Source organism: Geotrypetes seraphini, chromosome 14 (genome assembly GCF_902459505.1).
Source record: "Geotrypetes seraphini chromosome 14, aGeoSer1.1, whole genome shotgun sequence".
NCBI lineage: Eukaryota > Metazoa > Chordata > Amphibia > Gymnophiona > Dermophiidae > Geotrypetes > Geotrypetes seraphini.
Window position 1 is genome coordinate 39,012,340 of NC_047097.1, and position 459,396 is coordinate 39,471,735.

The 459,396-nt window shown below is 43.0% G+C and overlaps 3 protein-coding genes and 1 long non-coding RNA gene across 8 annotated transcripts; 2 read left to right on the plus strand and 2 right to left on the minus strand.

Moving 5' to 3' along the window:
• The first annotated feature begins 7,778 nt into the window (after positions 1-7,778).
• Positions 7,779-190,711, plus strand: TRPM1 (transient receptor potential cation channel subfamily M member 1). 2 transcript variants are annotated; one of them, XM_033919524.1, is made up of 27 exons: positions 7,779-7,920; positions 80,890-80,969; positions 83,640-83,832; positions 90,725-90,938; positions 96,764-96,888; positions 101,789-101,960; positions 125,001-125,175; positions 132,896-133,019; positions 138,839-138,911; positions 140,315-140,415; positions 141,293-141,463; positions 142,702-142,836; positions 143,593-143,643; positions 153,059-153,199; positions 156,228-156,257; positions 159,786-160,075; positions 164,109-164,337; positions 168,859-168,981; positions 169,899-170,024; positions 171,004-171,132; positions 173,621-173,872; positions 175,240-175,414; positions 177,945-177,965; positions 181,079-181,223; positions 181,773-181,975; positions 186,311-186,443; positions 188,715-190,711. In XM_033919524.1, exons 1-27 carry the CDS (start codon positions 7,861-7,863, stop codon positions 190,012-190,014), a joined length of 4,971 nt encoding a protein of 1,656 aa, XP_033775415.1. In that variant the 5' UTR covers positions 7,779-7,860; the 3' UTR covers positions 190,015-190,711. The 2 variants fall into 2 exon arrangements, with proteins under 2 accessions (XP_033775415.1, XP_033775417.1); XM_033919526.1 differs by lacking the exons at positions 153,059-153,199; positions 156,228-156,257 and having other exon boundaries at positions 175,240-175,432; positions 188,715-190,710.
• On the minus strand, positions 35,543-105,234 carry LOC117347985. The gene is made up of 3 exons (XR_004536880.1): positions 105,111-105,234; positions 36,574-36,692; positions 35,543-35,687 (listed from the first exon to the last, which is right to left on the minus strand). It is a non-coding gene; the product is annotated as an uncharacterized LOC117347985 (long non-coding RNA).
• A 7,460-nt stretch (positions 190,712-198,171) lies between the features above and the next one.
• On the plus strand, positions 198,172-335,021 carry MTMR10 (myotubularin related protein 10). 2 transcript variants are annotated; one of them, XM_033919527.1, is made up of 16 exons: positions 198,172-198,586; positions 198,983-199,043; positions 208,205-208,341; positions 217,634-217,706; positions 226,534-226,676; positions 252,152-252,242; positions 264,627-264,783; positions 273,478-273,565; positions 284,899-284,987; positions 293,896-294,026; positions 302,231-302,300; positions 305,125-305,195; positions 307,675-307,844; positions 314,540-314,710; positions 329,063-329,245; positions 331,533-335,021. In XM_033919527.1, exons 1-16 carry the CDS (start codon positions 198,530-198,532, stop codon positions 332,151-332,153), a joined length of 2,313 nt encoding a protein of 770 aa, XP_033775418.1. In that variant the 5' UTR covers positions 198,172-198,529; the 3' UTR covers positions 332,154-335,021. The 2 variants fall into 2 exon arrangements, with proteins under 2 accessions (XP_033775418.1, XP_033775419.1); XM_033919528.1 differs by having other exon boundaries at positions 307,678-307,844.
• An 18,762-nt stretch (positions 335,022-353,783) lies between these two features.
• FAN1 (FANCD2 and FANCI associated nuclease 1) lies at positions 353,784-437,928 on the minus strand. 3 transcript variants are annotated; one of them, XM_033920774.1, is made up of 14 exons: positions 437,801-437,928; positions 428,260-429,736; positions 422,742-422,882; positions 414,876-415,077; positions 411,035-411,268; positions 406,740-406,871; positions 399,731-399,839; positions 396,733-396,852; positions 382,876-383,040; positions 380,670-380,835; positions 368,184-368,287; positions 360,432-360,626; positions 358,815-358,943; positions 353,784-354,381 (listed from the first exon to the last, which is right to left on the minus strand). In XM_033920774.1, exons 2-14 carry the CDS (start codon positions 429,656-429,658, stop codon positions 354,244-354,246), a joined length of 3,234 nt encoding a protein of 1,077 aa, XP_033776665.1. In that variant the 5' UTR covers positions 429,659-429,736; positions 437,801-437,928; the 3' UTR covers positions 353,784-354,243. The 3 variants fall into 3 exon arrangements, with proteins under 3 accessions (XP_033776665.1, XP_033776664.1, XP_033776666.1); XM_033920773.1 differs by having other exon boundaries at positions 437,703-437,858; XM_033920775.1 differs by lacking the exon at positions 396,733-396,852 and having other exon boundaries at positions 437,703-437,858.
• Between the last annotated feature and the right edge of the window lie 21,468 nt (positions 437,929-459,396).

Genomic DNA, 459,396 nt, shown 5'->3' on the forward strand with positions numbered 1-459,396 from the left:
TAACTAATTAAATCCTCCTTAGGCCACAATATAGGGGAGATTAAGTCAATTAAAATGATAATTAGAAGGAGTTCAAAAAGAAGGGAAAAAAATGGCCTTAACACAACAAACAGTAATTTCTAATTTTCTCAACTCTTAATGATCGTTAATCTTTAAAGACTTTTTTAAATTGAATGAAGGCTTTCAACTGATCTGGATTGAAAAAAAACAAAAACATATTTTGAATATCCCAGATTTACCAGACATTTACAAGGATAAACTAATATAAAAAATGCTCCCACGTTCAAAGTTTCCTGCTGATATGAAAGAAAAATCTTTCTATGTTCAGCCTTTTCAACTCTCCACCAGCCTTCCCTGGACCTTTCCACCTCCCGACTTGAACCGGGAGCAGCAAGAACAGAGCGGGAGCAGGGCTAAGCACCCCCAGGGCGTGGGAGCGAACTCCGCCCCTCCCCCTTGCACCGCTGAGCCAATTGGAAGGCTCAGTGGGAATGGTCCGGCAGTTTGAATCTGCCCCACAGCCTTTTCAACTCTCCACCAGCCTTCCCTTGACCTTTCCACCTCCCGACTTGAACCGGGAGCAGCAAGAACAGAGCGGGAGCAGGGCTAAGCACCCCCAGGGCGTGGGAGCGAACTCCGCCCCCCCTCCTAGCCTAGTTGAAAGGCTCAGCGGGAACGATCCAGCAGTTTGAATCTGCCCCACAGCTTTCACCACTCTACCTGCCTTTGACATACCAACTCCTTCAAACCAACTCCACCGCAGTGTTTAATCCCCTCAAAATCTACCTCTTCATCAAGTCTTCTCTACAACACCCTCTCGAAAACTCATACTCCCTCCTATCAAAAATCTACTCCTATCAAAAATCTACTCAAAACCAACAACCGAACCTCTCCATCTCCAAATCCTCCTCCTGCCACCAAAATGAAATTAATACCTCATATACACACCCAGGTCATTCTACTGATAATCCTTCTCATTACCAGCTGGAAGACAGTAGCAAACAACATACTTATCACACCCACCAGCTCAATCACAAACAAAAGCCACTACCATAACAGGAACACCCCAACAGTTAGAAGCCCAAACCAACATTCAACAACCAATCACCCTAACATGGAGAAGAAGATCAACTCACCCCAAGACCAAACATCCACATCCCTCTAAATCACTCATCTATCCTGCAATAACACAAAATTATCACGCAGAAACCACCACACTAACATGTGCCTACTTAAACATCAGAGCCATAGGACCAAAAACAGAACACATAAAAAACTGGATAAAAAACGAAAACCTAGACTGCCTCTTCCTCACAGAAACCTGGCTAACCTCAGACACAGATCCCAGAATAACAGAAGTATGCCCTCAGGGATACAAAATAACTGTGACCTGCAGAGAGAAAAAAAGAGGAGGAGGACTAGCAATCTTAATCAAAGACTCCTTAAACCTAAAGATACTTGAAAAAACCTCTACCCCACACATGGACCTCCTTGCACCACATCTCTCAAACATCTCTTGCATCTCTCAAGCACCACACTAAAAAACTCAATAAACTGCATGCTCTGTTACATAACACCAGGAAACTGGACCGCAGCAAGACCTGAATTCGAAAACTTCATATACCAAAACTCATTAACAGCTGAATACAATCTTATCCTTGGAGATCTAAACCTACATCTCAAAGACCAAGCATCCAAACCAGTAGATAACTGTCTATCATTCCTCAATGCCTTATCATTCCAAATTTTAAACCCACAAACCACTCATGATAAAGGACACCAACTGGACATCGCAGCCTTCATGACTCATCAACTTTCCACCCCAGAAATTCAAACATCTAATAGAATCTGGCCCCTTCACTCTGGTCAGACCACTACACATACACATTTAAAATCAGCTGGACCAAAAACAAAACCACACCAAATTCCAAAAAAATAACCTACACCTCACGCCAACACATTGAACCCACCAAATTCTGGACAAAAATAGATGAAACCATCCAGGACTGCAACCCCAAGGACTTCATCTCACACTGGAGCAACTTGAGCACAAACGTCCTTGATGAACTGGCCCCACTACAAACAAAAACTAAAACCAGCAGAAGATCAGACCAATGGTTTGACAGCGAACTACTCCTACTTAAAAGACAGTGCAGACAACTTGAAAGAAAATGGAGAAAAAATAACCTAGACCAAACGAAAACCGCCTGGAAAAAAATTAACAAACAATACAAACTACAACTAAAGGACAAGAGAAAAAAACACTACACCAACTTAATAGGCACTGATACCCAAGACTCCAAAAAACTATTCCAAATATTAAAAGATTTAACAAACACTAAACCCTACATGAACACAAACAATATCCCCCCCCCCCCCCCCATCAGCCACCATCTTAGCAGAACATTTTAGGAACAAAATAACAAATGCAAGAGCCACTCTCAACTGTACCCCATCCCACCTAACTGAACACACAATTCAACCCACAGAAAAAGAATCAACTGCAGCAGACAGAACATGGTCCCATTTCCCCAGTATACATTGGTCAGAACTCAATAAACTCTATAAAAAGTACAGCCACACATCCTGTGACTTCAACCACTGCCCACCATACCTCCTAACAGCCTCCAGTACAAAATTCCGCACTCTACTTCTACTCTGGATACAAACCATGCTCGATGATGGCTTTTTCCCAACCGACCTTAGCGAAATCATCATCACCCCAATTCAAAAAGACCCAAAAGGACCAATTGACCAGCCATCCAACTTCAGACCCATAGCTTCAATACCTCTATATGTCAAACTAACAGAAGGTCTAGTAGCCAAACTCCTCACCAACTACCTAGAAGACCACAACATATTTCACCCCACACAGTCTGGCTTCAGAACCAACTTCAGCACAGAGACATTACTGGGATCCCTTATGGACACAGTCAGACAACATCTTAGCACTGGGAAAAAAAATGCACAGAGACATTACTGGGATCCCTTATGGACACAGTCAGACAACATCTTAGCACTGGGAAAAAAAATGCTGCTCATACAACTGGATCTGACCATAACATATTACTGCAAATCCTAGACACAATAGGTATCTCTGATAAAGTATACTCCTGGTTTGAAGGCTTCCTGAAATCCAGAACATACAGAGTAAAATTGGATAAAGTAAAATCTGAACCTTGGTCCAACGCCTGCGGCATACCTCAAGGAGCCGCACTATCCCCTACTCTATTCAACCTATATACTGCCTCCCTCGGAACATATCTGGACAATCTAGATATTACCTCCTATAGTTATGCAGATGACATTACCATCCTCATGCCGTTCGATCAACCAAAGAACGCCATGACAGACATACTACATCGAACACTAGAAGCAGTAGCGACCTGGATGAAAGATCACAAATTGAAACTCAACCCAGACAAAACAAAATTCATCCTCCTCGAAAATAACAAAGCCCCAACATTAACCAGTATAGACATCAACTCAATCAACTACCCCATTCAAACCACCCTAAAACTATTAGGAATGACTATAGACAGATGCTGCACCATGCTGCCTCAAATAAATAAAGCAATACAGAAATCTTTCGCAGTTATGAGAAATTTAAGACAAGTATGAAAATTCTTCGAAAGACCACAATTCCAGCTCATAGTTCAATCCCTTATACTAGGCCTACTGGACTACTGCAACATCCTCTACCTCCCATGCCCTGCAACAATGACTAAACAACTACAAACAATCCAAAATACAGCGCTGAGACTCATCTACTCACTGAAAAAACACGACCATATTACAGAAGCATACATCGACTCACACTAGCTACCAATTCAAGGAAGAATACTATTTAAATTCTACTGCATGCTATTTAAATCGTTAAACGGAGACAGCCCAATCTACCTAAACAACCGCCTCTACCAAACTACATCACCCAGACATAGAAAGCACACACCCCTTTCACACACCCTCCAATCAAAGAAGTCAAACGGAAAAAACTGTATGACGGACTACTGGCAATACAAGCAGCAAAACTGGATAACCAAATTTCCAACCTACTGATAACCACCCCCGAATACAAGATCTTCAGAAAAGAAATAAAAACGATACTCTTCAAGAAATCACTTAACATATCAATTACCTTCCATCTTCCTGCCTTCACCCCGCCCCATAGATTCTACCAGTCCTTCTCAATTTCTCTTAAATTCACCAACGATCTACTGTATCCCACCATTTATATCTCTTTTTGTAATCCGCCTTCTCAACTTCTCTTGAATTTACCAATGATCCAATATTGTAACCCACCATTTATAACTCTTTTGTAATCCGCCTTGAACTGCAAGGTAATGGTGGGATAGAAATCTCTAATGTAATGTAATATATCCACACTCTATGACCATTAAAGGGAACTGTCATATTACGGAAGTACATTTTCATCATATTATTAAGATCTTGTTCAAAAATAAAAGATACTATCAAAGTTGATCTTTGAGTAGATTCAGATAGAGAATCTTCTATTACTGCTGAAAGATTGTTTAGATCTAAATGCCGCTGTTCCACAGGTTCCAATGCTCTCTCTCCTTGAGGATTCTTCTTAGACATGCTCAAATAATGCACTTTGTACAATGGGGGAACCATCTCAGGGGGAAAATGTAAAATCTCAAAAAGGTACCATTTGAACATATCTAAAGGCAAAATTCTAGGATGTTTAGGAAAATTCAATATCCTAAGATTCAATCTTCTATTATAGTTCTCTATCTGTTCAAACCTCTTTCACAACTGCATCTGATCTCTAGAAGCCACACTTCTAAAATTTTGAAGACTTTGAACTTCAGAGTGAATCTGTTGAATATTACTGGAAGATTCCTGCTTAACCTCCTCCACAGTCTTGACCAAATTATCTTAGAATGAATAGAAGTTACCTCATTTGAAGTTTTCTTGACTGCAGAGGTTAAATCTGTAACTGCCTTGCAAATTGAATTCAAACTGCTTCTATTCCTTCATTGCTCTCAAACCTTCGAGCTTCTCTTAACAATGTCTCATCAGGAGACATAATCAATCAACTGTTGCTCCTGCGTTGATACTACTGTAGAAACCGGACATGGTGGAAGAAAGAGTTCCATGGGAGACAAGCTGGTATCCAGCCCCATGGAGCCTGCCGTTCCTTCCAACTGGCTCAAAGCAGGGCTAAAAGCTGCTGACAATGTTGGTAGTGAAGACAAGTGCAAATGCTCACCCAATGTGTGTCGCTATCTTGCCCCCCTCCCCCCGTGTACTCTTTTTTCAATGTAGAAATTTGGTAACCCTAAGTAGATAACAATTTGCTTTTCAAAAACTTCTGGATTTAAGTTTGACTGAGTCTGACCTCAAGCATACTTATCAGAAGAGTGGCTATCCCTCAACAACTTTGGCTGGCTTCTAAGATATATGTGAAAAGTCTATGCATGACATATGCTTTAAAGCAGGGGTGTCCAACCTTATGGCTTCTCTGGGCCGCATTGGCTGAAAAAAATGTTTTTGGGGCTGCGTAAACGCTGCAGCAAGACAAAGGAGGGAACCGGTAAGACAGTAAACACCCCGGGACAGCAGAGGAAAACACTGCATTGCCCTCGACCGGGGCTGCACAAAATACTTCACAGGGCCACAGGTTAGACACGCCTGCTTTAAAGTTATGTTGCAAAAACAAAATTCTTTTGACAGATTCAATTAGCAGGGAACCAGAAATGAGATCAGCAGTGCTTTTCTTCCGCTATGAAGTATCCTTCAACCTTGCAGTCACATCTGAAGAAGGGACCTCTATGGTCCTGAAAGTTTATCTACTGCACCATCTTTTGATTATTTTTTTAGTAGTCCAATCTATTGAAGATTCAGGTTAATCAGAAAGGGAATCCTTGATCTCTTCTCTCTCCAGTTATGCACTTAAACATCCAATCTTTCTCTTGGCTTCAACCTAATTTGCCTTACTCCTTTACACAGGAGTACTGACAAGTTCTTTTCTCTTAAATTATAGATACTTCAGTTTTTCTAGAACTGAACTTGAGGGCCAAAGAAGTGGAATACAAGCCAGTGTATAACAAGTGGTAGATGCATCATATTTCCAAGAAGGGGATGGGACATGTATACTGCTTTTTCTGTGTGGTTTGTTTATTTTAGTCAAATGCTTATTTTGTATCTACGGTAGGGCAATGAAATGTTAAGTGATTTGCCCAGAGTCGCAAGGAGCTCAAGGGAGAATTGAACTCATAGCCTCAAGAGTGCAGAAAGCTGCTCTAACCACTAGGACACTCCTCCTCTGAGGTGAGCTCTCTAAAATGGCTATAACAGGAATGAACAGAGGAAGGTGGAGAAACTTCCAGTGATGGAAAAGCATAAAACATTTGCTGTTCAGGTGGATGCCTGGCCCACAGCATGACCTCTTCATCCCAATGTATAAGCTTGAGTGTTAACAATGGTGATATGAGACGGTTTGCCTTTGGCCTCAGAAGCAGGCATCTCCTGCCAAAACACCCCATATGTTTTGAAAAGTTGCAGTCTTGCTTGTGTTGGTTTTGAGCTGCATGAAGATTCCAGACAATGCTATTTCAGAGGACTACTAAATTATCACATTTCTTTTATATTATAAAAGATTCATAAAATATATAGTAATATACAGTAAATATGGACATTTTTTCTTTGTTATAAAAAAAATGTAATATGCACATGAAAGTTGGGCAAGCGACTGGATTTGTGCTGCGAAGTCTGAATCTAATGGGTCCATTCCCATAGAAAGTCCCATATCCTTCTATTCTGAATATACAACTTCTGATGACCTTTTGTCATACACAATTTTTTTTGTCTGATGTAACCAGTAATAGACTTACTTACTGCAAAAGAACTAGTCTCTGTTTGTGGATTTAAGGTTTTTTGCTCTAATTTTGTGTATACCACAACAGATATGAAACTTATTTCTATGCTAGGGTATGCTGAAGATTATCTCAGTCTATCAGATTCACTATTAGAACTGAATTCTATCTATGGCACCTAATTGGTGCAAAAAAAACAAACAAACCCTGAGCGGTATTCAATAAACTGCGCTTAAAGTTAGGTGTGGTTTATAGAATAGCACTTATGCCTGGGACTTGTGCCTAACTTTATGCGCACTGTCACAGGGAATTCTCTGTGAAGGTAAAAGGAATCCTTGCAGTACAGTGCTCCCCCGGTCATTTGCGGTCAGCGATTCACGGTCCCAGTCATTCACGGTATTTTCTGACCGCGAATGACCAGGCAGGAGAGGGCAGCCGGAGAGGCAGGAGAGAGCAGCCGGAGCGCCGGCGAGTGAAGGAAATCACTCACGGTATGCTCCGACTGCCTCTTCCTGCACTAAAGTCGGGCCTCAGCAATCAGGAGCTGTGTGTCAAGATTTCGCAGTTTTTCAAGATTCGCGGGGGTTCCTGGAATGGAGCCCCTGCAAATATCGGGGGAGTACTGTACTCCAGAACTAATGACCAAAGTAAGGAATTGCCCTAGGAGAAAACAGTAGATAAACCTGAAATTCCTCCTAAGGCACTGCCAAGAAAGAAAATGCCTTTGCATAGCAGTGCACAGAAGGAGGTAGAGACTCCGCATGCCTGTTTACCTTTTTCTAAGCAGCAAGTAAAAAGCAGGGTTACAAGACTACAAATCCCATCAGGCCAAGGGCAGAGAATTCCTAAAGCCAGGACTGGAACAGCTCCTGTACCTAGCAAATCCAGAACTGGTTTGAGCTAGCTCAGCAAGCACCTGAGCTCAGAATTAGCCAGAACTAAAGGCACACCTGCACTCCAGCACAAGCAGTTAGTCACTGAGAGAGAAAAGGATGGAGTTCCTAGTTGCAGGCAGTCACACATGAGGAACCCAGGAGGGAGAGAGAAGGGAGATCTTCTCTGCCAGGAAACAGAAGTGCAGGTAGGACCTCAAGATTGGGAGGATTTTGTTGAGGACTCATTCATAAATGAAGATGATATAGAAATGAAAGAAGCTCAGAGTACGGAAGAAATGAGTGAGGATTTTTCACATGCTACTGACCCTGATTTAATGGAGTGGGGCTGAGGAACATTAGAAAAAGTTTGGAGTTTATCAAGAGGAAATTGGTGGTGAATGATTCCAGACTAGCCAGGCTGTATTATTTAAAGCCTCTGGCTGAAAGAGTGTATTTTTTTTCACTTCTATGAAACTTGCAGAAAACTTCATAGCCTAAATCTAAGCAGGACTGAGTTTGTTTTTCTGTAATGCTGTTTGGGGCAGTGCATGAAAATTGGTTGCCTAAGGCAGTGGTCCCCAACCCGTCCTGGAGGACCAACATCCAGTCGGGTTTTCGGGATAGCCCTAATGAAAATGCATGGGGCAGATCTGCATTCCTATCATCTTCATTACATGCAAATCTCTTTCATGCATATTCATTAGGACTATCCTGAAAACCTGACTGGCTGGTGGTCCTTCAGGACAGGGTTGGGAATCACTGAGCTAAGGCACTACTGGTCACAGGACACTGGGGAACTCTTCATTTAAAATCTAGTGGGATCTTGGTTGGGATTTTGTGCACCAAAATCTACAGGGCGGGTGCAGATCCCAACACCTCTGGGGGTATTATGGTTAATAAAACTCCAAGGTGGATTTTCCTCAGTGAAAGGATTTACAAGAAGTCATAGCAGAATCTGGTTGAATAGGCCAAGTGGAAAACAGTGACTAGGCTTGGAAGGGCCTAGCCCAATGTGGCAGGTGTAGGCCTGAGAGCCTCAGAGAGTACCTTTAAAAGTCTGAAATAGAAGCCAGTGGATGGCAACAAGCCAAATAAAGGAAACAAATGAATTGGTTTTTTTCTTTGTATTTTGTGCAAGGACTATTGTTTGTTGGTATTTTGGAACTCATTTTGAATTGCTACTAACCTGAGTTACATGCATAAGGTGACCATACGTCCCGTTTTTGAATCCCCTGTCTCGTTGTCCCCACACACAGCTTCGGGATGCCAAAATGTCCTGTTTTCAGGGACAGCGTCCCAAAGCTGTGCACAGGGACAACGGGACAGGCGATCGCTTCCTGTCCCTCCCTGCTGCACAAAAAAAAAAAAAAAGCATCCCTTCCGGCCCGATTTAAACTCTCCCCCCCCCCCATAAACCCCCGTTCCACTGCCGCTGCTCCTCTGCTTACCTTCCTGCAGCTAATAGCACCCAGAAACCTTCTTCCCAACGTCAATTCTGATGTCGGAGAGGACATTCCGGGCCAGCCAATCGCTGGCTGGCTGGCTGGCCTGGAATGTCCTCTCCGACGTTAGAATTGACGTTGGGGAGAAGGCTTCTGGGTGCGATTAGTGATAGGAAGGTAAGCAGAGGAGCAGAGGCGGTGGACCGGAGGAAAGTTTAAATCGGGCCTGGAGGGAGGCTTTTTTTTCCCATGGTAGGGGGGAAGGAGGTAGGCAGGCAAGCTGGCTTTTGCGTGGCAGAGAGGTAGGTAGGTAGGTAGGCAGGCAGGCAGACTGGCTGGCTTTGGGGGAGGCAGGCTGGCTTTGGGGGAGGCAGGCAGGTTAGCTTTGGGGGAGGCAGGCAGGCAGGCAGGCTGGCTCTGGGGGAGGTAGGGAGGCAGGCAGGCTGGCTTTGGGGGAGGTTGGCCGGCAGGCATTTTGTAAGGGGGGTGGGACAAAGGCTGGAAGACAGTGAGGGGGACATAGGAAGGAGAGAAAGAGGCAGAGAAGGTAGGGGGATTGTAAGTAGAAGAAAGACTAGAGAGAGAAAGGCCTGGACCAAAAGGGAAACACAGGAGGCAGAAACAGGACTTTGGGAGGTGCAGACAGAGGGGGATAGCCCCTGAGGAAGAGCAGAGAGAGGCAAGATCATAACAGAGGAGGGAGAGAGAGGGAGACCTGGAACAAAGGTACAAAGGAGAACTGACACTGGATCTGGGGGCACTAAGGACATAGGAAGGAGGCGCTGGGGGCACTAAGGACATAGAAAGGGGCGCTAAGGACATAGGAAGGAGGCACTGGGTGCACTAAGGACATAGGAAGGAAGGAGGGAGGAAATAGAAAGGGACAATTGTTGGGCCTGAGTGCAGAAAGAAATGAAAGAAAGGATGCACAGTCAGAAGAAAGCGCAACCAGAAACTCATGAAATCACCAGACAGCAAAGGTAGGAAAAATGATTTTATTTTTAATTTAGTGATCAAAATGTGTCAGTTTTGAGAATTTATATCTGCTGTCTATATTTTGCACTATATTTGTCTATTTTTCTATAGTTACTGAGGTGACATATTTGAAAACCCCCAAATATAAATGATAATTATCATTTTCTCTGCGTATAGGGTGCTTTGTGGGTTTTTTAAAATTTTATGGTTGCCATTATGAAATAAGATATTGTGTGTACATGAAAAATGAATGGAAGGGATTGGGGTCGGGGCTAGAGTGGGATTGGGGGTGGGGCTAGGGTGGGATTGGGGGCGGGACTGAATATTAATAGATGTCCCGTTTTGATGAAAAAAATAAATGGTCACGTTATACATGCATTAAGTCTGGTGTGAAATAAAGATTTCTTTTGTGGCACACAAGTGTTTTGCACTGTTTTTTGATTAACTTTATTGCAGTTCTTCCCAACTACCTCTACCTCGCTTTCGTTTGGCCGAGGTCCGTGTGACTTTGGACGTGTCCAGGGGCCAATACCCTATCGGCCAAGCCCGGCCACAGCACCCTTTTGTTTTTTGGGGTTTTTTAAAATTTAAATATAACAATTATAATACATACAGTATTCTAAAACAATATGAGTCCACATCAAGGAAGAGAAAGAGGTCATTCTTGAACATACATAACCAACAAATAAAAGAAGAAGAAGAAAAAAAAAGCCTGTATATCTCTATTTTAAGTTTTAGTTTGAACACCCGTTTCCCTATCTATCAGGAATCTTTCCAACTGATCAGGTTCAAAAAAGGCATATGACATATTTGAATAAGTAATCATACATTTAGCAGGAAATTTTAAGAAAAAAGTTGCTCCCAATGATAATACACGAGATTTGTATTGAAGAAATTGTTTCCGCCTAAACTGGGTAGCTCTACAAACGTCTGGAAACATTTGCAGTTTCTGCCCACAAAAGAGCACAGTACCCTTTTGCACCTAGTGGCATAGCGAGGGTGAGAAGCATCTGGGGTGGTGCCCCCCCCAACCGCTCTCGTCTACACCACCCCCCTCTCGCTCCTTCTCCAATTCCGCATGCCATGCGTACCTTGCCTTCCCTTGTGCCTTAGTTCAGGGATCTCAAAGTTTCTCCTTGAGGGCCGCAATCCAGTCAGGTTTTCAGGATTTCCCCAATGAATATGCATTGAAAGAAGTGCATGCACATAGATCTCATGCATATTCATTGGGGAAATCCTGAAAACCTGACTAGATTGAGGCCCTCAAGGAGGGACTTTGAGATCCCTGCCCTAGATAGAAGTTGTTGCTCGCGGCGGTCAACAATGTGCTCCTCGCGACCCATCTGCTCTCCCTCTGATGTCACTTCCTATGTATGGCACCTGGAAGTGACATCAGCGGGAGAGCCGACGGGGTCGCTAAGAGCATGCTGTTGACTGTCGTGAACAACTTCAACTAGAGGTGTGGGGGATGGGAAGGAGGCATGGAAGGGAGGAATGGGAAGGAGCGGAGAGGAGGAGGGGTGTATGAGTTGAGTCTCTCACATTTGAAAAGAAACTCTGGAATGAGAGGGCATAGGATGAAGTTAAGAGGTGATAGGCTCAGGAGTAATCTAAGGAATTACTTTTTTATAGAAAGGGTAGTAGATGTGTGGAACAGTCTCCCGGAAGAGGTGGTAGAGACAGAGGCTGTGTCTGATTACATAAGAACGTAAGAATTGCCACTGCTGGGTCAGACCAGTGGTCCATCGTGCCCAGCAGTCCGCTCATGCGGCGGTCCTTAGGTCAAAGACCAGTGCCCTAACTGAGATTAGCCTTACCTGCGTACATTCTGGTTCAGCAGGAATTTGTCTAACTTTGTCTTGAATCCCTGGAGGGTGTTTTCCCCTATAACAGCATCTGGAAGAGCGTTCCAGTATTCTAGTATTATCTAGGTGAAGAAGAATTTCCTTACGTTTGAACAGAATCTATCTCCTTTTAATTTCAGAGAGTGCCCTCTCGTTCTCCCTACCTTGGAGAGGGTGAACAACCTGTCTTTATCTACTAAGTCTATTCCCTTCATTATCTTGAATGTTTTGATCATATCCCCTCTGTCTCCTCTTTTCAAGGGAGAAGAGTTCCAGTTTCTCTAACCTCTCACTGTATGGCAACTCCTCCAGCCTCTTAACCATTTTAGCCACTCTTCTCTGGACCCTTTCAAGTAGTACCGTGTCCTCCTTCATGGCAGGGATGTGAAAGTCCCTCCTCGAGGGCCGCAATCCAGTCGGGTTTTCAGAATTTCCCCAATGAATATGCATGAGATCTATTAGCATGCAATGAAAACTTTGACACCCCCTGATGTACAGCGACCAGTGCCTGGGATAGGCACCTGGGATCTCTTAGAGAAAGGAAGAGATAATGGTTACTGCAGATGGGAGACTGGATGGGCCATTTGGCTTTTATCTGCCATCATGTTTCTATGTTTGACTACCCCCTCCTCGCCCCCCCCCCCCACCTTACTATGCCACTGTTTGCACCCATAGAAATGTGGTGCAAATCCTCATGCCTATATGCCCCTTATTCTTTTATTATGTGTGCAACTTTGAGGCATGCCCCTGGTCAGCACATGTCCCTCCCATTTCTGTGCCTTCTTCGTGGCACCTTTATCATGCACTTCATAGAGCAGAGGTCTTCACTAATGTTAACGCCAAACAACAAAAAAGACTGATGTGTCCCACACCAAAAGGGATGCAACCAACAAAACAAAGTGGAACAGAAGCTCCGGATGACAACAGTCATAATCAACACATAGATAAACATACATGAAATGTGTTGTACCAGTCCCAAAAGTGATATAGTCAAATGGGGGGAGGGGGGGCGCCAGCATAGAGGGCCTATGGGCAAGTAGAAACCCAACATGGTCCGTCTTTTGGCTCAGCCTTCTTCAGGGGTCCTTCTCATAAGAATTGCAATACTGGGACAGATTGAAGGTCCATCAAGTCCAGCATCCGGTTCATAGTCTAAAGCGCGTGAGGACAAAGGCGTGCCGACAACCGAGCGTGGACAACTATGCGCAGGACTTCATCGCACAGAAGAAAAACCATATTTTAAAGGGCTCCGACGGGGGGTGTTGGTGAGGAATCCCCCCACTTTACTTAATATAGATCGCGCTGGCGTTGTGGGAGGTTTGGGGGGTTGTAACCCCCCTCATTATACTGGAAACTTAACTTTTTCCCTGTTTTTTAGGGAAAAAGTTAAGTTTTCAGTATAATGTGGGAGTTACACCCCCCCAACATGGCAGCGTGAGGCAGCGTGATCCCTATTAAGTAGAGTGGGGGGGTTCCCCCCCACCCACCCCCATCAGAGCCCTTTAAAATACGGATTTTTTTGGCGCGATTAAGCCCTGCACTCAGTTGTCCGCGCTCGGTTGCCTTTGTCCTCGTGCGCTTTTGACCCGTCACCCCAGCATCCTGTTTCTAACAGTGGCCAACCCAGGTCCCAATATAAAATATCTTCTCATTTGGGAGGGCATAAAGGTAGGAGCACAAGTTGAAACATCTTCCAATGAAACCTACACACTTAGAAATAATGTTAAAAGCAGCCCTGTCTATGACAACAGCCAATTTGTGCCAGTTACATTCATTCCCCCTTACCTTGGCTTATGCTACCAGTCTCTCTCTCTCCCTCCCCTCCCCCATCCAGCATCCGGACTAGCATCTCTCCTTCACCATCCCCCTCCCCCACCAGATCCAACATCTCTCTTTCTACCTTTCTCCCTCCAACTAGATCTAGCGTTTCTCATTCTCTCTTCCCTTTCCTTCTTGCCTCACCAGGTACTACAAATTTCATTCTCCATCCCAAGCTCCCCCACCAGATACCCCCCTCCAATACCAATTCAGACCCACCTCTAAAGATAGAAGCAATGCCTGATTGCTCCTGCTTCCAGTGCCACCATCCTTTACTATGATGGCCCTTGACCCCAAACGGTGTGTTTGGTCAGTCTGCCAAATAAAGAAATGCTTTAGGCCAGTATATCACATTTACACATGTGCTAGTATTCTATAATCTTAATGCACATTTCTGCACTAAGGGTCTGATTTTGGAAGTGGTGCCTGCAAAATAGGTGCCTGCCATGTGTGTCAATCACTGACAGGCACCGCGTCCATAATTGTGTCTTTTTTTTATCATAGGCATCTTAAATGTAAGCCAGCATTTTAGAGACCTACATTTAGGTGCCAGTCTTGCACCTACGGAGGTACATAGAGATGCCTTTGGACACCTAAGGCCACTTCCGTGCAAAGCATGTCCACACCGACCTTAGGCATCCCTATGTGCCTCTATAGGCTTGAGATGGGCACCTAAGAATGGAGTTTGCATTAAAAATAAAATAAAAAACCTTGCATCCCAATTGGTTCGTTGACGGCAATAGGATGTCTACCGCCACCTAACTTCAGGATGCTGTTTGGAGAATTTGGCCCTAAGGGTATAGAATGAGGGCACTAATGGTCAAAGACTAGTCTTAAATCATATTCAGGAACTGGAACAGAATCATGATGAAACAAAGCATCGAGTGAGACAACTGCTTTTGGCCCCACACTCAAAGGGGTTCCATGTCAGCCAGATCTTTCTTTGTATGCCCTGCCCACCAGTAGATAAAGGTTTTTCTGGCTGGCCCAAGGTACTGTAAGTCAGTAGCAGGCTTCCAGTTGTGGAAAAAGGGGTTGGAGGCAGGGCTTTAACATAGAGTATGACGGCAGAAAAGGGCTGGCGGGCCAACAAGTCTGCCCACTCCAGAACCCTCCCTCCTGCAAGTCTGCCCACTTAATTAATACGAACCCTCCTCCCTGGGGTATCCATCTTTTGGGCATAGCTCTGTGGTGCCCCCACCTGTTTGTCCCATCGACTCTTGAAGTTGAGCACACTACTGGCCTCAACCACCTGGCGTGGAAGATCATTCCATCGATCAATAACCCGTTCGGTGAATAAGTATTTCCTGGTATCACCATGAAATCTTCCCCCCTTAAGTTTCAGCGGATGCCTTCTTGTCACCGTGGGACCCTTTAGAAAGAAGATTTTTTTCCTCCACTTTAATGCGACCCATGATGTATTTGAATGTTTCTATCATGTCCCCCCTTTCTCTGCGCTCTTCAAGAGAATATAAGCGCAGTCTGGCCAGACGTTCTCCATAAGGGATGTCTTTCAGTCCTGAGACCTTCCTAGTGGCCATTCTCTGGATTGACTCCATTCTCTTCACATCCTTTTGATAATGTGGCCTCCAAAACTGGACACAGTACTCCAGGAGGCCACATTATCAAAAGAATGTGTAGGCAATGTGTAATGAGCAATGTGTAGGCAATGTGGCCACATAGGGAGCAAGCGAGGCAGGGGCTCCAAAATTGCATCCTTCCCTGCTTGGCTGGGGTGGGATAGGAACTCTAGGGGACGTGTTGTATGGGGCACGTTGCCACCAGCTCAGGACATTTCTGGTTGGAGGTACCAACAGAAGCTGATTTTGCCCATCCCAGCCTGCCCAAAAGTTGATTGTGCCTGCTGACAAATATCCAGTTAGCCAACAGGGTGGGCTGGCAAGGAGTATCTTGCATTTGGGGAATGTATCGGTGAGAAGCTGTTGGCAAGGGAGAGTCTGTTTCCTTTCCCGTTGTAAGTTTGTTTGGTTAGACGTGCATGCCTTGATATTTATGTATTTTGTGACTCACTTTGTTTTATCAAGGAGAAAGGCAGTCCATCAAATTTTAATAAAGTTAAATACAAGTACAAATATTACTACCTCCAGTAGTCTTTCCCTTGCCAGCATCTCACACTGGCACACCCCATCCTGATCAGCAACTCGCAAGTCAAGTTTTTCCCTTACCACCAAACTACTGTAGAAGTCCTGTGCTAGCTGACTGATTGGTGGGCTTACTTATTGCTTTTTTGAAGAAATTCACTCAAAGCAGAGTATAGCTTGTACTTACTCCTGTCCCCACATTCCTCTAGAGCCTGGACCTCTTAACGAAGTATTTGCAATCAGATTTAATAACTTTTTTAATCAGGATTTTTGTGAATATAATGAAGACATTCTGCAATATATCAGTTCTTCTATTAACTGAAGTGATTAAAATAGTAACTCTTCCTGTAAATGTCATCCATACAAACAAGTTAAGTTGAGATATATGAATCTATATATATCACTGATAAATATATATATATATATATATATATATATATATATATATATATATATATATATATATATATATATATATATATATATATATATATATATTAAATGAGACACTAAAATGAATAGGATAGTCAGTAGCTCTTATTATAAGATACTGGATATGTTACATTCATTAAAACATATCACCATGTTTCTGCAGACCTCCTGTATCCAGTACTGGAATGATGAAACACAAGCATTCACCATGCTGAATTTTAAAATCTGTGGACTGTCTGCCTCTGGACTGCCTATATTCAAATGTAATGGTGGCACCTAGGATTATTATTTCAAAAGGTTCCCTGTAATAATCTAAGTCCATTCAGTAGGTAGATCTTGATTTACCATCTCATTTAAATGACCCATGGTGCTGAGTCATCTAAGTTTAGGACTGTCTCCACCACAACAGGGGGCAGAGATAAATAAAAGAAGCCTTATACTGAATGCAGTATATTTTGCTAACTTGGTAAATTACATCTGTCTGCATACCTCCCCTAAATACAGTCTCATTAGGGGTTATGTATGTAAGGATAATCACGTGTCTGAGTAAGGGTCAATGACATATGTGCAATGTAGTCATCAGTGCAGTTCATTTAATTTCTGTACTTGATAAGCTCTTAAAATTGTTTTAAACACAAAAAAATGAGCTGCCATCAATGTTAAATACATGTAAACTGGAAGTCTTCAAGTTTCAAATAATTTGTACATGGTCTTAAGCTCCTAGAAGTTAAGTGGGCTGAAACCTAGAAAAGATCAAACTTTTTTTTTTTTTTTTTTCTGCAGTTTCATGCCACCTCAACAGAAAAATGTAAAACGAACCAAGTACGGGGAATAGTTGCATGAAAGCAGTACATAAGATGAACACCTTGGCTGGCTCCCTTTGTGAATGCATTATCCACCCAATAGCATAGCGCCTAACCAAAACATTCAGTCTCGGCAATTGCCCTTATGAGGTAAATAGAATACGCATATTGGCACTGCTTCTATAAACAGCACCTAAAACATGTCAATCATAAGTTAGGCTCCGTTTATAGAGAGGTAGGAGGGAGACCAAGCATTGCTCCCCATGACCTTGGCAAGTCACCCAAACATCCATTGCCCCAAGTACGCCAGGTAGACTGCGAGCCTGCCAAGACAGAGAAAAATGCTTGAGTACCTGAATTTAAAAGCCACCCAGGCAACCTCCATTGACAAACTCTGCCTCTCTCGCAGAACAGTACTGTTCGCATTTCCTTCTCCCAAAGGATGCAAATTCAAAAGATTCCTCAACAGGACATTCTCCTTTCAAGCAGGGATTTGGAACAACACCTTAAGCGACCTAATCCTGAACGCACTAACATACCATTCATTCAGAAAATCACTAAAAAAACACTTATTCAACAAATTTATCTGATCCTTCAATTCTGCTCATCTCTCACCTCTTCTAATATGCTCCTTCTTCCTATCCTACCACCCCGCTCACTCAACTGTCTTCCACACTTCCCTAATCTAACTGATGCAACCTCGCTGTCCTTAAAGCATCTCTTATTGTATACCATCTTGAACTGAAAAGGTATGATGGGATATAAATAAAGTTGCTATTATTATTATTATAAATAACTAATAAACTTGGAAAACTGGAATCACTCCTAGTTGGGCCTAAAGTGGACTTAGGCACCCGTAAGCATCCTAACCTTAGATGCACCTTAATTATGTCAGGGTTTTCTTGGCTTAAGTTAGGTGCCCACAGTCCAAAAGAGGTGTCTGCATGCCAAACATGCCTACGATCCACCCCCTAACCACACTTATCTTCTAGTGGGTGCATTGGACTAGGCCTCTACTGAGTTATTTATTTGTTTGGATTTATTAACTGCCTTTATGAAGAGATTCATCCAAGACGGCATACAGCAAGTAAAATTCAACATAGGTGCCTATCATCCAATTAAGTCTAGTTTAAGCCAATTAAATAGAAACATGATGGCAGATAAAAGCCAAATGGCCCATCCAGTCTACCCATCCACAGCATCCACTGTCTCCTCCTCTCCCTAAGAGATACCACATGCCTGTTCCATGCTTTTTTGAATTCAGACAGTCTTTGTCTCCACCATCTCTACTGGGAGACTATTTCATGCATCTATCACCTTTTCTCTAACATAGTAGATTACGTCAGATAAAGATCCAAATGGTCCATTCAGTCTTCCTAACCTGATTCAATAAAAAAATTTGTTTGTTTGGGGGGTTTTTTATTCTTAGCTATTTCTGGGCAAGAATCCAAAGCTCTGCCCAGTACTGTTCTCAGGTTTCAACTACTGAAGTCTCTGTCAAAAGTCACTCCAGTCCATCTACACCAGCGGTCTCAAACACGCGGGCCGCATGCGGCCCCTCCCAGGGACTATTTTGCGGACCGCGATCTGTCTTCTCAACTTCACAAGTTTTCCGATTGTGGAGAGGACAATCGCGTACAGACCACGACTGCTGTAATTGGACTTGCAGAAGTCTCTGGAGGGAATGTCAGCAAATGGCTCGCAGCTCGCCTAAAGCAGGGGTCCCCAATCTGCTTCCCTTCCCTTCTCACTGCCCTCCCCCCAAGCCACCACAATTGGGGAACAGGCCAGCGCTGAGGTCTTAGCTCTCCCTGCTTATCTTCCTCAGCTCGGAGCCAACCAATTCTCGCAACCCGACGTCAATTCTAATGTCGGGGAGGAATTCCAGGCCAGCCTATCGCTGCCTGGCTGGCACGGAACTTCCTCTCCGATGTTAGAATTGACGTTGGGTGGCGAGGATTGGTCTGCCCCGTGCTGGGGAAGATAAGCAGGGAGAGCTAAGAACTCGGCGCTGGCCTGTTCCCCGATTGCGGCGGTGGCAGCCTGTTCCCCAATGGTGGTGGCTTGGGGGAGGGCAGGGAGAAATAAAGAAGGTAGACGGGTCACAGACAGAAAGGGGCATGGAGAAAGAAAGAAAGGGCGGGCATGGAGAAAGAAAAAAAGAAAGAAAGGGGGCACGGAGAGAGAGAGAAAGACAGACATATAGAAAGAAAGGGGGCATGGAGAGAGAGAAAGAAAGAAGGGGGCAGGGTGAAAGAAATAAAAAGTTGGGGGAGGGAAGGAGACAGATGCCAGACCAGGGGAAAGGAAGGAAGGAGGGAGGGAGAGAAATAGGGAAAGTAAAAGAGAGAGATCGAAGGGAAGGTAAGACATGGAAACATAGATTTTGAAAAGAAAGCAGAAAAATTGAATATTAAGTTAATGCCAAAGATAGATGCAAGGCAGAAAGTGAAGACGGAGAGAAAAACAGTCAAAGGACAAGAAGGCCCTGGAAACATAGTTAAATGCACAGAAAAATAAAGTCACCAGACAACAAAGGTAGGGAAAATGATTTTATTTTCAATATAGTGATTGAAATGTGTCAGTTTTGAGAAAGGAAAGATATTAAACTTTAAATGTGAGAGCTGCAGAAAAAATAGGGTACTTGGAGGGCCGCAGAAAAAATAGTTAATGACAATTTTGCATAAGGTAAAACTCTTTATAGTTTATGAATCTTTCCTTTAACTGTTAAAGGAAAGATTTATAAACTATAAAGAGTTTTTTACCTCATGCAAAGTTATCATTTCTTTAATAAGACATTAACTATTTTTTCTGCAGCCCTCCAAGTACCTACAAATCTAAAATGTGGCCCCACTAAGGGTTTGAGTTTGAGACCACTGATCTACACCATCCCAACCATTGAAGCCCTCCCCAGCCCATCCTCCACCAAACAGACCATGCAAGTCTGCCCAGTACTGCCCTTAGTTCTTCAATATTTACTATTATTTTATGTTTCTAGATCCTGTGTTTGTCCCATGCTTTTTTGAACTCGGTCACTGTTTTCATCTCCACCACCTCCCTTGTGAGCGCATTCCAGGCATCCACCACCCTCTCCGTAAAGAAGAATTTCCTTACGTTGCTCTTGAGTCTACCACCCCTCAACCTCAAATTATGTTCTCTGGTTTTACTATTTTCCTTTCTCTGGAAAATATTTTGTTCTACGTTAATACCTTTCAAGTATTTGAACATTTGAATCGTATCTCCCCTGTCCCTCCTTTCCTCTAAGGTATATATATTCAGGGCTTCCAGTCTCTCCTCATACGTCTTTTGGCGCAAACCTCCTATCATTTTTGTTGCCCTCCTCTGGACTGCTTCAAGTCTTTTTGTGTCCTTCACCAGATATGGTCTCCAAAACAGAACATAATACTCCAAGTGGGGCCTCACCAACAACCTGTACAGGGGCATCAACACCCTCATTCCTCTACTAGTTATGCTTCTCTTTATACAGCCCAGCATCCTTCTGGCAGCAGCCACCACCTTGTCACACTTGTTTTTTCGCCTTTAGATCGTCAGATTCTCACCGCAAGGTCCCTCTCCCCATCCATTCATATCAGCCTCTCATCTCCTAGCATATACGGCTCCTTCCAATTATTAATCCCCAAATACATTACTCTGCATTTCTTTGCATTGAATTTTAGTTGCCAGATATTAGACCATTCCTCTAATTTTTGTAGATCCTTTTTCATGTTTCTTTAGATTACTTCAGAGCCTATCACCTCTTAACTTCATCCTATACCCTCTCATTGCAGAGCTTCCTTTCAAATGAAAGAGATTTGCCTCGTGCATCTTTATGCCACATAGTTATTTAAATGTCTCTATAATATCTCCTGTCTATCTAACCATGTTGCTGGAATTTTCTCATTGAAGTTCTCTCCACATACTAGTTCTTCTCACATTTTTTAAAAAAGTGTATAAAAGAATTATAGCACTACTACTTTTATATCTATGCAGCCAATCACTGGATCCATAGGAGACTGGATCCATAGGAGATATCCAATTATCAATGCCACCAAGACTTCTAAAGAAGATATAGTCCTCTATACTGAAACGTTTGCAGTATAGAGTCATTCACTGCAGAATTGTACCTCTTCTATCCATCAAAGATTTTATTTGGAAACATCCCGATTGACCGATTTGTTTCTACTTCATTTGTGGGACTACCATGTTGCTTTACATCTCCACAGTTTGTTCTGTATACATATTGAGATCTTTAAGTCTGTCCCCATATGTCTTATGACAAAGATCACTGACCATTTTAGTAGCCTTTCTCTGGACTGCTTATATCTTTTTGAAGGTATCCAGAATTGTACACAATATTCTAAATGAGGCCTCACCAGAGTCTTGTACAGGGGCATTAATACCTCATTTTTAAGAACATAAGAACAGCCCTACTTGGTCCATCAAGCCCAGTAGCCCGTTCCCATGGTGGCTAATCCAGGTCATAGTACCTGGCCAAAACCCAAAGAGCAGCAACATTCCATGCTATCGATCCAGAGCAAGCAGAGGCCATTCTTCTCCCTGTGCACCCAAGCATCCTTCTAGCTTTCGTCATCACCTTTTCAACTTGTTTGGCCACCTTAAGATCATCATCATACTATCGCACCCAAGTTCCGTTCCTCTTTCATGCACAAAGTTCTTCACCCCTTAATAAGGTGCTAAATAATTAACCCCCTCCTTTACTAACGCATAGCGTGGGTTTTAGCGCTGGCAGTGGCAGTAACTGCTCCAACGCTCATAGAATTCCCCGCTGCCAGCACTAAAACCCACGCTTTGCATTAGTAAAGAAAGGGGTAAGTTAGGCACCTTGATCGGCTAGGCACACCAGTCTAGGTGCTTAACTTTAGGCATCGTTTATAGAATCTGGGCCATTGAGTAACACCATCAGACAATAAACAGACATGGAAGCTGACATTTGATTCCATATGAAAGAAAATATGTAAAGACCAAATATAACATATGCATTATTTAATGTTTTATATAAAATGCTTAATATGAAGACAATGCTGTAGTTTCAGAGAAATGAAAGCTCTCATCAGGGTTTTATTTCTGTCATTTCTTTACATGCAGATGGAGCGGTTTGTGGGACACATTACTGCTACATAGTTCATGGGAGCGGGCTGTTCCTTTTCACTTCCTATGTGGTTACACTATCTGCTGAACGAGTGACTGTGGCATGTCCTGTAGTTTTGAAGCTTTGCACTCCAATGCTGAGACACACACAGTGAAACTGATGCTTGATCATTGTTATGCATATTCAGCCATTTCCCAGAAATGTCCAGTAGATTTGAAAAAAAAAAAAAAAAGTTTTAAACACTACAATACGTCTTTTATATACTCATCTGATTTTCATGAAATGCTGCCAACCTCTAGGGCAGTCCCCCCCATCGGGTCTAGTACGATTCATTGTAGCTGTTTCAGTGCTGAATCAATCGCAGTGTCCCGCTCCACACCCCCCTTGAATCAAATCTTAAGCCCCACTGTCCCCAGCCAGGCTCAGAGCCTAGGACCCTGCAGAAGATGCCACCCCCCCTATGTCCTGCGAGTGTTCTTTTGGCCACTATGACTCATCCTACACCCCAGCATGGAATGGGAAGATTCATGCCTTGTTTGGGGGAAGCAATGCCCCCCACACCCCTGAATCAAATATTAAGCCCCACTGTCCCCCAGCCAGGGACTGAATCTGGGACCGTGCAGAAGATTCCGCCCTCTGCATCCTGTCGTTGAGTGCAACCATTTCAGCGCATCTGCGATGAAACATCCTGCAATAAAGTGGCCGCAATGAATCATCTCATCCCATTCCAATCCCCATCAACTTCTCTGTAAAGTCCCTTGCTGATTGTCTAGCCCGCTTCACTGTAACATGTTGATATTGTGTTTCTCACTAATTGTACTCTGTAATCACTGACTGCTCAATGACATCTTCCTTACCTGTATTCTGGAATTAGCTGATTGTCCAGCCTGCTTCACTGTAAACTGCCCAGAAGTCGCAAAATTGTGGCGGTATAGAAAAAATAAAGTTATTATTATTATTATTAAAGTTTAAAAGGGGATAGTTTCTGTACAAATGTAAGGAAGTTCTTCTTCACCCAGAGAGTGGTGGAAAACTGGAACGCTCTTCCAGAGGCTGTTATAGGGAAAAACACCCTTCAGGGATTCAAGACAAAGTTAGACAAGTTCCTGTTGAACCAGAATGTGCCCAGGTAAGGCTAGACTCAGTTAGGGCACTGGTCTTTGATCTAAGGGCCGCCGCGTGAGCGAACTGCTGGGCACAATGGACCTCTGGTCTAACCTGGCAGCAGCAATTCTTATGTTCTTAGCATATGTTACTTAGCATGTAACCAAACCTGGGGCCATACCTGTGAACAGACAGGGGCATGTAACTTAACTTATAGAATGCTGTAAGTTGCTAGGCATGGTAATGTACACCTGCTGTTGCCTTGGCATATATGGTCAGTCTAAGTTTCAGCAAGCCAATGTGACTTTGCACTTATATTCTGTAACAGGTTAGGTGTGCATCATTGTCATTACCAAATTTGTGCTAAGTAGGCCTCATTGAGGCACCTTAATATAGAAACTACTTCGTAGAATCATAGTTTTATATTATTTATTATTTTCTTTCCCCTCCTTTACTAAATCGCGATAGAGGTTTCTACCATGGCCCAGAATGTTAAATGCTCCAATGCTCATAGAATTCCTATATTCCTCGGAGCATTTAGTGCTCTGGGCTGTGGTAGAAACCTCTACCACGGCTTAGTAAAAGGGAGGGAGGTTCATAGTCTAAAGCACGCGAGGACAAAGGCGCGCCAACAACTGAGCGTAGGACTTCATTGCGCCGAAGAAAAACCTTATTTTAAAGGGCTCCGATGGGGGGTGTTGGGGGGAACCCCCCCCCACTTTACTTAATAGACATCACGCTGGTGTTGTGGGGGGGTTGGGGGGGTTGTAACCCCCTTCATTATACTGGAAACTTAACTTTTTCCCTGTTTTTTAGGGGAAAAGTTAAGTTTTCAGTATAATGGGAGGTTACACCCCCAACATGGCAGCGTGAGGCAGCGCAATCCCTATTAAGTAGAGTGGGGGGGTTCCCCCCCACACCCCCATTAGAGCCCTTTAAAATACGGGTTTTCTTCAGCACAATTAAGCCCTGCGCTCAGTTGTCCATGTTCGGTTGTTGACGCGCCTTTGTCCTCGCGCGCTTTTGACCAGGGAGGAATAGTTAAAGAATTCCAAAATAATACACTCAATTAAAGCCTTGAAAAAAAATTAAGCTGGATATACAAAAAAAAATAAAAAAATTAATGTATCTAAGGCAAATAAAAAAACTGAGAACCCAGCTCAATCTAAAGTCTACATATCTCAAGGAGAAAATAAAATAATTACTTCCTGATCTATCAAGTGCTGAAACTAAACAATATTCTTATATTAGCAGACATCATCTTGGAATTGGCACCCCAAAAGACAAAGGGTTCTCCAAAGAAGGTACCCTAGTACTAAGGAAAAGCAATAATTGGGGAAAACTTACAAAAAAACAACCAAATAACCACAACATATTCACATCCTTAGAGTAAATCAAATATTTACAAGGAAACTTTAGAAGGAATTTGGTCCCTATCTGAAACACTCAAGGCCTCAATAACAAAAGCTGCTTCCTCTTTTTTGTGTGTGTACTTCTCAAGACATCAGGAAACACAGAAAGTTTCCAATTTATAAAACAACTTTTATGCCTATTTTTTTTAAAAAAAAATCTTTCTTCTCTATGTCTTTAACAAGATCATGTTAAGACATAGAGGCAAAAGAAGCAATCGATGTAGCCTTGATTTCTGTAAACTATCCAAAGTTTCATTCCCAGTCATAGAAGATGGGGTATAATACATCAGAGGAACAGTATCCTTAGTAAACCCCAGAATCTCAGTCAAATATTTGCTTAGCATCTCCATTGTTGACACACCTTTTTTCTTTGGAAAGTGAATGCACAGCTGGGCCTGTTAGGTGCCCGAAGTGTCACAAGGCCCATAGATACAAAATAGGATGTGCAGCACTCTTACCGCACCCAGCAGCATCTCCCCTCTTCCGCTTCCATCTTCTACCAGGTGAGTAATGCACATTGGTGCTGCACAGCAGAAGAAACAGTCATCCTCGTGGCCACCACAGGCCTGCTCTCCCCCCAACTCCTAGTGAGCACGGCCTGGGGAGTGGAATTTATCATACAGCATGATCTTATGGGGGGAAGAGAAATAGTAAAATCAACTTGACCCAGCTGCTGTCCTTCATTCGGCTGGTGGCATCTAGGCTTTGACTCCGGCACTATGTGGAATGCACTAGAGATGTGATTTCCTTTGAAATGACATGGGAAATATCAATAGCATAACCCAGGGGTTCCTAAACCTGGTCCTGCAGGCACCTCAGTGAGTCAGGTTTTCAGGATATTCACAATGAAGAGAGAGAGATTTGCATACAGTAGAGGCAGCAAGTATCTCAGGAATTTTCATTGTAGATATCCTGAAAATCAGACTGACTGGGGTGCCTCCAGGACCAGGTTTGGGAGTCGCTAACATAACTCATATCGATTCATGTTGGTATGAAATGAAAATGAGCAGAAAAATGCATTTTCCCCCAAATTCTGTATATGGCCTTTAAGTTGTGTGTGCAAATCAGTGTACAACTGATTTGTGCGCACAACTTAATTAATTGACCTAATCGGCACCAATAATTGGCAAATAGCACCTCAAAATTGACCCTATTGGCATTAATTAAAAGTTACGCACACAACTTGGAAAGTGCATTTCTATTAAAAGCATGCGCCAGTTGCAGGGTGCAAATTTGAGAAAGTGGCGTGGCCAGGGTGGATCATTTGCAGATCATGGGTATTCCTAAAAGTTATGTGCATTGTTGTAGAATATGCCCAATCTGCATACAACTTAGATGCAGGCATTTAAGCCTGAGGCAACCTATCGGCAAAACATGGTACTATGTTGGGGTACTATTTGGAAGAGTTTTTAAAGAGGTGGGGCTTTGATAAAAAATGAGCAAGGGAATTAATTCACCCGAGAATCTGTGATAAGAAGAGAACCAGGATAAGTCCTGTTGAGATTTTGTAAAAGAATATTTTTATAACAAGAGGATATAAAAATCAGGTTAATGAGGAGCCAAGTGAGTAGTTTGTAGGCTCACACTCACATTCTGATAGTCCACATAAAAAACAAGAAAGCATAAATTTTGATTTGGTTATAAGAGAGACTTGAATGTTTATGATAGGCTTCACTCTTATGAAAGTAATTAGCAGGCAGTCTTGTAGACTTAAAAGTTATTTGTAGAGGAGGACTGGAAGAATACAGGAAGACTGAAGAAATAGGATATCCCAGAAAAGAACATAGAAGACAAAAAAGGGACAGTGGAAAAAAGAGATTGGTGCCAACTCATTTATAGAAATAAGATGACCAGGCAGCAAAGACAGACAACAAAAACATTGGTTTCCACTTTTAGGGGCTGGTCTATGTCATTTTGGGATTTGTGCACATATTCAAATTTTTGTTTGCAAATGCATTTCAGCTTCTGTTTTTCCAGTACTACATTTCAGTAATAATGGACCATATTAAGAAATAAATTTATCGAACAGCACTGTCTTGATTATTTTCTGAAAAGAACTTTTAAGATGACATAGCCTTTCACCGCCCTGCAGGAACAGGGACAAGAACTTTTATCGCCCCGTGGGAGCAGTGAAAAGTCTTGCTGCTGGGTAAAAAAAAAATTGTGCCCTTGTCAGACTCGGCATCTCTTTCCCAGCTCCTCTTGTGCCTATTTTACCATCAGGAGCCAGCCATACCACGATGAAGACAGAAGAAACCCAAAACCAAAGCATGAGACCAATGCAATTTGAAGAATAAAATTACCGGACAACAATAAATTTATTTTATATTTTGTGATTAGAATATTTCAGATTTGAAATATGTATCCTGCTAGAGCTGGTATTAGACATAACTGGGAACCGCAAAGCCCAGGCTGTGCTTCTTTAGCTTCCAGCTGGCTTAGGGCTCTCTCGCTCTCTCTCTGACAAGGGGGCAGTTGCCCTCCCCAACCCTATTCCTGCCATGTGTGACTAAAATATTCTGTTAGCTTGATTTTTCTATGTAACATTCTGTAGTAATTTGGTTTGTTGAGTTTTCACAGTAGTAGAGGGGATATTTGTGAAAGGGAGGGTAGATGGGGGTTTTGTTGATCCTTGCTCTGTATTATTTGTGTTTATAAAATGACAATTATACAGAATATTGTCTCTTTTTATACTTTAACTAGTCTTATAGCCCGTTACATTAACGGGTGCTAGAATATATGTATGTGTGTCTGTCTTTATTTCTTTTTCTCTCTCCTTAGCCGCTTTCTGTATTTCTGTCTTTTACTTTTTTTTTTTTTTTCCTTGGTTGTCCACAACCATCCCTTGCCTGCTCCCCGTCCATTATCCCTTCCTTTTACCTCCCCTGTGTCCTCCACCACCCCATCACTGCTCACCTTATCCAGCAGCAGCCCTTCTCCCTTTGTTTTACCTCCCCCCTGTCCATCATCACCTCCTTCCTGCTCCCCCTGTCCAGCAGTAGGCCTCCCTTCATTTTTCTGCCCCCCCCCCCCCCGGTCCATTAAATGGGCTCAGTTCCATAGAGAGCAATGGAGAAACCATAGCATTCAAAAGCTGCTCCTAACAGTCTGGAACACAGTCCCACTACTTTTCAGACTCTGGAGTAGCAGGGGTCATCTGCTCCTGCCCCTCCCTTCCAGACAGGAAAAGGGGCAGGGAGGCTATGAACTGGAACAAAAAAGAAAACAGTTTCTAATCCAGCCACTCTTCTTCTGCTGCTTCTGTCCCCTGGCCAAATGGCTGGCTGGCTGGCTGGCCTACTCCCCTGGATCGGCGTTCTGTGCAGGAGTTGCGGCCATTTTGAAGATCGGTCTGCCCTGCTCCTTGCCTTAGTATATTTTTAAGTTGAAAGACGCGGCGGTAGCGGCTCCTCTCAAGATCCCTGACTGCATCGGACTTCCGACGCAGGTGGGGATCCTGAGAGGAGCCGCTGCCTCGTCTTTCAACTTAAAAATATGCTAAGGCAAGGAGCAGGGCAGACCGAAGAACAGCACGGCCGACAGCCGCCGTGTCCGACATCCGCCTCGGGGGAGGAGAGAGAGTGTTTTGCGCGCATGCGCACTCCTATCTGCGGTGCCCTACAGCGCACGGAAAACGGAACATGCGATGGGAGTGCGCATGCGCGGCTTAGGCTTTTATTATATTAGATAAAATAAGTTCAGTATAAAATCATAACTATTCGAGGCTTGTGTGGATGGGATCTGACAGTTTGCAAGGCGGGGATGGGGCCCGAGCTCGCGGGGCCGGGGACGGGGACCGGTCTTGCAGGGACAGGGTGGGAACGGTGATAAAACTTTTCCCCGTGTCATTCTCTAGTAGAAACCTCTACCATGGCTTAATAAAAGAGAGCCTACAGTATGGTAGGTGCTTATTCTCAATGAAGCAAGGTTCCTATGTTCAGCTGAAAATAAGAACCTGACTAGGTTTCTAAATTTAGGCACTTTGCTTTTTTGAATATCCGTCTCTTGGTTTATAGTGCTAACCACACTTGATAAACTCCATTAGCACATAATAGCCACGCCCTAAAGTTAAATTTAATAACATGTTCTGAATGGAAAATGGAAAGAAAAAAACTGTATGCATGTTTGAATTTCTTGATCTATATTCACTTCCTCTGTGATGCAGAACAAAACAAGTGTATTAATACTGAAACAATGAGGTTGGCCCACCCTGATGAATGAGCTTCTGATGAGCTGCACCTGTTTTACAGTACACATCTTTGCTGCTCCACAAATTTTACGCTTATGCGTATAGCTTTGATGTTTTATAATGTTATGCTGTCTTTTTGAGACTCGCGTATGTTTTTTAGTACTCCGCATAAGTGTATGTAGAATAGAAAGGTTTAAAATAAATAAATTTATTGCAGATTTGTTTACTTAAAAGCTTTTATATACTGCCATTCTAACAAAAATCGGCGTGTGCTCACAAAATTACATAGCAACCATAATCAATATCATCCATGAGGAAATTCCCAAAGGTATCCAGTTATGCAAATAAATGGACCCTTTTACTAAGACACAGTAACATTTGCAGTTACTGCAGCTTATTGCAGGACTTTACCGCATGGAAACTAAAAATTTAACCTGGCAATTATTGGGGACATCCCCAGTATTTTCTATTGGAGATCATTTGTTAATATTCATATTAATGCATGATATTTGCTCCCAGTTAATGCTGAGGCACTTAGGACCATAATTCTATATGTAGCACCCAAAAAGCACAGTTACTTACCATAACAGGTGTTATCCAGGGACAGCAGGCAGCTATTCTCACATATGGGTGACGTCATCGACGGAGCCCGGATGTGGATGCCTCACAAGCAGGCTTGCTTGAAGAAACTCGAAGTTTCGAGTCGCCCGCACCGCGCATGCGCAAGTGCCTTCCCGCCCAGCACAGGACACGTCTCCTCACGTCTCAGCAGAGAAGCCAACCAGGGGAGGTGGGTGGGATGTGAGAATAGCTGCCTGCTGTCCCTGGATAACACCTGTTACGGTAAGTAACTGTGCTTTATCCCAGGACAAGCAGGCAGGTATTCTCACATATGGGTGACCTCCAAGCTAACCAGAATGGGATGGTGGGAGTGTTGGCATTTTAGGAGAATAAATTTTGTAAAACTGAGGAGACGTGCCCTACGCTGGGCGGGAAGGCACTCGCGCATGCGCGGTGCGGGCGACTCAAAACTTCGAGTTTCTTCAAGCAAGTCTGCTTACGAGACGTCCGCATCCGGGCTCCGTTGATGACGTCACCCATATGTGAGAATACCTGCCTGCTTGTCTTGGGATAAATATGGCACTGAATAGAATGGCTCTTAGCATGATTCTTTAAAAAGTACATGCACCTTACAGAATTGCATTTAGCGCTAGTGCATGTCATAACTTTTAGGTGCACCCCATTTAGGCCAAGGAAAATCGGGTTTAAATACCTGCCCCTAAATTATGTGCAGATCAGACATATTCTATATCAGTGCATGTAAATTTTAGAAACGCCCTTAATCTGCCCATGCTCCCTTTTCAGATTCACGCACTAGAACTGATGCGCAGCAATTTCTAGAACAGTGGTTCCCAACGGGGGTGCTACCACCCACCGCTGGGTGCTGAGAAGTCTTAATAGGGGCATTTTGTGTCCAAGTCAGATTGAGGGGACGTTGAGGACCAGCCACTGCCCCCCTTGAGCAATTGGCAAATCCAATGGCCACTGTGGGCAGCATTCACTGAAAAAGTGGGCTCTGATTCCTAAAAGGTTGGGAACCTTTATAGAGTTGGGGGGCGGGTAGTGTTAACTCCATGTTAGTGTGTGGTAAGTGCAGCATTTTAACTGCCTTATGCCTTCAAGGCCCACTCTCCACCCATGATATGCCCCAATATAAAAAGCACTTAGGCTCGGATTCTCTAAACAGTGCTAGTTTTTTAGGTGCCAGTAGGTGCCTAAGCTCAGTAAAAATGCCGTTTAAACGCCGGTTTTCACTGATTTTCAAGGTGCTTACCGGCACCTAAAATGCTTGTGCCAGAATTGCGCCTAACACTGGAAGTGGCGCTAGGTGGCTTAAAGCACCTACGGAGGTGCAATTCACATCAAAGGTAGGCACCAGAAATGTAGACCTGGAGAACCCTGGCCTACATTTCTGGCAATTACCTTTGCCGAGAGGCACAATTCTCTACCCGGTGCCACTGCTTTTAAGATAGGCACATATAATATAGGCACCGATCTCTTGTCGATCACACTTAGGCATCCATTTTTCCAAGAACTGGAGACCATGATAAGCAATGAGCCTGAATATCGTATAGCTTGAAAGGGAGCAAATTCTGAATTACCACCGTCAAGTTGTGAACTGGAGATGCAGATCAAGTGTCAGATTCTATAAGGTGCCAACATACCTCTTTCAATTTTGGTAAACCTTCCTTAGTCCTGCTTCTTTGTATTCACATGATTAAATCCAGGTTTGACTTTTTGGGGCATTATGGAGGGTTTTCACAGTATTGTAATGAATATTTTCTCCTTTTTGTTTACATTCATACTCTTGATTGAAAATAAAGCATCAAGGTAATTTTTAGATTGCCATTCTAGAACTGAAGTATTGCACTGTAATGAACTCTCTGTCTTGTTTTTATTGCATATGGACATATTTTTCCAGTCAATACTGCCACCTTTTGTTTGGAATTGTACACATTCAGTTGATATGACTTATGAAGATCAGCAGTGTAAGAAAAGAAACATAGAGAGCTCTATTCATTAACATGCAGTAACCCCCCCCAAAAAAAAGCTTACTAATGATTAATTTGTTATTTATCACTGGCCCTATTATATCCAGTGAGGGTTATTCACTAAATTACTATTTACTTCCATTTACATTAATGCAAATTAGCTCTTTTCGTGAATTTGCCTTGCTGTGTTTTACTTTTCTTTCAGTGGTAGCAGGCAGTGATTGAGACAGCCTGCTCACGCCAAAACCCCCGAGTCTTCTCTCTTATGCCTTCAATGCCCACTCTCCACCCATGATATGCCCCAATACAAAAAGCACTTAGGCTCAGATTCTCTAAACCGTGCTAGTTTTTTAGGTGCTGATAGGTGCCTAAGCTCAGTAAAAACGCTGTTTAAACGCCGGTTTCCACTGATTTTCAAGGTGCTTCCTGCTTCTACATAGGTGGAAAGCATCAGAGAGAGGGGTTGGCGTGAGCAGGCTAACTGAATCGCTGTCGTTGCCATCGACCATTGTCGCTGACCACTACAGGAAAAAAGATGAGAGAGAGGCTAAATTCCCCAGATACCATAAGGAAGTTAATGGAACCTTCATACTAATTCTCCTTTAATATGGCCTTGCATTGTTAACTGGCTCAGTTATAGTGAGTCCTTGGGTTTGATGTGTCTGTTCCTTTGGCAGTTTGCTAGTTCTCATCACAAATTTTAACCATATTATTAGATAGTGAAAATTGTGTGACATTTAAATTGTGTCCATTTGGTATGACTTTATTAATTTGCTATTATGGGGGTAGTTCTATAACCTCCCTTTTTACAAAACCATGCAAGAGGTTTTTAGCAGCAGCCGGTGTGCTAAATGCTTTGCTCTGCTCCGACGCTCAGTGGAACTCTATGAGCGTCGGAGCAACACAGAGCATTCAGGACACCGGCTGGCACTAAACCTCTTGTAAAATGGGAGGGGGGAGGGTTAAATATTTTCCTGCTGGGAGTCTATTATAAAGGAATTTAGGCCTATACTGTAGACCTACAGATCAGATGCAGTGAAGGAATGTAATCACCACCACTGTGGTGGGTTGGGAGGGAGTATTCGCTTTAAAATTGTTATTTTTTAATTACTGTATTTGTGGCTAATTTCATTATCTTTGATGTGTATTGTTGCCCTTCTGCCAACTTGTATCTTCAATAAAGATATTCAACTATAAAGATGACACAAATTTTTATTGAACTTTTAAATACAAACATAACACTCATTTCTTAAATGAAGGTGTGCCTTAACAATTTTTGCACCTTGAAAATCACTGCTCTAGGCCCAAACAGCTGTATAAACAGTGAAATGCCCCCCTTCCCCCCCCCTGCATGTTACCTCATCATTTCTCCAAAGACACGAGTGGGCAGTGGAAGAAAGAAATAATCTCATTTGTAGACATTTCTAACTAGTAAGTATGTATTTATAGTTTAAATCTACAAATATATTTTAATGCTTGCATGGGTAGCCATAGCCTTGAACTACTTCTTTCTTTTCATTCATGTGCTGTGCTGTTGTGGAATCAAATCTGAAGCTATTCTGGCCTCAGAGAGGGTCCCTCCCTCCTCTGCCTCTTTTGAGGCACATCTTGCTGCTCGAGGAAAGATAGGACAAAATAGTGGGCCAGGTCTTACCCGGTGTTGGTGAGATGTAAGGATGACAAGAGGAGAAGAATGGAAAGGATAAAGGATAAGACCAGTGAAGAGGAGGAGACCAGTGACTTGGGGGGCAGAAGGACCTGAAGGGGGATTACTGGAAACAGCATGGGAACAGAATTGAGGCTAGCACTCAACTGGATCTAGATCAGTGGTCTCAAACTCGTGGCCTGGGGGCCACATGCGGCCCGCCAGGTACTATTTTGTGGCCCGCCTGACCATGATCGAACACACAAACCTGATGGCAAAAAAAGTGCTTTTATGCACTATGGAAATTGAAGACCATTAAAAAATATTTCGACCCTCTATCTTTTAGACTTCTGGTTCAGTCATTGGTCCTTTCACATTGGTCTACTGCAACATCATTTATGTGGGTATAGCTAAAAAAACTGTAAAAAAATTAAGAATAGTGCAGAACACGGCCGTCCGCTTAATATTCGGACTAAAGAAAAGCGAGCATGTTAGTCCCTACTACAAACTGCTACACTGGTTACCAATGGAGGCGCGAATAATGTTCAAGTTCTCTTGCTTATGCTTTAAACTGGTGTGGGGAATGGCCCCTACCTATCTCGTACCACATTTCAAGCTACACATTCCCAGTAGGACAATCAGAAACTCCAATCTTTTTGCCTACCCAAGGATCACTGATTGCAAATACAGGTCTTTTATGGACAGAACTTTGACGTCTCAAGCTAGCAAACAGCAAACCTGGCTAGGCAACGTAGGCTGACCTAAGTCACATTTCGGAAAGAAATTAAGACAGCACTGTTCAACAGATTTATCTTCTAATCAGTTACCAGATCCAAACGATTAACTCCATGCTGATAACTTGAAAATACGTGTACTGTATTATATCGTATTGTATTTTACTAATTTGTAATCTGTAATTCACTGACTGTACTGTATCATCCTCGCCATTTGTATTCTGTAATTTGCTGACTGTCCAGCTCTCTTCACTGTGAACTGCCTAGAAGTCGTAAGATTATGGTGATATAGAAGAAATAAAGTTGTTATTAATATTATTACTAGTACTGCCCGCTCTTTGCAGCAGCATCCAGATTCCCCCCTGGCCTCCCGCTCTTTCCTTCAGATAATTACCGCAGCCTGCAGAAAGGATCACCAGTGCTGTTGTCCTCAGCAGCACGTTCCCTCTGCCGCGATCCTGCCTCTGACATCAAAGGAGGGGCGGGACCACAGCAGTGGGAACGTGCTGTGGAGGCCGATGGCAGCCTGCAAGGAATGCTACAGCACCAGCGATCCTCATTAGTAGGAAGTGACCAAAAAAAAAGAATCTGGCAATGATCCACATTCACTATGACAACATCTTTGGCAGCAAATTGGGCTAGTCAGTGGCCTCTATTTACCATACAACCCAGATCTGGCGCCTTCCAACTTCCACCTTTTTGGTCAAATGAATGACAGTCTTTGGGGAAAACAATTTGATAACATAGAAGAGGTGAAAGTGACTGTGAAGAAGTAGGTACGACAGCGCATGCCTGAATTTTTTTTAAAGAGGATTTGAGAGTTAGGTTCAACGATTGCGCAAATGCATTGTTTGTGATAGAGACTATGTTGAGTAGAGGATGCAAATTTAAGAGACATCATCAACAACTTCTATCAAGCAGCCTAATGGGGCAAAGACCTGGAAAAACTAATTACACACACAAACAACTATGGTGAATTTAGGAAACACCTAAAAACATACCTATTCTTGAAATACCTAGGTAACGAATCTGTACAAAAGCCCCTATCACAATCCCACCCCCCAAATCTGATCTCGTAAACTGTTAACCACTAATCTCCAACTATGAATGTTCCATTCAATTTGTAGAATCTTTCTAATTCATTGTACACCGCATAGAACTTCACGGTCCTGCGGTATATAAACTGTTATTATTAGTAGTAGTAGTAGTACCTTTTGTATAGAGGAAGAGTTACTCTAAGAACATGTGCAATTTGAACGATCTCATATGTCAGTTAATAAAAAAAGTTATGCCCACTTTTGCATTGTTTTCAGTACAGCCCTTATATAAAGCTTTATGACATTCTTTGTTTTATTTATTTTTAAAATTTCTATACCATCTAGCCCTAAGTGGTTTACATAAGATCAAACATACATAATGCTTAAAACAATACAAAAAGACAAACTGCCTCTTTTACAAAGCCGTGCAGCAACAGCCCCAAAGCCCTTTAAATCTCTATGGGCTTCGGGGCCATTAGCGCAGGGCAGCCGCTAGCGCAGCTTTGTAAAAGAGTCCGAAAGTTTCAAGTTTATTTAGGTCTTGATATACTGCTTTTATGTGCAAAGCGGTTTACAATTTATACAAAGTATTAAAAAGATGTTAAAAAATAAAATAAAATCATGGGGAACAATTTCACAAGAACATTATAGACAAAACGAGATACATATGGGGAAATGGGAAGGATACATTGCTTAAAAAAAAAAAAGAAAGGGGAAGTGAAATACAATAGAATTTAAATTCACAATAAATCTTCGATCCAGGTGAGTCAGACCCTATAAAAAAAAAAAAGTAGTTACTAACAATTGTGTGTTTAAGAATTTTCTGAAAGATCCTCTATTAGCACATTTCCTTAACTGTCCTACTAGCGAATTCCATAACTTTACCCCAGCACAACATAAGGTCATTACATAGGTTTCTACATATTTTGGATTGACATTGCCCCTCAGCAAAGCTGAATTTTCAGAGCGCAAAGGATTTTTTGGTTAGTAAACCGTCATTCTTTCTTTGAAATACTCTTGAATCATACTGTACAAAAATTGATGACAAATCATCCCAATCTTGTATTGCACTCTAGATGTCACCAGCAGTCAGTGCAATTGTCGAAGATAAGGTGTAATATGATTATGTTTAGGAGCTCCTGTGATCAATCTGGCTGCAGCATGTTTTGACCACTTGCAATGCCCTGTAGTCTTCATTCCTTTCTTAATAATTAATAATGTTCTGTTTACTTTTTTTTTTTTTAAGACATCTCTGTACACTTAGAAGACAATTTCAACATATCAGCGATGACATGACGATCCTTTTCCTCTCAGGTGACTCCTAATCCGGAACCTAACAAAGCTATAGTTTGGGTTGTTCTCCATGTGTATCATTTTGCAGTTGCCTACGTTAAATTTCATCCATTTGTCAAATGTTTTCTTGAATTTGATATATCGCTAAGTTTGCAAAGCAAATCACAGTAGTTTACGTACACAAAAACAATGCTAATTAAAAAATTAAAATCAGGACAAGGAACTCCATAGAAGAAAGGAAAGAAACAATCATCCATAAAAAGATTACAATTTACACCTTCAAAAAATGTAATGGATTAGCTAAATCTGTGTTGTCTTCATCCCATTAAACCATAACTATCTATTTGTTCATTACTTTGTTTTTTACCTTAGACCTCACCATTTTTCATGAAGTTGACATCAGATTCATTTGTCTATAGTTTGCTGCATAGTCCTGGAACTCTTTTAAAATTGATGCTATGTTAGCCACCCTCCAAATTGCAGGTTCTGTAGACAATTTTAATGATAGGTTACAAATTGATACAACAATAATTATTCAACATTTTGATAGATGTGCAAATATTATCACACATACTGTATACCCCTCAGTATGCAGCTTGCGATGGTTAATGTTTTTGAAACTGCTGCAGGCTGAATTCAGTCTCAAAATTTAGCCTGATATTCAACTAACTAGGCAGTGAGCTGAACAAGTTTTTGTTTTGTTTTGTGCAAATATACCTTCCCCCCCCCCTAAGCTTACCTCAAGGGTTTACTTGTAGTCTAGGGTAATATATACATAGAGCATAAGAATTGCCGCTGCTGGGTCAAACCAGTGGTCCATCGTGCCCAGCAGTCTGCTCCCGCAGCGGATCCTAGGTCAAAGACCAGCACCCTAACTGAGACCAGCCCCACCCGCGTACGTTCTGATTCAGCAGGAACCTGTCCAACCCCATCTTGAATCCCAGGAGGGCGCTTTCCCCCATAATTGCCTCCGGAAGAGCATTCTAGTTCTCCACCACTTTGGGTGAAGAAGAACCTCCCTACGTTCCTAGGGGCAGGAGCAATCCCCAGTCACTCCTGCCCCTGCTGGTTCCTGGTATAAAATAAAATGGTGGATGAGACCTCTAGTGGTAGTCTCGCAGTACTACTGGTAGTGGTAGTATCATGAGACTACCACTACAGGTCATGATAGTTATTTTGTACTTGGTGCTAGCAGGGTCAGGAGCAACTGGCGATCGCTTCTGTCCTTGTGACCCTGGAGCACCAAGGAACCCCTTAAGTAGGTCCAAGGGGTCTAAGAGGAGGTAGTGGGGTCATTAAGAGGAGAGAAGCTATTGAGAGGAGCTTTTATAGAGGGGGGAGGTTATCAGGAGCGGGAGAATGCTCATGGAGTTGAAGCTACTGAGGGGGCTCTTCTGGAAAGCATATGATATTGGGGGGAGCTTCGAAGTTGGACCTGATCTTGGAGGGGGTGTCTTCAGGGAGGGTCTGATTTGGGGAAGGTCTTTGATAGGGGACTGATCTTGTGATGCAGAGCTCCCACCTCTTGGTATTCTGCTCTCAATCTAAGCAGCTAACCAATTAAAGTTAGGGTTGCCTTTCTGCTCTGTTTACATGGCCTAGTTAGCTAGTTGGGTAGTGGGCTGAATATCCTCACTACTCGGTTAACCTCTGGGTTATCGCCGGCACTAACTGGACAGTGCCATGGTAATCGTAGGCAATATTCAGCAAAACTACGTATTTAAATACTGCTTTAATGTAGAGAAATAATCGGCTAAGTGGGGATTTAGTCAGGCAGGAGCTGCTGAATATCTACTCCTTAGAATATTGACCCCATTGAAATTTCTTACTCGCTTATATCCTACAGTTCTGAGTGAGGTACAGGAAAACATTCATAATTTAAAACATCTAACACTAAAGGCTCCTTTTACAAAGGTGCGCTAGTGGTATTAGCACGCGCTAGCAGCCACCGCCTCCTTTTAAGCAGGCGGTAGTTTTTCAGCTAGCGTGCGCTATAGTGCGGGCTAATCTTGTGCATGCGCTAAAAACATTAGCGCACCTTCGTAAAAGGAGCCCTAAACAACAAACATTAAAACAAACAAAATACTGTAAAAAAAATCACATGGCATAAAAACCAGCATCGATACATTAGCTCAACCCTACCTCCTTATTTTATATATCTTCAATTTTTCTCCATCCTTTACCTAATTTTTCTCCATTCTCTAGTCGCAACCTCTGAACTATCTAGTTTTCGGATGGTTTTCAAATGCTAGTGCTGCAATATCTTTGAATGCCTTTCACCTCCTCCTAGACATACATTGTAACACTACGAAAAACGAAGAAAAAGCCAGAGATAAACTGTGGTCAATGACATTGCAAAAGGAAGCAAATTGGGCAGACCAGATGGGTCTCGCAGTCCTTATCTGCTGGCAGTCTATGTTTCTCTGCTTATTCTGTTATTATTCCTCTAGTAACTGTATAGAGGTTGCAGATACTGTATATTTTAAACAGCATGCTAAATAAAGTAAATTTTTACTATAGCATGTATTCCTTCTCATTTTTATAATTTGGGATGATAACCATCACATAAAATATCTAAAGTTTACTTTTTTTAAACAAATGAATTGTAAACCAAACTTCTGACATGGCCTGCCCTTTATAATGCACTGCAAAAGTCTTGCCTGTGCAAGAGTCTGAGCTTCGTCTGATCTCTAATTACCTCATCTATCTTCACTCTGGCAAGCCTTTACATGGCATGTTTTTGCAGGTGTTGGCGATAAACAAATAAAAAGGTTTATCATCTCCCAGACAATTGTCATTGTGTTTCTGGATTCCTAGTTTTAAAGCAGCTTGAGTAAAGGTACAGATTTCACTGATGTTAGAGTGTATAGGGAGAGGTATGGCTAGTAGGAAAAAGGAGATATTGATGCCCCTGTATGAGACTTTGGTGAGACCTCAAATCCCCCCTCCCCCTAAGCTTACCGCAAGGGTTTACTGGTAGTCTAGGGTCATGCAGGCAGGAGCATTCCCCAGTCACTCCTGCCCCTGTTAGTTCCTGGTATAAAATAAAATGGTGGATGAGACCTCTAGTGGTAGTCTCACAATACTACTGGTAGTGGTAGTACCATGAGACAATGCTGGAGACCACATTTTCAAAAAGATATAAATAGGATGAAGTCAGTCTAGAAGAAGGCTACTAAAATAGTCAGTGGACTTCATCATAAGGCGTATGGAGACAGACGTAAAGAACTCAATGGGCACAACAACAGGGTCTGAAATCATAGGCGCCAGCTCTTTCAGTGCTGTGGATGCTTGTGCACCCCCAATATTGAACAAATTACCTTGACTTTGTCCAAAGAAGCATAATTTTGTTCTGAAACATTGGCTACTATGCCTCTAATATTATTCACTGTTTTTCATTTTAGCACATGATAGTACCTACCCAAGCTGATGGTTATATGCTTAATACTATGGGTAAACAGCAAGTCGCTTCAAGCAGAATAAAGCCAATAAGTAACCCTTTGCAGCAGTGAGGTTTAGCTCAGAGATTAGGAATTAGCTTTATTTAGACCAATGGCAGACATTTGTAATTTGTTTTAATGGTAAACAGAATCTACAGAGCATGCAGGAGTTTAATAACTGTGAACACAGCAGAATTTTTCACTAAACAGCAGCTGCGTGAATAGAGCAAACATATCCTAAGGGTATGTTGTTTCCCCTATGCCTGATGAGGTAGGTTTTAATTGATTTTCATTTTATTAAAGCGTGAATGTTTTATGACAAAATAAATTGAGAGTAATTGTGATCATAAGTTGCCACAATTTTCTTGAAATAGGTTTCATTCAGTAATCAAAATGTGTCATATTTCAGGAACACATCCAGCTCTTGATCATCTGAATAGTTTTTGCAATCATCCTATAGATGCAAGAGGGGCGGGTGGTAAACAGGACCAATGTTTTTCTTTTAATGTGAAACATGGCCACAGTGATGCAATCATATGCTCCTGGTAAATACATACTCTCCCAGTCAAAGACACACACAACTCTTAATGACTGAGATGTGTATTTCATTATTCTCTATCGTAAATTCCACTATAAAACCCAGTGGCTGAATTGTATAGCTTTCTTAGTTGTTATGCTTGGGGACCCTAGTTACAAACAGTAGAGTTAGCTACTGGTTGCTATGTATACTGCCTCCTAGTGATATAGAAGTTTAGCAATACTTCTTGTCTTGGTACAGTGGCATCTAGTGGTTAAATAGTAAAATATATCCTTTGAAATCTGCTCACAGTAACATCTAATGGTTATATATATATATATATATATATATATATATATATATATATATATATATATATATATAGGAATAGCCTAATGGTTTGAGCTATGGGTGGAGAATCAAGTTCAATTCCCACTGTGGCTCCTTCTCACATAGCCTTTCAAAAGGGTATATGAACTCAATGCTACTCTCTAACAAGCAGAGGGATGGATTAAAAGAAATATAAAACAAATTCAGGACCACTGTACCTATGAATAAAGACTACAGAGGAAACAACAATTCATTAAAAATATTATTTTTCTCCCTTTGAAGCAGTATAGCATTATATTGTAGTGCAACACACCTAGGGCTGTGGGTGGGAGTTCGAGTGGCTTATAAACCTGCAACAAGCTTGATTAAATCAAGTCAACCAAGCTGCTGCGCCTCTGAGGACAGGATACTTTTCAAGGAAAACAATGCTTTCTTTCCACCAAACATCCAGCAGATGGCGCCAATGACATTTGAAAGCACAATTTATTAACAAGAGACATACTAGCCACTTTTATAGGATAGTACAGCTTTTAAAATATAAGAAATGTAATGAGTTTGACCATTTGTTCTGTATATCTTTTCACAGAGCATGCTGAGGGTGATCAGTCTAGGTGCCATTCAGGCTGATTCTATAAAGGGCACCTAACTTACACTCCCCCTCCCCTTTTTATAAAACCGTGCAAGAGGTTTTTAGCTCCGACCTGCACGCTGAATGCTCTGCACTGCTCTGATGGTCATACAGTTCCTATGAGCATCAGAGCAACACAGAGCCAGTGCTAAAAAACCTCTTGCGTGATTTTGTAAAAGGGGGGTGGGTTAACTGGCAAAATATCCTTAATAGCCTCAATAATTGGGGAACAAGATTTAGGCATCTTTTTAAGCAGGCGCTAATCTTGTGCATACGCTAAAAACGCTAGCGCACCTTAGTAAAAGGAGCCCTTAATCAGGTGATAGACGTCTATCTGATTCTATAAAAGACAGGCGCCTATCACATGGCGCTTAGCGGTGCCTAATGCCTAAGTGGGCATCTCTATGTGCAGAGCATGACTTAGGCGCCACTAAGCGTGATTCTCCAAAAACTTAGGTGCCTGAAATGTAGGCCTTTAAAGCCCTGGCCTACATTTCAGGCGCCTATGTTTTTACATAGGCACTGCTAGCCACAATTCTGTGAACGGTGCCTTAAGTGTGATTTGACATGCAGTCGGCACCATTTTTCTAGGCGCCTTTTATAGAATCAGCCCCATAATGCCTAAGGCTGACCTTAAAATCGAGACGGATTTATGGAACTGGCAAACTAAGGGGGAACTTTCTTGAGACAGCTTCGGTGAAACATAGTTCTACATCGGAACATGATTCCCCTAGCCACGTTGATACTGAGATGAGCATTGACTCAAATTAATTTAAATGTATTAATCAAAAAAATTTTTTTTAAATAAATCTTTAATAATTTTCAATTCGAGAACAGTGCATTAAAATATACATACAATTAACTTCATAGACAGCACTTACTATCGATCAAAGAATGCCACAAAATATTTTCCCCCCTCCCTCCCACCCTAATTCAAGAACAAAACCAAAGTGCATTAAAATTTAAAGACTTGAAGATATATGTAATAGCATTATAAAATTATAAGACCGATGACAATTTTGGTGCTATTAGTTTGTGTGTGAAAGTTAAATAGACACAGCAGCATTGCTGAGATCCATGAAGGATGTACTTAACGTATTGCTTTCATAAAGTATATGGTGGAGATTGACCTTTAGAAAACATAAGCCTTACTGGGTCAGACCAATGGTCCATCAAGCTCAGTAGCCCGTTCTCACGGTGGCCAATCCAGGTCACTAATACCTGGCCAAAACCCAAGGAGTAGCAATATTCCATGCGATTGATCCAGGGCAAGCAGTGGTTTCCTCCATGTCTTTCTGAATAACAGACTATGGACTTTTCCTCCAGGAACTTGTACAAACCTTTCTTAAAACCAGCTACACTATCCGCTCTTACCACATCCTCTGGCAATGCGTTCCAGAGCTTAACTATTCTCTGGGTGAAAAAAAATTTCCTCCAACTAGTTTTAAATGTATTTCCCTGTAACTTCATCAAGTGTCCCCTAGTCTTTGTAATTTTTGACGGAGTGAAAAATCAATCCACTTGTACCCATTCTACTCCACTCAGGATTTTGTAGGCTTCAATCATATCTCCCCTCAGCCATCTCTTTTCCAAGCTGAAGAGCCCTAACCATTCTTTGAAGGTGTATGTAATTGCATGTGGGTGGAGCATGGGTAGACCGCAGACGTATCTCCCAGTTGCACACATGCACAACAATGTTTATGCACAAATTTAGGTGGCATATACACAATTTGGGGTGATATTGCAAATAAATGATTAGAATAATAGCATATATGCACATATGTGTGTAAATGCCAAAAACCCACCTAAGTGCTAGTCTGTAAATTCACATGTATTTTACATGTGGGCATACAGTACACTTAGGCAAGGATTGGGTGGGTGTGGACAAGGCTCACACATATGCACATTACTTATAGAATACTATAAGTTATGAACCTATCTCCAACTTTTAGGAATCTGCTTTCCTTTATAGGAATGTAGGTATAAAATCACTCTCTGTCTTGATGCACCTAAATTGAGGATGGGAAGGAGGTCAAGCCGTATTGTTATTGAGGAAAGCCAGGCAAATCTTTTCAGTGCTATTGAACATTTCAGAGAAGATGGCACAGGAGGCTGTAAAAACTGCACATTAGCTAAGAATGAGCATGCAATGAGGCATTTGGGGCCAGGCTGCTCTGAGGCACAAGCTACATTATCGGCATCATTAGAATATATCTCAATTTTATTCCTCTTCTGACGTGCAAAGTCTGGCTCTTGAAACTGGTCCCTTATTGGAAATTGTAGCCTTTTGCCAAGCTATTTTGGAGTCTGAAGTTAGATGGATACATGTATGCATATGATATGGTCTCAGCTATGGCTTGTGAATAGCCATTTACATGAAAATTGCTGTAAGGGGGTCATGATGGCCTTTTTGCATGCTGGCACAATCCCAGATGGTATCAGAGGGCTACTATTCCAGCCTGGATCCTCTGATCTACCAATGCAATCCCCCCCCTCCCAGTAGGCCTCACCTAGAGAATGACATGGAGACAAACTTGTCCCCATCTCCATGGGATCTCAATATCCCTGTCCCGTCCTTGTGAGTTCTGTCCCTGTCCCATTCCTGTACGCTCTGCCTTAACTGCACAAGCCTCGAACATATATGATTTTAAAAGTGTTCGTGTCTTTTACAGATGAGGACAGAGCTTAAAGGAATAGGGCTGAGGTGAGGAAATGGTCCAACACTGGAGAGGGATGTGTTTAGGCTCAGAAGATGGAGTTTCAAACCTCCAAGAGTAGGGTTTGAGATGAGGAGATGTTGCAGGGGTGGGGGATCATATTGAGGATGGGAGGGGTGTCAGGGATGTAGAATGTGTCAGGGGTTGTTGCTGCGGCCATGCTATAATATATTTATTTTTGAGAGGGCCTGCATTATGCTAAGACAGCAGGCTGTGCTATCTATCAGTGGATGAAATGCAGTACCAGACTGTAATTATTTGCACTGTGCTAAACATACCTCCAACATTTACCACAGATAACAGTTCTACAGTCTGCTCTACACAAATATTCAACACATTCAAATAATGACACTAAATACCTGGATTTTATTTAAATGTCATTGCTGACCATGGAGTTTAAATATTGACCTAATAATCTACATCTGTAGCATTCAGATATCTCTTGGGCTCATCATTAAGTACCATGGTGCTGCCCTCACCCCTCGATCAAAGCATCCCCTCCGATTCCAACCCTCACCCTCTAAATAATCCCCCCCCCCCCAAGGTCACACATTAATCTCTGGAGGTATAGTGCTCCCCAGGCAATAGCAATCTCCAGTTGCTCCTGCTCTTGGTGCTGTCCCTCAAAATGGTATCCCTAGCAGTAGTTGCACAAAAGGGTGGGGATCCTTTGGGGTTTGGGAGGCTTGAATGGAGAGGTTGGGCTCAAAGAGTTGGGATTGAAGGGGGTCTTGATTGGAGAGGGGTGATGATCCAGGGATAGGCACAATGGCCCTGGAAGTCACAGCTAGGAGCATTGGGCTGGGGCTTGTCAGCCTAATCTTCCTGGGTGGAAAAAATAACCCCCAGCTCTTTGCTACAGTTATTTTACCTGCCATACCACTGCTTGCAGTGTTCAAAGCTGTAAGCTGTGGTATAGTATGTGATGGTTTGCATCTCATTGCTATGCAACCTGCATTAGAGCAAAACAACTTAGGTTGGTGCCCCTTAAATTGTGTTAAGGGGCAAATAACACAGGTTATCACCCTAATGAAGCCTGATACCTTCTTCTCTTACACGGGTAAGTGTGCCACTGAATATATCTGGATAACTTTAAGAGCGCTGTTATTTTTCTGATCAGACTTACTTTATCAATTTAACTGTATCTGGCAGGAACTGACTGGCTAAAATATAACAAAATCCTGGGAGTATTGCCTAAAAATTTGGATACATTTTATGAAAGCAAAGATTGCCCATAATTTAACCATTAAATGGGGTAAAAACTTGAAACGCTGGGGTTCAACCAGTGAAATTCAAATGTTAGCCAGACAAACCCTTTCAATACTGTCCTAGCTTTGATCAAAATAACTAAATAATAAAATGGTGTATTTTTCTTTTTAGCCTAATTTAACTTTGTTTTGAGTTCCTATTATTTTAACTTTGCCCTTACAATGGTTTGCCTTCACTGAATGTGAGAATACCTTTACTCATCTGCATTCTCTTCAGAGATTTTACAATCAAACCTCTCACCATTGGCATAAGCCATCTGCTACTTTTATGCATCTCTACTGATTCCAAAATTGTTTCCAAACGACTGACCCATGCATCACTTCCATAAAAAATCTTTTGGGCTGCAGCATCCTAAAGTAGATTTACCCTCAATCACCATTTGTCAAATCTCTATCCATTAAAAGCGATAGTTTGCAGGAGCTGTGGCCATTAAGCCTGATTATGGAAGCTAGCGAGGAGGGGGCGGGGGGGAGAGGTTGGGTTTTCCAGCTGGTTTGTCTGTTATTAAATTTTATGCCAACTACAATCAATACAGCAGTCTCAGCTTGTTGTCGGGCTTCTGAATTGTTATAGACTTTATGACCTTTGTTGTGTTACCAACCTATGATTTGGCTCCAATAAATATCAGTCTGTACAGCTGAAATTAAGAGCTGCCTTATTGGCAAGGTGATAGGTCACACATGGAGAGTAAGGGCCTAGCAGCTACAAGAGGAGGGAAGTTCACAGACCCCTTAAGAAGGATGAGTGGCTCCTTCAAACGTGCATCACTAAAGAGTTCCTTTTCAGGATCTCAGAAGGTAAGTCAACAATTACCTGAGTCATGGACTAAAAGATCAATGTGATATAGTTGCAGAACACACTTTATATACAGAGCATTTGCATATGCATACAAAGTTTTTAAAGTCATAAATATTGTGATACAGTTATATAATGTGAACAGGGATGCTAAACATTACAGACCATTAAGAGTAATATTTTCATCCAGCCTACTAGATTTTTTTTGCATATTAATATTAGGTAGTATAATTTAGAATTTATTGCTGAAAGCAAACTTAGTACAAAGCACCTATACCAACATATGACTTTAAAATTGACATTATTGTTATTTTTATAACCTTATTGTAGGTGTTTTGAAGAAGGATCCTATACAAAATAAAGAAAATAACTCACACAATGGTTACAGTTTTGAGAAAGGCAATGAATTCTCTGTAGCAGAATATATGTTGCTTCAATGGCAACTTCAGTAGTTGGGGCCCAGTAGAAACAAAGAAAAAAAAAAAAATTCAATCAGGAAATTGTAATGCATGTAGTTGCAGGGCAGACTGGATGGACTGTTCAGGTCTTTATCTGCCGTCATTTACTATATGCTAATTGCAGCTTGCAGACATCCAGTTTCTTGAGGCCGGATCCCAATCCCAGTTGACAAATTTATTTTAAATTTTAGGTTTATATATTTTTCAAAACTACTGAAAAAATGTGTAAAGTTAGTCCAATATGAAGGTATAACCTTATATTCTTGTGTTAAGAACATAAGAATAGCCTTACTGGGTCAGACCAATGGTCCATCAAGCCCAGTAACCAGTTCTCACAGTGGCCAATCCAGAATTTTGGCATCAAAATTCTTCTCAGCATACATAGGTAAACTGTGAAAATATTGACCAATCTTACAAATTACCAGGAGGTTGAATTTTTAGATAACTACTAAGGTTCCATCTACTGCTGCTCCTACTACTACTTATTTCTATAGCACTACCAGACATATGCAATGCTGTAGATTTAACATGTAAGAGACAATCCCTGCTCAATAGAGCTTGCAATCGAACCAAAACAAAGAGGACAATTAGGGGTTAGAGAATTTCGCAAAGGGAATGATAAACAGACATTGGCAGTAAGAGTTGGGAGTTAAAAGCAACCCCACAAAGTGGGTTTTTAGCCTAGATTTTAACATTGCCAGAGATAGAGCTTGACGCACTGATTCAGGCAGTCTGTTCCAGTCGTATGGTACAGCAAGATAGAAAGGACAGAGTCTGGGGTTAGCAGTAGAGGAGAAGGGTACAGACAGGGCTGCCATCAGAAATTTCTGGGCCCCTTACTGAGCAATCCTATTGGGCCCCCCACGCACCCCTTCCCCCCCCTGACGCCCCCTCCCCCTTCTTCCATGGGCCGAATACACACATACTTTTCTGCTAATGCTCCACCTAAGCCAGTCCCGTAAAATCTTCTCACGTCCATTGGGTGATTTGGCATAGAGGAGATATTCATAAAAAGAACGTCCGTCAAGATCTTTACTCATAGACTGTGCCATTTACTTTAAATCATCTTCCATCATTAATCCAAATTGCACAATTCTTTCTCTGTCTTTGTCCTGAATGGCATCTGGCCACATTGCTGGATCCTTCCAGTCAACAAATTTATGAGCAGGCGCGGAGAACGCATTTTTAAACAAATGTAGTTTATCCTTGTACTCCTTATGTAATTTTAATCATCTATGGATATGTTTGTATGTTTATTGTTCAAATGGTTTTATTTATTTCCCCAAATTTATTTTTGCTATACGCATTGAAAATATTTGATATTGCGTTTAAATTAAAATCTTAATAAACTTGAAACGAGTGCCCGTGAGATTGTGGGAGGGTTAAATACTCAAAACTTAGAAGAATAACAATTTACTTAAAGTTTTTGCTATGCCAGCTTTCTGGTATCTTTACATACAGTGGCGTATGTAGCATATGTAACACCCGGGGCCCATCATTTTTTGGCACCCCCCCAAGAAGAAAGATGGTTTAGCGGAAAACCTGTAAGAAGCAAGTTGCAGTAATCTAATCAAGAGGTGATAGAGTATGGATAAATGTTTTGGGAGTGTGCTTAGAAAGTAAAGGTCAGATTTGGGTGAAATTATAGAGGAAGAAATGACAGGCTTTAGCGATCTGTTGAATTATATATTATAACTGTAGCAAATATGTTAACATTTTAGAATGGTTTTATGTTGTTGACCTTAGCTGAATAGATTTCAAGTAATATGACAGCACAGCAAGCTACTTTCCTTTAAGATTCCACCAGGAAAAGTACTATTAGAAGATCATTTACCATTGCTTAGCTCTGTGGTAGATAACATATGATAATGGTATTCATGCTATATAGCCAGTAGTAAAAGACTTCCTATGCAAAAAAGCAAACTATGAATCTGATATGCACCATAATGGTATAATGAAAAGCAGAGCCTTGTTACTGGTTAAGGAGCCCTTTTACAACAGTGCTTCAGTCAGTTATGAGCATATGAATTGCCATGCACTATTACTGCTGTGGGGTTGGAGAAGACTTCTACAAATCCCATGGACAGCTAGGATCGCCAACAAATATGTTCTTGATCATAGCAACCCAGAGTTGTTCCTGGAAGGCAAGATTACCAGACAGAAACTGACCTATTTTGGACAAGTGATGAGGGCGAATTCACTAGAAAAGGAGGTGCATGCACTATTACTGCTGTGGTGCTGGAGAAGACTTCTACGAATTGCATGGACATCTAGGATCGTCAACAAAGATGTTCTTGATCTATCAACCCAGAGTTGTTCCTGGAAGGCAAGATTACCAGACAGAAACTGACCTATTTTGAACATGTGATGAGGGCGAATTCACTAGAAAAGGAGGTGCTACTCAGAATGGTCAGTGGTAAAAGGAAGCAGGGGAGCTTACTAACATCAAGAATAACACTGGAATGAGCATCAAGCAATTGAAAGAAGCTGTAGAAAACAAGGAAGCATGGTGAGGACTGGCCTACAGAGTATCCAAGGGTCAGACAAGACTGAAATGGATAGTAGCTGTAGTATTACTGCACAAGTGCTGTAACTGTATATTGTGTAGGGCAGAAATTGGGTGGGTTCTGGGCAGAGAATGGCTGTGGATTGCACACTGCAGTTATTGCCTGGTATTTACCACACATTAAGGCAGTGTCTCTCAAAAGGATTCCAGATGTGCCACGAGAGTTTCCAGAATTTTACTTTTATTTTAATCTTTATTAAGTTTTCAAAGCCAACAAAAAGTGCAATACAATATACATACAAATAATAATAATCAAATAAGCACTTATAATCAATCAGTATCAATACAAAAATAAAAACCCCTCTTCCAGCAAACATTTTCATCAGAGAGTAAACCACACAAAAGATATACCCCTCTCCCCCTTCCCCCCCATATGTGTGTGTATTATAACAACAGAAATAAAGATAAAAGACAACTATAACGAATCCACAAAAGACGTCAATGGGCCCCAAACTAACTTGAATATCTTAGTATGCCCCAGCATGTCCGCAATCATCTTCTCATACTTATAACTTAAGCATAAATTTGTCCACCAAAAAGTAAAACTAAGGCGATCCCAATTTTTCCAATTACGAGTAACCATTTGCATGGCTATCCCGGTCATAATAAGGAAAAGCTGACATTTATATCTATCCAACGAGGGTTTACTTTATTTTTAAAAATTCCCTTCATAAGTATACATTAGAATAAATGATATGTACCTCACATATGCAAGAGTCTGTCAACGTTATGAGCACCTGTGGCGTAAGGATACAACCACCCATCTAAGCATCATTCTTTGACGTGATTGGTCCTTGAAAACTAACGGCAAGTAATTTTATTTTTTATGCAGTAGTTATCCTGTTTCGAGCAAAAAAGCAATCAAGGCTTGCTTTTATAATTGACTTTTCAGTATGATGCATTGCTATGTCATTCCCCCCCCCCCCCCATGGTTTTAACCTTGTATTTTTATTGTAGCTGTAATGATAGGCGGGATATCAAAAATATAATAAACTTGATTATAGTTCTCAATAGATTCCTAAGTCAGCAGAGTTCAACTGGCCCCGTTTGGGTTCCCACTGTGCTTTTCTAACATTTTCTGGGACTTGTCATTCTGTTTTCTTCACAACACTGCAGGAGTAAAATACAGTAGAACCTTACAATAAAAGAAAATTTTACTACTAAATCTGCCTAGAAGGCCATGTTTCTATGGATATACACAATAAATGCTGTGTAATATGGTTCCGTAACAATTGAGCACAGGACAAAAGCGCTCTGATAAAGGCACACCGACAATTGCGTGCAGGATGTATGCGCACCGCCGCTTTAAAGCCTTACCAGTAGCGCTGTGAGGGGGGTATAGGGAGAACACCCCCCCCCCCCAGTACACTGAAAACTCCTGTTTTCCTTTCAGTTTTCGGCGGTCAGGAGTTTTTCAGTGTAATGGGGGGGGAGTTCCCCCTCACACACCCTCATGGGAGCGTGAGGACTTGTACATGTAGTGGGGGGGGTTCCCCCCACATACTCCTCAAAGCGGTAACGGTACAGCTTGAAAGCGGTGGCACACATACGTCCTGCGTGCAATTTTCTGTGCGGGATTGTCATCATGCCAAAGTCCAGCGTGCTTTTGACTGGTCACCGTGTAATACAGTCACATGTTCCTAACATGAAGTAAATTGAACACAGTAATCCTTCTTTTTAAAAAATATTTCTGGACCCCAGTTAGATTAAATAAATTAAATAGTTCTAAATCTAATAGATTCTGGCATTGTCATATTGATAAAGGGACTTTGGATCATTTGTTATATTTTTGTCCATTTATATTTATATTTTGGAAGTCAATTTTGGGACAAATAAATTTAGTTTTAGATTCAAATGTTCCACTATCATATGAGGCTATAATTTGTGGAACAATATTACACGTGAAACCCACTCTAGATAAATATGAGAGTCATCTATTTATGATCCTAACAGGAATAGCCATTCAATTGATTATGAGTAACTAGAAGAACCATAGAATAAGTTATACTTTTTGGTGGGTGAATGTGTGCACGATATGAATGAATTAACGCAGAATGTAAGGGATTTAGTGAGGTATTTAATAAAGTTTGGAGCCTATTGGCTAAATTTGTAAAAATATAATAATGTATATTTATCATATCTTTCCTTTGGTTCATTTATCTTTACACATCTAGGGGGGGTTGGAAGGAGGGAGTAAATATTGATAGTGACATTTGGGTAACTTTATTTTTCATTTGTATTATATATTAGGTTATATTGTGCTATTATTATATGAGATTTCTTGAATGATAGCTATGTTACCTGGGCAGATATTAGTGTAATGTATGTAATACCTACTGTTCTTTCATTTGTATGACACTGTTTTTGATTAAAAATCAATAAAGAATTTACAAAAAAAAAAATTTAATGTATTTATTTTGTATAATTTAATATACTGTCTTTCAACAGATGTCAAAGTGGTTTACAAAGTAAAAATTACATCCACCACAAAGGACAAACTATAACATCAAACAATCAAGCAAACAAGACTGGAAACAAAAGGGAGGCAGAGAAATTTCATGACAATAAAAACTAGCATATTATCTGTTAAAAACCTGAGGGTTCCTTTTACAAAGGTGCGCTAGCGTTTTTAGCACACACACCGGATTAGCAAACGCCTCAAGAGGAGGCGGTAGCGGCTAGCACACGTGGCATTTTAGCGCATGCTATTCAGTGCGTTAAGGCCCAAACGCACCTTTTGTAAAAGGAGCCCTAAGGATAGAAAACCAGAAAAAAATGAACTCCAGTTCTCAGAAACTCAAGAAATAGTAGCAAAAAGATCCTTGAATAGCCAGGTTTTCAATCCTGTCTTATTAAACCTCCAACTGTTGTTTGAATCAAATGTATCTGTGTGAGAACCATCATACTGTTTGGGGGTTTTTTTGGGGGGTGGGAGGGGATCTGCAGACATCAAGCTAAACATCAAAGTCAGAGCTGAACTTAATCCATATATTTAGTACCACTATCCACACAGCTAGCAACATTTAATATACGTATTGGCTGATGACAGTTCTGGCACTATCCATTGGATGCAGGCTGCTAAACATTTGTAGAACCTAATTTGAGAGCATATACGAGGTATATTGTAAACTGCATTGAATCCTTCTTGGAATTTTGTGGGGTATAAGACATGATATTATATGGTATTGGTGGCAAAGTACTTGCTTGGTTCAGATTCTATCAAATAAACAACAGTTCATACTGTTTGGCAGTACCTTGTTGCACTCAGATTTTCATAATATAGGGGTAAATTAATGTTCAAATTGATTTAACTGGGCAGGAGGAATGACCAGCTGTATCATTGTCCCACCCATCTCCCTCCCTCCCTCCCCATACCCTTTTGTCATCTAGAAGTACTCGGCTTCCCCCTATGTGAATGGCCCCTTGTTCTGAAATAGAACTTTGTAAAATAAATAAATATTCTTTGTCTGATCTGCTTTTTTGTCTGTATCATTCCGGATCTTGCCAATCGTTTGCCTATATTTTTCCTTGGACCTTCGCTGTGTAGGATATGTGTTAAGATTTTAGAAAACCACAAAGCAACCAATTGGTACTTAAATGGATGATTGTTACATTCACACAAGTATTCCAGAATTTTAGAGTGCAAATGATGCTTACATTAAGGTGCTAAAGTTATAGACTTAGGAGGCACATGCCCTTTGAAGTAATTACGAGAAAGATGCTGGGCATGCCCCCAACTGTTACTGCACAGGTGTTGCACTAATCACGAGTTAATTTTCATAACTAATGCATAGCAAGTGCATAAGAACATAAGAATAGCCTTACTGGATCAGAGTAGCCCATTCTTACGGTGGCCAATCCAGGTCACTGGCCAAAACCCAAGGTGTAGCAATATTCCATGCTACTGATCCAGGGCAAGCAGAGGCTTCCCCCATGTCTTAATAACAGACTATGGACTTTTTCTCCAGGAACTTGTCCAAACCTCTCTTAAAACCAACTACACTATCCTCTGGCAATGCGTTCCAGAGCTTAACTATTCTCTGAGTGAAAAAAATTTCCTCCTATTGATTTTAAAAGTATTTCCCTGTAACTTCATTGAGTGTCCCCTAGTCTGTAATTTTTGACAGAGTGAAAAATCAATTCACTTGTACCCGTTCTACCCCACTCAGGATTTTGTAGATTTCAATCATATCTCCCCTCAGCCGTCTCTTTTCCAAGCTGAAGAGCCCTAACCGTTTTAGGAGTTCCATCCCCTTTACCATCTTGGTCGCTCTTCTTTGAACCTTTTCTAGTGCCACTATATCTTTCTTGAGATAAGGAGACCAGAATTGAACGCAATACTCCAGATGAGGTCGCACTGTGGAGCGATACAGGGGCATTATAACATTCTTAGTCTTGTTAACCATCCCTTTTTTAATAATTCCTAGCATCCTGTTTGCTTTTTTGGCCACTGCCACACATTGGGTGAAAAGTTTCATCATATTGTCTACGATGACACCCAGATCCTTTTCTTGGGCGCTAATCCCCAAAGGGGACCCTAGCATCCAGAAATTGTGATTCAGGTTATTCATCCTAATGTGCATCACTATGCATTTGTCCACATTAAATTTCATCTGCCATTTGACCGCCCAGTCTTCCAATTTCCTATGTGCAAAAATTGTACATTAGTAAACAGGCCCCTATCTTGCATTAAAAAAAGGTATTCCAATGGGTGGGAGGAAAATACAGTTCCCTTTACTGTTTTTTGCATTGTGCTTGCTAATTTGAAGAGAAAACCAATATGGACAGTTTATCTTTGAAATTTCTGTAAACTGTGTGGACTTTGTACCTAGGTGAGCTACTGAATATTTTCTCACCCTCATGCAGTGCTTAAAAGAGAATGTACACACATCTGCACTTCTTAACAGAACAAATGTTCGTTCGGCAATGTGAAGAAACAACAAAAACAACTTCTTGGTCTGTGCATTTGCATATAAAAAAAAACCAACCAAAACTGAAATGTGATGTCTGTTGAAAAAACTATGAATAGACTGCAGTCAAACGTCTAGTATAATGGTTTTCACTTAGAAAACTGCAAGAAAAGACAGCATTGCAATTTAAAGATTAATCTTTGATAATGGCGCAGTAAAAGATGTAACAGCTGGTCTGGATTAATATGCTTTTATATCTGCTTTCATGTGATTAATGCATGGATAAAACATTCTACTAGTGAAAACAAACAGAGGTTGCCAAGCTTCCCTAAATGCTTCCTTTATAAGACTATTTTACAGACTGAATTTTAAAAGATGCAGCAAAGACCCAAACAAGAAAAGGAATGTGACTTGCCAAGAAAAAAATATCTTAGTCAAATTGCAGAAAAAATATTGCAGCCCAGTAGCTCTTAGTAATGCAGTTCAGTCCTAATCTATGGCAACCCCTACTATCCAGAATTGTGTCCCTCCACTAGGACTATAGGAAGTCTTACCCAGTCTCCTGTCAGTTAAACAGGAGCACTTGACTTCACCTTACACCAGGGGTCTCAAAGTCCCTCCTTGAGGGCCCCAATCCAGTCGGGTTTTCAAAATTTCCCCAATGAATATGCATGAGATCTATGTGCATGCACTGCTTTCAATGCCTATTCATAGGGGAAATCCTGAAAACCCAACTGGATTGCGGCCCTTAAGGAGGGACTTTGAGATCCCTGCCTTACACAGACAAATGGGACTCTTTTAATCCAATAACAGAGGAGAGTCTTGACAAAATCCTTCAACCAATGTATTTATTTTTATTACTTATATACCACTTATATCCTAAGGGGCTCATAATCAAAACGGAAATACGTCTAAAAACCAGCCTAAATAGGCACTTAGACGATCAGTGAGACAAGTCGTCCAAGTGCCAATAATCGAACCGGGTTTTAGACGTATCTAAAAATGACTTAAGCCTTCACAGTGCACCTGTACACCTAGAGCTTAAAGGGGCATTTTAGGAGGAGTGGTGAGGGCAGGATTTGGGCTGGACATGGGCCGTCCTAGACTTAGTCGTACTGCATGCATAACCGAAAGTTTAACAACACTGCCTAGACGGAACTTGGACGTTGTGACTTAGGCCATCTAAAACCAGGTCTAAGTCACAAAAGGTATCCAAAGTGACCAGATAACCACTGTAGGGACAAAGTACAGACCCCTACACACTCCCCTAGTGATCACTTGCCCCTCCCCTCCACCGCCATAAAATTCGTAATAAAAACATCACATATCTGCCCCCAGAATATCAGTACCTGGCAGCCTGGCATAGGAAAGCCTAGTAGAGCTGCACAGAGGTGGCTTAAGTGGTCTGGGGGGTGGGCTAGTGAACCATGGAGAGGAGGACCCAGGCCTATAAGCCACTCTAACCACTGCATGCATGGTGAAACATGTGCACCCCCCAAAACCCTTATGTACTGTCATATAAGTGGCACCTGCAGCCCTAAGGGTTATTGGGGTGGTAGACAGGTGGGTCTAGTAGGTTCTGGGGGGTGTTTTGGGGGGGCTCACCATGACCTATAAGGTTGTTGTGGTGAAATGTGTATGTGGCACCCTTTTTGTGAAGTTCACAGCAGTGCCATGTAAGGTACCCCACTACTCTGGTGCAATGTTTGGGTGTCCAGACAATCACTTTGCTGACCCCACCCATGTCCAAAAGATCTTTTTCTAGGCGTTTTTGACTTGGATGAATTTTTGGATGAAAATAGGGTTTAAAGATAGATGATTTAGCGGTCTGGACGATCAGACGGCTGGACGTACAGTTAAATGATTTTCAGCAAAAAAATATTTTGGATGTATTTTTCAAAAATGGACCTTTTCCATGTCCGACTTTAGGCAACTAACAACTTAGGCCCAAAATGGACTTAGACGTAGCTTTTGATTATGCCCCTCCACGTGGTTTACATTCAGGTACTTTATCATATTTCCCTATCTGTCCCAATGGGCTCAAACTCTATCTAGTTTACCTGGGGCAATGGGGGGATTAAGTGAGTTGCCCAGGGTCTCAAAGAGCAGCAAGGGATTTGAACCCACAACCGCAGGGTGCTGAAGCTGTAGCTCAAACTCCTGCACCACACACTCCCACCTGTTCCCTTCACTCTTGCTTATCAAAGATAGTGCAGCAAGCAAGTAGGGATCTTATAGAAAGGGTCACAAAAATTGTGAACTCCTCTCTTTCGAAAGGGCAACCACTAACAGTATTGAAAAAAAAAGAACAGCTTTGACTAGGACAAACTCAGCATTTATTGGCCAGTATCTAACATCCCATTTTTAGAAAAATTTTATTTCTTTTTACTACCTTAGAAAAATTATAGAACAATCTGTGTTCAGCTCAGTGACTGGCTAGAAGACAGAAACTTACTAGATCCACGTCCTTCTGAATTTCAGTCCTGGTTATGGAATGGAGACTGCCCTCATATCACTACTAGGATTTCTTCATAAAAATAAAGACAGGGGATTTATCTTGGTGTTAGTATTGCTGGATTTCTCAGCAGCTTCTGACAGGGGTATAGCCAGACCTGCTAGTTTGGGTGGGCCCTGCCCACCCTACACTCCCCTGAACCCCATACATAGTATAGTCTTTATAACCTTCTCCTCCATCCCATCTTTCCCCTTACTTTCCTTTCCATCCCCTCTGCCCCTACTCACTTCATCAGTCTCCTGTCCTCCACCTCAAAACAGTATTTCTCCTCGGTGGGAAGGGGGTGTCATAGCCTAGCATCTGTCCATCTTTCTCTAAGGCAGGCCTGCCAAGTTCGGTCCTCGAGATCTACTGGCAGGCCAGGTTTTCAGGATATCCACAATGAATATGCATGAAAGAACGATTTGCATAACAAGAAGACAGTGCTGGTGATCGAGGCAAACAGCGTGCAAGAATTTAAGAGCAAATGGGATGTCCATGTGGGATCCCTTAGAGGGTTAAGCCAAGGGAACCTGTCACCAGGAGTGGAATCCCTAGGATAGTAGACTTGGGAGTGGGTCAGTAGAGTGGGCAGACCTGATGGGCTATGGCCCTTATCTGCATCATCTTCTATGTTTCTAATCTCTCTCATGCCAGGGCCGCCATCAGGGCAGTACTACCAGTCCTGCATTCAGGGGCCCAGAGCTGACAGGGGGCCCGGGCTCCTCCAGGGTCCACAGTGTTCCCTCTAAGGTGAGCGCATGAGCGATCGCTCACTATTTTCAGTGGCGTTGCTCATACTTTGTCTCCTGTCGCTCACTCGAGGGCGGGAGGAGGTGAGAGGAAGCGGCGGCGGCTTGTATTTTAAAGTTAAAAGATGCAGCGGCGGCTCCTCTCAAGATCCCCGACTGCATCGGACTTCTGACGCAGGTGGGGATTCCTGAGAGGAGCCGCTGCCACGTCTTCAGTGTCCTACCAAGGGGGGGACGGTCCGCCCCGGCTGTGCACCCGCCCTAAGGCTGCAGTCGGAGAGGAAGTTCGGGCCAGCCAATCGCTGCCTGGCTGGGCGGAACTTCCTCTCCGTAGGCAGAATTGACGTCGGGGGATTGCTGGTTGGCCCGGTAGGACGCAGAGAGAGCTTGGGGCAGCCGTGGCGGTGGCTTTGGGGCCTGTTTCCCCCGATGGTTGCAGCGGTGGCTTTGGGGCCTGTTTCCCCCGATGGTTGCGGTGGTGGCTTTGGGGCCTGTTTCCCCCGATGGTGGCAGCAGTGGCTTTGTGGAGGGTAGGGAGAAAGAAAGGGGGCAGGCAGGGAGACAGAAGGGAAACAGAAAAAAAGAAAGGGGACATCAAGAGAGAAAAAAGAAAGAAAGGGCAGGGAGAGAGGAAGAAAATGTTAGGGGAGGGAATGAGGTCTGGAGGAGAGGAAGCATACAGGCTGAAAGAAGGGAAGAAAGATTGAATGCACAGTCAGAAGATGAAAGTGCAACCAGAGACTCATGAAATCACCAGACAAGGTAGGAAAAATGATTTTATTTTAAATTTAGTGATCAAAATGTGTCTGAATTTATATATGCTGTCTATATTTTGCACTATGGCCCCCTTTTACTAAATTGCAATAGTGTTTTTTAGCGCAGGGAGCCTATGAGCGTCGAGAGCAGCACTGGGCATTTAGCGCAGTTCCCTGCGCTAAAAACTTCTATTATGGTTTAATAAAAAGGAAGGGGGGTATATTTGTCTATTTTTGTATGGTTGTTACTGAGGTGACAATGCATAGAGTCATCTGCCTTGACCTCTTTGAAAAAAACCCAGAATAGGAATGATAATTAACATTTTCTCAGCCTATAGTGTGCTTTATGTTTTTTAATTTTATTGTTGGTAGATCATTTTGACTTGGTCATTTCAAAGTAGCTCGCAAGCCCAAAAGTTTCGGCACCCCTGAGCTAGAGCGTTGAAACTGTGTATTTCTATTTTATCCTCCCTTTTACAAAACTGTGGAGTGTTGTTTAGCGCCAGCCGTGGTGGTAGCAGCTCTGATGCTCAGAATTCTATGAGCGTCAGGGCTGTTCCCACCATGGCTAAAATCCACACTACAGTTTTGTAAAAGGATGAGGGGTTAGTTTGTGATGACATATTCCATACTAGGCGAAGGTGTTTTCTGTGTTCTGTGTGTTCGAAAGACATGGTTTTCTGTTAGGATTGATGGTGTAGGATTGATCTGTGCTGGTCTGGCTTGTTTAGTTTTACAATGGGTGTATTGATGTACTGCTCACTGCAATATGTAAGATGCTGCCTTTTCCTAGGTACTCATGTGTGACGTGTGGTTTGTTACTAAAAATCATGTTTTTCTTACAGATGGGGGGTGCCAAAAAATGATGGGCCCCGGGTGTTACATATGCTAGGTATGCCACTGTATGTAAAGATACCAGAAAGCTGGCGTAGCAAAAACTTTAAGTAAATTGTTATTCTTCTAAGCTTTGAGTATTTAACCCTCCCACAATCTCACGGGCACTCGTTTCAAGTTTCAAGTTTATTGAGATTTTAATTTAAACGCAATATCAAATATTTTCAATGCGTATAACAAAAATAAATTTGGGGAAATAAATAAAACCATTTGAACAATAAACATACAAACATATCCATAGATGATTAAAATTACATAAGGAGTACAAGGATAAACTACATTTGTTTAAAAATGCGTCCTCTGCGCCTGCTCATAAATTTGTGGAGTATGTAACTTTTCGTTCATAAATTTTTTTTTTTTTGCACACACCTCATCAATCCTTAGAGGGAACATTGGTCCTAGGCTACCATAGCACAAATTCCTGTATTATGCTTCTGCTGTGCACAACAATAAACAATAAACACTGCTGTCATACTTTTTTTTGTCCCCTGCCGATTTCCTGATAGCACTCCCCCGGACAAAAGTGGGGAGGAAGGGGTGCGTGGGAGGGGCCCAATAGGATTGCTCAGTAAGGGGCCCAGAAATTTCTGATGGCGGCCCTGTCTCATGCATATTCATTGTGGATATCTAAAAACCTGGCCTGCCTGTAGATCAAAAGGACCGGATTTGGGCAGCCCTGCTCTAAGGCATATCTTCCTGATTTCCCTCAGAGCCATTGCTGATGACAATTCTTATAGGCAACCCACATTGACCCTGCAGGCTTCCCTCTACTACATCCCCACCAGTGAAAAACCAGGAAGTGACATCATTGAGGGCAGGACACAGTAAACGGAAGCCTGTAGGGCTGGCATGGGTTGCCTATAAAAATCGCTGCCATCAACAGCTCTGAGTTAAACCAGTGGGAGGTGCCTCAGAGAAAGATAGGCAGATACTGGGCCACAGCCCCTCTCCCACCCTCACCCCCAGAGGAGTAGATGCTGTTTTGGGGCAGAGGAAAGAAGTGAGGTGCCACCACTGATATAAGAACATAACATAAGAACATAAGAGATGCTGCTGCTGGGTCAGACCAGTGGTCCGCTCATGCAGTGGCCCTTTTGGTCAAAGACCAGTGCCCTAACTGAGACTAGCCCTACCAGCATACGTCCTTGTTCAGCAGGAACTTGGCTAACTTTGTCTTGAATCCCTGGAGGGGGCCTCATGGGCCATTAGACAGGGTGAATCTGATGAAAAAAATGGGTATGGCCTGTGCCCACCCAGGCCCACTCTTGGATATGCCACCGGCTTTTGGCTTTATAACCACTATATCATGGTAGCACAACTGACAGAAACAGATTATATTTTTCTGCTTTGTTTGGAAAAAGATTCTTTGATGGTACTTGTACAGAATTAGCGTTAATCACAGGAGAGAGACTTAAGATTGAGAGAATATCAAAGGTGTTGTATTTTATGGATTCTAATTTTTCTTTTGTTGATTGGACTAATTTGGTCAGAAGTTAATTTTATTTTATTTTTTTTAGATTAAGGCAATTAAGGACAATAAGAGCAGTATTAAGTCAGGCTAGCTTTAGGATTATTGTATAAACTGTTTTGATTCCATATTAAGATTATTGTAATCTTTATTGTGGTTTAATAGAGAAATATAAGAGATTATAGTTACTCCAAAATACAGCAGCCAGATTAATCTTTTAATTACATCAATTTGAGAGGGCTAGTCCGCTTTTGCAAGAACTACATTGGTTGCCATTAAAAAAGAGAATCCAATTTAAGGTTGCTTGTATGGTCTATAAGGTTATATATGGATTTAAACTCTAGTGGATTAACTTTTGATATTAATATTTTGAGATCTTTTAATAAATCAAGATCAATACAGCATTATAAATAAAATTTCTTTTTCCTCTGTATTTTCGCTATAAACAATCAAGGACTCAAAGTGTGGAATAGTCTACCTTTAAGTTTAAGTCAACTAGAGTCGTATTATCTATTTAGGAAAATGTTGGCGATGCATCTTTTTGACCATTAAGTATTCTAGAATATGTGTTAACATTTGTAGAACCTAATTTGAGGGCATATACGAGGTATATTGTAAACTGCATTGAATCCTTCTTGGAATTTTGTGGGGTATAAGAAATGATATGATATGGTATTGGTGGCAAAGTACTTGCTTGGTTCAGATTCTATCAAATAAACAACAGTTCATACTGTTTGGCAGTACCTTGTTGCCCCTATGGGTGCTGACCTGTGGAGTACTATGAGAATTGATATGGTCACCTATTTTGTTTAATACCTGCCTCAAGCCACTAGCTCAACTGCTTCTGTTGTTGGATATTCAGTTCTACATCCACGTGGATGATGTGTAACTACTCATACCTGTTGAACCAGACTTAACTAAAAACCTACTTGTTCCTGCCCAGTGCTGTTTCCCAGTACTGTTGCACAGGTTCCATAACTATTTTGAGAATTAAACCAGCATAAGCAGGAGCAACTGAAGATTGTTCCTGTTTATGCTGGCCCTAATCTCAAAATGGCTACCGGGACCTCTTAAATTGACTTAAGTAATGGCCAAAAATCTAATCAGGTACTTTGAATTTCCCTCTCTGTCCCAACGGGCTCACAATCTAACTATAGTACCTATGAAAGAAATAATGACTTACATTTACCTACATAAAGAGAAGGAAGAGGGAAAAGAGAATACAATAAATTCAATACTAAAGGTATGTAAAAGGCACAACAGAAGGGAAAAGTTCAATATCAAAGAACCCTAAAGAGAAATCCTAAAAATAAAAACAGGAAAAAATAATAGCAAAATTAAACAAGCCCAACAAAATGAAATTTAAAATAAAATAAAAATAAACCCCAGTCATTCTGCCTATCCTCAATCTCAGGCAGCTTCCTTCTACTTCCATGTCCCCAATCGAGCCAGGCCAGCCCAACCTAGGCCATTGCCACAAAAGCAATTCCTCTACTTTAATTTCCCTGCACCTGAAAGACTGGAAACCAACACTGCAACTCCGCCAGTCCGCTCTAAGATTGCAGAATGAAGAGAGGTGGACTGTCTTCCCATGGGACTCCAGAAGAAGTTGTGGGCTGGGAGCTGGATGCAAGCGGAGGTTCTGGGCTGAAAGCTGGGTGTAAGAGTCATTCTCCATGCCATTATTGTAACATCATATATATGCAAGTTGACCAAAATACTACAGCCTGTCTAATCTATTTAACACATAGATAGGATGTAGTGACCTTTCAGTATGAGTGGCTTCTACAAGCACGCTCCTTGCACCAGTGTTGGATTTCCCTCTGATATCACTTCCTGACCTCATGACCTGGAAGTGATTCAGAGGAAATCCAGGTTGCCATAAGCAACAGGCAGAAGTTGCTCACGCTAGCGAAGATACTACGGAAGTACAGGGTGGTGGGGAGGGAGGGCACGAGGGTGGCAAGGCAAAGAGGTGCACTTGGCGACCGGGGTGATACGCTCCCCCTGCACCCCCCCCCCCCCCCTTACTATGCTCACTCTGTGAAAATCCAAGCAAGGTCACGATAGCCCTGAATAAACGGCTTAAGTGCCGTGAAATGTTCGCAATTTAACAGACTGCTTTAAACACTCACAGTGGTTTCAGTTGCAAAATATCTCAGTCCTCAATTATTTTAAACCTCAACAGTGAGTTGTCACTCTATGGAAGTTTTTTAGCCAATGATGTGGAGCTGGTGGTTTGAGCTTGAGCTCTGCCAATAAAACCTGAGGCTTTTCTTCCATTTGAGCAGACTCTCAGCTACCTTTTAAGTGGGGTTTTTTTGCACTACTTTATTTATATTTCCCCACTTCACCTTTTGCACCAGCAGCGGCAGTTCTTATGTTCTTAGTCTAAAATTGAAAGGGGATAGATTCCGTACGGACATAAGGAAGTTCTTCTTCACCCAGAGAGTGGTAGAAAACTGGAACGCTCTCCCGGAGTCTGTCATAGGGGAAAACACCCTCCAGGGATTCAAGACAAAGTTAGACAAGTTTCTGCTGAACCGGAACATAGAAACATAGAAAATGACAGCAGAAAAGGGCTATAGCCCACCAAGTCTGCCCATTCCAATTATCCGCCCCCCAGAGTTCACTCCCTTAGACATCCCACGTGAGTATCCCATTTCTTCTTAAAATCCGTCACGCTGCTGGCCTCAATCACCTGCAGTGGGAGTCCAGTCCAATGATCCACCACTCTCTCGGCGAAGAAGTACTTTCTGGAGTCGCTATGAAATTTCCCTCCCCTGATTTTCAGCGGATGCCCTCTGGTGGTTGAGGGTCCCATGAGACAGAAGATACCATCTTCCGACTCGATACATCCCGTGATGTACTTATACGTTTCAATCATGTCTCCCCGTTCTCTTCTTTCCTCAAGTGAGTACAGCTGCAATTTTTTTAGTCTTTCTTCATACGTGAGATCCTTGAGCCCCAAGACCATCCTGGTCGCCATTCGCTGAACTGACTCGATCCTCAGTATGTCCTTACGGTAGTGTGGTCTCCAGAACTGAACAGCCTCACCATGGATCTGTACAACGGCATCATGACTTCAGGTCTCCTGCTGACAAAACCTCTACGGATACAACCCATCATCTGTCTTGCCCTGGAGGAAGCCTTCTCCACTTGATTGGCAGCCTTCATGTCCTCACTAATAATCACCCTAGATCGTGTTCTGCCGTGGTCTTGACCAAGGTCTCACCATTCAGCACATAAATCCTACGTGGATTTCTCTTACCCAGGTGCATTATCTTGCATTTATTAGCATTGAAGCCTAGCTGCCAAGTAGTTGACCATCTTTCCAGCAGCAGTAGATCGTGTGTCATATTATCAGGTAATAAGCTTTTGCCTACTATGTTGCAGTTTGGCGTCGTCAGCGAACAGTGCCACCCTTCCTTTAAGTCCTTGCGTCATATCTCTTCTGAATAAATTGAATAGAATCGGGCCCAGGACTGAGCCCTGCGGCACCCCACTGATTACATCCGACGCCTCAGATGGGGTACCGTTCACCACCACCCTCTGAAGTCTACCGCTCAGCCAATCCCCAACCCATGTAGTCAGAGTGTCTCCTAATCCTATCGATTTTAACTTGTTCAATAGCCTTCGGTGTGGGACGCTATCAAATGCTTTACTGAAGTCCAAATATACCACGTCCAGTGACTCTCCGGCATCCAGTTGTTTAGTAACCCAGTCAAAAAAGCTAATCAGATTAGATTGGCAGAATGGGTGAACCCGTTTTGGTGGGGGTCACGTAGGCAGGGCCGCCATCAGAAATTTCTGGGCCCCTTACTGAGCAATCCTATTGGGCCCCCCACGCACCCCTGACCCCCCCCCTTCTTCCATGGGCCGAATACACACATACTTTTCTCTGTCGCCGCACTCTTTGACCAAAAGATATGTAAGCCTGCAACCACGTCAAGGTAGACTCTTTCAGCAGCTCCCCTCCTTCCCCCTTACCTTTGTGGCCAAGTCAAAATGATCTACCAACAATAAAATTTTAAAAACACAAAGCACGCTGTACGCAGAGAAAATGTTAATTATCATTTATATTTCGCGGGTTTTCAAAGAGGTCAAGGCAGATGACTTTATGCAATGTCACCTCAGTAACAACTATACAAAAATAGACAAATATTCCCCCTCCCTTTTTACTAAACCGCGATAGCGGTTTTTAGAGCAGGGACCTGTGCTGAATGCCCCACGCTGCTCTTGAAGCTCATAGGCTCCCTGCGCTAAAAAACGCTATTGCGGTTTAGTAAAAGGGGGCCATAGTGCAAAATATAGACAGCATATATAAATTCTCATAACGGACACATTTTGATCACTAAATTGAAAATAAAATCATTTTCCTACCTTTGGTAATTTCATCAGTCTCTGGTTGAACTTTATTCTTCTGACTGTGCATCCAATATTTCTTCCCTTCTTTCAGCCTCCTGTATGCTTCCTCTCCTCCAGACCTCATTCCCTCCCCAAACTTTTTCTATGTTTCACCCTGCCCCCTTCTTTCTTTTTCTCTCTCTCTCTCTCCATACCCCCTTTCATTCTGTATGTCTGTCTTTCTCTCTCTTTCCGTGCCCCATTTTTCTTTGTTTCACCCAGCCCCCTTTCTTTTTTTTTCTGGCTCCCTGTCCCCCCCTTTCTTTCTTTCTTTCTTTCTCCTTGCCCTCCCCTATGCCACCACCATTGGGAAAATGCTGCCACCGCCACTGGGGAATAGGCTGCCACTATCGGGAACAGGCCGGCACCGAGTTCGCCCTGCTTCTCTTCCCCGCGGGGCCAACCAACTCTCACCACTCGACGTCAATTCTAACGTCGGAGAGGATGTTCTGGGCCAGCCAGGCAGCGATTGGCTGGCCCAGAACGTCCTCTCCGACGTCAGAATTGACGCGGGTGGTGAGAGTTGGTCGGCCCCACAGGGAAAAGCAGGGAGAACTTGGCACCGGCCTGTTCCCAATGGCGGCGGTGGCACTCAAGTGGCTAAAGAGACGCAGTTTGCCAGCCTAGGGAGAACACTGGAGGGTGGTCAGCTGTGCACCCCCTTGGGGCGTAAACCCGGGGCAGACCGTCCCCACCCCCACCTTGGTATGCCACTGTCTGTACCTCCCTCCCTCCCTATGACCAAAAATTCTCCTTTCTTCTATTCCCCTTGTACACAACCATCTCTTTCCCTCCCTTCCTCTTTCCCAAGTCCTTGCCTTCTGTGTCCAAAAACACATTCCCTCCCCCACCTCAGCATCTCTTTCCCTCCCTTCCTCTCTCCCAAGTCCATGCCTTCTGTGTCCAAAAATGCATTCCCTCCCCCACCTCAGCATCTCTTTCCCTCCCTTCCTCTCTCCCAAGTCCATGCCTTCTGTGTCCAAAAACCCATTCCCTCCCTCACCTCAGCATCTATTTCCCTCCCTTCCTCTCTCCCAAGTCCATGCCTTCTGTGTCCAAAAACCCATTCCCTCCCCCACCTCAGCATCTCTTTCCCTCCCTTCCTCTCTCCCAAGTCCATGCCTTCTGTGTCCAAAAACCCATTCCATCCCCCACCTCAGCATCTCTTTCCCTCCCTTCCTCTCTCCCAAGTTCATACCTTGTGTCCAAAACGCACTCCCTCCCCCTTTTGTGTTCCCCGTTTGCCTCCCAGCCCATCTTAGCAACTTTCTCAGCAAAATGTAGCTCGAGCCGCGTAGGCTTGTCTTCTATTTCCTGCCTGTCCCGCCGCGCACACATAGCCGACCAGAAGTCTTCCCCGACTTCAGCGCTGACGCCGGAGGGCGGGCTTTGCTTAAGCCCTCCCTCCGACGTCAGCGCTGACGTCGGGGAAGACTTCCGATCAGCTGTGTGAGCGGCAGGGCAGTCGAAGTAGAAGACAAGCCTCGCGGCTCGAGTAATATTTAACCCCGCGGGTTCCCCATCGTCCCCGTTCAGCTCTCTCTCCTGTGCACCCCCTTGGGGCGTGCACCCGGGGTGCACCTCCCCCCCTAGGTACGCTACTGGCCCGGGCCCCCTGTCAGCTCCGGGCCCCTGAATGCAGGACTGGTAGTACTGCCCTGATGGCGGCCCTGCACGTAGGTATTCCTCGTCTAGGATTGTGTCATGGTTCCGTTTGATCAGTGTTTCCATGAGTTTACACACTATAGACATGAGACTCACTGGTCTGTAGTTTGCCGTCTCCGCCCTGAGCCCTTTTTGTGGAGTGGGATTAAGTTGGCGGTTTTCCAGTCCAATGGAACTTTTCCTGTGCGTAGGGAAAGATTGAAAAGCACAGATAATGGTTCTGCCAGGACTTCACTTAACTCCCTGAGCACCCTGGGGTGTAGGTTGTCCGGTCCCATGGCTTTGTTTACTTTGAGTCTTGATAGTTTGTTGTAGACGCTACTGGGCGTAAACTCGAAATCTTGAAACGGGTCTTTCTGGTTATTTCCTGTCTGAAGCTGTGGACCAGCTCCCGGCGCTTCACAGGTGAAGACTGAACAGAAGTATTCGTTTAGTAGTTCTGCCTTGGCAGAATCTGATTCCGCAAAGTTACCGTCCGATTGCTTCAGCCGTTCTATCCCATCTTTGTTTCTTTTCCTGTCACTAATTTAGCTAAAGAAAGATTTATCCCCTTTCTTAATATTCCGTGCTAGCTCTTCCTCCATTCAGAGTTTGGCCTCTCTGACTTCCTTTTTGACAGCTTTAGCTCTGTCTAGATAGTCCTCTTTCGCCCCCTGGTTTCCTAAATGTTTGTAGGTGATGATTGCTTCTTTTTTCTTTTTAACTAGGTCTGAAATTTCTTTAGTGAACCATTGGGGTCTTTTGGTCCTCCTCCTGTTTTGTTGCCTCATGTAGGATGGACTTCAGAGACGACCACATATCTTCTAAATTGTCAGATTTTGTTTGTTTATATAGCTCCTGGTGGACAAAATCTCCCATGCGGTTGAAATCTATGCCTCTAAAGTTGAGAACCCTTGTTGCTGTGTTTGACTTAGAGAAACCTTTCTTGAGGTTTAGTCATACCATATTATGGTCGCTGGAGGCCAGTGTATCGCCTACTGAGACGTCCGAGATGCTATCTCCATTGGTGAGTACCAGGTCTAGTATCGCCTGGTCCCTGGTGGGTTCCAATACCATTTGCTTGAGACGTGTACCCTTTATGGAGGTTAATATTCTTTTACTGCTACCTGTAGTCGCGGAGAGTGTGTTCCAATCTGCATTGGGCATGTTGAAGTCTCCTAGCATTACTGTGTCCCCGCGTAGTGTGATGTTCTCTATGGTCCTCAATTAATTCCATGTCTTTGTTTTCCTGTTGCCTGGGAGGTCTGTATATCACACCAAGGTATAGGCATTTTTCATTCCCTCTGGCCAGGTTCACCCAGAGGGATTCCCCGGTGTATCTTACATCTGTGATTCTGGTAGCTTTGATGCTTTCCTTAGTGTACAGGTACGCAGGTGAGGCTGGACTCATTTAGAGCATTGGTCTTTGACCAGAGGGCCGCCGCGTGAGCGTACTGCTGGGCATGATTGACCATTGGTCTGACCCAGCAGCGGCAATTCTTATGTTCTTATGCAATATTGTAGTTATGCTTATTTGGCTACATCTGCTTGTAAATGACTAAAATAGTACCAAGGTGGGTGTGTACTTTACTGCCTACATGGTATAATGCACATGAGAAGAGTCTCTTTCAATTGAAAGGACACTCTGGAATGAGTGGGCAAAGGATGAAGGTGAAAGGGGATAGAAAATACTTTTTCATGGGAAAGGGTGTGTGTGGAATGCATGGATCAAGTACATTGGATCTCTAAGAGACAGGAGGGGGTAGTAGATGACATCGTTTCAAGTTTATTTCGCATTTGATTAAATCTAGTACCTTCAATACTTCAAGTGCTACACACTAGAACTAAAACGTACAAGTTGTTGCTAAAAAGAAAAAGTAATATTCTTCATAAAGAGACAGTGGATCTCAAGCATCTGAAACTAGTCTTGGTGAATAACTAACTTGGTGTGCAGACTATCATCGGTCCAGTTGTCTCAATTGTTTTTTTAAACTATTTTTGGAAGTTTTTTTTAGTATAAATCTAATGTAATTGTTGCTATACATCTATTACTGTGATTTAGACCATATATCTGAGTAAACTTATTTTCCTTCTAGTCAGAATAGTACTAAATGGTATTTAGCTTGGGTGTAGGTTTTGCTACCCAGCTGTCCAGAAGTGGTATTACGATGAAAGATCTCTCTTTCGCTTTAACTACATTGACTAGAGCTTCTTCAGGAAGCAAATATTTTGCGGTTATCGTCGCTTTTACTGCGCTGCAGCATGCTTTTACATTTGAAAGGGCTGCTTAGGATGCAAAATCACTTTTTTCAAAGATTACAAAGCGATGAACAAAAAAAAAAAAAAAATTTTAAGAGGGAGACATACAATATAGGGATAGACAGAGGTGCATTTCATAGGGAAATCAGGGAAGAACTACAATTTGATATAGGAAAGAGAAAAAGTAAGGATAAAACAATAGGAGTTATATTATATTAGATCAGAACTTGCCTACTTCAAATGGAAATAGTAACTCAGCCGAAAAGGATAGGCAAACTAGAGAGGCCATATGGTCTTTAACAACTTTCATTTTTCTCTGTTTCTGTGTTTCAAAGACTGCTGCTTTGGCTGCTCAGTAGAGATATTTACCTCAAATTTTTAAAACTGCTATACAAAAGCTTTGAGGTAATCAATGCTGAGTGACCTCCTTTCCCATTGTCAAAGAATGGCGAGTTGTAGGTCTAATGAGGATTCCTGAAAGAACTGCTCTGTCCAATTGTTTCAATTATGCAAATAGAGTTGACATTTTAGACGAAGACTTCAAAATTAAACATTTCACTCGGAGCCCTTTCTGCAATTTCAGACATCACAGTTTTAAGAGGGAGAGGAGAGTTTTCTAACTGGAGATGTGGGCACTATTGAAGTAGATTTGCTGTACCCATTTCCACCATGAGATGAAGATATCCTTTAGGCAGAGCAGAGAGATGGGTCATGAGACTCCAAGTGATTTCCTTCCAATGGAGTCATGAGACCAGCCTGAACACAGCAGCTGTTCACATGCTTCTCATGAGATTCTGTTCATAAGGTGGAAGACCCACGTCTCCCCAGGGATTGCCATCTACTCCAGAGGCACTGAAAGTCCAGCAGAAAGTCAGAAGAGAAATCTAGGCAAAATAAAAATAAGAAAGCTTGAATAGAAACACTAAATAAATGGCATCTTACTACTTTCGATGATCAGCAGTTCTCCAGTCCTCGAAATTTAAGGTACCAACATATCTTTTTATTTACATGTTACTCTTTCTTTCTTCTCCTTTACTTCAGGCTCTCTTTTTCTTTTAACTACTATTTATATACTGTATAAATATCTGATCTGAGCTGTAATGAGAAATGGCATGTCACACATTTTAGATGGAATCCAAGTCTGCATGCGGTCTATAGAATTTCTGTAGTGTTGTAGTTTTTCTTCTGCTTAATTAAATATTCCGGGTTTTGACCTCCTGGTGCAATCCTCTACACCACCTATCTGAGGTCATTAATGCAGAAAAAGGAGTTAAGTCTATGCAGCACGTAGAAAACAATGTTAAAGGGTAAAAAGTTTCTTTGCAAACTTTGCGATTGAAAGAGACCAGTTGAAGTGAGGACTTTGTTTAGTTTAAGAGCATAAGAATTGCGGCTTCTGCTGGGTCAGATCAGTGGTCCATCGTGCCCAGCAGTCCACTCACACGGTGGCCCTTAGGTCAAAGACATACTCACATGAAAGAAACTGAAGCATTAATGGATACCCATTTTGTGATGCACACCTTGCCTTATAGGAAGGGATGCTGAAAAGTTCTCAGCCCAACCAACCAACTTCCTAAATTCTGAGCGTTATTTTGCCACTGTAGTTGAAAAGAGTGCTATCTTATTTTGTTAAGGGCCAATATGCCGAAATGAAATTCTATAGGCTCTTTTTACTAAGGTGCGCTAGCGATTTTAGCGCGCACAAACCCCACGCTAAATGGAAAATACTAACGCAAGCTTTATGGAGGCATTAGCGTCTAGTGTGCGTGGCATTGTAGCACGCACTAAAATCGCTAGCACACCTTAGTAAAAGGAGCCCTATGTTTTGGCATTGTTTCAGATCATTGACTGAACCATATCCACATTCTTTTCTTCTTGGTCGGGCTGAGAACTTTTCAGCATCCCCTTACAGACCAAATATTTGTAACAATTAAGCACAGTTTGAACTATGCTGTATGGGTATAATATTTCTTTAGGGCTATTGTAATTAGCATTTTGGAGTGACATTTGGGGTAGATTCTGAAATCACCCAGTTCACAAAAATGTAAATTTGCTCTTTTTGGAAACGAAAGATGCTACCATTTTTGCAATATTTACCAGTCTAGCTCTATTAAGTTGTTGGGAAGAGCGGCCAAAGAACTTTCACTGTATTAGTATGCACACAGTTCCTAGCAATGATTGTTAATAATTCTCAGTCTAAGTAACCTATTGCATCTATTAGTGTCTTTAAAACAATTTTTACATAAAATGCTTCATTGTGATGTCAATGATGAATTACCATAAATATCAAAGATATATATATTCTTATGTGAAGCCACATTTTGCTTAGCATGTCAAGGTAGGAAATGGACTATCTAAGTCTTGACATTCAGAAATTCCCTGGTATTTTACAAAAGGCTTTGCTGAACATAGAGCCTTTTGTAAAATACAGTACTTATAAAAATACCAGCAGATGCACATGTACTTGCTGGCAAGTACAGCAAGAGCTGCTACTTCACAAACCTATATATTTGCAAAAAGAACACCATCATTTGCCTTTGTCCACATGGCAGCTATGGCATTCCTTTCTGAAGCAGACAGACATCTCAAAATGGCCAACAAACCGCTCATCTGTTGACAACATCCAAATCATGATTGGATTTTTAAAAGGCAGATTTTGGACATTTTACACTGCAGTTCGTCCAAATAGCAAGGGGCCGTTGGAGGGATGAGACTAGGTTAGGTCCAAAATTAGGACATCTTCCAGTGATAATGAAATGGGAAGAAACATTCAAGGCACAATCAGCAACCCCAAAGCTCTTCCTCTGATGAGCTGGCATTAATAATAATTAAAAAACAAAAACAAAAACAACAACACCTTAATGCAGTTTGATAAAAGGGGGCCTTGATTTGTATGTCGTGTTTCTGTGTTTTGGGGTCATTCTTATGATGAGTATTACTTTTCTACCTGATAAGGATTTTCTATTATATATTTTTAAAACTATATAAAACATTATTTTGTGTTTTGTTATATTGGATGATTTGCGGATTAATTTGTAGACAAAAAGGAAGTGGACCTGCTTATCGTAAGAGCAACAGAAAAAGGAAGGGCTGGATGGGAACAGAGAAAGGGAACATATCATTTGTCACTTAACACCTATTAAATAGCAACAATGTTATAATTGCCATAGTGCACGTTAATATAGGTTATTGTGGGATATATAGTAATGAGATGCAGAGCATGTTTCTATGTTTCTATCAGAAAGAGAAAGAGATAATGGTTACTGTGGATGGGCAGACTAGATGGGCCATTTGGCCTATGGCGCATTTCGGAAAGAAATTAAGACTGCATTGTTCGACAGATTTATTTCCTAAACAGAAGTTATACTAAATTTAATAATTCTCTACTGACTATCCTTGAGAAATATGTTGTACTTTTACTATTTTGTAAGTCACTGATTGTCTAGTTCTCTTCAGTGTAAACCGCCTAGAAGTCGTATGATTGTGGCAGTATAGAAGAATAAAGTTATGTTATTATATTATATTATATTATATTATAGAAACACAGAAACATGACTTTATTTATATTTTCCCACTTCACCTTTTGCACCAGCAGCGGCAGTTCTTATGTTCTTAGTCTAAAATTGAAAGGGGATAGATTCCAAATGGACATAAGGAAGTTCTTCTTCACCCAGAGAGTGGTGTTTCTATAAAACTGAATTCAAAACAATTCATTAAATAATGTAACTTATGATGAACATCACATGCTGGCGTTCATAATGCCAGGTAAAGCTAATATTTGTGTATTTATTGGAATTTCATAATCACCTTTAATAAAGAGATTCATCCAAGGCGGTATATAGCAGCTATAATTCACCATAAAATTTACAATTTTGTTAACAGCATAGCAGTAGTAAAACTACCAAATATAAACATAAATATAATGAATGAGTCAAGTCAAAATCAGTTAATTGAAAATAATAGGACTACCATGAAAGAGTTTCAGAAATGTACTTAACAGCATTGAAATTCATATGAGAGATATAATACATATTAAAAGGGAGACATAATACTTATGCAGCATCTAATAAGCAGAAATCGGAGCATTCAAATAACATAGATATGATGCTAATGTTTTTCTGTAATACAGCTCATCCTATAGGCGAGGAGTCAAATACAGATGTTACAGTAGATGGGGACAAGACGGGCAGTGCAGAGTGAGTTGGGATAAACAGATGGGAGGCTAAACTCAAGGCAAGTTGTTTATAAAGATATAAGGAGCTGATTTGGTTAATGTATGTGGCAAGCTAGTCCTGATGCATAATGATCATATAGTCATCACCCTATGTATTAAAGACTTGAACTGGAACGTTCTTCCGGAGTCTGTCATAGGGGAAAACACCCTCCAAGGATTCAAGACAAAGTTAGACAAGTTCCTGCTGAACCAGAACGTAGGAAGGGCTAGTCTCAGTTAGGGCGCTGGTCTTTGACCAGAGGGCCGCCGCGTGAGCGGACTGCTGGGCACAATGGACCACTGGTCTGACCTAGCAACGGCAATTCTTTTGTTCTTATGAAGCTCCAGGCTTTCACTTGCTTCCTAATGTAGAGGTAGTATGGGTTTAGACTTTGCCTCTCTGGGAGTAAATTCCAGAGCATGGGGGCTACTCCTGAGAAGGTTCGCTGGCGAGCATCACAATTTCTTTTGATGAGGGTACAGATACTCCAAGTTTATTTACATTTTAATATACCGACCATCATCGTGTATCTGGACGTTTTACAAAGCTAAAAACATTTAGAATAAATTTAAGAATAGGGGTAAAAAGAAAAGGTTGGACATTGAATAGACGAATACGATGATGTACATAAGTTTGAGGGAGAGGGAGGAAGGAAAGTTTGTAACTACATCATTGAAAATAGAGGTGGGGAGGTCTTGATGGTATATAAAGGGTTAGCTTATTCTTTAAGTATTCTGGCCCATTTTGGCTGAGGACCTTGATGTTATTTTTCCTGGCCAGGAACAACAGGCAATTAACCCATTGCCCAATGATTCTCAGAGGTATCTTATAGGGACTGAGCAATTAGCCATGATCTCCCTCTTCCACCAAGGCCTTATTGCAAACAAATGACCCCCTCCCATCACATTTTCCCTGAAAAGTTCCATCACATCCTCCTAAAGACTCCCACCCCTAAAACCGCTATCCTTTCAGAAGCAGGTCTGCCTATAGAAATCTCTTGATGCTGCCAGTGGTAACATTTTTAACATCTACCCTTAGCAGTAGTATCTTGAGACTATTACTAGGAGCTGCTGGTACCATTTCTAATCCTATGCAAGCAAAAGCAGCATAGTTTGGGAATTACTTCTGGTCCACAAAGAAAAACAAGGACACAGAACCCCATGAGTATCAAACAAAGTCCAAGAAAAAGTGGGGATGGATCAGTTTACAACAGCCGGGCATATATACACAAAGACAAGTCCCAACGATTAAAGATCCTGAAGCCCACTTTTAAAGATAAGTGGATTGGTGGTGGGAATATTGGGAACACACAGATGGTTCCCATCGAGTCTTGCATTTTATTATATGCAAGTTTATTTTGGGCACTGAGCACATTTCACAGAATTTAGTATATTCTATATATAGGTTAGTTTACAAGTTGAGTAAAAAGTGATTTAATCCTGTGTTAACATATTAGTGTTCTTCATACACCATATTAATCGGTCGGCATGTGACCGAGGAATTAACACATCATGTTTTCAGACAGTGGGTTTTCCCCATAAGTTTTTGTACAAGATTATAATCAAGCTTTAAATAAGAAGATTAAGCAGACAAGGGCAGTGACACTTCAACCGGCTGGATGAGCATTCTTTTGTGAATGTTTATTCCATTAATTTGCCTTGTCTGCATTCCCTTCTCTCATTAGAGCTAAGAAGTAAAGCACTAGTTCAAATGGCACATTGTTTTATGTTGATCTGGCACTAGTTCACTTGTGTTAATCATGTGGAACTCCAGGTTTATTGGCTTTTCTGAGAAGTTGGTAAAAGAAAATTCTATAGTAAAATCATGGGATCCTAACAGCATCTGTAACATAGAAACATTTATGGCACGAGACTATAAACAAGTTCACACTTCTAAGGTAAAAAATCTTTGCCTATAAATTAATTTGCACACTGTGCGCTTACACAGCCATATTTTTTTTTCTTGCTATGTACCGAAAGCTAAAGAGAGATTCAAATATTGGCCCTTCTTTACAAAGCCACGCTAGCGTTTTTAGCAGAGGCCGCAGAGGAAAGAACCCCGATGCTCATAGGAATTCTATGGTCGGCGCTAAAAACACTAGAATGGCTTTATAAATGAGGGGGTAAGTAATGCATCCAAATCTGGAGATTGGAAGATGATATTTAGTATTCTTCGGTGCCTCTGAAAATAACAGAGTACAAGCAGTATTAGGACAGTGTTCAGTAGAATTTGCCGAGATAATTCTAATATCAGAGAATATTTAACTACATCGGCATTGACTTTTGGTTTGGCTCCAGCGCCATTTTAGTTTGGGAAGTATAGTGGATTTAGATGCGAGTGGATAGATCCCTGATGCAGCCGAATGGCAAAACAGGGAATCCCTGTTGAATCTCAGGATTTAAAGCTGTGGATTTAGAATTGCAAACCCCAATTTGAAGATGATGAGCAAGCTCTGATTTGGATGCTGTCAATATCACACATGTGGAGTTTACGCTTGGATCACAGCTAAGTACCTTTGGGATCTTCTTACATGAATTTTGGACTATTGATATAATTGTTTGTGGATTGGGATTGTATTCAAAGATTTTTTTTTTTTAGAGACTTGAATTTAGACTAATATTTTTTATGTCTTTATAAGGGGAGTTTTTATAGACCCATGATGCTGAACTGAGGTCTTTTTCACATTTTAAAAATGTTTTATTCTCTGTGAGAATGGGCTTTCATGTCAAGATGGGAGATGTAATTTTTAGTTTAAAGCAACACACTTCAAGGTCACGGGATGTCATGAACGAGTGAAGACGTCTCCTCGTTCGCTCCGGGGCTACCCTGCCTATTTTGCGCATTTAAAGACTATTTCCCTACTTTTAACGAGAGCGAGATCTACTGTGAGATACCATAACTGCATGGAAAGATATTTAACCAGGTCCCAAGACTCCATGTTGGCAAAATCGGCGCGGAAAGACCGCGAGCGAGCACGGCCACTTGAAACTAAGATGGCGATGAGCCCCGCAGCGGCAGTCTCCCACCTCACCGAGACCGCGCTGAGTGACATCAAGGAGGCATTGTCGCAAGTGCTAGGTCCTAAAATGGAATCGCTTACAGCACAAATTTCAAACATTGAGCTATTGCTGGCCGCTGCTACAGCTCGCACGGCGGAGTTAGAACAATGGGTATCTGATTTAGAGGACTCCTCTACAACACGTGGCACAGACCTCAGCGCGTTGCAGGCGCAGGTACGAGCTCAGGCCGAAAAGCTGGACGATTTGGAGAATAGGTCCAGACGCTCTAACCTGCGCTTGATGGGGATCCCCGAAACGATTGCTGACCGGCTATTATTGGACATATTGGAACGCTGGCTGCAGGATGAGTTCCCTCTTTCGACCTCGGTGGGGCCTTTGCGTCTGGAACGGGCGCATCGTTTGGGCCCTCGCCCTGGTTTGGAAGCGCGACCGCGGGTGGTCATCCTGAAGCTTTTAAACTTCAGGCACAAAATGGAATTATTACAACAATACCGAGCCAGGAAAGATGGATTAAAATATGATGGACATTTGATCCGTATGAGCCAGGACTTTTCCGTTGCGCTCCAGGAGCGGAGGAGACCGTACTACCCCATCTGTGCACAATTATCTGAACTTAAACAGCGTTTTCAATTCAATTACCCGGCCCTGCTAAGGATTCAATGTAATGGAGTCTGGAAATCCTTTCAGACCCCTGAGGTAGCAGCGGAATACATTAAACAGCTTGCCAGCTCCGGTTCTGGGGCAAATTGACTGATGGGACCTCTCTTTCTTTTGAGGGGTTAGTTGGTGGGACAAGACAGTTCTGTGCTACACACTTGATGGGATACTTGTCTAATCAGCCTTCTGAGGCTTTATTTCTTGATGGCCAGGGTGGCCCTGGGAGAGATGTCTTTCGTGACCACATTTCTCCCATAGGATGGGGGTTACTGGGTTAGTTGGGGGAGTTGGGGGACGTTGGGAGGGGGTTACTTTTTGGGGGGCAGCAGCAGTATGGTATTGGTATATTGTGTTTTATTTTGCTTTTTGTTTGAGGTATCTCTATATAGAGCTGATTGCATGGTATGACTGGAGCATGCATGTGATGTCTTGGGGTGAGGCTGGGCGCCCTGCGACAGTTCTTATTCTACAGATTAATCGCTTTAGCGTTTATGGTAGGGCTCCTTATGGGTGATCGTAAGATACGTATACTCTCCTGGAATGTATCGGGAATCACGTCCCCAGTTAAACGCACAAAAATCCTATCTCAATTGAAACATCACTCTGCAGATATAGCTTGTCTCCAGGAGACTAGGCTTACTGATCTAGAACATCAGAAACTTAGGAAAGGTTGGGTGGGGGAGTTACACTATGCCTCATCACCAGGGAAGAAGGCGGGGGTAGCTATACTGATTCGAAAGGGCTTCCCATGCGAGATTCAGGTCTTAAGACGTGATCCCCAGGGCCGTTACCTTTTAATAAAGGTGGTTGGACCTGGTGGGACATTTCGATTGTTGGTGGGATATGGCCCTAATGGTTATCAGCACTCTTTCTTTCAGAATTTGGTTAATATTTGCTTGCACGATTCTGATTGCCCCTTAATATTGGTGGGCGATCTGAATCAAGTTTTGGACTCCGGTGTGGATCGCTCTGGGAGTTCTGGAGTGGCGAAGGTAAAACACACTAAAGGTATTCCTTATCTTTGTCGAGCTTTGGGGTTGGTGGACCCCTGGAGATTGCTTCACCCTACCGAACGAGACTATACCCTCCAGTCTAGAGCACACGGTTCCTTTTCTAGGCTTGATTACACTTTAATTTCTGAAACATTGTTTGCTCGGGTCTCTGAAGCCACAATAGGCCCCCTTGAAATATCGGATCACAACATGATTTGGATTGATGTAGCGATGGGTGGTCCAGTAGGCCCGGGGTCTGGTTGGAGATTTCCCTCCTATTTACATAAAGATACCCATTTCCAGAAATTTTTGATTGAGAAGTGGGAGGCTTATTGCTTTAACAACGCCCAACACGTAGACCAACCTATCTTGTTCTGGGACGCAGCTAAAGCAGTATTACGTGGGGATATCATTGCCTATGTGGCTACTAGAACTCGTCGAATAGCGCATCGCATAGTACAGCTTGAACGACAGCTGGTGTTGTTGAAACGGGATTTATTGCATGATCCCTCAGTGGCCAATAGAGAGGCATATAAGGCGGTGTTGGTAGCGTTAAACTCTCTTATTCATGAACGTACGAAGAAACTGTTGTTTTTTCGTAAATTCCACTTTCACAAACATGGCAATAAAGCCGGGAAATTACTAGCGTCTATAACTAAAAGTTGGAAAGGATCTAGATACGTTTCCATGATACAGGAGAGCTCGGGGAGGATTTTAACGTCCTCGGTGGATATCTCGGCTGGCTTTCAGAATTATTTTGAGGCCTTTTACGCGTCCCCAGGTCCTTACACAGGCCCTGATGTGTGTGATTACCTGGAGGATGCGGGGTTACCTCGACTGACGGCGACTCAGATATCCATGTTGGATAGGCCTTTACATTTACAGGAGGTGATGCAGGCGATACAGAAATTGAAACCTTGCACTGCACCGGGACCGGACAGTTACTCACCAGAGTTTTACAAGATCTTATCCTTCTCCATGGGCTGGGGAACAGTGCGGGACATTGTTGTGGGAAGTGTGCATATCCTATGGCATCTTTTGGACACATGTTCTGGACTTGCCCCTTGGTATCTTCCTTTTGGATACAATTGGTGTCTTTGGTGGCGCGGCTTTGGAGCTGTTCTTGGAGATTGCATCCCAGTTTCCTCTTCACCTTACAGATTCGTTTTCACCCATCTAGACCAGGTTGCGCGGCCATCCTTCGAAAAACTGTGTTGCTGGGATGGAAATGTATTTTATCACAGTGGCTCTCGCCGCAGCCTCCAACTATCCCTCAATGGAGAGCATTAATGTTACATCAAATGCTATTGGAACGAAGAGATATTGTGGATTTGTCAACCAAAGCTGGACGATTGTTTCATCAATGTTGGTACCCTTTTAGTTTGACTTTTACTCCTTACGTTCAAAACCAAATTTGGAAAATCTAACTAGTCTACCTCTTACATTATTCTTTAACTTTATTTGAATTACTGCTACCGCTGCTGCCTGGGTGGGGTGGAGGGTGGGAGGGTGGATGGTTGGGAGGGTAGGGATTGGAGTTGTATTATGTTTATGACAATGTGATCTGTTGCGCTTTGTATTACCTTTGTGGTGTTTAATAAAAATGATTTAAACATAAAGCAACACACTTCTTCTCCTTGCAGAAATTAGTAATTGAAATCACCCATTATTATACTGTTGTCCAATTTGCCAGCTTTCCTCATTGCTGAAAACATTTCTTCATCTGCCTACTCATTCTGTCGTAGGGGATGGTAGTATAACCCTATCTGTATATTCCTTTCCTTCACACATGGAATGTCTATGCAGAATGTTTCTTTTGTTTAATTCAGTTCCCTCTTTAAAATATAGTGCAACCCCCCTCTCCAATTCTATAACAGCAATTAAGCACATAATTGCCATTATAGAATACTAGAATGAGTTGGTATTTAAGTAATAGGCGCAACCACTTATCTTATTTCTATCGCAGGTACAAAAGCAAATGACTAAATTTGGCACCTTACACATTTAACTGATAGTATCCTATGAAATGTATGCTAGACTAGTCAGAATACCCTAACTCACACATTCCTTTTCAATGTCAATGACCCCTGTGCAGTTAGGCACTAAATAATTTATATATTCAGGCCTAGATTCTATAAAAGACACCTAAAGTTAGGAGTCAAGATCGGCATGCCTAGCTGATCTAGGCGCCAAACTTAATTATTTCAAAGCTTAATCAGTGCTGATAAGCAATTAGCAACTCATAAATGGCTTAAATTAAAATTAATTAGATAGTAGGTATCTACCACTTTCAGGTGGGTGCCTAGTCCAAGGCACCTACCAGAAAGTGGGTGTGGTTAGGGGGCAGATCTTGGGTGTGTTTGGCATATAGGCGCCTGTTATTTAGGCCAAGAAAACCCTGGCATAAATAGGGTACCCTAAGGTTAGGACGCCTCTCAATGGCCTAGTCTACTTTAGGTCCTGCTAAGCATGATTCTGTAAACAGTATCTAACTTAAGATTGTCATGCATTCAGTGCCACGTTCCTATGTTTTAGGCGCCGTTTATAGAATCGGGGCTACACCATATAGAATAGGATCAAATGAGTAATTCACATGCATAACTGCAAATTAGTGTCAATTAATGCTAGTTAAAGGCAATTATAGTTAGTTATCACCAATTAAGTGCCAGTCAATTAAATTATGTATTTAAGCACATCCACTTACAATTTTATATATATATAGCCTCTCATTTTCTCCAACCCACCCCTACTCATTGATTATCATAGGGGAGAGTGTGGAGCAGTGTTTAAAGCTCCAGCCTCAGCTGGTTGTGGGTTCAAACCCCCGCTGCTCCTTGTGACCCTGTGCAAGTCCTTAATCCCTCCATTGCCCCAGGCACATTAGCTAGATTGTGAGCCCGCCGGGACAGACAGGGAAAAATGCTTGAGTACCTGAATAAATTCATGTAAACCATTCTGAGCTCTCCTGGGAGAACGATATAGAAAATTGAATAAATAAAATTCTCTAGGTGCACAATTGTATGTGCTATTTATAGAATTGGAGGGTTTTTGGAGTACAGAACATCTTTGAGGGCTATGTGGGTGGCTTAAGTGGGTCTAAGACACATGTCAAAGTTTAGGAAAGCTAGTTTTAGTTATGTCCATTCTTCTTAGGCAGATATCTGACCTGGATTTTCAATAATTTGGCCCTATACGACTCACTCTTGATGTTATGGTATTTATATGTTTTTGTGACACAGTATAAGTTATTGTTTGGGAATTATTTTTAAGTGCTTTTACATTGGTTGTTAAACCTCGCTGCACATGATTGATACTTTCTAAAGTACTATGGAAGCAGTAAATACATATTTTAAATAAATAAGCAATTCGCCTTTCTGAATTTACCTTAATTTTTCAGATTGTTTGGTTTAAATTTAATAAACTAATATATCATTTTGGCAAAATATTATAAAGAATATTAGTGAAAAAACTAACCTTTTTCCCCTTTGATTTTTCAGTGTCAAAAGACTTGGTTGGAAAAGACCTTTTCTAAACGTGAATGCATCTACATAGTTGCCAACAATAAAGACACAAGCAGGTGATACTTTAACCCTTTAATTAAGAACATTAAGTCATTTTCATACAACTAAATTCTGATAGGACCTCCATGGTCAATTCATTAGAATTAGCATAGTATTGAACCTATGAGGGCAATATTCAGAAAGCTGCCAAACACTGAACATAAGAGCTGCCATACTGGGACAGACTAAATGTCCATCAAGCCCAAAGTTCTGTTTCCAATAGTGACCAAGTACCTGGCAAGATCCCAAAGAGTAAAACTGATTTTTTGCTCCTTATCCTAGGAATAATAAGTGGATTTCCCCAGGTTCAGCTTAATAATAGCTTATGGACTTTTCTTTTAGGAAAGTCTCCAAACCTTTCTAAAACCTTGCTAAGCTAACTACTGTCACCACATTATCTGGCAATGAATTCCAGAGTTTCATTTTATTTTGATTAAAGAAATATTTTCTCCAGTTTGTTTTAAATCTATCATTTGATATCATCATTGCATGCAACCTTGTCCTAATTCGATGCGTGCGTTAAAAACGCTAGTGCACCTTTGTAAAAGGAGCCCTTACTGTGTGTACTATATGCATTTGATTATTTATTGTGTTAATTATTTCAAACTGTATTATTATTTGATGCAATGATTGTTTATTGTATTTTTAATAATTTATTGTATTATTAATATTAATAGTTTATTTTATTATTGTTTATTGTATTATTAACAGTTCCTGAAAGGCAGCATATAGATATGAAATAATGTAACTTCAAAAGAGACCCAAACTTTCTGAATATCATCTTGAATGTGTTTTTGATATTCTATAAGTCTTGAATTTGCATATATTCTAAAGTTAGCTTCCTCCATTTTACAAAACCGCAAAGTGGTTTATATCGCAGGCCGGCAGGCCTATGAGCGTCAGGAGCAGCGCAGCACATTCAACGTGTCAACCTGTGCTAAAAACCACTTCTACAGTTTTGTAAAAAGGGGGGTTTATTAAGTATTTTTATGAGTCACAAATTATACAGGTAGGTTAATCTCCTACGCTGGTTGTTTTGTATTCATGAGGCTGCAGATGGTAGAAGGGAATAGAAACACTGACAGTATCAATCTAGTTTCACATAGGTACAAAAATATATTCATAACGAATATCCACTATTATTTAGACCACCACAAATCTGTAGCTCTTTTCTCGTTAGATCTATCGGCCGCATTCGATACTATTGATCACGAACTCTTATTAAATCGTATGCAATCATTAGGCATTGAAGGCCAAGTTCTAAAATGGTTAACTTCTTTCTTATCAGACCGCATTTCCCGAGTTAAATTCAATGACGTCTATTCTTCAAACTATTCTTCAACCTATGGGGTACCACAAGGATCAATACTATCACCTCTTCTATTTAACATTTTTCTATCTCCTCTTCTTACTATCTCACAATCACTAGGTTTTACAACATTCTCTTACGCAGACGATATCCAACTTATACACCCCTTCAATCCAGAAAAAGATGAAGAAATAAAAGCCATCAATGACAAACTAGAACTAATAAAAAATTGGCTAAGCTGTAATAAGCTAGCTCTGAATATTCAAAAATCAAAAACAATGCTTTTCACTTGGAAAGGAAACTTAATACCAAATATACCATTCACCCTAGATAATACCCCTCTAGAATCTGTACCCAAACTGAAAATTCTTGGAGTAACAATTGACGTAGATTTATCATTTCATAGCCATATCAGCGAAATAGTCAAATCATGCTTTTATAGACTACGTCTTATTCGTTCGATTTCTACCTTTCTAGAACCCAAATCAATTAATATTCTGGTTCATTCTCTAATCATTTCTAAAATTGATTATTGTAACTCCCTCTTAATTAACACAACTCAGAAAGAAAAAAGACGACTCCAAATAATTCAAAACACCGCAATAAAATTAATTCATAAAGCAAGAAAATACAATCATGTCACCCCATTATTAATCAAATCACACTGGCTTCCCGTTTCTCACCGAATTACTTTTAAAATTATATTTTTGATTTATAAAACAATACTCTTCAATGAACCTCAATTTATATCTAAAATGATAATTCCATATAACTCCACACGTTCTCTACGATCATCCTCCTCAAATTTATTATCAATCCCTTCTTTGAAAATCATCGGCACAAGAAGAAATGACATATTCTCCGTTGTGGCTCCTACGTTATGGAATTCCCTACCAAATTTTATTAGAAGCGAAAAAGACCTTATTTCATTTAAGAAAATGTTAAAAACTTTTCTATTTCAAGATGCATTTGATACATGAAATGACATACTAAAATTTCCTACATCATATAATAATTTGAAAAAATCTTATTAAATCCCTTCCCTCCTAATTGTTTTTTCCCTTTTATGTAAAATTTCAACAAATAACGACATTGTAACTTTTCCCCCTCCTCCCTACTAATTCATGTCTGTCTAGATTTTAACAATTTTTAACTTAATTTAAGTTATTTTGACTTTTTTCGTCAATTTTAATAATATTATTAGTAAACTGTTTGTTCTATGTCTAACCTGTCTAAATTGTATGTTAAACCACCGTCTGGTGGTTTTTTACTATGTACATCGCTTAGATATTGTGATAAGCGATTCATCAAATGCCAATAAACTTGAAACTGAAACTTGAAACTTCATTATTGCCATAAAGTGTGGTCATTGTTTCAGGTGTTGCTGTGGTCAGGTCATCACTCAGCATGTTCCTGTTTCTCAAAATATAACAAACAAAACTGGGGAGGATACGAAGCAACTGGAAAAACCCTCTGAAAAGTGGTCAATTGCTAAACACACCCAGACCAGTCCAACAGATGCCTATGGAATCCTGGAGTTCCAAGGAGGTGGACATTCAAACAAAGCAATGGTAAGAAATATATCCTATGGCTAAATGATAATGCGGGATCACAGAAAGTGCAATTCCAAAATGTTTCTAGTGGAAATGAACTGAGGCACAGGTATTCTTGGATAAAGTGCTTTCTAATCCCAATGGCTATTTAGAGCATAAGAACATAAGAATAGCCTTACTGGGTCAGACCAATGGTCCATCAAGCCCAGTATCCCGTTCTCACGGTGGCCAATCCAGGGCACTAGTACCTGGCCTAAACCCAAGGAGTAGCAATATTCCATGCTACTGATCCAGGGCAAGCAGTGGCTTCCCCCATGTCTTTCTTAATAAAAGAATATTGATTTTTCCTCCAGGAACTTGTCCAAACCTTTCTTAAAACCAGATACACTATCCGCTCTTACCACAACCTCTGGCAATGCATTCCAAATATTAACTATTCACTGACTGAAAAAAAATTTCCTCCTATTGATTTTAAAAGTATTTCCCTGTAACTTCATCGAGTGTCCCCTAGTCTTTGTAAATTTTTTTAAATTAATTTTATAAGATAAATGAACAATAAATCAGGAAACAAATCATATGTACAAAACAATAAATACAAATAAGAAATAAGAAAAGAAATAAATCATATGTACAAGACATTTGACACAGAATTAATAAAACAATTCCAACTTGCAAAAAAAGAAAGAACAAACTTAGGAGCACTTTTTACTACGTTGCGCTAAAATGTGGCTAGCATTATCCCTAGGGTGGCCATAAGAACATAAGAATTGCCACTGCTGGGTCAGACCAGTGGTCCATCGTGCCCAGCAGTTCACTCACACGGCAGCCTTTAGGTCAAAGACCAGTGCCGTAACTGAGACTAGCCTTACCTGCGTATGTTCCGGTTCAGCAGGAAGTTGTCTAACTTTGTCTTGAATCCCTGGAGGGTGTTTTCCCCTATAACAGTCTCCGGAAGAGCATTCCAGTTTTCTACCATTCTCTGGATGAAAAAGAACTTCCTTACGTTTGTATGGAATCTATCCCCTTTTATCTTTAGAGAGTGCCTTCTCGTTCTCTCTACCTTGGAGAGGGTGAACAACCTGTCTTTATCTACTAAGTCTATTCCCTTCAGTATCTTGAATGTTTCGATCATGTCCCCTCTGTCTCCTCTTTTCAAGGCAGAAGAGGCCCAGTTTCTCTAATCTCTCACTGTATGGCAACTCCTCCAGCCCCTTAACCATTTTAATCACTCTTCTCTGGACCCTTTCAAGTAGTGCCATGCCCTTCTTCATGTACGGCGACCAGTGCTCGACGCAGTATTCCAGTTGAGAGCATACCATGGCCCGGTACAGCGGCATGATAACCTTCTCTGATCTGTTTGTGAGCCCTTTCTTAATCATTCCTAGCATTCTGTTCATCCTTTTCGCCGCCACCGCATATTGCGCATTCGACTTCATTGACTTGTCGACCAGTACTCCCAAGTCTCTTTCCTTGGGGGTCTCTCCAAGTACCGCCCCGACATCCTGTATTCGTGTATAAGATTTTTGTGACCGACATGCATCACCAAACATTTATCCACATTGAACCTCATTTGCCATGTTGCGGCCCATTTCTTGAGCTGCTGAAGCTAGGAAGATTGATTCCGGGAGGCCAGGGGGAACACGCAGGCCTTCAGGGGGGGAGGTACAGACCTTCAGGGGAGGGGGGCCCTGGTGTAGAAGTACATGGAGGGAAGGAAAGGGGGTTCAAAGAGATGTGCATATGCCAAAGAATTAATGGGTCTAAAAATAGAGGAGATGAAGAGAGATGATGGACAATGGGATTTAGGGAGGGAAGGAACAGAAAGGGAGAGAAGTTGGACACAAGAGATGGTGTGGAGGGGGGGAATAGAGATACTGGATAGGAGGGTAATTGGGAAAAGAAAGGGACAGATGGTGGACCCTGGGGTGGTGGGGAAGGAGAGAGAGATGCTGAATGAAAGGGTAGTTAAGAAAAGGTGGATCTGTGGATGGAGACGAAAAAAAAAAGAAAGATGCAAGACCTCCGGGGGAGGGAAGGGAAACGGAAGGGGAGGACAGAGATGGCAGATGGATGGTTAGAATGGAGAAAGAAGGAGACCCTGGCAAGCAAGTTATCAGAAGACAACCAGAGCCTGGGACCAACAAGATTTGAATGACCAGACAACAAAAGGTGGAAAAACTAATTTTATTTTCCCTTTTGTGATTACAATATGTCAGATTTGAAACATGTATCCTTCCAGAGCTGGTGTTAGACCGCAAATGTGAGCTAGGATTTAAGAGAGAGAGGAAAAGTCTTTTTTGTTTATTTTGTTTACACCACAGCATGTGGTTAGGAGAAGGTAAAGGGGGTGAAGAGGCTGTAAAAGGGGTGAAGAGGCTATAAAAAAACCCCACCAGGATGTTTGAAAAAAACACCCAATTGGGCAGGAAAATCGAATCGAGAAACCAATTCAGTAGGCTGAATCGAATCGAATCAAAATTTTTTTCCTGAATCATATATATAGAATTTTTGAGTATCAGCTGTTACCACCGTGGCCAGTGCTAAAAACCGCACTACAGTTTTGTAAAAGAGGTGGTAAATTGTTGTTTGTTTGTTTTTTCAACTCAAAGTACAACAGTTATGTTCATTAATTTCAATCCTCTAAGTATAAAAAAAATAATCAGTTTTCAACAAAACCTAAATTATTTGATACAGAATTAATAAAACTATTCCTACTTGCAAAAAAAGGAAAGAACTAACTTCAGGGCCCTTTTACTACGTTGCACTAAAACGTGGCTAGCATTATCCCCAGCGTGGCCACTTCTAGAGTAGCAATAAATTTTTTTTTTAATAATAATTTTTATTCCTCATATCCTACAATTCTATACGGAGTACACATTATTCAGGTACTCAAGCATTTTTCCCTAACTGTCCCGGTAGGCTCCCACTCTATCTAATGTACCTGAGGCAATGGGGATTAAAGGGCATATTCTATAAGAAGTGCCCAAAAGTTAGGCACCTACTTAGGCACTGTTCAGCGCGATTCAAGTAAAATTGGGTGCTGTTTAATGAATCACGCTGAGTGGAACCTATTTTGGAGGCGCCCAAGAAATAGGCCCGCTCTAGGCACAACTAAAAGTTGAGCGCTTAAGCACGCTTAAGAGCAGTGATTTTGCAACAAGGCACCAAACATGTAGCCACGCCCATGCCTAACATGCATAGTGCCTATTTTTTTGAAGGCCGCCTAAATTTTTAGAGGCGCCTTGTTACAGAATCGCTTAATTGAGCTTGTTCTTCAATTTAGATGGGCGCCTCTGAAATAGGTACTAACTTTAGGCGCTGGTTACAGAATTTGGTCCTAAGTGACTTGCCCAGGGTCACAAGAAGCAGTGTAGAATTTGAACCCACAACCTTAGGGTGCCGAAGTTGTAGCTTTAACACTGATTTTTCACATACTGATTTCCCATAATTCCTCACTTCATTTTACACAACCCCACAAGACCAACCAGAAACCAAAACATCTTTTCATACCCAAAGATCTCAGGCTGCAAATACAAATCCTTTTTGGACAGAACCTTCAAGTTTCAAGCAGGCAGACAACAATCCTGGCTGAATAACTACATAAATAAAACCAATCTGACTTACGGCGCATTCCGAAAATCAATTAAAACCGCTCTGTTTGACAAATTCATCTCCTAAACAGAAGCCTCTCCACTCTCAAGGATATATTCCCTATCTTTCATGATGCAATTTAATATCCTCTTTCTATTTCTTATGTAACCCTCATTCTTGCCTCCTGTAATTCGCTGATTGTCCAGCCTTCTTCGAATGTAAACCACCTAGAAGTCTCTCAACTATGGCAGTATAGAAGAATAAAGTTATTATTATTATTATTAATAATGGCCACTTGCTAATTTTCCCATTAGCGTGTGAGCAAACGCCTATTTTCTAGGCAATAAGGGGGGAGGGGGAATTCTGTAAGAGGCACAAAAGATAGGTGCCTAATTTACCCCCACCTTTACAAAGCTTCACTAGATTGTCTTTATATAATACATTTGTACTATTGCTTAAGGTAATACAGTATATAGAAATAAAATAAAACAAATGGAAATAGGTTGTCAGCTTTTTTTTTTATTGAACTAAAACTGCATTTTTTTTAGATTAGCTTTCAAAGGTAACCCTTCTTTTTCAGATCAGAAATAAGCAAATGTTGACAAATATCTAACTATATAAGTGAAACATAAAAGCATTCCAATGGCAGTTTCACACAAAGAGAGAGGAGGGTGGATAAGGGGAGAAAACAGGGAGAGGTGGGTGGGTGATGGATAGGAAGATATGGATGAATGATAAGAAGGTGACAAAGCAGTAATGTGATAGAAAACCATATTTTTGTTAAGTCCTGTCTGGTGGGTCTCAAAATATTTTATCATTTTGATTTCAAAGGTCTTGCGTTCCTAGATTGTCTTAAAATTTCTTTTTAGTATTCTCACCATAAAATAATTGATAGAGTGTCCTGGAAGTGTTGTCCTACAGAGGTGGTATCCTGGTTGGCACTACAATGATTAATGGTTCATAGACAAAAGCACGCGCCGACAACCCAGCGCAGACAACTGAGCGCAAGGCGGAAGCGCGCCGAAGAAAAACAGTATTTTAAGGGGCTCCGACGGGGGTGTTGGTGGGGAACCCCCCACTCTAATTAATAGAGATTGCGCTGGCGTTGGGGGGGTTGGGGGGGTTGTAACCCCCCCTCATTTACTGGAAACTTAACTTTTTCCCTCTTTTTTAGGGAAAAAGTGAAGTTTTCAGTGCAATGTGGGGGGTTACAACCCTCCAAACCCCCCACAACGCCGGCGTGATCTCTGTTAAGTAAAGTGGGGGGGTTTCCCCCCACCCACCCCCCTCGTCGGAGCTCTTTAAAATACTGGGTTTTTTTCAGCGCGCTTCCGCCTTGCGTTCAGTTGTCTGCGCTGGGTTGTCGGCACGCCTTTGTCATCGTGTGCTTTTGACCTGCCACCATGATTAATATGATGTTTCAAGGTTTATTAAAAATTTGATTAATCGCCTATCAACATTCTAGGTGATGTATAATATAATACAATTAAAAATGGAGGGAATACAAATTTAAAATGTTAAAAAAATGCTGAGACAAAGACAAAAAACAAGCAAACAAATGGGAGACAAAAGGATTCGGGGGGAGAACTACAATATAATCAGAAAAGATCACAATGAATGATAATACAAAAGGAAGGGGAAAAGGCTATTCAGAGCTTCCATTATAGAATCTGTACAGAAGCATGGCTGTGTAGATTGATCCTAGTGTTTAGCATCTGGCTTTCTTAAAACTCATAAGAATGGTCTGCACATCAAATCTAAAAAACTCATTAGCCGCACAGTTTATTCACAAAAGATGAGCAGTCCCTTATTTGGCATCTTGACTCCCTAGTGGTAAGAATTAGAGAATGACACGGGACAGATGTGTCCCCGTCCCTGCAGGAACTCAATTTCCCTGTCCCTGCGAGTTTTGTCGCTGTCCCTGTTCCTGCCCCAGTCCTGTAAGCTCTGCCTTAACCACACAAGCCTAGGACACTTAAGATTTTGAAGTGTTTGGGGCTTGTGCAGATGAGGACAGAGCTTGCAGGAATGGGGCAGGGACAGGAAACTAACTTGACGGGACAATGAGTTCCCACGGGGATAAGGAAAAATTTGTCCCCATGTCATTCTCTACATGGGAGAACAGTATAGAAAACTGAATGAATAAATAGTGTGAAAAATTTCAGCCTCTAATAACAGACCAGAGCTGGTATTGTGACATCATAATGCCTCATTCCACAAATGCCTAAGAGCCAACCTCATCAGTGATGTCACAATGGCTTGATTGTTCTTTGCTTAGCTCATTTTTACTACATTTTGATTTCTAGAGTGGTGCAGTGTTGAAAATGACACGGAGACAAATTTGTCCCCGTCCCCACAATAATTCAATTTCCCTGCGAGTTTTGTCGCTGTCCCTGTCCCTGCCCCATGCCTGCAAGTTCTGCCTTAACCACACAAGCCTCGGGCACTTAAGATTTTAAAGTATTTGAGGCTTGTGCAGATGAGGAAGGAGGGCAGGGACAAGAATAGAACTTGCAGGGACGGGATGGGAAAATTTGTCCCCGTGTCATTCTCTGGTAAGAATACCACTAGGGGATTGAAATGGCCATTTTGATGCCAGGAACCACTGAGGCAGGGGCATCTGTGGATTGCTCCTGCTTCTCACTACAAAACAGAGAATCCTCAGGTAGAGGCTGGGAGGAAGGGAGCATCATAGGTAAGAGATCATTGTTGCCAGGGGAGATTTGAAGGGTTCAAGAAGAAAGGGCCCTTGTTTAAAGGAGCATTGGAATGAGGAGTATTTGCTTAATTTATTGGTACTTTAAAAGATAGTGGGTATGATTGCAACATAAGAACATAACAATAAGAACAGCCATACTGGTTCAGACCAATGGTCCATCTAGCCCAGTTTCCTGTTTCCAACAGTGGCCAAGCAAGGTCACAAATACCTGGGACAAACCCAAATAGTAGCAGAATTCCATGCTACTGATCCAGGACAAGCAGTGGTAAAATAGGCCATCTCAATAGGCCTTCATATAACTTACCCCTTTAATAGCTAAGCATACAAAACGTCTCCTTTTCTTTGTCCATTATAGAGAAACAGTGCAGGGTCATGAGGTCTGAGATAGAAATAGAAGGCTGTGAAGATTTTATAGTAGTACTGCAAATCAATCAACATGTACCCGTGGAATTTGCTGCCTGGTGGCTTGCTGAAAATGTCCTCCCTTTTGTTTTATTGATGACATTCTTAAAACATCTTCAGTACCGAGTTTCTCAGTGCTTGTCAGATAAGGATAGAACAAAGTCCACAATAAAGTACAACAACATTAATATTTTGCAGTATATTCGTGTATCCTATGATACAAAACCAGACTTGCTGCTTCATCTCATGGTAAAAGATTGGCAATTGGAGCTGCCAAAGCTTCTAATATCAGTCCACGGAGGTCTCCAGAACTTTGAGATGCAGCCCAAGCTGAAGCAGGTATTTGGAAAAGGTTTAGTCAAGGCAGCCACGACAACAGGAGCCTGGATATTTACTGGTGGAGTCAGTACAGGTAAGAAAGGGCAATTTAATTTTTTTAATAATTGTGCATAATGAACATTTCTATGTAATATTCTACCCCAAGTATAAAGACTGTATTATGGGTAGGTTATGATTAAACTTAAGAACATAAGAAGTTGCCTCTGCTGGGTCAGACCAGAGGTCCATCGCGCTCAGCAGTCCGCACCCGCGGCGGCCCATCAGGCCCATGACCTGTACGGTGATCTTTGTCTGAACCCTTAAATCCTCCTTGGTCTCTATCTATACTCTCTCTATATCCCATCTCTACCTCTATCTGTATCCCTCAATCCCCCTATCTTTCAGGAATTTATCCAATCTTTCTTTAAAACCCCGTAGTGTACTCTGTCCTATCACAACCTCCGGCAGCGCGTTCCAGGTGTCCACCACCCTCTGAGTGAAAAAGAATTTCCTAGCATTGGTTCTAAACCTGTCCCCTTTCAGCTTCTCCGAGTGCCCCCTTGTACTTGTGGTCCCCAATAGTCTGAAGAATCTGTCCCTGTCTACCTTCTCGATGCCTTTCATGATCTTAAAAGTCACTATCATGTCTCCTCTGAGGCTCCGCTTTTCCAGGGAGAAGAGCCCTGTCTACAACTGCAAAGATGGATTTTGGACATTTTGGGGTCTTTGTTAAGGTCATTCTATAACAGGTCACCTAAATTTAAGCGCCAATTGTGTGCTTAGGTTTATAGAATACTCCATTCATGAGGGCATGCCTGACTGTTATTCTGTAAATATGCACTCAAGTGACTTAGCATGTAAATACAGAAGAGAGTTCATAAGGAAGTGGTATGGGCATGTCACAGGCATGACTGACATTTACATGGGCTAATTACAGAATCTATGTTATGTTTGCAAATGCTGCATTGAGGCATGCCTATGAGTGCCAGCCATAGACCTAGGGTAAATATGCATGCTTGCATTTAGGCATGCCAATGCTAATTTATGCTAGCATGCTATAAAAACACTTACGCACATAAGTGTTCTTATACTCGTAAAATAGGCTTGCAAATTGTGGAAATTAGCACCTAAATGTTGGCACCATGTTATAGAATGTGGCCTCAAGTCACAGCAGAGAAGGGCAATGAAAATGATAAAAGGAATGGGACAATTTCCCTATGAGGAAAGGCTAAAGCGGCTAGGGCTCTTTAACTTGGAGAAGAGATGGCTCAGGGGTGATAGAGGTCTATAAAATACTGAGTGGAGTGAGTAGATGTGAGTCACTGGTTTGCTCTTTCCAAAAGTACTAGGACTAGGGGGAATGTAATGAAGCTACTAAGCTACAAACCAGAGAAAATATATCTTCACACAACTTGTAATTAAACACTGGAATTCATTGTCAGAGAATGTACTGAAATCAGTTAGCTTAGCAGGGTTTTAAAAAGGTATGGATAATTTCCTTAAAGAGAAGTCCATAGGCCATTATTGAGAAGACTTTGGGAAATCCATTGCTTATTCCTAGGATAAGCAGCATAAAATCTGTTTTAATACTTGGGATCTAGCTAGATACTTGGGACCTGGGTTGGCCACTGTTGGAAACAAGATACTAGGCAAGATACTCGGTCTGTCCCAGTATGGCAATTCTTATGTCCTTAATTACAGTTTCATAGAAGTCAAACTTACTGGCCCTAGAGTTCCCTACCACTTTCTTACTTCCTTTTTTTGTGGAGAAGGATCATATTGCCCTTCTCCAGTCCTCCAGTACCACTCCTGACTATAGAGAAGCATTGAAAAGGTCAGCCAGCGAAGCTGCCAGAGCTTCCCTTAGTTCTTTCAATTCCAAGCCACCTTGTATTATTATCATGTTCTGTCTGGGTCTCACTCGGTACTTTAAGAGAAGGATAGAATGTTATATAATATCATGATTATTATAGCACTTCAGCTTATTCTTAAAAATTGGAAGCAAGCTGGCAATTAGAGAATGACACAGGGAAAATTTTGTCCCCATATCCGCTCCGTTCCCGTGAACTCATCCCCATCCCTGTGAGCTCGATCCCCATCTCCGTCCTGTCCCCATGAGCTCAGTCCCCATCCCCATCCCCGTCCCATCCCAGTGGGCTTGGTCCATGTCCCGTCTCCGCGAGCTTGGTCCCCGTCCCCACAAACTATCTGATCCTATCCGCAAAAGCCTCGAATAGTTTTATACCGAACTTATTTTATTAAAGTATAAAAAGAAACAATATTCTGTACAATTGTCATTTTATAAATCAAAGTTCTGGCTGCTGAACTATAGAAAGAGATCTTCAGCTGGCAGGGCTTTGTTTATAAATGTTTATCAACAGAAAGTTTTGCATTATAAGGAACATCAGTCTATTTACTAGTGCATGAAAGGAATAGGTACTTCCCCCCCCCCTCTTTTTAATATTACGGCATTGGAAAGTTCCCACTTAGAAATATTTATGACATGCAAAATGTGTTCTCTTTGAAATGGAAATGATCTATCAGAATAAACTAAAGGCAGTGTTCTTCTGCTGTCAAATTAAAAACTTGTCCGGTCTGTGTTTGGACAAAGATAGTCGAATGGTGATCGAACCCCCCAGGCCAGGGGTAGGCAATTCCGGTCCTCGAGAGCCGGAGCCAGGTCAGGTTTTCAGGATATCCACAATGAATGTGAATGAGAAGGATTTGCATGCACTGCCTCCTTGAGATGCAAATCTATCTCTTGCATATTTTTGTGGATATCCTGAAAATCTGACCTGGCTCCGGCTCTCGAAGACCGGAATTGCCTACCCCTGCCCCAGGCAAACAAATTTTGAGAGTCAGAAATAAGTTTTTAATCACTTCAGTGTTTGCCAGCTGTCTTGGTGCACTGCTTCTGCCGCCACAGATTTTGTTTACAGTTTGCCAGATAAATCTAAAATCAGTATTTTTGGCATTATGTTATAACTTTATTGTTAAGACCACAAGATTTTTTTTTTTCTACCGGATTACTATATTCCTATTTGTGCTCTTCATTTTCCATATGAAGAATTACAATCTTGGCTTCCTCTTTAAGTTTTTCTAATTATTCCATGTTGAAGATGTGAACCCTCCCGATCCCTTCATGCCCCCCCCCCCCTAAGCTTAAAAATACCCTGGTCGTCCTGCAGACCCTTCCTAACCCCCTCTCAGAAAAAGCTTTAAAAATTCAGTACCTTTCGATGCACGAGTCATTAAGTGGGTTGCGCATAGCTGCTTCAAACTTCTCCGACGCAACTTCCTGTTTCCAGTTGCGTCAGAGGAGAGGTTTGGGGCAGCCACATGCAACATGTTGAAATGCTTGCTTGTGCCGCTGGGAGATTAGGTGATGGGACGGGAGGGAGGGGGCTGCTGGACCGCACGATCAGTGACCACACGTGTCCCCTCACTTCACTGCGGAGACAAGGCCATTCACCACTCCACGGGGCGGTGAATGGCCTTCACCCTGTACCTGCGGCCGACCACTTCTTTTCACTTCCCGTTTCGGCGGGTTACCCGCGGCTAGCCGTGGGTAACAGCACAGTATCATTCTCTACTGGCAATCTCAATGCACATTTTTGGAGGAATTCTCTTTGTTTGGTTTATAAATATGAGGCTACTATAGCAGAGCATTCTGGAAGTTTTAAAAGATTTCTGTCCAGGTGGTCCACATTGCATAATTATTTAACACAGTCAATTTAATTCTGGCTTCTTTTTCCCGTGGGGTTTTTGGAGGTAGAGTTGGTTCTCGCTAACCTGCATTATGTTTGTGCAATGTGCTTCATTTTCCTTTCTGTTTTTTGGGAATGTACATGTTGAATGTATGAAAATGTTAATTTTCATACATTCAACAATGTACAATGTTAATTCAATGTAATTCAATGTAATTGTTAATTCAACAATTCATACAATGTTAATTTTAACAGTTTGGACTAAAAAAAAAAAAAAAAAAAAAGAACTTCCTTTAGTTCATATAGTACCCTCAGATATATACCATTCGGCCCTATACCTTTAGTTTAGCTAGTTCTTCACAGACAGATATGTGGCTCAAAATAACCATAAAAATATATGGGTAAATTATCTGTATATTTCTGCATTCTGCACTAACTAGACCTGCTGAATATTTACCACATGATTTTTTCACACTCCTTGGAGAATTTCATTTATGAGGGGCCGCTGAAAAGTTCTCAGCCCAACCAACAAAGTTGGGGCAGTCTCCATCGAGGGCAAAACACTAACCTCCTGTTTTACTAAGCTGCGCTAAGCATTATAGCGTGCGCTAAACTGCTAACGCGTCCATAGACTAACATGCACGCATTATTTACTGCATTGTTAGCGCGTGCTAATATTTAGTACCATAGTAAAAGGAGTCCAATTACTTTTTTACTTTTTTTGTTCCATATTTTTCTGATGGAATGAAAAAAAAAAAGTGGAAAATCACTGGCCTAAGTGTATAGCCCTCAATGGAGACTGCCCCAGTTTTGTTGGATGGGCAGAGAACTTTTCAGCGGCCCCTCAGAACTGCCCCTTAATACTTGTGTATTTTAAGAGGCTAACATAGTCTCTATATCACCAAACAAAGCTATCATCTGTAAAAATCTATCATGCAATTATATTAGTGGAAAACACATTAAATTTGGAGACATAGTAATATAGGGATCAATATTCAAAGTGATTTAACTGGCAAGAAACAATTCCTGGCCAGTTAAATCGCCTGTTCGGGGTTAACCATTTGGTTAGTGTTGTTGAAAATATCCGGTTAGCGCTGAAATGAAAAACCTTCTATTTTGTGAGTGTTCCGGGGGGCAGAGTTAGCACTTGCCAGTTTAGTGTCAATATTCAGCATTTAACTGGCCATAAAAGTCAGTCCTATCTTTATTCAGTGACCCATAGCCAGTTAAGTGCTGAGTATCAACTTAACCGGCTGTGCATTAGCTGGCTCCAGAAACCCTGAAATTCCATGCTGGTGCTCGGACCTGATTCGGCATTGAGTTTCCAGGTTTAATGGAAACAGCGTACAGGGGCTCTTACAGCCACTTCATCCCCCATCTTTGGAACCAATTGTTTGCCCAGGTAAGATCACAAGAATCGCTGATAATGACCTTCTGGAAAACGCTGACAACCCATCTCTTCAATTGAACAGCCCCAATGGACTGCCTCCTCCTTTGCTCCTCTTCCTTAAAACTCCCGCTCCCTCTCTCCACCCTCCTCCTCCCTCCCATGCTCCCCCTCCCCCTCTTTCCCTACATTTTCCCACCTGTCTCTCTACGAATGCCTGTAAATTTTGTCCTGTAATTTTATTGTGAATGTCAATTGTAACCCGTTCTGAGCTCCTGGGAGAACGGAATAGAAATCTAAATAAATAAATACTGGTGGTGGTCAGCAAAACATTCTAATCTAATCAGAAATTTGTGGATCACTCAGTGTCTTTAAAGGTTCAAGGCAATTTACAATTGGACAAGAGCCCTTGTAACATAGAGAATTTGCAAAAGAGGTCGATTTTACAAACAAGAATTTACAGTAGTCAGTACAATATTGTACAAACAAGAGAAGACAAGGCAAGTGAAGGGCTTGCGGGAGAAATGAGAGGTAGGATCATGAAAGTCAGGGCCTGGAACCCTTGGAAGTCTAAGGGGTCATCTTGTTGGGAGATAGTCAGTGGCTGAATATTGGGCCAACTCGGAACATGGTGTAAGATTGCAGATAAAGACCTGCACATTCCATCCTGTCTGTCCAACGTATGCTATTTAGTCTTTGAGCTGTTCTTGCCATTTACAGCTTTCTTTCATTTTTATGTCCCTGTTGATCACGGCATGGTAAATCCTGAGGAAAGTGGGAGCAATATTTCATCATATGTACTTTTCCCCAACATTGTTCTTGTAGGTATCGTTCGCCATGTGGGAGATGCCTTGAAAGATCATTCTTCCAAGTCCAGAGGGCGAATTTATGCCATAGGAATTGCATCATGGGGCATCGTAGAGAACAAAGAAGATCTTATTGGAAGAGATGTAAGTGTCATGAGAATAATGAAGCGAGCAATCTTTAGGCACTGTCGATTGACTGCAGTCTCAAGTGTAGATGGTGTACATGAGGACAAGCACATTATCAAAGAGTGAGTACTTAGCATCCATGAACATTTGCACTGCCAACTCCAGACTCCGCCCCTTCTTTCATGCCGTATTCCTGGAACAGGCTGCCAGAGTCAATATGTCTAGCAATGTTCAAATCCAAGCTAAAAGCCCACTTTTTTTAAGCTGCTTTCTACTCGTAACTTCCACTCACCATCAGATACTTATACCCACCTTATCTAATCTAATCTAATCTTCCATTTGTGAGTTGCAACATACCTATACAGGCTCATTTCTTCTACTAGAAACTCCCCAACCCTGAGATGCTCTGTCTGTCCAAATTAGATTGTAAGCTCTTCTGAGAAGGGACCATCTATTGAATGTTAAATGTACAGCACTGCGTACACCTTTCATCACTATAGAAAAGATAAATTGATTTATTTATTCAATTTTCTATACCGTTCTCCCAGGGGAGCTCAGAATGGTTTACATGTATTTATTCAGGTACTCAAGCAGTTTTTCTCTGTCTGTCCCAGCAGGCTCACAATCTATATAATGTACCTAGGGCAATGGGGGGATTAAGTGACTTGCCCAGGGTCATAAGGAGAAGCATGGGTTTGAACCCACAACCTCAGAGTGCTGAGGCTGTAGCTTTAACCATTGCGCCACACTCTGTGAAACTGGTAAATGTACTTTTTTTCTGACCTAGCCCTGCCTCTTTCTGAATGTAGTAAAACCAGTCTCACTGTGAACAGACAGCTTGGGTGGGTTTTTTTCCATGGCTAAACAGCTGTTTACTGATTTAAAAAAAAAAAAAAAAAAGCTTTAATTAATACTATCATTACTTCTTTAAGGAGGGAGCTGAGATTTAGACACCAAGAATGCATGTAAAAAGCTGAGTGTTGGCATTTATATCTGTATGTCCACATTTCTGCAGGCAAATGCCAATACTGAGGCTACAAGATGTTCTATAAAATGATATCTAAATGCAGGTGGGTGTTCACAAGGCTAGAGTTTGGGTGGGGAATGCGCAGGGCCCACCTTTATGCACATGGATTGTAGATGATAAAATGCTATAATTTAGGAGTGTTCTTTAGCAATCTAAGGGCTAGATTCACTAAGCGTACTCAGTTTCCCTCAGACCCTATTCACTAACCTGTGTCCCGATCATTCTCCGGCATTCAAATGATGGCAGGCAGCGATTCACTAACAAAAACTCTGCAACATCGACTGGGCTGGCTGATCACAAACAAGCGACTGCTGAGGTCCTTTCTGACTGCCCTGCCTTCTGCCGCCCTGCTCTCTGCCCTGTTTTTCTGCTCTCTGCTCTGAACTCCTGCTTTCAGCCCCGATCTCCTGCCTGGTCCTGAATCTCTCCTGCCGCCCCGACTCTCCCACCCTTCCCCGCAGTGCAAGCCCGTGGTTTTAACCCGTGGGTTTAAAGCGGGTTAAAACCATGGGCTTGGGAAGAAAAAAAAGTAAAAAGAAATTTCCTGCTCTACCGAGCACAGAGGGCCAGTGCATGCGTAGACCATCTACAGATGGTCTGCGCATGCTCAAGGATCGTTGTTCAGCGATCTGATTCGGTCTCTTGGAGGCGTTATTCCAATCGCCCTCATTTGCATGAGGGCGATTTGTGAATCAGCGCCCCAGACACGGAACCGATCCGTGCCCTTAGTGAATATAGCCCTAAGGGTGATCATTTCCATCAGCTCTGTAGCTGGTGTAAATGATTGTACCTAGAACATGGGTGTTTTCTTGGCATATTGGACTGGTATGCCATAAGAAAAAGTAGGTGCCTACATATCTTTATAGAATAGGCTCCAAGTAGGAGCACTGTGTTTCCTTATAAAATTACTCACATGAATTAAAAACTGGCTGGAGCATAGGAAACAGAGAGTAGGGGTAAATGGACAATACTCGGACTGAAAGAACGTCACCAGTGGGGTGCCGCAGGGCTCGGCACTTGGACCCGTGCTCTTCAACATCTTTATAAATGATCTGAACATAGGTACGACGAGCGAGGTGATAAAATTTGCAGACGATACGAAGTTATTCAGAGTAGTGAAGATGCAGGGGGATTGGGAAGAGCTGCAACATGACATAATCAGGCTTGAGGAATGGGCATCAACATGGAAGATGAGGTTCAACGTGGACAAGTGTAAAGTGATGCATGTCGGTAACAAAAATTTCATGCACGAATACAGGATGTCTGGGGCGGTACTTGGAGAGACCTCCCAGGAAAGGGACTTGGGAGTTCTGATCGACAAGTCGATGAAGCCGTTCGCGCAATATGCAGCAGTGGCGAAAAGGGTGAACAGAATGCTAGGAATGATAAAGAAGGGGATCACGAACATATTGGAGAAGGTTATCATGCCGCTGTACTGGGCCATGGTGCGCCCTCACCTGGAGTACTGCGTCCAGCACTGGTTGCCATACATGAAGAAGGACACGGTACTACTCAAAAGGGTCCAGAGTAGAGCGACTAAGATGGTTAAGGGGCTGGAGGAGTTGCTGTACAGTGAAAGATTAGAGAAACTGAGCCTTTTCTCCCTCGAACAGAGGAGATTGAGAGGGGACATGGTCGAAACATTCAAGGTACTGAAGGGGATAGACTTAGTAGATAAGGACAGGTTGTTCGCCCTCTCCAAGGTAGGGAGAACGAGAGGGCACTCTCTAAAGTTGAAAGGGGATAGATTCCGTATAAACGTAAGGAAATTCTTCTTCACCCAGAGAGTGGTAGAAAACTGGAATGCTCTTCCGGAGTCTGTCATAGGGGAAAACACCCTCCAGGGATTCGACAAAGTTGGACAAGTTCCTGCTGAACAAGGACATACGCTGGTAGGGCTAGTCTCAGTTAGGGCACTGGTCCGCGTGAGCGGACTGTTGGGCATGATGGACCGCTGGTCTGACCCAGCAGCGGCAATTCTTATGTTCTTATGTACTCTTGTTCTGCTTACAATGTCAGTGTTATTGTATATGCTGATATTATGAGCCAGTGAACTAGTACTAAATTACTCACCTCTAAACAGAAAGTGCTAATATATCAGATGCTGGAACCATATAAGGTTTACAACAGAGCTCAATGTAAACCGCTTAACATAAAATGGCTACATATGTAAGAAATTTCTGTAAGGGATTTTTGTACGAACTTATTGTGAATGGAATTTTTCTATGGACCTTCAGAGCGCAGCCTGGCACTTCATATCACCAGATGTTTAACATCTTTTTCGGTCCAATTTTTTTTTTTTTATTCAGCGTAACAATTTCTTAAACTTTTTTTGAGCTTTTTTCTGATTTTTTTTTTTTTTTTCCTTAAAACTTATCCATATAGTAAATGCCACTTAGCTGTGTAGTGAGCTTTTAAACTTCATTTACACCACCTCTCCCGACATGCGTGTTTCAAAAAGAAACTTTCTTCAGGGTTGAGGGGAATAATTGAGGGAACTTGTATCTGTTGTTTAACATGCAAACTCCCTCAATTGTAAATGTGCATGAGTCGAGTCTTTTTAATTTGAAAGGAAACTCTGCAATGAGAGGGCATAGGATGAAGTTAAGAGGTGGTAGGCTACGGAGGAATCTAAGGAAATACTTTTTTGCAGAAAGGGTGGTAGATGCGTGGAACAGTCTCCCAGAAGAGGTGGTGGAGACAGAGACTGTGTCTGAATTCAAAAGGGCCTGGGATAGGCATGTGGGATCTCTTGGAGAGAGAAAGAGATAATGGTTACTACCGATGGGCAGACTAGATGGGCCATTTGGCCTTTATCTACCATCATGTTTCTATGTTTCTATAGTGCTGAAGGGAGTGCTGTACATTTTGACAGTAAATAGACAGTCCATGCTCAGAAGAGCTTACAATCTAACTTGAACAGACAAACATGACAGAGAGCAGGGGTAGGGAACTCTGGTCCTCGAGAACCGTATTCCTGCCCCATGCAGTTCGCTCACAGGAAATGGCTGTCTTGAGCTCCCGTAGTATCTCAAGCCATTTCCTCTCTGTAAATGTCCTGTGCATGCGTCTAAGACCCGCAACTTTTTTTTTTAAACTTTTACTTTTAAACAGCCCAGCGAGCCCGTGGTTTTAACCCGCTTTAAACCCACAGGTTAAAACCACGGGCTCGTAGTTTGGAGATGGGCAGGAGATCAGGGCTGAGACGGGGCAGAGAGCAGATCGGAGCAGGGTGGCAGAATGCAGGGTGGTCGGAAAGGACCTCAGTGACTGTCCTCAGCAGTCGCTTACTTTGGATCAGCCAGCCTAGTCGGTTTTGCTTTTTTTTTATTTTAGTGAATCACTTCCTTCTTGCTTTGCATGCTGATTCCCCTCATTTTCATGCACGGTTAGTGAATCGGGTCGGAGGGAAATCGGGTCGCAAAGGTCTCGCAAACCGATCGGTTTGCTTTGTGAATCTAGCCCAGTGTTTTTAACTGTGATATGAGGTGCTTACCGGCTCCTACAAAATCGGTGCCAGAATCATGCCTCTGTAGGTGCTTTAGGCTACCGAGCACCAAAGTAGCTGTGGCTAATGCCGGAAGTGGCGTTAGGCGACCTAAAGCGTCTATGTAGGTGTGATTCTTGTGAAGATAAGTGCCAGAAATGCAGGCCCGGAAAACCCTGGCCTACATTTCCACCACCTATCTTTTGCCTCCGCGTGATTCTTAAACAGGCATGATGCATGATTAACACGCATGATTTTAAGGCGGCTGCCAATATCAGCGCCAGTTCAAGAATCCAGGCCATAGTGCTGAAGCCCAGTAGAGGCCGACGGCTTAAAAGGTAAATGCAGAGCAAAAACAAAGCATCATGATTTAATAATCAATTATGTATATTATCTTTTAACAGGTGACAAAACCTTATCAAACTATGTCAAATCCTCTGAGTAAACTCTCCGTGCTTAACAACACTCACACGCATTTCATCTTAGCTGATAATGGCACCATCGGTAAATATGAAGCTGAGGTTAAATTACGGCGCCAACTAGAAAAACATATCTCTTTGCAAAAAATCAACACACGTAAGTAAACTACAAGATCTGAACGTGATATGCGTTATTTATGCGTGCAGTGTGCTTCTTCTGTTTTTATGCAACTAATATTGTCAGGAACAAGATTGACGGGTACTTAGAATTCAGATGGAGAGAGCAATTTTAGAAAGGATTTCTGTCTGGAAAACCTGGCTTTACATGTTGAACATGGATGTGCCCAAATCATCACCATATAATGTACATAAGATTTCTAGTTTTAGATTTTAACTGATAAACACCAACAAAACACAAGTGGAAAATAAAATAGATGGACCCAGTATTCAGTTGGTGGCTGCCGGCATCCCCAGAAATTCATTGCTTTGTCAAGTCCAGACTCCAGCATTGAATGGAGCCGCTGAAAATATAGCCCGCTAAGAGGTCCTTTTACTAAGACGCGCTAGCCCTTTTAGCTAAACACTAATCTTTGGGTTGAGAAAATGGGAATACTTCAGTCCTTACTATCAAAAACTTCACTGGCTGCCCTTGGAAGCACGAGTTTTGTTTAAATTTTTTTGCTTATGCTATAAATCAATTTTCGGCTTGGCCCCTATGTACCTGGTTTCTCAATTTAATCTGGACAGTTCCATCAGGTCCACACGCAGAATCCATTTGTTCTCCCTTCCATTATTAAAGACTGCCGCTACAAAAGATTCCTGGACAGAACTCTTGCCTCCCAGGCAGGTAAATGAAACGACCGGCTGGCTAACATCATCACTCACTTACCTCAATTTTAGAAAATCAATTTTAGAAAATCAATAAAAACAAATTTATTTAACCGATTGTAAACTATGAATCTTGTGCATCACTCCTCCCAACCTGTACCTTATTTTCGATGACTTTGCATTGTAACTTCTTAGACATTGTAGTGTAACTACTTCAATGACTTTGCATTGTATTGTAATTACCTCAGTGATTTTGCAGTGTAACTACTTCGCTGTTTGTCCAGCGCCTCTTGTTGTAAACCGCCTCGAACTATCATGGCTATGGCGGTATATAAAAATAAAATTATTATTATTATTATTATTATATTCTATGGACGCATTAGCATTTAGCGCATGCTAAAATGGCTAGCACGCCTTAGTAAAAGGACCCCCTAAGTGCTTCAGCATTTAACTGACTCTGGTGAACCACGTAAAGATAGGGCTGAATTTTACGCGGTCCTATTCATGTGGTTGCTTTAGCCAGCTAAGTGCTGAATATCAACACTTAACCAACCAAGTAGAGTGGAAAGGGTGTGACATGCTGCGGGGGGAGGTGTTTTTTAATTATTATTATGCTTCTTTTTTTTTTTAATTCTTTATTCATTTTTATAATTTACATCAAGTGTAACAAAAAGTAATATCATTTTAATTTAATTTGATGTTCCAGGTTGCAGGTGTAAATCCTGACCTCTTTGGACATTGACATGTATTCCCTTTCTGAAATGGAGAATACACAAGAATTTTTAACCCCACCCTAGTTTTACCCAGGCCACACCCTTTTACCAGATTCATTGCAGTTTTAAATGTTTGTATCTTGGCTTTCTAAAATTGGGATGTACCGTAAATATATCTAAGCACTGGTTTTATGTACATCTAACGCATAAATAGTACCTCTAAAATAAGCACTAAAATTTAAAGAGAACATGATCGTACATATATTTTATATATGTCTAAAGTAGGGCTATGGGAAGATTAAACATTTTAATCACAATTAATTACATGATTAAAATGTTTAATCATGATTAATCATGTGATTAAAAGATACCCTGCCCCTCTGCTCCCGGTCCAACATCTCTCCCTCTCTTCTCCCTCACTCCCCTCTGTGGACACCATCTCCTTTTGTTCCATCCCTATAAGAAATATGTTAACCTATATATGCAATATGCCACAGTATCTGCCCTCTCCTTTTCTGCACTCTCTCCCCCCTTTAATTCCATCCAATGTCTACCCTCTTCTTTTCTGCATTCTTTCCTCCTTCCATCTACATCTGCCCTCTCTCTTCCACTATAGTAAACACCTAACGCCCCCCCACCAAAAAAATAAATATAAATAAATAAATAAATAAAAGAAGGCTCACCTGTTGGCAGTGGCGTACCTAGCATATGTGACACCCAGGGCCCATCATTTTTTTGAACCCCCCCCATCTGTATGAAAAACATGATTTTTAGTAACAATCCACATGTCACACAAGAGTGTACCTAGGAAAAGGCAGCATCTTACTATGGCTGGGCCCGTCCCTGAGTAGGTGAGAAAACCTGGCTCGGACCACAAGCAAGAATTTTGAAACGCCTTTTATATGGTTGTAGGAAGGAAAACCCGGATACCGGATTTCTTAGAAAACAGTATCAAGTTTATTAGTGTCCCAAAGAAAAATAGAAAGGAAAAAATATTCACCATGGGTTTCTTAGACTCTGTTATAGCTCAGTCCAGGTGAGTCATATGGGCTTTAACTGAAGAACTGGATCACCCATCTTAATCAAAAGGAATATAATTCCAATTCAAAACTTTGCATTAGTCCAGTGCCCTCACGGCCTCGTATCCCCTCTGGGATTTATCAGTCTCTCAAGACTATAGCAACTTATTGTTTTATAGCTGAGCACGGCTCATGCCAGCATGTTCACATATCAGCTCTTTTCATAGTCCCACCTTCAAACAAGGTGAACTTGATTTCTTACTCTAACCCACCCTGCTCCCCAAGGAACCTTCACAGCCTTGCCTGTCAGGCTGTGCGGGCCACGCCTCCCATTTAGTTTGAGGTCTCCAGGCCCACCCGATGTGACCCTTATCTGCTTTATCTCCTGCTCCTGGGGAGTCTGAACACCGTGCTATTTACTGTAGCAATTTCACTCAATTAGGCAGGGCTGCTCCAGCCCTGCTTCAGTTCAGGTTTAAACGGAGCAGAAACTTTTCCCACAGGACAATACTGGACCCTCACACACTATACTCTTCCAGATCTATGTCCTCACCAAACACACTACCCCCAGGGTCACTGTACATTTCCCACTCACACTCTTGGGAACCCTGGCTTTCCATTTCCACATTCATTCCAGGCTTTACATCCCATCCCCCTCCCTGCAGGTCTGCCAAATCTCCTGCAGCATTTCCATGGGGGTAAACTTCCAGCCCTTCCCTCTGGGGTTTAATCAGCCGGTCACTGTACCTCCCGGGTGTTGTACTGCCTCTCCTTGGGGACTGGCTTCCTGCAAAACGTCCCTGCTGGAGCTTAGGCAAGGTGTGAAAGCTGGAATCTCTGTGAGTGGTTTGGCTTCCGTAATCAGAGCCAGCTGTGTCCTTCCCTTTCCACTCTAAATGGCTTTGCCTTTGAGGCTTCTGTGCTTGCAAACTCCGGGGTCTGACTCCACCCCTTTGCAAATTGGTGTCAGGTTTCTCCCTGACTTGAGGAAAGGAGTGATAGGGGAAATTAGTGGTTTTAAGAGCCCTCCCTATCTGGCTCTTGAGCTGTGCTGGGACCTGCCTTTTCTTGCAATCTTTTGGCTGAGCCAGCTGTCCTGGCTCCATGCCGGGTTTTACAGGACCCTGTGCTGCATGTTGGGGAGTTTTAGCAGTAGTTTTCACTGTGACAGGAGCTTCCCTGTCACATAACATATTGCAGTGAGCAGTACATCAATAAACCCATTGTAAAACTAAACAAGCCAGACTAGTACAGATCAATCCTACACAGTCAATCCTAACAGAAAACAATGTCTTTTCAAACACAGAAAACACCTTTGCCTAGTACGTAATCACAAACTAACCCCTCCCCCTTTTACAAAACTGTAGTGTGGTTTTTAGCCATGGTAGTAACAGCTCAGATGACAACGCTAAAAAACATTCTACAGTTTTGTAAATGGGGAGATAGAATAAAAATACGTAAACAAAGGTTAAACTGAAGCACCAAGAAGCTGGATTCTGCATACAATGCAACACCACAGAAACAGTGATGCATCTCTCCTAAAGCAAGAAAAATAAATAGAATTTTTTTCTACCTTGTCTTCTCTGGTTTCTGCTTTCCTCATCTTCTTGTCACTCTCTTCCTTTCATCCACTGTCTACCCTCTCTCTGCCCCTTCTATATGGCATCTTCTCTCCTATTCCCCTTCCAGAAACTTTATGCCTCCCTTTCCATCTCTCCCTTCACCCTCCATTGGTTTGGCATCCATCTTCTTCCCTTCCCTCCCCTCCTCCAATGGTCTGGCATCTCTCTCCTCTCCTTCCCTCTCCCACATCCCCATGGTCTGGCATTTCACTCTCTCCTCTCCCTTCCCCCCACTTCCATCAGCATCTGCCCCCTTTCTCTCCCTCCACCACCCTTCCATACCTCCCTGACCCCCTTTCTCACCCTCCACACCCTTCCATACCACCCTGACCCCCTTTCTCACCCTCCACACCCTTCCATACCACCCTGACCCCCTTTCTAACCCTCCACACCCTTCCTTACCACCCTGACCCCCTTTCTCTCCCTTTACCACACTTCCACACCACCCTGACCCCCTTTCTCTCCCTTCACCACCCTTCCATACCACCCTGACCCCCTTTTTCTCCTTCCACCACCCTGCTATGCTCCTTTCTCTCTCCATCCAAATCAGCAAGGTCCCGTGATGACTACTTCTGCTGCCTCTGCTCCAGAAGAGGTAAGTGAGGTCGGAGGGGGGCTGGGCCGGCAGACTCAGGGAGTTGCAGCAAGGTCCCGCGATGACTGCATCTGACGGTCCACCCCCAACATCACTTACCTCTTCTGGAGCAGTGGCAGCAGAAATAGTTATCGCGGGACCTTCCTGCACTTCAGCACAGCTGCCGTACTTATTCCAGATAAGAATCGGCAGGTTTTTTTTACACGCTTCCAACATCTCTCCTCTTTTTCCTCTGTGGTATCCCAGTATCTGCCCTCCTATCTCTCAACCTCTCCAGTACACTTTACATGCATCCCCGGTGACAGCAGTGACTCTTTTTTGCTGTCAGTGCCAGTCCTGAAGGCTTCCTTCTGCCGTGTTGCACCAGGCAGTAAACAGGAAGTGACATCAGTGATGGTGGGACATAACAGAGGGAAGCATTCTGGGCTGGAGCCAGCAGCAAAAATGAATTGCTACAGGCACTGGGGGCATGTGTAAAGGAGGGACAGGTTGAGGGCAGATGCCGGGACACCGCAGAGATGAAACGGCAATGTGGTGCTGAGTGAGTCTGAGCCAAAAATGGGTGGGCCTATGTTCACCAAGATCCACCCATAGTTATGCCACAGCCTTAGCCACTTAGATGTTCTTAAATTGACTCTGTGATGTAGATTTATGTTTCTGATCTACTGTAGTTTGCTGCATCATAATACACAAGAGCTCTGTTCTAGACCAATTTGCAAACTGAAATGATTCTGCATATTTTTGGTATTCAAGTGTTTGCTACTAATCATAAAAGAGGAACTAAGCGACCATATGACTTGTGGGTTTCCCTTTGTCATCCTATGCCTGGAGATCAGTGAGGCAAGGAGAACAAAGGGATGTTCAGCTGTCATTCATTACTCCAGACTACTAATTAAAAATAAAGATGAACTCAGACAGAAAGATGAAAGAAACCTCTGCTTCAGTCCTAACAAGAATGAGACATTAAAACAGAACCAGGGTGACTGCATGAACTATACAGTATGTCTGCTTCCACTTAGCCAGCTGCTTATAGCTGTTTCATATCTATTATCTATAGCACATGGAGGTAGTATCATCCTCTGACCATAGATAGAAGACTTATGAAGACTGGGTTTGAACTAGGCCATAACCCACTGTGTGAATTTTGTGTTTAATAGGTGCAACTGGGAATAAGGTTCTTAGCCTTGTGTTTTACCCTTCTGTTTCCTTGAATTGAAGTCTTTAAACAATGGCTGCATAATGAAAATTAACAAGAGCAGTGGTTAAAGCTACCATCAGCACTGTGAGGTTGTGGGTTCAAACCCACGCTGCTCCTTGCCCCCATCGCCCCAAGTACATTATATAGATTATGACAGGGAAAAATGCTCGAGTACCTGAATAAATTCATATAAAACCATTCAGAGCTCCCCTGGGAGAACTGTATAGAAAATTGAATGAATAAATAAATAAAGTAAACAAAATCTTTGCCAGGAGTGGATATAGGAGAAAATAGGGAAAATATTCAAAGTGGTACATGATGGCTTCATGATGAGAGGAACAGTGAAAAAACTTATTGTTCAATGATTTTTATTGAATTTTCATAATAATAAAAATAAAACCATACACATATATAATAAATCTTATAAAAATATTATATCAACTTATTTAGTACCTATGTTCATAAGGAAACATACATCAATAATCAGAGAAACGCACAATAAGAATACAATATAGATGTTAAATGTATAACCCCAACTCCACAAATTCTAAATTTAACATTAACTACCCAACTAGTTATATGTCCTACACACCTTCCACCATCTGTCTCACATACCCACCCTCCCAACCCTTCCCCCATCACTCCCACCCACCTCCCTTCCCATCTCTCCATTCCCTCCTCCCCTCCAACCATCTTATACTCAAATGCTATTAAGAATATTTGCTACACTTCCTATTACAAATGTAATGAATTCAAAACAAAACTACACACTCTGGCCGATAACTGTTGGATATAGGGTTCCCAGGTCATCAATAATCTACACTGTTGCTTTTAAGATGGGGATGTTGCCCTAGCTTCCATAAGCATAAAAGCATGAAATGCTGCCCTCCATTGCCAAAAGAGGGTGGATTTTCCTCCAACCAATGTTGCAAGATACATTTCTGACCTACAATAAATGTGAAACAACCCCCTAATTTCTTTCCTAAAAGTCCCTTCTCATTGAAGAAACAACACCATCTGGGGAGAAGGCACTATCCGGGAAAGAATAACACCCCCAAAAAAATCACAGATAACACCCCAAAAACTCTGAATTTGGGGACACAATCAAAAAGCATGACCCAAATTATCACTTTGATGACATTTCGGGCATATTCTTGAATCTATACAACCAAAGTGAAAATCCTGAACTTGAGATACATCAGATCTCATAACCAATCTAAAAAGACTCTCTCTATAATAGGTAATAGAAATTGAAGAAACCCTAACCTAAGAGCCTTCTCTATGGCAGTTTCCTCAATTTTCATCCCCAAATCTTCAGTCCACTTAGCTGCTATTCCACTATAGTTTTTACGTGGATAAATAGAATCAAGGGATCTTATAAAGTAGGAAACAGAGGGTAAAACCTCATCCAGTTGTTCAAATAAAACTCCCAATCTGTATCCCACCCCCCAGAAGTCAACCCTTCTCTTTTCAGCTTATTGATTTAATGAATCAATTGCACATAAGCATACATGTCGGTAGACCTCATTCCCGAATGTGCCAACAATTCTTCAAATGAAAGCACATTATTGTCCTCCCCCCACATATGAGAAAATATGTTCCAACAAAGAATCCACCCATCTGCTAATAGCACCTTTGACCATCCCAGGAGGAAAGGTCGAATTCCTCATAATTGGAAGAGTCAGTGTGTGATCCCCAAATTTGCCAAACCTTCATCAAAGCGGTCCACACCATCCTCATATATTTCAAAATTGGGTGATCCCTAAAAACGATGTGCAAAGTACAAATAGATATTTGTAAAAGAAAATGAAGGATTGAAAAAGAGATTGTACCATCTCACACCATGTATATACCGAAGTACCTAGGAACAAATCTATAAGATGTTGAAGACCATAAGCCAAATTATACAAGTAAAGATTGAGAACCCCCATCCCCCTCCTCTAACCCCCCCATCATGTAATCTAACCTCAATTTAGGTTTCCTCCCCTTAAAAAAAAACAAAACCCAAAACGTTGTAAAGCAGAAGCTAAAGCAACAAGATCTTTTTTTTAAATCCATATTGGCAATTGTTGGAGTGTAATATAGCCAACTTGGAAAAATAATCATTCCATAAAGCGCTATTCTCCCGCTCAACGGCAATGGTAACGAATCCCATATCTCTAATCTGTGCTTTGTATCTGCCAAAAGGCGAGGAACATTGCAATCATAAAGCCTACCTGGATCCACTGGTAAATTATCCTAGATAATTAAAATCATCCCCTGCCCAACAAAAAGGAAAGGATCCCTGCCATGACTCCCTAGTCTCAAATAATGGTGCCATAGCTTCCGATGTAGAGGTATTCAAAGTAAAACCTGAAAATCCCCGGATGCCCCCTGGTGGTCGAGGGTCCCTTGAGGTAGAAGATATCTTCTTCTGATTCATATTCACACATACTTTCCAATAAAATTGGAAGCGAGAGACTCAGATAGAAAAAGACAGCAGGAAAGGGCTATAGCCCACCAAGTCTGCCCATTCCAAATACCCGCCCCCCTGATTTTACTCCCTTAGGGATCCCATGTGAATATCCCATTTTCTCTTAAAATCTGACACGCTGTTGGCCTCAATCACCTGCATGGGAGTTTGTTCCAATGATCCACTACTCTTTCAGTGAAGAAGTATTTTCTGTAGTCGCTATGGAACTTCCCTCCCCTGATTTTCAGCGGATGCCCCCTGGTGGTCGAGGGTCCCTTGAGGTAGAAGATATCTTCTTCTGATTCGATACAGCCCGTGATGTTCTTAAACATTTCAATCATGTCTCCCCTCTCCGTTTCTCAAGTGAGTACAGCCGTAGTTTATTCAGTCTTTCTTCATACGTGAGATCCTTGAGCCTCAAGACCATCCTAGTGGCCATATGTTGAACCGACTCGATTCTCAGCACATCTTTCCGGTAGTGTGGTCTCCAGAATTGAATACAGTATTCCAAATGAGGCCTCACCATGGACCTGTATAGCGGCATCATGACTTCAGGTCTCCTGCTGACAAAACCTCTACGGATACAACCCATCATTTGCCTTGCCCTGGAGGAAGCCTTCTCCACTTGATTTTCAACCTTCATGTCATCACTAATGATCACCCCTAGATCACGTTCCGTCGTGGTCTTGGCCAAGGTCTCACCATTTAGTATGTAAGTTCTGTACGGGTTTCTCTTTCCCAGGTGCATTACCTTACACTTTTTAGTGAGATGTACCAAAAGGTCATCTGCAAAGGCCAAAATTTTTAAGTGTTCCAACCCCAAACATACCCCAGTGATCTCCAGATTCCCAAGAATCTCACAAATGAGAGGATCCAATATAAGCATAAACAGCAATGAGGATAAAGGACATCCCTGTCTAGTCCCTCTCCTTATGTCAAAGTGAGCCATAAACTGTCCATTTACCCACCTTTGTGCCAAAGGTCTATCATATAATACTCGAATAGCATCTCCAATACGACCTATTATACCATATTTCTCAATTACCGCATACAGGAACTCCCACCTCACTTTGCCAAAGGCCTTTTCCGCATCTAAACTAATGAGTAAGGAGGAAGTCCCTGCAGCACGCACCGCCTGTAATGATGCTAATATGGTTTGGATGTTTTTCACTGCCCTACAACCTCGCACAAAGCTCACCTGTGGAGATGCTAATAAATCTGGCAAAACTCGGGCCAAACGATTAGCCAATACAGATGCCAATAACTTAGTTTCAAAGCAGAGCAATGAGATTGCTCTATAAGACTCCGGGAGAGTCAGATTCTTCCCTGGCTTGGACAAAACAATTTAGGGAATTCGGCATAACCTGCCCATCTATAATAAGATTAAACAGTCTGTTAGCAATGGCAAAATACCATTTCCCATTAATTTATAAAGTTATCCATCAGGGCCTGCTGCTATACCTAATTTGCTTTTTTGAATTGCAAATTCAACTTCATCCTGGACTTTGGTCATGTTGAGCATTTGTAAAGCTTGCTGCGATATCATGGGTAAATCCATACTATCCAAATTAACCACTAGAACCAATCCCATAGGGAATCCCTTGGAATATAATACCAAAAAAAAAAAAAATGATGGAAAAATCTTAATGTGTAAAATCAATAAAACATTTTTATTACTGTGGGGCCCATTTACTAAAGGACATTAAAGCCTTAATGTGCACTTAGTGTGCCAAAAATAGGTACCATTTTGTGGTATTTTTGCCTTTTAGCTAACTACCCGCACATTTGGTATCTGTAAAAATATTTCTTAACACCCCGTTCCCCACTTTTACAAAGTTGTGGTAGTGGCTGCTGCTTGGCAAACACTTCACCATTAAATCCCTTTGGGCTTTGGAGTGATTATTGCAGCAGCAGGTGCTACTGCAGCTTTGTAAAACGAGCCCTAAATGTTTTTTGAGGGGGGCGTGTCAAAGGCAGAGAAATAGGCGTGGAAGCATTAACCAGCTAGTGTGTTCACATTGCCACATGCTAACCGGCCCTCTCTTTGGAACACTCTCCCTCTGCATATAAAACAAGAGTCCTCTCTCCTTGTATTTAAGACCAAACTCAAAATGTTTCTTTTCAATGATGCCTACGATACCTAATATAGGATCGCGTCTGCTTTCCCTGGAATAATTTTCATTGCAGGCTCTTAACTCCAGACGCCTCCATAGAGGTGAATTAGACCTTCATGTTCTATCCACCCCTCTCTTTCATTTATATTTTGTTTTACCTCGATGTATTTTTTGCAAACTCATGTACCTACATAAGAACATAAGAATTGCCACTGCTGGGTCAGACCAGTGGTCCATCAGTCTGCTCACAAGGCAGCCCTTAAGTCAAAGACCAGTGCCCTAACTGAGACTAGCCTTACCTGCATATGTTCTGGTTCAGCAGGAACTTGTCTAACTTTGTCTTGAATACCTGGAGAGTGTTTTCCCCTATAACAGCCTCCGGAAGAGCGTTCCAGTTTTCCACCACTCTCTGGATGAAGAAGAACTTTCTTACGTTTGTATGGAATCTATCCCCTTTTAACTTTAGAGAGTGCCCTCTCGTTCTTTCTACCTTGGAGAGGGTGAACAACCTGTCTCTATCTACTAAGTCTATTCCCTTCGTTATCTTGAATGTTTCGATCATGTACCCTCTCAGTCTCCTCTTTTCAATGGAGAAGAGCCCAGTTTCTCTAATCTCTCACTGTACGGCAACTCCTCCAGCCCCGTAATCATTTTAGTCACTCTTCTCTGGACCCTTTCGAGCAGTACCGTGTCCTTCTTTATGTACAGCGACCAGTGCTGGATGCAGTTTTACAGGTGGGGGCATACCATCGGCATGATAACCTTCTCTGATCTGCTCGTGATCCCCTTCTTAATCATTCCTAGCATTCTGATCCCCGTGATGTTAGTCTTAAGTTATGTAATTCTCCCCATCACTAAATCCTGTGATGGGCTTTTCTTTTTCCCCTTTTTTAACATTTGCTTTTAAAAATTTATTTTATTAACTGTAAACTGCCTAGATATATATATTTTTTTGATAGATGGGATATCAAGAAATTAATAAACTTGGAAACTTGGAAAGTGGTTGACATAGAGTTAATGAGAGAACACATAGCTCTGGTTTCTATATATGGCACCCAAAGCTGCGTACTGAAATTTGGGCCTTTATCTAGCAATAATTGAGTGCTAACAACCAATTATTGCAGTTAATTGGCATCAATTAGGATTTCTGCATATAACTGGTTGTGTGCTCTTCTGTATGGCTCACCGCCTCTCATACTGCATATCTGAAAAGGAAGCATGGCCAGGAGCATGTCAAAGGCGTTCTGAAAAGTTGCACATGGAGTCAACAAATAGAAACATAGAAAATGACAGCAGAAAAGGGCCACGGCCCATCTAATCTGCCCACACTAATGACCCACCCCCTAACTACCTCCATGAAGAGATCCCACATGCCAATCCCATCTTTTCTTAAAATCTGGCACGCTGCTGGCCTCAATTACCTGTTGTGGAAGATTATTCCAGCGGTCAACCACCCTTTCGGTGAAGAAATATTTTCTGGTGTCGCCATGAAATTTCCCACCCCTGATTAAATACTGCCTTACTATATCTAACTTGGGCGCCATGGTAATATTATTAAGCTATAAAATAGGCTGAATGGCAAGCAATCAATTAAGGATCAAAAAAGTCTCTCTTGCCATAGACAATCAAGAATGCAAAGAACTCCTCAATGATATTTGCACACTGGGGATATCTCAGAACGCTACTCTGATGGTTTTCTGTCAGCGTAGCAGCACTCCTCACTGAATTCACCCTGTGCATATCAAAGCTTCTTGCCACTCTTTATTATATATCAACTGTTAACTTGTATTAAAACCTGATTTAATTTAAACTTTTTTTCTCTTGCATCTTTACTCAAATTTCTAATCTCAAATATTCATTATATTTTCTATTCTTCACATATTTTCAACCTTCATGTTATTTTTTAGAACTATTTCTTTTATAGCTTTTATAGCTTTTCAGTCCTTAATATTCATAAATGAACTTAGCTTTTGTTCAGCTGTATATTTGCACTGCTTCCCATCTACGCATTTCGATCCTTCTTCAGGACGAGGCTAGTGCTGCAACTGAATCAAACAACAAGCATACTTCATCTTAATATACATCCAAAACTATCTATTTTCACTACATAAATGATTCAAACATACCAACCTATTGTGTTCCACCATTCTATTTATCCCGCGACCATTTTGACCATTAAATATGGCCGTGGCGTTCTTTGCAAGTTCCTTATACTCCTTCCCCTTGACGTCAAAAGATCTACAAGCCAATCGTGGAAACATATTCCAGAGCATCATACCTAATAGAACCCAAATCTAGGAGCCCTACCAAAATCCGTCTAAAATCCAGACTTCATCTGACTATCAAACAAAGATAAACACACTCATTCAGCTAAAACCATCCAGTAACTTGTTTCGTTTAGGCCACTAGGTTCATACTGTTCAACTCGTACATCCATCACAGTTCTTTCAGGTTTAAAGTACTTGGGCGCCAGCATTTACACTGGATTTTAGCAGGCTTAAGTCTGGTGCCCAAAAGTTAGGTACGGGATCTGCGCTAAATGCTGTTATATATAAAGTATGCGCCCCTTATAGAATATCGCTTAGCACTGAATTTTTTTAGTGCCCAAGTTTCAGCACCATTTATAGAAATTCCCCCTTAGTGCATTCTAAACGGGAGACAGTAAGTGCTCCAGCTTTCAGGTAATATGCGCTAATGTGAACATTAGCGCACAACCTGAAAAAAAAAAAAATTAAAATGCTGTAAATACTGCTGTATTGGAAATGGACTTAGCATGCAGGAAAGTCCTGTGTTAGAATGCGCTAAGCCCATTTTCTAATATGGTTTAGTAAAACAGCCCCTGTAAAACTGGATATAGACAATTGTACAATCATAATATGATTAAATTGCAGTATAGTATGCAATTAGAAGAGCCCTGCTCCGCCCCTCTCCCCGACCAGCGGCGGACCCAGCCTTGAAAATCAAAGCGCCAATGGCGCCTGCAGGAAGACACAGGGCAACCAGAAGCACACTCAGCCCAGGTACCAAAGACCAACAACAAATTCAGCAAAGTGGTGAGTAAAGCAATTTTGATCCCCCCTACCAAGAACAGGAAGCATCCTGAACTCTAAGCTCAACCCATACATCCTCTCCTACGATCAACTCAAATAGCTTACTAAAACACAGACTTCACAAAAAAAAAAAAAAAATGGCAACGCGTACACCCAAACTCATCCTTATCCTCATACTAATTGCCACATTTATAGCAAAATGGAAAACTGCAGGCTACCAAACACATAACATCCCTATCCTAACAACAACGCACAGACCTGTTCAACATACCAGGAAACTCCATACCCCTAGAACGCTAACTCCATGTCCACTATCCAGCCAAGCTAGCATTCCCACTATCTGGGGAAAAAGACCTCCACCAAAGCCTAACACAAGCACACAAAAACACCAAACTTCACCAAGAACTATCATCAACACAACCATTACCTCCACCACAAAATTCACTGCAATAGCTTGCGCATATATGAACATCAGATCCATCAGCCCAAAGGCCGAATTAATCAAGGACTGGCTGATCAAAGACAATCTAGGCTGCCTCTTCCTAACCGAAACATGGATTCAGACCCAAGCATTACAGAATTCTGCCCAAAAGGATATAAACTAGAGTTAGTATGTCGAGAAAACAGAAGAGGAGGAGGTCTAGCAATCATAATAAAAAACAATCTCAACATCGATGTCCTAACCAAGTACTCCACCCCTTATCGAGATCTGCTAGCCTGCCGAATATCTAACAACTCACTCACTGGAAATCTGAACTGTCTTCTTTGCTACATTACACCAGGTAAATGGAACACCTCAAAACAAGAACTTGAAGAATTCATCTTCCAGAACTCTCTCTCCTCCACACATAACTTGATTCTTGGAGACATAAATCTCCACTTAGAAGATCAATCATCCAAACAAGCAGCGGATATTCTCTCATACCTCAACTCCCTATCCTACCAAATTCTCAATCCAGAACCCACACACGAAAAAGGTCATCAGCTTGACATAGCAGCTTACTCATTTCCAAATCAAAACACACAAAATATTCACATCTCAAACGGAGCCTGGCACCCTACCCTATGGTCAGACCATTACAAATATTCATTCACTATCAATTGGGCTCAAAATAACAACAAACCCATCCCAAAGAAATCACACATCAAGATCAGACAGAAAATCAAACCTACCACATTCTGGAACACAGTTTACCCCGAAATAGACTCCAACAACCCCAAAGACTTCATAAACAGTTGGCGGACCCTCAGTGAATCTACACTAAATGAACTAGCTCCAATAATTAACAAAAACAAAATAGACAGACCATCCAACAAATGGTTTGACGACGAACTCTTACACCTTAAAAGGAAATGCAGACAATTAGAAAGGACATGGAAAAAACAGAAATATAATCACACCAAAGACGATTGGAAAATCCAAATCAAACAATACAACACCAAACTGAAGGAAAAACGAAAAAACTACTACTCCAAACTCATAGGCACCGAAAAACCAGACACAAGAAAACTTTTTGACATCGTAAGAAATATCACTGATACCAAACCATTCCTCCCATCCAAGGAAACCAAACTCCAACAGCCACCCAATTAGTGGACTATTTCAAACACAAAATCATCACAACCAGATCCACATTCAACAATTCACGAATCAACATAGAAGAAATTTGAATCAATCCCACAATAGATGAAGCAATCTCAGCAGACAGGATCTGGACAAACTTCCCAAAGATATAATGGTCAGACTTGGACAGGCTTTACAAAAAATACAGCAAATCCTCATATGACTTGAACAACTGTCCCCCATACTTACTAGCTACAGCTTCCACCAAATTTAAAGCTAGCCTCACACTATGGCTACAAAATACACTAAAGGAAGGTCATTTCCCACCGGAATTAGGAGAAATCATAATTACTCCTATCCTGAAAGATCCCAAAAATCCTATAGACAACCCTGCAAACTATAGACCAATCGCCTCTATCCCATTATACATCAAACTAACAGAAGGTCTTGTCGCACAACATCTCTCCAACTACCTTGAAGACCATCACATATTGCATCCATCACAATCTGGATTCAGAACTAACCATAGCACAGAAACTCTACTGGTATCACTATTAGACACAGCCCGACAACACCTCAGCAAAGGAAACAAGCTGCTTCTCATTCAACTCGATCTCTCTGCTGCATTTGACCTGGTTGACCATCCCACACTACTCCAGATATTAGACGCAATAGGAATCTCAGGTAATGTTCTCAGCTGGTTCCAGTGGCGTACCTAGGGTATGTGGCACCCGGGGCCCATCATTTTTTGACACCCCCCCCCCCCCCCATGTAAAAAAATATTTTTTGTAATGACCATGAAACAGAATAAATGGTCAGAATAGAAACAGGCAGTGAAAATTTTCTTATATTCCAAACATAACATAACATAAATTATGTCTGAATTGTCATGACATCAGAAGTACATATGGAGTAGTTGAAGGTGATGCTTGGGACAGTTCTGATTGTGTTAGTTCGGTTTTTGAAGGTTTTGCAGTCTATGGTCGATGTCAATTGGTTGTAGAGTTGGGGGTCGAGTGTTGCAGCTCGAATGGCTAGGAGGTTGTCGAACAGTTTTTTTCTTTTGACGTTTTTGGTTGGAGGGTGTGTGAATGGTGCGTGAGTTCTCCTATTTCTGGTTGAGGTGGATTGAATTATTTAGCTGAAGAAATTAGTTACCCCCTCATCCCACACACATTAATTCTCTTCCATTTTTGTTCCCATTATAAAAAAAACACTGATAAGTTCCCAGAAAAAAAATACATTAAAATAAGAAGTGAAAACAAAGGCCCCTACAGATGAGAACATAACATAAGAATAGCCTAACTGGGTCAGACCAATGGTCCATCATGCCCAGTAGCCCATTCTCAAGGTAACCAATCCAGGTCACTACCCAAAGAGTAGCAACATTCCATGCTACCGATCCAGGGCAAGCAGACACTTCCCCCATGTCTTAATAACAGATTATGGACTTTTCCTCCAGGAATTTGTCCAAATCTTTCTTAAAACCAGCTACACTATCTGCTTTTACCATAACTTCTGGCCACTTCATTTTTAAGTTTAGATCTTTCCTTTCAAACAGAGACCTTGCTAGATGTCAAATACAGCACAAGGTAACTTCACATGGACTTAGCTGTGCAGGAAATGTGAATCTCCTCATACACCCACCATATAGTGCAAAAATGTGCAAAGGTCTGTTTTTTTCTTTCGATCACTACATAGCCTAATGCCACACAAGCAGCGCTGTTACAAACATATTCTGTAGGTCAAAGCTAAGGATAACAAAGTTTCCTTCCTTGGACCAGAAGGAGATAAACCACTGGAAGAGATCCCAAAACAACACCCAAAGACCCACTCAGTGTGTGAACCAGTTGAGTGGAGTGGACTAACTGGGGGGTGGAAATGGGTCCGGAGTTTGCTCAGCAGAATTTCCCAGACCACCTCTTCCTCTCAACACATTGACACGCTGCCACCATCACCACTAGGAACACCTCACTGGGTAGGCCAGCTATGCTATAAACTTTATAAAACACATTATTATATTTTCTTATAAAGCACATATTTTAACTGAACTCTCTGACATCCTCAGCCTTTCCATTCACAAAAATAGAAGGAAGAAAAGTTCCCATTTCCTGCTGTCTCATGTCCCCGGCCTATACAATATTTTTTTTCTGCAGACCCTTCAAAAGTCTGACCAAATCCTCATTTCACTTGCATTATAAAGTACTGAGGATGCCATCTCTCCCCAATCCCAGGTCCTAAAGTCTAAGACAGTAGCGCAAACTAATGCTGCCAGATACAGGAAAAAAAATTTTGATTCAATTCAGCCCTATTGAATTGGTTTTTCAATTTGATTTTCCTGCCCAGTTGGGTGATTTTTTTCAAAACTCCTGGTGGGTTTTATAGCTTTTTCACCCCCTTTGGCTTCTCCTAACCACACTGGCGCTGTGGTGTAAATAAAATAAAGAAACAAAAAGGACTTTTCCTCTCTCTGTTAAATCCTAGCTCACGTTTGCAGTCCAACACCAGCTCTGGCAGGATACACATTTCAAATCTGACATATTATAATCACAAAACAGAAAATAAAATTAATTTTTCTACCTTTTGTTGTCTGGTTATATTTCAAATCTTGTTGGTCCAAGGCTCTGGTTTTCTTCTGATAACTTGCTTGCCAGGGTCTCCTTCTTTCTGCATGCTAACCATCCATCTGCCAACTCTGTCCTCCCTTTCCATTTCCCTTCCCTTCCCAGGAAGTCTGGTATCTTTCCTTTTTTTCATCTCCCTCCACAGATCCACCTTTTCTTAAATACCCTTTCATCCGGCATCTCTCCCTCCTTCCCCACCATCCCAGAGTCCACCATATCTCCCTTTCTTTTCCTAATTACCCTCCTATCCAGTATCTCTATCCCTCCTCCACACCATCCCTTGTGTCCAATTTCTCTCCCTTTCTGTTCCTTCCCTCCCTAAATCCCATGGTCCATCATCTCTCTCCCTCTCCTCTATTTTCAGGCCCATTATTTCTTCCCCCCCCCCCCAAAGTTTGGCATATGCACGTCTCTTTGAACACCCCCTTCCCTCCGTGTACTTCTAAATCATGGTCCCCCCCAAAGGCCTGTCCCCCCTTAAAGGTCTGCCTGTCCCCCCTTGAAGGCCTGCACCCCCCTTGAAGGCCTGTCCCATCCCCTTGTAGGCCTGTCCCCCCCTTGAAGGCCTGCCTGCCTGTCCCCCCCTTGAAGGTCTGCACCCCCCGAAGCCTGTCCCCCACTTGAAGGCCTGTCCCACCCCCTTGTAGCTTCTCCCCCCCCTTGTAGGCCTGTCCCCCCTTGAAGGCCTGCCTGCCTGCCTTTCCCCCCCTTGAAGGCCTGTCCCCCCTTGAAGGCCTGCACCCCCCCCCCCTCGAAGGCCTGCACTCCCTTGAAGGTCTGCACCCCCCCCGAAGGCCTGTCCCCCACTTGAAGGCCTGTCCCACCCCCTTGTAGCTTCTCCCCCCCTTGTAGGCCTGTCCCCCCCTTGAAGGCCTGCCTGCCTTTCCCCCCCTTGAAGGCCTGCACCCCCTTGAAGGCCTGCACCCCCCCGAAGGCCTGCACTCCCTTGAAGGTCTGCACCCCCCCCGAAGGCCTGTCCCCCCCTTGAAGGCCTGTCCTACCCCCTTGTAGGCCTGTCCCCCCCTTGTAGGCCTGTCCCCCCTTTAAGGCCTGCCTGCCTGCCTTTCCCCCCTTGAAGGCCTGTTCCCCCCCTTGAAGGCCTGCACCCCCTTGAAGGCCTGCACCCCCCCTGAAGGCCTGCCTGCCCCCCTTGAAGGCCTGCACCCCTTGAAGGTCTGCACCCCCCCCCGAAGGCCTGTCCCCCCTTGAAGGCCTGCCTGCCTGCCTGTCACCCCCTCCCCCTTGAAAGCCTGCTTGCCTGCCCGCCCGCCCCACCCTGAAGGCCTGATGCCCCGACCCACCCCGAAGGACCGCTCGCCCCCCTGGCCTCCCCGCACCACCTATGAAGCAGCCGCAGCAGGATCGCGAAGTCAGCGTCAGCGATCCCTGCGCTGCTTCCTGCGCCACGGTCCCGCCCCTCCTCTGACGTCAGAGGAGGGGCGGGATCGCGGCGCAGGAAGCAGTGCCTAAGCAGCGCAGGGATCGCTGACGCTGACTTCGCGATCCTGCTGCGGGCTGCTTCACAGGTGGTGCAGGAAGGTCAGTGGGGCGAGCGGTCCTTCGGGGGTGGCGGGGGACTGAACGGCAAGGCCGGGAACACCCCCTTAGGGCTGGCACCCGGGGCGCACCGCCCCCCCCCCCGCCCCCCCCTTGGTACGCCACTGGCTGGTTCCAAGGCTTCCTTGAAACTCGAACATACAGAGTCAAGTCAAAAGAGCACCTATCCGACCCATGGTCAAACCCATGTGGAGTACCACAAGGATCACCATTATCACCCATACTATTCAACCTCTTCATAGCCTCCCTCGGCACAACCCTAGACGCCCTAAACACAGTATCATTCAGCTACGCGGATGATATAACTATCCTACTCCCCCTTAACATTCAAGACCCCTTATCCACAAACCACCTGAAAGTAATAATGGAAACGGTAGAAAAATGGATGTCAAGTCATAAACTGAAATTGAACTCGGAAATAACTAAATTCCTACCACTAGAGAAGGAAAAAAAACCATCTTTCACAGAACTGGAACTAAACTCAAACAAGTACCCAATGCAAAGCACACTTAAGATCCTGGGAATACAACTAGACAGAAACTGCACAATGCAGACTCAAATCCACAAAATCATCCAAAGAGCATTCTTCACAATGCGTAACCTAAGAAAAATAAGAAAATACTTCAACAAAGATCAATACAAGATATTAGTACAATCCCTAGTATTAAATATTGTAGATTACTGCAACAGCCTCTACCTATCATGCCCAAACTACATGATAAAACAACTACAGACTGTCCAGTACACGGCCCTCAGACTCATCTACTCCCTCGGCAAATATGACCACATCACCAATGCATACCTAGACTCACACTGGCTACCAATAAAAGCAAGATCCCAGTTCAAATTCTACTGTCTACTATACAAAGTAACACAAGGAACAGCACTCAGCTACCTAAACAACAGACTATACCATAACCTCTCACTCAGATCAAGGAGAACTCAGAGCCTATTCATTTACCCCCCCCCCCCTCTCAACGGTACACGACGCAAGAAACTGTACGACAGCCTCTTGGCGACACAGGCAGCAAAGATTGACACTACCATCTCCAATCTACTGATCAAATCAGTAGACATTAAAGTATTCTGAAAAGAAATCAAAACTCATCTCTTCAAAAAACACTTCCCATCATCTTAACCTCACTACAGCACTAGAAAATACTCTCATGAACACCACCAACACCACCACAGCAACACCTCAACATTGTACAACTCACTACTAAATCCCAACTGTATTATTTCTACTCATCACAATAACCTTTTATAAATCTACTCTTTGCTTCTCAATTCTCCTGGAAATGTTCCAGACTAACAATTGTAACATGATACATTCTTGATTCTATGTACTGTAATACTCCTGGAAATGTCCAGGCTTCTAACTTGTAATCCGCTTAGAACCGCAAGGCACAAGCGGAATAGAAATCACTAATGTAATGTAATGTAAAATAAGGCTGGAAATAGGCAAATGAAATTGTAATAATAACATTAATACACACTGTCAACAGACTATACATTAAAGCACATTAAACATTCATATAATGGAGGTATAATATGAATAAGAAAAAGCGTTGCAGTGACTACAAAGTAAAACTATGAGCTCCTTTTACGAAGGCGCGTTAGGGCCTTAACGCGCAGACTAGCGCGCACTAAAATGCCGTGCGCACTAGCCGCTACCGCCTCCTCTTGAGCAGGCGGTAGTTTTACAGCTAGCACATGCTAATCAGGTGCGTGCACTAAAAACGCTAGCGCACCTTCGTAAAAGGAATCTTATATATAGCAATATAGAGAAAAAATTCACATATGTTCCTACAGCTCTAGAATTTTATGTATTTATTGGGATTTATTCACCGCCTTTTATTTATTTATCTGGTTTTATATCCCGTCTTTCTAGACAGTGTTGTAGTAAGGGTGAGCAGCGCCTGAGGTGGTGGTGCCCCTCCCTCCCCTCTTCCCTTTCCCCGTACCTTTTTAACTTCTCCGGCATGAACAGCATGCTCACGGTGTCCGCTCACCCTTCGATGTCACTTCCTAGGCGTGGGTCCTGGAAGTGACATCAGAGAGAGCGCCGATGCCAACATGGGCAGCAATCTCACACCAGGGAAGTAAAAAAGGTAATGGGGACTGCGAGGGGTGCACTTGCATGGCAAGGAGAGGAGCAGGGGTGGAGAGGAGGAGGGGTGCCCTTAGGAAGACCATCCCTGGGGTGCTCCCCCCCTCCTCTGCAACCCCCTTACTATGCCACTGCTCCCAGAAGAGCTCAGAACAGGTTACAAGTTTGCATGCGTAATAAAGTGTGTATTTATACAAAGCGATGGCAGACGTGGCATGGCAGGACATTGACAAAGAGTGGAAGAGTAGCCTAATGGTTAGAGCAGTGTGTTGAAAACCAGGGGAGCCAGGTTCAAATCCCACTTCAACTGGTTATGGGCAGACTAGATGGGCCATTTGGCCATTATCTGCCATCATGTTTCTAAAGAATGCAAAAACATAGTTAACAAAGCGCGGTAAAACATAATATGACAAAACATGGCATGGTGAGCATAGTGTGGCAAAAGAATAGCAAGGCATAGTATTTTAAAGCATGGCTCACCTAGTATGACATTCCACTGAAACAAAGACTTGTGCATAAAAAGACATTCAGATGCTTTACTGACTCTCAGATGCCTGCTCGGGTGAATCATCAAAGATTTCTATCCCGATCTGCAGGAGAAGGTATCATTCATCGAATACAGTATAAGGAAAAGTATAAACCAAATGTAGTGCTCAAAATAACTCAAAAAACTGTAACTAAAAGTGCCAGTAGAACTCAAAATATCACACTTATCTTAATAAAGTGGATTCATTGTAACAGGATATTAGCCCTACGGGGACCCGTTTCACCAATTAAGGCTTCATCAGGGGTCAAAATTGTGCCGGTTAGCTCGATTTAAGAGACAAAATGGCGCTGGCCTAGTATGACATGACAGTATGTTTTCATGAAGAAATTGTCCCTGAACACACCAGGGATGCAATTATCTCTGTTAAAGGACCAAAGCTATGGTAGAATTCATTACCTCTGTCACTTCGAATAATATCGTCTATTGATAGGCTTAAAGCGGAGTTAAAAAATTTCCTTTTCTCAGACGCATATTAAATCTGTTCCTAATGACAGCGCTGCTGGAATCATGTAAAATGGAAAACTCCTAATGGTGGGGTCCTTTTATTAAGGCACGCGGATCGATTTAGTGCACGCTAAATGCTAAGGCATCCATTATATTCTATGGGTGCCTTAGCATTTAGCGTGCCTTAATATAAGAACCCCTGTGTTTCCCTTTCCCCCTTTCTTATTAAATTTTGTAGTTCTTCCCCAGACCTAATATTTTTGAGTCTTAATTTTTGATTTGATATTTAGTTATTTTATTTTTATTTGTAGTATTATTAAATGTTCGTAGATCGTAAGCCACTCTGAAGGTAATCCCTAGAAGCGGACTAGTAAATTTTAATAAACTTGGAAACCTGGAAATTCACCCGAAGCGGTTTATTATTTATTTTTAGCTTACAGCTTTTCACAGGGAGCAGAAGGCATATTATGTTTCAAGTAAAATAGGTATTTCCCTGGCCGTAGAGGGCTTAGCATCTAAAAGTTAGATTTACTAATATACAGTACATTAAAATGAGTTATGTGCTTAGGTAAAGATCACATTGATAATAATGGGGCTCATGCAAATATGTATTGTCATATTTAATATGCTAATAAATCTAGCCTTAAGCTTGGGCCTAAAGCATTGGAGGCTGCAGCGACTTACCCACTGGCTTTCCTGGTTTTCAGCCTGATGCTCCTCAATATTTCTTACATGATCCTAAGAATGCTTTGTGTCCTAGGACTGGGACAGGGTGTACCTCTAGTTACACTCATTGCTGAAGGGGGCCCGAACGTGATATCTATTGTCCGGGAATGTCTGCAAGAAGTGCCTCCAGTTCCTGTGGTGATTTGTGATGGTAGCGGACGTGCATCAGATATTCTGTCGTTTGCACACAAGTACTCTGAAGAGGCAGGGTAAGGATGCAGAAATATATGGCAATTCTTCCTTGGCAGGAGACCGTTGTGTACCCTTACAATTTGTATACCAAGCACTAGAGTGACACCTAGTGGACTATTATACATATCCCTGAGTCAGGCCGAAACATGGACCTTGTCAGGCCATCAACTGGCTCCTTTCAATATAAGGACATCAAGTTTATAGGACTTTTCATACATGTGTTTTTATTCATGTGTTTCTTTATTATAAGTTTATAAAAATAAAAGATTTGTTTGTCTCAAGATTGACGTGTTCTATCCCACTCCCTACTAGTTCTTTCTTTGTTGGACTTTATGTGGGGTTTCTGTTGCCTTTATTTTGTTTTGAATATACTTCTTCCACCAATTAGCAGGGCCCCAAGAAGAGAAACTACATTAATAAGAGGCTTGCAAATATTCTCTTGCATGTCCTTTATTTTCAGTGACAGTTCCACCCTTCCCACTCTTCCCAAATGCTGCTGTATAATGCAAGGGTTAAGATCAGGGCCAGATTTTCCTATAGGCTAACTAGGCTTCAGCCTAGGGCCTCAAGATCAAGAGGGGCCTACATTCAAATTGTTAGCAAAATTAAAATTACATTATTCTAAAAACAGTGAACACTAAAACACTGAACTGAAAATAAGGAGAAATTCTACGCTTTGGGATCGGAACTGGCTCCGGCCGCAACGGGGTGCCGACTTGGCTTCTCCCTTTCTTTTTCTCGCCCTGGGAGGAGGATTGGGGAGGGAAAGACATCAGTCCGGAAACAGCTGGGCAAAGCCCAGCCCCGCGGGGAGAGAGGCAAAACGTGGATCCGTCAGGACAGGGCGGCCCAGACTGGCATCGGGGGGGGGGGGCGGTTTAGTGGAAGGGGGATGGGAGGCAGGCAGGCTGGCATCGGAGGGGGGATGGGGAGTTTAATGGAAGGCAGGCAGGCAGGATGGCATGGGGGGTGTTCAATGGAAGGGGGATGGGAGGCAGGCGGGCATCAGAGGGGGGGGTGAGGTAAGGAAGGACGCACTGGGGGCACTATGGACATAGGAAGGGGCAATGTTGTGTGTTATGTTTGATTAGTTGTTACAAGTACTATATATGGTGCTGAGAATAAATGTCCAAATAAGTGTTCTCGATTTTTTTTTATTTATTATCCGTGTCACATTTTTTATAAAGGTTAGTACCAATAACAACATGTTTCATTTAACATATTGATATATCACAGTAATGATGTATTTTATTATTTCTCATGTAATTTAGAAACTTAAAAATGGGAGGTGAAAGGGCCTCATAAATGGAATAGCCTAGGGCCTCTTTTCATCTAAATCCGGCCCTGGTTAAGATGAATACTGTCACGTGTTTGTTCAGTGCATCACAATTTTTTGGCATAAGCCCTGCACAGACCTGCATAAAAGCAATTCAAGAAGGCCAGCAAACCAGGGAAAAGAAAGCAAAGAGCTGCTCATATTCAAATAAGGTGAAAGGCAATTTTATGACATTTGCATGTGTAGGGCTACCAGAAGTCCGGATTTCCCCGGACATGTCCTCTTTTTAGAGAGCATGTCCAGGCATCCGGATGGCTTTTCAAATCCCGGCACTTTGTCTAGGTTTTGAAAAGCAGATCGCGTCAGGAGGGTATCCACACATGCGCGGATAAAATGCAGTGATGTCACACGCACATGTGCGGATTCTCTCCCGACCAAATAATCAGGCTATAGAGGGCAGGGCTAGGGGCATGGCATCAACATAACAGCGCGGAGATGGGTGGAACTGGGCGGGCCTGGGAGAGGGTCTGTGGGTCTGGATTTTACATATGTAAAATCTGGTAATCCTATGCATGTGTAAATGCACAAATATTACCACTTATACAGCTAAGCACCGTTCTTTGAGGGCACATGTAAGTGACATGGTGCACAAATGCAGGGGGTGTACATATTGTCGGGGCTTGGTCATGCCTCTCATGACATGCACCTTTGCCACATTTAGGGATGCTCTGTTATACTGGATCAATGGCAAGTCTATCTTTGGCTGCTAGGCCTTAGTTAGCCAGCTGTTGAATATCTTGGCCAGCTATGTCCACCACGGTGAACCTTGACCTGGATTTTCAATGCTGGTGGCCAGATATGAGCAGTGCATTGAATATCTGTGATCACTGTGGATCACGGGAGGTAACCAGGCTGCCTCCCGCAGTCTCAGTATTAGGCTCGGTGTGTTTTGACACAGGAATGTGTGTGTGTTGGGTGTCATTGACTCGGGTTTGAGTCTTAGCAACCTGATGAATTATAGATACAGAAATAAGTCTGTTTTGTACTAGTCCAACAAGATCCTCCAGCTTTATCCCCATAGTTGTCTTCAACGTATCCAGCCATCTAATTGCAAGGTACCCTCTTCACCTGTTTCCTTCAGTCTTCCCAAACATGATATCTTTCTCCAATTATCTCTCCCTTCTAACAATGTGACCAAAATAAGACAGTCATAACTTCATTATGTAGGCTCCAAGTGACATAGTTGGTTCAATCTCTTCCAAAATTAATGTTTTAGTTCAGGCGGTCCATGGCATGCATAAAATCTTTTTCAGCATCAAAGTTCAAATGAATCAGACTTCTTTGTTTTGCTTCCGCAATGTCCAACTTTCACATCCATAATTAACTACCAAGAAAATAAGTGCATGGATAAACCTGATCTTTGTTTTGAGTATTATTTCCTTGCCTTTAAATACTTTGTAGAGTCTTCATTACAGAGTAAAATAACTAAACAGATTCAGAAGCAATAATAAAGACTTGTGTTAAAAATCAAACTGAAAACAATGACTCCACAAGTTATTTCTTCTATATTTTAACAATGGTAATACTTAGCACCATACGTGCTGGAAAATATAATGGTGTAAAATTATATGTAGTGCTCAGTCACCAACCAATTAGTGTCATAAAAATGCCAGCAATGGTTGTATAAAAGACCATCATAGCACATCAAAAGTCCCTTTTGCCGCCCTCCAATTTGATCACAATCTCTTATTTTAAAACAGATAAATCAAATAAGTAAATAATACTTATCTAAAAGCAGTATAAACTTGTTGGAGGCGGAACACCAACGGTAATGCTGGACTAATTAAATAAATCCAAACCAAGTGATATGACTTGTGTAACCCCACATTCTTTAATCTACTGGCCTCCCTTCATTATAGAGTGACTTGCCATTCTATGGCATATTTCTTCACTACTTATTGCTTCCTTGTTTACAAAGGAACCCAAGAGATTAAAACTCTTTACAGCTTCTATCACCTTCAAGTTCAAAATCTTCATCATTTTCCATGTTCATGATCCTTGTTTTATTTATGTTTAGTTCTAATCTCATTTTATGACTTTCCGCTTTGACTTTCCTCAGTAGATGCAACATATCTTCTTTACTGCTGGAAATGAGTATTGTGTCATCTGCATAATGCAGGTTGTTATTGTTACAGACCCAAATGTTGGGATATTAGAATTACCTGTCCAGGCACTCTAAATCTCAGAATAAATGTGTGTGCTTTATCTCTTTTGCTATATTTTTCCCAGAGGTCAATTTTTATAAAGTAAAAGTACTAGAAACTCACTCAAACATAACTGCTGAGACCTGAAATATGATTAAATAATTAAATTGGTTTATTGGAAGAATAAATTTAATAATTATAAAAGAAGATTATTTGCACATCAAGAATCTGCATCAATGGAGGGTTTATAGACAAATGACAATCTCTACTGCAGTAAACCTTGTCTCTAGAGCCTACCTCTTAATTCTATGTCTGTCTAATTCCTAAGTAAATCAGTTCCTATCTTTAACTACAACTGTATTCTATATCAAATCAAAGGATATCCATACTTTACCCAAGTCTTTCTCTGTAACAACTTAGAATCCTGCAGATGAGGAAGGGGTCTCAATCTGGTTTCAGCCTCTCCAATTGAACTCCCCCTCCTCCCTTCAACAGCTTTTATACATTAATTTAGGCCAGGGGTGCCCAAATGGTCGATCACGATCGACCAGTAGATCGCAAAGGCAATGCGAGTTGATCGCGTTGCCTTTGCGATCTTGTTCGTCCTGCAATCCCGAGCCAGGCCAGGCACGTACAAGTGCTGGACCCATAAGACTTCACCTCCGCCGTCAATTCTGACATCGGAAAGGAAGTTCTGGGCCAGCCAATCATTGCCTGGCTTGCCTAGAACTTCCTCTCCGATGTCTGAATTGACATCAGAGGTGAAGGCTTGTGGGCCCGGCACTTTTACATGCCAGGCCTGGCTCGGGGAAGCAGGGAGAAATTGGCATGATGGCTTGGGGGGAGCAGCATGGAGAGGGAAAAAATTGGGGAAGTGGAGAAATCGGCATGATGGCTTGGGGGGCAGGGGGAGAGAGAAAGGCAGGCAGGGAGAGAGAGAAAGAAAGACAGATAGGCAGGCAGGGGGAGAGAGAAAGAAAGACAGGCATGCAGGGGGAGAGAGAAAGACAGAAATAAAGAGGGGGCAGGGGGAGAGAAAAAGCAAGAGAGATAGAAAGAAATATTGGATTTACAGAAGAAGGAAGTGCAACTAGAGACTCATGAAATCACCAGACAAAAAGGTAGGAAAAATTATTTTATTTTCAATTTAGTGATCAAAATGTGTCCGTTCTGAGAATTTATATCTGCTGTCTATATTTATATCTGCTGTCACTATGGCCCCCTTTTACTAAACGGCGATATGAGCATCAGGAGCTGCAAGGAGCATTCAGCGCAGCTCCATGCGCTAAAAACCACTATCACGGTTTAGTAAAAGGGTAGGGGGTATATTTGTCTATTTTTGTATAGTTGTTACTGAGGTGACATTGCATATTTTAAAGTTATCTGCCTTGACCTCTGGAAAAAAAAAACAGAATACAAATGATAATTAACATTTTCTCTGTGTACATTGTGCTTTGTGGTTTTTTTTAAATTTTATTGTTGGTAGATCATTTTGACTTGGTCATTTTAAAAGTAGCTCACAAGCCAAAAAAGTGTGGGTACCCCTGATTTAGTTCAAATGTAACTTGTGCCCCGTACTTAAACACCACTGTATATATAGGCTGTTCCTTGAGCCACACTTCTCATTTAAAAAATTTCTCATCAACCTTTATAATAAAAGAATTTCATAATGGAACTCAAGCGCTCACAGTTACAATGCCATTAATGTATTTCTGGGCATATAACTTTATTGTGAGCTATCATCGGTCCTTTTATTCTTATTAATTACTTAAAATTTGTTTTATTTTATTTTATTTATTTTTTTTAGTTCAAATATTTTTACTTTAGCCATTTACTACAAAAATTTCCTTATACCATTATTGTAGTAGTACTTAGCTTGTGAATACTACACAGCCATCAAGAAACGACGGAAGATCTCCATTTCGCTCTCTCACTGTAAAACAGAGCTTCTTCAGGAGCACTATGATTAATCTTATCAGCACTTTTAGTGAAACATTTATTATACAGGCGGTTGAAAAACTGCGGACTCTCAGCCCTCGCTTCAGTTTACACAGCGTCTTTCATCACATCCGGGAGTAATTAACCGGACTGTAAATGGCTACAGTTAATAGTTAAATAAAATAAAACAAATTTTAAGTAATTAATAAGAATAAAAGGACCGATGATAGCTCACAATAAAGTTATATGCCCAGAAATACATTAATGGCATTGTAACTGTGAGCGCTTGAGTTCCATTATGAAATTCTTTTATTATAAAGGTTGATGAGAAATTTTTAAATGAGAAGTGTGGCTCGAGCAACAGCCTATATATACAGTGGTGTTTAAGTACCCCTGATTTAGGCCATGTCTTGAGTGGAAAATCCCAAACTTTCTTGTAGACGTGTCTTCTAGGCACATGTTCAGATGCCCAAGTCCACAGAGGGTGGATGATTGAGTACACAATTCTAACCAATTATTAGTAGCTAGTATTGGTCACCCTTTTCCACCTCAACCTGTGATTGGGTGTTTTGCATCACCTCCCATTATTCCTATCTCAGAATAAGTATACAGTCCTGCACAGGTCTGGGTCACCTCGACCCAGACTTCTGGGGAGGGGGGAGGGGTGTGTGGATAGGATGTGACTCGGCTTATCTTGTAATTCCTTTCTTCAGCCCACGAGTTCTCTGTATGGTACCATCTTTGGTCCAACCCACACACACGATCAACTACCAATCAATATCAGCCAGATAGCAAAAGCCTTACTGGACTGACATATCCAATTATGAAAGCCAGGATCTATCATGTTACAGAGAAAGAAGATAGGCAAAGGAAAAAACTGCAGTGATGATGTACAAGATACCAAGTCTTTAATGAACAGTAATAAAAAAGTATATATAAATATAATCATAAAACAGTTTGTATCCAAAAGGATTGATGAACCCGGACCCGACATGGTCCGTGTTTCGAAGGTTTTCTTTGTATTGACGCACTCTAGGACCCCTGAGGTAGGAGTGTTTCTTCAAAACACGGACCATGTCGGATCCGGGTTCATCAATCCTTTTGGATACAAACTGTTTTATGATCTTTTTTTTTTTTTTGACTGTTCATTAAAGACTTGGTATCTTGTACATTTCACTGCAGTTTTGTTGGATTCTTTGTTTGTTGTTGCCCCACAGAGAAAGAAGAAAACATCTTTATATTCTCCATTTTGATTCTCTCTATATTTCCTATCTTGCTATTCCTAAACATACTAATTACCTAGATTTACCCCCTCCAATCTTTTATAGTTTAACCCCACATTTGGTACTTTTTCGCTCACAGGTTTCAAAAGAAAAGAATGAGCATTCCATTATGATCTTATTAATTTAACTGAAATAATCAGTTGGTTCTATGTTGGATTTCAGTGGAAAAGGTTGTGGATGGAAGCTCCTGGCTTGGTGAAGTAAAACAGGTTGCCAGAGAGAAAAGGAAAGCAAAAGAGCACTGAGAGGAATCTTACACGTAGTCAGGCACTCACTGTGTCTGTATGTTTGAGAAGAGAGAGTTTGAAAACCTTGTTAGGTTTTCAGAGTTCACAGATACCAGAAAGGGACTCTGTGCAGTTTCTATTGTCCACCCTAGCAATAAACACCAAAATCCCTACACGTTATACAAAAACTAGGAGTGATCTGTTTCTTTCTTTCGGTTAAATGGGTAGGTGTGGGAATGAAAGAAGCAGAGTTAATTTGTCCTCCAAAGAGACCTAGTGCCAACAGGACAACTAACAGTGATGATCTGAGATTTTGGATTCTCACCACCACCACTACCACCACCAACATTCTGTCAGCTAAGATAGAGAGATTTTTTTTCAAGAGATGGGAGAAGCCAAAGAGCAGGGTTCAGTGAGATGTCAAAATGATGGCCATCTGTTCCCATCTCCATACTAGGGACAAAAGAAGGACAGTTAGAGTAGGTAGCATCATCAGAAGTTCCTATGAGCCATCTTGCACACAGCATTAGTCGATTGGGCCAGGATCATTGGGCCACCTAGCTATGCCTGATGCTCCTGGGCTACAAAACATCTTAAAGGGGTCATGGTGCTGTTCCCCCACATCCCAAGCAGCACTGTACCCTCCTTGATCATATTGTCCAAAATCACGTACTCTCTTAGCAGAATCTTCTGATCAGAATCCCTACCCTGATCACAACCATTCCAAGGAATTTTTAAAAACTCCTCTGCACACCCTTGGTTCACACTGATCTTTGCAATTTCTTACCTTTTTGTTCCTTCTTGTTTAGGATAATCAGTGAATCCCTCCGTGATCAGCTGCTTGTCACTATTCAGAAAACATTTAATTATACCCGAAACCAATCCCATCAGCTATTTACTATTCTCATGGAATGTATGAAGAAGAAAGAGCTGGTGAGTACTTATGAGTTCATATCATTACATTGCCTATGGCATGTGAGATTCTTTCTTTAATGATTTCTATGCCTTACTGTGCTCTCTTCTCGTTCACTTTCCTGTGTAACTGTTTAAAAAACATTGTGTAATGATTCTTTTTTTTTTTTATTATCTACCACGATCTGATTTTATACTGAAACTAACCCTGCTGCTAGTAAAAGAGTGGTTGTGTTTTGGTGAATTTATTGAATTAGTGCTTTGAAGAGATTTTCAGGTGAATGATTATAAATAAACTGAGGAGAAATTCTGGTAAAAACACAAGTGTTGCAGGTGGCCAACGTATCTAAGTGCTAGACACTGTTCTTTAACATACATGTCAACATTGCTTATTGCATAAGTGTGAGGTGACATATACACATATATACATTATGAGCAGGCCATGGGCGTGTCTCTAGAACACATGCATAACTTATAGCATACTAAAGGTTATGCTCATTTCATAATACAATTAGGCACCAACAGTTACAACTGCCATTGACTTGTGTAACTGTTGATGCAGCTTTACGTGCATCTATGCCAACTTACGCTGGTATTCTGGTGTCAGAAGCCATTATAGAATTGGCGCTAAGGCCCAGATTCTATAAAAAACACCTAAAGTTAGGTACATAGATTGGCATGCCTAGCTGATCCCGCCACCCAACTTATCCCCCCTCCCCCCTTTTATGAAGCCACATTAGGCTTTTTATCGCCAGCCATGATGATATTAGCTCCAACGCTCATAGGAATTCTATGAGCGTCAGAGCTAATACTGCCCTGGCCAGTGATAAAAAGCCTAATGCAGTTTTGTAAAATGGGGTGGTGGGGGGTAATTATTTGAAAAGCTTAATTGGTGCTGATCGCAAGCAATTAGCACTTTATAATTGGCTTAAATTAAAATTAATTGGGTGGTAGGCACCTAACAGATGCCTAGCACTTCTGGATTGGCGCCTAAACTAAGGCGCCTACCAGAAAGTAGGTGTGGTTAGGGGAAAATCGTTGGTGGATTGTGGGCATGTAGGCACCTAAAGTAGACTTAAGCGCTGGTATTTAGGCCAAGAAAACCCTGGAATAAATAGGGTGCACCTAAGAGTCAGCTACCACTAGGCACAATTCTATAAGCAGCACCTAATTTAAGACTGACATGCGCCGCACTCTTTGGCACCTAAGTTTTGGGCGCTTTTTATAGAATCGGGGCCTAAGTGCATAGCAGTGGGGCACCTAAATCTGGGCACCAATTTATAGAATGGTCACCTTACAATTTCATATTATGCCACCGTGAAAAGAGTTTTCCAGCACTGGGCACATATGCTCCCCGGATTCTATATATGGCAACACAATCTGGGTACCAAAATTTAGGTGGGCTGCCACGATGTGCATGCAAATAAATTGGTTAAGAAGCTCTTAAACCAGTGTCTCGCAAACTTTGTCAAGCCACGGCACACTAAACGTGGTGGCCACAGCTCGAGGCGTCCAGAAGTGCTTGGACATTGACACGATGATATCACGCACACCATGTTGATAGCCGCGCATGCACGAAGGTCCTCCAGACAGGCCCTGAGCCACCAGTGGGGGGTGCTGTTGGGGAAGATGCACGGAGAGAAGGAGAGGCATTGGCGCCGACTGACTGCCTACAGGATGTGCCTCTCATTACTAGAGACATGTCATATAGACAGTCAACTGGCACCGGTATCTCTCCTCCTCCCCAGCATCTTGCAGCACACCTGGAATCTAAGGCGGCACACAGTTTGCAATACACTGTCTTAAAAACCATCAAAACTGTGTGCTCACAACCATGTTCAGATGTTAATTGACACTCATTAAAATTTGTGTGTGCATCTGGCTGCACACTATTCTAGTCCCATAGCCAGGGCAGGATTAACCAATAGGCCTAGTAGGCACGTACCTAGGGCCCGTAATGGTCAGGGGGCCCGATGAAGGAGGGCATCAACACTGTTTTTTCCAAACAGCGATGGGCCCCTCCAATATCGATCAACAATGCGGCCCTCCCTTCCTTTATCGGCAACGCAGCCCCCACCCGATCGGCAACATGGCCCCACCCCCCATCGACGGAAAGTAAGACAAGCAAGCAACGCGGGTAAGAAAGCCAACGGGAACTGTAATTGTGCAAGCGGTGCTGTTTTCCCAAAGCTTCCCTCTGACGCAGCTTCCTGTTTCCACTTGGGTGCATGGTGGGGTGGGGCGGGGCAGGGGGCCCAGTGTACTTGTGTGCCTAAGGGCCCTCGACGAATTAATCCTGCCCTGCCCATAGCGCATATCCAAAAAGGTGGCATGGTTATGGGAAGGGTGTAGGCGTGTCAGGAACATTTCAAAATGTTATGCACCTAGTCACCAGACTGATAGGACAGTTTTTACAATTCCGGAAAGCTTTAAAAACCTGGCTGTTTACACTATATTTGGAAGGTCTAACTGCTGAAGTGCTGTAGCAACAATTTACCTTAATCTTTTCACTCTTTTAAATTTTAAACTAACTTTATGTTTTAACTTTAATCTCTGTGTTGTCCTTGAACTGATAATTCATTTTACTCTTAGGTTTCTACTTTATAGGCTTGCTCTTATGTTATTTTAATTTAATCAACTGTAAACCAAGTTGAGCTCCTCTGGGAGATTAGATTAGATTAGGATGAATTGCAGAGGGAGGCAATCCGGGAAAATAATGCTTAACCAATAGCAAGCCTCAAAACCAAGAAACAAGCTTCATAATAAACCATTGTTGGAATCAGAAGCCCAGTTCTTATCACTGGCTTGCTTTTAACAATAAGGAAAAACAGAACAGTGTAAAAAAAACAAAAAAAAACCCTCCACACTATTGTTGGAGAAATAGACTGATCTACAAGAACCCAATTTCCTAATTCCAAATCATAACACCCCTATGCAAAACACCAGCAATTCAACAAAATGTCAATGTAGTTCTCTCAGGCATGTGAGCAGTGGCGTAGCGAGGATGAGAGGCGCCCAGGGAAATGGCGCCCGTCTCCCACCCTCTTTTCCACCTCCACCCTCATCCGCTCCTTCCCTGCCCCTTCCTGCCACGTGCGTGCCCCTTCCCTTCCCCTGTACCTCTTTAACGTTACCGGTACGAGCAATAAGCCCAACCTGCTACTCGCACCAGTGTCGGCTCTTCCTGTGATGCGGGTCCAGGAAGTGACATCAGAGGAAGAGACGATGCTGGTGTGAGCTTTAGGTTGGGGTTGTTTTTCATGCCGGGAACATTAAAGAGGTACGGAGGAAGGGAAGGGGTGCATGGTAGTGGGGGACAGGGAAGGGGGGCAGAGAGAAGGATGGAGGCGGGTGCCCCCCCCCCACACACTTACTACACCACTGCATATCTTAATATCCTGAATATCCATCGAGACTTCAAATTGGATCCCAATAACTTCTTTCAAGCAGTCTTGTAAATCCAAGTCCAGCCAAAGAGGATAAACAAAGCCAACAAGGGCCCCTTGTTTCACGGATTCCCACTGCTTCTGAAGAAATAGCTCTACCGCAGTGGTCTCAAACTCGCGGCCCAGGGCCACATGCGGCCCGCCAGGTGCTATTTTGAGGCCCTCGGTATGTTTATCATAATCACAAAAGTAAAATAAAATAGTTTCTTGATCATATGTCTCTTTAGCTATAAATTGCAATATTATTATTAAGACTTAGCCAAAAGGAAAGATTTATAAACTATAAAGAGTTTAAGACATTAACTGAGTTTGGCTGAGGGGTTAGGAGTAATGACTGAGGGCTGTGCTGGTCGCGGAGGTTTTCAATGGTCTAGTTTTCTCATTTGGCATAAAGATGTTTTTCATTGAGGCATCTTGTGTGCCTTATGTATTTTACATTTTGATGTAGGATAGGATTGGTTAGTATGTTTTATGCAATCTGATTGTATATGTATGTATTGTCACCAACCCTCCGCAGAGTAGGGCTGCCGGGTGACAAACACAGGGATTCTGGCGTGTCCCCTCCAACCAGGGGTACCTTCAGGACTTTTTCAGGTGGCCCTGGGCAATTGCCTGGGCCTAAGAGATGCAAGGTAAGTAAAAAGGTTTCACCATATCACCAGCCAAAACAAGTTCTTTAGGAAAGAATAAGTTGTTTATTCTGATCCACAGGTCAAAAGTATGCCACAGAAAACAAACATCACTTTTGCAGGTCATTCAACAAAAATAGTAAATTTTGCAAAAATAAAGCTTTACTGTAAATTCAAACTAAATCAAAACTCCTTAGGCAAACATAGCCACAGCAAACTCTGGTAACAGTTCAGCTTTTCTCTCAGCTCCCACATGCAGGCAAAATCACACAGCTGAGACAGATAATCTAATTAGCTTCAAGAACGGGAGTCACAGCAGGATTTCTAAAGTTCCAAAAACCCCAACTTAAATATTTCAGCTTGAGCTTCTGGTTCACAAACTTGCTTTAAATCCATTCCTTAGTTTGGGCTTCAGGCAAGTATTATTCTTACACTCAAAATACTTATAAAGTTCAAACATAACTCAACTTCTTCAGGCATAGTTTGCACAGCAGAAACAAACCAAAATATCAGCAAAAGAAAGAAAAAACCAAACCACTAATGGTTTCTCAGTTGCTGCATTCTTTCATTCTAATTCCATACCTTCCGTCTGGCTTTCTAACATAGGGCCAGCCAGTTCTATCTCCATGCCTTCCACACGATCTAGAACCTGGTAGTTTGAAGTAGGCAGGATTTCCTCTAACTCCTGCATGGGATAATCCAGCACGTTTTCCTCTCCTGCTCTGTTCCACAGCTCTTCACCTGCCTTGAGCTGTGGGAGTGACTCGCCCTGGTCACTCGCTCCTCCTCCTCCTGCTTGACTCAACCTGCTTTTAAACAGATCAGAGCCAATCCCCTTCAGCCTGTAGCGGGGGATGGGTCTTGGCTCTACAGCAGCTTTTCTCTGCCTAGATTTTTCTACTGCAGCTACCTTCCTCGTGGCTTCTCTAGCTGCTCTAAAGCCAGGAGGCTGCTGTTGCCAATCTGCCTGTCTCTGTTCCAGTTCACTATCTCTTTGGTTATGGGGACAAGGGAGGTCAGCCTCAAGATGAGTGCCAGAATCAATCTGGTCTGCTCTTCTGCATCCGATCCTATCAGGGACCGGACTAGTGCTGGTGCTGGGTTTGTCACAGTATGTAGTTGTTATAGTATTAGTCTTGATGTGTTTTGTATGATAAATGTTACATTTTATTTTGAATGTTAACATGTAACTCACCCTGGATAAGGGCGGGCGATAAGTAAACCAAAACACTATTTTTTCTGAGGCCCTCCAAGTACCTACAAATCCAAATGTGGCCCTGAAAAGGGTTTGAATTTGAGACCACTGCTCTACCGTGACTGCTAGGACACTGATAGGTCCTCTATAAGGTACTCTCACAAAATTTGCGGGGTTTCATTCCAGGAACCCCTGCGAATTTCAAAAAACCGCAAATGTGGTTTTTTGCCTGTCAAAAGGCAGATGAGGGCAGCTGGAGAGGCAGGAGGACAGCAGGAGTGCCGGCGAATGAAGAAAATCACTAGCGGGCTGCTCCGATCGCCTCTTCTTGTAGTAAAGTCGGGCTACACCAATATGGAACTGTTTTGACACACAGCTCCTAATTGGTGTAGCCCGACTTTACTACAAGAAGATGTGGTCGGAGCAGACCGCGAATGAGTAAGTCTGTGATTCGCGAACCACGAATTCACGGGAGAACACTGTATTTGCAGATTCCCTCAAAGAGCTACCACTATGATCAGTTACCAGTACAGCTAATTCTTGTAATGTTATATGTTTCTGATGATACAGATTACTGTGTTCCGCATGGGTTCTGAAGGACAACAAGACATAGAGATGGCTATTTTAACAGCTTTACTCAAAGGTAACATTTTGTAGACTCCCCCTTCTCCTGGCTAGCATTTCTTAATGGTTTTCTTTTTGCATTTTTATAAAAAAAAAATTACTGCTTGTTTAAAAAATTTTTAAACTATCAATTGCATTGTATACCTCAGTCAAGCATCAGCTATGTATTCTACTACAAGTAATTCACAGAATCAGGTCATTTATATTCAGATCGTTGAATTATTAGATTCAATATCCACCCACCCCACCCCCCAATATTCAGCGCTATTTAACCAATCAGCAACAGCTGCTGACCACTAGTTGGTGCACAGCAACAAGCCAGCTATATCACACGATATTGCTGGTTAGCACCGATAGTCAGCTCTGGGTTTAGTGATTAAACAGGACCACATAAATAGCAGTCATATCTTTAACTACTAGGAGCCTAACCAGTTAGGCCCAGGTTCTGTAAGTGGCGCCGTTGTCGATGGCTACCTTAAAAGTGGCCGCCAATCACGTGTCTATCACAAAGGTATTGGAAACAGGATCATGCATCTTGCAAAGGTAGGCTCCTACCTATGATGTGAATCGCACCTCTATAGGTGCTTTAGGCCTCCTAATGCCACATCCGGTGTTAATACAATCTATTAATTTTTTAGATCTTCATTAAAGTCAACCAACGTACATAACAGTAGGAAGATCCCATATAGACTTATCTTAATGCTTTATAGCTCACAGACCTCAGTGATACCGTCTGTATGCCGCTAAACTTTTAGATCATACAGAAAATTGGTATCCCTAATCCTGACTACGTCGGAGTGCTTACCCCCACCCGCGTAGTATAAGATGAGTACATTATTCTAATATATTTGTTGAAATATCAAAAAGTATATAGTAAAATAACTATGAGACCAATGACGATTAGGGATACCAATTTTCTGTATGATCTAAAAGTTTAGCGGCATACAGACGGTATCACTGAGGTCTGTGAGCTATAAAGCATTAAGATAAGTCTATATGGGATCTTCCTACTGTAATGTACATCCAGTGTTAGCCACGCCCACAGTGGTGTTAAGCGGCCTAAAGCGCCTACAGAGGTGCAATTATAGCACCAATTTTTTAGGCGCCTTAAACTCAGTTCAAAACATTGTTTAAATGGCCATTTTTATTGAGTTTGAGTACCTACCGGCGCCTAAAATATCAGCGCCATTTAGAGTATCCAGGCCTTAGTGCCGAATATAGGCTTAACCAGTTAAGTTCCAATGGAGAAAAATGAAAATGGAAATTCATTGCCAATCACCGGATATAGAGTGGCATTGAATTTCCAGTTTCAGTGTCGTCAGCTTTAACCAACTTGCCTGCCACCAGCCGAATATCAGCCCCTAAGTTTTGGGCTATTTTGAGTAGCACATGAAACATTTTTTTTTTCTGTCTTTCTTTAAGGTACAAACGCTTCTGCACCAGACCAGTTGAGCTTGGCATTAGCCTGGAACCGTGTCGACATAGCTCGTAGCCAAATCTTTGTCTTTGGGCATCACTGGCCGGTAGCTCTTTTTGCCTCTATCTCATTGTATGAAGTTGTTTGGCTCATTATGCTTGCTAATCACTTCTTTCAAAATTGTTCTTCTTGCAAACACTGTATGTCCTTGCTATGTACTAATCTTAAATAGTTGGTTATCCTTTAGCTGGGTGCTAATATGTCCTTTGGCAACTGGCACACTTTTTACATGGTGTTTTTTAACTTTAATTTAATTGGTTTTTGCCTTGTTTAATATTTTATCAGATTACCTATTTGATTCCCAGTTTCATCAAATGTTTTTTCAAAGACTTTTAATTGTTCTAAATACTCTTATGTGTGGACTCATTTTTTTTATTAATTCATACTAAAGTTTTCTTGGTTTTATTTATATGTTTCTAGTCATGCTTTAAATTGTGTTTTATTATTATATTATGAATTATGTTGGGGGGGGGTTTATTCCTGTTTCGCTTGTAATTATGTTTCATTTTGTACTAATATGGCTCCTAGACTCTTGATGAAGGCGTAGACGCCGAAACACTGCCAGTGTCGAGTCTTTGAGCCATTGTGGCATATCTACTACTAAAGTGACTTTTTGAACCATACACTACTTGACATCTTATCCTCATGACTCCTTCATTGTGTAACCTTAATATTGACCCTTAAGATACTTCAATTCTTATAGCTTTACTTACTGAAAAGTTATATCTTCTGTTAATCACATCTATAGTCATCTTCCCTATCATGCATTGCCAGAGTCTGCTGTTTGAATTTTGTTTTGTATGTGCTTTGATTATAACTCCAAGGAGAAAAGACTAACTTTAAAATGTTTCTGTAAAGTGCTGCATGGATAGACCCTCTTTTACTATGGACATAATAATAAACATTTACTTTGCGTATTTTAGCCTTTAGGAAGCCTTACAGCTACTTCTGGCTCAGCAAAAGACAAAGGAAAGCGATCTCCTGCCGTACAGAATAAAGTCACTAGAGGAAAAGGAAAATGGAAGAAGAAAGGGAAAGGAAAAGATGATCCAGGTGAAGAAACTGATCCAAGGAAGATTGAATTGCTGAACTGGGTATGAACAAATTTTTCAAACTTACTTCTCTTCATTTCAGGTCTTTTTCCAAATTAGTACTAATGGGTCAATATTCAGCCTACAGTCAAATTTTAAAAAAATAAAACAAAAAAACAGCTTTGGTGGCCAAAGCTATCAAACCAGTTCTTCTGTCGGTTTTGTTACTGGCAAAGGTACTCTGTAATGAGCTATTAGCACAGCTGAGTATAGGCAAGTATAATATGGCATGACTTATCCTAGGGACACAGGACTTCCAAGACACTTTTAAAGTATAGGTTATGATTATTTTTATATTGCAGACTTGCTGAATAACTTTTAGCTGTAAAATTTTCAGTATTCTCATTGGTTCATGGCAGCAATATGAAATACTTAGAATGGATTTCTCCAGTTTTACAGCTCTGTTCCTATAATAATAATAATAATAACAGTTTATATACTGCAGTACCGTGAAGTTCTATGCGGTTTACAAAAGATTAAACGAAGGCACAAATTGATTGGACTTAAGAGAGGTGGAAGAAAGTGATTAATAGGTCAAGAAAATCATTATTTAGGAGAAAGAGATGTACGGGTCAGTTGTCTAGATACTTTAGGAACAGGTGTGTTTTTAGACGCTTCCTGAATTCCTCATAAGTAGTGGGCGAGAGCAATTGTTCTAGGTCTTTATCCCATAATGCTGCTTGATGTGAGAGAAGGTGTTCATGGGTTTTTTTTCAGTTTACAGCCTCTAACTGGGGGGGAAACGAAGTTCGAATGTGAGCTTCTCTTGTGTCTGTTGGCTGAAAAGGAGAAAAGGTCAGTTATGTATTTAGGGGCTAGTCCGTATAGTACTTTAAAGCAGAGGCAGGCGAACTTAAACTTTACGCGTACTTCCATCGGTAGCCAATGCAACTGCCGGTAGTAGGGTGTCACGTGATCAAATTTCTTTAGCCCGAAGATTAGTCTGACCGCTGCATTTTGCATTAATTGTAAACGTCGCATATTCTTTTGGGAAATTACTAAATAGGCGATGTTACAGTAGTCAAGTTGACTTAATACGAGGGATTGAACCAGGGTTCTGAATGCTGACGTATCAAAATATGATTTAATGGATTTAAGTTTCCAGAGAATGAAAAAACCCTTTCTGATTAAGGAGTTCACCTGGTCTTTCATGGTTAGGCATTGAATTTAGATATGTTGGAAATACTCTGTCTTCTACGGTGATGTCTGTGCTGTTAGAATCTTGTGATTTGAATTCCCAGGTGAATTCCCTGGAGCAGGCAATGATGGATGCTCTGGTCCTGGATCGTGTAGATTTTGTGAAACTTCTCATAGAGAATGGAGTGAGCATGCAAAGGTTTCTCACCATTCCTCGCCTAGAAGAACTGTATAATACTGTGAGTATAGTGTCACAATCCTCACCTGTGAATGTTTACTTTCTTGTCTTTATAACTGCATTGTTAATCAGAAAATAAATTCACTGTGATAAGATTTCGCTTGGACACTGCTGGGAAAATGGTAGCGTGATTAGTCCAGTGGTTCCTAAACCTGGTCCTAGAGGCACCCCGGCCAGTCAAATTTTCAGGATATCTGCAATGAATTTTCATGAGAGAGATTTGCATGCAGTGGAGGCAGCGTATGCAAATCTCTCTCATGAATATGCTTTAGTGTGTCCTAATCTAATCTAAATCTTAGATTTATATACCGAGTCATCCCTAAAAATATAGGGTTCAACTCGGTTTACATTAAAAATTTATTTACAAGGAATTATTGCTATTAAAATGAATCATTAAGAATTCCATTCTAAAAAACGTTGATACAACATAGTTTTCAAGATTTTGCAAAAAACCTGAAAAGAAGTGCATGATCTTATCTGGAAGGTAAGATCTTTCCAAAACGCAGTCAATAAAAAAGAAAAAGAATGAGCAATTTTGCTAATTGATCAAATACCTTTAAAAGAAGGAAAAGAGAGCTTGTGTCTCACAGTAACCCCATGTTAGGTCCTAGTGCGTCTTAGTAAATGGGCCCCATATTTATTTTAAAGCCATTTAAAAATGTCTGAACCTTTGATTTATTCTATTATAAATGTACATGTTTTCATGGTTGTATATTAAAAAAAGAATCAGAGCCGACCTGAATTGTTTCTATTGCAGAGGCTGGGACCTCCTAATACTCTACACTATCTGGTTAGAGATGTGAAGAAGGTAGGCCACAAATCCTTCTTGTTAAATATATCATATGAGTGCCTCAAGCACAGGTGGTAAGAACCTATTTTATAATGCAGGGGCTTCTCAACCAAGTCCTTGCAGCACACTATGTTCCAATGGGTTTTCAAGATATCCACAATGAATATGCATGAAATAGATTGGCATGCACTTCCTCCTTGGTATGCAAATCTATCTCATGCATATTCATTGCAGATATTCGGAAAACCCAGTCAAATTTGGTGTGTCACAAGAACTGGATCGAGTAGGCCCTTCTATAACGGAACCTAAATGCCTAGATTCACTGCTAGAAAATTAGCATAACCCAGAATTGACGTGTCCGACATTTAGGCACCTGACTCATAGGGTCATAGGGCCAGATTCTGTTAACGATGCCTACGTTTATAGGTGCCTACAATGTAGACACCTAGACGTGTCAATCCCACATTATGCATCTGTAATGTAGGCTAGGGTTTACCTCGCCTACATTGAGGCGCCTAAAGAGACATCTAATGACTCCTAGCAACACCTAACTTAAAAAATGCCCCTGATCCACCCCTAACCACACCTACATGGTGTTAGGCACCTGGGTCAACAATCTAGGCACCTACTACCCCAATTAACCTTTTTTTTTTGTCAGTAGGAGCTTGTTAAAGCATTCTTTTGTTAAAGCTTATCGATGTCATTAACTCTAATTTTGAAACTGATTATTATTACTGTAGGCGCATATTCTTTGGGTAAATACATTACAGGTGCCACTTATAGAATTTCCCTCTTAGTAGTACTTCTCTTACTACCTTTCTGCTGCTAATGAAGGAATTTGTGCTTATGGCCCTTTTGGGGCTTCAGATTTAAATACCAAATGAGAGTAGAAGTCTGGTCTGCAATGGTGTGTCCTCCGAGACTCATAAATGCATCTAAACTCAGATTTACTGCTGCTCAGGAGTCTCAGCATAGACTCGTTAATATTTATTAGCTCAATGCAACAGTCACAAAGTTCTTGCACTTGTTCTTGGTGCCCTTTTAAGAAGACTCACTGTTTGGTTTGATTGTAACCAGTCCTTTAATACTGGTTGGTAAATAACTGGTCTGGTGCGGTGTTGACCCACTGATAGATCCCTGAAGAAGTTGCTTTAGTCAATGAAATAGGTCCCATTGGGCTAATATATCTCAAAATACCAAAGTGGGGATGGAATTGTACACATCAACCAGAGATAAAACCAATGAATAAATATTTATTAAGAACAGTCTCTGTCATATATTGGATTGAACTGTGATGTAGACCCAGCACGGTCCGAATTCTGGCATTGGTGCCTGCCTCAGGGGTGCAAAAACATCCAGTAGATGGCGATCTTATAACATCAGTGATTGCTTATCACAAATAAATCAGGTACAATGTTAGAGAATTATATCCTAAAAATCTATCAGGAGAACATATAGCAGTTCAAATTCCAGCTAATTTAAACGAGCATGCTATGAATATTGTTCATATATATATTTTGCACATTTTTCTTTATAGGAGAGGTTTTTCAGGGTTGATGATATAGACCAGGGGTGTCCAACCTTTTGGCTTCCCTGGGCCGCATTGGCCGAAAAAATATTTCTGGGGCCGCACAAATGTGCAAACGCTGCAGCATGACAGAGGAGGGAGCCGGGAAGACGGTAAACACCCGGGGGCAGCAGAGGAAAACACTGCATCGCCCTCGACCGGGGCCACACAAAATCCTTTACGGGGCCGCATGCAGCCCTCGGGCCGCAGGTCGGACACCCTTGATATAGACTAACCTGTAAGACTCAGAGTTGAATTATTTTCTGAACTAGTTTCTGAGTTCTTTTTCCTCTCAATTAATTTACTTGATATCACATCTTATTTGTTTGTTGGACTGAGATCTTTGAGGTGTTTTGACTAAGTCAGTGTGGTTCTCAGAGACATCCATTTGTGTAGGGTCCCAACTTTGATATCCTAATTCCTACCTGAACGGTCTAGGAAAATGGGGTATTGCAAGGGCAAACTCATGATAGAAGAGCCATTAGTAATTAGAACTGTTTCATTAATGTTTCATCATAATGTTTCATTATAAAACAAAGAATTTCTTTGATAATACGTGATGACTAAGTTTCCTCCATATGTACTGAACTGGTCCCTCCGTTCCCAGGACGAAATATGCCTCAAAACGCCCCCTGGTCGTGCCCTTCAACAGCAAACCGTAAAGTGATGGTCCTACTCTCACTTTATACTGGAATTGACTGCCCCTGCGGATCAGATCCCTTGATGGACTCCTCAGCTTTAGAAATGCAATAAAACCATTCACTTCACCTAAACCCCTACCCTTGACTGATAGACTACAAAGAGATGTATATTAGTTCCAGAACCAGTATGTGTCACATAAGGATAACTTGTATCATACACTAAGGCCCTCTTTTACAAAGGCGCGCTAAGCATTTCAGCGTAAATTTAGCACGCGCTAAATCAACATGTGCGCTAGCCGCTAACACGTCCATAGTATAACTTGTATTGGAAACCTTGCATCGTAAGGACAACTATAGCAAACTGCAACCAGTAAACTGTATATTATCATTAGCCCCAGCATGTATCAAGTTAGGATAAAAACTTGTAGCGTAAACTTGTACAGAAATTATGTATATTAAACCTGGAACCCATTCTGAGCTCTTTGGGGGTAGAAAACAAATTAAATATATAAATAAATTTATTCCCTCATTTAATAAGATTTATTATCTACCAGTATTCTCTAAACAATCCCAGGGAGTAACAGAAGAAGAAAATATTCAATCTTCTCAAATTGATTTAAAGAGAATTTCAGCTATCCTTGAAGAATCAATTACTGATTCTTTAGTAAGAACTACCCTTTTGGCTTCTTTCGTCCTTGAACAAGACTTAAATGCCTTTATGAAACAACACTTCCGACTGTCTAAAGAACTATTTCATGGAAAACTAATTTGGGTTTACTTAGATGTCACGAAAACTACACAGGAAATAAGAAAACAATTCCTTTCTATGCGACAGGAGATGAGCTTTGGGGGCTACCTTTCTATTGGTATACAGTGTTCCCCCGTGAATTCGCATGTCAAAGCAGCTCCTGATTGGTGTAGCCCGACTTTACTACAGGAAGAGGTGGTCGGAGCAGATTGCAAGTGATCTTCTTCACCCACCGGTGCTCCAGCTGCCCTCTCCTGCCTTCCCTGCCTTTTGACAGGCTAAAAACTGCATTTGCAGTTTTTGAAATATGGAACTTTCACGAATTTCGGGGGGGGGGGGGGAGGGTACTGTATCCCAAATATGCAGAACTGAAATACGTTTTTATTCTCCTAGAGCAACTGAAGGCGGTATAATCTGATGAAAAGATATCGGGATAGATTAAAAGTGCTATGCCTTTCCTTAAAATAATATAATTTAAAATTTTGACTTCTCTTTATTTCTTTTGCTTAACTCCCTGTAATTGTGGTCTAAGAAAGGTAAAACTTTATTTTCTATTTAAAATTGTTATAATAAATCTATATTATTCATACTGCATTTCTTAAATAAGAAGTCCTTCTTGTAACTCATGTTCAAATTGATAAATAAATAAATAATAGAAAACTTACCCTCTACCTTTTTTTCAAGCTGCACTGCTGAAGAGTTTGAGCTAAATGCCAAGCCACCCACAGGATTAGAATGGGCAGCTGGCATTTAGCTCACACTGGTTGGCAGCACAACTTGATAAAAATGGGGGCTAAGAACATAAGAATTGCCGCTGCTGGGTCAGACCAGTGGTCCATCGTGCCCAGCAGTCCGATCACAAGGCGTACGTTCTGGTTCAGCAGGAACTTGTCCAACTTTGTCTTGAATCCCTAGAGGGTGTTTTCCCCTATAACAGCCTCCGGAAGAGCGTTCCAGTTTTCCACCACTCTCTAGATGAATAAGAACTTCCTTAAGTTTGTACGGAACCTATCCCCTTTTAACTTTAGAGAGTGCCCTCTCGTTCTCCCTACCTTGGAGAGGATGAACAACCTGTCTTTGTCTACAAAGTTTATTCCCTTCATTATCTTGAATGTTTCGATCATGTCCCCCCTCAGTATCCTCTTTTCAAGGGAGAAGAGGCCCAGTTTCTCTAATCTCTCACTGTATGGCAACTCCTCCAGTCCCTTAACCATTTTAGTCGCTCTTCTCTGGACTCTCTCGAGTAGTACCGTGTCCTTCTTCATGTACGATGACCAGTGCTGAAGTAATAACTATATAAATTTAAACACCAGTGCTGGAGTTTACCTTGATACATATGGTATTATTCAATGCTGCTTTATAAATAGTCAACACCAAAAATACATGTGATCTGGTCACCATCACCACCACTGTTTAGTATACTGAATATTGCCATTATCTGGATAATTCTCATTACTTTTCCCTTTCACCATTTGGAGAATATCAAGCCATTCAGACAGTTTTGACCCAATATTATTCATACAACAAACAACAAACTATGGATAGTAGAGTTGTACAAGTATGTTCACTAGTCACTGAAAAACACAATACTCTCATTATCACACCTATAATTCCTACTAAGAAATGTGATTTTTTTTTTTTTAATTGTAAAAGCAAACTTGCTCCATAAAAGGCTATTTTTGTCTTAAATAAAATTACTTATGTGAAGGAGGGAGAGGTGGGAGTTCTCAATGTGGGCTATCATTAAAATGGGTAATTTTACCACAAATTGTGGTCTGGATTCTGTAAATGGCACCTTTATCGGTACCGCCTTAAAAATAGCCACTGATTGTGTGTCAGTCATGCAACGGTACTGTTTATAGAATCACAGCTATGTGAAAGGCAGGTGCCAGAAATATAGGTCATGGTTTTCAAGGCCTAGATTTCCAGCACCTACCTTTCATGAGAATTGCATCCTATAAGCAGCCAGCTGGCACCAGCGCCTCTTCTCCTCGCCAGCATCTCATGGCACACCCGGAATCTCATTGCGGCACACAGTTTGCGAAACACTGCTATATGGGGTAGCAAAGTGTTATATTAAGTGTTCATTGGGTAGTAAGATGAAGCTGGCTTTTAGGCATATGTGGAATGAGGCATTATGATATCATAAAATCAGCTCTGGTTACCAGTGTCTGAGATTCTTCACATTAAGAAGGTGAGTTATGTCAACATTGGCTATATTTAAGAAAGATTATTTTACCACAAGTCATGTTATTTTAGCACAGGGTCTCATTGCATAAAATGACACTTTGTGCTAAAAATAGTGTGATTTGTGATAAAATAATCAATCTTACCTGTAGCCCAGACTGATAACTTCCTCCCTTAACTGTTTGGTCATTCTTGTTTACCTGGCTATGTGTAATAAGAAGTTATGTTGGGGCACATTTTTCAAGAAACCTGTGGTACTTGGTGTGTCTAAATGCTTTGAAAATGGGCCTACTATGTTTATACCCTGCCATATCAGTTTGAGAGATTTCTCAAACAATTCAAGAAATCCAAGACTACACTGAAATTCTATCAGCTGGTCTAAATTTATTTATTCCGTTCTCCCAGAAGAGCTCAGAACGATTTAAATCAATTTATTCAGGTACTCAAGCATTTTTCCCTGTCTGGCCCGATGGGCTCACAATCTATCTAGTGTACCTGGGGCAATGGAGGGGTCACCAAGTGCAGCGTGGGTTTGAACCCACAACCCCAGGGTGCTGAGGCTATAGCTTTAACCACTGCACCACACTTCGTCATACTGAATAATAGTGGGTCAAAACTATCTGAATGGCTTGATATTCTCCAAATGGTGAAAAGGAAAAGGGATGAGAATTATCCAGATAATGGCAATATACAGTATACTAAACAGATCATATGTATATTTGGTGTTAACTATTTATAAAGCAGCATTGAATATACCATATGTATCAATGTAAACTCCATGTCCATTTGAGCTTTTCAAATTTGCATTTAGCATTCTGTTACATCTTCAGTGCCCATGTGTCAGCTGAAATCATTTTTGTGTTTTTTGTTGTATCCTGTTCCACAGTTCTTCTGTGTCTTCATTTTCAGTGCTGTCTGCTCCCTCTGTTCATCTCTGTGCAATCATACAGCAGCTGACTAGGGGATTCAGTTGGGTTAACATGGAGATAATTTTATCTAGATCATAGATGTGTCAAATCAATGGCTTAGTGCTTTATTCCGCATGAAAAGCATTAAAGCGTAACTGGCAAACCAGGTTTCATTCAGCTCAAAGCCTTGGGAGTTTAGAAGGCTTTTTGTTTGCTGACAGACCTGTGCAATATATCAACTGATATTACATATCCTACTTATTTACCTTTGTTGAGTTTGATTGATCTAAATCAGTTTTTTCAAGTTACATTATGAATTTAGTATAGCACAAAGGGGGTCTCTCTTAGTAAAGTTCATTACGATTTTGCATTTAACATGCTACTAACTACAAAAATCAGTACAAGTTAGGTGCAAAGGCTGTATGTTAATTGTTGGAGGCCTCCTATTGAGGAGGCACTAAGGTGAAGCTGCACTAATGGAGCAACTGGCAGTGTGTGGTATGTATCCTGCGCTATTATCCATGCCCATTCTCTACCCATTCCCTTTCCAGTTTTGTCCCCTAAATACAAAAGGAACTTAGGGGAAAATTCTGTATAGGACGCTGGTCTCAGCAGCTGCCTAAGAAGCGGCGGAGAATCGCACACTGGTGTCCTATACAGAATCGCATCTGCCCGCAGTACGCCGAGAAGTAGGGATGCCCACTCCCTCCTGCCCCTGAAACCTCTACATTAAGCCAGGCACAAGGGATGCCTACACCCTCCTGCCCCCAAACCCACCCCGCATTGAAGACCGGCAGGAGGGATGCCTACTCCCGCCTGCCACCACCCCTTCCGAACCCCCGATACTGTGTGAAGCCAAAATTCCCCCCCCCCCCAGCCAACAAAATTGGGGCAGTCTCCATCAAGGGCTATACATTTAATTCAGCGATTTTTGTTCCATTAGAAAAATACAGAATAAAAAAAGTGGAAGATCACTGCACTGGGTGTATAGCCCTTGGAGACTGCCCCAACTTGGTTGCTTAGGCTGAGAATTTTTTAGCGGTCCCTTGTAACCAGAGAACCAGATTAGGATTATTAATAATGGTAGATAAATTTCCCAAAAAGAAACAAACAGTACTGATAGAGGTAGTAGCATCATTTATTACAGAGGAACCTATGCAGAAAAGCCATATGATTCCATCATTCATTAGTCCAATAAATTAGATTTAAGAGCCCTTTCACTAAGCTGCGCTAAAAAGTGGCCTGTGCTATCTACAGCGCAGGTCTTTATTGTGCACTGAGGCCCTTTTAACACTGCCAGGAAATGGCTAATTTTTTCTTTTTTCTATTGTGCCAGTAATGACCTTGCACTAATTCTCTCATTATTTATTTATTTATTTTAAAAATTTATATACCATTTAACACTAAACAGTATACATAATTTACATACGCAATATTTAAAATAAACACTTACCCCCTCTTTTACAAAGGTGCGCTATGCTTTTCAGCACGCACTAAACACGCGCTAAACGCTAACGTGTGCATGTTATCCTATGGGCGCATTAGCGGCTAGCGCACTTTTTGATTTAGCACGTGCTAAATCTGCGCTATAATGCTTAGCGTGCCTTTGTAAAAGAGGACCTTAATAAACAAATACATAATCAAGTTTCTCTATTTTTTGATATACCGTCTATCAAAACAAGTGTCTAGACAAGTGGATTCCCTGGGCCGCATTGGCAGAAATAAATGTTTCTGGGGCCGCACAAATGCTGTAGCAAGACAAAGGAGGGAGCCAGCAAGATGGCAAACACCCAGGGGCAGCAGAGGAAAACACTGCATTGCCTTTGACCGGGGCCTCACAAAATACTTCACGGGGCCGCAGGTTGGACACCCCTGCTCTAGACGGTGTACAATATAAAAAGGTTGTAAGGGACAATTAAAATAGGTAAATAAAAGCAATATTTTATCAAATATTAAAAATACTAGACAAATTCAGATTAAAGTACATGAAACGGAAGGAAAGTAGGGGAGGGAAAGGTTGTTTAAAATACATCGAAGTAAAATTAATTTAAAAAAGGATGGTATATGGGGAGTGGCAGGTGATAAAATGGACATACAGACAATCCTCAGAAAAGTACCGTGATGTGGATCATAAAGAGCATGGATAGTTCATCGACTTTACCAGAAACAGCTAAAAAGAGGCATCTATGAATAGCTGTGTCTTAAGAAGTTTTCTAAACCTGCCTTTTGCACACCAATTTCGTATCTGAGCCCTTAACTACACCTATTTTCTAGGCAGTAAGGAGTAAATTCTTAAAATGGTGCAATTAGGCAGCTGAAGGCCCCCTACTGCTGTCTAACTTAATCATTTTAATTGGTTCAATCGGCGCAGTAATTGACTGCGCCAATTAAAAAACAAAATATTGTTTAAAAATGGAGGCACCCTTAGACAGCTCCAAAAACAGCCTTAAGTGCCTCTGTAGACATGATTCTCATGGAAGGTAGGTGCCGGAAATGTAGGCCTTCAAAACTTTGGCCTTCATTTCTGGTGAAAACCAAAAAAACTCTGTGGAGTGACGATGTTCCCAAATGGACTTTATTTGAAAGTATCAAAGTTCTAAAGGTACACTAAAATCATCCACATAAAATAATTCCATCCACGTAAAAGTAAATCATCCACATAAGAGCCTTAAAGGACCTAGTCCGCTAGGGATACAGGACCCAACACGGTCTGCATTTCGACAAAAAGTCTTCTTCAGGGGTCCCTGGGGGGTCCTATAAAGGTGAGTACGTGGGAAACAATTGTGTGGTGAACCGGAAGTGAGACACTGCTTGCATTTGCATTTCTGGTGCCTACCTTTTACATAGCCGCAGTTCTCCAAATGCAGCCATTTTGTAGGTGGCTGTCGATAATGGCATCATTTGCAAATCCAGCTCTACAGGCTCACCACTAACCACTCACTAATCTGTTAGTACACAATAGTGTAGCAGCACTAACCAATTAGCATAGAATACACCTATCCTCTGCCCCTAGACTCACTCCAGTGCCAAAACTACAAGATGCCTGAATGCACCCGTAGTAGTGCATTAGTGCTTATTGCAGCTTAGTAAAGGGTCCCTCAGATAGATGGATTTCTTAACAGACTTACTCTGGAGATCTGAGTAAATATGTATATTTTATTAAAAATTGTTAAAACATATACCTCAGTCTCCAACAGAATGCAAAATATTTTTATCACCCCCAAATCTCACTTGTGCTCAAAAGAAAATCCAAAATTCAGAGTAACCACTGCAAATTTGTTTCAAAAATGTGCCTTTCCAACAGTGGTACAGGTCCAAGCAATAAAACTCAATATGTGCATATCAATTGTATCTTCTTCTATAACTTCTTCATGTCCTATAGGGAAATCTTCCACCAGATTATCACGTCAGCCTGATTGACATTGGTCTTGTGCTTGAATACCTCATGGGTGGGGCCTATCGCTGTTACTATACTCGAAAGACATTCCGTACTCTTTACAATCACTTATTTGGACCAAAGAGGGTAAGTACATGCTAAGCATATTATCCACTATATTAAACCTTTCATTTTTAATAAGGTGCCTTGATTCTTACTTAGCATATTAGGGATTCCTCAGAATCATAATTTTAATAATTATATCTCATAATATTCAGTGACTGTACTCAGTGTATTTAATTAAGTGTCAACCACAGGTTTTAAATAAATACATATATTTAGCAGTGCTATACATTTAGGGCCAGATTCTACAAATGGCGCTATACTCGAAGGCCGTCTAAAAAAAATGCCACCATTCACGTGTCAATCATGCTAGGGCACCGTGTGCAGAATTTGCGGCTAATGTCAAAGGTAGGCACTGGAAATATAGACCAGGACTTTGTAGGCCTACATTTCTGGTGCCTATCTTAGATAAAAGTTGCGTACATAGAAATGTCTAATGGTGCCTAGGGTTATTTCAGGGCGTAAACCATGCCTACTTTTACCTTGTGCGTCATTAACCCCCTCATAGAGTTCCTATGAGCGTCAGGAGCAGTGCGGGACATTCAGCGCAGCTCCACACACTAGAAACTGCTAGTGCAGGTTCGTAGAAGAGGGGGGTTAAGTGTCTCAGTAGACACTGTTACAGCATCCCTTTTTCAAGGCGCTCTGGGTGCCTATGTTTTGTTTTGTTTTTTAATCACTTTTTAATTGGTTTTAAACGACGCAGTCAGTTACCATAATGATTAACATGAATTAAAACGATTGTAAGTTAGGCGGCGATCGGGCACCGACTGCCGCCTAACTTATGGTGCAGTTTTGAGAATTCAGGCCTTAGGGACAGATTCTGTAATTGGTGCCTAAAAAGACAGGCACCTATCACATGTCAATCACTCATATATGCCAATTACAGGCACCTTTAATGTAGGCCAGGGTTTTAAAGGCCTATATTAGAGGTGCCTAAATCCTTAGAGAATTGTGCCTAGCACCACCTAAGTCACTCTCCATCCCTACACACATCTATTTTAGTGTTAGGTGCTGCTAGGCATCAAGCCATAGGCGCCTATCTTTGGTAGAATCACGCCTAAGAAGAAAGGTGCTTATCACCCAATTAATTTAAGATAGGTGTCTCTTTATGTAGGTGCCAACTTTAGGTGCCTCTTAAAGAATTTCATACAGGGATGGAAAACCTTTCATACGCTGAGAGATTGGAGAAACTGGGTCTCTTTTCCCTGGAGAAGAGGAGACTTAGAGGGGATATGATAGAGACTTACAAGATCATGAAGGGCATAGAGAGAGTAGAGAGGGACAGATTCTTCAAACTTTCGAAAAATAAAAGAACAAGAGGGCACTCGGAAAAGTTGAAAGGGGACAGATTCAGAACGAATGCTAGGAAGTTCTTCTTTACCCAACGAGTGGTGGACAACTGGAATGCGCTTCCAGAGGGCGTAATAGGGCAGAGAACGGTACTGGGGTTTAAGAAAGGATTGGACAATTTCCTGCTGGAAAAGGGGATAGAGGGGTATAGATAGAGGATTACTGCGCAGGTCCTGGACCTGTTGGGCCGCCGCGTGAGCGGACTTCTGGGCATGATGGACCTCAGGTCTGACCCAGGAGAGGCATTGCTTATGTTCTTAATTTGCCCCTTATGGCCTGATTCTATAAACAGAACCTAAAACGGTAAACGCCATTAGAAACAGCACTTAACTTCATGTCGTTCAAAGTTAGATGCGATTCTACAAACAGCGCCTAACACAGCCGCCTACCAATGCCTAAGTCATTCCACACCCAAACTCTGTCGTGTGTATACCCCCTTGCAAATACAAGTTATGCAGATTAGCACTTAGGCAGAATTATTGCATTTATGCACAAATATTCATACATAAATGTGCATATTTCATTATTTTAAATATTTGTGTGCATAGTGTGCTTGTAAACGTAGGTTATAGCCAGCAGGGCTGAATACTTGTGCTTCATTTAATTTAAGCCTACCTCTCAGCGTATATGTTTTGTTTGTGTCTGTGTTTCTATGTGCATCTGTGTGTATATGTATGACTGCCTATATATATTGTGGCCCGGCACTAGGCAGGTTGTAAATCCAGCCTAGGGTCAACCCGGTACATGCACCAGACCAAGTGGATAATAAGAAGTTGGTAGTTTCGTATTAAAGTTTAATAGAAGAGGGGGGTAAGTGTTTTAAAATAAATGAAAAATAATAAATCAATTTGCAAAGTTGTAGACATCACAAAGGGCCTCTTTTACAAAGCTGTGGTAGTGATGCTGCCGCAGTAAATGCACCAGAGCCTAAAGAAATTGAATGGGCTTCAGTGCGTTTACCACGGCAGCATCACTACCACGGTTTTGTAACAGGGGCCTAAAGAAAATAATGTTAAGTGGATTTTAGCACCGGCTGGCGTGCTCCCGACACTCATAGAGTTCCTATGAGTGTCAGGAGCAGAGCGTTCAGCGCACTTGGCTGCACTAAAAACCGCTTCTGCAGTTTTGTCAAAGGGGGGGTGGGGTGTAAATGAATTCCAGAGGCTGACACTCCAAATATGATCTTGTACAAAGTGTCATGCATTTGCTATTTTAATGGTGTCAGGTCAAAAGCGCGCCGGGACAAAGGCGCGCACAGACAACTGAGCGCAATGTGGAGGCGTGCGCCGAAGAAAATGACTGTTTTAAAGGGCTCCGACGGGGTGTGTGGGGGGGAACCGCCCCACTTTACTTTATACAGATCGCGCTGCGTTGTGGGGGCGTTTGAGGGGTTGTAACCCCCCACATTTTACTGAAAACTTCACTTTTTCCCTAAAAAACAGGGAAACAGTTAAGTTTCCAGTATAATGAGGGCGGTTACAACCTCCCAAACCCCCCACAACGCTGCCACGATCTGTATTAAGTAAAGTGGGGGGGGGTTCCCCAAAAAAACCCCCGTCGGAGCCCCTAAAAACACTCTTTTTCTTCGGCGCACGCTTCCTTCTTGCGCTCAGTTGTCAGCACGCGCCTTTGTCTTCGGCGGTTTTGTCTATGAACCATTTTAACTCTTATCTTTATCTTCCTTTCTTTGGAAATGCAGCCGAAAGCTCTTAAACTGCTAGGAATGGAGGTGAGTTTAACTTTCTTAGAAGGTAATGTTACCAAACAAATAACTCAGGGGGTCTTTTACTAATGCATGCTAGCTGATTTAGCATGCTCTAAATGCTAACACGCCCATTATATTCTATGGCCGCATTAGCATTTAGCGCGCGCTAAATCGATTAGCACGCCTTAGTAAAAGGCCCCCTCATTGACAAAAATGTATGTTATTTTATTTTATGCTATATTATAGACCACCTTCCTCACACAAAGGTTCAATTAAAGTGGTTTACAACAGAACAAAATAGTAGAATCGTGAAATTTATGTTATTACTATGGGGTCCTTTTACTAAGGCTCTAGCCATTTTAACGCATGCTAACTATTAACGTGCGCTAAACGCTAACTCATCCATTATAATCTATGGACGCATTAGCGTTTATCATGCGCTAAAACAGCTATCGTGCCTTAGTAAAAGAACCCCTATATTATCATTCTAAACAAATAGTGACCTGTATCCTAGTATTACTAACCTTAAACTTCCTTTCAATTTTGTACAATGCATTTCCTTTCAACAATGTAATGTAGTGAAATCTGCTCTATCCATGTATTAGACATAAAATGTTATTTATAAGGAAAACCTTTAATAAGGACAGTGCTGGGCTCCTTTTACTAAGCTGCGTTAGGGCTTTAATGCACGGAATAGCGCACGCTACATTGCCACGCGTGCTAGACCTTAACGCCAGCATTGAGCTGGCGTTAGTTCTAACCTCATAGCGTGTGGTAATTTCCTGCGTATGCTAAAAATGCTAGCGCACCTTAGTAAAAGGAGCCCATAAATTATAATTCAGGTTTTTGTCAGAATTTTGTCAGAATTCTAAAAAAAGATATATTTAAGTTGATGAAATAAGTTTTTTTTTTTTTTTTAAAAAAAGGTCTTAGTTTATTTCAGTCTAGTTCAGTTTATTTATATTCCGCCTATATCTTAGTGGATTAAGAATGACACACAAAATCAATCAATGAATAAAACCAATAAAAAACACAAACCAACCTTCCAATACAACAAAGTCAAAGATAAAATAACATGCAATATACATACAACCCTAATCCTCCACCCTTTTATTTCTAATTTGCTATTTATTAGAAGACATATCTGGTAGTATAATAGAATACTGAGCATAATTATTATTCATTTCCAATAACTTTCATATTTAGGGCTAGCGTAATAACCTGCAAAACTGTCAGCAGGCTAGTACTCATTTTTGCAAAATGAGTACTAACCTGCTGACAGTTTTACATAAAAATGGACTCCTGGCTCATCTGTATCCCTAGTTGAATCTTGCACAAATTTTTTTTCCATGTTGCTGTGATCAGAAGCTTAGCACTCTCTAAAGTTAAAAGAGGATAGATTCCGTACAAATGTGAGGAAGTTCTTCCCCCATTGAGTGGTGGAAAACTGGAACGCTCTTCCGGAGGCTGTTGTAGGGGAAAACACCCTCTAGGGATTCAAGACGAAGTTAGACAAGTTCCTGCTGAACCAGAACGTACGCAGGTAAGGCTAGATTCAGTTAGGGCACTGGTCTCTGACCTAAGGGCCGCCGCGGGATTGGACTGCTGGGCACGATGGACCACTGGTCTGACCCAGCAGCAGCAGTTCTTATGTTTTTAAATGTTTTAAAGAAGGCTTGCAGCAGCAAAATGTGAAAAGTCCTCATAAGCCATCACCCTCTCCCCTCATGCCCTCTTATTTGCCACATAATGGGGAATCATTTTTTCTTAGGTTCTGAAAAATAACTACACCTCCAGAGGTTTGTGCACTCATTTTTACTACTTTTGACATTAATATTTTGTATCTAAGGAACTCATTTGCATAAATTTGCATTGCAGCAGCTCTTTAATGCCATATTTAGAAAAACTATCAAATGAAGCAGACTTTGCTCAAACAAGTATTACTACAGAATTAGTTCTGCAAACTTGACTTCCAGAAGTCCAATTTATGTGAAAAACTTTTTTTTTTTCCTATTTGTTGCATGAAGTAGATATTTGTGAAATCACTTTGCACTTTAATACACGAGGTCCTTATTTGTACCTTGTCAGTATTTTTCCTTACCTTGTTGTGTTTAAATTCTAATGTTCCCCAAATGTGACTTTTATCCTTTTAGGATCCTGCTCCTTTCCCAGTATATCCCTCCAGCATATCCAGTTGGTTCCTGTAGTGACTTTTCCTTATTACCCCTCATTGATATGCTACGTGCCTCTCAAGGAACGTAGGGAGAGGGGAGACATGATCGAAACATTTAAGTACCTCACGGGACGTGTCGAAGTGGAAGATGATATTTTCTTTCTCAAGGGACCCTCGGCCACAAGAGGGCACCCGCTCAAACTCAGGGGCAGAAAATTTCATGGCGACACCAGAAAGTATTCCTTCACAGAGAGAGTGGTTGATCATTGGAACAAGCTTCCAGTGCAGGTGATCGAGGCAGACAGCATGCCATACTTTAAGAATAAATGGGATACCCATGTGGGATCCTTACGAGGGTCAAGATAAGGAAATTGGGTCATTAGGGCATAGACAGGGGGTGGGTAAGCAGAGTGGGCAGACTTGATGGGCTGTAGCCCTTTTCTGCCGTCATCTTCATCTTCTATGTTTCTATTTATAACTTCAATTGGTGCAGCGAAGAAAAGGTGAACACTTCACACTAGTTCTAGTATTATTTGAACAATTAATATGGAACCTACTGCTTTTTTTTTTTCATTGTCTGACTGGTATCAAATGAATTACTACAACAGAGCAAGAGAGTGATTCTAAGGTGGTAGAATCAAAATAGATTTATTATGTCTAGTGAAAGGTGGCACAAGTACCTTGACCCAACACAGCTGTGTTTCAGCACAGGAAAGCCTGAATCAGGCATCTGTGCAAGGTGTGGAGAAACACTCACTTCACACAACCACTGACAAATTTATCAAAAGAGTTACAAAGGGTCCTTTAAGAGTCACAAAGGCTGACAATCACAGCCATGACATGAAGAAACCTAGAACAATGCTGTCAGTCTTTGTGACTCTTAAAGACTCTTTGTAACCCTTTAATAAATTTGGCTGTTGCTGTGAGAAGTGAGTGTTTCTCAAACAGTTTGCACATGGACACAGCTAGTACATTCTTTTGAGGGTGTGGGCCTCTGGGGGATAGGAGATTTGAATTTGGGGGATTGGAGCTTAATGGGGGGGGGACTTGATTGGGGTGGGAGCTTGGATATGTAGGAGGAAAACTCCCACAGTCCCTGTAAAATATGGCACAGAAGCATCGAGCCACAGCTTGCATATGTCCCATTTACTTGTTATGTAAGTGGCATGTACATAGAATAGCATTTAGGCACCACACTGGCATTTTTGCAGGTAAGTATATATTTATGCATTTACGAGCTGGTGTTCTATACATTTACGCATGCAAGGGGCATATCACTGCAGGCACCTAGATTATAGAATTGCTCTTCACAGGCCTTAATAAATCAATTAGTACCCTAATATTTCTATAATACATCCAATTATATTTTCTTCCATAAGGATGATGAACCTCCTACTAAAGGAAAGAGAAAGAGGAAGAAAAAAGAAGAAGAAATTGATATTGATGTAGATGATCCAGAGGTCGGCAGCTTTCAGTACCCTTTCCATGAGTTGATGGTGTGGGCAGTGTTGATGAAACGTCAAAAGATGGCACTCTTTCTTTGGCAACGAGGGGAGGAGGCCCTGGCAAAAGCACTTGTGGCTTGCAAACTTTACAAATCTATGGCTCATGAATCTTCAGAAAATGTGGCTGTAGATGACATCTCACAGGATCTGGACAACAATTCAAAGTTAGTAAACTGGGAGTAGATCGTATGACTTACATAAGGGATGCCCACACTTTTTTGGCTTGCGAGCTACTTTTAAAATGACCAGGTCAAAATGATCTACCAACAATAAAATTTTAAAAAAACACAAAGCACACTGTATGCAGAGAAAATGTTAATTATCATTTGTATTCGGGGAGGGGGGGGTTCAGAGGTCAAGGCAGATGACACTAAAATATGCAATGTCAACACAGTAACAACTATACAAAAATAGACAAATATACCCCCACCCCTTTTACTAAACCATGATAGCAGTTTTGTAGTGCAGGGAGCTGCGCTGAATGCCCCTCACAGCTCCCTACGCTAAAAACCACTATCACGGTTTAGTAAAAGGGGGCAATAGTGCAAACTATAGACAGCAGATATAAATTCTCAAAACGGACACATTTTGATCACTAAATTGAAAATAAAATCATTTTACCTACCTTTTTGTCTGGTGATTTCATGAGTCTCTGGTTGCACTTCCTTCTTCTGTAAATCCAATATTTCTTTCTTTCTGCCTTTCTTTCTTTCTGCCCCCTCCTCTTCTCTTTCTGTCTCTCTTTCTTTCTCTCTCCCTCTGCCCCCTCTTTATTTCTGTCTTTCTCTCTCCCCCTGCCTGCCTGTCTTTCTTTCTTTATCTCTCCCCTGCCCCCCCAAGCCATCGCGCTGATTTCCACTTCCCCGATTCTTTCTCGCTCCCTGCAGCCACCCCCCTCCAGCCCCAATGCCGATTTCTCCCTGTTTCCCTGAGCCAGGCCTGGTGCATACAAACGCCGGACCCACAAGCCTTCACCCCCGACATCAATTCAGACGTCGGAGAGGAAATTCCAGGCCAGCTAGGCAGCGATTGGATGGCCCAGAACTTCCTCTCCGAAGTCAGAATTGACATTGGAGATGAAGTCTTGTGGGTCCGGCACTTGCACACGCCTGGCCTGGCTCGGGGAGGCAGGAAGAACAAGATCGCAAAGGCAACGCGATCAACTCGCGTTGCCTTTGCGATCTACTGGTCAATCGTGATCGACCATTTGGGTAGCCCTGGATTACATAAATGTCTCAGAGACAGCTAGTGGCATATTTTGGCGTGTGCATGTGAAATAATGATGGGAATAAAGGAAGATTACTATAGATGGAAAAAGAGTGTAGGACGGATCTGTCTTGCTGTAGCTACTACAGCAGCTTTGGACCAAAAGCTGCATGGGTCCCATAAGTTGAACCAGCTGCACAGGACTGTAGGGGAAACCTACCGTTCTTTATCCACATTCTGTAGTCAGAGACTGTTCTACTACCTCTATTTATCATTTCTATAGCTCTGAACCACAAGCAATTGTTTCTATGTATAATATGTATGCATTCTTTTTATGCATTTTTGGTACACCGTCCAGAATTCTAGATATTGTAGGATAGAAGAAGTTTTAAATAAAGACCTCTCAATGCTGTCCCTAGCCACTCATAAGAACATAAGAATATCCTTACTGGGTTAGACCAAAGGTTCATCAAGTCCAATAGCCCGTTCTTACGGTGGCCACTAGTACCTGGCCAAAACCCAAGGAGTAGCAACATTCCATAGCAGTGGCTTCCCCCATGCCTTTCTCAATAACAGACTATGGACTTTTCCTCCAGGAAATTGTCCAAACTTTTCTTAAAACCAGCTACGGCGCTGTCCGCTCTTACCACAACCTCTGGCAACGCGTTCCAGAACTTAACTATTCTATGAGTGAAAAAAATGTCCTCCTATTGGTTTTAAAAGTATTTCCCAGTAACTTCATCGAGTGTCTCCTAGTCATAAGAACATAAGCAATGCCTCTGCTGGGTCAGACCCGAGGTCCATCATGCCCAGCAGTCCGTCCACGCGGCGGCCCAACAGGTCCAAGACCTACGCAGCAATCCTCCATCTATACCCCTCTATCCCCCTTTCCAGCAGGAAACCGTCCAATCCTCTCCTAAACCCCAGCACCGCACTCTGCCCCACCACGCCCCCTGGAAGCGCATTCCAGGTGTCCACCACTCATCGGGTAAAGAAGAACTTCCTAGCATTCGCTCCGAATCTGTCCCCTTTCAACTCCTCCAAGTGCCCTCTTGTTCTTCTATCCTTTGAAAGTCTGAAGAATCTGTCCCTCTCCACTCTCTCCATGCCCTTCATGATCCTATAAGTCTCCAACATATCCCCTCTAAGTCTCCTCTTCTCCAGGGAAAAGAGACCCAGTTTCTCCAATCTCTCAACGTATGAGAGGTTTTCCATCCCTTTTATCAGACGTGTCTTTGTAATTTTTGACAGAATGAAAAATCGATCCACTTGTACTCCGTTCTACTGCACCCAGTGTGTGCACAACTTGGTAGGCGCATTCTGTAAAGTGCTGCGTGTCAGTTCTAGTGTGCCAATCTGAAAAAGGGGGCATGGCCAGGGGAAGAGCATAGACAGAATGTGAGCAGTTCAAAATTTTATGCACACTATTAATAGAATGTGCCCAATCCATGCACAAGTTAGATCAGACATGGGCAACTCGGGTCCTCGAGGGCCGTAATCCAATCGAGTTTTCAGGATTTCCCCAATGAATATGCATGTGATCTATTTGCATGCACTGCTTTCAATGTATATTCATTGGGGAAATCCTGAAAACCCGATTGGATTCCGGTCCTTGAGGACCAGAGTTGCCCATGTTTGAGTTAGGTGTAGGTATTTAGGCCTAGTTTTCTTTGGACTAAATAGGTGCAGTTAAAAGTTATGACGTGCACTGGCACTTAGTGCGATTTCTGTAGAATTGTGCTAAGTGCCATTGTATTCTGCGCCAATTTTTATTGGTGCCATGTACAGAATATGGCTCTAAGGCAGTTGTGCATATATGATACAGAATACACCCAGCTAGCACTTTGCACACATAACTGTACAGTCACACATGAAAGTACTCATATTCTATAACTTATGCCCCAATTGGCACTTAAATGTAGGCGACCTGTTATAGAATAAAGAAGCTGGTGCTTCAGTGCCAATGCCTTTGGCTTTCTAGGTTCCTGAGACTTCTGCATCAACAGCTAAAGATGCATGGTGGCTATTTTCTGCATTATAAATCCCTGCACGGAGTCCTGTTTTAGAAACCAGTTTCATCCTTCTAAGCGTCCCTTGAGGAGGACCCACTTGTTAAAGTTGAGTTGCATTTCCTTTGCCTTTCTTCTCCTACAAAAGGGATTCAGGCCTGCAAAACCTCCAGGACACCACACTCACCTTCATGGAGTTTCTTTGGTGTAACAGACTGAGGATTCTTTATTTGTGTCATAAGTCTTAGAAATTGAGTTATTCAGCTGGCTAAGTAATCAAAAAGTTGCTGATTCAAATGCAACAAACTACATCTTTCTATCATTTCATTTGTCAGAGATATACCATTTCAATTAACAAATTGTTGCATCTGATAAATAGAACCCAACTGACATTGTTGCCTCTTTCTCAAGTAAGTGTGCACTAAAACTTGGTCCCTTTTCTTTTGTACTCCCTGAGGTGTCTCACCTTGAGGAACACCCTCATGCTTGTAGGGGCACTATAATTTGGCCCCGGACAATGATAGCTCCTTTGAAGCATGTCCAGTATAACATCTACCATCCACAGGAGCACCTCCTTAAGCCCTCAACATACTGAGGTCATAAGGTCAAACATTTTGGAAGTGTAGGAGATCAAGGAAATCTTAGAGGGGAAAAAAAAGCAACACACAGAGATAGAAATGTATCTTCAGTAGCCAAAATAACAATATATGAAGGACTGCAAATTGAATCAAGGAGGTAACTGAGGTAATATGGAAGGCAGCAGCCAAATAGGAAATCCTGCACATGCTCAGAAAAAACTTCTAAGTTGTTTGAGATCTGAGCTATCTGTGTCAGCAGCATCAAAACAAGTCACCAGCTACTGTGGCAGATCCTTTTTGCTTTTCAAATGGAATTTTTGATTGCAATTTTAATGCATAATAGGACTTTTTTCTTTCTGTAAGTTTTGCGACTTTACTCATTTTAATTCATCCTATTTCTACAGGGATTTTGGTCAGCTGGCTGTTGAGTTGTTGGACCAGTCTTACAAACACGATGAACAAGTAGCCATGAAGCTCTTGACCTACGAGCTGAAGAACTGGAGCAACTCCACTTGTCTAAAACTCGCTGTGGCTGCTAAACACAGGGATTTTATAGCACACACTTGCAGCCAGATGCTGCTAACAGACATGTGGATGGGACGGCTTCGCATGCGGAAAAATCCAGGCCTCAAGGTACTCCACTACAAACTGCAGTCACAAATAATGATGTGGGGGTTGCATGGTATAGGACAAGAGTGTCAAAGTCCCTCCTCGAGGGCCGCAATCTAGTTGGGTTTTCAGGATTTCCTCAATGAATATGCATGAGATCTATTTGCATGCACTGCTTTCATTGTATGCTAATCGATCTCATGCAAATTCATTGGGGAAATCCTGAAAACCCGACTGGATTGTGGCCCTCGAGGAGGGACTTTCACAACCCTGGTATAGGAGAACAGTCACATCATTATAAACAGGGGTGTCCAATGTCGGTCCTCGAGGGCCGCAGTCCAGTCAGATTTTCAGGATTTCCCCAATGAAAATACATGAGGTCTATTTGCATGCACTGCTTTCATTGTATGCTAATAGATCTCATGCATATTCATTGGGGAAATCCTGAAAACCCGACTGGATTGCGGCCTTCGAGGACCGACATTGGACACCCCTGATTATAAAGCTTCTTACCTACAAGTTATAGGTTCAAATTCCAGCTTAACTGATTTACGTGAAATAAACCAGTGGTCTCGGTGATTCTTGAGACACATCCAGCCATTTTCAAAACATCCACAATAAATATTGTGTGCATGAAATCAATTTGCATGCTTTGGAGGCAGTGCATACATATCTATCTCATGCATAGTTATTTTTATTTATTTATTTTTAGGTATTTATATACTGCCTATCAAAGTGGTTTACAATCAGATGTTCAAGCATTTTATGGGTAGTCTGAAAACCTGACTGCATTGATATCCTCTGGTCTAGCTGCTGAGACTTTAGCAGAAAATTTCACTTCATGATTTTTGTAAATTTTGTTGCATTCCTTTTCAATGGCTTGTGGCAAGAGAGTATCAAAGAAATGCAATGTTTTCTAATCCTGTGTATGTTTACTTTCTTGATAATATTGTAGGTCTGCACAGTTATATGCATATTCCACATTTATGGAACACTTTGCCAGGGTGCTTAAGATTATGCAAAGAGAAAATGTTATTTAAGAAGCAATTGAAAACCTTTCAATGTGCCAAAGCTTTTTTGTTAGCTCTGTATAATACTGCATTTTATGGTTCATAGAGGATGAACATTTTTACGAGCATTATGCTAGTTTTAGCGATTATATGTGGAAGAATAGGATAGGATGCATATATTATGTTTGAGTATGTCCTGAATATGTATGTTTTCTACATATTCAGGACATGTGAGACTAAATGGAAAGGTTATTAGGTGTTAAGTGGGGAAGACATTTTTTAAAATAAATAAATAATTCATTAGGAATATCTTGAAAACCCAACTGGACACGTTTAAGAACCACTGCGCTATAATATTACCAAAATCTGACCGCTCCCTTTCCAGTTGGTAACGGAGGTGGTGTGTTGTGGGCTGGTAGCAGTGAAGTCTAAGATATGGCCTTTTTCATGTGTGGGACCTGAAGAGATTAGGGTAAGAGGGGACTGTCTTGTATGAATTTCTTGGTGTCAGCAGCCATTGTGCATTCTTGGGACTCTAAAGGCAAGTTTATATTTCCTAGGATTCTGATAAATTGGTAATGAGTATTGAAATGATTTTTTATAATCTATTACTGATTTGAGACCAGGATCCTGGTGATCTGTATATGTGCAATAGACCAATTGATCTGAAAAGATTGTTAGTTTCACCTTGTAGTTTACATGTCATTTTACAGAAAGGGTGGTAGATGCGTGAAAATCTCCTGGAGATAATAACTGTGCCTGAATTCAAGAAAGTGTGGGATAGATACGTGAGATCTATTAGGGATGCTGTGGATGGGCAGATTTGATGGGCCATTTGGCCTTTATCTGCCATCATGTTTTTATGTTTCTATGTATTCTAAATCAGGTTGAATATTTTGAGTCTAGTTTCGATATAACTTTTGTAGATTAGGGCTAGTCATCCTCTTTTTTTTTGGCTTGGTTTGTTGTGTGTTTCAGCCCAGCCTGACACTGGTTAGGCCAACAGAAAATGCTGGCTTGCAGGCTGGGATTACAGTGTGTACACTGTATCCCAAAGGGCAGAAGTGGGAAAGCTCTGGTCTTTCTATTTCTTTTAGCCAGGTTTCAGTGAAAAATGTGATACCTACAATGTTGTAAGAGATCATCTCTTTCACTATTTATAGTTTGTTAGTTAATGATCTAGTACTGAAGTAAGAACAGGGTATAGGTGTGGTGGTACTGGTTTTAATAGATTGGTTATGGTGATGGGAAGTAAGTTGGTTTGGTTCATAGTGTTAAGGATTCTGTGTTTATTTTTATTCCTGGTGTTATGTATGGTTAATATCTGAGTGGATGGAGTGGGGGCAGAATATTAATTAGAAATGGACTTGTTGGAAGGGAGTGTTGTCCATGTTTGAGCCTCCATTTAGTCCAGTGAATTGGGATAGTGTTGCTTGTCATGTGTTCAGTATCTTTAGGGCATGTGAGACTAAATGGAAAGGTTATTAGGAAATAGAGGAGTGGAGCGATCTCCCATGCCAGAATTCCCTTCTCCTGGGATGAGTTTGGGATGGGACAGCTCAGATGGCGTGGAGCTGCCCTGATGCCTGTTTGATTAGGAAATTTTTAATTTTAGGGCCAATGTGATGGTTCAGTGGTAGTACTCCATGTGGATATGATAGAGACTTATAAGATCATGAAGGGCATAGAGAGAGTAGAGAGGGACAGATTCTTCACACTTTCAAAAAATAAAAGAACAAGAGGGCATCTGGAAAAGTTGAAAGGGGACAGATTCAAAACAAATGCTAGGAAGTTCTTCTTTACCCAACGTGTGGTGGACACCTGGAATGCGCTTCCAGAGAATGTAATAGGGCAGAGTACGGTACTGGGATTTAAGAAAGGATTGGACGGTTTCCTGCTGGAAAAGAGGATAGAGGGGTATAAATAGAGGATTTCTGCACAGGTCCTGGACCTGTTGGGCCGCCGCATGAGCAGACTGCTGGGCATGATGGACCTCAGGTCTGACCCAGCAGAGGCATTGCTTATGTTCTTATGGATGGTCCACAGGCCAGTTCCCACACCAGGTCTTCTACACCCCAGAGCAGCTGGTGGCATCAAGATCAATAGCTGGACACAGAACCAAAAATATATAGGACTGCAGAAGGAGCACTAGTGCATGTCCACTGGCCTCAGGACTCTTGTTGCAATGACTAGATCTGAGGCTCTGTTAAAAGAGGGGATGGGGAATCCCCAGCTAATTGTGAATAAAGGCTCATGATGCTAGGATTCTAGTATTTGTTGTGGCTGAGCAGAAGAAATGAAAACTATCAACAAGAAAAATTGTTCATTTTGATAAATACTATGGGGCTCATAATCGAAAGAGAAAAACATCCAAAAACCAGCCTATGTCAGCACTTGGACGAACATTTCCTAAAAAACGTCCAAGTGCCGATAATAAAAATGGGTTTTGGATGAATTTCTAAACGACCTAGGCCTTCATAGTGCCGCTCAACATCCAAAGCTAAACGGGGCATTTCGGGAGGCGTGTCGAGGGTGGGAGTTGGGCGGGACGTGGGCCGGCTTAGACTTAGTCGTACAGCATTTATAACTGAAAGATTTACAAGAGTCTAGACAGAACTTGGACGTTGTGACTTAGACCATGTAAAACATGGTCTAAGTCACAAAAACCCACCTAAACTCACCAGATAAGCACTTCAAACACATAAAACAGACCCCCACATACTACCCCAGTGATCACCAACCCCCCCACTCCATAAAAATTTTAATCACAACTTTAAAATTCAGCCTCCAGGCCATCATCACCTGGCCGCCTGGCATAGGAAAGCGTAGTCGTCCAGCACAGAGGCGGCTTAAGTCGTCTTGGGGGTGGGTTAGGGACCCATAGAGAGGAGGACTCATGCCCATAAGCCCCTGTAATCACTGCATTGATACTTAAACATGTGCACTGCCCTATACACCCCCAAAACCCTTTTTTACTGGCATATAAGTGGTTCCTGCAGCCATAAGGGCTATTGGGGTGGTAGATAAGTGGGTCTAGGGGATGCTGGAGGTGGTTTTTTTTTGGGGGGGCTCATCATGATCTATAAGGGAGCTGTAGGGAGAAGACATGGCACCCTTTTTGTGAAGTTCATAGCAGTGCCCTGTAAGGTACCCCACTATTTAGGTGGCATGTCTGGGTGTGCAGTCCATCACTTTGCAGACCCCTCCCACATCCAACAGGGCTTGTTCTAGGCGTTTTGGACTTGGACGGAAAGTTAGACGGAAATGTGGTATAAAGATAGATGATTTAGTGGCTTGGACGATCAGATCGGCAGGACATATAATTAGACGATTTTCAAAATGAGAAAAAAGTTGGACATATCTTTCGAATATGTGTCTTAAGCTGTTTTTTACTTTGTATGACTTGCGAGATGGGCGTAAATGGACTTAGACGTCCCTTTCAATTATGCCCTTCTATCTATTTTCAAGTAAAAGATAAAATGAGCTTCGTGTGTGGTAAACCTAGTTTACGACAAAATGTCTTTCTGAATTTCAGGTGATTATGGGAATTCTATTTCCACCAACCATCCTGTTCCTGGAGTTTCGTTCCCAGGATGACCCTTCCTATCAAACATCGAAAGAGAATGAAGATGGGAAAGAAAAAGAGGAGGATAACACAGTGAGATATACATCCAATCAATGATATCCATGTTTTAGCTTATAGAGATGCTATAGTTGGAGAATTTTTGTGTTAATTCTTCCACAGGAGGTGTACTGTGCATGAGAGGGGTCTGTATGAAACATGGTTGATGCACAAAGTCACATGCATTATAGCATATTATAAATTGCACATATTATTCAGTAATCTAGGTAGAAATAATTACGCAAGCTGCATGGCTAGTGTAAATGCTTGCATCTAACATATAGGCGTGAATTTGACCTAGAAGCTAGTATTCTATAAAGAAATACTAGAAACCTAGTTTTCTTTAGATAATAGGCTCCAAATAGGCACCCTCTAAATATTGTCATTTAGGGGTCCTTTTATTAAGGTACACTAACCAATTTAGCGCATGCTAAATGCTAAGGCGCCGCTAATAAAAGGACCCCTTAGAGAGGAAATTTTCAGCATGGGCTACTCTTAAGTTATGTTATTTTGCTGTTAACCCCCAAGTTTTTAGTAACTAGGTTTCATTGCATAAAATGGAACCTATGCTAAAATAGCATTAAGTTGACATCTGAAGACTGTGGAAGATGATGTTCTAAAAAGATGATTTATTTATTTCTTTTTCCAAAAAACACACAAATACAAATATAATAGTCCACATGTGTAGTCCTACGAGACCCTACATGGTCCGTGTTTTGGCGATCATGCCTTCCTCAGGGGTCCAGTTGGATGTTATGGTCTCAAAAAGCAATTGTAGACTAAAAACAATGAACGACTTTCCAAAAGACAGTGAGTATGAGCAGAGTGGCGCCTCTATTCATGAAAAAGGTTACTAAATCCCAATATATAAATATATTTGCATATATTAATAAATACTATAGAACTGGGAGAAGTTCTGTTTGTCATAAAGTTCATTTTTTTTTAATCTACAGGATGTTGACACTGGCTCGAGAAAGGGGGATGAAGAAAACAGAAACAGAAAACAGAAGGGTATTCCAATTGGAACCAAAATCTATGAATTCTATAATGCTCCTATTGTAAAGTTCTGGTTTTATACAGTAAGTATATCACAATTTTGAATGATTTAATATTAATCAGATACTTCATTTCCACTTGTTCTGTAGCTTGCACCACAAATAAGGTACTAAATCACAGCATTCACATTTCTAAAGCTGCAAATCAGAAAGCTCCTTTGCTCTCACTTCCATCTTCTTTTAACCAATAAATATAGGTTTAATTCTGTTCAACTTGCTGGAAATTATGACGGGTATTAAAATTATTTTAAGTTTTCAAAAACAAAACAAAAACTAAACCAACTATATGAAGTACCGTACTTGTAACAAAGAAAGGCAACAAATTTGACCATGTGATACCTCTCCTCAAAGCAGAACACTGGCTCTCCATTTCTCAAAGAATAACCTTTATGATTCTCTCATTAGTCCATAAGGTACAGTCCTCAGGTATACCCTTACATCTCTCTCGATACATAGATTATCCCATATTCCCCCTCTCATACACTAAGATCTTTCCAATCCAATCTATTACACAGTCCATCACTCCACCAAATTTGTCACGATTCCATTCGAACAAAAACCTTCAGCATACTTGGCCCCATCTTATTGAATGCTCTACCTGTTCCTCTTACCAACTTCTTATTCTGAATTCCATAGTTCCCTTAAGGCCTATTTATTCAGAGATGCCTTCCCCCACTCATTTGATACTGTCACCCTGATTTCCTTTTAATGGGGATGGCCTGGATTGCAGCACTCTGGTAGTACTACCCACTCCTTCTCTGTTCTCGGTACTTTCATTACTCTTTCCTGTCAATAATGGAATTCAATTTTTTCCAACTCTCCCTTCCCTCTCTCTCTCTTTTCTAAATACTCTCCTCCATATTATATAATGTATTAGCCACTCAGCTAAATTTGTTATTAACTGCTTCGACGGCTCATTGCCCCAAACAGTATATCAAATTCTTAATCAAACTTGAACTTAAGCATGTAATGTTAATATAAAACTTTTCTCTCCTTCTTCCAGATAGCTTATCTGTGGTACTTAATGCTATTCAATTATGTGGTTCTGGTGAAGATGGAACGCTGGCCATCTATACAAGAATGGATTGTCATTTCTTATATCCTGACTCTAGGGATAGAGAAAGTGAGAGAGGTAAGTCACATTTTTCTACAAACTTTCTAGAACCATTCATGGGGTAATTTTATGACACATTGCCTAGCTAAGCAGGCCAAGTGAAGCACCACACACCACAGCCAGCAGACCACCAAAATGGGTTATGAAATGGATAAGAACCCAATCAATCATTTAATGATGAGTAATTAAAGTACAGTGGTGCCTCACACAACGAACTTAATTGGTTCCAGGAGCAAGTTTGTTATGTGAAACGTTCGTTATGTGAAACGCGTTTTCCCATAGGAATACATGTAAAAAAAAAAAATTCGTTCTGCAGCATAAAATATGCTAAGATGACATAAAAAAGATAAATTTTTTGTTATTATTTTTATTTAGATACATCTAAAAACATACATCTCCCTGTCCTTTTACTTCCACTATCTTCCTATCCCATCTCTATTCCCTTTTGTCCCTCTCCCCATGATCAATCATCTCACCACCTCTCTCTGCCCTCACCCTCAGGGTTCAAGATTGCTTCCACTCTTTTTCCTGTTGTTCTCTCTGCCTGTCACCCTATGATTTAGCATCCCTTCTGCCCTTGTCCAATATTTCCCCTTCTCTCCCTCCCTCTCATCCCCTGCTCCAACATGTGCTTTCAGCGGCCTTCTCCCCCCTTAAGCGTCTTTTCTTCTCCACTCCACCTTTCCTCCCTCCCTGCCTCCACCTTTGTGGCGCTTTTGCACCCGACCGACAACAGAACAGGCCCGGTCGGACAAATCTCCCTGTCCTGTAGCCGCGAATCTAAATTACCTTCTTACAGCAGCTGGATTATTGAAGCTGCTGTAAGAGGTAATTTAGATTCGCGGCTACAGGGCAGGGAGGTTTGTCGGCCGGGCCTGTTGTCGGTCGATCGGGGGACCTGACCAGCTGTGCACATTCTTCGGGGCGGACCGCCCCCTCCCCCCTCTTTCGTTCGCCATTGCCTTCTTCCTACCTGCCCTGCCGCAGCCGCACACAGCCGAACGGAAGTCTTCCTGATGTCAGCGCTGACGTCGGAGGAAGGGAGGGCTTTGCTTAAGCCCTCCCTCCGACGTCAGCGCTGACATCGGGAAGATTTCCGTTCGGCTGTGTGCTGCGACAGGGCAGGTAAGGAGAAGGAGACTACCCTCGCGGCTCGACCAACCCCGCTGCGATCCAACCCCGCAGGAACCCCGGACTTCGTTGTGTGAAACGAAGTCCGTTGTACGAATTAAGACATAAAGTTCGTTGTGCGCAGCGTTCGCTGTGCGAGGCGTTCGCTGTGCGAGGCACCACTGTATAATGTATTTTAATCACAAAAAATTTACAAACTATAAAACTTAAAGGATAAAACCCCAAATGGCCATGTTTTGGCAACATCTTTCCTCAGGGTAACACTGTGAAGGTAATATCTTCACAGTTTTGCTCTGAACAAAGTCATACAATATATATGCAAAAAATAGATTATTGCATATTTAAATTATGTTTAAAAAAACATATGACATATATAACACATTCATATACTAATAGTATTCAAACATAACTCTCTGGATAACTAATGGAGGGACCCTTTTACTAGGCTATGATAAAAATAAATAAATAAAATTTAATGGTGTGGAGGGGCATAATCGAAAGGGACGTCTAACTCCATTTACATCCATCTCACAAGTCGTCCAAAGTTAAAAAGAGCCTAAGACACATTTTCGAAAAATATGTCCAAAATTTTTTTTCTTTCGAAAATCATCTAATTATACGTCCTGCCGATCTGATCGTCCAAGCCACTAAATCATCTATCTTTATACCACATTTCCGTCCAACTTTCCGTCCAAGTCCAAAACGCCTAGAACAAGCCCTGTTGGATGTGAGAGGGGTCTGCAAAGTGATGGATTGAACACCCGGACATGCCACTTAATTAGTATACAAGTCCCATCTCCTTATATCAACCTCACCATTTCAGCTCAGTGCCTCTCAGTTTTCTGGGAAGACACACCTAGCCAGATGAATTTTCAAGATTATCATAAAAAATATGTAGGAGATTAATTTTTATATCTGATGCTTATTCATTTTAGCAATCCTGAAAACTCAACTGGCAGGGTGAGCCTCCAGGAAAGGGTTAAGAAGCACTGATTTAAATATTACACATACAGTATATGCTGTAGTGTATTGGATACGTTTTATTATGTGATGTACTACTGAAAAATGTTACTGCTTCTAAAAGAAAAATAATATATGAATCAGGAAAACAAATAAAATTTAAAATAAAGCTTATTCTGTTATAAATCACCAATTTGAAGATACATCAGAGGTACATAAATTGATTAACTTTATACACCACCTCGTTAAAGCATAGTTGTAGCTTTAACTACTCAATAAATCTTGCAACATAAGAAGGTATTTTAAAAGCTTTGAAGATACATGCATAAGATCTGTAAGAAAGTAATATTTTGGATGAACTTGATTTTTGGATATTTTAGTATATTTATGTATGTATCTTACTCTTTGTTTTCAGATTTTGATGTCAGAACCAGGCAAGCTGAGCCAGAAAGTAAAAGTCTGGCTTCAGGAATATTGGAATATCACAGATCTTGTAGCTATTTCAATGTTCATAATTGGAGCAATTCTTCGCCTCCAGAATGAGCCCTATATGGGCTATGGAAGAGTCATCTACTGTGTTGATATCATCATTTGGTACATTAGAGTACTAGACATCTTTGGTGTAAACAAGTACCTGGGACCTTATGTCATGATGATTGGAAAGATGGTTAGTATTTATAATATGCTGGGTAGACCCCTAGAACATATTTTAGGAATTTTGCATACTTAGGGAGCATGTCAGGACAGAGAATGGGTGTGAATGCACTAATCAGCTGGTGTGCTAACTTTACCACTGTGCTAACTGGTAAGCACATTTATAAGAATTTAAATGTGGCTGTACTGGAACAAACCAAACATCCATAAGCCCAGTATTCTGTTTTCAACAGTGGTCAATCCAGTTACAATTATCAGTTAATATATCAAAAGAGTAAAACATCTTAATAATGGCTTATGGACTTTTAGGAAATTAAATCTTTTTTTTTTTTTTTTTTAAACCCTGTTAAGCTAACTGCTTTCACCACATTCTCTGGCAATGAATTCCAGAGTTTAATTACATGTTGTGTGAAGAACTATTTTCTCCAGTTTAAAAAAAAAATTACTACTTAGTAGCTTCATTGCATGCTCCCTAGAGTAAACAAATGATTCACATCTACCAGTCCCACACCACTCAATATTTTATAGACCTCTATCATATGTCCCCTTAACTATCTCTTCTCCAAGCTGAAGAGCCCTAGCCACTTTAGCTTTTTCTCTTAGGAAAGTTGTACCTTTTCTAATTCTGCTATGGGGCTCATTTTCAAAAGAAAAAAACATCCAAAAAATGGCATTTGGACATTTTGTTTGCTAAAACATCCAAACTGCCATTTTCAAATGGTGCCACTGCTCCGGGTGCCTCCTACCCTTGCTATGCCACTGCCTGTGAGACCCCCAAGCCAGTTGGGTTTTCAAGATATCCCTAATGAATATGCATGAGGCAGATTTGCATATAATAGAGGTGACATGCATGCAAATCTGCCTCATGCATATTCATTAGGGATATCTTGAAAACTCAACTGGCTGGGGGTCCCCAGGACAGGTTTAAGAACCACTGGGATATATCATAAAATGTCACAGTACATTATAGTAATGCTTTCCTGTAGGAAAGAAGGAAATAATTGGTATCACACCCATAACTGTTATGTCAAAGTCATATGATCTCTTCTGCAGCTCTTATCAGGCAATGGCCCACAAACTTTTTTTTCTCTGTGAAATTACAGTGCCATTTTAATTTTGTTCAGCTGTACTTGTGTGATTATGTTGTTTTTTGACTAAACTTATAAAACACTTTGAGATCTAAGTTGGATAATCTATGTAATTACTATTTTTATACAGCAGTTTCAAAGCCCTTCTCTACAAAACACTATTTGCTTGATTCCGAAGGACAGTTTTTATAGTGATCAAAGGCTTTGTTTCAGAATGTTTTATTCCATTCATTGTCTATAGAAATACATAAATATAACATGTTCAAAGTAAAGTATTTTGTTCATTCTACAGATGATTGACATGCTCTACTTTGTGATCATCATGCTTGTGGTACTGATGAGCTTCGGCGTGGCTCGTCAAGCCATCCTGCACCCAGATGAGGAGCCCTCGTGGAGACTTGCTCGCAACATATTCTACATGCCATACTGGATGATCTATGGAGAGGTGTTTGCAGACCAGATAGACCGTAAGAATAAAGTTCATAGTAAGATTCTGTTTACTGATTCTGAGGCATTAAAGAAGTGTCTCTCTTAAGTTAAAAACAGAAGATAGAATAACTTAATTTTTATGTATTTTAACCAAGGACCCTACAATATAGTATAGTGAATAAAGATCAACTTTTTCAATCAAGATTTAAGCAGTAACTGTGTTGGTCCACTGTAAAGGTTAATACAACATCAAAGAATACTTTTTTTTGGGGGGGGGAAGTTAAAAGTCCCCTTCTTCATTTTGCTTTGACTTGAGTTTTTTTTACTCCCAAAAGCTAGTTAAAAATGTATTAATTCTGTAAAATATATATATATATATATATATATATATATATATATCTTTGTTGTTTTTATTTTATTTAATGACTTTCAAGATTAGAAATTCCAACATTACAAAATATATTCTTAGCATTTTGTTTTTTAAATACTGAAAATACAAAACCATTATGATATGATTTTACAGGGATTGAACTGCCTAACATATATTCTTACCATGTAGAGATTTCCAGACATTGCAGTTTGGGTGTGTCTTGACTATACCAGCTTCAATCTCAAACAGGTCACCTCCCCTTCCATCTGTCCCTTCTACCAACCTCCCCTCAACCTCTGCCACCTTTTCTGAAATCACTGAAGAGGAAACTACATCTTCTCTCCCCTTCCAAATCCAGCATCTACTCCTCTTATTTGATTCCCACACACCTTCTCAGCACTCTCTCTCCCACTGTCAGCCCTTCTATCTCCACTGCAACTGTTCCCAATGTCTTCAAAGATGCTGTAACACCTTTCCTCAAAAAACCCTCACTAGACCCCACATGCCTCTCCATCACCCCATCTCCCTCTGTTCCTTCTTTTCCAAGCTACTTGAATGTGCTGTTTACCGCTCTTGCCTGGTCTCCCTTTCATCTCAGGCAATTCTTGACCCACTTCAGTCAAGCTTTCACCCACTGTATTCCACAGAAACTGCCCTTACTAAAGTCTCCAATGACCTTCTCTTGGCCAAATCTATCCTCATCCTTCTCGATCTATCTGCTGATTATTTTATTTTTCACTTTTTGTGTGATATTTTATCCCCCAGGCATTGTAATTATATAACATTTGCTCTCCCCTCATATTCTTTGTTTCTGAAACATACCTGCAAAGAATATGATAAAAGCAATTAGCACAGCTGGTTTAAAAATGGTTTGGTGAATGGATAAATAAAGTAGGGAGACTGGTTACTTATATCTCATAGAAGCTAGGAGGTCAAAATGGTATGAAGTATCAATACTGTATAGAACTCCTAGAAAAGAGGAACTATTAGATAAATTATGTATGAAAAAAATCTTTTATATATTTTTATCACATACACTCAGAAATGTGTAATTCAGCCAAAAGCCGAGGCTTCTATAGCCGAACCCACCGCCCCATCACTGTGTATGGAATCTTTTAAGTGATTACTAATATGTGCTATTTAAAAAGTAGAAATTATTATCAATGGCAAAAATAAAGGAGGGGAAAGAAATCCCACTTATCTTTTAAAGGTGTTCAGCAGGTCCCGACATGGATCATGTTTCAAGGAACCCGAAATTAAATCTTAGCGGTTCAAATGCCAAAGAGCTAGTGATAGTGCAATTGGGGCAATGATTTCATATTCATATGTGCTTGATTAGGAAAGGAACTTCTCTGCTTCTGCTTTCGTTTAACCAGAGAAGCAGAGAAATGGTGTGGATAAATTTGAAGAAAAGCCTCATAAACCATTATTAAGACAGACCTGTAGAAAGTCATTGCTTATCCATAGGGTTGGTAATATGTAATCTTGCTATTTTGGGGGCTCCTGCCAGGTACTTGTGACCTCCATTGTCTACAGCTGGATGGACCTTTGGCCTGACCCAGTATGGTAGTTCTTATAAGTTAGTCCAATAAAAAGGTATCACCTACAGCTAGCTTGCTGACCCTGATTTCCACATTATTCATTAAAAAATGCTTTGGTAGGGCTCTTGTGGTGCTTCTTTTAAGATACCTTTGTTTCACAAAATTTGGCATGGAATTAAAGCTATTTCTTTAGCTAGTCCTATCTATTGTTTTTCCAAAACAAAAATGGCTGACTCATTGGAATAAATGAAGTAGACATCATTTTATGTTCATGCAGTGTATTACTGTAGAGCATTTAGCATGTTTTATTTAAATGATATCACCCACTCCATGCTTTTATATGCATTTGAAAAGCAGCAGCAAATATGTTTCATGAAATAACAAAAAAAGATGTTTTGAAGATGATGTCTTCAAAAGATGTTTTCAATGATCATCTGCCAATAGTGTTTTGCAATTGCTCCTATCATCATAGCTGAGCTGTTGGGAAAAATTGGAAGAATGCAAAAATATACTCAGAATTATAGAACAGTTTTATTATACTTATCTTTAAAAAGGTTTTGCTCTACTCTTTTAATGTTTTATTTGCATTTTCACCTTTCATTCTTATAGTCTTACTGTTTTCTCTTCTTTTTTTATAATTGTTGGACTCCTCTAAAGTGTATGCCATGGAAATTAATCGTAAGTCTATTTGGAAGGGGCATAAATTCATATCAAGATTTGTCTTTGAAAGGTCAATAATGTGATAAGTATTTACTTTAGGAATGAGGACTTGGGATTTCCCGCTAAGCTGCGCTGGCGTGCGCTGGCGCACAAAATATTAGGTCGCAGCGCACAAGTTTCTCGTCACAGCGCAGGACCGGCAAGATTGACTCATTTGAACTTCTGCAAGATCAGCATCGGAAGCGTGCGCTGGGCCAGAGAGATCTTGGGGAGCCTCCGACAGTGGCTTTCTCCCCTCTCTGCAGCTCTCCTTTACTTCCCAGCGCAGCGATTCACGAAGGCAGCCTCGGGGCTTTTGCTGAGTCGCGGCTGCCTCTGATGATGCAACTTCCTCTTTCCTCAGAGGCGGCGCGACACAACAAAGGACCCGAGGCTGCCTTCGTGAATCGCTGCGCTGGGAAGTAAGAAGAGCTGCTGGGAGGGGAGAAAACCACTATCAGTCTGGGAAGCTGCTGGGCAGGGGAAAAAAGGGACAGCTGCTACTGGAAAGGGAGAAGGAGAGATGCTTCTGGGAGGGGAGGAGGGAAAGGAATCTGGGAAGCTGCTGGGCCAGGAAAAAAAAGGGACAGCTGCTACTGGAGAGGGAGAAGGAGAGATGCATCTGGGAGGGGAGGAGGGAAAGGAATCTGGGAAGCTGCTGGGCCAGGAAAAAAAAAGGACAGCTGCTACTGGAGAGGGAGAAGAAGGAGAGATGCTTCTGGGAGGGGAGGAGGGAAAGGAATCTGGGAAGCTGCTGGGCAAGGAAAAAAAGGGACAGCTGCTACTGGATAAGGAGAAGAAGGAGAGATGCTTCTGGGAGGGGAGGAGGGAAAGGAATCTGGGAAGCTGCTGGGCAAGGAAAAAAAAGGGACAGCTGCTACTGGAGAGGGAGACGGAGAGATGCTGCTGGGAGGGGAGGAAGGGAAGAGAGTTACTGCTGGACAGGAGGCTGGGAGAAAGAAAGAAAGGGGGCAGGCAGGGAAACAGAAGGAAAGAAGAGAAACAGAAAAAAAGAAAGAAAGGTCAGGGAGAGAGGAAGAAAAAGTTGGGGGAGGGAATGAGGTGTGGAGGAGAGAAAGCATACAGGCTGATAGAAGGGAAGAAAGATTGGATGCACAGTCAGAAGAAGAAAGTGCAACCAGAAATCACCAGACAAGGTAGGAAAAATGATTTTATTTTAAATTTAGCAAAGTGGAGGCAGTATTACCACAGTTTTCAAAGGAATTTGCCCAAATAACTTAATAGTTAATTGGGTAAATTCCCAGAGATGAAAACTTCCCTTCACTTACTATGCACAGTTCTGAATTTATATCTGCTGTCTATATTTTACAATATGGTCCCCTTTTACTAAACCGCAATAGTGGTTTTTAGCGCAGGGAGCCTATGAGCGTCAAGAGCAGTGCTGGGCATTCAGCGCAGCTCCCTGCGCTAAAAACTGCTATTGTGGTTTAATAAAAAGGATGGAGGGTATATTTGTCTATTTTTGTATGCTATAAAAACCAAATACAGAGAGAGACTGAGAGCTGTTGATGAAGAGCTACGTGTGTGTCTTTCTTCCATTCCAGCCAGAATATCAGCTTTGTGTTCAGCCAAACAGGCCCAGGTTTCGCACTGAATAAAGTATTTTATAATTTTTATTTCATAATAAAGTAATTATAAAATACTTTCTTTGTGTTTATTTGATTCCTATTCAAGAGAATTACTTTATATATAGTCAATATAGGCAGAGAGTTAAATTTTTTAACATTTTCTAATGGTGGTGTGCCTCGTGATTTTTTTCATGAAACAAGTGTGCCTTTGCCCAAAAAAGGTTGAAAAACACTGGTCTAGAAATTGAAAGCATCAAACGTATTGTCTTCTGGACTGTTTTTAATTTACAGTTTACACATATGGATGTAACAGACATAACTACATTTGTTGTAAAACATTTATTAAGATATCATTTCATCCCTACAATTTCTGTGTTCTTAAAAATATTATTTAACGTTATTTAATTTAGCGTGTAGGCCTAAAATTCCTTTGAATACCTCGTCCTCATGTATCAGCAACTTTGACAACATATTTATTTGGCTCATAACTTGCTGGCGCCCGATATTTTTAGCTCACAGTGAAAAAAGTTTGCTCACAACACCCGCCCGCTTAAAGGGAACACTGGATACATGTGCAGTACAGTATTTTAAATCCTATCAGTGACCTCAATCTGAGGAAAGTTTCCAAAAGACCCACAAGGGGGCCACCTTCGCTTTCTTCCTGGGCCAAAGTATCTGATACGATGAATAAAGGATAATTCTCATATACTAGTCACAAAAGTAATCATTTAATCCAGTAAAATGAAATCTTGCATAACTTATCTGTTAACCCCTATTTCTACATGTTGAACAATATTCAGACATATTTTCAGCAGAGCCCTTTATGATTACTACTACTAATAATTATTTCTAAAGCGCTACCAGACGCACGCAGCGCTGCACAGAGTCACAAAGAAGAAGAAAATAGTCCCTGCTCAAAAGAGCTTACAATCTAAACAGCTAAGACAAACAGGATGTCATGGATACAATTAAGGGGAATGGATAATCAGCAGGCTGGATTGGAGGGCAGAGGCTTAGGGTTAAGGATTGAAGGCTATATCAAAAAGGTGCTTGAATATTTAAGCATCCCCACCCCCTCCAAATTACTACTTGTATAGTGCTGAAAGGTATACACAGCGCTGTACATTTTGACATTTAATAGATGGCCCCTGCTTGGAAGAGCTTACAATACAACTTGGACAGACTTGACACATTGGGTTGGGGATGTATAACCCAAGGTGAGAGGAGTTAGGAGTTGAGAGCATTCTCAAAGAGGTGGGCTTTTAATTTGAACTTGAACACTCCATCGCTATAGAGCATGCTGTAGGAATTTGGGCAGTTTGTTCCGGGCATACGGCGCAGCAAAATGGAAGGGACAGAGTCTGGAGTTGGCAGAGGAAGAGAAGGGCATAGATGGGAGGGACTTATCAGCCAAGTGGAGACATATTAAATTTGTACAAGGTTAAAAACAAAAGTAGCCATTGCTTTGGACTGGCACCTGAACATCTCTTTCTTTCACTTTAGCTCCATGTGGGGAAAATCTATATGATGACGATGGTAAGCGCTTGCCTCCTTGCATTCCTGGGGCCTGGCTAACACCAGCCATTATGGCGTGTTACCTCTTGGTAGCAAATATCCTTCTAGTAAACCTGCTGATTGCTGTTTTCAAGTAAGTGTGTGATATTATGTCATGTACTTTTAACATGTTTTCATTGTCTTGACAACAGTCCTGCAGTATGCCCGACTGCTGGGATACATCTTTAAAAGTGTGGACAGTGTGCAGATCTTTCCCTGCACTCATTGTCTGTTACTACACAGACAATTTAAATATTTTGATCTACCCAGAGCAATTTTAAGAGCCATTTTTATATCAAGCTTTGCTCTGTGCATAAGGATTAGGCACTTGTAAAATTGCTCATCTGATATGCATCTTATACATATGTAAAGTTACCCAAACCAAGTGGAGGCATTCCCAGGGATGGGGTTAGAATTACATTTATACACTAATGCCCTGATTCTATATAAGGCACCTATCAGTATGAGCCTAGATCAGACTGCCCACCAATTTAGGCGCCTAACTGGCAATTTTTGAGGCTCCGGCCCAAAGTTAATCTGATGCTATCTTAATACAGTCTATAGTATTCTGAATATTTATCAATTACTCTATTTAATGCTTTATCATTTAGAAAAAGAAGTGTAATTTTGAACTTTCTTACAGCAATACTTTCTTTGAAGTGAAGTCAATTTCAAACCAAGTTTGGAAGTTCCAGCGATATCAGCTGATAATGACATTTCATGATAGACCTGTTCTACCTCCACCCATGATTATCTTCAGCCACCTCTATATCATTATAAAATCTATTTGTTGTCGCTTCAAGAAAAAACAGGAAGGGGAACAAGATGAACGAGATCGGGGACTGAGTACGTAAGGAATTCTTTATCATTTTTATCTACTGTATACAATTAATGCTTTCAGCTATTAAAATGCTAATCAGTCTAAGGAGTTATGCTAATTAATCAAAGGAAAAGCTTTATTCAAAATTGAAAGGTATTAATCATTCACAGCACTACTAACATAGCAAAAAGAATACTCAAGCAACTAGCAGAGCTGTATACTTGCGCAGTCTGGTTTTGTCTCAAATAGGGGTATGTACCAATTAGAGGAGTGCAGCCAAACAGTTTTCATGTCATGCCATTTCCAGGAATGTGAAATTTTTTCAGGGCAGGGGTGGGTGGGGATTCCTTATGTTGTCATGAGACCAGCCTGATACTGCCAGGCAGGAAAAATACTCATAACACCAGCTTTCAGTTGGCACTATTTTTCCATGCATGCAACTTTTAAGAATGTTCCTGCCATTCCCTTGGCCATGCCCTCTTTTGAGTTGTGTGTTGGGGAATTTAGGCACATGGGGAGATACCTGTGCAAATTCAAATGAATTGTTATCAATTGCAAATAATTGGCGCACAGATTAATTTGATTGTAGATCTTTGATCCGCATGCAAATTTCAGCACTTAAATCAAGATGTCATGGGGCTCATAATCAAAACAAAAAAAAGTCTAAAAAGTGGCCTAAATGGGTACTTGGATGATCAAAAAGCCTGATCGTCCAAGTACCCATAACCAAAGCTGGTTTTAGACGTATCTAAAACCAGCTTAGGCCTTTCCCCTGCCTCTAAACGCAAAGAGAGAAAAGAGGCGTTTTTAGAGGCGGGGAAAGGGCGGGAGGTAGGCCGACCTAGACATAGGCGTACAGCAGGTATAACCAAAAGTTTAGGAAGGTTGCCTAGTCGGCACTTATACGTTTTGACTTAGACCAAGTCAAAACAGGTATAAGTGCCGAAAAGGGGCTGCTGAGCTGATCGCAGCAGCTCAGCGGCCCCAGCAACCTGCCTACCCCCTACTGCAACAATCGCAGCAGGAGAGATGGCTCATCTCTCCTGTTGCGATCCACCCCTCTCCCCGATCGGATCGGGCAGGAGAGAGCCCAAGCCCTCCTGCCCCGCCAAAACCTCACCCGCCCAACACGATCGAGGCAGGAGGGAGCCCAAGCCCTCCTGCCCCAGCGAGACCCCCTACCCCCACCCCCCACTAAGATATGGGCAGGAGGGATCCCAGGCCTTTTGGACATTTTTTTTGAGAATGGACATTTTACCTGCTTCTACTTTCAACGTTTAAGGCCTTAGGCCAAAAGGGGACGTAGACAGGTTTTTTTTATTATGCCCCTCCATGTGTAGAATCTGTGAGATAACTAAAGTGCATTAGGCACTTAAAATGAGGTTAATATGTGAAAACGGGCTCATGTGCAAAAGCTGGTTACCAAAAAAATCTATGTAGATTGCACATTATTCAGAATGCTGCCGTTCAACTGAACTTTAATCTGAAAAAGTTTGATCATGACTCCCCTTTTCCCCATGAATTGCATTGGTTGCCAGACAAGGCTTGTGTGAAATTTAAATTTGGTTGTATTTGTTATAAAGTATTGTTTGGCCTTGCATCAAATTATCTTGTAGATTCGTTCACATTTGTAAATTCAAAGCACTCTCGACGCACGCATTCTGTATCTACTTTTCCTTTAATCAAAGGTTGTCAATCTAAAAAATATCACCGTGTTCTGTTGTTTCAAGCTGCAATATGGGATAAAAATTTGAATTTTTCTAATAGCGACCTCTTGCTCATATCAGCATTTTAGGAGAGAATTGAAAATGTATTAGTTTACAAGAGTTTTAGGAAATTAATGTAATGCAGGTTTTTAATTCTATTTTGTAAACCGCATAGAACTTAATGGTTTTGCAGTATAGAAATACATTTTTATGTTATGTTTTGTGTTAGTTTGCTAGTAATCGCATAGTAATCCAAGTGTTAATGAATTTCTGAGAATTCCTCTCTCAGGAGCATCGCTTGGGTGAGAAATTGGCTAAGTAGCTAATGCACAGCTTATGCCGAAGCACTTAGCACTTCCAAACTAGGAGGCACTAAGGGGTCCTTTTATTAAGGTGCGCTAGCCATTTTAGTGCGCACTAAATATTAGCACATGCTAAACGCTAATGCATCCATTATATTCTATTGACGCATTAGCGTTTAGCTAGCGTGCCTTAGTAAAAGGGCCTCTAAGTCTCTGATTCTAGAAATGGCATCTAACTTGTAGATGCTGTTGAGCGCAACCATCAATCACAGCTTCGCACCTAGGCAGTTTTGGGCGCCGGTAGGTGTTGAAACCTTAGACACCCTCCCATTTATTCCAGGGTTTCCTTGGCCTAAATCAGGGATCTCAAAGTCCCTCCTTGAGGGCCGCAATCCAGTCGGGTTTTCAGGATTTCCCCCAGTGACTATGCATTGAAAGCAGTGCATGCCCATAGATCTCATGCATATTCACTGGGGAAATCCTGAAAACCCGACTGGATTGCGGCCCTCGAGGAGGGACTTTGAGACCCCTGGCCTAAATGAACGCACTTGTGTTATGTGACCACTGGTGCCAAAGTGAAACCATGCCCTAAATCCTGCCCTAACCATGCCTACTTTCTGCTAGGCACCATGGAGTAGATGCTTACCTCAAAGTGGTAGGCACTTACCAGCTAAATTTTTTTTTTAAATGATGTTTTTCAATTAATGGCTCTGACTAAGTCAAATTGAATGTTAGGCTTCTAGATCAGCTAGGTGCACCATTCTAGGTACTTAACTCCAGGCTCTATTTATAGAATATGGGCCTAAACGCTCCCGTGTTAACTGTAAGCTAGTACCACACACACTAATGGGGCCATTAAGGCATAGAAACATAGACATGCACTGCCTCCTTGAGATGCAAATCTATCTCATGCATATTTATTGTGGAAATCCTGAAAACCTGACCTGGCTCCGGCTCTCGAGGACCGGAATTACCTACCCCTGGCCTACAGGATGCGTCTCTCAACATGAGAGGCATGTTCTGTAGGTCAGTGATTCCCAACCCTGTCCTGGAGGACCACCAGGCCAATCGGGTTTTCAGGATAGCCCTAATGAATATGCAAGGATCAGATTTGCATGCCTGCCACTTCCATTATATGCAAATCTCTCTCATGCATATTCATTGGGCTAGCCTAAAAACCCGATTGGTCTGGTGGTCCTCCAGTACAGGGTTGGGAACCACTGCTGTAGGTAATTAGCCGGGCTAGCACCTCTCCTCCTTCCCAGTGTCTCGTGGCATACTTCAAATTTCAGGAGGCACACAGTTTGAGATAGACTGCTATAAAAGAAAGTTAGTGCCCACTTTTCTTCTAGAACAGGCTTCCAGTTCTAGGTGCCCCTTTATAGAATTATCTCAGAGAGGGGTCCTTTTACTAAGGCATGCTAACCGATTTAGCACGCGCTAAATGCTAAGGCACCCATAGAATATAATGGGCACCTTAGAATTTAGCACGTGCTAATCTTTAGTGCGCGCTAAATTGATTAGCGTGTCTTAGTAAAAGGACCCCTTAGTGTGGTTCTCCAACAGTTGAAGTTCTTGAGTGCATGGCTTTCTGGATTCAAGGGTCTCCAAAATGTGAATCCCATGTATTTTATTTTTATTTAATTGGGGACTTGAGTTTTGTTGGAAGACTTCTTGTTTTCTGTTGTAAATTTTCTTTCAACTGATTTCTGGTAGGGAATAACTCTTGTTTATAATCTTGAATATGCAAATAAAAATAAAGTAAAAAAAAAAAATTTGTTTAACTTTCATTTTACTTTCTATATAAGAACTTCATTTCCTCTTTGGAGCTGAAGTAAAGTTTCAGTCCTAATGTGGAAGTAAATATATGCATTAATTTTTAGCACTTTTGCAGCATTTTAAGTAATTTCATATATAGTTCATTTGCATATTGTAAATTAGTTTACCCTCTTATTATCTGCTTAGCACAGATTTTTGCTGCACTAAAGCCTTTCCTGCATTGAAAGTTGTTTTAACACAGAGAAAAATCTGCATTAATGCTTTATTAAAATACTGTACTAAAACACAACATCGTTAAGGCTCCCTTTTATGAAGCCGTGTTAAGCTTTTTTATCGCCAGCCATGGTGTTATTAGCTCTGAAGCTCATAGGAATTCTATGAGCATCAGAGTTTTTACTGCCGCGAGCAGCGATAAAAAAGCCTAACACAGCTTCATAAAAGGGGATGGGATATTAATAGCATTGTTCGTTTTGGGGTTTTTTTTGGTTTTTTTTTTGAGAATGCAATAACTTAGGCTTAAATGGAAATCAATGCTAGATTTTCTACTAACTAAAAAAAATATATATTTTACCAGAATTATTTCTCAATGATGAAGAGCTGAAGAAACTGTATGAATTTGAAGAGCAATGTGTAGAGGAATATTTTCAAGAAAAAGAGGATGAACAACAGTCATCCAATGATGAACGAATTAGGGTTACATCTGAAAGGTAGAACATTCTGTAATTAAGGTCTCATGAAAAGGGATGGGGAACTCATTCTGAGACAAGGAAATGGAGTGAACTTATAGCAGTTATCACTTTCAACTGAACAGAACATAAAGATACCATGCATGTCTCTGTCCCCTCTCTCTCCTTTTTTTATAGCAGTGTCTCAAACTTTCTCGAGCCGGGCCACACTAAAGGTAGTGGCCATGACTCGAGGCACCCGGAAGTGCACAGACATCACCATGATGACATCTTGCACATGTGCAGAGGCCCTCCAGGCAGGCTCTGAAATGCCAGTAGGGTGTGCCAACAGAGAAGTCTAACAAATATCAACTGAGTACCCCAACCACAGACCTCCCAAGCTCCACCCTATACCCACCCAAACTCTTCCCCAGATCCCGCCCCCTTTACTAATTGTAATGCAGTTTTTTCCATTCATTTTTCATATACACACAATATACACAGCAGATATAAATTCTCAAACTGACACATTTCTATCACTATATTGAAAATAAAATCATTTTCCCTACCTTTGTTGTCTGTTGACTTTATTTTTCTGTGCTTTTAACTATATTTCCAAGGCCTTCTTATCCATTGACTGTTTTTCTCTCCTTCACTTTTTGCCTTGCATCCATCTTTGGCATTAACGTTCAATTTTTCTGCTTTCTTCTCAAAATCCACTTTTCCATGTCTTACCTTCACTTCCTCTCTCTCTCCTTGCTACTCAATATAAATAAGCACAAGGTTAAAAATGGTATAAAATTTTTATTGCACAGTCCAGGAAAGCAGCATGCAAGTGTAATATAAGGCAACTGCAGTTCGATGAGATGGATGACAGGTATGCAGAGTAAGGCACTCGTAGGTCCAAGTTGTTACTGTGGTAGAATTGGTAAGGTCTCAGAATCTGCTCCTGGTAGGAGAAGGCAGGCTGAAGAAAAAGGAAGATAGATTGAGACAAATTAAGAGTTGATTGGTGAGTTTTAGGATGTTTTTTACAAAGGTACGCTAAATCCACACATGCGCTAACTACTAACGCGTGCATAGGATAACATACACACGTTAATCTTTAGCACACGCTAACGGCACCTAAACTGTGCCGCCTCAGCGCGCGATAAAACTTAACGCATGCGTTAGTAGTTAGAGTATGCGTGGATTTAGCGCACTTTGGAAAAAACTCACCAGTTGACTGTTTTCTCAGAAAATCTTCTATAACTACACCCTTCTGAAGGAAAAAAAAAAGTGTGAAACATGTTAGTATTGTGAAAATGTAGATAATTCAACACAAGGGCAAAGGTTTCAGTACATCATTCTCACCTATTCTGTCTGTTTTAGTATTTGAGCTTTGTCCGGGTGCTAGCTGTTGTGCTGAACCCAGTTTGAGAAGACCTGCTCTGGCCTCTGGGAAACACAAGGGGAGTCATTAGATACTCTGGATGCCTAAAGCACGCCTAAAGTTAGCTGTAGTTTACAGAATCGGGGCCAATGTGTCTATTCTATATGAACACTTATGCCCTATTAATGTGGTTTACAGTCTTAACATATATAATTTAGACATTTTTCAACTGGAACCAATACAAAAATGTCCTCTGCATAATAGAGGCTTTCACCCCTCTTTAACCTAACAGAATCCAAAGAACTCATTTAAAAATTAAGCAGTAAAAGTGAAAGCAAAAAATCCTTAAGAGACTCCACAGGATGGCTGCCAGGTTTGAGAGGGTTCTCTATTTTTCAGAAAGCAATACCTTCTAATGATCAAAAACTCTTGAACTAGTCTAAAATCTATCCTAAATCCTTAAGAGACTCCACAGGATGGCTGCCAGGTTTGAGATGGTTCTCTATTTTTCAGAGAGCAATACTTTCAAATGATCAAAAGAATCTTGATCTAGTCTAAAATATATCCTGAAATTCTCAGTTAAATCAATTGTTCTAACAATAAAAATTGATATACAGTACTGAATTGAAGGTGGCTGAGGTGCTGAACTGCAAGAGCTCTTGTGTTTTAATAGTAGACACCAGTGTAAAAAGTAAAGCCTTGGTGCTATGCAGGCACTGAAACCCAAACTGGGAAGCGTGAAAGCTAGCTTACTTATCCAAGTATTGGGATAATTTCATCCTGACCAGATACTACTTGGCAAAGTTGCTGGCCAGTCCAAAGGAAGAAGTAGAAAATATGGGCACAAATCAAATCCGTCTATCATTAAAACACTCTTTCAGAGATTTTTTGGCATTTTTTCATGAATAAACCTACAACTTAATTTTTTTGTTTGTTTGCAGAGTTGAAAACATGTCTATGAGGCTAGAAGAAGTGAATGAAAGAGAACACTTCATGAAAGCTTCTCTTCAAACTGTAGACCTTCGCCTCTCTCAACTGGAAGAGCTATCAGGTCGAATGGTTACTGCACTGGAAAAGCTAGTAGGAATAGACAAATCAGAGCTGATACGTTCATACTCCAGAGCATCCTCAGAATGTGATGCAACTTATCTCCTGAGACAAAGCAGCATCAACAGCTCTGAAGGCTACAGTATATATAAGTATCATGTTGAAGGAGAGGAGGCAACATGCGATGAAAGCACAAGTTCCATGTCACCAGCGTTAGGAATGCGTAGAAAAGCCCATTCATTTGGTATGAAGGCAGAGAATACTGCTATAGAGCAGAAAATGCAACTAGTTCCAGAGTGCCAAGGAAGTCTCTGCTATGCCTCAAGCGCAAATATAGTTGTTCCACAAGATTATGGTAAAACCACTTTAGCCATTGTACCACATATGACAAGGCCTAGATCCTGTTTAGATACATATGATATTTCATTCTATGACAAGCATGAGAATTCAAACAATAACAACCTAAATTCTACAAAGCAAACTGATATCATTATTAATGGAAAGTCTGTTAGAACAGGGACAACATCAGACATCTCAAATAACCAACTAACAGTAGAAAGGACAAAGTTAGAAGCAACTACTTCTTATCCTTTGGAAAAGTCTAAGGCAATACAATATTACCCCGAACAATCCTTTAGCACTTGTCAGGCAAGTGTGACTCGGTCTAGAAGTTTTATATTTTCCCATGCTGGGAAGTTTATTGGTGGAGATAATAAATGGACTGCAGAATATAGTTCTATTATGAATCAAGTGTGTCCAACTACAGTGGAAAGATGGAGTAGTCAATGGAATGATAAAGCTCAAGAAACAATTTCTCATGGTCAAAGTCCAGAACTTCTTAGTGATGCATATGAAGCTGAAATGCAATTGGAACAGATGTCACGGTTGAGAAACACAGAAAATAGCAGTAGCTTTGGTAAAATAGGTATCAACTCTGCTTATCCTTCTACATTTCTCACTGGCAACCCCAGGACTGAAATTTTAATGAAGTCTGACTCACAAGGAACATGTGAATTTCCACATGCAAGATCTAAAAGTTTGCATAGCCACTCTCAAAAACCCAAGTCCATTGTAGATAAATTAGAGACGTCAAGATATGCTAAGAATGTAATGAGCATAGTGGTGGCATGTGGAAGTGCAACTGAGGAGCAAAAGGCAACCTGTGAAATTGTCTCTACAGAAACTGAGTCCTAGGATTAAAAACATCAGCCAGGTTGGACTGTGCATTGTTTTCTGTAAAATAAAAATTCAAAATTGCAAAACTAGGAAATGTACAATATTTTAGAAAAGTGTATAAAAAGAGGGAAGAAACCCCATGCAAAGAAACAAGTCCAAGAGCAAAGACACAAATGATAGGTTGAATGAATGAATGGTTGTTGGATTTATTTTCTCATTATATCAAATCTTCCATATAGTAAAGGTCTAAAGACTCGACACAGCACTTGAAAAATCAGAATGGTGCTAGAAATAGTTGACTTGTTGCACTGTTTAAACATTGGGCCTTAGAGATTTGTGATATTCTTTGGTTTCATTAGGCGATACATTCACTTTTTTCCCTAAATGACATATCTATAGAATCTTTTGACTTCCGACACAAGCAATGTTTTGCCGTAACACGGTGTGTCAAGTCTTTAAACCTGAACTATATGGAAAATTTGATATAATGAAGAAATAAATCTAATCATTTATTCAACCTATCATTTGTGACCTCGGTCTTTTTTTCCCCCAATATTTTGGAAACACCATATTCTCAAACAGGAATTTTAACTTTATCATGTAAAATTTCAACTGCCCTGCAGAAAAGTTCTAGAAGATTTATTTAGGGCTCTTTTACTAAGCTGTAGTAAGCACTGGTGCATGCTTACTGCAGTTTAAAAAGGCTTACTATATGATGCACTGAGGCATCCTGCAGTAAGTTCCAAATGTACATGTGCAAACCACAATTTTAAGCTTTTCTGGGAAGGAATATGTTTGGGTCTGAATAATAGGCATTTCTGTGCTAATCAGTTACTATATCTACATTGCTGCATAAAAACTGATTAGTGTGGGATTAACGTGCGAATCCTTACTGCCTACAAAACAGGTGGTGGTAAGTGCTCATATGCTAAATTTTGGTAATGGCCGTACACTAATGGCAACTTTAGTGAATGAACAAAAATAAAGGTTTCAACAGAACAAATATCAATATATACAAAACTATTGTTGAAAGGAAAATAAAACCACAGAATCAACGTTTACCAATAACTACTGCACACATAAAAGGGTGAAGATAAAAGCCTCAGAGTAATGTGGTAGCAATAAGAACATAAGAATAGCCTTGCTGGGTCAAACCAATGGTCCATCATGCCCAAGTAGCTCATCCTGAAGGTGGCCAATCCAGGTCACTAGTACCTGGCCAAAAAACCCAAGGAGTAGCAGCATCCTACCAATCCAGGGCAAGTAGTGGCTTCCCCCATGTCTTTCTCAATAACAGACTATGGACTTTTCCTCCAGGAAATTGTCCAAACACTTCTTAAAACCAGATACTCTATCCACTCTTACCACAACTTCTGTGATTATGGCAGCATTGCACTAATATTGCCAATCATGGGCATAAAAAAACCTCCAACCCATATACAACAATTTTGCAGTGTAGAGAGAACACTCAGAACTGTGGCTAAAGGTACACAATTGGTAAACTTATCTGCTGCGGTTCTGTAGATCTGGGCTTCAATTTCCTCAGCTTCATTCAAACGATAATCCACATTCTACATATTGCCCAAAGAACAGTCTGCCTCAGTGGGCAATATATAGAATGTGGATCATTTGAATGAAGCTGAAGAAATTGAAACATTAGGTTTTGAGCACCTTTACATCAGATGATAAAACAAACATTCCATCTTCAAATGAGTTAAGAGCTAGTTATTTCAGATCAAAACGGTAGAAACTCTGAGAACAGGCATTTTGTTAAAATCACAATCACTACTAATCAATGAAGATATAAAAGAGTCATTAATACCAGTGAACAGAGTTTTAGACTCTTTTCAGGAAGTCACATATAAAAGAGGCAGAAACATTGTTTAAAAAATATGTTGTCCTGTTGCATGTTAGATTCTTCTTCAAATCAATTACTTTGTGATTGCAAGCAGGTACAGTATATTTGGATGCATCAGGAGTTCATATTATACCAACTCCGATAGTTAAAAATCAAAATATGGGGATACAAGAAATAATGAATTATAGACCAGTGGCATCCATTGTATTATATACAAAAAATAATGGAAGGATGGGTTACAACTAAAGTGATAGATTATTTGGATCAGTTTAATCTATTACACCCAATTCAATCAGGATTTAGAGCTGGTTGAAACCCTTAGGTGCGCTCCATTTATGCCAAGGTTTTCTGGCCTAAATGAGTGTGCCTAAGTCAAACCACACCCAGAATCTGCCTCTAATCATGTCTACTTTGTGGTAGGCACCTTGAAGTAAACACCTACCAGCTAATTTTTTTTGTTTTTTTTTAAATTGTTTTTAATGGTACTTTCAATTAACGGCACCAGGTGGGTCCCTGTACAGGAACATCGACTTCAGATAACTCAAGCGTTTCACTACAGTCAAGGAGTGCACATCAAGACATAATTTGACCTTTGAGCGTAAGCTCCATGATGGCTAATAAAGTGCCGCATCGAATGCACCGCCACAGGACAGGCATCACGCAGTGATTTAAATATTAAACAAAGAGCCTTAAATTTGATGCTAGCACTGATGGGCAACCAATGTAGCTCTTTTAAGATAGGTGTAATGTGCTCAAACCATGACACGTGCGCAACAATGCATGCTGGCAAAATAACGAACCTTGGGTAAGATGTTTATGGTTTCCTCTAGAAAACTAAGACGGGCACGTAACTTGTTTATGTAACTGATTAGTCATCCATATATCTATCTACAGTGCAGTGGCGTTCTGAGCAAGCTGCATGACTGAGAACACATTGTGGTAGACCCAAATACAAAACATTACAATAATTAAAGATGGGATTCAACATTATCACAACAGTTGTTCTAAAATTGTCCTCAGACAGATAATCTCTTAGTCTGCCCCTTTAGTGATGCATACAGGGTAAGTCTCGGAGTGTGGGGAAAAGAAACACATGGGGTGAAGGGGATTGGGAGATTGTGATGAGAGTTGACTTGTCTGATCAGTGTGTGAAATATTTGTGCCGCTTTTACTAAGTATATAAACAAGATCTTTTAAGCCCAGTATCCAGTTTTTAACAGTGGCCAGTTCAGTAAAATAGATTTCATGTTGCTTATCCCTGTGCCAATCACACTGTCATATTTAAAACAGACTAGCTATAAATGGGTCTTTGGAAAACTTGTTCCAAGCTTTTTTTTGGCTTCTATTCTAATAAAACATGACAAAATATAAGAAAACAATGAGTCACAGCCCTGCTCCCATGATCTGAACATAAAAAATTCATTTTCTTTCCAAAAGATACAACTGAAACTATTTGGAAAAAACAGAAGGTGGATAAATTTACTCCTGCTCTGGGCTGGAATAAAAGATATTTCAGGTAAGAGTCTCTACAAATTGAAAACATTTATCTGAAAAGAATAGGAGAGCTCTATCTTTTTGTTCCAAATATATATATATATATATATATATATATATATATATTCAAGAGTTCAGACCCTTGCAAATACCTTCTACAGATATTAAAACCAGTCCAAATAGAAGTTAAATATTCCCCTTCTGAGCCATCTTCAACTTCAGGATTATAATTGTACACTGAAATTCTTCCAGACAAGTTCTGGGAAAAAGCTACACCTCAAGCTCAGTACCACATGCAATCAAATCTAATTAAAGAACACAATGAAACTGTAAACAATGAGCATATTCTGTGATGGTAACAAAATATATCAATTTCTAGATGAGCATAAGCAAACAAGTGCAGCACAAAATGTGGTACTTTATCTTCCAACTTCCTATGGGACACTTCACCAACTAGTACTAAAAACATGCTATGTTATGTGCAGTCTTACATCCTGCCAAATCCTCATTAATTAGAATTCGGGGCACATTACAAGCAGCATATTGCTACATAGAATTCTGAATAGAGTTAAACATGTTGCAAAGAATTATATATGCTATAAAAACCCCTTTTACAAAACCATAGCACAGTTTTTAGCACCAGCCATGGCAGTAACAGCTCCGACACACATAAATTCCTATGAGCGACAGAGCTGTTACTGCCGCAGCTGGCACTAAAATCCAAAATAAGGTTTTGTAAAAAAAAGGGGGGGGGGGAAGCAGAAAGTTATCAAATTGTTAGCAAAGATAGCAGCTGACCATTAAATTATCTTTATTTCGGGTGACTTGTATTATTTGTCTTAATCTCTTTGGACCCCTGGTAGGGATTTGAATCGATTCAAAACAAAACAAAAAATCGGCCTCCCGATTCACTGTCTGACCCTCCCCCCTTGCCCCCTAAAGCAGGATCGGCTGCGCTGCCGCTCCTGCTTTAGAGGACGAGGGGGGGTGGGTCAGTCAGGAAGTGCTGCAGTGTCCGGCTTCCCCCCTGGCCTCCCGCACCTCCCTTTACCTGATTGCAGCAGAGAGCAGCCTGCAGAAAGGATCGCGGGTACTTTAGCGATCCTTGCAGGTTGCCATAGGCCTCCAGAGCTGTCGTCTCTCTGCCACGATCCTGCCTCTGATGTCAGAGGAGGGGCGGGACCATGGCAGAAGGACAACAGCTCCTGAGGCCTATGGCAAAATGCAAGGATTGCTAAAGTACCCGCGATCCTTACTGCAGGCTGCCCTCTGCTGCAATCAGGTAAAGGGAGGCCAGAGGGGAACACCCAGGACTTCCGGGGGGGAGGAACAGTCCTTCGGGGGAGGGAACATTCCTTCAGGGGGAGTTAGGTCTTTGGGGGGACAGGGCTTCAGGGGGGGGACAGACCTTCAGGGGAGGGGGTTCTGGTGTAGAAGTACATGAAGGGAGGGAAGGGAGGGTTCAAAGATATGTGCATATATGCTGGACTTTGGGGGGAAGAAATAATGGGTCTAAAAACAGAGGAGTGGGAGAGAGATGGCGGATAATGGGATTTAGGGAGAGAAGGAACAGAAAGGGAGAAAAGTTGGACACAAGGGATGGTGTGGAGGGGGGGATAGAGATACTGGATAGGAATGTAGTTGGGAACAGAAAGGGAGAGATGGTAGACCCTGGGGTAGTGGGGAAGGAGGGAGAGATGCTGGATGAAAAGATAGTTGAGAAAAGGTGGACCTGTGGATGGAGATGAAAAAAAGGAAAGATGCCAGACTTCCAAGGGAGGGAAGGGAAACGAAAGGGGAGGACAGAGATAGAAGATTGATGGTTAGCATGGAGAAAGAAGAAAAGAAGGAGACCCTGGCAAGCAAGTTATCAGAAGACAACCAGAGCCTGAGACCAACAAGATTTGAATATTGACCAGACAACAAAAGGTAGAAAAAATAATTTTATTTTCTGTTTTGTGATTTGTCAGATTTGAAAAGTGTATCCTGCCAGAGCATTTGTTAGACCGCAAACGTGAGCTAGGATTTAACAGAGAGAGGAAAAGTCTTTTTTATTTGTTTATTTTATTTACACCACAGCGCCAGTGTGGTTAGGAGAGGGCAAAGTGGGTGAAGATGCTATAAAATAAACTCACCAGGATGTTTTATAAAAACACCCAACTGGACAGGAAAATTGAATCGAATTGAAAAATCAATTCAATAGGCTGAATCAAATCAAATTTTTTTCCCCTGAATCAGGTAGCACTAGTGGGAAGCACTTGTGAAGAGGGTGAACTTATAAACACCCAAGAATATGGAACCCTCTATAGATTACTGTCTCTCATTGCTCATCTGAAAACTGCTAGGTGCCCATGCACTAGAAAATAAAGGTCTCCAGCTTCTCTATCCTGCACGCCCTCCACACTAAGGCATTATCCTGATCTGAAAAGGAGAAGAGGCAGTTGATTCCCCCTGGCAGTTACCAGTGATATTGGTGGAATGGAACAGCATTTTAGAAAGGATGTCCAATTAGAATAAGGATGTCCAGATGCTGCTAGTATTTTAGAACAGGATCTGCTCATGTACAGTCATTCTAAAATACAGTACATGAGAAATGTGCATCCATGTGCTGGTTATGAGCATCATAAACATTCATTTTACAAACTAAAACATCCAAATTATGAACAGGGCAAAATAAAGGAATGAATGTCATTGTGGCAGCATAGGAATGTCCATATTATAAAATGGCCACATAAACATTTATGCTCTAATGGTTAGAGCAGTGGACTGAGAATGCAGGAATACCAGTTCAAATCCCATTGCAGATTTTTTATTTTTTTTTGGGGGGGAGGCCTCCAGGGACAGAAAAATACCTATTGTAACTGAATGTACACCACTTCAATAGCCTGTGGTCAAAAGCACTGTTATACCTTAGTTTGACTACTGCAATGTTTTACTGATAGGAGTTCCCAAAAAATACTGCAATCGGCACAAAACACTGTGGCCAGGATGGTTCATAATATCCCGAAGCGTTGAATTCACAATATCCCAATAATATATTATAATATCGTTCTTAATATCCCAAGATGTTGAATCTCATGAACATATCACACCAATACTGATGTCCTTACACTGGCTGCTAATAGAGTATTGTATCTGATATAAAATCATGATACTGGTTTTCAAAGCACTGAAAGGTATATTATTTCTGATACTGGCATCACACTATATATCCATCAACGTACTTGACCACTACAGTTCTCAAAGACTAACCTCCTTAACATACCGCCCACTCAATAAATCCACCTTGAAGAGCACAGGAATGCTCTCTTTTACATCAAGGAGCCTCAGTGGTAGAACCAGCTCCCAAAACAAATTAGATTGATAACTGACTTCTCACTAAAAACACAGCTGTTTAAAGATACCTCTCTCATCTCCTAATCTATGATGGACTATCACTAAGCAAATATGAATGGACAGGCTAAAGAGCTAGAACCTCACGCCTTAAAGTTGATGTCACTTTGTCTAAATGCACCTTGTCTTGCCTCTATCATTATTGTATAGCTATAAATCTCACCCCATCCTGTATTTGTTACACCTGAATATTATGTTGTGTCACAAATTATGTATGTACAGCTGTAATCCGCCTAGAAACCAACTTGATAGTACAAAATAGAAATCTTTTAAACAAATAATCACTCCAGAGGAGAGCTACTGAATTTGGATGTGCTGGGTTTCATTTTTTTGAATGCAACATCCTTTTCTCTTCTGAAATCATAACAATACATCCATGTTTTGTCCTGTCCCTAATCCCACTTAACACATCCAGATCACATCCCCTTGCCATCAGAATTGGGACATCCATGGATAACATTTGTTTGAGCTCTTTTGCAGCATATTAAATTTATTTAATAAAGAGGATATTAACCATTCTCGGCAATAAATAGAGATAAAACAAAATAACACAAATAAAATACCATTTTTATTGAACTAGAAATACATTTGTATTAGGTTTCAAAGGCAATGCCTTCTTCAGATCAGAAATAAGCAAATGATGATATATCAGAATATATATGTAAAAAACATAAAAACATTCCAATGACAATCTCATGGGGAAATGTAGTGGTGGCTGGGAGTGAGAAAACGGAGAGATATAGGCAGGTGACCAGAGAAGGACAAAGCAGCATATAATGTGATTTTTTTAAAAATCCAGATCTTATGGCTGGTGGGTGTCAACATATTTTATCATATTAACTTCCAAGGTTTTACGTTCTTGAACTGTTTTTAGTATTCTCACCATAGTCATTAACGCAATAGTAAACAAGTAATACAACAGAAAACAAGAATGCACTGACTGGATCTAGCTCTCAGATTCATCCATGCCTTTCAGATCAGCAAAATGCAATAGGTATTTCAAGTCACCTTAGCTTAGCTTCACAGTCCTGAGGCACAACTACACAAGTACCATAAATGCACTATAAATATATTTAGTCAGAGCTACCTTAAACTCCAGTGAGGAGATGGGATTTGGGAAGTGGAGAAGACGTACAGCGCAGGGACGGTAAGCTGAAGTCTCAGAACTTGAATTCATGTTCTGTACTTGACTAAAGTATCACAAAAATAAAAAGGCAGAGGCTTTCTGAAACAATATTTTTTTCAATCACACTGCTATGATCAAGCTTACACCAGGACTTAGGACGGGTGGGCTCATTGCCTCTCCGCCAGGGCAACAACTACAGCGTTGTGATTCAGGCGGCGGTAGCAGCTCACCAGACCGAGGCGCATGCGCAATTATAGTCACACGGAGGAACGCGAAGCACTGGTTGGTTCGCGGGCTATGACGTTTCAGTGATGGTGCGCATGGGCAGAGGAGCGCGGCACTCGCCCCACGTTCCCCTTTGCCCGGTTGGAGCGAGAGGGGTCTGCGGAAGCAAAGGGAGAAAGGAGAGGAGCCGTGCAGCTTGTCGTTAGTGGTGGCGAAGTGGAGAAGTCCGGCAGAGATTCGTGCTGGAGCGCAAGGGTCGGCGCGGCGCTGCCTCTGCCCCCTAGCAGTTTGGGACTGCGTTGCGGAGAGTGGTGGAAAAGTTGGTCGGCCAGGGCCCGGGTGGCTCACTCCCCCTCCTACGCCTATGTATCCAGGTCGGGCACTCGTCAGCGCAGTGCTTTTTGGGGATTCTCGTGCTGGTGCTAGTGGGAGCGACAATGTCTTCTCTGAAACCGCTGAGACCCACGTTTAAATCGTATCTTCTTCCTCCTCAGGTACAAAGTACTTGTTGATTTCAGATCAGATGGATCGTTTTAGTTTTATGAGTTCCAGTTTTTTTTTGTTTGCTGTACTGTCATTTTAAAATCTATAAAAATACATTTCTACGTGAAATGTCTTTAAAGGGAAATTGCTTTCTCTTATCGCTTAAAAATTTCCGTCTTAGCAATCTTTTTTTTAATGTTTTCTCTGCTTATCACAGTGATATTTTCTGGCACTTCGAGTTCATGATTTAATTTTGCAGACTCGTATAGGTTAATTTTATGATTTGCTTTTAAGTCTTAAGTTTTGGAAAGTTGACATCTTTTGTATTCATAGTATTATTAACAACTATCCAGAAGGTGTAATTCTTGGAAAGTGTTAAAGATCTTTTTTTCTATATACACTTTCAGATTGAAGATAAGATAAATCCCAACATCAAGATTAAAAAATTGGAAGCTGTGCTTCTCCCAGGTAAACATTAACTATTGCCTTAACTTTTCAATTAAGGTTATAGAGCTATTTCTTTTGTGTTTTATGCTTGAGCTGGTTCCACTTCTTTTATTATTTTACTGATTTCACAATCACTTAAATTTGAGTTTTGGAGAACTTTGTTTAAAATTAATATTTAAATTGAATCTAAAAATTTAGCACACCTTGATTTGTTTTTGTTATAAAAAAAACCTCCTTGTTTATAGTCCCAGTAGTGTAATAGTGAATAAATGGAAAACGTTTGGTTAAAGATTAAAAGCAAGTAAGGCTATCTCAGGATCACTAGTTTTAGTTTAAACAAATATGGTTGGAAGCTAAAGCTTGCATGTGGTAATGTACTTTTCAGTATTTGTATGCAGCATGTTTTGTACCACTTTTTATCAATATTGAGGGGCAGATGCTTAAAAGTCCCCATTAAACAGCGTGTACGTTTGTAGTCCCGGTTGAACTTACCAATCTCAAAACAGCAAGTGATGTTCAGAAAAAGAAAAAAAAAATCATATGCAGATGAGGTGCATAGAAACAAGTGGCTAACACATGCACAGACAGAACAGTCTCATCGAAAAGCATCAATGTTTGCACATGCCCTGGAAAAAAGTGACAAGCATGTAAATTTGTAAGGCGCTGCTTGTATAGTAAAGTGTTGGGAATGCACTTTATTGCAATTGGATGGCTGGACATGCTGAAAAACGCTTAGGAATGACCCTGGAGGACCTTCAGATAACCTTCCCCCAAATTACCCACCTTAACACCTTCCAATTAAACAAATACCATAAATAGATTGTAACCTACCCTCTCTAACTGCATTCCATATGTATTTTTCATACAGTTCTTCACTGTCAGTTTAATTTCCATCCTATAAGTTCACATAGAATTTTTCTTTTTTCAACCATCTTTATTTTCTCTTCTTTATTAATTTCCAGGTACTTTAGTTAGATTGTGAGCCTTCGGGACAGTAAGGGAATTTTTTAAGTACCTTCTTACTTCTCATTTATAATCTTAATGTATATTTTCTTCAAACCGCTTAGAACCTAAAGGATATAGCGCTATATAAGAAATAAATTACATTACATTACATTATTGGACTAGCACAAAACCGATTTCTTTTTAGATCTGTAATTCATCAAGCTGCTAGGACTCGAGCACGGGTCAATGGCACCTAACTAACTTTTTATTATATCAGTTTCTTTGCATTCACATTGGCTGTGCATAGTCTTGTGATGGCAATGTGTCTCCTGTTGCAGTGGGGTTCGACCACAAAGTACACGTGGAATACAAATACACACAGTTCTATTGACCACATAGAAAACAAATGCACACGATATATGGGCTTCTATCATCTGTTTTATTTACAGTGAGAAAACAATCCCAGCAGCCTTTGTGATTCATTCCTGCTGTAAAGCAAACCTGTGTGCATCATAGATGGATGTCACACACGTGCATCCACTGACATCACTTTTTTAGGTGGAGGCCTAAGACAACTTATATGTGGGACATAAATGCAAGCAGACCTGCAAAATACCAGGTTTTTCAGATGGTCTGCTTCTACGGGACACATATACACACTTTTAATAAACATGCATGTCATTTTTACTACCCAGAAGTGCAGTTACATGCAAGCAGACTGCACCATTGATGAGAAGCAGCTCTAGAGCTGCTGGAAATTTTTTAACATTAAAGGCCAACACTTCTTTGTGTGCATCACCTGGACTGATCATTTTAATAGGGTTATCAATAACTGCTACTGTGAACAGTAGAAATCATGTAGAAGCCTTTGGTGCATTACATGCTGACTAAGGTGCAGCTAGTCTTATTCATATATTCCTATCAGTACCTTAATGTCAGCATTTGTTAACTGCTGCTGTGCTCGTAGAAATAAAATGGGCTTGGCAGCAGATAGTACACACTAACATGCTGTAAGCATTAGTAAATGTTGCCCTATGTACATCTTAAATCATTCTAATGGTTTTTATCTAAATATGCTATTTTGCTGAAGTTTAATAAGAAAAGTGGAATGCCTTATGAAAGCAAACAATCCTTTAATATTGGAAAAAGTTAACCTAAGAAAGTGAAAGACTGTATATTTTGCACCTCTTAATTTAATATTCAGATTAATATTCAGTTACCATGAATGGTTCAGAGTGAATATAGGTAACATTTTCCAAAAGTCCATCTACTTTTTCCTTAAAATAAACAAAACAGATACTCATAGCTACAAAAAAGAGTGATGACTTAAAGTAGCCTTTTATATATAATTTTGAGTATAAATAAAGGTTGTTTAAATTCATAAAATGGCTGTTACAGAATTACTGAGGGTTATGTATACATAAAACAGACTCGCTGAAAGATAGTGCTTGCATAATGTAGGTAAAACTATGATGACATTGCAGTGTACATGGGTACACCTGTAAAGTACATGTATACAATTACACCCACCTCCAAGCAAATGTAAATTTGTGCAAGAACCGATTTTATTTTATGTTTTTGTTGTTTAGACATCCTGTTATGGTATTATTCCCTTAGTGCAGTGGTCTCCAACTTGCAGTCTCCAAAGTCTTCAATTGCAACCCTCAATCAGTTGGCTGAAATGCTCTTCAAATCCTGAAAATGCATTCATTTCAATCTTGCCCATTTGACTTAGTAACTGCAAATAATCTCTTAAGTATGTTGCTCATGTGTTTCATTTACCATATATACTTGAATATAAACAGATTTTGGGGCTAAAAAATTAGGGTCTCCATTTATATTCATGTCCACCAGATAGCCAGTGCTTTAGTTCTCCCTTTCCAATGACAAGCGATGCTTTCCTGCATTCCCCCTCCTCCCCTGATGACCGGTGCTGCTCTCCTGCACATCCTCCCCCCAAAGACTTACACTGCTCTCCTATCCCACCCCCTATGACTTGGCACTGCTGTCCTATACACCCTCCTACCCCATTACATTCTCCTTACCACTCTGCGCTCAGGAAAGCTGACGTCTGTGTTCTGTACTGGCCTGGGAAAAGGGATTGGGACTTGTATACTGCCTTTTTGTAGTTTTACAACCACACTCAAAGCAGTTTACATACAAGCATTTTCCCTATGTCCTGATGGGCTCACAATCTATCTATTGTACCTGGGGCAGTGGAGGATTAAGTGACTTGCCCAGGATTTGAACCTATCACCTCAAGGTGCCAAAGTTGTAGCTCTAACCACTGTGCTACATGCTCAAAGCCTGCCGGCTCCCACCTTCTCTGATATTTCTGGAGAGGGTGGGAGCCGGCAGACTTTGAGCATGCTCAGATTCTCAGAGCCCCACACCAGCCCAGTACAGAAAAAGTCATCTTGAGCACTGGAGTGGTAAGGAGAATGCAGTGGGGGCGATGGCCATCACACCTCAGTGGTTTGCAGCAGCATAACAATAATGTTTTTCAGCAGTTTATAGTAAAGTAGACATCTTTAGGATGAGCCAGAAACAGTAATTTGAGTTGAATTTAAAGAGTTTATCCAAAGCCACATCAGAACAAAGTCAAATATGGCTCTGATGATCTTAGCATTCAAACTTTCTTTGCCCTTTTATGAAATTAATTACTTTCAATTTGACTTGTTTATCCCTAATATTCTACTATATTTTGGAAAGAGACCAATAAGACAAAGAGGCCTGGCCACAAAATTTTGAACTTAAAATTTTGCAGCATACATTCATTAAAATATTTAAATGGCAGTTCTATAAACTATATACCTCATATAGATTGAAAGGCTTGTGGTTTGATCTTATCTTGATATTTTTAAAACTGGTAGATTCTTGCAATTGAACCCATGTGATGTCTGAAATTAGCTTAACAAAACGCAGTTAGAAAAACAGATCACCGATCCAATAGCAATCTTAAGTGTACGAGATCTGACAATTAAGTTCATGAACTCATTCTAGAAAAACTGCTACATACCTTCTTGATGAATATCACTATGGTCACCTTTGAAGTATTCTCCTTGGGAAGCTATGCGCCGACGCCAGCACCTAGTCCACCCTTCAAAGCATTTTAGAATTCTCTCTGACATGACCATCAGAGCTGTCATCATATTACCATTGATGTCCTGAATGTCATCAAAATGTCTTCCTTTCAATATTTCCTTTATCTTTGGGTAAAGAAAAAAGTCATTGGAGGCCAGATCAGGTGAGTAGGGAGGTTGTTTCAATACAGTTATTTGTTTACTGGCTAAAACCCCCCCTCATAGACAGTACCATGCGAGCTGGTGCATTGTTGTGATACAAGAGCCATGAAGGACTAGTTTTGCACACACCTGTCTCATGCCAAGATTTTCAGTTAAGATTTTCCTGTTTATCGATGTTTATTTGGTCTGCTATGCTTCTCACAGCCAACGATTTTGACGCACAATTCGATAAATAATTTTGCAGTTTTTTCATCAGTTCTGTTCATCATTGGCCTTCCTGACCTCTCTTCATCAGTGACGCTTTCTCTCAGAAAAACATTTAATCCATTTGTACATTGTCGTTTTCCATAAACTTGGACTAATATGTCCTTGATTTCACTTCCACTCTTGCCATATTTAACAAGAAATTTAATGTTTGTTTGTTGCTCTAATTCAAACTCCTACAGTGCGACAGCACTCAAAAACATGCAACAACAATAATGAATACCACTCAACAAGACACCCCCACATGTCAACTCGAACACAGCTGTGAGTCACTGATATAACAAGGTTATGAAACCTTACTGAGCTGTTTGTACAGGTCTGCCAACGAAGTTCACGGTGGCAAGTTCACAAATTTAATTGTCAGACCTTGTATAATTGAAAAAATTAGCAGAGTGGCAGTGATGCTGCAGTTCAGCTAGGCCAGTGGTCTCAAACCCTTTGCAGGGCCACATTTTGGATTTGTAGGTACTTGGAGGGCCTCAGAAAAGAAATAGTTAACGTCTTATTAAAGAAATGACAATTTTGCTTGAGGTAAAACTCTTTATAGTTTATAAATCTTTCCTTTTGGCTAAGTCTTAATAATAATATTGTAATTTTATAACTAAAGAAACATATGATCAAGAAACTTTATTTTATTTTTGTGATTATGAATAGCAAAAGAATAAAGACAACAAAATCATAGGGCTCCTTTTACTAAGCTGCTTTAGCGTTTTTAGTGCACGCAGAATTTGAGCGTGTGCTAAACCCGTGCTACACGGCTAGAACTAACGACAGCTCAATGTTGGTGTTAGCATCTAGCGTACACTATTCTGCGCGTTAATACCCTAACGCGGCTTAATAAAAGGAGCCCATAATCATTCAAATAAAAACATCCCTTGTTTTATATCTTTTTAGCCCACAATAAAGGAGGAGTCATTGAACATTCACCATAATATTACAAAGCAATATATAGCCCATATTATATTGGGCCAAAACTTATTTTGTGCTAAAATTAACTCCCAACATAGATCAGCATTCATTATCAACCCCTTTTTCCACAGATAATTCTTGTTTACTCAAAAATTGTTGTAATTGCAAAGGATCCCAAAATATAAATTCTTTTTGTTGAAACTTAGGGCACCTTTTATCAAAGTACGCTACTGGGGTTAGCGTGTCGGACATTTCATCACGCACTAACCCCCGTGGCAAGCCAAAATTCTAACGCCTCGTCGATGGAGGCGTTAGCGGCTAGCACGGCAGGCAGTTTAATGCGCGGTATTCCGCATGTTAAACCCCTTCCGCGCCTTGATAAAAGGACCCCTTAAAGATACATTTACATGGAAACTTTAAGAAGAAAACAGCATTCAAAGCTACTACTTGAGATTTTAACTTAAGAAATTCTTTTTTACGATATTGTGTTGCTCTAGCTACATCAGGGAAAATTGATACGAGATCACCACAAAATTTCACAGATCTGTTCTTAAAATATGATCTCATTATCAATTTTTTATCAAGCTCACTTAAACAAGTGATCAGGAGAGTAGACCTATCTGGTATGGTATCCTGGGAATCCTCCAGGAAGATAGATTGTGAGCCCACCGGGACAGAGAGGGAAAATGCTTGAGTACCTGATTGTAAAAACCGCTTAGATAACACTGCACAACAAAGTTTTTGCTTCCTGAACACTGCTGGGTGTTCCTTATAGAATTTTGGGTGCTGATCATGAATATTACATCAAAAATTACCCATCACGTACCATTTCAGAGAAATCTTCAATTTTGTCGTGATTTTTTCTTATATTTGGATGCAAACAATTTTTTCTCCCATAAGTGTCTTATCAACAACGGTTTGTGCCGCCTGGGTATGTCCATGCATAAAATCTAGCCAGGTTGGAAGCTGTTTTATGGAAGATGACATCCTGGGCATGTCTGGGCAGGTCTGAACGAGCTTGCGCTGTCTCACCATGCTATAATGGTGGCTTCCATACACCGATCCTGCTCATTTGGTTAATATAGATAGTCCGTGTGTGTATATAGTATCAGTATAGTAAAGTATAATAGTATAGTAGCTGTAGCAATATAACAGTAAGTAAGCTTGATGCTATAGACGTTTTGGTGTCGGGCAATATGTCTCGTCGGTGTCGTAACAGCCGCGACACATTCTGCTATATCTGTGGGGAATATACACTTACGCCTCAGAGACGTTCGATGACTGCCCTTGTAAAGAAAGCCTATCATCTGTATTTTGGCTGCAAAATAGGTGATCAAGACAAGCAATGGGCGCCTCACATTTGCTGTGCGACATGTGCTGTTAGTCTGAGAGCCTGGCTCAGAGGTACTCGAAAGACGATGCCATTTGCTGTTCCGATGATATGGCGAGAACAGAAAGACCATGTGACGGACTGTTATTTCTGTTTGACTAATGTGTCTGGTTTCTCTGCCAAAAACAAGAAGTCAATTGAATATCCTAATCTGCCTTCAGCAATGAGACCCATGCCACATGATGACAGTCTTCCAGTTCCGAAACCACCAGAGGATTGGACCTTAGACGAACCAGATGAAGAAACTGCAGTGCAGGGTTCTAACAGTGACATTGACCCGGATTTTGAACCATCCTCATCAGGCGATCCACATCTGATAACACAGTCCGAATTGAACGATTTGGTCAGAGATTTGGGTCTGTCAAAAGCAAAAGCTGAGCTGCTAGGTTCGAGACTGCAGGAATGGTGTTTGCTATCACCAGGTACGAAAATTTCTGTGTTTCGAGACCGGCATCATGATATAACCAAATTTTTTGCACAAGTCGACAGTCTCTGTTTCTGTTGTGACATTGAAGGATTGTTCTCGGTCTTTGGTTGTGATCACAACCCGGAAGAGTGGCGTCTTTTCATTGATTCGTCAATGTTAAGCCTGAAAGCTGTTCTGTTGCACAATGGCAACGTTTATCCTTCAGTACCTGTTGGCTATGCAGCACATATGAAAGAAACATATGAGAATATGGAAATGTTACTAAAGTATGTCCAGTATACCAGGTATAACTGGAATATCTGTGGAGACCTCAAAGTCGTTGCTCTGTTACTAGGACTGCAGCTTGGCTATACAAAGTACTGCTGTTTCATCTGCGAATGGGACAGCCGAGACAGAGAGTCGCACTATTCTAGAAAGAACTGGCCACTCCGTAAAAAGTTAGTTCCAGGACAGAAAAATGTAGCACATGAATCGCTTGTTGACCCGACAAAGATATTTTTGCCTCCTCTTCACATTAAACTGGGACTCATGAAGAATTTTGTGAAAGCAATGAACAAGGAAGGGGAAGGTTTTCGTTATTTAAGACAGATGTTCCCAAGAATAACTGATGCCAAGATCAAAGAGGGTATTTTTGTTGGCCCCCAGATCAGACATGTTATGAGTGACAAGCGATTTGAAGATCTGTTAGTTGGGCCGGAAAAAATTGGCTGGAAAGCCTTGAAAGACGTTGTTGACAATTTTCTGGGCAATTACAGAGCCCCAAACTACATTCAGCTGGTAGACAAACTTCTCAAAGCATACAAGAGAATGAAGTGCAATATGTCACTCAAGATTCATTTCCTCCATTCACACTTGGACTTCTTCCCTGCAAATCTCGGTGCTGTGAGTGACGAGCACGGTGAAAGGTTTCATCAAGACATAGCTACGATGGAGAAACGATACCAGGGCAATTGGAATCCGTCAATGCTTGCCGACTATTGTTGGATGCTACAACGTGATGCACCAGACACTGAATATAAAAGAAACTCGGGAGCAAAACACTTTTAATTCTGTTTCATTTAGTCGCTTGTGCGAAACGTAAACTTGACTATATATTTTATTGTCAGTAAACATAAAAATGTCTATTTCTCATAGTTCTTACGTGATGCAGTAAAACCAAAACCATATTTGAGCATACCAAGTTGGTACCTGTCATAATCACCAAAAACTTTTCAGGAATCAAGACTTAACCAAAAAATTGTTGTGCAGTGTAACCTTGATAGGCGGTATATAAAATCCTAATAAACTTGAAACTAATAGATCTGTCCCTTGATCAGATGTTATTTTCTTTTTCTGAGGAATGTAATAACAATTCATTATTTGCAAGCACTCTGCATTTGTTAATCCCAATATCTCTTTGAAATATTTCTAAGCAAAATTTCAGCTGATATCAAATAAATTTTTGGAAAATTAACAAAGCGGAGATTGTGTCATATTTTCCATTTGTTCAAACTTAGAATGGATAATACATGAATCTTTAACTGCGGACATAGAAACTTGCTGCAGTGTAGAAACCTGTGATTCAATTATCTTTACCTTATTATCCAATAACAATAAATTAGAATCAACATTCTCAAATTTTTTTTACAACACCAGATGAGAGATCTGAAGATTGTTTGATTACTGTTCTTAATAACCCTTCTACCCTCATATTAACTTGCCATAAATCCTTCAAGTTAATGTCATTGGGTTCCTCAGATGGTCTCAAATCTCCCCCATTACCCTCGGGTAAAGAAATCATTTTAGGCAATGCTGTAAATTGCAATTTAGTAGGAGTGGAAGAAGATTTTAAAGAATCATCCAGGGTTGCTATAGGATCTGCATTAGCTCCAGACATTGGTGGAAGGGGAGGAGTTCTGTCGAGGGGACTAATCGATGCTCCCGATGTCGATAAGATATCTTTATGCTTAGAAATATTTTCATGCTTCATTTAAACAAAACTGTAACTTGTCCTTTTCTATAGGAGAAATCGTGGTAAATGAAGTAAACTTTGTGAGAAAATGCATTGCAACAGACACAAGTCAATATGATCTTTGGGGAAAGCTGGTGTGCACAAATTTCAAGATTTCCTTCATAACAGATGACCCCATGCCACTTCAGGTTTGTACGAGACTTTAATTAATATACTTTTTGTAATGGAAAGTAATTATTGCAGATAAATTATCAGGTTTTCAGCAGCTTTTCCTAAAAATGATTGCCAGAAAATAGTTATAAATTGCTTTACCAGTTGTATTTCACCACTTAATAGAATTACAGAAGTATTACTTACACATTTGATAGTGTTGATCTGGAATAGATATTGGAAAGCAGTTCAGAGAAATAGAGAAACTATTAGGAGAAACACTGTCATGGTATCTTAAAGCTATTTATTCTAGGAATAACCAATAGAAAAATTAATGACAAAATGTTTTCCTAGCTATATAATACCTACAGACCAAATGCTGTGAAATTACAACTGTTTGGAAAAAGTGCTGCCTCTAGTCTATATAAGAATCTGTAATGTGTATTTATTTTCTTTTGTTAACTATATTAAAAACATGATATGGGACCATAGACTGGGAAAAAGTACAAGAAGACATATTATAATTGATTGGGGAGGGTGGGGGAGTTGTGTCTTCCCATGTTCCCAATGTATCAGTATAGGCCTCTAAGGAAAATAAAGGCTAAGTTTACCTTTGCAGAATTAAGACTATATTTGCTTAAAGAGCTCAGGACAGCACACTTATCTATTCTTCAGTAAAATAAATAAATCATTTGTTTTGCCCAGTGATTTGTGTTATTTATTTACTTATAACACATCCCACTTTCCCAAAAATATGTAAATTATAAAAACTAGGGCTATACCGAATATTCATATGCGATTTGGTCAGCCCTGTTTAGTGCCCCAAATTCATTATTTGTATTCAGCCAAATAGCAATACAAATAATCCGGGACTCTACTGAAATAAACACTTGATCTCTGATTTCATGTTGCTTCATTTATTATCTGGTATGTTAAAGCTCAATGCCCATTATTCGTATTAGGTATTAGTATTCAGATGAATATAATTTTCATTATTCGTATTCAGACAAATTGTAAAATATGTTATTCGATGCAGCTCTAATTAAAATATAACTCACATCACCCTCTCCTACCTCTTACCATTAACCACTGACCCCCAAATTCTACAGAGTCTGCCTAAATTTAAGTGTCTACATCGGTGCGCCTAGCTGATGTAGGCAACTAATCCCTCTTTACCTCAACTCCCCACTCTGACGCAATTCCTGCTGACATGATCTGGAACCACTTTGAAACCCCCAATTGTTTCCAGTTCCTCAGGCTCTACAACAAATATGCCAACTCCTATTGCCGTCTAGACACCTACCCACCCATCATCATGAAAGCATCCACCTCCCCCTTCAAACTCCTGCTCTACGACTGGATCGCACAATAGATGACCAAGGGCGAGTTCCCAACTGAACTTGGCCACATCCTCATCTCACCCGTCGTGAAGAACCACAAAGATCCCATCTCCTCAACCTCCAACTACAGACCAGTTGCCAACATCCCTTTCTTTACCAAATTGATGGAAGGTTTTATCAACATGGCGTTGACAAGCTATCTAGATAAATTCTCATCACTACATGAATATCAATCAGGATTTTGTTCACAGCACCAAAACCGCCTTAGCCTCCATCATAGACCACATATCACACATCCTCAGCTCAGGGAACCAAACACTGATTCTACAATTCGACCTGGGCAACGCTTTTGATCTAGTAAACCACGACATACTCCTAAGTTGTCTAGTAGCCTTAGATATTTCGGGCCAAGTACTAAACTGGTCCAAAGGCTTTCTAAAAAAAAACGCTCCTACCAAGTCTTCATTGAATAAATCTACTCGCAATCATGGACCAATCCCTGTGGTGTTCCCCAAGGCTTCCCTCCCTTTTCAATGTATACATGGCCTCCCTAGGTCAAGAACTTTCAAAACTGAATCTCAAAGCCTACATCCGTGCAGATGACATCACTATCGTCATCCCAATTTCTACCATGTCAACTGAAACCAAAGTCTTCATCTCATCGTCATTGACCAGGTAACACTCTGGACAAAAAACTTCAAACTAAACCCAGAAAAAACCAAAGAAACTCATCGACTCGTCAATCAACCTCAATGGAAAAGACTTCCCATTTGACCCCACCATAAAAATCCTGGGCTTCACCCTTGACCAACAACTAACACTTGAAGCCCACACCAATATCTTAACCAAAAAACGTTTCAACCTCCTGTGGAAGCTATGCATGCTAAAACCCAGCTTTGACTCCACATCATTCAGACTACTAGTTTAATCATTAATCCTCAGCTCGCTAGATTACTGCAACATAATCTACCTTGGATCCCACAAAAAAACCTTAAAAAGACTGAGAACGATCTAAAACACGGTGGTACGATTGATCTTCGGACTAAAAAAATCAGACCACATCACTCCATATTTCAAAAAACTACATTGGCTACCAATTGAGGCTAGAATTATCTTCAAATTCGGGTACCTATTCTACAAAACACTCTTTGGCATCTCACCCTCCTACCTTCTGAGACACTTTGTCCTACAGGACAAACTCCGCCTCTCTCGCAGACCATTACTTTCCTAATCCCAAGAGATGTCAATTCAAAAGATTCCTCAACAGGACACTATCCTTCCAAGCAGGCATCTGGAACAACACCCTAAATAACCTCCTCTTGAACTCCTCAACGTAACAATCTTTCTGAAAACGCACCTATTCGACAAATTTGTTTGAACTCCCTTCAGGGTTATTCGCATTTTGTGGGGATAGGGGTCAGATCTCCCATCCCCCAAATCCCTAAATTGCCATTTTTTGAAATTTTATTCAGTCTCCATGATGCATTTTAGGCACAAATTTCCTGGTGGTGGCCATCTTGGATTTATAGCAATCTATTTTAAAATGTATTTTTTCTGCCTTACAACCCCTCAGTTTCATTAAAAACTGTTAGGGATGGACTACTCCATCCAGTGTAGATGCAAATTCATGTGTGGATTGTGCTGGATTACCAGCAGAGGAGCGTACGTACACCATGTGCCACGGTAGGCAAGGGGAGGGGGTGGGAGCTTTGGGCTTCACCTTCTCAGGGCTGGGGAGCCAGTTTGGGTCTGGAAAATAGACAAAAAATCTCTCCCCGTGCCTGTAGTTGGTGGTGACGTGAAGCACAGACGTACAGAGTTTGGGGACCTTTTGCAGACTTTGTCTTGGTCTCACAAGGAGCCAATGTTCAACTCATGTGGAGAGCGTATCTTATGGACCTGAACCATGCTGCACAGCCGACGAGCACTGTACCATCTTCTCTGAAAGGGCCTTCTCTTGTGGAGGTTCTTGTCCAAGCCTCCAGTGCCCCTGTCCTCACAGACTTGGATGGCCTTAACTGGCGCACTGAGTCTCTGTACACCATTCTATAGCGGACGCCTTTAAGGAACTGAACTTGGAAGCTCAGCCCTCCATGTCTCAATGTACCATCATGAGTCATTCCAATAGTCTGGCATTCTTTTTTTCTGTCGCATCCATATGTTATGGCGCTGGTTACTGAGCAGTGAAAGACATCAGAAAGTTCCTTTAGACCACATGTGTCAAACACAAGGCCCGCGGGCCAAATCCGGCCCGCCATGCCTTGCAATGTGGCCCGCACCGCGCTGTCATCACTGCACGCCGCTGCGTTCCATCACAATGACGCGCGGTGACATAGGAGGCTTGTGATCTCGCCGGCCGTACTTGCTATCTATCTCCCCCCATCGACCGCCCCCCCCAAGAACCTCCGACCGCCCCCCCAGCCGACCCGCGACCCCCCTGGCCGACCCCCACGACACCCCCACCCCCCTTCCCCGTACCTTTCTGTAGTTGGCCGGACAGACGGGAGCCAAACCCGCCTGTCCGGCAGGCAGCCAACGACGGAATGAGGCCGGATTGGCCCATCCGTCTCAAAGCTCCGCCTACTGGTGGGGCCTAAGGCGCCTGGGCCAATCAGAATAGACCCGGGAGCCTTAGGTCCCACCAGTAGGCGGAGCTTTGAGACGGATGGGCCAATCCGGCCTCATTCCGTCGTTGGCTGCCTGCCGGACAGGCGGGTTTGGCTCCGGTCTGTCCGGCCAACTACAGAAAGGTACGGGGAAGGGGGGTGGGGGTGTCGTGGGGGTCGGCCAGGGGGGTCGGAGGTTCTTGGGGGGGGCGGTCGATGGGGGGAGGGGGGTTTGCGTCGAGGGCAGGAGGGTCTGGGATCCCTCCTGCCCGTAATGTAGTGCAGGGTGGGGGGTAGGGGGTCGCCGTGGTCAGGAGGGTTTGGGCTCCCTCCTGGCCCGAACAACTAGCGGGGGGGGGGGGGGGCGCCAGGGCCAGGAGGACTTGGGCTCCCTCCTGGCCCGATATTGTCGGGGAGTTGGGGAATCGGCGGGGCAAGAGGGCTTGGGCTCCTTTTTGCCCCGATCGTGTCGGGGAGTCGGGGGGGCAAGAGGGCTTGAGCTCCCTCTTGCCCCGATCGTGTCGGGGGTGCCGCAGTTGGCTGGGGCAAGAGGGCTTGAGCTCCCTCTTGCCCCGATCGTGTTGGGAGTCGGGGAATCGGCGGTCCTTCGGGGTGGGGGTGCAGGTGCGTGCGAGCGGTCCTGCTTGGGGTGAATCGGACGTCGGGGGGGGGGGGGGGAACTATGTAAAAAAAACCAGATACAGAGTTTTCAAACTGTCAGTTTGTCAAGAAACACCATTGCAGACAGAGTTCAAGAACTCTCAGGAAATCTATCATCACAGCTGGCCGAACAGGCATGCAGTTATCTCGCTTTTTCCCTTGCTATCGATGAAAGCACAGACAACACTGATACAGCGCAGCTGTCCATCTTTATACGTGCTACGAAGACTGACCTCTCTGTCACTGAGGAACTTTTGGATGTAGCTGCCATGCATGGGACGACGACTGGTACAGATATATTTGAGGCTGTGGAGAAATCTATAAATAATTTTAAATTACCCTGGGAAAAGTTGGTGGGGCTAACTACCGATGGCGCACCTTCAATGTGCGGAGAAAAGAAAGGCTTGGTTGGACTAATGAAGGAAAGAATGCAAAAAAGTCACTGCCACACACCCTTGATTACTTATCATTGCATTATCCACCAAGAGGCTATGTGTGGAAAAGTTCTGGACATGAATGACATAATGACCACAGTCATTAAAACTATTAACTTTATAAGGGCACGTGGCCTGAATCATCGCCAGTTCCAGCAGTTTTTACAGGAGGTGGGTGCAGAGCATGGAGACGTGCCATACCACACAGAAGTAAGATGGCTGAGCAAGAGCGCAGTCCTCAAAAGATTTTTTGAGCTCAGAGAACAAATTGCTCTTTTCATGGAAAGTAAAGGAAAGCCCTTGCCTGAACTGTCGGATCCCGCCTGGCTATATGATTTTGCTATGATGTGTGACATATGCGAGCATCTCGCCCAACTGAATCTGAAGCTGCAGAGACGCAAACAAGTCATCACGAAGATGTCTGACATGATCACAGCATTCCAGCGTAAACTTCAACTATGGAAGTCCCAACTGGAACAGGACAATCTTGCCCACTTTCCCGTTTGTTTGAGTATCTCAACCACTATTTCTGGTACTTTTCCTTGCAGTCGGCTGGCTACCAAAGTTAGCCGTTTACTAAGTGAATTTGAGCGGCGCTTCTCTGACTTTAGAACACAGCACTCAGGCTTTGACATCTTTGCCAATCCTTTTACAGTTGATGTCAACAATGTGCCCCATCACCTTCAGATGGAGATAATCGAGCTTCAGTCTGACAGTGGCCTGAAATCAAGGTTTCAGGATGTTGAAATTGAGGACTTCCACCCTCTACTGCCCCCTGACTCAATGCCAGAGCTCCGACTTCATGCTGCCCGTATTCTATCCATGTTCGGGAGCACCTATCTTTGTGAACAGATGTTTTCAATAATGAATCTGAACAAAAACAAGCACAGATCACGCATTACCGATGACAACCTCCATGCTGTTTTGCGGGTTGCTACAGCCCAAGAAATAAAACCGAACATTGACTCATTGATACGGGGAAAACGGTGTCAGACATCTAGCCAGAAAACAAAACAATGAGCATTTTAGGTACATTCCAATATTACTGTTTTGCTTGATACCAATATTACTGTTTTGCTTGATAGCATGTGAGTTGGTTAACAGCACTGTTAAGGAAAAGATTGTTCCACTCATTTTAAATTCACATTTCTGGTTAACATTGTCAGTTTATGACTGTTCAGTAAACCATTCGGCCCGCGATTTAGGCTGGATTTTAGATTTTGGCCCCTTCTCTGATTGAGTTCGACACCCCTGCTTTAGACTGACTAAGACCATGGCTAAGCTTCATCCTATGACACCGGATTTTCAGCAGCTATTTGAACAGCCAAAGGTGGATTTAGCGATGTCTCAAGTGGCCAAGCGCACTGCCCTCCCAAGTGAAGGAGGAGTTTTGCAGTAAAGTTCTCAAGATTGCAGGGTGGAACTGATCTTCAAGAAGCTTTTTGAAGTGACTTCTTTGGATATTAAGGTGGCTGCAGCTGCCTCCTTTATGGCGCGTGTTTGTCACATGAAGTTGCGCCGAGATTCTTCAGCGGATGATGATGCCTCCCCCCTAGCTGGTGCTAGAGGGGGTTAATTATGTGACAGACGCCTTATATGACCTTATTTGAGTGGTAGGCAAATTTGTGACTTATGCTATTTCAGCTCACAGAATGATCTGGATCCACCACTGGACTAGAGATTTGGCCTCCAAGGCAACTCTCAGCATGCTTCTTTTTAAGGGTCAAATGCTTTTTGGGAAGGGATTAGATGGCCTGATGGTCAATGTGCCAAATGTTGTCCTTAGACAACAAACCTTGACGTGTCCCCGGGTAAGGTCACAGCAATTTTCATCCCTCACTCTATAACAACTCTAGACACCAACAGTCTTCAGGTTATAGCTACAGCATCAACTCTAAGAAGTCCCAATGACATCAGGGACTCAGTCGTGTTTCCCTGCATTGGAGGACAGTTGTTGGCATTCCTACAGGAATGGAAACAGATATCCACAGAACAATAGGTGCTGGACATCATACGGGAAGGTTACAAGATCGACTTCTTTCACCTTCCTCCAGATTTATTTTTGGACTTTCCTGCAGGGAGACTGGAGAAAACACTGAAGGTCGAGGTAACTCTGCAACATCTCTTGGACAATCAAACTGTAGAATCAGTTCCTGATAGCGAATCAGGCTCTGGCAGATACTCCTTATGCTTTATTGTGCCAAAGAAAGGCTCAGAAGACTGGAGACCCATCCTGGATCTCAAGTCAGTTAGTGCCTTTCTGCAGACTCCGTGCTTTTACATGGATATTGTACATTCAGTAATAGCAGTGGTGGCTCCTGGAGAATTTCTGGCTTCACTGGATTTGCTTATCTGCATATTCCTATCTTCCCAGGACACCGGAAGCACCTGAGATTTAACCATGTCCTTCAGCAGCATTTCTAGTTTATGGCTCTGCCCTTTGGATTGGCGACAGCTCCCTGCACCTTCACCATATCTCCACAGAAAGAGAGTTCTAGTTCATCCATATCTGGACAATTGGTTGATCAGGGCACCGTCCAGACTGCAGTGCGAGCAGGTGGAGACTTTATGTCTCTCCTGTGGGCTGGATTGTCAGCTAACCCCATCTCAGATGTTGGACTATCTGGGAGTTTGGTTCGACATGCTCCAAGGGCATGTTTTTCTTCCCGAGCTAAGCAAACAAGCTCCAGAAAGAAATCCTGGATCTCTTGGCGATCCTGAGACTTACTTCCTGGCAGTATCTTCAGGTCCTGGAGTCCATGGCAGCCTCCTTGGATGTGGTGCCCTGGGCCCGAGCGCACGTTCATTTGCTACAGCAGTCTCTAATGTTCTGGTGGTCCTTGCAACATCATCCCCTGCAGATGTCCCTTCCCTGGACAGAGTTAGCTGTCTGCGCTGGTGGATTTGGGAAACAGCTCTCGAAGGGTGTGCCCCTCAGACTCTTGGAATGGATTACTCTTATGACCAATGCCAGTCTCTTGGGCTGGGGTGGGGAGGGCTCATTGTAGGGAATGTTCCATACAAGGCATAGTCAATAGGGCTGGTCAATAAATCGGTTGGAGCTCCAAGCCATACAGCTGGCACTCAGAGCTCTCCAAAACACCCTGGAAGGTGTGAGGGTGTTTTCCAGCAATGCCACAGCAGTAGCGTATGTGAATCGACAAGGAAGCACCAGAAGTGCTCCCATGAGTCAGGAGGCTTCAATACTGTTCCAGTGGGTAGAAGGGCATCTTCTGTTTCTTTCCATGGCACACATGGCCAATGTAGAAAATGTGCAAGCAAACTTTCTAAATCACCAGATCCTGGACTTGGGAGAGTGGTCGCTCTTGGAGAGAGCATTTCATCTCATTGTGAGTCGCTGGAGCAAACTGACAATGGACTTGATGGCTTCAGCCAAGAACTCAAGTCAAATGCTTCTTCAGTTGAAGAACAGAGTCCAGAAGCTTAGGACTGGACATGTTGTCCAACTTGGCCAACTCGAGAACTCCTTTATGTCTTCCTGCCTCATGGTAGGTTGAATCATACGCAAGATTGTGACTCATTTGGGCCTAGTGATTCTAATGGCCTCAGACTGCTATCGTCGTCCATTGTATGTGGATCTGGTCCGTCTTCAGAGGGACAAGAAGCTCAGGCTCCCTCTTCGTCGAGACCTTCTCAGTCAGGGGTCTGTTCCTGTGGAGAATTCCCAGCACTGTGGTCTTATGGCTGGCTAGGCCTTGAAGCAACAAGGATACTCTGATGTGGTGATTGCCACTCTTTTGAAGTCTAAGAAGATCTCTACTATGGCGGCTTATGCCAAGGCCTTGGAAGGCTTTCCAGTAGTACCAGGTGGAGCCTTTGAGTACTCCTAGCAGACAAACTTTGAAGGGAATCCTTCTGTATGAATGAATCCATATCTGTATCAAGGGCAGGTTTCCAGTTTGTGCTTGTTGCACATGGCAGGTTGTTTCTATGTAGTTACCATGTTATTGCCTAAATTTCTTGTTGCCTGTTTATTAATTGTGCTTTAATATTGCAGAGCAGAACAAAATGCTGTTATATAGCGAGTAGATTCTTGGTGCCCCCTTTTATGTGTTTTGTTCTAGAGATAATCAGTGGCTTTGGACGTCACTGCAGGGGGCACTCTATTCCTTAGCCAAGTGGAAGGAGCAATGGAGAAAAAAGTGTGTGGATTTCTGCAAGACCTGGTTTGCAAGCTGAGGTGAAATACCTTTAGTATTGATTCCATAAGGGACTTGCAGAAAGAATTATCAAAGGTAAGAACCTAATCTTCCACTTTTTCTTTTCCAGACGTTCCATTACAGAAACCGTCTCCTGGGTGAGCATGATGTTCCACTTACCTGTATTGGACAAATTGTTGTAGGTATGTGCAAAGGTGGTTCTTTAAATCTGAAGATTAAATGAACATGCTGTTAAAAATTAGTCTCTTTAAGACTAGTTCAGTTCCATGTTACAGCTCACGGACAATGGTCATCCTTTACCTCCTAATAAGCCTTCCTCTTTGTAAAGATCTGTTTATTACCACATTGTGAATTCTCCAGTTATTGGCCAGTTATCGCTGACCCTACTCAACCTTGCCTCTTTTGTAAACTGCCTAGAACCGAAAGGCTTTTGCGGTATATAAATAAAGATTTATGTTATCTATCCTTAAATTTGGTTTATCTTGCCAAATAGTGTCACTATTATTTTCATTCCTCAATCTTGTGCTGAATAATGTATATTTTAATATACTGGCCTCAGACCCGCTACTCCACCGCCTAGCAAGAACTTCAAGCGGGAAGAATTGCATGGCTCTTCATCATCTTAAAAAGTCGGATGGCAGTAGCGGCCATGGGGGACCCTTGATAAAGCGCACTTGCGAAACATGTTGGGTCTCTCCCGGGTCACGCATAAGATAAGTAAAAAACCAACTATGATAAGTTGAAGTTAAAGTCTATTTAAAGTTTCAGTGAAGGATATTTATTTATTGGATGAATCTTAAATTAATTTATCCCAGGACAAGCAGGCATGATATTCTCACATGTGGGTGACGTCATCTACGGAGCCCCAGCGCGGACAGCTTTTCAAGCAAACTTGATTGAAGTTTCAAGTTTGCTACACTGCACCACACATGTGCATGCCTTCTTGCCCACTAGAGGGCGCATCCCCACCTCGTGGTCCTCAGTTCAGTTTTTTCCGCGGAGCCAGAAGCCCTGTGGAAATCGTGCTCTTAGCAATTTGCCTTCTGACACCGCGGCGGAGTGTATTCGCTCGGTCGCTGTGCTTATTTTGTTGTTTTTATTAGTTGTCGGTTGTTTTTCGTTAAAAAAAAAAAAAAATTTCTTTCGTTCGGCTCCGGGGGCTCCCGGTAGCCGCGGCCGTGGGACCTCTTTCGTTCCCGGCCTTTTTTTTATTTCATGTCCCGTCCCTTGACGGGTTTTAAAAAGTGCTCCCGGTGTGATCGGTTGCTCTCGATTACCGATCCACACCGGTGGTGCTTGATTTGCCTTGGTTCTGAGCACCCTACGGACACTTGTGATAGGTGCTCGACTTTTCAGTCTAGAGCGCTCCGCCGTCGCCGTGCCCAAATGGCGGAGCTCTTCGCTGTGGACCCCGCGGCGGGGAAGGCCTCGACGTCGGCCCCGGCCTTGACCTCGGCCTCGGGTCCCTCGACCTCGCCGCGTGCTTCGACTTCGTCCAAGCCTGCTACCTCGACGAAGCCTGCCCAGGATAAGTCTTCGCTTCCCTCCTCGACTCCAGGATCTGCGAAGAAGCCATCCTCGGGCTCCTCGACGGCGGGTGGGTCGTCCTCGGCCCCACCCCGAGTGCCGAAGTCGGGTACCCCGAGGGAATACTCGAGACCGAGGTCGCCCTCCAGGGAGCACCCGACGGCCCCGGACCTACCCGCCATGATGGGGGTTCTGGTCTTCCAGGACCTGCTCCGAGCGCTGATTGCCTTGGAGCTGTCCAGGGCCTTCTCGCACCTGCAGCAGGCTTCGGCCTCGGCTGCCCTGGCGTCAACCTCGGCTGCCCCGGCGTCGGCGGCCTCGGTCTCAGTGCCCTCGGCTTTGGCCCCCGGGGTCCTCCCGGCCTCGACCCCGACCTTGCCCTCGACCTCGGCCTCGGTCAACCAACCTGACGTGCGGCCTCGGGACAAGGTGCGTCGGGTTAGGAGGATCTCTTCCTCTTCATCTTCGTCGAGGTCCTCCCGGGGCTCCTCGCCCTCGGGTCGGCCTCGGGCGAGGCGCCGGCCGAGGAAGCCCAAGCGTTCTCGGGGTTCTCCTCGGAGACGCGGTCGCTCCTCGCCGACCGGGGGTGAGACATTGCGTGTCTCGGAGCTCCGCCTCGACAATCCGAGGCTTTTTCGGTCCTCCGAGGGAAGGGGTTCGAGAGACTCCTCGCCAGGACGGAGGGGGCGTGCCTCGGTGCCTCATACCCCGGGGACTTCCCCCAAGGGCTCCTCGGGGCATAGGCGATCCCCGACCCCCTCCAGGTCACTGGGTGTGGCCTCCTGGGGATCGGGGTCTGGTAGGGAGCCTCGTTATTCCAGCGAGGCCTCCCCCTCTTTCTTGGCGGCACGGGTTTCGCGAACTCCTTCCCCGCCTTCCAAGCCCTTTTCCTTTTCAAAATTCGTGCAGGATATGGGACGTGCTTTGGACCTGGACTTACTCGCAGGTTCTCAGTATACGAAGGAGTTTTTGGAGGAGCAGGACTTGCCCTCTCCCCCGAGAGAAACTCCTCGTCTGCCTCTCAATAAGGTCCTACACCAGACCTTCCTGAGAAATTTGGACTCCCCTCTTACAGTCACAGCGGTGCCGTCTAAGATGGAGTCCAAGTACCGGACCATCCCATGTAAGGGCTTCGAGAAAGCACAACTGTCTCACCAGTCGCTGTTCGTCGAGTCGGCGCTGAAGAAATCACAGCCCTCCAAGGTCTCGGCGGCCGTCCCTCCCGGACGGGAAGGGCGGACCCTGGACAAGTTTGGTCGCCGCCTCTATTCCAATTCATTGATGGCTACTAGAGTCCTCAATTATGCCTTTACTTTTTCCTCCTCTCTTCGACACATGGTGAAAGACTTGCCCCGCTATTATGGGGTCATGCCAGATTCCCATAAGGAGGGTTTTGCTACTTTCATGGCCACCTTGTCCCAATTGCGTCTGTACTTGTTCCACGCAGTTTACGACGCATTTGAACTGGCCTCGAGGGTCTCCACCTTTGCAGTGGCGATGCGCCGGCTGGCATGGCTCCGTACGGTTGATATGGACCCGAACTTGCAGGAGCGTCTGACCAATCTACCGTGTGTTGGATCGGAATTATTTGGCGAGTCCCTGGAGGCGGCGACCAAACGACTGTCGGAACATGAGCGCTCCATCGCCTCCTTGGTCCGTCCTAAACCTCGGGCCCCGCCGCAGAAGCCATTCAGACCTCCCCCGCGGCGATACCCGCAGAAGTCCACGCCGGCATTCTCTAGGCCTCCGCCCCGATGCCCCCCGCAACAGGGTAGAGCGGGCCAACCAAAACCTCAGGCGCAGGGGGCGTCCAAGCCGGCGCCGTCTTTTTGACGTGATGTGCGGATGGGGGCAGGCCCCCTCCGCACTCTCGCCGGACCCCCTTCCCATCGGGGGTCAGCTGCGGGCCTTTCATGCGGCCTGGACCGGGATCACTTCAGATGCTTGGGTGCTCCAGATTGTCTCCGAGGGCTACTCGCCCAATTTCTTAGCCACGCCGCCGGAACATCCGCTGGGGGCTTCTCCGTGCAATCGAGCCCAGCTTCCTTTACTCCTCGCGGAAGCCAGGGCCTTGTTGAGCCTTCGGGCGGTGGAGCCGGTACCCCCCGACCAGTGGGGGCGGGGGTTTTACTCCCGTTACTTTTTGGTCCCAAAGAAGACCGGGGACTTACGGCCCATTTTGGACCTCCGGAAGCTCAACAAGTTCCTGGTCCAGGAGAAGTTCCGTATGTTGTCGCTTCCGGTTTTGTACCCTCTTTTGGAGGAAGGGGACTGGATGTGCTCCCTGGACTTGAAGGAAGCATATACTCATGTTCCGGTGCATCCCGCCTTCCGCAAGTTCTTACGGTTTCAGGTGGGGGAGTCGCACCTTCAATATCGGGTCCTCCCCTTCGGACTGGCTTCGTCCCCTTGAGTCTTTACGAAGTGTATGGTGGTAGTCGCTGCAGCCCTGAGATCTCAGGGGCTACAGGTCTTTCCCTACCTGGATGATTGGCTGATCAAGGCATCGACCAGGGAGGGGGTTATCTCAGCGATCCAACAGACTATCATCTTCCTTCAACGTCTGGGGTCGAAGTGAACTTTCCCAAGTCTCAATTGTGCCCGACTCAATCCCTTCAGTTTATCGGAGCCGTGCTGGACACGGTTTGCCTTCGTTCGTTTCTCCCCCCCCCTCGGTTGGAGGCCCTGCTTCGATTGAGTCGCCAGGTTTCGCTGATGCCCGTAGTATCGGCTCAGCGCATGATGGTTCTTCTGGGCCACATCGCATCGACGGTCCATGTTACTCCGTTCGCCCGCTTGCATCTGAGGCGTCCTCAGTGGACCTTGGCCTTGCAGTGGCGTCAGGATCGCGACCCCGTCTCTTGTCCGATAACGGTGACTCCTTCTTTGAGACGCTCGCTCCGTTGGTGGACCAACTCTTCCAATCTTTCCGGGGGTTTGCTCTTTCTCGTACCTCCGCATCGCAAGGTCCTGACCACGGACTCCTCGGAGTACGCGTGGGGGGCTCATCTCGACGGTCTGCGGATTCAGGGTCTATGGTCGGCAGAGGACCGTCTTTGTCACATCAATGTGTTGGAGCTTCGGGCCATTTTTCTGGCGGCTCGAGCGTTCTGCCACTTGCTATACGATCAGGTAGTCCTCGTGCGGACGGACAACCAGGTGGCAATGTATTATGTGAACAAACAGGGCGGAGCGGGCTCTTGGTCCCTGTGCCGGGAAGCCCTGTGCCTTTGGGAATGGGCGGTCTCCCAGAACATCTTCCTACGTGCGGTTTACATTCAGGGAGAGAGGAACTGTCTGGCAGACAAACTCAGTCGTCTTCTCCAGCCGCACGAGTGGTCGCTGAACTCCCGGGTTCTGCACGAGGTCTTCGACCGCTGGGGGACTCCTCAGGTGGATCTGTTTGCCTCCCCGGAGACTCACAAACTGCCCCTCTATTGTTCTCGGATGTACTCCCGGGACCGTCTCGAGGCCGATGCCTTCCTTCTCGACTGGGGGGGGAGGTTCCTTTATGCGTTCCCTCCTTTTCCTCTAATCTTGAGAACGTTGGTACATCTCAAGTCGACCAGAGCCACTATGATTCTCATTGCGCCTCATTGGCCCAGACAGCACTGGTTCTCCCTGCTCCTTCAACTCAGTGTCAGGGAACCTCTGCTTCTGCCTGTTTTTCCCTCTCTGCTGTCTCAGAGTCGGGGTTCGCTGTTACATCCCAATCTTCAGTCTTTACATCTGACCGCTTGGTTCCTTTCCCCTTGACTTCGGTTCCTGTTTCTCAGTCGGTGAGGGAGATTTTGGAAGCCTCGCGCAAGGTCTCGACTAGGCTTTGTTATTCCCAGAAGTGGACCAGATTTTCATCCTGGTGTTCCTCGAACCATCTGGACCCGAGTTCAGTTCCAGTGTCTTCGGTGCTGGAATATTTGTTGCATCTGTCTAAGTCTGGGCTGAAGACGACTTCCATTCGGGTGCATCTCAGTGCCATTGTGGCGTTCCATCGGCATCTCAAGGGTCGGTCTCTTTCTCTTCATCCTCTGGTAATTCGTTTCATGAGGGGTCTTGTGAATGTTCACCCTCCTCTGAAACCTCCTCCTGTAGTTTGGGATCTTAATGTGGTCTTAGCTCAACTGATGAGGCCTCCTTTTGAGCCTATCGACAAATCTCATCTTAAGTTTCTCACTTGGAAGGTGGTCTTTTTGCTTGCGCTCACGTCCGCTCGTCAGATTAGTGAGCTGCAGGCTTTGGTTGTGGATCCACCTTTTACTGTGTTTCATCATGACAAGGTGGTTCTTCGCACCAATCCTAAATTTTTGCCTAAGGTTGTGTCTGATTTCCACCTCAATCAGTCCATTGTTCTTCCGGTGTTCTTCCTGAAGCCCCACTCTCATCCTGGTGAGGCGGCGCTTCACACGCTTGACTGTAAGAGGGCGTTGGCCTTTTATCTCCAACGTACCAAGTCTCATCGGAAGGTTCCTCAATTGTTTTTGTCCTTTGATCCTAATCGGTTGGGACATCCTGTTTCCAAGCGCACCTTGTCCAACTAGTTGGCTGCTTGTATTTCTTTTTGCTACGCTCAGGCTGGTCTCACGCTCCATGGTCGAGTCACGGGGCATAAGGTCAGGGCTATGGCAGCTTCTGTTGCTTTCCTCCGGTCTACTCCTGTGGAGGACATATGTAAAGCTGCCACTTGGTCTTCGGTTCATACGTTCACCTCCCACTACTGTCTGGACACTTTGTCCAGAGGCGACGGCCGGTTTGGCCAGTCGGTGTTACGTAACCTGTTTTCCTAAATTGCCATCCTCCCACCTGCCCTTTTTTGGTTGGCTTGGAGGTCACCCACATGTGAGAATATCATGCCTGCTTGTCCTGGGATAAAGCACAGTTACTTACCGTAACAGGTGTTATCCAGGGACAGCAGGCATATATTCTCACAACCCGCCCTCCTCCCCGGGGATGGCTTCTTTGCTGGTTATGGAACTGAGGACCACGAGGTGGGGATGCGCCCTCTAGTGGGCAAGAAGGCATGCACATGCGTGGTGCAGTGTAGCAAACTTGAAACTTCAATCAAGTTTGCTTGAAAAGCTGTCCGCGCTGGGGCTCCGTGGATGACGTCACCCACATGTGAGAATATATGCCTGCTGTCCCTGGATAGCACCTGTTACGGTAAGTAACTGTGCTTTATTGAAAATACATTTGATCAAACGCTGGGGCCGATGATGAAGAGCCATGTAATTCTTCCCGCTTGAAGTTCTTGCTAGGCGGTGGAGTGGTGGGTCTGAGGCCGGTATATTAAAATATACATTATTCAGCACAAGGTTGAGGAGTGAATTTTAAGTGAAAGTGCTGAACTTATTTGGGCTTAACATCAAGATTTGGTGACTATTATTTTCATAGCATTGTGCTGTTTCTGAGTTAACTAGTTAGCAACAGTTCTTTAATTATCACAGTGGATATAAGACTTCAGTTCTGTATTTTGCTGCTGTTGTTTTCTGAAGGTTGGAGTACGACTTCATTTTATAAATAAATAAAGATGAGCTGTGTAAATAGTCCCACCTATATATGCTGTCTATAAGATGTTTTTTGAAAGCATTTTTTAAAACTATTTTTCAAACAGTTGTTTTGAATTAACATGGGTATGTGCTTCCCCCTCCCTCCACCCCACCTGGTTTTCTCTTATGTGCAGTCTTTGGGGGAAAAGCCTTTTGAAAAGTCCAGTCCTTTATTATCCAGAACCTTATAAGGAATCTCATCTAAAATACTGAGTGAAAGAAATCTTTAATATTGTTAGTTATCTTATTGCAAATGAGCACAGCTGTACTTGAGTTGCTAAATGAATTTACATGAAGGTGAAAATTAAATTTGAGTGTCATTCCATGATCTACCGTATTTTCACGTAGATAACGCGCACCCGTATAAAACGTGCACACGGGTATAGCGCGCGAAAAACACAAATTTATGTACAGAAATGTTTAGATACCGCGCACACCCGTATACCGCGCATGCTGCCTGACTCTCCCGTCGCCGCCCGACTCTCCTTTCGCCCGCCCCGACTCTCCTCTCCCCCTTGAAGTCCTGTCCCCACCCTGAAAGCCTGATGCCCCCCCGACATCCGATTCACTCCCCCCCGCCGCAGGACCGATCGCACCCCCACCCCGAAGGACCGCTCGCACGCACCCGCACCCCCACCCCGAAGGACCGCTCGCACGTACTCCCACCCGCACCCCCAACCTGAAGGACCGCTCGCACCCCCACAGCCTCCTGACCCCCCCATCATGTAGAAGCTCCTACCGGTGTCCTGCTGCTTCCTCTTGGCGGTCCCGACTCCCCGACACGATCGGGGTAAGAGGGAGCTCAAGCCCTCTTGCCCCAGCCAACCGCGGCACCCCCGACGCGATCGGTGCAAGAGGGAGCTCAAGCCCTCTTGCCCCCCCGACTCCCCGACACGATCGGGGCAAAAGGGAGCCCAAGCCCTCTTGCCCCGCCGACTCCCCAACTCCCCGACAATATCGGGCCAGGAGGGAGGCCAAGTCCTCCTGGCCACGGCTACCCCCACCCCGCACTACATTACGGGCAGGAGGGATCCCAGGCCCTCCTGCCCTCGACGCAAACCCCTCCTCCCCCCAACAACCACCCCCCCAAGAACCTCCGACCGCCCCCCCCAGCCGACCCGCGACCCCCCTGGCCGACCCCCACGACACCCCCACCCCCCTTCCCCGTACCTTTGTGTAGTTGGCCAGACAGACGGAAGCCAAACCCGCCTGTCCGGCAGACAGCCAACGACGGAATGAGGCCGGATTGGCCCATCTGTCCCAAAGCTCCGCCTACTGGTGGGGCCTAAGGCGCCTAGGCCAATCAGAATAGGCCCGGGAGCCTTAGGTCCCTCCTGGGGGCGGGGCCTTGGGCACATGGTCGGATGTCCAGCAGTACCAGTAGGTCATCATTTCCCTTATCAAACATGGACCAACAGTTGTCGATGATGTCCATTAGGTCTGTCTCTAAGCTATAGCATGCTTGGAAGCCAGACTGGAAAGTGGAGAGGGTTCCTTGTTGATCCATAATGAGTACAGCAATGTGATGCATGTTTGAATAGGTGTGTATAAGCTGCCCCAATGTATTCATACATAAGAGTAGGGGCCAGAATTGCATCTATGTTTTTGTCACACACACAGATAATAACTGGTAACCTGGTTTTTTTACACAGCCTTTTAAGTTTGCTCATATAATTGAGTTAAATTTTGCATAACTTATTTGTAAGTTGAGCTGTGTAAGTGAAATTTTTGTATTAGTAATTTGTCATGTATGAATGTCTTAACAAGAAGTTTAGCACATTTTAGTACCTTACTATAGGAGGCCTCTGACCAATTAAATTATTGCTTTTTGATACACATGCAACATTCATTAATTTAATTGTATGCATTTTGTGTTTCTAACATTTATGCAAGGCTAGTCTTCTTTTTTACTTAATCATCTCTTTTGATTTGTATGCAGTAAATGACACAAAGAGAAAGCAGAAGATACTTTTTCCCAACCAGAAACTTAAGTTTAATCCAACAGAATTAATAATTTATTGCAAGGATTTCCGTATTGTTCGGTTTCGTTTTGATGAAGCAGGCCCTGAAAGTGCTAAAAAGGTAATAAAATACTTTTTGTAAGAAAAATAAATTATTTTCATCAGTGTTTGAGCTGCAGTGTTTTCCATTGTTCTCTTTAAACCTCATGACCTGACATCCAATTTCGGTCATAGAATCAGGGAGGTATAAAGGAGTAGAAAAGGCAAGACCAGACATGAAGGGCACCATGGGTCAAGCTTCTCTCTACTTTTTTTCTACCTTCTACTTCAAGACTGGGTGCCAAGCAGTCCTTGACCTCATTCCTCCAGCTCTGCATTAGACCTGGTGGACCCCTTAAGTAACCCTTAGCAGAAGCTGATGGAATCATCTTGCAAGCATCAATACAGCATAGCATGTGCATTTTTTTTACTTGTCTTTTAAAAGTATATAAGTTTACTTAAGTGGAATTGTTTTATTTGGAGTGCAAATCATTTGCTTGATCTTTTATTATCATGCTGCTGTTTAATACCTTTTAAGCCCATCCTCTTTGCCCAGTTTCATTCCATTTGCAGTAACATAGATCACCTCTTTGCCCAGTTTCATTCCATTTGCAGTAACATAGATCCCAGTTATTTCTCTGAAACTATAAACAAAATCGACAAGCATGCAGTGTACACTGCACTGTAACACTGCCACATTTATGTCCGAAGCAATATCAAAAACTTAGAATGTAAATACAATAACAATGACTACAAGTCATTTTTATAAAAAAATATTTTTGAGTAACCCCCGATGAGATCCCAAAAACAATGATCCCAAAACCTGTTAATCATCTAATTTACAGTGTTAGATCTTGTATCACATTGAGTTTGTGGTATTATGTACACATGCATTGAAAGAATTTAGAGATTCCATACCTTCAAATTTTTCAGTGAATTATTTGAATGAATATTTAGAGTGCATAGATATAAATTAACCCTGATATATCTACAAATTGTTTGTCATGGGGCCTTTGTTTACAGTTCCTTCATTAAACATAGTTGACAACACCCACAATACTGGAATAACATCTTTTATTGGGTGGAGTCGTCTTTTTTTTTTTTTTTTTTCAGCCATCAGCCTATAAGTGGAAGATTTAGATATCTATAGATTCTAATACGGAGTTTAACCTAAAGTTACCCTGAAGTCAAGAAGCTGAAATACATGTACTGCTTATGGAAATTTTGAATAACGCGTTTCGCTGGCAAATACATAGAATTCCTAACTCATTTGAGCTTGCCAGCTGAATGTTTGCAGTTCAGTGATGAGTGAACAACAGGACTATTCATTGGCACTTCCTGTTATCCCACAGGGGAGTTTTTTTCCGTTTTGAAACTACTTCCATGCATTCAAGCCTTCTTTCATCTGAAATTGCTAAAACCTTGGTATCTAGAAAAAAAAAAACCCTCTTATTTGCTTAGGTTCTAGATTTTTGTTGTTTTGTTGAATTTGATTATTATTAGGTTTGTTCTGGTTAGGCTTTATTGCATTAATCGTTTATATTTATTGATTTAGTAATTTGTTGTAAAACTGTATTTCGTTTTATCTATATTGACCTTTTATTTTAATTGCCTTAAATATTTGTTATTATTGTATTGTGTGAGAAATGCTGCCTAGATATTTTGTAGGTGTGGATAAAATATACATTTTTAAGTTATATTAAATTTCCTTAAAAAATGGATCAGCCTAGTTTAGTAGATGGTTTAATAAAGTTGATCCCAAATCATGTGTTTGACAAGTTTAATTTAAATGTAGCTTCTTTTCTTTGTTATCTATACTATTTATGTAAGTCGAATACAAAATTATTTAATCCCAGTGGCTTCAGTAGTTAGAAATGGCACCCTGGTGCTTGAGATTCATATCACCTGAATATTGGATTTTAAAAAATTTTGTCGTACAAAATAGTTAAGGGCTCCTTTTACGAAGCCGTGTTAGCGGTTTAACACGCGTAATAGCGTGCGCTAATTTGCTGGCCGCACTAGCCACTACCACCTCCTCTTGAGCAGGTGATAGTTTTTCGTTTAGCGCGGGGGTTAGCACGCGCTAAAAAGGTGCGTGCAATAAAGCCGCTAACGGGCTTCGTAAAAGGAGCCCTGACCAGAAGAGGGAAGAATGTCCTTGGACACCGTCTAGCCCGCCTACTTCACAGGGCTTTAAACTAGGTAAGTCGGGGGAGGGTACAGACACAAACAACATACCTAACGAACTAAACTGCAAATACTGTTTTGAGGATGTGGTAAGTAGTCACCGAAAGTCTGGGTCAGGGGCGAGTACACACACCTTTGAGTCGGGGGTAGGTTCACATCATAAGTATGGGCCACATTGTAATTCCAGGTCTAGGGGGAGTACACATTGTAATTCTGAGTCTTTGGGGAATACACATTGTAGATCTGGGTCTGTGGGGAATACACATTGTAGTTCTGGTTCCAGGGGGAACATATACAACGCAAAGATTGCTGGGTCTGGGGGGAACATATATAACGCAAATTATGCTGTGGGTGTTCAGGTAGCTCAAGCAGGTATATCCCCACTGATATGTAACAAAAATACAACATGGAGGGCTATGTACGTCAACGCACACAGTTTGGGAAACAAGATCCTAGAAAGCGCAGAGTTGTGGTCATCGGGGATTCGCTGCTAAGGGGCACCGAGGGACCAATTTGTAGACCCGATCTGCAATCAAGAGAGGTCTGCTGTTTGCCGGGGGCCAGGATCCGGGATGTAACCGATAACCTGGACAGACTCATCAAACCTCAGGATCACTTCCCTATGATCCTCATCCACGTCGGAACCAACGACACTGCCAGGTGCACCCCGGGGAGCATACCTGAGGACTTCAGAGCCCTGGGAGAGAAGCTGAGGAGGATGGATGCGCAGGTGGTCTTCTCCTCGATCCTCCCAGTGAGGGGCAAGGGCAGTGCCAGGGAGGATCGAGTCCGGAGGGCGAACGACTGGCTGCAGGGATGGTGCAAGGAGATGAACTTTGGGTTCCTGCACCACAGAGAGGCACTGCAAGGACTTCTGGGACCAGACGGGTTACACCTGACCAGGAGGGGGAAGAACGTCCTTGGACACCGTCTAGCCCACCTACTACACAGGGCTTTAAACTAGGTAAGTTGGGGGAGGGTACGGGCACAAACAACCCACATGACGAGCTAAGCTACCAATACTCTTTTGAGACTGAGCTAAGTAAATACTATATTTCTGGGACACATTACAATTTTGGGTCTAGGGGGAGGATACATAGCAATTCTGGGTCTAGACGGGGTACACATTATAATTCTGGGTCCAGAGAGAGTGCACACGTTGCAAATCGCACTAAAGGAGCTCGAGTAGCCCAAACGGGAATAGCCCTACAGAGTACACACATTACCGAGTCTGAGATAGGAGCACACTATAGTCATGGGGAGTCCGAGACAGGTTCAAGCTTTAGCTCTGGGTCTATGAAGTGTAAGAGACAGGCAAATAATGTTAGGGAGTGTAAGAGACATGCGAATAATGCTAATGGGGTCCTAGTTGATAAAGAGGGATCGTCCCCACTGAGATACAACAAATACACAACGTGGAGGGCTATGTACGTCAACGCCCACAGTCTGGGAAATAAGATCCTAGACTTAGAAACAGAATTGAGGAATGCTGACCTGGATGTAGTGGCGATATCTGAGACCTGGCTCACAGACTCCCACGGGTGGGACATGGTCATACCAGGTTACAACTTGCTTCGCCGGGACAGGGAGGGTAAAATGGGAGGAGGTGTAGCATTATATACTAAAGATGACATTAAGGTCACCAGAATCACGGATGTACAGTACACTGGGGAATCCCTTTGGGTAAATTAACATAGTAACATAGTAGATGACGGCAGATAAAGACCCGAATGGTCCATCCAGTCTGCCCAACCTGATTCAATTTAAAATTTTTTTTTTTTTTTTTTTTTTTTTTTTTCTTCTTAGCTATTTCTGGGCGAGAATCCAAAGCTTTACCCGGTACTGTGCTTGGGTTCCAACTGCCGAAATCTCTGTTAAGACTTACTCCAGCCCATCTACACCCTCCCAGCCATTGAAGCCCTCCCCTGCCCATCCTCCTCCAAACGGCCATACACAGACACAGACCGTACAAGTCTGCCCAGTAACTGGCCTAGTTCAATCTTTAATATTATTTTCTGATTCTAAATCTTCTGTGTTCATCCCACGCTTCTTTGAACTCAGTCACAGTTTTACTCTCCACCACCTCTACCGGGAGCGCATTCCAGGCATCCACCACCCTCTCCGTAAAGTAGAATTTCCTAACATTGCCCCTGAATCTACCACCCCTCAACCTCAAATTATGTCCTCTGGTTTTACCATTTTCCTTTCTCTGGAAAAGATTTTGTTCTACGTTAATACCCTTTAAGTATTTGAACGTCTGAATCATATCTCCCCTGTCTCTCCTTTCCTCTAGGGTATACATATTCAGGGCTTCCAGTCTCTCCTCATATGTCTTCTGGTGCAAGCCTCCTATCATTTTCGTCGCCCTCCTCTGGACCGCCTCAAGTCTTCTTACGTCTTTCGCCAGATACGGTCTCCAAAACTGAACACAATACTCCAAGTGGGGCCTCACCAATGACCTGTACAGGGGCATCAACACCTTCTTTCTTCTACTGACTACGCCTCTCTTTATACAGTCCAGAATCCTTCTGGCAGCAGCCACTGCCTTGTCACACTGTTTTTTCGCCTTTAGATCTTCGGACACTATCACCCCGAGGTCCCTCTCCCCATCCGTGCATATCAGCTTCTCTCCTCCCAGCATATACGGTTCCTTCCTATTATTAATCCCCAAATGCATTACTCTGCATTTCTTTGCATTGAATTTTAGTTGCCAGGCATTAGACCATTCCTCTAACTTTTGCAGATCCTTTTTCATATTTTCCACTCCCTCTTCGGTGTCTACTCTGTTACAAATCTTGGTATCATCTGCAAAAAGGCACACTTTTCCTTCTAACCCTTCAGCAATGTCACTTACATACATATTGAACAGGATTGGCCCCAGCACCGAACCCTGAGGGACTCCACTAGTCACCTTTCCTTCCTTCGAGCGACTTCCATTAACCACCACCCTCTGGCGTCTGTCCGACAGCCAGTTTCTGACCCAGTTCACCACTTTGGGTCCTAACTTTAGCCCTTCAAGTTTGTTCAACAGCCTCCTATGAGGAACTGTATCAAAGGCTTTGCTGAAATCCAAATAAATTACATCTAGCATATGTCCTCGATCCAGCTCTCTGGTCACCCAATCAAAAAATTCAATCAGGTTCGTTTGGCACGATTTACCTTTTGTAAAGCCATGTTGCCTCGGATCCTTTAACCCATTAGATTCAAGGAAATACACTATCCTTTCTTTCAGCAACACTTCCATTATTTTTCCAACAACTGAAGTGAGGCTCACCGGCCTGTAGTTTCCTGCTTCATCCCTGTGACCACTTTTATGAATAGGGACCACATCCGCTCTCCTCCAATCCCCAGGAATCACTCCCGTCTCCAGAGATTTGTTGAACAAGTCTTTAATAGGACTCGCCAGAACCTCTCTGAGTTCCCTTAGTATCCTGGGATGGATCCCGTCTGGTCCCATCGCTTTGTCCACCTTCAGTTTTTCAAGTTGCTCATAAACACCCTCCTCCGTGAACGGCGCAGAATCTACTCCATTTTCTCGTGTAACTTTGCCGGACAATCTCGGTCCTTCTCCAGGATTTTCTTCTGTGAACACAGAACAGAAGTATTTGTTTAGCACATTTGCTTTCTCCTCATCACTCTCCACATATTTGTTCCCAGCATCTTTTAGCCTAGCAATTCCATTTTTTATCTTCCTCCTTTCACTAATATATCTGAAAAAATTTTTATCTCCCTTTTTTACATTTTTAGCCATTTGTTCTTCCGCCTGTGCCTTCGCCAAACGTATCTCTCTCTTGGCTTCTTTCAGTTTCACCCTGTAGTCCTTTCTGCTCTCCTCTTCTTGGGTTTTTTTATATTTCATGAACGCCAACTCTTTCGCCTTTATTTTCTCAGCCACTAGGTTGGAGAACCATATCGGCTTCCTTTTTCTTTTGTTTTTATTGATTTTCTTCACATAAAGGTCCGTAGCCATTTTTATCGCTCCTTTCAGCTTAGACCACTGTCTTTCCACTTCTCTTATGTCCTCCCATCCTAACAGCTCTTTCTTCAGGTACTTTCCCATTGCATTAAAGTCCGTACGTTTGAAATCTAGGACTTTAAGTATCGTGCGGCCGCTCTCCACTTTAGCCGTTATATCAAACCAAACCGTTTGATGATCGCTACTACCCAGGTGAGCACCCACTCGAACATTAGAGATACTCTCTCCATTTGTGAGGACCAGATCCAATATCGCTTTTTCCCTTGTGGGTTCCGTCACCATTTGTCTGAGCAGAGCCTCTTGAAAGGCATCCACAATCTCCCTACTTCTTTCCGATTCCGCAGACGGAACATTCCAGTCCGCATCCGGCAGGTTGAAATCTCCCAACAGCAGAACCTCCTCTTTCCTTCCAAACTTTTGGATATCCACAATCAGATCCTTATCAATTTGCTGCGATTGAGTCGGAGGTCTGTAGACTACACCCACGTAGATAGAAGTTCCATCTTCTCTTTTCAGAGCAATCCATATCGCTTCTTCCTCTCCCCAGGTCCCTTGCATTTCGGTCGCTTGGATATTGATCTTTACATAGAGAGCTACTCCTCCACCTTTATGACCATCTCTGTCCTTCCTAAAAAGATTATATCCCGGTATGTTTGCATCCCATCCATGTGATTCACTGAACCATGTCTCTGTGATAGCAACAATATCTAGATCTGCCTCTAACATCAGAGCTTGCAGATCATGAACTTTGTTGCTTAGACTGCGAGCATTTGTGGTCATCGCTTTCCAGCTATTTTTCAGCGATAATCTTCTTTTTCGTATGGATTTTTGTGTCGTTTCACTTTCCGTTGCAATACTAAGAAATGAGTTGCTGATATTGCTTATGTTGCAGCCTTTACTACTATCACATCTTTTCTTTTGCCGGGGGTGGTCTTTATAATTGTCCTTCGTACATACACCACCCCCACCTTCTAGTTTAAATGCCTGGAAAAATATTGTCTAAATTTCTCTGCAAGGTTTCTTTTTCCTGCTGTAGTAATATGTAGCCCATCAGTGCAATATAGCTTCTTGTCCTTCCATGTATTTCCCCATCCTCCTATGTACCTGAAGCCTTCTTGATGACACCAGGCTCTGAGCCATCTATTAAAGTCCTCTGTGTTTTTCACTCTTTGCTCTCCTTTTCCATATGCAGGCAGTATTTCAGAAAAAGCTAAAGTCTTTACAAAAGGTTTCACGCCCTCACCAAGCTCCCGAAAAGCTTTCTGTGCTGCAAGTGTGGAGTTGTTGGCCAGGTCATTTGTTCCCAGATGGATAACAACATCAGTGTTAAAATCCTTAGTTTCTTCCTTAACTATAGTCAGTATTTGCCTGGAACTCCTGGTAGCTGAGGATCCTGGAAGACATTTCACTATTTTGGACTCCTCGCCCTGTGTTCCAAGGTTAATGCCTCTGATGATGGAATCCCCCAACAGTAATAGTTTTCTGTTTTTGGCTTTTTTATTTGTACTTAGGGTGCTCTTGTTCTCTTGAGTTTCCTTCATTGGTTCCAGTCCCACCTCCCTTCTGTTTTCCTGAGTATCGCAGTGCACTAGTGGAGCGAAGGAATTCTGTAGAGGTAATATTAGTGAAGGTGGATGTTTCTGTGTTACATGTCGCAGTCTTCCTGAGCCTACTGTGACCCATTTATTCCTGGGCTGTTTTATTCTTTGAGGTAGAGGTGGTAAGTTGGTATGATTTTGTGGAGTGATGGAAGCTGCTTTAATTGTATTCAATTCCTGTTTAAGTTTGCAGAGCTCCTCCTTAATACTGGCAAATTGAAGACAGATGGGGCAAGCCTTAAGCCTCCAAATAGTATGTCTTGGAATTAAAGCACCACAGTGATTGCATAGAATAAAGGTCATCTTGATTGGTTGTGAAGTCCTGATTATATGGGTCTCTATATATGAATAGTGGTCCCTGGGGTTGGTGGGACTATAAGTAAGACTACTAGTAAGGCAGAAATATAGGCTCTATACCACCTAAAACACAGTATTTTAAACAAAACTGCAGGAAGAAGAAATAAGATTTAACAGAGGAAAGAGAAGGATTTTTTTGTGCTTTTTTATATTTTTTTTTTAGTAAGAAACAGGGAGGAGAAGAGAAATTAAGCAGATATAATGCTGAAAACCAGTGAAAAGAGCAGAATATGAAATGGTAACTTAGCTTTTAGAAGTTCACAGGGCAGCCTTGTTTCAGCAATGTCCCAAAGATAATGCAATTAACCTTAGAAGTAAAACAGAACCCCTCCCTTCTCCACCTAATCAGCAGAAAACAATGGCTGAATACTGGTAAGACAGAAATATAGGCTCTATACCACCTAAAACACAGTATTTTAAACAAAAACGCAGGTTCTATCAGTGCTACCCTAAAACACAGGATTTATAACAGGATTTTCCCTACTTTAGTCCCCCTGAGCCACAGACACCAGAAATATAGGCTCTATACCACCTAAAACACAGTATTTTAAACAAAACTGCAGGAAGAAGAAATAAGATTTAGCAGAGGAAAGAGAAGGATTTTTTGTGCTTTTTTATATTTTTTTTTTTAGTAAGAAACAGGGAGGAGAAGAGAAATTAAGCAGATATAATGCTGAAAACCAGTGAAAAGAGCAGAATATGAAATGGTAACTTAGCTTTTAGAAGTTCACAGGGCAGCCTTGTTTCAGCAATGTCCCAAAGATAATGCAATTAACCTTAGAAGTAAAACAGAACCCCTCCCTTCTCCACCTAATCAGCAGAAAACAATGGCTGAATACTGGTAAGACAGAAATATAGGCTCTATACCACCTAAAACACAGTATTTTAAACAAAAACGCAGGTTCTATCAGTGCTACCCTAAAACACAGGATTTATAACAGGATTTTCCCTACTTTAGTCCCCCTGAGCCACAGACACCAGAAATATAGGCTCTATACCACCTAAAACACAGTATTTTAAACAAAACTGCAGGAAGAAGAAATAAGATTTAACAGAGGAAAGAGAAGGATTTTTTGTGCTTTTTTATATTTTTTTTTTAGTAAGAAACAGGGAGGAGAAGAGAAATTAAGCAGATATAATGCTGAAAACCAGTGAAAAGAGCAGAATATGAAATGGTAACTTAGCTTTTAGAAGTTCACAGGGCAGCCTTGTTTCAGCAATGTCCCAAAGATAATGCAATTAACCTTAGAAGTAAAACAGAACCCCTCCCTTCTCCACCTAATCAGCAGAAAACAATGGCTGAATACTGGCCAGAGGGAAGGACAAATGCCTGTATCTTGGCGTAGTATACAGACCCCCAAGACATCAAGATGACCTAGATAAGGAATTAATCGGAGATATAGAGAATATCACCTTACGAGGTGACACAGTATTGGTAGGTGACTTCAACATGCCTGATGTGGATTGGGTCACACTTTCCTCTCCTTCCGGCAACAGCAGGAAGCTATTAAACTCTTTGAATGGAGCAAGACTCAGGCAACTGGTATCTGAACCAACAAGGGATCAGGCAATACTGGACCTAGTACTTACCAATGGGGAAAGTATCACAGAGGTCTCGGTGGGTGAAACTTTGGCCTCCAGTGACCACAATATGATATGGTTCAATCTCAGGAAAGGTTTCACGAAATCTACATCAATGACCAAGGTTCTCAAATTCAAAGACACAAAATTCCAAGACATGGGAGACTTCGTTCACCAGGCGCTACAAAGCCAAGCAGACACCGACAGCGTGGAAGAAATGTGGTCAACTCTGAAAGCCACCATACAGGAAGCAACAAACCGCTATGTTAAATCAGTAAGCAAACGGAGTAGGAACAACAAGCCACAGTGGTTCTCTACGGAGATCTCGGACATCATCAAAGAGAAGAAAAAAGCATTCATCTCCTACAAACAATCAGGGACACAGGACTCTAGAGTAAAATATCTGGCCAAGTCAAGGGCCGTCAAAGCAGCAGTTAGGGAGGCCAAATTCCGCATGGAGGAGTCTCTAGCAAAGAACATCCAGAAAGGAGATAAATCTTTCTTCAGGTATATCAGTGACAGAAATAAGAACTCGGGAGGGATAGTACCTCTAAGAAAACCAGACGGAGACTATGTAGAAACGGACTCGGAAAAAGCCCAACTGTTAAATAAATACTTCTGCTCAGTCTTCACCCGCGAGGCGCCGGGAATCGGCCCTCAGCCACAGACAAGGGTTAAATCAGTTGACCCGTTTAGTAATTTCAAGTTTACACCCAGCAGCGTCTATTGCGAGCTGTCAAAAATCAAGGTCAACAAGGCAATGGGGCCTGACAACCTACACCCTAGGGTGCTCAGGGAGTTGGGTGATGTCCTAGCGGAACCGCTATCCGCGCTCTTCAATCTCTCCCTTAGTACAGGTAACGTCCCGATGGACTGGAAGACAGCTAACGTCATCCCACTCCACAAGAAAGGCTCCAAGATGGAGATGGCAAATTACAGACCAGTGAGTCTCACATCGATAGTGAGCAAACTAATGGAAACCCTAATCAAACACCAATTGGATAGAATCACGGACGAGGAGAAACTAAGGGATCCCCGCCAGCATGGATTTACTAAGGGGAGATCCTGCCAATCCAACCTGATCAGCTTCTTTGACTGGGTGACGAGGAAGCTGGATGCTGGTGATTCCCTGGACATTGTCTACCTAGATTTCAGCAAAGCATTTGATAGCGTACCACACCGCAGGTTGCTAAGCAAGATGAGTTCTTTAGGTTTGGGCGACACATTGACAAATTGGGTTGGGAACTGGCTTGGAGGTAGGCTTCAGAGGGTAGTGGTGAATGGCACCCCCTCCGAAATGTCAGAGGTGATAAGTGGAGTGCCACAGGACTCCGTCCTGGGCCCGATCTTGTTCAACATCTACATAGGAGACTTGACAGAAGGGCTCCGAGGAAGAATAACTTTATTCGCCGATGATGCCAAGCTAAGCAATGTAGTGAACAAGAGCACAACAGACAATAATTCAATGGCAGATGACATGATGCATGACCTACTTCTACTGGAGCACTGGTCTAGGTCCTGGCAACTCAGTTTCAATGCCAAAAAATGCAAAGTCATGCACCTGGGAAGCCGAAATCCACGCAAACTTTACACCCTAAATGGCGAGATCTTGACAAAAACTGAAGCAGAAAGAGACTTAGGAGTGATTGTCAGGGAAGACATGAAGTCTGCAAATCAAGTTGAGCAAGCTTCATCCAAAGCAAGGCAAATCATAGGTTGCATACGCAGGAGTTTCGTCAGCCGTAAACCGGAAGTTATTATGCCACTGTATAGATCCATGGTGAGACCGCACCTGGAGTACTGTGTACAATTTTGGAAGCCACATTACCGCAAGGATGTACTGAGACTGGAATCGGTCCAGAGAATGGCCACCAGGATGGTCTCGGGACTCAAGGAGCTCCCGTACGAGGAGCGGTTAGGGAAGTTGCAGCTCTACTCACTCGAGGAACGTAGAGAGAGGGGAGATATGATCGAGACATTCAAGTACCTCACGGGTCGCATCGAAGTAGAAGAGGATATCTTCTTTTTCAAGGGTCCCGCGGCAACAAGGGGACATCAGTGGAAAATCAGGGGCGGGAAACTGCACGGTGACATTAGGAAGTTCTTCTTCACAGAAAGGGTGGTTGATCGCTGGAATAGTCTTCCACTTCAGGTTATTGAGGCCAGAAGCATGCCAGATTTTAAGGCCAAATGGGACAAACATGTGGGATCTATCCGCAAAGATAGATAGGGAGGGTCATTGGAGTGGGCAGACTTGATGGGCCGTGGCCCTTATCTGCCGTCTATTTCTATGTTTCTATGTTTCTAAATGAGGAATGCCGACCTGGATGTGGTGGCGATATCTGAGACCTGGCTCACAGACTCCCGTGGGTGGGACATGGTCATACCGGGTTACAACTTGCTTCGCCGGGACAGAGAAGGCAGATTGGGAGGAGGTGTAGCATTATATACTAAAGATGACATTAAGGTCACAAGAATCTCAGATGTCCAATACACTGGAGAATCCCTTTGGGTTAATTTGGCCAGAGGGAAGGACAAATGCTTGTATCTTGGCGTAATTTACAGACCCCCAAGACAACAAGTTGACCTGGATATGGAAATAATCGGGGATATAGAAAATATCACCTTGCGTGGGGACACAGTATTGTTAGGTGACTTCAACATGCCTGATGTGGATTGGGATACACTAACCTCCGATTCTGGCAGCAACAGGAGGCTATTAAACTCTATGAAGGGAGCTGGTCTGAAGCAACTGGTGTTGGACCCAACAAGGGATCAGGCAATACTGGATCTATTACTTACCAATGGAGAAAGTGTCACAGAGGTCTCGGTGGGCGACACATTGGCCTCCAGTGACCACAACATGGTATGGTTCAATCTTAGGAAAGGTTTCACTAAATCTAACACGCTGACCAAGGTCCTCAAATTCAAGGACACAAACTTCCAAGACATGGGTTCCTTTGTTCACCAGGCGCTACAAAGCCTAACATAGTAACATAGTAGATGACGGCAGATAAAGACCCGAATGGTCCATCCAGTCTGCCCAACCTGATTCAATTTAAATTTTTTTTTTTTCTTCTTAGCTATTTCTGGGCGAGAATCCAAAGCTTTTCCCGGTACTGTGCTTGGGTTCCAACTGCCGAAATCTCTGTTAAGACTTACTCCAGCCCATCTACACCCTCCCAGCCATTGAAGCCCTCCCCTGCCCATCCTCCTCCAAACAGATAGCGTGGAAGAAATGTGGTCGACTTTGAAAGCCACCATATAAGAAGCGACAAACCGCTATGTTAAATTAGTAAGTAAGCGGCGAAGAAACAACAAGCCGCAATGGTTCACTGTGGAGATCTCGGACCTCATCAAGGAAAAGAAAAAAGCATTCATCTCTTACAAACAATCGGGGAAACAAGACTCTAGGGCAGACTACCTGACCAAGTCAAAAGCAGTCAAAACAGCAGTCAGGGAGGCTAAATTTCACATGGAGGAGTCTCTGGCAAAGAACATCCAGAAGAGAGATAAATCCTTCTTCAGGTATATCAGTGATAGAAGTAAAAACTCTGGCGGGATTGTACGTCTTAGGAAACCAAACGGAGACTATGTGGAAAAGGATTCCGAAAAAGCCCAGCTATTAAATGAATACTTCAGCTCAGTCTTCACCCGTGAAGCGCCGGGGCTTGGCCCTCAACTACAGACAAGGGCAGACTCAGTTGACCCATTTAGTAACTTCGAATTCACGCCCAGCAGTGTCTACGATGAGCTGTCAAAACTCAAGGTTAACAAGGCAATGGGGCCTGACAACCTACACCCCAGGATGCTTAGGGAGTTGAGTGATGTCTTGGCAGAGCCACTGTCGGCACTCTTCAACCTCTCCCTTAGTACAGGAAGCGTCCCATTGGACTGGAGGACGGCTAACGTCATTCCACTCCACAAGAAAGGCTCAAAGATGGAGACAGCAAACTACAGACCAGTGAGTCTAACATCTATAGTGAGCAAACTTATGGAAACTCTGATCAAACGACAATTGGATAAGATCCTGGATGAGGAAAATCTACGGGACCCCCGTCAACATGAATTTACTAAGGGGAGATCATGTCAATCCAACCTGATCAGCTTCTTTGACTGGGTGACGGGGAAGCTGGATGTTGTGGAGTCCCTGGACATCGTGTACCTGGACTTTAGCAAAGCATTTGATAGCGTACCACACCGCAGGTTGCTGAACAAGATGAGTTCTATAGGATTAGGTGACACATTGACGAAATGGGTTAGGAACTGGCTTGGTGGTAGGCTTCAAAGGGTAGTGGTGAACGGCACCCCCTCAGAAATGACAGAGGTGATCAGTGGAGTGCCACAGGTTTCGGTCTTGGGACCGACCCTATTAGAAACATAGAAACATAGAAAAAGACGGCAGATAAGGGCCGCGGCCCATCTAGTCTGCCCACCCCAATGACCCTCCCCTATTTATCTCTGTGCAGAGATCCCACGTGACGATCCCATTTCTTCTTAAAATCAGGCACGCTGCTCGCCTCGATCACCTGAAGTGGAAGTCTATTCCAGCGATCAACCATTCTTTCGGTGAAAAAGTATTTCCTGGTGTCGCCGTGCAATTTCCCGCCCCTGATTTTCCATGTATGTCCTCTTGTCGCCGTCGGACCTTTGAAAAAGAAGATATCTTCTTCTACCTCGATACGGCCCGTGAGGTATTTGAACGTCTCGATCATGTCTCCCCTCTCTCTGCGTTCCTCGAGTAAGTATAGCCGTAATTTATCCAGCCGTTCCTCGTACGGGAGATCCTTGAGTCCCGAGACCATCCGGGTGGCCATTCGCTGGACCGACTCAAGCCTCAGTGCATCCTTGCGGTAATGAGGCCTCCAGAATTGTACACAGTATTCCAGATGAGGCCTCACCATGGATCTATACAATGGCATAATGACTTCAGGCTTGCGGCTGACGAAACTCCTACGTATACATCCCATGATCTGCCTAGCCTTAGATGAAGCCCGCTCCACTTGATTGGCAGCCTTCATGTCTTCACTGATGATTACCCCCAAGTCCCGTTCTGCAACAGTCCTTGCTAGGATCTCACCATTTAGGGTGTAAGTCTCGCATGGATTTTGACTGCCAAGGTGCAACATCTTTATAAGAGACTTGGCAGAAGGGCTTCGAGGTAAAATAGCCTTATTCGCCGATGACGCCAAACTAAGTAATGTAGTGGGAAAATGCACAACGGACGAAGATTCAATGCCCGACAACATGATGCACGACCTACTCCTACTGGAGCGCTGGTCTAGGACCTGGCAACTCAGCTTCAATGCCAAAAAATGCAAAGTCATGCACCTAGGCAACCATAATCCATACAAGACTTATACTCTTAATGGTGAGATCCTAACAAGAACGGTAGCAGAACGGGACTTGGGGGTGATCGTCAGTGAGGACATGAAGGCTGCCAGTCAGGTAGAGCAGGCCTCATCCAAGGCAAGACAGATCCTAGGTTGCATACGCAGGGGTTTCGTCAGCCGTAAGCCGGAAGTCATTATGCCATTGTATAGATCCATGGTGAGGCCCCACCTGGAATACTGTGTGCAATTCTGGAGACCACATTATCGCAAAGATGTGCTGAGATTGGAGTCGGTTCAGAGAATGGCCACCCGGATGGTCTCGGGACTCAAAGATCTCCCGTACGAAGAAAGGTTAGACAAACTGCAGCTATACTCGCTTGAGGAGCGCAGAGAGAGGGGGGACATGATCGAGACGTTCAAGTATCTCACGGGCCGCATCGTAGCGGAAGAAGATATCTTCTTTTTCAAGGGACCCACGGCAACAAGAGGGCATCCGTGGAAAATCAGAGGCGGGAAACTACGAGGTGACACCAGGAAATTCTTTTTCACTGAAAGGGTGGTTGATCGCTGGAATAATCTTCCACTGCAGGTGATTGAGGCCAGCAGCGTGCCTGATTTTAAGGCCAAATGGGATCGACACATGGGCTCTATTCACTAGGCAAAGGTAGGGGAGGGTCATTAGGGTGGGCAGACTAGATGGGCCGTGGCCCTTATCTGCCGTCTATTTCTATGTTTCTATGTTAAGTTGTTAGTTTTGGCCTCTACTCCTTTTGAGAGTGGGAATGTCCTTAGGATTGTGTTTTTACTAAGATACATATTGTATGTTGCAAGACTTCCTGCACTCCATGGCTTTTCTAAACCTCTTGTCTAACCATTTGCATTAATGTTAATATTGTGTCATTCCTTTGTGTATGAAAAATAAGAACTTTAATGCAACTCTGATCTCAAGATAATTTGTGCATTTGTCTTGCAGAGACACAGTTATGATGTTAGTTTACTGAACTTGATCTACTACTGCGCAAACAAGTAAATTAAAAGTAGAAATAAGTAAGAAAATAAAGGCAAGGGTACATTCACAATCATTCATAGAAAAAAGTAGCAAAAGATCACCATGTGTCCCAGACTCTGAATATTCTGCCAAAATCCATCGGCCATGCTGACAGATCAGATACTGAAGGCATCAGTAAAAAGGAATGCTTTTAGATTTTAGAGGACTGTAAGGGCTCCTTTTACAAAGCCGCACTAAGGCCTTAATACGCGGAATAGCGCATGCTAAATTGCCGCACCGCTACCGCCTCCATTTGAGCAGGCGGTAGATTTTTGGCTAGCGCGCACTAATCCGGTGCGTGTGTTAAAAACGCTACTGCACCTTTGTAAAAGGAGTCCTAAATGTAGGAAGCTAGGTACACTTCTCCCTCTGTATTCGCGGTTTCAGCATTCGCGGTTTCGATTATTCACAGTTTTAGCTTCCTGTCTCAACCCCCCAGATTACATCAGCTTGCATAGAGAAATCGCTGATTCCAAGCATTTACAGAGAAAATCGCTGATTCCCAGCACTTTCTTCACTGTGTTTTGCCTCTCCTTCAGGGACAGGCCAGGTCTCCCACCATGTTATTTGTAGCTTCACTATATTCACGATGGTTTTTAATAGAAAACAGCGAATAACTTATGAAAATGTTATTTGCGGTTTTTCTGTATTTGCGGTTCTGTTAATCCCCCATCACAGCAAATCCGGAGGGAAAAGTGTAAATGATTTCAGAGGAAAGGACCCCATAAAGCTAAAAATAGTCGCAGATCAAATCAAGATAAATATGTCTAAACTAGTGTTTAAGCCCGTTAGATTAACAGGTGCTAGAATAAATGTGTAGACTTAACAGATCACAAAATTTAATGAAAACTTACCGTGTGAGCTGTCTGTCTTTTTTCTTTCTCTCTCCTTGGCCTCTGTCTGTCTGTCTTTTTTTCTTTGTCTCTCTCTCCTTGGCCACTAGCTGTTTGTCTGTCTTTTTTTCTTTCTCTCTCTTTCCTTGGCCACTGTCTGTTTTGTTTTTTTTCTTTGTCTCTCTCCTGGGCCGCTGTCTGTCTATCTGTCTTTTTTTTTTTTCTTTCTCTCTCTCTCCTTGGCCACTGGCTGTCTATCTGTCTTTTTTTCTTTGTGTCTCTCTCTCTCTCTCTCTCTCTCTCTCCTCCCTTGGCCGCTGGCTGTCTGTCTGTTTCCCTGTCTTTCTTGCTTTCTGTCTCTCTCCCTATCCGCTGTCTTTCTGTGTGCGTCTGTCTTTTGTTCTCATGCGCTGCCTGCCTGTCTTTCTGTCTCTCTCTGTGGCCCCCTGCCTGTCTCTTTCTGTGGCACCATGCCTGCCTGCATACATTCCTGATGAGAGGTGAATCAAATGAGTGGATTCTAAGGGGCAGCATTTCCCAGAGGATAAGGCTAAGCCCAGATTCCACTCTTTTCAGGTGAAGGCACTTTTTAGGAATCCAGGAGGTACAGGCCGGGTAAATTTGACTTGTTTGTTTCAGACACCTCGTTTTCACAGAGATGGCAGTTTTTAAGGATGACAAGCAGTGAACTGCTTCTGCTTCCAGGTCCGCAGCAGCCCCCTGCTCCTCAGAGTGATGCCTTCCAGGCTCACCCTTCCATCACCACCATTGGGGAACAGTTGTCTCTCTCTTGGTAGGAATGGACTAAGGTTACCATGGATCAGTGGGTGTTTGAGGTGGTCAAGGAAGGTTACAAGCTGGAGTTTACTCAACCTCTGCCAGACTTTTATCTGGAGTCCTTGTGCAAAGCGCCCACCAAGATTTGAGCTGTGAGAGAGACAGGATGCTCCACCTCCTAGGTGTGGTACAGCCTGTTCCACTCAAAGAACAGGAACAAGGCAATATTCAGTCTATTTTGTCATGCCCAAGAAAGGCGGAGCATTTCAGGTGATCCTCAATCTGAAGTTTGTGAATAGGGCTCTCAATGTGCGGCATTTTCGCATGGAAAAAGTAAGATTGTCATTGCATTGGTACAATTGGGAGAGTTTCTTACCTCAATGGATTTAAAAGAGATGTATCTGCACATGCCTATCTGTGAGCCTCGCCAGCGTTTTCTGCATTTTGTGGTGGGGAGAACTTTCAGTTTCAGGCCATGTCTTTTGGCCTTACCACAGCTCCATGAATTTTCTACAAGGTGTTAGTGGTGGTAGCAGCCTTTCTGTGCAAAGAGGGTATCGGAATGCATCCCTACCTAGGCGACTGGCTCATTTGGTTCACCTCTCATCAGGAAAGTGTGCAGGCCGGAGTGGTTGGGCTGTTCCTCTCTCTTGGTTGGGTTATCAACTTGGAAAAGAGCAGACTTACTTAGACCCTGGAATATCTCAGGGTGGCATTAAATACTTGGGAAGGTGTCTTCCAGGAGAGTGGGAACAGAAGCGTCACACTCAGCTCTTGGTGCTTTTCCAGTTTCCAGCTGCTCAGGCTTGGAACTATATGTAAGTGTTGGAGATGATGGTCTGCTCTGGACATGGTTCCATGGGCGCAGTTTCACATGAGACCCCTTCAGATGTCTCTGCTCATATGTCTTCCACTTAGTCTTCTCGCTCCCCTCCAATCTGTATAGAATTTGGCTGCACGACTCATATTCCAGGAGAGCCGCTATACTCACGTTACCCCTCTCCTAAAGTCAATTCATTGGCTTCACATCTGTTTCTGAATACAATTCAAACTCCTCTTACTGACCTACAAATGCACTCATTCAGCTTCCCCTCACTATCTCTCTTCTCTTATCTCCCCCTGTGTATCCCCCTCCCCCCATGAGTTCCACTCAGTTGGTAAGTCCCTCCTTTATGTGCTGTTCTCTTCAACTGCCAACTCCAGACTCCGTCCCTTCTATCTTGCTGTGCCATATGCTTGGAACAAGCTGCTCAGATCCCTATGGTGGGCTCAGTCTCTGGCAGTGTTTAAGGCCCAATTAAAAGGCCCACCTCTTTGAGAGTTCTTTAGATTCCTAACTTCTCTCAACTTGGGTTCTGCATCCACAACCCTATATGTCATGTCTGTCTGTCCAAGTTAGATTGTAAAGGCAAAAAGGTCAAAGGTTCCCAGGAGTGGTAGTGAAACAATGTCCCCAGCAAAGGTTAAATCAATAGCCAACACAATAATGTGAATAAGGTAAATAACTATCAGAATTTTACAAAACTTAGGTACCCTCAGTGTGAAAGGACAGCGACGGGAGCATAGCTCCAACGCTTCACGCATCAAGGTGGCGCCGGGAAGGCGTACACCTACACATCATCATAGGGTACCAGAGTGTGTGTTTTTAAATCAAAATGACACTATCACCAACAAAAGCAGTGCAAAATAAACACAGGGCACTATTACAGCAACCAATCAGAGAACCCCCCAGCCAACTCCCAAAAAATGAAAAAGCAAAACTTAGCTAAGTTGGTTGCTGTAATAGTGCCCTGTGTTTATTTTGCACTGCTTTTGTTGGTGATAGTGTCATCTTGATGCTTGAAGTGATAGTGTCACCTTGATGCTTGAAGCGTTGGAGCTACGCTCCCGTCGCTATCCCTTCGCACTGAGGGTACCTAAGTCTTGTAAAATTCTGATAGTTATTTACCTTATTTACATTATTGTGTTGGTTATTGATTTAACCTTTGCTGGGGACACTGTTTCACTACCACTCTTGGGAACCTTTGACCTTTTTGTGGGTCTCTTTGTAAGGTTCTTTGGCAATTCTGTTTTTGGAGTTTGTTGCAAGTTAGATTGTAAGCTTTTCCGAGCAGGGACCATCTAAAAATGTCAAAATGTACAGCACTGCGTATGCCTTTCAGTGCTATATAAGTGATTAATAGTAGTAGTAGCTGGTGATCTCCACTGACAGAGGACTATTATTGGCAACTGTCTTGGATAGCGCTGGTCAGGCTCAATATCTGATGGTGGTTATGGGTAGAGAAACTGAGTAGAGACGCTGCATTGGGGGTGCAGGACTGTGTGGTGGTTACCTCCGGATGCCAGTCTGATGGGCTTGGGTGCCCATTTCCTGGACAAGATGGTGCAGGGCATTTGAGCAGAGGAGCCACATGGTCAGTCAGTTAGAGCTGAGGGCTATTCGATTGGCTCTGCAGCCGTTTTGACAATTGGTTGAAAGATAGAGCAGTCCACATGCTTTCAGACAATGTGGCAGCGGTAGCTTATGTAAATATAGCCCTGCTTCAGAAATCACAGCTTCTTGGGTGAAGACCCATCTTATGGCTCTCTCGGCAGCCCATATTGCCGGGGAGCAGAATGTGCAGGTAGATTTCCTCAGCTAACACTTGCTAGATCCATGGAAGTGGATGCTCTGCTGGGATGCATTTCTGAACATAAGAAGTTGCCTCCGCTGAGGCAGACCAGAGGTCCATCTCGCCCAGCGGTCCACTCCCGCGTTGGCCCGCAGTGGTCCCATACTATCCCTATAACCTACCTCTACTCCTATCTGTACCCCTCAATTCCTTTCTCCTCTAGGAACCTATCCAAACCTTCTTTGAAGCCTTGTAACGTGCTCCGGCCTATCACAGCCTCCGGAAGCGCGTTCCATGTATCCACCACCCTCTGGGTGAAAAAGAACTTTCTGGCATTTGTTCTAAACCTACCCCCTTTTAATTTCTCCGAGTGCCCCCTTGTACTTGTAGTCCCTGTCTACCTTTTCTATACCCTTCAGGATCTTGAAGGTTTCTATCATGTCTCCTCTAAGTCTCCGCTTTTTAAGGGAGAACAGCCCCAGCTTTTTCAGTCTGTCAGTATATGAGAGGTTTTCCATACCCCTTATCAGTTTAGTTGCTCTTCTCTGGACTCCCTCAAGTACCGCCATGTCCTTCTTGAGGTACTGGACACAGAAGATTATGCGTTGTTGGGGTGTTCCCATGAAGGACAATACGCAGGTTCTGCGACATTTCAGCAGACGGAAGGAGTTCAGATTAGTGGCTCTTGAAGCAGATGCCCTGCTTCAGCCTTGGCTGATGGAGAGGCTCTTTTTCGTTTTCCCTCCATGGCCAATGGTGGGCAGGATCCTCAAGTGCATTGCTCACCACCCAGTTCAGGTAGTGTTGGTGGCTCCGGATTGGCCCAGGCAGCCTTGATATGCAGACTTGGTTAGGTTGTTGGCCGAACCTTTACCACTAGGAAGACAGCGGGGGCATCTATCTCAAGGATCCTTCCCCATTTGATCTTAGATTCTGGCTCTTGAAAAGCACATTTGAGGAAGAGAGGATATTTGGAAGAGGTCATTGCCACTCTTTTGCAGGCCATAAAGCATTCCACTTCGTCAGCTTTTATGCTAGAGTGTGGTGACCTTTGAAGTCTGGTGCAGTAGTAGGGCAGTTTTGCTGGCAGGGGCATCTCTGGCACATATTCTCACATTCTTGCAGGAAGGTTTGGCCTGAGGATTAGCCGGTGGCTCTTTGAAGGACCAAGTTCCAATGTTGTTATGTTTTCGGTGGCACGTTCAGGGGATTTCCTTGGGAATGCATCCAGATGTGGTGTGCTTCCTGTAGGGGGTGCAGCACATCAATCCCCCTAGCGAGCAATTTGTCCAATGTGGAGCCTCAACCTGGTGCTACAGGCACTGCAAAAGACACTCTTTGATCCCTTGGAAGGGATATCCTTGAAGACTGTATTCCTGCCATTATTTCAGCCTGAAGGGTGTCTGAATTGCAGGCGCTTGTAGGGATCCATTTCTCCATTTTATGGAGGCAGGGGTCTCACTCAGGATATTACTTTAATCAGCATATTTCATTGCCGTCTTTCCACAAGGAGGATTATCCAGAGGATTTACGGGCTCTGCGTAGTCTGTTTTGATCAGATACTTGGAAGTCATCAATGAATTTTGACACTCTGATCATTTGTTTGTGTTGTTTGCCACGAGCAAGAAGGGTATTCAGGCTTCTAAACTGACAATAGCGAGATGGCTCAGGGAAGCTATTTCACTGGCTTATGTGCTGAAGGGGCACCCTCCACCCCTAGAGGTGAAAGCACATTCCACCCAGGCACAATCAACATCCTGGGTGGAATTGCAAGCAGTTTTGATTGATGAGATTTGCCACTCTGCGACTTGCTCCATATCTTCTCGAAGCATTACTGGTTGGATGTAGCAGCTCAGGGAGACTTGTCCTTTGGGGCCTCAATATTGGTGGCCAGGACCCTCCCAACTTGAGGACTGCTTGGTTATATCCCACAAATGTCTAGATTGATCTGTGGGACGCAATGGAAGGAGAAATTAAGTCTTACCTGATAATTTTCTTTCCATTGAGGTCAGGATAATGGAGAATGTTAGTGTCTAGTGATGCCTTGTGTTGTTCACTCTGATCACAGATGAACTGTGCTAAGGCTAGGGTCCTGGATTCTAGAAAGGTCTTTCTCAGCATACTCATTTATTTAAGAAGATGAGTGATAGCATTAAGGTGGCCCTATTCAGAAAATGAGAGTTAAAGAAAACAGAGTACTGTATAACTTTGTTGCCTTTCTCTGTGGTCTCTCTTATTGCAGACCAAATATCTGCATAAAATTGCACGGTACAAAGAAGCTGGTATGGGTCTATTTGGAGAGCTGTTAAGAGTAGAGAATAGCATTTTAAAAAGTTTGGAAGAGGATAGTAGAATTTTCATGGAAGCAGGAAATGTGATTAAGTGAGCAAAGGATAAACCAATGAGAAAACTGCCAAATATTCAAAGCCATTTTTTCTCATTGACACAAAATGGCAAGAATCATTTACTACTAATCATTTCTATAGCTCTGCTAGATGTAGGCAGCACTGAATACATTATATGCAGGTATTTTCTCTGTCCCAGAGGGGCTCACAATCTTTGCACCTGGGGCAATGGAAGGTTAATTAACTTGCCCAGAGTCACAAGGAGCAATAGTGGGAATTGAACCCAGTTCCCCAGGATCAGTCTGCTATACTAACCGTTAGGCTACTCCATGCCACATCTGGCTCTTAAAGTCTAATTTACTAGCCTGTCAACAGATATTTAACATAAATCTTATTATTCTCAATGTGCCTGTTTACTAAGCACATTCTTATTAATGTATGTTAACATAGGTTAAAGCAATAACATAAAGTAGGTTAAATGAGGCCCTTAGATTACTGAATGTTATTGATACAACAAAACAAGCACAAGTGATCAAATTTTGTGCAGCAATAACAAATAATAAGCGAAGGCCTGCAATAAGTCTGGGGGGGGGGGCAGGGCAGGGCGCTGGCCCAAATATAAATCGGGATCCCCATTTTTGTGCCAATTATTTGGCTCCCAAAAATCCCAGTTTATGTTCAAACAATTTTTATTAATGACCATCAGTAGGTACAAAAGAATAAACAGAACAGAATACAGTGGTACCTTAGTTTACAAGCATAATTCGTTCCAGAAGCATGCTCGTAAACCAAAATACTCGTATATCAAAGCGAGTTTCCCCATAGGAAATAATGGAAACTCGCTTTGATACGTTCTGACCCCCCCCCCCCCGAGACCAGCGATACTGCTCTATCCCCCCCTATGAGAACCGGCATTGCTCCCCCCAAAGGCCCCCCCTGCGATCCGGCACACCTCCCCCCCACCCCCCCGCCGTGACCTGAAGTCTCCCAGACCCACCCAAACCTGCTTCTTACTTTCATCTGGCCTTGGCACCAGCATGTCCTGTGCGTTGGTGCTGGTGCCCAAAGATCGGCCGCCTCTTCTGTGCTGGGCCTTGAGCATCTGCGCATGCTCAAGGCCTGCGATTTCACGCTCTCTCCGAGATTCTCAGAGATCTCGGAGAGAACGTGAACTCGCAGGGGGGGAGGGTGCCAGATCGCGGGGGAGCGCTCATAAATCGAGGCACGCTTGGTTTCCGAAGTGCCGATTTTGCGAATGTTTTGCTCGTCTTGCAAAACACTCGCAAACCCGGTGCACTCATAAACTGAGGTACCACTGTACAGAGCTACAGTCCCAACTTGTCAAAAGGACCCACAATCCAAAAACCATTGTCATCAAATACATTTAAATAACACAAGAATGCAAACCCCCCCTTTCCCCCTCCTTAACCCCCCAAAAAAGGATCCCCCATAGCAATACCAACCCACCCCCAAAATCCAATCCCCTCTCCCCAGAGAAATTGTCAGCGGCCAAAGCCTGTAAAGTCCATCAGGTCAGAGAGGGCAGAGGAAGAGGATGAAGTGGGGAGATAGTACCCGCTGCCCAAATACTTATCCCCATATACCTACACCTCAGTACCAAGATGTGTACACAAACTTATCCCTACAGGAGGTTAACTACTCTTACTAACCCCCCTCCCACTACATACTAAGGCTAGAGAAAAAACTACCCACCTCACTACTCTTCCTACAACTTCCCCCTATTTGTAAACCCCCCCCCCCCCCCCCCCCGAAATACTCCCAGCTGTGGAGAATAAAATCCTAGTTTATATTCTAGTATATACGGTAGGTAGTAAAGTGCAGGTAAGATTTGCATTTACCATGGGGTCTTTCCATACAGTTAACACAGACACAACACAATTTCCTTACTGCAGGTACTACATCTTTTTAGGTGTCATTAACTGCATCTTATTTGCTACTTCATTAATTACTTTAGTAAATACTGCCAAGTTAATTGTAAGGAGCTGTTTCTGCTTATTGCAGGGGTGTCCAATGTCGGTCCTCGAGGGCCGCAGTCCAGTCGGATTTTCAGGATTTCCCCAATGAATATACATGAGGTCTATTTGCATGCACTGCTTTCATTGTATGCTAATAGATCTCGTGCATATTCATTGGGGAAATCCTGAAAACCCGACTGGATTGCTGCCCTCGAGGACCGACATTGGACACCCCTGGCTTATTGTCTTCCCAGTCTCTTGCTTCACTCTGTTCTGCATTAGCTGTTAATGCAGAAACTAACGTGCAGAGTTCATGTACCCCTGAAAGCAAATTAAAATGTAAACAACAAGTGAAATAAAAATGACCGTTCTAACAATTAATAAGCAAAAGGTCAGACAGAAATATAAGACGGAAATGTTTGAAAACTATCATCCAGGATCATACACTTAGACTTTGCATCTCTCTATAACCTAGCATTAGCCTCTCCCAAACCTCTTTACTCAATTGGGAGTATAAAGGTTTTGAACTTCTTATGAAAGCCCTTGAGGTTAAGTTTACTACAAATCTTGAATAGCATTCTATTTATAAATCTGGGGCTGCAACTGAAAAAGCTCTAGCCCTCCAGCTTCTTTTCCTAATAACTGCCACAGAGGGACCATTGGTAAGCAACCCTAAGTGACTACTGTATAAGAGCCTAACTGGCATACCACTGAATCTTATCCCTAAGCTATATTGGTCAATTCACGTGTATGTTATTGAAAGCACAATGAATACCAGCTGGTACTTTCTCTGACTTCATTAATTCTTACAAATTATGTACTTTCAGCTTTTTTGATAGAATCAAAAAGGAATGATGTGATAGCAGAAAATATTTCAAGGAAAATTTTAATATTCTTTTTTTCCTCTCTTCCCCCCCTCCCCTCCCCACTCAAGGTGTGCCTTGCACTAGCTCATTATTCTCAACCAACAGATCTTCAGCTTCTTTTTGCTTTCGAGTATGTTGGAAAATCTTACCACAACACAGGTAAATGAAAGTGAATTCCATATGTTGCTCTTTTTTTGTTGTGTTACCTGTTTTGATTTAGTAAACTTTTTGTTGAACTAAAAGTGTGTATAGTCTAGAGCACTGTCTTGCAAAGTTTTTCAAGCCGGACACAATAAACCTAGTGTCCCTGGCTCAAGACACATGGAAGTGCACTAACGTCAGCACATGCGCAAAGGCCTTCAAATGGGCCTTGCGCCGAGAGAAGGACCTGCACTGGAGAGAAGGGCCGGCAGAGAGAAGAGGTGCCGGCGTCGGGAGATTGCTTACACATTGGCACGGGCACCTCTCCCCCTCTCCAATGTACCGCAGCATACCTGAAATCTCAGGAGGCACACAGTTTGCAATACACTGGTCTAGAGCAAAGACACAACAGCCAAAAGAAGTCACATCAAATCTTTATTGACACAGATTGGTTCAAAAGGCTATGACAAAGAACCCAAAGCGGCCATGTTTTGGCTAATTACCTGCATCAGTGGTCATATCTGAAATATGCTAGAAAAATAATAGCTAAAAGCTAAATAGCATCATGTAAAAAATAAATACAGTAATAGTATATGATAATATAAATCATTATTCAATAGATGAATCATAAAACCTTAAAAATAAAGGTATCATTCTCATATTGATATTCTTATAATTCCCTTTATATAGGAAAAAATAAATCATTTTTAAATCTGTCCATTATACAAAATATTAAAATTGAAAACACCACCAGAATATATTTTGCATATACATGATCTTACATTGAAGTAAGAAGTATGAAACCCCTAGTGGATTGCTAAAATGCCTTTATTATATTTTCTAAAACATATGCTTCATAATAGAACTCAATGGTTCATAATAGAACTTAAAAATGTGCAAAAATCTGTGATAATGAGGTGGAGAAGAAATTTTAATATGTGCACAAGTTTCTCCTGAGTATTTGTTTCAGTTTTAGTTGGCATTGTTTGAACTATATAATGCTGTTCCCCAGTTTCCTGTAAAACTAATGTATGTTTTCTCTAAATAGTTTTTTGATCTCTCTCTTTTCTGTTTTCTTCATGTCTCTACAGTTTTTGTATTTCAGCTGTTCCTTTCAATTTATTATTGGAGCTTATGAATTTAAGGCCCAAAGTGACAGGCTGGGTCAAGAATTGGTTGAGTGGAAGGTGACAGAGGGTAGTGATCAATGGAGATCGCTCTGAGGAAAGGGATGTTACCAGTGGTGTGCCTCAAGGTTCTGTTCTTGGGCCTGTTCTTTTTAACATTTTTATAAATGATATTGCTGAAGGGTTGTCGGGTAAGATTTGCCTCTTTGTGGATGATACCAAAATCCGCAATAGAGTAGGCGCCCATGATGGTGTGAATAACATGAAGACCTGACGAAGCATGAAGAATGGTCTGAAATTTGGCAGCTAAAATTTAATGCTAAGAAATGCAAGGTCATACATTTGTGCTGCAAAAACCAGAGGGAACAGTACAGTTTAGGGGGTGAAGAACTTATGTGTACGACAGAAGAGTGGGATTTGGGTGTGAATGTATGTGATGATCTTAAGGTAGCCAAACAGGTTGAAAAGGTGATGGCGAAAGCTAGAAGGATGATAGGTTGTATAGGGAGAGGTATGGCCAGTAGGAAAAAGGAGGTATTGATGCCCCTGTATAAGACTTTGGTGAGACCTCATTTAGAATATTGTGTACAATTCTGGAGGCCGCACCTTCAAAAAGATATAAAAAGGATGGAATCAGTCCAGAGGAAGGCTACTAAAATGGTATGTGGCCTTCATCATAAGGTGTATGAGGACAGACTTAAAGATCTCAATCTGTATACTTTGGAGAAAAGGCAGGAGAGGGGAGATAAGAGACATTTAAATACCTATGTAATGTAATACATGAGTCGAGTCTTTCATTTGAAAGAAAAAACTGCAATGAGAGGGCATAGGATGAAGTTAAGAGGTGATAGGCTCCGGAGTAATCAAAGGAAATACTTTTTTACAGAAAGGGTGGTAGATGCGTGGAACAGTCTCCCAGAAGAGGTGGTGGAGACAGAGACTGTGTCTGAATTCAAAAGGGCCTAGAATAGGCACGTGGGATCTCTCAGAGAGAGAAGGAGATAATGGTTACTACGGATGGGCAGACTAGATGGACCATTTGGCCTTTATCTGTCATCATGTTTCTATGTAAGGTCTTCCTCTCTTAATTCAACATGTTTGTTTGATGTTTTGGATATTCTCATTATTTTTGGTGATCTTGATAACTTATGGGAACTAGTCTGTCAAGGACATCTTTGCCCATGATTTTATTTTTTCTTCTGTGTGCTTCACCCAAGATGGCGGTATCTTTCTCCTTTTTCTCAGATCCTGCATCTTTGTTGATAGAATTATATTGTTTATCATTTTTCCTGCACAATATTATATTTGATTTATTTCTGTGCTATCAATAGATGGTCCCTTTATAAAGGTTATGGCCTTATTCATCTTAGCTATCATACACTTTAGCTGTTAAATTCAGTGGGCAATCTTTCCTTCTTGAGTTTATCATAGGCTAGGATATAAAATGTTAGTTCCTCCACATGTGGGTCTATCTCTTGTGTTTTACCATATATACTCGAATATAAGATGAGATTTTTGGGCCCAAAAATGGGGGTCTCGGCTCTCAGCATTACTATTCAATGGTGACAATTGGTCAGCTGTTTCAATCCTTAGGGGGTCGAATACCGCATATATGTGGATGATATCATCTTTTTCTTCCCAGTGTGTTTATGGGGAGATGGGTTAGAAAAGCTGCTGAGTAATTATATGAGTGAAATTACTGGATGGATGGAAAGGCAGGGTCAAAGATTGAATATTGAAAAGACTGAGGTAATTGTGGGGAAATCTGACCAGGTTAATTGGCCAAAAACATTGAAAGTGATGTATGAGGTATTACTGATGAGGACGTCAATGACAGTCCTGGGAGTAAAACTGGACCCAGGACTTACAATGAGTTGTCAAGTGGTAAAGACAGTGCAAACATGTTTTGCACAGATACATTTATTGTACCTTTTAAAACCAATGCTGTCACCATTTGACTTTTGTGCTATCATAGAAGCAATGGTTTTGTCACAGCTGGACTACTGCAATGTCCTGTACTAGGGAATAACTAAGACCATGTAGGGCATTGCAGATGGTTCAGAATGCTGCGGTCAGATTGATAACTGACACATCAAGATGAGAGCACATTCCTCCATATCTTCGACAATTGCATTGGTTGCCAGTTGTATTCAGAATTCAATACAAAGCAATTATGTTATGTCACCAATTTCTATATGATACGATTCCTGAAATTGTTAAGAGTATGATATCTGGTTCTCAACCCCTAAGATCATTGCATTCCGAAAGTACCACATTGCTGAAAACAAAGGCTAACCCTAACTATATGGAAACGAATGCCATGACTTTTACATATGCAGGAGTCAAGCTGTGGCATGATTCGTTTGCCAGATTCGAAAATGTGGAGAGAGGAATTCATTTAGGAAAATGTTAGACTCAACTATTTGTAGATGCATTTCTTATCTCCTCTTCTCACATTAGCCCAATCCATCGGATTTACTATTTTTGCTTACGCTGATGACATACAACTCCTTCACCCAATCAATACTTCAAACACTTCCGACATCAAAGACATTAATAACAAACTAAACATTATATATGACTGGTTATACACAAACAAGCTTTCTCTTAATCTGGACAAATCCCGAGGTCTGTTACTTCCTATCAAATCCGCAGAATTTCTACAGGACGACATTTCTATTAAATCTACACCGATCCAAATGGACACAAAGATTAAACTTTTAGGAGTAATCATCGATAGAGACCTTACCTTTCACGATCACATAAGTTCAGTGGTTAAAATTTGCTTTTATAAACTACGTATCATCCGATCTCTCTCATCCATCCTTGAAACTAATTCAATCACTATCCTGATACACTCATTAGTAATTTCTCATCTTGATTACTGTAACTCTCTTCTAAATGGCCTTCCCCAAAAAGAAATTCGTCGGTTACAACTAATACAAAATACAGCAATAAAACTTATCCATAAAGTAGGCAGATACGACCATGTTACCCCTCTTCTAAAAGAAGCACATTGGCTCCCTATTTCTCACCGCATCACCTATAAAATTATCTTACTATCTTTCAAAATAAAGCTCTTTCATTTGCCATTATTCCTTGACAAACTTCTCATTCCCTACAGCTCTTCACGCACTCTAAGATCAACTGATCAAAAACTTCTATTTATCCCCACTATCAAAGACTTCTACAATACACGTAGAGTAAATTTCGCAGTAACTGCCCCTACCCTCTGGAATTCCCTGCCACAGCAACTCCGCGATGAATCACGACTCGACAAATTTAAAACAGATTTAAAAACGTTTTTATTTTGCGATGCCTTCTCATTCACTTAGAGCCATCTTCTCTAATTACCAAAAATAATCGCTTTCTTTAAAGCGCCCCCTTCCATTATGTTTTATCCTTACCCTACTATCTCCAATTTCTTCTCAAATATGTAACTTCACCCTCCCTTCCCTTTTATCCTCACCATCTAGTTCGTCTTGTGATGTTATATGTATATACACAATGCCTCTTTTTTTTAGTTTTGTATAATTTCTCTTTCTTTTAAACATATTGTTAACCAGCCAGATATTAACTTGATGGTTGGTATATCAAAATTAATAAAACTTGAAACTTGAAACTTAGAGCAACTGACTTTATGTAAGATTGAATCTGCCTGCTTTTGTTCTCATTTTGTATTGACTTTTAATATTTTATGTATGTAATTCCCTGTAATATATAGCCAAAAAAACTCAGATATTGTGAAAACCCAATAGATCTAATAAACATTTTCACAAAAAAGATGAACAATGTCTGATGGATACCAACAGCACAGTTCAGACTTAATCACAATGAGGCTTTTTCCTCTGTTTTTTTTCAAATTGCACATTGTAATTAAGCCTGATGGTATCCATCAGACATTGTTCATCTTTTTTGTGAAAGTGTTTAGTGTAATTCCCTGTAAACCATTTTGGAAAAAACGGTATAGAAATTTTAAAATAAATAATAAATATTTGGGTCATCACACACATCCCCCCCTCCAGGACTTGTTGCGGGACTGAAGTATGGCCTGGTGAGGTGGACTGAGACGGGAAGGATCCCTCCCGTCTCCTGTCCCGACCGACTGCCTGTTTATTTTTTTTACCTCCCTCCCACCTCCCCCTGTGTACTTTTCTGAATCCCTGTCAGTCCAGCGATGTACCGGCAGGAGCGAGCTTTCTATGCTCCTGCCCCGCACAGAGTCCCTCCCTAAATGGCCGCCTCGAGTTCTCATGGCCCAGTGTACTGGACATGAGCAAGCTTTCACGCTTCTGTCTGGCGCTGGAGCCATTCACTGAATGGCTGCTGTGAGTTCTCACAAGTCCCGCAAGAACTCGGGGCAGCCATTCAGTGAACGGTTCATCGCCAGGCAGAAGCACAAAAACTCGCTCATGCCCGGTATATGAGGTGGCCATTCGTGGAGCGGCTCAGTGTGGGTCAGGAGCAAAGAAAGCTTGGTCCTGCATGGTACACTGCTGGACCACCACAGATTCAAAAAGGTACACTGGGGGAGGTGGGAGGGAGGTAAAAAAAAATTGACAGTTAGCTGGGACAGGATACGGCCCCCTGTTTCAGCCCACCAGGTCATACAGCAGGCCCAGTGGAGGCCTGCAGGACATCAGGAGAGAGGGGGGACAGGGCAGGGAGGTAGGCTAGTTGCAGAGCATGTCAGGCAGGGAAGGGGGATAGGATGGAGATCCTGGCAGGGAGGGAGGGGAGCTGAGTTCAGAGTCTGGCAGGGAAGGAGGGGCCACATGAATATTAACATCCCCCCATCTTATATTAGAATCAACCTTTCTTCCTTCTTTTTTTGGGGAAAAAGGGTACCCCATCTTATACTCGGATTGACTTATATTCAAATATATACGTTATTCTTCCTCTCAGTTGATTTTCTAGCCTGTACTTCATTCATCTTACCCTCTTGTATTTCTGGATCTCCTCTTCAACCTTTGTATAATTCTATTTTGAGCCTTCCTCTCTTTATGATGTGGATGATGTTACATCATTGGGAAGTGCCAGTGTAGTGTGTTTCAAAGAAAGCAGTGTGTCAAGTTTTGCTTCTTCTGAGTCATCTAGCTCAAGCAGTGGAAAACCTGGTCTTTGATGTGGATGGTTTTGTGAACTGCAGTTCTTGCCAAAAGGGCATGCCACACTGGAGCCACAGAGAAGCTGTGGTTGTAGTATCTGTGAGGAACCAATGGACTGAGAAAAACAGGCTTTGATATTCAAGATATGGTGAAGTAATTATGGGAAGAAAAGGTTCCCTTAAAACTATCTGTCCCATGGATAAGCATACTCAAGCTGTGACTGCAGAAGTGTAGGATTAGCTCTGCTACTAGGTGGATGACAGTTTAGGGAAGGAGGGTGAGGTGGCAGTAAAGCTCTGGCACGCACTAGAGCCTTTCTTCTGTTGAGCTGCTGCTGTCTCCTCCTGTACCAGCTTGAGCTTATCACCCTTAGTCCCAAAGGCAGACTTCTGTCAAAAGTTAGAGGCTGGCTGAAGCTGCTTTTTTTAGTGTTGGCCGAAATCAAAAGTGCAACTGAAATTTTATCACCTGGTTTCAATCGAAACCAAATAATAAAGTTTGGTTTATTTATTTATTTAATTCGTTTTCTAACCCATTTTACCCAGGGAGCTCAGAACGGGTTACAGGTTAAACATTCATAAAATCCAGTTAACAGGTTACAATATGACAGTTACAGAACAATTTTACAACAAAAGGTTGTGTCCTAATTCTGGACCTTCTATGGGTCTTAATACCAATAAACATAGAATAGAGGTTAATAATAATAATAATTTTATTCTTATATACCACCATACTGAAAAAGTTCTAGGTGGTTCACAACAAGGTGAGCTAATACATGGGATACAGATAAAATACAAATTAGAATAATGGACTTAAAAATAGGTAAAGATAGAAAGCTTTTATAATATAATGCAGAAAATACCAGCATGGAAGGGAAAGATTTAATACATAGAACAGATAAATACATCAAGTTGATTATAAGGAACTTGATTGAAAAAATAAAGCAGAATGCATGCCTATCAAAGAGTTGAGTCTTTAACAATTTTCTAAAATCAAGATAGGAAGAGACCTCTAACATAATTTTTCCAAGCCATACATTCAGTTTAGCGGTTTGAAATGAGAGGGTTCGCTCAAGGAACTTCTTATAATGACAGGATTTTAATGAGGGATATGAAAACAAGTGCACTCTACGTGTGGTCTTTTTGGCGTGACTCAAAGAAAAATGAAACACAAGATAACCATAGTTTGCCATAGTTATCCTCAACAGCGTAAGTTTTTCAGTACAAGTTTTTATCCTAACTAGACACACATTAGGGATCTAATACCAATATACGTTGAGGGGCAAAATAAAAAAAAACGTCTAAGTCCCCTTTTGGCCTAAGGCCTTAAATGTTGAAAGTAGAAGCAGGGAAAATGTCCATTATCAAAAAAAATGTCCAAAAGGAGGATTTTTTTGATAATGGCCTGCCTCTACGTTCAGTTGTTTAAACGCCCAGACCACCACTACGTCTAAACTTATACCATATAATCAACCTAAAAAAAGCCTAAGCCCCAAACGTCCAAAACAAGGGCTTTTAGGCGAAGGAGGAGCCAGTCCTTCGCCTAAAAGCTGGATTCTGTAACTGGTGTCTGTCAAACACAACACAGAATCCACCCTCTCCTCTCTCCCCCCCCCCCCCGATGACATCAGGGCAGGAGGGAGCCCAAGCTCTCCCCCGCGATCCCCAACACCCCCCCCCCCCCCGGGCCGAATCCGTCGGGGCTAGGAGGGAGCCCAAGCCTTCCTGGCCCGGCGATCCCCCCCTCCACTTAATGATCTGGCCAGGAGGGAGCCCAAGCCCTCCTGGCCCATGACCCCCTCTAACCCCCACCCCCCACTAAAATACGGGCCGGAGGGATCCCAGGCCCTAATGCCCTTGACGCAACCCCCCTATGACTGGCCTACCGAACCCCGATCGCCCCCCCACACCCTCCTTCCCCATACCTTAAAAAATGTTGGACGGACAGACAGGTGCCAAGCCCACCCGTCCTGCAGGCCAGCCAGCGCAGAAATGGGGCCGAATTGGCCCAGGCGGCTCAAACCCTGCCCACAGGTGGGGCCGGAGGCTCCTGGGCCATCCAGAATAGGCCCGGGAGCCTTAGGCCCCTCCTGTGGGTGGGGTTTGAGCCGCCTGGGCCAATCCAGCCCCATTCCTGCGCTGGCTGGTCTGCCGGACGGGCGGGCTTGGCACCCGTTCATCCGGCCAATGATGTCAAGGTACGAGGTGGGGGGGATTGGGGGGTTGTGGGGTCAGCGGGGGGGCCCATCAGGGGTTCGGGTGGGCGGTCGTGGGGGTGGTTGAATTGAGGGCAGGAGGGCCTGGGATTCCTCCTGCCCCTATTTTAGAGGGGGTGGGGGATAGGGGGTCCGCTTGGGCAGGAGGGGTTGGGCTCCCTCCTGCCCGATTTTGTAGGGGTTGGGAGTCGAGTGGCCAGGAGGGCTTGGGCTCCCTCCTGGCCAGATCGGACTCGGTGGGGAGGGGGAGTTGGGGATCGCGGGGCAGGAGGGCTTGGGCTCCCTTCTGCCCCGATAGTGTCGGGGAGATCGGGGGTGCTGCGGGGCAAGAGGGCTTGGGCTCCCTCTTGCCCCGATGTCATTGTGGGGGGGGATGATGTATCGCGGCAGGAGAGATTGGCAATCTCCCCTGCCGCGATGCGATCACTCCACTACACGAACTGCCACAACCCACGGCAGGAGAGATTGGGCATTTCTCCTGCCGCAGGTCATGGCAGTTCGGGTAGAGGGGTGATTGCATCGCGGTAGGGGAGATGAGGCATCTCTCCTGCCGCGATGGTTGCGGTGGGGGGGTGGGTAGGTTACCGGGCCACTGAACTGATCGCGCCTGCTGCCATCAGCTCAGCGGCCTCTTTTTCGGCACTTATACCTGTTTTGACTTGGTCTAAGTCAAAATGTATAAGTGCCGACTAGGCAACCTGTCAAATGTTTTGGTTATATGTGTTGTACGCCTAGGTGTAGGTCGGCCCACCTCCCGCCCACCACCCGCCCTTTCCCCTCCTCTAAAAACGCCTCTTTTCGCTGTATGCGTTTAGAGGCAGGGGTAAGGCCTAAGCTGGTTTTAGATACGTCTAAAACCAGATTTGATTATGGGTACTTGGACGATCAGGCTTTTTGATCGTCCAAGTACCCATTTAGGCCACTTTATAGACTTTTTTTTTTTTTATTATGAGCCCCATAATGTACAGTTACAGGTTAAATTTGACATAATTTCAGTGGAAGATGTTTTAATACCATTTTTTTTCTAACGTGATACATAATAATAATAACTTTATTCATATATACTGCCCATCCATAAAAGTTCCAGGCGGTTCACAAAGAAGTACTGTACAATCAATGAAATATAAATAAGTTCAGAAAAACCATAATAAAAATACAGTTTAGAACAAAGTTATGTAACAAACTTATCAAACAAGTGTGTATTAAAAAGCTTTCTAAAAACATAAGAATACATTTGAAAGATCAAGAGGCTTAACCAAGAGTTCATATTTCCTAATTGAAAGGCAAATGTCTTATTTAAAAATCTCTTATAATGACAAGCCTGACAAAAGGGTACATAAACATGAAATTATTACGAGTATTTTTAATGATCTAAAAAAAATTGAATTGAGAGGATAGGTATCCCGGAGCGAAACCAAAAAGAGCTTTAAAGCAAAAACAGCCTAATTTAAAAAGAATGCGTGCCTCGAAAGATAACCAATGAAATTGCCGATAAAAAGGACTGATGTGGTCATATTTCTTTAGGCCAAAAATCAAGCGCACCGCCGTATTCTGTATTAAGCGAATGAGTTTTAAGTTTTTCTTATAAGATGCCAAATAAATAATATTACAGTAGTCAAAACAGACAGAATTAAAGACTGTACCAAAAGTCTAAAAGAGGCAAAATCAAAATAACTTTTAATAGTTCGAAGTACCAGTATACGTTTCTTTGTAATCCATCAGTCATGGGCAGGGGAGTTAGGTGAAAAGGTATGTTTTTATTGCTTTCTTAAAGCTAAGGAGTCCTTCAAGGGATCTGATCTGCGGGGGCAATCGTTTCCGGTAGTTTGGTATGAAGTGGGAGTAGAACGTCATTTGGTGGTTTGCAGTTGAAGGGCACGACCAGGAGGTGTTTTGAGGTGTATTTTATCCTGGGATCGGAGGGACCTGTTTGGCACTTTACGCATATGTTTAAACATGCAGATGAACCAAGTTTGACAATAAAACAAACTTCTACCAGTATCAGAAATGAGCTGCAGCAAATTTTGATGGTTATTACAGAAGTCTTTGAATTGGTTAACCTAGCCATGCAAATGCATACTGAAAAATACAATCAGCAGCAAATTCATCCAACTTTTAAAGACAAAAGATGGATAACTGAAAACCATATTCAAAACTGCAACAGAAACGTAAAATTTAAAGTCAAAATGGTTAAAATAGCCATTGGTAGACACACTTTCCTTCCTCTCATCTTTTACTTGGTTGATTGAACTTTTGCCTTTGGCTATCACTCGGCTACAGCTTAGGGCTTCTTTTACAAAGGTGCGTTAGGGCCTTAATGCACGGAATAGCGCGCGCTAAATTGCCACACGCGCTAGACCTTAACGCCAGCATTGAGCTGGCGTTAGTTCTAGAAGCGTAGATCGGGTTTAGCCGCGCTAAAAACGCTAGCGCCACCTTAGTAAAAGGAGCCCTTAGTCCCATTTTGTTGTAAGTTTAAAGTCCTGCTACTTTAACCACTTATGCCCAGCTGCTGAAAGATTAGTTTGTCTAATTTTTTTAGGCTAGTTCAGGAATCATTTCTCTTAAGAGTGGTTGCCTGGATGCCTGGAATGCGCTCCAGAGAGAGGTGGTGGAGAGTAAAACTGTGACTGAGTTCAAAGAAGCGTGGGATGAACACAGAAGATTTAGAATCGGAAAATAATATTAAAGATTGAACTAGGCCAGTTACTGGGCAGACTTGCATGGTCTGTGTCTGTGTATGGCCGTTTGGAGGAGGATGGGCAGGGGAGGGCTTCAATGGCTGGGAGGGTGTAGATGGGCTGGAGTAAGTCTTAACAGAGATTTCGGCAGTTGGAACCCAAGCACAGTACCGGGTAAAGCTTTGGATTCTCGCCCAGAAATAGCTAAGAAGAAAAAAAAAAAAAATTTAAATTGAATCAGGTTGGGCAGACTGGATGGACCATTCGGGTCTTTATCTGCCGTCATCTACTAAGTTACTATGTATATGTAACTCTGGTTCTGCAACTAAGTCACAGTCAGTGAAAGTATGGAAACTTTTTTTTTTTCTTTTCTCTTTTACTTTCTTTTCACCACTAATGTAACTTTCCCCCTCCTTCTCTTGTCAACCACACTTTCATGTTTGTCATCGTCAAATGTCCTTAATGTCCACTTCCCATTTCCTCTTTTATTAATTTTACTATCTATAAGCATAATTTTACTTCTATTTTATCTTTTATTGTAAACCGGCTAGATACCCGTTGATGGTCAGTATATTAAAAATCAATAAAGTTGAAACTTGAACTTAAACTTGAAATGCAAAGCTTGAAATGGTGCTGGAAGAAAAGGTGAGGAGGGAGGTAGAAGACTGTGAGATGGATGATGGTAAAGGACATAAGCCAAATTTTATATAAAACCTTTTAGAATCACAATGTGATTATAAGAGTAGACTACTTAGCATTTTCTGATTGCATCTCTAGAGCACTGCTTCTCAAATTGCAGGACCACTCTTCCCCGTCAGGACTTCTACTGCACTGATGCCCAGCATTGATCTTACAGGTCCCCATCTCCTCCAGAGTAGGCTTCCTGGAGACCCTTTATTTGGCATAGGTTTCCATTCTATGAACACACACTAATTCTCAGGCACACTGTTGCCATCATTACTTCTGCAGCTGCTGCCTCCCTGCTTTGGATGAGTGGGGCAGGAGGAAGTAGGTGAGAGAAGGGAATGGGAGACCAGTTATTGTGTTTTCTTCATCCGAGGTCAGGCAAAGTCTCAGTTATTAAAAATGGGGTCATAGTGAATGAATCTTTGAGAAGCATTGCTTAGAGACATAGCCTTACTTTGTAGCAATTTGATCCTATAAAAAACATATATCACTGAGGTAAGAATCATAAAAGCAAGACGGGAAAGAAATGCATCAAAGAATTGTGTCAACAAATGAATATTGAAAATGAAATATGTCTTCAACAGACAAAATAAATGGAATAGATCCTGGAGGAGGAGGTGGAGAGACGCCAAAGACTCCTCTGTTTGAAACATACTCTGATTGGGACAGAGAGATTAAAAGGACAGGAGCGTCAGAATGGAGAGTGTGTTCAGTTAATGAGGGCTACATGATCTCAACTTGGTAAGTTCACTGTTTAAACCAATTATATTTTCTTATTTAAAATAATATTTTCCATTTGTTCACTTAATTGCCCTCTTTTATCATTCAGGCGGCATTTTCAGTAAAGTATTGAACAATGAAGCACCGTTAACATTGGCAACAGCACTGAAAGTGTATCATTTGAGTTGTAATTTGAGGTGTGTGGATAAGATGCTTTTGGACGTCCCTGGTTTTGAGCATATCAGACTAGAAATTTACCGTTCTAGTATGTTTCAAATTGAAGGGGCTTTCCTCTGGAACACTCTCCCATTGGAGATAATGAAGTATATGTTCAGTACTGCAATTTAGAAATCAGCTGAATGGGTTTCTATTCTCACAAGCTTTTGGCCTTTGATTTGTTATTGTTTATTATTTTATTTATGATATCTTTATTAATTCTTGGTGATAGCAACTACCAACAAACAGGCATGCAAGGCCAAAGACGAGGTAAATACAGCCATCAAGAAAAGCACTTTAAAGCCTTTCAGGAATTATTGTCAAGAATAAATCGGGTATAACACAAAAATATTACCCACCCAATAACTGATACACAATCTAGCAGAAAGTTACATAGGGCTAGATGCACTAAAGTCAGTCGGTAATACTGACTGGATCGCTGTTGGCCAATTCTCTGGCCCACTGTGGACCAGCGATCGATGCGCTACCAAGTTTGAATGCAAATGATTTGCATTCAAACCTGACAGATCAATCACTCAGTGAGCAATTGACACATGCGCAGAGCCCTAACAGCAGTGACAGGGGAAGCAGCCTCCTGTCACTGCTGTTAAGACTTCTTTTTTTTTTTAATGGCATAGATGTTGTGCATGTGTTACACACACACAAACTGCCCCATTTAAGAAAAGAAAAGAAAGTTTTCCTACCAAGAAGGGACTTCCGGTAATTTCACCAGCCAAGAAGGAGGGATAGAGTGGTAGCTCTAACCTCTGGAAGTGAATTGCTTCTTCTCATCCGTATGAACAGGCTTTGAATTTGCCTTACTATTCACAAAAAGAGCTTTGGAGTAGTGCTGTGAGCGAATATGCCGTCTAAAAAGAAATTTGAGGATGGTAGACAGCAGGAGAAGAGATCAGAGAAAAGGCCTCCAGTATGTCAATGCGTGAGTCAGTAGAGAGCGTGTATGAAGAGGAGTCGGAGCGGGGAGCCTCCCCTAGACTTCAACCCATGAAAAATTCAGCAGCACAGTTGTCACTGAAAAGTGGGTGGTGCATGTAAACCAGTCCCATATGTGTCGCATCCCACAAGCCCAGGAAAACCGTCGGAGGCTCAGTAAACCCCCTTAGATTTAGGGAACAGAGTGCGTAAGGGAAGCCTAGCACGTTTGCCCTGCCATAAGAATTTTGAGCGTTTTATCCAAAAACCACAGGTGCCTAGAAGTCAGTACCAGGGGGAGGATCCACCAGTATGTTGTAAAGATTATACCGGAGAGTGCAATGGGGAAATTATGCCAATCTGTTAATTTTGAGGTTGTATCCAGTATGCGAGGTTCTATATTTAAGGTGGGGAGGTTGTGTGGGGTATGATAATCCCTAGGTATTTTATGTGTCCAATTACCCAAGTCAAAGGGAACACTCCTTCACAAGCCTGCTGTACCTGCGGCTGCAGGGTTAACACCACTGATTTAAGGAGATTCAACTGGAGGCCAGAATAAAATCCAAATTCCTCCAGGATGCCCAGCATGGTGGACAAAGAGGATCACGGTTGCACTAAGGTGATTAATATGTCATTAGCCTAGGCTAGAATTTTCAGAGATGTGTGTCCTAATTTTCAGAGATGTGTGCCCCACGATGTCAGGATCCTGTGTGATAGTACGCAATATGGGTTCTAAAAATAGCATGAATAGTGAAGGGGGCATCTTTGGCAAGTGCCTCAGCTAATGGTAAAAAGGTCTGGACAAATGCCATTAACTAGCACTGCGGCTGTTGTTGCTTATTATTTCAATTTTTTCTGTTGATGTTTATTTTTGTATTTGATTTGTTTTATGTATGTATTTATGTTTACCATCTAGAACTGGTAGTGTGGTTTATGAATTTTTTTTTAAATAAAATCTATAAATATGGTTTTAAACTTAGATTGCAGCATTTGCTAAAAGACAAGGGGTTTGAAATATAAATGCAGTGAACGTTGAGAAAAACTCTATAACTTGCACCTTACATCAATCAAAAAAGCGTGGAGTGGCATAATCGAAAGGGACGTCTAAGTCCGTTTACGTCCATCTCGCAAGTCGTCCAAAGTTAAAAAGAGCTTAAGACACATGTTCGAAAGATATGTCCAACTTTTTTTTATTTCAAAAATCATCTAATTATACGTCTGCCGATCTGATCATCCAAGCCACTAAATCGTCCACTTTATACCACATTTTCGTCCAACTTTCCATCCAAGTCCAAAACGCCTAGAAGAAGTCCTGTTGGACGTTGGAGGGGTCTGCAAAGTGATGGACTGCACACCCAGACATGCCATCTAAATAGTGGGGTACCTTACAGGGCACTGCTGTGAACTTCACAAAAAGGGTGCCATAGCTTCTCCTCCCTACAGCTCCCTTATAGGTTACGGTGAGCCCCCCAAACCACCTCCAGAATCTCCTACACCCACTTATCTACCACCCCAATAGCCCTTATGGCTGCAGGAGCCACTTATATGCCAGTACAAAAGGGTTTGGGGGGTGTATAGGGGAGAGCACATGTTTCAATATCAGTGCAGTGATTACAGGGGATTATGGGCATGGGTCTATCTCTCTGTGGGTCTCTAACCCACCCCCAAGACGGTTTAAGACACCTCTGTGCAGCACGACTAGGCTTTCCTATGCCAGGCGGCCAGGTGATGATGGTCCGGAGGCAGAATTTTAAAGTTATGATTAAAATTTTTATGGGGGTGGGGGGTTGGTGATCACTGGGGTAGTGTGTGGGGGTCCGTTTTATGTGTTTCCAGTGCTTTATCTGGTGACTTTAGGTGGGGTTTTGTGACTTAGACCATGTTTTAAGTCAGTGGTTCCCAACCCTGTCCTGGAGGACCACCAGGCCAATCGGGTTTTCAGGCTAGCCCTAATGAAAATGCATGAGAGAGATTTGCATATAATGGAAGTGAGAGGCATGCAAATCTGCTCCATGCATATTCATTAGGGCTATCCTGAAAACCCGATTGGCCTGGTGGTCCTCCAGGACAGGGTTGGGAACCACTGGTCTAAGTCACAACGTCCAAGTTCCGTCGATCATGGGCTGTATAACTTTCGGTTATACATGCTGTACGACTAAGTCTAAGCCGGCCCACATCCCGCCCACCTCCCGCCCTCGACACGCTTCCCGAAACTCCCCGTTTAGCTTTGGTCGTTCAGCGGCACTATGAAGGCCTAGGTTGTTTAGAAATACATCCAAAACCCGTTTTTATTATCTGCACTTGGACGTTTTTGAGAAATGTTCGTCCAAGTGCTGACTTAGGCCGGGTTTTAGACGTTTTTCTCCTTCGTATATGAGCCCCATACTCTTTTCAGGTCTCAGGTTCAGTTCTGGTCTGAGTTTATAGTTTGAATATTTTCCACAAGTTTTTGTAGAATGCATAAACTTGAGTCCAGCTGCCACTGGAGTCATTGTACAGAGCTCTAAATAGCACAGAATACAAATGCCTCATAGAAATATTTAATATGCCAGCAGATGTGTACTGTAAGAGCTATGCAGTACAACTCAGTATTACTATCCTTTTCCTTTCCTCGCAGGACCTCTGCTTCTCTCATGCTTTGATCTCTGACACTTCTCATTTCTATCCCAACACTTTTTCTTAGCTGACTCCTGGCTTATCTTTTACAAGCATTCCAAAATCCTTCATTCTAGAGTTTGTTTTTGTAGAAAGTAACCGTAATTTCAATTTAGACACATCTCTGCAGGTAAAGCCCATACCTACCGTATTTTTTGCTCCATAAGACACACCTGCCCATAAGATGCAGCCTAGATTTAGAGGAGGAAAACAAGATAAAAAACATTCTGAACCAAATTCTTCCTGCCAGACTCTGTACCCAACAATCCTTGCCAGGCTCTGCACCCTGTTCCCCCTCCCTGCCAGGCTCTTTACCCTGTCCCCTATCTGGTGGTCTAGTGCTAGGCTGGGACCGGGCACAGGGCAGGCAGAACTAGTGACAGACAGATAGGCCTAGTGGCGAGCAAAACATTCTCGCAAATCGTGACTCGCAATCCGAGCATTGACTCGATTTGCGAGTCCCCCCTGCCCGCAAATGCTGCCCCCCTCCCCCCCCCCCGTGAACCGACATTGCCCCCCTCATGAGAATCTTGGAGAGAGGCGGGAGACAGAAGGTCTCTTCCTGTATGCATTATGCATAATGTCAATGTTTTGTAGTGACCCTCTGGACCAAGTTAATCTGGTTTATAACTTTTTTTGAAAGTACAGTGTCCAGAACTATAGTAAAGATTCTAAATGAGGTTTCACCATTGGCTTTTCCAATTTCATTATCTCCTCCTGTTTAGTTTAATTGCTTGAGGCAGTCCCCATTTTACAAACATCCAACTTACGTACAGGGTTCCTGCTCTATCTTTGGTGTCCCAACGTGCCCCTCTCCCTCCCTCCATTCTGCATCCCAAGTACATGTCTCCCTCCAGCGAGTGTTTACCTTCTGGCCGGCTCCCTCCTTCCAGCTGCAGTTTTTTCTCTGCGCAAAGCTGCGGGCTGTGGCTCCTACACACGTCCTGCAGCTGAGTTGGAAGCCTTCCCTCTGATGTAGGAGGAGCTTCCTCTGATGTCAGAGGGAAGACTTCCAGCTCAGCCGCGGGACACTCGTAGGAGCCGCTGCCGGCCAAATGATCACCATGTCCCCTTCTTTTAATTTAGGTTAATAACTGCTGTACCAGCCATTTAGAGTGTCTGGTACAGCAGTTTTTATATTATAGAAGGTGCTTTTGATGATGATTTTTTTGGGGGGTATTTATATTAGATTTATTTGTTACCTACAGAGGACTTCTTATTTTATTGTTAAAATAATTACATTAATTGTCAATATAACATCATTGAGGTTTAAAATGTTAGCTTTCAAAGTGCCTTTAAAGTGATTGGGTCTTGGCTGTGAAATCTTATTACACAAAAGAATTAGGCAAAAAGATGATCTAGAAAATTGAAGAAAGCATTGATGTTTTCTGGAAGTTTTTGGTTGATGGCAGGGAAGCAAAGTTTTGATAGCGCTGTTTGTTATGTTTTAGAATGGTAGCTCACTCAGCTAAAATTTCAGTACCGTATTTTCACGCAGATAACGCGCACCCGTGTAAAACGCGCACACGGGTATAGCGCACAGAAACCACGATTTTATGTACAAAAACTTTTGTATACCGCGCTCACGGGTATACCGCGCATGCAGCCCGACTGTCCTTTCGCCCGCCCCGACTCTCCTCTGGCCACCCCGACTCTCCTTTCGCCCTCCCCGACTCTCCGTGCGCTGTCCCGACTATCCGTTCACCCTCCCTGACTTTCCGTGCACTGCCCCGCCTCTCCGTGCGCTGTCCCGACTCTCCGTTCACCCGCCCTGACTTTCCGTGCACTGCCCCGACTCTCCGTGCGCTGTCCCGACTCTCCGTTCACCCTCCCTGACTTTCCGTGCACTGCCCCGACTCTCCGTGCGCTGTCCCGACTCTCCGTTCACCCTCCCTGACTTTCCGTGCACTGCCCCGACTCTCCGTGCGCTGTCCCGACTCTCCGTTCACCCTCCCTGACTTTCCGTGCACTGCCCCGCCTCTCCGTGCGCTGTCCCGACTCTCCGTTTACCCGCCCTGACTTTCCGTGCACTGCCCCGACTCTCCGTGCGCTGTCCCGACTCTCCGTTCACCCTCCCTGACTTTCCGTGCACTGCCCCGCCTCTCCGTGCGCTGTCCCGACTCTCCGTTCACCCGCGCTGACTTTCCGTGCACTGCCCCGCCTCTCCGTGCGCTGTCCCGACTCTCCGTTCACCCGCCCTGACTTTCCGTGCACTGCCCCGACTCTCCGTGCGCTGTCCCGACTCTCCGTTCACCCTCCCTGACTTTCAGTGCACTGCCCCGACTCTCCGTGCGCTGTCCCGACTCTCCGTTCACCCTCCCTGACTTTCCGTGCACTGCCCCGACTCTCCGTGCGCTGTCCCGACTCTCCGTTCACCCTCCCTGACTTTCCGTGCACTGCCCCGCCTCTCCGTGCGCTGTCCCGACTCTCCGTTCACCCGCCCTGACTTTCCGTGCACTGCCCCGACTCTCCGTGCGCTGTCCCGACTCTCCGTTCACCCTCCCTGACTTTCCGTGCACTGCCCCGCCTCTCCATGCGCTGTCCCGACTCTCCGTTCACCCGCCCTGACTTTCCGTGCACTGCCCCGCCTCTCCGTGCGCTGTCCCGACTCTCCGTTCACCCGCCCTGACTTTCCGTGCACTGCCCCGACTCTCCGTGTGCTGTCCCGACTCTCCGTTCACCCTCCCTGACTTTCCGTGCACTGCCCCGCCTCTCCGTGCGCTGTCCCGACTCTCCGTTCACCCTCCCTGACTTTCCGTGCACTGCCCCGACTCTCCGTGCGCTGTCCCGACTCTCCGTTCACCCTCCCTGACTTTCCGTGCACTGCCCCGACTCTCCATGCGCTGTCCCGACTCTCCGTTCACCCGCCCTGACTTTCCGTGCACTGCCCCGCCTCTCCGTGCGCTGTCCCGACTCTCCGTTCACCCGCCCTGACTTTCCGTGCACTGCCCCGACTCTCCGTTCACCCGCCCTGACTTTCCGTGCACTGCCCCGCCTCTCCGTGCGCTGTCCCGACTCTCTGTTCACCCGCCCTGACTTTCCGTGCACTGCCCCGCCTCTCCGTGCGCTGTCCCGACTCTCCGTTCACCCGCCCTGACTTTCCGTGCACTGCCCCGACTCTCCGTGCGCTGTCCCGACTCTCCGTTCACCCGCCCTGACTTTCCGTGCGCTGCCCCGCCTCGCCGTGCGCGGTCCCGACTCTCCTTTCGCCCCCAGGTGGGACCTAAGGCTCCAGGGCCTATTCTGATTGGCCCACGCGCCTTAGGCCCCACCAGTAGGCGGAGCTTTGGGACGGATGGGCCAATCCGGCCTCATTCCGTCGTTGGCTGCCTGCCGGACAGGCGGGTTTGGCTCCCGTCTGTCCGGCCAACTACCAAAGGTACGGGGAAGGGGGGTGGGGGTGTCGTGGGGGTCGGCCAGGGGGGGCGCGGGTCGGCTGGGGGGGCGGTCGGAGGTTCTTGGGGGGGGGGCGGTCGTTGGAGGGAGGGAGGTTTGCGTCGAGGGCAGGAGGGCCTGGGATCCTTCCTGCCCGTAATGTAGTGCGGGGTGGGGGTAGGGGGTCGCCGTGGCCAGGAGGGTTTGGGCTTCCTCCTGGCCCGATATTGTTGGGGAGTTGGGGAGTCGGCCGGGCAAGAGGGCTTGGGCTCCCTCTTGCTCCGATCGTGGATGCGGGTGCGGGTGGGAGCGCGTGCGAGCGGTCGTTCGGGGTGGGGGTGCGAGCGGTCCTGCTGGGGGGGGTGAATCGGGCGTCGGGCGGGGTGGGAACTATGTAAACAAATTTTTGTATACCGCGCTCATGCGTATAACGCGCGAGGGGTATGCGCGGTAGGTAAAAACGCGTATAACGCGCGCGTTATATGCGTGAAAATACGGTAATCTTGGGATGTATGTTATTAAACCTGATATACTGCTACTTCTAAACAAAGTTCAAAGCGGTTGGAATTAAGGAAAATTGGAGATTTTAGGATAGTTTGCAGTTTTAAAATATGTTCATTTCATGCATGAATCTGTATATTGCTACAAGTGAAAGCAGAAGTGATTAAATTTATAGTAAAGAAAATTTCTTTGTAGATGTGTGTGTTAACACATTTTCAACAGTAACTAGGAGGCACCAGTTTCCTGTGCTGACATTGTATATGGTGTTTCTCAAACATTTATTCAGTAGTGACCCTATTTTAACATTTGAATTTGATTTGACTCCAGATGATGATGAAAACAAAATAGCAGGCCTCCCTGTCCTTCCCCCACACATGTATGCAAAGTACAAAGGCTGTAATAACAGTGGTAGCAACTGTAGAAACCATCACCATAGAACCACATCAGTGTGCATTCATACTCTAGTACTTTGCAAGGATTTCCAGTCTAACAGGATGCCCACATGGAGGAGGAGGGAACAGGGCCTGTGAACATTTGATTCACAGACTCCATGCTGAATTCCACTACTGGACATGGGTTAAGGTGGAGGTCCAGTGAGACCCCCATCTATTTTGTCCCTTTTCACCAATGTGACCCAATTTAGGATCCCAACCTACAGTTTGTGAACCACTAGTGTATTGCATTTCTCACTAACTTTTTGTTACATTGAAAAACATTTTGACTGATGCTGTTGTAATTTATTCGAACACAGACCGCTACTGATAGATTTATGATATATGCATGTATAAAATAAAAGAGAAATAATCTGTCTGTTTTGTAGAGGAACTCACACTTAAGATTGTCACATATATTTATTATTTTAAAAACAATTTCAATGAAATAAAGTCACATAAATAATCTGTTGAAAAAAATCAGTTGATCTGTTTTGTTGTGATTTTATCTTTAATTTTCTTTATTTTTCCTTTCAAGCAATAATGCCATATAATTAAATATGAAGATAATAAATTTCTGTACATTATTTTTTTGTATTTTCAGTCTTCCAGAATATTTTGTAGTTCCCTCCTCCTTGGCAGATTTGGATTTGAAGCAGTATTCTCATTCTTTTGTTGGAAGACGAATGCCAGTAAGCATAGTTCTATTTCACCATTAATTAGGGTTGCAACACTCTGTTTGTTGCATGATAAATAAAAGTAAAATAGCATTGAGCTTCATTGCAGTCCACCTAGGGACATGCGTAAATTCTGTAGAGAAAGTAGCTTGAAGTTACATGGGTTTTATTATCATTGTTATTATTAAAATAATAATTATTCCAGTGCAATATGTGAGACACTCTGGATTTTTCACTCTGCCTCTGTTATACTTCACTGTGCTCTCTAGTCTCCTGTTTCTGTCAAGGTGCATTCTACCAGAAGTGTGGCTTCTTCATAGGCCGAAGCTAGAGCTGTCTCCCCTGAGGAGATTTGCAGAGCAGCAATGTGGTCTTCTCTTCACACATTTGCCAAGTTACACCAAATGGATGTAGCAATAAAACAGGACACTGTCTTTGGGTCCTCAGTCTTACGGGTCAGTGCAGCAAGCCCGCCCTAGCTTTTGGGGGACTGCTTTTGTGCGTCCCTACTGTCTAAAACAGGGGTGTCCAACCCCGTGACGTATTTTGTGCGGCCCCACTCGAGAGCGATGCAGCATTTTCCTCTGCCGCCCCCTGGTGTTTACCTTTTTGCAGGCTCCCTCCTCTGTCTTGCTGCAGTGTTCGCTCAAAGCCACGGACAGCGCTCCTATGTGCCTCCTGCGGCTGACCTGGAAGTGTTCCCTCTGATGTCGCGAAGTCAGAGAGAAGGCTTCCAGATCAGCCACAGGAGATGCATAGGAGCCGCTGTCCGCAGCTTTGAGCGAACACTGCAGCAAGACGGAGGAGGGAGCTGGTAAGTAGATAAACACCCACAGCACAGAAGGGACAGAGAAGGGGACATGTTAGGACTTGAGAGGGAGGGAGCACAAACAGGACAAATGATGGAAGGAAGGAGGGGCATGAACTTAGGACACAGAATGAAGGGAAAGAGGGAGGGGAGCATGAGCCATAAAATTGAAGAATGGAGGGAGTGAGGGAAAGAGATGCTGAGGTGAGGGAGAGAATAGAAAAGGAGAATTGGGTGTCTGAGAGAGGGAAAGAGATGGTGCACATGGAGAGATGAAGAAAGAGGAGAACTGTTGGGCAGAGAGAGGAGGGAGGGAGAGAGAGAATTATTGGACATGGTGGTGGGAGAGGAGTGAGGTAGCAATGCATGGGCGCGGAGAGAAGGGGGAGAACATGCTTGGCTGAGGAATCCTGGACTGTGTTTTTGTTGTTTTGTTTTGTTTTTTAAAGTACACAGGGAGAAGGTATTAAAAGAAGTGCCAGATTGGGCATGGGGGGAGAGCTTATGGGGCCAGAAATAGAGGACAGAGAGAAATGGTGGGCAATGGTGTGACGGGAGAGAAGTTGGACCCAGGGAGGTGTGGAGGAAGAGGGAAAGAGGTACTTGAAGGGATAACTGTTGGAAAGAGAAAGGGAGTAATGGTGGACCTGGGGAAGGGAGGCAGACAGGCAGGGGGAGAGATGGGATGGGGGCAGTTGGGAAGAGAAAGAGAGAGAAGTTGGATCTGGGGATGGAAGGGAGGGAGGGAGAAATGTTAGGCCTGTGGATGGAAGGCAGAGAGATGCAGCATCTCTCTTTTTTCCCCCTCCATTTCATTGTTCAGTATTAAGGGGAGTTAGCGCAAGAAGCCAATAACTTCAAACACTTTTATAAAAGGGAAAAAAACAGCTAAGGAGGCAGTGGGCCCTCTGGATGACCAAGGAAGAAGAGGGTGCATTAAGGACGATAAACAGATTGCTGATAGGCTAAATTCATTCTTTGCGTCTGTCTTTACCAAGGAGGACACTGCATTACTGCCCGAAGCAGAGAAAGTATTCAAGGGAGAAGATGAGGATAGCCTCACCACAGTGAATGTGGACTTGGATATGATATACAATCAGATCGACAAATTAAAAAGTGACAAGTCCCCTGGACCAGATGGAATTCACCCGAGAGTCCTAAAAGAACTTAAGGTAGAAATAGGAGAGTTATTACAATCCCTTGCTAATTTGTCAGTCAGAACAGGTCAAATACCAGACGACTGGAAGATAGCAAATGTCATCCCAATGTTCAAAAAAGGATGGAAAGGTGAACCAGGCAACTGTAGACCTGTGAGTCTTACGTCGGTTTCTGGGAAGATGGTAGAAGCACTAATCAAGGATAGTATAGTGCAACATTTGGATAATCATGATCTGATGAGAGCAAGTCAACACGGCTTCAGGAAGGGGAAGTCATGTCTGACGAACTTGCTACAATTTTTTGAGAAGGTGAACAAACACATCGATAGAGGAGACCCGGTGGACATAATATACTTGGACTTTCAGAAAGCATTCGACAAGGTCCCACATGCAAGGCTTATGAGAAAACTAGAATGCCATGGAATGGAGGGGGACATCCTAAGATGGATAGGTAGATGGCTGGAGAAAAGATTGCAGAGGGTAAGCATAAATGGGAAGTTCTCGGACTGGGAAAAGGTGACAAGCGGTGTGCACCAGGGCTCGGTTCTTGGGCCCATTTTGTTCAATATCTTCATAAATGACCTGGAAGAGAAAACAACAAGTAATATAATCAAGTTTGCAGATGACACGAAACTATGCCAGACAGTTGGGTCACTAATGGACATTGAAGAACTCCAAAGAGATTTGAACCAGCTAGAGAAATGGGCGGAAAAGTGGCAGATGAAGTTTAATATAGAGAAATGCAAAGTGATGCACCTGGGAAGGAAAAACAAGGAACATGAATATAAAATGTTAGGTGTGACATTGGGCAAGAGCGAACAAGAAAGGGATCTGGGGATACTGATTGACAGGACCCTGAAGCCGTCGGCGCAGTGCGAAGAAGGAGTAGATCGGCGGACATCATAATGCCGCTTTACAGAGCAATGGTCAGACCACACCTGGAGTACTGTGTCCAGCACTGGTCTCCCTACCTAAAGAAGGATGTGACCCTGCTGGAGAGGGTGCAGAGGCAAGCCACAAAGCTAATAAAAGGTATGGGAAATTTGAGCTACAAAGAACGCCTCAGAAAACTGGGCTTATTCACCCTTGAGAAGAGAAGACTGCGAGGGGATATGATAGAGACTTATAAAATAATAAAAGGATTCGACAAAATAGAGCGAGAAGCATCGTTATTCACGTTGTCAAATGTGAATCAGACAAGAGGCCATGGACTGAAGTTGAGAGGCGACAGGCTCAGGACAAATACCAGGAAGTTCTGTTTCACGCAGCAAGTGGTGGACACTTGGAATGCTCTCCCAGAAGAGGTTGTGACGGAAACCACCATTCTGGGTTTCAAGGGCAAGTTGGATGCACACCTTCTTGCAAATCACATTGATGGATACGGATAAACAGGTCTTCATCGGGGAACACCTGGCTTGGCCTCCACATGTGCGGGTCACCGGACTGGATGGACCAAAGGTCTGATTCGGTGAAGGCGTTTCTTATGTTCTTATGTTCTAAGGGGGGAGGGAAGAAAATAAACAGAAAAGAGAGGGAGCAAAATGTTGGACCATGGGGAAGAGGAGGAGAGATGGACCCATGGGAGGGCAGGAAGGAAGAGAGCTAGGATAAGAAGATGCTAGGAGATGGAAAGAAAGGGACAGGGAGTTATAGCCTGACCAGAGGAGAGAGGGAGGGGGATTCTGAAAGTGGTGAGCCATGTGAATGAGGTCGAAAGGGAGATGACAAGATGAATGAGAGAGCAGTGAGTACAGTAGTAGAAATGTGGTAATGGGGAGTAGATAGCAGGAAATAGGCAGGGAAAGGAGTGAGATGGGAAATGGGAGAGCTAGGGACTGAAAGAAGATGGAGAATTGAGAGATAGCTGAACATTTAAAAAGAAGGGTGAGAAAGAAGGCAAGATTTGAGTGGACAGAGGCAAAAAAAGAAAAGAAAAAGTTAAGAAAGCTGAAAGGGAAATATCAATATGTTGGAGACAGGCATAAAAAGGAAATGGAACGAGAGAAGAGGAGAAAAAAATGGACAGCAGACACCGGAAAGAGAATTAGTTGAAGATAGACAAAAAGCAGAAAGAGAAACTGAGACCAAGATGATAGAAAAACAAATCATCCAGATAACAAGGTAGAAAAAATTGTTTTATTTTGAATTTATTAACTAGAATATGTTAGCTTTGGAATATGTGCATCACAGTTATTTTTGTATTCAGTAGCATAGTCGTATACAGTTGATTTGGGGGAGGGACTGGAGGCCAAAATTAGTGGATGGGCACCAAAGTTTCTCCCTGCCTGAGTGCAATTTATAAATACTTGAGCTAGTGGGGATTTCCAAGCCCTGCCAACTTCCTCTAGTCTGGCAACTGAAAATCTCCAAGCTTTGCAGCCAATGACAATATCCTCAAGCTTCCACTGCTTTCATGCAGGCAGGGAGGAGGGAGGGCAGCAGCTCTGCAATATTACTGCCAGCTGCAGAAGTTGGTGGGGGAGGAGGTGGCCGTCAGTTGGTGAGGCTTGGGGATCCCTACTAGCTACTGCAGGGGAGATATTCATTTTGAGGGAGCCTAAGCTCAAAGTGGGAGGCCCAAAAAAGCAGTAATATTTACCCTGACTGAACGATCCTCCATGTGCGCTGCTGACAGCTGATTCAGCATCCCCGGTCTGATGAGGCTCACCTCTGAAGAGGCTCACTGTAGCTGTAATAGAAGTGAATGAGAGAACCAGGAGCGCATATCCCTGCTCATCAGAATGGGAATGTGGAAGCCTGTGGCTGCTCCCACTGTCAGCAGTGCACATGGAGGATCACTATATTAGTGATTGCAAATTTGGGACCTGCTCAACCTTTTTTTTGCTCATTGCTAGTGTTAGTGTTTGTGTGGCCCCAGAAAATTTTTTTCAACCAATGCGGCTCAGGGAAGACAAAAGGTTGGACACCCCTGGTCTAGAATGTCTCACCTATTGCACTGGAAAATAAGATTACCGTATTTTCACGCATATAACGCGCGCGTTATACACGATTTTACAAACCGAGCATAACCATGTGCGTTATATATGTGAGCGCATTATACAATTTTTTTTTTTCATTGCAATCTGGCATCCCTGCGAACCGGCATCCTCCCCCCCGCTCGCGTCACCCCCCCTCCCCTGCGATCCTACATCCCCCCGAGCACCGCAAAGACATCGCTTACCCCGATTGGGCACCAGCACCAATGCACAGGACGTGCCAGTGCCCGAAGATCCTCCCTCGCCTCGGAGAGAGCGAGACCAGAAGGCTTTGAGCATGCGCAAATGCTCAAAGCCCAGTCCAGCCCAGCACAGGGAAGAGGGAGGATCTCCCTCCACCGCCCAGCCCAGCCCAGGCGAGGGAGGATCTTCGGATACTGGCACTGGCACATCCTGTGCATTGGTGCTGGTCCAGTACCCAATCGGGGTAAACGATGTCTTTGCGATGCTGGGGGGGATGTAGGATCGTGGGGGGGAGGGGGGTGACGCGAGCTGGGGGGGGGGAGGATGCCAGTTCGCAGGGCCAGAAGAGGGAGTAAGCGGGGGTGGTGGGAGGAGGTTTTAGCAGCATGCGCGGTATACGCGTGTGCGTGCTATATAGAATTTTTTTTACATAAATGCGTTGTTCCCGCGCGCTATACGCATATGCGTGTTATACACATATGCGCGTTATATGCGTGAAAATATGGTATGTACTTATCCTGGTAAGCTCTTTTCCAGTAGATAGGTGAGACATTCTACACTTCCGCCCTGTCCTTCCTGTGCCTGCTTAAAGTTTTCATTCTGTTTATGCTTCTCCAAACTGATTATTGGATGTCTGTCAGCCCTTGGAGGCTGGGAAGAATTTGTATATATGTTTGAATTTATTAGGGAGTAGTTTCTGAGCTCCTTTGAAGCCTATGTTGGTAGTTAATGGTACTGTTTAGTTACTGTTTGAGCAGAACACTTTGTTTAAGCCTGTTGCTACAGGTATTCCGCGCGTTAAACCGCTACCACGCCTTTGTAAATGGACCCCTAAGTGCTTGGGTACTAACTGAAGGTGGAGCTAGAGAGCACAGTGAAGTATAACAGAGGCAGAGTAAAAAATTTGGAGTGGATTCCTTAAGCATGCGGCTAAAGGGAAATAACCCTACTGTCTAGAATGTCTTGCCTATCTGCTGGAGAAGAGCTTACCAGGATAAGTACATAATCTCCTATTTGTCTTATAATCAGAAATAGCATGTATACTTTGCTTACCAGTTTGGTTCTCAATCCTTTATTATGAATGTATCACCTGAAGAGTCACACTTTCTTCTGACAGGGGGCTATATTTGTGTATATCCCTAACAGAACTGGAAGTAAACGCAACCAAATATCCAATACAGAGCACTCTCAAAATTCTAGGAATACAATTAGACAGATGCTGCACAATGCAAACACAAATCCACAAAATCGTACAAAAAGCATTCTTCACCATGCGAAACCTAAGAAAAATAAGAAAATTCCTTACCAAAGAACACTACAAGCTCATTGTACAATCCGTCATACTTAGTACCTTAGATTACTGCAACAGCCTCTATCTACCTTGCCCAAACAACATGATAAAACAACTACAGACCGAACAAAATACTGCCATCAGACTCATCTACTCACTTAGCAAATTTGACCACATCACTCCCGCCTATGTAGACGCGCACTGGCTTCCGATAAAAGCAAGAACTCAGTTCAAATTCTATTGTCTACTATTTAAAGTAACCCATGGCACTGCCCCCAGCTACCTAAACAACCGCCTACACCGCTACCACTCACCCAGATCAAGGAGAACTCAGAACCTATTCACCTTCCCCCCTCATAATGGTACCCGACTTAAGAAACTTTACGACAGCCTCCTGGCGACACAGGCAGCGAAAATTGACCCCACCATCACCAAACTGATGATCAAAACAACAGACATCAAAGTGTTTCGAAAAGAAATCAAAACAGTTCTGTTCAAAAAACACATCCTTACTTACTAATCTCCTCCCACTCGTACATGCTTTCTCCCCTGTGAATAACACACTAGTCAATTCCTCGAATCATACCAACCAAAAAATATCCAGACCGCTAAATAAGCATCTACCACATGTATCCAATAAACTTATCCCTTCAATGTTAGGTTATCCTCCTCAGCTACCCGAATATATTGTTATTCTCCACTGTTTCCTGTAAGTACTTGAATCTTTACTATGTAATTCCATCGGATAAATACAGATATCCTCTAATTTGTAACTATCAACTGTATCATGTAATGTACATGAATCTTTGTTATACAATTCTCTCGGTAATGTCCAGATATCTTCTAATTTGTAATCCGCTTAGAACCGCAAGGCACAAGCGGAATAGAAATCACTAATGTAATGTAATGTATATATTTTTGTTTTTTATGATAGTCTATCAGGACATTTTGTGGGGCTGAAAATGCACTTAGAAAGATTCAGCTCCCTAAAATGTATTTAGAGAATCTGTATAATTTGCACTATTTTAGAAGGTATATTTTATCTGATATTCAAAAGCAAAATGTGTATGGGCACCTTGTGTTTGAAAATTATCTGGACATGTGCAAGCTAAAGTGTGGGGATCAAGTAGGACTAAGGGGGGCGTTATGAATGTGGGCTATCATTAAGATGTGTTATTTAACTGTTCACTTCTGTTATTGGTAACTAGGTTGTGATTTATGGCTGCTTATAAAGTTTTAAATACCATTCTCAAGAAACAAGTCAGAATGGTTTATAATCCTAAAAACATTTAAAAGAAAGGATAATAACTTTATTATTTTTTTCAGTTAAATATCTAACCATTCTTACATAAAATGGGACTTGTGCTAAATAGCACAAGTTATTGGTAAAACTACACATCTTAGTGGTAGTTCACATTAATAACTGCACCCCTAAACTAATTGGATAGTGGTGGCAGATATACTGACTGCATTATATGTCTATTCATTTAAGTGCTGGCATTTACATTAATGCAGTGGCTGGTGCCACTAAAAATTACTCCGAATATTTTATGTATCTGGGAAATCACTTTGGGTGAAATGTGTCTTTAAGAAGACCCTCAAATAGCTCAAGTTGGGAGCTTCTGGTAACAGATTAGAAGTTATTCTAGAGATGAGGTGCATGGAAAGAAAAAGCTTGAAACCAATGTTATATAGCCTTATAATGAAACTACCGTATTTTTTGCTTCATAAGACGCACCTGACCATAAGATGCACCCTAGGTTTAGAGGAGGAAATCAAGAAAAAAAACATTCTGAACCAAATTGTGCACCAAGCCTCCCTCACTCCCTGCCAGGCTCTGCACTCAACCCCACACTCAGGCTCTGCACCTTATCCCCTCTTCCCTGCCAGGCTCTGCACCCTGTCCCCCTTCCCTGCCAGGTACTGCACCCTGTCCCCCTTCACTGCCAGGCTCTACACCCTGTCCCACCTTCCCTGCCAGGCTCTCCTCCCAGCCGGCCTCTACACCCTATCCCCCCCAGCCGTTCAGAAAGCGATGCGGGCCCAGGCAGCAGCACAGAAAGCATCCTCCTGCCGGCCCATACACCGCTGGACCATCAGACTTAAGGGGTGTTTTAAAAGGTACTGCTGGGGGGGTGTTTTAAAGGAAGGGCCGGCGGGCAGGCCATGTTTTTAAAGGGCGGGCGGTGTTTTAAAAATGTACCGGGAGGGGGGGGGGGTCGTCTTTGCTCCATAAGACGCACCTACTTTTCCACCCCCTTTTTGGGAGTAGTTGTCTGGGTCTTGCCACATCTGGGTCTTGTCACAGTTGTTTGGGTCTTGCCACATCTGGGAAAACTGCAACAATTGTGACGCCACAGAAGTCTAAGTGAACATGGACCGAGTACATAATCAAAAGAAATGGGTAACTATGAAGAGACAGAGACAGCAAGCCGATTACCCCAAAATTCAATCTTTAAGTATCCAGTTCTGTTGTCCCTGTTCATCCGTGTCTGTTAATCGTTCTTGATCTATTTTTTTTTCTCCCCCTGGTTTGTTTTAGACTAAATTATTTTTTAATTGGTATAATGTTAAGGTGTTTTGTACACCGCCCAGAAGGTTCGAGTGGGCGGTATAGTAAATTTGAAATAAACTTGAAACTTGAGGTTCTGTTTCCTCCCTCAATTAATCCCCTTGTGGAGATAATCTTTTTTTTTTTTAATTACAGATTTCTACTTTTATGAGATCTATATTAAAAAAAATATGGCCTTCATCTGTAGTATAGCAAGTCTTAACAATTTTGAGGTTAAGAAATGTCTTCTTATTATGTTTGAAATATAGTCTTAACAACCAGTCTTTATTAGTTACTAAAGCAAATGTGACTAATAATGTCACTGATTGAACAAGTTCAGTATCAAAAGTACCCACTAGAGCAGAAATATCCAAAAGTTCAGTAGGTTGAACTATTTCTAATTGAGGACCACCTCCAAGGCTCCTTTGATTGGGAATATAATAAATTTTTGAAATAGGAGGAGTGTTATCAGGTGGTACATTCAATATTTCTTTTAGATATGTAATGAATAACTCTAGGTGATATAGAAGGCAGTCAAAGAAACTTTATAAGTCTAAAATTACATGCTTGTATTGTATTTTTCGAGATCTCTAGCTCAGTGTTCTTCAACCTTTTATGGACCGGCAGAAATAAAAGAATTATTTTGTGGACCAGCATCAGTCTGCAGTCTGGCGGTTGAAGAACACTGAGCTAAGTCGTGGGCCATCTGGAAGCCTTCCCTCTGATGTTGCGACATCAGAGAGAAGGCTTTCAGTTCAGGCTCTGGACGTGCGTAGGAGCCGCTGCCTGTGGCTTTGTGCACTGAGTCAGTGAGGAAGAGGGAGCTGGCCAGTAGATAACGCCGCATCAATCGCACCACGAACTGGCGGTTGGAGAACACTGTTTTGGGCTTGATGCACATGGCGGCCCTGTGGCCTGGCAGGAAATTTCTGTGGACCGGCACTGGTCCATAGGCCGGTGGTTGAAGAATACTGCTCTAACTTATTCTTAAGAAGTGTATTATCTTTAGCTAGAGCAGAGTCCATCGATTTCAAATGAACTATAGATTCTTCTAGTTTAGATAACTTCCATCAAATAAGACATTTTTGTTTCATTATCACTAACTCTCTTCTGCAATTTTTTAACAGACATGTCTATTACAAAGTTTTATGTGGATAAAGTCTTACATAAATTAAAAATAGCTCACCATATTGTCTGAAGTCTGATCACTTCAGGATGAGGCAAGACAAATTTGGTAGTTTTACCACTGTCTCAGATACAGGATAAGTATTGCCATCTAGTTCCACGTGCCCCGCAGCGCTGCAGGAGGCAAGGCAGGTCTCCCCTCTTCCCACAGCAAAAGTATGTCACCTACAGCACTATATATTTTTTTAAGTTATTTAGCTTATTGACTATTACAATCAAGCAAATTCAAATAACTTGGCAAAGATCCAGAAAAACATTTCAAAAGTAAATTATTTGAGGAAAATTGAACTCGTAATTATTTAGCCCACAGAAAATAACTGAAAAAAGGACAAAATAAAGAGTGTAGCAGTTAAAATCAGACAGAACCTACAGCTGGTTCGTGCTGATTGCAGTAAGATGACAATCATTAGTTATAACAACTTAAAGAAAACACCTTTTTACCAAGATAAGAAATAGAACACTTTGCAGGAAATTTTACAATACAAGTTGCGCTAAGGGCCAAGAAATCCTTCCTTCACTGCTGTGACACCTGAGAAATATCAGGAAATATACGAATAGTAGAGTCAAGAAACCGGTCAGTTGGGGAAACTCCATTTGCACCTGAGTATTTTGCAAGATTTAAAGGTTCCTTTAATAAAGTGCAGTAAGTGATTAACGTGCAAATTAGCACATGTGAATTACTTCAGTATAAGAATGCCAACTGGTACAATGGTGGCATGGTGGCTAGCACAGGTTAATTTATGCGTTAGCTGCATATGTTAGGAGGGGCGGGAACTAGGCGGATTATGGCAGAAAATTGATGTGGACTTCATATTACAGTTAGCATGCTATACATACTGTGTGCTGCTACTTTTGCAGTTAGTGCAGATTCACTTAGCGCCACCTCAGTAGAAGGTGCTTTGTGCAATTGCACTAACTGCTGCAAGGTTTATGCACATTGGTTCAGTTTTCAGTGCAGTAATTACAGAGGATATGCTGGGCATGCTCCCAATAATTAGCACCCAGCCTTTGCACATAGCCTGCCTTAACAGCAGAAATTAAAATGAGCTAAGTGCAAAACAGTGCACTTCATTGAAAGGGCCCCTTAGACTCACAAGTAAATATGCACACCAACATTTGTTGGGCTGGAAGCTTGCTTTGTTGTCTCTTACCATTGGCCTTATTTTTCTGTATCTAGTTGTGGTGTTGGAATCACCCCAATGGAAGTGCACTTGTACGTATGGCTAACATAAAAGATATGCTGCAACAAAGGAAAATAGACCAAAGGTAAGTTTCCAAGTTTATTAGTTTTAATATCCCGACCATCAAACAAATGTCTGGCCGGTTAACAATAAAATTTAGAGAGGTTGATTAATACATCATTTTTAACTAGGCATGTCTCTAGAAAATACTCAGCTTTTTCTGCAGTACTTGCTCACAGCCCACTCTGATATGCTGACGTCGTATCTCATTGTGAACCGTTTGAGGCAGATTAATATTCCAGACGCTTGCTGTGCAGCTTCCTATGGTGAAGCAAATAATTGTGCTCCTTTGAAAGATTGCATTGTTCTCATTGTGGTGTAGAGAATTTGCCATGTATTGTTCTTGCTTTGTTTCCATTTAACTGATGATGTACAAATCTAAAGCAAATTCTATAGCATACAGTTACTTTCTCGGTTGGATTTGAATAGCAGGAGGCTGTAGAATGTTTTTTTTATTTTGGTCTGTTGATTTACTTAGATATTTAAAACTAAACATACAGGATATTCTCAATAAGGCTTGTGACATTTATAGAATGGTAATTGATGTTATGTATTGTTATTTTATTACATGTTTTACTAGATTGTAAAGCACTTTGGTCAATTGAGAAATGAATCAAATTAAAAATGTCGTAAAACATTGTGACAGTGTCCCAATAGAAGCACAAACAAAACTAGACCAACCTCTATAATAAAACAATTATATTTAAATTACCTTAAGGCAGTGGTCTCAAACTTGTGGCCCAGGGGCCACATGCGGCCCGCCAGGTACTATTTTGAGGCCCTAGGTATGTTTATCATAATCACAAAAGTAAAATAAAACAGTTTCTTGATCATATCTCTTTAGCTATAAATGACAGTATTATTATTATTATTATTAAGACTTAGCCAAAAGGAAAGATTTATAAACTATAAAGAGTTTTACCTCATGCAAAATTGTCATTTCTGTAATAAGACATTAACTATTTTTTCTGAGGCCCTCCAAGTACTTACAAATCCAAAATGTGGCCCTGCAAAGGGTTTGAGTTTGAGACCACTGCCTTAAGGAGACACCAAAAGACAATCGGAAGATGTTGAATGTCAGTAGATAAGTGCCACAGTCTTTCACCATCTGTCTCCCATGCTTATTTCTGTTTTCGGAATGCTCCACCAGGAGTTACCTTCACTTAAGCCAGCAATGTCGGGGAGCGCAGTGAGTCGGGCTGGTGTGGGAGAGTCGCTCGGCCCCTCCAACACACGTGCTGCGTGACCCCATTGGAGAACAACTTCCTGAGGCTCCAAATTTGAAAAAGCAGCTCTATTCCCAAGGAGCTGCCTTCACTTAATCCAGTGACGATGGGGAGCACAGTGAGTTGGGCCGGCGCAGGAGAATCATTCTGCCCCTACAACGTGCAGTGTGACCCCCATTTAAGGTGACACACCTAGCAGTGCATCACTTAAAGCGCAAGCCAAAAGGCGGGCTTCTTAGCAAGCTTCTTTGTGCAGCTCTTAAAATACAACTGATCAAGCAAAACCAAAGTACTGTATATACTCAAATATAAGCCAAGATTTTGGGGCCCAAAATTGGGAGCTCGGCTTATATTCGGGTCAGCACCCACCCACTCCCCCCTCCTGGACCTGTTGCAGGCCTCCATCAGGCCTGCCGTAAGATCTGGTGGTCCAGTGATGGGCCGGGACAGGAGGGAACCCTCCTGCTTCCTGTCCCGGCCGACTGCAACAACATTTACCTCCCTCCCACCTCCCCTGCATATCTTTCAGTTCCTTGGTGATCCAGCGGTGAACTGAGGCAGGAGCGATCTTCTCTGCTCAGACCACTTCCTGTTGTCCTTCAGCCTCTCCCTATGGGAAGTACATCCTATGGGAAGTCCTACCAAAAAAACCTTGACAAGAGGTATGAACAATAGCAATCAATTCTGGAATAAAATTTCTGAGACGCTAACTTCTACCTCAGATACCACCTCTATGATGCTGACACACTGGATTCAATAGCTTCCCTATGCTATCTCAACACTAGAACTTCCAAAATCTCCCCCTGGTTTACCAAACAATTAAAAACAGAAAAACAAATATGCCATAAACTTGAGAGGCAGTGGCAAAAAAGACACTCGCCCGATCATAAAACTAAAACTGCCTGGAAGAATAGCAATCAATAAGTACAAATACAATGTTGCTAAAGCAAAAAAAGCCTACTATGCACGTGAAATAGAAAGCAATAACTTTAATACTAAAAAGGGATTGGGTCTTGGATACCACCTTTTTTGTAGTTATACAACCACACTCAAAGTGGCTTACATACAGGTACTTCAAGCATTTTCCCTATCTGTCTCAGTGGGCTCATAATCTACCTAATGTACCTGGGGCTGTGGAGGATTAAGTGACTTGCCCAGGGTCACAAGGAGCAATGTGGGGTTTGAACCCACATCTTCAGGTTGCTGTGACTGTAGCTCTAACCACTACCATAAGCTCTTTCGCTCAGTACGTGCCATGACCGCACCCCATAAGAACATAAGAATTGCCGCTGCTGGGTCAGACCAGTGGTCCATCATGCCCAGTAGTCCGCTCACGCAGTGGCCCTCTGGTCAAAGACCAGCGCCCTAACTGAGACTAGCCCTACCAACGTACGTCCTTGTTCATCAGGAACTTTTCTAACTTTGTCTTGAATCCCTGGAGGGTATTTTCCCCTATGATAGATTCCGGAAGAGCGTTCTAGTTTTCTACCACTCTCTGGGTGAAGAAAAACTTCCTTACGTTTGTACGGAATCTATCCCCTTTCAACTTTAGAGAGTGCCCTCTCATTCTCCCTACCTTGGAGAGGGTGAACAACCTGTCCTTATGTAATAAGTTTATCCCCTTCAGTACTTTGAATGTTTCGATCATATCCCCAGAACTAGGACTCTCTGATTGCAACTCACAACCTAATGCTCAGACCCTTGCTGACTTTGTCCTAAATAAGATAAAAGCTGTGCAAACAGAAGTTGAGAAAACAGAAATCACTGTAGCTCCAACACCCTCACCACCCTTGGTAACAACTGACCCCTGCACTGCTGACCAAATCTGGTGCATCCTTATGCTCCTAACTATTAGGCGTCATCATTGATAGGGATCTTACTTTCCACGACCATATTAGTTCGGTCGCAAAAATCTGTTTCTTCAAACTCCGCATCATTCGGTCACTAATTTCAATTCTAGAGACCGATTCAATCAATATCCTGATTCATTCCTTAGTCATCTCACACTTAGATTATTGCAACTCTCTTCTCAACGGTCTCCCCCAAAAAGAAATCCGACACCTACAATTAATACAAAACACAGCAATAAAACTCATTTACAAAATAGGCAAATTTGACCATGTTACTCCTCTTGTAAAAGAGGCACACTGGCTCCCCATCACTCACCGTATCACCTATAAAATCATCTTACTCTCCTTCAAAATAAAACTCTCTCACCAGCCCTCATTTCTTGATAAGCTTCTCATTCCCCAATGTTCCCCACGCACTCTAAGGTCAACTGATCAAAAGCTTCTCTTTATTCCCTCCATAAAAGACTTTTATTACACCCAGAAAATAAATTTCGCAGTAGCTGCCCCAACGCTATGGAATTCTCTGCCACAGCAACTCCGCGATGAACAACATCTAGACAAATTCAAGATAAGCCTTAAGACTTTTCTATTTCGTGACACATTCGGCTGTGTTTAGACTTACCTTCTGTTTTCCTTTTATAAAAAAATTTTTTTTTTCTTCCTTTTCTCTTTTAAGCAACCAACCGCTTTAACAAAGCGACCCTACCCTATACGTTTTATCCCATTCCCACTTTCTCCTTTTCTTCTCAAATATGTAACTTTTCCCCTCCCTTCCCTTTTACCCTCACTTTCAAGTTTGTCCAGTTGATGTTATCTATGTTCACTCTATTTATTTTTAAATGCCTATTATTTTATTTTTTTATCTTTCTTACCCTTTTAAATTTTATTGTTAACCGGCCAGATATTTGTTGATGGTCGGTATATTAAAAACTAATAAACTTGAAATTTGCTTCTGACACAAAAAGAAATTTTCCACTTGCAGCAACATCCTTGATAAATGCCCCACCTACCTATTAGCAGCCGCCCCAGACTACATCATTGCCTGGATCACTAACCTTCTGAACAACCTATTGCATCTTTTATCACCCCTAATGGGTCAGATCCCACTCACTCCCTTTCCGAAGTCCCAGAATGTTGACCTTTCAAATCCTTCAAATTGTCGACTCTTTGCTGGCATCCTAATACTCACTAAACTTCTAGAAGTACATGTGTGCAATCAACTCTACCTATATTGATAAACACTCCTACCTTCATCCCACACAGTTTGGTTTCTGCCCACAACATAGTACTGAACTTCTGCTAATATTAATTACCAAAATAAAATAAGTTTTAAGCATGGGACACCAAGCTGTCTTACTCCAGTTTGACATCTCTGCTGCTTTTGATTCTGTCAATCATCACCTTCTCTTAACCAAACTCAGCAAAATAGGCATCATGGGCAATGTATTCAAATGGTTCAAAGGCTTCTTACGAAACAGGAGCTGCCTCATCTGGAAAAATGAGGCTTTCTCCAAAATTGGAATGCGTTCTGTGGCATTCCCAAATTCAAATAACTTGGCAAAGATCCAGAAAAACATTTCAAAAAACTCTCCCCAATATTTTTCTTGAGTTCACTGGGCAACATTCACTTCAACAATAACAAATGCCTACTATCTTATGCTGATGACATTCTCCTTCTTATCCTTATCAAATGCAACTCCAACGATACCTGTCAGAGAATATCTAATAATAATAATTTATTTTTTTATATACCGCCAAAGCCATGATAGTTCGAGGCGGTTTACAATAAGAGGTGCTGGACAAACAGTGAAGTGGTACAATACAAAGTCATCGTATTTGAGGTACAGCATAGCATAGGTACAGTAATAGCATAGACAAGATATTCACTGTCGAATAGAGTCTCTCAAGATGGTCTGAGTGTTCAAAAGAGGTGACCCAATGTATCAAATAACCAAAAAAATCTCATTTGCAGGAAATTCCCAAAAGATGTACAGCAATCATCAATACTCAAAAAAAATTCAATTAAATTATGAAAGAGAATGTCAGTAGTGGGAACTAATCACTCAGCTTCACATCGGTTGGAGAGTCAATTGGATTTTTGAAACGAGCTAGCAGCTTAGAACAGAAAAGTAGGTGTCTACCCCTGATAAAGAGACAAAATGGAGAACTCTGTCCAGGTAGTTCGAAGCCACACTGTACTTCTTAAAAAGATCAGCTAAGTGATTTCTCCCTGAAATATTAGATTATATACTGGTGAATAAGCGAGTAGTTAAACTGTTTTTTTATGCACCAATAATTTTTTATATATACATATAATGAGAGATTTCCTAAGATTTATACAAAATTAAAAATAAAACATTTTTTTAAAGTGAGAAAATGGTGTAGTGGTGGACGCGTATAAATTTCACTGTTTAACGCTAAACGCGTGGTACCACCAGGATACTTTACATTAGAAAGGTTTGTTCCTACTATTGACATTCTCTTTCATAATTTAATTGAATATTTTTGAGTATTGGGAATCTTCTGCGAACAAGGTTGTTTGGTTATTTGATAGACAAGATATATACGTGGGCCACGCTCAACAAACTCAAACTAAATTCTTCAAAAACCAACATACTATGGTTTTACAGCTTCTTACAAACAGCCCTTACGTCTATTGTCCTACCAACAGGAACCACACTAAATAATGACAAAACCTCCAAATTCCTTGGAGTCAGACCATTCTTCCCTAACCGCCACTTCGCCTAACTGGCACAAATGCTAGTAGTATCTCAACTAGACTATTGTAATTTCTTTTACATAGGGATAAACACTATTCTCATCCACAAACTACAGCTAATACAAAACACATCAATAAGACTAAAATTCAAATTGAGAAAATTTGAACCATCACACTGGCTACCTATCAGTGCATGCATTACCCTCAAGCTATCATGTGTAACCTATATGCAAATTCTGCTGAACCTCTCGCAGATCTCTTCATCAATTCCTGAGCAACTTCAGCCAGAAATCTCAATAAGCTCCTTCTAATTCTTCCCTCACCAAAAGGAGTCAAATATAAGCACGTTAATTCACTATTCACCTATATCAGTACGAAGATCTGGAACAGACTCCCTACAACCATTAAAGCCGGGACCACCTACCTCAGATTTCAGAGGAAGTTAAAAACCCATCTCATTGAGGAAATTCACTCTAAAGTATAGACCAGGGGTAGGGAACTCCAGTCCTCGAGAGCCGTATTCCAGTCGAGTTTTCAGGATTTCCCCAATGAATGTGCTTGAGATCTATTTGCATGCACTGCTTTTGATGCATAGTCATTGGGGAAATCCTGAAAACCCGACTGGAATATGGCTCTCGAGGACCGGAGTTCCCTACCCCATGAAACAAAGCAGTCTTACTCCTCTTCCTAATTGTTTCTAATGGAATTATAAATGTAGGCTCTGTTCGGTATACAGTATCCATCTGTAATAGCCCGCTTCTTAGTATTTTGATGATCCTCCGCACAGTATGTTATTTGCTCTATATTTACTATATACTCCTAAACACATTGTTAATCTCTCAAATTGTAAGTCGCCTTGAATCTTGTTAGCCACAGAGTGACTCAGAAATTGCAGATTAGATAATAATGTGACATAAACATATATATATATAGTGAATGCACGTAATATTAGTGTGACAAAAAAACATACCATAAACACTGCTTGACGTTACCCACAGTTGCTCATCCAAAATTATATGTGAGTGACTATGGGTAACTTTGAGCACACTGTTTATGATATGTTATTGTCACATTAATTATTACGTGGATTAGGCATTATGAAAATAGAAATTAGCACAGGAGACGGATGAATACAAACAGATACGTGTCTCACTCATCAACATCTTGGATTGCCTTTTGGTGCCCCTTGGGGTCAATGTAAAAATGAAATATAAAATAATTCTTGTATTGTCCTAGTTGATTTAGTTTTATTTAAATTAGAAATGTTGCAGGATGTTTTACAAAACGTCTGTTTCCTGGCAAGTGCTGTGATTTTTGTGTAGCCTATACGTTTTCATTAACATATTGGTATATAGTAGTGATTGCAAAAAAGAAAAAGGTAATACTGAGTAAAAATCGGAGAAAAGTTGAAAGGACCACAGCTAAAATTCAGTTTTTCTTGCTACGAGTAAGCAGATACAAGAGCAATAGTCTCCTACCTCTCTCAATATTTGTTGCTTTACTTGTCAGTTGGCAGATCTTATTTTCCATTATGAGAGTAATTTTCTAATCTACTTTAAACAGATAGAATAGCATTCTGTGTGTTCAAGCACGTGCTCCTAAAATTTGCTTTGCTGTATACACACATAAAAAGTAGGTATCTGGAAAAGAACATGCTTGGTTTTTGCAGTACAGATATTCCTTGGAATTGAGAGTAGGTGCAGTGGGGATGAACGTAGCAATTATGCATGTCTTTTCAAGCACAAAAAACAGGGAGGAATAGAGGGAAGTATAGTACAAAAATTCAAAAATATCACTCCAAAACAAAAGCACCACACAAGCCAAGAAAGCTAGCTTATTACTTAAGCCAAAGAAAAGCCTCAGACAAACAGAGAGGTGTACCAACACTCTTCCACCAAAGCATCATAGGCAAAAAACTTTCGCACAAGTTTAAAGTTAGCAGGTGGGAGCAAAAAAATAGCCGAGAATAATTAATGGTAAATACCACTGAACACAAACATGCCAGGCCGACAATCATTTCGTGGCCAGTAACCACTGCTTTAGGGCCTTAACGCCAAATCCAGGCTATCTGTACGCAGATCCTAACTGCTGCTGGTTGTTATTCCTGTTGATAGGAGTACTAGGAGAAATTTATTAAAATTTTGTCGTTTTTTTCTTGAATAAAGTGGAGAGATAGTTGTTTGATTAGACAAGGAGTCAAAACTTGGTTCTCGAGGGTTGCAACCCAGTATGGTTTTCAGGATTCCCACAATGACAATGTACGAGATCTATTTACATACAGCGGAGGAAGTATGTAAATAAATCTTTTTTTTAGATAGATAGATAGAAGGAAGGAAGAAAGAAAGAAAGAAAGAAAGAAAATAAATAAGACTGGGTTGTGGTCCTCAAGGTGAGATTATATCTTCGTAATAGCAGTTTCTTAGCTCCTGAAACAAAACAAAAAAATTAACCAGCTACCTTGGATTCTTTTTTTACCATTTTTTATGAGCCACTCTGAACAACAAAGTTGTGAAAAAGTCTTAAAGCTATAAACTGGCTACATATGACAGAAACCCATCAATTGCAAATTATTCCAATATTCCATATATCTCATTGTCATCAACTTTATTGACAGATCAACATAAAGAGTCATATTCTATATAGGGGGCCTAAAAAAAAATTGGCGCTTAGCACAATTTTACAAGATGCATGTACCTTTTATAGTATCACACTTAGCGCCAATGTACAGCACATAACTTAGGCGCAGGCATTTAGGCCAGATAAAACCAGGCCTAAATGCCTTGGCCCAATTTGTTCACGCATCAGGTGTATTCTATAACAATGTGCCTAACTTTTAGGAACACCCCCAACCTGCCCCTGGCCATGCCCCCTTTTCAAATTCACACACTGCAACTGGTACATACTTTTCACAGAATCGCATTTTCCAAGTTGTGTGCATAACTTTTAATTAGTCCTAATTAGCATCAGTTACAAAATATTAATTGTGAATTGGTGCCAATTAGCCCAATTGATTAGTTAAGTTGTGTGTGTACATTAACTACTGCTACATGCACTGATGTATGTACACAACTTTAAAAAACCATATACAGAATTTGGGGAGAAGTTCATAATGTATCATGTTCTTTTTTTCTTTATTAGGATTTGTAATGCAATCATGAGAAGCCATCCACAGAGGAATGATGTTTACAAATCAGATTTGGATAAAAGTTTGCCAAATATCCAGGAAGTTCAGGCTGCCTTTAGCAAACTCAAGCATTTGTGCGTTAATGGTAGGTCATACTGAAGGATCTCCTAAGTATTCATGAAAGGGGAAGAGTTGTTTTCTTAAGAGAGAAATTTTGTTGTAAGAAAAGACAATTCAGTTCTCATGTAAGTCTTTAGGGAGTAATTCTGTAAAGTGGGCACTGACATTTACATGCTGTTTACGTGCATAAGTGATTAGAATAATGGCATATCTGTGCTTATGTGTGCTTATATGTGCTTAGATGTCAAAATTATGTTGAAGCCCTATTCTGTAAATATGCATATCTTTCATAGTACGTAATTGGCAGATGGGCATACTGAGAGGTGGAGTCTGGACAGGAATCACATGTGCATAACTTATAGAATTACGTATGTTGTTCATGTATCAAATAGAAATTAATGGCTATCTATTTAAATTTCGATGTTTTATGAGGTATTGTCCAAAATGTCAGCAATCAAAAATAACCTCATTTAGTTATATATTAGATGTTAAAGAACCTTTGGTATCATAAGTTTATCCAATATACCGTAATCTTAATTTCAGTATTTCATAGTAAGCCAGAGGCAATTCATTTATGTTATTATTGTACTTTCAATTCATCATTTTTCTTCTTTGATAAAGTAGTATAGACCTCAGTGGCTACATCTGTACAGAATAGAGTCTGTCATAGTACAGAGTTCAAACGTAGCTAGCCTCCTCATTGACCAAAAGAATAGTTACAGTTAAAATAAAAAATAAGATCCTATCAGAAATTAAACAATCCATATTTCAAAAAGTTCAGATTTTAGTGTCTGTGAAGCCAGCCACAATCAACCTTTTCAAAAGGCTGGGAGCCAAATAACTGCTGTAGACAGAAGGTGACAGGACATCTCCATGCCAGCTCCTGACAGATCCAATAGAACATAAAACAAACTAAAAATAAAACAAGAAGATAATAACTAAAAAAAAATCAGAATAGACAAAATGATGTAGACTGGTACGATGAAACTACAATGCAGGCCGGCCACAATCCTCCAATTCGATGCCGGGAAAGTATGGCAGGCAGGCCAGACAGCCAACTGCTACACGATAGCTGCTCTTAAAGATATCGTTGATCACAATGGGGTCTTTCCGATGAACAGGCTAGCTCCGAGGTAGGATGATTGCTCCTTCTTCGGCCGCACACGGAATCCTTCAGAGGCCGCCCTCTCTTTAGAAGCACCGCCTCTGAGCTCTGATGTACCATCCTTTCTCTGACCGCCACCCACAGGGAGCAACAATCTCCTTCCATCATCACCCTCCACTACACTTCGACCACCACATCTTATCAGGCAAGGCAAAGAGGACCACAACTTTCCGATCCTAGAGCAGCTGGCACAACTTCAACCCGGGGACAAAAAGATAGGTATGAGGCCCACTGCCATTATAGCCATTAGAACCCAACTAATGGATCCAATGAGATAACTTATAATCTGCAATTTTATTCTATCGTCCAGCCTCAACAGATTTATATCGAGTCAAAACTAAAAGTAAACAAAATAAAGCCGAAAGGTTAAAAAACTAACAAGATGGGGATGAAAAACTAGAAGTAAAATAAAAAATAAGATAAACAAGAGAGTCAAAAATAAGATACACAAGGGAGTGAGGCACCATCACCAACTACCTAACCTGGTGCCATCTTGAAAAGAAAAATGACTGTATTGAGAAAAGTTAAATTTCAGCCTAATGTGTGGATTAAAATTTTGCTCTTGATGAAAAGGAGCTAGCTTGTCTTAATGAATACCTCAGGATCCTCTGTATTCAAATTAATAAAAGCTGATTTTAATAATTTATCTCAGTGAAGCCTGAACATAAGAATTGCCACTGCTGGGTCAGACCAGTGGTCCATCGTGCCCAACAGTCTGCTCACGCGGCGGCCCCTAGGTCAAAGACCAGTGCTCTAAATGCCTCACCTGCGTATGTTCCAGTTCAGCAGGAACTTGTCCAACTTTGTATTGAATCCCTGGAGGGTGTTTTCCCCTACAACAGACTCCGGAAGTTCCCCACCACTCTGGGTGAAGAAGAACTTCCTTACATAAGAACATAAGAATTTGCCTCCGCTAGGTCAGACCAGAGGTCCATCCCGCCCGGCGGCCCTCTAGGCCCATCACCTGTGCAATGGGCCTTGACTATTCCTATGACCTATCTATCCCCTTTTAACTTTAGAGAGTGCCCTCTCTTTCTCTCTACCTTGGAGAGGGTGAACAAACCTGTCTCTACCTATTAAGTCTATTCCTTTCAGTATCTTGAATGTTTCAATCATGTCCCCTCTCAGTCTCCTCTTTTCAAGGGAGAAGAGGCCCAGTTTCTCTAATCTCTCACTGTACGGCAACTCCTCCAGCCCCTTAACTATTTTAGTCGCTCTTCTCTGGACCCTTTCGAATAGTACCGTGTCCTTCTTCATGTACGGCGACCAGTGCTGGATGCAGTACTCCAGGTGAGGGGCACACCATGGCCCGGTACAGGGGCATGATAACCTTCTCTGATCTATTCGTGATCCCCTTCTTAATCATTCCTACCATTCTGTTCTCCCTTTTTGCCGCCGCCGCACATTGCGCGGACGGCTTCATCGACTTGTCAACCAGTACTCCCAAGTATCTTTCCTGGGGGGTCTCTCGAAGTACCACCCCGGACTTCGTGCATGAGATTTTTGTTGCCGACATGCATCTCCTTACACTTATCCACGTTGAACCTCATTTGCCATGTCGCTGCCCATTTCACGAGCGTGGTTATGTCACGTTGTAGATCTTCACAAACCCCCTGTGTCTTCACTACTCCGAATAACTTCGTATCGTCTGCAAATTTAATCACCTCACTCGTCATACCAATTTTCAGATCGTTTATAAATATGTTGAAGAGCACGGGTCCAAGCACCGAGGCCTGTGGTACCCCACTGGTGACGCTCTTCTAGTCCGAGTATTGCCCATTTACCCCCACTCTGTTTCCTATCCGCCAGCCAGTTTTTAATCCACGTGAGTATTTCACTCTCAATTCCATGGCTCGCAATTTTCCGAAGTAGTCGTTCATGCGGAACCTTTCCGAACGCCTTTTGAAAATCCAGATATACAATGTCGACTGAGTCACCCTTGTCTGTCCGCTTGTTTACTCCCTCAAAGAAGTGCAGTAAGTTCGTCAAGCAAGATCTTCCTTTGCTGAAGCCGTGCTGGCTGGTCCTCATCAGATCGTGTCCGTCAAGGTGATCAATGATGTGGTCCTTTATCAACGGCTCTACCATCTTTCCCGGTACCAAGGTCAGACTCGCCAGTCTGTAGTTTCCCAGATCTCCCCTTGAACCTTTTTTGAAGATCGGCGTAACATTCGCCACCTTCCAGTCTTCCAGAATCTTTCTTGATTTGATCGACAGATTGGCTATTAGTTGAAACAGTTCAACTATAGTCCCTTTCATTTCCTTGATGACATTCAGATGGATGCCATCCGGTCCCGAGGATTTATCACTCTTAAGCCTATCAATCTGCCTGCATACCTCTTCTAGACTGACCGTCAACCCTGTCAGTTTCCTATCTTCGTTTCCAGCGTATAGCCTGTTGGGTTCAGGTATGTTGTGTATATCCTCTTCGGTAAATACAGACGCAAAAAATGTGTTCAGTTTGTCGGTGATGGCTTTGTCCTCCTTTAGCACTCCCTTTATTCTATGGTCATCCAATGGCCCCACCGCTTCCTTCGTGGGTCATTTCACCTTAACATATATTTTATTTTTTTTGTATCTATAATAAAATATTTCATATAGTTTTGGTCTCTGTATTCGTATAAGCAGGCAAAATCCAAATCCGTGAGTGTAGTTATGGGATTTCCTAGAGACGAGATGTGCACGTGACTTATTTAAGTCACACTAATTAGTTATACCCATAAATCTACCTACAACGGCTTGACGTTTTTCGTCTTCTTGGCTATTTTTTCATCGTAGTCTCTTTTAGGCCCCTTTTACCGCCTTATGGCACCTGAGTTGATGCTGTTTGTGCTTTTTCCAGTTTTCGTCCGTTTTTAACCTTTTCCATTCCTTAAACGAAGTCTTCTTGTCTCTGATCGCTTCCTTCACCACTACAGTGAGCCATTCCAAGCCTTAGACTTTGTATTACATCTGAATGGAAATAGGCTTCAAGTACTTTATATAAAATGGTTGAATAAAAAAGCTGTGATTTGTTAGGGAATAAAGGATGTTGCATTGGAATTGATTTTAGGCAAATTTAGCGTGAGGCACTCAAGGATTCTGTGTCTCTACAGAAATTTAATCGGTGTTTGAATATAACAGCAGTTAAACAGTGATACATGACTGGCTATAGAACAGGAACTTAAGTGCATTTCTTGAGGCAAAAATAAAACATGTACTCTCTGTTTCTGAATAGACTCAAATATTAGTTCCTTGTTTTTAAATTGTTTACCATCTCCATACAAGTCTTTGTGAGACCAGAGCACGTAGTGGCATCATTAGTCATTGCTAAAGTCAGTCTATTAAATTGGTCATTACGTCATGTTTTGTTCACTGTGTGTACCAAAATATTTTAATGCATGATTGCTTGATTTTCTCCACTAATTTAGAGGTTGATATCCTAACCTGCAAAGTGACTTTGCATAAGCGGGCTGTGCACAGAAAATAGCACAAATTATTCATAAATGTATAAAAGTGCCATGTTTTTGCATTTTATGCTGTTTCTCACACAAAACCTACTTTGCAAAATCATGGCTGAGGGTTAGATTAGTCTTAGTCTTTTCAAATTGTAGAAAGTTTTCTTCCTTAAGCTGGATAATTGAAATTCATATGATAGGGTAGAGTTGAGTATAATGCAAAGGACGTTAGATGTCTTGTTGATATCCAGTGTGGATCCTGAGGTTAAGAGTTGCAGCGGATGGAACTGTGTGTACAGTGTTATGAAACCATATAATTTTGGTTTTTGTCCACATTTAGTTTGAATTTGTTGGATCCTTCCGCCTTGGCTGCTGTATCCAGTCTGGTCGAGTGAATGGTGTACCTTATATAAAGTGCTATTCCTCCACCCTTCTTGTGAATCCTGTCTCTTCTATAGAGTTTGTACCCTGGCAGTACTATGTCCCATTTGTTCTCAGTCCACCATGTTTCTGTGATTCCAATGATGTCTAGGTCCCCCTTTTTGGCTGTGACTTCCAGTTCTCCCATCTTGGCCCCTAGGCTCCTAGCATTTGCGTACAAGCAATTTAAGTCCTGGTTTCTCCCTTTTCCTACTGCTTTTCCTTGTGATTTTGATTTGTTCCTCTTTCCGCCCCCCTCATGGGCTGCCAATCCCTGAGTTTCGTTTCGTTCTTCCTTTTCCTGTGGTACGTCATTTTTGTCCTCATCCCATTTCTTCATTTCCACCCGCTCCTCCAGCTCCTGTTGTTTGCTCGTCTGTTTGTTCTCTAATTTGTCCTGATCTTCGCACCCCTTTTGTTCGTCTTTTGTTCCTTCCAAGCGTTTTCCCCACTCACTATCTTTATTTGATACTCCTATCCGAAATGTCAACTGCAGGTCGACTGTCAACTTTCCCCTTTTTCTCAGTTTAAAGCCTGCTCTATTCCTCTCTCAACGTTGTTCGCCAGCAGTCTGGTCCCTGCTGTGCTCAGGTGTAGTCCGTCCCTCCTGAAGAGCTTGTTCTTCCCCCCAAAAGTTGTTCAGTTCCTCACAAAATGGAAGCCTTCCTCCTCGCACCATCTCCTCAGCCATGCATTTATTGCTTGTAGCTCAGTCTGCCTTTTCACCCTCGGTACTGGCAGGATCTCTGAGAATGCTATCCTCTGTGTCCTCAGCTTCAGTTTCCTTCCCAGGATCTTGAACTGCTCAGTTAGTGTAGTCCTGCTGTAATTTCTTCTGTCGACATCATTTGTACCAACGTGGATCATCACTGCTGTCTCTTCCGTCTTGGCTTCCTCCAGGATCCTCTCGATTCTGTCGATGATGTCCTTCGTTCTTGCCCCTGGGAGATATGTCACTAGCCGGTCCTTTCTCCCCCCTGCTACGTGACTGTCCACTTCTCTCAGGATTGAATCTCCCACTATGATTACAGATTTTCCCATCTTCAGTTTCTCTTTGGTCTCAGATCAGTATCCTCGGTGTGGTTCAGTACTTCTCCCTCAGGGTCCTTTGCCTCCTCTGGTCGCTCGATTTCTCTGTGAGGTCCCTCATCCCTGGTGTCTGGCTGTTCCAGTCGTCCATCTGTTGGTTCCTGTCCGTGTTGCTGATGGTCCTGTTCCTCCACCCTCCTGTAGGCCTCCTCGATGAATTTCTCAAGCTCCCTCACTTGCTCCTCAATATGGCTCTCTCTCATGGGGTCCTCAGGTGTCATGTACAATTCTTCCGAGATGCGGTGTCCCTCCAGCTCCTGTCCTGTAGTCTACCGACCTCCTTCCTCAGGCTTTCCAGTTCTTCCTCTGGGTTCCTGCTGCTTCCATTTCTCTATCTAGTCTCCTGGAGTGTGGTGTGCGAAAGTGGTCCCTGCTGTGCAGCTAGCTGGAAAAAAAGAGAGAAAAAAAGAAAGTGAGAAGAAAGAAGCACTTGCGACTTACTTTCTAGGTTGATCTGTTGGGCGGCCTGGTCTCCTGGCTCCTTCTCAAGGCTCCTTCGCAAAGGCGCACTCGCTAAGGTGAGCGCCTTTGCTGCGCGCCATTGGCTCCCCCTTTTTAAGGGGGAGTCCGGGCGCTGACGCTGGTGGTGACGCGGTGCAAGTGGGCGGAGCTAACTCTCACCGCTACCCGCTCCTCGCTACCACCGTCCCCTGCCTCCTCCTTGCTCGCTTCGGTCACCCGCTCTCCTGCTGCTCTCAGTCGCCGCTTGCTCCGCCTGCCCTCAGCTGCCACTTGCTCTGCCTGCCTCCTCCTCGCGGTCGCTGTGTCTTTCGCCCGGAGCTCCTTTCCTGTTTAAGAGGGAGTCTGGGCGCTGACGCTGGTGGTGCGGGTGGGCGGAGCTAATTTTTGCCACTCCTCACTACCACCGTCCCCTGCCTCCTCCTTGCTCGCCTCAGTCACCCGCTCTCCTGCTGCTCTCAGCCGCCGCTCGCTCCACCTCGCTGTGTCTTTCGTCCGCGGCTCCCTTCCTGTTTAAGGGGGAGTCCGGGCGCTGACGCTGGTGGTTACGCGGTGCGGGTGGGCGGAGCTAACTCTTGCCGCTACCCGCTCCTCGCTACCACCGTCCCCTGCCTCCTCCTTGCTCGCCTCGGTCACCCACTCTCCTGCTGCTCTCAGCCGCCGCTCGCTCCACCTGCCCTCAGCTGCCGCTTGCTCTGCCTGCCTCCTCCACTAAACCACAAAACATTTTTGAGAAATATCAGCCTCTGAATGCTTACTTTTTCTCAGTTATTTTATGAAAAAGTTCATTATGTTAACTTATAAAAATTAGATTTATAAATTTGTATTAAAGACCCTGGATATGCTTCTACCCATACAAGGGAGGTAGGGGCATCAGGAAAAATTGGGCATTGTGGTCTGTGGAAGACAATGACAGACTTCTGTAGTATTCTCCCAAGAAAAGTTACAGTTCTGTGATGGGGTTCTGGAAACAAATACTATATATATTTGATAGGCCCTTGATTTTTGAGCTCATGTTTTGCAATGCAGGTAGGGTATGTCAGAATTTTTCATTGCATGTTCTGTTACTTGTTATTACCTACATATAGTTGCTGGGACAGTGTTTTGGGTGAAAATGCATTTTGCAAAATGTAAATATACCAGCTTGAATACTGTATATATTGGAGGAGAATTCTGTTTATTAGGGATGAGATCTAGTTTCATTTCGAGGTAGATGCTTTCCTTGCAAATGCACATTCCAGGAGTTTTTCTGATTGTATGTATGAATACTATCTCTATTTTTGTCTTGTTCAATTTAACTCTTTTTTTATTTTAATCCAAACTTTTTGGCAAACGCATAAAAACAAAAGTAGTTGTTTCATAAGTCCAGTTCCCAAAAATATAAGCTTGTTTTTCATAACTTAGAATTTTCTAAGTTCTTATTCAGAGCTCACAGCATGTTTCACTATAAAAGAGCAGGTCTAACAGCCGCGGACTAGTTTTGAAAACTAATTTCTTACACTGATGTTAGGCAATGCTTTTAAGATGACATATTTTTAAACAGAGTGAGGGAGTATTTTGTAAATTAATCAAACATTTTAAAACTCTGTAAGAGAAGGTGCAGATAACTGCTCCAACATTTTCCACTGTACCTTCAAATTGTTATTATATGTGTTATAGAGCCATTTGAAGAAACTGAAGAAAAATGGTTGTCCTTATTAGAAAGTACTAGGTGGCTGGAATATGTCAGGTACGTGCAATCATTTCTAGTCATTTTTGTAGTAAAGTACCCTTATGAGGAGATGTGTTCATTTGTCTGTGATTTTGTGTCATAGGCAACTGTGGGACATAGGAGCTTGTGCTTTGGTTTGGTTTGAGTTACCACTTCCCAGTTTCATGCTTGTCTGCTTTGTAACTCTGGAGTGAATATATATACCATATTATATACCATATTTCCCCGCATATAGGCTGTCCCTCTGCATAGGTCGCAGAAAAGGGCGGTCTGTGTTTAAAAACCGGAACATAAGACTCCCCATGGTATTATCTGCAGCTTATCTTCCGGTATCTTTCCCCCACCCTTGGTACCTTTTTCTGAGCCCCCTGGATGGCGGATGGCGAGTCTCCAGCAGTGCAGGGCAGCTGCAATCTCTTCGGCATCTGGCCTGCCCATGCACCGCCCACTGAATGGCCAACATCAGCTCTCACAGGACTCGCGAGAACTGATGTCAGTCACACAGCAAGTGGTGCGGGGGCAGGCCGGATGCCGAAGAGATCGCGGCTGCCCTGCACCGCTGGAGATTTGCTGTCCAGGGGGCACCGAAAAAGGTACCAGGGGTGGGGGGATGAGTTACAATTACTGCATAGGTCACCACATCTAACTAAGCCGTGCCCCATACACGAGTTTGTAAAACCCATGTATAGGCCGTTGCCTATATATGAAGAATCTCTTTTTATGTGTGAAATAGGTCTATCCTATCAAGTTTATGGCATTCCTTTTCTTTTTAATTATATTTTATAATGTAAACTGCCTAAATCTGTGTTAGCTTTGTGGCATATCAAATTTTAATAAATTATAAATATGGACATCCAAGTCAGTGCCTCACAAAGGGATGTTCATCTGGAGAAACTGGATTTGATTCCCACTGCAACGCCTTGTGACCTTGAGCACCGAGGTGCAAAATCTATATATGACTATGAGGAAAAATAGCCAAGGAGACGAAAAATTTCAAGCCGTTCTTTCGATATATTAAAGGAAAACGACCCGCGAAGGAAGCGGTGGGACCGTTGGATGACCAAGGAATAAAGGGAGCGCTAAAGGAGGACAAAGAAATCGCTGAAAGACTGAACACATTTTTTGCATCTGTATTTACCAAAGAGGATATACACAGCATATCACAACCCATCAGGTTATATGCTGGAAGAGAAAACGCAAAACTGACAGGGTTGATGGTCAGCCTAGAAGAGGTATACAGGCAGATTGATAGGCTTAAGAGCGATAAATCCCCGGGACCGGATGGCATCCATCCGAGGGTCATCAAGGAACTGAAAGGGACCATAGCTGAACTACTTTAACTGATAGCTAATCTGTCGATCAAAACGGGAAAGATTCTGGAGGACTGGAAGGTGGCAAATGTTACGCCGATCTTCAAAAAAGGTTCGAGGGGAGATCCAGGAAACTACAGACCGGTGAGTCTGACCTCGGTACCGGGAAAGATGGTAGAGGTGCTGATAAAGGACCGCATCATTGATAACCTTGACGGACATAGTCTGATGAGGACCAGCCAGCACAGTTTCAGCAAAGGCAGATCTTGTTTGACGAACTTGCTGCACTTCTTCGAGGGAGTAAACAGGCAGATAGATAAGGGTGATCCAGTTGACATTGTATATCTGGACTTTCAGAAGGCGTTCGACAAGGTTCCGCATGAACAACTACTTCGGAAAATTGCGAGCCATGGAATCAAGGGAGAAATATTCACGTGGATTAAAAACTGGCTGGAGCATAGGAAACAGAGAGTGGGGGTGAATGGGCAATACTCAGACAGGAAGAGCATCACCAGTGGGGTGCCGCTGGGCTTGGTGCTTGGATCCATACTCTTCAACATCTTTATAAACGATCTGGACATAGGTACGACGAGCGAGGTGATTAAATTTACGGACGACACAAAGTTATTCAGAGTAGTGAAGACGCAGGGGGATTGCGAAGATCTACAACGTGACATAACCAGGCTTGAGGAATGGGCATCGACATGGCAGATGAGATTCAACGTGGATAAATGTAAAGTAATGCATGTCGGTAACAAAAATCTCAGGCAAGAGTATTCTGACCAGAGAAGGAAGGTTTAGTCCTTCAGTCAAAAATGTATTAAGTTTATCAAATAAAAAGAGATATCATCTTATAGTTCTTTTTTTTCCTATCTATTAAATCAATGGTTCCCAACCCTGTCCTAGAGGACCACCAGCCAGTCGGGTTTTCAGGATAGCCCTAATGAATATCCATGGGGCAGATTTGCATGCCTGTCACCTCCATTATATATGAACCTTTCATGCGTATTCTTTAGGGCTATCCTGAAAACCCGACTGGCTGGTGGTCCTCTAGGACAGGGTTGGGAACCACTGATTTAATAGATAGAAAAAAAAAGAACTATAAGATGATATCTCTTTTTATTTGATAAACTTAATACAATTTTTGACTGAAGGACTAAACCTTCCTTCTCTGGTCAGAATAGTGAACTAGATTGTGAGACCTGTGTGTCACTTGCTGCAGTTTCATAAATGTTTAGATTTATGCTGATTCCTAGGCCTGCTTTCTTGGAACAGATCATTGAAAGTAGCTACAAGTTTTTGAGAGTGAAATCTGTATTTTGATAGAGAATCAGCCAATGAAGTACTGGGAGATATGGCAGCTACAGATTTAACCATTTGATGTTTAGGACCAATATAAGTTTAATCATTAGATTAGATCTGGTAATTAGGTTCTGTTTTGAAAATAATCAGCCTTTCTGCTCTTATAGCAACATTTATTTGAAAAATATATTCATGTGCCCTTGGATTTGTTCATTTTTTATTTTCTTTAGGATTTTCCTGAGACATTCTGCAGAATTGGTTTATATGCTTGATGTTAAGCATCTATCAGTCATCCTGCAAGGTAATGCATAGTGTAACTTTAAATGCCATTGTAATGGTTCATAAGCCTGTAGAATGTTTAGTGTTATGTACAGAGAGCTTTTGTCTTATCTTCTGTGTCTTTTAGTCCAGGGTCGCCAACCTTTTTTCCACCAGGGACCGGTTTCACGCAAGACCATTTTTCCATGGACTGGGAGGGGAGCTTTAAGTGCATAATCAATAAAGTGCATAATATATAATTTAAGTATAATGTAAATATAATTATTACATTTTATATTATGAACTTTATTTCTGTTATTATTATCATGTGCATCATCTTTTACCCCTGCCCACCAGCCCCATACCCAACATTTCGCCTTGTATCACCTCTCTCCAACACCATGCCACATCTCTCCCTCCATTGCCTCCACCACCATATCCAACATTCCTCCCTCCCTCCACCCCTTCACCATGCTGCCCACGGCTAACCCGGAAGCCTTCCCTCTGAACAATTTATATTCCTACCTGATGTCTAATCCTCGTATTCTTCCCACCTTCTCCACCTCCTTGCCCGCTTGCATCCCTTTCCATCCATTCCACTGTTCCCTCTTGTGTTCATAAGTTGTCCGAATCACACAGCAACTATTTCTTTGGCATTTGAAGTCTTTCATATCTCCTTTGGGTTCCTTGAAACAGAACCTCAAAACATGGCCCATGTCAGGACCTGTTAACACCTTTTACAGCTAAATGGAGTAGTTTTTCCTCTTATTGCCATTTAGAACAAATTTAGCATTTTAAGAGCACTTTGCCTTTATTAATTATTATTTTTGCACCAAAGTCATACACAGTGATGGGACTGTGGGTTCAGCTATAGGAGCCACAGATCTTGATCGGATTACACAAATCTGAGTGTATGTGAAAACAGTATAATCCTAGCTTCTGACATCCTTTTTTAAGTCTAACTATTTGATTTATACATTGAGAAGTCTTGTCTCCAGTAATATTTCTGTCAATGATTTTGACCTCTCAGTTTTGTATATTTTGAGAGCATTTACTTCACCACTAATTACTTTTGACTTAGGCTGTTGCATGATTGACATATGATCAGCGGCCGCCAATATCGGCGCTGTATAGAGAATCTGGGCCTCAGTGCTGGGTGCCCAAACACAGCACTCCCAAAATGTACCAACTCCAGATACTAACCCCCTCTGTATCTGCCACACTACCCTGTAAGTGTCTTCAAACTACGGGGGACCACAAACACAAGAGGGCACTCGGAGAAACTGGAAGGGGACAAGTTTAGAACCAATGCCAGGAGATTCTTCTTCACACAGAGGGTTGTGGACACATGGAACGTGCTCCCGGAGGAAGTGGTCGGGCAAAGTACGCTACGGGGATTCAAAGAAGGATTGGATGGATTCCTGAAGGATAGGAGGATTGAGGGATACAGATAGGAGTAGATATCAGCATGGAAAGAGTATAGATAAAAGCAAGGGGGTTATAGGGCTAAATCATGATAACCTGACAGGTCATGGACCTGATGGGCCGCCGCGGGTGCGGATTGCTGGGCGCGATGGACCTTTGGTCTGACCCAGCGGAGGCAAATTCTTATGTTCTTGCCCCCATAACCTGTTCCCCTGCAAATTGCTATCTCCTTCAAAAACTACTTCTAACTGCCACACCACCTAGCAAATTGCCCCAACTCCTCCCACAATCTGCCCTCACATCCCAAAAACTATCTCCTCACGATCACAATTGTTCCTTCACTCTTCAATATACCTTCATACCCAATAATTCCTCCTACAACTTCCCTTTCACTCCACCCTAACCCCTAAAAACTAGCCACCTTTACAACTGTTCAGTCACCCTGCAGCTTGCTCTACCCCCTCAAAAAAAAAACCTTCCCCTTATCCCCTGCCAGTTGCCCCATCCTCCAAAGCTACCACTCCACAACTTCCTCATCCACCAAAACTACCTTAACAACTTCACTGCCGCTCATTCTTCCACATTCTCCAACTACATTCTCAATTACTCCACTTACCCCTCAGTCTGTCCTAGCCACCATAATTGCCCCCCTCTCCACTCACTCGCCTGCAAAACACAGCTATAAGAAGTGCATACAGCACAAAGAAGGGTTGGGCCCTGAGCCAAGTTCTGCATTCTTTCTCCCTTTGTTTTTCTTTCATTGGACAGGGACTTCTCTAGGAGACAGAAGCAGTCTTTTTTGCACAGTTGAGCTTAGGAATAAACAGGCTTTTGTATTTCTCCCTACAAGCAATAAGCTTTGAACTTTTCCTTGTTCAGAGATGCATGATGTGGAAAGTGTAAAGTACTTTCTTCTGCCCAGTCAACTGCTACAGCTATAAATAGATAACAGTTTGTTTCAGTTAACTAAAATGGCAAATATGAAAGTCTTAGGAGGAATATAATTATATAGTACTCTGAGCCAAATTTTACAGATGCATATTGCCATGCTCATCTTTTTTAAGTTCTGTCTTAACAGTGTTTCATTTGGTCAACAGAAGAAGAAGGAAGAGATCTCAGTTGTATTGTAGCTTCACTCATACAAGTGATGCAGGATCCTTATTTTCGTACCATCACTGGGTTTCAGAGCCTCATACAGAAAGAATGGGTCATGGCAGGACATCCTTTTCTGGATAGATGTAATCACCTAAGGCGGTCTGACAAAGAGGTAAACATTTTGAGCCAGATTCCATAAACGGCGCCGAGCAGTGCCTACATTGTAGGCACTGCTAAGAGAGGTTATCAATAAAAAAACAGTACCATTTATAGAATCATGCCTAGCAGTGCCTAAGCAGACATCCTAGACATAGTACCACTCCATTAGGCCAGCTTCTCACTTGCCTAATTTGGTGGCACCTGCATCGGTTGCCTAACTCAACCATGTCTATTCTCCGCTCATAACCACCACCCCCCCCAATCTACTTTTTAACATAGGTGTCGTTAGGCATGGGAGGGCGCCTACACTTAGGCATCTCTAGGTGTCCTAAGAGCTTGGTGCCGAACTCTTAAATTGCTTAATTATTTTTTGATTGGCTGAAGATAGACGGCGTCAAATACCACACCAATTAAGCCAGTTAAAAGTTAGGCGCCGATCCCGAACTTAGGCATCGCTAGGTGTCTGCAATGAGAGCTTCTAGCGGTACCTAATTGAGGCACCATTTATTGGGGGGTTTGTAAACTGACCAGCATATTAATCAGCAAAGCAATGACTTGCTATGGATTTTAGTCCAAATTTAAATATGTTGGGTCGGATAAAGATACAAATCTTTGGTCATACAGATAAGGTGCCCCCATGGCATTTTCAACCCAAAATTTGGCTACCTGATCACTCTTTGATTTTTGTTTCTTTAGTTGAGGCAAACTGTTTTAAGATTCAGTATTGGATAGCTCTAGACAATGCAACAGTGCTTCTCAAATCTCTCTTGCAGTCACACTTAGCCAGTTGGGTTTCAGTCTCCATTCTATACAAACAAATCTTATGTATATTTATTGTGGCTATCTTGAAAACTCAACTGGCTAGGTGTGCCTGCAGGAGAGGTTTGAAAGGTATTACAGTAGAGCGTGGAGCTACAAGAGTAAATGAAGTCATGTAGAATCTTATGTACATCTGATCACTCCTTTTTAGTTTCTGCTGTTCTCTAGTGCCTCCTGTGGTACTTTCATGCTTATTGCACTCTTCAGCATGCTCTAATCTAGTGTCTCACAAACTGTGTGCCATGGCACAGTGGAATGCCACAAAGAGATTCCGGATGTGCCATGAGAGATTCCGAATTTATTTTTAAAATTCCCTTCAAAAGAAATAATTCATAAAATAAATATAAATTAGAACAGATGATTTATACGTCATGTAAGCGAGATGCCGGTGCCTCTCCGCTCTTGGCGTACCTCTGTAAATGTTTACCAATATGAGCAGCATTTTCTACCTGCTGCTTGCGTCAGCCTCGGCTCTCTTCTTATGTTGCTTCCTGTTATGGGACCAGGACGTGATATCAGAAGGGAGCCAAGGGTGGCGCGAGCAGCAGATGGAAGATGCTGTTCGCGCTGGTGATCATTTGCAGAGGTATAATTTCAATTATAATGTGCCACAGGAAACATTTGCTCCGTTTAGTATGTCAGAGCTAGGAACGTTTGCGAGACACTGCTCTAATCAGAAGCTGGATGTGTTGAAATGTTCAGTCACACAATATACTGTACGCTACCAATTCTAATTTAAAAAGGTATTTCAGTTTAGGATATCCTGTACTTTGACTATAACCAATGGGTAAAACTGCTATAAATGGTTGATAATGTGGTTTCCGTTTGCAGTATTTTTTTTTATAGAGACTTTAGACTTGCAGGGGTGTCCAACCTACAGCCCCGTGAAGTATTTTGTGCGGCCCTGGTCGAGGGTGATGCAGTGTTTTCCTCTGCCCGCCCCCCCCCCCCCCCCCCCCCCCCGTGTGTTTACCATCTTGCCAGCTCCCTCCTCTGTCTTGCTGCAGCGTTTGCGTGATCCCAGAAATATTTTTTTTGGCCATTGCAGCCCAAGGAAGCTAAAAGGTTGGACACCCCTACTAGAGCATGAGGAAGCCTGAACATCTTGTATTTAGAAAACAAAGACTTTTATGACCTGTATTTGGAAATATATTTAGAAATGCTTCTATTTTGTACTGGTTTAAATTTCATTTTAAAAGTATGTGACCGTGAAGTTCTATGCGGTTTACAATGATTAGAAATGTTACAGATTGAATAAACAAACAAAGTACAGATTTAGCGACAGGTAGTTCTTGCCCTCGGTTGTTAAGGACTAAGAATGAATAGGTTGGTTTCCTAAGTATTTCAGGAATAGATGTGTTTTCAGGCGTTTCCTGAATTCTCCATAGGTAGTAGGCACAAACAATTGTTCAAGGTCTTTACCCCATAATGCTGCTTGATGTGCAAGAAGATGTTGATGATGACTTTTAAATTTACAACCTCTATATATATATATAGAAGCTAGCTGCCATCTGGATAAGCTTGTATATACAAGATTGAAAGAATTTGGCATTTAAATCACAGGTTCTAAAATTCAGCAATGTAAAAAGCAACTATACCAGTTTTTGTGTATTGCATAACTATCTGAAAGCTTATGTAACAAACCAATAACAATCCCTATAATTATAAACAGAAAAGTTAGGTATGTTAATTCACTGACAAATTCCCCTAATTTTTGAACAGCTGCTGTATTTAAAAGAAAATAATATTATTGTGACAAACTATACAAGATCCTGGGGTTTTAATTATATCTTGGCTTTGTGCTTCTAAGCAAGGTTTTTTTAGAGTTAATTTAATTTATCATTTGTTAAACCCTAAATGTGATTTTTCTGTATTTGTGTAAAGATTTATAAACAAACAGCATAGACTATGTACTATGTCATAGATAATAATATACTTGTTAATACTGGTTTGTTAGACACTGGGAAACAGTTAATAGTGAATTTAGAAACATAATATTATATCAGTTAAGTATAGCTTGCAATCATAGTACCATGACAAACACGAGTGTAGGAATATTCTCCTACTCTGTGTATGCTAGTAATACTATAAACAATAATATTAGTAATCCTACCTGTCTGCCTAGAACAATAGTAAGCTTAGAGCAGCTAGTGATGAGCACATCTGTGACATTTATGAAGTTTGTTGTGTAATTAGCAAACACGAAATATAAAGCTAACTTATGTGGCTAGATCTAACCTGAAGTTAAATTTATTTCCTGTTAGGATATGAATTATAGATAATACTGAATCTTTTTTTTTTTTAAACCAAAGTTGCAAGGAAAGGCATAATAGTGACCAAAAAGAAGCTATTATTCAGAGCAGCATTGGCAGACAGCTGACCAAACATTAGACTGCTAAAATACCCAGCTATAGATATGGACTGTAATTATACAGTATAATCTGTATGCACTCATTAAAGAGGAAAAATATATACTGTAAGTAAACATGTTGTTCTCCCAGTGAAAGGCAAGGATTTATTTTCTTCCTCTATCAGTGGACTGGTTCTCATTAGCAGGACCAGATCAGTCGCCCTTTTTGGCGACTGATATATTACTGTTTATGTAGGCATTTAATTCTGTTTCACTTGAATCATAAATATGGTAATACTATAGCACCTTACCCCCTACTTGAAGCTATATTTATTGTATAGCTATGTTGAGCTTTGAAAATTGACTTTGCCTTGTTGATGCTTCATATTAGCTATGCTGTACAGTGGTACCTTGGATTACGAGCATAATCCATTCCAGGAGCTTGCTCGAAATCCAAAATGCTCGTTTATCAAAGTGAGTTTCCCCATAGGAAATAATGGAAACTCGCTTTGATAGGTTCCCCCCCCCCCACCTTTCCCCCCCCCGAGGCCAGCAGCGATGCTCCCACCCCCACGAGAACCGGCATTGCTCCCCCCGAACCGGCACCCTCCACCCCCCGCGATCCGCACCCCCCCCCCGCCGTCATCGGGCACCCCCCCAACCGCCATCGGGCACCCCCCTGCTGCGAACTGAGGCCCCCCCAACCCACATGAACCCTCTTCTTACTTTGCTGTAGCCTCCGCAGCGGCACCGGCATCGGCACCAGCATGTCCTGTGCGTGGTGCCGGTGCCTGAAGATCTGCTTCCTGTGCTGGGCCTTGAGAGTTCACGTTCAACGTGAACTCTCAGGCCTTGGGCATGCCAGCCTGGGCCAATCAGGCCTTAGGATTTGTGGGGATGGGCGGCCCGCTATGCCTAAGGCCTGATTGGACCAGGCTTCTAGAGCCTGGGCCAGTCAGGCCTTAGATTTAGCGGGGATGGGCCGGGAAGGGGCGGGCCCTTCTCATTTCCACGAGGCGGGCCTGTCGGCTGGACGGCAGCAAGATCCGTCCAGCCAACCAACATTTAAAGGTTAGTTGGGGGAGGGAGGTTAGTTTGGGGGGGGGGGGTCATTGGGTCGTCGGGCTTTCCGGCAGGAGGATTGGGCATCCTCCTGCTGGCGATTACCAGTTTGGGGGGAGGGGGTTTCCAGGGGGGTTCCAGCAGGAGGATTGGGCATCCTCCTGCCGGCGATGGGACAGGCGGCCGCGGCCGCTATACTTATTGCAGCAGGGAGATCCCTTGCTGCCATAAGTATAGCGGCCGCGTCTAATTTAACCTGATTCTCTAACCGGCGTCTGTACCATGGACGCCGGTTACAGAATCGGGGTTTAGTGTAGGACTGATTCTGTATAGGACACCTCTCCTGGGCGTCCTATACAGAATCAGGGCCTAAGAGCTTTCCTGTGCATACCAGTATAAAAGGAGCTTTATATAAAAGTAAATTATCTCTGGAGATTTAGAAAAAAAAATCAGTAACTACAAGGGGAGGAGGGGAAGAAGAAAAGAAAGAGAAATAGAATTAGGAAAGGAAAGAGAGGATGAGAAGAGATAGGAAATGAGGAAAGAAAGGATGGGAAGAGAGAAAACATTGAAAATCCAAAAATACTAGCTTATCAATTGCCTAATTAAGTCCTACTGGACTTTACAAGTAATAAGCTAAAAAATTAAGTTGTGCTCTTCTCTTTCTAATAAGAAATCAATATCATCTCCTGTCCACGTACAGAGTCTAAAACAGGGGTGCCCACACTTTTTTGACTCGCGAGCTACTTTTAAAATGGCCAAGTCAAAATGATCTACCAACAATAAAATTTTAAAAAAACACAACGCACACTGTACGCATAGAATTGTTAATTATCATTCCTATTCTGGGTTTTTTTCCAAAGAGGTTAAAGCAGATGACTCTATGCACTGTCACCTCAGTAACAACCATACAAAAATAGACAAATACCCAAACCCCTCCCTTTTTACTAAACCACAATAGCAGTTTTTAGCGCAGGGAGCTGCGCTGAATGCCCAGCGCTGCTCTCAACGCTCATAGGCTCCCTGCGCTAAAACCACTATTGCGGTTTAGTAAAAGGGGACCATATTGTAAAATATAGACAGTAGATATAAATTCAGACACATTTTGATCACTAAATTTAAAATAAAATCATTTTTCCTACCTTGTCTGGTGATTTCATGAGTCTCTGGTTGCACTTTCTTCTTCTGACTGTGCATCCAATCTTTCTTTCAGCCTGTATGCTTCCTCTCCTCCACACCTCATTCCCTCCCCCAACTTTTTCTTCCTCTCTCCCTGACCTTTCTTTCTTTCTCTTTTCATGCCCCCTTTCTTTTTTTCTGTTTCTCTTCTTTCCTTCTGTCTCCCTGCCTGCCCCTTTTCTTTCTTTCTCCCTGCCCTTCCCCAAGCCGCTGCCATCGGGGAACAAGACCCAAACTGCCACCAATGGATAACAGGCCCCAAAGCCGACGCCGATGCTGCCCCATGCTCTCCCTGCTTCGGGCCGACCAGCATTCCTTTCCCCGACGTCAATTCTGCCGTCTGAGAGGAAGTTCCGCCCAGCCAGGCAGCGATTGGCTGGCCCGAACTTCCTCTCCAACGGCAGAATTGACATCGTGGAGAGGAAGACTGATTGGCCCGATAGATCGCCAAGGCAAAGTGAGTCCTGGGTGATCGACTCACTTTGCCTTGGCAAGCTACCCGTCGATCGCGATCGACCTATTGGGCACTCCTGGTCTAAAAGAAAGCTCCCTAAAATGAGGATTACATTTTAAACAGTGTTCTCCCAAAAGAGTAGTCTTAGTCTTACGATGTAACACAACTTACATTCTAACATCCTGCTCCTCTTTGGTCTAGTTATGTTCCACACACTGGTACGGACAAATAATAACATATATTGCAGTTTGGAAAAAAGCTTCAACCTGTCGATGATAGTAGTGAATTAGCACATGGTCTGATTGATCTCTATTTTCAGGAAGCTATTCTGAAGACATGACTGACTGCCTTAGTGTGTGTCCAAAGGACTGGCTTGAGAACTAATACCTTAAAGGAAGAGGGAGTAGGTCTTTCTTTCAGCTGGTTATGTGGCACCATCTCAGTTTAGTGCTTTAGACAGTTGCATATGCATGAATGCAGATCTGCTCATTAAAAACCTTATGCTTCATGAGTTCAGAGGATCAGAACTTTACCAATTAAGTGTGTTGCTTGTTTTTCTTTAAGGAGGCACATTATGCTAAAAAAAAAAAAAAGCTTGATTTTTTTTTTTTTTATCATCATCTTGATGTCCTATTAGGTTACAAAAATTATCATCATCCATTTTAACATTCTTAACAAGTTTGCAAACAAATTTTTAATAATGTACTGAATGAATACAATGTTACCCTTTAATATGCTATATGTGCTTGGATGCTTTCAGACTCTGTAGGCATTATAGCATTACTTTTAATTTTTGTTGAATAAACTTTAAAACTTTGTTTATATTTCATTTTTCTTTTATTAGTCTCCTTTGTTTGTATTGTTCCTGGATTGTGTCTGGCAACTGCTAGAGCACTACCCTGCAGCTTTCCAGTTCACAGAAACCTACTTGACGGTTTTGGGTGATAGTACACGAATCTCTTTATTTGGCACTTTTCTTTTCAACTCCCCACACCAACGAGTAAAACAGAGCACAGTAAGTATAAAACTTCCCAGAAATGTTATTTTTTAAAAATTTTGCATAGTAAGGTTTACTCAGCAATATGTATTAGTGAGCTTATTTTATGAATAGTTATTTGATGATAAAATGTTTCATTATGGAAATCACTGAGATGGTTTTTTTCAACACAGAAATCCTGTCTGTAAAAACTGGGCCAAGCGGAGGGTACAAGTCTCTTGTTCCATAGAGCTAGCAATTTAACCTTTTAGCTGCCAATGTTCCACATGTAGAATATATATTCAAGTTATTATATTTCAGGATCTATTGCATCAATTTGGTTTAAACTTTGTAAATAAGAAGAGGGAGACATACTGTCTCCAGGAATGGAAAAATTGAACTAATTTATGTACTTACAATTAGAAGACTGCCTTTAATTCATAGGTTTTCTATGTATATGTTATGATATCAAATCCATCAAATGTTTTATCACTACACTAGTTTCCTCTGTGTTTTAAATGTATTAACATGTTCTCTGACTGATTTTTCATGTTGTTCAGTGTTTTAACCACATGTTGGCATCTATAACTACATTTTTCTCCTTTTACAGAAACTTAATAGTATAATTGCTGTTAGTTGTCTATGATGCTTGTTAGAAGTTTTATTACATTGAAGAAAGCTGTGGACTTAATTATGAAAGCTGAAGATCTTGAAGAAGAACCTGAAATAGCTATTTTACCAGATGATGATACCTTGGAAGTATCTGATGTGGAGAGCTACAAATGGCTTTAACCAAGTGACAATAGAATGGCACAACTTTGGCAGCTTTTCCATCTTCTAGATTCAAATTGTCAACTAAATGGAAATATGTTTTCAATTCACGAAAGCACTTTCTAGACATTATTTGTGGCACAGTGAAGGAGTGGCCTAATGATTAGAGCAGCTGCATCAGCATCTTGAGGTTGTGAGTTCAATTCCCACTGCAGCTCCTTGTTATTCTACAGAAGTCACTTAACACTTCATTGCCCCAGGTACAAAATAAGTACCTGTCTGAAAAATATATAAAACCACTTTGATTTTAACCACACACACAGAAAAAAACAGTATATATGGACAACCAATGAATTATAGTCAGTCCTCTAGTTGTAAGTACATAAATTAGTTTGATTTTTCCACTCCTGGAGATACAGCATTTCTGCCTCTTATTTTTCAAAGTTTAAACTAAATTGGTGCAATAGATCTTAAGATATAACAATTTGAATATGTTCCACTTGAAATTTTTTTGCAATTCTGTCCACCAACGTTCCACAAGTGGAACATATACTTACCTCAAATAGAAAAGGGGGATAGATTCCGTACAAACGTAAGGAAGTTCTTCTTCACCCAGAGAGTGGTAGAAAACTGGAACGCTTTTCTGGAGTCTGTCATAGGGGAAAACACCCTCCAGGGATTCAAGGCAAAGTTAGACAAGTTCCTGCTGAACAAGAACGTGCGCTTTGACCAGAGGGCTGCCGTGTGAGCGGACTGCTGGGCATGATGGACCACTGGTCTGACCCAGCAGCGACAATTCTAATGTTCTTAAGTAAGAAGTACTATAAATAATAAGTTCATCTTTTACTGGTGACATAAGGTGGATATGGATATGCCAGGGTTTAAATGTGGGTTTTCCCTGCTTTTGAGGTATCCTCATCCGCGCAGAGTTAGTATTCTCTATTGTTTTCAGTTTTTAATCCACGTGTTTTTATATCAGGACTTTTAGGAACCCCTGAGGAAGACAACACATTGTCGATTTCAACTATGTACTTGTAGACGCTCTGTCCCACATCTCTAGCCACAGCTTTCACCTCCAGCCTAACCTCCACTCATGTATCTCCACCCATCCCTACTCCTGAAGGGATATTCTCTTTTCATGAAACTGTTTGAATTTGCCACATAGAACATAAGTGAAGTTGATGACTGCAAGATTTTTATAAACTGCTTATTTTCTCACTATGGTATCACAAACCTTGCTTAGTCATTTGCTTTCCTTTCTCTTTCTAGTAATTAAGAATATATATGTTTATTTTAAATAGGAAAACAAAACCTAACATACATGGTTGAGAGGGTCTACGGGCACCTCTGTTAGGTAGTAGGGAAGATTCATCTTCCGTTGCCCTTCTAGCTGCTAATTGAATGGCAGTCTGGGGTGATAGGGAGGGACTAGAAGCAGAGATACCTACTACTACTAGCCATATCTATAGTGCTACTGGACATACGCAGCACTGTACATCAAAACAGAGAAGAGATAGTCCCTGCTCAAAAGAGATTACAATCTAGTCAAGACAGAAAAACTATACAAGAAGGTGCATCAATACACAGTGCTGAGGTGGAGAAAAGCCAGATATTGGTGTTTAGTAGGTAGGGGAATTACAGAAGGAATGATAAGACAAATATTGGTGCTAGAACATGGATTGGAGTTTAGAATTGAAAGTATTTTTAAAGAAGCAGGCTTTGAGTCTGGATTTGAATACTGCTAGAGACAGAGCTTGATGTACAGTTTGTTCCAGGCATACGGTGCAGCAAAGTACTGTAGAAGGGATGGGGTCTAGAGTTGGCCAGAGAGGAGAAAGGATACAGATAAGAGAGATTTATCTGATGAGCAGAATGCTTTGAGGGGGGGGGGAGAGAGGAGAGATACCGATGAGCTGCGGAGCGAATACACTTTTAGGTCAGTAAGAGGAGTTTGAACTTAATGCAGAAATGGATAGGGAGCAAATGAAGTGACTTGAGGAGAGGGCTAATGTGGGCATAGTGACATCGGTGGAATATGATGTGTGCAGCAGAGTTCTGAACAGACTGAAGAGGGAGAGAAATGGTTTAGCAGAAAGCCAGTGAGACGCAGGTTGCAGTAGTCTAGGTGCAAGGTGATGAGTATGGATGAGGGTCTTGGCAGTACACTCAGAAAGGAAAAAGGGTCTGATTTTAGCAATTTTGTAGAAAAAGAAATGACAGGTTTTAGCAGACTATTGAACATGTGAAGAGAGGAGAAAGATGAGTCAAAGATTACCCCAAGGTTGCGAGCCGACGAGACAGTGAGGATGAGGGTGGTGTTCACAGAAATAGAGAATGGGGGAAGAGAAGAGGAAAGATAAGGAGCTCAGTCTTGGCCATTTTTAATTTTAGATGGCAGCAAGACATCCAGGTAGCAATGTTGGACAAGCAGGTTGAAACACCGGACTGAATGTCTCTAAAGATTTCAGGTCTAGAGCAATAGATATGCGCATCATCAGCATAGAAATGATACTGAAAGCCATGGGAGGAGATTAGAGCCCCAAGGGAAGAAGTATAGATGGAAAAAAGAAGTGGTTCCAGGACAGAGCCCTGATGTACATCAACTGACAGTGGGATGGCGGTGGAGGAGGTTCCACTACAGCATATGCTAAAGGTGTGATGGGAAAGATAGGAAGAAAACCATGAAATCCAAGCGAGGACAGTGTATGAATGAGTGATTTACTGTGTCAAAAGCTGCGGATAGATCAAGAAGGATGAGGCCTTTGGATTTGGCCAGGAGCATGTCATTGGAGACTTTTGAAAGAGCAGTTTCTGTAGAATGAAGAGGGCGAAAGCCCAATTAAAGTTGGTCAAGGATAGCTTGAGATGAAAGAAAGTAAAGACAATGGCGGTGAATAGCACATTCAAGTAGCTTGGATAAGAAGGGGATGAGGGGAGACAGGACGATAGTTGGAAGGGCAGTTATTGTCTAGCGAGGTTTTTTTGAGGAGTGGAGTAACAACAGAACCATATTGTTGGTCCTACCTCATTCTTCATTTTCTTATCTCCACTTACTATCCATAACTCTGTGAGAAACTTAGACCAGGTGTGACTTCCCTATAATTTCTTTTTGTGGAAGAGGGCTATTGTGGATCCCCCTTGGGGAGATGGTATGGGATTTTCCTCGAGGAAACATCAAATTCCAAAGGCTTGTCCAAATATAATCCTTGAGATCTGCAAACAAGCCAGGCTTTCAGGATATTCTTAAACATGCATGAGGGAGTTTTGCATATGGTGGAGGTAGTGGGCATACAGATATTCTAGCTTTTCCTTCTCTGACTCTCATGACTATAATAATTGTAAATTTGAAAAAAGTCTATTTAGCTTAAATGGCTGGCAATCATTTGATATCTCAGTCTAGATTTGTCTATTTGGAGTCAGAAGAATGTAGCAAATCTTGTGCAACTAATTAAAAAAAATCTTTGTTCTTTTCTCCTCCTCTCTTGTATATTATCATACCAATGTACCATCCATCTATGACAAGGAAGCTGCAATGTATTAACTTTTTTCTTTGCTTGCTCCTGAACCCAACTATTTCTGTTCCTTTCATTTTGTGTTTTGATGAATGGGTTCATTTTACTAAGGCTTTCTCTTTGTAATCAGATTCTCACTCATAGCAATCCTTTCATACTTTTTCTCAGACTTAGCTATCTGTTCTACAATTTGCCACTCAAATACACAAAAATGGTGCATTGTTGAACAGTATTTACTTCTCAAGGCATCTGCCAATGCTAAAGGCATTGTATCTTCTGTACTCTTTATGAAAAATTGCTGATGTGTCTAAACAGCATATTTCAGTATCTTTTTGAAGCATTGCCTGTGGTGGTAAAATGGTAACCCAGGATATTAGATAATGTGCTTACTTTGAAAAACTCTCTCTCTGGGACACTCATGTACAAGAATAGTGTTCTGGAACAATATATTCAGCTACATACATTAAGCAGTACAATGGTGTGATTTGTTGAAAACATAAGCAGTGGGTTTTTTAGAGATCTATTTAGTCATCTGGCAGAACATTTCAATTTTTTGTCTCTTGGTAAGTTTGTGTTCCAAGTGCCCACATTTGGAGACTGCTCTGGAATCTGGTTAAATAGGCACATGTCTTAGAGGTAAATAAATTCATATATCGTTCACTTAAAGCTCTTTCTTCTAAAATACAGTAATATTTTTTTTTATTGTGTTTTAATTGCCAAAATTAGCACATATTAAAGCTTGGGAGTGTTTCCAGAAGTTTCTCATTCACTTAAAAGCAGAGGAAACATTCATTCCACACTTTAACTGCATTGCAGGGAATGTGTTGCAATGAGCTACACCTGTTCATGTTAACTGTGATTTTATTTTATTTTTTTTTTTTTAGTTAATTACTTGATATACTGCTTTTGGGGGGCACAGCAAAGCAATTTAGAATATGAGAGAAAAAAGTGCATTAATTGCAAAGGTGCAGTCTCAGCCCTTTCTCCACTCAATTCCACATTGGGGTTTGTTTTTTAAAAAATCTTTTTTAGTGACAAAGTAGAACGCAGCACCAAACAGCCAAAATAGTAAAAACAATACATAGGCAACAAGAACAACGTTAACAAGAAGAAATGAACCAGAATGTTCACATTGGTTTTTAAAGTAAAAGTTACCACATACAAGGGCGAATCAAAAATTAAAGGTAATTGTTAAATTATGCAATAACCAGAACAGTTAGTGAAATGCAACATATGTACTCGTACATTGCCTGTTGGATGGTTCATCCACATACCGTACAGAGCTCAGCCTTTAGTCATGTGGAAACCATGAGGTCAAAAACATGAATGCTCCGTTGCAAAATTGTACCATCAAAGAACAACATGCAATAGGGCACTTTCTTTGGGCAGAGGGAGTAAAACCTATGGAAATTCACCATCGGATATTGACTCGGTATGGACATACCACCATGTATCAATGAAAGGTTTAGAAGGGGGTAAAAGGTTTAAAGTGGGAAGAACAAGTGTAACCAATGAAAGTCATTCTAGTCATCCATTAACATCATGCATACAAGAGCACGTTGACAGGGTGGCTGCCTTGATTAGAGAAGAATGACAGATAAAGTGTCTCAATTGGCTCAAATTTGGATATCAGCTATGGATCTCTATTTCTCATAATGCATGATGACTTGGGATACAGGAAAGTCCTCGCATGATGGGTTCCCAAACAGATTTACTGATCTGCACAAGCAACAGCGTGTGGAAGTTGCGTCCCAGTTCCTGAGATGGTATGAAGATCATCTGAGTATTCTGGAAAGAATTGTCCCCGGTGATGAGACATGGATACATCACTGCAACCCGGAGAGCAAAAGACAAAGCATGATGAAGTAAAGGAAGCGGCTTTGGGAGCAGCCCAAAAACTTCTCTGCAGGAATGCAGAGGCTGTTGAACGATACAACCAATGTGTCATCTTGCATGAGGACTGTGTAGTCAAGTGATATATTCAGTTGCTCACAGTTAATTCTATTAAAGCCGTTAAATGTATTTTGCCTTTACTTTTTGATTTACCTTCGTATTAACTGTTAAGGTACTCTGTTAAATATTAATATGCATTAATAGCTGTGTTAACAGCTAATGCAGCTTATTTGGTAGCTCCCTCTTAGGAATATAAAACCACTCATATGACTTTGATTTATTGCTGGGACTTAATAAGAAATGGGGCTTCAGATAGCAAACCAGACTTAAGTGTATGTGCTTGGAAGCTGTTAAATGTGAGATTGCAGCTAAATGGAAACAAACTAATGGCCCCAGTTTGCAAAGATTGGTTACAAAGATTTTAATTGATTTGTTATTTCTAGCAGTTATCTGATCGGCATCGGAGTACATTTGATCCTCAATAAGAGGAATGGACGCACCTAAAGATTTTTGTTGTAGCTGGGGAAAGTGGGGAATGATAGAGGAATTTGGATTTTGGTGTCCCCTGAAAAAACGGTGGATGCCATGTTTTCTATTTTTACACTCTGTAGCCCTGATGTTCTAAACTTACTGTGCCTTTAACGATCGACTCTAAACTAGTTCTAACCAGTTTAACATCAAAGTATTTTAGCTTCCGATTCACATAATGACTCTGTGCAGTCTATTCCGTGATTCGTAGCATCCTCCGATAATACTATGTAAACAAGTACAACAAGGTCATTAATATTAAAATGAGTACTCCGTGTGATGCCCAGACATTGCCTGGTGAAGCATGAAATTAAGTGCTGAACTTTAACATCCCAAAATTACTGACAGGTCTGGAGATGCTGGTAGTGTGTTAAAGGCACATCTCATCTGGGCTGCAGATTGCATGAGAGATGGATACATTTATCATACTTGAGGGGGGATGCCATATATGTGTGCGTTACAAGTGCATTTCATGCGCATGTCTTAAAGGTGTGTCTCATATTCATGTGTTAAAAGCAACTACCATGTTTCCCCGAAAATGAGCCCTAGCATGATTTTCGGGGTAGGTCTTAATATAAGCCCTACCCCCAAAATAAGCCCTAATCGCTGGCAGCAGCACCCCCCATGCCTCCTCCCGCCACGCAACCGAACTCCCGCTGACACTTCCATCTCTCCCTCCCATTAGAACGCCGCCGACCGCGAGACCGATATATCTTGCAAATGGCAGCGTCGGCAGCAATCTAATCAGGCTGCTTCGCGGCCTTCTCCCGCCGGGGCGTTCCGTGTGCCATGTTGCTGATGACATCATCGGTGATGCGGCAGAGGAACGCCCCGGTAGGAGAAGGCCGCGAAGCTGCCTGATTAGATTGCTGCCGACGCTGCCATTCGCAAGATATATCAGTCTCACGGTTGGCAGTGTTCTAATGGGAGAGATGGAAGGGTCAGCGGGGGTTCGGCTGCACGGGGTGGGATGTTAGGGGGATAGAAAGATGCATGGGAGGAAGGGAGGGATTGAGGCTGTGTAAGGGTTCTGCTGCATAAGGAATGGATGGAAGGGAGGGAAGGAGGGATAGAAAGATGCTGCAGAGTGGAAGGCAAAAGGGGTTGGGTAGGAAGGGAGGAAGGATGCTGCATATGTTGGAGAGAGAAAGCAAAGAGGAAGAATTGGGGTGGAGGAGAGGAATGGAGAGATGATAATTAATTGTACATGAAAAAATAAGACCTAGTCTGTTTTTTGGGCCCAAAATTAATATAAGACAGTGTCTTATTTTCGGGGAAACATGGTACTACTAAGTGAAAAGTTTCAAATTGCTTTTGCAACTACTACTACTATTTATTATTTCTAATGTAACTAATGCAACTAATTTTCTAATGCAACTAATGTAACACCAATGAAAAGTGAAAAAGCTATTAAAGCTCCAGGCTTTTTAAATCGCTTTTACAACAAGAACACCTTACAGCTATCTCAGCGCATGTGACATGTGCTTATTTATTTTAAAATTTCTATTCCGCTTAAAACCTAAGCAGATTACATTAAAAGCACATACATAAGAATCTCTTGGTCCTCTTTCCTGCCTGATGCGGTGAAAGAACTCACACATCACCTATATAAGATTTTATTAATTAACAGGGGCAAGATGGCGGCGGCGTGACTGCACTCGGAGCTGAAGTTCCGTCTTATCTTGCAGATTTTCCTGTCATCGTTTTCCTCCTTTTGTGGAAAGAAAAATGCCCCACACTAAATGCAAGGGTGTACTCCGAGGGGACTCCTCTACTCCCAGACAATCGCTGATGGACCGGTTCCTGACGAGCTCACCAGCAATTGAAGGAAGAGGAAATGTGCCTGCTGACACCCCATTGGAAGGAGCCATAGGAGTGCTGGGTTTCAAAACATCTCTCTTCCCTCCAGCAGCTCATTCATTCCCAAACCCGGCGCAGCACAGTACTCAGCGTGAGAGAGCCGAGTGATCGATGAACTCAGCATTGTCAAATGGGGGGGGGGGGTGCTACAGCGCTGAACAGGACGCTGAGGCAACACTCTCTGGTGTCGATGAGAACTCGGACCCCTCGACATTGACTCTTGGAGCTATTTGGAAGGGTCTTCAGAGACTCGATGTTGCGACTACAAAATCATCTGAAGACATATCTAGGGTAGCAACTAAATTAGATGACTTATCTTCTTCAGTGCAAAGTATTCAATCCGAAATGCATAGAAAATTTGAACTAGTGGATAAAGAGATTTCTTCATTAAAGTCTTTATCCTCTACAATGGTTCAAGATAGAACTTATCTTCAACGGAAAATTGAAAACTTGGAAAACTTCAGTAGAAGATTGAATTTAAGAATCTTGAATTTTCCTAAATTAGTAGTTGGGACACCTACTGAAGTTTTCAAAAGATACCTAATAGAGACTTTAAAAATTCCAACTGAATGTATTCCACCTATAAATAAAATATATTACCTACCAAGGAAATTACAAAATTCCCACCCTTAGGAAATAGATTTGAATAACTTGACCGGTATTCTTGAAACTACTCAGGAGAAAGCCTTCCAGAAAGCCTTCGATAAGGTACCACATGAGCGGTTGCTCAGGAAGCTATGGAATCATGGGGTGCGCGGGGAGGTCCACCGATGGATCAAAAACTGGCTGGCAGACAGGAAGCAGAGGGTTGGTGTAAAGGGCCATTACTCGGACTGGCAAGGGGTCACGAGCGGGGTTCCTCAAGGATCGGTGCTGGGACCGCTCCTGTTTAACATATTCATTGACGACCTGGAGGCGGGAACAAAATGCGAGGTCATCAAATTCGCAGATGACACCAAACTATTCAGCAAGGTTGAAACCACGGTTGACTGCGAGAATCTCCAAAGGGATCTTACGACATTGGAAGAATGGGCGAAAAAGTGGCAAATGAGCTTCAATGTAGGGAAATGCAAGGTCATGCATATAGGGAGAAGGAACCCGATGTTCACTTACAAAATGGGGGGATCAATGCTAGGGGTCAGTAATCTGGAAAGAGACTTGGGAGTGATGGTAGACACGACATTGAAGGCATCGGCACAGTGCGCCACAGCCTCGAGGAAAGCAAACCAAATGTTAGGTATCATTAAGAAGGGTATCTCGACCAGAACGAGGGAGGTCATCCTGCCACTGTACCGGGCTATGGTGCGCCCGCATCTGGAATACTGTGTACAGTACTGGTCACCGTACCTCAAAAAGGACATGGCAATGCTTGAGGGAGTCCAGAGAAGAGCAACTAAACTGATTAAGGGTATGGAAAACCTTACATACACTGACAGACTGAAGAAGCTGGGGCTGTTCTCCCTGGAAAAGTGGAGACTCAGAGGAGATATGATAGAGACCTTCAAGATCCTGAGGGGCATCGAAAAGGTTGACAAAGACAGATTTTTCAATTTGAAAGAAACCACAAGAACAAGGGGTCACTCGATGAAATTGAAGGGGGACAGGTTTAAAACAAACGCAAGGAAGTACTTTTTCACACAGAGGGTGGTGGACACATGGAACACCCTTCCGGAGGCCGTGATAAGAAATAGCACAGTACAGGGTTTCAAGGATGACCTGGATAGGTTCCTGGAAGACAAAGGGATTGAGGGGTACAGATAAGAGCAGTGGAAGGTTTAGAGATAAGTGTAGAGGTAGGCAATAAAATTAGTCAGGGACCGCTGACCAGGCAATATGCCTGATGGGCCGCCACGTGAGCGGACCGCTGGGCTGGATGGACCTCTGGTCTGCCCCGGCGGAGGCGACTACTTATGTACTTATGTTCAATATAGAGGAACCATGATTGTATCATTAGTGTTTGAACAAGACCTAAATATGATAATGAAAACGTATTTTCGTTTCTCCCAAAATTTGTTTCTGGGAAAAAAAATTTGGATCTTCCCTGATGTCACTAAATCTACTCAAGAGAGGAGGAAATTAAGCATGAGGGAAGAAATAACAAAAATGGGAGCAACTTTCTTGTTAAGTTATCCCTGTAAATGTGTGATAAAATATGCAGGGAACAAATATGTATATTTTATACCGGAACAGCTTCGTAGTTTTCTGGATTCTCAAAAACGATTAAACTAATTAAATAAGAGCTTCTATATAAGATTATGCCGTGATAAATCATGTTATGCCTTATACCTAATAAGTTGATTACATGGTTATGAGATCTCCTTATCTTTACTATTATCTTGTCCTTTTGGAGCCATTTAGTGGTCTAAGGAAGAGTATATAACTAATTGCTGGGGAATATTGCATAATTTAAAAAATTATATTCGTCTTTTTTATAATATGCAATATGTACATTTTATGATTTCTTGTTTATCTATTCCTCTGAATTTCTGTAACAAGAGGATTCTTGTGTTATAAATGTTAAAATGTATAAATAAATAAATAAAAAGATTTTAGACAGTGCTATGGAAGAGCATTTAATTCAAAGCCCTTCTTAACATACAGTGCTACGTCTCTACCAATTTGATCCACCCTATCACTGCAATATAGTTTGTTCCCAGGTATGACAGTGTCCCATTGGTTATCTTCCTTCCACCATGTCTAAGAGGTACCTATTATATCTATCTTTTCATTTAGTACAATATAGTCTAACTCTCCCATCTTGTTTCTTAGGCTTCTGGTATTTGCAAACAATGTTTGTCATATCTATTTACAATTTGCTAAGCTGTTGGCATGAATAATTTGCAATATTTAAAATCAGCCTGCTCTACATTTAAGGAAACCTGGTCTGCTGTGGCCTGTATTGCAATTTCGCTATCAGGATTTTATGTCTTCCCTTTTATGATGATATCTTTTAAAAATACCTTGTCCCAAACTTTGCTGTTTTGAGCAACACTCAGCCATCCACCAGTTTCTGGTTTAAAAACTGCTCTATCTCCTTTTTAAATGTTGACACCAGCAGCCTGGGTCTACCCTAGTTAAGGTAGAGCTCAACTTCGCTGAATAGGTTCTCTCTTCCCCAGTATGTTGCCCAGTTCCTAACAAATCTAAAACCCACCTCCCTGCACCATTGCCTCATCCACACATTGAGACTCTGAAGCTCTGCCAATCTCTTGGGTCCTTTGCATGGAACAGGGAGCACTTCTGAAAATGCTACCCTGGAGGTTCTAGATTTTAACTTCCTACCTAAAAGCCTAAATTTAGCTTCTAGAACCTACCACATTTCCCTATGTCATAGGGATTTTAGATAGTGCTCCTACACAGCACTGTCTAAAATCTTATCTGGATGACATGTGAATTCTGCCACCGCACCAGGCAGGGAAGTGACCAAGAGATTCTCACATCCACCAGTCACCCATTTATCTACATACCTAATGATTGAATCTCCCACTATAATGGCCATCCTAACCCTTCCCTCCTGGACATAAGCCCCTGGAGACACATCCTTGGTGCGAAAGGATATTGCATCCCCTAATGGGAAGGTCCTAGCTACAGGATTGCCTCATATTTCACCAGGGTGATGCTCTCAAGAAAATCTACCTCCTCTGAGGTAGCACAGAGGTTACCAGACTGAAAGTGGGACTTCTCTACAATGTCACTGTAGGTCTCTATGTACTTTTGTTTTCCTCAGCTCCTCCAAGTCTGCTACTGTAGCCCATTGCTAGAAACTCTTTGCACTGAGCACACACACAAAACCTTTCGCCAACTGGGAGATGATCAACATGTGACAGTGTAAAAGACTGAATGTCCCCCATCAAGCTGACTGCTTCTTAATGTTGGTGATTTCTTTGTTATGTTGCTAAGGGAGTTGGAATATGTACACTAAGATCCCCTAAGATTGCTAGGTGTATGGTAGGCTATAGTAATGTTTAATTTTTATTATTATTTTGTAATGTTTTAATTGGTAGGTTACCCTCCAAGGATTATTCTTAAGAACTAGTTCCAGAGCAATAGGGATGGTATGCTGAACCAAAGGTTTTCTATCCACTCCCACCAGGAGATACCTATCAGTTTTCAGCACCTCCTGCTCTCTGCAGCCTCCAGGAGCAACTTTGATCTGCTCGGTCTTCTCTCTCTTTGCACATGGATATTATCAGATTCTTTAAGGGTGCCCTGCGGCTTAGGCCTCGAGTTCGCCAGCCCTGTCCTTCCTGGAACCTTAATACTGTGCTGGAGGAGCTCTTGTGGTCTCCATTCAAGCCATTTCAGGAGGCTACACTCATGGACCCGACTATCAAGATGGTCTTTCTGGTAGCAATTACTTCTGCCAGATGTGTTTTGGAATTGCAGGCCTTGTCCTACAGGGATCCTTACCTCCGTATCACAGATGCGAGAGTCTCCTTTAGATCATCCCTTCTTTCTTGCCAAAAGTAGTTTCAGCATTCCATATCAACCAGGAAGTTTGGCTTCTAGCTTTCCAGCCCTTTCCTTACCTCCATACCATGGATATGGGGGATCTCCTTGTGGGCCATCCCTTCTTTCTTGCCAAAGATGGTTTTGGCATTCCATATCAACCAGGAAGTTTAGCTGTCGGCTTTCCAGCCTTTAGGTTCTAGAAAGGAGGACAATGATTTTTTTCTCTCGGACCATCGCTTCATCTTGACAAATCCAGCGAAGAAGGGGAGGCCAGCATCCAAGGCTACCTTTTCAAGATGGATCAGGTCAGCTATTTCGTCCTCCTATATTGTCTGCAGAAAGAAGCCGCCTTTCCCTGTTCAAATGTATTCAACTAGAGGAGTTGCCTCTTCTTGGGTTGAATGAACCTCTAGAACAATTCCACCGGATGAGATTTGTCGAGCAGTGACTTGGTCATCTCTTCACACTTTCACCAGGTTTTATACCGTAAGTCTGACATACCTCCATTTCAAAAGAATCCAAAACAGCAGCAGTGGCAGCACTCTGAACGGGCTACTTTGCTGCCTTCCCTGCCAGGGCCTTCCCTCTGCCGCATCACTGATGATGTTATCAGTGATGTGGCAGAGGGAAGGCCCCGGACTGAGGGAGAGGAGGGAATCGACAGTGCCCTATTTATGTGCTGCTAGTTCCTTGCTGATTCACATTGCAAATAATGTGTCAGTTGGGTCCTTTTGAACTTTTGTCTTTAATTGTTCACTGTGGTTTGATTGATAACTGAACACAGTTCAGAAAACCTTTACAGAAAACTCCTGCAAGGTTCTCTGTAAAGGTTACTCTCGCTAGTAAATTATTTAAACTAGATATTCACAAATAGCTTGCTTTCAGATTGTATTGATAGCTGTGTCTTTTGAAATGGCTAAGTTAAATAAAAGTTTAAACTGAAGCCGCCTCTGCCTGTTAACTGTGCTTTATACTGATACTTTAGCAATTTTAAAGTAGCCCCTTGAAATGCTAGCCTATGTACACTGATCGCCAGTCAGGAATTGGCAGGACCCAATCAGTTCGCACTGAAGAAAACCTGAAGATCCAGGTAGTGAAGTGATGATGTTTAGGTGAGGTGACTGGCATCAATGTAGGCTTATTGCAATTTTTTTTCAGGATGATATATATAAAATTTTATTGAAGTTCATTGACAGTTCATTTTTTCTGCATAACTTTTTATAGGGTTTTTTTTTGGGGGGGGAGGGGTTGAAACAAAGTGTAGTATGGTTGATAAGATTTATTTTGAAAGAAAAGATTGTAGGCTGTATAAACAAAGATTAAAATGAATAATTTAACAGTTCATTTGACAGTTATTTTTCCTTCAATTTTTCAGGAGTTTGCTATAGGCAAAAATATCCAGCTGGGTGATGAAAAAGGTCTCAGATTCCCTTCTGTGTGGGACTGGTCACTACAATTTACAACCAAGGATCGTGCCCTTTTTAATAATCCTTTATATATTGGAAAAAGTATACCATGTGCACAGAATGGGTCTGTGAAATACTTTAAACGAGCAAAGGTAATTATAAAATACACTGAAAATATTGCTAACAACTTTTACCGGTACGTTCATTTTCCTTGAAGCTGCTGCACACATTTATGTTTTAATCTGAGTGGTACCTTAGAGACAGCCTGTGCTAGATGTTTTACAACAGTGTTCTTCAACCTTTTGACACCTATGGACCGGCGGAAATAAAATAATTATTTTGTGGTCCGGCACCGGTCTGTAGACCGGCAGTTGAAAAACACTGGGCTAAGACGTACCCATCTCCACCCAATCTCAGCCCCAGACCCCGCCCCCATAATAGTACTAATTGTAACACCATTTTTTCCATTCATTTTTCATATATACACACACACACAATATAATCATATTAACAACACATAATGGTTAACCACAAAATTAAAATACACAAAGCACACTGTATGCTTTTCAACATTCATTCCTACCAGAAAATGGATAACCCCATGCAAATGCAGGACCAAAAACTAGAAGTACTAATATTTACAAACAAGCCCCAAGATGCAAGACTCTGCAAGCAGTACAACCCCAGAGGAAAAGAAATAAATGCATTTCTTCCTGAACAGACAAATCAATCACAAAATAAAAGCATTCGCCCTACCGTTGTTGTCTCTCTCGGTGTTATCTTCGGGACGGCCCATGGTGCGATCAACGTGGCGTCTTCGGGCTGGCTCCCTCTTCCTGAGAGCTGCAGTGCACAAAGCTGTGGGCAACAGCTCCTTGCGCACATCCTGCACCTCATCTGGAAGCCTTCCCTCTGACGTTGCGACGTCAGAGAGAAGGCTTCCGGTTCAGGCGCAGGACGTGCATAGGAGTCTTTTCCCACAGCTTTGTGCACTGCAGCACTCAGGGAGCCAGTCCAAAGACGCCAAGTTGATCGCACCGTGAACCAGCGGCTGAAGAACACTGTCTTGGGTCTGATGGATGTACTGGCCCTGTGGACCGGCACCGGTCCACAGACCGGCAGTTGAAGAACACTGCTCTACAATACATCACTCAACCTCGCTTCCCTACTTTGTCAGCTATTCTCCTCTCTCAGCATTCTTTTCTTCTTCTGCTACCCTCTCTCTTTCTCTCTTTTTTTTTTTTTTTTTTAATGCCTTCTCAACTACCTGGGCTCAACTTTTTTGCATCATGTACTCTTTTTGCAATTATCATTCTATTCTACCCACCACTCACTGCTCTTTTCTAACTCATAAATGTGTACCACACTAAGGAGGTAGGGAGGAGCATCTGACTACTTACTTTCTATCCAGGTAAGGTCCATAAGAGACATACTTTTCCACCCTCCCTGTCTCTCCCCAGATGTTGTATACTTTGGCACTACTACAGATGGAAAAATTCCTTGGAGAAAAAAATGACATTTCAGACTACTACTACTACACTAGTTCAGAATGTTCTTAAGATAGGTATGTCTCAGCACGGGTAGTGGAACAATGGTTAGGCTTCTTTTACCTTCTGCCACTAGTGACCTGAGCTTTGTCTTTCTCCATCTTTGTCTTATTTTCCATTTCTCCAACTCTTTCCTTCTCTTTCCCTCATTGTTTTTTGTTCTTAGTTTTCCATAGATTTTGTTACTTGCATTAGGAAGCCCAAATGGATCCTGCTCAGACCTACCGGGGGACATCTGTCATTGACATTACAATCACAAACTAGGAAGTGCTAATCCCTGAGGTTTGAAAAGTCTTGCAGTTCTGCCACAAACTATACCTGTTGGGCTCCTGCCAGGCCCTGAATGATGATGGCACTACACAGCCATGTTTTCAGCATGTGTGGCAGCTAAATATCTGCCGCATTGAGTTTAGAGGGAAACTTATATCTCTAGCTACTGTGTGCTCATGCATCCTTTCTTGGCCCAATATAGTCTTCCAAGAAATCCTATCTTAGATCATTAAATCCAGCCTTCTGAATAAAGACTGTGCTAATTACATTAGCCCGGTGCAGGCAGATTGTGTGTCCTGTTATTTTTACAGCATTGTCTAAAGGAAGAATATTAGGATTATGAGAGGTAGTTCAAATATTGTAGCTTTTCAGGACAATTCATGTGGCAAGCCAAGTGTGTTGCCCCCATTATAAAGAATTCAAATGAAAGGACTGGCAAACACAACTAAAAACCTTTCTGTAACAATTCCCATTACTCTTTCACGTCTCTGCCTTCTATTTATGCCTAATGCTGTTCTCCCCATGCCAAAATGTTTTACTGTGATCTTCTTCCTTTCTTGGGCAACTTGTTAAATTGGTATTAAGACAGGCTAACATGTTCCACCTTTTATTCTTTCTGCAGAACTACAGCTCGACATTACGAGGATTACCTCCCTCTTTAAAAAATGGGATCATCAACGAGCAGGAATTTTTTCCAAGGAGAAACTCGCTGATACTTAAACTGAAACCAGACTTTATTCAGCAAAGCGAGAACCAACTAAATAGTATGGAACTATACTTCAGAGACTGGTTTTCCAAGCCTGTGAATCTCCATGGTATAATTCTCCCCCGCCTCTACAGCACGCAGATAAAATTGTGGAAACTGTATTATCTCCGCTGGATTCCAGAGGCACAGATTAGTTCTGGTGGCTCCATCACTGTCTTTCACAGAATCTCTTTACTAGCAGACGAGGTAGAACTGTTAAACAGGAGTCTTCGACAATACAGGAGTAGCACTTCTATTCAAGTTAGTTATCCAGAGCTGGAACAAAACAGGATGTACTTTAGAGCTGAGGGGTTGAATGACACTTTTGTGAGCCCCGAATTCCTCTCTTCATCATTTCCATTTTCTCCAATTGGGAATCTTTGTCGACGGAGTATTCTGGGAACACCTTTGAGCAAATTTTTGAGTGGTGCCAAAATATGGTTATCCACCGAAACACTTGCAAATGAGGACATTTGCAATAATGCAAAATATTTTTAGAGACCAGTTTGCTTATGTGTAGGCCAATATGTTTTTATTTTAAATTAACACTGATGGGGTCTGCATCTGAAGCTATATTTTCATATACTGATAACTTTCATTAGAGATTTGCACAGATAAACTGAGTTTCAGTCGCACAACTTTTTTTTCCCCATGGGGAATGTGAACTAGTTACTGTATCATTTGTCATATCCAGTCAGTCAGTTTTCTGGTATTCTTTTAGTTTAAGATTCCACTCATGCTTAGCTGAAGAAACCAAACCACCAAATTCAGATTTTTTTTGCAATGTGTGTTCTCCAGCTGCTGTTATGTTATTGCAGTATCAGAGCACATTAACCACTGAGGGAAGATAACAGCAGAGAGAACTGAGAATTGCTACAGAATCCATTATTGGATTCTCTTTCATTCCTTTTCTCAAGGTATATAATTTAAGAACAGTTTTTCATTTTTAGTGACAAATTACTATATTATGCTAACTTTTTTTTTCTGATACTTCAATAATATATATTTTTGTAAGGGCTATACAAAAATCCCTTCAATATCATGACGAGCTTGCATTTAGTCCATAGGAAATGTCTATACAATGATATGCACTGTTAACTGTAAAGTCTTTATTGTACATAATGGTGTAATATAGCCTTAGAAGTGCCTTTCATGGACATGAAGTAATGTTAAAATTTGTATATGTGGGGAAAGTAACTTTTCTTTGGATTAGAGTACTAAAATCTTAACTGTGTGCATAATTTTCATATCCTACTTCACTAAACCAAACCCCCTTAAAATAGACAAATTATGCCCCTTGAAGAATACAGTGATTATCTTTGCTGAATTTATATTCTCTCCTGAAGTTGTATCAAGAAAGCTGGTTAGTTATTTTCTAAGATCAGTATAGAAGTCACATGCTCTGAGCTTTATTTTCAGCCTAATTAATAACTTGGCTGGTAAACTGCATTTCAGTTGTGCAAAATAATGTCCATTAAAATGGTCAAATCTAGGGGATTTCTTATTTTATTTTGGGTACATAGAATATAACATTTATGGTAGGAATAGGACAGAAGTTATTTCTACTAGTATATGAAACCTCCCCCCCCCAAAAAAAAAAAAATCTCAAAGTTTTAAGCCACATCACATACAATATAATTTGTGTAAGATAATTTTAGCTAAACTATTAAACATGGGCTTATAATTCTTTGAGTGATGCAATGCTTATTTTCTTTATATTTTGTAATGGATTTATTTATGCACCACAGTGCATATTGTTAGGTAGGAAAATATTCCTAAATTATTCCTGTGGATTAAAAGAAATCCCCATCTGTTTACAATTTTTGATCTGCTGCTTTCAGCATTTGCCATTTTTCAATTCAACAGCTGATCTGCGCCAAGCTAGAACAATTTGGCTCTAGAACAAGTTAGTACATAAACATTCTTTTCATCTCAATTTATAAAACCACAATTGCATGCCCTAGGTTTAAGGACCTCTTATCCCACCACTCTAGTTTTTAGGACAAGGCTTTTTGCATGTACAGAGTAGTTCTGTTGACCACTATCTACTATTTATACTTGCAAGTCGCTATGGCCTTAAGCTGCTCAGATCTCTCTTTCCAGATGCCCTAGTACAAATGTGTTCTTAAAGGAAGCTTATTTTTATGCTAGAAGAGGAAGCAGCATCCATTCAAGTGAAGAGATGAGACAAGCTGATACTTACCTGGCATTTACAGAGCTTGGCTTTTAAGAAGTTTCACCAGCAATGCTTTTTTAAACTTTAGTTTACCTTAGCTAGATGTTGGAAGTTACCTTTGTTGAAAACATGAGTACAGGTTCCAAGAAATATAAGTTAAAATTGCAAAGTAGGTTACTAATAAAATAGTTTAAAAACTTTTACTTCTGTAACTGATGCAGATTTGCACATAGATTTTTAATTGCACATGCATAGATTGTTCTAGAAACATGACCATTTTAGGTAGCCACTAAACTTGCTACAATTACGCTTAGAATAATTCAGTTTGGTTGACTGTTTGGTATAGGTACTATTAATATGTTTGGATTTATTAGTCTCTGGCTTTTACAAAGCTGCAGTAGAGGTTTCTACTGTGGGCCGGCAAGGTAAATGCTGTGACGCTCACAGAATTCCTGTGAGCATCGGAGCATATTTACCTCACCAGCCCGCGATAAAAACCTCTACCGCAGCTTTGAAAAAAGAACCCTAAACTTATTACTGTGTTAATGCAAGCCTGCACTGCTCTGATTTTTACATATTTTATGTCAAAAGATGATGATTGTGTTTAATTTCATAATATGGAAAACTGCCAAGGTCTAACCATGGACAAAAATTATATAGAAAATATACAATAATGCCTATAGCTGCTGCACAACGTAGAATTGTCCATGCCATGGGAGTATGACTAGCCCACCAGTTACTGCCGTGCTCAAGAGAGAGAGCTTAAATCCTAGCTTACATGTCAGATGAGATCTATAGTGTTCTGCTAGGACCACTGTGGAGTCAGTACAACAGCAGTAAGGTGCAAAGTGCCTTTCTAGTAAGCTAGGCCTCAGCTAGAAAATTTATACTAAAACCAAAAAAAAAACAGTCTTAGCCTTAGTTCATGAAAGGATAAAGCTGCCTTCAAACTTGTATCTAGGACAAGAAGTCAGGTAATTGTTTCAATTTAGTATAGCTTCTGATAGCAGTAAAGAAAAATTACTAGGCTGAAGTATTTTTTTCTATTAAATGAAAGCCTTTGTGCCTACAACTGACTGTTACTTAAAGTAGAACCGCTGTGAGCATTCTAAATCCTGTCAGAGGTTGGCGATATGAAGGAATTGTGGGATTTTTGAAACAAATAAAGTTGTTCACATCTTTCTACAACACTCCTGTGTGTGATTTCCATCCATAAACAAATCTGCAAAATTTCTATTTCAGTAGTCAAGATAAATGTGTGCTGGCTATAATGGTGTAGAAAGGTGCTTAGTTTAATATGCAATCACATACCAGTAGAGAGTCAGCTCTGAGAAAAACAGAATATAAAGCACAAGATTTCAGAATCATAAATTTTAAAATAACAACTTAAAGATTATCATATATATTTCTCCCCATAGGGAAAGTAAGAGGTTATAATCATTGATCCTTAGTACAAGGTGTTCAAACTGTCAGCCAGTGTGAATGGTGACTAAAAACAGGAAACCTCGAACACTTCAAAAATTATTATTCAAAAAAGTCTTCAAATATTTAGCAATTTATGTCTTAACTTTTAATAGCAGGACACATAACAGCACTTTATGGCAAGACACCAAAAGGCTGACTTCAGGTTCTGAGCCGGAGAGTCATTCTGTCAGGGCTCAGTTCTGTAAAGGTGTAAAAGCAGAGGTATTATTCATTCAGTTTTCTATACCATACTTCCATGGGTGCTCAGAATGGTTTACATTCATTTATTCAAGTACCCAAGTATTTTTCTTTGTCCCGGTGAGCTCACTATCTAATCTACCTGGGGCAATGAGAGGATTAAGTGACTTGCCCAGGGTCATGAGGAGCAGCAGCATGGGTTTAAACCCTCACCCTCAGGGTGCTGAGGCTGTAGCTTTAACCACTGCACCACACTCTCCCCTCCGTGACTGCCCCTATCATGGGAAAGAACTGCAAGGGTAAGACTCGGGACTTTCCTTGAGTCTCAGCAAGCTCTACCCTACCATCAAACAACTCTTACAAGGATCCTCACTGCTGAGTTGTCTTGACAGGGTATGGGTATCTCTTTAGAAGTGTTTGGAGCAGCACGCTCAGAGGAGCTAGACACATCTCTCAGCCCGGCCCTGCGTTCTGCCCCATCTTCCTCTGCTGTGGCGTTGATGGACTGGGAGCACCAGATGGGGGCATCGCAGGTCAATAGCCTGACTGTGGGAAGACCTCACCGACCAGTGGAAGAGGGCCAAGAAATTCATTTTTGGTTCCTCCCTATTTTACATTACTTATTTAAGATACCAGTAACAATGATTGTTTGCTGTCAAATATCTCCTTCCCTCATTCTCTTCACAGTTTTCACATGCTTTGTCCAATACACGTCAGCTATGGATTTCACCATTTCAATGGTCACATAAGAACATAAGCAGTGCCTCTGCTGGGTCAGACCAGAGGTCCATCATGCCCAGCAGTCCGCTCACGTGGCGGCCCATAAGGTCCAGGACCTGTATAGTAATCTTCTATCTATACACGAATTTAAGGCGATATGCTAAATACTCTCTTGAGCACTTTGAATCCCACTAAGGTAGCACGTTTCTATCAGCCTAGCCCTCTACAGAGCATCAAATATCTAATAGTAGTGGCTGCAACCTTGCACAATTATGGATTTCATGTCTACCCATACTTAGACAACTGGTTAATCAAACGATGGAAAGAGGAAATGAGAACTGGCATGGTTAAAAAGTGAAATGAAAGAGGCTATTAGAGCCAAAAATAAATCCTTTAAAGAATGGAAAAGGGATCTGAAATGAAGAAAATAAGAATGCTTGATGAGACTTCCTCGGTGAAACTTATACGGTTTGAGTTAGATGATGTAAAAACAGGTATAAGTGCCCAAAAGGTATACATACCACTGCAGAGATAAAGTAAAGATCCACACACAGTCCCCCAGTGTTCACTGACCCCCACAACGATTGGAATAAAAACATACATACCTGTCTCCAGAACATCAGTACCTAGTATAAGAAAGCCTAATAAAGCTGCACACAGGTCTCTTAAATAGCTTGGAGAGTGGGCTAGTTAACCAAAGAGAGGAGGACCCAGGCCCATAAGCCACTCTAACCATTACATTTATAGTGGAACATGTGCACCCACCAAAAAACCTCAAAACCCTACTGTACTGCTATATAGGTGGGATTATAGACAGGTAGGTATAGTCGCAGGGATCTCAAAGTCCCTCCTCGAGGGCCGTAATCCAGTTGGGTTTTCAGGATTTCCCCAATGAATATGCATTGAAAGCAGTGCATGCACATAGATCTCATGCATATTCATTAGGGAAATCCTGAAAACCCGACTGGATTGCGGCCCTCAAGGAGGGACTTTGAGACTCCTGGTATAGTGGGTTTTGGGGGGCTTACCATAACCTATAAGAGAGTTCTGGTGAGATGTTTAGTTGGCACCCTTTTTATGAAGTTCACAGCAGTGCCCTGTAAGGTGCTCCACTGCTCTGTTGCCTTGTCTGGGTGGCCAGTCCATCACAATGCTGGCCCTTCCCATGTCCAAAAGGTCTTGTTCTGGGCATTTGGAACTTGGACAAATTTTTGGTCAAGAATATGGTATAAAATAAAGACATAGTTGGCGGTCTGGACGATTAAATGTCTGGATATAAAGATAGACGTACTTTTTGAGAATGGGCATTTTACTGGTGCCAACTAGCGCCCTACATCTAAATCAGACTTAGATATTTCTTTCATTATGGCCCTCCACACTTTCTGTTTCTTTTTTTGTAAAATATATTTCTGACATGTGCTTTTCTTTGCTTATATTATGTACTTTAAACTTTAAAATGCAAATAAATAAAAACTGTGATCCATTCATTCTCACTCAATTACTCCAGCTGGCAATAAATAGTTCAAAAAACAAGTATCCAATCCTAGTACAGAAACTGCAATAGAGCATCAACAGAACAACATGCAAATGTCAAGCAAATAAATGACAGCCATTCAAATTCTTCATTGAGTCCTATGGGGTATAAGGTATTAAGAATACAGTAAAACCTTAGTTTGTAAGCATAATTCGTTCCAGAAGCATGCTTGTAATCCAAAGCGAATTTCCCCATAGGAAATAATGGAAACTCAGACGATTCGTTCCACAACCCAAAAACATTAATACAAAATACTATACGTACTTGTATTGCAAGACCTCTCTCATTTAGAACAGTCACTACACTCCTGCAGCATCAGAGAGAAAAGAACCATTGGCTCAATTGTGATGATATGACACGTGTATACTGTGTGTACTCGTATTGCAAGACTGCTCATTTAGAACAGTCACTAAGCTCTTGCAGTGTCAGAGAGAAGAACCATCGGCTCAGTTGTGATGTGTGTATAGCACAGTTACTTACCGTAACAGGTGTTATCCAGGGACAGCAGGCAGATATTCTTAACGTATGGGTGACGTCACCGACGGAGCCCCGGTACGGACCTTTTTAACTAGAAAGTTCTAGTTGGCCGCACCGCGCATGCGCGAGTGCCTTCCCGCCCGACGGAGGAGTGCGTGGTCCCCAGTTAAGGTAAGCCAGCTAAGAAGCCAACCCGGGGAGGTGGGTGGGTCGTAAGAATATCTGCCTGCTGTCCCTGGATAACACCTGTTACGGTAAGTAACTGTGCTTTATCCCAGGACAAGCAGGCAGCATATTCTTAACGTATGGGTGACCTCCAAGCTAACAGAGAGGGAGGAGGGATGGTTGGCCATTAGGAAAATAAATTTTGCAACACAGATTGGCCGAAGTGTCCATCCCGTCTGGAGAAGGCATCCAGACAGTAGTGAGTCGTGAACGTGTGAACTGAGGACCAAGTGGCAGCCCTGCAGATTTCCTCGATGGGTGTGGAACGGAGGAAAGCCACAGAAGCAGCCATAGCTCTGACCCTATGGGCCGTGACAGCACCTTCCAGTGAGAGACCGGCCCGAGCATAACAGAACGCAATGCAGGCAGCAAGCCAATTGGAAAGCGTCCGTTTAGAGACAGGACGACCAAGACGGTTAGGATCGAAGGTCAGAAAGCTGAGGAGACGAGCGGTGAGCCCTGGTACGGTCAAGGTAGTAAGTCAGGGCACGCTTACAGTCCAGTGTGTGCAACGCCTGTTCCCCAGGATGAGAATGGGGTTTAGGGAAAAAGACAGGCAACACAATGGACTGGTTGAGGTGAAAAGCCGAGACCACCTTGGGAAGGAATTTAGGATGGGTACGCAGAACCACCTTGTCATGGTGAAAAATGTTGAAAGGTGGGTCTGCAACCAGTGCATGCAGCTCACTAACCCTCCTGGCAGAGGTGATGGCAATGAGGAAAAGCACCTTCCATGTGAGGAATTTGAGTGAAGTTGTTGCAAGAGGCTCAAATGGAGGTTTCATGAGGGCTGATAAAACCACATTCAGGTCCCAGACCACCGGAGGAGGCTGCAGAGGTGGTTTGATATTGAAGAGGCCTCTCATGAACCGGGAAACCAGTGGATGAGCCTTGAGAGGTTTTCCGAGGATAGGCTTATGAAACGCAGTGATGGCACTGAGGTGGACTCTGATTGAAGTAGACTTGAGGCCAGCGTCTGACAGAGAGAGCAAATAGTCCAGCACAGGTTCCACCGCTAACGAGGTGGGATCGTGATGATGCAGTAGACACCAAGAGGAGAACCGGGTCCACTTCTGATGGTAACATTGGAGGGTGGCCGGTTTCCTGGATGCTTCCAAAATGCGACGGACAGGCTGAGATAGATCCTCTGGAGAGGTCAGCCCGAGAGAAACCAAGCTGTCAGGTGGAGCAAGGACAGGTTGGGATGTAGTAGAGACTGATGCTGCTGTGAAAGTAGAGTAGGAAACACAGGAAGAGGAATGGGCTCCCTGGAGCTGAGCTGGAGCAGGAGGGAGAACCAATGTTGGCGGGGCCACCGAGGAGCGATGAGAATCATGGTGGCTCCGTCCCTGCGGAGTTTGAATAACGTCCGCAACATTAGAGGCAGTGGAGGAAAGGCATAGAGGAACCGATTCGTCCAGTCGAGCAGGAATGCATCTGGGGCCAGACGGTGAGGAGAGTAGAGTCTGGAGCAGAACTGGGGCAGCTGATGGTTGTGAGGAGCTGCAAAGAGGTCCACTTGTGGAGTGCCCCAGCGAGCAAAGATGGAGTGGAGCGTGGGGGGATGCAGAGTCCACTCGTGAGGTTGAAGGATGCGGCTGAGAGTGTCGGCCAGGGAGTTCTGTGCGCCCTGGATATAGATAGCCTTGAGGAAGAGACTGCGGGCCGTGGCCTAGGTCCAAATGCTGAGAGCCTCTTGACACAGGAGGCGAGATCCGGTGCCGCCCTGTTTGTTGATGTAGTACATGGCGACTTGATTGTCTGTGCACAGGAGAAGAACCTGAGGGTAGAGAAGGTGCTGGAAGGCCTTGAGCGCATTGAACATGGCTCGGAGTTCCAGGAAATTGATGTGATGTCGACGCTCCTGAGGGGTCCAGAGTCCCTGGGTGCGAAGATCTCCCAGGTGAGCTCCCCACGCATAAGGGGAGGCATCCGTGGTAATGATCATGGAGTGAGGGGGTGGATGAAAAAGGAGACCCCTGGAAAGATTGGAGGAGTTCAACCACCATTGAAGAGAGAGCTGAAGAGACAATGTCACAGAGATGGGATGCGAAAGAGGATCTGTGGTTTGCGGCCATTGGTTGGCTAGAGTCCACTGGGGAGTTCTGAGGTGGAGTCGTGCCAGAGGAAGAACGTGGACCGTCGATGCCATGTGGCCCAAGAGGACCATCATCTGTCGAGCAGGTATGAATTGATGAAGAAGCACCTGCCGACAGAGGTGGAGCAGAGTCCGGAGCCGGTCGGAGGGAAGGAACGCCCTCATCAGATTGGTGTCGAGAACTGCTCCGATGAACTGAAGGCGCTGCGTGGGAAGCAGATGCGACTTGGGGTAATTGATCTCGAACCCCAAGAGATGGAGGAAAGAGATGGTTTGATGAGTGGCTTGCATCACAAGATGTAGTTGCTTTCACCAACCAATCGTCCAAGTAGGGGAACACCTGTAGGTTGTGAGACCTGAGAAAGGCCGCTACCACAATAAGGCACTTGGTGAACACCCTGGGCGATGATGCGAGACCAAAGGGCAGCACTTTGTACTGATAGTGGTGATGCTGTATCTGGAAGCGGAGGTAGCGACGTGAAGTCTGATGGATTGGAATGTGTGTGTAGGCCTCCTTGAGGTCTAGGGAACATAGCCAGTCGTGTTGAGACAGAAGAGGGTAAAGCGTGGCAAGGGAGAGCATTCTGAACTTTTCCTTGACCAAACACTTGTTGAGGTCCCTGAGATCGAGGATGGGACGAAGGTCTCCTGTTTTCTTGGGTACCAGGAAGTAGCGGGAGTAGAATCCCTGACCCCGTTGGTCTGGGGGAACTTCTTCGATGGCATTGAGAAGGAGGAGGGATTGGACCTCCTTTAGGAGGAGTGGAGTTTGGGAGGAGTGAGAAGCAGACTCTACGGGAGGATTGTCGGATGGAAGAGTCTGAAAATGAAGTGAGTATCCGTGGCGAATGATGTTGAGTACCCACTGGTCTGATGTGATGACCTCCCAGCGATGAAGAAAAATGGTGAGGCGGCCTCCGATTGGTTGAGGAAGAGGCGCCGAGGGTTGGAGACTGGCTATGTCCTGGAGAAAGGAGTCAAAAGGGCTGAGGAGGTTTAGATTGAGGCAGAGGCTTGGTCGGCTGGTGAGATTGAGGGCGTGCCTGAGCGTGCTGTTGCTGGCGAGGACGGCGAGATTGCTGCTGAGGAGGATTAAGCGGTCTGGCAGAGAACCTGCGTTGATAAGAGGACTGAGGCCTGTAAGGTCGTGCAGGTGGAGTCTTCTTTTTAGGCTTAATCAGCGTGTCCCATCTGGTCTCATGAGCCGAAAGTTTTTGTGTTGTGGAATCTAGAGACTCTCCAAAAAGTTCATCACCAAGGCAGGGCGCGTTGGCGAGGCGGTCTTGGTGGTTTATGTCAAGGTCAGACACCCTCAGCCAGGCTAGGCGTCGCATGGCCACAGCCAGTGCGGAGGCTCGGGAAGTGAGTTCGAAGGAATCATAAATCGAGCGCACCATGAATTTCCTGAGTTGAAGGAGGCTGGAAATCTGCTGTTGGAAAAGCGGGACCTTACGCTCAGGAACGTATTTTTGCAGGGCGGAAAGTTGTTGGACCAGGTGCTTCATATAAAAGGAGAAGTGGAAGGTATAGTTGTTTGCCCTGTTAGCCAGCATGGCATTTTGATACAGGCGCTTTCCAAATTTGTCCATTGTCTTACCCTCTCTGCCAGGAGGGGTGGAGGCATAAACACTGGAGCCCTGGGATTTTTTTAATGTGGACTCCACAAGGAGACTCATGAGGCAATTGAGGTTTGTCAAATCCCGGAATAGGGATGACTCGGTATAAACTGTCCAGTTTTCTGGGGGCACCCGGGACAGTAAGGGGGTTTTCCAAGTTTTTATAAAATGTTTCCCGTAAGATATCATGTACGGGCAGTTTAAGAAATTCCTTGGGAGGTTGGTCGAAGTCCAAGGCATCTAAAAAAGCCTGGGACTTTTTAGAGTCGGACTCTAATGGGATTGAAAGAGCCGCTGACATCTCCCGAAGGAATTTCGTAAAAGAGGATTGCTCAGGCTTGGATGTGGTATCAGCCATAGAGGGTTCCTCATCTGTGAAAGAGGCATCCTCCTTGGTACCGAGTGGGGATTGTTCCCATAAGTCCGGGTCTCTGACGGCAGGCTCAGTATGGCGGGTTTTGGAAAGAGATTTGCCAGAGCGCATGGATACGGTACCGGGAGATGAAGACCGGTGTCGATCCCTGTCCCGGGAGGAATGGTGCCGAACGCGGTCCCGGGAAGACCGGAGTCGATCCCGGGACCGGGAGGGGTCCTCCGCAGTGCAAGTCTGGAGCTCAGGCTGGGCAGATAAGACCGGCATGGAGGTGTTCAGCGGTACCGAGGGGGTGGACACCGGTGGGATGGTGCGAGGCTCGGGCCGGTCCGGCACCGGAAGGAGCGGTGTCAGCAGGGTCGGTAGAAGGTGTAGGAGTTGCTGCTGTAGCTGCTCCTGTAATTTGTCCTAGAGGATGGCCGAGATGCGGTCCTCCAATGGGGGCACTGGTACCGTTTTAGTTTTCTTCGGTACCACAGGTGCTGCTCGACGCTCCGGCGATGAGGAGGCCGATGACGAGGCACTCACCGAGATCAGAGCGGAGCGTTTACGGGATCTGCGGGACGCCGGAAGGACCGGTGTCGCCGCTGTGGCTGGAGGGCGCTCAAGGGAAGTGGAAGGCTTCTTAGCCGGCTTACCTGGCGCTATCGACCCCGAAGAAGGGTCAGGCGGTGTCGATGTGGTCGGTGCCGATTTAGGCGGCGCCGTCGACGTCGGGGCCGGATCCATGGCAGAACTGGTGCCGAAGAGGAGATTCTGCTGGATTTGCTGGTTTTTAAGTGTGCGTTTCTTAAGAGTAGCACAGCGGGTGCAAGTGTCAGCCCGATGCTCTGGACCCAGACACTGCAGGCACCAATTGTGTGGGTCCGTTAGAGAGATCGGGCGTGCACATCGCTGGCACTTCTTGAAGCCCGGTTGGGGGGGCATGAAGGGAAACACGGCCTCCGCAAAATCAAACCCGGAGGTCTGTATGATTACAACTGGCCCCGCCGGGGCCGGTTAAAGAAACAAAGAAAAATTAGAGAAAAGTTTGTTTTTGTTTTTTTTTAAAGTAGAAAAAAGAACCCGAAAGGGAAAATGACCAAAAAAGATCAAAAAAAGCGCGAGCGGGAAGGCAAAAAGAGAGTTTTCAACAGCCGTTGAAAGCACACGCGTCTTCTTCGCTCCGCGGAAACGAAGAAACTGGGGACCATGCACTCCTCTGTCGGGCGGGAAGGCACTCGCGCATGCGCAGTGCGGCCAACTAGAACTTTCTAGTTAAAAAGGTCCGTACCGGGACGTCACCCATACGTTAAGAATATGCTGCCTGCTTGTCCTGGGATAAACTGTGTGTACTTGTATTGCAAGACATTGCTTGTTTATCAAGTTAAAATTTAATGAAAATGTTCCAAGTCTTGAGAAATAAGGCAACAATATCAGTAGGGTTTTATTTATAACTAAATTTTTTTGTTAAATAGTATATCTGGCAAATGAAATAGTAGAAAGATGTAGTTTATTGCATTTGAATCAGCATCTTCTTTAGTACTTAGCCATCTGAATAACTCAGGGCTCCTTTTACTAAGGTGCGCTAGCGTTTTTAGCGTACGCAGGACATTACCATGTGCTACGCTTCTAGAACTAACGCCAGCTCAATGCTGGTTTCAGCGTTTAGAAGTAACCTTTTAAAGTTTTGCCATACAATATAATTTTTGAACATCTTGTTACCTATTTTTAGTTTTAGGCAGTGATAATACTTTATTCCCCATAGGGATTAATGAATAAATTGAATGGATGCATTGCTTTGATTGATCTTTACATACTATTTTCCTATTGGTGCTCTTTTACAGTTTCTGTACTATGATCGAATAGGCTTTTGAACTGTTTATTCCCAGCTGCCACATTCTGTAAGCTGGATTAATCAAATGAGAATAAATGGACCAGTTTTGATACATTTGTTATAAAAATTGTACATATGTTTTTTCTTTTGAGAGTAGTCTTTATTTTTTTTTCCCCCCCCCTTTGTAAAACTAAGACCTGATGCAAGGTCATGCATTTGGGCTGCAAAAACCCGAGGGAATGGTATAGATTAGGGAATGAAGAGCTTATGTGCATAACAGAAGAGTGGGACTTGGCCAAACAGGTTGAAAAGGTGACGGCGAAAGCTAGGATGCTAGGTTGCATAGGGAGAGGTATGAGGAAAAAGGAGATATAGATGCCCTTGTATAAGACTTTGGCGAGACCTCATTTAGAATATTGTGTACAATTCTGGAGGCCGCATCTTCAAAAAGATATAAAAAGGATGGAGTCGGTCGAGAGGAAGGCTACTAAAATGGTATGTCTTCATCATATGGCGAATGGGGACAGAATTAAAGATCTCAATCTGTATACTTTTGAGGAAAAGCAAAAGAGGGGAGATATGATAGAGACGTTTAAATATCTACGTAATGTAAATGCGCATGAGTCGAGTCTCATTTGAAAGGAAACTCTGCAATGAGAGGGCATAGGATGAAGTTAAGTGGCGATAGCCTCCGGAGGAATCTAGGGAAATACTTTTTTACAGAAAGGGTAGTAGATGCATGGAACAGTCTCCCATTAGAGGTAGTAGAAACAGAGACTGTGTCTGAATTCAAAAGGGTCTGGGATAGGCATGTGGGATCTCTCAGAGAAAGATATAATGGTTACTGCGGATGGGCAGACTAGATGGGCCATTTGGCCTTTATCTGCCATCATGTTTCTATGATGCTGGGCAACTTTCTCACACAAAACCTGATTATGTTGGCACTGGTGAACTTTTTGGCTATCTTACCATAAGGGACTGTTGTGGTCCTGCTATTTTTAGTTAGCTAATTGCTTAATAATTTAAGTCAGTTTGCAATTTATATGTAAAAGTCTTTTTTTTTATAATTTTTGAAGTTTCTGTTTATAGTTGAAATTTATTAAAATAGGTATTTCAAACTAAATTTTTGTATTATCTTAGTTGAATTATTGAAGCAAAGTTGTACCTTATCCAATCTAGGAGCAGTAAACATGCTGAGTGATTCTAAATTTGTATGTATATTTCAGTGTTCACCAAACTTGTTCTACAAGAATACTGTCTGTAGAAACTAATTTCAAAGGAATTACCGTATTTTCACGCATATAACGCGCGCGTTATACGCGTTTTTACCTACCGCGCATACCCCTCGCGCGTTATATGCGTGAGCGCGGTATACAAAAGTTTTAAAACATAGTTCCCACCCCGCCCGACGCCCGATTCACCCCCCCAGCAGGACCGCTCGCACCCCCACCCCGAACGACCGCAGCAAGAGGGAGCCCAAGCCCTCTTGCCCGGCCGACTCCCCGACGTCCGATACATCCCCCCCCGGCAGGACCACTCGCACCCCCACCCCGAAGGACCGCCGACTTCCCGACAATATCGGGCCAGAAGGGAGCCCAAACCCTCCTGGCCAGACCGCTCGCACCCCCACCCCGAACGACCGCTCGCACGCGCTCCCACCCGCACCCGCATCCACGATCGGAGCAAGAGGGAGCCCAAGCCCTCTTGCCCGGCCGACTCCCCGACGTCCGATACATCCCCCCCCCCCTGCAGGACCACTCGCACCCCCACCCCGAAGGACCGCCGACTTCCCGACAATATCGGGCCAGAAGGGAGCCCAAACCCTCCTGGCCACGGCGACCCCCTAACCCCACCCCGCACTACATTACGGGCAGGAGGGATCCCAGGCCCTCCTGCCCTCGACGCAAACCCCCCTCCCTCGAACGACCGCCCCCCCCCCAAGAACCTCCGACCGCCCCCCCAGCCGACCCGCGACCCCCCTGGCGACCCCCAAGACCCCCCCACCCCCCTTCCCCGTACCTTTGGTAATTGGGCCAGAAGGGAGCCCAAACCCTCCTGGCCACGGCAACCCCCTAACCCCACCCCGCACTACATTACGGGCAGGAGGGATCCCAGGCCCTCCTGCCCTCGACGCAAACCCCCCTCCCCCCCAACGACCGCCCCCCCCAAGAACCTCCGACCGCCCCCCAGCCGACCCGCGATCCCCCTGGCGACCCCCACGACCCCCCCACCCCCCTTCCCCGTACCTTTGGTAGTTGGCCGGACAGACGGGAGCCAAACCCGCCTGTCCGGCAGGCAGCCAACGAAGGAATGAGGCCGGATTGGCCCATCCATCCTAAAGCTCCGCCTACTGGTGGGGCCTAAGGCGCGTGGGCCAATCAGAATAGGCCCTGGAGCCTTAGGTCCCACCTGGGGGCGCGGCCTGAGGCACATGGGCCCAACCCGACCATGTGCCTCAGGCCGCGCCCCCAGGTGGGACCTAAGGCTCCAGGGCCTATTCTGATTGGCCCACGCGCCTTAGGCCCCACCAGTAGGCGGAGCTTTAGGATGGATGGGCCAATCCGGTCTCATTCCTTCGTTGGCTGCCTGCCGGACAGGCGGGTTTGGCTCCCGTCTGTCCGGCCAACTACCAAAGGTACGGGGAAGGGGGGTGGGGGGGTCGTGGGGGTCGCCAGGGGGGTCGCGGGTCGGCTGGGGGGGCGGTCGGAGGTTCTTGGGGGGGGCGGTCGTTGGGGGGGAGGGGGGTTTGCGTCGAGGGCAGGAGGGCCTGGGATCCCTCCTGCCCGTAATGTAGTGCGGGGTGGGGTTAGGGGATCGCCGTGGCCAGGAGGGTTTGGGCTCCCTTCTGGCCCAACTACCAAAGGTACGGGGAAGGGGGGTGGGGGGGTCGCGGGTCGGCTGGGGGGCGGTCGGAGGTTCTTGGGGGGGGCGGTCGTTGGGGGGAGGGGGGTTTGTGTCGAGGGCAGGAGGGCCTGGGATCCCTCCTGCCCGTAATGTAGTGCGGGGTGGGGTTAGGGGGTCGCCGTGGCCAGGAGGATTTGGGCTCCCTCCTGGCCCGATATTGTTGGGGAGTCGGCGGTCCTTCGGGGGGGAGGGATGTATCGGACGTTGGGGGGTGCATCAGGCTTTCAGGATGGGGACAGACCTTCAAGGGGGGACAGTGCACGGAAGTCAGGGGGGGGTGAACGGAGAGTCGGGACAGCGCACGGAAAGTCAGGGCAGGCGAAAGGAGCGTCGGGCAGCATGCGCGGTATACCCGTGAGCGCGGTATACCAAAGTTTTTGTACATATCATCGTGGTTTCTGCGCGCTATACCCGTGTGCGCGTTTTATACGGGTGCGCGTTATTTGCGTGAAAATACGGTATAGCCTCTCTATTCATGACTAAGAAGCCCCTTTCACTTAGCTGCAGTAAGCACGAACATGTGCATACTTCATAGAAACATAGAAATAGACGGCATATAAGGGCCACGGCCCACCTAGTCTGCCCACTCCAATGACCCTTCCCTACCTATCTAGGTGAATAGATCCCACGTGTCTATCCCATTTGACCTTAAAATCAGGCACGCTGCTGGCCTCAATGACCTGAAGTGGAAGACTATTCCAGCAATCAACCACCCTTTCAGTGAAAAAGAATTTCTTGGTGTCACCATGCAGTTTCCTGCCCCTGATTTTCCACGGATGCCCCCTTGTTGCCGTGGGACCCTTGAAAAAGAAGATATCTTCTTCCACCTCGATGCGGCCCGTGAGATACTTGAATGTTTCGATCATGTCTCCCCTCTCTCTGCGTTCCTCGAGTGAGTAGAGCTGTAACTTCTCTAGCCGTTCCTCGTACGGGAGATCCTTGAGTCCCGAGACCATCCGGGTGGCCATTCTCTGGACCAACTCTAGTCTCAGCACATCCTTACGGTAATGCGGCCTCCAGAATTGCACACAGTTCTCTAGGTGTGGTCTCACCATGGATCTATACAATGGCATGACTTCAGTTTTACGGCTGACGAAACTCCTGCATATGCAACCTATGATTTGCTTTGCTTTGGAAGAAGCTTGCTCCACTTGATTGGCAGTCTTCATGTCCTCACGGACGATCACCCCTAAGTCTCGTTCTGCTTCAGTTCTTGTTAGGATCTCGCCATTAAGAGTGTAAGTCTTGCATGGATTTTGGCTGCCCAGGTGGATGGATTTTGGCTGCCCAGGTGCATGACTTTGCATTTTTTGGCATTGAAGCTGAGTTGCCAGGACCTAGATCAGCGCTCCAGTAGTAGTAGGTTGTGCATCATGTTGTCGGGCATTGAATTTTTATCTGTTCTGCTTTAGCCCACCACATTACTTAGTTTGGCATCATTGGCGAATAAAGTTATTTTACCGCGGAGCCCTTCTGCCAAGTCTCTTATATAGATGTTGAACAGGATCGGGCCCAGGACGGAACCCTGCGGTACTCCACTGATCACCTCCGTCATTTTGGAGAGGGTGCCATTCACCACTACCCTCTGAAGCCTACCTCCAAGCCAGTTCCCAATCCATTTCGTCAATGTGTCACCCAATCCTATAGAACTCATCTTGCTCAGCAACCTGCGGTGTGGTACGCTATCGAATGCTTTGCTGAAGTCCAGGTATACGATGTCCAGGGACTCCCCAACATCCAGCTTCCTCGTCACCCAGTCAAAGAAGCTGATCAGGTTGGATTGGCAGGATCTCCCCTTAGTAAATCCATGTTGAGGGGATCCCGTAGATTCTCCTCGTTCATGATCGTATCCAATTGGCGTTTGATTAGAGTTTCCATTAGTTTGCTCACTATTGATGTGAGACTCACTGGTCTGTAGTTTGCTGTCTCCATCTTGGAGCCTTTCTTGTGGAGTGGAATGACGTTAGCCGTCTTCCAGTCCAACGGGATGTTACCTGTACTAAGGGAGAGATTGAAGAGCGAGGATAGCGGTTCCGCCAAGACATCACACAACTCCCTGAGCACCCTGGGGTGTAGGTTGTCAGGCCCCATTGCCTTGTTAACCTTGAGCTTTGACAGCTCGCAGTAGACACTACTGGGTGTAAACTCGAAATTACTAAACGGGTCAACTGATTGAACCCTTGTCTGTAGCTGAGGGCCGAGTCCCAGCGCCTCGCGGGTAAAGACTGAGCAGAAGTATTCATGTAACAGTTGGGCTTTTTCCGAGTCCGTTTCTACATAGTCTCTGTTTGGTTTTCTGAGACGTACTATACCGCCTGAGTTCTTATTTCTGTCACTGATATACCTGAAGAAGGATTTATCTCCTTTCTGGATGTTCTTCACTAGAGACTCCTCCATGCGGAATTTGGCCTCCCTAACTGCTGTTTTTACGGCTTTTGACTTGGCTAGATAGTCTACTCTAGAATTCTGTTTCCCTGATTGTTTGTAAGAGATGAATGCTTTTTTCTTCTCCTTGATGAGATCTGAGATCTCCGCAGAGAACCACTGTGGCTTATTGTTCCTACTCCGTTTACTTACTGATTTAACATAGCAGTTTGTTGCTTCCTGTATGGTGGCTTTCAAAGTCGACCACATTCTTCCACGTTATCGGTTTCTGCTTGGCTTTGTAGCGCCTGGTGAACGAAGTCTCCCATGTCTTTGAAGTTTGTGTCCTTGAATTTGAGGACCTTGGTCAGTGTGGTAGATTTAGTGAAACCTTTCCTGAGATTGAACCATACCATGTTGTGGTCACTGGAGGCCAATGTGTCGCCTACTGACGCCTCTGTGACACTTTCTCCATTGGTAAGTATCAGGTCCAGTATTGCCTGATCCCTTGTTGCCTGAGTCCTGCTCCCTTCAAAGAGTTTAATAGCTTCCTGCTCCTGCCGGAAGCAGAGGAAAGTGTGACCCAATCCACATAAGGCATGTTGAAGTCACCTAACAATACTGTGTCCCCACGCAAGGTGATATTCTCTATATCTCCGATTAATTCCATATCTAGGTCATCCTGTTGTCTTGGGGGTCTGTATACTACTCCAAGATACAGGCATTTGTCCTTCCCTCTGGCCAAATTTACCCAAAGGGATTCCCCAGTGTACTGTACATCTGTGATTCTGGTGACCTTAATGTCATCTTTAGTATATAATGCTACACCTCCTCCCATTTTGCCCTCCCTGTCCCGGCGAAGCAAGTTGTAACCCGTTATGACCATGTCCCACATGTGGGAGTCCGTGAGCCAGTTCTCAGATATCACCACTACATCCAGGTCGGCATTCCTCATTTCTGTTTCCAATTCCAGGATCTTGTTTCCCAGACTGTGGGCATTGACATACATAGCCCTCCATGTTGTGTGTTTGTTACATCGCAGTGGGGACATTCCCGCTTTAGCAACTAGGACACCTTTAGCATTATTCGCATGTCTCTTACTTTCCCTAGACCCAGAGCTACAGCGTGCACCTGTCCCAGACTCCCCAGACCCAGAACTACGTTAAAATCCTGCCTTAAGGCTTGCCCTCTTAAAAGTGGTGGCCTGGGATGCACTGGGATGGATCTAAGCACCATATAAGGAATTTTTGTCCTTATATGATACTTAGGCCATTCCCAGGATAGACCACAAGGGCAGGAGGGAATAGGCATTCCTCCTTCTTGGTTGGAAAAGGTGAATGTAAAGTGGGAATTAGAGAATGACACGGGGAAAAAATTTGTCCCCGTCCCCGCAGCATCCATACAAGCCTCAGTACTGCAATATTTAGCTTATTCCTTCTTTATAAATAAAAGTTCTAGCTGTTGAACTAGAGAAAGAGATGTTCAGCTGGCAGGGCTTTGTTTATAAATTTTTATCAACACAACTAATATACTATTTTATCCTAAAGTAAAAAAAAAAAAAAAAAAAAAGGAAATAGAAATTTTTTTTAATACCTTTGTTGTGTGGTTTCTGCTTTCCTCATCTTCTCATTCAATTCCTTCCATCTACTGTCTGTCTTCCATTTGCTCTGTTACTGTGCCTCTCCCTTCACCCTCACCCCCCCCCCCCAATTGGCCTGGCACCCATCTTCTTCCCTCTGCTCCCCCCATAGTCTGGAAACTCTCTTCCCCATTTCCCTTCAGCATCTGTTCCTCCCCACCCCACCTTCCCCAGGTCCCTTCAGCGTCTGTTTTTTTCCACCCCACCTTTCCTCTCTTTCTCTCTCCCTGCCTTACCTTCACGGCAGGCAATTTCTAAATGTCTTTCCTACCACCAGCCGGAGCTTTGAAATCACGTATAGCTGCAGGAAAGGTCGTCTCTGACGCAACTTCCGCGAAGGTAAGAAGCAGGGAGGGAGATGATCAGGGAGCAGCGACGGCTATCAGTATGGAGGGAGGGAGCGCAATCGGTGACCATGTGCGGTCCCTCCCTTCACTGTGGAGACAAGGCCATTCACTGCTCCACTGGGCGGTGAATGGCCTTCTCCTCGTACCCGCGGTGACCACCTTTCTCTCCCCCGTTTCGGCGGGTTACCCGCGGCTAGCCACGGGTAACAGCCACTGTGTCATTCTCTAGTGAGAATGAGGGAGGTGGGAGATAGGGGCCAGCTGGACCACCAGGGATTTGACTTTTTTTTAATTTGGGGGAGAATAGGAAGGGTCTGCTGGATCTGCCCACACTGCTCTTGTGGGCATATACCTTTAGTAACCAATGCTCAATATTAACTGTGTACATAGAATGTGAATGCTATTAGTGTAGAGCATCGGTTGCTAATAAAAGACCAGGGTTGCACTGGAGTTTTGTGCATCTACCCCTTTGTGAGATATCTTGTTAACATAAGAACATAAGAAACGCCTTCACCGGATCAGACCGAGGTCCATATAGTCCGGCGATCCGCACACGCGGCGGCCCATTTAGGTACTCCTTTATGGAGACCCGGATTTACCGTATCCCTCAATATGATATGCAAGAAGGTTTGCATCCAACTTGCGCTTGAATCCCAGTACAGTAGTCTCCTCCACAACCTCCTCCGGGAGTGCATTCCAAGCATCCACCACGCGCTGTGTGAAAGAAAACTTCCTGACATTTGTCCTGAACCTGCTGCCACTCAGTTTCAGGCTATGACCTCTTGTCCGTGTCACATGTGAAAATGTCAGTAATGCTGCTTCTTGGTCTATTTTATCAAATCCTTTTAATATTTTGAAAGTCTCAATCAAATCCCCTCTCAGTCTTCTCTTCTCAAAGATAAACAGTCCCAGTTTCCTGAGTCGATCTTTGTAGTTCAAATGTTCCATTCCTTTAATAAGTTTCGTAGCTCGCCTCTGCATTTTCTCCAGCAGAGTTATATCCTTTTTGAGGTATGGAGACCAGTGTTGGACACAGTATTCTAAGTGCGGTCTGACCATTGTTCTATAAAGTGGCATTATAACATCTTCCGATCTACTCGTAATCCCCTTCTTAATTATGCCCAACATCCTATTTGCTTTCTTCGCCGCCGCCACACATTGTGCCGATGGCTTTAGGGTACTGTCAATCAGTACCCCCAAATCCCTTTCTCGTTCGCATTTTGCTAACTTGACCCCCAACATCTTATACTCATGTTCCTTGTTTTTCTTTCCCAGATGCATCACCTTGCATTTGTTTATGTTAAAGTTCATCTGCCACTTTATCGCCCATGTTTCTAGCTGGTTCAGATCTTTCTGGAGGTCCTCGCAGTCCCTTTGAGAGCCAACCGCCCGACATAGTTTTGTATCATCAGCAAACTTTATTATATTGCATATTGTTTCCTCTTCCAGATCGTTTATAAAAATATTGAACAAGATAGGCCCAAGAACCGAGCCCTGGGGCATGCCGCTGGTCACTTTCTCCCAGTCCGAGAATTTCCCATTTATGCTAACCCTTTGCCTTCTGTTTTCAAGCCATTTGCCGATCCATCTGTGTACTTCTCCTCCTATTCCATGGCTTAGTAGTTTCTTCATAAGCCTTGCATGAGGGACTTTGTCAAACGCTTTCTGAAAGTCCAAGTAAATTATATCCACTGGTTCTCCACCATCCATTTGTTTGTTCACTTTCTCAAAGAATTGTAGTAAATTTGTCAAACATGATTTCCCTTTCCTGAAGCCGTGCTGACTAGGCCTTATTAGATTGTGGTCCTCCAAGTGTTGTACAATGTTCTCCTTATGTGACTTAACATTGCTGCATAAACAACTGGTCGGATCATATTTACTGCACTAGTCCTTCCATAAATTCTGGTTAGCAGGGAGGGAGGAGTGGCCTAATGGTTAGAACTATAACCTCAGCCCCCAGCATTGCTCCTTGTGATCCTGACAAGTCAGTAAATCCTCCATTGCCCTATCAGGTAGATTGTGAGCCTGCTGGGACAGATTAGGAAAATTCTTGAAAACTTGTGTGTAGAAACCACTTAGACAACTGCCATTGATAGGCAGTATATAAATAAAAAGAAATGGTATGATAAAAAAAAAAAGAATTAAGACTAGGAGCAAAAAGAGAGTCACAGACATGGTTTTACCCAAGGTACTCTGTAATTTTATTATTACTTTTCATCATAGCAAAAAACAAAAAGGAAACTGTAGACTGTGTACAAGATACAGGCAATATTTATTGTACCAAAAAAGGATTGCAGTGATTTTGATTCAGGGAAGGCAATCGTTTGATTATTTATATTGCAATTTGCTCCATCCTTATTTACTATGGACCCCTGAGGAAGGCGTGTTGTCTGAAACACGGACCGTGTTGGGTCCCTAGGTTGGTAATAAGGTTGTATAATCACTGCAATCCTTTTTTGGTACAATAAATATTGCCTGTATCTTGTACACAGTCTGCAGTTTCCTTTTTGTTTTCTGCTTCGCTGCTTGATATACTGCAGATCTCATTGGATTTTTTGTTGTGTTGGTGTTACATTTCATCATAAAAATAATTCTTAGAAAGTTTTCTACTATACTGCTATAAACCTAAGCAGCAATCTAGCTGAGACGTTTGCTCTTAGATCCAACTGCAGCAACATGACAAACTTCTGCTTCAGCACCCAGCTTCTGTAGTTCAGCCAGCCAGATCATCTGTTTGTGTGAAAGACGGTCATTGGGCCCTTTAACTTCCACCAGCTAAAAGAACAAAGGCAAGACAGTTTATTTTATCACAGCTGGCACTATTAGCAGGGCTACTGATTGAATAGATGCAGATATCAGATTTGCTCTGATTCCACCACAGCAGATTAGAGACCCTACACAGGGCTTGCGTATCCAGTGTTGTCAAAACCAGAGGGTTTATACAATAGTGTGCTCAGGTTGGCAAGATGGCTTGAGCTTTCAAGCAGAGAATGATGTGTGGAAAAAATTTGTCCCTGTCCCATCCCCAAAAGCTCGGTCCCCATCTCTGCAAGCCATCTGATCCCATCTCGCATAGCTATACTGAACTTATTTTATTAAAGTATAAAAAGAAACAATATTCTGTACAATTGTCATTTTATAAACACAATACAGAGCAAAGATCAACAAAACCCGTCTCCTTTCCACTATCAAGAAAACTGAATAAGCCAAATTATTGCAATGCTACACAGAAAAATCACGCATGACAGGAATATTGTTAAGTAAATTCAACTAGGGCAACTGCAACACTAACTTTTAGCTACAGTACAAGTGAGCTGTGCAGTCCTTACTACAATCAGTCTTAACAAATAGCCACAACAAAGAGGCACAACCAGTCACAACAGGGTTTGGATGGGGGACGCTCAGAATGAGCTACAGGTCTAGCCTGAAACAGCTCCACTCAAAGAATAAAGGGCGCTCTCAGTGTGAACCATCAGCAATGGGAGCAAAAGCTCCGATACTTCACTTCTGGGTTGAGGCGGGAAGCCTCCACCACCACACCATCATTGAGCCCCCTATGTGTATATAATAATGAAAAACACCTGCAATAAGGCCCTAAATAAATAAGTGTTGTGTGTGTTAACAAATAGCCAAGCAGAAAACAACAAGGCTGAAAAACAATAACATCCCAAATCCCCATTTTCAAGGAGAAGACAAAGGGAAAACACTGGTGGATACTGATTAGAACAAGAACCTTTCAGAAATACCCCATAGTTCGCCAGCTAAACCAGCCGAACCAAATGCCGCTGCTCTTTAAACTCCCCAAACAACCAATTCCTGCAGAAAAACCGCACTCTTCGCAAAAACACCAAACAAAATGACAGGGCAGGGTCTCTGCCAGTCTGGAGGGACTAAAAAGAAAATGAGAAGGTAAGGACCTAATTTATCCTTCTTTAATGTCCCTCCAGACAGGCACAGAAAAGGATAGGATGTACCAAAGCAGTACTCGTCATGGGTGGGACCACCGAAGGGCTGCCACAATAACACGCTCACCGAACACCATGCCTGAACATCCACACGGTAGTGTCAAACAAAGGAATAGTGGAATGAGCTTTGAGATATTCCAGAACAGACTTCCTTTGGAGAAGGTACATCAAAGCGATAGCCTCCTTGATCCAGCGCGCAATGGTAACCTTGGAAGCACCGTCCCCCCTTACAAGAACCCACTAAGAGGACAAAAAGATGATTCAACTTACGGAACTCCTGGGTCTGCTGAACATAAGAATGAAGGACCCTATGGACATTCAACTAGCGCAACTGTCTCTACACCAGCGAGCCCTCCCGATTACCCAAGACCAGGAGGACCAGACTGGTTGACATGAAACAGCGAGACCACCTTCGGAAGAAAGAGAACCAGCCGCAGCATGACCCGCTCCCTAGAGAACTCCAGGAAGGGAAGCCTACACGAAAAGGCCTGCAGTTCTGAAATGCACCTCATGGAAGTAATAGCCACCAAGAAAACCACCTTAAGAGTAAGGTCCTTCAATGTACAGGCGTCAAAAAGCTCAAACGGAGGATGCACGAGCACGAGAGAACTAGATTGAGATCCCAGGCAGGAACTGACAGCTGGACTGATGGCTGGAGCAATTTTGCAGCTCTCAAGAATCGAATCACATCCGAAGAGGCCAAACTCTTACCACGCAAGAGAAAGCAAAAGGAAGACAAAAGTGGCAATCTGCACCCGAAGGAAGGACCAGGCAAGGCCTCGCTCCAGGCTATACTGCAGAAACTCCAGGATATGAAGCAAAGCAGCTCGAAGGGGATCCACGCCATGCGCAGAACCCACTCTTCAAAAAGACGCCAAACACGGACATAAGCCCAAGAGGTGGAAATTCTCCGAGGCCCTAAGAGAGTGGAGACCACGCTATTCTAATATCCCTTCTTCCTTAGGTGAGCTCTTTCAAGTGCCCTTTCAAGCCATAAGACAAAAGGGATCCGGAGTTAGAAGATCAGAGCAGCGGGAGAGGATCTGCCACTAACAGACAAACCAGATCCACGTACCACAGGCACCTAAGCCAGTCCAGAGCCACGAAAATCACACAGCCTGCATGCCAGGTAATCCGAAGAACTCTGCCCACTAGAGGCCATGGAGAAAAGTCATATAGCAGGCCATCCGTCAGCCAAGCCTACACCAGAGCATCCAGCCCATCAACCTCGCAATCCCTGCACCAACTGAAGAACCTTGGTGCTTTGGCTTTGTCACTCGTGGTCATAAGATCCATGATCAGCCGACCCCAGGACTGAACAATCAACTCAAAGCCTTCCAGCCAAAACAACATTCGCCAAGATCCAGCGCATGACGACTGAGAAAATCTGCCTGGCCATTGTCCACACCAGTAATATGGGAAGCCGTATGTCCCAAAGAGTCTCCAGCACCACCAGATGACTCTTAGTGCCACCATGATGATTAATATAAGTCACCGCTGTGGCATTGTCTGAGAGAACTCAAACTGACTTGCCCTGCAGCAAGGACTGGAATTCCACCAATGCTAGCCAAATGTCTCCGATTTCCAGAACATTGATTGACCAGGACACCTCCATCGGTGACCGGCAGCCTTGAGCCAAGCGACCGAGACATTGAGCTCCCCAACCGAAGAGATTGGAGTATGTGAAAAGCACTGTCTACTGGGGCTGATTGAGACCTACTCCCTGAACCAGATTGGAAGACTGGAGCCACCAGCATAGGCTTCGATGAACTAATCCCTGAAGCGGGGCTGGAGAGTTCAGATCGTGAATCTGTGGCAACCACCGCTAAAGAAGCGCATCCTGAAGAGGATGCATGTGAGCCCAAGCCCACTGGTCCATTTCCAAGGAAGTCACTATGAACCCCAAGACCTGCAGAAAGTCTTGCTCCAGCGAACATCGGCTATCTCCCCAAGCTGGTGTCAAAAAGAACGCCGAGATACTCCAAGCACTGAGACGGAGTCAACAGGTTGACCACCCAGCCCAGGGACTGCAGAAACTCCACAACCCGAGCTGTAACTCAGGAACTCTCCTGCAATGACTTTGCTCGAATTAACCAATCATCCGGATAAAAGTGCGCTAGAATGCCCTCCTTGCACAAGGCCACTGCCACCACTACCATAATCTTGGTGAAGGTGCATGGCGCCATAGCTAGACCAAAGGCACAAAACTGATAATGCCCTCCACAAATCACAAAGCGCAGGAATTGTTGATGGGAGGACGGAATGAGAACATGCAGATATGCCTCCGTTAGATCGAGAGAAGTCAGAAATTCCCCCGGTTGAACAGCAAGAATTACAGACTTCAGGGTTTCCATATGAAAGGACAGAATCCAGAGCGCTTTATTGACACCTTTGAGTTCTAAAATGGGCCAAAAAGACCCCTTTTTCTTGGGCACCACAATGTAAATGGAGTACCTGCTGGTGCAAATCTCTGAGAAAGCACTGGGACTACTGCTTTGAGGTCCAGCAACCTGAGCAGAGTCTGCCAAAAAGCCCTCTTCTTCTAAGTTGCCTGACAAGGAAAGGAGAGGAAACAATCTGGCAAAAGTCAAGAAAACTCCAGAGCATAACCATCTTAATCACCTCTAGGACCCACTGATCCATTGTGATCTTGGCCCATCCTTGGTAAAACTCCTGGATCCTGGGGAAGGACCCGCAACGAGTCATTGGGCTGGAAGGGCAGCAGAGGAGCCTCTGGAGGAGTCCCCCTTCCCCCCCCTCTGTAAGGAAAAGAGATTGTACCCAGGTCAGGACACTACCTACGAAAGTCACTCAAACGTCTCTGGGCAGAACCACTTTGCAAAGCCTGGCGAGGTCGATCCAGCTGTATCAAGAGAGCAGTCCCCACAGGCACTCTAAATTACTGTAGTCTGTGCCTAACAAGGGAGGTGGGGGGAGGGACTCGACCCTTCCGAGTGTAGCATCCCCAAGGTCAGTGGGTCCCCCCAAGCTCTGTCCAGACAGTGAATGGGACAAGAAAAGATTCACTAAATCAAATCCAACAGACCCAAACAAACCTCAGCACAGACCTGCCGGAAACTGAGAAAAGTCTGATCATAATAGGGACTGCACAGCCCACTTGTACTGTAGCCAAAAATTAGTGTATCAGTCGCCACCTGCTGGCAAAGGAGCATAAACCCACCCGTTTCTGTGCCAGTCTGGTAGGAAGTCACTTTTTAATTAACATTTGAAAGAACTATTTACCTTAAATTTGCTGTCCTGAGTGCTCCACACAACCAGATCAGGAAGGCCCCCTCTGCAGTGCCGAAGATCTTTCGACAATCGTTGACAAACACCACTTAGAAAGTGTCCCCCAAGACAGGACACCAGACTCTGTAAACACACACACAAAAAAAAACCCCAAAATACATGGAAAAACTAAGTAAAAATGTTTCTGATTCCTGGCAAATGGATGCTGCCCAACCTCACTCACTACCATGAAGACTGCACTTCTATTTATCCCTCCAGGGAAAGAAGAAAAAAATCCCAAACACCAGTGTCCAGCCCCGCTGGTAGTTTATGTATCAACTAGTGAAAATACACAGCAGAAAATTCTACCAGATAGCATTCTGCGGTGGTGTTCCTAGAATCAAAATATGAGACCATAAGCTATGAAGCAGCATGGATCATGATGGCAATCAATTCAGAATGCAGCAATCAAAAAAACAAAACAAAACCAGAAACAAAAAAATATGGTAGGAAAGGTGTTTATTCAATCAATTCCATAAAACAATGCAGTGATACAGTTAAAAAATAGTGCCATATATATGCGAATATAAGCCAAGATTTTGGGGCCAAAGAATGGCCCAAAAATGGGCGCCTCAGCTTATATTTGGGTTAGTGCCCACCCAGACCTGTTGCAGGCTTCTGCCGGGCCTCCCGTCTCCTGTCCCCGCCGACTCTAAAACTTTTACTTCTCTCCTGACAGTCTCGCAGTGGGCCAGGACAGCAGGGATCCCTCTGCCCTCCTGTCCTGGTCGACTGATATTTATCTCCACCTTGCGCTGCCCCTCCCCCCCCCCCACGTACCTTTCAATTCCCTGGTGGTCCAGTGGTGAACCAAGCAGGAGCGCAATCATCCTGCACTCCTGCTCAGCATAGAGATGCTAGCTGAATGACTTCCATGAGTTCTCGCGGGACTTGCTACAATTTACAGCAGTCATTCAACCAGCGGCTCTATGCCGAGCAGGGGTGCAGGAGGATTGTTCCTGCTCAGTTCACAACTGAACCACCATGGAACTGAAAGGTACATGGGGAGGTGGGAGGGATCCCTCCTGTCCCAGCCCACTGCAAGACCCCCCAGGGAATTCAAAAGGTACGTGGGGGAAGTGGGAGTGATCCCTCCTATCCCAGCCCACTGCTGGACCACCAGGTCTTACGGCAGGCCCAGTGGAGGCTTGCAAGGCATCAGGAGGGAGAGGATACGAGGGAGGGAGGGGGGACAGGATGCAGAGCCTGGCAGGGGAGGGAGTGAGGGGAGGCTGGGTGCAGAGTCTGGCAGGGCAGGGCACTTTAATATTAACCCCCATCCCACCCCCAAGCTTATATTCGAGTCAACCCTTTTTCCTCCTTTTTTTGGGGAAAAGGGCTACCTTGGCTTATATTCAAGTATATAGGCAATCCAAATGTGCAATGGATCGTGCGGACCCAATTTAGAATACCAAGTTTTAGTCATTCTCAGATTCAAGTTACACCACCCAGTACCATCTTCCCTTTCAAAAATTCTCTTAACTTACGTGAAATATAATACCTAAAATTGCAATCTCTATCGATTTCCCAGCTAACAGCCTACACTCATATCATGCAGGGTGAGGACTTTACCTGAGCTTGCTGTAAAGATGTAAACCGTTCCCAGTTAACCAAGGCTGCTGCTTTTCCCTCCTGAGCATCCCAGACCTCAGCCAGCAGCTGTGCCAGAGTCTCTGAGGAGGCTTCATGCAGCAGCTGCAGTCTGGATTCAATTGCAGTCCTTCTGTTGTCAAAGAAACTATCAGTGTACAAATCTAATGGGAAGACCTACAGGAAAATAATCAGACAAATGACCTGCCAATTATTTCACAAGAACCTTAGCATGATCACATTCAATAGCTGAATTCCAGAAACTATTCAATTTAGAATCATCATTCTGAGCTCACAATTGTTGCATTAGGGCTTAAAGAGAAGGACAATCATCATACACTGTAAAAAGCATCTCTTGAAAACACAGAAGAGCTGCACACCCTTTCTGCCCTTCTCCTAAGGAAGACTGCAAAGGAAAAATAAAACACAGGCATGAGAAACAACCAGAGGCTTGCCTGACATCCAATTTCCAAATGAAAACTCGGGTGTTTCAGTCTGATAAGCTGATCCAGGAGAAATAAAAATGAATGGCCTAAAAGCTTGGCAAGGGAACTAAAGTGGTAAAAGGAAGGAAGAAAAATTAGCATAAACACAATACACAAACTGATGAGCTTCAAAAACTTTGGCGCTGCTGCTTGGCACTGAGCAGCTTCTTAACTGGCTCCCGCAAATTCTCACAAGAGCCAGTCATGAAGCCACTCAGCGCCGAGCAGCAGCGCCAAAGCGCACTCCTGCTTGATGCCGCTCAGCTGCTGAAGAAACCCAATCTCGCAGTAGCCACCACCGACCGGGTTAGCAGCTGGGCAGGAGCGCGAAAATCTCGCTCCTGCCCGCTGCACCTCTGGACCACCAGGGATTGGCAGAGGCGGTACGAGGACAGGGCTGGAAGGGGGGCGCTGGCCCGAATACAAACCGTGTCCCCCATTTTTGGACCAATTTATTGGCCCAAAAATTCCAGTTTATATTCGAGTATATAAGGTGTGTTAACCGCTTTGATCCTATTTGGCAAATTGAGCGGTATATCAAGATTTTTAATAAATAAAACTATAGCCCTGGTCCTGCTACTGCTTTGAGAATGTTGGCCTACTGTGCAACATAAGAAGCCTACTTCTCTTCAGAAAAATAACAGACACTATCACTGAAATGAAAGGATAGTTCAATCAGGAATGCAAGCAACAAACATGATTGCAAAGTTGTAAGAAATTATTTTCAATTTTCCTTCATGTTAAATACAAGGGGGGCCCCAAAATATTGGCCCACTAATATAAGAAGAAGTAAGAATCAATAAAGCAAGTTATAGAAAATATTAAATTGATCTGGCAAAAACTATTTGTGAGCCTTTGAAAGATATAATCCCACCTGAGAGTCAATGAGCTGAAAATGCCACTGCCAAACATAAAAGTAATTATAGGCTGAATTAAAACCAGTGTTTGTTATTAAAGTTATAAAGAAAAAAAACAGCACGCCTGTAGTTTAACCTACCATTTATTTGTGTATTCAGGCAATGTCCACCTGGCTGCCTTCACTCAAAGCCTCTTGTTTGTTTCTTCTCGGTCTCTCTTGACTAGATTGTAAGCTCCAAGGAGTGGGGACTCATAATTATGTATTTATAAATAGGCTTGTCCAAGTTCAGTCTTCAAGGGCTGCAAACACGTCAGATTTTCAGGATTTCCCTAATGACTATGCAAAAGAGATATTTGCATACATTAGAAGTAGTGTGCATGTAAATTTCCCTCATGCAGTCATTAGGGATAGCCTGGAAATGTTTTCTGTTCACAGACCCTAAAGCACAGGTGTCAAAGTCGGTCCTCGAGGGCCGCAATCCAGTCGGGTTTTCAGGATTTCCCCAATGACTATGCATTGAAAGCAGTGCGTGCACATAGATCTCATGCATATTAATTGGGGAAATCCTGAAAACCCGACTGGATTGCGGCCCTCGAGGACTGACTTTGACACCCCTGCCCTAAAGACTAAACTCGGACAAGTCTGGTCAGGGTTATACAAAAGAGAAATAGTAGAGATGTGAAAAATTATTTGTATTTGTTAAAATTTATTAGAGAGATTTGCACATCATGGCGGTAGTAGAAATGCAAAATCTCTTATGCATATTCATTAGGTATATTGTGAAAACCAAGCCAGTTTGCAGTCCTCAGGATTAGAAGAGAAGACCAAGGACCTAAGGTCTGCATTATACGTACTGATGTATTTATTCTATTTCTAGTCAAACCTCAATCTTCTTTTATTAGGAAGTGTTAGTGGGCTCCAACAACATAAGATAAAGAGATACTGTAACACACCAAAGATGTCACTCACAATAATACATTCACTTGGATAGTGCAGTTAGGGTACTAAACACAGGAGCATAGGCAAGATCAAACCCTTAACGGGAGGAAAAAGCTCAGACAAGGGCCCTCCCACCACCACAAAAGTGACTTAAGGTGTTCAGGCAGGGAACCACATAGGCGTAAAAAACCTCCTGTGGGCATCTCACAGCTCTATGCAATGTAGTGCACATAGAAGTGGTCAAAAGTGGTTTAAATAAGATAAACTCAAACTTATCTTAAAAGCTCGATCGGAACACCAACGGTGGCCAGCGTTTCACATAAAGTTGCCTCAGGGTGTAACCAATCCAACAAACGTGAGCTTTAAAGTCAGGACTCGAAAAGACATGTCTCTCTGCTCAAAAAGATGCTACTGATAAAAGTAACTGTATCATTCTTACCTGTAGTCACTGATCACATATGAATATCTAATTAAACTCCTAAAAACAGGTTTTGGTCAAATAGGCAGAAATTGCAAACTTTTTAATTGCATAACCCCACTATCACACAGTCTGAATATTCCCTTATTACGAAAAGGAACCTCCATATGTATACAGAACAACAGCCACTACTGCACCTGAATGTCTTGTACCAAACAAACCCGAGACAGAAAGATAGTAAACATAGTATATGTAGAAAAATCTTTCAAAATAAGAGACTACGGAGAACTAAATAAGATACGACCAATCTCAAATGTGTATAGAGGGTCCTCAGTCTTAACAACTCTGCCCAGGAACCCCTGTTTAGGAAAGTTGTAAATTCTCATTTACCCAAGCGGGTGATAAGTTGTAAAACATCCCATGACCCTTCAGTGTGTAAGTGAAAAATGCAATTTAATGAATGCAAAATCAAAAAGTGAAGTCTCCGCCATCTTTTCAAACAGAGCTCTGTTGAGCAAATATTGCAAGGCACGTTTGAACTAATTAAGTACAGTGGATTTACTAACTTTTGGACATTGACATTTTCACTGCTCTATGCGTCTTCTGTCTGAACTTTTGAATCGAACATCTGAATATATCTTGATTAGACGCTATTTGAGTCTACGGAAACTTCACTTTTGATTTTGCACTTATTAAGTTACATTTTTCACTTACACACTGAATGTTTTACATTTTTCACTTACACACTGGAATGTTTTACAACTTATTACCCGCTTGGGTAAATGAGAATTTATAACTTGCCTAAACAGGGGTTCCTGGGCAGAGTTGTTAAGACTGAGGACCCTCTATACACATTTGAGATTGTTCAAAATAATACAACGACCAATCTTATTTAGTTCTCTGTAGTCTCTTATTTTGAAAGATTTTTCTACGCACCTGAATGTCTAGCATTATGGTTATAATCACTGGTCCCTATACCTTTTGTAAAAGAAATAAATAAATAAAATACAGTGGTACCTCGGTTTACGAGTGCACCGGTTTGCGAGTGTTTTGCAAGACGAGCAAAACATTTGCAAACTTGGTGCCTCATAAATAAACCGAGCTTGCCTTGCTGTACGAGCGCCCCCCCCCCCCCGCGATCCGGCATCCCCCCCAGCGATCCGGCATCCTCCCCCTGCTCGCGTCTGCCCCCCCCTCCGCGATCCTACATCCCCCCCGAGCACGGCAATGACATCCCTTACCCCGACTGGGCACCAGTGCCGGTGCCCGAAGATCCTCCCTCTTCTGGCGCGGCCTGGGCTGGGCGGTGCGTCGGAGATCCTCCCTCTTCTGTGCTGGGCTGGGCTTGACTGGCTTTGAGCATTTGCGCATGCTCATAGCCTTCTGGTCTTGCTCTCTCCGAGATTCTCAGATTCAGAATCTCGGAGAGAGCGAGAACAGAAGGCTTTGAGCATGTGCAAATGCTCAAAGCCAGTCCAGCCCGGCCCAGCCCAGAAAAGGGAGGATCTTCGGGCACCGGCACTGGTGCCCAGTCGGGGTAAGGGATGTCATTGCCCTTACTTCCTATGGGGAAACTTGCTTTGATTTACGAGCAATATGGTTTACGAGCATGCTTCTGGAACGAATTATGCTTGTAAACCAAGGTTCCACTGTACATGTAAAAATAAGTAATGTGTGTGAAACTCAGCTTTCTATCTTGAATTTGTAACCATGATACAGGTCTTGTATTTCAAATATATTTGCATCAAGACTGAAAATGTTTTATTTACATTGCTGGAGTCAATTTCTTTCCACTCACAATCAACTTTCACTGGTGCATTCTTTGAGAATCAAATGGTCCTGCCGTGAATGTCATCCCAGCCTGCATAGAAACCTAATACTATTGAAGCACTGCTGTTTATGCTTATAACCACCACTCCTTGCACATTTACCTCTGTGCTTTTCTGTACATCTGATATAATTTCACTACTGTAGTTTAAGTCTGTAGGGAATTGGTCTCTGCAGATTACTTAAATACATTCTCAGAACAAAGCGGTCACACCACTGCTACTTAAAGTGTACCTGAATAGTCTAACAGACCATTTCTATCTGCTCTTTTCACTTTCTTATTTGGCATCGTGTTCAAATAGTTTATATTCAGAAAGGAACTCTAGATATTAAAAGCGAACCATTTATGTGAAAGCTCTGCATTACCTGAAATATTTAAAATTACCACATGAAAACTGATCTGTAGCTAAAGGAGCTGCATAACTTGATGGCATGGAAGGAAAGATGGCTAGTTTTGCTTTTCTATGGGGGGGTTTCTCTTAACTGCTCATAAAACACTCACTGATTGGCATGACAGGAGATTAAAAATAGAGAATGACACAGGGACAAATTTTTCCCCATCCCCGCAGGAACTCAATTTCCCGGTCCTGTCCCCGTGAGTTTTGTCGATGTCCCATTCCTGTAAGCTCTGCCTTAACCACACAAGCCTCGAACACTTATGATTTTAAAGTATTTGAGCCTTGTGCAGATGAGGACAGAGCTTGCAGGAATGGAGCAAGGACAGGAAAAGAACTCGATAGGACAGGAAAATGAGTGCCCACGGGGATGGGGAAAATTTATCCCCGTGTTATTCTCTAATTAAGAGAACTGCTAAGGACTGTTACAGTTCAGACTTTTACTGATTTTGTTTTTCCCCTAGCAATAAACTGAACTACTACTTTGCTGATGGATCTGAAAACAATGCACAAGTCAGAAAGTAATTTTAGCATGACTAATAGTGGAGAGATTTAAAAGGGATTAAAAAAATACACACAAAAACCATTTTTGCCTGAGGACACCACACCTGCTGGATTTCACAATTAAAATCTTTACCCATAAAGAACCACTAGTACATAGGACATCAATTTCAGTATTCCATGAGGCCAATGTAATAGCATCTACCAACATAGTCAACTTTATTGTGAAAACATGTTTTGAATCGATATGTATACCCCTACCACTTCTCTCTATAGTGCTTCAAGACACACGCAGCGCTGTACATAAAACATGTAAGAATACCGTATTTTCACGCATATAACGCGCACGTTATATGCGTTTTTACCTACCGCGCATACCCCTCGCGCGTTATATGCGTGAGCGCGGTATACAAAAGTTTTAAAACATAGTTCCCACCCCGCCCGACGCCCGATTCACCCCCCCAGCAGGACCGCTCGCACCCCCACCCCGAACGACCGCTCGCACGCGCTCCCACCCGCACCCGCATCCACGATCGGAGCAAGAGGGAGCCCAAGCCCTCTTGCCCGGCCGACTCCCCGACGTCCGATACATCCCCCCCCCCCCCGGCAGGACCACTCGCACCCCCACCCCGAACGACCGCTCGCACGCGCTCCCACCCGCAACCGCATCCACGATCGGAGCAAGAGGGAGCCCAAGCCCTCTTGCCCGGCCGACTCCCCGACGTCCGATACATCCCACCCCCCCCCCCCCGGCAGGACCACTCGCACCCCCACCCCGAAGGACCGCCGACTTCCCGACAATATCGGGCCAGAAGGGAGCCCAAACCCTCCTGGCCACGGCGACCCCCTAACCCCACCCCGCACTACATTACGGGCAGGAGGGATCCCAGGCCCTCCTGCCCTCGACGCAAACCCCCCACCCCCCCAACGACCGTCCCCCCCAAGAACCTCCGACCGCCCCCCAGCCGACCCGCGATCCCCCTGGCAACCCCCACGACCCCCCCACCCCCCTTCCCCGTACCTTTGGTAGTTGGCCGGACAGACGGGAGCCAAACCCGCCTGTCCGGCAGGCAGCCAACGAAGGAATGAGGTCGGATTGGCCCATCCATCCTAAAGCTCCGCCTACTGGTGGGGCCTAAGGCGCGTGGGCCAATCAGAATAGGCCCTGGAGCCTTAGGTCCCACCTGGGGGCGCGGCCTGAGGCACATGGGCCCAACCCGACCATGTGCCTCAGGCCGCGCCCCCAGGTGGGACCTAAGGCTCCAGGGCCTATTCTGATTGGCCCACGCGCCTTAGGCCCCACCAGTAGGCGGAGCTTTAGGATGGATGGGCCAATCCGGCCTCATTCCTTCGTTGGCTGCCTGCCGGACAGGCGGGTTTGGCTCCCGTCTGTCCGGCCAACTACCAAAGGTACGGGGAAGGGGGGTGGGGGGGTCGCCAGGGGGGTCGCGGGTCGGCTGGGGGGGCGGTCGGAGGTTCTTGGGGGGGGGGCGGGCGTTGGGGGGGAGGGGGGTTTGCGTCGAGGGCAGGAGGGCCTGGGATCCCTCCTGCCCGTAATGTAGGGCGGGGTGGGGTTAGGGGGTCGCCGTGGCCAGGAGGGTTTGGGCTCCCTTCTGGCCCAACTACCAAAGGTAAGGGGGGTGGGGGGGGTCGTGGGGGTCGCCAGGGGGGTCGCGGGTCGGCTGGGGGGTGGTCGGAGGTTCTTGGGGGGGGCGGTCGTTGGGGGGAGGGGGGTGTGCGTCGAGGGCAGGAGGGCCTGGGATCCCTCCTGCCCGTAATGTAGTGCGGGGTGGGGTTAGGGGGGTCGCCGTGGCCAGGAGGATTTGGGCTCCCTCCTGGCCCGATATTGTTGGGGAGTCGGCGGTCCTTCGGGGGGAGGGATGTATCGGACGTCGGGGGGGGGCATCAGGCTTTCAGGATGGGGACAGACCTTCAAGGGGGGACAGTGCACGGAAGTCAGGGGGGGGTGAACGGAGAGTCGGGACAGCGCACGGAAAGTCAGGGCGGGCGAAAGGAGCGTCGGGCAGCATGCGCGGTATACCCGTGAGCGCGGTATACCAAAGTTTTTGTACATATCATCGTGATTTCTGCGCGCTATACCCGTGTGCGCGTTTTATACGGGTGCGCGTTATTTGCGTGAAAATACGGTAAGTCCCCACTTAACAGAGCTTACAATCTATTCAAGATAGACAAACAGAAAAAATAAAGGATTATCTTTCTTCAAATTTAGCTGATTATATCTCATATTAGAAACATCTGTTTTGGGGAACTCCTCAACATTTGGAATGATATTCAATTATTTTTAAATACCTGATATGAATTTCTGAAGACATCTGGCACACCATCCATAAAGATTATATCCCACATCAGTAAGCAATAGAGAGTGCTGAATGTTGAGCCTTCACCATGGATTCCTAAAGAAAACCAGACAAACAGAGTCTATAAATCTAAAGTCAATTTGAGTATAATGCTTTTTATATTGTAGCCAACTATTCATTGTCCAGGACAGGTGCTTTGTTACACAAGAACTAGGAGATTTTTAAATTAAAAAGTTGCATTAGTTGGCAGTGCTTTAAAAGCTGGAAATAATAAGTGAAGAAAGTATGTAGAGCAGCGCTCATGGAATTCTTTCTAGTGGGTGGGTGGGTGTCTGTCTTTAACTAAGAGGAGGAAGGAGGGAGCTGTCTGAATGGACATTCTGTTGATCTGAAAAGATTAAAACTGAATCTAGAATGATAATGAAAGATTAGGTTCTTATCTTTGCTAATCTTCTTTCCTTGGAAATCTTCACTTTGGGCTTGATTCACTAACCTGCCTGATCGGGCCCGATTCGGGCAGGTACGACGAATTCTTTAAGCCAAAATATGTAGATGAGGGCGATCGGAAGAACGCCCCCATATACAGGCACGGATCGCGGTTAAGCGATGCCCCCGCATGCGCAAACCATCCGTAGATGGTCTGCGCATGCCCATCCAGCCACAACTTTTTGGGTTTTTTTTTAATCCTTTGGGCGGGCTGGCTCTCCTGCTCCCCCCTTCCAGACAATCTTCCCACCCAGACTCTCCTGCTCTCTGCCACCTTTCATGCAGTGTGAGCCCTCGGGTTTAAAGCGGAGCTGCATTGCACAAACCCGCAGGCTCACACTGCAGGGAAGGCGGCAAAGAGTAGGAGCTCAGGGCAGAAAGCAGGGCTGGAAGATCGGGGCGAACAGGTTCTTGGGCTGAGCTCCATTAATTACTATTGCATACACTGGACCCAGGGGAAGAGTGGGAAAGTCGGGGCTGGCAGGCATTCGGGGCAGGTAGGCAGGGGATTGGGGCATGCAGGCGGCTTATACAGCAGGCAGGCGGCTTGCAGCTATGAGTTTTAGTTCCGCCGAATAGGGAGAAAGAAGCTGCACAAATGCTGTTAAAAATAGAACGTTTCATCCCTCTACTAACTGATCGAGTCATGGCGCTGAACCGGGGCTGACAGGGCAGAGAGCAGGGCGGCAGACGGAAAGGGCTTCAGCGACTGGTCCTCAGCAGTTGCTTGTTTGTGATCAGCCAGTTCAGTCGGTGTTGCAGGGTTTTGTTTTGTGAATTGGGTCCCTGCCTACTTTGCATGCCGTTGCCCTCATTTGCATGTGCAGATCGGAGGATGGTTGGCAGAGAGGCAAGTGAATGAGGCCAGGGTCGCTAAGGGCTCGCAAACCGATCGGTACACGATCGGTTTGCTTAGTGAATTTGGGCCTTTATTCTGGGACCAGTGGGTTGTTTACCTTCTCCTGCCAGGGATCTGCAGGAAGCCTCAAACATTTGAAGTTTTTATCCCCTCCCTCTCACACCTTACCACGGAGGTCCATGATCGGCCAACCCCACGACCAAACAATCAACCTGAAGGCTATCAGTCTGAGACACTACTTGCCAGGATCCAGAGCATGACAACTGAGGAAGTCTGCCTGGACATTGTCCACTCCAGCTATGTGGGAGGCCGAGATGTCCAGAAGATGAGCTTCTACCCATTTCATGAGGAGGGAGGTCTCCATAGCCATTAGATGACTCTTGATGCCCCTCCAGATGATTGACATAGTCCATCACCGTGGCATTGTCTGATAGAACTTGAACTGCCTTGCCCTCCAGCAAGGACTGGAAGTCCACCAATGCTAGTTCTGCTAGCCAGAACAATGATCAACCAGGATGCCTCCACCGGCGACTAGCTGACCTGAACCGAACGACCGAGGCACTGAACCCCCCAACCGAGGAGACTGGCGTCCTTGAGAAGCACTGTCCACTGGGGCCGATGTAGGCTCACTCCCTGAATCAAATGGAAAGACTGTAGCCATCAGCACAGGCTACGACAAACTAACCCCCAAAGATGAACAGGAGAGTCCAGATTGTGAGTCTGTGCTGACCCCCGCCGAAGAAGCGCAAACTGAAGAGGCCACCAGCGACCCCAATACCTGCAGAAAGTCCTGTGCCCGAGGGCAGTGACAAGCCATCAGGGAATGAATCTGTGGCTGCAATTTGCACACCCCAGCTTCTGGAAGGAACACTCTCCCCAAACTGGAGTTGAACACAATGCTGAGATACTCCAAATGCTGAGAGGGAGTCAACCGGCTTTTGGACAGGTCGACCACCCAGCTTAGGGAACACAGGAACTCCACAGTCTGAGACATAACCCGGGAACTCTCCAGAAATGACTGGGAGCGAATCAACCAGTCATCCAGATAGGTGTGAACCAGAATGCCTTCATTGCGCAAGGCCGCTGCCACCATCCCCATAATTTTGGTGAAGGTCTGCGGCGCCATGGGCAGACCAAAGAGAAGCGCACAAAATTGATAATGCTCTCCAAAAATTGCAAAGTGAAGGAATCGCTGATGGGAGGCCTGAATCGAGACATGCCTCCGTCAGGTTGAGAGAGTCAGAAATCATCCAGGCTGGACTACCAGAAGTACTGGGTTTTTAAAAAAAATATTATCATCATTAGGGAACTCAGAGCACCTTGTTGACACCCTTGAGATCCAAAATGGGTCGAAAAGACCCCTCTTTCTTGGGCACCACGAAGTAAATGGAGGACCTGCTGGTGCAAATCTCCTGAGTAGGCACTGGGGCTACCACTCTGAAGTCCACCAACCTGAGCAGTGTCTGGTGAAAAGTCCTTTGCTTCCAAGTCACCTAACAAGAAGAGGAGAGGAAATGATCTGATAAAGGTCAGCAAACTCCAGAGCATAACTGTCCCGAATCAGTTCCAGGACCTACTGATCCTTGATCTCGGTCTACCCCCCTGTAAAACCCCCACAACCAGGCTCCAACTGGAACCGGGGGAAGGACCCGTAATGAGTCATTGGGCCAGACATGCAGCGGAGGAACCCTAGGAGGAGTTGCATCCCTCCTGACATGCCCCCCAAAAGGACTGCATGTGTTGAAAGAAAGTGGCCCCTGGAAGGAAAAAAGGAGGTTGCATCCCAGCCAGGGCGGTACCTCTGAGATTCATGGAAGCGTCCATGGGCAGAACCGGATGCGAAGCCTAGAGAGATGAGTTCTCCGGTAATCTAGGCACTTTAGAGGCACTCAAGGTCTGAATCAACTTATCCAACTCCTCCCCAAACAGAAATGAGCCCCGAAAGGGAAACTTACTGAGCTTAGATTTAGATGCCGCATCTGCCGACCAACCCCAAAGCCACAGGGTTCGGCGGGTAGCTACTGCAAGAGCTATGGACTGGGCAGAGGCACAGAAAAAAATCATACATGGCATCAGAGAGATAAGAAGCTCCCAGCTCAATCTTAGTCACTTCCTGATCCACTAAGGACAAGCCAACTGACTCGCAGTTAAGAACTCTCTCAGACCACTGGACACAAGCCCGGACCACTAGACCGCCAGAAAGCGCCATCTGGACAGCCAGGGAAGCCACATCAAAACTTTGTTGGAGCAGAGCCTCCATTTTATGATCCCGAGGGTCTCTCAGGGCTGAACTGCCTTCAACCAGCACGTTATGTCTGCGTGAGATAGCCGAGACCACCACATTAATCACAGGAGACTTAAAGTATCTCTATCACCATCAGGAATGGAGTAGAGTCTTTCCACAGACCGCACCATGTGAAAACGCATCCGGAACTTTCCTCTGAACGTGCACTACATTCCAAATATCCTGATGCATAGGGAAAGAGCAGGATGCTGACCGGATCTCTCTCATGAGAGTGTCCACAACACAAGGGGTTCCTTCGCTTCCTCTGCAAAGTGTAAAACCAAAGACACCTGAAGAATGAGCTCCTGCAATTCGTCCCAGAGAAAAAATGCATACAACAGACGCATCCTCGCCAACCAGACTCCGCTAAAAAGACTCCATCTAAAAAGTGAGGCCCCCCTTGATGGATCTGTAAGGTTTTCCCCAAAATCCAAGTCCTCATCTGGAGAAAACTGATCAGCCATAAAAGAATCTTTGTCCCAAGACGCCCACAGCCGCTTGGACGATGGCTGAGGGGGTTGAACAGAGGCAGGAGATTGAACGGGGCAGCCATGGAAGGAACACCCCCTCCCCCAGAGGACCCCATGACCCCAGGTACCAAAGCAGGACCCACTGCTGCCTATAAATAAGCCTTGCACATGGCCAACATCAAATCAGGGGAAAAATCCTCCAGCAGCAACATAGCATTCATGTTAGAAGCAGAAGACACATTTAAGACCTGTTCCTGCCTTTCCAAGACAAGAGAACATTCACCTGATGCTGTGAGCAAATAAAGATGTGCTTCCCGCCAAAACTGAGGGAAGGGCCGTCAATAAACTGTCATCAGAAAACAAATGTAGCACTGAATCCGACTGACCGCCGACAGCCGAGGAAACCCCAGGGCTCACTCCTAGCCAACAAGCAAAGTGCGAGGGAAGAACCTGGCACGACACCTGAAGCCAAATCTCCCTTAAGGCAGCCGGAACATTCTGTGCACCCACCAGCCGTATCCAATGAACGGCGCCCACAGAAAACACACTTTTTCTGCTTTTGTGCTAATAAAAGGGCCAAAAAAACCCACATACAACGCTGTATAAAAACAGCAACCTCAGGGCTCCTTATATATATGTTTATTTTTATTTTTTTAAATTTATATACCGCATAGAACTATGCGGTTAACATGTTGGTTACATACATAATATACTGATCGCCCTTTAGTTGCATAGATGTGGACAAACAATTGACAAACATCTTATCAATTAAACATTCAGCAATAAAACTGTAATAAGTTAAAACCCAATTATTCATTAGCATTGTATCCTTTATTTCTTGTGTCTTGTAAGCTTTTTTCAGTTTATTTCTTCTCACAGCTAACCAGCTGTATCAAGAAAAGGCACTCTAAACTGTAGTCATAGCCAGTATCAGTGGCAAGGCGTACAGCTGAGGCTCCTCTAGATTCAGAAAAAACCCTGGGGAGGTGGGGAAATGGGGGGGACTCAACTCTTCTGAGTGTGACACCCCCCCCCCCCGCCAGGTCGACAGGACCCCCAAGAGGGTCTCCCAAACTCAGTCCGGACAGACAAAGGAACAAGAAAGATTCACTAACCAGATCCAACAGGCCTTAACAAACCTCAGCCCAGACTGCACAAAACAGACCACTCCACCTGCTGGAGACTGAGAAAAGACTGATTGTAAGAGGGACTGCACAGCCCACTTGTACGGATGTCAAAAGTTGGTGTCTCAATCTCCACCTGCTGGCAGAGGAGCGTAAACCCATCCATTTCTGTGCCGGTCTGGAGGGACGATAAAGAATTCAGCTTTAGAACAAAAGTTGCAATGTGGAATAGTTCCCTAATGGTTATAGAAGTCAGCTGAGAATAAGAGCAGAACAGATGAGTAGCTATACTGTGTCAGATCAAAGATCTGTCTAGCCCAGTATCATGTTTCTACCAATGGTCAATCCAGAGCAAAAGTACCTGGCTGGATTTCCCACCCCCACCCCACAAAAAAAAAAAAAAAAAAAAAAGTAGAAAGATTCCATGCATAGCTGCTCATTATTAGGCAAACTAAGTAATATAGAACATAAGAATTGCCACTTCTGGGTCAGACTAGTGGTTCATCGTGCCCAGCAGTCCGCTCACACGGCGGCCCTTAGGTCAAAGACCAGTGCCCTAACTGAGACCAGCCCTACCTGAGTACGTTCCCGTTCAGCAGAAACTTGTCTAACTTTGTCTTGAATCCCTGGAGGGTGTGTTCCCCTATGACAGACTCCGGAAGAGTGTTCCAGTTTTCTACCACTCTCTGGGTGAAGAAGAACTACCGTACTTTCGTACGGAATCTGTCCCCTTTCAATTTTAGAGAGTGCCCTCTCGTTCTCCCTACCTTGGATTATTCATTGAAAGTTAACATCACACCAATAAATATTGTTCAACATCCATCCTTGGGAGTAATTTAAAGGGGGATGGTGCTTAATACAAGAATATGCCTTCATCTCAATCCCTTTTCAAATAACAATATCCTCTCCCACAACCATTTTTCAAATAATAGCCCTTCCTTTGCAGTTTGATCCCTGGATAATTATTTAAAACATTTGCTATGATTAAGTGAAATATGTCATTTTAATAGGAAATAAATGTTTCTACTAACTAAGTAACTGAACTTATGCAGGACAGAAAACCTGAATTGTACTGGCAGCTCTCTGATGCCTCTTGCTATATATCTCAGGTAGAGTAGTAGGACATTCAGGGATGCCACAGAAAGGAAGGCAGATAGTGGTATAGAAAGACAGTTGAGCATACATCATTAACCTCTGAACTCTTCATCTGGTGACACTGTATTAAAGGAAAATTTGTCTCCAATTTATAAAACTTACCTTTGCACTGTTCTCTCTTACTTTGAGCACTACTACCCAACTAAGAAACAGCATATAATATAAAATTTTAAAACACATTAAACATAAAATTAAATATCAGCATCAAAAACAGTAAAGTATTTAATTACTAAAGGCCTGTTGAAGGCTAATTTGCATTTATGTGGTTTCATCAGGAAAGTCTCTCTTGAGGAATGGTTCCACAAAATCTTTTGCCTGTTGACCTAAGCTGATAAACCTCCCAACAGGTACTCCCCAGAACAAATCATCTGTCAAGCCCTCCACCAGAACGCCCCGTGTGTGTTGGGAGAATGCTGCAATTGGCTGGCCCAGAACCATCTCTCCGATGTCAGAATTGACGTTGGGGGAAGGCCTGTGGTCTGGCCACGTGCAGTCACTGCATGCACCTGGTCTGTTCCTGTTGCGGCGGGGGTGGGTGGGAATGGAGCGTGGCAGGTGGCAGGGTCGGATTCAGGAGTGGGGCAGGGAGGAATCAGTGGCTTCAGCAAGGGGGGGGGGCAGCCAGGAAGAGATCCCAGGAGGTGGCCAGCCCGTGTGCCCCCTGAAGTATGCGTACCCACAGGTTGAGAAACACTGCTATAGACACCGGAATTTTGTTGGTTATATTTTATAAGAACATAAGAAGTTGCCCCCGCTGAGTCAGACCAGAGGTCCATCTTGCTCAGCGGTCCGCTTCCGCGGCGGCCCATCAGGCCTAGTGCCTGAACAGTGATCCCTGATTAATTTTATAACTTACCTCTAATCCCATCCCTATAATCTACCTCTACTCTTATCTGTACCCCTCAATCCCTTTGTCTTCCAAGTACCTATCCAAAGCTTCTTTGAACCCCTTTAGCGTGCTCCTGTTTATCACATCCTCCGGTAGCGCGTTCCATGTATCCACCACCCTCTGTGTGAAAAAGAACTTCCTAGCGTTTGTTCTAAACTTCTCCCCTTTCAATTTCTCTGAGTGCCCACTTGTACTTGTTGATCCCCTTAATTTGAAAAATCTGTCCCTGTCTATTTTTTCTATGCCCTTCATGATCTTGAAGGTTTCTATCATGTCTCCTCTAAGTCTCCACTTTTCCAGGGAGAAAAGCCCTAGCCTTTTCAGTCTGTCAGTATATGAGAGGTCCTCCATACCCTTTATTAGCTTAGTTGCTCTTCTTTGAACTCTCTCAAGTACCTCCATGTCCTTCTTGAGGTACGGCGACCAGAATTGAACACAGTACTCCAGGTGCGGGCGCACCATAGCACGATACAGTGGCAGGATGACTTCCTTCTTTCTGGTCATGATACCCTTCTTAATGATACCCAACATTTTGTTTGCTTTCCTTGAGGCTGTTGCACACTGCGCCGACGCCTTCAATGTTGTGTCTACCATCACTCCTAGGTCTCTTTCAAGGTCGCTCACCCCTATCGCTGATCCCCCCATTTTGTAAGTGAACATCGGGTTTTTTTTCCCTATATGTACAACTTTGCACTTCCCTATGTTGAAACTCATTTGCCATTTTTTGGCCCATTCTTCCAGTGTTGTCAGATCTTTTTGGAGATCTTCGCAGTCCTCCATGTTATTTACCTTGTGATATAGTTTGGTGTCATCCGCAAATTTAATAACCTCACATTTTGTTCCTGCCTCTAGGTCGTTAATGAATATGTTGAAAAGTAGTGGTCCCAGCACCGACCCCTGTGGAACTCCGCTCGTAACCTATTGCCAGTCTGAGTAATGGCCCTTTACTCCAACCCTCTGTTTCCTGAGGGGGAAGTTGTTTATTTTTTTTTTTATTTTGTAATTCTGGAAAGGAACTTTTTGATTTTATTACAACTTGCTTTGAGTATCCACTCACTAAGCACGCAGTAAAATGAAAGTAAATAAACTGCATAATGAAAGGCCGAATCTAGCAATATGATACTTAATTTACTTATCACCAGTGGCGTACCTAGGGGGGGGGCGGGGGGGGGCGGGCCGCCCCGGGTACCAGCCCTAAGGGGGTGTTCCCGGCCTTGCCGTTCAGTCCCCCGCCACCCCCGAAGGACCGCTCGCCCCCCTGGCCTCCCCGCACCACCTATGAACAGCCGCAGCAGGATCGCGAAGTCAGCGTCAGCATCCCTGCGCTGCTTCCTACGACGCGATCCCGCCCCTCCTCTGACGTCAGAGGAGGGGCGGGACCGTGGCGCAGGAAGCAGCAGGGATCGCTGACGCTGACTTCGCGATCCTGCTGCGGCTGTTCATAGGTGGTGCGGGGAGGCCAGGGGGGCGAGCGGTCCTTCGGGGGTGGCGGGGGACTGAACGGCAAGGCCGGGAACACCCCCTTAGGGCTGGTACCCGACGCTGACTTCGCGATCCTGCTGCGGCTGTTCATAGGTGGTGCGGGGAGGCCAGGGGGGCGAGCGGTCCTTCGGGGTGGGTCGGGGCATCAGGCCTTCAGGGTGGGGCGGGCGGGCAGGCAAGCAGGCTTTCAAGGGGGAGGGGGTGACAGGCAGGCAGGCAGGCCTTCAAGGGGGGACAGGCCTTCGGGGGGGGGGTGCAGACATTCAAGGGGTGCAGGCCTTCAAGGGGGGCAGGCAGGCCTTCAGGGGGGTGCAGACCTTCGGGGGGGGGGTGTAGGCCTTTGGGGGGGGTGCAGACCTTCAAGGGGGTGCAGGCCTTCAAGGGGGGAAAGGCAGGCAGGCCTTCAAGGGGGGGGACAGGCCTACAAGGGGGGGGGGACAGGCCTACAAGGGGGGGGACAGGCCTACAAGGGGGGGGACAGGCCTTCAAGGGGGGGTGCAGGCCTTCAAGGGGGGTGCAGGCCTTCAAGGGGGGAAAGGCAGGCAGGCCTTCAAGGGGGGGACAGGCCTACAAGGGGGGGGGACAGGCCTACAAGGGGGGGGACAGGCCTTCAAGGGGGGGTGCAGGCCTTCAAGGGGGGGTGCAGGCCTTCAAGGGGGGTGCAGGCCTTCAAGGGGGAGACAGGCCTTCAAGGGGGGGAAAGGCAGGCAGGCAGGCCTTAAAGGGGGGACAGGCCTACAAGGGGGTGGGACAGGCCTTCAAGGGGGGGACAGGCCTTCGGGGGGGTGCAGACCTTCAAGGGAGTGCAGGCCTTCGGGGGGGGGGGTGCAGTCCTTCAGGGGTGGGGTTTAGGCCTTCAGAGGGGGACAGACCTTCGGGTGGGAGGTAAAGTCCTTCGGGGGGTGCAGGTCTTCAGGGGTGGGGTGTAGCCCTTCGGAGGGGGGACAGACCTTCGGGGGAGGGGGGTCCTGGTGTAAAAGTACACAGAGGGAGAGAGGGAAGGGGGGGTTCAAAGATACATGCATATGCCAGACTTTGGGGGTTAGAAATAATGGGTCTAAAAACAGAGGAGTGGGAGAGAGATGGTGCATAATGGGATTTAAGGAGGGAAGGAACAGAAAGGGAGAGAACTTGGAAACAGGGGATGGTGTGGAGGGGGGATAGAGATACTGGATAGGAGGATAGTTGGGAACAGAAAGGGAGAGATGGTGGATCCTGGGGTGGTGGGGAGTTGAGAAAAGGTGAATCTGTGGATGGAGACAAAAAAAAAGGAAAGATGCCAGATCTCCGGGAGAGGGAAGGGAAACGGAAGGGGAGAACAGAGATGGCAGACGGATGGTTAGCACGGAGAAAGGAGACCCTGGCAAGCAAGACAACAAGAGCCTGGGACCAACAAGATTTGAATATTGATCAGAGAACAAAAGGTAGAAAAAATAATTTTATTTTCTGTTTTGTGATTACAATATGTTAGATTTGAAAAGTGTACATGAGACAGCTTGAAATGGGAACTTTTCTATTTTTGTGAATGGCAAGGCTGAGTTCAGTTAAAATATATGCTTTATAAGAAAATATAATAATGTGTTTTATAAAGTTTATAAGCATTGCTGGCATACTCGGTGAGGTGTTCCTAGTGTTGGTGGTGGTGGTAGCATGTCAGTGTGTTGAGAGGAAGAGGTAGTCTGGGAAATTCTGCTGAGCAAACTCTGGGCCCATTTCCACCCCCAGTTAGTCCACTCCACTCAACTGGTTCACACACTGAGTGGGTCTTTGGGTGTTATTTCTGGGTAGTTGTTTTAGAATCTCTTCCAGTGGTTTGTCAGTATCTCCTTCTGGTCCAAGGAAGGAAACTTTGTCAACCTTAGCATTGACCTTCAGAATATGTTTGTAACAGCGCTGCTTGTGTGGCATTAGGCTATGTAGTGATCGAAAGAAAAAAACAGACCTTTGCACATTTTTGCACTATATGGTGGGTGTATGAGGAGATTCATTTCCTGCACAGTTAAGTCCATTTTTTCTACTGAATAATAGTATAGGTACAATGAAAGTAAATAGCAAAAATGTTTGAGTAGATAATTAAGGAAATCTTTTTCATATTGCTTGCTTATGGACTGGGAAAAAAGACTGTTCAAGCAAATGTCTCCAGAACTGCTTTAATGGAAAAATGTGATTTTTTTTTTTTTTAAGTACTTTGTGAAATTTATTGTTGTTGTGAAATTTATTGTTATACTTTGTTTAAACTTAAAAAGCGGTGTCATTAACAGTGAATCTAATCGAAAAATCGATTCAACAGGGTGAATCGGATCGAATGAAATATTTTTCTCTGAATCGGGCAGCACTATTGGCTACCATGAGAATGGGCTACTGGGCATGATGGACCATTGGTGTGACCCAGTTAGGCTATTCTTATGTTATGTTCTCATCTGTAGGGGCCTTTGTTTTCACTTCTTATTTTAATGTATTTTTTTCCTGGGAACTTATCAGTGTTTTTTTATAATGGGAACAAAAATGGAAGAGAATTAATGTGTGTGGAATGGGGGGGGGTAACTAATTTCTTCAGCTAAATAATTCAATCCACTTCAAACAGACATAGGAGAACTCACGCACCATTCACACACCCTCCAACCAAAAACGTCAAAAGAAAAAAACTGTTCGACAACCTCCTAGCCATTCGAGCTGCAACACTTGACCCCCAACTCTACAACCTATTGACCTCGACCACAAACTACAAAACCTTAAAAAAAGAAATAAAAACCCTTCTATTAAAAAAACACATAAAACCAAACATAACATAATCAGAACTGTCCCAAGCATCACCTGCAACTACTCCATATGTACTTCTGATGTCATGACAATTCAGACATAATTTATGTTATGTTATGTTTGGAATAATGGTTACATAAATGAGGTTCAATAAAAGAAAATTTTCTGTGGGAGCATTTGTTGGAACTTCTGTTATCCTGATTTCTTCTATCTGTGGGCTTTCTTTAGCTAACCTACTTATCTGGGGCTTTCCACTTCTGCAGCTGCCCTTTTCACGGTCCACTTTGCGCTTGCACTCTCTGGGGAGGGGGGGTTGGGTCTGGGCTTGGTGGGGTAGGTGTGTCTGGTAGTTTTGTCTGGGTGGTGGCTGGGTGTTTCTTGGGTGCTTGTTGTGCGGATTGGTGTGTCTGGTGAGCGGTCTGGGTGTTGTTGCTTGTGGGGGTTTTTTTCATTATAAAATATGGCTGAGGGTCTAGTCCGGCTTATTATTCTTGTGGGTTCTGGGGTGGGATTTGTTTGCTTGCCCCAAGTTTTGGCCTTTTGTTGTGTATTGCTATGCCTCTCATTGGCAATTTTCTCTTGGGAGAGGCTTGTTCATGCTTGTTGTTGCTGTTACTCTCATTCTGTGTTCTTTTTGATAATGTATAAGTTTCTGTACAAACCATGGTTGCTTGTCTGGACCTTTTGCCATTCTCAATAAAAATACTTTGGAAAAAAAAAAAAAAAAAAAAAAGAAAATTTTCACTGCCTGTTTCTATTCTGACCATTTATTCCATTTCATGGTTATTGCAAAAAAAAAAAAAAAAATTTTAAATAAGGGGGGGGGGGGGGGGGTGTCAAAAAATGATGGGCCCCGGGTGCCACATACCCTAGGTACGCCACTGCTTATCACTCACCTCATTTTATTTTATTCTGCACAGTACTTCTACTTATATTTAATTCCCTGTATCAGCCTACTGATAAACTTACCCTGATCATAGCCCTGCTTCCTGTAATGGGCCAATGCCAACTCCTCAACTGAACACATGCATGTTGACAAAGTACCATCTTCTCTCATCTCATCATCGATATCCTCCAACAGAAAGACAGATTTCCCCATGCCACTCTGCGGACACATTCTTCCTTTTATAGTAATCTAAAACAAAAATGTAATGTTAAATTCTGCTCTACTTTAAAAACTTATACTTAGGCTGAATCCTACAAATGCACCTAAACATATGAATCTCCTCAAAAGATCTGCAGCTTTTCAGGAGTAGTAGCGAGGGGTTTCTTTAGAGTGAAAGCAAGAGCTGTCAATACGGTGTTATATGTTTTATGCCATTAGCCTGTCTCCACTTACTAATGCATTTTGATTTGTGATCTAGAAACTGAAATCATCTATTGTAAATGCACTACCTTAAATAAAATTTGTTTCTTTCTGTGCCTTACGACCATGTTGGAATGAGGAAGCAAAAAAGACTGGTAAAACACGCATTATAAAGCTTTTTGGGAGGAAAAAAACATACTGAAAACAGATCACAAATAGGAACATGCAAAATCAAACATTTTCCAAACCATTTTTAGCCTAGTTTCATCAGAAGTCCCCAAACCCCATAAGTGTCCTGGTAGGGCCTTCCTCAACCCCCATTAATAGCTTTGAAAGTATTCATTCAATTTCAAATTTCAACTATAAACAAGAGATGACCCCCCTCGACTAAGAGTGCTAAGTGTGTTTTTAGGCCAGTTCACTTCAGCTCATAATTTTAGAGAAGTCAAAGTATATTGCGATGACATCAAGATTATTAGTACTGTCGTTCTACTGGCTGACAAACATTTTGAAAGTTGTCCTGCCATTGGTTAGTAGTTGTTTCATGTGCAAATTTCTGTACCAAAAGGAGGAAACTAGACATCAGGAAAAAATATGTCTCCTGCTTTAAACAGAATAACCCCCCCAAAAAATATACAAACGAGAGAAAAACTATATATAAAAAAATAGCTAAATTCTCAAAAGTATTAGATGACTTCAGGTAAATACTAGAAAATAAAAAAATCAATATACATACATAGATTAAATTAAATGTGTGCTCAGTGAAATCAACATCAAATATGCCATTGAAAGGCTGGAAAGATGTTTAACATTTACATCATAGCACACGCCCTCCCTACCTCCAGTTGATATAGGGCGCCATGGCACATTTATTATCACCTTTCTGATCAAGACAGAGGAGAAACAGCTGAAATAAGTACTAGAGAATGACACGGTGACAAAATTCATCACCGTTCCCGTCCCCGCGGATAACCGCGGGAAATAATCCCATGTCATTTTCTAGTGTCTATTTCAACCTCGGTCCTTCTACACCAGCATTATTCAAAGCAAAGCTTGCGGGTCAGTGGTTGTGCCCAATTATACTTTGATTCTTTCCTCTCTCCTTAAAGAATGACATGAAGATGGTTTCCCGCGGTTATCCGCGGGGACGGGAACGGTGATAAATTTTGTCATCGTGTCATTCTCTAATAAGTACTGCTCTTATCCTTTAACACTATACACACATATGTGTTAGATCAGGGGTAGGCAATTCCGGTCCTTGAGAGCCAGAGCCAGGTCAGGCTTTCAGGATATCCACAATAAATATGCATGAGATAGATTTGCATCTCAAGGAGGCAGTGCATGCAAATCCATCTCATACATATTCATTGTGGATATCCTGAAAACCTGACCTGGCTCCGGCTCTCGAGGACCGGAATTGCTTACCCCTGTGTTAGATGGAGGTAGGGAGGGCGTGTGCTATGACGTAAATGTTAAACATCTTTCCAGCCTTTCAATGGCATATTTGATGTTGATTTCACTGAGCACACATTAAATTTAATCTATGTATGTATAGTGGTTAAACAGAATAACAACATTTAGAAACTTAAGTTTTGTTTACAGGTTGCTTGTACAACTTGTTTTATGCTGTTAATAAAGCAGCTGTTTATGCTGTTAATAAAGCAGCACATAACAGCTGATCCAAAAGTCAGTTGATTTATAATGCAGGCTTATAGTACAATTTCACAGCGTTCCTCCAAAATTACTATATAATTAGCCAGTAAAACAAGAAAGTGAGAAAGAATAGATTTTAGGTACCAAATCCCACAGAAAGAGAAAAAAAATATTTAAATGTACTCCAAATTCATCAAGAGCAGCAGCTGTACTCACATGAATGACGTCCTCAACTACTGTTATAGGCAGATCATGGAAGAGGTGTCTGAATTTTCTGCAGCTTGAAGACTCTTTCATCCTCAGTGCCCGCTGGCACAAAGCAAGCCGATGGCCCGTCCGGACGAAAGGATCAGATAAACCTTCTCTAATGCACGCAATCGCCTGATGCACAAAGAAACAGCTTATGAAGAACTCAAGAAAACTCTCATGTCCATCTATCTCAATTAGGTTGTGAGAAATTGTGAGCCCAATATTCAGCCAGAAACGGACAAGCACAACTGTTGTCCACCGCCAGCATTAAACCCAGATAATCAATGCCAGGCTGTTTCCAGTGCCTGACACTGAATATCTGGGGGAGATGTTTAACTGCTAAAAAGTTAATTGGTTATGCTCTAACCAGTTTACTTTTTAGTGGTTAAAGATAAGACAGCTTGACCACTAAACTTATCTTGTTAGACACTGAATGTCAGTGTCTAACTGGCTAAGTTGCGTGATATAGCCAGTTATATGTATGCTAGGTGCTAACCAGTTATCTCCCGCTGAATATTAGCAGTTATCATCTGGAGACTGCATATATTATTGTTGCTGGGTGCATCTGGGAGGGGAGTGGGAGGCTTTCTACTATTTGATATCATGGTATATTGTACTCGAGTTCGTGTTATCTAGTAAGCATCGGATCATGGCTCGCCCAGATCCGTGATCTCTCGGTTTTTGATTTCCCTTATGGAATTCTGTTTTCTTGTTCTGGTTTTTTTGGGCCTGTTTGGGGACTGGGTGGTGTCCTGGGGGAGCATTCTCTGGGATAGGGTGGGGTGTGTGCATGGCAGGTGTGTGTGGGGAGATTGGTGGGATGTATGGATGTGCCTTCAGGGGAGGGTTGAGGAGTTGCGTGTTGGAACTGCACCGTTACCTATCTTCTTGAGGCCCTCGTCTTCTGGGTGGGACCGGCTGGTGAATGGGGGCCTTACCAATCCTTTCCCGCTGGGCAGAGGTACCAGGCAGGGATGTCCCCTTTCCCCTTTACTCTTTGTGCTAGCTCTTGAACTTTTAGCGGTACAGCTTAGAACCCTTCCTTCAATCCAGGGAATTTGGATAGGAGACTGGAAAAGCCGGATAAATCTCTTTGCCGATGACATCTTGCTATATCTTGATAATCCACCAAAAGATCTGGACAGGGCACTTGAAGTGGTCCACACCTTTGGCAACATCTCCGGTCTGCGAGTCAACTGTGCCAAGTCAGAGTTGTTGCCCCTGGATGCTACTCACAAGGAAGCCTGGCATTCAGCTCTCTCTATACCGCCTGTCGGAGGGCCGCTGCGGTATCTCGGAGTGTATTTGAGTCCCAATTTGTCCCTCATGTATCAATATAATGTCCGTCGCCCTCTTGAGCAAATCACGGCTCTTTGTGACCGATGGAGGGAGCTATTGTTAGGCCTGTGGGGCAGAGTAGCTTTAACTAAAATGGTTCTCTTGCCGAAGCTCCTGTATCCATTACAGACTCTCCCTGTATGGCTCTCCGCTCGGGATGTGAAGGTTTTTCGCTCCATTATTTCTACTTTCATTTGGCGCCACAAAAGGGCTCGCATTAGGGTGGATTGAACCTCCCAGATATCAGACTTTATAACGTAGCAGCTCTGTTTCTATTTATCCATGAGGGCTGGACGGGACATTTCAAGTATGCCCCTGGAGGGTGGCTCACTTCCTAGTGTGCACTGCACTCTTTTTTGGCTTTATTACATATGCAGCCATCGGCGGTCCCGGGGAGATCCCCGAAAATGCGTCTTCTCCAACCGCTTCGGCTAGCGTGGAGGTGGTGGAGGCGACAGCAGAGGAAAACACCTGCTGTGTCTGTGATGCTGCCCCTGTGCGGTAACCTTGCCTTCATTCCAGGGATGGGTTCTTCCCAAATTCAGGTCTGGGAGCAGCGGGGTGTATGACATTGAGAGACGTTTGGGATGGGGGTGGCGAGGGTGTATTTCCCACATATACCCAGCTTCAACAGCGGTGGGATCTGCCGTCGAACCAATTTTGGGCGTACCTTCAGGTCCGTCACTACTATACTACACTACAACAGAGATGGGGGGACGCTGGGCTCTGTGGTCCTCTGGATGCACAATTCTTTCTGGTCTCTCTTGCCCAGAATAAACTGTCTATGTGGTGTCATATGCTACGGGCGACTTTGTCTCTGGGTCCCATTGATGAAGTGGCCTCTGTGTGGCGGGGCGGGGGGGGGGGGGAGATGGGTTTCCTGTGGGATCACAGAGAGTTCCTTGATTTGTTTGGTCATATTAGATCCCTGGGAGGCTCCTCTGATCTCCAGGAGATGCAGTTCAAGATACTACACAGGGCGTATATCTCTTGGAAGCAAGGGGCTCATATGGGCCTCTGGGAGGGGGATAATTGTACCAAGTGTCACCGTTCCTCTGGGACTTTGGTCCATCATTTTCTGGAATGCCCATCCACTGAACTGTGATTGCATGTTCTCCCTTTTTTGGAGCAGATCATGCACCATCCTATTCCCCGTGACTATGGCATGCTCTTATTGGGTGATCAGCGGGTGTTGGAGGACGCCGATTTCTCGGGTCCTCAGCAGAAATTTCTTTACTTAGCCGTTCTTTTGATGAAAAAACTCCTCTTGCAATATTGGGTGTCCAACCAAGCGGCCTCCTTTACTCATTGGCTTCATCGGGTTGCTCAGGTAGCCCGCTTTGAAATCCACAGAACTCCCAAGGGGGGGGGGGAGGATTGACCATCGCTGCTTTGTGGGGCTTTGGAAAGCAGCTTTGTTATTATGTCCCGGGGACTCGATGGCACAGCTGGGCAATCCCTATTGATTATACATTTTCTACTTTTCTACTTCAACTTTTTCTATTTTTCTGGTTTCCCTTTCTCTTTCTTTCTTTCTTCCCGTTTAGGGGGTATCAGGGGCTGTTCTAACATGAGGGGCGAGTGTGTGATGGTGTGTCGGTGGAGCATCTGTTGAGTTTTGTATGGTGTGTTTGTAGTCTGTGCCTGTGCAGTGCAACTGGAGGGTTTGCTTTTGCTCTTTATACGAAAATATTTGCAGATTGCGACTGGAGTGTATGGTGATATTCCATTTCTTTATTTCTTTTCTGTGTACTGCCAGTTTGATCTACTACTCAGTTTTTGTAACTATTCTGGGCCTTGTGTCCTTGTAATGTTGGATTTCTGTACACTCTGTGTTGCACTTGCTAATAAAAATGATTTTTTTTAAAAAAAGAAAACTTGTTATGACCAAGTGGTGGTGGAAGACGCTTTAGGAAAGTAATCTGTGGACTAGTACTACACTCTACTGCATACTACATTAAATGGACTGTCAGTTTCCTAGTAGAGAATAGTACAGTCAGCCATGCCATAGCTATCATTGAGCGAGCCTGATACAAAGTGAATGGGGACTTGTATACCGCCTTTTTGTGGCTTTGGCATTCAAAGCAGTGGGTACTGGAGGATTCCCAAGTAACTTGCCCAGGGTCACAAGGAGCAGCACTGGGATTTGATCTCACAACCTCTACCAGTGAGCCCAGGTCCACCCAATGGTAGGGGTCACCTTTGCTCTCTGTCCCTGCTGTCTGGCGACTCTTAACAGCTATACTAACTGCTCTATTGTTCCTGTCTCTGCCACAGATTCCACCACTGATTTTACTGTCCCTCTTTCCCGGAGGCCCGTGATAAATGCAGCTCTCGTCTCTAAATTCAACTCAAAATTGATCCTTAGTTCACTCCTCTGTGCACACCTAAGGGTGTATTATTACTATTTTACCTTATTGTAACTGGTTGCTTTTTACTGGTCTTAAATCCTTTTGCTAGATCATTTTCTTTTAATTTCCTCACATCCATAAAGGACATTGCCCTCACCAGCCTCTTCAACAACTTAAGCCCAGGTTAAGAACACTCTGTACATTTCCATTACTATCCTCATCTCATTCTCTAATGGTTAGATTGAAGATGTCATTTGGTCTATTAAATATCTGATCTATGAAAGAGAAACACTACCTGCTTAGGGATTTCATAGAGCAACATAATTTAGATATTTTACATTTTACCGAGACCTGGCTTCAAGAATATGAAATGGCCTATTTTAATACAAGCCTCTCCTCTAGGATACTTCTTCCAGAAATTCACAAAGAGGTGCAGAACTAGCAATATTATATTCCTCACATCTAATAATACAGATCATCTCTCAAACCTAGGTCATACTATTGCAATCTCTTACATTTTGCCTGCTCTCTTAAAAATCTATATACTTTCTTCTAATTTATCAATCGCCTCCAGTTTGTTCTCACTCCAGCTACTAAAATCTAGTATTTTCATACTCTTATGTCTTCTTTTCCTATATTCTTAAGAAATTTCAATATACATTTAGATGATCTACAAGCATTGTATACCCCTGATTTTTACACTTTCTTGCATGATCTCCGGTCTCTCATACAATAAATGGTTCCACTCATAAAGCAGGTCACATGCCCGGCAATATAGTAGTACCCCAAGCTCATCTTTCTGAAATAAGCTCAATCTTATATCTTCTACTTCCCCAAACAGATCACTTTCTCCTTATACTACAACTTGAATCTGGGACTATCCAAAAGAAGACACAGAATTGCACCAAAATATATAGAGACCTAAGAAATCTAGGGGCAAATTCTAAGAAGCGCCCAAAAGTTAGGCGCCGATATAGGCACCGTTCAGCGCGATTCAAGTACAGTTGGGTGCTGTTTAGTGAATGGCGCTGAGTGGCACGTATTTTGGAAGCGCCCAGTGTTCTCCCCAGAAATTTTTTCCAGCCGGGTGGCATGAAAATGTAGCTGGGTGGGGCGGGATGGGGAAATTTGGTGGTGGGGAAAATGAACCCCCTCTTTTACTAAGGTGCGCTAGCATTTTAGCGCACGCAAACCCCTGCGCTACGTGGGAAAACTAGCGCCAACTCAATGCTGGCGTTATCATCTAGCGCGCATGGCAATTCCTCCGCGCGCTAAGCGCACACTAAAACCACTATCGTAACTTAGTAAAAGGAGCCCTAAATGTATACTATTTTTATTAGTTAATTATTATTATTATTTTCCAATGCTCAATATGACTTCCTTTTTTAAGGTTTGATACTTGTGCCAGAATATTTTTACTAAATTTAAGAAGTATTTGCCCTCTTTCAAATGGTATAGAGGTTTAAAAAAGGGAAAGGCATTAATGAAGTTATTAGGTTCAATCTAGCCATTTATTTCTGCATGAATTTAAACAACTAAAAAAAAAGATAAATATAGCTCATCTAGTCATACAAGAAATGGCTCTACAGCAGGGGTGCCGACACTTTTTGGGCTTGCGAGCTACTTTTAAAATGACCAAGTCAAAATGATCTACCAACAATAAAATTAAAAAAAAAAACACAAAGCACAATGTACGCAGAGAAAATGTTAATTATCATTTATATTCCGCAGGTTTTCAAAGAGGTCGAGGCAATGTCACCTCAGGAACAACTATACAAAAATAGACAAATATACCCCCTCCCTTTTTACTAAATCGCAATACTGGTTTTTAGAGCAGGGAGATGCACTGAATGCCCTGCGCTGCTCTCGATGCTCATAGGCTCCCTGCGGTAAAAACCGCTATTACAGTTTAGTAAAAGGGGGCCATAGTGCAAAATATAGACAGCAGATATAAATTCTTAAAACAGACACATTTTGATCACTAAACTGAAAATAAAATCATTTTTCCTACCTTTTTGTCTGGTGATTTCATGAGTCTGTTTGCACTTCCTTCTTCTGACTATAAATCAAATATTTTTTTCTTTCTGCCCCTCCCTTTTTCTTTCTGTCTCTCTTTCTTTCTCCCTCCCCCTGTCCCCCAAGCCATCGCGCCAATTTCTCCACTTCCCCGATTCTTTCCCTACCCCCTAAGCCACCATGCCGATTTCTCCCTGCTTCCACGAGCCAGACCAGGAATGTACAAGCGCCGGACTCACAAGACTTCACCTCCGATGTCAATTCTTATATCAGAGAGGAAGTTCCAGGCCAGCCAGGCAGCGATTGGCTGGCCCAGAACTTCCTCTCTGACGTCAGAATTGACGTCGGAGGTGAAGTCTTGTGAGTCCGGCGCTTGTACGCGCCTGGCCTAGCTCAGGGAGGCAGGAAGAACGCGATCGACTCGCATTGCCTTTGCAATCTACTGGTCAATCGTGCTCGACCATTTGGGCACCCCTGCTGTTATGGTATCCTGTCCTGACCTGAGAAAAGGGGTTTAGTCCCCAAAAAACTGCCTTATTTCCATTTCCTATTTATAAACTTTAATCAATAGATACAATACTACTTGATTTTACGTAAAGCAACAAAAAAAATTTTTTTTCTACCTTTTGTTGTTTCTGCTTTAATCATCTTGTCTTCACTCTTCTTTCTAACCAGCATCTGTCCGCTCTGTCTTCCATACAGCATCAGCCCCTTCCATCCACTGTCCGCCCTCTCCCCGTTCCATATGGCATCTTCCCTCTTTTTATGCTCCTTCAATAAACTGTCTATCCTGTGCCCCTTCTCTTCTCCTTTGTACATGATTGATTTCAGCTCTGCCACCTCTCCATTTTTCTCTATCAACATCCCGTCCCCTATGTTCTGGCAACTCTCTCTTCTCCTTTCTTTCCTTCACACCCCACAGTCTGGTATCTTCCCTTCCCTGATTCTCTGTCATCTCACTTCTTTCCTTTTCTTCCATCTCTCCCTCCCCCTCCATGCTCTGACATCTTCTCCTTCCTTTCCCCCTTCCTTTTCCCTTGGTCTGGCATACTTTCCTCCTTCCCTCCAATCCCTGGCATCTCGTTTCATTCCCTCCCTCATCTTCTTTCTCCCTCCAGTTGGGTGCAGCAAGTATCTCCCCCTCTGCTCCCTTTCCTCCTTCTGTCACCCAAGGCCTGGCGTCATGAACTTCTTCAGGCAGCAGCATTCACAATTTGCTACTGTTGCCAGCTTCGGGCCTTCTTCTCTGCCGGGTCCTGCCTTCATAGAAACAGAAGTAGGCAGGACCCAGCAGAGAGGAAGGCCTGAAGCTGGCAACAGCAGTGAATTGTAAATGCTGTTGCAAGCCGAAGTTCATGACGCCAGGCCGAGCACCCGGGGCAGACTGCTACTCCCCCCCCACAACCCTCCTATCTCTCCCTCCCTCCCATCATGAGACTCTAAACAGTACTGCTCTACTCTAAGCAGGCTGCTTCAGGGCTTTCTGGCACGTCACTGATGAGGGAAGGAGGGAGAGATAGGAGGGTCGGATCGGGTTTGGGGGGGCGCCCGGGATGATGATGAGGCTGCTGCTGCTGCCAGCGAATCCAGCAAGGGTGAATCCCCAAAGCACAGCACTAGCGGGCCCCCCCCCCCCTCCCGACCATTTCAGGCCCTAGGTCTGTGTCTACTGGGCCTATCCTTTAATCCAGCCCTGCTTCCCCCCCATATGCTATGACATCTCTCTCTTCCACTCCATGGTCTGGTATCTCCTTTCCCTCCCTCCCATGGTCTTTGCATCTCTTTCCTCCTTTTCCTGATCTTCCTTCTCCCTCCTTCCCTCTCTCTTCCCAATTGGGTGCAGCAGCATTTCTCTTCCCCTCCCCCCATTGGGTACAGCAGTATCATCAGCATTTCTTTTTCCTCCCCCCAATTTGGTACAGCAGAAGCAGCATTTCTCTTCACCCTCTCCCCTAATTGGGTGCAGCAGCATGACTCTTCCCCCTCCCCCTATTGGGTACAGCAGCAGCGTCATCAGCATTTCTCTTAACCCACCCCCAATTGGGTACAGCAGAAGCACCAGCATTTCTCTTCCCCCTCCCCCTCTAATTGGGTACAGCAGCATTTCTCCTCCCATTCACCCCCCCCCCTACCGTCTCACACACCCGGCAGATTCGCTACAGACAAAGGCAAGTTGCAAGTTTCCCTTCGTTGCTGACCTATCTCCCAAAGGTCAGTGACAGAGGGAAGCTTACAACTTGCTGCTCTTGCTTACTTCGGGCCTTTCTCGTTGCCGGGTCCTGCCTTCGCGGAAACAGAAAGTAGGCAGGACCCGGCAGCGAGAAAGGCCCGAAGTAAGCAAGAGCAAGTAAGCTTCCCTCCGTGGCTGGTTTATCTCCCGCATGCTCCGGGGCTCTAATGGTCCGTGCCGGCTTCTCTTCCCTACCCCCCCCCCTCGATGTAACTTCCAGTTTCGGAGGGAAGCCGGGTTCAAGTCGCTTGTTGGGTTTTGTTTTGTTTAAAGTCCGGCGGGAGTCTTTTGGCGGCTCATCAGGCTGCGCGTTAAGCAGTGGTGGCAGCAGGATTCGGCAGATGACAGCCGGGCGGTAATCTAAATTTGCTGGGCGGAGCGCCTGGCTGAAAAGCGCTGGGGAGAACACTGGCGCCCAATAAATAGGCCAGCTCTAGGCACAACTAAAAGTTAGGTGGCCATGCGAGCGCTTAAGTATGCTTAAGAACAGCTATTCAGTAACAAGGTGCCTAACACGTAGCCACGTCATAATAACATAGTAGATGACGGCAGATAAAGACCCGAATGGTCCATCCAGTCTGCCCAACTTGATTCAATTTAAATTTTTTAATTTCTTCTTCTTAGCTATTTCTGGACAAGAATCCAAAGCTCTACCCGGTACTGTGCTTGGGTTCCTACTGCTGAAATCTCCGTTAAAACCTACTCCAGCCCATCTACACCCTCCCAGCCATTGAAGCCCTCCCCAGCCCATCCTCCACCAAATGGCCATATACAGACACAGACCGTGCAAGTCTGCCCAGTACTGGCCTTAGTTCAATTTTTAATACTATTTTCTGATTCTAGATCCTCTGTGTTCAGCCCACGCTTCTTTGAACTCAGTCACAGTTTTACTCTCCACCACCTCTCTCGGGAGCGCATTTCAGGCATCCACCACCCTTTCCGTAATGCATAGCACCTATTTTTTTGAAGGCCGTATAAATTTTTAGAGGCACCTTGTTACAGAATCGCTCTTTCTTGATAGGCGCCTATGTTTCAATTAGTGCTTATTAAAAAGCTTAATTGGGCTTGTAGTTCAATTTAGATAGGCGCCTATCTAGTTGGGCACCTCCAAAATGGGTTCCTAACATTAGGTACTGGTTACAGAATTTGGCCCCTTATGCCAGAGAATTTCTCCAACATCTTCTCCTTTCCTCAAGAACTATTTTCAAACAGATATCTTGAGGAATAGGCTGTACTGTGAAATCTTTCCTTAGCTTGTGATACACTGCTACCACTTCAAACTATCTCCCTCTCCATTCACCATTACCTGTTAATGAAGCCAACTATCCCTTTTTGTTAGGCTGGAAGATAAAACACCCCAATATCTTTCTTAGTAAGGAGAACCCCTTGGTTGGCTATAAGGTTGTATATGTTACTGCATTTACTAATAATGCCTGCATCTTGTACATTATCTGCAGTCTGTTTGTTGTTTTCTGAACCCCTTAAATTCATCATATGATCATTTTCAAATATATACTTGTACTACTTATCATTTCTATAGAGCTACCAGACTTACGCAGCACTGTACACCATATAAAAAGTGATTTCTGTTTCAAAAGCTATAACGAACATTCATAATTTTTTCTCTTTGAATCACAGTCTCATATTTCTAACTTAAAATTTATGCAAGCTGTCTAAGCAAATAAATAAATAAATTCAGATAAATGTGGCCTAATATTGAATAGCACAGCCTCTTCACTTATAATACAGACTGAATAAGATTCTGCTGTGCTTAATGGTCCTTTGATTCCTTGTCTCGTACACAGGAACTGAAAGTAGACTGTACTGCTGCCAGCTTCCTCACAAGGGAACTGTGCTACAGAAATTCCAGAATTATGCAGCAACAGGTGTGCCAGGTTGATTTATAAGCTGTGACTTTGGCTGGCAATGAGCAATCATAATGGCTTTCTTCTAGCTTCCCCTTTCAAAACAGTCAGTAAATGCAAAGAATTGCATATGCACACAGTTGTACTGAATGCTCATAAAATATCTTAGAGGTTCAGAATTGCCAAGGGGCTGCTGAGGTTCTCAACACAGTAGACCCTTGTGGAGAAATCAGATCTTATCTGCTCATTTTCTTTCCTCGAGTTCCACTAAACTATTCCAAACACAAGAGATTATGCTCCCTATACCACCAGATAAATATAGAAAACCATTGGTTTGATGAGATTACCATGTAAGGGGACCAAAGCAGCTCCGATTACATAAGAATTGACATACTGGTGCAGACCGAAGGTCCATCAAGCCCAGCATCCTGTTTCCAACAGTGGCCAACCCAGGTCCCAAGTACCTGGCAGAAACCCAGAGAACAACAACATTCCAAAGCTGAAATTGTGATGTCATAAGGCCTCATTCCACCAATGCCTAAGAGCCAAACTCATCTGTGATGTCACAATGGCTTGATTGTCCTATACTTGGCTCATGTAAGAACATAAGAGGTGCCATACTGGGACAGACTGAAGGTCCATCAAGCCCAGTATCCTGTTTCCAACAGTGGCCAACCCAGGTCCCAAGTACCTAGCTAGATCCCAAGTGGTAAAACAGATAATCCCAGTATTCCAATAGTTAACATTCTAAGATGGTTAATGTGCTACTGCATTAATGTACATTATTTTCCCCGCAGATCCCATTTTACATAATGGGACCTAGTTACTAAAAATATGCATTTACAGCATTAGCACACATCTGTAACTCTAGGACCAAGAACCTACAATAGAGAATGACATGGGGACATATTTGTCCCCATCCCTGTGGGATCTATCTCCATCCCTATCCTGTCCCTGTCTTATTCTTGCAAGCTCTGTCCTCATGTGCACGAGGCTCAAACTCTTATGATTTTATAGTATTTGAGGCTTATGCACATGAGGACAGAGCTTGCAGGATAAATGCACCATTTCAACCTAATCTCTAACTAGCAAGGGCCACACCTGAATTTTCAAGGAACATAGCACCAACCCTTTCTTGTGTTTTTTTGCAAGAAAGCTAGGATATGAGCCATGGAAGCACAAAAGAGAGAAAATGCTGTATTTGAACACTAAGTGATTAAAAAAAAAAAAAGAATGGTACTGTGGACTCAAGATCCGAAAAAAACAAAGGGCCAGGAGAGATCTGTTTCATGGCCTAGGCCCTAGAGGTTTTCATTCTAGCAAAGTATTTGCAAGGTTTATTTGAGGAATGAGGACCCGATGCACCAGAGAATTTACAACAATATAGCCTGGCTAGAGGCAAAGTAAACTTCAGCATGGTAATTAATGATGGGAATTGCTACTTTGAGTATTTGCAGACATTTCATTGACTTCTACCAAGCTAAGACAGAGGCCAAAGAAACGATTTAACTAGAGCTAAATGAATTTTTTTTTTGAGGAGGACAGAACAGAGACTGTCACAATTCTGTGTTTAAGTCTGTGAATAGTACTCCCTCAGAATTTCTTCATATTCACAGGAAGCATTTATGTATTATTTAAAGTATCCATGTATATTTAACTAAGGAAAAACGGGTCCAAAAAAAAATTTAAAAAAAAAAAATATATATATATATATATATATATATATATATATATATATATATATATATATATACTTTAGTGAACTTCTGGGCTCCTATCTTCAGCTGTAAAAGTGAGTCACCTTTACTGCTGAGGATTTGTGCATACCCTCACCGCCGAACAATGGAGCTGCACGCCTGGAAGGACAGAGATCATTTGCCCGGGTCAAGAGTCTGACGATTGAGAAAGTCAGTCTGCACATTTTTCACTCCCATTACGGGCACAGCTGAGAGAGCCTGCAATTGATATTTTGCCCCCCAAAAGAAGAGTTGAGCTTCTAGGCATAGCAGGGCACTTCTGGTGCCTCTTGTTGACATAGGCCTCCGCCGTCGCATTGCCCGAGAAGACCCTGTCTGCCTTGCCTTCCAGAGACTTCTCCAGTGACAGCAGCGCTAGCCAAATGGCTCTGAGTTCTAGGTGATTTATGGACCACTTTTGCTGTGCCAGTGGCCAACGACCCTGAACCGGTTGTCCGTTTCAATGACCCCCTCCAACCATATAGGCTGGCATCAGTCCTTAGTATCTCCCAAGAGAAAATGTGGAGAGGCATGCCCCTTGAGAGGGAAGCAGTCTGCAGCCATCGCCACAAGCTGTTCCTCACTTCCAGTAACTATGGAAGCAGTTGCTGACATAAGTCTATCTGAGGAGACAAGCAAGAGATGAGAGTCTTAGAGAGGTCTCATGTGTGCTCTTACCCAAGGGATCACCTCTATGGCTGCTGCCATCAACCCCAGGACTTGCAGATAATTCCACACTGTGGGAGTCGGACTCTATAGCAGATCCAAAATCTGCATGGCTCTGGAAGAAAAACCTAGACCAAGAACAAAACTTCCAGGTAATCCAGGGGTCAGCTCCAGCTGACTCTTCTTGAAGCTGACTATCCTTCCCAGGTCCTGGAGGAGTTGGATCACTCTTGAAACTGCCCATTCTCCTTCTTCCCTGGACAAGGCTCCAATTAGCCAATTGTCCAAACATGGGTGCACTTGGACCCCTGCCTTGCGGAGGTGTGCTACTACCACCACCATGACCTTGTAAAAGATGTGGGGTGCTGTTGCTAGGTCAAAGAGGAGCACAAAGAACTGGAAATGCTGCTCCAGCACATGAAACTGCAATAACCTCCCATGAGCTGGAAAAATGGGAATGTGTAGATAGGCTTCTGTCAAATCAAGTGAAAAAATTCCCCCAGCGCCACTGCTGCTATGACTGACCAAATGGTCTCCATGCGGAAGTGCGGCACTCCCAGTGTAGCACTGACTGACTTGAGGTCCAGAATTGGCCTCCAGTCATCTGAGCCTTTCTTTGGCACGATGAAGTATCTGCCCGAGCCCGATTCTTCACCTGGGACTGACTCTATGGTACTAAGATCCAGTAGCCTTTACATCGTTGCCTGGAGTCTGAGGGCCATCTCTAGCCGGTTGGATCTGGAAGGGAGGCACAGAACTCGATTTTGTAATGTTCTCGAATAACTTCCAGGACCTAACGGTCTGTGCCAATCTGAGCCCAGACTGACCAATAGGCTGACAGCCTGCCCCCTATCGGGTTTCTGGGAGATTAAGTTTGCCTGGTTTCAGTATATCTGCATTCTAGTCATTTTCCTCTGGGTGTTTGAAAGAATAAAAATCTTGGTGTTTCAAACTCAGGTATTAACAACAATGTCAGTATCACCAGTTCCACTAGTGCCTTTGTACAAACAGCACCAGTGTTAAATAAGCTTACAAAGATTTAGTAGCGACTGATACCAAAAAAGAAGATGCCTTCTTGACTGTGTGTTTAGATTTTAAAAAGGGGTTCTGTCATTGTGGTTTTAGGGAAAATGCAGTGGGTTCTAATTTTCTTGTCTTCTTGTCATTCTCTAGCCTTTACTTAGATGACTTTTCATACCCTTACTGGGGTGGTAAATTCATCATTGGTCTAGGTAAAGTGACCTGTGCTGTGGATATTTTTTAATATTTTTATAATGTTAATTTAAATAAATATAAAGTGCATTAGGTATAATAAGGTGCTAGAGGAAGGAAAGCACTTATCTTTTGTGCCTGACGGCTGCCCAACCATTTCACACTCGGTTTCATAAGGGGCTATGCCTCCTTCTAATGCTACACTGAACTTATCCGGCAGACATTAACGGAGCCTAAATGACAAGTACCTTAAAATACAAGCTCATTACTTTTGTGCTGTACTGCTGTTTCTCTGTATTGTTTTTTTATAAATAAACAATTACAAAAAAAAATACAAGCTCAAATTTAATAAAATCTTTTTAGCACATTTTTAATATTATCAGACAATTAATCTTGTATCTTTTAATTACCTTCTGTGTATGCTTTAAATGCTGGTGTAAATTGAGGGCAAGTCGATCCCACCATCGCCCTCTGCTGTCTGGACAGTATATATTCTGAGACAACAGATTCTCAAGCTCATGCACAGCTTCCTACAGTAGCACAATACATTCCCATCAGACAAAGTAGCGTTTGGTATCTAAAGGTGGGTGTTTATTGTTTTTTATTATTTGTAAAAGTGCTTTATTAAAACATTTGTACACAACAAAATATATGCAATAGATCAAAGCAGAATAAGAACTTCTACGAGGTATAGTCTTAATTATTGTATTTGGTTATGGTTTGTGTTTTTATCTTACTGTAAACTGGTTTAGATTCAAATAAAGTGCAATATAACATTTTATAAAAATGAATGACTGAAATTAAAAAGGCAGAAAACAAACATTTGAAGCTTCTTCTTTTACATAGACTTAAGCTAATACATCCCTGGAATATATAATGTAAGTCTACAGCACTCTTACACCAATTACAGTGAAACCCCACTATAACATGATTATTTGGATCCATAAAATTACAATCACTTAAGACGCAGAGGCCAATAAAAGAACACAACTGAAACACAAATGAATCTGCTCCCTCGCTTATCCAGACCTAGCCCAAAGTAGTTTTCATAAGAACATAAGAATTGCCATACTGGAACAGACCAAAGGTCCATCAAGCCAGTATATCCTGTTTCCAGCAGTGGCCAACCCAGAACCCAAGTAGTAAAACTGATTTTATGCTGCTTATCCTACGAATAACCAGTTAATTTCCCAAAGCTGTCTCAATAATGGCCTATGGACTTTTCTTTTAGGAAATTATCCAAACCTTTTTTAAACCCTGCTAAGATAACTGATTTCACCAGGGGGAACCAAATAGCCAGATCTAGCCGAAAGTTATTTTCATACAGACACATAGCTAAGCTTTGCCCAAAGTGGAGTATTGTCAGAGGAGCTGTATGTAAAAGGAGGGAGCCATAGCATGATCACAGTAAATAAAATTTTGAATTATTGCAGGATTTCACTGTACTTGGGCATAGTCGGGCACAGAAAGAAAACAGATAAAATATTTGCATATTAGAACTAAACCTTCTACAACATGCAAGTTATTGGGATATCACCGTTACATCTAGGCATATAAACATAGCACAGATAACCAAAAGTTATCTGTGTAAATCTCTAAAGTAAAATACTAAGAGATGCAACTAGAGGTGAAATAACAGTACAAAAATTAGAGTGGAGAAAGATAAAAATCAATCAAGAGTCATCTTCATGAATCTGGAAAACCATTCATATTATTAAAAAGTGGAGAAAAGGACCTCGGTATGGTTCAAATAAGCCCATAAACACAAAGGAAACTTAACCAGTATCATCACAGGACCAGAAAATCTCCACCTTAAACAGTGCACCATTCATTATATCAAAACAACAATAAAAAAGATATAAAGTTTTCAAAAGCAAAAATGATTGTTTATACTCACAAAAGCAAATCTACGAGTATAACTAGCCCAACTAACTAAATAAAAACAGTTGTGCACTTATCTTCAATGAGGTATCATATAAATCCACATGGAAATCCAGTACTGCGGGTTATTCAACAAAGTAGCAGTTCTCACTCCCAAAGTCACTCTCATATCATTTGCAAAAAGCTGCCATAGGAGTTCCAACAAGGATATCTTGTTTCTGATATAATGAATGGTGCACTGTTTTAACATGGAGTTTTTTTGGGGACATAAAAATATAGGCAAGTTTCTTTCATCGAAAGATTCACAATCCCTTGAACTACCCAGATCATATACCACCTTTATAAGATATACCAAAACCACAATATAATGGGAAAAACCAATTCAAAATAAGCTTCCAATACATATAACTATATCACAAAACAAGAGAAACTATATACTATTTTCACATTATTCAACATGTTTTTTATTGACCAATCATTTTAAACCATTTTACATTCCTAAACATCAAATGTTTAATTTTATAAATACATAAATAGTCTCCTTCCTTGCAAAATAACCCCTCCTTTACAAAGTCGCACTAGCATTTTTAGCGCCAGCCGGCGCGGTAACACCTCCAATGCTCATAGAATTCCTATGAACATCCGAGCTGTTACCGCGGCAGCCAGTGGGCATCACTCCCGCTGTGGGCAGTGCACGCGGCTGAGTGGCAACAGGTGTCTTGGCAGCAGAAAGAGTGGACATCTCTCCCGTTGCGGGGGGGGGGGGGTGCGCGTGCAGCTGAGTGGTGGCAGGTGCGTCTTGGCAGCGGGGAGAGTGGGCACCTCTCCCGCTGCACGGAGGGGTGTCGCTGCCTTTCTGGGGGAGGGGGTGTTCACTTCCGCTGCAGGGGAGGGGTGTTATGATGCAGCGGGAGAGAGAACAGGCATTTCTCCCGCTGCATCACAACACAGGCTTTCTAGCAGTCTCTGACACTGACCGGCACCCCTGGCCAGTCACTTATTTTTGTCACAAAAAGGCTCAGCATTTTTTAAGAATCCAGCGGAGGGCTCATTTCAATGTTGAAGAGCCCATTTGCATGTCATTGTCAGAGCCTGCTAGAAAGCTCACTATTGACAGAGATAATCCACCGCTAAAATGCGTACAGGCTAAACCATCGGTAAACAGTTTAGCGATGGTGTTAAAGTTTTGAGAATCTTCCCCTAGTTTGGAATGGCTGTGTCTGTAGAAGAGAGTTTGCCTTACCACCCATGCCATTCAAAGGTCTCAAGCCTACTTTTATATTCAGAGCAACACTAAGATCCTGTGACTCAAGTTGGCTGTTATGCCAAGGCTGAATGTCATCCCCGATGATCCTGAGGCTCATTCATGCAGTAAGTATTGGAATATATATGCTCATCACCATGGATGCTCAAGCACCCCTCATATTGAACAAACTCCTTTACTATGACTAGGGAACATACACTTGTTTCACATTTAGTAGCCCCATCATTTTGACAAGCTGACTCTTATGCCCATCATAGCTTTACCTCATACATGTGCAGTCTTTGTAGAATCTCCACACCTCGGGACAGAATCCTTGTATAAGTCCATCCAACTGTGAAACAACGCAAATACACAGGTAGCAGCTCATGATACCTGAAAGCAAAGCAGAAAAGGAATAGGAATGTGTAAGTAGACCTTGGTCAGATCTAGAATTTGATCTCAGTTTCCACCTGCTGGTAGCAGTGAGGCATATTACCCATTCGTAAGAACTATACCAGTCTACCAAGCAATACAGAAGTGCCGGTTAATTGAGAAAAACACAGAAAAAAAGGCAGTTTTAAAGGGAAATGAGCCCTTTAAACCGGCACACTTCAGGATTTTTTTGTTATTTCGTTTTACTTAGTCAAAACAGACTCCACGGCTCTCAAAGCTGGAGGGCTGACCAACCAGGGGGCCAGGCTGCCTGCTGAGGCCCTCTACAAAAATATGGGGAGGTGGATGAAGGTGGGGGCGGGACCCAGTATTAGACCCGCTGGGTTTAACACCCCCGAGGTTGGACAGATCCCCAAACAGAACCCGCCCAAGCTCTACCCAGCACAAAAAGGGGAACCACAAACAAAGTTCGAATAGTGCTAAGAGGGGAGCTGAAAAGCCTTACCACCTGCTACCAGAGACTGAGGAAAACTGGAATAGCAAGAGGGGCATGCTATACTGATATACAAGTTTGATCTCAGTCTCCACCTGCTGGTAGCAGTGAGGCATATTACCCATCTGTAAAGGAACTATACCGGTCTATCAAGCGATACAGAAGTAGTACTTTAGTATGTAAGCACCCTTAGCATATTCTATATGAGCATATAAATGCTATTGCATGCAATTACAAAGAGCGGCGTAGACATGGACTGGGCTCAAAATTATAATATGCATATAATTTACAAAACGTGTGCCCTTGTGCATTTTTGTCATATAGCACAGTTACTTACCGTAACAGGTGTTATCCAGGGACAGCAGGCAGATATTCTTAACACATGGGTGACGTCACCGACGGAGCCCTCGGTACGGACCTTTTTAACTAGAAGTTTCTAGTTGGCCGCACCGCGCGTGCGCGAGTGCCTTCCCGCCCGACGGAGGAGTGCGTGGTCCCCAGTTAGGATAAGCCAGCTAAGAAGCCAACCCGGGGAGGTGGGTGGGACGTAAGAATATCTGCCTGCTGTCCCTGGATAACACCTGTTACGGTAAGTAACTGTGCTTTATCCCAGGACAAGCAGGCAGCATATTCTTAACACATGGGTGACCTCCAAGCTAACAAAGAGGGAGGAGGGATGGTTGGCCATTAAGAAAATAAATTTTGTAACACAGATTGGCCGAAGTGTCCATCCCGTCTGGAGAACGCATCCAGACAGTAGTGAGTAGTGAACGTGTGAACTGAGGACCAAGTGGCTGCCTTGCAGATTTCCTCGATGGGCGTGGAACGGAGGAAAGCTACAGACGCAGCCATAGCTCGGACTCTGTGGGCCGTGACAGCTCCTTCCAGTGAGAGACCGGCCCGAGCATAGCAGAATGCAATACAGGCAGCAAGCCAATTTGAAAGTGTCCGTTTGGAGACAGGACGACCCAAACGGTTGGGATCGAAAGACAAAAAGAGCTGAGGGGATGTTCGGTGAGCTCTGGTACGATCAAGGTAGTAAGCAAGGGCACGCTTACAATCCAGCGTGTGCAACGCCTGTTCCCCAGGATGCGAGTGAGGCTTAGGGAAGAAGACGGGCAACACAATGGACTGGTTGAGGTGAAAAGCTGAGACCACCTTGGGAAGGAATTTAGGGTGGGTACGCAGAACAACCTTGTCATGGTGAAAAACAGTGAACGGTGGGTCAGCAACCAGTGCATGCAGTTCGCTAACTCTCCTGGCAGAGGTGATGGCAATGAGGAAAAGCACCTTCCAGGTAAGAAGCCTGAGCGAAGTTGTGGCAAGAGGCTCAAACGGAGGTTTCATGAGTGCTGATAGAACCACATTCAGGTCCCAGACGACAGGAGGAGGCTTGAGAGGCGGTTTGATATTGAAGAGACCTCTCATAAACCTGGAAACCAGAGGATGAGCCGTGAGGGGTTTTCCGAGAATAGGTTCATGAAACGCAGTGATGGCACTGAGGTGGACTCTGATGGAGGTAGACTTGAGGCCAGCATTGGACAGCGAGAGCAGATAGTCCAATACAAGTTCCACCGCTAGAGAGGTGGGTTCATGATGATGCCGGAGACACCAGGAGGAGAATCTGGTCCACTTCTGATGGTAACATTGGAGAGTGGCCGGTTTTCTGGAGGCGTCCAGAATGAGGCGGACAGGTTGAGATAGATTCTCCGGAGAGGTCAGCCCGAGAGAAACCAAGCTGTCAGGTGGAGCGAAGACAGATTGGGATGCAGTAGAGACTGATGCTGCTGTGTAAGTAGAGTAGGAAACACAGGAAGAGGAATGGGCTCCCTGGAGCTGAGTTGGAGCAGGAGGGAGAACCAGTGTTGACGAGGCCACCGAGGGGCAATGAGAATCATGGTGGCTTTGTCCTTGCGGAGCTTGGACAAGGTCCGCAACATCAGAGGAAGTGGAGGGAAGGCATATAGGAATCGGTCCCTCCAGTCGAGTAGGAATGCATCCGGTGCCAGACGGTGAGGAGAGAAGAGTCTGGAGCAGAAGAGGGGCAGCTGATGATTGTGAGGTGCTGCAAAGAGGTCCACCTGCGGAGTGCCCCATCGAGCAAAGATGGAGAGTAGAGTCGGAGGGTCCAACGTCCACTCGTGAGGTTGAAGGATGCGGCTGAGATTGTCGGCCAGGGAGTTCTGTTCGCCCTGGATATAGACCGCCCTGAGGAAGAGATTGCGGTCCGTGGCCCAGGTCCAGATGCGTAGAGCCTCCAAACAAAGGGGGCGAGATCCGGTGCCGCCTTGTTTGTTTATGTAGTACATGGCGACTTGATTGTCTGTGCACAGGAGGAGAACCTGAGGGCAGAGAAGATGTTGGAAAGCCTTGAGGGCGTAGAACATGGCTCTGAGTTCCAGGAAATTGATGTGATGACGACGCTCCTGTGGGGTCCAAAGTCCCTGGGTGCGTAAATCTCCTAGGTGAGCTCCCCACGCATAGGGGGATGCATCCGTGGTGATGATCATAGAGTGAGGGGGTAGATGAAAAAGTAGACCCCTGGAAAGATTTGAGGAGTTCAACCACCATTGGAGAGATTGCTGAAGAGATGATGTCACAGAGATGGGATGAGAAAGAAGATCCGTAGTCTGTGACCATTGGTTGGCGAGAGTCCACTGAGGCGTGCGAAGGTGGAGACGTGCCAGAGGAAGGACATGTACCGTCGAGGCCATGTGACCCAGGAGGACCATCATCTGTCGGGCAGGAATGGAGGGATGCATAAGCACCTGACGACAGAGGTGGAGCAGGGTCCGCTGAAGATCGGAGGGGAGAAAAGCCCTCATCAGTGTGGTGTCCAGAACTGCTCCAATGAGCTGAAGTCGCTGGGTGGGAAGCAGATGCGACTTGGGGTAGTTGATCTCGAACCCCAGGAGGTGGAGGAGAGAGATGGTGTGATGAGTAGCCTGTAGCGCAAGTTGAGACGTAGGTGCTTTCACCAACCAATCGTCCAAATAGGGGAACACCTGGAGGTTGTGAGACCTGAGGAAGGCCGCCACCACTATGAGGCACTTGGTGAAGACCCTGGGTGAGGAAGCGAGGCCGATCGGTAGCACCTTGTACTGATAGTGGTGGTGCAGCACCTGGAACCGCAGGTAGCGGCGAGAATTCTGATTGATGGAGATGTGAGTGTAGGCCTCTTTGAGGTCCAGGGAACATAGCCAGTCGTGTTGAGAAAGAAGAGGGTAGAGCGTGGCAAGGGAGAGCATTCTGAACTTCTCCTTGACCAGACACTTGTTGAGGTCCCTGAGATCGAGAATGGGACGGAGGTCTCCCGTCTTTTTGGGAACCAGGAAGTAGCGGGAGTAGAATCCCTGACCCCTTTGATCTGGAGGTACTTCTTCGATGGCATTGAGAAGGAGGAGGGATTGAACCTCCCTCAGGAGGAGGGGGGTTTGAGATGAGTGTGAAGCAGACTCTACGGGAAGGTTGTCCGGTGGAAGAGTCTGGAAGTTGAGAGAGTAGCCGTGGCGGATGATGTTGAGGACCCACTGGTCCGATGTGATGACCTCCCAACGGCTGGAGAATATGGTGAGACGACCTCCGATTGGTTGTGGAAGAGGTAGCAAGGGTGGATGACTGGCTATGCCCTGGAGAGAAGAGTCAAAAGGGCTGCGATTGCTTAGCAGGCTGAAGAGGCTTGGAGGGTTGAGTGGTCTGAGAACGAGCCTGGGCATGGTGCTGCTGTTGACGGGGCCGCCGAGGCTGTTGAGGAGGCGGATTGAGTGGCCTGGCTGAGAACCTGCGCTGATAAGACGACTGAGGTCGATAAGGTCGGGCAGGCGGAGCCTTCTTTTTTGGTTTGATCAGGGTGTCCCACCTTGTTTCATGGGCGGAGAGTTTCTGGGTGGTGGAATCCAGTGACTCTCCAAAAAGCTCATCCCCGAGACAGGGGGCATTGGCTAGACGATCCTGGTGGTTGATGTCCAGGTCGGAGACTCTCAGCCAGGCCAAGCGGCGCATGGCAACGGCCATGGCGGAGGCACGGGAGGTGAGCTCGAAAGAGTCGTATATCGAGCGGACCATAAACTTGCGCAACTGAAGAAGGCCAGAGATGTGCTGCTGGAACAGTGGGACCTTGCGCTCCGGCAGGTACTTTTGAAGGGCAGACAGCTGTTGGACCAAATGTTTCATATAGAACGAAAAATGGAAGGAATAGTTGTTCGCCCTGTTGGCCAGCATGGCATTCTGGTAGAGCCTCTTGCCAAACTTGTCCATGGTCTTACCCTCTCTGCCAGGAGGGGTAGAGGCATAGACACTTGAGCCCTGAGTCTTTTTCAAGGTGGATTCAACAAGAAGGGACTCATGGGGCAATTGAGACTTGTCGAACCCTGGGATAGGGATGACTCGATAGAGGTTGTCCAGTTTACGTGGAGCCCCCGGTACCGTAAGGGGAGTCTCCAAGTTTTTGTAAAAGGTCTCCCGTAGGATGTCATGCACGGGGAGCTTGAGGAACTCTTTAGGAGGTTGTTCGAAATCCAAAGCCTCCAGGAAGGCTTGAGACTTCTTTGAGTCAGATTCTAAAGGAAGGGACAGAGCTGCAGACATCTCCCTCAGAAATTTAGAAAATGAGGACTGCTCCGGTTTGGAGGTGGCATCGGGTGCCGACGGGTCCTCATCAGATGAGGAGGGATCCTCCTCGGTACCGAGAGGGGTTTCCTCCCATAAGTCAGGGTCCCGGACTTCTGGTGCATGTCGAGACACCGGGGTGGAAGGTGCGGTATGGCGGGTCTTGGATAAAGATTTCCCAGAATGCACCGAAACGGTACCAGGAGAGGAAGACCGGCGTCGATCCCGATCCCGGGAAGAATGACGCACTGCTTGGTGCCGAGAAGGATCTGATGTGGTATGGGAGTGAACCACTGGATGGGTATGAAGCTGCTCAGCCGAAAGAATCGGCATGGAGGTGTTGATGGGTACCGAAGGGGTGGATACCGGGGGTTCGGTACGGGGCTCGGGCCGGTCTGGTACCGGAAGTAGCGGTGCCAGGATAGTGGGCAACAGGTGCTCGAGTTGCTGCTGTAACTGTTCCTGGAGTTGAACCTTTAAGATGGCCGAGATACGGTCATCTAGGGGTGGCATCGGAACCGCTTTCTTTTTCTTCGGTTCCTTAGATGCCGCTCCACGCCCCGGCGATGAGGAGGCCGATGACGAGGCACTCATCGAGATCGGGGCGGAGCGCTTGCGGGACCGGTGCGATGCCGGCAAGGTCGGCGTCGCCACCGTAGTTGGAGGGCGCTCGAGGGAAGAGGAAGGCTTCTTAGCCGGCTTACCTGGCGCCAGAGACGCCGATGTGGGGTCGGGCGGTGTCGAGGTAGACGGTGCCGATTTCTGTGGTACCGCTGTCGATGTCGAGGAGTCCATCGCCGACCCGGTGCCGAAGAGGAGAGTTTGTTGAATTCTTCGGTTTTTAAGGGTTCTCTTTTGAAGAGTGGCACAGCGGGTGCAGGAGTCCGCCCAATGCTCCGGACCCAAACACTGCAAACACCAATTGTGTGGGTCAGTGAGGGAGATCGGGCGTGCACACCGCTGGCACTTTTTAAAACCGACCTGCGGGGGCATGAAGGGGAAAACGGCCTCCGCAAAATCGAACCCCGAGGCCTGTATAATGGCAACAGGCCCCGCCGGGGCAAAACGAAAAAAGGGGAAAAAAAGCAAAGTTTTTTTTTTTTTTTTTTTTTACAAAGCAAAGAAAAAGGAAACCCGAAGGTAAAGGAAGATAAAAAAATGGGACCACGCACTCCTCCGTCGGGCGGGAAGGCACTCGCGCACGCGCGGTGCGGCCAACTAGAAACTTCTAGTTAAAAAGGTCCGTACCGAGGGCTCCGTCGGTGACGTCACCCATGTGTTAAGAATATGCTGCCTGCTTGTCCTGGGATAAATATATATATGGCTGGTATAATTACATGTGCCTAAATGTAAGGCGTGCCAATACCGGGCATCACTAGCATTCTAGAATACAATCTTGGACCCAGATGCTGTAATAGACTAGGGACCAACTGCACTGGGACACCTTTAGGAGGCCTCCATTTATAGAACTACCTGTACAATGACCACCAGAGAGGCACTGTAAAGCTTCATCAAATATCAGTTTGGTTTGAATATCAGACCTTTATTGCTATGGCTGGCTGGAGCTATTCTGCGAGACGGGCTTTGTCCCATGTATGGCCTCCCTCATGAGCTGACACTGTAGGTATCTCGCAATAGTTATCCACTTAGAAATAAGATAAACAATTTACAAATGAACTCCACTGAAAAGACAGAGTAGTAAAAGGAATAACTGGAATAAATTGTGAGATCCTCTTTCTGCAAAGATAGCCATCTACAGGCTGATTATTTTTCCTTCCTGGCTTCGGGCTTTCTATTACCTGAGACATGGATGACTCTTCACTTCCTGCCAGACTTTCGTTGCACATTTATACAATTGATGGGCTTCTTCCCAATTTCCACTGGTCATGGCAGCTGCAATATCAATTAACTTGTGCATGGCCCCTTCATATCTAGTAAAACATGTATAAGAATAGAGCAGTGACTTTCAGAACAGTAAATAAAATCTGTTTAGCATTCTGCAGTAAAGGACATGTTATCTGTAAATATGTCAAGATAATGTGTGTGATTTCTTTCTACCAGAATAATGTTTTCAATATATTATTCAATATATTGAAAATATAGTTTTCAATATATTATTATAGCTACCTCTACTGAGTAACATCGTGGACACAGTCAACTGTAAAATTCCAGGGTAGACGGAAATCAGAGGTCTTTCTCAGCCAAACATTTCTCTCTGCATTACTACTAATCAGATTGGCTACTGACACCAGGCTTGTTCACCCTTTGTGACAGCCCTGTTGGAAAGCTATTATTAAGAGAACTATGCTAGCAAATCAATGTGAAAAATTTTAATCAGAAAAACATTACCAAGACATTTAAGGCTCCTTTCACGAAGCCACGTTAGCGGCTTTAGCGCGCATGACTTTTAATCATGCGCTAAGCCGAAAACTATATTAAACTATATTAAAGATTGAACTAGGCCAGTTACTGGGCAGACTTGTACGGTCTGTGTCTGTGTATGGCCGTTTGGAGGAGGATGGGCAGGGGAGGGCTTCAATGGCTGGGAGGGTGTAGATGGGCTGGAGTAAGTCTTAACAGAGATTTCGGCAGTTGGAACCCAAGCACAGTACCGGGTAAAGCTTTGGATTCTCGCCCAGAAATAGCTAAGAAGAAAAAAAAAAAAAAAAAAATTTTTAAATTGAATCAGGTTGGGCAGACTGGATGGACCATTCGGGTCTTTATCTGCCGTCATCTACTATGTTACTATGTTACTACTGCCTGCTCAAGAGGAGGAGGTAGCGGCTAGCACGGATGGAAGTTTAGCGCGCGCTATTACGTGGGTTAAACCGCTAACGCTCCTTCGTAAAAGGAGCCCTTAACTTAAGTCTTGTGCCCTTAAACACCTTAGGGTTCTGCTCTGGCCTACTTTATCAAGGTGCAGTTCAACGAAACAACAGTTTTTTTGACATGGAGATAGTGCTTTACTGAGAGCCTTGCATTAATTCAGTTGCCATCTGATGGCTGTAAACCCCAGTGCTAGTTAGCTACAAAAGACAACACCTGCACACACTCTACCTACCAGGTCCAGGGAGAACTTTTATTTGCAGTTTTTTCTAATTCCCTGCAATCCAAGCACCTCATTACTGAAACACAATTTTAAATATAAACACAATTCAAACTCCTTAGATTGCTAAGCCATGCTTATAATTGAAAGTAATTTGTATCATATTATTAACCTTATTTCCTACATGGAAATTAATTAGTTTTACAAAATGTGACTGTCTCTGGGAAAACATGACTAAAGTCATCAGAAACAAAAAATATTTTAATGAATTCTATCACAACAAACATTTTATAATACAACAGTCCAAACCTCATCTTTTATGTGGAAAAAATGTAAAAGTTACAGAAGTTTAACCCTTTCAGGACCAAGGGACATATTTGTCCCATAACTTTAAAATCCTATCAATTTTGATTGGGATAGTCTACAGTTCTAAATTTGATATGTACGGATTCCATATGATACTGCCTTTATGTAAACAAACTGGTTCCGACATTCATTCATTAGCGTCGTTGCCAGATTGACGAGAAGATTCACTTGCCACACTGTCCATAAGCCAGAAGTGTGATTTTTTTTAAAAAAAATAATGATATTTCACAAAAAAAAATCAATTTTTTGGCATCTGCAAGCCCTTTTTACCATAAAAATGTCGTCAAAACCACAAAAATTGGCCTACGATCCTTATGGTCCTGAAAGGGTTAAACACATGACTGCTTTTGGACACAAGACATGAAAATTAGCCACTAAACATTTTGGATCCATAACTTTAGTCATATTTTCCCCAGAATGGTCACAAATTACATCAACATGTCTGTCCCCCCATACAAATGTGTCTCCCCCTAACTGCTTTTGAACTTTTCATTCAGTTTCACTCACATTTGTGATCCTGCATGAGAAAACCCTCCTAAAGTCTCCAGATATAAAATTTTTGATAACTTGTACTTAAATATAGCAGCTTAAATTTGGAAGCTATAGGTCAGTGACTCTCAAACTGTGTACCAAGGCACAGTGGTGTACCCTGAATATATTCCAGAACTTTACTTTACTTTTCTAAAAATTCCTTTCATAAAATAACATGTATGTCACATATGAAAGAGTCTGTCCATGTTATAAGCATCTGCGTGCATAACGATACAATCACCCAGACAAGCATCTTTCTTTAACGTGATTGGTCCTTGAAAACTAACAGCAAGTAATTTTAGTTTTAGTTTTTTATGCAGTAGTTATCCTAACTTGAGCAACAATGCAATCAAGGCTTTGTTATTGTTTGGATCTTCTTATCTTTGCGAACTTGGATTTTCAGCTCTGACAAAAATTAAATTGAAAAAATAAGAATGACTGCAGATGGTGGTTGATGAAATGCATATTTGCTTGTGACTATTGAGCCATGTTTTGAGTAAATTTGCACTCAAAAACAAGCGCATCTGCTGATTTGATTAGCAATTCTGTTCTATCTACTTTAGTTTCACTGTTTTAACAATTACCCATACATAGCTTAAAGAGCTTAAAATAAATAATTCTCAAATTTAATAATTTTTTGATGGTTTTGCAATTTTATCATTTCAATTATAATGTGTCACAAAAAACATTTGCTCCGTTTAGTGTGCCAGAGCTAAACAAATTTGAGAGACATTGCTATAGGTGAAAACCACTTCCTTTTATCTTAATACAGTTAAAACGTTTTGCCCTTGCAAGGATTCGAGTATCAAAGTACATTAATTTGAGGATTTTCATATTAAAGAAGTCCAATTTCAGCAAATTCTGAATCAAAATAGGTGTAAGAGTCAGAAATTTCCATATTTTCCATTAAACTATGATCTTGAAATATTGCAAAACTAAAGCATATATTTAAAAAAAAAACCCAAAACAATGTTATATGAAAAACTAATTTTTGATAAATTGACCGCAAACTTCATTCTCAGGCAATTTTCCAGCTTATGAAATTCACAACTTTAGTTGGGTTTTCTCATGAAGGTTGTGCTTCATCTAGCACAACCCTTGCTTTTTTTATGCCCTGGATACACCCAAAATGCATAATCACTTCTTAAATATGGTATCAAACCAGACCAGTTCAATTGTAATCTCGCTGTAAAAGCACACTGCGAGGTCATCAATCATTTTGAAAGCTGCCTTGTCACTGGTTAGTAGTCAATCATATGCAAATTAGGCATCATGAAATATTCATACACTTCCTTGTCTTGGGAAATAATTGGCAACAGATAAAGAAGAGCCAGTAGCTCTCTTTATTCTTAAAATAACGATTTTTGACTCATTATTCTAAAAGAGCAGCCTGAATGTAACTTGCCTTGAGCTACAACTGAAAAAAAGCTAAATCCTATTATGCCTTTGTATGGCTCCATGGTGTGACTGCGCCTTGACTACTGTGTGAACAATTCTGGTCTCCGCATCTCAAAAAAGATACAGAATTAGAAAAGGTACAGAGAAGGGTGATGAAATGATAAAGGGGATGGAACAACTTCCCTAAGAGGAAAGGCTAAAGTAGCTAAGGCTCTGCAGCTTGGAGAAGACACGGCTCAGGGGAGATATGATAGAGGTGCATAAATTACTGAGTGAAATGGAACTGGTAGACATGAATCATTTATTTACTCTTTCCCAAAATACTAGGACTAGGAGGCATGCAATGAAGCAACAAGTATATTTAAACCTGAGAAAATATTTCTTTACTCAACTTATGATTAAAAACTCTGGAATTTCTTGCCAGAGAATGTAGCGAAAGCAGTTAGCTTTACAAGGTTTAGATAATTTCCTAAAAGAAAAGACCATTATAAGCCATTAAGATGGACTTGGGCCACTGCTTATTTGTAGGATAAGCAACAAAAAATCTGTTTTACTCTTTTGGGATTTTGTCAGGTTCTTGTGACCTGGATTGGCTACTGTTGGAAACAGGATACCAAGCTTGAAGGACCTTTGGTCTGTCCCAGTATGGCAACTCTTTTTTGTTATTATGTTAAATCTTTTCTGAACGCAACAAATCACCAATAGAATTAGCCAGTGCATTTGGATTTGATGTTTCCTTGCCAGCGCTCTTACCTGATGAGATCTTCCCTATCCTGGAAAATGTTAACTGTCCTCAGCACGGTATAGGTGGGGAATGTCATACGGCCCATGTTTACCATGAGTACTGTAGAAAGTTGAGCTTGTCCACCACTGGCAGCCTCTTCGTCGTCCATGGAATTGGTCAATGAAAATAGCAGCAAGACCCGGGAGAAAACAGCACGGGGACCTCGGCAAATTCTAATGCACCTTCCAGTTAATTCCTTAGCCCTGACAAGAAGCAAACAGGAATTAGCAACCTTCAAAAAAATAGATCAAATAAAAGGCTGCTGAATAATTGCTCCATGCAGCAAATCACCTTTGTGAAAAGATTCTCTGTGACAATTGATTTAACAAATCCCAATAATTTAAAAAACGCACACTTCTTCATACTTTCCGAATCACGCTTTACCAGATATAACAATTTACTTTCAGTTGCTTGATTTTCATACTATAAAAACAGCCGCCAGATTTTCAGCTGGTAATTAACTTAGTCCATGTAGTCTATATTTAGGGCTCCTTTTACAAAGGTGCACTAGGGCCTTAATGCGCAGAATAGCGTGCGCTAAAATGCCCCGCGCGCTAGCCGCTACCGCCTCCTCTTGAGCAGGCGGTAGTTTTTCAGGTAGCACACGCTATAGTGCGAGCTAATCCGGTGCATGCGGTAAAAACGCTAGCACACCTTTGTAAAAGGAGCCCTTAGTATCATCACCCAGATAACCCGCATGGACTTTGCCAATACAACTCAGATAAATTCAGCCCTGCTATTAAGCAAGCCTAGATGTGGAAAGCAGCTGAATATTACCATTATCCAGATAAGTTCCAGCACCAGATCCTCCCTACCCCTAACCTGACTTCTTTTTATCCAGATAATATCTAGCTTTTTGATCATTTAAGCAGCTGGATATTATCCCAATAACTTTCAAAAAATATCCAGATATTGACATCATGCCAAGGCAAAACTTCCCCATTAGCCTGCAAGATGTTTCCAAATGAGTGATATGTTCAGCAGAAAATCATCTGGTCAATGTAATGAACATGTCTGTTTTAAAATGAGATATCCTGCTTATGCTGATGAATTTGTTCTTTGGGCTGCACTATAGAATATTCCGATGAGTTTTCAGTACAACTAGATCCAGGGGTAAGGAGCATGTTTTGAACATTTTAGTTACCTGTATTATTTATTTAAAAAAAAAATTCTACTCCACACCATCTACCATTCTTGGCAGCTTACAACCAACATACAACAAAAATCATAATACAATAAAATATACATTTACAATCAGTTTACTGAGTTATAATCTAGAGCCTGCAAGTCAATAATCATGAATAGGCTTACGAGAAAAGAAAAGCCTCCGCTTGCTTCCAAAATTAGTGATTACGTCAATCTGTCTTAGTTGTTGTGGTAATAAATTCCAAAATACTGGACCAACAATCATGAAAATTGTTTCCTCTATACATTCAGTCTCTCTTGCTTAACAGAAAGCACCATCAAGCAGTCCTTTTCCAGACAACCTCAAACTTTTCACAGGTCTATGAATATTTAAAGTTGAAGTCAAACACAGAGGAAAAAAGTCTTACTTTTACGCTACATATTATTTCACAAAAATAATTTCTCTGTTTATATTGTAAGTCTACTGAGGGTGGGATTTCAACCAGTTACCACTTATGAGGATTTCTTACACACAGATATACAGAGGTTTTATCTGCAGAAAAATACTGTATATGTATTGAGCTTTATGGACATATTTGTAACATCTGAATGCTTTTCTTTGTCTTGCCTTTTTTAAATGTGTCTCTCTATAATAACTATTTTATACCACCTTAGGTAATTCTCTTCTGAAGGCGGACAAAATATCCCATTAAATATTTTCACCAACCCATATTTGGAAGGGATGTTAACTATCCACTGCAGGTGAGAGAAAGGGAAAAGGAAAGTGCAAGCCAGTGATTCCCAAACCTAACCTAGATGAACCCCAGTCAGTCATTGTTTTCAGGATCCACAATGAATTTTCAAGAAACTGATTTGCACACACTGCCTCCTTAGTATGCAAAATCAAATCTCATTAATATTCATTGTGGATATCCTAAAAAAAACTTTCTGGGGTTCCCGCAGGCTGGTTTGGGAATCACTGGTATAAGCCTTAATTTACTTTTTGGTTGCAAATCCTTGTCTGCATAGATGGAGAGTGACATCAGATCATTATCTATTTGTTTGAAAGCAGATTACCCAAACCAGGACACCAGCAGTCTGGAAATACTTGCACAAGAGTTACCTACAGTAGGGTTAGTCTTCTCTATACTTTGATCTGCTCGTCTCACTAATACATTTTGTTGCAACTTTGTAGTAACTGGATTTTTATTTTTTTTACATTTTTTGGATGGCCTTGCTGTCTTTTTTTTTTTTTTTTTTTTTTAATAATCTCATACTTAGTTCAGAAATGTTAAGATAAAGGTAAAATGGTCTCTCTGTCAATGCAAATACTGTAATTAATTTGATTAAATAATTTATCAACGCTAATCTTCTCCAAACCAAAATTCCTGAAAATCCACATGATGTGATACACTAAGGGCTAAATTCTATAAACAACGTTCTGATTGTAGGCGGTGGTAGGCAGGACACACGTTTTCTAAAAAAAAAAACACCACCACGAGGCAGGCCGCCTACACTGTAGGCATCAATGCAGGTGCAAGGAGGTGCCTAGGGATGCTTAAGCTCACCCATGGCTAGGCATGGTTTCATCCAGAATTGGCCTTAAGTGAGCTTAAGCGGCACCAGAAATGATCCCTGCTGAGATCAGTTGAACGGCAACAGCAGGGAACCCCCGAACCACATCGCAAGTCAGCCGGCAGGAAGGATACCTACTCCCTCCCACCACAAACCTCGAACCCCCACACTGTCCGCAGCAGGAGAGATGCCCAAACCCCCCCAGCATCCCCAACAGAAGGGATGCCCACTCCCTCCTGCTGGCACCCCCCACGAACACATGACCCCCCCCACCCCGAAACCCTGACCCTTCCCCATACCTTTATCAGCAAGGTCAGCCAGAGGGATGCCTACTCCCTCTGGCAGGCACGCCCGCCTCTTCCCATGGGAGTGGCTTTAGGTATCTGGCCAGTCTTAGGCCACTCCCAGTGCTTCCCAGAATGCCCTTGGAAAGAGGCCTAAGACTCCATTTGGCCCAGGTGCTTAAAGCCTGGGTCAATCAGGGCCTTAGGCCCCTCCTGGATCATCCCAGGATGCACCGAGAAAGGGAAGGCCTGCCATTCTGAAGAGGCAGGCCTGCCAGCCAGAAAGAGTAGACATCCCTCCAGCCAGCCTTGTTGATAAAGATACGAGGGGGGGTAGGGAATTTGGAGGGGATGCCGGTAGGATGGAGTGGGCATCCCTCCAGCTGGGGATTGTTTTGGGGTTTGTGAAGGGATTGGGCATCCCTCCTGCCAAGGGTTGTTTCAAGGGTTCTGGCAGGAGAGTGTGGGCATCGCTCCTGCCGCAGCCAGTGAGGGGGTGGCAGCAGGAGAGAGTGGGCATCCCTCCTGCTGGCCGACTTGCGGTGGGGTTCCCTGACACTGCCGCTCAACTGATCACAGAAGGAAGATTCCCTTGCCGCAATCAGCTCAGTGGCAATGAGATTCTCTAAATGGCACCTGTGACATGCATGCCGGTTAGAGAATCGAGGCAGTTAAGATGCGATTCTCAAAAGCCGCTCAGGCATCCTACACAGAATCAGGCCCTAATAGCATCCTGGTAGTGCTTATAATGGCCAGTGCTAACTTGCTCAAATCTTGTTTTACCGATAGAGAACTAATGAATTTTATTAAAAATTTAAAAGATCACCTTTTAAGGATCACTGCCCCTATGCCAGGCTGTGTCTTGCCCAGGCTGAAAACAGAGCGTTGCTTGGCCAGCTGGAGGAAACCTTCTACCAGCTGCTGCTTTTGCCCATTGGGGTTTGCCAGGTGAAAGGCCTTTGCCAGCAATTTGAGCTCAGAGGCAGACAGCACCTCCAGTACTTCAGAAAGATCTTGTAATTCAGACTCTGCAGGTACAGAAACAACCTTGTCACCACTTCATATATGCTGTAAATGTTTAAAAATATTGATATATCTGAAGATAGGAGCCTCAAAATCTCATGTACTATAACATGTTTTGATTTTTCATAGATGGATTCAATAAAAGACATCCCATTCCTCCTAAATTCCAGTTTACTCCAAGACCAGACATTCCTACTGATTTTTAGGCATATTCCCCCCTTCTATAACAGGTCACCTAAAATTAAGCGTCAATTTGCATGTGTAAATTATAGAATACAAGCACTTATGCATGTGATGGTAACAATTGTATGATCTTATGGACAAATGGGCTAACCATTTTTTCACTTATCCATGTGGCTAGTGGGGACAGCCCATTCAATTAAGTGCAAAAATCTGCAAAATCAATTGGCTTTTAGCTTAATCCACTTATTAATAGGTAAATATTGATAGGTAAATATTGATATCTTGATGCACTAGATCCAAAAAGCCGCAAATCGTCAAATTTAGGGTTAGCCCACTCGTCCACAAGACCATCCAATTATGTGCATAAGAGCTAGTTGGACACTATGAGGTATTCTATGACTTTAACGTGTAACTTGCTTAGTATGTAAATGCAGCGTATGGGCGTATCCAAAAATTATGTAATTTACAGAGTACCCATATCTGTTTTATCATTCCCTCTATGAGAAGTTCCCTAATCCCTATTTGCTTTGTTTTGATTAAGTTGTCAGCTTTTATCAAGTAGGGATTGTCTCTTACATGTTTAATGTACAGTGTTGCGTATGTCTGGCAGCACTATAGAAATGATAAGTACAGTAATACTAGTAATGTATAGGATAGGATTTATTTGGATACAACTAGAGAATGACACGGTTGCGGTTACCCGCGGCTAGCCACGTTTAGCCACGGGTAACCCGCCGAAACGGGGAAAGAAAAATAGCAATCGCTATGGGGACGGGGACAAGGCCATTCACCACTCCGTGGAGTGGTGAATGGTCTTGTCTCCGCAGTGAGGCATCAAGGATCGCGCGGTGCCCGCAGCCCCACCCGCCTGATCGATCGTTTATCCAGTTTCTTCTCTCCACCTCACCTTAGTTTGCAGGCTTTCTTTTTTGACGACCCGCACGCTTTCAAAGAGCCGCGCACGCGTGGCTGCTCAGTATTCAACCTTCTCTGATGCAACCGGAAACAGGAAGTTGCAGCAGAGCAGAAGATTGAACACTGAGCAGCTGCGCAGGTTGCTGAAAAAGAAAGCCTGCAAACTAAGGTGAGGTGGAGAGAGGAAGCTGGATAAACACTGCGATCGGGTGGGTGGGGGCTGCTGAACCCAGCGAAGGCTAGTTTAAATGAAGCAGTGTCCTGTGTATGTGGACTAGGGAACTATATAAAACTCCTCAAATCAAGTTCTGAGCACAACGCCTTGTTTAAAATAAATAGTACAAATCTCACCAAAAGCTGCATATCTCCAAGGGAGGGAGGCATAGGAGGTCACTATAAATTTATTAAAGAATCCATTACACAAATTCTAAAAGAACTGCAGTTTAATGGGGCGTTCAAATTAAACAGTCTGAGAAAGCATTTTAAATAGACTAAAAATAACAACAAAGGGAAATTATAAAACCAACCTGATATAGATAAGATAATTTTTATCTTAAAAATTAAGGAAATTGATTGATAAGCAAAAAATTTGATAGGTACAGCTTTTGCACTAAAACTTTTGCTAAATCAATGATTAATGTTCTTAATCCAAGACGTATGTTTGTGGAATGCTTTGCCAATGGATGATGCCTATCTTTCTGGGGTTTTGCAATTTAGAAAACTCTCGAAAACAGTTCTGTTTGAATGTAGCTATCAGTGATTTTACATCTGCAATCTGTATTTATTTAGGGCTCCTGGTACTAAACCACGTTGGAGCTTTTTACCATTGGCTAGTAATGTAAATGCTTCGATGCTCATTCAATTCTTATGAGTGTTGGAGGAGCACATTTGCTGGCCCACAGTAAGAAACTCCACTGCCATTTAGTAAAAACCAGTGTTATTATTTTTATTTTATTTTTTTTTAATTAGGTCTTGTCATGTAATTTAGAGCTCCTTTTACAAAGCCATGGTAGCAACTGCTGCTACAGTAATCGCTCCAACGCCCATAGGAATTTAATAAGTATTGAACCATTTGCTACGTTGCATCCGCTACTGTAGCTTGGTAAAAAGGTGGGTGGGTTAGTGTATTACTATGAATGTTTACTGTAATTGTACCCTGCACAAAAATGGAGGATGTAACAGGCTATAAGTTTTTAAAATAAATGTGGGGTCAAATGTAAAAAATGTTTTTACTTACACGGCAGAGTATTCAAAGAGATTTTCTCATTATTGTTGCTGGGTGCTAGACCAATTGGGGGGGGGTGAAGGGAGAGGCACAGTAACAGCAAATGGAAGACGCAGAGAGAAGACACACAGTGGATGGAAGGAATTGAATGAGAAGATGTGGAAAGCAGAAACCAAACAAAGGTAGAAAAAAAAATTCTATTTAATTATTTATTCTTTGCTTTAGGATAAAGTAGTATATTAGTTGTGTTCATAAACATTTATAAACAAAGCCCTGCCAGCTGAACATCTCTTTCTCTAGTTCAGCAGCAGGAACTTTGATTTATAAGAAAGGAATAAGTTAAATATTACAGTACTAATCCTTTAGATCATTGTAATCTTATTAGTATGTTTATTTTCTTATTTTTCTCCTTTAGCTCTATTTTCTTTCTTTATTACTCTTCTAATTGTCATTTTTCCTGGTACTTTAGTTAGATTGTGAGCCTTCGGGACAGTAAGGGAATTTCTAAGTACCTATCTTACTTATAATTTTAATGCACCAATATAAAATCGAATAAATAAATATATGGATGCTGCGGGGATGGTGACGGGGCGGTAAATGGGATGGCAGTGGCGGTGACGGGGCAGTGAAAGGGATGGCGGTGACGGGAACGGCGGTGACGGGGCGGTGCAGAGGATGGTGGGCCGGGGACGGGACGGTGATGGGGACAGATTTTTTTCCCCGTGTCATTCTCTAGATACAACCACCAACCAGAAGCTTTTTGAGCTTAAGAACCAAAGCAAGGATGAAGCCTTGCTGCCTTAATAAGTGTGAGCTAGTCAACAAGGTTCAAAGAGTGGTAACTCAATGACCGAAATCCCCTGTAAGCACAACGCAAATATAGCGTGATAATTCTAAAATAATGATAATAAATATAAACGTGATAGGGTGCCCTCAGTGTGAAGGAACAGCGAAGGGAGAAGTACTCCAGCACTTCACATTAACAGACAGAGGCAAATATTCCCCCGCCTACACACCATCATCGGGCACCCCAATGTATGCTTTAAATAGAAATTACTATCAATAAATGTTCAAAAGTACGTCTGGATCAATGTACGATTTTAATCGCTTATACTAAATTCAAAAAGGACACCTAGCCCCACCACTCCACCGCATATAATGTTTTCTATAGCGGGAAGCATATTGTGGTGCTTCATCATTGGCTGTCACTTTTTGTTATTTCACTGCTGTTTTTAGTTGTTTTTTATATATATATATATATATTATTTTTTTTTTATAGTTTTTATATCAATGGTTTAAGAAATAAATATTTCCTTCACACTAAACATTCTCAGTGTCATAGTGTATAGTTTAAAAAGTAAGTAATACTTATTTCAGCCAACACCTAGGGAGTCTGACTAGAGAGTTGCGCGGGGACAGAAATCCCACCCGTCCCCACCCGTCCCCGCCAAAATCCCACCCATCCCCACCCGTCCCCGTGAGGAATCCCTCCGTCCCCACCCGTCCCCGTGAGGAATCCCTCCGTCCCCACCCGTCCCCGCGAGGAATCCCCTCCGTCCCCACCCGTCCCCGCGAGGAATCCCCTCCGTCTCCACCCGTCCCCGCGAGGAATCCCCTCCGTCACCATCCTTCCCTATAAACTTCAGAAATAGTTATTTTATTTAATTATGCTACTGAATTAAAGGCTCTGGTAGAGACCCATTTACAAATAAGCAAAGAGACTATTAATTTGGAAATATTAATTGGGAAGAATACATACTTTGTAAATGGGTTTCTACCAGAACCTCTAATGTAAATATAAAATATAAATACTCAGCTGATGAGAACCCACAAACTGTCAGCTGAGGACTTCCTTTGCAGTTGGCCTGGGGTCCCTTTTGCCAAGCTTGGCAGGCAGCAGTAGCGTCCCTGAGTCACAGATGCTGGCACCTCAGTGGCTCATGGATGCTGCCAGCGACTGCTGCGCTTGGTGGAGGGGAGTTCTGACCATCTCTAGAGGAGGTCCTCTGCTGGCGGTGCTTGGGGATCCCCACCAGTCACAGCAAGGGCCAACAAGTACTTCAACACTGTAGAAATAAAACCAGAAATGCATTTCCTTTTCTTTTGAACACAAAACAAAGATATCTGCCATATACATTTCCCAAGGCAGATGACTCTATGCAATGTCACCTCGGTAACAAAATACAAAAATAGACAAATACACCCCCTCCCTTTTTACTAAACCACAATAGTAGGTTTTAGCACAGGGAGTTACGCTGAATGCCTCGCGCTGCTCTCAATGCTCATAGGCTCCCTGCGCTAAAAAACAATATTGCGGTTTAGTAAAAGGGAGCCATAGTGCAAAATATAGACAGCAGATATAAATTCTCAAAACAGACACATTTTGATCACTAAATTGAAAATAAAATCATTTTTCCTATCTTTGCTGTTTGGTGATTTCATGAGTCTCTGGTTGCACTTTCTTCTTCTGACTGTGCATCCAATCTTTCTTCCTTTCTTTCAGCCTCCTGTATGTTTCCTCTCCTCCAGACCTCATTCTCTCCCCCAACTTTTTCTTTCTGTCTCCCTGTTCCCCTTCTTTCTGTCTCTCTGTCTGCCCCCTTTCTTTCTTTCTCCGTGCCCTCCCCCAAGCCACTCGGTTTGCTGCCACCGCCATCGGGGAATAGTCCCCAAGCCACCGCTGTCCCAAGCTTTCCCTGCAGAAGCGTCGCGCTGACCAGCATTCCGCTCCCTGACGTCAATTCTGACGTAGGAGAGGAAGTTCCGGGCCAACAAGGCATTTCTCCTCATTCCATCCAGCCTGAGCCCCATCTCTCCTTGATCCAGCATTTCCCTTCTGTGTCTGTCAGAATTACCATTCCACCTATTTTCCAGCATCACCCTTCTTTGTGTCCATCTCACCTATATCCCTATCTCACCACTTTTTCAGAATCTTCATTTGTCTCTGTCCTTGTCTTTACCCCATATTCACCATTTGCCCTTTCAATGTCTTTATCTCCCCCCCCCCACACACACTTTTTCAGCATTACTTCTATGTCTCTATTTCACCTCCTCTTCATGTCCCCTCTGTATCTCTATCCTTATTCAGAAGGTCCTGCTTACCCTTTCTCTTCTTTGTGTCACTATCTCCATTTTCAGCTTTCCCCCCTTTTCCTTTGTTACTGCACCCTGTAGCCAGAATCTTTCCACCCTCTCTCCACTCCGGCCCAGCCCAGTATGAAATATTTCCTTTTGTTTCTCTCCCCTCTCTCTTCTCCTCCCTCACCCACGAGTCCTGCATCTGGCCCTCTCCCTTCTACCTGCACCTGGCAACACCCCCCTGCTCCGCGGCTCTCTTAAGCAACTCGTCAGCAGCGGTGATCAAGACAAGCTGCCGACATCGAGGCCTTCCCTCTACGAGTCCCACCTTTGTGGAAAAAGGAAGTTGAAACAAGCGGGACTCGCAGAGGGTAGGCCCCGACGCCAGAAGCTTGTGTCGATCGTTGCTGCTGAGTTGCCGAAGAGAGCCGCAGGTAGAAGGGAGAGGGAGATAGGAAGGCTGTAGAAGCTCCGGAGCATGACACCGAACCCGGCCAGGATGATTTCTTTTTCAGGCTGCTGCTGCCGCTGCCATCCCCCACCTGAAATGACAAAAAACAGCCTAATGCCCGCGTCGGGAAATAGCCATGCTGAGCAGTGAGCTCAGCACGTACACAGATGAAAGCCTTGCTTGCTGATTGGTCCGGCGGCACGGTGGGGCGGGGCCGCCGGACCAATCAGCAAGCAAGGCTTTCATCTGTGTACGTGCTGAGCTCACTGCTCAACATGGCTATTTCCCGACGCGACGCCAGACTTGTAAGCTGCATGCTTGCATCGCCAGAATTTAGGTAGGTTGTTTTCATCCCCGTGGGAGTCCCGTGGGCAAGGGGGCGTCCCCGTGGGAGTCCCGTGGGTCAGGGGGGCATCCCCGTGGGAGTCCCGTGGGCCAGGGGGCGTCCCCGTGGGAGTCCCGTGGGCCAGGGGGGGAACCCGCGGGATCCCCGCGGGACCCGCGGGATCCCCGCGATCCCCGTGCAGACCTCTAAGTCTGACCCGACATGTTTCACACAACCAAGTGTTTTATCAAGGGTCTCCCAAGGGTGCCGCTGCCATCCGACTCCGTATCTAAGTGAGATACGGAGTCGGATGACAGCGGCAGCCTTGGGAGACCCTTGATAAAACACTTGGTTGTGTGAAACATGTCGGGTCAGACTCCCTAGGTGTTGGCTGAGATAAGTATTACTTACTTTTTAAACTATACACTATGACACTGAGAATGTTTAGTGTGAAGGAAATATTTATTTCTTAAACCATTGATATAAAAACTATCAAAAAAAAAAAAAAATATATATATATATATAAAAACAACTAAAAACAGCAGTGAAATAACAAAAAGTGACAGCCAATGATGAAGCACCACAATATGCTTCCCACTATAGAAAACATTATATGCGGTGGAGTGGTGGGGCTGAGGTGTCCTTTTTGAATTTAGTATAAGCGATTAAAATCGTACATTGATCCAGACGTACTTTTGAACATTTATTGATAGTGCTTTTTGGACTGGACAAAATATTTACTTCAACTATATTGCCATTGTTTAAGTAAGCTTTAAATAGAAATTAAACAGTGTGTCCAACTTCAAAATAACAGCCGGCTCGGACTCACGTCAGTGATCTCTTCATTCATGGGTTCCTGAGGAAGGGATGTTGTGTTCCCGAAACCAGGCTTGGTTGGACCTGGTATCCAGTGGTGCCTCATTGCCTGGCCCCTGTGTTTTCTGGTTGATCTGAATCAAGACCTATAAGCTAAGTCCGCTGCCTTGTTTGATTTTTGCTTTTGGGAGTTGGCTGGGGGGGTTCTCAGAGTGGTCTCTCTGATTGATTTCTCCTGTGTTCACTTGTTATTTTGAAGTTCGACACACTGTTTAATTTCTATTTAAAGCACACATTGGGGTGCCCGATGATGGTGTGTAGGCGGGGGCATATTTGTCTCTGTCTGTTAATGTGAAGCACTGGAGTACTTCTCCCTTCGCTGTTCCTTCACACTGAGGGCACCCTATCACGTTTATAATTATTATCATTATTTTAGAATTATCACGCTATATTTGCGTTGTGCTTACAGGGGATTTCGGTCATTGAGTTACCACTCTTTGAACCTTGTTGACTAGCTCTGCATTATTTCTGGTTTCTTTCTAAGGTTTTGTGGCAGTTTTTTGGAGCCTTTTCTCCATGCCTTAATAAGTATGCCATATGCAACTGTTTGTAAAAGTGTTGCTGCATCCATGTAAAGAGATCCATTCCATTTGTATACTATATAGGCACTTCTTACCTGTTTGCAGAAAGCAACATGCCACCAATTCTTCTATCACCGGCTGTAAATCTTGACCAATCTCTGCATATTCTATTTTACTGGATTTTAGCCAATTCAATTTGCGTTGAAAGAGTCTTACATACAACTTCTGGCTCCCATCTTCAATTATTGGTGGAGGTTTGTTTTGTTTTTTTACCAGGTAAAGAGAAAGAAGATTAAGATATTGCATTATAAATGTTTAAAAGACACATTCCATAAACACCCCTGCCCCAATATGTTGATATATTACTACGCGTATGTAACCTAGAAAAACGCATATTCAATCTTACATTTGGAAATGCACCAACCCCACCAACCAGTTTCTCTTTCTGACTAGCAGTGGGAAATCCTAACAATTACCTATATAGACATTAATTTTTAATTCCTATTCTTCCCCCAAGTCCTATTCCTATCCTTTAAAGTCCTATTTTATAACATTTTAAAAGTAAAGTTCTGTTTGGTTTTTCTCTCAATATTTACAAACATTTTTGTAATAAGAATTCTCTATTAATGTGACATTCATCTTAAAATTAATATCTGCTTTCTTCAAAACTCCTTGGCCATGCCTTCATTTCTGCATTCTCCCCTATGCTAGCATCACTTCAAAATCTGTATAGAAGCGACCATGAGCTTTTGACATGCAAGATCAAAGTAAAACTTCGCAAGAAGATCATTAGAGATCTCCCAGAATATGACATTGAAAATATTCCATCAGACTATTGGATAAAACTAGACAACAGATTTACCTGTCTTGATACAGGAGATAAGAGAGCCCAAAGAGTTATGCAATGACATAAAAACCCTAATTAGTGATGAAGCTACAATAAACACTACAAAAGAGAAAGAAAGCCAAGAAATTGCCTTGGATCTCAGAAGAAACCAGAAAAGTAAAAAAACAAAGAAGACAAGTAAAACTTTACGGTGATTGAAAAAAAGTATCACAAATTAACCATGTATTTCAATATTAAGTTTGGCAAGACAAAGAATGATATCTAAAGGATATTTGTTAGAAAACTGAACCAAAACATGTAAATGGAAAAATCAGATTAGCAAATTAGGATATTAAGAGATTGCAGCAGAAATTCCAGCCTTGACATGGGATGCTTAAAGGCACCAATGACATGATAAAGAATGACCTAGAAAGCATTAAAAAAAGATGAAAAGAATATACGGAAAAGTTATACAAAAAAGGCAATAAGGATAAAATTGTGGAACTGACACTGAAGAAGAATCAAATACTTTAAAAAGAAGAAGACAGAAGCAATTAAAGCTTTATCGAAAAAAAGTCACCTGGTATTGATGGTATTCCAATTGAATTAATCAAAGATTCAGAAGGTGCTAACTTGGCCCTCACTCAATTGTGTCAACACATCTGGAAGGAAAAAACATTGCCAACTGATTGGCGATCACTGTTCATACCTATACTTGAGAAAAGTGACACCAAGGTCTGTTAACAATTGCATTAATTCCACATGGCAGCAAAATATTGCTGAAAATAATACAACAAAGGCTTCCATCGTATGTTGAGCAAAAACTACCTGAAGTTCTGGCTGGTTTCAGAAAAGGTCGAGGAACAAAAGACATTTTTGCCAATGTTAGATGGATATTGGAGAAGAGCAAAGAATACTAAAAGTCCCTATACTTTTGCTTCATTGATTACAGCAAAGCTTTTGACTGTGTGGATCATGATAAACTATGGAGAACTATGGAGAACAAATGGAAATACCCAAAAACATAACTCAGCTGATATAGAGCCTCTATGAAAATCAAGATGCTGCAGCAAGAACAGAATATGGCAGTACTGATTGGTTTCCAATAAAATGTAGCATCAGGCAAGAATGCATCTTGTCACCTTACCTGTTCAACATTTACAGTGAAGCCATCTTCAGAAAAGCAAATTTGGAAGAAGAGAGTGCTGGTTTCAAAGTTGGTGGCCAGCAGCAAAGAAGACATGCTGTATCTACTGAGAAAAGTCAAAGCCAAAATTCTTAACATGGGTTTAGAACTGAAGAAGATGAAGATCACAAACACAGAAAATGATGAAGATTTTGAGCTTGAAGCTTAGAAGTTATAAAGGATTTCAATCTCTTGGGCTTTTTCATTAACAAAGAAATAACTAACACGGAAGAAATACTCTGCAGAATAGCACTGGATCGCTCTTCAATGAAGGCTCTTGACAAAGTATTCACTCCAAACGAAATTTAGACTTGTCCACACATTCATTTTCTCAGTGGACAATTACGGATGTGAAAGCTGGACACTACGGAAACAAGACAGAAAGAAGATTGACTCTTTTGAGCTTTGGTGCTGGAGAAGGTTTTATGCGTGCTGTTGACCGCCAGAAGAACAAATCGATTCTGGAAGAGATCAAACCGGCTTTGTCAGTCGAAGCCCAAATGATGAAGTTATGACTGTCTTTATTTTGGTCACACTGTCGGAAGAGAAAGATCATTGGAGAAGGACATTATGTTCGGGAAGATTGAAGGAACCAGGCGAAGAGGACAACTTGCAATCAGATAGCTGGACATGTTGAAAACAACCATGGGATGACACTGGAGGACCTTACCTGACTAGCACAAAACCGATCTCTTTTTAGATCTGTAATTCATCAAGTCGCTAGGACTCAGCAGAAGTCAATGGCACCTAACTAACTAATCACAATCCATGTGAAGAGTGTACTATGTGTACTGCCTATGGTGTTCTAATTGGACACATCCTCACACCAACAAAACTTAGTTTTTACATCAAAGAACCATCTGCAAGTCATCTTGGGTGGTACAGTAATTCCCCCAATATTCGCAGGGATTCTGTTCCAGGAACCCCCGTGAATATTGAAAAACCACGAATAGTTTTTCGCTTGGGGAGACATGATAGAGCAGCTGGAGCGCCGGCAGGTGAAGAAAATCACTCATGGTCTACTCTGACCGCCTCTTCCTGTAGTAAAGTTGGGCTACATCAATCAGGAGCTGCTTTGACACGCAGCTCCTGATTGGTGTAGCCAAACTTTACTACAAGGAGAAGCGGTCGGAGCAGACCGCAAATGACCGGGACTGCGAATTTTCAGGGGAACACTGTATATGTTTAATCGTTTTTGAAGACTTGAGGTGGTTTATTATAGACTATTATAGACTGTGGGGGACAAAAAAGCGCACATATAATTATGTGAACAATATTGGATTTTTGAACCGGATGCGGTCAGACCTAAGGGACCCAATGACTACATTGAACGGAACACTATCATTTGATGAGATTTACATTAGAGAATGACACGGGGACACATTTCTCCCCGTCCCTGCGGGAATTCATTTTCCTGTCCTGTCCCCTTGAGTTCTTTTCCTGTCCTGCATCATTCCTTCAAGCTCCATCCTCATCTGCCCAAGCCTCAAACACTTTAAAATCATAAGTGTTCAAGGCTTGTGCAGTTAAGGCAGAGCTTACAGGAATGGGACAGGGACAGCGACAAAAGTTGCAGAGACAAGATGGGGAAACTGAGTTCCTGCGGGGATGGGGAAAAATTTGTCCCCGTGTCATTCTCTAGTTTACATCATGTTTATTTAATAAAGTTTTTCCCACCATGACATCAGCAGCAGAATGTATTGATAAACGGAGTCAGGGTTGTCCTTCCATTCAGATCTGCTTTACTGACAGAAAGCTGCAGTACTTTAGCACTAAATGACAGCGTCTTCAAAAATAAGATTTTTGCAGAGAGGTTTCTGAAGGAGGGGGGTTTCCCCCGAAACTGAGCTCTGTAGAACCTACTATTTCATGTTCTGGAACTGATGAAAGATGAATTTTTCTGCAAGATAAGTGAAAATATTGTGTACAAGCTTCCATTTGTGATTTAAGTCTTGTTAAGTGTTTTCTCACCGGGGACTCACTATTTTATTTTGAGTTAGACTTTATTATTTTCACATTTGGTTTATTCACACATAGCGTATAACGATGATGGTGTGTGGTATATGGCTAAAAACCACCATCCCTGATGTCAGGGCTATTAGGAAAACCAAATATAATTAGCATGAAAATATTTTCAGGCAGCTACCTCATCAAACTAGTTCTCACAAAGTCAGGAACTTTTTCCCTGCTTTAATAGACTGCCTCTATGAAAAGTCTTCTCAGGCCCTCAGCGTCGCCACTCAGAACTCAAACTTCTCACTGTTCTGAGCTTTACGTGGCAAATCGTCACTGGATCTGTTTAATCGTTTTTATCTCTTATCAAGAGCTTAAATAGTTTTAACATCTTAATATTTTATTTGTGTTTAATATAGCTAACACTTAGCTTTGCATAAAGTTGTCTCTGTTAGAGATATCTATGCCATACAGGGTGTCACAGCCTTACATTAGGGCTATTAGGAAAGCATGAGCTTTGACCTTTGGGCTAATCGCTCTCATAGCTTCTAACTTTACACTGAGGGGATACACTTATTATTTGATTACTTTATATTGGTGCGTCCCCCGTGGCATATCACTACAGTTTTGCACATTTTTTCTTTTATTCAGGATTTTTTGGGTGCAATATAGAAAAGACAAGCCACCAAATACTACATAATAAATGAAAAATATATCTATTTCTATGCACAATATTCAGTGAGCCTCTCCATTTAAGTAAACCCACTAAATATGTGGGTCTTCAACTTACAGGGATAACTTTATACTAATGATTGCTATTTGTGTTTCCCTCCCTCCCTTTCAAAAGAAAAATATCCAAATAATGGCTAAATATTGCTGCTCTCTGGATAAATTTCAGCCCCACCCCTGGCTCTTCCTTTTACTAAACACAGATACATTTTGGGCTCCTTTTACAAAACATTGGTGACGGTTTCTACTGTCGGTCAGTGAGGTAAATGCTCCGACACTCACAGGGATTCTATGAGCGTTAGAGCATTTACTTCACCACCCCATGGTAAAAACTTCTACCGCAGATTTGTAAAAGCCAACATTTGTCTGTTCATGCAGCCACCTGGCATTTAAAAAAAAAAAAAAAAAAAAGCTCTTATGCTGTCTGCACCCAATGCTAACCACGCAAGTGATTTTGAATATTGATGCCACACGGCTTTAAAACATCATTTGTACCTATAAATTCCTAAAAACTTTAAGTGGAGTTTGCTTCCACTTTTCAAATGTATATAAACATGAATCTCTCAAATCAGTTTACTGAAAGCCCAATGGCTCAGTGGCAGTGCTGTAAACATGCCGATGATCTGAAGTTATTCCTTGCCCAGCTCCTCCCTCGTAGACCGGAAGCAGCTGCAGAGACTTTCAGAAAGATGCAATAGCTAAAAGCTGGCTTAAGGGTACTTGGATTCCAGCAAAAGCCACAAAACCATGCCATAACCAAGATAGACAGGAAAGGAATAAAGTAGGAGAGCCAAGGAGGGTGAGAGGAGCCCAGGCAGCTAGGAATGAAGGCTTAGTAAGCTGGGAGCCCAAAATGAGGAAGAAAAAAAGCTGCCAGGTTCCTTCTCCTCCCCCCCCTCCCCCCCCACAAAAATAGTACCTGTCAGCTGATGGAATTTGGTAATGATGCTCATGTCATCTGCATTAAATAACCTCAAGTCATCTTCATTCTCCATAACTGTCTGCAGGATCATGAGGAAATTCCGCAAGTAGTATGGTTGCCATGAAACATCTGACACAGAACTCTTGCTGCAGACGTCTTCATTTTGTATTTTTATATTTTCAGTGCTATTACCGTTACAGCCCGACTCCTGGAGAGGCTTTAAAAAATCATTATAAATTATTTCATTTTCCAATGCACCAAAACCTTCCAATGGAAGAATTTCTCTATTGCTATTTTCAAGACAACTCTTAATATCATCAAAAACTTTCCCCTTCGAAGCCAATGAAGCACTACCATTTAGTGGTGCCTCGGTTGTTTCTTGAGAACATTCCGGCAACTGAGCCTCCCAGCTACTTGCTTGCACTGCATGGCGGGCTTCCTCTTTAGATGTTGTCGCCTCATCTCCCATCTCAGTTTGCTTTCCTTCCACAGACGGAGAAGCACTGGCAAGAACTCTCATAGCAGGCAATGTTATTAATGGTGTATTCTCAAGACGAAGGTTAGTTACCATTTCACTACCTGCTTGACTGCTTTCCTGATCTTTCCAATCTGAAGCCAAATATTCTCTCTCAACACATTCTGTGACAATGCTTAGGGCGTTGGTCTTTGCAGGATATTCAAGTTCTTCACACCAATTTTCTTTCTGAGAATTTAGTTCACCAGAATGGCCAATCTGGTTTTTAGCGCTACTGGTTCCATAATGAACAGTCTTGGCTTGTGAATTCTCTTCCCATTTTGAGTGCTTGCTTCTACCTTGTGTTTGGAAGCTCCTAGACAATTTAGATGACAAACTCCCCAAAGACATACTCCGTACCCTAGGAACTCCTGTTGCTTCCCGAGTAATAGTTTTCTCACCATTGTTCTTAAAGTAGGGGCTAGTCCTTAGCTTTACCCCTTCTAATAGTCTCATAGAGTTGCTCCTAACAGGACTTGTATTTGGTTGCCACCTCCAGGCTTTCTGTGGCGAGCACACAGGAAAACTTGCGCTGGGACCCTCTGCTGCTGAATTTGATAGTACAGGCACACCGGTCTCTGAATGAACCAGAATCACATCGTCATCATCATCGCTCCTTTCAGCATTTTGGCAACTCTCGTCTAAGTGTTCACTCATCTGAAACCTTGAAACCATTTTACCACAAATGGGGCAAGCAAGTTTGGCAGGCTGTGCATTATTGAAAAATGTGAGGATAGATGGAGCTCTGGTAGCTGCTGCCTTACTTTTTTCTGTTTCTTTTTTCTTTGCTTTACTCGTGGACAGGCTTCTTCGAGCTCTTTTCTTCACTGGAGGTTTTATTTCTGCCATTCTTAGGATGACGTCCTTGACTTGTGGGAGCATTCTTATTTAGAAGGCCTGATAAATTAGGTTCCTGAATAAGTGTTTCTTGACTTCATTATCTTTGCCTTTTTACATTTCCTATAAGAAAACAAAACACATAAAAATCTTTGATTTGTAGTGCATAACAGTACAAATATTTATCACCATACATTACGAAGGAAGAAGACAGAGAGGAAATTATAATTTAAGTAACTTACCCCCTCTTCTACAAAGCCACACTAGCAGCTGCTGTGCGGCAACAGCCCCTAAGCCCTTTAAATCTCTATGGGCTTCAGGGCCGTTACTGCGCGGCTTTGTAGAAGAGAGGGTTAGAGTCCTATTTACTAAAGCTTAGTGTGCCTTAAGTTGTATGGGCCATAGGAATAAAATGGGCTACTCTGCACTTAGCATGTACAGTTTTAGTAAACATAGTCCTTAGTATGCTCTTTACCTCATGCAGCATTGGTCTCTGTTATGCCAGTTATGCTCCAGCATATTACTGATAATTTTGTTTATGTATTCTCAAGTCTGCTGACCCAGCATATTACTGATAAGTTTGTTTACTAATATGTATTCTCAAATCTGCTGACCTGAACTCCCCCAAGACCAGATGGTCTCTACAATAACATTGCTTATTGTAGATCCTGACCTCTTTGATCTGACTTCCTTGATCACACCAAAAGAACAGATGGCCTATGTAACACCTTCTTGATAGCATCAAAGAGACAGTGCAACACCTATCCTGACTTCCTTTATTTGAATGACAACTGGATAGCCTCAAAGAGACAATAAACTACAACACCTCCTTGCCGCTCAAATAACCTCAGTAAAGACAGATGGGAAACTACATCAAAAAGAAAGGGACAGTAAACATCCTAACCTCCTTGATCTTCAAAGGGACAGTGAAACCAGTCTCATGGGAAAACAATTTCTGAGCAGGACTAATTGTAACAGCAGGACCAGCTGTTTATGCTTTTACTATGAACTCCGCAGTGTGCATCCTATATAAGACCGGGATTCTGACCCTGACAGTAGAATCCATGACGGTTGGCCACGTCTCACGGGACAGTCCTTTGGTCTTTCCATCCATCTATTGTAGGGGTTCACAATAGTGAGGATGGGGTCTGGGGTCAAGGTGAGGATAATTTATATTTAATTCTTATATGTGTATAATAAAGTGTTATTGTTTATGCTTTATATTGTCTGGGTGCTTTCCTGAGTGTTACTGATCATTCCACCTGTCAGAAATTAGTGGCATAACAAATTGGTACCAGAAGTGGGGTAATCATGTTGTCAGGAAAGTTAACTAGAAAACAAGGTGTGGAGGAGCAGGCTCCCAATCCCTCCATTCCAAATGGGAATGAAATTATGGGAAAATTAATGGCCACTGAGTGGTCTGTAGAAGCAGGATTGTGTGAATCCTGTACTTTTGGAAGTGGGGATCCACATGAATTATGTGCCTCCTTACAAAAGGTGAAAATCTCAAAAGGAGAAGAGCAAGAAGTAATTTCTAGACAAGGAAGGATGATTTTGTCAGACTGGAGGAATTTGCATGAAGCTAAACAGGAATTACAATTGAAATCAGGAGAGCTGGAAAAGAATAGGTGTAATCAACTGCATGCCTTTGGAATGCTGCAATGTCAGAATAAGTTGTTAATGGATAAGGCCGTGCAATATGCACAATATAAATACAAAAAACGGAGGCGGAAAGTGAGTTACAGAAAAGTTAAAATCTTAAATTATCATCTGCAAGGAAATCGGGGGGACTGGGGACCTCAAAATACTTTTGATAAAAAGAGAACAGGACAATCCAATTCAAACAGGGCTAAGCGGGTGTCTCGGAGGAATATGTTTTTGGCATTAATAAAAGATGGTGTAAAGAGGGAAGAAATAGATGGAAAAAATACAAGGACATTATGGGGAATGTATAAAAGTAGAGGACTGGGAAAGAAATCTATGCCTCAAGCACACGTAAACAAAGGAGAGAGGGTGCCAACGGCTCCTCCTGAGGAAACTGCTTCCATTCTTTATCCTGATTTAAAAGGGTGGAAGTGTTGGGAGAATCAATAATGTGAATGCCGAGCCTCAGTGTGTGCCTGGACCAAATTAGAACAGTGTCCGCAGGTAGAGATAAATATTTAGTAGTAACCTGGGGAGCAACAGGTACAAGCTGTAGTGGACGCTGGGGTGTAGGAATATAAATATCAGGATTGGGAGGAAAATTATACAAGCAGGAAGAAAAAATTTTACAAATTTTAAAATTGGACAATTACCAATATGGGATTAATCTATGGGATTCCTTGCCAGATATCCAAAAAAGGGTTAACATGACAGCTTGCATTTTTACTATCCCTATAGTGGAGCAATGTCCAGAACAATTTGCATTCACTTGGCAAGGGAGGCAATATACATATACCAGACTACCACAAAAAATACTTACAGATGCCTAGAGGTGATAGAGAAAGCTAAACTGTAGAAATATTGCTAAGTGACCTTTATAATGTATAAAGTTTTGTTAGATAGTATAAGGAAGTTGCACTCCAAGTAATTTTGCAAATGTGTCTTTTACCTAATGCACGTAAACCTCTCTTGTATATTTTATAGATTAAAAATTCCCTGCGTGCATTCTCTTACGATTGTGTGACAGAGCTTTGAAATGGAAGAAAATAGAAAAGAAGACCAGTAAAACTATATAGAGCAATTAACTTAAATTTCTATCTCTCTTTCTTTTAGAAGCTTATTATCTAGACATGGTCCGGAGAACCAATTTCAATGTGCCACATTTAAAATACTTCCAGCAATGTGACCTGATAGTGGGAATCCAATGGATACCACATTTGTTTGTGACTCTTTTGATTAATAGTGTGCTTATTTACAGATTAAATTCAACCCTGAATCATTACTGATGGAAGAAAGCATGCCGGAGCTCTGTGTTTGTCTGTTTCTGTTATGTGTTGTCTGTTTTAGCTTAAGGGGTACCCCAACATTGTACATTGGCCATTTCCAGAGTTTATTCCACTCCTTCTATTAGTCCAAATGGTACCATATCCCTTTTCAAAAAAGATTCCCCCACATACCAGAAAGTATCTTATGAAAACCATGCTCACAATGATTTTATGCTATGGCTCACAGGTAATCGAGGCCAGCAGCGTGCCAGATTTTAGGAATAAAGGGGACGCCCATGTGGGATCCCTACGTGGGTCAGGGCAAAACATTGGTTAATCTTAAGGGCAAAGGGTCTATAGAGTGGGCAGACTTGATGGGCCTTGGCCCTTTTCTGCCGTCATCTTTCTATGTTTCTATGTTTCTATACAGCCCAATGATAATTTAGTTAGGGGTTATATTATAAAAGGATATCTGAAGAGAAATAATTAGAAAGCTTTATACCTGGTAAAATGGTGTTCATTGGTATTTGATATTTGCTAAATAAAAAAAAATGGTCTCTCTTTATTTAACTTACCAGGTATAAACAGTGCAGTGCACATCTCTGACATAAGTTATTTTGTTATCACATTCTGTACGTGTGTATGGTCTCTCTTAAATGACATAATAATTATGTCCAGAACATAAAAAGGTATATTTTCTGAATGTCCTACAGAATATCTTTAAGTGCATTAGTGTTGTTTCTCTTATCTCACACAAATACTACCTTACACACAAGTATTGTGTCAAAGGTTATCACATTCTGTACGTGTGTATGGTCTCTCTTAAATGACATAATAATTATGTCCAGAACATAAAAAGGTATATTTTCTGAATGTCCTACAGAATATCTTTAAGTGCATTAGTGTTGTTTCTCTTATCTCACACAAATACTACCTTACACACAAGTATTGTGTCACATGTTATCACCTTCTGTACATAAAGTGGTTTTTCTCCTTTTTCTCTTATACTCTCTTTTACCACTAGGGGGGTTTAATGTAACATTGAAGCTAAACAGTCATGAGGAAATATTTTCCTTGAAAAATCACGTACTGGGAAATGTTATTCCATATAGACTTTCATCCTTTTGTGATAAAATTGGTCAGCTCTGCTCTCTCATTCTGATGATTTGGCTAACATGCTGGGTTAAGAGAAAATTTCACCAGACCGAGAAGATGAAGACGCAACCAGACATACAGTGCCGTGCCATGAGGCTATTATGTGGCACCGACTTGGGAATAGAACTGAGCCTATATCCTGCCACTTCACAGTAGGGCTGGTCTCTGGAGGTGGTGCCTGAAATTTACATGAGTGAAGGCATGTGAGTGGCATAGCAAGCCTATTGAAACCGGAGCATAGCCAGACCCTAACCAAAGATGCTAAGAAAAACGGGATATCAGATAACTGCGGTGATCGATGGTGAATATGAAGCTACCCTAAATGTATGCCATGAGTAAGAGCACAAATATAATATTAATAAGGTTATTAATTTTCATGATTCCCAATACGTGATACTTTCAAGAGAAAGGCCTAATTAGCAAGAAATATTAGGGAATGCAAGGACACCAGGTTTAGCACATAAGGAAATAAATTATGAAGGGAAAATTAATTTTCCCATTTTACCTTTGCTTAAAAGTAGAATAGATACTATTGTTTCTGAAATACTGGCTGGCAAAGAAGCATATCTTGGCTCCAGAGTAGCAGTTGTATTTAGAAGGGAAGGTGAATGGGTGACAAATACTGTACATAATTATGAACTAACGCTACGATATGATCAGTTAATGTTACATTTCGTTAATGATATCACAAAGAATTAACTTTATTGCATTGATTTAAAAACCACATCACATTCTGTACCCTTAGATAGAAAATGGTGTAAATTTTGAAATGAAACAATGTGTCCTTAGTACTGTTGAACTTGTGATTCCTGCTAGTCAAGCTCCCTTTTCAGTATGTTTACAGAATGTTAGTATGTTGCAGTGGGCAAAGAATGCAACTTATGAAATACTAACTTGCATTCTGTGGCAATATTGAAGCTACCACTGCACTCCATGGGTGGGATGCTATTACTAGAGGCTGTGATATGGCACAAAAGGTGTTTTATGGGAACAGACTTAAGAATCCAAGGGTGGAATGTTATGCCAGTTATGCTCCAGCATATTACTGATAATTTTGTTTATGTATTCTCAAGTCTGCTGACCCAGCATATTACTGATAAGTTTGTTTACTAATATGTATTCTCAAATCTGCTGACCTGAACTCCCCCAAGACCAGATGGTCTCTACAATAACATTGCTTATTGTAGATCCTGACCTCTTTGATCTGACTTCCTTGATCACACCAAAAGAACAGATGGCCTATGTAACACCTTCTTGATAGCATCAAAGAGACAGTGCAACACCTATCCTGACTTCCTTTATTTGAATGACAACTGGATAGCCTCAAAGAGACAATAAACTACAACACCTCCTTGCCGCTCAAATAACCTCAGTAAAGACAGATGGGAAACTACATCAAAAAGAAAGGGACAGTAAACATCCTAACCTCCTTGATCTTCAAAGGGACAGTGAAACCAGTCTCATGGGAAAACAATTTCTGAGCAGGACTAATTGTAACAGCAGGACCAGCTGTTTATGCTTTTACTATGAACTCCGCAGTGTGCATCCTATATAAGACCGGGATTCTGACCCTGACAGTAGAATCCATGACGGTTGGCCACGTCTCACGGGACAGTCCTTTGGTCTTTCCATCCATCTATTGTAGGGGTTCACAATAGTGAGGATGGGGTCTGGGGTCAAGGTGAGGATAATTTATATTTAATTCTTATATGTGTATAATAAAGTGTTATTGTTTATGCTTTATATTGTCTGGGTGCTTTCCTGAGTGTTACTGATCATTCCACCTGTCAGAAATTAGTGGCATAACAGTCTCCATACTTAAAAAAAAAAAAGTCAGGAAACCAGAGTTTTCCTATTCTAAATTTTTTTTCAGGTATAAATGGAATGCTTATGGCTAGAGATCACCTATTACAAAGGATCAAAAAATTTTGTGGCCGGCTCCCTCCTCCTCACAGTCGTAGTATGCATGAAGCTGCGTGCAGTGGCTCCTCGCGTGTCTCACACCTCATCCAGAAGCATTCCCTCTGACATTGTGACGTCAGAGAGAAGGATTCAGGTGCAGGACGCATGAGGCTTTGTGCACACTACAGCTGGGAGGAGGAGAGAGCCTGCCACAAGATGACACCGGGGGGCATTGGACCACGGGCCGCATAAAACGGCCAGATTGGAGCCAGCCAGAAGGTTAGACACCCGCCGTAGGGAAGCACAGCATGGAGGGAGGTAGCCAACAAAGGTTAGGGGAATGGTTTTAGTTTTAAGTTAGTGTTTAAATTGTGTCAATTTTGAGCATTTTAATCTGCTATCTTTTGCACTTTTCAGGAAGAAATACATTTGTTTCTTTTTCTCTGGGGGTTTTCTCTGGGGGTTTCTGCGCATGCTCAAGGCCTTCTGACTCTCGCCTCTCTCTGAGATTAGCGCCTCTCTCCGGTTAGAGGGTGGGGAGGATTCACAAATCGAGTCAATGCTCGGTCTGCGAGTCACGATTTGCGAGAATGTTTTGCTCGTCTTGCAAAACATTCGCAAACTGGTACATTTGTAAACCGAGGTTTGACTGTACTGTATTAGTACTTTTAGTTTTTGGTCCCATATTTGCATAGGGGCTATCTGTGTTCTGGTAGGAATGAATGTTGAAAATCATACAGTGTGTTTTGTGTAGTTTAATTTTATGGTTAACCATTACCATTATGTGTTAATAAGATTATATTGTGTGTGTATGTATGAAAAATGAATGGAAAAAAATGGTGTTATAATTAGTATTACTATGGGGGGCGGGGTCTGGGATGGAGATTGGGAGGAGTCTGGCCCACGATTTAGCCTGTATTTTGGATTTCAGCCCCTTAATGTGATTGAGTTTGCCACCCCTGGTATACAGTAAGACTCAACAGTCCATGTTTCAGTAAACTTTGCCTTCCTCAGAAGTCTGTATAAACAGTACTCACTACACCTAACTTGTGCATGAAAAAAATTTGGTTAAGAAGCAGTGACTGAAGGAATGAAGTGAATAATGGAAATGTTATCTGTTTTGTTTTATGATGGTTTTATCTTATGATCATGTTTGGGGATTTTTGTAAACCGCTTAGGTATAAGCGGAATAAGTTATTGTTTTCTTTAAATAAATACAATAAATAAATAAATTTTAGAATGTAAGCCGTTTTGTTTGCCTAGATTAAAAGGTGGTACAACAAATGCCAATAAACATGTCTACTATTGTTCTTCTCCTTAGTTTACTAAACCTTACTCTTCTGTATTTTAAACATTTTATGCTTGGAAATAAGTCAAGCAAAAAAAAAGTGTGTAATACCTTCTTTTTTTTTTAACTGAACAGTATTTATTTGTAAGCCGCTTTGATCTTTAACTCTAGAGGGGTATCAAATTTTAAATAAACACAAACATATATGTATATCTTGATATATATATTTTATTAGCCTTTTCTCCCACTCATTTGAGTAAACTACACTATTTTATCTATTTAAAAAATGATAAAGGTTTCTGATCCATGGCAAATATTTTCCTAGTATCTGAACCTTACTCTTATATTGCTGAAAATGTATTTCTTTATTTTTTAACCAACAAAATCAGAATAAGACAAACATCACTTTACTATTAGATAAAACAAGTTGTTCAAGGTTAAACTACCTAGTGTAGAAATCATCTAGAACGCATGTTCTTTTTTAACCAATACAATGCTTACAATCACAGGACCGCTCCTCATTTCTCACCTGGTTATCTCATCAGCACAATGCATAATGTGTTTTTTTAGTTTCAACAGAAGGCAATGACTCAATCATATCTTAAAACCAAACTGCAATCTAACTGAAATGTAAATCTCGCTGCTCTCTATATAATCACCAATTCTTATTATATTTTCCTTTCTTTAAATTTCTTGTAAACCGTGCTGAGCTCTATCTTTATAGAGAAGATGCGGTATATAAGTTTAAGGTTTGGTTTAGTTTATCGTGTTGTCGCTTTCTGACTTCAAATTACAATATATCACCTACCTAGGCATCCTATTACAAAAACCCTACCTTGCTTGCATTTCCCAGTTATAGTAGGCCTGTCTCCTTTTTTGCAATATGTACAGTATGTTGACTAGGGGGGGAGGGAGGACGGCGGCGGTATTCACCATTCATCCAATGTTCTAAACTCTGCTCTCCGCCTCTCCCGTCTGCTTCTCTATGTATTCCAAACCTCGTTCTGGTGCTTCAATAATTTCCCTTTGCTGAATGCCAAGCCTCATTTTGATGACATCAGTGAGTTTCAAGCCTCTCTCTGGTATAAAAATTACAGTAATCCTTTTATTGTGTTTTTAAGTGTGGAGTTTACAGGCTATTTCGAAGACAGTAGGGAAAGATTATATTCTTCCTATATAGATTTGTTTTAGATATAAAATAAAAGTAGGTGTTGGAAAGCGTAAAGCGGAGCCTTTTTGTGAAATACACAGTACCAAAGTGGAAAGACTAGGTAGACTGGGCTCCTCTTGCCAAAGCTCAAACCGGCCCGTTTTTCTGCATGATTAGGAAAACGTGGGAAAAAAAACCCTGAAAGCGGAAGCCCTTCTTTGCCTTTTTGTTAGTAACCGGAAAGCCTATTTTCGAGTCTGTTGCAGGTTGCCTTTCTGGGTTTTATTGTTCAAAGTGCTGCATGTAGGGGCTGCCCCAACCTTTAGCCAAGACTCGGCAGTGGCTGTAGTCAAAGCAAAACAATAGATCCTCTCAGCCACACAAACTCAAAGGACTCTCAATGTGTACTTTTACTAGGAGGAAGTATGGACCAATGGCTTTTAGAAATTGTTCTAGTTGGTATTTGGTGTATGTAATATAAACATAAAATGTCATATTTTTAAAAGCAGTGAGGAGGATGGAGTATTAAGGATGGATGAGAAGCTCAGCACGTAAGTAGTGATGAATGACGGGGCTGATGGGGTATAAGTAGAAGCTTAATGAGTGCCTGAGTAGATGTGTTTTCAATGCTGCAGAAGCTAACTGGGTGTGTATGTAGGGATTATGATAGGCAAATGTGAGTTAAATTAGCGCAGGGAAAGATGAAAATGGCATGCAGTGTGTAAGCAGTACTTTTTTCCCTGAACTTTGATGCAAGGGTTGACCATGGCTCAATCCCTACCCTGGCTACACCCCTGCAACCTTCCATAGAGCATGTAAAAATGCAGCACTGCAAAAATTACACCAGTTCTTAGAACACTCAACACAGTACTGGGAAAACAACAAGCAGAGTTCTCTGCTTGTCATATATATGTTTTTGGATGTATTAACCACCTTTATGAAGAGATTCACCTAAGGCAGTGTACAGCAGGTATAACAAAATTTACAAAAGACCAAATATTAACATAAATACAATGAGGTAAAGTCAGAATCAGTAAATGGAAAATAATAGGACTACCTTGAAACAGTATCAAAAATATACATATTAACAACACTGACATTCAAAAAGAGAGATATAATACATACTAAAAGGAAGACACAAAATACACACAACATGGTTAGATCTTCATCAAATGCAAAATAAGTGACCACAAATTAGAGCAGAAATGTTCAGGAAAAAAAACCTGAACTGCAAGAAGCCAAACTGTAGTGCAACACTGAAAAAAACTGATTCATTCTTTCCTAGAATGCATCATCCTACTAGACCTGCCCAAATAAATGTGTTGTGTCCCCTGACCAGCAGATGGGACATAAAGAAACTGAACTTTTCCAGTGACATAAGGGATGGTGCAGTCCAGTGGTGTACCTAGCATATGTGACACCCAGGGTTGATCATTTTTTAAAACCCCTCTCCTCTATATGAAAAACATGATTGTTAGTAATAATCCACAAGTTGCACAATAAGAGTGTACCTAGGAGAAGGCAGCATCTTACAAACTGCAGTGAGCAATAGTACATCAATATGCCCATTGTTAAACTAAACAAGCCAGATTAGTACAGATTGATCCTGCACAGTCAATGCTAACAGAAAACCATGTTTTTCATACACACAAAACCCCCTTCGGCCAGTATGGAATAAGTAAAACTAAAAATAGAAATATTTAGACAAAAGTTAAACTGAACCACCAAGAAACTGGACTCTGCATACAACGTAACACCACAGAAACAGTGATGCATGTACCTTAATATTGTACAAAATACTAAAGATAGATGTAAATTTGAAAAAACAGAGAAATAACAATCATCACCTTACAAGTTAACAAATATATCCCCCCCTTTTACAAAGCCATAGTGCATTTTATAGCTCCAGCCATGGCAGTAACAGTGTCAATGCTCATATGAGCATTGGAGCTAATACTGCCTCGGCCAGCGTTAAAAACTGCACTACAGTTTTGTAAAAAAAAAGGGGGGGGGGGTAAATAAAAAATGGAAAATAAGATAAGCCATTTTATTGGACTAATACATTTTTCAATTACCTTTCAGAGACCAAATTCTCTTTCCTCTGTCAGTAAAGTATACTGCTGTTACGGTATCCTTCTCCTGACCTGAGGAAGATGGGTTTTTGTCTATGAAAGTTAGTCAAAAATGTATTAAAATTAGTCCAATAAAAGGATCATCTTATTTCCAGTTTCTATTTACAAATGTTTATCAACACAGCTACAATATTACTTTATCTTAAAGCAAATAAATAGAAATTTGTTTTCTACCTTTGTTGTCTCTGATTTCTGCTTTCCTTATCATCACTCTCTTCCATCCACTGTCTACCTTCTCTCTGCCCTTTCTATAAGCATTTGCCCTCTTTTTGTGCCCCTTCCAGAAAATGTTTGCCACACCCTTTCATCTCTCTCTTTTCCTTCCCCCTCCCCCTCAATTGGTCTGGCATCCATTTTCTTCCCTTCCCTCCTCCCCCCAATGGTCTGGCATCTCTTTCCTTCCCTTCCATCTATCTCTTCTCCTTTCCTCCCTTCAGATCTGGTATCTTTGTTTCCTTCCATAAGATTACAATAGCCTTACAGGGTCAGACCAATGGTCCATCTAACTCAGTAGCCCGTACTCATGGCTACAAGTACCTGGCAAAACCCCCAAAAGTAGCAACATTTCATGCTACCAATCCAGGGCTTCTCCAATTTCTGGTAAGAGCGGATATCGTAGCTGGTTTTAAGAAAGGTTTGGACAAGTTCCTAGAGGAAAAGTCCATAGTCTGTTATTGAGAAAGGCATGGGGGAAGCTTCTCTGGTGCTTGCTCTGGATCGGTAGCATGGAATATTGCTACTACTTGGGTTTTGGCTAGGTACTAGTGACCTGGATTGGCCACCGTGAGAACGGGCTACTGGGCTTGATGGACCATTGGTCTGACCCAGTAAGGCTATTCTTATGTTTCAATAACAGACTATGGACTTTCCTCCAGGAAATGTTCAAACCTTTCTTAAAACCAGCTACATTAACCGCTCTTACCACAATCTCTGGCAACGTGTTCCAGAGCTTATTCTCTGACTGAAAAAATATTTCCCCCTTTTCTTCCCCCATTTATGGCATCTCTATCTCCTTCCCATCCCCATGCTCTGATATCTCTCTTCTCTGCGTCAATGTGACGACATTACATGCATGCACGCATGCATGTGACATCATTGATTCGACATCCACACTTGCGCAGAGGCCCTCCAGATGTAGCCCTGAGCTCGGGAAAGGAGCCAAGAGGTTTGTGTGGGGGCGGGGCTGGGGTAGGGCTGAGAGCGGAACAAGGTGGAGCCAGGTGTCCTCTGTATTTTTTAAAAGAGGAAATCTGGTAATCTTAGTGATAAATATTCTTTGCAAATTATGACATAATTATGACCAATGTTGTGTTATAGTGATTTTACATCAGTAGTTCAAGGTTTGTTCTGTCCATTTGTCAATGCCTTTTGGAAGTTAATTTGGTCCCAAATTAATTTAATGTTAGAAAATCATGTTGCCCTATCCTATGATACTATTTTATTTGGAACGTCTATGAGATTCAAGAGTCAAATATCAGCAAATAACAATAAACTTTTGTAAATACTGATGGGGGTTGCAATTCAACATATTACTGGAAATTGGAAGGACTATACTAAACTTAATTATACCTTTTGGTGGAATTCAGTTTGTCATATTTATAAAATGGAGAGAGTGCTTGCTATACAGGAACCACTTCACAGGTCATAGACCTGATGGGCCACCGCGGGAGCGGACCGCTGGGCGCGATGGACCTCTGGTGGAGGCAACTTCTTATGTTCTTAATAGTTTCAAAAAGATTTGGGGGCCATTGATTGCATATTCTAATGATTAGACACCTTTTTATTACATAGGACTATATTTAATGTGGGGATGGGGAGGTATGTTATGTGATTTAATGGGTTTATTCCTGATGAATTGGATGGATGGGGGAGGGGTCTTTTTTATATGCATTTGACAATAATTGTTAGAATGTCAAGTGATCTGTATGAATTATCTGATTGAATTTTGTACACTTGTTGCAAGAGTTAAAACTGAATAAAGAATTAAAAAACAAAACAAAAACAAGGCTGGATTTTTGTAACGCCCTTTAATTAGGGCTAACTCAAACTAAAATTCAAGGCTTAGAGATGATTCTAAATGCAGCTGTTCAGGTAATTGGGGGCTTGAGCTAATACCAAAATGTGACACCGATGTTAAAGCAGCTTCATTGGCTGGCTATGGAATCAAGAGTTCAGTACAAAGTATTATGCTTGGTGTTTCAGTGTCTTTTTTGTGAAGTACCATCTTTCTTTAAGAATATTCTACAATTTGACATAGCAAGGCAAGCATTAAGAGTAGCGATACCAGAGCTGCGGGATATCCAACATGCAGTAAATCTCTGTAGTTGCTTCACAGTCCCAAACTGTGGAATGATCAACCTAAGCACTTGGGTTACTATCACACTCTACAGCAGTTTAAGAAGAAATTAAAACACATGTTTGTAAAAGCTTTTTATGTGGTGTAATGAGGCAGTAGGAGGTTAAGATTATTTGTGCAGCATTCTTTGTTCTCTCCATGTTTAATGTTTTTATCTTTGTTGTATTGGTTTTTTTATTATGTGTGTTTTATCCTGTAAGCGGGCTATAAATTAATAAAATAAACAAATAAATACATAAATCTATTTACAGTTGGCCAACAGTTCTTTTTTGCTAGAAGATAGGCACATCATAAAATTTCTGAGACAAGCAAAACATTTTTTTAATGTGTTTTTGTTGTTAGTGGTAAGGAATGTATGTACAAGTACATAACAGTCTGAAGTCAAATTCAGTGCAACAAGAAGAAGCTGCATATCAACAGAACAGCATTAGTATAGCAGATGATCAAACAAAACTCCATTGGCTTCCTCAGAAGGAACCAGACAGCTAATCATACTACCAATAAAGTTTCAACATTTTCATAGTCGACCAAATAAGCAAATAGTCCAACAGTGGAGCATCTTCCATTCCTAAGCCACCACTGTTTTTTAACCTAGTCACATACATTCCTGTTATCTCCTCTCAGATATTTCCATGCTCCCCAGGGCATTGCCAACAAACATACTTGCGCAGTCACGCTCTCATGCAACCGCAGACAAACAGGGTTAGTTTTACACCTGCTGGGACCCAGGGCAGAAATTAAGGAGGGGCCCTAATCCCGTTTCCTCCTTACACCCTCCCCATCTGCCATTTCTATCACACATAAAACAACTTTAAATGACTTCATCACACAAAAAACACAGATAAACCTTTACCAAATAAAGAACAAGGGATCACAAATAGAAATGGGAACCCTAAGAAATTAAACTCAACAAATATTACAACACAGGAGAAATAAAACCCCAGATATGCACCTCCCTTGCTCTGGCTGGTAGGGATCCTGAAGACCTGCCGGTTGAAGGTTACTTCCTCCAGTGTGTCCCTGAGCTTCCACCAGCTGCAGAGCTTGGAGAGTTCTGGCTGCCAGACTGGAAGAAGAGGTCTTCAGCTGGCAGGGCTTTGGGATCTCCACCAGCTTGGGTATTTAAATTTTGCATTTGGGCAGGGGGGAAGGGTAGGAAGAAAGTTTAGTGCCCAACCGCTTTGGGCTCAGGGCTAGTGCTTACCCTTACTCCTCACTACACCCCCCATCAGTTGTCTGGTATGCCGCTGAACAAAATGCAAAGTTCTGTGATGCACATATCCCAAAGCACACGCTTTGATGGTTGTTGCATTTATTACAGCTACAAAAAAGATAAGTACTGTGTATAATTCCTACTATCAGCTCCAGCTTTAAATTTCATTGGACTCTCACTTATGGCCTGATATGAACTTATGGCCTGATATGAATGTGTTTTTTCATGAGTTTTTCCCCTTTTGATTTATACTGAGGCACATTTGTGCACTGTAATTCACAATTACATTACATTACATTACGGATTTCTATTCCGCCTGTGCCTTGCGGTTCTAGGCGGATTACAATATAGAAAATATCTGGGACATTCCAGTAGAATTACATTTCAGGATAGGAGTAAGTTACAGGAACAGTGAAGAGTTATGATATTACAATTTCACAGCAGATATTACTTATTACAGAAGATAGTACATATAGTAGAAGATTATGCATTTTGCCGAGGTAATACATGTCAACTCGATCAGTTAAGTCGGGTGTAGTGTAGAAGAGTTACAGTACATTCTTGATCACAGACAAAGAGATAATATGGATGAGTGATTCCGAAGTCGTTGAATGGGAACTCATTGGGCGGTGGTTAGAGTGATGGGATATATTTTTTGAACAGTAGTGTTTTTATTTCTTTGCGGAACTCTTTTATGTCTGTTGTTTTGGTCAGTAATTTAGAGATGTCAGAGTCTGTTTTGGCTGCCTGTGTCCCTAGGAGGTTGTCATAGAGTTTCTTACGACAGGTACCGTTGAGTGGTGGATAGGTGAAGAGGTTCTGTGTTCTCCTTTTTCTTGGTGGGTGGTAGTAGTGAAAACGGTTATTTAGGTAACTGGGTGCCGTGCCATGGGTTACTTTGAAAATGAGACAGTAGAGTTTGAATTGTGTTCTTGCTTTTATTGGTAGCCAGTGGGATTCTAGGTATGCATTGGTAATGTGGTCGTATTTGCTGAGTGAATATATGAGTCTGAGGGCTGTGTTCTGGATGGTCTGTAGTTTTTTTATTGTGTTGGTCGGGCAAGGTAAGTAGAGGCTGTTGCAATAGTCGACGATACTTAGTACCATGGATTGGACAATGATCCTGAATTGGTCTTTTTTGAAGAATTTTCTGATTTTTCTTAAATTTCGCATTGTGAAGAATGCTTTTTGGGTGATTTTTTGGATTTGTGTTTGCATTGTACAGCATCTGTCTAAGTGTATTCCAAGGATTTTGAGGGAGTTCTGTATAGGGTACTTGATTGAGTTTACTTCCAGTTCTGTTAGGGATGGTTTTTTGTCTTTCTCTAGTAATAAGAATTTGGTTTTGTCAGAGTTCAGCTTCAACTTGTGGTCTATCATCCATTTATCCACTGTTTCCAATGTAGTTTTCAGGTGTTCTGTGGAGATTGGGTTATGTATGTCGAATGGAAGGAGAATGGTAATGTCGTCCGCGTAGCTGAGAGAAGTAATATTTTGGGCGTCTAGGACGGTGCCTAAGGAGGATATGAATAGGTTGAAAAGTGTGGGAGAGAGGGGAGAGCCTTGTGGTACTCCACATGGATTGGACCATGGTTCAGATAGAATGTCTTTAGATTTGACTCTGTATGTTCTATTTTTGAGGAAGCCTTTGAACCAGTTATGAACTTTACCTGAAATTCCTATTGCGTCTAGTATTTGGAGGAGTATGTCGTGGTCCACTAGATCGAATGCAGCTGATAAATCAAATTGGATGATTAGCAGTTTGTTTCCTTGGCTGAGGTGACTTCGAGCTGTGTCTAGTAGCGATACCAGTAGAGTGGGGGACGAGACCAGGGATGTTACACCTCCTAAATCCTGAGTGGGTACAAAGAGTGACAGCTGACGCACTATTTATTGTTGTGTAGTGTTTTAACCATTTTCCTTGGCTCCTGCTATCTTCACTTTATCCAAGAAGAATTTTTGGATTTTTTTCATATTCCAAAACTAACATATTCCAGGTAATAAATTTAAAATAAAACTTTTTTCTACCTTTGTTGTCTGGACATATTATTGTTCCATTATGTTGATCCCATTTTGTCTCTTCTGCTTTCCTGTGACTTCTGATAATTCCCTATCCAGTGGTTGCTGTCCATGTTTTTTTTTCCCCTCTCTTCCGTCTTGTTTCATTCCCTCTCTACACCTGTCTTTGATATAATGATCTTTCATTTTTAGCTCTTCCTGCTTTTTTTATCTTCTACTTTGCATCTCCATCCATTCAAATTTGACTCTTCTTTTTCAGCTACATACCAATTTTCCATCTCTTTCTCATGCTATAGCTCTCCCATTTCCCATCTCACACACTCCCCATTTTTCTATTCCCTTCTATCTTTCATCTAATTCTTCATTCATTCAGTTTTCTATACCATTCTCCTAGGAGAGCTCAGAACGGTTTACATGAGTTTATTCAGGTCCTCAAGCATTTTTCCCTGTCTGTCCCGGTGGGCTCACAATCTATCTAGTGTACCTGGGGCAATAGGGGGATTAAGTGACTTGTCCAGGGTCACAAGGAGCAGCGTGTGTTTGAACCCACAACCCCAGGGTGCTGAGGCTGTAGTTTTAACCATTGCGCCACATTCTCCCTTCCTCATCATATTTCTCCTCTGTACTCAATATCCGCTTCTCTACTCATTACCATATTTCTACTTCTGTACTTACTCTCATTCATCTTGCCACTGCCCCCATTTCCCCCCACTTGATTCCACAATTTCCAGTATATCCCCTTCTAACCCAGCATCTCCTGTCCCTCTCTTCATGGCCTATTTCCCTGTCCTTTATTCCTCCATCCTTCATCCTCCTGTCTCATCTCTCTTCTTCCATAGTCCATCATCCCACCTCCCCTCATGGGCCAACAATTGCTTTTGCGCTCTTTCCTCCTCTCCCTCATGATTCAGATCTCTTCTGCCCACCCCAGCCCCCAATCCAACATTTCTCCTTCTCATCCAGACTGCCCTTCCATTCAGCATCTTCCCTTCCCTGGCCTGAGTACTTCCCCTGAGTTCAACATCTCTGACATTCTCTTTCCACGCCAAGGGGTCCTCAGGGGCTAAGGTCCCCCTGTTCTTGGCTCAGGCTCCCCTAGCAGCACTGCATATACTATCCGGCATTCCCCCCCTCCCCCCCACCCCACACATTCTATGCAGTCCAGCATCTCTCTCCTTTCCCTTCTCCCCACAGTCTGGCATCTCATTCACTTTCCCTTTCTCCATCCTCAGCTTTTTCAAGTCAGCCTTGCCTTTTGCCATCCCAGAAACTTTCTCTTTGCACGACACTGCAGAGATAAAGCTTCTAGGTCGGCAAGAGGCGAGGCTGCCTTGAAAGAGCTGACACCACAGAATTAGAGCAGCATCATGTGGGGTAGAAGGAAGGGGGAAAAAGATGCCAGACCATGGAGAGCGGGGAAAGATATTCGATCATAAGAGGTGAGAGAGGGAAAGAAATGCATAACTACCTGCAGATACAGGAACTTGTATCAGAGGGGAGTGGATTGCAGCAGAGGGAAAGCTTTGGGGCAGCACCAGCAGCTTGTGAGGATGGCTGCCGTGCCAGGGTCCCTCTGAAAAAGATGATTTTTGACTTTGAAAGGAGACCAGGAAGGTGAGGGAGATGAACAGAAGGGGAAGAGAAGCCCAGACAGTGGGGCCCTATGGAGCTGCGGGGCCCAGGGCAACTGCCTGTTTGCCCTACCCTAACATCAGCCCTGCATGCAAACATCCTTCCCCAACTTCCACCCATGTTCCTATACATGGTGATAATGGAGACATAAAATGATGTATCATGTTACATAGTAACATAGTAGATGACGGCAGATAAAGACTCGAATGGTCCATCCAGTCTGCCCAACCTGATTCAATTAAAATTTTTTTTTTTTTCTTCTTAGCTATTTCTGGGCGAGAATCCAAAGCTTTACCCGGTACTGTGCTTGGATTCCAACTGCCGAAATCTCTGTTAAGACTTACTCCAGCCCATCTACACCCTCCCAGCCATTGAAGCCCTCCCCTGCCCATCCTCCTCCAAACGGCCATACACAGACACAGACCGTACAAGTCTGCCCAGTAACTGGCCTAGTTCAATCTTTAATATTATTTTCTGATTCTAAATCTTCTGTGTTCATCCCACGCTTCTTTGAACTCAGTCACAGTTTTACTCTCCACCACCACTCTTGGGAGCGCATTCCAGGCATCCACCACCCTCTCCGTAAAGTAGAATTTCCTAACATTGCCCCTGAATCTACCACCCCTCAACCTCAAATTATGTCCTCTGGTTTTACCATTTTCCTTTCTCTGGAAAAGATTTTGTTCTACGTTAATACCCTTTAAGTATTTGAACGTCTGAATCATATCTCCCCTGTCTCTCCTTTCCTCTAGGGCAGTGTTCTTCAACCTTTTTGCACCCGTGGACCGGCAGAAATAAAATAATTATTTTGTGGACCGGCAAACTACTAGGACTAAAATTTAAAAACCCCATTTACGCCCCATCTCCGCGAGCTCGGTCCCCGCAAACCATCTGATCCCATCTGCACAAGCCGCAATTATGATTTTATATTGAACGTATTTTATTAAAGTATAAAAAGAAACAATATTCTGAACAATTGTGATTTTATAAATACAAATATACAGAGCACGGACCAACAAAACCCCTGTCTCCCCTCCCCTTCACATATATCCCCTCTACTATCAAGAAAACTGAACAAGCCAAGTTATTATAGAATGCTACATAGAAATATCATGCTAACAGAATACTGCAGTCCCCACTTATGTCTCTAGCAGGATATATAATTCAAATCTGATATATTCTAATGACAAAATAGAAATAAAATTATTTTTTTCTACCTTTTGTTGTCTCTGGTTTCTGCTTTCATCTTCTTTTCACTCTTTTCCTTCCACCATCTGCCCGTTCCATCCAATGTCTGCCCTCTCCCCCTTCCATATGTATCTGACTTCTTTCTATGCCCCTCTTCCTTGTCCATCCTCCTCTCTCCTTTTTACAACATTCATTCCAGCTTCACTGCCTTCTTCATTTTTATCTCTCTACACCAGATCTAGCATCTTTATCCCTCTCTCATTTCTCTGCTGACCCCCTTTCCAGCATCAATGTCTCTCTACTTTCTCATTCCTCTCTCCCCTTTCTCTCATCTGATCTCTCCATTCCACCCTGACCCCCTTCCCCTCCTGTAATCTCCCTGCCAGCTGTTTCCTTCCTTTTTTCTTTCTCCCTACCCTCCTTCCTTTTTTTCTTTCTCCCTTCCCTCCTCCCTCTATCCAACATTAACTCTCTTCCCATCCCTTTCCCTCCTCCCCTCCCAGCAGCATCTCTCCTTCTCCCTTCCCTCCTCCCTCTATCCAACATTAACTCTCTTCCCATCCCTTTCCCTCCTCCCCTTCCAGCAGCATCTCTCCTTCTTCTCCCTTCCCTTCTCCCTCTATCTAACATTAACTTTCTTCCCATCCCTTTCCCTCCTCCCCTCCCAGCAGCATCTCTCCTTCTAACTTCCTTCAAGTCCAGTAACAGCTCTCCCTTTTCCAGCACCTTCCCAGCCTCCTACAGTGGCTTCCTCCCCTTCCAGCAGCTCTCGGTACTTGCCTGCAGGAAGTTGCTGGTAAATCACTGCCCTGGCAAATAGGAGAGCTGGTGGGAGGGGAGGAAGTCACTATGAAGGCTCCCCAGGATCTTGTTCGCACACGCTGACCATCTCCCTCCACCTGCACCTGAATCTGAAGCTCTCTCCGGTCTAATCGCAACTTCCCCGCGGCCCTCTTCAGCAACTCGGCAGGGGTGGCGATCAAGACACGCTGCCGACATCGGGACCTTCACTCTCTGAGTCCCGCCTATTTTGTTTCCGAACTTCCTGTTTCCGAACAGGCGAGACTCACAGAGGGAAGGCCCCGACGTTGGCAGCCTATCTTGATCGCCTGAGGCTGGGAGGAACATTAGTCAGCAGGAACCGCAGTCAGGAGGAACCGCAGTCGGCAGGAAATTTAACTGCCGACTTGATCTCGCCGGCCCTGTGCGGACCGGCAGAAATTTTCTGTGGACCGGCACCGGTCCGCGGACCGGCGGTTGAAGAACTGTGCTCTAGGGTATACATATTCAGGGCTTCCAGTCTCTCCTCATACGTCTTCTGGCGCAAGCCTCCTACCATTTTCGTCGCCCTCCTCTGGACCGCCTCAAGTCTTCTTACATCTTTCGCCAGATACGGTCTCCAAAACTGAACACAATACTCCAAGTGGGGCCTCACCAATGACCTGTACAGGGGCATCAACACCTTCTTCCTTCTACTGACTACGCCTCTCTTTATACAGCCCAGAATCCTTCTGGCAGCAGCCACTGCCTTGTCACTGTTTTTTCGCCTTTAGATCTTCGGACACTAACACCCCAAGGTCCCTCTCCCCGTCCGTGCATATCAGCTTCTCTCCTCCCAGCATATACGGTTCCTTCCTATTATTAATCCCCAAATGCATTACTCTGCATTTCTTTGCATTGAATTTTAGTTGCCAGGCATTAGACCATTCCTCTAACTTTTGCAGATCCTTTTTCATATTTTCCACTCCCTCTTCAGTATCTACTCTGTTACAAATCTTGGTATCATCTGCAAAAAGGCACACTTTTCCTTCTAACCCTTCAGCAATGTCACTTACATACATATTGAACAGGATTGGCCCCAGCACCGAACCCTGAGGGACTCCACTAGTCACCTTTCCTTCCTTCGAGCGACTTCCATTAACCACCACCCTCTGGCGTCTGTCCGACAGCCAGTTTCTGACCCAGTTCACCACTTTGGGTCCTAACTTCAGCCCTTCAAGTTTGTTCAACAGCCTCCTGTTGAACTGTATCAAAGGCTTTGCTGAAATCCAAGTAAATTACATCTAGCATATGTCCTCGATCCAGCTCTCTGGTCACCCAATCAAAAAATTCAATCAGGTTCGTTTGGCACGATTTACCTTTTGTAAAGCCATGTTGCCTCGGATCCTGTAACCCATTAGATTCAAGGAAATACACTATCCTTTCTTTCAGCAACACTTCCATTATTTTTCCAACAACTGAAGTGAGGCTCACCGGCCTGTAGTTTCCTGCTTCATCCCTGTGACCACTTTTATGAATAGGGACCACATCCGCTCTCCTCCAATCCCCAGGAATCACTCCCGTCTCCAGAGATTTGTTGAACAAGTCTTTAATAGGACTCGCCAGAACCTCTCTGAGCTCCCTTAGTATCCTGGGATGGATCCCGTCTGGTCCCATCGCTTTGTCCACCTTCAGTTTTTCAAGTTGCTCATAAACACCCTCCTCCGTGAACGGCGCAGAATCTACTCCATTTTCTCGTGTAACTTTGCCAGACAATCTCGGTCCTTCTCCAGGATTTTCTTCTGTGAACACAGAACAGAAGTATTTGTTTAGCACATTTGCTTTCTCCTCATCACTCTCCACATATTTGTTCCCAGCATCTTTTAGCCTAGTAATTCCATTTTTTATCTTCCTCCTTTCACTAATATATCAGAAAAAATTTTTATCTCCCTTTTTTACATTTTTAGCCATTTGTTCTTCCGCCTGTGCCTTCGCCAAACGTATCTCTCTCTTGGCTTCTTTCAGTTTCACCCTGTAGTCCTTTCTGCTCTCCTCTTCTTGGGGTTTTTTATATTTCATGAACGCCAACTCTTTCGCCTTTATTTTTTCAGCCACTAGGTTGGAGAACCATATCAGCTTCCTTTTTCTCTTGTTTTTATTGATTTTCTTCACATAAAGGTCCGTAGCCATTTTTATCGCTCCTTTCAGCTTAGACCACTGTCTTTCCACTTCTCTTATGTCCTCCCATCCTAACAGCTCTTTCTTCAGGTACTTTCCCATTGCATTAAAGTCCGTACGTTTGAAATCTAGGACTTTAAGTATCGTGCGGCCGCTCTCAACTTTAGCCGTTATATCAAACCAAACCGTTTGATGATCGCTACTACCCAGGTGAGCACCCACTCGAACATTAGAGATACTCTCTCCATTTGTGAGGACCAGATCCAATATCGCTTTTTCCCTTGTGGGTTCCTTCACCATTTGTCTGAGCAGAGCCTCTTGAAAGGCATCCACAATCTCCCTACTTCTTTCCGATTCCGCAGACGGAACATTCCAGTCCGCATCCGGCAGGTTGAAATCTCCCAACAGCAGAACCTCCTCTTTCCTTCCAAACTTTTGGATATCCACAATCAGATCCTTATCAATTTGCTGCGATTGAGTCGGAGGTCTGTAGACTACACCCACGTAGATAGAAGTTCCATCTTCTCTTTTCAGAGCAATCCATATCGCTTCTTCCTCTCCCCAGGTCCCTTGCATTTCGGTCGCTTGGATATTGATCTTTACATAGAGAGCTACTCCTCCACCTTTATGACCATCTCTGTCCTTCCTAAAAAGATTATATCCCGGTATGTTTGCATCCCATCCATGTGATTCACTGAACCATGTCTCTGTGATAGCAACAATATCTAGATCTGCCTCTAATATCAGGGCTTGCAGATCATGAACTTTGTTGCTTAGACTGCGAGCATTTGTGGTCATCGCTTTCCAGCTATTTTTCAGCGATAATCTCCTTTTTCGTATGGATTTTTGTGTCGTTTCACTTTCCGTTGCAATACTAAGAAATGAGTTGCTGATATTGCTTATGTTGCAGCCTTTATTACTATCACATCTTTTCTTTTGCCGGGGGTGGTCTCTATAATTGTCCTTCGTACATACACCACCCCCACCTTCTAGTTTAAATGCCTAGAAAAATATTGTCTAAATTTCTCTGCAAGGTTTCTTTTTCCTGCTGTAGTAATATGCAGTGGCGTACCTAGGGTATGTGGCACCCGGGGCCCATCATTTTTTGACACCCCCCCCCCCCCCCCCCCCCATGTAAAATTTTTTTTTTTTTTTTTTTTTGCAATAACCATGAAATGGAATAAATGGTCAGAATAGAAACAGGCAGTGAAAATTTTCTTTTATTGAACCTCATATATGTAACCATTATTCCAAACATAACATAACATAAATTATGTCTGAATTGTCATGACATCAGAAGTACATATGGAGTAGTTGCAGGTGATGCTTGGGACAGTTCTGATTATGTTAGTTTGGTTTTATGTGTTTTTTTAATAGAAGGGTTTTTATTTCTTTTTTTAAGGTTTTGTAGTTTGTGGTCGAGGTCAATAGGTTGTAGAGTTGGGGGTCAAGTGTTGCAGCTCGAATGGCTAGGAGGTTGTCGAACAGTTTTTTTCTTTTGACGTTTTTGGTTGGAGGGTGTGTGAATGGTGCGTGAGTTCTCCTATGTCTGTTTGAAGTGGATTGAATTATTTAGCTGAAGAAATTAGTTACCCCCCCATTCCACACACATTAATTCTCTTCCATTTTTGTTCCCATTATAAAAAAACACTGATAAGTTCCAGGAAAAAAATACATTAAAATAAGAAGTGAAAACAAAGGCCCCTACAGATGAGAACATAACATAAGAATAGCCTAACTGGGTCACACCAATGGTCCATCATGCCCAGTAGCCCATTCTCATGGTAGCCAATAGTGCTGCCCGATTCAGAGAAAAATATTTCATTCGATTCGATTCACCCTGTTGAATCGATTTTTCGATTAGATTCACTGTTAATGACACCGCTTTTTAAGTTTAAACAAAGTATAACAATAAATTTCACAACAACAATAAATTTCACAAAGTACTTAAAAAAAAAAAATCACATTTTTCCATTAAAGCAGTTCTGGAGACATTTGCTTGAACAGTCTTTTTTCCCAGTCCATAAGCAAGCAATATGAAAAAGATTTCCTTAATTATCTACTCAAACATTTTTGCTATTTACTTTCATTGTACCTAGACTATTATTCAGTAGAAAAAATTTAGTTTGTTCAATCAAGCAGAACATTCACTCATAGAAGTCCAATGTCCACACAGGATTTGATTGAACAAACCAAATTTTTTCTACTGAATAATAGTTTAGGTATACTGAATAGCAAAAATGTTAAAGCCACACAGAAAAGCAGTAAAAGTCAATAGGTTCTCCAAGTGGGAACAACCTGATGTCTCAGCACTTGAGGAAAAGACCACGTAATAATGTTTATAAGATAAATCATATAAATGATTATACTGAAGCAGGGTGTCCTCAGCGTGAGAGGTAAGCGAGAGGAGAGAATTCTCTAGTGCTTTACACAATAAGGCTCCTCTGCCTGCAGTGCACACCATCATAGGACACCTCAGGTGTGCTCAAATTAATCAATGTGATAAATTAAACAGTAATAAACAATTGGTCAATCACAAGAGTGCAAGATCAAACAGGTTGTTCCCACTCAGAGAACCTATTGACTTTACTGCTTTTCTATGTGAGTAGATAATTAAGCAAATTTCTGATAGCCTACAGAACTGATTCTCACCTTCCATCCCCAGCCCCCAAGACTTACCAGACCCCCCCCCCCCCTGCCGATGTATTTACTTACTGCCTGAACTGGATATTAAATCGTGGGGAAGAGAGGAGAAATGCGGGGAAAGAGCTAGCCAAAACTAGTATTTGTTGCTGCTGAGTGCACCAATCCAGGGCAAGCAGACGCTTCCCCCATGTCTTAATAACAGACAATGGACTCTTCCTCCAGGAATTTGTCCAAACCTTTCTTAAAACCAGCTACGCTATCTGCTTTTACCATAACTTCTGGCCACTTCATTTTTAAGCTGAGATCTTTCCTTCCAAACAGAGACTTTGCTAGATGTCAAATACAGCACAAGGTAACTTCACACGGACTTAGCTGTGCAGGAAATGAATCTCCTCATACACCCACCATATAGTGCAAAAATGTGCAAAGGTCTGTTTTTTTCTTTCGATCACTACATAGCCTAATGCCACACAAGCAGCGCTGTTACAAACATATTCTGAAGGTCAATGCTAAGGTTGACAAAGTTTCCTTCCTTGGACCAGAAGGAGATACTGACAAACCACTGGAAGAGATTCTAAAACAACTACCCAGAAATAACACCCAAAGACCCACTCAGTGTGTGAACCAGTTGAGTGGAGTGGACTAACTGGGGGTGGAAATGGGCCCAGAGTTTGCTCAGCAGAATTTCCCAGACTACCTCTTCCTCTCAACACACTGACATGCTACCACCACCACCAACACTAGGAACACCTCACCGAGTATGCCAGCAATGCTTATAAACTTTATAAAACACATTATTATATTTTCTTATAAAGCATATATTTTAACTGAACTCAGCCTTGCCATTCACAAAAATAGAAAAGTTCCCATTTCAAGCTGTCTCATGTACACTTTTCAAATCTAACATATTGTAATCACAAAACAGAAAATAAAATTATTTTTTCTACCTTTTGTTCTCTGATCAATATTCAAATCTTGTTGGTCCCAGGCTCTTGTTGTCTTGCTTGCCAGGGTCTCCTTTCTCCGTGCTAACCATCCGTCTGCCATCTCTGTTCTCCCCTTCCATTTCCCTTCCCTCTCCCGGAGATCTGGCATCTTTCCTTTTTTTTTGTCTCCATCCACAGATTCACCTTTTCTCAACTCCCCACCACCCCAGGATCCACCATCTCTCCCTTTCTGTTCCCAACTATCCTCCTATCCAGTATCTCTATCCCCCCTCCACACCATCCCCTGTTTCCAAGTTCTCTCCCTTTCTGTTCCTTCCCTCCCTAAATCCCATTATGCACCATCTCTCTCCCACTCCTCTGTTTTTAGACCCATTATTTCTAACCCCCAAAGTCTGGCATATGCACGTATCTTTGAACCCCCCCTTCCCTCTCTCCCTCTGTGTACTTTTACACCAGGACCCCCCTCCCCCGAAGGTCTATCCCCCCTCCGAAGGGCTACACCCCACCCCTGAAGACCTGCACCCCCCCGAAGGACTTTACCTCCCACCCGAAGGTCTGTCCCCCTCTGAAGGCCTAAACCCCACCCCTGAAGGCCTGCACCCTCCCCGAAGGATTGTACCCCCCACCCGAAGGTCTGTCCCCCCCTGAAGGCCTGCACCCATCCCGAAGGCCTGCACCCACCCCGAATGCCTGCACCCACCCCGAAGGCCTGCACCCCCGAAGGCCTGTCCCCCCCTTGAAGGCCTGACCCCCCCTTGAAGGCCTGCCTGCTTGTCCCCCCTTGAAGGCCTATCCCCCCTTAAAGGTCTGCCTGTCCCACCCCCTTGTAGGCCTGTCCCCCAAGGTCTGCCTGTCCCACCCCCTTGTAGGCCTGTCCCCCCCTTGAAGGCCTGACCGCCCCTTGAAGGCCTGTCCCCCCCCTTGAAGGTTGGCACCCCCCCAAAGGCCTGCACCCCCTTGAAGGCCTGTCCCACCCCCTTTTAGGCCTGTCCCCCCCTTGAAGGCCTGTCCCCCCCTTTGAATGCCTGCACCCCCCCCTTGAAGGTTGGCACCCCCCCCAAAGGCCTGCACCCCCTTGAAGGCCTGTCTCACCCCCTTGTAGGCCTGTCCCCCCCTTGAAGGCCTGCCTGCCTGTCCCCCCCTTGAAGGCCTGTCCCCCCCCTTGAAGGCCTGCACCCCCTTGAAGGTCTGCACCCCCCCCCGAAGGCCTGCACCCCCCCCCGAAGGCCTGTCCCCCCACTTGAAGGCCTGCCTGCCTGTCCCCCCCTTGAAGGCCTGCACCCCCTTGAAGGTCGGCACCCCCCCCTGAAGGCATGCACCCCCCCTGAAGGCCTGTCCCCCCTTGAAGGCCTGTCCCCCCCCCTTGTAGGCCTGCACCCCCTTGTAGGCCTGTCCCCCCCCCTTGTAGGCCTGTCCCCCCCTTGAAGGCCTGCCTGCCTGTCCCCCCCCTTGAAGGCCTGCACCCCCTTGAAGGTCTGCACCCCCCCCGAAGACCTGCACCCCCCCTTGAAGGCCTGCCTGCCTGTCACCCCCCTCCCCCTTGAAAGTCTGCCTGCCCGCCCGCCCGCCCCACCCTGAAGGCCTGATGCCCCGACCCACCCCGAAGGACCATTCGCCCCCCTGGCCTCCCCGCACTACCTATGAAGCAGCCGCAGCAGGATCGCGACGTCAGCTATCTTTGCGCTGCTTAGGAGCTGCTTCCTGCGCCGCGGTCCCGCCCCCTCCTCTGACGTCAGAGGAGGGACGGGACCGCGGCGCAGGAAGCAGCGCCCAAGCAGCTGAGGGATTGCTGACGTCGCGATCCTGCTGCGGGCTGCTTCATAGGTGTGCTGGAAGGTCAGTGGGGCGAGCGGTCCTTCGGGCGTGGGGGGGGGGACTGAGCGGCAAGGCCGGGAACACCCTCTCAGGGCTGGTACCCGGGGCGGCCCGCCCTCCCACCCCCCTGTCCCCCCCTAGGTACGCCACTGGTAATATGTAGCCCATCAGTGCAATATAGCTTCTTGTCCTTCCATGTATTTCCCCATCCTCCTATGTACCTGAAGCCTTCTTGATGACACCAGGCTCTGAGCCATCTATTAAAGTCCTGTACTATGTATCTCAAGAAAGCGTTTCCATAGCACTACTTACCATTTTCTATCAGGGTGTAGAGAAGCCCTATATGTCTGGATTTCAAAGGTAGCAAACTCTTTCATATGAGTCCTCTGACACCCAGTAAGTCAAAATTAATTTCTTAAGCATAAAGAGAGCATTGTAAGTAAATCTACAGAGAGGGGCAGATAGTCCCTGGGTTATCAGAAAATCCTGGAATCCCAAAAGTGGCCACCATACTCCCATTCCACCTCATGATCCAGGACCTGCTCTATTATCGGCAATGCCTTCCTCCATATATAAAGGGTGTGGCATTCTAAAAATGAGTGGACATAAGTGCCAGACAAGTGTTTGTATTTGAGGCACAAATTATGATCCCACAGTCCTATGTGGGCTCCCCTCTAGCGAATAATGTCGCATCTATGAAGTATTTGAATTGAGCCTGTTGGAGAGCTGCTGATTTCACAAAGTCATAAAGAACAGTAAAGAGTTCCAGAAGCTGATTTTCTGAGACAACAAGGCCTAGCTCCTGCTGTCACTACCCCCTTAACTTAGCTATACATAATGGACTCTTTCATTTTGAGAAGTCTATACCAATGGGATAAGGTATTTAGGGTGGTCAGTGTTTTGGAAAACACAGTCCAGTTTCCCCTGTTCCCAGGCATTCTGCTGTTGTCTTCCAGTGGATTCCCAATAATGTCTAACTTGAAAGTAGGGCAGTCTATGTCTAGATGAATATCCCCACCTCTCCTGCACCTGTAAAAAGGAAAGAAGCATTCCCAGGGAGATCTCTAACAAGTGTTTTAATGTTATGCAGCCTGTTACTACCCATTCCCAGAACACTGAGTGTCCCCACCCTAGGATAAAATTAAGAGTTGCCCTCCAGGGAAAGGAAAGGAGATATGTCTGGGTTTAGGCCCTGCTTTTGCCTCCACAATTTTCAAGGTCCGCTCATCAGGGCTAAAAACTGAAATTTTTCTCTGTAGATGGCAGCCTTTCCCCTCCTGGGCATGGAGCATGTTAAAAAATTTGAAAGATGGACTCCATCCCTCTATCCAACCAGGGGGAAAGAAACGCTTCTTGCCTGTATAACCTTCATGAATTCACCACATTAAAGCAGCTGTTTTATAATCTTATGTCTGGGACACTAAGTCCTCCCTGAGATCTGTCCAGGCTCAATTTAGCCATGCTGATTCTGGGAGCCTTTGCTTTCCATATAAAGCAGGTAATCATAGATTTAAACTTTTGCTCATCTCAATGAGTTAAACCAGATGGGTATGGTTTATTTATTTAGTATTCATATACCACTTATAGCCTAAGCGGTTTACATTCAGGTACTCAAGCATTTTCTCTATTTGTCCCGGTGGGCTCAGAATCTATCTAATGTGCCTGGGGCAGTGGAGGATTATGTGACTTGCCCAGGATCACAAGGAACAGCACGGAGTTTGAACCCACAGGGTGCTGAGGTACCTCTAACCACTATGTCACACTCTCCCACAGCTTAGGGAGCATGATAAATTTTACCAGGGCTATTCTGCTGAATAGGGACAACAGGAGATCTTGCCAAGTTATACATAGTTTACCTATATTCTCCAAATGTCGCACAATGTTAGTATTATAGATGACAGTAAGGAAAATTCCTTAAGTATCTCATAGATTTAGTGAAAGGGATAGCCAGTGTCGCATGCTGCTAATAGTAACAGCTCAGATTTGCTGCAACTTACTTGAAGACCTGATCTTCCAAAACTCCCTCACAATGTCAAGTGCTATGTCCAAGTGTATCGGGGCCTGTTCTAGATATAGTAAAATATCGTCATCAAAAAGACTTATCTGTCTATCGGATTTTAATGGCTAAGGATTCGATAGCGAGCAGGAATAGAAGCAGAGAAAGGACACCTGGCGGGTGCTCCTTTCCAACTCACAACTCTCTATAAAGCAAGTACAGTTTACTATTTCACAATAACTTTGAATGACAAGAATGTTAGGCTAACAAACCTTTTATTCTGTCATTCAAGTCAACTGTGTCCTGTTATGTATAAATAACAGTAATTCTTAATTATCCTCCTTCAAGACACATTGAACTCAAGAATAATCCAATCCAGTGCTTTGCTTAACCCCTCTGCTTCTTACCCCTTGAGCCATACTATACCAGACACAGACAACTGATAGAAAATATCTTCAAGTCTTTGCACAGCTCTGTCCTTTTTGTTGTTATTCATTT

Bases quoted from the DNA above. Each gene is read 5' to 3' on its own strand.
- MTMR10 (XM_033919527.1), top strand. From the start codon at position 198,530: ATGTCTTCTCTGAAACCGCTGAGACCCACGTTTAAATCGTATCTTCTT. The intron at 199,044-208,204 runs GTAAACATTAAC...CCTTTTCTATAG, and splicing joins GGAAGCTGTGCTTCTCCCAG to GAGAAATCGTGGTAAATGAA. The intron at 307,845-314,539 runs GTAAACATTTTG...TTCTTTTATTAG, and splicing joins TAAGGCGGTCTGACAAAGAG to TCTCCTTTGTTTGTATTGTT.
- FAN1 (XM_033920774.1), bottom strand. From the start codon at position 429,658: ATGCTCCCACAAGTCAAGGACGTCATCCTAAGAATGGCAGAAATAAAA. The intron at 406,872-411,034 runs GTAAGAGCGCTG...ATGTTTTACTAG, and splicing joins GATAGGGAAGATCTCATCAG to ATATGAAGGGGCCATGCACA. The intron at 358,944-360,431 runs GTAAAGTCCTCA...GTGTGTTTACAG, and splicing joins CATCTTTACAGCAAGCTCAG to AGTCTGGTGTCCTGTCTTGG.
- TRPM1 (XM_033919524.1), top strand. From the start codon at position 7,861: ATGAGGAACCCAGGAGGGAGAGAGAAGGGAGATCTTCTCTGCCAGGAA. The intron at 125,176-132,895 runs GTAAGGATGCAG...CTTCTTGTTTAG, and splicing joins AAGTACTCTGAAGAGGCAGG to GATAATCAGTGAATCCCTCC. The intron at 143,644-153,058 runs GTAGGCCACAAA...CATGTCCTATAG, and splicing joins TGGTTAGAGATGTGAAGAAG to GGAAATCTTCCACCAGATTA.